General features: G+C 39.8%; 3 protein-coding genes, 1 long non-coding RNA gene and 2 pseudogenes across 9 annotated transcripts; 4 read left to right on the top strand and 2 right to left on the bottom strand.

The window, feature by feature from the left end:
- Nucleotides 1–158,141: 158,141 nt before the first annotated feature.
- LOC148003934 (uncharacterized) lies at nt 158,142–164,385 on the top strand. Its single transcript, XR_015628181.1, has 3 exons — nt 158,142–158,260; nt 163,849–163,945; nt 164,306–164,385. It is a non-coding gene; the product is annotated as an uncharacterized LOC148003934 (long non-coding RNA).
- A 14,142-nt stretch (nt 164,386–178,527) lies between these two features.
- On the top strand, nt 178,528–179,288 carry Tial1-ps1 (Tia1 cytotoxic granule-associated RNA binding protein-like 1, pseudogene 1; annotated as a pseudogene).
- A 52,749-nt stretch (nt 179,289–232,037) lies between these two features.
- On the bottom strand, nt 232,038–453,038 carry Dync2h1 (dynein cytoplasmic 2 heavy chain 1). 5 transcript variants are annotated; one of them, NM_023024.2, is given in 90 exon segments: nt 232,038–232,549; nt 237,673–237,789; nt 249,082–249,163; nt 250,208–250,317; nt 255,721–255,810; nt 262,386–262,595; nt 277,463–277,579; nt 283,962–284,066; nt 285,480–285,688; nt 289,110–289,185; nt 293,489–293,644; nt 294,702–294,812; nt 297,561–297,686; nt 298,956–299,116; nt 304,656–304,728; nt 305,871–306,002; nt 311,949–312,026; nt 313,362–313,412; nt 314,626–314,691; nt 320,964–321,053; nt 325,400–325,543; nt 327,858–327,992; nt 328,484–328,603; nt 331,777–331,940; nt 335,185–335,308; nt 337,068–337,166; nt 341,449–341,558; nt 342,051–342,192; nt 343,060–343,186; nt 344,333–344,419; nt 347,142–347,263; nt 347,892–348,015; nt 353,848–354,008; nt 354,492–354,605; nt 356,065–356,202; nt 358,928–359,082; nt 360,953–361,034; nt 362,674–362,816; nt 364,172–364,285; nt 364,620–364,728; nt 365,449–365,697; nt 366,716–366,846; nt 369,312–369,479; nt 369,998–370,100; nt 371,027–371,171; nt 372,613–372,764; nt 373,965–374,211; nt 374,941–375,200; nt 388,216–388,371; nt 390,252–390,381; nt 392,089–392,296; nt 393,706–393,970; nt 394,661–394,860; nt 396,870–396,985; nt 397,588–397,811; nt 398,328–398,510; nt 399,342–399,524; nt 400,445–400,650; nt 402,536–402,686; nt 404,130–404,249; nt 406,119–406,231; nt 410,202–410,319; nt 410,451–410,583; nt 412,043–412,425; nt 413,272–413,442; nt 414,405–414,519; nt 414,610–414,765; nt 416,220–416,425; nt 417,536–417,685; nt 418,843–418,970; nt 419,768–419,883; nt 423,517–423,644; nt 424,485–424,713; nt 424,823–424,962; nt 425,652–425,750; nt 426,274–426,426; nt 426,972–427,067; nt 431,279–431,474; nt 434,624–434,799; nt 436,000–436,124; nt 436,942–437,053; nt 437,150–437,263; nt 437,369–437,503; nt 438,168–438,400; nt 439,400–439,544; nt 440,929–441,047; nt 443,315–443,450; nt 443,946–444,116; nt 445,457–445,920; nt 452,915–453,038. In NM_023024.2, coding segments are annotated over 89 exon segments (12,921 nt in total). In that variant the 5' UTR covers nt 445,652–445,920; nt 452,915–453,038; the 3' UTR covers nt 232,038–232,390.
- A 74-nt stretch (nt 453,039–453,112) lies between these two features.
- Dcun1d5 (defective in cullin neddylation 1 domain containing 5) lies at nt 453,113–474,228 on the top strand. 2 transcript variants are annotated; one of them, XM_087561643.1, is made up of 9 exons: nt 453,113–453,465; nt 455,057–455,148; nt 458,739–458,809; nt 459,132–459,223; nt 470,387–470,495; nt 470,577–470,681; nt 472,445–472,547; nt 473,265–473,417; nt 473,921–474,228. In XM_087561643.1, exons 1-9 carry the CDS (start codon nt 453,380–453,382, stop codon nt 473,974–473,976), a joined length of 867 nt encoding a protein of 288 aa, XP_087417769.1. In that variant the 5' UTR covers nt 453,113–453,379; the 3' UTR covers nt 473,977–474,228. The 2 variants fall into 2 exon arrangements, with proteins under 2 accessions (XP_087417769.1, NP_001009696.1); NM_001009696.1 differs by lacking the exon at nt 473,265–473,417 and having other exon boundaries at nt 453,140–453,465.
- A 64,723-nt stretch (nt 474,229–538,951) lies between these two features.
- Mmp13 (matrix metallopeptidase 13) lies at nt 538,952–549,231 on the top strand. The gene is given in 10 exon segments (NM_133530.1): nt 538,952–539,084; nt 539,171–539,412; nt 540,322–540,470; nt 540,643–540,768; nt 542,720–542,881; nt 544,135–544,252; nt 545,045–545,178; nt 546,332–546,491; nt 547,006–547,109; nt 547,958–549,231. Coding segments are annotated over 10 exon segments (1,419 nt in total). The 5' UTR covers nt 538,952–538,961; the 3' UTR covers nt 548,059–549,231.
- Nucleotides 549,232–552,186: 2,955 nt separating this feature from the next.
- On the bottom strand, nt 552,187–571,103 carry Dars1-ps1 (aspartyl-tRNA synthetase 1, pseudogene 1; annotated as a pseudogene).
- Between the last annotated feature and the right edge of the window lie 5,613 nt (nt 571,104–576,716).

The following is a 576,716-nucleotide window of genomic DNA, read 5'->3' on the forward strand; positions in this document are numbered from 1 at the left end:
GTGCTCGCTCGCTCATCTCTCGAGGATGCTGTGTATTCATGAACAAAATGAAAGAAATTACCTTTCTCAGCTTTTTTCCCAATTGGAATCTCCCAAATTCCTATTTCTTATATCTCTCTGTGTGTACTTATCTATTTGCAATACATATTTCTACAGACAAGGACAAATTGGAAAAATCTATAGTAATAATATATACTGAAGATGTGTGTGTATAACATACATATTTGTATTAAATGCATGTGGTTTACAAATTATACTTATGTAAAGTTTAGTGTGCAAGTATGTTATATTTGTGCTTTATTCTGTGGCTAAATGAAAAATAAAGGTCATGACTGAGCAGCTGGAATCCAAGCCACTTGGCTGCTTCCTGTGATCTTCCACCATGGTCTTTCACGCTTGCAGTAACGTCTAGCTGGCTGTGCTAGCCAATCTTTAAAAGTGTGTATCATTACTCGCTATGTGAAGCAAGCCTTGTTTTCTCAGTATCTTTGTTCATCTGTCACAGCATACTGATGCAAGCTTATTTGCAGGAATTAACCATCCTCATTAGTGCTCTTGCCAGCTCCCTTCAGCAGGCAGTTTCACAGTTCACACACTGGACTGAGTCTAGTGTCTACATTGCCCTGGGCCTACTGGGATCTCTTGGTTTCGATCTTGGCCTGTCATGAAACTGAAAGTCTAGTGCCAAATGGACTTGTGAGATGGGCTCACTACTGTCAGGATCCCAAATAAAAGTCTTATGTGTTCCATCCCAGGGCTTGTGAAAACAAGTTTGAAGTATCTACTTAAATATCTTGAGTCTAAACTAATATTAAGCTAAACTTGAATTATCAGAAAGAGACAAAAGAGCACTGGGAAAAGAATCAGAAGAGTGTCTCATTCTGGTTTTGTCTGGAGCAACAGAAGCTGAAAGAAAGTAGCAGGAGTCATGTTTGGTTGGGCTTTTTAGGATCTAGATTTGGATTTTCCATTTCCTAGCTGGATGATCTTAGAAAAGTAATTCAGTGTCTCTGAATCTACCCTCAGAGAAGAGATAATAGTGCCTGGTTTATACCATTAATGGTTCATCTTATGCAACAAGATGTTATAGTGACATAAACTCTCAAGAAAGTTTTATTATGTTTCAAAATGCTCAAAGCAGGTCTAGCTGGAGAGATGTCAGTCGTTAGGAGAAATGGCTGCCCCTCCCGCTGGACCTAGATACTCCTCCCATCACCCACATGGCAATGCAAAACTGTCTATAAGTCCAGTTCCAAGGGATCCAATGCCCTCTCCTGAGCTCTTTGGGCACTGCAGGAATATGGTGCACAGATATGAAGGCAAACACCCATAAACTTAAAATAAAATAATTCTTTCGAACAAAAAATGTTACAAGCAACACTGGCACCATCATGAATATTTTGATCAGTTCTGTTTCCTCAATCACAACGTTGCCTTTTGTGGAGCACTTGGCATCAAAAGCCCACTGTAATTTTATACAGAACTTTACATCTTCTAGGCCAGAAAGCAGGCTTAATGTAAAGATGCCTGTCCAAGCATGGTAGCCTGAGTTCCAACCCAGAGGTAGAAGGCAAGAAATAATTCCAACAAGTGGAAGTAGTTCGCTGACCTCCACATACAGCAGTGGCACATGCATGTGCACCACTACCACCAACATGCCACCACTTCATGCACACATAAAAGAAAATATGATTTAAAAATAGGGGGGTCTAGGTTCCTATGGCATTCCAATCATATGTACATTTACATGTGGTACGTTTTTGTAAGTAAATAGGTACACCTGTATTCACAGTAACTTCTTTTCATATAATCATTTAGAAATGAGAGCTGGGAAAATTGTCCAGATTACAAAAGGTGATGATGTGTTTACATTATATTAGGTAATATTGGATTGTATAAAGTGCTTCAGATGTACCTACCTCTTAAGAGATAAATATTCTTGACAGATTTTTGGAACAAACCACCATTCACAAGGAGATTATCATTGACTTGCAAGTTATTCTAACATCATTCAGCTATTTTTCTGCAGACCCCAGAAGCTGCCAATGTTACTATGTTCGAAACTTGCATGACTTCTGAGAAGGATGCCAGGCCTTGAGAACTCAAGTAAGCAAAGCATTGTTGGGCTTTGTCGGTAGGACTTACTGCAGGGTTAGTGGGTTCTGTCAGTAGGACTTACTGCAGGGTTAGTGGGTTCTGTCGGTGGGACTTACTGCAGGGTTAGTGGGTTCTGTCAGTGGGATTTACTGCAGGGTTAGTGGGTTCTGTCAGTAGGACTTACTGCAGGGTTAGTGGGTTCTGTCAGTAGGACTTACTGCAGGGTTAGTGGGTTTTGTCGGTAGGACTTACTGCAGGGTTAGTGGGTTCTGTCTGTAGTGCTGTAGGTTTTAAGGGGACCTGAATTCTTTCTGCCCCAGGACAAAAAATATTACAGTAAAGTAATATTGGTGATAAAGGTATATTCTATATCCCTGTAGGAAGGTTATATAAGCTGGTGTGTCAAAAATTCCTGACAGTGATAACTTAAGGAATGAGGGCATTATTGTGGTTCACAGTTTGAGGGTACAGTCCATTGCAGCAAGTAAGACATGGCGGTAGGAGTGTACAACAGCTGGTCACATTGTTCAAAGTCAGGAAGCAGAGAAAGACAAAATTTGGTACTCAGCTCACTTTCTCCTTTCCCCACCTTTACTCAGTGGAGGTCTTAAGTCCATGAGATTGTGACACACACTCAGGATGGACCTTCTGTCCTCAGCTCAGTGGAAACTCCCCCACAAACATTTCAGGAGCTGTATTTCCTAGGCTGCTCTGAATCTAGTCAGTTACAAGATTAACCATCAAAAGTGTTCTATTATCATGCTTTAGGTGATCCTCTAACCTTATTCCTAGTTTACTCTCTACCTCACAGAACATGGTCTTTTAGCTGATGGACTGGACTGTTGCAACCTCAGCTCATAACTGCACAGATGTGCCTAAATCCAATCCTTGATCTTGACTTTTCCCTTCCACCCAAACAACATTTTTTCTTTCCAAATATGGTTGTCTCTGAGGTACCCTGAGCTAATCGTTGTCTAGTAACTCTGCCACTTCTTTGTGACTCAGTCTTGATTGCTTTCTTTTCCTTTACCTCATCACCCTTCGTATGGACATACATCATTCTTGAATTAATTCGATGGTACTATTTGCACAAGCCTTTAGTTTCTACTGCAGAAAAAAATGTGTTCTGATGCTAATTTTCTTCCCTTTTGACATTCTATTCCCTTAAAGGACTTGACTCGACAGCCTTTCCACAGCTGCCTTTTAGGTTCCAACCATTACCCAACATACCTTCTTATTAACTACTTAAAGAAACCTTAATGGTCTCTCTTTTTCCCTAAATATTTGAGCTCTTCTATTTTGCATAGAGTATCATATGCTGGAGCTGACCCTGAAGACATGTCAACATGGTAGCCCATTCAGTTTTGCTTTGCCTCAACATTGCCACTCCATCCTATATTTTACATAATCCAATGTTAGTGCTCCTAATGGCTCCTGTCTAAACGTAATTGAATTGGCACCTCCATCCCTTTGTCCCTATTATTCCCTCAGCCTGGAATATCCTAGTCACTCACTGAAATCTTAGTTCTCTTTTAAGATCTAATAAACCTTAACTGAATCTCCACACTGAGAAATTAGTATTGTTTCTATCTTTAACATTTCAGATCACTGACTTTCTGACTCCACTATACCGATAGAATAAGCATGTGTCTCATTAAACTGTCAGTTTTCACTCAAAAGATCTGGGTAAAGCCTGCAGTTTTCATTGTTCACAAGTTCCCAGACAATTGTGCTGCACTTGTCCATGAGCCACATATTAACAGGCAAGACTTTAGTCCTCTTAATTGTATTCTGACTCATGACATGACTCAACACAAACAAACTGGTCGTGCACACAAAATTTTAGATTTTTTTCAGGCCAGAAACTGTCATATTTATTTTGAAAGTTCTTTGTTCTCTGATATTTATAAAATAATTTGAAATGATCAGTATCACCTCACTGCAATCAAAGATATTAAAGACCCATTGTATCTGTCCTATTTGGGGTAAAGACAGTGATCCAATATGACTTGAATAACAGTATCATCTGTTGTAAGCCCACCTTTCTGTGAAAGCCAGAAAGGAAGCCAGAATGCCACCATCACTACTACCTCACACTAACCATGAGAAGAAGGTAGTAAACTAACAGGTTATGAAGACAGATTTTTTAAGATTTTATTTTATTCCTTTTTATGCATCTGTGCTTGTCTGTCTGTCTGTCTCCCTGTCTCTGTCTCTCTCTGTCTCTCTCTGTCTTTCTGTGTCTCTGTGTCTCTGTCTCTCTGTCTCTCTGTCTGTGTGTGTGTGTGTGTCTGTGTGTCTGTGTGTCTGTGTGTGTGTGCGCACGCGCGCGCAATTTCAGAGGCCATAGGAGGGTTTCAGATGCCCATGGACCTGTATTTATAGGTAGTCTGAAGTACCTGATATGGAAACCAAATTCTGGTCTTCTGAAAGAACAACAAGTACTCTTCTCTCCAGCATCATGGAAACAGATTTTAAATCCATGTCTATGTCACCCTAAGTTAGTATTTTGTCCCATTATTTCATGCAACCATGACTTTAGAAGGGAAGGTTGTAAAAGCAATGACTAGACCCATGATTATAGCAACTCCTTAAGTATACTTAATTAGTAGGAAATTAGTAGGGGGCAAAAATGGTGTTCATACCCTAGCAACTTCAAAATGTGTTATTTAAACTCCCCGTAGGCACCATGGCCTTTCCTGTCTAATGACACAGCCCCCATGGCCAATAATTCAGGAGCCCTAAATACCCATTCATCCATAGCAACCTTCTTGTGTTGCCATCGCAGAGACTCTCGAGAGCATCTGGTGCCACAGTTGGTGACACAAATAGACAGCGAGCTCTTCACACTCAGGGAGAGGTTATACCTTAGCTATGCCTCAGCCACAGCTCAGTTCTTTGCTGAAACTCAATTCAGGTTTGTACATGATTCCTCACATTCATAATTAATGGACACAGCTGAAAAGACACCTAGGCATGTAAATAAACTGAGAGGAAAGCCCGAAGTCCCCTTTATAGTAGATGCTATAGTCCACAGACCCAGTTACACATCCATAGGAAAACAAGTGAGGAGAGTGTCCTGAGGAGTTTCGGATCTAGATTCTGACTACCACCCAAAGTCTAATCTTACGTAACACTTAATTTCAACACTTAGTGTTGAAAATAGGTGTGATTTCTTTTCCATTTTCTTTCCGTCCTCGATTTCCTCTTTATAAAATTGCTCTTGAGATAGCAATTCAATCTACACTGAAGGAAAAAAATATATATTTAGCACACCCCAGTTTCTTAGTGACCAAATGTTTTTGTTTGAATTTGGTTTTCATCTTTGTTTATTAATATCAAATTTCAAAAAACAAGATATAGTCTTATTTCAGTCATCAACCTGTGTTTTTTAAGTGAGTTAATTTAACATAAAGGGTGATTTCTTAAAATTATACCTCTTGAAAAATAGCTAACTCATGGTGAAACTCAACAAAAACTCCTGATTTTGTTATTAAAGCAAGAATTCACATTTTATTTGTTTGAAAAGCTGAAGTTACATTTTGAGAATTCTGACTCCACATCTGCCCCAGAATTCTGATGTCATGGCCATAAATTTCAAATTACTTCTTTCCCTAGAAGCATGGTCCTATATTGACGCAAAATCTACTTGATAGTTCTTTTTATTCTCAACTTAACAGGATCTGCAATCTCCATGGAAACAGCTCTGGCCTGTATTTCTGAGTGTATTTACAGAAAGTGCAACCGAAGTAGGAAAACCCACCCCAGTGTGTGTGGTACTCTCCCATTGGCTAATAAAAAGGAGAGAACAAGCTAGCTGAATGGCAGTCTTGCCTCTCTCTTTCCTGACTATGGGTGGAATGCAATCAGATGCCTCACATTCGAGCTGCTGTCCCCAAACCTCTATGATCTACCTATCCTCAAACCATGAGTCGGAATAAAGCCTTTATTCCTTCATTTATTCCATTCATTCCTTAAGCTTCTTTTATCAGGCATTTTTCAAGAAGAATTACTGAGACCTTCTAGAAAGCGCTTCTTGAAGTGAATAGTTTCTCTTAGTTTCTCAAATCACAAGAGGAATGCAGACAAAGCTTTACACATGTATATTCTGCATTCCTCAGGTTTTGTTCAAACCATAAAATTCTTGTAACATTAAATACTTGCATTCCCTACACAGCTATTAATGGTCACAATGCACCCAGTATTAACAAATCTCAAATCTTCTCCTTTTAAATCTATCAGGAATTTTCAGTCAGCTTGAAACCTAAAATAGTAATTCTACCTGGTACATGGAGAGTAGGCATTTGTTACAGATCTTCTAGCTCAGTGGGTAACTGAGTAAATCTGCTGCACTATTGAAAAGTATCTAATTTTCTCTTTCCTCTAATTTGTTATAGAAAGAGCTCTCTGATGGAATATTTTATTTTTCATTTGCTTATTCAACAATTATTTATTGAATACACAATATCCAAAGCACTATTTCTAGAATTATGAGCAAAGCAAATTTAAAAGTGAAGAATGGCTACCACTAATGTATATACACCTTTGTGAACTGCATTAAGATTCATCAAGTAATACCTTTAGAATTATGAACTTTATGACATTTAGACTATAGCTCCACATAGCAGCTTAAAAATTACTGCCATCATGGGACCTAGTTTCTCAGAAAATTGCTTTTCTTTTGTATACTTTATTGTAGTTAGCACAGTACAGGTATAAAATTAGTGCTCAATAAATGTGACTTCATTGATTTATTGATTCATTCCAAACATGGGAAAATAGCACATGATTGACATGCATATCTGGTACCTCTACTGAGCAGCAGTGACTGAAATAATTAAAAAACAGGTGGCAGGGAGCATGTCAGTAAAATAAGACATCTACTTTGTCAATTGCTGAAGCTGTATGATTGACATATAAAGATTCACAGTAGGACATTTTTCTACTCCCATATATGTCTGAATTTTCTAATAAGACTAAACTAAAAATGCTGCTACAGTTTGATGAGTGTTCTATCCCCCAGAAGTCTGTGTCAGACTTGGCTTTCAAGGCATTGCTCTTTGGAGCCATGTGTTGGGGAACATCAGGACTCTCTCAGTCATTGGCATTATATTGCCAACATGAGTTTCGAAGCCCAGATCTCTTCTCATTCTTTTCCACTGTCCAAGTGGACAATCTGTCTCCATCACATGGTCAACACCATTGTCAAAGGACTAAGGATAATGGGTCCACTTCATCATTCATGAGAACGGTTCCACCATGAGTAGAACTAAAGTTTTTCTCTTTATAAGTTGCCTATCTTGTTTGTCATAGTGCTTCATAACTGACCGATGCAGGTCGTGTGTGTGTGTGTGTGTGTGTGTGTGTGTGTGTGTGTGTGTGTGTGTGTGTGCATGTGTACATGCAGATAAATATTATTCTTAAAGTAAACCTTTTCTGCACATGAATGCATTTATTTATCTGTACTCCATTTTTAATAGGGTTATTTGGTTCTCTGGAGTCTAACTCTTTGAGTTCTTTGTATATTTTGGATATTAGCCCTCTATTGGATGTAGGATTAGTAAAGACGTTTTTCCCAATCTGTGGATTCCTGTTTGTCCTATTGACATGTTCATCACTTTACAGAAGCTTTTTAATTTTATGAAGTCCTATTTGTCAATTCTTGATCTTAGAACGTAAGCCTTGGTGTTCTGTTCAGGAAATTTTCCCCTGTGCCGATGTGTTAGAGGCTCTTTCCCATTTTCTCTTCTATTAGGTTCATCATATCTGGTTTTATGTGGAGGTCCTTGATCCATTTGGACTTGACTTTTGTTCAGAAGATAAGAATGGGTCAATTCTAGAGGTTGGAGATTTAGCTCAGTGGTAGAGCACTTGCCTAGCAAGCACAAGGCCCTGGGTTCGGTCCCCAGCTCCAAAAGAAAAAAGAAAAAAGAAAAAAAAAAGAATGGGTCAGTTCACAAAGGCCATAATCTTGCATTTTATTACAATATAATCAGGACAGAATTGAGGACTTACAGTGGAAAATCATACACTAGGTAATGAGATTACATTAACTGGTATTTGCTGTGGTGACCTCAATCCCTGACAGTACAGTGACCAATTGTGCTTTGATCCACTTAAGAATGGGTGGATGCCTCCTGACATTTCCAAGAAAAAGGCTTAAGTATCTTGCTACACATTCCCAGTAGTGACTGTTGCTCTGGCCTTGATCTTCAGAACAAGAAGACTGGCAACCCAGACTCAGCACAAGATGACAGGTGTCCCCAACTCCTCCTAACAGTGAAAGGGTGCTCTGGAGAGAAAAAGTCAGCAGCCTTTATTATCACAGCCAAACTTAGACCAGGGATGCAATGAGGTCTGAGAAAACACAACCCTGCTCACATGGACAGGAACATAACTTCTCCTAACTGGTAAGATCTGTGAGAGTTTTCTACTTCATGTACATGACAACCCTAGCTATTGTTTTGTAGAGTGGAGAAAGTTTGGTCATGTTTTGAGACAAGGTTTCACATGACACAGGCTGGCCTCCAACTTCTTAAATAGCCAACGATGACCTTGAACTTCTGATCTTCTTGCATCTACCTCCATGGTGCTGAGATTTCAGGCTTCTACCGTGGCATGGGTAACTCAGCACTGAGCATGGAAGCCAGGGTGTTGAGCATTGTAAAGAAGCACGCTAGCATCTGGGCTGTATCCTTCACTCCTGGCCTCCTTTCTGTAATTTTAGGGTGCAAAATGTGTTTTGTCACTGTCATTGCTAAGGAGGCATATGGGTACGTTTCCCTTTTTAGGATGGATAGCACACCTATATTGTATAATACATTGATTTTTTAAAGCATTTATTCTTCAAATATTTCATTTATGGTAGGTCTTCCATTGACAGGAACCATCACCCTGAGTGCTTGGTTGAGGTTTACTTTTTAACTCAGACCATATGTAATTTTATATTTAAATTTTTTGAAAAGCTGTGTTCATTCAAAACAATAACCTAAAATATAGTTTTTAAAAGAAACAAGAGAGAATGGCATATAAACTGATTTGAAAACCATTAAAATCTGCACTCAAATTTTTAATTTTAACATTTCTTCTTTTTTTAAGCAGCTACCTGATCCTTAAGACATAAAATTGAGAACTTTGGTGTAGGGGAAACATGCACTTCCTCACGCACATAAATACTGCTAAAAGGTTTTCCTATACCTTTAATACTCTACATCCTTTACTGGCATTGCATTATTGACACATGATTATCACAATCCCCTAGATTTACAATCATTTCCCAACTGTGCTTCTAGATGGTACCAGGATGGAGCCAAGCACTCCTTGCAGGTGTGACTTCTCCAGCTGTGTGCTCTTGGCCTTAGGCAGCTGTCCACACCGGACCTGTTATACCATAAGATAATAAACCTCAGCTTTTCAAGAAGGAATTACTGTCTCCTAGCCTGGCCTACATTTTAACCCCATGACTAATGTAATTGCAGAGGCCTGGTGGGCAGGGACACCATGGGAACATTTGTGTTCCTTCAGTCAGAACTATTTCTGCAGTTGTACCTAAAATACTCCTTAGGGTAAGCTTGGTGATTTTCATCCACAAGGATAATGTCAGCCAGACCTGGTATTTAACTCATTTGTACTGTGCAGCTTGCAGCTCACAAGGTGCCAATTAACAAGAGCAGAGGCAGAGGCACCTGTCTGTCAGCTTGGCTAGAGTGAGATATGATATTAATTTTTAAAGGGACTTGGAACTAACGATGCTAAGCCAGAAGACTTGCACATTTCAAGCTCAATGGGAGGCAAAATGCTGCACTGAGGACTGATTAGACAAAAATCTTCTCACTTAAGCAAGAAGGAGTCAGAGGAGCTACGGGAGGCAGTCTCTAGCAGCATCCTTCAATGCCTAAACAATGACCGATGGAAGTGAACATTTTAGAAACAAACAGGTTAGGCAAATGTGTTCCCTGTGTGTGTCAGTTCCAGCAACAGGCCCTATGACTAGCTGGGTGCAAGATTATTAATTATACAGTGAATTATTAGTATACATGTTTTACCAGAAAAGGCTGTAAGACAGAAAAACATATACAATTTAATTAAGTGTAGATTTGAGATGAGGATTTAATTTCCATATTTATCTCTGTTTTCTCAGCTCACTTTGCTACCTTTATTCTCTCTTGGAAGCAGTGGTGCCCTCCCAGGCATAGGGTCAGAACTAATCATTCTTTCCTGTGTGATGTCAGCCAAGTAGTTCTTCTGATAAGGATGAGTGACTTCAGGAAAGAGTCACGTTCCTCTGACTCTTGGTGAAGTCTGCTGTCTCTCACACAATGTGCAAGACTTTGTGTTCTGTTTATCACATGATGGTAGGATGTCCAGTGGGAGTGAGCTGATGAAAACCTGTCGCCCATGTAGGAGAACCTGCTGCTCAAGTTATATGGCATAGGCAAGGGACCCCATGTGAATGTGACCTAGCTTTGTATGATTGAGAGTGGTAAAAGAGGAATTATTCAGGGACCCTACAGTAAAAAAAAAATCCCAAAGTACATTTATAAACTCAAAATGAGTATTTTTCAAAGAACATTAGAAGTGGCATCAATTAAATAGAATAAGGGCAAAATTTGTTTACTTAAAAAAGCAGTGGTAAGAAAAATAAAAATTCCGAGAGTTTATTATTTCAGAAAACAGAAAATTAACAGGAATCTCTCACTCTGTAGACCAAAAAGAAAACCAGCTGAAGTTTGAGTAAGAAACTCAAGATCAGCAGCAGTTGACATTGTTAACTTCACTAAACACAGAGTCGCCTCAGAGACACATCTCTGAGTGTGTTTATGCTGAGACTTAATGGAGAAGAGAAGACAGACTGAATGAATCACCCTCCCATGGGCTGGGGTCCCAGACTCAGTAAAGAGAAGAACAGGACAAAAAGGTGAGCCCCAGAGTTTATCTCTCTGTGCTTTTGACTATAGATGCATTATGACCCGTCAGAATGGAGTATACTCCTTCTCAAAACATTAAAAACTAAATAAAACCTTCACTTTGTCAGGAATTTCATCCTAGTAATGAGAAAAGAAATATATCATTATTTTCCATTATTCACTCTGTAGCTCCATGAGAGCCTGAGAATCCAGTGACTCACAGGGTGGATGTCTTCCTAACTAGTAGACCACATGCTTAGGATGCTCCCTGGGGGAAATTGTTAAAGAAAAATAACAACCAAGCCCCTGCTGAACATCAACAGCCTTACAAGCAGAGAAGAAAGCAGCATGAGTCTGGGGAAACACCAATGTCTACTCCCAAAACTCTTCAAGGTATGACTGCTGTTTGGTCCCCAAAGATGCTATATACTAGGCTATGTCTGTCAAGCTGAAAACACTGTATAATATTGTACTTTAATTAACAATACTGTACTCCATATTTAAGATGTATTAGAGGATAGAACTGTTGTTTCACTCTACCAAAACAGCAAGTCTTCATTTTGAAAATATAGAATTATCTCTATTTGACATTATCTAATTTTTACAAAATTCTGAATCCCGCCCAAAGTTTCTTGTTCAGCAAAGATATGTGATCAATCAAGGACCTCCACATCAAGCCAGATACACTCAAACTAATAGAAGAGAAACTAGGGCAGCATCTCGAACACATGGGGGCTGGAAAAAATTTCCTGAACAAAATACCAATGGCTTATGCTCTAAGATAAAAAACCGACAAATGGGATCTCATAAAACTGCAAAGCTTCTGTAAGGCAAAGGACACTGTGGTTAGGACAAAACGGCAACCAACAGATTGGGAAAAGATCTTTACCAATCCTACAACAGATAGAGGGCTTATATCCAAAATATACAAAGAACTCAAGAAGTTAGACCTCAGGGAGACAAATAACCCTATTAAAAATGGGGTTCAGAGCTAAACAAAGAATTCACAGCTGAGGAATGCCGAATGGCTGAGAAACACCTAAAGAAATGTTCAACATCTTTAGTCATAAGGGAAATGCAAATCAAAACAACCCTGAGATTTCACCTCACACCAGTGAGAATGGCTAAGATCAAAAACTCAGGTGACAGCAGATGCTGGCGAGGATGTGGAGAAAGAGGAACACTCCTCCATTGTTGGTGGGATTGCAGACTGGTACAACCATTCTGGAAATCAGTCTGGAGGTTCCTCAGAAAATTGGACATTGAACTACCTGAGGACCCAGCTATACCTCTCTTGGGCATATACCCAAAAGATACCCCAACATATAAAAAAGACACATGCTCCACTATGCTCATAGCAGCCTTATTTATAATAGCCAGAAGCTGGAAAGAACCCAGATGCCCTTCAACAGAGGAATGGATACAGAAAATGTGGTATATCTACACAATGGAAAATTATTCAGCTATCAAAAACAATGCCTTTATGAAACTCATAGGCAAATGGTTGGAACTGGAAAATATCATCTTGAGTGAGTAAGCCAATCACAGAAAAACACACATGGTATGCACTCATTGATAAGTGGCTATTAGCCCAAATGCTTGAATTACCCTAGATGCCTAGAACACATGATACTCAAGATGGATGATCAAAATGCTTCACTTCTTCTTTAAAAGGGGAACAAGAATACCCTTGGCAGGGAATAGAGAGGCAAAGATTAAAACAGACACAGAAGGAACACCCATTCAGAGCTTGCCCCACATGTGGCCCATACATATACAGCCACCCAATTAGACAAGATGGATGAAGCAAAGAAGTGCAGGCCGACAGGAGCCGGATGTAAATCTCTCCTGAGAGACACAGCCAGAATACAGCAAACACAGAGGCGTATGCCAGCAGCAAACCACTGAACTGAGAATAGGACCCCCGTTGAAGGAATCAGAGAAAGAACTGGAAGAGCTTGAAGGGGCTCGAGACCCCGTATGAACAACAATGCCAAGCAACCAGAGCTTCCAGGGACTAAGCCACTACCTAAAGACTATACATGGACTGACCCTGGACTCTGACCACATAGGTAGCATTGAATATCCTAGTAAGATCACCAGTGGAAGGGGAAGCCCTGTGTCCTGCTAAGACTGAACGTGATTGTTGGGGGGAGGGCGGTAATGGGGGCAGGATGGGGAGGGGAACACCCATAAAGAAGGGGAGGGGGAGGGGTTAGGGGAATGTTGGCCCGTAAACCGGGAAAGGGATTAACACTCGAAATGTAAATAAGAAATACGTTAATAAAAAAAAAGATATGTGATCAATGTTTTAAAAATCAGTTGTATTTTTAAAAGTCAAAGGAACAATCTTAAAATGAAGATCAGAAAGCATTTCCAAATGTAGCAAGAAACTCATCTCTAAATATAACAGAATAACAATAAACATAAATAAATGAATGAATGATACTCCATGCTTCATGACTTGAATTAAAACTTGACATATCCATGCCATTGACATATCAATGGCAGCCATTGCCCTCCAAAGTGACCTACAGGCTTGATGAAATGCTTACCAAAATATCAGGCTTCTTTGAGGACATTGATAAGGCCATTCTGTCACATGGGCCAGAGAGGCTGGAAATTCTTGAAAAGGAACACAGCTGGATAATTTATACTTTGTCATTTCAAAACATGAAAAACTATAATGATTAAGGTTGTGCAATGCTGGGGCATAGTAATAGGCATATTGGTCTCCAAAGCACAACTGAGGGTCATGTATAAAGCCACAGTGTAGAAAATTTGATTTTCAATCGTAGTGAGAAATCAATTTAAAGATTAAGAATGAAGACATAGTCTTGAATAAATGGACACTGATGTGCAGAAAAATGAAGTTGGACCCTGAACCCACAACATATAACACAAATTAACTCAAAATCAAACAGGGATCTAAAGTACATGGATGAAAATGTAGAGATAAACCTTCATGGCTTTAGATTAGGCAAGGTTTCTTGGATAATGATACCTATGAAATCTAAGGTTTATATATACATTTGATATCACAAACACCAAAAATAATAACAAATTGGACTCATTCAAAATTATGTATTATTGTACCTCAAAGCATAATGTATAGAAAGAGTAAGAAGACAACTTTCAAAAAAAGAGTGAATGTTTGCAAATCATATAAAATATGTCATAAGAATGCACCATCCATAATGGATAAATAGTCTTTACTACTTGAAAATTTAAACACAACTAAAAGTAGCAACCCAAAGTTTTAAATGGATCTGTCCTCAAAGGTGTGCAAATTGTTTACAGAATTAAGATATAGTTGAGATGATGATAATGACATCAACAATGACAACGACAATGGCAATGATTATTATTAGGGAAGTGTGATGAACATTATGTTTAAAAAGCATTTCAAGTCCACTACAATGGATGTAACTAACAGTAAGAAATATAGCTGGACAATGGTTGTGCATGGCTTTAATCTCAGCAACTGACACGCAGAGGCAGGAGGATCTCTGTCAGTTCAAGACCAGCCTGGTCTACAAAGCAAGTCCCAGGATAGCCAGGTCTAAACAGAAACCCTAAAATCCTTTCTCAAAAGATGAAGGAAGACAGAGGAGGAGGAGGAGGAGGAGGAGGAGGAGGAGGAGGAGGAGGAGGAGAAAGGAAGGAAGGAAGGAAGGAAGGAAGGAAGGAAGGAAGGAAGAAAAAGAAAGAAATGAAGGAAGGAAGGAAGGAAGGAAGGGAGGAAGGGAGGGAGGGAGGAAGGAAGATTGATGAACAAGGATTTGTGAGCATGTTAATAAATTGCAACCATGTATACTTTTATTAGACAAGTACAGTGCTTCTCTTTTTCTTCTGCCCGCATGCTGCCATGCTCACCGCCAAGATGATAATGGACTAAACCTCTGAAACCAGAAGCAAGCACCAACCAAATGTTTTATAAGAGTTGCATGGTCTTGATGTCTCTTCAGAGCAATAGAACAGGGTCTAAGAAAGAAGTCATCGTGGTAATGAAATAATAGCAGTAGGGTTATAAGACAGCTGAGCACATTGTACCCACAGTCAAAAAGTAGTGAGCATGCCTGTGCTCAGCTCACTTTCTTCTGTGTGTCCAGTCTGAGACCTCAGTCCACAGAAAGGAACTGCATACACTCAGGGTGGCTCTTCTCAGTTCAATTAACTTAATATACATAATCCTTCACAGTCATGATTAGAGTCTTTTAGGGGATTCTAGATGCTATCAAGTTGACCATCAATATTAACCATAACAATGTATGATAATAAAAACTAGAAACTATGCAGACATTAGGTTGACGGCTAATGACAGGGTTCACATATCATTAGGAGCAGGTGTTGTATACCTTATCATTGTGAATCTGGGCAAGTTGCCTAGCTTTATCCGTCCAGATAAATATGAGACCACAATACTTTACATAGTCATAAAGGAGAGGAGGTATGGTATATACATGTTTTTACATATTTAATAAATGATCTTGTACAAATCACTATTTCAAAGTAAAAATATAGCTCACCTAGGAAATCTAGTGCATCTCTACCCTGAAGTTAGTTATTTTAGAAGTTTGTATCTAGTACTAATAATGCATAAGATGAACCTCTCCTCCCTTGGGGCACTTGGCTTTTCTGTACTCTCAGTTCCTATACCTTCCTATTCCGTGCACAGAGCTACACTGAACATCAAGGAAACTGGGCAGAGTCAGCAGAAGTAGAATCTACCCAGAGGAGGGCTTCAGATAGTGGCAGGGGTGAAACATGTGGTAATGGAAGGGAAGGACTGACCCATCTGCCAGGGTCTTTTGACCATTTGACATGCATGTCCTTTTAAAATCTCATCTAACAGGGCTGCAAGGTAGAAATCTATGCATACTTTTTGTACATTGCTTTTTATTCTGCATATTTGATTTATTTGCTTTGATTTTTTTCCTATGGAACAGCAGACTATCATTATAAAAACACAAGAAAATCTGGGGCCCAAAAATACTGGCATAAGGGCAGGTTTCCCATTGCTAGCAGAATGGGGTTAAGCTAGAAGCCACCTACTCTATCTGAACCAGTTTCTTCATTTTATGAGAAACACAAAATGGCACCTACATGGTATCTTGGATAAAAAGGCTCAATCAGCTCTTGATTCTCTTCCTCTTAGTTTTTCATTCATGTCCATATGGGACAACTTGGACTTTTAACTTTGGTATAGATCTCCTTCACTTCTTGAACATAAAGACCTGAAGATCCACTAGCTTCATGTGTATTCATGTGTATGAGGAATGATTCTCCAGTGTGGGGAATCACTCACTCTCTGAGGTCGGAATGCGAGGAGCTTAAACAATAGAAAATTTGAGCAGAAGAGATGAATGAGAAGTTAACTCCATAACTGTTCTTACAAAGAATCAAGTTTGGTTCTCCATATCCACACTGGATGAGTCACAACTGTCTAAGACTCCAACCTCAGAGGGTTTGGATTTTTTTTGTACTCTGTTTTCCTACATTCATAAGAATGTATACTCATACACAAATAGACATATCTTAAAACTAAAATCAAATCATTTAAAAGTAAATAAAAAGCTTGCAAGTCACTTGGAAATGCCAGTTTTCTTTGTTTTTGTACAGTACTACATCTACAAATTAGAGATGAGAGACCCATAGGACTGTGGCAGTCTATGCAGTCATCTTCTGTGTGAAAGTAGCATTAATGCTAGAAGTCTTTCAGCAACTCCACCTTCACCAGAACTCCAGTGCATGGCAAACTCTGAAGGATGACCACATTGTTTTCCTGCACATAATTGGAGCTAAGAATAAATAGTCATCAGCCATTTGATTTCACTGACTAGGAAGAAAAATATCCTGTGTTTAAAGGAACAAGTGATTTCTTTACAAGAACTGCATTGTACAAGAAAGCAAATATGAGAAACCTTAAGAATGTGTCTGAGACAGATATTGCCCAAGTTTAGCTTGGTGGATTTGTGGGTGTCTTGGAATCACTGGAGAAACATGGATGAGTCAGTGATAGCTGCATTATGAAAACCTACTATAGGTGGGCACTCCTGAGGCTGCAGAGCAGAAGAGACCACCAACACTGCCCACCCCTGCCCACATCCCTGGCCCAAGAGGAAACTGTATACGGCCTCTGTGTTCCCGTAGAGGAGGGCCCGAGAGCAGCAGGACTGCTGCGTCTGAGACACCGCCAGAACCTGAAGGAATCTACCAGATAAACAGTTCTCTGCAGCCAAATCCCGTGGGAGGGAGAGCTAAACCTTCAAAGAGGCAGACACGCCTGGGAAACCAGAAGAGACTGCACTCTGCACACATCTCTGATGCCAGAGGAAAACACCAAATGCCATCTGGAACCCTGGTGCACGGAAGCTCCCGGAGAGGGCGGCACAGATCCCTGGTTGCTGCCGACACAGAGAGCTCGTAAGCAACACCCCATGAGCAAACTTGAGCCTCGGGACCACAAGTAAGACCAACTTTTCTGCTGCAAGTGACCTGCCTGGTGAACTCCAGACACAGTCCCACAGGAACAGCTGAAGACCTGTAGATAGGAAAAACTACACGCCTGAAAGCAGAACACTCTGTTCCTAAAACTGGCTGAAAGGAAACAGAAAAACAGGTCTACAGCACACCTGACACACAGGCTTATAGGACAGTCTAGCCACTGTCAGAAATAGCAGAACAAAGTAACACTAGAGATGATCTGATGGTGAGAGGCAAGCGCAGGAACCCAAGCAACAGAAACCAAGACTACATGGCATCATCGGAACCCAATTCTCCCACCAAACCAAACACTGAATATCCAAACACACCAGAAAAACAAGACTTAGATTTAAAATCATATTTGATCATGATGCAGGAGGACTTCAAGAAAGACGTGAAGAACTCCCTTAGAGAAACACAGGAAAACATTAATTAAACAAGTAGAAGCCTACAGAGAGGAATCTCAAAAATTCCTGAAAGAATTCCAGGAAAACATAAATAAACAAGTAGAAGCCCATAGAGAGGAGTCACAAAAATCCCTGAAAGAATTCCAGGAAAAAAAAATCTAACAGTTGAAGGAATTAAAAATGGAAATAGAAGCAATCAAGAAAGAACACATGGAAACAACCCTCGATATAGAAAACCAAAAGAAGAGACAAGGAGCTGTAGATACGAGCTTCACCAACAGAATACAAGAGATGGAAGAGAGAATATCAGGAGCAGAAGATTCCATAGAAATCATTGACTCAACTGTCAAAGATAATGTAAAGCAGAAAAAGCTACTGGTCCAAAACATACAGGAAATCCAGGACTCAATGAGAAGATCAAACCTAAGGATAATAGGTATAGAAGAGAGTGAAGACTCCCAGCTCAAAGGACCAGTAAATATCTTCAACAAAATCATAGAAGAAAACTTCCCTAACCTAAAAAAAGAGATACCCATAAGTGTACAAGAAGCCTACAGAACTCCAAATAGATTGGACCAGAAAAGAAACTCCTCCCGTCACATAATAGTCAAAACTCCAAACGCACAAAATAAAGAAAGAATATTAAAAGCAATAAGGGAAAAAGCTCAAGTAACATATAAAGGCAGACCTATCAGAATCACACCAGACTTTTCACCAGAAACTATGAAAGCCAGAAGATCCAGGACAGATGTCATACAGACCCTAAGAGAACACAAATGCCAGCCCAGGTTACAGTATCCTGCAAAACTATCAATTAACATAAATGGAGAAACCAAGATATTCCATGACAAAACCAAATTTACACAATATCTTTCTACAAATCCAGCACTACAAAGGATAATAAATGGTAAAGCCCAACATAAGGAGGCAAGCTATACCCTACCAAGAAACTAATCGTATTGGCAACAAAACAAAGAGAAGAAAAGCACACAAACATAACCTCATCTCCAAATATGAATATAACAGGAAGCAATAATCACTATTCCTTAATATCTCTCAACATCAATGGCCTCAACTCCCCAATAAAAAGACATAGATTAACAAACTGGATACGCAACGAGGACCCTGCATTCTGCTGCCTACAGGAAACACACCTCAGAGACAAAGACAAACACTACCTCAGAGTGAAAGGCTGGAAAACAACTTTCCAAGCAAATGGTCAGAAGAAGCAAGCTGGAGTAGCCATTCTAATATCAAATAAAATCAATTTCCAACTAAAAGTCATCAAAAAAGATAAGGAAGGACACTTCATATTCATCAAAGGAAAAATCCACCAAGATGAACTCTCAATCCTAAATATCTATGCCCCAAATACAAGGGCACCTACATACGTAAAAGAAACCTTACTAAAGCTCAAAACACACATTGCACCTCACACAATAATAGTAGGAGATTTCAACACCCCACTCTCATCAATGGACAGATCATGGAAACAGAAATTAAACAGAGACGTAGACAGACTAAGAGAAGTCATGAGCCAAATGGACTTAACGGATATTTATAGAACATTCTATCCTAAAACAAAAGGATATAACTTTTTCTCACCTCCTCATGGTACTTTCTCCAACATTGACCATATAATTGGTCAAAAATCGGGCCTCAACAGGTACAGAAAGATAGAAATAATCCCATGCGTGCTATCGGACCACCACGGCCTAAAACTGGTCTTCAATAACAATAAGGGAAGAATGCCAACATATACGTGGAAATTGAACAATGCTCTACTCAATGATAACCTGGTCAAGGAAGAAATAAAGAAAGAAATTAAAGACTTCTTAAAATTTAATGAAAATGAAGGTACAACATACCCAAACTTATGGGACACAATGAAAGCTGTGCTAAGAGGAAAACTCATAGCGCTGAGTGCCTGCTGAAAGAAACAGGAAAGAGCATATGTCAGCAGCTTGACAACACACCTAAAAGCTCTAGAACAAAAAGAAGCAAATACACCCAGGAGGAGTAGAAGGCAGGATATAATCAAACTCAGAGCTGAAATCAACCAAGTAGAAACAAAAAGGACCATGGAAAGAATCAACAGAACCAAAAGTTGGTTCTTTGAGAAAATCAACAAGATAGATCAACCCTTATCCAGACTAACTAGAGGACCCAGAGAGTGTGTCCAAATTAACAAAATCAGAAATGAAAAGGGAGACATAACTACAGATTCAGAGGAAATTCAAAAAATCATCAGATCTTACTATAACAGCCTATATTCAACAAAACTTGAAAATCTGCAGGTAATGGACAATTTCCTAGACAGATATCAGGTACCGAAGTTAAATCAGGAACAGATAAACCAGTTAAACAACCCCATAACTCCTAAGGAAATAGAAGCAGTCATTAAAGGTCTCCCAACCAAAAAGAGCCCAGGTCCAGATGTGTTTAGTGCAGAATTCTATCAGACCTTTGTAGAAGACCTCATACCAATATTATCCAAACTATTCCACAAAATTGAAACAGGTGGAGCACTACCAACTTCCTTCTATGAAGCCACAATTACTCTTATACCTAAACCACACAAAGACCCAACAAAGAAATAGAACTTCAGACCAATTTCCCTTATGAATATCGACGCAAAAATACTCAATAAAATTCTGGCAAACCGAATCCAAGAGCACATCAAAACAATCATCCACCATGATCAAGTAGGCTTCATCACAGGCATGCAGGGATGATTTAATATACGGAAAACCATCAACATGATCCATTATATAAACAAACTGAAAGAACAAAATCACATGATCATTTCATTAGATGCTGAGAAAGCATTTGACAAAATTCAACACCCCTTCATGATAAAAGTCCTGGAAAGAATAGGAATTCAAGGCCCATACCTAAACATAATAAAAGCCATATACAGCAAACCAGTTGCTAACATTAAACTAAATGGAGAGAAAATTGAAGCAATCCCACTAAAATCAGGGACTAGACAAGGCTGCCCACTCTCTCCCTACTTATTCAATATAGTTCTTGAAGTTCTAGCCAGACCAATCAGACAACAAAAGGAGGTCAAGGGGATACAGATCGGAAAAGAAGAGGTCAAAATATCACTATTTGCAGATGATATAATAGTATATTTAAGTGATCCCAAAAGTTCCACCAGAGAACTACTAAAGCTGATAAACAACTTCAGCAAAGTGGCTGGGTATAAAATTAACTCAAATAAATCAGTAGCCTTCCTCTACACAAAAGAGAAACAAGCCGAGAAAGAAATTAGGGAAACGACACCCTTCATTATAGATCCAAATAATATAAAGTACCTGGGAGTGACTTTAACCAAGCAAGTAAAAGATCTGTACAATAAGAACTTCAAGACTCTGAAGAAAGAAATTGAAGAAGACCTCAGAAGATGGAAAGATCTCCCATGCTCATGGATTGGCAGGATTAATATAGTAAAAATGGCCATTTTACCAAAAGCAATCTACAGATTCAATGCAATCCCCAGCAAAATACCAATCCAATTCTTCAAAGAGTTAGACAGAACAATTTGCAAATTCATCTGGAACAACAAAAAACCCAGGATAGCTAAAGCTATACTCAACAATAAAAGGACTTCAGGGGGAATCACTATCCCTGAACTCAAGCAGTATTACAGAGCAATAGTGATAAAAACTGAATGGTATTGGTACAGAGACAGACAGATAGACCAATGGAACAGAATTGAAGAGCCAGAAATGAACCCACACACCTACGGGCACTTGATTTTTGACAAAGGAGCCAAAACCATCAAATGGAAAAAAGATAGCATTTTCAGCAAATGGTGCTGGTTCAACTGGAGGGCAACATGTAGAAGAATGCAGATCGATCCATGCTTATCACCCTGTACAAAGCTTAAGTCCAAGTGGATCAAGGACCTCCACCTCAAACCAGATACACTCAAACTAATTGAAGAAAAACTAGGGCAGCATCTCGAACACATGGGCACTGGAAAAATTTTCCTGAACAAAACACCAATGGCTTATGCTCTAAGATCAAGAATCGACAAATCGGATCTCATAAAACTGCAAAGCTTCTGTAAGGCAAAGGACACTGTGGTTAGGACAAAACAGATTGGGAAAAGATCTTTACCAATCCTACAACAGATAGAGGCCTTATATCCAAAATATACAAAGAACTCAAGAAGTTAGACCGCAGGGAGACTAATAACCCTATTAAAAAATGGGGTTCAGAGCTAAACAAAGAATTCACAGCTGAGGAATGCCGAATAGCTGAGAAACACCTAAAGAAATGTTCAACATCTTTAGTCATAAGGGAAGTGCAAATCTAAACAAACCTGAGATTTCACCTCACACCAGTGAGAATGGCTAAGATCAAAAACTCAGGTGACAGCAGATGCTGGCGAGGATGTGGAGAAAGAGGAACACTCCTCCATTGTTGGTGGGATTGCAGACTGGTACAACCATTCTGGAAATCAGTCTGGAGGTTCCTCAGAAAATTGGACATTGAACTACTTGCGGATCCAGCTATACCTCTCTTGGGTATATTCCCAAAAGATACCCCAACATATAAAAGAGACACATGCTCCACTATGTTCATAGCAGCCTTATTTATAATAGCCAGAAGCTGGAAAGAACCCAGATGCCCTTCAACAGAGGAATGGATACAGAAAATGTGGTACATCTACACAATGGCATATTATTCAGCTTTCAAAAACAATGCCTTTATGAAATTCATAGGCAAATGGTTGGAACTGGAAAATATCATCCTGAGTGAGGTAACCCAATCACAGAAAAACACACATGGTATGCACTCATTGATAAGTGGCTATTAGCCCAAATACTTGAATTACCCTAGATGCATAGAACACATGTAACTCAAGACGGATGATCAAAATGTGAATGCTTCACTCCTTCTTTAAAAGGGGAACAAGAATACCCTTGGCAGGGAATAGAGAGGCAAAGATTAAAACAGACACAGAAGGAACACCCATTCAGAGCTTGCCCCACATGTGGCCCATACATATACAGCCATCCAATTAGACAAGATGGATGAAGCAAAGAAGTGCAGGCCGACAGGAGCCAGATGTAGATCGCTCCTGAGAGACACAGCCAGAATACAGCAAACAAAGAGGCGAATGCCAGCAGCAAACCACTGAACTGAGAATAGGACCCCCGTTGAAGGAATCAGAGAAAGAACTGGAAGAGCTTGAAGGGGCTCGAGACCCCATATGTACAACAATGCCAAGCAACCAGAGCTTCCAGGGACTAAGCCCCTACCCAAAGACTATACATGGACTGACCCTGGACTCTGACCTCATAGGTAGCAATGAATATCCTAGTAAGATCACCAGTGGAAGGGGAAGCCCTGGGTCTTGCTAAGACTGATCCCCCAGTGAGCTAGATTGTTGGGGGGAGGGCAGCAATGGGGGGAGGATGGGGAGCGGAACACCGATAAGAAAGGGGAGGGGGAAGGGGGATGTTTGCCCGTAAACCGGGAAAGGGAATAACACTCGAAATGCATATAAGAAATACTCATGTTAATTAAAAAAAAAATTGAAAAACTACTATAGTCAGATGAAAACCCATGAAAGCTGCATTCCTGGAGCTGCTTGTCCAATCAGCAGGAATTCCATTGAAGAGTCTCCTCCCCTTGTAGTCTTGTATTTCTTCTATAATGTTGGGGAGGGGTCTTATGAATTTTATTCCTGTTCTTGCAAGTTCTATGAGTCTCCTGAGAAATACCTATAAAGCAGGTCCAAGTCCCTAGGAAAATGCTATGCTTGTGTTTATTCAGTATGATCCTTGCAGTACTCAATGCGTTAGTTAACTTTCTATTGCTGTGCTAAAAACACCATCACCAAGGCAAAGAACAGATTTAATTTAAGCTTAGAGTTTCAGATTATTACAGTACAAAAAGCTCTTTAACCTGCCTGTAAATTCTGGGTATCTAGACAACAAAGATACAAAGAAAGTCCCATGGTGACTCCATGATGCTGAAACTGAGAGCTTACATCTTTCTTCACAACATGGATGCAGAAAGAGCTAAGTAGAAGTGGCTGGGACTTTTGAAATTTGAGAGCTGACCCTTACTGACAAACCTCCTCTAACAAAGTGACTCCTCCAAATCCTTACCAAACAGTACCACCAACTGGGGAACTGTATTCACATGTATAAGCCTACGGCGCCATTTTTATATTAACTACCACACCTGAGTTCGTCCTACCATTAGGTTCTAATTTTGAGCTTTTTTTTTCCAAAATATATTCACTATTAACATACTTTGGCACTGCTGAAAATTTGATTCCTTATTCAAGTTTTAATAGCTGAGTCCATTAACTTCTGACATTTCAAGTGTGTCTTAGATAGGGTTTCTGACTGCAGCAACTTTTATCAAGGAAAATATTCAACTATGGATGGCTTATAGTTCAAAGGATTTTAGATCATTGTCATCATGGCAGTAAGCACGGTGTTAGAGAATTCTACCTCCAGATCTGAAGGAAGCAACAAGAGACTGGCCTGGTATGTCTATCGCAGACCTCAACACCTGCCCCAGTGTCACACTTCCTCTAACATCATCACACCTGGCCAACATAGGCCACATCCAACACACACATCCAACAAGGCCACATATCCTAAAAGTGTCACTCCCTGTGAGACTATGAGAGCCATTTTCTTTCAAACCACCACAAGGTTTATCAAGTAAGAGAAACAAGGATTCACTGAAATAGAACGTGTGTGTGTGTGTGTGTGTGTGTGTGTGTGTGTGTGTGTGTGTGTGTGTGCGCACACGCACGCGCGCGCTTGTGCATGTGCATGCTTATGTATATATGTTGAAGGATGTACTTTGCAGTCCTGATCTTCAAACATGCAAGATTTTGATGCCCTGGACTCATAATCATACAAAAAGGGTGCTCTGTGGTAATGATGTTCAGAAAGCCTCTTAACCAGTCCCCTTTGCTCCAATGGATGGTAATCAAACTGAGAAGAAAGGAGCGTTGTGGGATGATGTCATCACGCAGGTGTAGGCAAGTACAAGATAGAACGAGGCCTGTCTTTGGACAAGAAGGAAGGATGGGTGGAAAAAAAAAGTTTGAGGAAAGAGACAAAAGAGAAGCCACTGAGAGAACAGGAAGGCTGATGTTAAGAGTTCACTCTGTGTATTTACAGGTTTTTATGAATATTCTTAAGGGATGGATGTGTACAGGGCTTTGTATGTTTAGGTGGGCAATTATATCTTATCAATTGGATCAGAGGTTATTGTGTTGTGTGTTTTTCTTGTGGAGAATTGAGTTTGGGAGAGTGTGTGGCAGCAGAGACACTGGGCTGCCACAGAGTTGGGATGTGTGTTTCTGCTAAGATATCTACCAGATATCTTGGGGCACTGCGGTGTTGATTCTAGTGGGGGTAAAAGACAGACCCTTTTTTATAATTTTATAACAACAGAGTGTTCCTGTGGATTCTTCTCTAATTACTGAGCTTCTCAAAGTAGAGAAGACATTGCATTTATTTATTTATTTATTTATTTATTTATTTACTTACTTACTTACTTACTTACTTATTTTTGCCTCTTTCTTTCAACTTCTGCCTCTGGAGAAAAATTTTCCTTAGGGGTCAAGCTGTAAAAGAGCAAGTGACTTGTTACAAACCATGGAGACTATTCAGGTTTTTATCTTCTTAAATTTTGCTAATGTTTTCAAAGCTTGGAAGAAAAAGACTCAATTTCTGTCTGACCCTGTTGGCTGTAAAATAGGCTCGCTCAATGAAAGGCAGAATAGTACCTGTTTCTCCCCAGTCTGACTGTTCTATGTTGTGGGAAAACAGCCTAAGATTTCAGGCAGATAAATATGGGTTTATGTGGCTTTTTCTCTCTTCTTTGCAATGCTTTCTATAATATTCAGATTTAATATCCTCCTGGGGAGCTGTGTTCAGTGCTGGGAGCCAAAGCCAGTGTCTTAAGATTTCTTGGCAAGTGTTATACCACGAGCTAAGTCCCTAGCACTTCATCTGGGAATTTCAAAGGTACAGAAATCTTTCCCTGTTCCTCCTCTAAGTAGAATTAAATATTCTACTTTAATTGTTCTGATGAGAACCTAAAGTCAGCATGTTTTTAAACCTTCTCTTGGTTGCAGTGTACAGTGAAGGTTGATAATACCTGGAAGTGAACAGTGACTAAAGATCTGGGTTACTGCTCTAGACCCATTCTTCCTTTTTATCACGATTTTTGGACAGAACAGGTCAATTTGCTTATTGCCTTTTGGTATTACAGCAGCTTTGCTTGTTTTTCTTTTTCTTTTTCTTTTTTTTTAAGAAAAAGAAATGGTCACCGCTTCTTTCGAAGATGCATTTGTATACCACAGTTCTGATGCATAAAGCCAACATCTCAGTGCAGTCAGACTAGTTCCTGTCTGTGACCCAAAGGAAGTGTCTGTCTCATGCAGAAGGAAGATGAAGGATAAAGAGTGGAGTGAGGGCTCTATTGTTTCCTTGAACCTTAAGGACAGCAAGGCATTTCCATCTTCAATATTGCTGAGTGATTTGAGGAAAGGCCTTTGGAAAACTCAGGATTACTACATTACAAAAGACTCTTTAACCCTCCTGAAAATTCTAGGTGTCTAGACAGCAAAGGTACAAAGAAAGTCCCATGGTAGAGTCATATCAGAAAATGAGCTCATGTGTGGTCATTAGGTGGAGCACTGCCCTGACTGGAGTGCATGCCTGTCATCCCAGTGCTGAGAGGATTAGTTCAAGGAGAGCCTGTGAACTTCTGAGAGAACACCGGCTCAATGAAACAGTAGCAGAGAAGCAAGGCCTGGAGTGACTGAAGTCATCCTAACAAAGTGCAATGAATCTAATTTATAGGAGAAAAAAATGCCATTTTATTGTTGCCCAGAATATGTAAAGAACTCCTAAAGTTTAACATCAAAGAGAGAAACAGCCCAACATAAAATGGGTAAGAGACATAATTTTTGAAACATGCATAAAAACATGATCAGTATCAAAACAAAACTGAAACAATATGAACAGCAAAATAAAAAAGGAAGAAAATGAGAAGTATTCAGAAGCCTCGAGACCACATGCAGGCTGCTGTACAAATCTCCATCAAAACCAGAAAACATCAGCCTCGTACCTTCTTATGTCTCTGCTTTTTAAAATGTAGCATATTGAAGATTACATGGATGGATGCTGCTGAATTGTGTTGGTGGAAAGTGCTTATTCATTCCTAGGTTTGTTCCTTTGTGATTTGTGAGCCACAGAGCTGAGACAGCAGATGGGTCTTGAGTTCATATTCATCCAAATGAGTTTCACTTGAATTTTTTTGAATGAGTTTTACTTTAAGGGTATAGACAGTTCTGTCTTAATAACCATAAAGATAAACAGTATCATATACTAGAAGGAATTTGAAAGCTTTTTATTTATTTTCTTGTCTCCTTCCTGTTCTTATAAATTTATTTACATCAACCACAAAAGCTTCGAAGCACAGAGAAAGCAAACAGCAATGATAGATGTTATCAGGAATAATTTCATATGCAAATAGAATAAGTTCCACAGTACAAAGGTGAAGATTCACAAATGAGCTCTCACCTGTCAAACAAATAGTGTCTGTATAACACTATTTATTTACTTATATTTGAGACAGAATCTCTCTAAAAAAGACACACTGGCCTGAAACACCCTATGTATCCCACACTAAATTTGAATTTCAGATCCTGCTACTTCAGTCCCAACTACTGGGATTATAGTGTATGTCACTATAACTAGCTAAGGAGATTTATTTTATTTTTTAATTTATTTGTGTGTGGGGGTTGGGGAGAGTGTTCCTATGTGTCTCATGTGTGTGAGTACCTTTAGAAGAGTCCATAGTGGGATCAGATTCCATGAAGCTGGGATGGGTACTGTGGGAGATCAGGACATACTCCTGACCACTGAGCATCTCTCCTGATGTGTTTATATGCAAGAAATACAAACAATAAGGAGATGGAAAAGTGGAAGTAGGTTTTCCATGAAAACAGTAGCCAAAGGAGCAACAGAGTAGAAAAAGCCATAGCTCTACCAAAGTGAAACGAACCTAAACATTTACAACGCACACAAGTCCCATTCTGTTACTAACCAGCATATATAAAGAACTCCTACAGTTTAACATCAAAAAGACAAACAGCGCAATATAGAATGTTGTGTGTTTTTAAACAAACACATAAAAAATGGTCAGCATCATTAATCATCATTTCACATTCAAGTCAAAATCATAGTCACTAGTCACTAGTTCATCAAGGAAATTGGAGTGTTGATAAAGATATGTAGGAAAGATTAAGAAATGCCAAATGACATGTTTGCTGTGGAAAACAGTTCAGCAGTTCCATGAAAACATAAACACAGAATGACCACTTGACCCAATAATTCTCCTCCAAGGTATAGCTCCAATAGAACTGAAAATGTCTAGGCCGCTGCTGACACTGAAGGTGGTCACTGCCAGGCCTAGGCCCAGTGGAAAATTACTAATTGCATACTGTACTATACATAAACCTTGCAAACATTTGCTAAGAGTCAAATGTTGCATTTTCCACTAACAATAAATACATAGAACTGGCAAATATGTGGAGAAAGACTGGAGGCTAGAAGCTCAATGGTGTGCTTGCCTAGCATGCATGATGTCACCAGCTTGATACCAGCACTACAAAAAGTAACGGAGGGTGTTGGTGGTTGTGGTGGTGCTGGTAATGATGATGATGGTGATGGTGATGGTGATGGTGATGGTGATGGTGATGGTGATGGTGATGGTGATGGTGATGATGATGGTGATATGCTCCTTTGCTGATACCAGAAGTCAGCTTCATCATGTTTCCAACATTAACTACTACTACTAGCTACTTACTCTACAGAGATCTTCTAGACCACCAAGTGAAACTGCTGTGGCATCTGGCCTCGTGGACTGAACATCTGAATCTCTCCAGTGTGACGACACAGCTGTGGCTTCACTGCCCAGACTATGTCCTGTAAGCCTTATGTGTATTTGCTCCATTGGTTCTCTTCTCTTGGAGACACTGACAGATACACCAGTGCCACAGGGCAGGGAATGATGGTGAGTCATTTAGTGAACACAAAGTTTGTGCGTGTGTTGATAAAATAATTTTGGGACAAGAGGTAACAGCTCTCAGACTTTGTGACTAGAACCACCATCATGGAACTGTACAATTAAACACGTTTAACACAACGAAGTTAGTGTTGCACACGTTTCTGCACTCATTTTGCAGTACTGTGGTTGAATACAGAGTCTCCCACATGAGAGGCAAACATGCTGTCACCTATCCCCAAACCCTCTTCTGTTTTTCATGAAACAGTCTCTCATTCAAGTTACTCCAGTGAGGCTTGAACTTGAGGTCTGCCTGCCTCAGCCTATCACATAGCTGGGATTACAGACTCGTCACATAGTTGGTTACAGACATATCAATCATGTCGCTGGTTACAGACATATCAATCATGTAGCTGGGTCACAGACCTGAAATTGCAGGACTAGTTTTTATGTTTTATAACTCTAGGTTGTTTCAAGAACAACAAAAGCAACAGTTGGCGTAGTGAAAATCATGTAAGTCTCTGTTAGGGAATCATTCTCTGAATGCTACCCCCTTTTAACCACTTTCAGTTCTCTAAACTGATCACATATGGCTGCTTTACTCATGCTTCTTAAGACAATAAAATATGCAGCACATGGCAGGCAGCTTCTGACACTCATGTGCTTTCTGAGAGAGACAAGTGGAACTTCCAGATAGGCTCTGAATTGGGCCCACTGCACACACATGTCCAAGTGAATGACCCTCCTCATCAGTCACCCGGTGAATTTTCAAGTAGTATAGTTGACACTCAAAAAAAATGTGAAGTTTTTAAACGTGAGTCACTTGGAACTGTGAATTCTTTCTCCCTCTCTTCAACTCCAGGACTCAGTCCCTGGAGATATTACCTTTTCTTTCTGCCCTTCCTTCTCCAGTGACCTCATCCAGTCTCATGGCTTGTGATTTCATCTGCACTTTAATGACTCCAGATTTCTACTCAGAACCCAAACCCAAGTCCTCACCCTCTGACTCACAAAAATTACCAGTCAATATTTCACATGAATTATCATCAACAAATACCCAATGCTGTGACTGACTGTGCACTTTATACCGGTCAATTCATTCTGATAGCAAGCTGTTTCAGTTAGGTCGTGCCACTTTACAAATGAGGAAACTGGGGAGAAATAAGGTAGCTAAAGAGGGATGCAACAAAGGGGACTTAGACAGGGCTTCTGGAACATGTGCTTTAACTTGGGCATTCTGTTGTCCTCTGCAAAGACGAATACTAAACATTATGCTCAATACTGGCTTTACTACAGAACATCTCTTCCCTAATCACCCCAATTCAATAAATGATATTCTGTCTTTTAGTTAACTATTTAAAAACACAATAATGCTTTGTGTCTCTAGTTTCTTATAGCCAGTTCACCCCCAAGTTTTTGTAAAATATTATTTATTGAAATTTTCCCACAAGTATGTATGAACCTTGTTCATATTCATTCCCTACCCTTCCCTCCAGCTCTCCTATCCCTCAACATACCCCTCATCTCTCTTCCAGGAGCAGGAGGCTGGTGTTTTGTTGTTATTGTTTTTATAACCCTTTGAATTCAATCATTGCTGTCTATGTGTACATGGTATATCTCTTCCTCTCTCAACAGCCATCAGCTGCCACAGCTAGGGATGGGGGTGGGGTGCATGAGGAGCCACTCTTTCACACTGAGCCTTGTGGAGATCTCCTGTGGATGGCCATAACTACTTTAATAAGCTGGTCATGGCCAGAAGCCAGCCTTTCACAACACTCCTCCTCAACCTACAGCTCTTACCTTTTTTCCACCTCCTCTTCCAAAATGTTCCCGGAACCTTCAGAGGGATGTTGATAGAGATTTCCCATTGACACCTTAGCACTCATTAACTTGTTCTGGTTCTTTCATTAACTTGCACTCTCTGCAATAAGGACCTTTTCTGACCAAGGTTGGAAACATTACAAATTTGTGAACAGAGGCATACATGTTTAGAAGGGAAGTTAATAACCTATTTACCCTAGCCATGGGTCTAGCCATGTTCACCAGGCATAAGTTCTTCCTTTGCAGCAAGCATCGTATCCAATTAAGAGAGAGACTGGTTGCCTCCATAAACAGTCATTTCACTTCTATAGCAGTGGGCACATCCTTCCTGGCAGGTGGGTATTATAGCATACAGTGCTCACTGCTGAATAAGATCACTGTTCACTTTTCTGCCCCAGCAGCCTTCACACAGCCTTCCAGTGGGGTGAAAGATGGCCAGCAAGGAAAAACTTTCCTGAGAGTTAAAGATTGACTTCTCTATGTTATGCAATCAAAATGCACACAGTCTTCAACAGTAGTGTCTCACCATCTAGTTATGGCCAGCCAAGAGCAATAGAAATAACCTATCTCGTTCTGGAGCTCTGCAGCCCCCTGACCAATAATTTATAAGAAGGCACTGAAATCTTCCTTAATAACTCATGGGATATTTGTGCTCAAACTCCTTTATTTCGTTTTTCACTAGTTCATTAGCAAGTTTTTATTATTACGTCTAGTCCCTTGTCCAACTTCCATTGCAACGTATCTGAAAGTATGATCACTTCTCTGCCCCTCGCTAGCCTACAGGCTTCCACTCTTGCCTCATCAGCATGTTTCTACAGCAGCCCCAGGAAAGCCTTTTAAACATATATCCGATTGCTTGACTCCCCCTGCTCAGAACTCAAAACCTGTGTAACTTGTTCAACACAAAGGGAATCTTGTCTTGATGCTTTATACTGAGATGACAACCCCAGCTCCCTCCCCTGTTCCCTCAGTTCTTGTTTCACAGGCCTCCCTGAGCATGGAGCATGGAGCAAACACTCCACCAGTTTCCTTCCCTGTCTGCTGCTTTCCTGCACACACCCTGACTGACACTGTTGCTGTACATATAATGCCATTTCTCCACGCTGCAATCTCTGCCCTGCATAGTCTGTACTTCTTGGGTTTTAAATTCTGTCCTTTTTTCACATTATGTTTATTCATTTTTGGTTAATGATTCCTATTTTTGCTCCTGCATTGCAAGCTCCTTGAAGGCAGGAACTTTCAATACACCTAAAACAACAAAGGTCTCCCTCTCTTCCTCCCTTCCTCCCCCCCCACCTCTCTCTCTCTCTCTCTCTCTCTCTCTCTCTCTCTCTCTCTCTCTCTGTCTTTCTCTCCCTCTCTCTCTCTCAAGTTCTATGTCTTCCCAGAAAGGAAATAGAGATTCAGAAGACAGGAACCCCAGTGTGCCATCAAAGGAGGTGGCTAAGGAAGCTGGCTTCTGTGTGTTTCTTATCTATTTGACACTACCCTGATGTCTTAAGAATGCTACTGATTCTTAGTCACGGTATGAGTCATCTATTTCTGGAAATCTTGTAGCAAAGCAAAAACATGTGCATAATACCTAGAAAAGGCTGAGTAGGATTTTAACGCAACCCTAAAATATAGTGTTATTCTGTTTTCTAATGAGCACACTTTCAGAAATGAAAGAAATTGTTTAGGGTCTCTGCATAAGAGAGGAAATTTGTCAAGTTCACTGCCTTTTTCTAGGTCAGTCTTAGCTAACTTATTTTGGATTATCTGAAAAACAGACACTGAATCTAAGATCTGGACACAAGAGGCTTTTAAGAGGAGAATCCTATAAGCACAAAGAGGATTGGGAGGAGAGACAAAGGCAGAAGTAGACCTGAGCGACCCATGTAGAATGGGCATCTGGGAGCTAGCTTGCCTGGCAACAGTGGGAAGGTGGATGAAGCTCCCCTCACCACTACCTCCCTGACAGATTAGGTAGAAGCCAGGCATTGTTTTCATTGTCTTTTTTCCTTGGATAGGGATTGATCCAGAAAATCTCTAATGGAAAGAGATAGGGCAAATATTCTTCCTGAGTAGGATCTTACCAGAGGTAACCTTCAGGAAGGTTGTGACATATGGACAGGACAGAAAAGAGAGTCACAGAGGCTGCCAGTGCCCAAGTGTTCTTACACCATAAGTCTGTTTCCACTGTAAACCATAGATATGCAAGGTTTCCAGACACACACATTCCCAGCATTGTAGAAACGGTTAGTCTTTCATGATGAGTTTGATTTTATTTACATAGCTTATCTTGCTCATTTTTTCAGCAAATATTTGCAAAGTCTCTTATTTGTGTCTTGTCAAAGGATGGGAATGTAATGAGAAATGGAACAGCTTTGTCCTGAAAACTTGTTAGGAAGGAGTAACAATTTTCAGACTATGCACTAAAAAAAACTATCAGGACACATTGAATAGTTTTATGTAAATCATGCCTCAGCATAGCTACTAAATAAACTTTAAAGCTTAGGAGAGTAGAGAATGTAAACTTGTCACTACTGTAGACTAACATATCATAGCTCAGCACACACAGAACGCTAGTGTTTGATTGTTTGTTTGTTTGTTTGTTTGTCTGTCTGTTTGATTGGCTGGTTGGTTGGGTTTGCTGTATTCTAGACAGGATCTGGCTATGTAGCTATTCGTGTCTTAGAAGTCACTCTGTAGACCAAACTGCATCAAACTCACAAGGAAACTCCTGCTTCTGCCTCCGGAGTGCAGTGCATTCAAGGAGTGCACCACTGGTAAGCAGGCTGCTTTAACACCGTTTAAAAGCTAAAAGAGGAACACAGAATTATAAAAGGAGGCAGGACTTTAGAAGGTAGGGAAGGATTTTCAAAGCTTTGGGTGTACCTGAATTATCTGGAAGGATTGTGGAAACAGCCTAGTCACTGCCCCTACCCCGGTGGGGGGAGGATGTAAACCTTCTTTTTCAATAGATTTTTCCAATGAGGGTGGCCCTGTTATTTGCAGCCCCCAAATCAGAGCTCACATCCAGAAAGACCACAGTACAATTGAAGTACCATTCCAAACACTATATGAAGAAGACAGGCTACAACATTGGTGAGTGTGATAAACGCATGCTTGTTTTGCACCATATCATAAAAGAAGGGATTTGGAGTGATGAGCTTGTTTTAATATGGGGAATGGTTACATGGCTGTGTTTAGCTGATGAAATTTCAGTGGTTCATTTATCATTTGTTTGCATTTCAGTATAGGATACAATTGATGTCATAATAGAAATATATATGGAGAGAGAGAGAGAGAGAGAGAGAGAGAGAGAGAGAGAATATGAATGTGGGTTTTTTCCAAATGACCTTTAACATGAAGACAATCTAGGGACAAAAACATTTTGTTTAAGGATTCCCTTAATTTAGAGAATTAAATTTAAAGTAAAAGTGGATTCATTGTTGTTGTTTAAGAGTACATGGAAAGGGGAAGTAGTAATGGATAGGCAGTGTAAAGAGTTGGGGCTGAAATGGAAAATTATCTATCAAAACACACAATTGTGTACAAAATTCTCAGGATCCACTCTCAGATACTTGCTTTAATAATATTTAGCCATATGTCCTTGCCTCCAGTACTACAATATGATACTAGAAGATGTGTTGGAGGAAGTCTATCAATGAAGAGAAACAGAAAATCAACTGAACAATTGCTTCATACCCAGGGGAACTGCAGTGGGAAGCTGTGTTTAGTAACGGAAATATAGAGTCCCAAAGGACCAGTTGCTTGCGTCTTGAACATTAAAAGTCAAACACAAACAATGTTTGGCATGATCCCCGAACAGCTTCTAAAAAATTGACTGGATTTCTTTTCTCACACATTCCTTTCAAGAAGTACTTTGTTACAGGAACTATTTCTAAGAATATAGTCACAATAGTCACAAACAGCGTTTGTTCGTTGGTCTAAGGAATTCTTGGCATTTGGAGAGTCTCGGGACTTTCTTACACTAGAAGAATGCAATCCGTGCCGTGCGTGCCTGAGACTGCGTGTGTTCAGGAAGTGAAGCTAGTCTCATGGCACCTGTAAATTACCAGAACTGCACCAGGCAGGGTAATTCTCTGGACTCTGTTCTGTGCAGTCTCTTAGAGTTATGGGATGCCATTGTTCAGCCTTCAGCACTGGGCAACAGCTCTGTTATGATTATAATCCTACTGAACACATGTGCTGTACAATCCCCTTTAAAATCCTCTTTGTACGTTGTGAGTTACACTGACCACGGTTTCTGCCAGCTGGGTCCAGTGCAGGCTGTTCTGGGTGGCGGCTGAGCTCCAACTGACTTGGTATCATTAGTGTGATGTTCTTTGATCGCCTCCTGGTGTTGGTTCTGTGTAACGGCAACTGACATCTGACTGGTAGCTTTTAAGCAAACAAATGAAAGCAAAAGATGAATGAATTGTCCTACGATATCTAAATGATTACATCAGTGGTAGTGCAGGGTAGAGATGATGAACAGACAAAGAGGGCCTTCGGATCTCCTAGAGCAATATCACCTCCCTGCGATTTTGTAGTCTACAGCTTTAAAATGCTTAGTCAGCTTTGAATTGCTGTAACCCTCACCTCAACTCCCAGTAGTATCGAGTCTGGGGGCAGCATTTCAGATACAAACCCAACAGGATTTACATGCCCAGGCATCAGTTTTAAGCAACGCATCTGAGTGTGTAGGATGGATATTTCTAGAACTCTCTGTAAGAATACTGTTGGAGAGTGTTGACAGCCTTAGTGGTCACACCGGCTTCTTTGTGCTTATACCACTGAAAGTATTAATGGGGAGCTATGAATCCCATCTGTGCAATAAAGTTAGTCTGAATATTGAAAGGCACTATGTCTACAGGTTAAACATTTAGTTAAATACTCAGCCTGAGTTTATCTCCAGTTACCAATGTCTGCTAACTTGAGCACATAGTAGCTGAACCAGGAGTGTCTTGGTACTGTTCTCACGATGATCCAGCTCCCCACATGTCTTTGTTATAATGGCTTTGTCTTCGTGTTTTATCTGTTACTCACGCTAATATGACTATGACCCCATTTTTTTTCTTTTATTGAAAATAGATTCTTTTCTTATACAATATATCCTGATTAGTTTCCCCTCCCTTTAGTCCTCCGGGTTTCTTCCCACCTCCCCTCCCCTCCAGATCCGCTCCCTTTCTGTCTCTCATTATTAAAAAACAGGCTTCTAAAAATAACAGCTAAACATTACAAAATCAAAATATAAAATTAAACAAAAATTATCATATTGAAGTTGGACACAGCAAGCCAACAGGAGAAAAGGGGTCTTCAAAGCAGGCACAAGAAGCAGAGACTCACTCATTCTCATAGTCAAGAGTCCCTTTAAAACAGTAAGCTAATACCTACATGCACACACATGCACACACACACGCACACACACACACACACACACACACACACATGTCCTGGTGCAGACCTGTGTAGGCCTTGTGCTTGCAGCTTCCGTCTCTGTGAGCTCAGATGCACCTTGTTTAGTTGATTCAGAGGACTTTGGTCTCCTGGGGTCCTCCACCTGCTCTGGCTCTTACAATATTTCCACCTCATCTTGAACAGGGTTTCCTGTGCACTGAGGGAAGAAATTTGATAAAGACTGCTACATTTAGACTCTATCTCTGAATAAGGTCTGGTTGTGGGTCTCTGTACCTGTTCCCATCTGCTGCTGAAGGAAGCCTTTCTGATAAATGGATAAGTCATTGATCTATGAGTATAGCATAATATCGTTAGGAATCATTTTACTGGTTGTTTTTTAGACATGTTTTTGCTTAGTTTCCAAAGAGGATCAGAACATCTAATTTACTAGAGTACAATTTTTAGGTTCTGGGCATTTTTGGTTTTACCGTAGGCCTCTGGGCTATCTAATCTCTAGTTCTTGGTTGCTCAAGCAGTGCTGGGTGTGGTTCTCTCTCATGGAATGGGTCTGAGATTCAGTCAGACAGTGGTTGGCTAAAAGTTCTGTGCCACCATTGGTCTAGCATACTTTATAGGCAGGACAAATGTAGGTCAAAGGTTTTTGAGGCTGGGTTGTTGTCCACCTTTCTCTTTCGGTAGCCCATGGAGTATCTACCCACATCAAGAAGACTAAAAATAAAGGTTCAATGAAAGCAACCCCTTGACTTCTCCATGTTCAATGTTTGTGTAGCTGTTGTCCTCAGCAAAGAGGCCATGTTGTCATTGTCTTAGCAACAGTCTGAGTTGTGTGGGGATTTGCATGGGACCCTCTTGACCAGCAACTCAAAGGAATACTCTCCAGTCCCACCATTGGAAGACTAACCTGGCTACAACGGAAGGCCAGTAGAGATTTGGTACCGCCAGGACCAGGAGTCCTCATCAGGATTACCTTCCTAGATTCCAGGAAGTTTCCATTGTATTAAATTTCCACCCCACACCCTAAAAGTACCTCAATTCCATCTGTCTCTCCTCAAATTCTCTCCCTCTAATCCATTTCCCCACTACCTGATCCACTCTCCCATTTCTATCTGCCCCCAGTCTGCCCATTAATCTATTTCTCTCTCTTTATTCCTCATTTACCTCTCTTTAGCTAATCTTCCTGGGTATGTGGAATGTAGTTTGGTTATTATTTTCTTAATGTGTAATATCCCCTTATAAATGAATACATACCATATGTCTCTTTCTGGGTCTGGGTAACCTCACTCAGGATGATTTTTTTTTCTAGTTCCATACATTTACCTGTGAATTTCATGATGTCATTTTTTAACAACTGAGTGATACTTCATTGTACAAATATATCACATTTTCTTTATCTATTCTTCTGTTGAGGGATATCTAGGTTGTTTCCTTTTTTGGCTTTTATGAATAAAGCTACAATGAACACAATTGAGCAGATGTCTTTGTGGTAGGATAAAGCATCCGTTAGGTATATGCCCAAGAATGGTCTAGCTGGGTCTTGAGGTAGCTGGGTTCTCAGCTTTCCAAGGAACTGCCATACTATGGTGATTTTCTAACACTAACACTCAGACATCCTTGTCTCTAGCTGTTTTCGGACTTAAAATGGCGGCTTTCATTTCACCTTGTTGTTGGAGTTTATTTGTTCTTTTCCGGTTCTAAGTGTTCAGAGGTACACAGCACAGGAGATATGATGTGGAACTCCAAAATGTGAGGTAAGAACCACCCAACAGATGAATCCACAGCCTAAAGAAACAGTGGCATCAATTAGTTCTTCAAATACAATTTTCTCTTCATTATTAAAAAACAATTAACTTCTATGCTGTGATGTGTTTCCTTCCCAATAATAGTGTTTTAAACGCTCCTTTGAACCATAAATCTTGGCACAGTGCTTAGTTACACTATTCTAGTATGATTTTCTAATGCAAGTTACTTACATTGAAACAAACAACAAAGACTCCTCAAAATCTTTTTCTCAACATTTCCTCTTCATTGAGAGGGGAAATGCTAATAAATACCTAGAAAAGTAACTGTGGCTATTTTTTAATACTTTGAAGAGTTTATCACTTCACATATAAACTGGGATCCAATACCAGATAATATTCTTCAACAAAAATGCCCAGAACCTAAAAATTGTACTCTAGTAAATTAGATGTTCTGATCCTCTTTGGAAACTAAGCAAAAACATGTAGTGTACTCCATGACCCTTTGAAGGATGTTAAAATGAGCTTGTAGATACATCTAGAACCTTGGCACCCCTTACCAACAAACACCCTTGTTGCAATGTCTACAGTCCACTAGTAGTTGGTCAGTAGAACAGAAAAAAACTGGAGATACACTCTCTTGGGGGTCTTTGGGTTAGTTTAAGGCTCTACATCAGTAGCCATAGACTGGCGTTTCAGAGCAAGAGAGTAGTAAACTATGAAAGTAGCCCCAGAGCCATGCAGCTGCAGGACCCTCCACACCTGCATCGTCCCCTCACCTAGGAGCTCCTGAAAGTGTTATATACTACAATTCCCCGAGGAGCCTAATGTCTGAGTCATGGAGGCTCCATCAAACTTGCTGGTGACAGGAATTGTTTAGTCCATCCACTTCTCCCAAAGCTCCAGTTCAGATAACCTCTACCCTCTAGAAGTTCATAAAATCATATTTAATGGCATCGCGTCAGTCTCCTCAAAAGCCTACAGCTCTCCTCATCTGGGACTCCTCTAACACAGAACAGATATGCAAGCCTGTGATTGTTTCATTTCAAGAGGTGGGGAAAGCTTGAGCTTTGTGCACAAGCAGCCTGCACGAAGCCATGCAATCTGTCCAGAATCGTAAATTGCTCCATTGAGTGACATGTATAAATAAATCTCTGGGTGACTAAAAGCACTGACAGAATCCATAATTGCCAGTTCCACAAATGGAATCCATTTCATTTTCTGTGAAACACTTCCAAATTAATAAGAGCAGCTAGGACCCAGTAGACAATGAACACTGTGCCACTAACACAAAGCTGGTGGGCTGCAAATTTAGCAGCCTGCTGTCATATTTTCCTCTAATGAGGAAATGGTTATGACTTTCTTTCAGATGTCATGTGCAGAGACTAATTCAGGGATTCAAGTGACTCATGCCACTGAGCTGTGCTCTAGTCATTCTTGCTTAGAACTGAACAAGGGAATAATTGGTGTCTTGCTTTCCTCTTGTGGTTAAACACAACCCTGCTAGAAGTTAATAAAAGTGCAACACCTCATTCACATTCAGCAGGCAGTTTGCAGCAGAAAAGCTCCCCCTACAATAACCATGAGTCAGAACAAGTTAGCATCAAATATGTATCACTGGGGTCACTTAAGAGAGCAGCAAACTTTATTTTGTAATCCAGGAACAGCCAGCTGAAGGCAAGCAGGGCCATGTTTTCATGTTGAAGCCAGCAAATGAATGAAGTAGGAAAGGCGAATGATAAAAGACTCCACCTGGGATCTTTAGGTGCAGAGAGTATTTGCATCTTTTGACTGAAGGACTGGATATAGTACCTGAAAAGGCTTAAGCAAACTTTTTCCTAGAACCCACAGCATACTAAACAGTGCCAGAGGCACTGATAGTAAATGGAAGCTTGTATCTAATTTGGGAAAATAAACACCGCATATAAGGAACCTAATTCTTCTAATACTTTCATCTATTGTGGATCCTTTGAGGGTATATTGATTTGACTGTACCCAGCAATGCCATGAGATGGGCTCAGTCTGGACAGAGAAGTGTTTGGTGAGGTGGGAGGGAGACAAAGTTGACCAGCCTCAGATAGAATCTAAGTTAAGAAAGCGTCCCAGGGCAGCGAAGATAGCTGAGAACTTAAGAGTGCTTGATGTACTTCCAGAGGACCCAGGTTCAGTTCCCAGGCCTATATCAGGCAGGTCACAACCACCTGGAACACACACACACACACACTCACACACACACACACACACACACTCATACACACACACACACACACACACATGTGTCTGTGTGTCTCTGTCTGTGTATATGCTACATTTTTTTTAATTCAAAGAAGTGGAAATGATAAACTAGGCTAAAGAACAATATTTTGAAAAGTTTGGGGGCAAAGCAAATGTATCCATAAGAGGTGGGGGTGGATTAAATAGACAGTTACTTTGAAAACAATAAATGAATGTGCCAGCCAGTTAATGGGAATGACCCAATTAAAGGGGACTAAACAATACAAGAAAGAGAGCATGTGGGAAGCATTTCTATGCAGTGAGCTCTCAGTCTCTGCTAGCAGAAAAGAACAAGCAAGCGAGCCAAGCCCACAGACCACCTCCTACCTCTTACACCTGTGGACAGTCTGCCCAAAGGTCCTTCATCTCTGCCTACCCCTCCCAGCATAACAGTAAAAACACAGTGCTTGCTTTGAGGGCCTGCCCTACCATTGCCATGGCTCTTTCTGGGTCAAATCCACAAACAAAGATGAGTGCAGCAAACGGTCAGTGAGAAATCAGGGAGCCAGAAATGGACCAGGAGCTGCTTTATCATCATCATCATCATCATCATCATCATCATTAAATATTTTATTTATTTGCATCCCAAATGTTACCCTCCTCCCTGTTCCCCCTCGCCGAGTTCTTCCCTCCATCTTCCCATTCACCTCAGAGAGAGTTCACCCCATACTCCCCCATCCTGGGGCACCAAGTGTCTACAGGATTAGGCCTATACTCTCCCACTGAGGCCAGACAAGGCCGTTAGTTCTCTGCTACATCTGTGCAGAGGGCCTCGAACCAGCCCATGTATGCTTTTTGGTTGGTGGCTCAGTCTCTCGAAGCTCCCAGGGGTCCAGGTTACTTGACACTGTTGTTTTTTCTATGGGATTGCTATCCCAGTCAGCTCCTTCAGTCCTTCCTCTTACTCTTCCATAGCAGTTCCCAAACTCAGTCCAGTGCTTGGCTGTGAGCCTTGGCTTAGTCAGCTGCTGGTACAACCTCTCAGAGGGCAGCCATGCGAGGCCCCTGTCTGCAGGCACAACATAGCATCAGTTGCAGTGTCAGAGATTGGTGCCCACCTATGGGAAGGATCCGAAACTGTGCCGTGAACCAGGTGTTTTCATGAAGCACCACACACCCAAAGGCAGGCCTCACCTATCATGCCACATTCAGTTCTGCCTGTGCAAACTCCTGAACTCAAATCCGGAATTATTTTATTTTTAATATTTTAAAATATGTTTTATTTGTGTGTGTGCCACGTGTTTGCAGATGCCCATAGAAGCCAGAGGAAAGCATTAGATCCATGGAGCTGGAGTTAGCATGACGTGAGGAACAAAGCATGGGTATTTTGAAGCCAAACTTCGATGGTCTTAACTACTAGGCAGTCTCTCCACACTTTGAATCTCTTTAATCCAGCCACTTTGCAGCTCCTGCATGTCTGTCTGTGACACTGCCGAGTGGTCATAGCGAAAATGGCATAGGACAACTAAGAGAGAGACATAAAAGCAAATTTATGAAATAAATTTATGCAAGCCTTTGAAATTTGCATCAAAACAAATCATTAGTGATAACACTGTATTAAACAGAAGATCATGGTCCTGACTGACCCGGGGTAAGAGTAGTGAGGAAAATTTCAAAGGTAAAGTCACGCACAAAGAGAGGCCAGGTCACACTGCCCTGGCATGACAGTGAATAGAAGGTTTCAAGGGACCTTAGGAACCCATTCCCGAACAGCCTGTGCTTGAAATGTTTAGCAGTTCCACTGAAATGAACAAAGTTCTCTTCTCAAATGAAAAATATAGGAAGGTTCCAGACATAGAAGAGAAGAAAAAAAAATTTTATAATTTTTTGGTGTTTTTATATTTTATTTACCTAATTTTCTGCATCCTTGGTGTCTACTGAAACTGTAGTCCTATGTCGGATGACCATGATGATAGTCTTAAATAATGCTGGGATGAAAACACCACCTTTCATTTGAACCAAGGGACTGCCCCTTACAGGCTCTGTCCTAGTCACTGTTGCTGTGTGAAACACCATAAGCCAAAGCAGCTTGGGGAAGAAAGGGTTTATCTGGCTACACTTCCACAACATTGTTCATCTTCAAAGGAAGTCAGGACAGGAACCCAAATAGGGTGGGGACCTGAAGGCAGGAGCCAATGCAGAGACCAAGGAGGAGTGCTGCTCATTGGCTTGTTTCTCAGCCTGCTTTTCTAAAGAAGTGAGAAGTACCAGGCCAGAGGTAGCATTACCACCGGTAAGCTGTCCCTCCATCAATTAACAAGAAAATGTGTTATAGGCTTGCCTACAGAACAATCTTAGGCATTTTTCTCAAATGAGGCTGCCCTCTGCAATGACTCTAGTGTTTCTTGCAGGAATTAATGAAGGGAGGTAAATATTGCCTGTAGTTTTAAAAGCATGCTTCTGCCTTTGCCCAGGAGCTGCTGCACTACCAGACCACTCCTGCCTCCACTTTGTTCCACCCGGCTTAGCTGGATCAGAGTCACCAATCTTTTTTTTTTAAATTTTTATTAGATATATTTCTTTACTTACCTTTCAAATGTTATTCCCCTTCCCAGTTTCCTGTCCATAAGCCCCCTTTCTCCTCTCCTCCCCCTCATCCATATGATTATTCCCCTTACCGCCCCCCTCCGACATTCCCCTGCACTGGGGGTCCAACCTTGGCAGGACCAAGGGCTTTCCCTTCCACTGGTGCCCCAACAAGGCTATTCTCTGCTACATATGCAGTTGGAGCCCTGGGTCAGTCCATGTGTAGTCTTTCAGTTGTGGTTTAGTCCCTGGAAGCTCTGGTTGGTTGGCACTGTTTTTATGGGGTTGCAAGCTCCCTCAACTCCTTCAATCCTTCCTCTAATTCCCCACAAGGGGGTCCTGTTCCCAGTTCAGTGGTTTGCTGTAAGCATTGACCTCTGTATTGGACATGCTCTGGATTTGTCTCTGAGGAGAGATCTATATCCGGTCCTTTTCAATGTGCATGTTTTAGCTTCATCAATCTTATCTAGTTTTGGTGGAGATAGATATCCATATCCCCTCCTATGGATATTTTTCCCCTTTTAAGAAAAAGGGGGAGCATCCAATTTTGGTCATCCTTCTTGTTGAGCTTCCTGTGGTCTGTGGATTATATCTTGGGTAATTCGAGCTTTTTTTTTTTTTTTTTTTGGCTAATATCCACTTATCAATGAGAGCATACCAAGTGTGTTTTTCTGCGATTGAGGATGATATTTTCTAGTTCATTCCATTTGCCTATGAATTTCATGAAGTCATTGTTTTTGATAGCCATTGTTGTTGTGTAGATATACCACATTTTCTGAATCCATTCCTCTGTTGAAGGGCATCTAGGTTCTTTCCATCTTCTGGCTATTATAAATAAGGCTGCTCATAGCATAGCACATAGTGGAGCATGTGTCTTTGTTGTATGTTTGAGCATCTTTTGGGTATATGCCCAGGAAAGGTATAGCTGGTCCTCGGGTAGTGAAATGTCTAATTTTCTGAGGAAACCAGACTGCTTTCCAGAATGGTTGTACAAGTTTGCAACCCCACCAACAATGGAGGAGTGTTCCTCTTTCTCCACATCCTTGCCAGCAACTGCTGTCACCTGAGTTTTTTATCTTAGGCATTCTGACTGGTGTGAGGTGGAATCTCAGGGTTGTTTTGATTTGCATTTCCCTGATGACTAAGAATGTTAAACATTTCTTTAGCTGCTTTTTGGCCATTCAATAATCCTCAGCTGAGAATGTTTTGTTTAGCAAAGAGCTTCTATTTACTACCCGCCTTTGCTTGGGCTTGGGTCTGGGATCAGCTGCCGCCAGCCCCAACCCAGCATTTTTCTCTACTCACCTTTGCTCTTGGAGTGGACCACTCTACCAGCCCATTCCAGAAACCCTTGCTCCAGGATGGAGCACTTTACTAGCCCTACCTGAGACCCTTGTATGTGTATTGGGAGCAATGGCCTTAAAACCCTCCATTATTGATGTTAATATTATAGTTAAAGTTAAGTATGACTGGGTTCATGGAGAATCGTCAGTCAGCTGCAAAAGACTAATACAAATCTGGTGGTCAGGATGAAAAATGATATAATAAAGTTGTGACTTTGCTGAGAAATACATCTGATGTCAAGATGCCCAATGTAACCTTTCTGAAAAGCCAACATCCTGCTGACTAAATAGATATGACAAACCTGTGACCTTTCTAACATCCTGTTAACATCAGACAATTGCCTGACCATAAGAAAGCTGTATACTTGGCCTGTGTAAATGGGAACACTTACCCCCTCCCTCTGTTACCCCTGCTATGGTATAAATTCAACCTTGGGAAAAAATAAAATTGTCACCTTGATCAGACTCTTGTCTTGGCATCCTTTTACACATCTCTTGTCCCCCATTCTCTTCCAGGTAACCTCTGCACCCTCATTGACATCTGTGGATAAAGGACACACACTTTATCTCTTCACAGCTTGCCTTTCCTGGCACAGTTGCTGGGCACAGATACCTCCCACCTGGAAATGTGTGCCCTCCTCCTTCTCTCCTCTGCCCCAAACTCAGTGGCCTGTTCCAATCAGCCCCTGCCAAATATAGCTGCCCTGAAATCTTACACGAATGCTGTGTGCTTCTCATTCCAAAGCATGGCAGAAAAAGCCCTTCCTGTTTCCCTATGTCTCCTTTTTCTTCTCCTGGAACCTGGAAGCCCCATCTGCATCTTCTACCCATGAATGGGCTCCAGGCCTTCTTTATTAATAAATCAAAAACCAATTAGGAAAGTAGGCTTTAGTATCAGCACGTCTCCTTACAGGTAAACCCACTGAGAATGTGAGTGGGACCATCCCATGGCCTCAAAGCCTAGATGGAATGGGAGGTGAAAAGACGAAAATCAGCTACATCAGGCACCACTCTACTGTCTGCTTCCTGGCTGTCATGAAACAAACAGCTCTCCTCCCACAGGTCCTCTTCACCATGATGGACTAAAGCCATAAACCAAAAGAAATAATTCCTCTCCTTAAGTTTCTCTCTCAGCTACTTGTTAATAAGATAAAAGAAAGAAAGAAAAAAGACTAGCATTACCAACAATGTATAATGTTTGAATAAGAATGGTCTCCACAGGCCTATATATTTGAATGCTTGGTCACCAGGGAGTGGCACTATTTGAAAGGATTAGAAGGATTAGGAGGTGTGAACTTGGTGAAGAAATTGTGTCACTGGGAGTGGGTTTTGAGGATTCAAAAGCTCATGCCGAGCCCAGAGTCTTTCCCTCTGCTTGAGGATCAGAATGTAGAAATCTCAGCTACTTTTCCAGCATTGTCTGACTGGGTGCCACCATGCTTCCTACCAAGATGATATTGAACTAAACTTCTGAAACTGTAAGCAAGCTCCAATTAAATGCTTTTATTTATAAGAGCTGTCTTGGTCATAGTGTCTCTTCACAGCAATAGACAGTGACTAAGACATATATACTTTATATTCAGAACAAACCTTAGCATGGCAATTGGTATCAACACTAAATATCGAGATTGTGTTGGGGATACGAATACAAGGCAGTGGTACAATGCTTTCCTAGCATAGGGAGACCCTGAATTCAGTCTCCAGTGCTATAAAAAATTAGAAACAAACAATATTGGCTTGGAGTTTTCAGTAGACTGGCAATCCTGTGATATTAAAAATAATGTAAAAAATATTGCTTTAATATAAAGAGATAATGGGGGAAACTAAACTAGCTAATGATCTCCCCCAAGCAATCATTCATATTCACATACACAAACAGAGGAAATCTGAACCATAAAAATGATTTTGATGTGAAGCTTAAAACCTCTGAAAATATCACTATTTCCTGCACACACTGGAGTTGCTCAGTTTCCTGAGATGGTGAAAGAGTTAAGACAATGAGGGTGATTTATGAGCTGAAGCTAAATAAGTCACGGCCTCATCCCAGTGTCCTCAGGGTCAGAGTACAGACCTGCCCCAAGAAGCACACAGTGATCAGATTATCATTCTCTTACTGAAAGGCACTTGACAAGTGCTACATCAAACTGCACAGAACAAAACTGTTCTGTATCTCAGGCACCACCTACTCTGAAGGGCATTTGATTCTGCCTGACAGGTAAGGTGACTGTCACTCCAGTCACATAGCTGCTTCCTGCCAGAATGTGGCCTTGTACTAACCACAGGCCCAGTGCTCTCTGTAATAGGAGAGACATCTCTAGCTTGTTTTTGTCAATGTAATGTGGCCATGTTTCCTGGAAACTGCACAGACTATGACAGTGCTCTATTACTTTTCTAATAGATAATGAAATTTCTCATGAAAGCCTATTCCTCTCTCTAAAAGTAAATTAAATGGTATAATCTTCCCATAAACTGGATTTAGTAGCATATTCTCTATGACAAACAACATTCAAATCGGAATCACCTCCACTGTGATGTGAAATTGGAGTTGACTTTTGATGTGTTATCTGTTGATGACAATTGACTATAAATGTAGCATCATTTAGGAAGCAAATAAACCATGCAGTTAAGAGGTACCACAATACACAGCCATTTTATAAATCTCTTTTTATCTTGCCTTTCCACTGGTTGGGAAGAATTAAAGAGGACATTGAAAATACATTAGGTAAATTGTGATATTAACAATGCCATTTAAATTGTTGCCGTGATTTGTGAAAACCATGCAAATGAGAACATGCTATAAAATCTATGATGATTTCCCTACAGGAATTCCCAGAGCATAAATAAATATCTAAGGAGGACAAAAGTGGGGGAGAAAATGAAGCAGGGCCTCTGGGACAGCCCATTCTCATCGAGCAGCTCCATTCGGATACTTACATCCATGTTTGAGGTCCATCAAAACGTACATTTGAAGAAAAAAAAATCCCAAACTGCTAAGAGATTGTTCAATGGTTAGGGACACTTGCTACTCTTGCAGAGAACTTATATTTGGTTCCCAGCTTCTATAATCCAGTGGCTAACAACAGCCTGTGATTCCAGCTTTAGGGGAACCAATGCCTTCTTCTGACCTGTCTCTGTGGGCAGCCACACATGTATAAACACACACACACACACACACACACACACACACACACACACAAACACACACACCACAAAAATAAATAAATAAATAAATAAATAAATAAATAAATAAATAAATAAATAAATAAATAAATATCTCTGATTAAAAGAAAGCTTCCAAGCCAAGAAGGTGGAGGAGAAATAAAAATAGGGGATATTTATGTCCATTTCAGGTTAAAAACTTTAAAAAGCACATTTTTTAAAATCACGTCATATTTGCAGTAGTATAAAAGTCTCTAAACTAATTTGAACTAAAAGAATGTATAGAAAGATATATATTAAAGTAATACAATATGAATCCACAAATCAAGTAAAAAAATACAAGAATTTAGCCTACATTAAAATAATATATTTGAGGTATTGAAATAGTCTACTAAATCTTTAGAAAACACAATTTGATCCCAATTGATTGTCTTGTTAGAATTCTCCAGATACACATATAATGTGTGTGTGTGTGAGAGAGAGAGAGAGAGAGAGAGAGAGAGAGAGAGAGAGAGAGAGAGAGAGATCCTCTCACACAGTTAGAGGCTTCAAGTCCCCAACAGCGGCTAGAACCCCAGGAAGGCTAATAATTACCACTCTAGACCAAAAACCCAGGGAACTCAAGAATCAATAAAAGAAAATGTTTAATTCAGAGTCCAAAGACAAAGAAACCCAATGTACTAATTCAAGGGCCTGGCAGGAAGAAAATCCCTCTTTTTCAGGGCAAGGGCAGCCAGCTCTTTTATTCTTTTTAGGCTTTCAGCTAATAGATCCAAATCTAATGTCAATGCATCTTCACTCGCCTGAGGCTTCCAATGTTATCCTCTTCCAAACACCTCCAAAAATCTTTGGTAGTTCAGTCAAAAAGCATATAAAACAAATGAGCAGGTTGTCAATATTAAGTCAAGACTAATTAAGGCCTAAACAGAAAAAGAAAAAATACCAAAGAAGTAGCACAAATGAATGTTGCTTCTTTTCCTGGTATGCAATGCTTTTTAAATACAGATAAATAGAATATCTTAGAAAGAATAATATTAAGTGATTTGCATATACAAGCAATTTATACAAGTAATTTATATCATCTAATGTTGCCCCGACCTGCGGGGGTTCAGTGGAGACCTGGGAGGGGGTGAAAGAATAGAGGACAGGAGGCACAAAGAAGGAGAGCAAGTCTATTGTCAGATCAAGCTCTCAAACTTTATTTCTAGGAAGTGACTTACCAAGATAAGCAAGCAAGCAGGAAGGTCATGCAGGACCCAAGACCAATTTCACGATGGTCACGATCACCCCCACCTCCCCCATTGTTCTTTTGGTTCCTGTAACCCTAAACCACCATAAATTGCAGGTGTACTGAAGAGAACAGATAACCGGCTAGGTTTCTCAGAGGGTATAAGTGGACTTGACATTCCTGAAACATTCCTGAGACAGAGGTGTATATAAGTAGGCTTGGCTCCCAGCATAAGTATCCAAAGTTTTTAGAGCCAAGGAATTCAAAGACAGGAATTAGTGCATATAGCTTCTGCAAATTATTTCCTCAATTTGCTGTCAGACATAAGCGGGCAATTGCCAGCCTTCGTTACTGTTAGTCTAACATTAATTGGTAGACTAAGCTAGACCCAGGGTGTCACAAATGGCTCCTGGAGTTAAGGTGTAATCAGTCCCTTAGCTGATTTGATTTAAACAAACGGAGCAATACTGAAATTTCAAGAACCTATGTCTGATTCATTTTGTATTTGTATTCTCTACATTTCATGGTTTTTAGTTATCTCCTAATGAGGATGGAAAGTTCACTTCACCCTAAAGTTAATGAAGTTCAGATATAAATGAGTTGTTACCAAGCATACAACTTAAGTTTTGGACAGCCTTGATGATAGAACTGTTGTGACAGCTTGCTGCTAAGGCCTGAGCATGATTTATATGAGCAAGTGAATAGCATAACAATTTTCTCCAGAGAATAGCTGGGGTTTTGGGCTTGAACAACAGAAAGTTATGGGGTATTTATGTACAGAAATATAATCTGCAATGTATGTTTATAGTCATCCTAGTAGCCATATAAATTCAACAGGCTTACAATATCAAAAGTGAAGTTTGAGCCTCTTTCCTCTTCAGTTTGGTGCTATTACTTCATAAGGAAAGAAAACATTTTTTCCTTTTGATTCCCTCAGTGTTTTATCACACAGCATTATCGCAACTGGAGTTCCCACAGACTTCTGTACTGTCTGGGGCACAGTGCACACAGAAGGCATGTAAATGCTCCTTAGCTTAGTTTGACACAGATCTCTGCCTTCATAACTGTCTCTTCATGAAAAGTAAATTGTAGGATGTGGGATTTGTATCTAAAACTTCACCAGTAACCTTTGTGAGAGATGGGGCACTATTGGCTGTGTGCTGGAGCCTGGTTAGTCCACATCTTTCCATCCCCAATCTCAAAACATAAGATGAACCACAAAGGAAGTTTATACACCATGGAAATTTGCAAATTCTACCAGCAAGGCTTTCAAAGACTTTCTCCTCAGACCATTGATTGTTAAAGATTTAAAAATACATCTTTAGATTCTGAGAGAAAAGAGTGTCTTGAGTTGTGTGGGGAAAATCGTAACTAAAAATGTAGCAGCTTTATACCCCTTGTGTATAAGTGACTTGGACCCCAAACCTAGTTTATCTGCTTCACAGACAGAAGACTCATCGAAGGAAATATATAAAAGATCCAAGGATAAACCTAAGCACAGCCAAAGGGCAATGATAAGGAAAGACAAGAGTGAAAGAATGAGTCAAACGACTAACAGCTCTGGAGGGAAGGAAACAGACAGGTTGTGATCCTTAGAAACACTGAAGTCTGAGGATTCCACATGCATCTGCCTGAGGACTGACTGCATACACTTCCAATATTGCCTAATCAATGACACAATATTTATACCAATCCATATGCAAGGTACTAGAGAACTTTCACATGAGTAATGTGAAATGAGTAGTGCTCAAAATTAATTGCTTAACAAAATTATATAGGATCCTTCTTCTTCATGCAAAAAAATTACAAGACCAGAAAGTCCCCCGCCTAATACTTCATGTTAGGACCACAAGTCTAGAAGTCCATTTGACCAGTGTCCCCCTCACTTCTCACCCAAACACGTGGCTGCCCTTGCTGCCCTAAGAATATCATGTCATGGCCTCAGTCATTCCACCCAGTGAAACACCATTTCGCTTTTCTTTCTGCCCATTCCACATTTACTAGAGTTCTCTGTATCTTGTTGAGCCTCATCCCTGTGAATGCAACATTGTTAAAACCAATAGATGGAGGCCCCTTGCCGATGCGGAGTGAGTTCTGCTGTTATGTAAGTTTCCTCTCAGATTGAGCTAGTCCATCCTGAAGGAAAGAAAACTTCTTTTTTTTTTTTTTTTTTGGGAACTTATTGTTTATTTATTTATTTTTTTTTTATTTTTTATTTTTTTATTAACTTGAGTATTTCTTATATACATTTCAAGTGTTATTCCCTTTCCCGGTTTCCGGGCAAAATCCCCCTCCCCCCTCCCCTTCCTTATGGGTGTTCCCCTCCCAACCCTCCCCCCATTGCCGCCCTCCCCCCATAGTCTAGTTCACTGGGGGTTCAGTCTTAGCAGGACCCAGGGCTTCCCCTTCCACTGGTGCTCTTACTAGGATATTCATTGCTACCTATGGGGTCAGAGTCCAGGGTCAGTCCATGTATAGTCTTTAGGTAGTGGCTTAGTCCCTGGAAGCTCTGGTTGCTTGACATTGTTGTACTTTTGGGGTCGCGAGCCCCTTCAAGCTCTTCCAGTTCTTTCTCTGATTCCTTCAACGGGGGACCTATTCTCAGCTCAGTGGTTTGCTGCTGGCATTCGCCTCTGTATTTGCTGTATTCTGGCTGTGTCTCTCAGGAGCGATCTACATCCGGCTCCTGTCGGTCTGCACTTCTTTGCTTCATCCATCTTGTCCAATTGGGTGGCTGTATATGTATGGGCCACCTGTGGGGCAGGCTCTGAATGGGTGTTCCTTCAGTCTCTGTTTTAATCTTTGCCTCTCCCTTCCCAGCCAAGGGTATTCTTTTTCCTCATTTAAAGAAGGAGTGAAGCATTCACATTTTGATCATCCGTCTTGAGTTTCGTTTGTTCTAGGGATCTAGGGTAATTCAAGCATTTGGGCTAATAGCCACTTATCAATGAGTGCATACCATGTATGTCTTTCTGTGATTGGGTTAGCTCACTCAGGATGATATTTTCCAGTTCCAACCATTTGCCTACGAATTTCATAGACTCGTTGTTTTTGATAGCTGAGTAATATTCCATTGTGTAGATGTACCACATTTTCTGTATCCATTCCTCTGTTGAAGGGCATCTCGGTTCTTTCCAGCTTCTGGCTATTATAAATAAGGCTGCGATGAACATAGTGGAGCACGTGTCTCTTTTATATGTTGAGGCATCTTTTGGGTATATGCCCAAGAGAGGTATAACTGGATCCTCAGGCAGTTCAATGTCCAATTTTCTGAGGAACCTCCAGACTGATTTCCAGAGTGGTTTTACCAGTCTGCAATCCCACCAACAATGGAGGAGTGTTCCTCTTTCTCCACATCCTCGCCAGCATCTGCTGTCACCTGAGTTTTTGATCTTAGCCATTCTCACTGGTGTGAGGTGAAATCTCAGGGTTGTTTTGATTTGCATTTCCCTTATGACTAAAGATGTTGAACATTTCTTTAGGTGTTTCTCAGCCATTCGGCATTCCTCAGCTGTGAATTCTTTGTTTAGCTCTGAACCCCATTTTTTAATAGGGTTATTTGTTTCCCTGCGGTCTAACTTCTTGAGTTCTTTGTATATTTTGGATATAAGGCCTCTATCTGTTGTAGGATTGGTAAAGATCTTTTCCCAATCTGTTGGTTGCCGTTTTGTCCTAACCACCGTGTCCTTTGCCTTACAGAAGCTTTGCAGTTTTATGAGATCCCATTTGTCGATTCTTGATCTTAGAGCATAAGCCATTGGTGTTTTGTTCAGGAAATTTTTTCCAGTGCCCATGTGTTCCAGATGCTTCCCTAGTTTTTCTTCTATTAGTTTGAGTGTGTCTGGTTTGATGTGGAGGTCCTTGATCCACTTGGACTTAAGCTTTGTACAGGGTGATAAGCATGGATCGATCTGCATTCTTCTACATGTTGCCCTCCAGTTGAACCAGCACCATTTGCTGAAAATGCTATCTTTTTTCCATTGGATGGTTTTGGCTCCTTTGTCAAAAATCAAGTGGCCATAGGTGTGTGGGTTCATTTCTGGGTCTTCAATTCTATTCCATTGGTCTATCTGTCTGTCTCTGTACCAATACCATGCAGTTTTTATCACTATTGCTCTGTAATACTGCTTGAGTTCAGGGATAGTGATTCCCCCTGAAGTCCTTTTATTGTTGAGGATAGCTTTAGCTATCCTGGGTTTTTTGTTATTCCAGATGAATTTGCAAATTGTTCTGTCTAACTCTTTGAAGAATTGGATTGGTATTTTGATGGGGATTGCATTGAATCTGTAGATTGCTTTTGGTAAAATGGCCATTTTTACTATATTAATCCTGCCAATCCATGAGCATGGGAGATCTTTCCATCTTCTGAGGTCTTCTTCAATTTCTTTCCTCAGTGTCTTGAAGTTCTTATTGTACAGATCTTTTACTTGCTTGGTTAAAGTCACACCGAGGTACTTTATATTATTTGGGTCTATTATGAAGGGTGTCGTTTCCCTAATTTCTTTCTCGGCTTGTTTCTCTTTTGTGTAGAGGAAGGCAACTGATTTATTTGAGTTAATTTTATACCCAGCCACTTTGCTGAAGTTGTTTATCAGCTTTAGTAGTTCTCTGGTGGAACTTTTGGGATCACTTAAATATACTATCATGTCATCTGCAAATAGTGATATTTTGACTTCTTCTTTTCCGATCTGTATCCCCTTGATCTCCTTTTGTTGTCTGATTGCTCTGGCTAGAACTTCAAGAACTATATTGAATAAGTAGGGAGAGAGTGGGCAGCCTTGTCTAGTCCCTGATTTTAGTGGGATTGCTTCGAGTTTCTCTCCATTTAGTTTAATGTTAGCAACTGGTTTGCTGTATATGGCTTTTACTATGTTTAGGTATGGGCCTTGAATTCCTATTCTTTCCAGGACTTTTATCATGAAGGGGTGTTGAATTTTGTCAAATGCTTTCTCAGCATCTAATGAAATGATCATGTGGTTTTGTTCTTTCAGTTTGTTTATATGATGGATCACGTTGATGGTTTTCCGTATATTAAACCATCCCTGCATGCCTGGGATGAAGCCTACTTGATCATGGTGGATGATTGTTTTGATGTGCTCTTGAATTCGGTTTGCCAGAATTTTATTGAGTATTTTTGCGTCGATATTCATAAGGGAAATTGGTCTGAAGTTCTCTTTCTTTGTTGTGTCTTTGTGTGGTTTAGGTATAAGAGTAATTGTGGCTTCGTAGAAGGAATTCGGTAGTGCTCCATCTGTTTCAATTTTGTGGAATAGTTTGGATAATATTGGTATGAGGTCTTCTATGAAGGTTTGATAGAATTCTGCACTAAACCCGTCTGGACCTGGGCTCTTTTTGGTTGGAAGACCTTTAATGACTGCTTCTATTTCCTTAGGAGTTATGGGGTTGTTTAACTGGTTTATCTGTTCCTGATTTAACTTCGATACCTGGTATCTGTCTAGGAAATTGTCCATTTCCTGAAGATTTTCAAATTTTGTTGAATATAGGTTTTTATAGTAAGATCTGATGATTTTTTGAATTTCCTCTGAATCTGTAGTTATGTCTCCCTTTTCATTTCTAATTTTGTTAATTTGGACGCACTCTCTGTGTCCTCTCGTTAGTCTGGCTAAGGGTTTATCTATCTTGTTGATTTTCTCAAAGAACCAACTTTTGGTTCTGTTGATTCTTTCTATGGTCCTTTTTGTTTCTACTTGGTTGATTTCAGCTCTGAGTTTGATTATTTCCTGCCTTCTACTCCTCCTGGGTGTATTTGCTTCTTTTTGTTCTAGAGCTTTTAGGTGTGCTGTCAAGCTGCTGACATATGCTCTTTCCTGTTTCTTTCTGCAGGCACTCAGCGCTATGAGTTTTCCTCTTAGCACAGCTTTCATTGTGTCCCATAAGTTTGGGTATGTTGTATCTTCATTTTCATTAAATTCTAAAAAGTTTTTAATTTCTTTCTTTATTTCTTCATTGACCAGGTTATCATTGAGTAGAGCATTGTTCAATTTCCAAGTATATGTGGGCATTCTTCCTTGATTCTTATTGAAGACCAGTTTTAGGCCGTGGTGGTCCGATAGCACGCATGGGATTATTTCTATCTTGCTGTACCTGTTGAGGCCCGTTTTTTGACCAATTATATGGTCAATTTTGGAGAAAGTACCATGAGGAGCTGAGAAGAAGGTATATCCTTTTGCTTTAGGATAGAATGTTCTATAAATATCCGTTAAGTCCATTTGGCTCATGACTTCTCTTAGTCTGTCGACATCACTGTTTAATTTCTGTTTCCATGATCTGTCCATTGATGAGAGTGGGGTGTTGAAGTCTCCCACTATTATTGTGTGAGGTGCAATGTGTGTTTTGAGCTTTAGTAAGGTTTCTTTTACGTATGTAGGTGCCCTTGTATTTGGGGCATAGATATTTAGGATTGAGAGTTCATCTTGGTGGATTTTTCCTTTGATGAATATGAAGTGTCCTTCCTTATCTTTTTTGATGACTTTTAGTTGGAAATTGATTTTATTTGATATTAGAATGGCTACTCCAGCTTGTTTCTTCTGACCATTTGCTTGGAAAGTTGTTTTCCAGCCTTTCACTCTGAGGTAGTGTCTGTCTTTGTCTCTGAGGTGTGTTTCCTGTAGGCAGCAGAATGCAGGGTCCTCATTGCGTATCCAGTTTGTTAATCTATGTCTTTTTATTGGGGAGTTGAGGCCATTGATATTGAGAGATATTAAGGAATAGTGATTATTGCTTCCCTTTATATTCATATTTGGATGTGAGGTTATGTTTGTGTGCTTTCATTCTCTTTGTTTTGTTGCCAAGTCGATTAGTTTCTTGCTTCTTCTAGGGTATAGCTTGCCTCCTTATGTTGGGCTTTACCATTTATTATCCTTTGTAGTGCTGGATTTGTAGAAAGATATTGTGTAAATTTGGTTTTGTCATGGAATATCTTGGTTTTTCCATCAATGTTAATTGAGAGTTTTGCTGGATATAGTACCCTGGGCTGGCATTTGTGTTCTCTTAGGGTCTGTATGACATCAGTCCAGGATCTTCTGGCCTTCATAGTTTCTGGCGAGAAGTCTGGTGTGATTCTGATAGGTCTCCCTTTATATGTTACTTGACCTTTTTCTCTTACTGCTTTTAATATTCTTTCTTTATTTTGTGCGTTTGGTGTTTTGACAATTATGTGACGGGAGGTGTTTCTTTTCTGGTCCAATCTATTTGGAGTTCTGTAGGCTTCTTGTATGTCTATGGGTATCTCTTTTTTTAGGTTAGGGAAGTTTTCTTCTATGATTTTGTTGAAGATATTTACTGGTCCTTTGAGCTGGGAGTCTTCACTCTCTTCTATACCTATTATCCTTAGGTTTGATCTTCTCATTGAGTCCTGGATTTCCTGTATGTTTTGGACCAGTAGCTTTTTCCGCTTTACATTATCTTTGACAGTTGAGTCAATGATTTCTATGGAATCTTCTGCTCCTGAGATTCTCTCTTCCATCTCTTGAATTCTGTTGGTGAGGCTTGTATCTACAGCTCCTTGTCTCTTCTTTTGGTTTTCTATATCCAGGGTTGTTTCCATGTGTTCTTTCTTGATTGCTTCTATTTCCATTTTTAATTCCTTCAACTGTTTGATTGTGTTTTCCTGGAATTCTTTCAGGGATTTTTGCGATTCCTCTCTGTAGGCTTTTACTTGTTTATTAATGTTTTCCTGTGCTTCCCTAAGTGTGTTCATGTCTTTCTTGAAGTCCTCCAGCATCATGATCAAATATGATTTTGTAACTAGATCTTGCTTTTCTGGTGTGTTTGGATATTCCATGTTTGTTTTGGTGGGAGAATTGGGCTCCGATGATGGCATGTAGTCTTGGTTTCTGTTGCTTGGGTTCCTGCGCTTGCCTCTCGCCATCAGATTATCTCTAGTGTTACTTTGTTCTGCTATTTCTGACAGTGGCTAGACTGTCCTATAAGCCTGTGTGACAGGAGTGCTGTAGACCTGTTTTCCTCTCTTTCAGTCAGTTATGGGGACAGAGTGTTCTGCTTTCTGGCGTGTAGTTTTTCCTCTCTACAGGTCTTCAGCTGTTCCTGTGGGCCTGTGTCTTGAGTTCACCAGGCAGCTTTCTTGCAGCAGAAAATTTGGTCTTACCTGTGGTCCCGAGGCTCAGGTTCCCTCGTGGGGTGCTCCCCACGGGCTCTCTGCAGCGGCAGCAACCAGGAATACCTGTGCCGCCCCTTCCGGGAGCTTCAGTGCACCAGGGTTCCAGATGGTCTTTGGCTTTTTCCTCTGGCGTCCGAGATGTGTGTGCAGGGAGCAGTCACTTCTGGTTTCCCAGGCTTGTCTGCCTCTCTGAAGGTTTAGCTCTCCCTCCCACGGGATTTGGGTGCAGAGAACTGTTTATCCGGTCTGTTTCTTTCAGGTTCCGGCGGTGTCTCGAAAGAAAACTTCTTAAATGAAAAGGTAAACTATTCAAGATAGCCCCAGGAAGTCCCTGAAACTGACTAGATTCTCTAGTTTCTCACTTCAGCCTAAGCAATAAAAGTTGAGAGTCCCCCTCAGAGAACCAGGGCATGGCTGCAAAGAGGACTCTGAGATCAAACCAGCTTCCTGAAAGAAGCGAAAATCAGCAGAGTTGCCTTGAAGAGGTTTAAAACAATGAGGCACCTGGTAGCCCTTTCTATAAGAAAGTAAGCTGAGCAAGCCAGGGAAAGCAGGTCAGTAAAGCAGTACCCCTTCAAGAGCCCTGCATCAGTTAGTGCATCTAGGTTTCAGCCCTGCATGAGTCCCTACCTTGAATTTCTTCAATACTGAACTTTAATATGGAAGTGTAAGCCAAATAAACCCCTTCTCCCCAACTTGCTCTTTAGGCACCATGTTTTGTTGCAGCAGTAGAAACTCTAAGACAGAGGAACTGTCAGCTGAAGGACAGGAGACCAACACTCTCCTTACACAGGCATCTTGAGGGTCATCAAGGAAGATTGATAAGGACCGTTGGGCTTCTTGTCTTTGGTTAGACATAGCTAAGATTACAATAATTTTCTTGTCTAAGGCATTGAATATATACACAAAATAGAAAACCTTTTTATGCATCTGAAATGCATTAGAACTTTTCTTTTAGAGTTCCCTTTTTGATTTTGGTAGTGGACCATGTTAGTGTAAATATTGTGTTAAAGCTCAGTGGTGAAAGGTATCATCCTACCCAAGGGATACCACAAAGTCACACCACACAACAAACCCCACACAAGTGATTCATTGGGAAAAATCACAGGCGCATGGCTGCCTCCATTCGGGTGAGAGAGAACACAGAATTGATCAAGAGACTGGTTTTATATAGGGTTTCTTGAGGGCAGAGATTTCCAGGGTGAGGACTGATGGGATTTCATATCCCGAGGTTGGGTGAGCAGAGGGATTGGTGAGTTTTTAAGCTCAGTACTCCTGGGATTTTAACCCCAGAGCTGAGCTCAAACTTTTTACCTACATGTATGCTAACTGATGGAATGGAAATCCCAAGAGTGTCTATAGCTAAATATAAGAATGGTTTACAATCCATTCAGGGTACAGTCAGTTGTAGGCCACCAAGGGCAGATATCGTGTGACAAAACGTTTCCAGGAAGACACTACACACACATCTACTTACCCCAAAGTACAGATGTGGAAAAATTGTGCTAATTAAAGTCAAAGTTCACCATGACTAGATAGCTCTGGGCTCGTTGCAATATGAAAGACACCCTTCTTTAGCAGCGTTTCTCCTTCTCTGGCTTCTCTGGGAAATTCTAAGCCCCAAAAACTCTCCTATAGCTGAGGAATGTCACATAGCCTAACTAATTTACAGGCCCAATTTCCTTCCTTCTGACAAAGCCTGACATTTCCTGAAATTCTTACTCATGCTAATGAGTTATTTCTAAGGCCTTAGCCAATCACCTTTGCCCATTCTGGATGCCCCTACCTTCAGTCTCCCCAAATTTTATAAGCCTTCAATCACCCTAAGTAAAGTTGATCTGCCTACTGAGTGTGGTTTCCAGTGTTGTTTATTCACTATAAATATTCACAGGGCTTCTGATGTCTCTCTTCCCACTGCCCTCGTGGACTGTATTGGCCAATTGATTGATCACTAGGTGAGAAAATGCCTTATAGCTGGATCTCATAGGAGTGTTTTCTAATGGAGGTTCCTTCGTCTCTGATGACTCTAGCTTGTATCAAGTTGACACAAAATTAACCAGTACACCTTCCTAGAAGAACTCATCAGAAATCCAGTAAATTCACAATGGATGGATGATATTCAAACAAAATATGAAAGAAGAATAAAAGAACTGACAGGGACTATTTGAAACAGTATGTCACCACAGCTCATTGAATTTTCCTTTTCTGTCAGAAAGTTCTGAACACTACTATAACTAAAATGATGGGTTTATTCTATTTCTGTTTTTAAAAAAAAAATAGCAGCGGGGTTGGGGATTTAGCTCAGTAGTAGAGCGCTTGCCTAGCAAGCACAAGGCCCTGGGTTCGGTCCTCAGCTCTGAAAAAAAAAAAAAAGAAAGAAATTACCTTTATTTTGGGCTGGAGAGATGGCTCAACGGTTAAGAGCACCTGACTACTCTTCCAGAGGTCCTGAGTTCAATTCCCAGCAACCACATGGTGACTCACAACCATCTGTAAAGAGATCCGACGCCCTCTTCTGGTGTATCTGAAGACAGCTATAGTGTACTTATATATACTAAATGAATAAATCTTTAAAAAAACAAAAACAAAAAACAAAAAACAAAAAAAAACCCCTTGTCTCTGGGGGGAAAAAGCTTTAAAAAAATAGCAGCAACATTTATGGAATAAAGAACTTTACTTAATAACATGTCTGTTGTATATAATTGCATTTGCAAGGGTCTTGATGCATGTGATCCCGGAATTTTAAGAGTGATTAGGCCTCAGAGGACGGCTCTGCTAGGCACAGATACCCGCAGATGCACTTCCAAGCTACAGCTTTTATTTGAAAACAGTACATTTATCTGTGCCTCGTGCATTTTTATCAACTTTATTTTGATAATTTTTGCTTTAGAATCATTTTTATATTTGTAGAACTGTTACAAAGTTGGTAAAGACTTTTCAACAGATCCCCCCTCAATTTCCACTACACCACCACTAGCCACAACTAGAAGCTAATCCTGATTCAGCAAGTCATCCCATTGTCACCATTTTCTCCTGTGTCTTTCCCTACTCCAAGATTTTATGGAGGGTATGCATTGATTCATCATATCTTTCTCACCTCCTCTAGGCTATGAGTTTCCCAGAAATACTGTTGCTGATGGTATGCCAGTTCTGAGGGGCACTGTCAGTGTCATTGCAGAATGACCTGAATTGGGGTTAATAAAATACCATTTCATGATTAAAGTTTGTTGTAATGGACTTCTGTTTTCATCATGTGCCAAGTGGGCATGCCCATAGCCAGGCCTGAGCCAAGTGTTCAATAACACTTGGGTAACCACTTGGGTAACTCCTCTGTGGAGCATCTGGATGTGTGTACTCACTCATTAACTTCCGTCCCTTCTCTCAGACAGCAAGTCGTTAAGAGCAAGTGCATTCAAGAGGCATACAGAATAAGAATAAGGGAAGAGGGGCAGAATTCCACCTTCTGATTTGGTCATCCTAGATATGTGACTTGAAAATTCTGTAAGGAAGGTTAACGTCATTCATCTATATGTACCAATTCTATCACTTACTTATAACATTAGGGACTCATAAGTATTTACTTTCTAGCTCACAACCCAATATAGTTTATCTTTTTTCTAAAGTTGCTTACAAATAAGAAAAAAATGAAATTAATTATTTTGTTGAAAAAGACACTTTATGGGAACATCATGACTAGCCAATAAAAGCAAAGCTATTTGTTTAATAATGTTTATTCACAGTTGATAAAAGGGGACAAATAAATTCTTCAACAGTTTTCCTCTGATAAAATAATGAAATTAGTAAAAAGATCCTTTTAAAAATAAAATTCAAGATTTAATTGGGAGATGTTCGTTGTATGTGACACCAGGATTCCTAAGAACAGTGTTATATATGTATAAATTTCAGTCCCCAAGACCCCATCTTCCCCCTTGTAATCTCTCCAGGCCATGTCATGTCCAAAGATATTTATGCATCTACTTTCTATGTTATGTATCTGCATAAATTCTAGAATCTACAAATGAAAAAATATAAGGTGTTTGTCTCTTGAAGACCAACTTAGTTTGGTTAATATTGGTAATTTTTAGTTACATTTATTTTTTTTTTCAGAAAGATGTGATTTTTGTTCTTTATGCTTAAATAAAATTATATTGTATATTTGTATAATATTTGTCTATTATGAGCAGTGCTTTAATCAACATTGGTATATCAGTATCTCTGTGACATGTTGACTTAGATTTTTTTCAGTAAATATACAGGAGAGTTATAACTGGACCACATGATAGGTGCATTTTTTAGTTTTTTAAGAAACTTCCACACTGCTTTCCATAGTCATTTGATGATTTTAAAGAAGTGTATAGGTGCTTCCTTGCTCTTTGAATCCTCATCAGCTACTTGCTCCATTCTGAGTGGGAAGAACTGGGGCTCACTGTGGTTATAATATGATTAATGAGGTTAATATGGTTAATGCTTTTATAATATGCACTCATCTATCACCAGTGCTGTCAGTCCTGTTTGCATTGTTTTTATTGATATTTGTATTTAATATTCTTAAAGCTGGTTTTTAACTTTGTTAATTTAAACACATGTAAGGCTTTTGATGATGTGTTGCATAGTGTTACACAAAAATATTTTGCTAGAAAAACTTATGGAGAAGTTGCAAGCCATTAGTGTGTTTTATGAGACACTACAAAGAGAAAAGCAACAGAATTTGAGAAAGGAAGAGCAAGAACAGTATTTAAATACATTCTCGCTGAGGGTTTTCAGTGAGGGTTTCCACCCTCAGGTCCTACCATGTTAGTGGGTCATAAAACTACTTCAGTAAGTCTTACCTTAGTAGAGTTTACCTCAGTGGAAAGTTCTAAGGAACTAGGATGCTAACTATCGATGTACATATATTAATCAGGGTTCTGTAAAGAAAGAGAATGAGCAAAAGAGGTTTGTGTACATAGTTATGTATATATATGTACATATATATGTACATATATATATATATGCTTACATGTGAGTATGACTGTAGTAACTGCACTTATGATTAAGTAAAGAATTATTTTAAGAAATAACTCATCAGATGATGAAAGCTTGAAAGCTAGGATCCCCTCAGCTTGAGCAGGAGTGAGCATGAGATGAGAGGACTCCTGCATGGAACTTCATGTCCCAGAATGGAGCAAGCCTATGAGAAGACAACCACCTCCCCCTGCCACAGGGACAACAGCATGGGCAGGAGCAAGCCTGAGAAGCTAGGAGCCCCTTCTAGGAGTAAGCCTAGGACAAGAAAAACCTTCCTCCATGCAGAAGCAAGCCTGTGATGAAATGGTCTCTACTTAGGGCCACACAACCCACGTGGGGAGCAAGCTGGAGATAATCACCAGTCTGGTGTCATGAGGTACGGAGGACAGGGAACACGCCTGGGCACAGTGCAAGCCCAGATGGGCAGACTGTGACCAAGATGACCCCTGCCTGGTGCCACCCCGTGCCTCATTGCAGTGAGCATTTGCGAGCAGCGTTGACAAGTATTTACTGTGGGTCACTGTGACACACTACAGCTTCCACAATGAGATTTGTTTTATCATGTGGGGGGAATTGCAAGAGAAAATGATAGGGACAAGGAGGTGAAGAGATGAGTGTGATTGTGGTACATGGTATAAAATTCTCAAGAACAAATGAGAACTTTTATTACAAGAAAGCTAAAAGATTTACGGTAGCCTGGGAACCTACAGAAAAATTAAGGTTTTAGTCATCTCACAGAATGTCTTTCCTGGAAAAAGTCACTCCTCTATTTTTGAGAAAGCTAATGACAGGTATGGTGATGTTCACATTTAATCCCAGAATTTGAGAAGCTGAGATAAGGGGGGCATTGTAAGTTTGAGAGTATCCTATATATTGAGACCCTGCTGCACTAAAATAAACTATGAATACTCCAACCAACTGAATAGGGAGGGCCCAAGCACGTGGTGGACATGAACCACTCATTGTCTACTGAAGTAAATACTCATTTCATCTAAATATTCTTTCACAGAGACTTAGACGGATGGTTGAACAAACATTTGTGTACCAGAGCCATAGCCCAGCTGACACATAAAGCAGCTATTGCAGAGGGAATCCCATGGTCAGAAGACACAGGATTCTATGAATGTCTCCTTCCTTCATCGTGGATGGGGTCTGTACTTCACCTTTATGTTAGCAGCCTCAGCACCTCATGCAACAAAATACCCAGTAAATATTGGTTAAATTATTTTCACCGACAAGAATTGGACTAGCTGTGTAATGAGCTCAGTGGGTAGAGGCACTTGCCACCAGGCCTGATGACCTGAGTTTGTTCTGGGAACCCACATGATAGAGGGAGAGAATCCAGTTGTTCTTTGACCTCCACAAGTATACTGTGACATATGGAGATAGATGCATGTGAGTTCATACACACACACACACACACACACACACACAAATTACACACACACATACACACACACAAACACACACATACACGCATATATATATATATATATATATATATATATATATATATATATATATATGACTGTAAGAATCCCAAGATATTTTAAGTGACTCTTAATCCTTGGCATTTTAGACATTTTTCTCATAGTCTTCTAAGAAGTTCTAACAGTATAAAAGACCAGCTCATAAATCAGAAGTGTAACTTGAATTTTTTCAAATCATATTTTTAATGCTGGTTCTTAAACACTTTAACCTTCCTTTTAGCCCACCATCTGCCAGAAGTAGTAGAAAAGAAAGGAAACAGAGGAAGTGGTCCTACAACTCCCATCTGCATTGTCAGGAAATCTGCAGCTCAGTTCACAGGTCATCAGGGATATATCCATCAATTTACAAACATTTCACAGACATACCAGCAGTTCAGTTTTGGTAGAGTCAGGACAGCAAACACGAATCAGCAGCAGTGGCACTACCTAGCAGAGACAGCCAGACTTGAGCCTCAGCACAAGTCAGCAGGAGGGGTCAGGGCCAACAGGAATGCCAGGAAAAGTTCTCTGCTGTGCCTCTCTCAGTGAAGTGAGTATCAGCAAAGACAGACCAAGAAGTATTTAGCTATGCAAGCAAGCCAAGCTCAACTTCCTTCACTGTCTGTTAAGTACCATTTATGCTCCCTCCAAACATCTCACGTCCTCCACAGGTCTTGCCTCACCATGTGTCTTGCCTCAGCACTTGAGTCTGTCTCAGCTCTCTGCCAATCAGCTGGAGTCCTCAGAATCCAGGGATGCCACCACCATACCAGAAGTTTTTGGGTGAGTTTCTTTCTATGAAGTACCAATAAATGCACCTCAACTATACAATGTAAGGCAGACCAATCTATGTGTATAATTAGCGAAGAATCCTTCATCTCATGTCCTTTCACATGCTTGCTTTAGCAGAGCCTCCTTTTACCTGTGTCTGCCTCAGTGAAACCTTCCTTCACGTGTTTGCCCCAGCAAAACACCATCCAACACAATTGACTTTCCAAAGAACCCTTCAGTTTCCACAGCAGATAGGAGACTGCACAAGTTAGCAAACATTCTCTACTTCTGTGTATCCAGTCAGTCACATGTGGGGTGTGATGAGAAGAGACCCAGAAGATGGAATAAACAATTTACCAGAGGTCCAATGTGATATGGAGAGAATCCAAGATCTCCAATAAGGTGATGAGATTGCTGGTGTATCTCAAGGTCTCAGGAGCACTTCATGAAAGCAGTCTAGTGGGGTATGGACAAACAAAACTGAGAAATATAACTTGTCTGGCAAAAGACTTTTTTTGTTTCATTTTTGTTTGTTTTTCTTTAAAGCCTTTGTGATACCTTTGTACAGCCTCTCATTATGGGTTGGAGTTTGAGCACAATGCTTTCCTTAGACTCAGTGTTCCCAGACTAACTTATAAAAGATATTTTAGTAGCTCGGCAGAAAACGTAATAATGTCTATGCGTGAGACCTGAGATATGCCTGCCTTATCTTAAATTCAATTTCACAGTAAGTTATAGGGGTCTTTCTTTCTAACTCTTCTGCTATCTGTTTCATCCTGTGTATCTCTCCCTAAGAGGTGGCTTATCGATACACAAGAACTATTTAGCTTCTAAGAGGGAAGTCGCCTACTGCCATATTCTTTATCCTTTGCCTTGTCATTTTTTTCTATGCTGTGAATGATTTTTTTTCATTTTCTCCCACATAAGGACATAGGATTGGCAACAGAAGCTATGTTTGGCAGTACCTTATGATCTTACTAATGATTGCACAACATTGTGGTGGGATACATTCTATCTTCTGAACTCCATGTAGCAGTTTTATATTTTTATTTTATTTTGTAATTAGTGTAGCAGGTATTATAAATCATCACGACCTTTTCAACGAAACATAAAGGCCATTTTCAAAGCAAAAGGTTGATGTCCATGCAATGTATCATTATTAGTCATGTAGCAACAGTGAAGCAAAGAGTATCGACTGACTTCTCTAAAGACCCCAAAATACAGCTCTCTATAAAAGCTGTTTCCAATCTGAGAAAGCACAGTGAACATCTCTAGCCCAATAGTTGTGCCGTCTTAGGTAATTGGTACAAATGAACCTTTAAACTATGTTTTCATTTTTCTATATGTACACATTGTGTGTTGGGAATGTGTCCCTGTGCCTTCAGCCCCTCTCCTCACTCCTCCACCCTTCTAGTAGCTCCTTTGGTCCCTTAGACAGTTTAACCTCCACTTTCATGTCACATGATAACAGATTTTGCGTATCTATATAAAATCTAGAAACTACAAGTGAGATTAGACATATGATATCTGTGTTTGTTTTAAAATGCTTCACAGGACTATCTCCAGGTGGGTGACATAACTCCTTTGTCCTTCATAGCTGAAACAGCATAAAGGGGACATATATAATCCATACTTTCAGTATCTGTTCTTTTCTCATTAGATAACTAGGTTGGTTCCAAAAATTCTAGCTATTATAAATTGTATAGTAATCACTATATCCTTTAGTAATTATATTATACAACAAGAACATTAATAGGCAAATGTTGGTATACAAATGGCAGATTAATTCTACCTGTTTCCTCGGTCATAATATTAAAGTTGTAAGCAAAAACTAATGCAATCATCATGTGAATAGTTCCTCATCACTTTCCAGTTTACTCTCTTCAGTAAGTAATTCAGAAAGCATAATGGATGGCAATGTTTCCACATACAAATTCTCATACAGTTTCTAAATCTAGTAAGTGTTCTGAGCTGTGAGGTTGATGATTTCTCCTGGAATCTCACACATGTGGCCAAATGTATGCATCTCCTATGTACCCACAAACATGCCAAAGTGAGAAGACAGTATTTTGCCAACTGCATTAGATTTAGTCATGTAAAACATAGAATAATGAAAATATTTGGAAATATAATGGTGGTCTCCTCCCCTGTATAAGTAACGTCTGTCTAGGATGACTTCATAGACATGTATTAATTAGATTGTCACTAAGAAACTGAGCCAAGAGTCCCAAGATACTTTGTGAATAATATGGAATGGAAGAGAAATATGTGAATGACTTTTTTTTGGTAACTTGAGGATACTATCTATGTAACTGCTATTGCTCCTTAACCAAGGATTTAAAATATAGTTAGTATTGATAGCTTTTTAGAGGTCTTTTCTCTTTTTAGAGATAGTTTTTATATTTTATTTATTTAATGTATATGAGTACATTGTAGCTGTCTTGAGATACACCAGAATCTGTTACAAATGGTTGTGAGCCACCATGTGGTTGCTGGGAATTGAGCCCAGGACCTCTGAAAGAGCAATCAGTGCTCTTAACCACTGAGCCATCTCTCTAGCCCCCTAGAGGTCTTTCCTTATACAAAAATTTAAACTAAGTAATTTATATATTGTATAATTTGAAATTTCACAGCTGCTCTGTGATAAGAGTTTGTACCAATCTTATATAGTCCATAGTTAATGGTTACTTCAAGATAACAAAGCTAAGTTAACGATAGACTAGGGACTAGAATTTGTTTAACTAGAATAGGGATTGCTCCTCAAAGTCATAAACCTATGTACCAAATCTAGCCTCCAAAAGACTGCTCCATGTGATTGGAAAAAGTCCTATCAGTTTAACTTTGCAGAATATTTTATAAACCATTGTTGAGAATATAGATTGGAATTAACTAATTAAGCTGATAGATGAGTCCCTAGAAGTTGTATCCTCCAAGTTGAGTCCCAGAGCAGATGCAGGAGTCACTGAAAAGAAAAGTAGGGTAGAAGAACAGAACTGGAGAGGACGCAGTCTAAGGAGACGTATATCCATAGGAGACACAACGTCAACAAGTTAGGTAATTGTAAGACACAAGGAACAACAAGAAATAATCTCCCCACCCATTCCCCACACCACAGAGTCCTTCAGTCAGACAGAACTTGAAGTGTTCACTTCTTGCTGTTAGAGTACAAGTGCCTCAGGGAAAGATTCTGTCATTTACCTACCTCATGCACCCTTTTACAAGTATAAGCACTCAGTAAATGTGATGACTAGATCTACTGAACAGTATGGTTTGAATAAGTCTTTAGCTTCACTAAGCCTGTTCTCTTGGCCATTATATAAGGGTTCTATTAGTCATATTTCCCATGACCTTTACATGAAAATTAAATCAAAACATTTCTAACAAGCTCAATCATCTCAGCTAGTTTGTTGGTACAAGAAGGTCAAAGCAGGCTTCAATGTCAACTGTCTCACAAAATAGCACTCAAATTAGAGACTCATAACTTTGGAACATAATACATTTGGGGTATTCTTCTCTTCAGGAGCAAAAGAAACTTCCAATTGAGTGAAGAAGCTCACTTAGAGGAAATCACTGGTTAGCATCTAATGAAGGATTCATGTCTAGAATATGAGAAGAACTTTAAAAATCTAAACGTCACAAAAACAAACAACCCTGTTTTTTAGAAACCTACTTGGGAGCCCATGAATGAAGCAATGTGATTTCCCTCTGATGGTTCATCCTTTTCCTACAACTTTGAATGATGCTGCTTTTTGGACATCTTTTCAGTTTAAGCAGAACACCTAAGAAGCCAGACACAGCCTGCCCTGTGACCTCTTGACTTGTTATGCCCAGGTCAGTAATGAAAGAAAGCTGCTAACTCTATATGAATAGTAAATGAGAATTGTGCAGTGAGAAACTATGAAATTTTTCTCCTGGAGAATTTAAGGGATTGACCCATACTCCTCTGTGCAAATGGAAAATTTAGTGGTACAAATATAAAATCTTTATTATAAAATTTTATAACTTAATTAAATTTCAATTTTCTAAATTGCACATCACTCCAAACCTGGAAGGAATGAGCCTTGATGGCAATATATATTTTTTTCACTAAAATTGTTTCTCTGTGATAGTTAAAATATTTTTTATTATTATTACTTGCTTATACTTAGTGAAGCCATAGAATAGGTTGATCTTCATAATGAAACTAAAGTACTATTGGTGACTCAATTTATGATGTGAAAACTTGGACTCAAGAGTTTGAGTAAATTAGACAAGGCAAGGCTGGGACTTAAGACCAGGATATTCATATTCTAAGCCTAACATCTTTGATCTCTGCATCCTACTGCCAGAACTACCAGGAGATAAATAAACTTAAGTGATTAAATGAATGAGTGGATGAATCAATGAGGTGGTGATGAATAAATTTGACACACTGATTCTGTTTTTCTTTGATATGATCTTTCTTAAAGTCTGATATTATAAATCATATTTATTTTCATGCTACATACTAATCTGCCTAAAACTGTTCCAAGAGGATTCTGATGCAGCCCAAGACAACCACAAAATACCTGATTTTCATCAAATCAATACAACTAGACTGAGGATCTGGCTTTTTTTTATGTTTATTAATTTGAGTATTTCTTATTTACATTTCGATTGTTATTACCCTTCCCGGTTTCCGGGCCTACAACCCCCTCCCCTTCTATGTGGGCTTCCCCTCCCCATCCTCCCCCCATTCCCGCCCTCCCCAAAACAATCACGTTCACTGGGGGTTCAGTCTTGGCAGGACCAAGGTCTTCCCCTTCCACTGGTGCTCTTACTAGAATATTCATTGCTACCTATGAGGTTGGAGCCCAGGGTCAGTCCATGTATATATAGTCTTTGGGTAGTGGCTTAGTCCTTGGAAGCTCTGGTTGGTTGGCATTGTTGTTCATATGGGGTCTCGAGCCCCTTCAAACTCTAACTGTCCTTTCTCTGATTCCTTCAACGGGGATCCCGATCTCAGTTCAGTGGTTTGCTGCTGGCATTCGCCTATGTATTTGCTGTATTCTGGCTGTATCTCTTGGGAGAGATCTACATCTGGTTCCTGTCAGCCTGCACTTCTTTGCTTCATCCATCTCATCTAGTTTGGTGGCTGTATATGTATGGGCCACATGTGGGGCAGGCTCTGAATGGGTGTTCCTTCTGCCTCTGTTTTAATCTTTGCCTCCCTATTCCCTGTCAAGGGTATTCTTGTTCCCCTTTTAAAGAAGGAGTAAAGCATTCGCATTTTGGTCGTCCTTCTTGAGTTTCATGTGTTCTGTGCATCTAGGGTAATTGTGATTGGGTTACCTCACTCAGGATGATATTTTCCAGGATCTGGATTTTTTGAGGGCTAAAGACATGCAAGGTAAGGGTCATTTCCTGGTTGTATAGACAAAGTCAGGAGATTTTCTGACAGAAGTATGATGACCTCAACATTCCAGCTTTGTCTATTAGTCACCTCTCCTTTCATTAAATTACCTTTCTTAGATTTTCTGTACAGTTTTCTATTATTTATGCCAAAAGAAAACCCTCTAAATAATGTGAGCAAATTTCTACAGTCTCCCAAGGCCTCACTTTGACAGTGAAATTCACATCTTCTTGAGGAAAGAAACCAAACTGAGCCAAAATTTTGTATATATTCTTTCCAACTATTTTATATAACAGAAATGATTGAAATTTTCTTCTACCAGAAGGCCTAAAATAATTCAGTTTCTGTATGGTTGGTGCACTTAGTAAAAATCCTTTCTTGGGTGAAGTTTAAAGTATTAATATTCTCTCTATGGCCATTGGTTGATGTAGCTCAAAGGTCATGGGATTTACCAAGAGGTGTGAATATTTTCTCCTCTTTCTTAAACATATCAAATATTTCTCCTTGTAAGTAGTAATTCATATCTCCTACCTTCTATCTCTCTTTTAAATAATTTATACTGAGTTGGGATTCATTTCTGCAGCAAAAGAGCGGGAATTCAGGAGGCTAGAATGAATGTCATCTGTCTCACATTGCCCTGGCCTAGGGGGTGCATGTTTACAATTACTCTACATACCATCTGTGTTGTTCCTGGTATGTCTATGAACAATGCTTAGAGGTGTTTCCAGGATGCCTTGCTATGACATGTATCAAACAAAATAATAAGGGATCATTTGCCATAGCTATTCCCTCCTCTTCTTGTTCTTATAAATGGTCCCTCTCAGTCCTCGTCCCAGATCCCCCTAAAATGACAAGGTAGTCTCTTTGTAGCTAATAAATGCAGTGAGCTGATGCAGTTGGTCTATTCGTGACCCTGTGCATTGTGAACTGTGGGGCCTTGACCAAGAATCTTAGTTAACTTACTTATCACTGATAAAATTACCTGACAAAGCAACTTAAGGAAGAAATTTTTTCCATTGGCTTACAGTTCTAGATAGATGCAGTCCATCATGGAAGACATGGCAACAGGCCAGGAAGGTATGGTGCTGAGAAACGAAGGGTGGCTGATCACATTACACCCTCACGTGGAAAGCAGAGCATGAAAAATGCATAGCCCTGCTTAGCTCTCTTTCTCTATTTGTATTAACCAGAATCCCAAGCATGGAATGCTGCTACTCATAGTGGGCAAATAGTGCACTTCAATTATTTCTATAAAAATAACTCTTCATAGGTATACTCAGAGGCCTATCTCCCAAGTGACTATAAACTATTTCAAGGTGGCAACACTGACACACCCAGGTCAGGTCCTTGACCATAACATGAGAACAAAAATATTGAACATTTCAGAGGGCTGTTTTGAATGCTGCATGAAACATAACACAGGGAATGTGTAGGCTTCAGATCAAATAGTAGATGTTAGCAGTTTTGACTGCCACTACCATGATCATCACAGCTGTCATCTAGTTGTCCATAAAGTGCACTATTGTCCATCCTCTAGCTAAAATAAATGGAAATGTTGATGAGGTGAAAGAGATCTAGTATATTACACTACTGCAGGCTTCATCTTAAGATGAGCCAACTAGAGGCAAAGGGATGATACAGAATGGTAAAAGTCTCATGGCTCATTATAGACTGAGAAGAAGGAGTCCTCTGCTTCCTAGAGCAGTATACTTCTCAGTGAGTCAGACATCTGTCTACATTTCCATGAGACCAGCAGGCTTTAACTATCCAGTTTTCAACCACGAGCAATTTCAATCAGGCATATGCATCCAGGCAATTATAATCAGCTATTAGAAAGCAAAATGCTGATTGATCAATTCATTTTGTCCTCTTCTCCTTAAGATGGAATAAATGAGACAATTTTGATTCTGAATTCATTCCAGTAGAAGGCAAAAGGGCCTCTTGCCACTAAAGAAGGGATATTAGTGCTGTCGAGCCCTGCTCTGTAGCAAATGATGGGGCACTCCCCACCTCTCTCTGAACTCTGCCTGGAAGGGCACTAAAGCCATAATTGGGGAACAAATCTCTCAGCCTGAGAATTGAGTTTTTCAGAGTTGTAGACTAAAGTTTCTCTTTGATGGCACCTTTTAAATCTCCTCTCCTTTTCCTAACTCATGATATTCCCATAGCTCTCTCAATAACAAATAGACCTATCTAACCCATCAGAGCTTGTTGGAACTACCTTTCTAGACAGAGCCTTGTTACCCTTATATGATATTTTCAGGATAGATTTTTCTCTTATGATACTTTATCGAAGAATTATGGAGTTACTCTAGTCAGTGACATTAGAGAGAATACTTAAAACCTACATTTTCATTCAAATATCTAGTCCCTGTTTCCACAGAATGAATGTCAGTATACTAATATTCATCTGTTATTTCTAGTTGAAACTTTTTAACTAGAAAGTCCCCTCAAAGCTGGGTATAAATATTCTACATGTTATTTGCAAGCTTACATGTGACAACTGTAAAATTGACTTTAGACTAAGCCATAAATAAGCTTAATGAATCTTGAAGAATTAACTAATCTTTTAATCATCAGGCAATTAAGTTGCAGATTCATAAGAGGTAATTAGGACAAACCCAAATATTTCAAAATTTGAAAATAATAATATGTGTTATCCCATTGCTAAAAATAATCTCCAAAGGATCACATTGTTGGGAATTGGAGATGTACCCCAATAGTGAAAAGCACTTACCAAGAACTTACAGCAACCATAATATTGGCTCCAGGGGAGTCCAACTACCTCTTCTGACATCTTCATTCACAGCACTTATATACACAGGACATATTCTCATACATGAACAGTAAAAAAATAATAGAACATTTTCAAAGAGTTTATTAGATTGACTTTATTGTAGTGAGCCAATCATCAATGTTTATCTGTTATCTGTTTGACATGCAAATTCTAAAAATTAGATATCAAATTTGACACTGTGATATCAATTGCTCTTTAGAGGTCTGCCATTATTTTGTTTACACATATTAAAACCATGGGGTTTGGGAGGTTTATATGTTTGTTTGCTTGCTTGCTTCATGCCTAAATACCTTAGTTAGGGTTTTCAGAAGTTCAGTACATTATCACTGTGGCAGGAAGCAGGGCAGCATGTAGAAAGACTTGGTGCTAGTGGAGCCAAGAGTTCTATATCTTGATCCAAAGGCAGCCAAGAGGAGATTCTAATTCCATACTGCGCAGACCTCAGTACTTGAGCACGAGGAGACCTCAAAGCCCACTGAAGAATGACAAACTTCCTTCAAGAAGGCCACACCCAGTCAAATAAGACCATACCTACTAATAATGACACTCTTCATGGTCCAAGCATTCAAACATATGAGTCTGCAGGGGCCAAACCTACTCAAAACACCACCCCTAGAGTTTTAAATTGTGTCAGCCACCGTGAAATTTTATTTTCCCATATATAATGATCCTCTTTGTTTCATAACATTTTATACTTCAAGTTTTCAGTTCTGTCTGTTGTTATGACAGCAATGATATATTAAGGTTTTTAAATCTCTTGATTGATATATAATTTTCTATTCTCATATTTTCATCTAACTTGAAACTATACAGAAGTTATAATGTCTTAAATGTTATAATTGTCATAAATTATCACTTTTTACAATAAATTCTAGGAACCAATTTTAGATTTACAGAAAAGTCATAACTCTGTCAAAGCTTCTATAGACATTTTGACTCTATGTTCACATGATTCATAAACATCATTCATTTGTCAAAACTGAGGAATGAACATGTGCAGAGAGCTATTTATTAAAGATATCATTTATTATTAAATTACTAAATACATTATTGTTAATAAATTATTATTAAAACTATTTATTTATTATAATTTATAGTATTCTTAGAACTGTTTTCACCAACCAATGCCATTTGTGATATTTTCATTTATTTCTATTATGTTTTTTATTTTTATTATATTTATGTATTTTTCTGAAGGGTACATGCTTGCCACAGTTCTCAGAAGACCACCTGTGGGATTCATTTCTCTTCTTCTTGTGTGTCCCAGATACTGAATTCATATCATCATCTTACAACAAATCTGTCTGTTGTTATGACAGCAATGATATATTAATTTAATTATCATCCATCTGGATTCTTTCCATATTCCTGAAATACTACCTTTAATATAGTCTTTCTTCAAAGGGGCTTCCATTTTCACCTTCGAAATGATTGTGATTTTGTCTAAGGACTAAGATTTATTTGAACAGAAAGTTCTAAGTTGACAGATATTCTCAATCAGTTCTGAGGTGTGTGTCCTTAGCTCATCTTGCTGGGTTGCTCTTGACATATTTGCTCTTAGACTAGGTTTGTTCATAGCTATGTTTGTTCTCTCTGACTACATTTATGACCACTTCCTTTTTTGTTTCTGTTCTGAGGTTTCATCACAAAATTTTAGAGGTATTTGTAGCTTCATTTTTCTAAGCTTAAAAGTTTTAGTGTTGTTATTTGGATGGAGATGATGTAGAAAGGTCTCATACATTAAAGCGGGGTGATTTTTGTTATACGGTCCAAAGATTTTATATCTCTCAGAAAATGGGTTATATGGTCTGACATTGCAAAAATTCTTCATTATATAAACACATTAACTGTGATTTCTGGACAAAACACGTTGTAACTCTTGATTTCCAGAGCAATTTCTCAAGTTTTTAGAAGACTAGAAATGATGTCATTTGTCTACTGGTGGGATGTAATTTGGCTTTACTCATATAAAAATCAAGAAGAATGTCACAGGACAGCCAAGTGCATGTTGTTAAGTATTTAGAGTCATTAAGAATATTATTTAACTGTTGGTTATTTAGTTTACACAAAGACCAAATACTTGCTGCCATTGTGGTGTACATCCTTTCTATGGAATACTCAACACACGTGATCAATGCTCATATGTACCCCAACAGGATATAAACAGCTGCAAAAATATTAGTCGGGGTTCTCTAGAGGAACAGAACTGCTAGAATGAATGAATATATGTATAGCATTTCCTTCTTTTTTTAAAGATTTATTTATTATGTGTACAGCGTTCCACCTGCATATACACCTGCAGGCCAGAAGAGGGTAGCAGACCCCATTACAGATGGTTGTGAGTCACCATGTGGTTGCTGGGAATTGAACTCAGGACCTTTGGAAGAGCAGACAGTGCTCTCAACCTCTGAGCCATCTCACAAGCCTGGAATTAATTAATTTCTTTCTTTCTCTCTCTCTCTCTTTCTTTCTCTCTCTCTCTCTCTCTCTCTCTCTCTCTCTCTCTCTCTCTCTCTCTCTCTTTTTTTTTTTTTGAAGTGGTTTGCAGACAGTGGTCCAGCTAGTCCAACAATGGCTGTCTACCAACAGAAATTCCAAGAATCTAATAGTTGTTCAGTACACAAGACTGGATGTCTCAGCTGGTCTTCTGTCTAGACCTGAAACTTGAATAAGTAGGCTAAAATGCCAGTGAAGGAATAAACTAACTATTGAGTGCAAACAGGCAAAGAGCAAATATTTTTTTCTTCCATGTTCTTAGATAGGGAGCCAGCAGATGGCATGGCTCATATTATAGGAGGATTTTCCAAATTCAAGTGATTTTATTAAGAAAACTCCTTCAAAGTATACTCAGATGCTCGGATTTTAGTTGATTCCAGATGTGGACAACCAAGAATTGCCACTATAGGACTTAAAATGTTTCTTTCATGTCAAAGTTTCTGAGGCTCCTGATAGTGCTGAACACATGGTGAATGCTGGGCTTCTATTTTTAAGCTATTATAAAGTGAAAAATAGAAGACGTGTAACTTTTAAATTTCACATGAAAATTGAAACAGTTTTACTTGAGAAGCTAAAAGTAAAGTATATTTTGAGTCATATCTTCAATCTATGCCTTATTATCTCTTGCAAAGTATATGACTCCCCAGCATGACGTGGTACTAAAGTAATGTCTAGCTTTCTGAGAAAACCATGGTAAATCAGTCTGTCCTAGGTACCCTTCACTTTTACTTAAGGTCTTCTTCAAAAATACCAATTCAAATTTATTAGCGTACCTTCTGAAAAGCATTCTTATAGCACGGACAAACATTTTATTTTAACAAAGTGCATCATAATCTTAGGAAGAAAATCATATTTGGGTGAATAATTTATAAATATTTTGTATGAGCATGTCATATTTTGGATTCTCCTAGAAACAAACACTGAAACAAGGATTTGGAAGCAGCTGGTTTACTTAGGAGGTAAACTAATAAGACTGTTAAAGAATGGGTTATGAATAAGGTGGTGGAGGACCAACTGATGTGCATAGGGTCACCCACAACCAAGGGATAAGGGGGTGTTTATAGAAGTGTATCTTGAACCTTTCTGATGCTTTGACAAAGTACATAAGTTCAACTTGAAAAGGAGAAATGTTTGTTAGGGTTTATGTTTATACTTAATTGATGTAATTCATCATGGCAGAAAACATGTGCCTGAACAGAACAGCTCATTTCATGTGTTCAGGAGGGAAATAGTACAAGAAGATACTCTCAGGTTCAAATATCTCTGAAGAACACAAGACTCCCAATCAGCTAACCTCCATTCATTAGGTTCCACCTTTCAATGGTTCTGTTAGCTCTCAGTATCACCCCACAGTGTGGATCAAGCTTTCATCATGTGGATCTTTGGGGAACATTTAAGCTCCAAACAGTAACAGATATTCAGCAGTGTTTGGTGTAAATGTAACTTTTATTCACCAGAAGTAATTGACACCATGGAGGCTTAATGATGAACAAGCTCACTTTCCAGTTGTTTTTCTGAACTCTGTCTGAGCTACTCTGGCTCCAACTCCTCTCCAGGCTGACTGATTCAAAATGGCTTCTCATGGCTTTTCATTGAAATGCTTTGTTTGGAAAGACTGCCTCAGAGCTCCACAAACTGAACTGCATCAAACTGCACTGAACTATTGAAAGACCCCCGGAGCGGGGAGACCCTCACTCAAGTCTCGGGATGATGCGACCCCCCAAGAACTCATGTGAGACCGTCCTTGCTGTAAGAAACATGAGGTTTATTGATAGGAACCAGTGCACTGGGGTCGAGACTCGTATCCCACGCAGGGGCAGTAGAGTTCAACCCCGAAAGGCTGGGAGAAAGGGTATTTAATGGGAGAAACCACAACCCGAGGGGGCAGGGATGGTGTCATTGGAATGTGTCAAGAACACTAATGAAAAATCACAAGGAGGAGCTTCCTGTTTCTCAAGATTGTTAAACTTTATGGTCCATCAGTTCCTGGGAGGAGCTTCCTGTTTCTCAAGATTATTCTCTAAGATTTTAATCTAACTTTATGGTCAGCTAGTACAGGTAGAGGGCAGGGTCTGGAATTTGAGGTATTAGGGGCTTTTTTAAACTTCTGACTTCTTAGCTGCACTTTTTATTCTTTCATTCCCTACTTCTTCTAGTGGCTAGTTCTAATCATAGAACTAAATTTTAGTATCTTCATAATATTAGCTTTCTTGTCCTCCTAAAGCATGATACTGTTGGCATAACATCAAAATCTGAAGAGTACTCACTCTTTCTCTAATGAAAGTAACTAGTTTCTTTAACACACATGCACCTATGATCAGAAACAGAAGCAAAACTAAGAAGGGTCCCATAAGGGAAGATATCAGAATAGTCATTCAAGGAGATCTACTAAACCAGCTCTCGAACCATCCCTGATGCGCTTCTCTGTCTCTCTGTCTTTATCTAACCTTTCTCTAAGTTTATTCATGGAGTCTTTAATTACTCCTGAATGGTCTACATAGAAGCAACATTCTTTCTTTTATTGTAGCACACAGACTCCTTCTTTAAGGAATATCAGGTCTAATCTTCTCCTATTCTGAAGGACTACCTCTGAGAAGGAGGTTAGATATTCTTGGAGGTCAGCTAAAAAGTCTTTTTCACTCTTTATATCTGAGTCTATGGCAGTTCTGAATTCTCTATAAGCCTTGCATTGCAGGGCAACAGCAGATGTCCTTGCAGCACCTAGATAGCCTTAAGTAATTCTCAACTCTTAAGATAGCCCTAAGTAATTCTCAACTCCTTTTTTTCTGTGTGTGTGTCTTACTAAGTCTTTAGCATCAGGATCCTAATCTGGACACTATCTAAACCTACACACCAAGGTCATGACTATCTTAGAACTTCTAAACTTATGATCCCTGAGGCACAGTCCCAAGAAGTGTTAGAAGTACTAACGCACATAATGCCTTCATAGTAAGGGTATGTTATATCATTTGCAATAGAAATCAAGCCTATCCCCACACCTATCCCGATGGAACCCAGGGCAAACATGAAATTCTTGTTTCTAAAGTATACTCCTTAAGTGAGCATTATAGCAACCTCCCAATCACATCTCTGATGCATCCACTTATCTGATGTGCAAGTCTAGGGAAGTTTTTAAAGATCTAAGTGTCCCTCTAGGTCCCAGCTCTCAGCCCCAACAGCTAGTACGCGGCTGGTGAGGACTGAGACTTGATGGCTGTCAGGGTGGACAGCAGCACCAGGTACAGTCCTTTCCAGCGAGGCTCGAGTGTCTGGGCTCTGTGTCATTGTATGTAGCTGCAGTCTCCGACCTGGAACTGATGAGATGTCTCGGGGGTCCCCAGGGCATAGGCTGCTGCCAGCTCTGAGCAAATTTCTTTCTGTATCATCTGTAGGTCTTTTAGCCTGGCATACAAATCATTATTACTATGACATGTTGGTTCAGTAACATCATCTAATACAATCAGAGGAGCTGAGGCCCCATATAAGATCTCAAAGGAGGTAAGGCTGAATCTGGAAGGGGTATTTCTTGCTCTGAAGAGAGCAAGAGGGAAGGAGTGCCACCAAGTCTGCACCAGTCTCCATGGTCAATTTGGTCAGGGTCTCTTTGCCCTGTTTGCTTGTTAAGCATTCACTTACTGATATACCTTATATTTTTTTACTGCCTCTCTGGCTAAAATCTTAAAGTCTATTACATACACCTTAACTACTTGGACAAACTTCTTATCTCCTAAATGAGTCCATTTCTGTATTTGGCAAAGTGAGTCTTTTCTTTGTTCTCTGGGGAGTAGAGCTTTCCCCTCAAGTGTGCCATTGTCCTTTATCTTTTAAGCAATTTGGGCCTTTTCTAAGTGAGGCCATCCCTTAGTCCTATCCTAGTTCTCAGTGGCTGTCTCTTGCAGGCCTGCAACCAGGATAGGCTCCTGCATAGCCATTTTTCGAGCCACTTGATCTGCTTCGTTATTGCCCCATGCCACTGAATCTCTTCCCTCCTGATATCCTGAGCAATGAATAGTACTCACAGTTGTTGACTTCACCAGGGCATCCAAGAGATGGTAAAGGCATCTGTGGTGCTGATGTGCTGGGGGGTAGAGGTTTGTCCATCCCAGATGACATTTGTGTTGTCCTTCATGGCAGCATGCACTTATCTCTGACCCTCATGAAGAGAACTGTTCCCATCCGTGGACAAGGTAGCCTCGACTTTCAGCAGGGGTCAATCAGCCAGTCGCAGAGGTCTTCCCTCCACCCATGGGCTTCTGCCAGTGCTTGACACTCGTGCTGTGGTGGCTCCAGGTCCGGATTGGGCAGCAAGGTGACCAGATTGCCCCCAACAGGTGGAGAATCTAGTTCATGGCAGCTGACCAGTGGTCCCATCCTCTGGGACATTTTACTCAAAGGCAAAACAGCCACTCTACCACAGTTTAAGTCCTGGATTGAGTGATAATTGTTAGTGCCCAGATGGCAGGAACGGTGGGTTCCAGGCAGAACGGCACTAAGCCACACATCTTTCAGCATCAGATACTGGTGCACTGAGACAAGTCTTAAGCTCCACATACACAGTCTGCAGATATGCATACACATGGCCTCACCCAGCCATTTCAAGCCATTTTGGAGGGTCTGGAATTTGAGGTATTTGGGGCTTTTTAAACTTCTGACTTCTTAGCTGCATTTTTTATTCTTTCACTATAATCAACTGAACTGCACTGCATTGGCTGAACTCAACTGAACTGCACTCCACCTGGACATCATGGTTTGGGATTAAAGGTGTATATTAAAGTCATGTCTGTATTCTAGCTAGAGGACATTTAGCTCTAGAGGAGCTAAAGGTGTCTCTCTGTTTCAGCCACAGAAGCCTTGCTGCTAGATTAAAATTCTTCTATGGCTTGGTTAAAAATTGCCTATTACAACTCTGACATGTATCCATCATGAACCCAGCCTACAGTCCCTAGAGAGATCCTCAGAATTGTATTAAACTCTCATTTCTGTAGCCCACACTTAGCAGGATACTCAAAGTATAACTTGTCAGTAAGTACTGGTTGACAGTGAGAAAATGAACAGAGTATTCCTTTCCCTGTAGCAAACAATACACAATGTTGCATTGCAAAGCTACTGTAGTTGTCAATGGATTGCTTGTTTAAGAATTACTATTTGTATTTTACTAGGGAAGCTGTAAGAGTAAAGACAGGGAAGGGGTCTGCTTGGATGTCAAGAAAGACATTTTTTTCAACCAGAGATTGAGACTGCACAAAATTCCTTGTTTTGAGTATCTTCTAAAGGCAGAACTTAGAATTTTAATTGTGCTTTTATTTGCATTCATATAGATAAGTCAGAGGTATCTTCAGCTTGATGTCTTTTTACATATTAGAGGAAGCAGGGACAGGAGTTTGAATCCCCTGGGATTAGTAATATCATGAAGAAAGTCAAAACATTGAGAGTGGTTCCAGAAAATAGAGAACTGGAAACAGTTCCTGCTATCAAGGGGATCTCATTAATCTTGAGAACCACATCATAGAGGGATTGTGAATACATAGATATATCCCATACAAAGAAATCATTCTCAAAAGTTCTACAGTTTTCATTTAATTTATTACCTTTTAAAACTTGTTTTAAATAGTTGGGAAGTATGTGGGTGCACATGTGTGGGGGCCAGTGCTCATAGGTGGGGGTCATTGTTCATTCTCAAATTCTATCACTAATATACTATAAGCCAGATCCTCAGGCTTGGCCATAGGCAGTGCCTTTACCTGCAGAGCCACCTCACCATCCCACATTCTACAAAGTTATAAAGAACTAAAGAAGACTTGTCAGTGCCAGATAAATCTGGCAAGGGGGTGAGTAAAAAAGGTAGATGCTTCTTCGTGAACAAAGTACCAGATGATTACTTCAGAAAGGTGGCAGGTAGGTATCTACTGATAATCAAATTACCTGTCTCTGTGAGCAGGTGTATACCATTAAGACTGAAGACCATTTGCAGAACAAAGCTGCTTCATTCAGCCCTTCTACTTTCTTTGTGTGGTTTATAAATCAAGATAATATAAGACATGTTATTAAGAGAACAATATTTAATTATTTTATTATTTATTTTTATTTACATTTCAAATAACATTCCCTTTCCTGGTTTCCTGCTCATGAGCCCCCTATTCTATACCCCTCCTCCTTCTTCTATAAGGATGTTCCCCTTTCCCAACCACCACCCCTTCCCGCAGCCCCACCAGGACATTCCCCTACAATGGGGGGTCCAACCTTGGCAGGACTAAGAGCTTCTCTTTCCATGGGTGCCCAACCAGGCCATCCTCTGCTACATATGCAGCTGGAGCCATGGGTCTGTCCATGTGTACTGTTTGGGTAGTGGTTTAGACCCTGGAAGCCCTGATTGATTGCTATTGTTGTTCTTGTGGGATTGCAAGCCCATTCAGCTCCTTCAATACTTTCTCTAACTCCTCCAGTAGGGACCCCATTCTCAGTTCAATGGTTTGCTGCTAGCATTCACCTCTGTATTTGTTATGCTCTGTCTGAGTCTCTCAGGAGACAGTTATGTCAGGCTCCTCTCAGCATGCACTTCTTGGCTTCATCAATAATGTCGAGTTTTGGTGGCTGTATCCCCAGGTGGGGCAGGCTCTGAATGCCCATTCCTTCACTCACTGCTCTAAATTTTATCTCCATATCCTCTACAATGAATATTTTTGTTATGACTTTTAAGAAAGGCTGAAGCATTCAAACTTTCGTCATCCTTCTTCGTAAGTTCATGTGGTGTGTGGATTATATCATGGAGAATTTGAAATTTTGGGCAAATATCAGTGAGTTCTAAAGAGTGTGTATTCGTTATTGGGTTACCTCACTCAGGGCAATATTTTCTAGTTTGATTCCTTTGCCTATGAATTTCATGAGTCATTGTTTTTGATAGGTGAGTAGTACTCCATTGTGTAGATGTACCACATTTTCTCTATCCATTCCTCTGTTGAAGGGCATCTGGGTTCTTTCCAGCTTCTGGCTATTATAAATAAGGCTGCTATGCACATAGTGGAGCACGTGTCTTTGTTGTATGCTGAAGCATCATTTGGGTATATGCCCAGAGGAGGTATAGCTGGGTACTCAGGTTGTACAATGTCCAGTTTTCTGAGGAACCTATAGACTGATCTCCACAGTGGTTGGAACAGATTGCAAACTCACCAACAGTGGAGGAGGGTTCCTCTTTCTGAACACCTTCAACAAAATTTGTTGTCACCTGAGTTTTTTATTTTAGCCATTCTAACTGGCGTGAGGTGGAATCACAGGGTTGTTTTGATTTGCATTTCCCTGATGGCTAAGGATGCTGAACATTTCTTTAGGTACTTCTCAGCTATTCGATATTCCTCAGCTGAGAATTTTTTGTTTAGCTCTGTACCCCATTTTTTAATAGGGTTATTTGTCTCTTTGGAATCTAAGGTCTAGAGTTCTTTGTATATATTGGAATTAGGGCACTATTAGATGTAGGATTGGTAAAGATCTTTTCCCAATCTATTGTCCTAATGACAGTGTCCTTTGCCTTACAGAAGCATTGAAGTTATATGAGGTTCCACTTGTAAATTTTTGATCTTAGAGCATAAGCCATTGGTGTTCTGTTCAGGAAATTTTCCCCAGTGCCCATGTATTTGAGACTCTTCCCCACTTTTTCTTCTATTAATTTGAGTGTATCTGGTTTGATGTGGATGTCCTTGATCCACTTGGACTTAAGAATTGTACTGGGTGATAAGAATGGATCGATTTGTATTCTTCTACATGCTGACCTCCAGTTGAACCAGCGCCATTTGCTGAAAATGCTATCTTATTCACTGGATGGTTTTAGCTCCTTTGTCAAAGATCAAATGATAGGTGGGTGGGTTCATTTCTGGGTCTTCAATTTTATTCCATTGATCTACCTGCCTGTCACTGTACCAATATCGTGCAGTTTTTATCACTGTTGCTGCTTGAGGTCAGGTATAGTGATTACCTCAGAAATTCTTTTATTGTTGAGGACAGTTTTCGCTACCCTGGGGGGTTTTTTGCTGTTTTTGTTTTTGTTGTTGTTGCTGTTGTTGTCATTGTTGTTGTTCCAAATGGATTTGCAAATTGCTCTTTCTAACTCTAGGAAAAATTGAGTTAGAACTTTGATGGGGATTGCATTGAATCTGTAGATTGCTTTTGGCTAAATGGCCAGTTTTACTATATTAATCTTGCCAATCCAAGAGCATAGGAGGTCTTTCCATCTTCTGAGATCTTCTTCAACTTCTTTCTTCAGAGAATTGAAGTTCTTGTCAAACAGATCTTTGACTTGCTTGATTAGAGTCACACCGAGGTATTTTATGTGATCTGTGACCATTGTGAAGGGTGTCATTTCCCTAATTTCTTTCTCATCCTCTTTATCCTTTGAGTAGTGGAAGGCTACTGTTTTCTTTGAGTTAATTTTATACCCAGCCACTTTGTTGAAGTTGTTTATCAGGCTTAGTACTTCTGTGGTGGAACTTTTGGGGTCACTTAAATATACTATCATATAATATGTAAATAGTAATATTTTGACTTCTTCCTTTCCAAATTGTATTCTTTGACCTCCTTTTGTTGTCTGATTGCTCTGGCTAGGACTTCAGGTACTATATTGAATAAGTAGAGAGAGAGTGGGCATCCTTCTCTAGTTCCTGATTACAGTGGGATTCTTTCAAGTTTTTCTCCATGTAATTTGATGTTAGCTACCGGTTTGCTGTATATTGCTTTTACATTTAGGTACGAACTTGAATTCCTGATCTTTCTAAGACTTTTAACATGAAGGCGTGCTGAATTTTGTCAAACGCTTTCTCACTATCTAATGAGATGATCATAGGGATTTGTTTTTGTTTTTTTGTTTGTTTGTTTGTTTGTTTTGAGTTTGCTTGCATAGTGTATCATGCTGATGGATTTCTGTATATTGAACCATCCCTTCATCCCTGGGATGAAACCTACTTGATCATGATGAATGATCATTTTGATTTGTTCTTCGATTTAGTTTACAAAAATTTCATTAAGTATTTTTGCATCCATATTCATAAGGGAAATATGTCTGCAGTTCCCTTTCTTTGTTGGGTCTTTCTGTGATTGACCTATAAGTGTAATTGTGGCTTCATAGAAGGAATTGGGTAGTACTCCTTCTGTTTCTATTTTGTGGAATAGTTTGGATAGTGTTGGTATGAGGTCTTCTATGAAGGTCTGATAGAATTCTGCATTAAACATATGTGGTCCTGAGCTTTTTTTGGTTGGAAGACATTTAATAACTGCTTCTATCTCTTTAGGGGTTATGGGGTTGTTTAGATGGTTTATCTCATTCTGATTTAACTTCAGTACCTGGTATCTGTCTAAAAAATTGTCCATTTCATCCAGATTTTCCATTTTGTTGAATATAGGCTTTTGTAGTAGGATCTGATAATTTTTTTAATTTCCCAGAATTCTGTTGTTATGTCTCCCTTTTCATTTTTTTAATTTGGATACACTCTCTGTGCCCTCTGATTAGTTTGGCTAAGGATTTATCAATCTTGGTGATTTTATCAAAGAACCAGTTCCTGGTTTTGTTGATTCTTTGTACAGTGCTTTTTGTTTCTAATTGGTTGATTTCAACCCTGAGTTTGATTATGTCCTGCCATCTACTCCTCTTTGGTATACTTGCTTCTTTTTGTTCTAGAACTTTCCGATGTTCTGTCAAGCTGCTACTATATGCTCTCTCCTGTTTCTTTTAGCACTGCTTTCATTGTGTCCCATCAAATTGAGTATGTTATGACTTCATTTTCATTTAATGCTAAAAAGTCTTTCATTTCTTACTTTATTTCTTCCTTGACCAAGTTACCACTGAGTAGAGTATTGTTCAGCTTCCATGTGCATGTGAGTTTTCTGCTGTTTTTGTTGATGTTGAAGACCTGCCTTAGTCCATGTTGATCTGATAGGATGCATGGGATTATTTCATTGGTTGAGGCCTGTTTTTCTCTAATATATGGTCAGTTCTGGAGAAGGTACCATGAGGTGCTGAAAAGAAGGTATATTATTTTGTTTTAGGATGAAATGATCTGTAGATTCCGTTAAGTCCATTGGGTCTATAACTTCTGTTAGTTTCACTGTGTCCATGCTTAGTTTCTGTTTCCATGATCTGTTCTTTGGTGAGAGTTGGGTGTTAAACTTTCCTACTATTATTGTGTGAGGTTCAGTGTGTGCTTTAAGCTTTAGTAAGGTTTCTTTTATGAATATAGGTGCCCTTGTATTTGGCGCATAGATGTTCAGAATTGAGAGTTCATCTTGGAGAATTTTTCCTTTCATGAGTATGTTGTGTTTTTTGGCATCCGTTTTTTTGTTTTCTTTTGTTTTGTTTTTGATAATTTTTGGTCGTTTCTCTTTATCATTGAGGTGGGTTTTCTGTACACAGCAAAATGCTGGGTCCTATTTATATATCCAGCCTGTTATTCTATGTTTATTTATTGGAGAATTGAGTCCATTGACAATTAAGAACCAATGTTTGAGCTGAAGACCTGTAGATAGGAAAAACTACACGCTTGAAAGCAGAACACACTGACCCCGTAACTGGCTGAAAGAAAACAGGAAAACAGGTCTACAGCACTCCTGAAACACAGGCTTATAGGACAGTCTAGCCACTGTCAGAAATAGCAGAACAAAGTAACACTAGAGATAATCTGATGGCGAGAGGCAAGCGCAGGAACACAAGCAACAGAAACCAAGACTACAATGGCATCATCGGAGCCCAATTCTCCAACCAAACCAAAAACTGAATATCCAAACACACCAGAAAAGCAAGACCTAGATTTAAAATCATATTTGATCATGATGCTGGAGGACTTCAAGAAAGACATGAAGAACTCCCTTAGAGAAACACAGGAAAACATTAATAAACAAGTAGAAGCCTACAGAGAGGAATCGCAAACATGCCTGAAAGAATTCCAGGAAAACATAAATAAACAAGTAGAAGCCCATAGAGAGGAGTAACAAAAATCCCTGAAAGAACTCCAGGAAAACACAATCAAACAGTTGAAGGAATTAAAAATGGAAATAGAAGCAATCAAGAAAGAACACATGGAAACAACCCTGGATCTAGAAAACCAAAAGAAGAGACAAGGAGCTGTAGATACGAGCTTCACCAACAGAATACAAGAGATGGAAGAGAGAATCTCAGGAGCAGAAGATTCTATAGAAATCATTGACTCAACTGTCAAAGATAATGTAAAGCAGAAAAATTTACTGGTCCAGAACATACAGGAAATCCAGGACTCAATGAGAAGATCAAACCTAAGGATAATAGGTATAGAAGAGAGTGAAGACTCCCACCTCAAAGGACCAGTAAATATCTTCAACAAAATCATAGAAGAAAACTTCCCTAACCTAAAAAAAGAGATACCCATAAGCATACAAGAAGCCTACAGAACTCCAAATAGATTGGACCAGAAAAGAAACACCTCCCATCACATAATAGTCAAAACACCAAATGCACAAAATAAAGAATATTAAAAGCAGTAATGGAAAAAGGTCAAGTAACATATAAAGGCAGACCTATCAGAATCACACCAGACTTTTTGCCAGAAACTATGAAAGCCAGAAGATCCTGGACAGATGTCATACAGACCCCAAGAGAACAAAAATGCCAGCCCAGGTTACTGTATCCTGCAAAACTCTCAATTAACATAGAAGGAGAAACCAAGATATTCCATGACAAAACCAAATTTACACAATATCTTTCTACAAATCCAGCACTACAAAGGATAATAAACGGAAAATCCCAACATAAGGAGGCAAGCTACACCCTAGAATAAGCAAGAAACTAATCGTCTTGGCAACAAAACAAAGAGAAGAAAAGCACAAAAACATAACCTCACATCCAAATATGAATATAACAGGAAGCAATAATCACTATTCCTTAATATCTCTCAACAGCAATGGCCTCAACTCCCCAATAAAAAGACATAGATTAACAAACTGGATATGCAACGAGGACCATGCATTCTGCTGCCTACAGGAAACACACCTCAGAGACAAAGACAGACACTACCTCAGAGTGAAAGGCTGGAAAACAACTTTCCAAGCAAATGGTCAGAAGAAGCAAGCTGGAGTAGCCATTCTAATATCAAATAAAATCAATTTTCAACTAAAAGTCATCAAAAAACATAAGGAAGGACACTTCATATTCATCAAAGGAAAAATCCACCAAGATGGACTCTCAATCCTAAATATCTATGCCCCAAATACAAGGGCACCTACATACGTAAAAGAAACCTTACTAAAGCTCAAAACACACATTGCACCTCACACAATAATAGTAGGAGATTTCAACACCCCACTCTCATCAATGGACAGATCATGGAAACAGAAATTAAACAGAGATGTAGACAGACTAAGAGAAGTCATGAGCCAAATGGAATTAACAGATATTTATAGAACATTCTATCCTAAAGCAAAAGGATATACCTTCTTCTCAGCCCTCATGGTACTTTCTCCAAAACTGACCATATTATTGGTCAAAAAACAGGCCTCAACAGGTACAGAAAGATAGAAATAATCCCATGCGTGCTATCAGACCACCACGGCCTAAAACTGGTCTTCAATAATAATAAGGGAAGATTGCCCACATATACGTGGAAATTGAACAATGCTCTACTCAATGATAACCTGGTCAAGGAAGAAATAAAGAAAGAAATTAAAGACTTTTTAGAATTTAATGAAAATGAAGGTACAACATACCCAAACTTATGGGACACAATGAACGCTGTGCTAAGAGGAAAACTCTTAGCGCTGAGTGCCTGCAGAAAGAAACAGGAAAGAGCATGTGTCACCTGCTTGACAACACACCTAAAAGCTCTAGAACAAAAAGAAGCAAATACACCCAGGAGGAGTAGAAGGCAGGAAATAATCAAACTCAGAGCTGAAATAAACCAAGTAGAAACAAAAAGGACCATAGAAAAAATCAACAGAACCAAAAGTTGGTTCTTTGAGAAAACCAACAAGATAGATAAACCCTTAGCCAGACTAACGAGAGGACCCAGAGAGTGTGTCCAAATTAACAAAATCAGAAATGAAAAGGGAGACATAACTACAGATTCAGAGGAAATTCAAAAAATCATCAGATCTTACTATAAAGCCTATATTCAACAAAACTTGAAAATCTGCAGGAAATGGACAATTTCCTGGACAGATACCAGGTGTCAAAGTTAAATCGGGAACAGATAAACAATTTAAAAACCCCATAACTCCTAAGGGAATAGAAGCAGTCATTAAAGGTCTCCCAACCAAAAAGAGCCCAGGTCCACATGGGTTTAGTGCAGAATTCTATCAGACCTTCACAGAAGACCTCATACCAATATTATACAAACTATTTCACAAAATTGAAACAGATGGAGCACTACCGAATTCCTTCTATGAAGCCACAATTACTCTTATACCTAAACCACACAAAGACCCAACAAAGAAAGAAAATTTCAGAACAATTTCCCTTATGAATATCGACGCAAAAATACTCAATAAAATTCTGCCAAACCGAATCCAAGAGCACATCAAAACAATCATCCACCATGATCAAGTAGGCTTCATCCCAGGCATGCAGGGATGGTTTAATATACAGAAAACCATCAACGTGATCCATTATATAAACAAACTGAAAGAACAAAACCACATGATCATTTTATTAGATGCTGAGAAAGCATTTGACAAAATTCAACACCCCTTCATGATAAAAGTCCTGGAAAGAATAGGAATTCAAGGCCCATAACTAAAGATAGTAAAAGCCATATACAGCAAACCAGTTTCTAACATTAAACTAAATGGATGAAACTTGAAGCAATCCCACTAAAATCAGGGACTAGACCAGGCTGCCCACTCTCTCCCTACTTATTCAATATAGTTCTTGAAGTTCTAGCCAGAGCAATCAGACAACAAAAGGAGATCAAGGGGATACAGATCGGAAAAGAAGAAGTCAAAATATCACTATTTGCAGATGATATGATATTATATTTAAGTGATCCCAAAAGTTCCACCAGAGAACTACTAAACCTGATAAACAACTTCAGCAAAGTGGCTGGGTATAAAATTAACTCAAATAAATCAGTAGCCTTCCTCTACACAAAAGAGAAACAAGCCGAGAAAGAAATTAGGGAAACGACACCCTTCATAATAGACCCAAATAATATAAAGTACCTCGGTGTGACTTTAAACAAGCAAGTAAAAGATCTGTACAATAAGAACTTCAAGACTCTGAAGAAAGAAATTGAAGAAGACCTCAGAAGATGGAAAGATCTCCCATGCTCATGGATTGGCAGGATTAATATAGTAAAAATGGCCATTTTACCAAAAGCGATCTACAGATTCAATGCAATCCCCATCAAAATACCAATCCAATTCTTCAAAGAGTTAGACAGAACAATTTGCAAATTCATCTGGAATAACAAAAAACCCAGGATAGCTAAAGCTATCCTCAACAATGAAAGGACTTCAGGGGGAATCACTATCCCTGAACTCAAGCAGTATTACAGAGCAATAGTGATAAAAACTGCATGGTATTGGTACAGAGACAGACAGATAGACCAATGGAACAGAATTGAAGACCCAGAAATAAACCCACACACCTATGGGCACTTGATTTTTGACAAAGGAGCCAAAACCATCCAATGGAAAAAAGATAGCATTTTCAGCAAATGGTGCTGGTTCAACTAGAGGTCAGCATGTAAAAAAATGCAGATCGATCCATTCTTATCACCCTGTACAAAGCTTAAGTCCAAGTGGATAAAAGACCTCCACATCAAACCAGACACACTCAAACTAATAGAAGAAAAACTAGGGAAGCATCTGGAACACATGGGCACTGGAAAAAATCTCCTGAACAAAACACCAATGGCTTATGCTCTAAGATCAAGAATCGACAAATGGGATCTCATAAAACTACAAAGCTTCTGTAAGGCAAAGGACACTGTGGTTAGGACAAAACAGCAACCAACAGATTGGGAAAAGATCTTTACCAATCCTACAACAGATTGAGGCCTTATGTCCAAAATATACAAAGAACTCAAGAAGTTAGACAGCAGGGAGACAAATAACACTATTAAAAAATGGGGTTCAGAGCTAAACAAAGAATTCACAGCTGAGCAATGCCTTCCTTGCTATGGCTGTTAGAATTTAGAGGAACAAGGTACTCTGGTAGGTCCAGGCCAATGTATGCCACAAAGAAATCACACCTTGAAACATATCTCACTGAAGACTTAATGGGGGACGGGGATTGAAAGGCCATCTCAGAGTAGAGAACCGAGAGAGAGAAAGAAAGAGAGAGAGAGAGAGAGAGAGAGAGAGAGAGAGAGAGAGAGAGAGAGAACGAGAGACAGATAGACAAAATAAGAGAGTAGGGCTATGATATTGAGAGGGACCTTTTAAATGTGAGTCACAGGAAAATATGCAACACTTAGAACAGTGGAAATGTGCCACATCTGGTGTTAGTAGGTGATGACATAAGCAGCTGGTACTGAGTTGGGGAAGACAAGTTGAAAGCATGTCTGATTTGTAAAAATGACTGATTTGTTTTGTAAAACAGAGTATGATACTGCAGGGTGTATCTTAGTGGACCCATGCTGAGGCATTCCTCTCTGAGCATATGACTAGTTTAGTATAAAATAAAGTTTATTTTGGGGCATGAGAAGGGGTATTGTGAATGGAATAGAGGCAGAAAGAGGGGCAAAGAGAGAGAGAGAGAGAGAGAGGGGGGGGGGGAGGAGGAGGAGGAGGAGGAGGAGGAGGAGGAGGAGGAGGAGGAGGAGGAGGAGGAGGAGGAGGAGGAGGAGAAAAGGCCAGCTGGGAACATATGGAGAGACAAAGATAGGGCAGGGGTGGGGAGTATAGAGAGGGAGAAAGAAGCCAGAGAGAGAGAAAAGCTGGGGATGGGGTTGGGGAAAGAGGGGGCTGGGGGGCAAACAGTCATTTTATAGCAAGCTGGTATATGGGTGTTGCTAGGTAACTGTTGGGTGGAGTCTAGAAAAAATACTAACATTGACTACCTTGTTTTGACCACCTATTGTTATGAGCAGGTTGTTATAAGACCACCTTGCAGCTTTGTCTTATTATAGTTCTTGTTGGTTCTCAACTTGCTCTGGGCATTCTTTCTTCCCAGTATTTCTTTTGTGCTCTCAATGAGGGATTGAAGGCTCCTGGATTTGTGGCACCTTCACTTTTACCATTCAATGGACTTTGTGGAATTCTAAGAATGTTGTCATTAACACCCAAATACAAGGAAGAAAATGATCGTTTTAATCAGCAGTTGAAATTAGTTCCCTGGCCTTAATCAGCAGGAAGAAAAAAAAAACCTGCAGACAATTAGGCCTCCTGTGGTTGTTCCTTTGGAGGACTGGTTTAGAAATTCTAGAATTTCCACGTCCTTTGACAATTCAAGTGCAAATTTATGGCCATTGTGTCCACTGGGATCAGCAATTTCCCTGCTGGGATATAGAAAGAGTGCTGTTAACTGGCGGTGCCTGATTAGTTTCACTGAATTAATAAAAGAAACCAGTCACTATGCTCTGGCAACTTTAGTATTCAGACTTCAAAAGGTCAGGACAAGGACAGATAACACAATCCACTGGGCTACAACTTTGCTCATTATTCCACTTTGGCCTCCAGATTCTGCCTCTGTCCTAAGCTGAACACATGCAATTCTAAAAGTCTCTTGAGCTTACTTTGATACAGGGAAACTTAGGGGTTCTTGAGAGTAGCAGAGGCATTTCTTTTAAGGTGAACAGTAGTTTGGGGATATGGGGTCCCAAATAATCAATAGCCATGAAACCTACTTTGAGGCAATGGTTTCCAGGTGCTTTGTCTTGTGAAAGCATTCCTAAGAATACTTTAATTGCTAAAACTATCTTGGGTAAAACCTGGTTTCTGGTCACTTAAACCAGCCATAAACCTCTATGGTAAGCTGCTTTCTACCAGCCACACAGTGCTATAATGTAACACTCACCTAAAAGTGTTACCATAATCCTTCAACTGTTATCTTTCTACTTCTGTAAACAACTGTAAACAATGCTCACTTGCTGCCAATATCCTAGGCTGACTTTCTGTGTATGTCAGAATCACAGTCCGTGTCTTTCAAAAATCCCAACAAACTAGAGGTCAAGGCTGCTTCCCTGTACTCTGCTTAGGACAGCCCCACTGGCAGTTATACATAAAATCTCTATTTGACTTACTTAGGCAGTTCAGATTTTGTCTTCAGGTTCCCCATAGCATCACTAATTCTAAGAGCGAATTTCAAAGACAATTGGGAAGGTGAGTTTTCAGGAGCTTCTTATATGTTCACAGTTGTTCACAGTAAAAGAACAATATGAACCCCTTTTGTCCTCATTTAAGGACCCCATCTATCTCCATTTTGAGGACCCGGCCTAATTTCAAGAAAGGTTATAAGGCACTAGCTTCAGGAATAGACCATAAGTCACAGAAATTAAGTCAAAAGACACCAGCTCTAGGAACAGATCATAAAATCCAAAACAAGATCATAGAACCCTCTCCCAAGGAACAGCCTAGGGATAACCACAAAAATGGAGAAATATCTCAGAATCTCATCTGTGCTGGGCAGCCCTGTTTCATCACACGTTTGAACATTTGTGACATAGGAATGTAGATCACTGATCACCTTAGCATCCACCAATGAAATTTTAGATTACCTAATATAAAATTCTAGAGAGTTCTCTCGTTTTCCTATAAGAAGACCTGTGTGCTTTATCTGGGGTTGCCATTTGGGAGAACACACACACACACATACACACACACACACACACACACACACACACACACACACACTCACACACACCCATGCTGGATGATTCTACAGAATAAATGTTTCTTGTTTTTAATTACTATCTGAGTCTGGGATCTTCCTTCAACAATTTTCAGACCCTTTCAACAGATTGATTAAAGAGAAGGGAAGCAAATAGAGCTTGAAGCACCAATGATGTACAATAAACTCAAAGTAAGGAACATTCTTGAGTAGAAAATTCTCAGAGTATACTGACTAGTGCTTGCTAGCCAATAGATTTAAAGATTAATATGCTTACCCAATAAGTTTGAACTGTAACCTTGCTGACGTAACTTGTATCCCTAAAAAGTATTAAAAACTGCTTGTAATAGCCATTCAGAGTTGCTTTCTAGTCACTTGCCATGAGAGGCTGATTGAGGGTCGAACCTGACATGCTGAAATATAAAGCTCTTGCATTTCCATCAAACTCTGTTCTTGTGTCTCACTTGAGGAGGTAGCCCAGTAGTTAAGACTCACTTCAAGTCTTACAGCCCATCCTGAACATGTCTCTAATATTCTCAGGGGGCAGCACAAGGTCACAAGTTCTGGTCTGCCAGTTCTCTTCTTGCAAAGCTCAATTCTGCTAGATGGACATGACTCCAGATAACAACTATTGGAAAAGAGTAACACTGGTGACCTGAGAGGATTGAGATAGGCTGATTCTATGACAGTCTTCATACTGGCAGTTCAGGAGACTAGGTCTAGATCTCTGTTTCCAAGAACAGGAAAAGTCCAGGCAAATCAATTACTGGAAAAACCTCAGGCCTCAGACTTCCAATCAGAAACTGCCCCACCACCTGGCCTGAGGCAAGAGCAATGGGTCAGGAACAGTTTCCAGCCCCCACGCCTACCTGTAGCAATAGTTCTGGAGTGTCCCTAGATATAGAGTCAACCAATTAGGATAAAGGTCACATACCCCTTCCTGGAATTCTAATGTGCTTTAAATTGGGCCTATGAGCTCACTTGGGCTTCTCCACCTTGGTAAATAGTAGACCCCAGCATGCTAAACTTCTGCAGAATCAAACACTCTTTGCTTCTGCATGCTTTTCAAATCTGAGGGATTATTCTTCGTGGAATCATGGACCCTTACATAAGAAATAGTATGGCAATATCTTTGCTATATTAGTATCCCATCTACCCAATGGCCAACTGGCCATATTTGCAGTCTCCTGTCTTGTGTTTAAATTGTTCACAATGCAACCTGGGGTTGAAACTCAAAAGAGATTTAAGGGTGACAGTTTATGTGAGGTGTGAAAGCCTAAGGTGTCTTAAAATCTTCTATTAGAGCACTGATTCTCTTTTCAACCTTCCTAATGCTGTGACCCTTTAATACAATTCCTCATGTTGCGGTGACCCCAACCATAAAATGGTCACTGCTAGTTCATACATGTAATTTTGCTACTGTTACGAATCATAATGTAAATATCTGATATTAGGATAACTGATATATAGCCCCCAAAGTAGATGTGACCTACAGGTTGATAATCTCTCTGTATTAGAGTTCCTTGCGCATTAGACACAGAGAGTTGTGCACTTCAAGTACCAACTGTTCTTTGCATGCATAGCCAGGCATAAGTTATTAATGAAATTAGATAACAATTTTAAATAAACAAATATTCTCAGATATATCAGAGTTAGTAAAATCCTTTATGTCAAAGTCTAGTCCTGGAGCGGCACCATGGCTAGCCCTATGAGAAACATGAGTCCAAAGGGAAGAGAAGATGCATTGTGACTCCCATCTCTGAAAGTTCTCTGCTGAATACCTCAAGCTTCCAAGTGTATAGGCCTATTAGATTTCAGGTCTTCACTGAGTGCTGTGCTGTAGAGCTAGTGACTTCCATGGCCTCTAAAGAGTGACCCGAGCCTGGCTTGACTCACTGTACAATTCACCTTCCTGTATGGTGTTCCTGTCCAAACACAGTAGAGCTACGGAAACTGCATCTGCATATTAGTGTTTTAATGAGTGCCCACTACTGTTCAGTGCTCATGTAGAGAAGGGAGAATTCAGAAAGCTTGGATTCATGTTGTTGGGGACCATCAAGGAATGGATGCTTAAGAGAGGGAGCCATGAAGACGCCAAGGCTGCTGTGTCCCCGCCAGCGGGGACCCAGTTATTCAGGGTCCCGAAGAGGCTTTCTACCTGTGGGCCAAAATGGGGGTGAAGAGAAGAAGGAGACCAAGCAAAAGTTCTGTTGTCAAGGTCTCGTTTATTGGGATGAACGTTACAGCTTTTAAGGCTTTCAGGTAGGGGGAGTGACCTTTGTGAAATATGAAGGAGGGGGAGATGAGGGTATAGGCAGTGATAGCTGGAGGCAAAGAGGTCAGGCGATGAGGTCAGGTGGTGGAGACACCGGGTGTTGACTGAGGAGATAACTGGTATCTACTAAGGGAGCTGAGGCATCCCTTGAATGTTATCTTCCTGTTGCATCCCTTGAATGTTATCTTCCTGTGCCGTAAATTCATGGGAGAGGCTTTGTCCAACAATCTTAAGACTTATGGCAGTCATCTTAGGGGTGAGTCTCTGTGGCCAAACAGCCCAGAGTCACCTAGTCACTTTGAACCATGCAGTTCAAAAAGCGGCTAGGCCCAAATCCAATATGGCTCTGTGCACTGCTGCATACTCATCATCAAGATTTGAAGTCTGACTCCAGCCACCAGGGAGAGGGTTAATAGTAGAGGCTTCTACATAAAGGATATCACCCAGTGGGGCTCCATAAAAGCTAGAGAGATTTCTAGTTGGTGGGGACTCAACTCAGTAAGACTCTGTTAGCAGAATCTCTGTACTTGTTTCCATGGTCCTGGAAAAAGCTTTCTGTATTTTACTGTAGACTTAGATTTTTAAAAAAACTTGCTTTTAATAAAACTTTTCAAATGCTTTGGCCACCCTTCTAGCCCACCATCCAAAGGTAGGAGAGAAAGATGATAAATAGGACAAGGGAATGTGGACCTGTTTAGAAGTAGTTCTTTGAGGTCATTCCAATCTAATCGCCATTTGTCAGGATACCAACAGTCCAGTTCAGTAGTGTAAGGATACCAAACATGAATCAGCAGCAATGACACAACCAAGCAGAAACAGCCAGGCCTCTGCCAAATCGGTAAAAGTCACAGGGAACAGCTAGAAGCAGCTGGGACACCAGAAGTTCTCTGCTGTGTCTCTCTCAATGAAGCAAAGATCAGCAAAGACAAGAGACCAAAAAAGCATTGCAAAGCAAGTTATGCAAGTGCCCCATTACTGCCTATTGACTCCTATTTATACTCTCTCCTAACATCAAGTGTCCTCTCTTGGGTTGTGCCTCAGCAAAACACCACATGAGTCTGCACCATATGATATCCAGAAACCTCTACTTCATTTTACTTTCAAATTATCACTGAAGAATTTGTCTTTAACAACTTCTGAGCTTGTGAACTGTGGAGTTGAAACTGTAAATACTTGCTACGTTAATAAATAATGTACAAAATGTACATGATTGTTACTGATACAGATTTTTTAAATATTGTTTGTATTTAATGTTGATTGAGTCTGTGAACATGAAACCTGCCAAGTAGGGGGCTGACCTTACCTTCTGTGTTTACTACACTGAGGTACAGGAGCAGTTTATCAGGAAGAAGCAGTTGAACTCACCGACTATAAAGCTAGATTCTATGGCAGGACCTAACACATTGTAGATGCTCAGAAATGTTTTATCAAAGCAAAGAGAAAACCAGTGTCAAGCTAATACCAACTCTAAGAAAATCCTCTCCTGGGGGTGGCTACCTAAGAAAAGAAGTAGCAGTCTTACCCCAGACCCTAAGTAAGACCAAGAATCACTGTCTGTAAAGTGTATATAAGTCTTCAGTTGGATATAAAAAAAAGTAGGTGAAATGGCCATTCCAGTCTCTAGGGACGGGTGATGGTGGTGGTTGTGGTTTACCATAGAAAGTGAAGGGCTAAGGATCAACCTCTTTATTGATTTTTTCTTAACATTTGTTTAACTCATGCACCCTTCTTTCTTGCCACCCTCTAGCGTCCCTTAATCCACTACCTTCTCCTTACAGTCAAGACCAAGAGTCTGCATTTCTGCTGGCTGAATACAGTTCATAGATTATGGATTTGCTGTTCGTTGTACCTCATGTTGATAGTCTTTCAGTTGAAAGAATTAAAAATGCAGCTAAGAAGTCAGAAATTTAAAAATGCTATCTCACCCCTAAGAAACCCTAAATACCTCAAATTCCAGACCCTGCCCTCTACCTGAAAGTAGGTAAAAGGTCACATTTCTTAAGTCTGCTCTCCCAGGACTTAGGATAAGGCCCTTAGATATGCGATTCCTGAGCTAGTAAAGATAATAGAAAGTTTCTCCCAGGAACTAACTGACCATAAAGTTAAATTAGAATCTTAAGAGAACAACGTTGAGGAGCCAGAAGTTTCTCCTAGGAACTAAACAGAACACAAAGCTAAGCAATATTGAGAGACAGGAAGCTCCTCCTTGTGATTTTTCACTGGTATTCTTTTTTTTTTCTTTTAATATGTCTTCTCTCTCTCTCTCTTTCTCTCTCTCTCTCTCTCTCTCTCTCTCTCTCTCTCTCTCTCTCTCTCTTTTATTAACTTGAGTATTTCTTATTTACATTTCCAATGTTATTCCCTTTCCCAGCTTCCGGGCCAACATCCTCCTAATCCATCCCGCCCCCCTTCTTTATGGGTGTTCCCCTCCCCATCCTACCCCCATTGCCGCCCTTCCCCCAACAATCACGTTCACTGGGGGTTCAGTCTTAGCAGGACCAAGGACTTCCCCTTCCACTGGTGATCTTACTAGGATATTCATTGCTACCTATGAGGTCAGAGTCCAGGGTCAGTCCGTGTATAGTCTTTAGGTAGTGGCTTAATCCCTGGAAGCTCTGGTTGGTTGGCATTGTTGTTCATAAGGGCTCCTTCAAGCTCTTTCAGTTCTTTCTCTGATTCCTTCAACGGGGGTCCTGTTCTCAGTTCAGTGGTTTGCTGCTGGCATTCGACTCTGTATTTGCTGTATTCTGGCTGTGTCTCTCAGGAGCGATCTACATCCGGCTCCTGTCGGCCTGCACTTCTTTGCTTCATCCATCTTGTCTAATTGGATGGCTGTATATGTATGGGCCACATGTGGGGCAGGCTCTGAATGGGTGTTCCTTCTGTGTCTGTTTTAATCTTTGCCTCTCTATTCCCTGCCAAGGGTATTCTTGTTCCCCTTTTAAAGAAGGTTCACTGGTATTCTTGACACTTTCCAATGACGCCATCCTTGCCCCCTCGCCCCCTCGGGTTGTGGTTTCTCCCTTTAAATACCTTTTCTCCCAGCCTCTTGGGGCTGAACTCCACTGCCCCTGCGTGGGATATGAGTCTCAATCCCACTGCACTGGTTCCTATCGATAAACCTCATGTGATTACAGCAAGGACGGTCTTGTGTGAGTTCTTAGGGAGGGTCGCATCATCCCAAGACTTGAGTGAGAGTCTCCCCGCTCTGGGGGTCTTTCACAGTCAGCTCAGTTTTAAAGCAATTTAAATTATTCTTTTGCTAAGATTCATAAGATAACATGTACACTGCTTCAGTAACATCAAGATACATTAAATTCATTGTATTCAGTTAACCAAGTGAGCTTTGTACAAATTATAAATTGTCTTACTTATGCATTTCATTATTTCTCTCTTTTGTTTTTTACTAAACAAAACTTCCTCCATTATAACAAGTGGCTGTTGAATAATACAGCTTCTTCTCACATTACAGCTCTGTATAAATTTTTCAAGCACAGGCCACAGGAGTAATGCTAAGCTGTGTGATTGTAGGGCAGTGCATCAAAGGCAATCATTCACAGGCAAGTCAGAAAGAAAAATCATTTCATAAAATATACATACAAGGTTCTACACTCAAAATCTAAGAGAAAAAAATAGACTTCTGCCTCATAAAGGAATTTTCCAATAATATCTAACTCATTTTGACACTTTTGACAGTCTCATGCCTCCGAGAAAACTATTCTTATGGATCTAAATGACTTTGGTGTCTGAAACTAGACTGTGAGCTATAAAAGCTACAAAAGAGATAGTGCTTGCCTTTAGGCTTGTCAGGTTACCTGAGCCACAGAAAATTTGGAAGACAAGCTTCAAAGATGTGTCCTGGGATGTGCACGGTGCTCTCTTCTGTGTGTCACAGGCTAAACTTGAGAGTATGGAACAGGAGGTCAGTATGCTGATGTCAGGTCCCTGTGATGCTGTACTAGACAGTCAGCTGTTGCTCTAAGTCAGCTGTGACTGTGAGTTCTGGCTTCCAAGGAGAGACATCAGGGATTCTGGCTGGGCAACTCACTTGTAATCCATAAAAGGGGAAGTTAGTAAAGGCAGCTGGAGTGTGGAATACCATTACTGTTATTCTGAGCAGCTGCCGTAGCTCAGAGCTGAATGATGAGAGGCTTGGGATAATTCAGGAAACCTGACTGTGTATGATATCCTTGGATTCTTAAAGCTTCACAAGACCAACTCACAGATACAATATGCATCAAATGTACTAGAAAAGAAAGGGGGTCTGTACCCTAAAAATATTGCATACATTCTAACCCTGTCCCCCATTTTGAAATTTTGTGATTTCAGATTTGCTTTTCACCTCTGATTAATTAATTGTTAACTTGTCAAAAGTCATTCTATGCCTATCAGTGTGTGATTTCATTAAATAAGATGGGAAGACCTCCCTACTATGGGTGGCACTGAAAGAGCTGCCCCCGATTCAGGGAGTCTCTCGCTCCAGTCACGGGATGGGGTTCCCCAGGAAACGAGAGTGGCCGGTCTTGATGTAACAGCAAGAGGTAGCTTTTATTAACGAGATCTCGGGCCGAAACGTATCTCATGCAGGAGACAGGGGAATCGACCACGAGTCTCTTCAGACAGGGGTTTATATAGGGGAAGCCAGGGAATTTCGCGCGGTTACACAGGATTGGCTAATTCAAAGGACTCACAGTTACTTTTGGCGTGGGATTACATCAGCAAAGAGTACGTGCTATCTAGCCGCTCAGCAATGTGGGGTGGGATGATCCATCACACTCAGCAGGGGGATGACTCACCTCTAGGGAGTGAAGGAAGGGGAGGGGGTGGCTCCAAATGGTCCGGCAAGCCCTATAGTCCCCCTCAGGTACGTCTGGACCTTGTTTATGACTAACTTTTTGAAATTTAACTCCTCAGCACCATTCCCTAAGCAGATGATCCTAGCATGGATAAGAATAGAGAAAGCAAACTGAACACTGGCATGCATGCATTCATAGGCTACCTTCTGGAAATAAATTCAATGTAAGCAATTGCTTCAAGCTTCTGTTGACCTTATTACCCTGCCATGGTGGACTGAGCCTTGAGCTGTGAGCTGAAACAAAGCCTTTTATTTTTAAGTTCTTTTGTTAGGGCACAAATTACAATAACAGAAAAAGAAACTGAGATACCACCCGAGATACCCTAAGGCAAGTGAACTGTGTTTTGCAAGCCTGAGTTTCCTGTCTGCAAAGTAAAAATAAGACACTTGCCTTATAACTAGATCCCTGGCTCTCTCTTCAAACTTTATAATCTTCAGATAAAACGATCTTGCATGAATCTCTAATGATCTGCCATTCTTTCTGTCATAAATTTTCTAAAATACTTGGGAATATGTCTGTTCATCTCTTATCTCATCAGTCAATAACTAATGAATGATGAATGAGAATTTATCTCTTTAAATAATATAAGCACTAGGACCTAGGAGGTGGTTAAGTGGTAAGAGTATGCAGGTTGGGCATGATCATGCCCCTGTAATTTAGTGCTGTTCCACTTAGGCTTGTTAGATGTTGGACTGGCCACAAACAAAAGAGTGAGCTACAGCTTCAATGGGAGACTCTGCCATATGGAATTAAGAGTCAGAGAAACAAAAGAGGACTGCGGATGTCCTCCTTGGTCTCCACAGTCACCTGAACACACAGCCACACCATACATACGAATGTGGGACAGGGAGGAAAGAAAATAAATCTTGACTATCTCTGTATCCTAGCAGCTTTAATGTTCATATTTTTAGAATTCTAGAATTAATTACACTGAGCCCCATGGATGATGCTGTCCATAGTCACCAAGGCTTACATTAGAACTCTTTATGTTAGTGCGGTGTTCTCTTGTCTCTGCTGTCTAACATAGAGGTGGAAATATCTGTGTGGCTATTGACAACAAAAATGTGAATAGTTCAATTAAAGCACAGAATTTAACATATTTAAATTTCAATTTAGACTGCTGCTTGTGAGTGACATTTGTTGTATTAGGAAGGGCAACTCAAGGCCGTGAAATGGATTTCTGTGATGACTGACAACCTGAAGCAAAGACTGGCTCCTGGGAGGACATTGACATTACATCTACATTCATCTGTAAAGTTGGTCTGTCTCTCCATGATTTCAAACAGCTAACATCAGTATACATGCCTTACTTCTATACAGAGATACTCAAAATAAAATAAAATCACTGTCCAATTTTTCCTGAATCAACCTAATACATACACTTGGAAGAATTAGATTCGTTATTGTTATTCTTTCTTGAGAGCAGTCACCAGTATAAATCCCTGGACCAAGGAACCTAACTGGACTCCCTACTTCCCTGACACATCAAAAACACCAGTGACATTTCTTAAGCTTCAATATACTATCTCCATGTATTTATCAAGAAATGCTGTATTGATTTATTAATTATGCAGACATATGGAGTACAGTGTGGTAATTTGATACAATCACACATGAAAACATCAGGGTAATTAGCATTTCTATCTCCTAAAACATTAATTGCCTTTTTCATGTGTTTGGAGTCTTAGCCTCCTCCCATCTCTGTGTTTTTTTTTTTTAAGCTAACACATGCATAGATTCGAGAGATGGTCACCATGTCAATCACTATTCTAAGACAAGTTTTTTGCCTACTCATACTTACATTGTAAAATAAAGTAAAAATTAAGGAGGTTAGTATAGTTTCATTGACACTTAAATGCAACTGATGGAGCAGGCTGTGTTGGGATTATGCTTCTGTAGCCTGGAACCTTAGAGGCAAGTGTTTCCAATGTTACAAGTAGAGCAACCTAGATAGCAGAAGTGTTACACAGCTCGTTCCCACACCTGAACTGAGAAAGAAAGAGAGAAAGAAGACTTCAAGAAAATACAATATAACATGCTCGGGACAGTAAGCTTATACAATTACATTAAGCTCAAGGGACAACTGGGAACTCCTAAGTTTCTATACATTTTTTATTATTAATTATTTATTTACTTTACATCCTGACCCCAAGCTTCCCCTCCGTCCTCTCCTCCTGGTCCCTCCCTTCTACCTCTCAACTCCTACATCTATCCATCTCTCCCCTTATCCTCAGAAAAGGGGAAGATTCCCATGGATAGCAACCAGTATTGACAAAACAAGTTATTTAAGACTAAATATCACTTTTTCTATTGAGTATAAATAATGAAGCCCAGTTAGGGGAAAGAGATCCAAAGGCAGCATCAGAGACAGCCCCAGCTCCTGCTTTAGGAGCCCCTCATGAAGACTCAGCTACACAACTGATGCATAAATACACAGGCCCTAGAACCATCCCATGCCTGCTCTCTGGTTAGCAGTTCAGTCTTTATGAGCCCCTAGAGACCCAGGTTAGTTGATTCTATAGGTTTTCTTATGGTGTCCTTGACCCTTCTGGCTCCTTCAATTCTTTCTTCGCCTCTTCCACAAGATTCCCCAAGCTCCACTTAATGTACGGCAGTGGATCTTTACAGAAGTTTTCATTAGCTGCTGGGTGAAGCCTCTCTATGACCGTTATGCTAGGCTCCTGTCTGCAAGTATAACAGAATATAATTGTAAGTGTTAGGGTAGGCTCTCTCATGGCATGGGTTTCAATCTGGGTCAGTCACTGGTTGGCCCTTCCTTCAAATTCTGCTCCATATTTTACCCCTGGACATTTTGTAAGCAGAACAAATTGTGACTGGATTGGTGTCCTAATCCCTCCATTGAAAGTCTTGCCTGGTTATGGGAGATGGCTATTTCAGTATCCGTATCCCCATTGTTAGGAGTGTTAGCTAGGGTAGCTTTCATAGATTCCTTGGAGTTTCCATTAGCCTAGGTTTCTAGCTTGTCCCAGAGATACACCAGCCCAATCCAGTTGTTTCTTCCAGAGAACTCTATACCTTATCCCTTTTCCCCTTCTCAGTGATATTCAAGCATCCCCCTGGGGCCCTCCTTGTGACTTAGCTTCTTTATATCTGTAGCATGGTGTGATGGTTTTCATATGCTTGGCACAGGGATTGGCATTATTAGAAGGTGTGGCCTTATTGGAGAAAATGTGACACTGTGGGGATGGACTTGGAGACCCTCTCCTAGCTGCCTGAGGGTGCTCAGTCTGTTCCTGGCTTCCTTCTGGTGAAGATGTAGAACTCTGCTCCTCCTGCACCATGCCTGCCTGGATGCTGTGAAGCTGCCTTGCTCCTGCCTTAATATAGTGAACTGAACCTCTGGACCTGTAAGCCAGCCCCAATTAAATGTCCTTTATAAAACTCATGTTGGTGATGGTGTCTGTTCACAGCAATAAGACACATGGTTATCCTGTAGTTTATGACTACAGGATATGCACTTATGAGTATACACCATGTTTGTCTTTCTGAATATGGGTTACCTCACTCAGGATAATCTTTTTGAGTTCTATCCATTTGCCGCAAATTTCATGGTGCCATTTTTAATGGCTGAATAATACTCCACTGTATAAATTTGTGTAAAATTGCATTTTCTTTATCCATTCTTCAGTTGAGGGACATCTAGGTTGTTTCCAGTTTCTGGCTATTATGACAAAGCTGCTAGGAGCATAGTGGAGCAAGTGTCCTTGTGGTATGGTAGGGCATCTTTTGAGTATATGACCAGGAATAGTAGAGCTGGGTCTTGAGGTAAATCTATTCCTAATTTTCTGAGCAACCACCAAATTGATTGCCAAAGTGTTTATACAAATTTGCACTTCCACCAGCAATGGTGGAGTGTTCGCCTTGCTCCTTATCCTCCCCAGCATGTGCTATCACTTGAATTTTGGATTTTAGCCATTCTAATGGGTATAAGGGTCATTTGATTTGCATTTCCCCGATGACAAAGGACATTGCAGTTTTTACAAGCATTTCAAAATTTCTATGTTGAATTTTTTCATTTCTTTTTTTCTTTTTTGTTTTTTTTTTTTTTGAGACAATATTTCTTTGTGTAGCTTTATATAGTAGCTCTGACTGTCCTGAAACTAACTCTGTAGACCCGGCTGGCTCCAATTCAGAGATCCATGTCTTTGCTTCCCAAGTGCTGGAATTAAAGACATGCACCACCACTGCCAGCTGAAGATACCCAAAGACATTTTAGTATTTCAGTTCTCTTATTATAACACAAACATGCAAGCCAGCACTCTGTAGTCTTTTTTCTCTTCTAAACTCTCTTCTGTTTCATTTCATAGACACCCAATCACTATCCCTAGCCAAATACGTTCTTTTCACTATTGCCTTTGCAAAATATCTTCAACTCTTCTGGGTAGTTCCTAGAAGTGCAAGATTTAAAGGTTTGTCTGTATGTTTTGTTTTGTTTTGTTTTGTTTTTTCACTTCTACTCCAGGGTATCCAGTAGCTGAGCCATCACCTATTTCTCAGTGACTTTTTTTGAGACATGGTTATACTCTGAACACCCCTGGCTGTCCTTTTACTCTCTGTAAACTAGGCTGGCCTCCAACTTGGAAATCTGCCTATGTCTGCCTCCCAAGTACTGGGTGGGATAAAAGGCACATACCACTACTACCTAGCAAAGTTTTGGTTTTTTTGTTTGTTTTTTTGTTTCCTTCTTTCTCTCTTTCTTTGATTTTGTTTTGTTTGTTTGTTTGTTTTGCTTTTGAGATTTTTAAAAATAGAATAGCTTCCTGGTAGTTATTTTAACTAAAAATCTGAGAATAATATATCCCTATTGCATCTCCTCTATGCTAGTGACAAGCCAGAGTGATCCAGTGAGTTTCGTATTACCTATCTAAACACACCATCTCCCCTGGAAAGAGACTGAATCAGAAGCCAGAAGCCAAAAAAGACAATATCCTAAATATGCCATATATGGGTAGTAATATGACTGTGCACATCATCCCTTAAAAGGAGAGCAAACAATAAAGGCTACAGGACAAACATGCCTGCCTCCCTCCCCTCTACCCTCTTCGCTTGAGAAGAAAGGAAAATAGAGATTGTATTATCTAAGATCTTCAACTAAAACAGAATAGAGAGAAGTGTGTGTGTGTGTGTGTGTGTGTGTGTGTGTCTGTGTGTGTGTATGTATGTATGTATGTGTGTGTAACATTTATATAACAAGAGGATTTATTAGACTGGATTCCCTGATATGTTTGGAGTGATTTAACAATTGTCTCACACCTGAGATGCTAAGAACAAGGGAAGACTTCAATACATGAGGCTTGAAGGCTCAGTCATACCACCTGGCATTGAAGGATTTCTAGAGAGTTACTGGTCGTTTGTCCACATTAGAAGCCCAAAGAAGTTGTTTCTAAGTCAGTGATGGGATTAGCAGATGCTGTGACAAGAATAATAAACTCAGAAGTGAGGGTAAAAGGCAAGTAAGCAAAACCACACTTTCCCTCCTCCATGTGTTTTTATCTGGATGTCTGTTAGAGACGCTTCCCACAGGGTAAGTTGTCCCATGTCAAGGCAGGCGAGACTGCCACACAGTCATAGCTCGTTAAGACTACATCTGCTCAGGCTCTGGCCCTAGCTGCCCAGGGTGACATTTGCTCACACACCAGCATGATTTCATGGCTAACACAACTAGAATAAAGGCATTTATATCAAAGAAGAATAACAGATTTTTTAAATGAAACAAGAGCCTTTTATTAAATAATTAACATCCCCCCTGCCCCCCAAAAGCCACTTAGGTTCACTGAAGAACAGATTGTCAAACGGAAAGGTGCTTAGACAAAATATGTGTGCTCCAGTCCATGATACTGCTTCGTATTAAGCATTTGGGTCCTTGGGTACAGCATCAAGAAAAGTAAGAACAGAGTTCTAGTGTCAATGGCTCAACCTGAAAGAGAAAGGTTATCATGAGAAAGAATGGCTGGAGATGCCTAAAAAATGCCTCAATTCCTAAGCCTTTCCAGTGTCTTTTATTTACTTCAAAGCACTGTTTTGGTTACTTTTTCTGATACTGTTGATAAAAAGCTGACAAGAAGTAACTTAATAAAAGATTAATTTCTTTTACCATATGATTCTAAGAAATAGAGACCCTAATGGGGAGGAAGGCATGTCACAAGGCCTTTGGTCACAAGTCCCAGGAAACAACTCCCAACGTCCTCTCCCAGGAAGGGGAGAGAGAATAGCAAGTCAAGCCTGGGTATCAAATTTTTGGGGTAGCTCCCACAGACCCACTTACCCCAATGAGGCTCCACCCTCTGAAGGTCACAGAACCACCACCTTAAAACAGTCACTGAAAGCTATGAGCATATGAGGGATATTTTTCACTCAAACCACAGTGCCACAGCGCTGACACCTTTTGAATAAATACCTGTCAACTTGATACGCTAAAGAATGCTAAACCACAAGAGAGAATGGAGAATCCTCTGACACTGTCTACATCCCAGGCATCATTAAGACACGTAGATATCAGTTTCCTCTGAAGCAGTTAGTATGACTGAAATTTGCAATACTCTGCTACATGAAATGTTTAAAGATTTATTTATTTATTATATATATATACTGTACACTGTAGCTATCTATATTTTATAGATGTATATTATCTATTATTTATTATATATATATATACATAAGTACACTGTAGCTGTCTTCAGACACACCAGAAGAGGGCATCAGATTTCATTACAGATGGTTGTGAGCCACCATGTGATTTCTGGGACTTGAACTCAGGACCTCTGGAAGAGCTGTCAGTGCTCTTAACCACTAAGCCATCTCTCCAGCCCATGAAACGTTTAAAAAGTTTAAGGTTTTGAGCTTTGTAATGAAAAATTGCCAAGCTTTGTCAAGCACTGGCCTTTTTTATCCCCAGATATGAAATAAATCAGCACTGGCCTCTCGGGGATAAAGACCACAGGCTAATGGTGACTGACAGCAAAGCCAAAAGTGAGCCAAAGTCATGGCCTTCTCCCAGGCCACAAAGCCAAAGTGTAAAGGGTAGCAAGAGACCCAGCTAGCTCTGCTTTTCTGACCCCAAACTAACAAAATTGAAGGTGAACTGATCATAGGTGATGTTGATTGAGTCTTTCAGACCAGAAAGCTTAAAGGTAAGTTGAAGGCAGGAAGCACATCTAGTCATTGTCGCTTCCCATCTTAGATATTTACTGTGTTCTGGGCTCCACAGAGTTTCATAGATTGGCTAGCTACTGGCACCAAGGTTTACTCATGTTAAGCTTAAGTACTTTCTGTATAGTTGGACTGAAAGAGTGGAACACAACTCTAATACCCAAGACCCCTGTGTCCCTGCCAGGAGGGCAAGGTTCTGACCTTCAGTGACACCTGCCAGGAACAACAGCATGGCACTTGCACCTTCTCTTGGTGAGCTCACCCATAAGCACCAGGATGTGTCTTTCTTACTTAAGAGTGTGGCTTCCCCATTTCCTATCTCTTTTCCCTATGAGGACATTGTCACTCTTCAACAAATTGTCCTCAAATCTCCTTCTGAGTCTTTAGAACTTTTATTTTATTAATGACACTGAGAATTTACAAAGGGGGCTTTGTGCCTTCAGCTATGGGACTACTTAAATCCCAAATGGTAAGCTGGTAAAGGAGAGAGCAGTTCCTAGACTCCAGGTCCATCTACACATTTGTTGAATGAATGAATGAATGAATGAATGAATGAATGATAGCAGTTGAACACTTGGCACAGCTTTGGGTGATAGCAGACTGAATAATACATCACCTTCCACAATGCAGAACTGAAAGTGAATCTAAGTGGAAAAGAATCCCTTTGGGCATTGAAGGCAGTGGCTCCACAGTCCTTTTTATGCCCTCCTCCCCAGCCTTACCTCTGTTTCCAGGCATCCTTGGGAGTACGTTAATGCCTTGATTCTCTCATCATTATTAATTACCTTCAACCACTGTCGAGCCAGTGAAGGCTTGGCAATCTGCTTATCTCAGAGGAACAAGGAGGAAAGATTAGTTGTTTTATCATTTAAGTAATGGGAATTTTACACTTCTCTAAAGAGATTTATGAGAGTAATTAGTCGAAGCAAGACTAGAAGTCTGAGTGTCATAATTAACCCTAGCAGGGTGAGCTACTGTCTAGCAAAGTAAGAATTACTGAATATGGTATGAAATATCAGTTTAAGGTATGTGGAATACATAGAGATATGCATTAGCAATTTACTGTTCAATAAAACATACCATTTGAAACATTGGATCATATTATCATAAAACAGCACAGCACTGATTTTAAAGTTATATTCATCTCTACTCTTCTGTGAGAAAGAATCTGTTTGTGCACATGCGTGAGTGTGTGTGTGTGTGTGTGTGTGTGTGTGTGTGTGTGTGTGTGTAGATGTGTGGGTGTGCACTGGAAATTCAACTCAGGGTCTTGTGAATGCCAAGCAAGCTATCTACCAATGACCTAGATCCCCAGCTCTTAGCTCTGCCTGTGATTTAGGAGCTCTTTGAGTCTGAACAGCCACCTGGTACTCATGTTTCTCAAGCTTCAAAACAGTAGAAAAGGAGAACCAAGCCCCTCCTAGACCTAGTTCAGCACAGCTCTACAAGGCAATAATTAACACCTTGACTTCCCCAGGCTACACCTGAAGTCTTTTTCTCTAAAGAGAAAGTAAACTGAGCCTTCTTGGATCCCCCATCACATTCCAGTTTTCCATGTACAGGATCCCATTTAAGCTCCCGAGGGTAAGAATGCTATCTCTGTTTCGTGGTCCAGGGTGCTCAGCAAGTGTGTGGAGCTTGAGTAGCAGGTATTAGGATGTGAGTGAGTATGTTCAAAGGTGAGTTCCACAATCAGTGAAGCAGCATGAGAGAATGGGAATGAGCAGGGTCCCAACAAGATTGCTGAAATATTTGCCTCAGAATAAGCATTTTATAAATATCAACAACATCATTGTTGTTATTATTATTTTTTAAATGTGAGCATTTTAAAGGTCACTACTCTTTGAAGCCCATGTTATTCTGCTAGATAATACTACAGAGGTTTCATTGCCACACTAATAAGTCATGAGAACTTGGATATATTTTGCTTTAATTATTATGCCCATCTTTGTTCCCTGTAGCTTGACAATGGTTGATTTTTAACCTGACATAATCTCCTTTTCTTATACTGCACTGTAAATTTTCTTTTCTTTTCTTTTATTGGATTTTTAATTTACATTTCAAACATTATCCCTTTTGCACTGTGAATTTTCAAACTAATTCTCTTTCAAGCATACCCACCATTTACTATTTAATTTCTGATAGAGAGAACAGCTTTAAGACAGAGATTTTCCTTGATTTTTCCTATTTTTCTACTTGTATCAACATCACCCTTAACTCCCACACCCCAGCTATGGACAGCTCGTTGCATTTCTCACGCCCTTTGCATTTTTAAGCACCTCTCCCAGGCCCTGCATGTGTGCCGTTTCCCTGGGCAGCTGTAAACATACCCAAGACTTCCAATCTAATTTAGCCATCTGTGTGCTCTCTTTAACGTTCACTTTACAGTACTGAAAGGGCCCATGAGTTCTAAAATTTGAGAGAAACCTAATACTCATAAAAGATTTGTTTTTCTCTTCAATGGCCAGTGGTTTATGATGTTGGCTAAAGGAGAAATAACACAAAGAAAGCGAAAGAATTGGTGTTTAGCATGATTTTGTTCTCATTTCACTTCTGACACCAATGAAATACATCACAAACCAATTACATATTAATGGCTTATGCCTTAATTTCACCAAATATTCTGCCTACAACAGCATCTAAACAATTCTGACCTTGAAAGAAAGAGAAGTTGTCAGGTCTCCATTAGGTACTCAAGGGGAAAACTTCTGAGTTTGTCCTTCTGAGTAAGAGGTAGCCAGCATAGTGATGGGGCTCTGAGGAGAATTAAGGTCCTCTGAGCACAATTGGGTCCCTTCTTACAGGTTTCCGAGGAAGGAGTGGGTCATGCCACATGGTTGATGAACATTGTTCACACTATTTACCAATAGTCAGGTGGTCTCTGATTCTCAGAGGGGAAAAACAAATGTTTGACCATTTAGTTAACTTGCATCTGTAGCAAGAATGTACTGTCTGTAGGTATTGATGACTTAGGGGCTGGTAGACTTCCTCAGGGGAGTCATGGGTTCTTTTGCAGGGTTCCTGCCATTGCTCTGTACCATTGGAAATTAGAGTCAGGTATGAGAGTAGGGAGAGAAAAGGAAGGCTGCAGATGAGTGTATAGCTCTTAGACCAAATCTAACAAACATATTTGTCATAGCAAATATATAGTGACTATTAAAACATTGGCCATCTCCTTTGGGCTAAGACCATTGGGAAGAGTGTTTGCCTTTATTTGGTTCAATGTCTTTTCTTGCTGTCACCCAGCTCTCAAGTGGTGATGCCTTCCAGGGTTACTAGCATACACATTCAAACACATTCATTTCTCTGTCATATTAAAATGTGTCAGATTAAAATGTGTGTTTCTTCAACCATGTGCCAGTATGCTGAGCTCTAACAAGTTAATGCCAACAAAAAGTCCACTCATGTAACTCTTGAACTTTCTTGGATTTCTATTCATGCTATATGGTGATACTACAACCAGAAAACAGAAGCTTTCTCAAATACAGTTCAAGTCGAGGAGTGAAAAGACAAAGCAAGGACCACCATGCATGTAGCAAATTGTGTAGCCATTATGCTGCCTGCTTGGGTGCAGAGTAGAAGAGTTTACAGTCTTCATGTATCAGGACTTCTCCCTTAACAACCACTTCAAAGTCAGGCATGGTCCACATACCTTTAATGTTTTCATCTGATCTAGAGCTAGGGGCAAGTGAGTATCTGTGAGTTCAAAGCCAGGGAGTTCCAAGCCAGCCAGGAATATCATCACCCACTCTAATAAATTATAATAATATGAAAATTATTTCAAGAGCTGTGATGGAGGTCAGTGTTAGCATACCTATCCAACATGCCCTGAGTTGATTCCTAGCTGTTTTTCAAAAACTCATTTCAATTTTGCAATGATGCAGCTTAACTCCATAGAGATATCAAATAGCTGCCTTTTTTCTATAAAGGCTCATCCTGCCTTTGTTATTGTGTCTTGCCTCCCACTGCCTCAGAGTTCTCCAACTATTATTATCAGCAAAAGCCCCACAGCAGGAAAAAATCCTTGAAATAAACATGCAATCTCTACAACCAAGCTGTGATTTAATAGTGTGACTGTTAACACACTGTAAAAATTAGGCATAACAACTTAGGAACCCAGGTTAGAGTTCTCCCCCATGAACTCAAAGCTCTAGGTGACAGCATATGCCATTATGGTTAGAGTTTATTGGTCTTTAAGGAGAAAATAGCTTTCTGAGAACTAACACCAATTGGTTTTGATTTAAGAATATCACTCAAATATGCCTAAAGGAAAAAAGTGATAGTGTGCAATTTATATTTCTATTTCCACTGAATTTTAATAAATTTCATTAGGCATAAGATTCTCTTAAGGATTGCTGTCTGAAATATAATTTGCAGTCTCTTTTAAGAGAGCTGGTTGTCCTCCATAACCTTCAATAGATAAATTTGCAACCCCCTTTGTAGACATGTGCTGTTGCTGCTTCTAATTCAGATTTTGTTGTGTGACATTCCCCAAGCCCAGCATCTGATTAAAGTTACTCTGTGGAAGACAATTTATAATGTGAGTAATATCATCAGGAGTTGATCTATTACCTCGTACAAGCAATAATTGATGGATCACTAGCAGATCTAGAAAACAGATGGCTGAGTTAGATATGGAGTCATTGGAGTGGACCAATCAGATCCACTTTTGGTGAGATACTTTGTGCCCTCAATGATGGCTTTGTCAATTGTGACGTAATCACTTTAATGTACCCTCATTAACTTGGGGAACACAAGCTGGAAAGCACCCCAAATGGAAAGATGGTAAGAGCACAAATTCAGCAGCTGTCTTTGTTTATAGACTGGATTTGAGTTCAACAGACTTTCAAAGGAGCAGCAAGTGGGAAGCCACTCAGATGATAAACTGGATTAATGTGGCAATTAAAATGTATTAAAACAAATCATTACCGTTTGCAAGAATGTGGTAGTGATATAAAGGTTGAGAATCTGCTTACAAAAATCAAGGTTTATCAAAGAAAATCTCATTTCCCCAGAGATTGCTAAGACCACCAGGCATAAGTACATAAGAATAGCCACCCTGTGCAGTTTGAAGCCCAAAATTACCTCGAAAGATAAAGGATTCAAGTCAGAGTGGATCTAATTCCACCCAAAGCATGGGTGTCTGTTAGACAAAGGGCACCAGGTTTTCAGCAGCTAAGTCCCTAAGTGGTATCTTCTTCTAAGGAAGAAATTTTCTCATTGTAGTTACCTTATTTGAAATCGACAAAGCTAAGGAAAGTGGTTGTAAAACAGGGAAGGGAAAGTATGATGATGTATAAAGAAGTCGGGAAGTTTTGCAAATGTAGAGGGAGCACTGGGCTCACAAGAACATAAGGACTGCTCAGTGAAGGTGATGAACATGTTCTTAGATCTTACAAAGTCCCATTCTTTACATCATTCCCAACACAAAACATAACAAGGTGCCCAAATGTTTTTTAACCCATTGGTTCACATTTTATGACCACAGCTAGAAGGAACATGTTCAGATGGGTGATGTGTATAAATAACCCAAATTATACCACTACAATTCATCTGAATTTCTTGGTTGAATTTTTCTCTCCACTGGGGTTTATTGTTATTGCCTCTGGCTTTTATCAATTGTATGTGTAAAGACAGAAAAGGCTCAACATAACAGTAGAAATGCCCATGCTTTAACAAGCAGATGCTGACTACATGAAGCCAGGCCCTAAATGTCATGTGACTTGTGATGTTTTACATAAACATTTATAAGCTATGCTGATAATGATCCACAGTGCCTTACCCCAAATGGCCAACCTTGACAATGGGAGCTGATCCTGTAGAAATGGACTCCACAGCAATGGTATCCAAGATAAGATCAAGTGACTCTCTTTGACTCTTTTGAGAGAGTCTCCTTCCTCCTGGTGAGAAATTCTCTGAGACTTCAGTGACTACATCGCAATCTCTCTATTCAATACAGTTTCCTTGATATATTTTTCCTGTGTCTCTTCTCTGATCTGGTCAATATTTTTACCACTGTGTCATTAGCTTGGTATGACACCTCTTTCTACACATACACCAAAAGCAGAACAGAACACAACAAAGCAAATAAACAAGCAAATATTTTATTTTTCTGTAATCACTGCCCCCAGCAATGTGGTGTTGAAGCCTCTTCCTGGCTTGGTGGTAGACCTCCTGGCAATATTTCATAAAGAGTATATTGACTTCTAAGTTGCTGCAGGATCATTTGAAAACTTAAGTGATTTGCCAGCTTTCCCTCATTTAGCCAGACTTTTATCTACAGGAATCTAGCCTGCTAGACTGGGTCATATCACAGTATTGATTGATGGCAGAGTCCAGGATATTGTACTTGTGTTGGTTTGAATAGATTTGTCTGTCAGATTGATGTGTTGGAATGCTTGGCCACAGGGAGTGGTGCTATTAGGAGGTGTGGCCTTATTGGAGGAGGTGTGGTCTTGTTGGAGAAAGTGTATCACTGTGTAGGTAGATGTTGAGGATTCCTATGCCCAGCCTCTGCCCAGTGTGGAAGATAGCCTCCTCCTGTCTGCCTTTGGATCAAGATGTAGAGCTCCCAGTTAGTCCCTCCAGCATTGAGCCTCCTGCCATGATGATAATGGACTGAACCTTTGGAAGCCAGCCCTAATTAAATGTTTTCTTTTGTAAAAGTTGTCTTAGTCATGGTGTTTCTTCACAGAAAGAAAACCCTAACTAAAACAGTATCCGACATTGTAGCACCCTACCATTTGAGAAATACAGCAGGGGTAGGTAATATGAACCCAATAATACACTGTGAACTTCTAAAGTGGGTTAGCAGATCCTTATTCCAGAGGACTCTTCTCTGTAGCCAGATGAAGAGAGAAAACAGACAGGGAAGACAAGGGAGATCTTGAAACAAAGCTTACTAAGCTCCCTCCAACCTATTATCATCACATCATACCATTTTGTCCTAGAAAATGCTATATAACTACAAGATAGTCCATGCCTGTGTCTTTTTCAGCAGAGGTGTGTTTGGGGGATGTTTTTGTTTCTGAAGTGTCTTATGTCATGTAAAACTTATTAAGTGTTTTCCAAACCCTCTTTGTTAATCTATCTTTTGTTTTAGGACCCTTGGTCATGAACCTAGCAATAGAAAAAGAAAGGTATCTTCTCTTCCTAGATAGAATGTTCATGTCTCCATGTAACAAACACCTCAAACGCATGGTTGCTGTACCAGTTAAATATAAAAAATGCCCTCTGGCACTATACAGAGAGAATTTGAAGATGTGGCTCCAGCCAGGACTCTTCCAAGTCTGCTATTGCTAGAGCTGAAGTAATATTTTTGTCTTTAGTTGCTAGCATCTGCTTACACTAAAGCCATCTCGCTTGGAATTATTAACAAAATGCCTCCTTCCTGACTCTCCTGCCTATAACCACGATGATGAAGTAAACAAATAGCCCCGCTGCCCTTTTGCCTCTATTCTGACAGAGTTATCATGGTGCTTTTCCTTTGACCCAATAGGAATAGCACAGATATCACCACAGCCTCTCTGTAAGCAAGTGAATTTTCAATAACATACTCTGTCTTTGAGCCTCCATAGCCAACCTTTACAATTGATTAGGCTAATACTACTAATACTATCTTCATCTGAGTGGGCGTAAATCAGAGAATTCATCCCATTCTTATTCAAAGTTCTAATGTATTTTTATAGGTATTAATAGATCTAAAGGAAAAAAGTAACTCAGAGCATTGCTAAGTTTTCAGGATCAAAGTCTGATCTCACCATCCCAGGAAGCTAGGCTCATCCACCTGCCTCAATTTGCCAATTAAAGAGATAAGTAATAGTAAAAAGAAGAAATGAAAGGTCTACTCAGTGTGACCATATGGAGAAAGGAAACAGAGAAATCCAGCAGCCTCCAAGTATTGCTTCAATAAAGAGCAAGAAGTAGACATAATTCAGAAGTTTTCACCATAATGTGTTTCTGCCCAATAGTAAGTTGTCTCTGCTCTAGTCTCTTCTGCAAAGCAATTCAATAAGTCCTCAGAACTGTATGCAGTCTCTTCCTGGGCATCAAGTTTTTCTTCAGCCTGACACCAGGGCATCTGCCTCTCCTTCCACAGCAGAAAATTGCTTAAGTAATCTTAATTCCTTGGGGTCCATTGTTTCAATAGCCAGATGGTCATGCATCTCTCCATAGACCATCTTGTCTTCTGCTAACACAGTCATAAGAACACAGAAAAAAAGACAGTGAAAGCACTTGGACTGGAGCAGCCACCCAAGCTTGTCTTACTGCAGCCTTGCTTTGAGACACCAGGTCACTTCTCTACCATTTGTGCAGAACAATTTCATTCCTTTGCATTGAATTAATCGTGACTCTAAGTACTATTTCTCAAGAACAGAGACAATAAATGATTTAGAGACAAAGGTTGAGACAAAAATTTACTTTTTTTTTTCAGAGCTGGGGACAGAACCCAGGGCCTTGCGCTTGCTAGGCAAGCGCTCTACCACTAAGCTAAATCCCCAACCCCTAAAAATTTACTGTCTTCTCAATCAGAAATATGTACTTAAGTAAGAAAGTCCACAGTTTCCTGTTGCAGATGTATAGGTAGTATACTGGATTGATCCTTTACAGCAATGTTTAGCATGTATGATCATTTTTAAAGTTTTACAAAGCAATTTGTCAAGTGTAGTGTCATGTGACAAGTTTGTCTAAATTGAAGAGAGAAGTTTTCACTAAGCCAATAACAAGATTTACATGGAAATCTGGGACAAATTATGAATTTGTCTTGATACACAGCCCTAAGAATGGTTTCTAGCTAATTTCTCTTCAGGTTTTAACATGACCACTTAGAGATACTGGGGTGGAGATGTTCTGTGAGACCTCCTTAAGTCACTGGCAACCTTGCTATGAGAGATACACAGATATAGACAATCAAAGCACAACATTATGAAAGAGATATCACCTCTATGGTGATAATCCCATTGGTGGGAATAGCTTGTTCTCTAGAAACCTGTGAGAGTTCCCAACTCCCATAATGGCAGGCTAGAGGCTTCAGACTGACTCCTGCACCAGCATCAACACAATATGTGCATCACTTGGCATACTGGGAATGATGAAGCAGTATCAGTGGGGGTGGGGTAGGAAAATACTTGTTAGGGAAGGCTGTTGTGGGAGCTGCTCCTCCAGGGACTGTGTGTATCAATTGTAAATGAAGTAATGGAGAGATTGAGAGACTCGGTTATTTGTGTGATACTTAAACCAGGTGTGGGTTGAATCCACAGTTCAAGTCTACCAAGTTGTATAGTCTCCAACAAAATCCCTAGACTTTGGGTTGTGACCAGAAGTGTCCGTTCTTGGAATGAGAGAAAACCATAACTGCTCTCATCTCAAAGCCCTAAAACTATAGTCAGACAAGTTCACAACGTCCTCGAGTTACCTGACCAGAGTACATGAAACTTCTTAGTGGAAGGCAATGACAAATCAAAATCCAAAATTAATCTTTAGGTACTTTTTATAACAAATGACATCCTAGCAAATATCAAAGTTACAGAGAGGTGAGACACTCTGAACGTCTGCATTATAGTTCACCCTATCTGTAATTATAGTTCCAGGAACTCCAGTGACCTCTTCTGGCTTCCTGGGTACTGTACACATGTGGTTCACATATATTCATACAGGCAATGCATTCATACACATTAAATAGAATAAACATTTAAAGAACCCACCATGTAGTTTTAAAAGCATATTGTATATAGCTAAATAGAGATTTGATCATAGAATTAGAGATGCAATATGTGTTGCTTTAAAATCAAATTTGTAAAATAGTTTAACTTATATGGGGCATAGTAGCTTCCTTCACAAGCCACCATTAGTGCCCTCATGTACCTGTAGTTCTTGCATCTCATACCCAGTGTGCTGACCGCTCCACATATGCTGAATTGCTTTTGTAGCTCCATGTATAGACTCTTCATACAGCTTGATTCATCAGAACAAAGAAGCCTGCACCCAAATCCCATGGGGGAGAGAGCTAAAGACTCAGAAGTTCAGACAATCCCGGAACCGCAGGACAATCTGCCACTTCTGCCCACGTTTCCCACATCCCTGGCCCAAGAGGAAATGCATATTGCCTCTAGATTCAGGAATATAGGAGCAGAGAGCAACAGGAACCTTATGGGTCCTGCCTGCTCCTGTAACTAAACTGAACTGGTCACACAGCTCACTGCACCAAAATCCCTTGGGGGAGAGAGCTGGACCCTCAGAAGTACAGACAATCCTGAGAACTCAGAGAAGACTACTCTCTGTCCACATTCCTGACCCAAGAGGAAATTGCCTAGTGCCATCTGTACCCGCTGGACATAGGGTCCTAGGAGCAGTCAGGGGGAAGGACCATTTGGGTTTATGCTTGTGCTGAGAGCTGAAAGCCATTTGCCAGGCATACCTACACACCTGAGAGCAGAGCTCTCTGTTCCAAGATCCAGCTGAAGGAAAAAGGTCTGCAGGAGTGCTGACATACAGGCCTAAAGGAGGGTCAAGCCACTGTCAGAGACAGCAAGTTAACACCAGAGACAATCTGATAGCTAGAGGCAAGCACAGGAACCTAAGCAACAGAAAAAAAAAAAGACTATTTGGCATGATCAGAGCCCAGGTCTCCCACCAAAGCAAATACTAAATATCCAAACACACCTGAAAAGCAAGATTTGGATTTAAAATCACATTTTATGATGATGATAGAGGACTTTTAGAAGGACATAAATAACTTCATTAAAGAAATATAGGACAACACAAGTAAACAAATAGAAGCCTTTAAAAAGGAAACAAAAAATACCCGAGAAGAATTACAGAAAAACACAACCAAACAGGTGAAGAAATTGAATAAAACCATCAAGGATTTAAATATGGAAATAGAAACTAGAAAGAAAGCACAAAGGAAGACAACCCTGGAGATAGAAAACCAAGAAAAGAGATCAGGAGTCATAGATGCAAGCATCACCAACAGAATACAAAAGATAGAAGAGAGAATCTCAGGGGCAGAAGATACCTTAGAAAACATTGACACAACAGTCAAAGATAATATAAATCGCAAAAAGCTCCTAGCTCAAAACATCCAGGAAATCCAGGACACAATGAGAAGATCAAACCTAAGGATAATAGGTATAGAAGAGAGTGAAAACTCCCAACTTAAAGGCCCAGAAAATATCTTCAACAAATTATAGAATAAAATTTCCCTAATCTAAAGAAAGAGATGGCCATAAACATACAAGAAACATACAGAACTCAAAATAGATTGGCCCAGAAAAGAAATTCTTCCCACCACATAATAGTCAAAACAGTAAATGCACAAAAAAAAAAAAAGAAAAGAAAGAGAGAAAGAGAGAAAGAAAGAAAGAAAGAAAGAAAGAAAGAAAGAAAGAAAGAAAAAGAAAGAAAAGAAAAGAGTATTAAAAGCAGTAAGAGGGAAAAGGTCAAGTAACATATCAAGACAGACCTATCAGAATTACACCAGACTTCTCACCAAAGACTGTGAAAGCCAGAAGATATTGGGCATATGTGATATAGACCCTAAGAGAACACAAAAACCAGCCCAGGCTACTATATCCAGCAAAGTTCTCAATTAACATAGATGGAGAAACCAAGATATTCCATGACAAAACCAAATTTACACAATATCTTTCTACAAATCCAGCCCTACAAAATATAATAGATCAAAAACTTCAGTACAAGAAGGGAAGCAACATCCTAGAAAAAGCAAGAAAATAATCTTCTTGTAATAAAACCAAAACAGGAGAGACACACAAACATAATTTCACCTCTAAATACTAAAATAACAGGAAGCAACAATCACTATTCCTTAATATCTCTTAACATCAATGGATTCAATTCCCCAATAAAAAGACATAGACTAAAAGACTCGATACGTAAAGAGGACCAAGCATTTTGCTGCATACAGGAAACAAACCTCAGAGACAAAGATCAAGAATTGACAAATGGGATCTCATAAAACTGCAAAGCTTCCGTAAGGAAAAGGACACTCTCAATAGAACAAAATGGCAACCAAGAGATTGGAAAAAGATCTTTACCAATCCTAAACCTGATAGAGGGCTAATATCCAAAATATACAAAAAACTCAAAAAGTTAAACTCCAGAGAGACAAATAACCCTATTAAAAATAGTGTACAGAGCTAAACAAAGAATTGTCAGCTGAAGAATATAGAATGTCTGAGAAGTACCTAAAGAAATGCTCAACATCCTTAGTCATCAGAGAAATGCAAATCAAAATGACCCTGAGATTCTACCTCACACCAGTCAGAATGGTTAAGATAAAAATCTCAGATGACAATAGATGCTGGCAAGGATGTTGAGAAAGAGGAATGCTACTCCATTGTTGCTGGGATTGCAAACTGGTACAACCACTCTGGAAATCAGCCTGGAGGTTCCTCAGAAAATTGGACATTGAACTGCCTGAGGATCCAGCTATACCTCTCTTGGGCATATACCCAAAAGATGCCCCAACATATAACAAAGACACATGCTCCACTATGTTCATAGCAGCCTTATTTATAATAGCCAGAAGCTGGAAAGAACCCAGATGTCCTTCAACGGAGGAATGAATACAGAAAATGTGGTACGTCTACACATGGAATATTACTCAGCTATCAAAAACAATGACTTTATGAAATTCATAGGCAAATGGATGGAACTGGAAAATATCATCCTGAGTGAGCTAACCCAATCACAGAAAAACACACATGGTATGCACTCATTGATAAGTGGCTATTAGCCCAAATGCTTGAATTGCCCTAGATGCACAGAACACATGAAACTCAAGAAAGATGACCAAAATGCGAATGCTTCACTCCTTCTTTAAAAGGAGAACAACAATACCCTTGGCATGGAATAGGGAGGCAAAGTTTAAAACAGAGTCTGAAGGAACACCCATTCAGAGTCTGCCCCACATGTGGCCCATACTTATACAGCCACCCAATTAGATAAGATGGATGAAGCAAAGAAGTGCAGGCTGACAGGAACCAGATGTAGATCTCTCCTGAGAGACACAGCCAGAATACAGCAAATACATAGGCGAATGCCAGCAGCAAACCACTGTACTGAGAATGGGACCCCCGTTGAAGTTGTCAGAGAAAGGACTGGAAGAGCTTGAAGGGGCTCGAGACCCCATATGAACAACAATGCCAATCAACCAGAGCTCCCAGGGACTAAATCACTACCCAAATACTATATATGGACCCACCCATGGCTCCAACTGCATATGCAGAGGAAGTCCTTGTTGGGCACAAATGAAAGGAGAAGCCCTTGGTCCTGCCAAGGTTCACCCCCCCAGTATAGGGGAATGTTGGGGGGATCTCGAGGGGGGTGGATAAGGAGGGGAACACGCTATAGAAGAAGGAGAGGGGGATGCGATAGGGGGCTTATGTTCAGGAAACCCGAAAAGGGAATAACATTTAAAATGTAAATAAAAAAAATGCCCAATTAAAAAAAAGAATGATACTAGGCATTAGACTGAGCACTGGGACCCCAGTGGAGGAGTCAGGGGAAGTAGTGCAGGATCTGAATGGGTGTACAACCCCATAGGAAGAACAACATTACCAACCAACCAGAATTCCCAGAGTTTCTAAGGACTAAACCACCAACCAAAAAATACACATGGAGGGACCCACGGCTCCAGCTGCATCTGTAGCAGAGGGTTGCCTTATCTGGCATCTATGGGGATGGGGGGTCTTGGTCCTGTGAAGGCTTGATGCCCCAGCATAGGGGAATGCTAGGGCAGTGATGGGGAAGTAGATGGGTGGGGGACCCTCATAAAAGCAGGCAGTAGGGGGTTGGGATAGGGGGGTTGGTTAGGGGAAACTGTGAAGAGGACAAATATTTGAAATGTTAATAAATGAAATAACCAATAATTGTTTTTTTAAAGAATAATAGGGAAAGAAAGCTATTATTTGAAATAAGATTCAGTTAAATTACATGTTCCTTTTGCACTATTTTGGAAAAATTATTGTTGATTCTCTTTTCTTTCTTATATAACAAGAACACTACTGACCTCAATTATATAGTGGTTAGCAGAAAAGGTTATAGAATCGGGCTGTCTGTGTTGATTTCTCACCACTGACTTGAGTAAATTATAACTTTATCTCAATCTGTGTGTCATTTGAGTTGCCTTAGTGACAGTGAAGCTCCTTCAAGTTAAATGAGATAATGTATGTACAAACATGGGCAACTGGCATGTAAGATATATACTCATCTGTATGATCTGTAACTGTGTATTCATGTCATTTGTAAGACTCAATCAGACAAATGGAAATGAATAGCCAAGTAATTGCCAGTTCTGAGACCAGTGAAAATACAAATAAACAATTTTTACATTAAACAAAAGAAAAAAAGAAAAGAAGAGAAGGGAGGGGAGAGGAAGGAAGAGAAGAAAAGAGAAGAGAAAAGAAGAGAAAGAAGTGAGGGGAGGAGAGGAGGGGAGGGGAGAGGAGGGGAAGGGAGAGGAGAGCAGGGGAGGGGAGGGGAGGACAGCACAGAAGAGTAGAGTAGAGGAGATGAGAGGAGAGGAGGGGAGGGGAGAGGAGAGCAGGGGACGGGAGGGGAGGGGAGAGGAGAGGAAGGGAGGGGAGGGGAGATGAGGGGAGGAAAGAGGAGAGGAGAGCAGGGGAAGGGAGGGGAGGAGAGGGGAGGAGAGGGGAGAAAAGAAAGATGTGAAATAGTAGTGGCTTGTGATACTACTGTTTTGGGTCTGAGCACTAAGTGTTCTCTAAAGGCTGTGTTTCTATATTAGCCAGGGTAAGGTCACAAGTTAAGGCCTAAGAAATTATAATTGTAGATTGGATCAATCGATAGTCTTGTCTGCAAAAAGACTCAAGACTTGTTGGTTAAGGTGTCAGGAGGAGAGACTCCCTTTGTCTAATCGACCACACTGCTGTGTTAGACCAGTGATGCTGAAGTCCAGGCCATGACGGACATGATGAGCAGGTAGATCTGGGCCCCGTTAACACCTAGACTAGAAGACTCTCCAGGGTCCGGTTCAGGAAACTGCATGTCAACCATGGTACCACCCTAAAGACTGAAGACCCTGCAAGACTCTGTGGAATCTCATGTGATCCAATTTTCCATCCTCCTGTGATCTCCACAGAACACATACTAAATGAATCTGCAGATGTCAGATTTCAAAACTGATGGATTTTTTTCTTCTTTCCAACAGAAGTTGTCTGTATCCTTCATGGCTTCCGGTCGGATCGAGTGCTCTGTGCACCAATGCCATTTGAATGGACTGGTGATTTTTCTTCTATTAATTTTATGTCCAGAAAAAGATTAAGAGAAAATATGGTTAAAAATATCAACCACAATTAGCAGGGAAAATACATAAGGAATTGATCTACTCCTTTTGCAGGTGTTAGGATCAAGCCCAGAGCCTACTGTTTGCTGACAAGAGCTCCCACTAGAGCACATTTCTAACTCTCACTGGATCTGTTGTGTATAAGCAAGTAATTTCTATTGCCTGCCTTTGATGAATTGATGTAGAATATAATGAAAGTATTTTCAGTGGTAGTCACTTGGCATTGATTCCAGCCAGTGTGAAGAAAGCTCTATGTTCACTGTGAGTGCGGGCTTTTATGATAGGAGGGAGAACAGTAAGGTGTAACACTGCTTGATAATATAATGCTTGTATGTGCTAGGCCTCATTCTGGAGTTTATATTAATTCATTTTCTTCCTGCAGTATTTGCAGACATGTATTTTCATTTATTTCATAAGTTCTACTTCTCCGACTGAGGCACAAGAAATGTGTGACTTGGGTTGGGGATTTAGCTCAGTGGTAGAGCGCTTGCCTAGGAAGCGCAAGGCCCTGGGTTCGGTCCCCAGCTCCGGGAAAAAAAAAATGTGTGACTTACTAAAATGTAATAAGATGTGCACATGAATCAAAGCGTAGCTTCAGAGGCTGGCCTTGGGGCTGCAATGCTGTTACCACCTCTCAACCCACACCACAGAATAGTGTCTTGTGAACCATAAGCAGCTTCTATTGAGTTAAAATTTAAGTTAAACTCAAAACATTATAATTAGTTGTAGCATCGTAGAGTAGAGCAGGCTTTTAACATTCTAAATTCTGACTTTTATTGAAAGATCAGTAGGCCCATTGTAATTTTAGTTTCTTCTAATCCTATTTTTAATGATGGTTCTTAAACACCTTCCTTGTAATCTACCACCCACTAGGGGTAGTGCAAAAGAAAGGGTGGGGGTGAGTAGTAGACCTGTTTAGAAAGGTTCTTAGGAGCAACCACTGTCTGTGTTGTCTAGAAATCAGCAGTTCAGTTCACAGGTTAGCAGGTGGCAGCAACTCAATCCAGTCACAAACACCTCATAGATATAGCAGCAGTCCAGTTTGGTAGATGCTGATAGCAACAGAAGTGACACGATCTAGCAAAGACAGCAAGGCTTCAGTCTCAGCTGGAGTTAGCAGGAGGAACCAGCAGAATGAGCCAACAGGAGTTCTTCGCTGTACCTCTCTTAAGGAAGCTAAGTGAAGATCAGTGAAGACTCAAGACCCACAAGTGTTGCACAGCTAGGTGTACCAGCAAGCTAAGCTCTGTCTCTGTCACTGTCTGTCAAGTCATTAAAACCTCAATGCATCATGTGTCTCCATGTGCCTTGTCTTAGTGTCACTCTTGCCTCAGTATGTGCATCTAATCAGCTCTTGTCTGCAGAAGCAGCAACAAGCTGCAGTACACCACCAGAAGATTTTTGGTGCATTTCTCTCTTTGGTGTTTTGACAAATGTAGCTCAACTACACAAAGTAAGGCAGATCTCTTGATTAGGGTTTTATTGCTGTGAACAGACACCATGACCAAGGCAAGTCTTATAAAGGCCAACATTTAATTGGGTTGGCTTACAGATTCTGAGCTTTAATCCAGTATTATCAAGGTGTGAGCATGGCAGCATCTAGGAGGAGCTATTAGTTCAGCATCTTCATTTGAAGGCTGCTAGCAGAATACTGGCTTCCAGGCAGCTAGGATGAGGGTCTTAAAGCTCACACCCACAGTGACACACCTACTCCAACAAGGCCACACCTCCTAATAGTGCCAGTCCCTGGGTCAAGCACATACAAACCATTACAGCAGACCAATACATGGGTATCATTAGCAAAGAATCTTTTATCAATGTCCTTTCACATGCTTGTTTTAGCAGAACCTCTCTTCTGTAAACACCTTAATGTAACATTCCTTCACGTGTTTGCCCCAGCAAAACACCAACTGATTTTCCTAAGAACCTTAAAGTTTCCACTTCATCCATGATGACAGCATGAGGCAGGAGCAGGTACAGCACCAGTCACTGGATGTGAGTAGCCAGCACATTCAAACCTTACAATTTCTTATTGGCAGCATGACTCTTTATCACTCCCCAACACTGAAACTTAGAGCTCCATCTGTGAGGCCCAACACAGCACAACAACTAAGCACTTTGACTTGAAAGATCAACCACTTAAACTCAACATTCAGCATTTATTCTCCCCCTGTGCCTGTGAAGATTATTGACTGCTTTATATCTCAGTTACTTTCTCTCTGGTTAGGGGCAACAATACTCTCCATTTAACATACTCATAATGCTTATTAAGGTATGGCATATGTAAAGTATTTAAACCAGGATCTGACAAGGAACAAGCAGCACATACTACTGATAGGCAAACAGAAGTCACACCATGAAACCTAGCCACTTGGGAAAGAGAAAGGCTATTATTTTGGATAACTGAAGCTCTCCTCTGTGATGCTCATTATTCAAATGGAGCTGGGGACCTGACACAGGCTGCTTGGGTGTAGGCCCACTGTGAGATCCAAAACAGAGGATGGGGAGAAATCACCATCAGGCTTCAATTTCCTGAAGAGATTATTTCGACCCTCTTTTGTGGATGCAGAGGACAAACTGACTTGTATTTAACACAAATTCTTTCCTAATTCACTCCTCAATCTGAATAAAGCACCTCCAACAGAGAAGGTTTGAATTGACCAATTCGAAATGTTTGTAATGTTAACAAACATCTTGGACAGCTATTAGAAATTATTTGAAATCAGACATTTTATTTGAACTTGGAAAAATCACACACACACGCGCACACACACACACACACACACACACACACACACACACACACACTGCTTATCATCTCTTATTTTAAATGTCATTTGAACTGACAGAGAGGCAAGTGGGAAGTTCCTGACCTGCTGATATTGCATCCAGTCATAACTGTGTTACTAAATTCCAGCTTTATGAGTTACACGCTACACATGATTAACATTCAGCCCATCAACTGAAGGGCCATTATACAAATTTGCATATAGATCAACTACACAGTGTAGACACATATTTATCACAGTCCCAAAGAATGCCTTGCAAAAAGAAAATGGAACAAGAGATAATTTTGTCCTTGCCCAGTCTCTGTTTTTAACTGAGAAATTAACTAGACTGTGCCGTCATCTCAGACACTGAACATCTCTGGAAGAAATTGGCTCTTGTGTCTCAGGGAAGAAGAGAGTTTTAAGAAACCTTTGATTAACCTTAAGAAAAGAAAATGCAGAACTAGGAAAGCTGTCTTGTCAAATATGTGAAGGGTTGTCACATGCGACAACTATTATTTTGACCTCTATTATTTTGAAAGGACAAACTGGAATTCAGACATAGCTAGAATTTCATAATTATTAAGAGAAGTCTCTCTACCCAGTCTAAAGTAGATCAATTTTTTATTCATTGAAAAGGTGGAATCTTACTGTTTGTATATATGACATTTATATGCATCTACTTTGAAGATTTTTTTTTTTAGTGTAGTAGTCTGGCCTTCAAATAGCATACTGTTTTTCTTATTTTTTATTGGATATTTTATCTACATTTCTAATGTTATTCCCTTTTGCTGTTTCCCAGCCCTATCCCAGCCTCTGCCACCTTCTATTATAAGGGTATTCTCCCTTCCCAACCACCACCCCCTCCTGCCTCCGCAATCTGGCATTACCCTACACTGGGGGGAAGAAGGGTCCAGCCTTGGCAGGACCAAAGACTTCTCCTGCTACTGGTGCCCAACAAGGCCATCCTCTGCTACATATGCAGCTGGACCCATGAGTCTGTCCATGTACTCTTTTGGGTAGTGGTATAATCCCTGGGAGCTATGGTTGATGGGTATTGTTCTTATGGGGTTGCAAGCCCCTTTAGCTCCTTCAATCCTTTCTCTAACTCCTCCAACGGGAACCCCATTCTCAGTTCAATGGTTTGCTACTAGCATTTGGCTCAGTATTTGTCATGCTCTGATTCCATCTCAGGAAACAGCTATATCAGGCTCCTGTCAGCATGCATTTTTTTGGTTTCATCAATATTGTCTAGTTTGGTGACTGTATATGTATAGACTAGATCCCCAGATGGGGCAGGCTCTGAATGGTCATTCTTCAAGTCTGTGTTCTAAACTTGGTACCAATATATCCTACTATGAATATTTTTTGTTCCCCCTTTCAAGAAAGACTAAAGCACCCGCACTTTGTTCACCCTTCTACTTAAGCATCATGTGGTCTGTGGATTGTTTCTTGGATAATTTGAACTTTTGGACTACTATCCACCTATAAGTGAGCACATGTCATGTGTTTGGGTTTCCTTAGTCAGGATGATATTTTGTAGTTCCATCCACTGGGCTGTAAATTTCATAAAGTCTTGTTTTTGATAGCTGAGTAGTATTCCATTGTGTAGATGTACCACATTTTCTGTATCCATTCCTCTGTTAAAGGGCATCTGGGTTCCTTCCAGCTTCTGGCTATTATAAATAAGGCTGCTATGAACATAAAAGAGCATGTGTCCTTGTTATATGTTGGAGTGTCATTTGGGTATATGCTCAGGAGTGGTATAGCTAGGTCCTCAGGTAGTATTATGTTCAACTTTCTGGGGAACTGCCAGACTCATTTCCAGAGTGGTTTTACCAGCTTGCAATCCTACCAACAATGGAGCAATGTTCCTACTTTTCCACATCCTCACCAGCATTTTCTGTCACCTTAGTTTTTGATCTTAGCCATTTTCACTGGTATGAGGTGGAATCTCATGGTTGTTTGGATTTGCATTTCCCTGATGACTAAGGATGTTGAACATTTCTTTAGGAACTTCTCAGTCATTCAATATTCCTCAGCTGAGAATTCTTTGTTTAGCTCTGTACCCCATTTTAATAGGGTTCTTTGGCTCTCTGGAGTCTAACTTCTTGAGTTCTTTGTATATATTGGATATTAGCCCTCTATCAGATGTAGGTAAAGATCTTGTCCCAATCTATTGACTACCATTTTGTTCTAATGACAGTGTCCTTTGCTTACAGAAGCACTGACATTTTACGAAGTCCCATTTGTCAATTCTTGATCCTAGAGCATGAGCCATAGCTATTTTGTTCAGGAAATTTTCTCCAATGCCCATGTGTTCAAGACTCTTCCTGACTTTTTCTTCTATTAGGTTGAGTGTACCTAGTTTACTATGGAGGTGCTTGATCCACTTGGACTAAAGCTTTTTATAGGGTGATAGGGTGATAAGAATGGGTCAATTTGCATTCCTCAACAATCTGACCTCCAGTTGAACCATCACCATTGGTTGAAAATGCTGTCTTTTGAGGAAACTGTATAAGGTCTGGGCTCCCGTGGGGGAGGGCCCAGGAGCGGCAGGACCCCTGCCTGAGACTCCGCCGGAACCTGAAGGAAACAGACCGGATAAACAGTTCTCTGCACCCAAATCCCGTGGGAGGGAGAGCTAAACCTTCAGAGAGGCAGACAAGCCTGGGAAACCAGAAGAGACTGCTCTCTGCACACACATCTCGGACGCCAGAGGAAAACACCAAAGGCCATCTGGAACCCTGGTGCACTGAAGCTCCCGGAAGGGGCAGCGCATATCTTCCTGGTTGCTGCCGCTGCAGAGAGCCCGTGGGCAGCACCCCACGAGCAAACTTGAGCCTCGGGACCACAGGTAAGACCAACTTTTCTGCTGCAAGAAAGCTGCCTGGTGAACTCAAGACACAGGCCCACAGGAACAGCTGAAGACCTGTAGAGAGGAAAAACTACACGCCCGAAAGCAGAACACTCTGTCCCCATAACTGACTGAAAGAGAGGAAAACAGGTCTACAGCACTCCTGACACACAGGCTTATAGGACAGTCTAGCCACTGTCAGAAATAGCAGAACAAAGTAACACTAGAGATAATCTGATGGCGAGAGGCAAGCGCAGGAACCCAAGCAACAGAAACCAAGACTACATGGCATCATCGGAGCCCATTTCTCCCACCAAAACAAACATGGAATATCCAAACACACCAGAAAAGCAAGATCTAGTTTCAAAATCATATTTGATCATGATGCTGGAGGACTTCAAGAAAGGCGTGAAGAACTCCCTTAGGGAAACACAGGAAAACATTAATAAACAAGTAGAAGCCTACAGAGAGGAATCGCAAAAATCCCTGAAAGAATTCCAGGAAAACATAAATAAACAAGTAGAAGCCCATAGAGAGGAGACACAAAAATCCCTGAAAGAATTCCAGGAAAACACAATCAAACAATTGAAGGAATTAAAAATGGAAATAGAAGCAATCAAGAAAGAACACATGGAAACAACCCTGGATATAGAAAACCAAAAGAAGAGTCAAGGAGCTGTAGATACAACCTTCACCAACAGAATACAAGAGATGGAAGAGAGAATCTCAGGAGCAGAAGATTCCATAGAAATCATTGACTCAACTGTCAAAGATAATGTAAAGTAGAAAAAGCTACTGGTCCAAAACATACAGGAAATCCAGGACTCAATGAGAAGATCAAACCTAAGGATAATAGGTATAGAAGAGAGTGAAGACTCCCAGCTCAAAGGACCAGTAAATATCTTCAACAAAATCATAGAAGAAAACTTCCCTAACCTAAAAAAAGAGATACCCATAGGCATACAAGAAGCCTACAGAACTCCAAATAGATTGGACCAGAAAAGAAACACCTCCCGTCACATAATAGTCAAAACACCAAACGCACAAAATAAAGAAAGAATATTAAAAGCAGTAAGGCAAAAAGGTCAAGTAACATATAAAGGCAGACCTATCAGAATCACACCAGACTTTTCGCCAGAAACTATGAAGGCCAGAAGATCCTGGACTGATGTCATACAGACCCTAAGAGAACACAAATGCCAGCCCAGGTTACTGTATCCTGCAAAACTCTCAATTAACATAGATGGAGAAACCAAGATATTCCATGACAAACCAAATTTACACAATATCTTTCTACAAATCCAGCACTGCAAAGGATAATAAATGGTAAAGCCCAACATAAGGAGGCAAGCTATACCCTAGAAGAAGCAAGAAACTAATCGTCTTGGCAACAAAACAAAGAGAATGAAAGCACACAAACATAACCTCACATCCAAATATGAATATAACAGGAAGCAATAATCACTATTCCTTAATATCTCTCAATATCAATGGCCTCAACTCCCCAATAAAGAGACATAGATTAACAAACTGGATACGCAACAAGGACCCTGCATTCTGCTGCCTACAGGAAACACACCTCAGAGACAAAGACAGACACTACCTCAGAGTGAAAGGCTGGAAAACAACTTTCCAAGCAAATGGTCAGAAGAAGCAAGCTGGAGTACCCATTCTAATATCAAATAAAATCAAATTTCAACTAAAAGTCATCAAAAAAGATAAGGAAGGACACTTCATATTCATCAAGGAATAATCCACCAAGATGAACTCTCAATCCTAAATATCTATGCCCCAAATACAAGGGCACCTACATACGTAAAAGAAACCTTACTAAAGCTCAAAACACACATTGCACCTCACACAATAATAGTGGGAGATTTCAACACCCCACTCTCATCAATGGACAGATCATGGAAACAGAAATTAAACAGAGATGTAGACAGACTATGAGAAGTCATGAGCCAAATGGACTTAACGGATATTTATAGAACATTCTATCCTAAAGCAAAAGGAAATAACTTCTTCTCAGCTCCTTATGGTACTTTCTCCAAAATTGACCATATAATTGGCCAAAAAACAGGCCTCAACAGGTACAGAAAGATAGAAATAATCCCATGCGTGCTATCAGACCACCACGGCCTAAAACTGGTCTTCAATAACAATAAGGGAAGAATGCCCACATATACGTGGAAATTGAACAATGTTCTACTCAATGATAACCTGGTCAAGGAAGAAATAAAGAAAGAAATCAAAAACTTTTTAGAATTTAATGAAAATGAAGGTACAACATACCCAAACTTGTGGGACACAATGAAAGCTGTGCTAAGAGGAAAACTCATAGTGATGAGTGCCTGCAGAAAGAAACAGGAAAGAGCATATGTCAGCAGCTTGACAGCACACCTAAAAGCTCTAGAACAAAAAGAAGCAAATACACCCAGGAGGAGTAGAAGGCAGGAAATAATCAAACTCAGAGCTGAAATAAACCAAGTAGAAACAAAAAGGACCATAGAAAGAATCAACAGAACCAAAAGTTGGTTCTTTGAGAAAATCAACAAGATAGATCAACCCTTAGCCAGACTAATGAGAGGACACAGAGAGTGCGTCCAAATTAACAAAATCAGAAATGAAAAGGGAGACATAACTACAGATTCAGAGGAAATTCAAAAAATCATCAGATCTTACTATAAAAACCTATATTCAACAAAATTTGAAAATCTTCAGGAAATGGACAATTTCCTAGACAGATACCAGGTATCGAAGTTAAATCAAGAACAAATAAACCAGTTAAACAACCCCATAACTCCTAAGGAAATAGAAGCAGTCATTAAAGGTCTCCCAACCAAAAAGAGCCCAGGTCCAGACGGGTTTAGTGCAGAACTCTACCAAACCTTCATAGAAGACCTCATACCAATATTATGCAAACTATTCCACAAAATTGAAACAGATGGATCACTACCGAATACCTTCTACAAAGCCACAATTACTCTTATACCTAAACCACACAAAGAGCCAACAAAGAAAGAGAACTTCAGACCAATTTCCCTTATGAATATCGACGCAAAAATACTCAATAAAATTCTGGCAAACCGAATTCAAGAGCACATCAAAACAATCATCCACCATGATCAAGTAGGCTTCATCCCAGGCATGCAGGGATGGTTTAATATACGGAAAACCATCAACGTGATCCATTATATAAACAAACTGAAAGAACAGAACCACATGATCATTTCATTAGATGCTGAGAAAGCATTTGACAAAATTCAACACCCCTTCATGATAAAAGTCCTGGAAAGAATAGGAATTCAAGGCCCATACCTAAACATAGTAAAAGCCATATACAGCAAACCAGTTGCTAACATTAAACTAAATGGAGAGAAACTTGAAGCAATCCCACTAAAATCAGGGACTAGACAAGGCTGCCCACTCTCTCCCTACTTATTCAATATAGTTCTTGAAGTTCTAGCCAGAGCAATCAGACAACAAAAGGAGATCAAAGGGATACAGATCGGAAAAGAAGAGGTCAAAATATCACTATTTGCAGATGACATGATAGTATATTTAAGTGATCCCAAAAGTTCCACCAGAGAACTACTAAAGCTGATAAACAACTTCAGCAAAGTGGCTGGGTATAAAATTAACTCAAATAAATCAGTTGCCTTCCTCTATACAAAAGAGAAACAAGCCGAGAAAGAAATTAGGGAAACGACACCCTTCATAATAGACCCAAATAATATAAAGTACCTCGGTGTGACTTTAACCAAGCAAGTAAAAGATCTGTACAATAAGAACTTCAAGACACTGAGGAAAGAAATTGAAGAAGACATCAGAAGATGGAAAGATCTCCCATGCTCATGGATTGGCAGGATTAATATAGTAAAAATGGCCATTTTACCAAAAACAATCTACAGATTCAATGCAATCCCCATCAAAATACCAATCCAATTCTTCAAAGAGTTAGAACAATTTGCAAATTCATCTGTAATAACAAAAAACCCAGGATTGCTAAAACTATCCTCAACAATAAAAGGACTTCAGGGGGAATCACTATCCCTGAACTCAAGCAGTATTACAGAGCAATAGTGATAAAAACTGCTTGGTATTGGTACAGAGACAGACAGATAGACCAATGGAATAGAATTGAAGACCCAGAAATGAACCCACACACATATGGTCACTTGATTTTTGACAAAGGAGCCAAAACCATCCAATGGAAAAAAGATAGTATTTTCAGCAAATGGTGCTGGTTCAACTGGAGGGCAACATGTAGAAGAATGCAGATCGATCCATGCTTATCACCCTGTACAAAGCTTAAGTCCAAGTGGATCAAGGACCTCCACATCAAACCAGTTCACTCAAACTAATAGAAGAAAAACTAGGGAAGCATCTGGAACACATGGGCACTGGAAAAAATTTCCTGAACAAAACACCAATGTCTTACGCTCTAAGATCAAGAATCGACAAATGGGATCTCATAAAACTGCAAAGCTTCTGTAAGGCAAAGGACACGGTGGTTAGGACAAAACGGCAACCAACAGATTGGGAAAAGATCTTTACCAGTCCTACAACAGATAGAGGCCTTATATCCAAAATATACAAAGAACTCAAGAAGTTAGACCGCAGGGAAACAAATAACCCTATTAAAAAATGGGGTTCAGAGCTAAACAAAGAATTCACAGCTGAGGAATGCCGAATGGCTGAGAAACACCTAAAGAAATGTTCAACATCTTTAGTCATAAGGGAAATGCAAATCAAAACAACCCTGAGATTTCACCTCACACCAGTGAGAATGGCTAAGATCAATAACTCAGGTGACAGCAAATGCTGGCGAGGATGCGAAGAAAGAGGAATACTCTTCCATTGTTGGTGGGATTGCAGACTGGTAAAACCATTCTGGAAATCAGTCTGGAGGTTCCTCAGAAAATTGGACATTGAACTGCCTGAGGATCCAGCTATACCTCTCTTGGGCATATACCCAAAAGATGCCTCAACATATAAAAGAGACACGTGCTCCACTATGTTCATCGCAGTCTTATTTATAATAGCCAGAAACTGGAAAGAACCCAAATGCCCTTCAACAGAGGAATGGATACAGAAAATGTGGTACATCTACACAATGGAATATTACTCAGCTATCAAAAACAACAAGTTTATGAAATTCGTAGGCAAGTGGTTGGAACTGGAAAATATCATCCTGAGTGAGCTAACCCAATCACAGAAAGACATACAAGGTATGCACTCATTGATAAGTGGCTATTAGCCCACATGCTTGAATTACCCTAGATCCCTAGAAGAAACGAAACTCAAGACGGATGATCAAAATGTGAATGCTTCACTCCTTCTTTAAATGAGGAAAAAGATTACCCTTGGCAGGGAAGGGAGAGGCAAAGATTAAAACAGAGACTGAAGGAACACCCATTCAGAGCCTGCCCCACATGTGGCCCATACATATACAGCCACCCAATTAGACAAGATGGATGAAGTAAAGAAGTGCAGACTGACAGGAGCCGGATGTAGATCGCTCCTGAGAGACACAGCCAGAATACAGCAAATACAGAGGCGAATGCCAGCAGCAAACCACTGAACTGAGAATAGGACCCACATTGAAGGAATCAGAGAAAGAACTGGAAGAGCTTGAAGGGGTTCGAGACCCCATATGTACAACAATGCCAAGCAACCAGAGCTTCCAGGGACTAAGCCACTACCTAAAGACTATACATGGACTGACCCTGGACTCTGACCTCATAGGTAGCAATGAATATCCTAGTAAGAGCACCAGTGAAAGGGGAAGCCCTGGGTCCTGCTAAGACTGAACCCCCAGTGAACTAGACTGTGGGGGGGGGGAGGGCGGCAATGGGGGGAGGGTTGGGAGGGGAACACCCATAAGGAAGGGGAGGGGGGAGGGGGATGTTTGCCCGGAAACCGGGAAAGGGAATAACACTCGAAATGTATATAAGAAATACTCAAGTTAATAAAAAAAAAAAGAAATACTCAAGTTAATAAATAAAATAAAAGAAAAGAAAAAAGAAAAAAAAAAGAAAATGCTATCTTTTTTCCACTGATGGTTTTAGATCCTTTGTCAAAGATCAAGTGACCATAGGTGTATGGGTTCATTCCGGATGTTCCATTGATCTACCAGCCTATCTCTGTATCAATACCATCAGTTTTTATCACTATGACTCTGTAATACTGCTTGAGGTCAGCGATGGTGATTCCCCCAGAAGTCCTTTTATTGTTGAGGATAGCTTTCACTATCTTGGGTTTTTTGTTATTCCAAATGAATTTGCAAATTGCTCTGTCTAACTCAATGAAGAATTGAGTTGGAATTTTGATGGGGATTTCATTCAATTTATAAATTGCTTTTGGCAAAATGGTCATTTTTACTATAGTAATCCTGCCAATCCGTGAGCATGGGAGATCTTTCCATTTTCTGAGATCTTCTTCAATTTTTTTCTTCAGAGATTTGAAGTTCTGCTCATACAGTTCTTTCACTTGCTTGGTTAGAGTCACACTGAAGTATTTTATGTTATTTCTGACTATTGTGAAGGGTGTCATTTTCCTAATTTCTTTCTCAGCCTCTTTATTCTTTGAGTAGAGGAAAGCTAATGGTTTGTTTGAGTTAATTTTATATCCAGAAACTTTGCTAAAGTTGTTTATCAGGCTTAGTAGTTCTCTGGTGAAACTTCTGTGGTTACTTAAGTATATTATCATATAATCTATAAATAATATTTTGACTCCTTCCTTTCCAGTTTGTATCCCTTTGATCTCCTTTTGTTGTCTGGTTGCTCTGGCTAGAACTTTAAGTACTATATTTAATACATATGGAGAGAGTGAGCAGCCTTGTCTAGTCCCTGATTTTGATGGAGATGCTTCAAGTTTCTCTCCATTTAGTTTAATATTAGCTACTTGTTTGCTGTATATGGCTTTTACTATGTTTAGGTATGGGCCTTGAATTCCTGATCTTTCCTAGACTTTTAGCATGAAGGTGTGTTGAATTTTGTCAAATGCTTTCTCGGTATCTAATGAGATGATCATGTGGGTTTTTTTTCTTTGAGTTTGTTTACATAGTGGATTACATTGATGGATTTCCATATATTGAACCATCCCTGCATCTTCTGATCTACTTGATCATGATGTTCGATCATTTTGATATATGCTTGGATTCAGTTTGCAGGAATTTTATTGAGTATTTTGGGGTCCATATTCATAAGGGAAATTGGTCTGAAGTTCTCTATCTTTGTTGAGTGTTTCTGTGGTTTAGCATAATTGTGGCTTCATAGAAGGAATTTGGTAATGTTCCTTCTCTTTCTATTTTGTGGAAAAGTTTGAAGAGTATTGGTAATAGGTCTTCTATGAAGGTCTGATAGAATTCTGAACTAAACCAATCTGGTCCTGGGCTTTTTTTGGTTGGGAGACTTTTAATAACTGCTGCTATTCCTTTAGGAGTTATGGGATGTTTATCTGATGCTGATTTAATTTTGGTACCTGTCTAGAAAGTTGTCTCGAAAATTGTCCATTTCATCCAGATTTTCAAGTTTTGTTGAATATAGGCTTATATATTTGGATCTGATGATTTTTTAAATTTTGTAAGATTCTGTTGTTATGTCTCACTTTTCATTTCTGATTTTGTTAATTTGGACACACTCTCTGTGCCCTCTGGTTAATTTGGCTAAGGGTTTATCTATTTTGTTGATTTTCTCAAAGAACCAGCTCCTGGTTTTGTTTATTCTTTGTATAGTTCTTTTTGTTTCTAATTAGTTGGTTTCAGCTCTGAGTTTTATTGTTTCCTGCCATCTAGTCCTCTTGGATGTATTTGCTTCTTTTTGTTCTAGAGCTTTTAGGTGTGCAGGCAAGGCTGCTAATGTCTGCTCTCTCCAGTTTCTTTTGGGAGGCACCCAGAGCTATGAGTTTTCCTCTTAGCACTGCTTTCATTGTGTCCCATAAGTTCGGGTATGCTGTGGCTTCATTTTCATAAAATTCTAAGAAGCCTTTAAATGTCTTTCTTTATTTCTTCCTTGACCAAGTAATCATTGAGTAGAGTGTTGTTCAAGTTCCATGAATACGTGGCCTTTCTTTTGTTTTTGTTGTTATTAAAGTCCAGCCTTAGACCATGGTGACCTGATAGGATGAATGGGATTATTTCTATCTCCTTGTATCTCTTGAGGCCTGTTTTGTAACTGATTATATGATCAAATTTGAAGAAGGTACCATGAGGTGCTGAGAAGAAAGTGTATTCTTTTGTTCTAGAATGAAATGTTCTATAAATATCTGTTAAATCCATTTGGTTCATAAATTCTGGTAATTTCATTGTGTCTCTGTTTAGTTTCTGTTTCTATGATCTGCCTGTTGATGCAAGTGAGGTGTTGAAATCTCCCACTATGAATGTGTGAGGTGCAATTATGCTTTGAGCTTTCGTAAGTTTTTTTTTATGACTATAGATGCCCTTGCATTTGGAGCATAGATGTTCAGAATTAAGAGTTCATCTCGGTGGATTTTTTCTTTGATGAATATGAAGTGTCCTTTCTTATCTTTTTTGATGACTTTTGGTTGAAAGTCGACTTATTCAATAGTAGAATGACTACTCCATCTTGTTTCTGTGGACCATTTGCTTAGAAAAAATTTCCCAGTCTTTTTCTCTGAGGTAGTGTCTATCTTTGTCACTGAGGTTTCCTGTATGCAGCAAAATTCCGGGTCCCCTTTATGTATCCAGTCTATTAATCTATGTCATTTTTATTGGGGAATTGAGTCCATTGGTTTTAAGAGATATTAAGGAATAGTGATTGTTGTTTCCTGTTATTTTTGATGTTAGAGGTAGAATTATGTTTGTGTGTCTCTCTTCTTTTGGCTTTGTTGCAAGGAGATAACTTTCTTGCTTTTTCTAGGATGTGGTTTCCTTCCTTGCATTGTTGTTTTTCATCTCTTATCTTTTATAGGGCTGGATTTGTGGAAAGATATTGTGTAAATTTGGTTTTGTCATGGAATATCTTGGTTTCTCCATCTATGTTAATTGAGAGTTTTGCTGGATATAGTGGTCTGGGTTGGCATTTGTTTTCTCTAAGGGTCTGTATGACATCTTCCTAGGATCTTCTAGCTTTCCTAGACTCTGGTGAGAATCTGGTATAATTTGGATAGGTCTGCCTTTATATGTTACTTGACCTTTATCTCTTACTGCTTTTAATATTCTTTCTTTGATTTGTGTTTTTGCTGTTTTGACTATTATGTGATGGGAGGAATTTCTTTTCTGGTCCAATCTCTTCTATAATTCTAGGGAGGTTTTCTTCTATAATTTTGTTGAAGATATTTACTGGCCCTTTAATTTGGGAGTCTTTGCTCTCTTCTATTCTATACCTATTATCCTTAGGTTTGATCATCTCATTGTGCCCTGGATTTGCTGGATGTTTTGTGTTAGGAGCTTTTTGTGTTTCACATTATCTTTGATGGTTGTGTCAATGTGTTCTATGATATCTTCTGCCCCTGAGATTCTCTCTTCTATGTCTTTTATTCTATTGATGATGCTTGCATCTATGACTCCTGATCTCTTTTCTTGGTTTTCTATCTCCAGGGTTGTCTCCCTTTGTGCTTTCTTTCTAGTTTCTTTTCCATTTTTCAATCCTGGATAGTTTTGTTCAATTCCTTCATCTGTTTCATTGTGTTTTCCTGTAATTCTTTAAGGGATTTTTGTGTTTCCTTTTTAAGGACTTCTGCTTGTTTACCTGTGTTTTCCTGTATTTCTTTAAGGAACTTATTTATGTTCTTCTTAAAGTCCTCTATCATCATCATGAGATGATTTTAAATCCAAATCTTCCTTTTCTGGTATATTTAAATATCCAGTACTTGCTTTGGCGGTAGAACTGGGCTCTGATGATGCCAAGTAGTCTTGATTTTTGTTCTTTAGGTTTCTGTGCTTGCCTCTCAAGTTGTCTCTGGTGTTAGCTTGTCTTGTCTCTGACAATGGCTTGATCTTCCTGTAAGCCTGTTTGTCAGCACTCCTGTAGAACTCTTTTCTTTCTTCTGGATCTGGGAATGGAGAGCTGCTCCTGGGTTTGTGTGCCCTGAAGCCTCCAGGCAGGTCTCTTTGGAGCAGAAGAATTGGTCTTACCTCTACTGTCATGTGTCAGTGCTTCTGGCGACTGTCTTTCAGCTCTGGGCACTGGCAGAAACTGGAAGGTTCCTACCCCTGACTGCTTCAAAGTTACTGTGCCCATAGTGCACAGAGGGCACTAGATGGGTTCCTCTTGTTTCAGGAATGTGAACAGAAGTGGAGGTCTCCCCTGAGTTCTCAGAATTGTCGACACTTCTGAGAATCCAGCTCTCTCTCCCACAGGATTTAGGTACAGAGACAACATACTACTTTCAAAACTATCACCTTAGACTGGCCAGAAGACCCAGTAGATAAAAAGCAAATGTTAGGGGTTGGGGATTTAGCTCAGTGGTGGAGCACTTGCCTAGCAAGTGCAAGGCCCTGGGTTCAGTCCCCAGCTCCGAAAAATAGAAAAGTAAAAAAAAAAAAAAGCAAATGTTAGTTCAAGTCTCTGGTCCCACATAAAACTAAAAAGAGAGTCAACTTCACACGTCTTCTGAGATCGACATGCAGGCCATTATAAACACAGCCTCAGCCCCATATCATATACACACAATAAAAATAACTATTTTATTTTTACTTATCACCCTTACTATTATTATAAAGCTTTTCTGAAGAGGCTGCTTTTCATTTTCATAACACCCCTCTGAGAAGAGATGGTAAAGGAAGTTTCTAAATATGATTTTTTCCCCAAAGATTCCCAAAGACCTCCTGGAATTTGGAAAAGGACATCCACCTATACAGTAAATGTTTCCAGTGTAATTTTTACTTATGACTCAAGCAAAGAAAAGACCAAATGAATGCCAGGATGTTCTGTGAACTTCCAGACTTAAGAAGAGATGGAATGTGGCTCCTGGGCCTGGGAGCCAACCCATAGGTCTCTAATACTAGATGCTCATAGAAATAAGTAATGTGGCGTCTCTAGTTCTTCACTTGTCAGACTACAAAGATAAGAAAACTTTAAAGGTTCTCATAGGAATCTAGATCATTCATATGTCTTTAACATACTTCTAGGCTTGTGACATGCCTTCACTGCTTTCATGGTCCTTGGTGTGGCCGCTGACACTTTAAGTCATTCTTGGCTCCATGTCCTCAGCTTACCCTAAGTAATACTTCCCTCTATCTCCAATTCATCCTTTCTGCTCTTTTTATTTGAAAGCTACTTTGCATAAAATGCACTTCAATTATCCCAATCATTTCCAGCTCCATATAATCCTCTTTAAGGGTCTTTGTCAAATTTTGTGTGACAGCATTTTTATACACTGCTGAAGACTGGAATACAAAGCTCTTTGTAAAGTGGGTTTAGTCACAAAGAAAGTAAAGACAGCATTGATTTTTCAGTGATTTTGTAAGTATAAAAACTAGTAATGATTTATAGAGTCTTTTTTTAAGTTTAAGGTCACTACTGTTGGGTTTGCTATAAATACAAAACCAAGAGATGACACTAAACAGACAAGCTCAAGACCCTCTCACCAGTTCTCCTATATTGGGCAAGTTTGTTAGCCTCTATGTGTCTCTGTTTTCTTCATTTTATCTATTGATCTATTTGTTTATCTATCGTGTGTGTGCCATAGTCCACATGTAGGAGAGGAAAATTTGTAAGAATCAGTTTTCCCTTCCACCTTATGGGTCTCAGGTCATACTCAAGTCATCACACTTAGTGGTGCATAACTCTACTGTCTGAGCCGTCACACTGGCCAATGTCTTTAAATTGAGCATAATAAGGACTTTAAAGTAAAAATAGTTTATAAATAAGTAAACAACACTTAGAACAGTGCTGGATACTCAGTGCTTGCAAGTCATGGTGATGCTGTAAGTGTAGCAGAGACACAGCACAAAAGTATAAGTCAAACAGTCAGAATAATGAATGGAAGACATGATTTGAACATTCAAACTAATCCTAAACCAAAAATTCCCTGTTTAGAAAGATCTGCAGCCATGCTAGAAGAGTCTTGGCAGACATGAATGGCTGTCTGATGAAGTAAACCCTTGGGTTCCATCACCATATCCAACACAGACTATTTTTAAAGTCACTTTTTAGAATTCATTAAATATCATATATTTTCCAAAACCATATACATTTATGTATATCTGTATGTATAATGTGTGTTCCTGTGTATATATTTTTATATGCATATATACATGCAAGCTATTTCTTCATCCTGCAAATTATATTTTTACATTACATATATAGTTCAGCAATATAAAAATTATTAATTCAGGATTATGGAAAATAACAGTGTCACACATTTATGAAAATGAAGAAAATAATAGATAGGATTGTATCTGAGTTTAAGTCTTGAGTAAAATTGGCCTTGTCTACTTTCTCCTGATCCTGTTTCTCTGGTTACTGAGTAACGGGGGGAAGCAAATTAATTAGTTCTCCAAAGTTTACTCATTGAATATTAGGACTATTATTGAAATGTATGTGATAACCCAAGGAACAATATTCTTAAAATCATGGTTTTCTTGTACTATTTAAATCTTTATAATACACATTTAAAATATTTAGATATTAAAATACTTAAAAAATATCCTTGTTCAATCTCAACTCACATGGTATATTTGGAAACATGAGAAGAGCGGTCACTGAGGTCCCTTGCAGTTTTTAGACTCAGACATGCAGCAAATGAAGAAGACAAAGAAAAGGAAGAACAAGATGCATCTCAAGGAATGCTATCCTCTTCCATTTCTGCATGTTTTTTCTTTTCAGTTAATGGATCTAAAATGGAGCAGATATTCCTCAATGGAAGAATCCACCTAATCTCAAAGCCAAGGCTTTGACCACCCTCAGACAGAAACTGTGAGAGACAAGAAGGGCATTGGAAGCTGCACTGTATTCATCAGTGCAGCAGAAGTGCTGGGCTGCATCCTTCAAGCTGAGCCTAGGAAAAAGACACACCTGACTGAGAAGGTACGAATTTCCACAGCATGGAACCAGAAGGACAAATACACAAGGACAAAGACAAACAAAATGTTTGTTTCTGTGCCTTTTCTTGCTTATTTTCTCCAACTGTCACTTTGTCACATTAAATTTACTGTCTCAACTGAATCAGAACATCTGAGTAGGCTGTTAATGACCTTCATAAATCTGGCAAATTAGTTATTTTTTCTTACCATTTTTCCTCTTCAATGAGTTTATGATCAATTTATACTGTCTCTCATCCAGGAGATAAAGTAGGGTCCCCATTTATTCTGTGCAATGAAAGGCTAATGGAGGCCCAAGGGCTCCCTCACTCAGCAGTTGTTCAGTCCTTCCTGAGCCTCATGACTCCCTCACTCTAGGATGACAACCATCCACAGTGCCTCAAGAACCAGAAAACAAATGAAGACTTCCTCTGAGTGTTGGGTCTTGGAATGTCTTCTTTACAAAAGGCAAACCCCGCCAGTTGGAGTAGACAGGCAGGAAAAGGAAGGACAAATCTCTCAGTCCAGACAGGGAGCCAACACCAGAACAAAGTGAGAATACCACCAAAGTCCAACTTGATGAACCAATGAGTTTCATTGAGGTTGTTTACAGGAGCATGGATAAAGTGTTGCTTGTCAGAAATAACTGAAAAAAATCTCAGTCCAGAATGTGATGACTGAAAGCCTAGAGCTTGCAGAAAGTGTATCTTCAAGGAATCCCAGTTTGTCTGATCTTCACCCCAGGCATCTCAGCTGCTTTCTGTTTCCTAGGCAGCTCAGTCTGTTTACCTTTTAGGCACCATGGTTGTGGTCTCTGCCTCTTCTGAACAATGCAGCTGAGCTTCTTCCATGCAGATATCCTTGGTCTGAGAGTGTTTCTCAGCAGTACTTATTGCCTATATAAACTTTGGAAGGGAGGGGCTTAATCTGGTCAGTTTCAGGGAGTTCCTGAATCTCCTGAGCTATTCATTTACTAAGTATTAAGGAGCATTTACTTAATATTAAAAGTGAATATTTCACTTTTCTGTAGAACATCTCATGCCTTAAGGAGTGGCCCTGGTGGTGTTATGTATTGACTGAGAGGAAATTGCTATGCAACAGAGTGACTATCTTGTCCTGCTCATAGATTATTAGTATGAAAGATACTGGCCTAAGTCAGTATTCAGAGGCAGGGTTTCCCTCTCCAGAGTTAGAGCCCCAATATTCTGAATACAGTACTGCATGTTCTAGATCTCTGAGGAAATACAGATAACTTCACAAGTAAGGTTCCCATTTATTCTGTGCAATGAAAGACTAATGGAGGACTAAGGGTTCCCTCAGGCCAACATCTCAGTGAGAGGTATATTTTATATTTCCAAAGCCTTGAGATATGCATGTCAGTGTCTCTTCAAAAGTACATGCAGATGCTGTGGGACCTGTACATTGAAAGGTCTTGGGGGTCATTTCCTGCTATCCCCCTCTGCCATGGAAACATCTAAAAGCCCAAGATTCAAAGTCTTATTGTAGAAAGCCCTCCATAGGCTAACATTCTTGAACACTTGGTTCCCATCAGTATCACTATTTTGGAAGGTTGTGGAATCTTTAGGAACTTCACTGAAAGAAGTGGATTGTGGGAAGCAGATGTTGAGATTTTATAGCCTAGTCCCACTCTTTGTCTTCTCTCAGGTTTCCAACTCACCAGCAGTTAAGGGTCTCGGGTGCCCTGACATGATGCACCTGCCACCAAACCTTCACAACTATGATCCACTACGTACCATAAAACTTAGAACCACAATAAAATCTTACTCCCTCGAGCTGCTTCTTCTCAGGTCACAACCTCAAGAAAAATAGCTGATATCCCCAGGGAAGAGGATTCACCCTTTGACCTTGGAGCCAGCTCACAGACACTCATCAATTCTCTTCAAATGGAGAACATGAGATGCTTTTGTACACAAAGGGAAAATCAGTCCTCAAGACAAGGAAAGACTTCCCCAAACTCACTCTCCATGCAAAGTCCTTCCTACTCTTCTTGCACCTATGGCTTCCTTGAAAATGCTTCTCATATCAGCATGAGTTACAGAAAACCATCAGGACTGAAATAGAAGCATTCAAGTCTGCATGTCTTAAGGAACAAAAGGCTCTGAGGTAGGAAGACAACGATGTCATCATCACTAACAACAACATCATTATGATCATCATCATAATAATAATAAATGACATACAGGACATTACCACAGTTTGTCAAATGGCCCTTGCTGTTTGTGTTGTTGAAGCTGCCTTTCTCCCCATTTCCTGACTTGTCAAACTCCTTTGAACTTCAGTACCTAACTCCTGTGTTAAATTTAAGGTATTTCCATCAGCTTGTAACTGTCTCCCCGTTGCCAGAGAACCTATGACTGTGGGTTATTCTCATGAGACATGAAAATCTCAGCAGAGGGCCATCTCAGAAGGAAGGAGAGTTGGCTCAACAGTCAAGAGCATTTATTGTTTCTCTAGAGGATTGCAATAATTCCCAGCACAATGTTAGGTGCCTCATGCTGCCCTATCACCTGAGCTCCAGGGTATTCAGAACCTTTTCCCAGGCCACAGTCTCACACTCACACACGCACACACACACACACACACACACACACACACACACGCGCACACACACACGCACACACACACACACACGCACACACACACACACGCACACACACACACGCACACACACACACACGCACACGCACATCTTTTTTAAAGGAAGTTTTACTGGCCATCTGCATGGCTTAATGAGGGAAACTCTGCGTCTTTGCTTCTCTGGGCCTGAGTCTCCTCCCTGATGTGTAGATCCTAAAACTTCTGTTAAGGCTGAGAATGTGCAAACTTGTCCCTACAGGAGGCATAGAGCAGATCTAAGTCCTTACTGATGAGCACTTCACTCTGCAACCCAGATGGAGGAGGAAGCAGACTGTGCAAACACGCACAATTAGAAAACCAAATTATACACCACTCGGGATTTGTAAGGAAAACCATTGTCAATCACTTCCCTCCTTCCCAACAAGATGGTAATAAATCCGTGTACAGGCTAGACGTGCTGGGGGAATATCCTGCAGGATGTACAATTGGTATTAATTAGGAGAGGCTGATCTGTACTGCATTTTTACACTTGGAAATGATTCAGGAAGCCACATCTTCCTTTCTTACATGCAGACCTCTTGTGGGCTATGATAACTGAACACAAACAGAGGGATCCATTTCCCACCTCTGAATTCTAATGAGCCACATTATTGTTTCAAAAAGACTGCAGAGACCTGCGATACCTTTGGTGGGGGGTGTGCTTTGCCAGGAACTAATGTGCACACACTTGAATAAGCATTTAACATACTTGAGTAAGTGAAAAGCATCCAAGAAGAGGGTGAAGGGTCTGTGAATCCTCTGGGACTCAGTGCAATGCAACATGAAGTGACAGGCCTAAGTCATGGGAGAGCATGAGCAGTGTCAGCTCAGATGGACTAATGTTGCCAGAGACCTTTGAGAAATGCATTAGTACAATAAGAAACTCCACAATGGCTGAGCACCAGAGAGAGAATTGTAGCCTCCCCTCTCAGTTCATTGGCATCAGGTTCTTCTGTGTTGTTGTATCAGCCATGAAGCCTAGACTCTCACCTCAGTGAGGAGTAATGTTCTCAGAGCTCATCACTCATACACAGGTAAGTCACCTTAGGCTCCTTTCCTTGTTCTGCTGTTTCTGTTGAAGCTCAGGGGCAGGCAGGTCACAGGCTTCCATTGGTAGTACACTGGACTATCCACTCCATTGCTCTACACTCCCAAGGGCCACCTTGTTGTTGCAGAAGAAAGGTTTCCTCACAATCTGGAAGTTAATGGAGCAATATAATCCTTAGACAGCACAGACCTGGACAAATGAGTTTCATAATATAAACAATGGGAGCTCTGAGGGCCCTGTTCTTTCTTTTCTTCTTTTCGTCTTTCTTTCTTCCTTTCTTTCCTTCTTTCTTTTTTAACAGAAATCTATGTTTTATTTTTAATTGGATATTTTACTTATTTACATTTCAAATGTTATCCCCTTTCCCTTTTTCCACTCTGCAAACCCCATATCCCATCTCTCCTTACCCCGCTTCTTTGAGGGTGCTCCCCCATCCACCCACCTACTCTTGCCTTAGTGCCTTAGCATTCCTCTAAACTGGGGCATCAAGCCTTCACATGATGAAGGGACTTTCCTCCCATTGATGCAAGATAAGGCCTCTTCAGCTCTTTCAGTCCTTCCCTTAGCTCCTCCATTGGGGCCCCTGTGATCAATCACATTGTTGGCTTCAAGCATCCATATCTGTATTGGTCAGGACATGGCAGAGCCTCTCAGGAGACAGCTGTATCAGGCTCCTGTCAGCAAGCATTTCTTGGAATCAGCAATAGTGTCTGGGTTGGTATCTGCATATGGGATGGATCTCCAGGTGGGGCAGTACTTGGATGACCTTTTGCTCAGTCTCTGCTTCATTCTTTGTCTCTGTATTTCCTTTAGATAGGAGCGATTGTGGGATAAATTTTTGGAGATGGGTGAGTGGCCCACCCCTTAAGTGAGGGACATGCCTAACCTCTGGATATGGTCTCTATATGTTCTCTTTCCATTTTGTTGGGTATTTCAGCTAATGTCATCTCCATTGGGTCCTAGGAGTCTCTTGCCTTCCTGGCATCTGGGACTTTGTGGTGACTACCTTCAGTTCCCCATCCCCCATTGCTACACACCTCTGTTCAGTTCCCTAACCCTCTATACATCTCCTCCATCTCCCATACCTGATTCTGCCCCTCTTTTTTCCTCACCCTCTTTTCCTTTCAAGTTTCCCCCGCCCTAGACTTCCTTTGATTATGTTGTTCGCCCTTCTAAGTAGGACTGAAGCATCCACTCTTTGGTCTTCCTTCTTCTGAACTTCATGTTGTCTGTGAGTTGTATCATGGATATTCCAAGCTCTTTGCCTAATATCCCCTTATCAGTGAGAACATACCATGTATGTTCTTCTGTGATTGGATTACCTCACTCAGGATGACATTTTCTAGATCCATCCAGTTGCCTTTGAATTTCATGAAGTTATTGTTTTTTAATAGGGGGGTTATTTCCAGTTTCTAGTTATTACAAATGTGGCTGCTATGAACATAGTAGTGCAGATGTCCTTATTACATGTTGGAGCATCTTTTGCATATATGCCCAGAAGTTGAATAACTGGGTCCTCAGGTAGTAGGTAGTACTATGTCCAATTTTCTGAGGCACCTCCAGACTGATTTCCAGAGTGGTTGTACTACCTTGCAGTTCCAATAATGGAGGAGTGTTCCTCTTTCTCCACATCCTCACAAGCATCTGCTGTCACCTGAGTTTTTGATCTTAGTCATTCTGACTGGTGTGAGCTGGAATCTCAGGATCATTTTGATTTCTATTTCCCCATGTTCTGTTTCCATGAAAAGGTTTTTGTTTCCTTTTATTAAAGATAGTTGTTTTTTTTTTTTGTCTATTTTGATTTTGGATTCCTCTCCCTCTATTCCTCATAGTTCCTCTCCACTTTCCCTCCCACCACACCTACCTGTTTTCTGTCCTTCATTAGAACACAAATAGTCTTCTAAGGGATAATAATCAAATAAAATATTGTAATATAAAGCAAAAACAAACACATTGGAATTGGACAAAACAAGCAAACAGGAGTTCAAGAAAAGGCCCAAAAATCAAAGACTTGCTCATATGCACACTCAGGAATCCCATAAAAACAATAAACTGGAAATCAAACCATAAACACAAAGGACAGGCTTCAGACCTGTGCAGGTTTTATTCATGCTGCCATACTTTCTGTGAGTTCATTTGAGCTTTGATCATGTTCGGTGGAAGGCATTATTTTCATGGTATCCTCCATCCCCTGTGTCTCTTAAATACTCTTTTCACTTCCTCTTTCACAGGGCTCTCTGTGGCCTGAGAGGAGGGATTTGATGGAAACATCCAATTTCTGGTAACTGTTCCAAGGTCTCCCATCCTCTATATAATGTCTTGCTGTGGGTCTCTGCATTTGCTGCAGGAGGAAGTCTCTCCAAAGATGGCTGAGCGAGGCAATGATCTATACTCATAGATCAATTATAGATTTTGAGTCATTTTATTGCTATATTTTTTAAAGACCAGTAGTATTTGGTTTTACCCTAGGTCTCTGGGCTATCTAGTCTCTGGTTCTCGCTCACCCAAGCAGTGTCAAATATTGCTTCCATCTCCCAGAGTGTGCCTCAAATCTATTAGATATTGCTTGGTTACTCCCAAAGTTTTGTGCCACCATTGCAATAGCATATCTTGCAGATAGAACAGCATTGTAAATCAAAGAGTTTTCGGCAGCACTGGTATTCATGTTTCCTTTTTGGTAGTGTGCAGAGTTCCTTCCTGTCCCAGAGATTCTAGAATGCAGAGAAAAGGCTCTATACAGGCACTTCTCTATGTCCAATGAGTTGTGTTGGTGTTGTCTTCAGCAATGGAGCCTTGCTGTCAGTTTGGGGAGAGCAATCTGCAGTATTGGCAACAGCCTGGGTTGTTTGTGGATTTTCATGGGACCCCTTTGACCAACAGCTCAATTCGACATAACCCCTTCCTCATATGACAACCTTTGTTTGATAACCAGAGATGCTCAGTTGAGACTCAGTCTCCCCCATTGGTGATTTCACTTAAATCATCTTCATGTATGTATATACTTTAGGACGCTTCTACTGTACATTTACACATGACCCTTCAGATGGTCCTTAGTTTTATCTGTGGCTCTCCACATTCCCTGCCTCATCCCCTCCTCTTCCCTTCTCCCAATTTGATCCTCCCATTCTACCTACCCCATCTATCCACAAGTAGCTATTCTTATACTTAAAAGAATTTCATAAGACTTACTTATAACACTTTGTCTCTTGCTGTATATCAAACCTCTGTGAATCTGTGGAATGTAGCTGGCTTATCATTGACTTAACAGATAACATCCACATATACAAATGCACAGTGAAAACCCAAGTCTCACAGTGCTCGGACCTTTCTTCTATTATGTTATAAGTAACATAATTAAAGACCTTTTAGCACTAAAATTTATCAATCACCCTACTGCTCTTCTCAGCACTAGGGACAAAGTAATTAACACTCTAACAGAGCCAAGGAGTCCATGAGTGAGTCAACACACGTGTGGAAATTGGTGCTACAGAGACAGACATGGGGCAGGCAGCTTCAATTCCACAGAAGGCTGCCATGTGAAAGGGACCAAAGAAGAAGAGGTAGGGTCACTAAAAAATAATCTGAGAATTAAAGAAACAGTTAGAAAGAGGAAAGCCTATTTTCTCATATTTTCATAAACATATTCCAGACCATGGCACCAAAAACAGCACCCAAAACATGAGAGAGCTAGGTGTTTTAGAATGAAAATCTCTGTACTGAGAAACCATTGTAAAGTACACAAAATCATGGACCCCAGAGCATTACAGAAAACTGAATTCTAGCTAATAAGCCAAGCTTAAATATCAAGTAAGAAGTCCACTCACTAATCCACTGCTTATATTGTGTTTCAGTTGCTGAATTTGCTGAGCCTTCCTGGGAGTTTCTAGGAGAAAATGAAGGTCAAAGCTTCTCTCTGGTGAAAATACAAAGATCTGCAGAATGCAAACACAACTGAGATGTTGCCACTAATGTCCTAAGATAAACTCCTAATTTCTCCTGCTAACCACCAATCCCCATGCTGGTTTAACTTATAAACAGCACTCCCAAATAGCTTGTTTCCTGTTGTCCCCACAAAAGATGCTAACCAGGCCTTGGACCTCATTTGAGCTTTTCCATTGGAAATGACTAAAGGAAGACATAAACAATAGTACACACAGATGGACAAAAGAGGGAGGATGTGAAAGATCGTCTCTGTTGTGCTTTCTTTTCCAAGGCAAGCATTTGAGTTCTGTCATCCATGCCAGTCAGACAGAAGCACCTCCTGTTTTCCCTTTTTTGTAAATTGCACCATGTATCCCCGAAAAAGAGGACACAGTCTTCTCCCCTGCATGCTAAATCATTCCCTAGCCACTGAAAAGGCCATATCCCATAGGAACCCATCAAATGTTTCTCCTGCTGGGAGTGCCCTTCCCCTCCCACCACTGTCCCACTCCAGCCTACTTTCCTCAAACTCTTATTTTAACTGATTGTTTCAAAACTCACCACTTTTTTTTCTAAGCTGCCTCCTTTTCATGGAGAGAGAGAGAGAGAGAGAGAGAGAGAGAGAGAGAGAGAGAGAGAGAGAGAGAGAAGGAATGGCTATGTGTGTGTATAATGTACACATACACAAACACACGCATCTATCCCTTTGTCCAAAGTGTTTGTCCAAAGCACTCCCCTTCCCAGGATATATTCAGTAACTAAGTACTGACTGGAACACAGTCTGTTATCTTTGCGCTTCAATCATCCCCATAGATATTCACTCACCTCTCTGGTCCCACCTCCAATTTTAGTACACTGAACTCACTGAAACTCTGACCCCCTCCTTGAAATATTTTCTGTTAGATGAACACTTGAAGACTCACTTAAATGTTTACTCCTCTCTCTCTCTGCTTCTCTCTTTTTTAAATTTTAACTTTAATTTTTATTTTTTACTGTTATTTATTTACATTTCGAATGTTATCCCCTTCCAGGTTTTTCCTCCACAAACCCCTATTCCCCCTACTTCTATGAGCTTCTATGAGGATACTCCGCCATCCTCCCACCCACTCCTGCCTCACTGGCATAGCATTCCCCTACCCTAGGGCATCAAGACTTCACAGGACCAAGGGCCTCTTCTCCCACTGATGCTAGATAAGGCCATCCTCTACTACATATATAGCTGGAGCCATGGGTCCCTCCATGTGTACTCTTTGGTTGGTGGTTTAGTCCCTGGGAGCTCTGGGGGATCTGTTTGGTTGATACTGTTTTTCTTATGGGGTTGCAAACCCCGTCAGCTCCTTCAGTCCTTTCTCTAACTCCTCCATTGGAGTCCCCATGCTTAGTACAATGCTTGGTTGTGAGCATCCTCATCTGTATTGGTCAGGATCTGGCAAAGTCTCTCAGGAGACAGTTATATCAGGCCCCTGTCAGTAAGCATTTCTTGGAATCAGCAATAGTGTTTGGGTTTGGTGTCTGCATATGGGTTGGATCCCCAGGTAGGGCAGTATCTAGATGACCTTTCCCTCAGTCTCTCCTTCACTCTTTGTCCCTATATTTCCTTTATACAGGAGCAATTGTGGGTTAAAATTTTGGAGATGGTTAAGTAGCCCCATCCCTCAACCGAGGGACATGCTTAACCTCTGGATATGATCTCTACAGGTTCTCGCTCCCCTTTGTTGGGTATTTCAGCTAATGTCATCCCCACTGGGTCCTAGGAGCCTCTTGCTTTCCTGGCATCTGGGGCTTTCTGGTGATTACCCTCAGTTCCCCATCCCCCATTGCTACACACCTCTGTTCAATTTCTGAAAACTCTGTACATCTCCTCCATTCCTTGTCATACCTGATTCCGCCCTTCTTTTTTCCCTCACCCTCTTTTCTTTTCAAGTTCCTCCCACCCTAGACTTCCCTTGATTATGTTGTTCCCCCTTCTAAGTAGGACTGAAGCATCCACTCTTTGGTCTTCCTTTTTCTTGAGCTTCAAGTTGTCTGTCAGTTGTATCATGGGTATTCTAAGTTCTTTGCCTAATATCCACTTATCAGTGAGTACATGCCATGTGTGCTCTTTTGTGACTGGGTTACCTCACTCAGAATATTTTCTAGATCCATACAGTTGCCTGTGAATTTCATGAAGTCATTGGTTTTAATAGCTGAGTAATATTCCATTGTGTAGATGTACCACATTTTCTGTATCCATTCCTCTGTTGAGGGACATTGGGGTTCTTTCCAGTTTCTAGCTATTATAAATACGGCTGCTATAAACATAGTGGAGCACGTGTCTTTGTTATATGTTGGGGCATCTTTTGGGTGTATGCCCAGGAGTGGTATGGCTAGGACCCCAGATAGTACAATGTTCAATTTTCTGAGGAACCTCCAGACTGATTTCCAGAATGGTTGTACCAGTCTGCAATCCCACCAACAATGGAGGAGTGTTCCTCTTTCTCCACATCCTCGCCAGCATCTGCTGTCACCTGAGTTTTTGATCTTAGCCATTCTCACTGGTGTGAGGTGAAATCTCAGGGTTGTTTTGACTTTCATTTTCCTGATGACTAAAGATGTTAAACATTTCATTATGTTTCTCAGCCTTTTGAAATTCCTCAGTTGAGAATTCTTTGTTTAGCTCTGTTCCCCATTTTTTTAAACAGGGTTATTTGATTCTCTGGAGTCTAACTTCTTGAGTTCTTTGTATATATTGGTTATTAGCCTTCTATCAGATGTAGAATTAGTGAAGATGTTTTCCCAATTTGTAGGCTGCCATTTTGTACTGATGAGAGTGTCCTTTGCCTTACAAAAGCTTTTCAATTTTATGAAATTTCATTTTTCTATAGTTGATCTTAGAGCCTGGGCCATTGTTGTTCTGTTCAGGAAATTGCCCCTGTGCCAATGTGTTGGAGGCTCTTTCCTACTTTCTCTTCTATTAGATTCCATGTATCTGGTTTTATGTAAAGGTCCTTGATCTACTTGGGCTTGAGCTTTGTACAATGTGATAACAATGGATCGATTTGCATTCTTCTGCATGTTGACTGCCAGTTGAACCATTTGTTGAATATGCTGTCTTTTTTCCACTGGATGATTTTGGCTTTTTTGTCAAAGATCAAGTGACCATAGGTGTGTGGGTTTAACACTGGGTCCTCAATTCCATTCCATTGATCTACCCACCTGTCTCTGTACCAATACCATGCAATTTTTATCACTATTGCTCTATAGTATAGCTTGGGTTCAGGGATGGTAATTCCCCCAGAAGTTCTTTTATTGTTAAGAATAGTTTTTGATATCCTGGGTTTAGGTTTTTTATTCCAAATGAATTTTCAAATTGCTCTTTCTAACTCTATGAAGAATTGAGTTAGAATTGTGATGGGGATTACTCCTTTATATTTTGTCCAGACAGAAGAGATGGCCCAGAAGGTAGAAGAATTTACCACACTTAACCTGAGTTCAATCCCCAGAAGCCATGGTAGAAGGAATGAATTGAGTCATGAAAGTTGTCCTCTGAGTCAATGTCCATATGATGGCCTGTGTACACCTGTACACACTTGTACATCATATACATACATGTGAATAATAGTAATAAAATAAAACTTAATAAGAACACATTCTGTATCTGACTTCTGGGGCAAACACTTTCCATGTGTATATTAATCAATGTATCTTCCAACCTCTGTCCCATAAGTCTCATATGACTGTGTGTCACCAAGGAGTTTTGAATGTGGCCTGACACAAAATCATAAACGTACTTTAAACGCTCTCTCTCTCTCTCTCTCTCTCTCTCTCTCTCTCTCTGTCTGTGTGTGTGTGTGTGTGTGTGTGTGTGTGTGTGTGTGTGTGTGTGTGTGTGTGTCTATAACTCTGTGGCCTCTGTGGCATGTTTCCCAAGTATGAATTTTGTAGACAAGAAAATCATATCACAAGGTTCACACCTGGACATGCCTGTTTGCATTGCTTAGCAGTTAGCTGGCTGTCTTGCATTTCTCTAGATTCTGATATTCTTAACCTTAGGGATAATGTTTTTGTCCTTTTTCCTTCTGTGCTTAGACAGGACCTAGTTTTTAACAATACTCCAGTATAATTTCTAGGATGGATGGGTCAATCAAGAATACAATAAGAAGTGTGGTTAAGTTTGCATCATTATAATGAGCTAAATGACCATTTCATCTAGCATGGTGAGAAAAAGGTGTAGTCTCATATGAAGATGTGTGTACACCCAGTCTGAAGACACACACACAGTCTCTCAACCAAGAAAAATAAATTAAATAGACTAACAACATACAACATGTGCATATCAGCTAGAAATTTAATTTTGCTGGAAGTTACAAGCACTCCTGTGTGTTAGGGAGTAAGTTTATTTTCCTAAAGAAATGAAAAGCAGGAGAAGATTGTCCAGGGACAATTGACTAGGCTGGTGTGGTTTTCCAGTCTTGAGCTCGTTCTGTTCTCCAGCTCTACTCTGGGTGGCCCCTGGCATGGCTTTCACCACATGTAACAAGGTAGTAGCTAGAGCCTTGTGTGTTTTATCCCCATCTAAACAGCCCTCTGCATAATTCAGTGTGTACACCTCTAGCCAGACTAACCTAATCATGTTTAGCCACAAGGAAAAATTAGAAAACATAGCTTTCATCTAGGTATATTGCTCTAATGTCCGTTGTTTGCAACGTTTAATAGTAAATACTTATTATGGGGTGCCGGAAGCCAAACCTGCTTACACACCCTCTATCACAGGAATGTTTCAGGAATGCCAAGCCCACTTACACCCTCTGGGATACCTAGCCAGTTGTCCTTTCTTATCACTTTTACAGCTTCTGTCTCCAGCCGTCTGTTCTTATCAGTCTATACCTGCAATTTATGATTTAGGTCTATAGGGAGGGTGGTGGCAGTGATGGATCGATCGGTCCTGAGTCCTAGGTGACCTTCCTGCCTGCTTGTCTTTATAAGCCGATGTTTTTAATTAAAGTTTGAGAGCTTGATCAGACCATAGACTTGCTCTCCTTCTTTGCACCTCCTATCCCCCATTCTTTTGCCCCCTCCCAGGTCTCGACTGAACCTCCACAGGTCAAAGCAATGAGCTTCACCACATTGTTTGTGTGACCCCCTGAATGCTCATGACAATCCTATGTGGTCAGGGAAAGAATTATCCTCATTTGTTTAGATGAAAAAACTCAGGCACCATAAAAATAAAGTGACAAGCCTCAAGATCACACAGCTGATAAATGGTAGCATTTCAGATGGTATGTACTGGTGGAAAAACACTTTTAAGGGCTGACTAGTTTCTTACCTAAAAGAATTTTTTTCTCATTAAAAGGTCATGCTCATTTATTTTGCCAATATACTGAACATTGGTTATCATTCAGATTATGTATCAGGCTCTAAGTAATACAGAGTAGAGTTCCTACCCAGATATAGTTTTAATTTTAAGAACTGACAACAAAAAATCCAGGAACACAGAAGAGATTATGAATGTCAACAGTATTGTTTATTTATTTATTTATTACTTAATTAATCTGATTTCATTTGGCATGTATCAGTCAGGATAGACATAACCATAACAAACATCTCCCTCCCAGTCCTTCTACAAAAGAAAATTAATCCCCACCCACTTTGGACATTGTAGGTCATCAGGAGCTATAACTCTTTTCCTGTAGCCATCCTATGTCAGTCTGAAAGACACACAATCTTCAAGACCCACTGTTACCCCAACAAGAGAAGAGCATCACACATCTCCCACTGGCAATAAAAACTCTTTTCCAGAAGCAGCACTTCAGCACACTGTACTTCTGCTCTTTCCTCAAGTTAGGACACCATATTTCCAAGATATGTGGAACAAGAATTGTACTGAAGCTTGGCCTACTGTCAGATGAGCATGAAGAAGTGTGTCATCTGACCTACAGCTAAAGATTGTGGCAGGCTCTCCTCCCTGGGCTCTCTACAATGTTCCTTATGCCCAAGGTAGAGCCACTGATTGCTGTTTTGATCACAAAGAATAGGCCACATCTACAGCTCCACCCACCCTCTATCCCCTTCAGAGCTAAGACTTGTGCTAACAGTCTATGAGCTTGTCCAGAGCCATGAACTTGTGGACAGTTCCATCCACAAGTCTACTTAGGAGATGGAGAGGGATGGATTCTTCATTCTTGTTTTCCTGAAATGTCACAGAAACTACCTATTGCATTGACTGTAGTGATTGATGTCTTAAGGCCACCATGTCAATCAAGTTTTGATGCAGGGTATGCCACCTGTAGGGACATTACTTCATTGTGAAGAATGTGTTGCAAACATCTTTCAGGATTCTCCTTAGTGAGATCGCCAAGCCTACTGCTGGATTTGGGTGCAGTAGGCAAGAAACAAACACTCCATTTCCTCTGAATTTTAATCGGTCTGAGTAATTTGACTAAGTGGCTTTATTACCTGGTAGACTATTGTATCTTTTTGGGAAACCAATAAAATCAGTGAGGCCACAGGTCTCCTCTCAGTGCCTTATGCTCTCTGAGTCTTTAATGACTTCCAATATTCCTCCCCTTGTGATATACTCCTCTAATTTCTCTTTATTGCTCTGTGACTAGTGGTGCATTGCTGTTTTGTCAAGAAATTGTGAGGCTTGTTATACCCCACAGGTTTTCATTCTGATTTATATTCATTTGTATGAAATGTTACAAAAGCAGGATTAATTTAAAATCTGACAATTTGAAGCATTCCAAGGCCCCATAGTTATAGCTGGAACTGGTCCAGATATTCCATTTAAACTCACAGAAAATAAAGTGAACAAACATTTCCATTAATGAAATACACAGTGGGTTCACTTTGTCCTAAATAATTATTGTAACCTTCAGGATTTATAGTGTGACTCATTCTTATTCTTCATGGCTCAGTGACATGGGCCAATCAGAGTGGAATCCATGTGGGCATAAGCCCATCTAATAGTTATTCTCTAATTACATCCTACTAGCTAATGTGCTCACCTAGGAACTACATTTTCTTTTCCAGATGTCTTTGTTGCTAAAGAATAGCCAAACCCAGTTTTGTCTAATTGGAAATGAGTATTTGACAATATTTCTGGGATGGCTAGGATTGACATCAACCTTGGCAACATGGTAAAACTCCTATGTCCAAAAATGAAGAAAGTCAATCAGGTTATAAAACATTGCTGATGGGTTTGAAAGATCTCCATCTGCAATTAGGAAACACAGTAAGATAATTCTCCTTAAACTGACAAACAGACCTTACTAGTCTTGTTCTTCAGCAGACAGTGCTTCTTATTCTTTCAAATACAAAGTCTAGTCAACTGTAACTGCCACTGTTTACAATTCATGAAGGAATAAGGGGAAATGCCAAGGACAGATATTACAGAAAGCCCATGGAAGTGACCACACAGACACAGTGTATAACCAATTAAAAGCATTTTTCCAGCATGCTGGTGTTTAGCATCCAAGTGTAGCCTTATTGTTTAGGGAAAAGGGTTCGAAAGGCAAATAAAAACTTGACAAAAACAGACAAACAAAACAAATAAACAAACAAACAAGCCCACATCCTAATGGAGGTTTGGCCCAAGCAAGCAGTTTAACAGAAGCTAAGATAGCTGGAACATCTTAACTTTGGGTTCTTACACTAGAGGTGGGTGATTTCCTACAGCATTCCCCATCAAGGAGATCAAATTCTTGTTAAATCTGAAATGACCTTAGCAAGAACACAAGACTGAGGAGCATGACTTCATTAATTGATTTTTAAATAGTAAACCAACCTGAATGGACAGAATTTTCTTTTTAAAGATTTTTAAATTAAATTTTATGTATTGATGTCTTTGTATGGTAGAAGTGGACCACAAGCTATAGTAGAGTGGGGAGGTCAAAGGACAACTTCCAAAAATTGACTCTTTCTTTTCACTGTCTGAGTCTGTGGTCATCAGACTTGCATGGCAAGCACTTTTAAGGGCTGAGCCATTTTGTTGGCCCTCATGGATAGAATCCTAACCATGTTCTCACCAGCCCTACATCCCTTGACTATGGTGAAAGTACATGCATTGCTTTTAATAGATACATCACACGTAGATTTTATGATCACATGCCACAGCCACAAGTTTGCAATCCCTGTCTTTCTGTAGTCTGTTTCTTATTAGCTTGGTGTATGAGGCAAGGAAATGCATCCAGCCTCTAGCAGCTAAATGTGGCTTGTAACCACCAATCCTTAAATGTTCGTCACTCTCAGTCCCACAACTATAAGGAGCTGCCAGACCTCTGTATGAGTTAACAGGAAGTTCATCCCAAAGAAAACTGCAACCATGGGGGATATTTCCTATAGCTTTGCTCCATGCTAAGCTGAAGAACTTTAGATCTGGGCCTTCACCTCTGGCCTGCACAATCTGTGAGTTAAAAATAAGCTTAAGTTGTTTCAAGACAGTATTTCTGTAGTAATATTATCATATAGCCTTAGATAACTAATTTGCTACTCTTCCATTCCTAGGTTTATCAGTTAGCAAGTCAACCCTGGCAATCCTGGAACTCGGTCTGTAGACCAGGCTGGACTCAAAATCGGAGATCTGTCTGCCTCTGCCCTCTGAGTGCTAGGTTTAAAGGCATACCTTAAACATTTTGTCCAATGTTTTCATATCTGTTTCTGGTGACACTGTCTGCAGTATTCCTGTGATGTCTTGATTGAAGTAGCTATCAGGGGAATGTTGGTCTCGATGAATTAGTTGGTAAATTTTTACATTTTTCTAGAACTTGTAACTGATTGGTTTGATATATTCTTTAAGGCTGTGATATAATTCACCATGGAAACGCTACATGGATCTGACCTTACCTTTGCAGGAATATCTGTGCCAAGTAATTCTTTTCCTTTATATTTCTTTATTTTTGAAGCAGAGTCTTTCAAATTCACTCAAACTGGCCTCCAAACCCTGGTCCTTCTTTCTCAGCATTAGGGTATCAGCTATGTGCCCTATTGCCTACCTCCTACTGGTTATTATTTATAGATTCTTACTGTTTTCATGAATTTAATCCACTTTTATTTAAGATCATTTCAATAACTTGTTATTTCTAGAAACTTTCCCTTTCATCTAAGCAAATTGTCAAATTTCTTCACAGAAAACAATGTTTGACATTCCCTTCTAAGGTTTTACCCTTCTGCAAGGTCAGATGACCTGACTTCCAACTGGGGAATTTCTGTGTCTCTGTTTCTTAGCCAACTATCTAGAGGATGATGGACTTTGATAACATTTTCTGAGAATCAAGGTTTGAATTCACTAGTTTTCTACCTTTAGATTGTCTCATTGATTCCTAATCAGATTGTGTGTGTGTGCACACGAATGCAAACACACATGCATATGCCAAGGACCAACCTCAGCTTGGAGAAGGGTTCTGAGGAAGGGGTGTTTGAGAGCAGAGAAAGGAACAACTCAAAGTCAATCGTGGGGACAAGGTGACAGCTGTTCTGTGCAAATGTCTCTCCAGACAGCTCTGTTTAGGAAGCTCAGCTCTTGCAGACCAAAGTCCAGTGTTTTATTTATATATCAATCCAATTATTATCCTAGGTTGCCTTCTGATTATCCCATGAATCAGCATTTTATGACCTTAGCCCTTTGGTTCTTAGAAAGAGACAGCAAGTACATTTTTTATCATAGGAAATGAACTCGGGAATCTGCCTGCCTTGTATCTTTCTGACAAGCTGCCCAATTAGTGCAGCTGCCTTTATTTTTTTCAGGTCAGTGAAGGCTCCCCATACAATTCATATTGCCTCCTTATATTTTGTATAGTTGAGAAATTATATATCCTTGAACTAATGTTTTCAGAGTACTTTCCCACAACCTTCAGGGCTGTTCTGAAGGTCACAGCATTCACCACTTTGCTCAGGAAAATATTCTCACCTCCTGGACTCATGCTGTTTCTAATTATCATGGAGTCATTCACCTTAACAGGAAGAGAATTCCCCAGGAAGGGGCGGGGAGACATGGAAATATGCAAACCATTATACAAACAAGCCCCATGCCCACAGCAACATTCAGTATTCCTGGAGGCCTGCCGGCTCCCTGCCATGTCCCGCTGGCTCTGCTCCTGGGGCAGGAAACCCTGTCAGGACATCCCTTCCATGGCTATGCAGGACTCAGCATGTGTGTATTTATCCTTTTATACATTTCGAATTGTATTTGTTTTCTAAAGTTTCCTAAGCTTGGGTTGTTAATTTGAGACCTTCACTTATAGTGTGAGTCTGTGGATTAATAGGTTCCTATCTAAGTTATAGTTTCTATAACTGCTTCAGTTATAGACCATAAGGTGTTACCTTTTCATTTTAATTTAATATTCTTTTTATAATTCCCCGTGGTTTCTTCTTTTTTTGATGGATTGTTTAGAATAACATGGCTAAATTTGGAATTTTTTTTAAATTTCATGTAGTAGTAAATAATTACTAGCCAGCCTTTATATCAAATTACCTTCAATCAGCAAATATTTCACTGTTCAGTGATAAGTCTGTGTTTGTTTGAGGATTGAGGCAATGGGTATAGAAAGATGGTTTGTTTAATAAAGTGCTTTCCACATACGCATAAGGAAGCTGAGTCTGGATCTCGAGAAGCCGGGTCAATGTTTTACAGCAATGTAACACCTGCACTGGCAGAGCAGAGCAAAGTGGATTCCTGGAGATCATTGCCCACCACCCTAGCCTAATCTGTCACAAAATAACAAGGTGGAGAGTGACCAAAGAACCAAAGAAGACACCTGAAATGAATTTCTCACTGATACACACACACACACACACACACACACACACACACACACACACACACAGAGCACGTATACAATTGCAGTTTCTTCATCTTTAGTCAATGGTGTACACAAGGGACCAGGTTGCAGGAAATATAGGAAGGTGCTGTAGAGCCTCCTGAGCCCATATGTAACTAGCTAATGCCATTTTGATTGCTATTGCATTGTCATCTTGAAAGTCCTCAAGTCAAACGTTCCACTTCTGTTTCCTCCACTGATGTTGTTCCCCCAGTTCGTGTCATCATTATGTTCTTTGCTGCCCCTGCATGTGTTGTGACGTTTCTCTCCCCAGGATCATGACACTAGGGCCTCACTGTGCTCTTAGTGAAGAAGTTTGCTCCACATCATTCAATCTTGTCCTTTGTAAGTTGGGTCAGGCCCTCCAATGCTGGTAAAGGACGGCCTCTGAAAGCCTGCACTGCCAGTTCTGAGCTCAGGCTTCACTGCCCACATGTGGGGAGCACACTGCATAGGATATTCTTTACGTGGTAGGCACAGACTATCAACAACTTTCTAGACCTCAAAGCATTCCTATTTTCTCTCTTTTTTTTTTTTTTGAGCTGGGGACTGAACCCAGGGCCTTGCGCTTCCTAGGCAAGCGCTCTACCACTGAGCTAAATCCCCAACCCCCCTATTTTCTCTTAACAATAGCTGCAGTTTGAAGTGAAATGTTTCCCTGTGCAAGGAAACAGAAGCACAACTGAGAACAGTCCATCTTTGAAAACAGATTCTTGCAACTTAAAAAAAACTTTCTATAATTTTAAATTTATTCTTTTCCTGTCTGAGTATACTACAATGTAATATTACTTTAGATGAGAAGTTTTAGGAAACATTTCAGGAAACGAGTATTTTAGGAATACATTTCAGAACAAAACATGGTCATTATGTTGATGTCTTTTTTTGTGATTCCTTTTTTTTTTCTTTTCTTTTTTTATTGGATATATTTATTTATCTACATTTCAAATATTATTCCCTTTCCCAGTTTCCTGTCCATAAGTCCCCTATTCCTTCTCCCTCCCCCATAAGGGTGTTACCCACTATAAACACCCCTTAACCCCACCTCCAACATTCTCCTGCACTGGGGTTCCAACATTGGCAGGACCAAGGGGTTCCCATTCCACATGTGCCCAGCAAGGCTATCCTCTGCTACATATGCAGTTAGAGCCATGGGTCAGTCCATGTATACTCTTTCAGTAGTGGTTTAGTCCCTGGAAGCTCTGGTTGGTTGGCATTGTTGTTCTTATGGGGTTGCAAGTCCCTTTAGCTCTTTCAATCCTTTCTCTAATTCCCCCAATGGGGGTCCTGTTCTCAGTTCAGTGGTTTGCTGCTAACTTTCGCCACTATATTTAACATGCTCTGCTTGTGTCTCTCAAGAGAGATCTATATTCAGTTCCTGTCAGCATGTACTTCTTAGTTTCATCAATCTTACCTAGTTTTGGTGGATGTATGTATATGGGCCACATGTGGGGCAGGCTCTGAATGGCCATTCCTTCAGTTGCTGCTCTAAACTTTGCCTCCATATTCCCTCCAATGGATATTTTTGTTCCCCCTTTTAAGAAGGACTGAAGCATCCACAGTTTGGTCATCCTTCTTGAACTTCATGTGGTCTGTGGATTGCACTTTGGGTAATTCAAGCTTTTCGGCTAATATCCACTTATCAATGAGTGCATACCATGTGTGTTTATCTGTGATTGTGTTATCTCACTCAGAATGATATTTTCTAGTTCAATTCATTTGCATATGAATTTCCTGAAGTCATTGTTTTTGATAGCTGAGTAGTACTCCATTGTGTAGATGTACTCATTTTTCTGTATCCATTCCTCTGTTGAAGGGCATCTGGGTTCTTTCCAGCTTCTGGCTATTATAAATAAGGCTGCGATGAACATAGTGGAACATGACTGTTGTATGTTGAAGCATCTTTTGGGTATATGCCCAGGAGAGGTATAGCTGGGTCCTCAGGTAGTGCAATGTCCAATTTTCTGAGGAACCTCCAGACTGATTTCCAGAGTTGTTGTACCAGTCTGCAATCCCACCAACAATGGAGGAGTGTTTCTCTTTCTCCACATCCTCACCATCACCTGCTGTCACCTGAGTTTGTTTTTTTTTTTTTTTTTTTTTTAATCTTAGCCATTCTGACTGATGGGAGGTGGAATCTCAGGGTTTTGATTTGCATTTCCCTGATGACTAAGGATGTGGAACATTTATTTAGGTACTTCTCAGCCATTCCATATTCCTCAGCAAAGAATTCTTTGTTTAGCTCTATACCCCATTTTTAGTAGGATTATTTGATTCTCTGAAGTTTAACTTTGTGAGTTCTTTGTATATTAGCCCTCTATCAGATGTAGGATTGGTAAAGATCTTATCCCAATCTGTTGGCTGCCATTTTGTCCTAATGACAGTGTCCTTTCCCTTACAGAAGCTTTGCAGTTTTATGAGATCCCATTTGTCAATTCTTGATCTTAGAGCATAAGCCATTGGTGTTCTGCTCAGGAAATTTTCCCCAGTGTCAATGTGTTCGAGGTTCTTCCCTACTTTTTCTTCTATTAGTTTGAGCGTATCTGGTTTTATGTGGCGGTCCTTGATCCACTTGGACTTAAACTGTAGAACTAGAGTTTCATAAAGGTTACTCATTGTCAGAGCCCGAATGTGCAGAACTAGAGTTTCATAAAGGTTACTCATTGTCAGAGTCCGGATGTGCAGGGCCGGACGTGCCTGAGGGAGAGCCAGAGATAGGACTTGCCAAACCAGCTATCAGCCCCAAGGACACTGACCATCCGTAGCCACCCCCTCCCCTTCCTTCACCCCCCTGAGTGAGATGAGCCACCCTACCTGCCTGCCGAGCTGCTAGAGAGCACGTACTCCTTGCTGATGTAATTTCGCGCCGAAAGTAACTGTGCACCATTTGAATTGACCAATCATGTGTAACCGCACGAATGCCCCTATATAAACCCCCGAGTTTGGAAGCTCGGGGTCGATTCCTCTGTCTCCTGTGTGAGATACGTGTCGACCCGGGATCCCGCTAAGACCTGGGATCTCGTTAATAAAGCTACCTCTTGCTGTTACATCAAGAATGGCTCCTCATGATTCCTGGGGGCACCCCACCCTGCGATCGGAGCTCCCCGTTTTGGGGTACGCTCTTTCAAAACATTGTACAGGGTGTTAAGAATGGATCGATTTGGGGGTTGGGGATTTAGCTCAGTGGTAGAGCGCTTGCCTAGGAAGCACAAGGCCCTGGGTTCGGTCCCCAGCTCCGGGGGGGGGAAAAAAAAAAAGAATGGATCGATTTGCATTCTTCAACATGCTGACCTCCAGTTGAACCTGGTTGAAAATGCTGTCTCTTTTCCACTGGATGTTTACCTCCTTTGTCAAAGATCAAGTGACCATAAATGTATGGGTCCATCTCTGGGGAACCCAATATACAATCCATAGACCACATGAAACTCAAGAAGAAGGATGACCAAAGTGCAGATGCTTCAGCCCTTCTTAAAAGGGGGAATAAAAAATATTCATAGGAGGAGATATGGAGACAAAGTTTGGAGCAGAGACATGAAGAATGACCATTCAGAGCCTGCCCCACCTAGGGATCCAGCCTATATATATATATATATATCCACCAAAACTAGGCAATATTGATGAGTCAAGAAGTGCATACTGGCAGGAGCCTAATAGAGCTGTCTCCTGAGAGGCTCAGCCAGAGCATGACAAATACAGAGGCAAATGCTAGCAGCAAGCCATTGAACTGGGAACAGGGTTCCCTTTGGAGGAATTAGAGAAACGAATGAAGGAGCTGAATGGGCTGGCAACCCTGTAAGAACATCAATTCCAGCCAACCAGAGCTCCCAGGGACTAAACCACTACCCAAAGAGTACACATGGATAGACCCATGGCTCCAGCTGCATATGTATCAGAGGATGGCCTTGTTGGGCACCAATGGGAGGAGTAGCCCTTGGTCCTGCCAAGGCTGGACCCCCAAGTATAGGAGAATATTGGGGGGAGGTAGGAATGGGGGTGATTGGGGAGGAGGAACACCTGTATAGAAGTAGAGGACGGTATGGGATAGGGGACTTATGGCTGGGAAAGGGAGTAATAATTGAAATGTAAATAAAAATATCCAATTAAAAAAGAATTTTAGTATTTTATGTAGATTTTACCATGGGAAAACAGCTGGACTCCACCCTATCCCTTTGGGTGTATTTCAATCACACTAACCAAACAGAAACAGTAACTTATTTCCTTTTGGCCACAAAGGCTCAGGCACATCCAAAGGGCTCAAAACTGGCTTATGCACATACATACAGTTTAGCATCTTCAATTAATATTGGAACAACTCTATTGTTGCTCTTAATAACAGAGATCTGAACAGGATTGACTGAGTCTTGTTTCATTGACAACCAAGGTTACCATCTTCTCTGGCCAGTGCAATACTGTGTGTTCTTAAAAGCAATGCTCTCTGACAAATCTCAATGTTTTACATATTAGAATCTGTTTCCAAGAACTCAGTCTAAGAAACCCAGAATTTCTGGATGTTAGTCCCATGAACCAATAGATTGTAGATTTAAAAGAAAAAACCCTTTCATTTTTCTGTGGGTAGAAACATACCATTGTCTTGAATGGGCCTAATTCCTATAGAACATATCTTCTGAGATAAAGACTTAATATATTGAACATCTTAAAAATCTCTGCAGTGAGGGCAGAACCAATGGTGCCCATTTCTTAACACTGTCTCCCCTTCTCTCAAGGCTGCTAAGGTTTTGGTAACATTAGTATACAAAATGACTTACAGAAGGCAGACCTGACATGAACACTGTAAGTAGAAGCAGTGGCTATCAAGTTCATCTTCTAACAGAATTGTCAGTGTTGTGCCTAGATCAAGTTTGGGCAACACTTAGGAATTTTTCTCCACAGACCTATGTCCTATACGTATTGTTTTTTGTTCTAGATAAGGAAGGTTTAAGCACGAATCTCCAGTGTTCTAACATCTCTAAAGTCTACCCTAAAGGTAGACAAAACTTATTGGAATCCTTCTTTTATTCTTGGTAAGTGGTGTTTTCTGCAAATGTGTTCCAGATTGAGACTGGATTCAATAGTATTCTGTATTCAGAGACATGTTATATACTATATAATATAAGCACACAGTAAGATTTCAATATACTACAGGACTATGGCCTCTCTGGTGGCTGTGTAATTTTCAAACCATGCATTCATCTACTGATGTAATTGAATTAATAAACAGAAAGCAGTGATATAGTGATTGTACATTAAAAATCACACCATATAATTATTGATCCTGAGGGTAGAGATAATTCAGAGTTTCAAAGGAAGGGCTCCTCTTTCAAAGGACCCAGATTGGTTCCCAGCACCCATAACTAATGCCTCATAACCATCTATATCTCCAGATCCAGAAAAACGAACAGCATCTTCTGGCCTCCAAGGACAACTGTACTCATGTGCACACAAGCCCCTACTGTGTACACACATAATAAAAAGTAAAATTAAATCTTTTAGAACAAATGTGCTTTAATCATGTAACCTCTGAACAAATTAAAATTTTATCTCAAGCTAATTTGGGACCTGGAATGAAGCAAGGTGGCTTTGTCTTAACAAAGTGTCAGAAGTGTGATCTGAATCCGTATCTCCTTGGGGAGATCTATCTTTCTAAAGTGGAAGGCATTCTTTTCTTTTAAACTGGTGCCAACCCTAGCTATTGGTCTTTATTTCGTGTATCTGAAGATGGAAGCTTTATCAGAAGAAAATAGAAGAGTCTATCCAAAAGCTCTGACTCACATCAGCAGGTGCCAAAGAGGAGGGAAACACACATGAGAAGCCTCCATGCACTGTGGCTTGCCAGAAAGAGCTCACAATGTTCTTCTCTGAGCTTGTTGGATCACCACACTGAGCTTCACCGCAGGCAGAGCTTGAAATGTCTCTTTTTTTTTGTTTTGTTTCTTTGGAATACTTAAGAACCCTCCAGAAAAGCGAGCAAACATTTGGGAGTTCATTCTTTGGTGGCTGTTGTCCAAGATGACATTAAGTTTTATATCTCCTCGAAATGCTCCAATTATTTTCGCTTTTCTGAGATACAAATTTTCATAACCAAAACTTTCTCTAGGTCAAAGAAGTTAGTCTATAGTGAGAGTCTGGTTCAGACATATGGCTTGTCAGTCTTCATTTTCAATTATATAAATCAGGTAAAAAATTAAAATAAAAAATATCTCCTGTATTTATTCTCCTTGTCTCTGGCACTCAAGCTAAATAAATGCAGAGAGAAGTGATTTTAAGTGTTTACTATGCTAAAAAGTGGAGATTTTAATAATCAAATGTGTTTTCAGAAATAGTAATACTCTGAAGTAAAAAGTGATTAAATATTTAAACTATACCTCATATATCAGGTGTTACATAAGTTGTGTTTAGCATGATTATTTTATTGAAATTAAGTTTCAAATTTACAAAATAGTGGGACACTTTGTTCTCGTTCCATACTTGGTAAGGGGTTAGCCCTCGGGGCATGGTCCAATAAACAAGGTTAAGTCTTTTATCATGTGTGCTATCAGGTCTCCAGGATTTTTAAAATGTCCATGATAATCATTCGTACAAGTCTGTATCAGTTTTCCTGTTGCTGTGATAAAATTCCCTAATAGGAGCAGCTTAAAGGAGAAGGGGTTCCTCTCGCCTATAGTTCAAAGGAATCATTTCATCATGGCAGGAAAGATTTGGCCGGAAGCAGGAATGCTGTGGAGGTGTAAGCAGGAGGTGACTGGTCACATCGCCTCCATACTCACAAAGCAGAATAATGTTCTCCTGATCAGTTCCCCTTCTCTTTTGCATTCAGTCCAGGACCCAATCCAGTTCATACTTAAGAGGGAGTCTTCTGCTTCAGTTTACCTAATCATGCAGTGTCTCACAGACAAGCTACACCACAGGCTTCTTTCCTTGGTGCTTCAAGGTCCTTTCAAGTTGATAATCAATCTAAACCATCACAAAGAACTATCCAGCCATCATCAGGATTGCAGGCAAACTTTGACTTATGTAACAGGGCCCCATGCCTTAGCACAACTGACTCCATGACAGAAGCACCATTCAGGTTGTAAAACTCGGCACATAGAGAGCACTACCTGCCAAAACTAAAGCAAAGGCCTAGATCACCAGAGTTCTGGAAAAGTCTCAAAATGAACTAACATGGCTTCTTAGCTTCCATAGTTCTGCTTCTGACTGACAGTTCTTGTTAAGTATGTCAGCCCAAGACATGACTGTTCACCCAAAGAAAGGCTTAGTGCTACACTAGGATCCCAAAGAGCTGGCTAATAAAGACTTTCTACTGACTTAAACTCATGTCAAAGCAGTCTTCTCTGGTGGATACCCCATAACACATATATATGTCCAACTCTCAGGTGTAAGTGCTAAGAATGATATATGCAAATAGCAGGTAGACTGTAGTTTTACTTTGACTGTAAACTCGAGCTACATTCTCAGTGACTTCTTTGAACCACTGAATCAATCAAGTGGAGCTCTAGCCCATCAGAGTTCTGCGTTGCTGGAGTAAACAAAGCCAAGGCAGGTGAACTGAGTCTCACAGCACACCCTTCCATCTCCAGCCACGCACTCCTGCAGAAGTGCCTTCAATAGGTCTGGGACTGGTGACCATCCGATGACAGGAAGATGCTGAACAAGATGTTTGGCCACTGATAAAGAGCAAATCTGATTGAACACACACAGCCTGTCTGGTTAAAAATTTCAAAATTGTCATTGCCTTTTCTTCCCTTTCAGTCTGAGTATTCAAGATAACAAACATGCATGTGCATGCATGAATACATATTCTTATACATTATATATATTATTCATCTCACATATTATGTACTAGTATGGTTCTGTAGTAATATATTAGTGATATTAATATGCTACTAAGAATACCATAAGTTATACATATATACACACACATATATATAACATATATATATACGTATATATACACACACATATATATAACATATATATACGTATATATACACACATATATATATAACATATATATACGTATATATACACACTATATATATATATATATATATATATATATATATATATATATATATTTGGTTCCATCTTGCTTTAGAGCTGAGAGATGTCCAAACTTTTGATGTCATAACACAACTGTGTCATCTATAAAGTTCTCAAGCAGGAACCATATACTTGAATTATAAAAAAAAATCACAAAACAAATTCCATAGTGCTTTGAGTAAGTTTATGATTTGATCTTATGACTAACATTGGTAGCTCTCTTGGTCACTTATGGTGTGTGGACTGAAGATTGGACAGGCCTATAAGTTCAGGCTGCTCCTTCTTGGCCTTCTTGGTTGGCCACCAACACATCTTGTCTTTACTTCTATTGCTTTGCTCTTATCCAGCCGCTATGCTGTTTCTAAAACTTTCTTTTCAAAATTACTACACATCAGTTCCAGTTCAACAGATTTATCTTTCAGTACCCCAATGTATGGCCTGTATTTTCTTGGAGGCACACTATCAAGACAATAGAATATATTTATGGCAATGAGAGTAGATGGGAACATGAAAGGGAAACTATAGATCATAACAAATGTCCTTAGTATGGCCTGTAAGGTTCTGCCTCTTCTATCCCCCCACCCTCCTCCATGAGGGTCAACAATACATTCCTATTTTCTACTAGGTTAGTCATGCTGACACCAAATAAATGTTGGTTGAGTGAAAGTGTAGTTGCCTGTAGCCCAAAGCCCAGAGCCACAGCCCTGACAATTTTCTCTGTAATAGAAAGTCTTCAGGAAGTTGTTCTTGATGACAGCATAAGAGCTGTAGATCCTGCTTTATGATTCTGGAGTGAGGAAAAGACCCACTCTCAACACAGTAAAAGCAGGTGATCACTGGGGTAGGAACACAGAAACGCTACTTATGAATTTAGATAGACAGATGGTCATAATCAGAAGTTCCAAACATATGGAAGATGAGATTACTTATGGCTGATGATGGTGGCTCTGGACAGGAGAGCAGAGTCCTCACAAAGGGAAAGCGTCTCTACCCCAAATTATCATGGATCAGATGCAGGTTTTATACCTTTCTGATTCACTATTCTTTTTTATGTTCCAAAGGAATCAAACCATTCGCCTGCCTCCTGTGTCTAACAGACCCTTGCAGAAGAAGAGCAGGACACATGAGAAGGTGAAACAGAGTCACTAGTCCTGCTATCAGCAGAGAACATACCTGCCAATTCATCTCTAGTCCCCCAGTAAAACCAAGCTCAGTGTTCACCAGGGACCCAAACAAAAGAGGTGAGCTATGCCATCTTTGATGAGCCAGCTCTACTATAATAAACATTTTGACTCCTGGGAGAGATCTTACTTCCAACCACCTGAGCCACCATTGTCCACACACCTTCCTCCATGGCTCCAGCTTCTGCTAATATCTTTCCCATTTCTTCTGTGTCAGAACTGAAAACCTGTTCACTCTGAAGGTCCATTGCCTTTACTTTGTGATCAGAGTTTCCATTTTATGGTGAAGAAATAATAGAAGCAACAAGAAAGGGAAAAGAAGGAGAAAGAGAGAAGGAATGAGATAACAGGGAGAAGAGGAAGAAGAGGAAGGAAGAAAATAGCTTTTGGCACTTTCTGAATAATGAGAAAGTCTGCACGTTTTAAGTGAGGTTCACAGAAGGTTGTGTCAGAGGGGTATGAAGAGATAGAGCCTATGTCCCCAATAATGGCCCTATTTGTAGAAAAGATGAGTTTAAAGAAATAAGCATTATTTAGTACAGCTTCTTACATATCACAAGACATGCAGGAAATCAGGAAGGATAGAGAGACTGATCATTTTGTAGAGTTCCCCAAAGAACAGCTATATGAAAGTAATGCTAACGTAGCTCCCCTTGTACTGCTGATTCCACTTCTGGTCCCCAGGCTTCTTATCTCCAGTGAGTCACACAACTATTCCCTAGGGCACAGAGTCCTCTCTGGCCACTGCATGTTATAGCTCTGGGAACCTTTACATGGCAGCAAATGGTCTACAGTGTACAAGCTAGTGTGTGTGTGTGTGTGTGTGTGTGTGTGTGTGTGTGTGTGTGTGTGTGTCAAATCCTATGCACTAAAAGGATTTTTGCCTCTTCTGGGGAAACAGAAAAGTTCCTGTTGTGGTCTGAGGACAGCTTGTGGTATGATGCAGCTGATAGGTGGCTGCTTGGGAGAAATTAAGGAAAAGATGCTCACCAGGCCTAAGGAATGCTGGCTCCATGCACTGCAAGAGGAAAGAGCTGGCAGTGGGCAGATGTTCCAGCCTCTAAGAGAGCTCAACCACACTCCTGCAGGCTCTACCCAAGCTCCCTGCTTCCTTAAGCACCAGATTCCACTGCCACTCAGTTTGTTTCCAACCTTCTGTGGCTGCAGTCTTTCTGCCCGACCCTTTCCACTGTATGTAATCTATACCAGCAGTGCATCAAATATACACATTTGCTGTTTTATTTATTCTTTCAATGTCTTTTTTATTGTGTGTGGTGAGTTCATTTTTAAAGCTGAGTTGAGCTATACTTTAAAAGAGCTTTAATACAGAGGGTTACAAGAAGAGAGATGTGCTCAGCTTGGATTTGAAAATTGCAGGTAAGAATGTGAGACACTCTGGGCTGGAGAGATGGCTCAGTGGTTAAGAGCACTGACTGCCCTTCCAGAGGTCCTGAGTTCAAATCCCAGTCTCACAACCACCTGTAATAAGATATGATACCTTTTTCTGGTATGTCTGAAGACAGCTATAGTGTACTTATATATACTAAATAAATAAATCTTAAAAAAAAAGAATGTGAGACACTTAGCTGATCAATCTTCTCTGCCAGAAACATAACAGATTCTCAAAATAGAATACATGTTAATTCAGCATGCACGTAGGCACACACCACACTACCACACTTGAGGTCACTAAGGCAGTCTATAGGTATAGAACTGTATTTGTTTTGGGGAAGGCTTCAGAATCAGACACTCCTTATGCCCTGTCCTGCACAATCATATGGAATAACACTCCTCTGGCTACTTTGTTTCTTTATCTGTTTCCTCCAGTAGAGTCTTGGCATGAAATCTCAGCTGCTCTCTAGTTTGCTATACAGCCCAGTCTAACTTCTAAACTCACTGCCTCAGCCCAATTACTGGTACTATAGATCTGAGCCATCATCCCAGCTTTAAATAAGATTTGATGACAAATTTGGAGGTAAGAAGTAAAATGAGAGTGTCATAAAATATTAAATTAAATGGCACAAATCTTAACCACCAGTTAATACAATTCATGAGCCCAGCCTGTTATCTCATTATGAAAATGTCTGAGGCAGAGGACTTGTAAATTCAAGGTCTGTTTGAGCAACGAAGCAAGATTTTGACTCAAAATAAGAGTAGACTCAATGGTAGAGTGTTTGCCTAACCAGTACTGAACTGGGTTCAAGCCTCAGTCTCAGGAGTAAAAAGGAAGAAAATACCACCCGGTGGCTGTATCTAGGATTGTTTGCATCATATTTTACATTTCCTTAGGCTTCATTTGTTATTTGGGTTTGATAATTGAAAAATCTATAATGGTGTACTGTTTGGCTTTGTGACTCTGTGATAAGACAAAGATGTCATCTGGCAAAACAACAAGAAAGCAAAACAAACAAACAAAAACAGCTGAGTAACTTTCTCATCAAAAAAGTGGTTAAGAGAAAAAAGTTAACTCATTTTACCACTCCCTCTAGCTCCTCTGTCTGGCTTAGTATAGCTTATCTTGACACTTAATGGAAGTTGTTTAATTCTTTATCAATCAAAGATAAGAGCTTCACAAACCTCAGCCCTAGAATTTGCAAGGTCATCAGATCTTTAATTATTGGCCGTATTTATTTATCAAAGGAGAGTCCCTTATCCTATAATTGATATTTGAATTGTTGAGTGATGAGCAAAGCCATGTCAATATTGTCTTACATTCCCCACCCTTTTCTTTTAATTATCTGAAGTACATAAAGAGTGATGGCAAGAGTATCTAAATTTCCATTCCAAATGAACAAATTTGGAAAATTCAAAGGGAGAAGTTTCATATTTCCAAATTAAAAACAAGATTCCATCACATCCATTTCCATTTCATCACCTGCCCAGAGGTCTGGCCTCTTCCTTCTGTGCAGACAGACTCCCTCTGCTCAGGTGCAGGCCACAGCAGTCAGAAAAACATAAACCTCTGAACTAAAGGCCAAACTAGCCTCTAGAAGTTTAGCATCAGAACCTGGAACAATGCCGTATTGGATCAGAAGTCATACAGTCACCAGAAATTCAGGCCACAAAGACCAGAAGACCAAAGAGGAAACAGAAACCAAGAAACAAAACACTGGGTCTAACAATGGCAAATCCTGAAAATAGAACCTAGACCTACAATCATCCCAATCCCAGATTTTAAGATGCTACTGTAAGAACACAATCAACAATGGTCAAGGGAAAATGGCACCACCAGAGCCCAGCTATGCCATGTCAGCAAGACCTGAATATTTCAATGTAGCTGAAGCACAAGAAAATAACCTTAAAACCCATCTTATAAAGATGATAGAGGTCCTTAAAGAAAAAATGAAAAAAATTCTTTAAAAAAATAAAAGAAAATATGAAATATGAAGAAAAACAATAAAACCCTCAAAAATGCCAAGAAAATACAAAGAGATAAAGGAAAGTGTTTAAGACTTGAAAACAGAGATTGAAGCAGTAAAGAAAAACACAAACTGAGGGAATTCTGGAAATGTAAAATCTAGGTAAGGGAACAGGAACTAGAGGCAAACATCACCAACAAAATATAAAAGACAGAAAAAAGAATCTCAGGCATTGATGATATGGTAGAAGAAATAGATTCATCAGTCAAAGAAAATATTAAACCTAAAAAACAATTCCTGAGACAAAAAAAAAATTCCAGAAAATCTGGGATACCAAACCTAAGAATAGTAGGAATAGAAGAAGAATTCCAGCTCAAAATCCAGAAAATACATTTAACAAAATCATAGAAGAAAATTTTCCTAACCTAAAGAAAGATATCGCTATAAAGGTACAAGAAGCTTATAGAACACTAAATAGGTAAGACTAGAAAAGAAACTCTCCCTATCACATAATAATCAAAACATTAAACATATAGAACAAAGAAAGAATACTAAAAGCTAGAAGGGAAACTGCCAAGTAACATATAAAGACAGACTTATTCAAATTATACCCAGAGGCTGCTATCCCCCAAAGACCTCAATTATCCCCACACTTCTCTGCCCAACTTCATCAGACCTGTGGATCCCAAACAATACAAGTTAGCTTCACTTTCCCCATCCATCTTCTCAGCTTGCTGTGAGTCTTTTGGGGCATCCCAAGCTGATCCAAGAAGTCTGCTGTACCTGGTGGACCTCCATTCTGTCATCTCTTTGCCCACCTTCATTAGATCTGTGAATCCTGAACCATACACACTGGCTAATCTGGGACAATACTAAAATTGTAGGGATTCAACCCTATGGAAAGTGCTAGAAGGGAAACTCCAACTCGAGGATAACTACATCCAAGAACACAGGAAATAAATAAATTCCATACCAGCAAAAATAAGGGAAGCGCGCGCGCACACACACACACACACACATACACACACACACACACACACACACTAACATCACCAACAGCAAAATAACAAATAACAGGAGTTCACAATCACTGGGATACCATGAGAAGACCTAACCTAAGAATAATAGGACTGGAAGGTGAAGAGTCTCAACTCTAAGAACCAGAAAATATTTTCAACAAAATCATACAAAAAAGCTTTCCCAACCTAAAGAAAGAGATGCTTATAAACATACAAGAAGCTTATAGAATACCAACTAGACTGAATCAGAAAAGAAAATCCTCTTGCTGCACAATAATCAAAATACAAAATCTATAGAACAAAGAGAGAATATTAAAAGTGACAAGATAAAAAAGGCCAGGTAACCTACAAAGGCAGACCTATAAGAATTATATTTAACCTCTCAACAGAGACACCAAAAGGTAGAATGGCATGAACAGATATCTTGCAACCTTCAAAAAAGCACAGATGCCAATCTAGACTATTATACCCAGCAAAACTCTCAATCACCATAGGTGGAGAAAACAAGGTATTTCAATAATAATCCAAATTTAAACAATATATATCCATAAATTCAGCTCTATGGAAAGTACTAGAAGGAATATTCCAACTCAAGGATAAGTACATCCAATAAACACAGAAAATAAGTAAACTCCATATGAGCAAAAATAAGGGAAGCACACACAAACATACATACACACACACACACACACACACGCACACGCACACGCACACACACACACACACACACTAACATCAAAATAACAGGAATTAACAATCACTGATAATTAATAGCCTTCAACATCAATAGACTTAATTCTCCAATAAAAAGACATCGGCTAAAAGAAAGGATAAAAATTGCAAAGCTTCTGTAAGGCAAAGGACACTGTTAATAGGACAAATCAGCAGCCAACAAATTGGGAAGAGATCTTTACCAATCCTATATCCAAGAGAGGGATAATAGCTAATATATACAAAGAAATCAAGAAGTTAGCCTCCAGGGAACCAAACAATCCTATTTAAAAATAGGTTACTGAGCTAAACACAGAATTCTCAACTGAAGAATATTGAATGGCCGAGAAACACTTAAAGAAATGTTCAACATCTTTAGTCATCACGAAAATGCAAATCAAAACAACCATGAGATTCCACCTCACACCAATCAGAGTGGCTAAGATCAAAAACTCAGGTGACAGCAAATGCTGGTGAAGATGTAGAGAAAGAGGGACATTTCTCCATTGTTGGTGGGGTTGCAAGATGGTACAACCACTCTGGAAATTAGTCTGGCAGTTCCTAAGAAAATTGAACACAGTACCACCCGAGGACCCAGCTATACTACTCCTGGACATATCCCATATACTATTCCTGGTCATATACCCAAAAGATTCTCCAACATATAACAAGGACACATGCTCCACTATGTTCATAGCAGCCTAATTTATAATAGTCAGAAGCTGGAAACAACTCAGATATCTTTCAACAGAGGAGTAGATACAGAAAATATGGTACATTTACATAATGGAATATTATTGTGTAAGTCAGATATTAAAAACAATGACTTCATGAAATGTTTAGGCAAATGGATGGAATTAGAAAACATCATCCTGAGTGAGGTAACCCAGTCACAAAAGAACACACATGGTATGCATTCACTGATAAGTGGATATTAGTCCAAAAGCTTGGAATATTCAAGATACAAAAGAGATCAAGCAAAGCTCAATAAGAAGGAAGACTGATGTGGATGCATCAGTCCTTCTTAGAAGGGGGAAGAAATGGGGGGGAGGGGGGAACGCCCATAAAGAAGGGGAGGGGGAGGGGGATGTTTGTCCGGAAACCGGGAAAGGAAATAACACTCGAGTATATAAGAAATACTCAAGTTAATAATAAAAAAAAAAGAAGGGGGAAGAAATACAGGGACAAACATTGGAGCAGAGACTGAAGAAAGGCCATCCAGAGACTACCCCACCCTGTGGGGATCCATCCTCTATGTAACCACCTAACACAGTCACTATTGTTGATGACAAGAAGTGCTTGTTGACAGGAGCCTGATGTGGATGTCTCCTGAGAGTCTTTGCCAGAGCCTTACTGATACAGATTAAGATGTTTGCAATCAGATTGAGCACGGGATCCCTGTGGAGGAGTTAGAGAAAGGACTGAAGGAGCTGAAGGGGTTTGCAACCCCAAAGGAAGAACAACAATATCAACCAACCAGACCCTCCACAGCTCCCAGGGACTAAACCACTAACCAAAGAGTACACATGGGAGGCCCCATTGGCTGCACTGCATATGTAGCAGAGGATGGTATTGTCTGGCATCAATAGGAGGAAAGACCCTTGGTCCTGTGAAGGTTCAATGTCCCAGGCTAGGGGAATGCCAAAGTGTTGAGGTGGGAGTGGGTGGGTAAGAGGGGGAACTTCCTCATAGAAGCAGACAGAGAGAGGTTGGGAGAAGGGAGAACTAGGAAAGGGGATTAACATTTGAAAAGTAAATACATAAACTATCCATTTTTTAAAAAGTAAGTTAAAAAGAAAAAGAAAATAGAATCCATCATTCTGCTACATACAAGAAACACACCTCAGCATTAAAGGAGACATTACCTCAGAGTAAAGGACTAGAAAAAAATTTCCAAGCAAACAAACCCAAGAGGGAAGCTGGGGTAGTCATCCTAATATCGAATTAAATAAACTTTCAACCAAAATTAATCAAAAAGAGACATGAAAATTCACTTCATACTCATCAAAAGAAAAATCTACCATGATGATATCTCAATTCTAAACGTCAATGGCCCAAACACGGGGCCACTTGTGAAAGGAACATTGCTGAGGCTTAAATCACACATTGAACCCCAATACATTAATAGTGAAAGACTTCAACATCCACGCTCATCAATGGACAGGTAATCCAGAAAAAAACAAGCAAAGAAATAATGAAACTAACAGACATGAATAAAATGGACATAACTAACATCTATAAAAAATTTCACCCAAACACAAAAGAATATACCTTCTCAACACATGGATCCTTCTCCAAATTTGACTTTATAATCAGTCACAAAACAAGCCTCAACAGATCCAAGAAAACTGAAATAATGCCTTATATTTTATCAGACCACAGTGGATTATAGCTGGACTTCAACAACAGGAAAGCACCAGAAAGTCTACATACTTGTGAAAATTGAACAACTCTCTACTCAATGATCATTGAGTCAGGGAAGGAATAAAGAAATTACAGATTTTCTACAATTCAATGGAAATGAAATTACAACATACTGAAATTCATGGGACACAATGAAAGCAAGGCTAAGAGGAATATTCATAACACAAAGTACCTCAGTAAAGAAATTAGAAAGTTCGCATACAATTTAAACATAAAAACTCTAGAAAAGAAGCAATCACATCAAGGAGAAGGCAGGAAATAATAAAAATCAGTTAAAGACAAAGAAAAACAATACAAAGAATCAATGAAACCAAGAGCTGGTTCTCTGAGAACATCAACAATATAGACAAATACTTAGCCAAACTAAATGAGAGAGAGAGAGAGAGAGAGAGAGAGAGAGAGAGAGAGAGAGAATCCAAGTAAACAAAATCAGAAATGAAGTGAAAGACATAACAACAAATGCTGAGGAAATTCAAAGCAAAACTCTCAGTCATCATAGAGAAACCAAAATATTCCAGGACAAAACCAAATTTAGACAATATATCTATTCCAGCCCTACAGAGGCTTCTAGAAGGAAAACTCCAACACAAGGATACCTACACCAAAAAAAAAAAAAAAAAAAAAAAGCAAAAAATTAATCATCTTACAACACTATCAAAAGGAGAGAATCACATACATATAATGCCACCTACAACAACAAACATAGAAGGAACTAGCAATCAACTGTCCATCTGTCCTTAGTATCTCTCAATATCTGCAGACTCAATTTTCCAATAAAAAGACATAAGCTAAGAGGCTAGATACACAAGCAGGATGCAGCATTTCGCTGCATATAAGAAACACACCTCAATGACAAAAGCTGAGAAAAAAATCTTCCAACCAAATGGTACCAAGAAATGAGTGGGAATTGCCACTATAATATCCAATAAAGTAGACTTTCAAACAAAAGTCATCAAGTAAGAAAGGAAAGGACACTATTCATCAAAGGAAAAGTCCACCAAGAGAAAGTCTCAATTCTGAACATCTACACCCCAAATGCAAAGTCACCACATCCATAAAAGAAACTTTACTAAAGCTCAAAGCACACATTGAACCCCACACAATAATAGTGGGAGACTTCAACACCCACTCTCACCAATGGACAGGTCATTAAAACAGAACCAAAACAGAATCACAGTGAAACTAATAAAGGTTATGAACCAAATGGATTTAACAGCTATATACAGAATATTTCACCCTAAAACAAAAGAATATACCTTCTTCTCAGTACTTCATGGTATCTTCTCCAAAATTGGCCATATAATTAGTCACAAAACAAGCCTCAACAGACACAAGAAGATTGAAACAATCCCATGCATCCTATCAGACCACCATGGTCTAAGGCTGGTCTTCAATAACAACAAAAACAACAGAAAGCCCACATACACATGGAAACTGAACAATTCTCTACTCAATGATAACTTAGTCAGGGAAGAAATAAAGAAATTAAAGACTTCCAGGAATTCAATGAAAATGTTGATACAGCAGACCCATTAACATAATCCACTATATAAACAAACTCAAGGAAAAGAATTGCATGATTATCTCTTGTGATGCGAAAAAGCCTTTAACAAAATCCAATACCCCTTTATGTTAAAGGTATTGGAGCAGTCAGGAATCCAAGGTCCATACCTAAACATAATAAAAGCAATTTACTGCAAACCAACAGCCAATATCAAACTAAATGGAGAAATACTTGAAGCAATTCTACTAAAATCAGGGACAAGACAAGACTGATCACTCCCTCTGTATCTATTCAATATAGCACTCAAAGTTCTAGCTGGAACAATAAAACAACGAAAGGAGATCGAGGGGATATAAATTGGCAAAGAAGAAGTCAAGGTGTCACTATTTGCAGGTGATATGATAGTATACATAAGCAAACCCAAAAATTCTACCAGAGGACTTCTACAGCTGATAAAGAACTTCAACAAACTGGTTGTATATAAAAGTAATTCAACAAACCAGTAGCCTTCTTTTATACAAAAGATAAAGGGGCCAAGAAAGAAATTAGGGGAACAATTCCCATTACCATAACCATGAATAATATAAAACATCTTTGTGTAACTCTAACCAAGCAAGTGAAATATTGGTATGACAAGAACTTTAAGTCCCTGAAAAAAGAAATTGAAAAAGATATCTGAAGATGAAAAGATCTTCCATGCTCATGGATTTGTAGGATTAACAAAGTAAAAATGGCCAGTTTTCAAAAAGTGATCTACAGTTTCAATGCAATCCCTATCAAAATTCCAACACAATTTTTATAGATCTTGAAAGAGCAATTCTTCACGTCATTAGGAAAAACAAAAAAACACCCACGATAGCCAAAACAATTCTGAACAATAAAAGAACTTCAGGAGGAAGTTCTATACCTCAGATTGTACTACAGAGCAATAGAGATTTTTAAAATCTGCATGGTATTAGTACAGAAACAGAAATGTTGATCAATAGAATCCAATTGAAGACCCAGAAATAAACCCATACACATATGTACACTTGATTTTTTGATAAAGACGCCAAAGCTATATGATGGATAAAAGAAAGCATCTTCAATAAATGGTGCTGGTCTAACTAGATGTCTACATGTGAAAGAACAAAAATAGATCCATATGTATTGTCCTGCACAATACTCAAGCCTAAGTGGATCAAGGACTTCAACATAAAATTGGATACACCATTGTCCGAAGCAGGCTGGAATGAGTGAACCCGAGATCAGGGTTCAGTACCGATTCCTCTGTCCCCAGCTTGCACCCGGAGTTCCCCCTCGTCTCCCCAGCCCTACCCTCCCCCTTGACCCAGGATCACTGTGTCACACCCACCATGATGGAAGATGACTGACAGTCCCGGACTCTATACGGATGCCAGGGTAGTTAAAGATGTGGCAACTGGAAAGTCCAAAGGCTATGGTTTTGTATCTTTTTATGAGAAACTCGATGCAGAGAATGCAGTTGTGCATATTTGAGGTGGGGGTTGTCAGTGGCTGGGAGGTTGACAAATCAGAACCAGTTGGGCCACACGTAAACCACCTGCCCCTAACGTACACAAGAAACTAATACTAAGCAGTTGAGATTTGAAGATGGAGTAAACCAGTCAAGTACAAAAAAACTACACTGTGTACGGTGGAGGAATTGCTTCGGGGCTGACAGAACAATTTGTGAGACAAATATTTTCACCATTGGACAAACTATGGAAATAAGTTTTTCCAGAGAAGGGCTATTTGTTTGTTAGATTTTCAACGTATGAACGTGCAGCCCATGCCATTGTTTCTGTGAACCGTACTACAATCGAAGGACATGTGAGTAAATGTTATTGGGGTGAAGAATCTCCTGATATGACTGAAAACTTCCAACAGGTTGACGACGTCAGTGGGGCCAGTGCAGCCAAGTGTACGGAAACACACAAGGGTTCGGCAAGCATATGGCAAACGGGTGCCAGGTGCCTCCTTGTGGCGTCTATGTGCAGCCATGGAACCAACAAGGATTGGCAGTAGATCAATCACCATCTGCTGCTTCGATGGGTGGTTTTGCTGCTCGGCCTCCTGAAAGACAAGTTCCTCCCCCTGTAATACCTTCTCCAAACCAAGCTGAGTAGGGAATGGCAAGTTTCCCAGCACAATGAGCTGGGACTCTAAACACAATCACTGCAGGCGGCAGTCTCCTGTGACACTCTGAATACATGAAAAGTAAACATCGGAAAATGAAAATACTTATTTGAAAAATTGAAATGTTTGGAGCCTTTAGCACAGTTTTGCTGTTGAAGGTCACGAGTCTTCTAACTCTGTCTTTTTAAGTTTTTGCTCATGACGGATATGAACATGATTTTTCTTTGTGTAAAAAAAAACCTAAAATAAAGTCAATAAAGACAATTCTGACTATAAATTTTAATATTATAGAAGAAATGGGTAAAACACGTCAATCCTTAGACACTATTCTGTTTTTACCTTGCTGTTCAGTATTCTAACTCAATGTGTTTTTAAAAGAGCAAAAGAGGGAGACTTGTGAAAATCTGAGAATCACATCAGTTCATCCTGAATTCTGATCCCCTCCCATCCCTGAGGTGGACCACATAGAAATCAGCAGGAAAAAAGTGTGATTTCAGAAGAAGTACATGATGTGGAAATCACTGTGGAAGAAATACTTCATTCTCTTATGTTAAAGAAAATGAAGCCAGACTGAAAGCTTGCAGCCTGAGTAAGGACCAGCATCAGAGGAGTTCCTTGAGCAATTGTTGGTGGTCCATATTAAAATATATTTTTAAGACTTTAAAAGTGTTGGTTATCAAAAATGTATTTTACATTTCATTTGGGGGGAAATTCCAAGTATGGTGTTTATATTAAAGTCAGACGGTCATACTTGTGCTTTTACATGGAGTTTAAAAGATAAACATTGTAAATAGTGAATAACTACAGGGTTTCAAAAGCATACTTCAACACAGAAGTAGCAGCAACGTAATTATTCAAGGGGACAGGTAACATGGTCACAGCCAGGGCAGTCCTCAGCAGCAGCACTAACACTGACATCTTTACATCTTCAAGTTGGTCACGTAAAATAAGAATGACACAAGTGACTACACAGAAGAAGCCTTAATTTCATACAAATCTTTGACGCTTTAGTATATTCTAAATTGTAAGTGAAAGTTAGATTTGGGCTTTGTTTTTTCTTTTTGTTTTTGTTTGTTTTGTTTTGTTTCGTTTTGCTCTATTTGGTACATAAATACACTGATTAAAGCCTAGTGAAGTGATTTCGGGTTCCTCTAAATTGTATAGCACAGATTTTTTTTAAGTCTTGTGGTTTTTTAAAAATTAGTGTATTTTGTTCAAGAATTTTTAACAAGATTGTTAAAATATCTTACTTAGATAACTTGATACACCAGTTTATAATCTGATAACCAATTTGGGCATACACAAAGTTGACTTTTATTTCTAATTTGTCCCCGCCCTTGGGATGGTGTGGGTGACAGATCTGAATGGGCCTGAGTTGTATGTGTGCTGTTGTGATTGAATATTTGGGAAGATACGAGAATTCCAGGCATCCTCTCACAGCATCTTTCTGTCTATGTGGATACAGTATGCCTCACAGTTCTATAAAATGAGAATGTGAAATAGATAAAACCCTATGTGTTTCAATTGTGACAGCTAGGGGTGCAAATGTTTTGATAGCGTGTCAAGCCTGTGTATGTACAAAAGCAAACCATCCTAACCTAACCATTTTGAGGTAAGGTGGGTAAGATACACTTGACATCCGCACTAAGCTGTTGAAGTCTAAAGATTAAGATAATGTGATTTTTTTTTATATTGGTGACCACAAAGATTTTGGAGTTTATTCCCTCCTGCACTTAGAAAAACAGTCAAATGTGTTCAACATAAAAATTTACAGGGTCTGAAGTTCTTTTTTGAGCCAAAATCTTTAAAAACCTTAGTTTTTTGTTTTGTTTTGTTTTTAAAAAAACAAAACACAACTACCCTGTGTTAGTGACAAAATATACCCCGGGGTTTTTGTCTGTTTGTTTTGGGTTTTTTGTAATATCTTTGCAGAAGTTATTTTATATTTTATAAGAAGAAAACAAAAGCTATATTCTGTCCTTAAGTTAAGATTTTCTTTAAACTTTTTGAAACTCAAACAACCTAAAGACTTTTTAAGTTGATAAATTGATAAAAGCTTATTAAATTAAAATTCCAGTTTCCTTTTTTCTCTGCTAGTAAATTAAGACAATTTCCTGAACAGAAAACCAAAGGCTCAGGTTCTAAGACCAACAATTGACAAACGGGACCTCATGAAAGTGAAAGTAAAGGAAAGGACACTACAAATAGAATACATTTGAAAAGCATCTTCCCCAGCCCTTTGTCTGACAGTGGGCTATTTTAGAAAGAACTCAAGAAGTTAGATACCAACAGCCCAATAACCCAATTTTAAAAATGTGGTACAGAGCTAAACAGATAATTCTCAACACAGGAGTCATAAATGCCTGAGAAACACTTAAAGAAATATTCAAAGTTTTTAGTCATCAGGGAAGTGCGAATTAAAATAATAACTCTGAGATTACATCTTAGACTCATCAGAATGGCTAAGATCAAAAACTCAAATGACAGCACATGCTAAGACATAGAGGAAGGGGAACACTCCTCAAGTTTGCACTCCCAGCAGCAATGGAGGACTGATTGAAAATGAAAATGAAAGCTGGATATCAACAACAGCAAAAACAAAATGAAAGCCTATAAACTCATGTAAACTGAACAACTCCCTATTGAAAAACTTCAAACTCAAGGCCAAATAAAGAAATAAAAGATGTCCTAGAATTCAATAAAAATAAATTTACAACATACCCAAATTTATGAAACACAATGTAAGCAGTGCTAAGAGGAAAGTACATATCAGTAAGTGCCTTCAAAGAGAAATTGGAGACTCTCATAATAACACTTAATAGCACAGCAAACTCTAGAATGAGAAGAAGCAAGCACACCCAGGAGGACTAGAAGGCCCAGAATATTCTAAGGACTAAACTCAGGAAAATAGAAACCACACAGTACAAAGAATCAGTGAAACAAAGAGTTCAGTTTTTGAGAAAAATAACCAAGACTCACAAACCCTTATCCAAACTAAATAAAACTAAATAAAAAACACAGAGAAAATATCAAATTATCAAAAACAGAAAAAATGGGTAACACAATAGCAAACACAAAGGAAACCCAAAGATTCATTAGGTCATACTTCAAAAACCTGTACTCAACAAAATTGGAAAAACTGAAGAAATGAAAATTTTTCTTGGTAAATGCCATTTGCCATTGTTAAGTCCATGTCAGATAAACGACCTAAATATACCTATAACCACTGCAGAAGCAGTCATTAAAGGGCTCTCAACCAGAAAAAGCCCAGGGCCTGATGGTCTTAGCACAGAATTTTACCAGACTTTCAAAAAAGATTCAATACCAATAGTCCTCAAAAAAATAAAAACAGAAAGAATGTTGCCGAATGCAGTTTATGAGGCCAGAGTCACTCTGACACCCTAACCACATAAGCAATTATAGACCAATTTCACCCATGAGCATTAATCTAAAAATACTCAACATAATACTTGCAAAATATCCAAGATATCTCAGCAGCCCCATGCTGCCTCTAAGTACTCTGACCCAGGTGGTCTGAGAGCCATTCCAGCTCAGCACCCTGCCAAGCCACCCTCCCCTCACTCACAGCTCTCTTACTGCAGTCTCTGTTTTACATTTCTAGCATCTACCCCCTGGGGCAGCTACCCTCTAGTAACTCTCTGCCACTGCTCTGTTTACATTCCCAACATCTGCCCCCTAATAGTTATGGTATAAACTCCCAGTAACCTATTAAAATCAAGACTCACCAAACTGCAACCCAACAACCAGATTTATATGTTAAATTCTCATCCACAATACTTACAACCAATTGATTAGGATGTAAACCGCCCAACTAGATAAGATAAATTTTCCTACAAAAATCCATCCCAGCTACCTTGGCAATTGAAGAGCACCAGGATCTGGGTCATCCTTCCCTGTCTCCATCTTGATTCTCCTACCTTCTCCTTCTTTCCCGCCTTACAAAAGCTTTGTCCCCACCTTATATTTTTACTGTCCAATCATGACCTTGGCCTATCTTGTGCCAGCCCTCACCTGCATATAAACATAAACCTACAATTTTCCTCACTCTATTTAAATGAGTTTATTGGACTTAGATGCAGTAATTTTACATGTTAATGGGAGTGTAGTATGTAAGTTAAGCGTGTATATAAAGTTGGTATCCCCTAATCAAATAAAGAGATTTATACTTAAAAACAAAACAAACAAACAAACAAAAAACAGCTTTAGTCAGAGCCTCTGCTATGGTACCAAGTGGATTTCTTTCTATAATCTTTATGGAAATCATAAATGAAAATCTTCACTATCCCTCTCTGTCTTATAATATTGAGTCAATTAATCAGTGCCCTTGGCATGTTGTCAGTTTCAGATGTGAATGACTCCACTGGCGGTGCTCAGGAGACCTTTAGATTTGGTTACTATCATATGAAACCTGTGTGGCTTTTTCTATGATTTACAAATCCCTTTAAATGTATACAATGTGCTGTTTTGAGCAGTCTTTTTCTATCAGCTCAATATTCAAGTTTTTAATTTAGCTCAATTAAAAAATCAATCCTGAAAATCATAAGCTTCAAACAGCACCTACTTCCCTCTAAAACCGGAACTAAAACGGAAGAGACAAGAGCTAGCAGTGAGTCATAGGTGCGGACACCCCTTCAGATAGAGACAGCTTGGCAAATCACAGAGTTAATGTGGTTGTTGGTCTCCTACTACCATGTTCTAGGATGGTCTGCTGCCTGTGAGACCATAACTGACATATCACACTTGACCCACTAGCCCACTGGTCCTCAGCCCCAATCATGGCCTGATCTGAGAAGATGAAGAAGTCCAGTCCACTGATTTTGTTAATCACTCCAGCCTACTGGACCACTACAATATTTACTATTAGCCACCATTGAGGACCCTCTCTGTGTTCTTAAATTGACTAGAAGGGACAAACACTGGACTCTCTCCATTCTCATATATGCATGTGCTCTCACATACACATCTCACATCCTCATCCTGTTAACACAAATGTGCTCAAACAACCTCTCCTAACAGTTCCTGCTCACATACAGTGTTACCATGTTCATATATGTGCATGCAAACAGCCTCACATCCACATGCTCACATCACACCTTCCCACAGTGCTCCAGAGGGATGGGCTCCTGGATCCAACTTCATATCTTCTACTTAGTTGGACCTCTGTTGAGAAAATGAGCTAAACACACAAGCCAGCTTCATACTCAGTTGTCTCTAACTTTTCACACTGTTTGATCTTTGGTAGGGCTAGACAGGCTAATGTGTGTGAAATGCTTAACACAATCAAGTAGAAACAAAACTACTATATAAAGAATCAACAAAAGCAGGAACTGGTTCTTTGAGAAAATCAACAACATAGATAAAGCCTTAGCCAGATTGACCAGAGGCCATAGGGACAAATTAACAAGTAATTTGCAAATTAATAGTATCCAAATTAACAAAATCAGAAATGAAAGGAGAGAAATACCAACAGAAAGTGAGGAAATTAAAAAAAAAATCATCAACTCCTACTACAAAAGCCTATACTTAACAAAACTGGAAAATCTGGAATAAATGGACAATTTTTCTAGACAGATACCAAAGCTAAATCAGGATCAATTTAAACAGTTCCATAACTCTTAAAGAAATTGAAGCAGTTATTAAAAGTCATAAAAAGCCATAAAAAGCCCAGGACCAGATGGGTTTAGTGCAGAATTCTATCAGATCTTCATAGAAGACCTATTACCAATACTCTTCAAACTTTTACACAAAATAGAAACAGAAGGAGTGTCAGATGATGTCATACAGCTGAAGGCAGGTAAAAGATAGACTGAGTCCTGTCATTGGACGAGAAGGAAGGATGGGCGGGAGAAAAGTTTGAAGGAAGAGGAGGAGACTGAAATGGGAGGAGACTGGAGAAGAAGCCACTGAGAGAACAGAAGGCAGATGTTAAGGTTCCACTCTGTACCTTTACATGTTGTTATGAATGTTCTTAAGAGATGGATGTGTTTTTTTATGTTTAGGTGGGCAATTATGTCTTATCAATTGGATCAGAGGTTATTGTGTTGTGTGTTCTTTCTTGTGGAGAATTAAGTTTAAGAGAGTATGTGGCAGCTGGGACACTAGGCTGCCATGCAATTGAGATGTAAATTTCTGGCATGGTAGCAGCCTGCCTTGAGAACTGGATGGGTAAAGAGATTATTGCCAGGCTCAGAGAGAGGCCATTGACAGCGTGATATGGGATGGAGCAAAGCATGTGAGAGGATTTGCTGATTGACATGAAGATATCTACCATATATCTTGGGGCATTGTAATGCTGAACCTAGTGGGGGTAAAAGACAGCATTTTATTTTTTATAATTTTACAACAACAAAGGAGCACTACCCAATTCCTTCTGTGAAGCAACAATTATGCTTATACCTCAACCACAGAAAGAACCAACGAAGAAAGACAACCTCAGACCAATTTCCCTTATGAATATGGACGCAAAAATACTCAATAAAATTCATACAAACCAAATCCAAGAACACATCAAAATGATCATCCATCATGATCAAGTAGGCTTCATCCAGGAATACAGTGATGGTTCAATATATGGAAATCCATCAATGTAATCTACCACATAAACAAACCCAAAGGAAAAAAAAAACACATGTTCATTTCCTTAGATGCTGAAAAAGCATTTGACAAAATTAAACACTCCTTCATGTTAAAAGTCTTGGAAAGATCAGAAATTCAAGGCTCATACTTAAACATAGTAAAAGCATGTACAGCAAACCAGTAGCCACCATTAAACTAAATGGACAGAAACTTGAAGGAATCTCACTAAAATTGGGGACTAGACAAGACTGCCCACTCTCTCCCTATATATTTAATACAGTACTTGAAGTTCTAACCAGAACAATTAGACAACAAAAGGAGGTCAAAGGGATACAAATTGGAAAGGAAGAAAGTGAAAATATCACTATTTGCAGATGATATGATAGTATACTTAAGTGAGTCCAAAAATTCCACCAGAGAACTCCTAAACCTGAAAAACAACTTCAGCAAAGTACCAGGACATAAAATTAACTCAAACAAATCAGTAGTTTTCCTCCACTCAAAGGATAAACAGTCTGAGAAAGAAATTAGGGAGGCACTCTTCACAGTAGTCACAAATAATATAAAATACATTGGTGTGACTCTAGCAAAGCAACTAAAAGATCTGTATGACAAGAACTTCAAGTCTCCAAAGAAAGAAATCAAAGAAGATCTCAGAAGATGGAAAGATCTCCCTTACTCATGGATTGGTAGAATTAATATAGTAAAAATGGCCATCTTGTCAAAAGCAATCTACAGATTCAATGCAATCCCTGTCAAAATCCAACTCAATTCTTCATAGAGTTAGAAAGAGCAGTTCTAAAATTCATTTGGAATAACAAAAAACCCAGGATAGCAAAATCTATTCTCAATGATAAAAGAATATCTGGGGGAATTACAATCCCTGACCTCCGACTATACTACAGAGCAATAGTGATAAAAACTAAATGGTAGATAAATGGGATAGATTTGAAGACCCAGATATTAACCCATACACCTATGGTCCCTTGATCTTTGACAAAGAAGCTAAAACCATCCAGTGGAAAAAAGACAGCATTTTCAACAAATGGTGCTGGTTCAATTGGAGGTCAGCATGTAGAAGAATGCAAATTGATCTATTCTTATCTCCTTGTACAAAGCTGAAGTCCAAGTGGATCAAGGACCTCCACTTAAAACCAGATACACTGGATCTAATAGCAGAGAAAGTGGGGAAAAGCCTGGAACATATGGGCACCTGGGACATTTTCCTGAACAGACCCACAATGGCTTATGCTGTAAGATCAAGAATCGACAAAAGGGACATCATAAAATTGCAAAGCTTCTGTAAGGGAAAGGACACTGTCAATAGGACGAACCAATCCAAGAACACATCAAAACACAGAAAATAAGTAAATGCCATACTAGCAAAAATAATGGAAGTACACACAAACACACACAAACATACACACACACACAACATCACCAACAACAAAATAACAGGAATTAATAATCACTGGTCATTAATAGCCCTCAACATTGATGGACTCAGTTCCCATATAAAAAGACATCAGTTAACAGAATGGATAAAAATTGCAAAGTTTCTGTAAGGCAAAGGACACTGTAATAGGACAAACCAGCAACCAACAGATTAGAAAAGATCTTTACCAATCCTACATCTAATAGAGCCCCAAATTCCAATATATACAAAGAACTCAAGAAATTAGACTCCAGAGAACCAAATAACCCTATTAAAAATGGGGAACAGAGCTAAACAGAGAATTCTCAACTGAGGAAACTTGAACGGCCGAGAAGCACCTAAAGAAATGTTCAACATTCTTAGCCATCAGGGAAATTTGCAGACCAAAACAACCCTGAGATTCCACCTCACACCAGTCAGAATGGCTAAGATCAAAAACTCAGGTAACAGAAGATTCTGGTGAGGATGTGTTGAAAGAGGAACACTTCTAAATTGTCAGTGGGATTGCGAGCTGGTACAACCACTCTAGAAATCAGTCTGCCTGTTCCTCAGAGAATTGTACATGGTACTACCTGAGGACCCGGTTACACCACTCCTAGGCATATACCCTAAAGATGCTCCAACATATAACAAGGACACATGCTCTACTATGCTCATAGCAGCCTTATTTATAATAGCCAGAAGTTGGAAACAACCCAGATGTCCCTCAATAGAAGAATGGACACAGAAAATGTGGAACATTAACACAATGGAGTACTAGTCAGCTATTAAAAACAATGCCTTCATGAAATTTGTGGGCAAGAAAATATCCTGAGTGAGGTGACTCGGTTACAAAAGAGCACATATGGTATGTCCTCACTGATAAGTGGATATTAGGCAAAGAACTTGGAATAACCACCATACAACTCACAGACCATATAAAGCTCAAGAGGAAGAAAGACCAAAGAATGGATGCTTCAAACTTACTTAGAAGAGGGAACAAAACAGTCAAGGGAAGTAGAGTATGGGAAGGGCTTGGGAGGAACTGAAAAGGGGAGGTGGGGAAAAGAGGAGCAGAATCAGGTATGGGAGGAGATGGAGATAATGTCCAGAGGGTCAGGAAATTGAACAGAGGTGTGTAACTGTGGGGGATGGGAAACTGGGAGTAGCCACCAGAAAGTCCCAGATACCAGGAAAGCAAGAGCCTCACAGGACCCCTCGGGTATGACATTAGCTTCTCCTGACCAATACAGATATGGATGCTTGAAGTCAACCATCTGACTGATCACAGGGACACCAATGTGTCTCATCTAGTTGTTCCGTCCTGCAGGACAGTCAATGAGGGTGCAGAAGGTACCTGGAAGAGAATGGGGGACAAGAGACACAAAGAAGGATGCCAAGACAAGAGTCTGATCAAGGCGACAAATTTATTTTTTCCCAAGGCTTAATTTATACCATAGCAGGGGTAACAGAGGGAGGGGGAAGTAGGAAGCATCTACAAAAGCCAAGGACACAGTACTCTTGTGGTCAGTTGATGTCAACAGGATGTTGGTTTCTCAGAAAGGTCACAGGTTTGTCATATCACTGGGCATCCTGACCACCAGATTTGTATTAGTCTTCTGCATCTGGCTGGGGATTTTCTATGAACCCAGTCATACTTAACTCTAACTATAACATTAAGATCAATAATGGAGGGTTTTAAGGGCATCACTCCCAACACCAATGCAGAAGTTAGGAGAAGGACTGAAGGAGCTGAAGGGGCCTTATCTGGCATCAATGGGAGGGGAGGCTCATGGTTCTGTGAAGGCTTGATGCTCCAATGTAGAGGAGTGGTGAGGCGAGAATGGATGAGTGTGTGGGTGGGGGAGCACCTTCATAGAAGCAGGGTAAGGGGGGATTGTACAGGGACTTTGCAGAAAGGAAACTGGGATGGGGATAGCATTTGAAATGTAAATAAATAAAATATCCATTTTTAAAAAATATATAAAACCCAGCCTGGGCATTGGTGGCACATCTTTAATCCTAGCAGTCCAGAGACAGAAGTGGGTGTATCTCTGAGTTGACAACCAGACTTGTCTATAGAGTAAGTTCTAGGACAGCCAGGGCTACCCAGAGAAACGTGGTCTCGAGAAACCAAAACCAAACTAAAATAACAACAACCTAAAACATCTGAATCTTTGAAAAAAAACTTTAAAAGAGAAATGCCAAAGAGACACTGTGTGTGTGTGTATGTGTGTGTGTGTATGTGTGTGTGTGTGTATGTGTGTGTGTGTGTGTGTATGTGTGTGTGTGTGTGTATGTGTGTGTGTGTGTGTGTTGGGTGGCCACTTACATGAAGCTCAAATATTATACTAAACTCAAATCTAAGTGGTCTACAGTATCTAGAGAATTGAAAATTTAATTTTGTTTTTTTCTTCATAGTCAATAGTTAGGCAGTTTAATCTATTAATAACTAATTGTAGATAAAGAGTCTTTGCCTCCACCCCTCAAGGGATTGCCTCAATTTAGTTGAGTTTGTACAACTGCTGTTTCATGATGCTAGAATTTATGTTTATAAAACAATAAAGGCAAAGAACAATTGGATGTTCAGATTCCCACATGAGCACTGATAAATAAAGATGCCAGCTACATACATGTGATACCCTAAGGTCTTCAACTAAAGTTCTAATTTTGGAAACAGGAAATGGGCATCAGTGTGCAACATGTGGAAGGGCAGGTAAAGGACTCTAGCCAGCTGATAATGGCAAACATGGCTCAGGAAGACTTTGCCCTTCTCCCTCATTCCCTCTGCCTTGCTAAAAAAATGTGAGATTGCATTCCAAAAGCTGGCCATCAAGGTCTAGTCCCTTATTAGTCCACTTCCTCCTCCTGAGACTGACTACCAAGGTCCAGCTATCAAAGTATGGCAGTCCAGCAATCAAAAGCCCACTTTGGTTCACCTAATTAACATGCCCAGTTAAAACTAAATACCTCATCCCGACTCAGGGTTTTCCTTTACCTTATAGACCACCAGTTGCCTACAAGCCTCTGTGTACTCTGTCCCCATTGTTCCTGTCCCCTCCCATCCTTCCTCTATCTCCTGTCTTTGTCTCCTTTCCTGCCCTTATTCCCTCTGGGGCAAATAAATCTGAAAGCATAGTCTTGGGGTGTATGAGCCAACTCAGGTTCCCTATAGCAGGTGTTTCAGGTGTGTTTTAGGGAGGGGCCAGGGACCACATTACAACCAGATGACCAGTTCAGAAAATCAGTCATAGCTCTCCAAATCTGTTATTTAATAGAGTACTTCAATAGGGTAAAGATCCTTCAACCTTCCTACTGTGAGGAATACAAACAAACTTTAATCTCAAAATAGGATCACAGGTGTATAGAAAGAGAATATAGCTATCTAACTATAAAGGTATAAGCGGATATGAGATGTTTTTAAAACCATACTTAAAAGTACACCCATGATCATAGTCTCTCTTACAGACCCACTGGTTCTCACTCAGGACTCAGCCAATCAGACCCTCAGACTCAAGCACAGGACATGAATTGCAAATGTATACACAAAAGCTTTCTTCACTGGGCCATGCTGTCAGGCATACTATTGAACTGGCTTAAATTTTCAAATAACCCTATGGAGGGTAAACTTTGCACTTGTCAGATGCTATTAGAGGTGATGATCTACTAAGAAATACTGCAGCACAGTATATAAATCTGTTACAGACAACAGTCATTTCGGGTGCCTCAGAGTTCCATAAAATTTAGTCTTAGCTAAGCTTATGTAAGCTACGGTATGAACACTCAGTTGCAGCCAAACTTTTTAACCTTGTGACACAATGTCATTATCTACAGAGTTTTTCCTTGAGAACTGTGCAATCAAGTTACCAGCAAAGAAAAGGGTCACAAGGACACCTTAATGTTTTGTATAAGTTTACAGATTGTGTTGGGCCACATGCATAATGGCAAGAGCCATACATTGGGTAAAGGTAAGAGAGTAGCTTGTAATTTGTGAATATATCTACTTTAGAGCAGACATTTCCCAATTATCTGTAGAGACATTAATTACAATAGAAGTCTTTTCATGGCTTCAGCACAAGGAAAGGACTGCAGGTTCATAGATAGATGGAATGAGCACTGGGAAACCGGTACTTGTGAACAGTGTTTGCAGGACACCAAACAGCTACTCCAGGCTACACACCAGTGGAAAGGAGCAGGGAGACTCACCCTGGAGCCAGAAGTCACACCCTGTGGGTCCTTCTGATTTTTCTCTTACTTTTTAATGTTCTTCTATCTATATAAGTACTTGTCCTTTATCTGTGCCTGTATCCCCCTCTAGCTCTGTCCTTATCCAAGCCTCTGATGTGCCCAGAGAAACACAAACAGAATTCTTTTTTTCCTGACATCTAGGAAGTTTTCTCTACATTGTAATCATGGCCATGTCCCACCCCCACTGCCCACCTAGCTGGAGGCAGCACACAGATGCCACAGAGACTCCCTAAATTCACCTGACCCCACTCATTATTATCACCATAGAAACAGATGGTGGGGCCTCAAAGCCACGGATGCCAATCAGCATGTTCTCTAATCAGTTCCCTTTCAAGTGACATCTGCTTCTCTCTCCCTCTAGGTATATGCAATAGATTCAAAATCTATTGCACTGCCTTCTACATGGGATAGGGGGTGCAACATGCTCACAGAACATTTCCCTGGTGCAAAATGGGCCAGCACACACAGACTGAAAGGGCAGGTAGGAGAGCTTTACTGTCCTGCAAATCTGCTGTGCAGAGACTCAGCTCTTCTGTGTGTGTGTATTGGAGAGGGTGAAAGAGCAAAAGACAGTATTATAAAGTTGTTCTCAATCACTTTGGCTTAGTTAAAATTTCCCATCCAAGGCTGGAGATAAGCTCCACAAGTATGCTTGCCTGGCATGCACCACATCTCAGGTTGAACCCTAACATCACACAGTCACACACCAGTAATCCCAGGACTCAAGAGCTGGAGGCAGGAGGATCAGGAGTTCGAGGTCTCCCTCAATACATTGTAAGTACTAGGCCAGCCCCAGACACACAAGATCCAAAACTAAACAAAGTTCTTTCCCCTTCCCTGTGGTATCGTTTGAAAAAAAAGCCCACTAGTTCTTTATCCCAAATGCCAAAATACAACAGGTCTACATTTGCTGACTTGATGTGCCTAATAGGCTATCCCAATCACAGGCCTCACCCATCTGCATGTGCTTTCTGTAAATCAGCCAATTACCAGTCCCCTCAGGGAACTGATCTTCTTTGGTAGATCTATGTGTAGGGCAAGTGGGCTATGCTACCAGATAGTCATAGGAATTAGGGAGGTTGAATGAGCTCAAGCCCTAGGAATCTCAGAGATTTGATAATGACAGAGTAGAGCTGCTCTGGAATGTGTAACCAGGATGCCCAACAAGTACTCAGTCATGTATCATAGCACCTGTAATTCTTCTCCATGCTAATGACTAGCTAGCTAGCCTTAGCCTTTCCTTAGTCAATGACCTTCCCTTCCTGGATATTCTCACGCCCTTTCCCTAAGAGATACATATTCCCTGGTTTACCCTGAATAAAGTGTATACACTTACATCCACCCTCAATAAAGCAACACGAACAAGCAAGGTTCTCAGGGAACTGCTTCATTAATGATGGATATGGAAAAGGCTTCACCTAAAAGAGTCACACCTAAGATACCCAAAGAAAACATTTTTTTCTCCTCTGATGCCCTGAAGGAAACATGGGCTTTGGACCCTCCATTTTGACCTTTGCTCTGTCTTCTCTGGACAGTGACATCCTGACACTCCTAGCAGAGAGGCAGAATGCAGTACCACTTCTGTCTTAGGGTTTTAATGCTGTGAAGAGGTACCACGACCAAAACAACTCTTTTTCTTTACAACAAAGAAAAGTAAAATGAAATTTCATTTATGGACATATATATATACACACATGTATATATGTAAAACACTTAAGAATTGAAAAGCAGCTACTAGAGGTAGTAGAAATTCCAGTAAGGTTTCTTTCTTTCTTTTGTTTGTTTGTTTGGTTGGCTGGTTTTTGGACTTTATTTTTTATTGGATTTATTTATTTATTTACACTTCAAATGTTATCCACTTTCCCAGTTTCCTGTCCATAACATCTTATTCTATCCCCCTCCTCCTTCTTCTATGAGAGCGTTCCCCTACCCATTCACCCACTCCTTCCTGCCTACCCACCCTGTCATTCCCCTACACAGGGGATCAAGCCTTGGCAGGACCAATGTCTTCTCCTCCCATTGGTGCCCAACAAGGCCAAGATAACTCATAAAGACAACATTTAATTGGGGTTGTATTACAGGTTCAGAGGTTTAGTCCATTATCATCAAGTATGAAGCATGTCAATGTCCAGACAGGCATGGTGCATGAGAAGCTAAAAGTTGTACATTTTCAGCTGAAGACCACTAGTCGAAGGCTGGCTTCCTAGAAGCTGGGACAAGGGTATTAAAGCCCACAATCACAGTGACACACTTCCTCCAATAAGGCAACACCTTTTCCAACAAGGCCATATCTCGAAATAGCACCTCTCTGGGCCAAGCATATTCAAACCACAGCACCTATGCATCTTAGTAAAGTTGTTGTCACAGAAGCATTCTTCTCCACCTGCTGAAATAGCTTCCTGCTGCCTCCAAACACCATGGCAGCATCCTGTCAGTACCCTGTGCTCTCTGGAGTATATAAGTAGATTTTGTGTGTGTGTGTGTGAACTGTGATAATGCCTCCCTATCCTGGCTCATCTGAGAAGCCATAACTAACTTTCTGTCTGTTCTTGGCTGTGTTGGTTTAGGTCAGCTGTTGATGGACTCCCAAGAGCATTTTAGAAAAAAACCATTGTGATGACTAATGATGGTCATCACCTTGACTATATCTGGATCAAGCTAAAACCAAGGCAGTTGGGCACATTTTTGAGGGGGATTTTCTTTACTGAATCCTTTGAGGTGGGAAGACCCGCCTTAATCTGGTCTATACCTTCTGGTCACAGTCTACATCAAAGGATATAGAAGAAGGAGCTTTTGAATTTTGCTTACTTGCCCTCATTCCTGCTTGCAAATTCATCTGTCTTATTGCTAGGGCAATCCTTTGCTGTTGTTAGAATTTGTTTATTCAGGATTCCAGTGCTGACTGAAGACCAGCTGCTCTATTGAACCCCAGCAGCAAATTATTCAATCTCATGGACTGAAACAACTACTGACTCTTTTCTATAGAGAGACAATTATTATTATACTACTTGGGCCACAGCATATAAGCCGCTCTAATAAATATATACATAGATATATGTATAAGTCAAGGTTCTCTACAGTAATGGAACTTATAGAATAAATATTTTTTGTACACTCACGCACACACACACAGTGTCTCTCTCTCTCTCTCTCTGTGTGTGTGTGTGTGTGTGTGTGTGTGTATTAAGTTGATTTATTAAAATGACTTACAGGCTATAGTCCAGCTAATCTAACAGTGGCTAGCAATGAATGAAAAGCCAAAGAATGCAGTAGTCGCTCAGTACACAAGGCTGGATGTCACAGTTGGTCATCAGTAGATAATGGAATCACAAAGCTAGCAAAAAGAGAGAAAGCAGGCAAAGGGCCAAAGCTTGCATCTTCTATGGTCTTATATAGGCTCCCAACAAAAGTCTGATACAGACTAGAGTTGGGTTTTCCTAGCTCAAATGATCTTGATTAAAAATCTGTATTCCAATCTCAAAATTCCCTCTTTGATATAGATTGTCCTACTTCAGATTAAGAAAAAAAATCATTCACAGATGTGTCCTTCATTTTTGGGTTTTGGGTTTTGGGTTAATTCCATTTGAAGTCAAGTTGATAACCAAGAATAGCCATCACAAGTCTACAATACAATCATATCTCTTTATGTCATGATTAATTTCCAAATGAAAACAATAACCAATCATAATAACTCTAACATGTGAACATGTTATAACTACTCCATGAACAATTGTAACATACTGTATTTTTAGCCAGCTTATAATTACATATAACATGATATAACTAGCCATTGTACAACCCCAAACACATTGTAAATTTAAAATTGGTAGCAATGAAGGCTGGAGAGATAGACAGTGGTTGAAAGCATGGACTGTTCTTCCAGAGGTCCTCAGTTTAGTTCCCAGCAACCACCTGGTGGCTCACAACCATCTGTTGTGGGATCCTATGCCCTCTTCTGGGTGTCTGACAGCTGCAGTGTGTTCATTTAAATAAAATATTTTTTTTCAATATAGGTAGCAATGTTCTTTGAGTGACATTCTTCTAGTATCTCAAATTTAAATATGATAACCATTAATATTCTCTTAATTGATGTTATATCACATGATGAAAAAAATAGGAAAAACCCACAAATATCTATACAAACACACACTTACCAAAATACAACAGAAACACTCATGTCAGTTGTGATGTTAGCTAGTATTTATAACAACCTTCCACTACTACTAATTCTGTATGTTCTCTACCCTCGACAAGGACATCAGCAGATCTTGGTTTATTTCCAGGTGGAGTGATCTATACCTTCATTCCTGAGTGTCTATGGCCTTCGTTATCCTGCCTGGACTATGCTGCTCTAGCTTCCCATTAACTTTAATCACAGTATGGTAGCACCAAGACGTACCCCAAAGGAACTCTTGCAGTCCAGACATAATTTTTCTTATCTCCATGGTGAAGAAGCAATTCAATTTACCCATGATAATCTGGATCCATCATGTCTCCTAACTCTTATTTCTTTCTTAGTCTTATGGCTTAAGGACATCAGAAGTTCAAAGTGACCAAAGGAAATTCTGAGCTTCCAGTTCAGTGCAGTCTGTGCTATAACTCCCGGCAGGAGTGCTCCCCCTCTAGAACCAAAACTTCTAGACAAGTGGAACTTATGTTCTTGGGAACAAGGAGCAAATATTCTGCCAGTTGGTTGCTAGGGGTGATAGTAAGTGAAAGTTCCCTTTGCTACTCCTTAATTCTGGGACCTATGGGTCCTAGCTATGGAAGAAACCTTACCATATATTAGGTGCTGATTCAAAGCATATATCACCTTCTGGAGAATTCTGTTCCAGTTCTCCAGGCTGCTGCCACCTAATTGGCACTTAATTCTGTCTTCAAAAGGCCATTCGATCTTTCTATCAGGTCAGCTGAACATGATAAGGCCAGTAGATTTCACAATCGTGGGCCTACTGGTATACTTCTTTTGCTATGAAGTGAGTTCCTAGATCAGAAACAATCCTGTATGAAAATTCTTCTCTACTGAAAGTCACCTTTTGATGAGCATTTACATGGGGCAAAAATATCTTCACATCCTTCACCCATTTGGAAAGATCTAGCTATATAACTCTTTCCCAGATGTCATTTTTTTTACATTTTTTTTATTAACTTGAGTATTTCTTATATACATTTCGAGTGTTATTCCCTTTCCCGGTATCCGGGCAAACATCCCCCTCCCCCCTCCCCTTCCTTATGGGTGTTCCCCTCCCAACCCTCCCCCCATTGCCGCTCTCCCCCCACCAGTCTAGTTCACTGGGGGTTCAGTCTTAGCAGGACCCAGGGCTTCCCCTTCCACTGGTGCTCTTACTAGGATATTCATTGCTACCTATGAGGTCAGAGTCCAGGGTCAGTCCATGTATAGTCTTCTGGCTGTGTCTCTCAGGAGCGATCTACATCCAGCTCCTGTCGGTCTGCACTTCTTTGCTTCATCCATCTTGTCTAATTGGGTGGCTGTATATGTATGGGCCACATGTGGGGCAGGCTCTGAATGGGTGTTCCTTCAGTCTCTGTTTTAATCTTTGCCTCTCTATTTCCCTGCCAAGGGTATTCTTGTTCCCCTTTTAGAGAAGGAGTGAAGCATTCACATTTTGATCATCCGTCTTGAGTTTCCTTTGTTCTAGGCACCAGATGTCATTTTTTAAAGATTTATTGATTTATTTATTATGTATAGAGTTCTGCCTGAATGTACACTTGCACACCAGAAGAGGGCATCAGATCCTATTACAGATGGTTGTGAGCCACCATGTGGTTGCTGGAATTGAACTCAGGAACTTTGGAAGAGTAGCCAGTGCTCTTTACCTCTGAGCCATCTCCCAAGATGTCTTTCTCAATAATTTCCAATCATGTTCTTTCCAAATTTCTGATCATCTAGTCAATCCACTGGCCACAATTCATGAATCAGTGAATAGTTGCATATCTAGTCATTTCTCCTTCCAAACAAAATGTATTATGATATGTACTGCTCAAAGTCTTACATACTGTGAATATTTCCCTTTGCCAGTGTGTTTCCAGGTGTCTCAGAAAGGGATTGACATGCTGTAACTGTCTACTTCTGGATGGTGCCTGTATTATATTCAGGAAAATCAATAAAACAGACTCTAGTCTTCTCTTCCTCAGTCAACCAGTCAAGGGCACAACCCATGAGAATATATAATATACTTAGCAGCAGATAGTATTATAGCAGCCAATACCAAGCCAAGAACTATCTTTCAAAGGGAGAATAGTTGTCTGCAGATAATGGTAGAGGACTGCACTAAATTTTAAAGGTCTCTTCTGCACCTATAGGAGCCTGCTAAAGACTGCAAACAGCATTCCTGTCTACCACTGACATCTCAAGTACAATTAGGTCTATTAAATCATATGGGCTAAGTAACAGAGCAGGCTGCATAACAGGATAAGGAGGAAAGATTACTTATCCTTCACTTTAGAAAGAATATCTTTGCATGCCCCACACCACTAACCTCTTAAGAATTTTGGTTGGTTTTGTTTCCTATCCTTTGGTGTTCATATGGGTTACCAATGAATCCAACATGGTTACTAACTCCTACTTGACCCATTAAGCATAATGTCATCAGTATAATCCATCGATGTGATATTTTGTGGAAAAGACAGATGATCAAAAACCCTTCAGGACAGGTACTAAGAAAAAGGCATTTGTTAGATCAATACCATGTATTGATGCTATACCATGTACTAAGAGATGTATTAAATTTACTAAAGTAAAGATATCACATCTGATATAACAGCTGTGATTACAGTCAGAACCTGATTGGGTTTTCAATAGTCAGCTGTCATTTTCCATGATCAATCTGTCTTCTACACTGGCTGGATAGAAGAGTTAAAGGGAGATGTGGAGAGAGCCACCACTTCTGCATCCTGTTTGGCAAGATAGAGCAGGTCAAGACTTGGAGACTTGGTGGGCACACGCCTGAGACTTAGGTGACTCCCAGCTCCCTGCCATACTCCTGACTTGGAATATGTGCCATGTTTCTTACATAAAAAAAATGTGACCACAGGTCACTTAGGCCCAAAATAGAGGTCTCCATGCTAATGAAGTACCTAGAGGCCCAGCGGGCTTAACCTATAAACTTTCCTTCTTAGATATTCCTCCCTGCAAAAGGTATTTAATCTCAGGCCCACCCTGAGAAAGGGGTACGGTTTTACACATCCATTTTCTGCCCTGACAATAAACTGTTTAGAACCATGAACTGTCTTTTTTCATCAAGATCCTTCATGGGGAGCCATGAAGAAGGCATTTGCCTATGAAGGAATAAAGTTTCATAGATGTGAAAAACAAAGCTGCAAGAACAAGGTTTTGAGAAACACATCTGGGGGTCAGGACGCCTATGACAAACGTGTGACCTTTCTGAGAGATACATCTGACGTCAGGATGCCCAGTGGTATGATAAAGTTTTGGTGATCAAGATATTGAGGCAATTCTGACTAAGCTAATAAGACAAAACAATAACAACTGTTCTCCCTACTCCTCCCTGAGCTAAATTCCGAGAACAACCACAAGATGTCATCCTGACTCTGCCCGACCACCCAGTTCACACCCCCCCACCCCAAGAGACGTGCCAACTTAGCCCTTTCCCAGTGATTCTCCAAGGCCAGGTGTAGGGCTAGATGAGAAAAGTGACCAAATGAACCAAGAACAGCCCCTTAAGCAGGCCAGCCAATACCTGACCAGATCCTTTGTCCTATGTACCACCAATGAGAATAGGCCAGCCAACCCTGTTGCTGAAGCCTGCCTTCTATAAAGAATAAAAGTTGTGTGTTTTTTGAGTTCGGGGTTGCCTCTCCCTGAGTGGATGAGCATCCCCACATACATGGATTAAAAATCTTATACCCTCTTGCTATTGCAGCGGTCACTTTGTCGTTTGTGCTCTGTGGGTGGCACTCCTGAGGTAGGGCCACTTTGGGGTCTTACAACACCTACAGGGCTGCAGCCTAATCTCGGAAAGAAAGCCTCTCTGTGTTCCCAGCCACAACCTCCACCAAACTTGCCTCCTCCAAGATAAAGACAATCACTGGTGGGTACAAGCCAGAGCTCCCTTTCCCTCACCCCCACCCCAGGCTAGAAGCTGCCCCAAGCCGGAAGCCCCTGACTCCCTTTTCTGCTCTTCAGCGGCGCCTAGATGTCCAAGAGTCTTAGAACTTCAAAGCCCGGCCTCATCGCAAAACCAGGGACCTCCGCCCCCAACCCTTGAACCAGTTCTGACTTTCCCACACCTAAAACTTCACTTTCCCACCCTCCAGTGTGTGTGTGTGTGTGTGTGTGTGTGTGTGTGTGTGTGTGTGTGTGTGTGTGTGTGTGTGTGAACATACATACAATTATACATTCTGGGACTGAGGAAATAACCACAGGATGAATTTGCAGACCCATTGGATCCACTGAATCATTGGATCCACTGAATTCAGCCAAAACTCCATTAAACACCTGACCTCCATAAGCCCCTACTTGAAATGGAGGGCCACACTGTTTTTCAGATCTCCTGGAATCAGCAGTAATTGAGAATCAGTAGCCAATGGACCCTGGAAAGTCTGTTTACACTCCCCACCCCACCCCTATCCCCCAGTTTATCCTTGCAAAAGGCCATAGATCCCTCTAGGGAAGGAGAGGCAAATTACTTCCTCAGGGGAACATGGCCATCTCTTTATTTAAGAAGGGATTCTGGGTTTGCAAACTGGCTTAAGTCTGGAAATTGAACCACATGCCTCAATTCCTTTTTGCCACAATCCACTGTAGCTTTTCTTTCATCTCTGTGAGATTTTTTTCCATTTATACTCATCAAACAGAAATTCTGTACTCTTCTTATCTATTTCATGCCTGGAAACACCATGATTGATTAGCTAGGATCCATATGAGTGATGCCACCATAAGACTCACTTTGCCTGTGCTGACCCTTATCCATATTGCTTTGTCTATGCTGCCCATTACAATAAACTTGCCTTTGGTGACTCAGGGATGCTCCCTGGTGCCTGCTACCTCAAGGCCCAGTTAAACCTGCATTTAATTCATCCAACTAAGAAGTAGTGTTTCCAACTCTAAGGTTTGGCGTGAGAAAAAAAGCTCCTCAAATGTGCTAGTGCCCCTCTCATCATTTTGTATCTTAGAGGATTAGTGAAGGGCGTGTCTTCTGGGCCTTCCTATTGTGGAGGATTAGGTTTTACACTGTACTCACTCTATCATTGCAATTTTCCTTCGTCAACACTAAGCCAAGAGGTGTCAGCAATCTCCAAGTCCTTTTTCATAGATCATCTTTTGACAAATGCTTCAGCCGACAATTCAAATTTTAAACAGCTTTTTAAATTTGTGTGAGCTTCCCTTTAAATCTATAGTTTCTACTCAGAGGGCCCATATCAACAAACGCATCTAGTTTTATTTTCCTTCCACCATTATCCCACACTCTTAAAATTGAATCCATCCCAACACATATTCCCCAGATTTCTGTTTGCATGAAGCACTAAGCTCTTTAAGTTCCTTAGTAATGTAGCTCACCTCCTCAAGGACAGCTTGCCCTCTAGGAGGCAAATTTGCCTAGTTATAGGTCTAGTTATAGGTCTAGAGGCAACTATTGGTGGGTCCTAAGAGACATCAGTATTGTCTTGCCTGACATTCCCTTCAAAGAAAGTCACTACTAGTTTAGCACACAATGAAGGTTTAATTTCCTCAATTATAGGCAAAATTTCAGGGTTTGAGGGGGTAAATACATCACTGATGGTAGAGAGCCTACTTTTTCTAGTGAGATAATTCCATGAGAATCTGTGGGTTCAAAGTTCTCAGCTTCCGTAAGCTTCTCCCACACATCCCATCCCAAGTTACAGGATCCCATTCTTTACCAATTAATGCGTGTACCTTAACCACCAACTTCCTCCACTGCTGGAACACGAATTTTCACTGTAATTCAGCCAACCTTATAATTCAATTTCAGTTTGATTTTCCGTACCTTGAGCTCTGTGGCTGCTGTAGATAAGCTTTTCTTCCAGGGCACACTTAAAAGCCTTTAGACTGTTTATGCACTGTTGGAGCTGGTCAGTTTACCACTGAGGTCATTGTTGCCCTTCACTGTATTCTGAGATGTGAGAAGTTGGTTAATTTGATCACAGAACTCATCCCTATCCTTTATCCTGTTATCCAGAGATGCTAAGAGCAACTGACCAGCACTATCATTTTCCTTATTTTATTTTCCCCAAAACTGTCAAAAATTTTATATAGAGAGGCAACACATCCATTGCTGCCCACAATTGGTGAATGGAGATAATCAAATGCATTTGTACTTAAGTGTGTACAACAGCTCACACCATGGGCTTTTCCTATCAATCGGACACAACCTTCAGACTAGCCTTAGCATACTGTTTATCTTACTGCTTCTGGCACAGTTTTATATGTACATTGTTGGTATAATTGTTTTCCTTAGTACCTGAGGAACTCGGTGGGTGCTGATGGCTTCTCTTTCTTCTCCCTGTGAGAGATAGAGTTTTAAATTAGCCCAAAACTCAGCAACAGGACCTGTCTGTGGAAGACAGATTATTAAAAATGCAAGAGAACTACTTTGCTTATCACCCGGTGTTACTCACTGTTCTTTGTTCTGCCCCTGTGATGTTTATTTAAGCCCCTACTTGTGCTTTCTAGCCATTGTGTCCTACAGAGAACACTCCAGGAAACAGGCGGCCCAAGCTTCATCAATTCTGACAAACTTTTAAAAATAATGAGGACCTGAAGACCCGACCCTTCTCCTGATTTAGTAGCTCTGTTCCAGGAACCAGGGGGCCATAAAACCTTTTGGCGTCCCCTTATCTCCTGGAGCCATAAAACAATCCTGTAACTTGTGGTACATTCCCCTTTGACATCCCCCCATCCCCTGGGGCTCACAGCCTCTGCCTTTAAATACTCTTTCTCCCGGCCTCTCGGGGTCGACACCTCTGTCTCCTGCGTGGGATACCTGTCGGCCCAGAGATCTCTATAATAGGTCTCTGTAATAAACCTTGCCTTTGCTTATTACATCCAAAATGGTCTCTCTCTGTCTGGGGTCCGCGATTTCCCAAGACTTGAGTAAGGGTCTCTCTGCATGGGATCTTTCACCTGTATAGTGTTTGACACTTAAATACATGGAAAGTACTCAATGAAAGGGAAGGAAAGCAAGAAAGAGTGATGAGAAGGTCAGGGTGAAAAAGTCTTGCCTGCCTTTCTCTAGTGTATAGAAGGCTTGTTGTTTATCAGACCACACTTCCCGTCAGAGTTCACAGATTTTTAAAGCTCCTTGTCCTTGCCAAGCTGAGCCTATTTAGTTGGGCTCTTAACCTTAGATATGAACACACGCCCTAGTAAATAGTCCAAAGTCAAAAGAAGCCCTGACCTTAAGCATTTGGGTAAGGGATACTAAACACTGTGTTATCACAGTATCGTAGATGAGCAGAGGTACACAGAGAAACAAATGAGCAGAACAGTATCCGTGGTAAGTTACCAGCTGATCTTGGCTTTAACCCAAAGTGTTGGACATAAAAACAGGCCTGACCTGTTTTTTCAACAACACAACATTACATCTGCAACTGTGCCGCAGGGTGTGGATGGAGAACAAAGAGGCTACAATGGACCAATCCAACTGGACCGGCTTCCAGGCATTCACAGGAGCACTCAGCTTCTGAGGAGACGCTGTGAACATATCCACAATCAGCCCCGCCCTCTGGTGTTTTCTTCTGGGCAAAAGAAGGAGAGTTCTTCTGAGAGCATTTTCTGTTGCAGCGAGGTCTCTGGCAGAACAATTGCAGATACCTGCTTGTCACAGGGGTTCAGTTCTTAAGTGGCCTCCCTGCTATAGAAACGGTGCTTTCAAACCACAGTTTAAAAGTCATCCAGTAAATAGATGGGGCACAAGGACTTGTTTTGGGATGTTCTTCAGTAGCTTTTGAGTGCCTTTTCTATAATAGGTGCACAGAAAATCAACTGGAGAGAGGCTGAGAGAATGCAATTCAATATGGCCAAGGAAGACACTAAGGAACTCATAATCTGAAGCCCACAGGCAAATCTGTGGCCATGTTACTGACAGCTGAGATACGCAGGATAAGTTCACAGAGCCTTAGAGAGTCAGGCAAGTGCTGGAGAAAACTGGTGGTGAACACGCACCTCAGTGGACTTTTTCAAATTCAAGTCAAATTTTTATTTTGATTGGCTTGTGGTTTGAAGAATTGAAAAACCACTGGTAACAACCCCATATGTTCATAATGTCATTTGAGAAGCATTTATGAGGTAAGAAAATGTTAGGAATACATATATGCACTAGTGCTTTCTGGGTAAATTTTAATCAGTGTAAACATTTATTCAGACCAAGAACTAAAGGTCTTTGTTTTTTTCTCAAAAGAAAAAAACTAACACCAACGTGGCCTCCTATTGTGAGGATACAAGCACCAGGTATGGTAGGGTTGGTAGACAGATCCTAGTCTCTAACCACCAGGAGTAAACTCATTCTTATGTAGTCATACAGCACATAACAAAATATCTCTCCCTGAACCATTTGACTCCAATAATCTCAGTGACAGCTTTGCTAGTTCTGCTGGGGTAAGAAGCAAGACATGCGTAAGAGACCACAGATTTGCATCATCTCTTGCATGGATTTATGCTAGCCCAGAAATAGGGCATCTGCTAATCTGTCTGGGATGTCAAGGGAAGCATAACTGGGTTCTTGACCTAAGAGTCTTCTGTTTTGCAGACTCTCTGCCGGGCTCGATGAGTGCATAAGGAGCTAGCGGCCAGGTGGAGTTTTAAGTGCTCTGCTGTGTACCGGCTCAGGTTTCTGTGAGGTGGAGCACTATCAGTCAGCTGTTTCCTGAGTGCTGGATTCTCTTTAAAGACGTGCGTTTAATGGGAAACTTGGGGTCTTCTCACATTCTTCACTTTCAAATGAAGTTCAAACCAGATGTAATTTACAGTTTTAGAGAGACTGTGAGATACATTCTGTCCCAACAAGTTAGTCAGAAACCGAATTGCTTTTAAGGATTCTATCTTCTACTTTTCTAATTTGCATTAGTGTGTGTCCTAACAGATAAAAATACCTCTCCCCACCACATGCATATGGAACTTATGTCCATGCATATTTGTGGTCTGCGGTTTTGAGTAGCTTCATTTTAGCTGCCATGACTTTAATTCTATTGTTTCGGGCAATTTGAAGGCATGGAATTGGCTAGAATGCAAATGCATTCTCTCTGGCCTTGCCAACAATCAGCAACTAAAGTACAACAGGCTGTGATTAATGTGGGCTTGCACAGAAATGCAAGCCAACATGTGTCTAATTGTTTAGCAACAAACAGAACCCATTGAGTGCTCTGGAAATAAGCTTTCTTCCTGGAAGCCAAATCAAATATTACATTCTGGCCCTGAAGACTGCAGACATCTAACAGCCCACAGGTATTGTAGAATAACTGTGCTGTTCTAATGTACAAAGATTGGGAGGGCATGTCCATTGATCTGGCGTGGTCCTGAAGTCTATGCTGTTGCTCGTTTTGCCAGTGCATAAGAATGTGATGTTCATATGTTCATGCGGACTGAGAAATCTCTATAGAAGAGACAGGCTAAGCAGTTACTAGAGTCTATCTATGCCTTCGGTGTTCATGTTTCTGCCTGTTAATGTTTGGGCTTTAAAAAAACAAAAAAACAAACAAACAAACAAACAAAAAAACTTTGTGCTCTTAAAAGCCAGAACTCTGTTGAAGGTACCCTGACTACTGGTCTAGATAGATCGGATCCCCGGGGACCCTAAGGGACTACAGGCACATTCCCAGTCTCCCAGAAGATCAGGCCCTTCATAGCTACAGCACCCCCACAGATCCCTGTAGAGAGGTTTGAGACAGATTAGTCACGTAGGGCAACAGCCCAAGCCGCTCCTCCGCAGGTGAGGACGTGAGTGACCACAGGTCAAGTAGGCTCAAGACAGATCAGTCATAGAAACAGCACCACGTCTGCAAATATGTAGATGAGGTTGTCCTAAGCTCTCAGGCCAAACCAGTAGGAAATACCCACTGTCAGACACTGACCCAACCAAAAACTGTATTTCAGAGTCACGTTCAGAAGGATTAAAGGCGTGTGGGAATTATTCCATTCTGTCATAAGGGCTACAACACCACCACTTTACTCCACATCTACTCTCCCAGACTGCCAGCTAGTCAGTCTCCTGTGGGCTCAGCCCGGTTGGAGCAACTGAAGTGGCAACGGCAGAAAGGTACAGAGTAGGCAATTTTGTCTACTCCCTGATTTTAGGGGGAAAATTTCAAGTTTTTCTCCATTTAGTTTGATGTTGGCTACTGGTTTGCCCAATATTTGTAAACCTTTTCTTACTATGTTTAGGTATAGGCTTGAATTCTTGATCTTCCAAGACTTTTTGTCATGAAGGGGTGTTAAATTTTGTCAAATGTTTTTCAGCATCTAATGAAATGATCATGTGGTTCTTTTCTTTGGGTTTGTTTATGTGGTGGGTTACATTGGTGGATTTCCATATATTGAACCATCCCTGTACTTCTGAATGAAGCCTACTTGATCATAATGGATGATTGTCTTGATATGTTCTTGGATACAGCTTCTAAAAATTTTATTGAGGATTTTTGTGTCCATATTCATAAGGGTAATTGATCTGAAGTTCTCTTTCTTTATTGGGTCTTTTTGTGGTTTATGTATAAGCATAATTGTGGCTTCATAGAAGGAATTGGGTAGGGCTCCATCTGTTTCTATTTTGAAGTAGAGGGTTATTCAACTTCCATATATATATATATATATATATATATATATATATATATATATGTGTGTGTGTGTGTGTGTGTGTGTGTGTGTGTGTGTGTGTGTGTGTGTGTGTGTGTGTGAGTTTTCTGTAGTTTTTGTTGTTATTGAAGACCAGCCTTAGTCCATGGTGATATGACAAGATGCATGGGATTATTTCTATCTCCTTGTATCTGTTCAGGCCTGTTTTATGACCGGTTATATGGTCACTTTTGGAGAAGGTAACATGGGTTGCTGGGAAGAAGGTGTATTCTTTTGTTTTTGGATGAAATGTTCTATAAATATCTGTTAAGTCCATTTAGTTCATATCTTCTGTTAGTTTCTCTATGTCTTTGTTTAATTTCTATTTCCATGATCTGTCCATTAATGAGAGTGTGGTGTGAAATCTCCTACTATTATTGTGTGAGGTGCAATGTGTGCTTTGAGCTTTAGTAAGGTTTCTTTTATGAATGTAGGTGCCCTTGCATTTGGAGCATAGATCATCTTGAGAGTTCATCTTGGTGGATTTTTCCTTTGATGAATATGAAGTGCCTTCCTTTTCATTTTTGATAACTTTTTGTTGAAATTCGATTTTATTTGATATTAAAATGGCTACCCCACCTTGATTCAACAGACCATTTGCTTGAAAAGTTGTTTTTCAGCCTGTTATTCTCAAGTAGTGTCTGTCTTTGTCTCTGAGGTGTGTTTCCTGTATGCAGCAAAATGCTTGGTCCTCTTTATGTATCCAGTTTGTTAATCTATGTCTTTTTATTGGGGAATTGAGTCCATTGATGTTAAGAGATATTAAGGAATAGTGATTCTTGCTTCCTGTTATTTTTGCTGTTAGAGGTGGAATTATGTTTGTGTGTCTCTCTTCTTTTGGTTTTGTTGCAAGGAGATTACTTTCCTGCTTTTTCTAGGGTGTAGTTTTCCTTCTTGTGTTGGAGTTTTCCATCTATTATCCTTTGTAGGGTTGGATTTGTAGAAAGACATTGTGTAAATTTGGTTTTGTCGTGGAATATCTATGTTAATTGAGAGTTTGACTGGGTATAGTAGCCTGGGCTGGCATTTGTGCTCTCTTAGGGTCTGAATGACATCTGCCCAGGCTATTCTCACTGTCATAGTCTCTGGTGAGAAGTCTGCTGTAATTCTGATAGGTCTCTCTTTATATGTTACTTGACCTTTTTCTCTTACTGCTTTTAATATTCTTTCTTTGTTTTGTGCATTTTGTGTTTTGAATATTATGTGATGGGAGGAATTTCTTTTCTGGTCCAATCTATTTGGAGTTCTGTAGGCTTCTTGTATGTTTATGGGCATCTCTTTCTTTAGGTTAGGGAAGTTTTCTTCTATAATTTTGTTGAAGATATTTACTGGCCCTTTAAGTTGGGAGTCTTCACTCTCTTCTATACCTATTATCCTTAGGTTTAATCCACTGATTGTTTCCTGGATTTCCTGGATGTTTTGGGCTAGGAGCTCTTTGCATTTTACATTATCTTTGACAGTTGTGTTGATGTTTTCTATGGTATCTTCTTCCCCTGATATTTTCTCTTCTGTCTCTTGTATTCTGTTGGTGTTGCTTGCATCTATGAATCATGATCTCTTCCTTAGGTTTTCTATCTCCAGGGTTTTCTACCTTTGTGCTTTCTTTATTGTTTCTATTTCCATTTTTAAATCCTGTATGGTATTGTTTAATTCCTTTACTGGTTTGGTTGTGTTTTCCTGTAATTCTTTAAGGGATTTTTGGGTTTCCTCTTTAAGGGCTTCTACTTATGTTTTTACTTGTGTTGTCCTGTATTACTTTAAAGGAGTAATTTATGTCCTTCTTTATCACCATCAAATGTGATTGTAAATCTAAATCTTGCTTTCCCAGTGTGTTTGGATATCCAGTATTAGTTTTCTTCAGGAGAACTGGGCTCTGATGATACCAAGTAGTCTTGGTTTCTGCTGCTTAGTTTCCTGTGCTTTCCTCTTGCCACCCAGTTGTCTCTTGTTTTAGCTTGTCTTGCTGTCTCTGGCAGTGGCTTGACCCTCCTGTAGGCCTGCTATAGACCTGTTTTCTTTCATCTGGATCTCAGAACAGAGAGATGCTCTTGGATTTGTGTGACCTGAAGCCTCCAGGCAGGTTGCTTGGCACAGAAGAGTTGATATCACTTCTGCTCTCAGGTATGTAGGAACTCCTGGTGATGGGCTTTCAGCTCTTGGTGCAGGCAGAAACCTGAAACGTCCTGCCCCTGACTGCTCCTAGGTCCCTGTGCCCAGAGGGCACAGATGGCACTAGGAGATTTCCTCTTGGGTCAGAAATGTGGGCAGAAAGTAGTTGTCTCCTCTGAGTTCTCTGGATCCACACTTCTGAGGGTCCAGCTCTCTCCTCCATAGGATTTGGGTTCACGGAGCTGTGGGACTGGTTCAGTTCAGTTCTGGTGCTCAGGCAAAAACCAGTAGGTTCCTGCCACTGACTCCTCCTATATTCCTATATCCAGAGGCACTGCACAGTTTCTTCTTGTGCTAGGAATGTGACCAGAAGTGGGCAGAAGCGGCAGTCTCCCGTGAGGTCTCAGGATTGTCCATACTTCTGGGATATCAGCTCTCTCCCTCATGGCAGAAATTTTTCTTAATCAGTGATTGATGGGGGATGGTCTAGGACATTATGGTGGTGCCATCCCTTAGCTTATGGTCCTGAGTTGTATAAGAAAGCAGGTTGACTACAGACTGGGAAAAAATTTCACTGACCCTACATCTGATAGGGGGCTAATACCCAAAATATATAAAGAACTCAAGAAGTTAACCTCCAAAACCCACAAATAACCCAATTTTAAAATGGCATACAGAGTTAAACAGAGAATTCACAGCAGAAGTATCTCTAATGACTGAAAAACACTTAAAGAAATGTTCAAAGTCCTCTCTTATCAGGGAAATGCAAATCAAAATGACCTTGAGATTCCACCTTACATCAATCAGAGTGAGTAAGATCAAAACCTCAAATGATATCACATGCTGTAGAGAATGTGGAGAAAGAAAAACACTCCTCCATTGCTGGTGGGATTGCAAACTGGTACATGCCCTCTGGAAATCAATCTGGAGGTTCCTCAGAAAAATGGAAATAGTTCTACCTGAAAACCCTGCTATACATTCCTGGGAATATATCCCCCAAAAGCTCCAACATACCACAGGGACACATGCCCCACTATGTTCAGAGTGGCCTTATTTGTAATGACCAGAAGCTGTAAACAACCCAGATATCCCTCAACTAAAGAATGGATAAAAAAAATGTGGTTCATTTACACACTGAAATACTATTCAGCTATTAGAAACAAGAACATCATGACTTTTGTAGGCAAATTGATGGAACTAGAAATTATCATCTTGAGTGAGGTAACCCAGACCTAAAAGGACATGAATGATATTAGCCAAAACAGACAGAATACCTAGAATGCAACCCACAGACCATTATCAGTTTAATAGGCAGGAAGGCCCAAGTGAAGATGTTTCAATCCCACTTAGAAGGGGGAACAAAATAACCACAGGAGACAAAAGGAAGAAGGGATTTGGGAAGGAGGTGGAAGAGGGAGGGAAAAATGGGAACAGAATCAGGTTCAGGGTGTGGTGCAAAGACATGAGAGAAGCCCAGGTGGCCAGGAGAAGGAAGAAAAATATGCAGCCTTAGGGGTGGGAGGTGGGGGGCCCTCTAGAAACTACGAGGCATGTGAAAGGTGAGAACGTCTCAGGACTCAATGGGGATAGCCTTAGCCAAAATGAACGTAAGTGGGGAGAAGAACCTGGAAGGGTTCACCTTCAGTAGACAGACATGGCCTCAAGTCAAAATTTCTGATCCAGAATTATTCCTGTCTAAAAGAACTGCAGGGAAAAAATGGAGGAGTAAACCCTTAGCCAGACTAACGAGAGGACACAGAGAGTGTATACAAATTAACAAAATCAGAAATGAAAAAGGAGACAAAACTACAGAATCAGAGGAAATTCAAAAAAATCATCAGATCCTACTTAAAAGACTATATTCAACAAAACTTGAAAATCTGCAGGAAATGGACAATTTCCTGGACAGATACCAGGTGTCAAAGTTAAATCGGGAACAGATAAACCATTTAAAAACCCCATAACTCCTAAGGGAATAGAAGCAGTCATTAAAGGTCTCCCAACCAAAAAGAGCCCAGGTCCACACGGGTTTAGTGCAGAATTCTATCAGACCTTCACAGAAGACCTCATACCAATATTATACAAACTATTCCACAAAATTGAAACAGATGGAGCACTACCGAATTCCTTCTATGAAGCCACAATTACTCTTATACCTAAACCCAACAAAGACCCAACAAAGAAAGAGAACTTCAGAACAATTTCCCTTATGAATATCAACGCAAAAATACTCAATAAAATTCTGGCAAACCGAATCCAAGAGCACATCAAAACAATCATCCACCATGATCAAGTAGGCTTCATCCCAGGCATGCAGGGATGGTTTAATATACGGAAAACCATCAACGTGATCCATTATATAAACAAACTGAAAGAACAAAACCACATGATCATTTCATTAGATGCTGAGAAAGCATTTGACAAAATTCAACACCCCTTCATGATAAAAGTCCTGGAAAGAATAGGAATTCAAGGCCCATACCTAAACATAGTAAAAGCCATATACAGCAAACCAGTCGCTAACATTAAACTAAATGGAGAGAAACTTGAAGCAATCCCACTAAAATCAGGGACTAGACAAGGCTGCCCACTCTCTCCCTACTTATTCAATATAGTTCTTGAAATTCTAGCCAGAGCAATCAGACAACAAAAAGAGATCAACGGGATACAGATTGGAAAAGAAGAAGTCAAAATATCACTATTTGCAGATGATATGATAGTATATTTAAGTGATCCCAAAAGTTCCACCAGAGAACTACTAAAGCTGATAAACAACTTCAGCAAAGTGGCTGGGTATAAAATTAACTCAAATAAATCAGTAGCCTTCATCTACACAAAAGGGAAACAAGCAGAGAAAGAAATTGGGGAAACGACACCCTTCATAATAGTCCCAAATAATATAAAATACCTCGGTGTGACTTTAACCAAGCAAGTGAAAGATGTGTACAATAAGAACTTCAAGACTCTGAAGAAAGAAATTGAAGAAGAGCTCAGAAGATGGAAAGATCTCCCATGCTCATGAATTGGCAGGATTAATATAGTAAAAGTGGCCATTCTACCAAAAGCGATCTACTGATTCAATGCAATCCCCATGAAAATACCAATCCAATTCTTCAGAGAGTTAGACAGAACAATTTGCAAATTCATCTGGAATAACAAAAAAACCAGGATAGCTAAAGCTATCCTCAACAATAAAAGGACTTCAGGGGGAATCACTATCCCTGAACTCAAGCAGTATTACAGAGCAATAGTGATAAAAACTGAATGGTATTGGTACAGAGACAGACAGATAGACCAATGGAATAGAATTGAAGACCCAGAAATGAACCCACACACCTATGGTCACTTGATTTTTGACAAAGGAGCCAAAACCATCCAATGGAAAAAAGATAGCATTTTCAGCAAATGGTGCTGGTTCAACTGGAGGGCAACATGTAGAAGAATGCAGATCGATCCATGCTTATCACCCTGTACAAAGCTTACGTCCAAGTGGATCAAGGACCTCCACATCAAACCAGACACACTCAAACTAATAGAAGAAAAACTAGGGAAGCATCTGGAACACATGGGCACTGGAAAAAATTTCCTGAACAAAACAACAATGGCTTACGCTCTAAGATCAAGAATTGACAAATGGGATCTCATAAAACTACAAAGCTTCTGTAAGGCAAAGGACACGGTGGTTAGGACAAAACGGCAACCAACAGATTGGGAAAAGATCTTTACCAATCCTACAACAGATAGAGGCCTTATATCCAAAATATACAAAGAACTCAAGAAGTTAGACCGCAGGGAAACAAATAACCCTATTAAAAAATGGGGTTCAGAGCTAAACAAAGAATTCACAGCTGAGGAATGCCGAATGGCTGAGAAACACCTAAAGAAATGTTCAACATCTTTAGTCATAAGGGAAATGCAAATCAAAACAACCCTGAGATTTCACCTCACACCAGTGAGAATGGCTAAGATCAAAAACTCAGGGGACAACAGATGCTGGCGAGGATGTGGAGGAAGAGGAACACTCCTCCATTGTTGGTGGGATTGCAAACTGGTACAACCATTCTGGAAATCAGTCTGGAGGTTCCTCAGAAAATTGGACATTGAACTGCCTGAGGATCCAGCTATACCTCTCTTGGGCATATACCCAAAAGATGCCCCAACATATAAAAAAGACACGTGCTCCACTATGTTCATTGCAGCCTTATTTATAATAGCCAGAAAATGGAAAGAACCCAGATGCCCTTCAACAGAGGAATGGATACAGAAAATGTGGTACATCTACACAATGGAATATTACTCAGCTATCAAAAACAACGACTTTATGAAATTCGTAGGCAAATGGTTGGAACTGGAAAACATCATCCTGAGTGAGCTAACCCAATCTCAGAAAGACATACATGGTATGCACTCATTGATAAGTGGCTATTAGCCCAAATGCTTGAATTACCCTAGATGCCTAGAGCAAATGAAACTCAAGACGGATGATCAAAATGTGAATGCTTCACTCCTTCTTTAAAAGGGGAACAAGAATACCCTTGGCAGGGAAGAGAGAGGCAAAGATTAAAACAGAGACTGAAGGAACACCCATTCAGAGTCTGCCCCACATGTGGCCCATGCATATACAGCCATCCAATTAGACAAGATGGATGAAGCAAAGAAGTGCAGACCGACAGGAGCCGGATGTAGATTGTTCCTGAGAGACACAGCCAGAATACAGCGAATACAGAGGCGAATGCCAGCAGCAAACCACTGAACTGAGAATAGGTCCCCCGTTGAAGGAATCAGAGAAAGAACTGGAAGAGCTTGAAGGGGCTCGAGACCCCATATGTACAACAATGTCAAGCAACCAGAGCTTCCAGGGACTAAGCCACTACCTAAAGACTATACATGGACTTACCCTGGACTCTGACCCCATAGGTAGCAATGAATATCCTAGTAAGAGCACCAGTGGAAGGGGAAGCCCTGGGTCCTGCTAAGACTGAACCCCCAGTGAACTAGACTATGGGGGGGAGGGTGGCAATGGGGGGAGGGTTGGGAGGGGAACACCTATAAGGAAGGGGAGGGGGGAGGGGGATGTTTGCCCGGAAACCGGGAAAGGGAATAACACTCGAAATGTATATAAGAAATACTCAAGTTAATAAAAAAAATGGGGTTCAGAGCTAAACAAAGAATTGACAGCTGAGGAATGCTGTATGGCTGAGAAACACCTAAAGAAATGTTCAACATCTTTAGTCATATGGGAAATGCAAATCAAAACAACCCTGAGATTCCACCTCACACCAGTGAGAATGGCTAAGATTAAAAACTCAGGTGACAGCAAATGCTGGCGAGGATGCGGAGAAAGAGGAATACTCCTCCATTGTTGGTGGGATTGACGACTGGTACAACCATTCTGGAAATCCGTCTGGAAGTTCCTCAGAAAATTGGACATTGAACTACCTGAGGACCCAGCTATACCTCCCTTGGGCATATACCCAAAAGATGCCCCAACATATACCAAAGACATGTGCTCCACTATGTTCATAGCAGCCTTATTTATAATAGCCAGAAGCTGGAAAGAACCCAGATGCCCTTCAACAGAGGAATGGATACAGAAAATGTGGTACATGTACACAATGGAATATTACTCAGCTATCAAAAACAATGACTTTATGAAATTCATAGGCAAATGGACGGAACTGGAAAATATCATCCTGAGTGAGGTAACCCAATCACAGAAAAACACACATGGTATGCACTCATTGATAAATGGCTATTAGCCCAAATGCTTGAATTACCCTAGATGCACAGAACACATGAAACTCAAGAGGGATGACCAAAATGGGAATGCTTCACTCCTTCTTTTTTTTTTTTTTAAATAAAGAAATTTTTATTTATTCCCAAGAAATGATGCTGAGTAGACCAGATATCCATATGTAAGAGCGAACTCAAAGCAGATCACTAATACTAAATGACTGCAATTAAACATAAGAAAGTACTTCAGGGCTTTGGTTTGGGCAAAAGTTTCTCTGGTTATGACACGCAAAACAAAATTTGACAAATGGGAGGCAGTTAGGAAAAATGCTTCTCAGCTTTGCATTGTTTGCTGGGGGAGGGCCTTCTTTAAGCATATATTAGTTATATGAAATAACAGGTCTCATTAAAATACTTTCATAACTGTGCATAATATATTCTATAATGTTCACCCAGTCCATTGTCCTCTTTTGTCTCCTGGTGATCCCCTTCCTCTTCTGAGCTACCCCCTTCAACTCTCATATCTCTTTTGTAACCCATCCAGAGCTTCCTTAAGACTGTTCGGAGAAGCATAGATGAGGGTTTACTTACAGGATGATCAATATCCTATCAATGGCTTTACAAGTGAAGAAACGTCTTTCCTTCTTCCAGGAACATTAACAACATAGAAAACCTTAGAAATGGTTGGTGTCCCCAGAGCCTTTTCATCTTCCACGGACAGTGGTGTTCTGATCTTGTGGCTCTCCTGCTGATCTTCCACAGGTAGTCATAGCTGTTAAGAGCCCGAGACTGTAACAGCCGTGCCATCCCAGAAGTCATAATTGCACATACTCACTCTCCCCTCCTCCAGCTCTCCCTTAGTCCTTGAGTGAGTAATGTTGATGTCTTATTTGTGACAGGGCACTCAACAGTTGTTTATTCTTGACATTTCAATCAGGTGTGAGTCTTTGCCGTCATTGCCGCCCACTGTAAAAGGAAACTTCTCTGGCCAAAGCTGATAGCAGGACTATGCTACAGCCATAAACAGTCATTTAGAAGGAAATGTGAGGGGTACACCTTGTATGCTTAGAAAACCAAAAAACAACACTAAACCAACCAGTCAACCAATTAACTAACTAACCAACCAGCCAACCAACCAACCAACCAACCAACCAAACAAACAAACAAACAAAAAACCCTAGCCTACCCAGTAGGGCTTGTGACCTGTGTAACTATAAGGTTTTGACTGATTTACAGTACTAGACCTGAAGTCACTCCTGTGGAATGGTCATCAAATCTAATCAGAAAATGGTTGGTATCCCCTATAACAGACTTCCCACTGCTGCATCCGTGGGCTCATTTGACCTAGCCAGGGGGTATTAGTGTACACAGGGTCCACATCTGAGAAATATTTTTAATGATATTTCTTTCCCAATAATTTAAACAGAGCCTCTGGCATTGTGAGGGATAGCCAACAAGGAAGAATTTTCCAGAACGATTTCAACTTGTTTTCTCTAGGTGTATTTCTCTGTATTTTCAGCAACAGAATTTTGCCATCTAGTTCTAGTGGACAACCAACAACAGTGACCATTGCTGATATTGTTTGAGGAGTGTAGGGTGCCTCCCTGACTCATAGAGAGTGACTTACCACTGAAACTAGGATTTTTATTTAATTACTTATGGTTTCTCCCATAGAGTATCTTTGTTTAAACTCATTTTGTTTTATCTCATTTTGATTAGCATATCAAGCATCAGGTTCTCCTAAGGCCTTTTCATTCATGAGTTTTGATTGGCCCTGCCTTCCAATCCATTCTCTCCCTACCGTCCTCCTTGTTCAAACCTTTGCACACTCAGTATTCCTTTTCCCACGTTATTTTCACACTCGGCCTACAACTCCGAAGCCCTTTAAGTATTTTACTTTCTTATGGTGTAGTTTCCTGGGTTTATATCCCCATATAAATGTAAAAACATGAGTGATCCTCTGTACCTCTTCTAATTAGCTTTGGTTTGAAATCTGTTCTGTCAGGCATTAGGTTATAGATACCTGTGTCCTAGTTTTGTATGCTTATAACCCCCCTCTACTTCCTTTCACTTTATAAGCTACCTTTAACGGTGAAGTGCGTTTCTTGGCTGTAGCAAATAGAAAGATTCATTTTTTTTTTATTAACTTGAGTATTTCTTTTTTTTTTTTTTATTAACTTGAGTATTTCTTATATACATTTCGAGTGTTATTCCCTTTCCCGGTTTCCGGGCAAACATCCCCCTCTCCCCTCCCCTTCCTTATGGGTGTTCCCCTCACAACCCTCCCCCCATTGCCGCCCTCCCCCCATAGACTAGTTCACTGGGGGTTCAGTTTTAGCAGGACCCAGGGCTTCCCCTTCCACTGGTGCTCTTACTAGGATATTCATTGCTACCTATGGGGTCAGAGTCCAGGGTCAGTCCATGTATAGTCTTTAGGTAGTGGCTTAGTCCCTGGAAGCTCTGGTTGCTTGGCATTGTTGTACATACGGGGTCTCGAGCCCCTTCAAGCTCTTCCAGTTCTTTCTCTGATTCCTTCAACAGGGGACCTATTCTCAGTTCAGTGGTTTGCTGCTGGCATTCGCCTCTGTATTTGCTGTATTCTGCCTGTGTCTCTCAGGAGAGATCTACAACTGGCTCCTGTTGGCCTGCACTTCTTTGCTTCATCCATCTTGTCTAATTGGGTGGCTGTATATGTATGGGCCACATGTGGGGCAGACTCTGAATGGGTGTTCCTTCAGTCTCTGTTTTAATCTTTGCCTCTCCCTTCCCTGCCAAGGGTATTCTTTTTCCTCATTTAAAGAAGGAGTGAAGCATTCACATTTTGATCATCCGTCTTGAGTTTCGTTTCTTCTAGGGATCTAGGGTAATTCAAGCATTTGGGCTAATAGCCACTTATCAATGAGTGCATACCATGTATGTCTTTCTGTGATTGGGTTAGCTCACTCAGGATGATATTTTCCAGTTCCAACCATTTGCCTACGAATTTCATGAAGTCGTTGTTTTTGATAGCTGAGTAATATTCCATTGTGTAGATGTACCACATTTTCTGTATCCATTCCTCTGTTGAAGGGCATCTGGGTTCTTTCCATTTTCTGGCTATTATAAATAAGGCTGCGATGAACATAGTGGAGCACGTGTCTCTTTTATATGTTGAGGCATCTTTTGGGTATATGCCCAAGAGAGGTATAGCTGGGTCCTCAGGCAGTTCAATGTCCAATTTTCTGAGGAACCTCCAGACTGATTTCCAGAATGGTTGTACCAGTTTGCAATCCCACCAACAATGGAGGAGTGTTCCTCTTCCTCCACATCCTCGCCAGCATCTGTTGTCCCCTGAGTTTTTGATCTTAGCCATTCTCACTGGTGTGAGGTGAAATCTCAGGGTTGTTTTGATTTGCATTTCCCTTATGACTAAAGATGTTGAACATTTCTTTAGGTGTTTCTCAGCCATTCGGCATTCCTCAGCTGTGAATTCTTTGTTTAGCTCTGAACCCCATTTTTTAATAGGGTTATTTGTTTCCCTGCGGTCTAACTTCTTGAGTTCTTTGTATATTTTGGATATAAGGCCTCTATCTGTTGTAGGATTGATAAAGATCTTTTCCCAATCTGTTGGTTGCCGTTTTGTCCTAACCACCGTGTCCTTTGCCTTACAGAAGCTTTGCAGTTTTATGAGATCCCATTTGTCGATTCTTGATCTTAGAGCATAAGCCATTGGTGTTTTGTTCAGGAAATTTTTTCCAGTGCCTATGTGTTCCAGATGCTTCCCTAGTTTTTCTTCTATTAGTTTGAGTGTGTCTGGTTTGATGTGGAGGTCCTTGATCCACTTGGACGTAAGCTTTGTACAGGGTGATAAGCATGGATCGATCTGCATTCTTCTACATGTTGCCCTCCAGTTGAACCAGCACCATTTGCTGAAAATGCTATCTTTTTTCCATTGGATGGTTTTGGCTCCTTTGTCAAAAATCAAGTGACCATAGGTGTGTGGGTTCATTTCTGGGTCTTCAATTCTATTCCATTGGTCTATCTGACTGTCTCTGTACCAATACCATGCAGTTTTTATCACTATTGCTGTGTAATACTGCTTGAGTTCAGGGATAGTGATTCCCCCTGAAGTCCTTTTATTGTTGAGGATAGCTTTAGCTATCCTGGGTTTTTTGTTATTCCAGATGAATTTGCAAATTGTTCTGTCTAACTCTTTGAAGAATTGGATGGGTATTTTGATGGGGATTGCATTGAATCTGTAGATTGCTTTTGGTAAAATGGCCATTTTTACTATATTAATCCTGCCAATCCATGAGCATGGGAGATCTTTCCATCTTCTGAGGTCTTCTTCAATTTCTTTCCTCAGTGTCTTGAAGTTCTTATTGTACAGATCTTTTACTTGCTTGGTTAAAGTCACACCGAGGTACTTTATATTATTTGGGTCTATTATGAAGGGTGTCGTTTCCCTAATTTCTTTCTCGGCTTGTTTCTCTTTTGTATAGAGGAAGGCAACTGATTTATTTGAGTTAATTTTATACCCAGCCACTTTGCTGAAGTTGTTTATCAGCTTTAGTAGTTCTCTGGTGGAACTTTTGGGATCACTTAAATATACTATCATATCATCTGCAAATAGTGATATTTTGACTTCTTCTTTTCCAATCTGTATCCCCTTGACCTCCTTTTGTTGTCTGATTGCTCTGGCTAGAACTTCAAGAACTATATTGAATAAGTAGGGAGAGAGTGGGCAGCCTTGTCTAGTCCCTGGTTTTAGTGGGATTGCTTCAAGTTTCTCTCCATTTAGTTTAATGTTAGCAACTGGTTTGCTGTATATGGCTTTTACTATGTTTAGGGATGGGCCTTGAATTCCTATTCTTTCCAGGACTTTTATCATGAAGGGGTGTTGAATTTTGTCAAATGCTTTCTCAGCATCTAATGAAATGATCATGTGGTTCTGTTCTTTCAGTTTGTTTATATAATGGATCACGTTGATGGTTTTCCGTATATTAAACCATCCCTGCATGCCTGGGATGAAGCCTACTTGATCATGGTGGATGATTGTTTTGATGTGCTCTTGAATTCGGTTTGCCAGAATTTTATTGAGTATTTTTGCGTCGATATTCATAAGGGAAATTGGTCTGAAGTTCTCTTTCTTTGTTGTGTCTTTGTGTGGTTTAGGTATTAGAGTAATTGTGGCTTTGTAGAAGGAATTCGGTAGGGCTCCAACTGTTTCAATTTTGTGGAATAGTTTGGATAATATTGGTATGAGGTCTTCTATGAAGGTTTGATAGAATTCTGCACTAAACCCGTCTGGACCTGGGCTCTTTTTGGTTGGAAGACCTTTAATGACTGCTTCTATTTCCTTAGGAGTTATGGGGTTGTTTAACTGGTTTATCTGTTCCTGATTTAACTTCGATACCTGGTATCTGTCTAGGAAATTGTCCATTTCCTGAAGATTTTCAAATTTTGTTGAATATAGGTTTTTATAGTAAGATCTGATGATTTTTTGAATTTCCTCTGAATCTGTAGTTATGTCTCCCTTTTCATTTCTGATTTTGTTAATTTGGACACACTCTCTGTGTCCTCTCGTTAGTCTGGCTAAGGGTTTATCTATCTTGTTGATTTTCTCAAAGAACCAACTTTTGGTTCTGTTGATTCTTTCTATGGTCCTTTTTGTTTCTACTTGGTTGATTTCAGCTCTGAGTTTGATTATTTCCTGCCTTCTACTCCTCCTGGGTGTATTTGCTTCTTTTTGTTCTAGAGCTTTTAGGTGTGCTGTCAAGCTGCTGACATATGCTCTTTCCTGTTTCTTTCTGCAGGCACTCAGCGCTATGAGTTTTCCTCTTAGCACAGCTTTCATTGTGTCCCATAAGTTTGGATATGTTGTATCTTCATTTTCATTAAATTCTAAAAAGTTTTTAATTTCTTTCTTTATTTCTTCCTTGACTAGGTTATCATTGAGTAGAGCATTGTTCAATTTCCACGTATATGTGGGCATTCTTCCCTTACTGTTATTGAAGACCAGTTTTAGGCCGTGGTGGTCCGATAGCACGCATGGGATTATTTCTATCTTTCTGTACCTGTTGAGGCCCGTTTTTTGACCAATTATATGGTCAATTTTGGAGAAAGTACCATGAGGAGCTGAGAAGAAGGTATATCCTTTTGCTTTAGGATAGAATGTTCTATAAATATCCGTTAAGTCCATTTGGCTCATGACTTCTCTTAGTCTGTCGACATCACTGTTTAATTTCTGTTTCCATGATCTGTCCATTGATGAGAGTGGGGTGTTGAAATCTCCCACTATTATTGTGTGAGGTGCAATGTGTGTTTTGAGCTTTAGTAAGGTTTCTTTTACGTATGTAGGTGCCCTTGTATTTGGGGCATAGATATTTAGGATTGAGAGTTCATCTTGGTGGATTTTTCCTTTGATGAATATGAAGTGTCCTTCCTTATCTTTTTTGATGACTTTTAATTGAAAATTGATTTTATTTGATATTAGAATGGCTACTCCAGCTTGCTTCTTCTGACCATTTGCTTGGAAAGTTGTTTTCCAGCCTTTCACTCTGAGGTAGTGTCTGTCTTTGTCTCTGAGGTGTGTTTCCTGTAGGCAGCAGAATGCAGGGTCCTCATTGCGTATCCAGTTTGTTAATCTATGTCTTTTTATTGGGGAGTTGAGGCCATTGATATTGAGAGATATTAAGGAATAGTGATTATTGCTTCCTGTTATATTCATATTTGGATGTGAGGTTATGTTTGTGTGCTTTCATTCTCCTTGTTTTGTTGCCAAGACGATTAGTTTCTTGCTTCTTCTAGGGTATAGCTTGCCTCCTTATGTTGGGCTTTACCCTTCATTATCCTTTGTAGTGCTGGATTTGTAGAAAGATATTGTGTAAATTTGGTTTTGTCATGGAATATCTTGGTTTCTCCATCTATGTTAATTGAGAGTTTTGCAGGATACAGTAACCTGGGCTGGCATTTGTGTTCTCTTAGGGTCTGTATGACATCTGTCCAGGATCTTCTGGCCTTCATAGTTTCTGGCGAAAAGTCTGGTGTGATTCTGATAGGTCTGCCTTTATATGTTACTTGACCTTTTTCCCTTACTGCTTTTAATATTCTTTCTTTATTTTGTGCGTTTGGTGTTTTGACAATTATGTGACGGGAGGTGTTTCTTTTCTGGTCCAATCTATTTGGAGTTCTGTAGGCTTCTTGTATGCCTATGGGTATCTCTTTTTTTAGGTTAGGGAAGTTTTCTTCTATGTTTTGTTGAAGATATTTACTGGTCCTTTGAGCTGGGAGTCTTCACTCTCTTCTATACCTATTATCCTTAGGTTTGATCTTCTCATTGAGTCCTGGATTTCCTGTATGTTTTGGACCAGTAGCTTTTTCCGCTTTACATTATCTTTGACAGTTGAGTCAATGATTTCTATGGAATCTTCTGCTCCCGAGATTCTCTCTTCCATCTCTTGTATTCTGTTGGTGAAGCTTGTATCTATAGCTCCTTGTCTTTTCTTTTGATTTTCTATGTCCAGGGTTGTTTCCATGTGTTCTTTCTTGATTGCTTCTATTTCCATTTTTAATTCCTTCAACTGTTTGATTGTGTTTTCCTGGAATTCTTTCAGGGATTTTTGCGATTCCTCTCTGTAGGCTTCTACTTGTTCTCTAAGGGAGTTCTTTATGTCTTTCTTGAAGTCCTCCAGCATCATGATCAAATATGATTTTGAAACTAGATCTTGCTTTTCTGGTGTGTTTGGATATTCAGTGTTTGCTTTGGTGGGAGAATTGGGCTCCGATGATGCCATGTAGTCTTGGTTTCTGTTGCTTGGGTTCCTGCGCTTGCCTCTCGCCATCAGATTATCTCTAGTGTTACTTTGTTCTGCTATTTCTGACCGTGGCTAGACTGTCCTATAAGCCTGTGTCAGGAGTGCTGAGTGTTTTCCTGTTTTCTTTCAGCCAGTTATGCGGACAGAGTGTTCTGCTTTCGGGCGTGTAGTTTTTCCTCTCTACAGGTCTTCAGCTGTTCCTGTGGGCCTGTGTCTTGAGTTCACCAGGCAGGTTTCTTGCAGGGGAAAAGTTGGTCCTACCTGTGGTTCCAAGGCTCAAGTTTGCTCGTGGGGTACTGCCTAAGTCCTCTCCGCGGCGGCAGCAACCGGGTAGATCTGCGCCGCTCTTTCCGGGAGCCTCCGTGCACCAGGGTTCCAGATGGCGTTTGGTGTTTTCCTCTGGCGTCTGGATGTGCACAGAGTGCAGTCTCTTCTGGTTTCCCAGGCGTGTCCGCCTCTCTGAAGGTTTAGCTCTCCCTCCCACGGGATTTGGGTGCAGAGAACTGTTTATCCGGTCTGTTTCCTTTAGGTTCTGGCGGTGTCTCAGGCGCAGGGATCCTGCCGCTCCTGGGCCCTCCCCTACGGGAACCCAGAGGCCTTATACAGTTGCCTCTTGGGCCAGGGATGTGGGCAGGGGTGGGCAGTGTTGGTGGTCTCCTCCGCTCTGCAGCCTCAGGAGTGCCCACCTGATCAGGCGGTGAGGTCTCTCTCCCACGGGGTTTGGGAGCAGAGAGCTGCTGCAGGCCGGGATCCGCGGGTCGGGTATCTCTTTTTTTAGGTTAGGGAAGTTTTCTTCTATGATTTTGTTGAAGATATTTACTGGTCCTTTGAGCTGGGAGTCTTCACTCTCTTCTATGCCTATTATCCTTAGGTTTGATCTTCTCATTGAGTCCTGGATTTCCTGTATGTTTTGGACCAGTAGCTTTTTCTGCTTTACATTATCTTTGACAGTTGAGTCAATGATTTCTATGGAATCTTCTGCTCCTGAGATTCTCTCTTCCATCTCTTGTATTCTGTTGGTGAAGCTTGTATCTACAGCTCCTTGTCTCTTCTTTTGGTTTTCTATATCCAGGGTTGTTTCCATGTGTTCTTTCTTGATTGCTTCTATTTCCATTTTTAATTCCTTCAACTGTTTGATTGTGTTTTCCTGGAATTCTTTCAGGGATTTTTGTGTCTCCTCTCTATGGGCTTCTACTTGTTTATTTATGTTTTCCTGGAATTCTTTCAGGGATTTTTGCGATTCTTTCAGGCATTTTTTCGATTCCTCTCTGTAGGCTTCTACTTCTTCTCTAAGGGAGTTCTTCATGTCTTTCTTGAAGTCCTCCAGCATCATGATCAAAAATGATTTTGGAACTAGATCTTGCTTTTCTGGTGTGTTTGGATATTCCATGTTTGTTTTGATGGGAGCATTGGGCTCCGATGGTGCCATGTAGTCTTGGTTTCTGTTGCTTGGGTTCCTGCGCTTGCCTCTCGCCATCAGATTATCTCTAGTGTTACTTTGTTCTGCTATTTCTGACAGTGGCTAGACTGTCCTATAAGCCTGTGTGTCAGGAGTGCTGTAGACCTGTTTTCCTCTCTTTCAGTCAGTTATGGGGACAGAGTGTTCTGCTTTCGGGCGTGTAGTTTTTCCTCTCTACAGGTCTTCAGCTGTTCCTGTGGGCCTGTGTCTTGAGTTCACCAGGCAGCTTTCTTGCATCAGAAAATTTGGTCTTACCTGTGGTCCCGAGGCTCAGGTTCGCTCGTGGGGTGCTGCCCACGGGCTCTCTGCAGCGGCAGCAACCAGGAAGACCTGTGCCGCCCCTTCCGGGAGCTTCAGTGCACCAGGGTTCCAGATGGTCTTTGGATTTTTCCTCTGGCGTCCGAGATGTGTGTGCAGGGAGCAGTCTCTTCTGGTTTCCCAGGCTTGTCTGCCTCTCTGAAGGTTTAGCTCTCCCTCCCACAGGATTTGGGTGCAGAGAACTGTTTATCCGGTCTGTTTCCCTCAGGTTCCGGAGGTGTCTCTGGCAGGGGTCCTGCCGCTCCTGGGCCCTCCCCCACAGGAGCCCAGAGGCCTTATATAGTTTCCTCTTGGGCCAGGGATGTGGGCAGGGGTGGGCAGTGTTGGTGGTCTCTTCCGCTCTGCAGCCTCAGGAGTGCCCACCTGACCAGGTGGTTGGGTCTCTCTCTCACCGGGTCTGGGACCAGAGAGCTGCTGCGGGCCGGGATCCGCGGGTGTGGGACTTCCGGTAAACACAGAACGTGCCCGGTCCTAGAGAAATTCTGCTTCCTTGTGTCCCAAGCTCACCAGGCAGCTTTCTTGCAGCAGAAAATTTGGTCTTACCTGTGGTCCCGAGGCTCAGGTTCGCTCGTGGGGTGCTGCCCACGGGCTCTCTGCAGCGGCAGCAACCAGGAAGACCTGTGCCGCCCCTTCCGGGAGCTTCAGTGCACCAGGGTTCCAGATGGTCTTTGGCTTTTTTCTCTGGCGTCCGAGATGTGTGTGCAGGGAGCAGTCTCTTCTGGTTTCCCAGGCTTGTCTGCCTCTCTGAAGGTTTAGCTCTCCCTCCCACGGGATTTGGGTGCAGAGAACTGTGTATCCGGTCTGTTTCTTTCAGGTTCCGGCGGTGTCTCAGGCAGGGGTCCTGCCGCTCCTGGGCCCTCCCCCACGGGAGCCCAGAGGCCTTATACAGTTTCCTCTTGGGCCAGGGATGTGGGCAGGGGTGAGCAGTGTTGGTGGTCTCTTCCGCTCTGCAGCCTCAGGAGTGCCCACCTGACCAGGCGGTTGGGTCTCTCTCTCACCGGGTCTGGGAGCAGAGAGCTCTCACTCCTTCTTTAAAAGGGGAACAAGAATACCCTTGGCAGGGAAGAGGGAGCCAAAGTTTAGAACAGAGGCAGAAAGAACACCCATTCAGAGCCTGTCCCACATGTGGCCCATACATATACAGCCACCCAATTAGACAAGATGGATGAAGCAAAGAAGTGCAGGCTGACAGGAACCGGATGTAGATCTCTCCTGAGAGACACAGCCAGAATACAGCAAATACAGAGGCAAATGCCAGCAGCAAACCACTGAACTGAGAACGGGACCCCCGTTGAAGGAATCAGAGAAAGGACTGGAAGAGCTTGAAGGGGCTCAAGACCCCATATGAACAACAATGCCAACCAACCAGAGCTTCCAGGGACTATGCCATTACCCAAAGACTATACATGGACTGACCCTGGGCTCCAACCTCATAGGTAGCAATGAATATCCTAGTAAGAGCACCAGTGGAAGGGGAAGCCCTTGGTCCTACCAAGACTGAACCTCCAGTGATCGTGATTGTTGGGGGGAGGGCGGTAATGGGGGAAGGATAGGGAGGGGAACACCCATATAGAAGGGAAGGGGGAGGGGTTAGGGGAATGTTGGCCCGGAAATCGGGAAAGGGAATAACAATGGAAGTGTAAATAAGAAATACTCAAGTTAATAACGATTAAAAAAAAAAAAGGTGGCTTAGTGACCGGCCCAACTGGGGATCTATCCAATGGGGAGAGAGGAGGGGAACCATGGCCTCACACTCTTACTGGTGCTATGGTGTGCTTATAGACAGGAGACTAGTAAGGCTATGCTTTGAGAGGCTCTACAATCGCTGACTAGACAAACACAGATACTTACACCCAATCATTTGACTAAAGTCGGGGCATCCTGTGGTGAATTATAGGAAGGACTGAAGAAGCTGAAGGGGAGAGCAACCCCCATAGAAAGACCCTCAGTCTTATCTAACTTGGAATGGTGGGAGCTATCAATGACTGAGTCACCAACCTGGCAGCATATATACTGGCTGGTCTGAGGCCCCAGCACATATGAAGCAGATAACTGCCTACTTTGGCCTCAGTGGGAGCGAATGGAACTAATCCTTGACAGACTTGAGGCCCTAGGCAAGGGGGATGCCTGGGGTGGGAAGCACCCTCCACATGCAATGGGGAGGAGGAATGGGATAAGGAACTCTGAGAAGGGGAATCAGGGATGTGTGTAACAGTTGGAATGTAAATAAATAAAATAATTTAAAAAATAAGGTAGGTTGAGCAAGCCATTAGGATCAAGTCAGTAAGCAGACCTCCATGGCATCTACATTAGCTCCTGCTTCCAGGTTCCTCCCCTGTTTGACCATTTTCCTGTCCTGAGTTTTTTTGATGATGAACTGTGATATGAAATCATAGGCCAACTAAACATTTTCCTGCCCAAGTTGCTTTGATCATGATGTTTTATCACAGTAATGGTAACGCCTAGATAGTATCCTATAAAATTTCTATTTTTAGATCATAGTCAAATACCATATTTCATATGAAATAAGTTTATGAAGGAGCACAATAGGACTGAAATCTGGTGCTGGAAGAAGTGTGTACTGTAAGATCCTTTCAAAGCCAACAGCTTTGGAAATTACCTTCCCTGCCACAAAAGAGTAGTTCTAACACTAGCAAGAGCAGAGACAGATGTGCACCATCTTTAGTCATGTGATCTCTCCTCTGGTGTCCTATGACTGTAAGAACTGAGTGGAGAGCCACCTCAAAAGGAAAGATTGTGTTTCTAGGGCTATAGACCCATCTTCCAACAACAGAAGCGTGGGCTTGGACATGGTATAGACTATATTTCTGTCTTACTGATCCACAAAATGTTGAAATTCTGGTACCATGGTTATGATATTTGGAGGTAGGGATATCAGGAGGTAATTTGGTATTAGAGGAGGAGACCCTGGCCTCTTGTTCCTTCCACCATGTGAAAGACACGGGGGGGGGGGGTTATCTGTCAATCAGCAAGGAGGCCTTCTATCCTAAGGAAACAAATCTGTGGACCTTTTCACTCTAAAGTCCAGAGCTCCAGAAGACATTTTATTCACAAACCATTGGTCTACAGTACTTCATAACATGACCTCAGAGTAGTAGATTAGCTCACAGACAACAGATTCATAAACATCCAAGACAAGGAGCCAAGTAAGATAAGGAGATTCTGGGTGAAGTAAGAACAGAAAGAGGTTAGTTAGTTACATAGAAAACAGGTCCAAGAAGACAACACAAAGACTCCTGAGAAGTTTAAAATTATTTTAATTTTGATGAGAGATGGTTTAATGGACTGATTTTATTAGGCAGGGACAAAGACCATAAATCACAGACTATGTTAGGGAACAGGTGAGCTACTGGTGTATTGTCTATTCATTAGGAAAAACCTAGCTTCCCTTTGTCATGTGCAAGTGATTAAGATTAAAGATTTAATTATGTAAAATGGAAATAGTATAATTTTCCTATTATGTCTCTGGGGGTTAAGATATGACTTTGTTAGTGTTCTACTGCTGTCAAGAGACACCATGATCACCGTAGCTTTTATAAAAGAAAAAAAATAGAGTTTCGAAGGTTTAGTCCATTGTTAGAATGTTGCTAAACATGGCAGCACACAGGCAGACATGGTCGTAGACAGAAAAGGAGCTGAGATCTCTGTCTTCATCCAGATTCACAGGTGACAGGAAGACACACAAACTTTTGAAACCCATCCTCAGTGACACATTTCCTCCAACCCAATGAGAACAACTTCCTAGTCTTTTCAAATAGTGCTACTCCTTAATGATAGGCAATTTTCACATTAGCCCAAAAGATACAAAAGAAAAATGTACTGTAAAAGCCCTAAGTATTAGAAAAGGTACAAAGGAAAGCAAATACCTGGTTAAAAAAACCCCAGGAAAATGTTTTAAATCTGACTAAAGATTTTAAAGATGTAAATTAAAACAGCAATGGATCATGATTCCAAAAAGACTATATCCAGGGTGGTAGAGATTGGGATCCACTGCCTGTGCTGGGAAGAACTGCAGCCCTCCCAGTGGAAGCACCTTTCAGAATGAAGTAGCTATACATGATTTGGGTCAACCTTTAGGTGTGAATATTTAACCTAAATATTTTAAACTCCATTTATATATGGTAGTATTTTACTAGAGGACTAATTATAATAAAAACCCTGAATGCAGTTATTATAAAACATAAATTAAATTACATTAGAAAAAACCACAGAATGCCAGTTTGCAGCTACTGAAATGAATGCTGTATATTTAAGGGCCTGTGAAGCATCCACAATAATTGTTAACATCTTTATTGGTAACATAATTCACACAGCATCAGAGACACTCAGTTGAGTGTTTTTAGTATAGTCAAGGCCTTATGCAGCTGTCTCTACAGCTTTTCCATAGAGACCCTTCACTTCACTATTTTATTTCTTGGGGAACACAGAGCATTCATCCCTAGCACTTTCTAAGACTTTCAGAAAGACTGTGGCATTACTTTGGTTTCCAAAATGCTCACACCATTTGAAACACAGTATCTTCCATAAGTTCATTTATTTCATTAACAGCTATTCTTATCTTAATCATAATTTGAGAAGCTTTGCCTCTAAAAGAGAAGTAGAATTCTCGTCAATCATTCTAGAATGGCTTTGCAGTTGCCCTTCCTACTATCACTCATTCAGAGGACCTACCTGTCTTAGGTTTATACTGCTGTACAGACACCATGACCAAGGCAACTCTCATAAAGGACAACATTTAATTGGGATCAGCTTACAGGTTCAAAGATTCAGGGAGGAGCATGGTATCACCCAGGAAGGCATGGTCCTAGAGTAGCTGATTGCTCTACATCTTGTTCAGAAGACAGCTAGAAGACTGACTTCCAGGCAGCTAGGCAGAGGGTCTCAAAGTCCATGCCCACAGTAACAAACTTCCTCCACGCCTAATAAGACAGCAATCCTTAATAGTGTCACTCCTTATGACAAACGTATTCAAACTACCACATTACTCATGTTGAAGTAAAATAAGAAAAGAAGGATTTAAACCTGCCTAAGCTGGTTTGTAGGCAATGATTTCTCCAACCTGTTAGGTCTGTCCATGAATGACTAAGGGGCCTGGGCTCCTTCGGTCCAACCACTGCCATCTCTGACAGGGAGCCTTGGGTAGTCAGTACAGTATCAGGGTGATTTATCTCCTTCCGGAAAGCGGTAGAACTTCATTTTTGATGGAGACCCACCTCTCCTCTTCCTCTATTTTTCAAAGTACGAGGACAGCCTTATCAGCCTCACCAAATTCAACCACTAAGTAGTATTTTAAGGGGTGTTCCCCTTACCCACTCTTTCCTAGTGGGACCAATCTTTCCCATCTCCTTGCTGGCAAGGGACATCCTAGCTAAAGTCAGAGCCTCCATTTCTTTTGTTCCCTACATCTGCTTGACCCAAGGTTTCTCAGTTATCCCTCTCCTCCTCCTCCAAACCACAGTCTGACACACCCTATCCTTACTGATTTCCTTTCCCTTGGTGGATACCCAGGCATGAAACACCCCAAAGCCCTCTATAGCCAAGCACCTTTCCCCTCTAATCCAAGTGCAAAACCCTTTCCCATCCAGGGCAATAGGTGAGATGTAGCTTGCGCACCTGATTCTGGTTGTCTGTTGTCTGCATGCAGATGGGACTGTTTTCTGGTGTATCCATAAGTTTCATTGTAAACATGGGAGGCAAGATGGAAATCCATCCGCCTCAGTTGAATGTATGAATGATGGTGGCCACCATGCTTTGTCTCTGACTAGTCTTTGAGTGTGTGAGCTCTCTGTGTTCTGGGTTTATTGGTTTGACTTTGCTTTCTCTGACACTGCTAGCTGCTAGCCACCATGTTGACACTTTTTGCTATGGCTGCTTTGATAGCTAGAGCTCAGAAGTTATCTCTGGGCTCTCTCATAACTGGATTTAGTTTAAGAAAGATAGGATCTTAAAACAATGCTTGTTTAATAAGGTATCAAAGCTACACCACCACGAATTCATATACAAGAATTTATTTCTGGCCACAGATTAATTTCTTATATGCAAATCAAAGAAGTTAACCTTTGGGTTACCTATTAATGTCTTCTTTCCTTATCACCTGTCCCACCTGCTAACATACAAGGATCACCAAACACCACTCCCTTGGTAGAGGATGCACAGTTGCCTTTCAGATATGCCTACATCTAAACATTTCAAACTGATTCAAGTTGCTTGCTTGACTCTCTTATTAAAGAATGTACAGCTCATTTGTTTCTGCTGGCTTCTGCCAGTAGAATTGGTTCCAAATTCTAGATTCGTCAGATTCTCTTCCCTCTAACGGCTCTGATCATCCATCTCTTCTTATTCTGGCTCCTGGAGCCCCACCATGGGGCTTAAGATACAAGTATTAAGACACTTGCTCCTCTTCCTCAACTGGAACCAACTTCCCTGTTTCTTTGCCTCCTCTCTCTAAGAGCTGTCTGCTAAGTACGGAAGGTTCCTAAGCCCTTCTGAGCCTCTGTAGCCTTGTCCCTACTGACTCTTAGCTCTATCCTGGAAGTCTCATGGCTTTTATATGCCCCCCTGGGCCTCTCTCTTACCTCTCAGCTCCCACTGGCCTTTTAATCATTTGCTATTACAGGACTACTGGCCCCTAGCTATGGAACCAGAGGCCTGCAGCACTCAGTTATACCTTGACAGTGAAGACCAAGTTAACCTAAAGGACTTCGACTCCCCATTCATCAGGAAGTAGTTGTTGTCACTCACCCCTGCATCTAAGAACCTGAATGCTTATGAATAATAAACAAAAAGAAGGGAATGTAAGCTCCTTGAGGTATGCAAGTGGGCAGGCACCTCCCCAGAGGACCTCCACTCACAGAACACTGACTTCTCTAACAGCTGGACCCAGCCTCCACCCTACAGAGTAGAAAGTCCAAGCTCGAGAGTCGAAAGCCCCTGTACCCCCAAGAGACCCTATATAAACCCTGTTTTCTGCACAATTCCTTGCTGCTTCTCAGCTGATCAAAGGCAGTCACCCTCCTGGGATTTTCTCTCCCAACAAATGGCTTGCTTGAGGTTTGTGGTGAGCCTTTGTGGTAACTTTGTGGTTCCTTTAGAGCTGTAACACTTACCAAGCCTGCCTTATTCAAGTCAGTGTGGGCTATGACTACTGTCTCTGTCAGAACTAAGTGGATACAAATATTAACCCAAAGAAAATGGGTCATCTTTTGAACTTTTCCTATTTCCCAGAAATTTCAAAATTACACACTCCTTTAAGCTTTTAGCCATTACTTCACTGTTTCTTGGGAACAGAGGGCAAAGACTCAGATGTGTGGGATCCTACTGTCTACTGGTCGATGCTACTTTATGTCTTTACTCCTCGCTCTGGCTAGTATCTCTATTTTTGAGTAGTACTGTGAGATTCCTAATTCACAGTGTCTTTTTCCTTTTATTTCAGCTATTATTTCTTCTCTAAGCATGCAACTTTTCTTTGATGATAAATGCCAAGTGTGGGCATGTGGCTCAGTCATAGAGTGCTTGTCTACCTTGCACTGCACTCTCAATTTCATTCCTGATACTGGGGGAAGTGCAAAATAAAACAACAAACCCCAATAGCACTGGCACGTGTAGACACACACAGTAGCCGAGAGTGGTTATTGCACATGGCTGACAGCAGCACACACCTCAGCCCTCCAGAGCTGTCTGTTCCCAGTAGACAGACAGCTGGACATAACTCAGCTCCTAAGGCGTCACTCAGTGGCAGCACCGCTGCATTCTTGGGTTTCAGGGAGTCTTGCAGAGATCAAATACAAGTTCCAAAGCTTAAAGAAAGAAGGTTACTCTAAATCCTATGCCCAGAACTTACGTTTCATTATCTATAGTATCTGCATTCTCAGGTGAATTCTTCCTCTTTACCTTTAGGATATTATTATGTATTATATTATTTGATGTTCACAAAGAAATGGCATCTTGTTTAGTTGTTAAGATAATTCATTCATACTTGTGGCTTTATAAGAAGATGGATAAAGTCCAACATGCTTGTGTGTGGATGCACACATGTGAGTGCACATGCAAACATGCTCCATACCATTTTAGATTACTACATCAGATGTGGCCTATAGCATGAGACCAAAACTGTGAGACAAAATAAATTTTTTTCTTGTGTTTTAAATGTAAAAAAAAAGATAATTCATTCATTATACCTTTGTACATTGTTCAATGCTTAAAAGCAGAGTGTATACATACTTAAAACCATAGATTAAAATAACTTTATTTGCAATTATACAAAACCAAAATATTATCGATTTCTTAAATATAGAACTTTAAATTGTAAATATTTAAACTACTGAAAAGTAAACTTCTTCATAAAAATATTTAATACCTACCACCAAATACCCCATTTTAATATGAAATTCTTTAAGGTACACAGTGCTGGTGTTACACATTTATTAAAATAGAAACACAAGGAGATCATCAATAAGAACAACTCATAGCAGATACTTGAATTAACATTTCAAATGCAGACTGACTGCATGCTATGCATAGAGCGCTGAAGTAACTGTCACTTTGCTGAGTCCTCCTGTGTTGTCTCAGATTTACTGATTTTTAAGAAACAGCGCTGCCCCACACTGGATCCACTGGTCCTGGTTGCCACCACAGGGAACATCAATGTTGGTCACCACACAATCCCTCTCAGCACTTGTGTAAACAGGCAAAGAGATGCATTCATCGGGGGAATATGGACCATAAGAACCCTGTTCAAAAGAAAAGAATGGTCTAAAAATAGAGCAACAAATCCACACCTTCCAATTCTTATGCTGTATTAGATATTAGACATTTCAACCAAAGATTACTATAGTAAGTTCCTATATCCCACAGCAGCTTACAAATAGCCAACCATGGTTCCTTTAAACACTTGCCGAAGGACTGGGAAAATGGCTCACCAGCAAGCATGAGGACCTGAGTTCAAGTCTCCAATAATTACATAGAAGCCAGACACACAGTACAGGCAGCTCTAGCACCAGTGTTCCTAGAGAGATGAGAGACTGAGATGGGGGAGCTCACTGGCCACCTCACTGGTGTGTACAGTGGTGCTTAACAACAGAGAACCATCTGAAAGGTGAAGAAGACTGCGGTGGCTGTCTTCCGACTTCCACAATGTGCCAACCGTGTTCGTGCTCTCCCCCTCCTCCCTCGCCTCTGTCTCTGTCACTCTCTCTCTCTGTCTCTGTCTCTCTCTCTGTCTCTGTCACTCTCTCTCTCGGTCTCTCCCTGTCTCTGTCTCTCCCTGTCTCTCTGTCTCTCTGTCTCTCTCCCTCTCTCTCACACACACACAGAGATGTAATCATACACAGAGACACATAGACACACACTCTAAAACTTTCCTTTAGCCCCAAATACTGGAATATTTTAAAATTAAACATATAATTTTATCTGTAAATTTCTACAAACATAAAAATAATTTCTAAGCAAGAATATGCTTACAAAAAACTTCAATTTCTCAATTCTTACTACCAGTAAGTTCAATCTAGAAGGGAAGGATTGAAGGAAGTGCTGTAATCTCCCTTTCTTCTTCACACAGTGCATGTCCCTGGTATGCTCCCAGGGCTGCTGCTTTCCCGAGCTAGCTGGTGGACTCGGGCATTCTCCTGTAGTTCAGTGCAAGTCTCTTCCTGGTGCTCCACTTGTCTGTCTCCACCCGGATGCTGTTCATGTTGCCTGCTGACTTTGCTGCCCTTGCTGTCTGTCGTATGTTCAGAGTCTCAGTGTGCTGCAAGCTTGCATTCAATCTCTCCCGAGAGGAGAAATGAATGATTACTGTGATGATCCTTGGTTTCTTTCAGGAGAATATGCCATCAAAGACCCTCACCTGGGTGCCAGGCATGGCTAGCCATGTTTCATCTAGAATTTTTGTGTGGCTGGATTTCAGAAATAGGCAACTTTTTCAAAGAAGAATTTTCAAACAAATTTGTAATAGTGTTTCCAACTTAAATCTAACACTGGTGTTTGGTCTGAACTTATGATCTCATTCAACTAGTGAATTATTAGTGTTTTAGAGCTGGAATGGAATTTAAGGATTATTCTAGAAGATTACTGGAATGGATTAGAAGCATAGAGAGTTTACCCATAGTAAAGATGGCCATGATAAATTCAGTTACTATCTTTAAAGTCAAAGTGATCATTTATGGAAATGCATGGTTTTAGAATATGGAATACTTAGAAGCTAAGTATTTTGTTCCCTGAGGTGAAAGAACATGTGACCTTTGCATATGATACAGGAAGTTAGAGCCTTACTCATGTACATGCCTTACTCTTTGGACCTACTTCTATCAATTCTGAAATCAACAAGAAAAATTCATCCCTTTCACACTTTCTGCTGATAGTAGATAATGCTATAGCAAAGATAAGTAAAAATAGTTTTCTTTCAGGAAAATATTTTTTAAATCCTATTTTAATTCTTAAGTGGACATTATATGAACCTTTTCTTTTCCAACATGAGGATTCTGCTGAGATCCTCACATCTTTGATGTAAGTCACTTCAGTCTATTTGATACCCATGAATTTTAACCTACTGCACATACAACAAAGCTTGCATTTTACATAGATCATTTCCCAAAAGAATGCAGCCATCTGCCCTGAGTCTTCCTGGCTGTCTCTAGTTTGTGTGACTGCTGGGTTATCTGGCCTACCATATGACAGTGCTTTGTGTGCTCATGGAGCACTTATGTCACAGAGGTTGCACACAGATGGGAAAAATGTCCTTCAGTGAAGCTTACAACTTAGGAAATACACACACATCAAATATCTAGAACATAACTTTTAAGTAAAGAGTACTAAAATTAAGTCTTCTGGGCTGTCATCCTAACAAGGGTTATGAGAAAATGAATTCTTAGGTGGACTGCTTGTAAAATGTAGGGTCTGGAGTAAGAAGAACCTGAGACTCCTGCCACTGACTTGGCCCTCTTCTCCAATTCTGCTTAGGATTCAGACTCAGAGCCATCAAGTGCAAGCTTTCTTCCACTGCGGCCACTACTACAGTCTTTACAAAAGGCAGACAGACATTACACATTCAGTGGACTGTGGTGGTGTGAAGCTTCGTGCTGTGAGGGGTCAGTTTTCTCGAGCACCTGATGTCTGCGGGAACCTAAGCCCAGGTAGCACAGTGAAAGGCTCCAGGACACCAGCAGACACCAGGACAGGATGCTCTGATGCTGGGTATTCACTGACAGCTCACACAGCTTTCTCCCTAGTGCTATAGGACCACTGTGGCTTCTTGACATTCTGCTCAGCATTTCTCAGGCTCCTGAGGTTTGGGAAAACCGAATGGACTTGCTCTAGGTCCCTAAGCATAAATGACCCAAGTCTAGGCAGAGCCAATGATCTGGCTAACACCAAAATGCTGATGGTTCCTTAGGTGTGCTGTGTAACTGCACTAAATACTGAGAATCCAGTTCCTTCTTTAATACATTTATTTTATCAGGACAAAGAATCAGACTAGCTAGGCTAAGGTATTTGAACAAAATTAAAATTTTATGAAAACTATTAACAAATACACTGTTCATATAACAAAATAAGATACTTGAAGACCGTAAATAGTTCAAAATAGTACATAAAAAGTATTATGCAAATAAAATTCAGTAATTAAATCCCATATATTGTGACTGCATTACAGTTACAATAAACAGAAACTAGTCTGTTGGCTAAGCTCAGTACTGAAGATCAAGTCTAAAATGTGATACCAGTTTGGCCCAGCTATCGTTCATGCATTCTGTCCTATGTGAGTGAGCACACTACAGGGTTTTCCTGCTTCTCTAGTCTATTAATGTAACTTTTGTGCTTTAGGCAAAATGAGTTAAAAGCACACAAGTCCTAGCAATAGCAAGCAATATGCTAATGGCAGGACATCTCCAAAGGGACACTGCTGTGTCCACCCTTCTTCCCTTCTCTTATTCCTTTGCTCAGAGGTTGATGTTGGTACTTGGAATTTTTCACTGAACGCTTCTGAGTGGAGAAATAACGTAATTTCATATTTGAAAGATATGTTCTGGCCACTGCTGGGGGTAGCGACTACAGAGCAGAGGCAGGCAGACTGATCGAACTCTGTTACATGTGTTAATTTCTATTTTAATACATCCTCATTCACAGAAACCACAGTAAGCATGAACTCTGTCCTCTGCATATTTTAAAACTACTCTGTACACATTTATAACGCTTATGCAGCTATGTAATAGTCTGTGCACGTTTCTTCCTCTTACTCCAACATAGACAGGAGTTTAGTGTCTTAGGAGAACTGACCTACTGCCAGAGTCCTGACCTTGGGGCTGGCAGGCCCTGCTCTTCTGGAGGCTCCCAGAGAGGGTCTCTGTCCTGCACCCCTGGCTTCAAGTTTACCCTCTCAACTTCTGCAGCCTTCAGGGTTCTCCTGTCTCTCATTTTTACAGATCCTCACGAGGATGCTGGTTCTACCCAGATAACACAGGATGTAGCTCCCATGTGGAAAGCTTTGGCCTAACGCATGTGCAGAGTGGGTACAACTTTGAGCATCATTTACAGCTTAAGATCAAAACCCATATAACCCATAATTATTACCTTTTTGATATAAATTTCTGAAAAAAGACAAATATTCTTTTGATCTCATTGCCTTATCTGAAAGTTATCCCAACCCTGGAGGCAATGAATCTGCATGGGTGGGAGGAGCCTCCCAGGATGGTGCTCTTTTGTCTCTCTGAACAGTGACAGTTAGTTACTGCTACAGCTCTAAACACTCAGTGTTCAAACACTCAGGTGCTCTTGATCTTGGTAAAAAACATTGAAATATATATATATATATATATATATATATATACACACATATATATATGTGTGTGTGTGTGTGTGTGTGTGTGTGTGTGTGTGTGTAAACTTCAATGCAGCATTTCCTAATGACAAAAATATATTTTTCCTGTAGTGAACAACAGTTTTGCTGCTCATCAGAGGGAGGATTACAATGTATTATGTATCCATTTTCAGTTTAAGCTTCAGAGTTAAGAAGATACACATCTCATCTAAAACTGCATTCTATTTTAAAGACACAGGTATGCCTCCAGGTTCCATCCACTATTGAAGAATAAAACTCTCAGTTACTGAAGCTGCTGTTATTCTGTGAAACCTCTGACATATATTACTCTGGCCTGGTGTACGAGTTACTTTTATACTGCCAAGATAAATACTGTGATCCAGGCAATTTATAGAAAGGTGGCTTTATTTGGGCTGATGGTTCCAGAACAGTCTGAGTCCCTGATGGCAGAATGGAGACACGGAAGTTAGGGTTGGAGGCTGAGAACTTACGTTTGGAACTGTAGCAGGAAGCGGGGAGTACAAATGGAGACTGGCAGCTGGCTTTTAAGCCTCAGAACCACACAGTGACCTATTCCTCAGAAGGACACACCTCTTGAGCCTCTTCAAGCACCACCAACTTGCAGCCAACATTCTCGTTTCACAGCCACACCTAGTTACTTTCAGTGCTCCTGACTATGCAAAGGCCTTGACCTGTGTGGCTCAAGAGACTTACTTGAAACCATGAAAAGTGTGTGTCTAAGAGGTGTGCATAGGAAGGCTCATGGCACACCATCACTCAGTTCTTAAGCTCAAGGTTTGGATCTAATCCAAGGTTTGGATCTAATCATACACATTTTTTTTTTTTTAAAGAAAACTGTTTCCAAAACAAAATGGTTTAAAAATCTTTACCTCTTCAAAAATAAAATACTTTGACTACAAATGTGTTAAATTGCAGGTAAAATGGGAAAGCAAACTAAAACCACCACAAGCCATGATATCTTGCAGAAAAGTAAATGTGGGAGTGGAGCAGTGAGATTGGAGCTGTACACCCAAGGCTGACCTGCGGAGTCCAGCCCATGTAGCACGGAAGAACCGACGACACGCTGGGGGAGTCGTGCTGGTTTTCTGAGAGGCGACTGCCATCAAAACTGCAGCCTTCCAGTAACAGACCGCTGATCTGCACAGAAAGGAACTCAGTGTTATAGTATAAACCAGATTCTGATGTGCCAGGCATACAGTGCTGTGAAAACAGATTAGGGCCGTTTATTTGGAGAACACACCAAATCTGAACTGTTCACTGTGAACTTTCTCTAGACAGTTCTCACTTTTTAGCTAATGTCCTCTGAGAAATTCACAATGTCAGGTTAATTAGAAATATAAAAGCAAAACACAAATTAACTCTTTTCCAAGAGGTGTGAGAGAGAAGCCTAATCAGAGAATGACCACATGGTCCTCACACATCTTCTAACACTTTTTATTTTTATTTTATTTATTTTTTTATTAACTTGAGTATTTCTTATATACATTTCGAGTGTTATTCCCTTTCCCGGTTTCCGGGCAAACATCCCCCTCCCCCCTCCCCTTCCTTATGGGTGTTCCCCTCCCAACCCTCCCCCCATTGCCGCCCTCCCCCCAACAGTCTAGTTCACTGGGGGTTCAGTCTTAGCAGGACCCAGGGCTTCCCCTTCCACTGGTGCTCTTACTAGGATATTCATTGCTACCTATGAGGTCAGAGTCCAGGGTCAGTCCATGTATAGTCTTTAGGTAGTGGCTTAGTCCCTGGAAGCTCTGGTTGCTTGGCATCTAACACTTTTTATTAATGAGTTATAGCTGTTTCCTTTTCTTTAAAACCTGGGAAGAATACCAATCTGAAACGACTGCTGTGAAGATTGTTATAAACCAAGGAGCGGAGTATTAACAATACCATCTTCCTTTGTAAGAACAGGCCTTGCACCTTGCCTGGGCAGCACAGTAGAGCTGACTCTGATGTAGGAGGCTCGGGTGAGCTGGCTCTGGGAGCATGAGTTTGGAAGAGCTGGTCCACCACTTCTCTGTTCTTTGATGTCAAGGGATGGAGAGGGATGGATAAGGAGAGATACTTCTGAGATATGCTGCCCCCACGCACCCCAGCCACCTACAGCAGGCTGGAGAGCTGACCCTTCCCCTTACACTGCAGTACCTAGGAGAGTGGGTCCTGTACTTCTCCGGGGCAGCATGGTAGAGCTGGCCTTCAATGTGGGGTTTGCGAATGAGCCAACCCTGCCTCTTATATCCTGTGCTGTGGCATAGCAAGGGAAAGATGCCATCCCCCACCCTCACCCCTTGCCAGCTACAGGAAATGGGAGGGCTGGCCCTGGGGTCATGAGAGGAGGAGTTCTGGTCCCACCCCTCACCTGCTGGAGCACTCTGAAGAGCAGATCCTGCACCTCCCCTGGGCAGCAGAATATAGCTGGCCCTGGTTGCAGGGGTTACTGGTAAGTCAGCCCTGAAGGTATGAGATCAGGAGAGCCAGTGTGCTGACCAGTTCAGATCTCTCTCTGGCCTAGATCCACCCCAACATCGATCCCATCAATGAACTGTGACCTCCTCAGCCTGGCAGGCCAGGGAGACTGTGAAAACACCCAAGAAAGGCAGAAGCAGACCTTGAGTGATGGGCTTTATCAGCCTGAGCAGAAACATCTTCCTTGGCTGCAGCTGTGAGCTTTGATGTGCAGGAGTTAAGCTGCTGCCTTGATTTGTGCTGAAGTTAATGAACTGCAAACTGGAAACTTAGATTTACTGCTGTACTGTTGCTACCCCATGTTACTGTTCTGGGGATGGGTTTTGTGATTTCTCCCTTTATATACACTGTGCTGAATATTAAACTTTGATTAGAACGCTGTTTTGGCTTCATGTTTCTCTCACCCCCTGCCCTTATCATTTCCAGTCCTCCTTTCAGGTGAGCCCTGCTCGACCTTAAGCCACTGGACGGCTACAGTGAACCCCTGGACGGCTACAGTGAACCCCTGGAGCACTTGACAAGGCTGGTCCTACAGATCTAAAACTATAGGATCTCCATGACACTGGGTCACAGGCTATCTGAGAGGAGGACCAATCTGACATGGAGTAAAATATGTGTGACGCCATCAGATACATAGAAAACGTTCAGTAAGTTTCAGCCAGTGATACCGGCCATATACAAATTATATAAACAACGAACTGAAGTGAGAAACATCAAAAGTTTAAGCAGAAATTACTTGGATAATTCTTACCAGAGGTCTTTTTACAATACTTTCTAGATAACTGAATCTATTCTACTATCTCATTTATATATACAGGAAATGAAATCTTAAAACACTTTATTGAGTTCACTACTGAGCACACGAATGTGATTTACATGTCTGTACACACTTAGGGGATAGCTTTACTATTTGTAAATTCAATTAATACTGTTGGTCTCCAACTGCACCCTGGAGTTAACCCTGTGGCACAGCTCTCTGGACCCAAATCCTGCCCAGAGGGACCTGGTCTCCCAGGTGTGCTGTTGCTCCTAAGTCCACAGGTGAGACAAACATTTTTACTCCAATAACTGGCCAAAGACAACCTGCCAGGACACCACAAGGCTCAGGAACCAAAGAGCAACTGGGGACAGAATCCTTCTGGTCTCCATCTGCACCCTGGAGTTAACCCTGTGGCACAGCTCTCTGAGGCCAAATCCTGCCCTGAGAGAGCTGGTCTCCCAAGAGCGCTGACACACCTAAAATTACAGGCTCACAGAAGGGACCAGCTTCAGTCAGAGACAGCAAAACCAACTCACAAAAGAGATAACAAAATGGCGAGAGGCAAGCACAAGAAGCAGAAACAAAAGCTACTTGGTTTCATCAGGACTGAGTTCTCCCACCACAGCAAGTCCTGGATACCCCAAAAATAGCAGAAAATTGAGACATGGACATCATCTCATGATGATGATAGAGGACTTTAAGAAGGACATAAAAAACTCCCTTAAAGAAATACAGGACAATACAAGTAAACAAGTACAAGCCCTTAAAGAGGAAACGCAAAAATCCTGTAAAGAATTTCAGGAAAACACAACCAAGCAGATGAAGGAATTGAACAAAACCATCCAGGATCTAAAAATGGAAATAGAGACAATAAAGAAATCACAAAGGGAGACAACCCTGGAGATAGAAAACCAAGAAAAGAGATAAGGAGCATCAACAGCAGAATACAAGAAATAGAAGAGAGAATTTCAGGTGCAGAAGATACCATAGAAAACATTGACATAACAGTCAAAGAAACGCAAAATGCAAAAAGCTCGTAACCCAAAACATCAAGGAAATCCAGAACACAATAAGAAAATCAAACCTAAGGATAACAGGTATAGAAAAGAGTGAAGATTCCCAACTCGAAGGGCAAGTAAATATCTTCAACAAAATAGATGGGACTAGAAAAGAAATTCCTCCCATCACATTATCGTCAAATACACAAAACAAAGAGAATATTAAAAGCAGTAAGAGAAAAAGGTCAAGTAACATATAAAGACAGACATATCAGATTTACACCAGACTTCTTACCAGAGACTGTGAAAGCTAGAAAATCATGGGGAGATGTCATATAGACCCTAAGAGAACCAAAATGCCAGCCCAGGTTACTATACCCAGCAAAACATAGATGGAGAAAACATGACAAAACCAAATTCACACAATATCTTTCCACAAATCCAGTCCTACTAAGAATAACAAGTGGAAAATTCCAACACAAGGAGTGAAACTACACCCTAGAAAAAGCAAGAAAATAATCTTCTTTCAACAAACCCAAATGAAGATAGCCATACAAACATAATTTTACCTCTAAAATAACAGGAAGCAACAATCACTTTTCCTTAATATCTCTTAACATCAATGGACTCAATTCCCCAATAAAAAGACTTAGACTAACAGACTTGATCCAGCATTTTGCTGCATATAAGAAATGCACGTCAGTGACAGATACTATTTTAGAGTAAAAGGCTGGAAAAAAATTCCAAGCAAATGGTTCCAAGAAACAAGCTGGAGTAGCCATTCTAATATTGAATAAAATCAACTTTCAACCAAAGTTATCAAAAAAGATAAAGAAGGACACTTCAAAATCATGAAGGAAAAAATCTCTCAAGATGAACTCTCAATTCTGATCTTCTATGCTCCAAATGCAAGGGTACTGATATTCATAAAAGAAACTTTACTAAAGCTCAAAGCACACATTGGACCTCACACAATAATAGTGGGAGACTTCAACATGCCATTCTCATCAATGGACAGGTCATGGAAACAGAAACTAAACGAAGACAGTGAAACTAACAGAAATTATGAACCAAATGGATTTAACAGATATTTATAGAACATTTCATCCTAAAACAAAAGAATATTCCCTATTCTCAGCACCTCATGGTACCTTCTCCAAAATTGACCATATAATCAGTCACAAAACAGGCCTCCACAGATACAAGAAGATCAAAATAATCCCATGCATCCTATGAAATAACCACTGACCAAGGCTGGTCTTCAATAATAACAGAAACAACCAAAAGCCCATATAGAGATGGAAGCCGCACAAAGCTCTACTCAATGATAACTTGGTCAAGGGAGAAATAAAGAAAGAAATTAAACACTTGAGAATTTAATGAAAATGAAGGCACAACATACCCAAAATTATAGGACACAATGAAAACAATGCTAAGGTAAGAGGAAAACTCTTAGCTCTGAGTGCCTCAGAAAAGAACCTGGAGAGAGCATACATTAGCAGCTTGACAGCACAACTGAAAGCGTTAGAACAAAATGAAACAGATATATCCAAGAGAAGTAGGTAGCAGGAAATAATCAAACTCAGGGCTGAAATCAACAAAGTAGAACAAAAAGGAACTATACAAAGAATCAACAAGACCAGGAGCTAGCTCTTTGAGAAAATCAACAAGATAAACAAACCCTTAGCCAGACTAACCGGAGGGCAGAGAGAATGTATCCAAATAACAAAATCAGAAATGAAAAGGGAGACATAAAAAGAGAAAGTAAGGAAATTCAAAAAATCATCAGCTCCTACTACAAAAGCCTATACTTAAAAAAAAAAAAAACAAACCCTGGATAATCTGGATGAAATGCACAATTTTCCAGACAAATACCAGGTACCAACTTAACATCTAAACAATCCCATAACCCCTAAAGAAGTAGAAATAGTCATTAAAAGTCTCCCAACCAAAAAAATCCCAGGACCTGATGGGTTTAGTGCAGAATTCTATCAGATCTTCAGAGAAGACCTAATACCAATACTCTTCAAACTAGTCCAAAAAAATTTAAGCAGAACACTACCTGATTCTTTCTATGAAACCACAGTTATGTTTATACCTAAACCACACAAAGACCCAATAAAAAAAGTGAACTTCATACCAATTTCCCTTTTGAATATCCATGCAAAAATATTCAATAAAATTCTGGCAAAAAGAATCCAAGAATACATCAATCCACCATGATCAGGTAGGCTTCATCCCATGGATGCAGGGATGGTTCAATATGCAGAAATCCATCAATGTAATCCACAGTATAAACAAACATAAAGGAAAAAGAAAAACCACATGATCATCTCGTTAGATGCTCAGAAAGAATTTGACAAAATTCAATACCCCTTCATGATAAAAGTCTTGAAAGATCAGAAATTCAAGACCCATACCTAAACATAGTAAAAGCAATATACAGCAAACCAGTAGCCACCATCAAACGAAATGGAGAGAAACTTGAAGCAATCCCGCTAAAATCAGGGACTGGATAAGACTGACCACTCTCTCCCTACCTATTCGATAGCATATTAGTCCTAGCTATAACAATTAGATAACAAAAGGAGGTCAAATGAACACAAATTGGAAAGGAAGAAGTCAAAATATCACTATTTGTAGATGATATGATAGGACACGTAAGTGACCCCAAAAATTCCACCAGAGAACTCCTATACCTAATAAACAACTTCAGCAAAGTGCTGAATATAAAATCAACTTAAATCAGTAGCCTTCCTCTATTCAAAGGATAAACAGGCTGAGAAATAAATTAGAAAAAATGACACTGGTCACAATAGTCACAAACAATAAAAAATACCTTGGTGTAACTCTAACCAAGCAAGTGAAAGATCTGTATGACAAGAACTTCAAGTATCTGAAGAAAGAAATCGAAGAAGATCTCAGAAGATCTCAGAAGATAGAAAGATCTCCCATGCTCATGGATTGGCAGGATTAATGTAGTAAAAATCGACATTTTGCAGGAAGCAATCTACAGATTCAATCCAATCCCCATCAATATTCTAACTCATTTCTTCATAGAGTTAGAAAGAGCAATTTGCAAATTCATTTGAGAGAACAAAAACAAAACAAAACAAAACAAAAAAACAAACAAAAAACCAGGATAGTGAAAACTATTCTCAGTAATAAAAGAACTTCTGGGGAATCACCATCCCTGACCTCAAGCAGTATTACAGAGCAATAGTGACAAAACTGCATGGTATTGATACAAAGATAGGCAAGTAGATCAAGGAAATAGAATTGAAGACGCAGAAATGAACCCACATATCTATGATCACTTGAAATTTGGCAAAGAGGCTAAAACCATCCAGTGGAAAAAAGACAGCATTTTCAAACAATGGTGCTGGTTCAACTCGTGGTCAGCATGTAGAAGAATGCTAATTGATCCATTCTTATCTTCCTGTACAAACTCAAGTCCAAGTAGATCAAGGACCTCCACATAAAACCAGATGCACTCAAACTAATAGAAGAAAAAGTGGGGAAGCATCTCGAACACATGGGCACTGCAGAAAATTTCCTGAACAAAAATACCAATGGCTTATGCGCTAAGATCAAGAATCGACAAATGGGATCTCATAAAACCGCAAAGCTTCTGTAAGGCAAAGGACACTGTTGTTAGGACAAAACGGCAACCAACAGATTGGGAAAAGATTTTTACCAATCCTACAACTGATAGAGGGCTTATATCCAAAATAGACAAAGAACTCAAGAAGTTAGACCGCAGGGAGACAAATAACCCTATTAAAAAATGGGGTTCAGAGCTAAACAAAGAATTCACAGCTGAGGAATGCCGAATGGCTGAGAAACACCTAAAGAAATGTTCAACATCTTTAGTCATAAGGAAAATGCAAATCAAAACAACCCTGAGATTTCACCTCACACCAGTGAGAATGGCTAGGATCAAAAACTCAGGTGACAGTAGATGCTGGCAAGGATGTGGAAAAAGAGGAACACTCCTCCATTGTTGGTGGGATTGCAGACTGGTACAACCATTCTGGAAATCAGTCTGGAGGTTCCTCAGAAAATTGGACATTGAACTACCTGAGGACCCAGCTATACCTCTCTTGGGCATATACCCAAAACATGCCCCAACATATAACAAAGACACATGCTCCACTATGTTCATAGCAGCCTTATTTATAATAGCCAGAAGCTGGAAAGAACCCAGATGCCCTTCAACAGAGGAATGGATACAGAAAATATGGTACATCTACACAATGGAATATTACTCAGCTATCAAAAACAATGACTTTATGAAATTCATAGGCAAATGGATAGAACTGGAAAATATCATCCTGAGTGAGGTAATCCAATCACAGAAAAACACACATGGTATGCACTCATTGATAAATGGCTATTAGCCCAAATGCTCAAATTACCTTAAATGCACAGAACACAAGAAACTCAAGAAGGACGACCAAAATGCGAATGCTTCACTACTTCTTTAAAAGGGGAACAAGAATAACCTTGGGAGGGAATAGAAAGGAAAAGTTTAGAACAGAGTCTGAAGGAACACCCATTCAGAGCCTGTCCCACATGTGTCCCATACATATACAGCCACCAAACTAGATACGATGGATGAAGCAAAGAAGTGCAGGCTGACAGGAACCGGATGTAGATCTCTCGGAGAGACACAGCCAGAATACAGCAAATACATAGGCAAATGCCAGCAGCAAACCACAGAACTGAGAATGATTGAAAGATTCAGAGAAAGGACTGAAAGAGCTTGAAGACCCCATATGAACAATAATGCCAACCAACCAGAGCTTCCAGGGACTAAGCCAGTACCCAAAGACTATACATGGACTGACCCTGGGCTCCAAGTGCATAAGTAGCAATGAATAGCCTAGTAAGAGCACCAGTGGAAGGGGAAGCCCTTGGTCCTGCCAATACTGAACCCCCAGTGAATGGGACTGTTGCGGGGAGGGCGGTAATGGGGGGAGGATGGGGAGGGGGACACCCATATAGAAGGGAAGGGGAAAGGGTTAGGGGAATCTTGGTCTGGACATCGGAAAAGGAATAACAATTGAAATGTAAATAAGAAATACCCAATTTAATAAAGATAGAGAAAGAAAGAAAGTTCATAAAGCTATAAATATAATTGTTTTGTTAGCTTGAAAACTTTAGAATGAAATCGATATAACAAAACCCCAATGCTATATTAGTATATAATGCTTGGTGTAGTGGCTATTCCTGGTTCTCAACTTGAGTACATCTGTAATGAACTACAGTCCAGAAATGGAGGGCACACCCATGATCCAGATCTTGAGGCTGGAAGACACAGGATTCTGATGCAGATCTTGACATGGAGATCTGAAGGCACAGTAGCCATGAAAAGTTTAGGACCAGGCAAGGTAGTATATGACTTTATTCTCAGGAGACTAAGGCAAGCAGATGTCTGAGTTCAAGACTAGCCTGGGACAAAGCAAGTTCTAGCTCCAGGGGTGGTGGTACACACTTTTAATCTGGGCCACATCTTCTGTTGGAGTCCTTTATAAGGACACTAGAATAAGGAAGACTCAGTCTTCTTCACCTGCTTGCACTTACTTGCCAGCACATCTGTTGGAACCTACTTCTTCAGGAGTCCAGCTTATATAGAAACAAGCTGAAACAACTAGTCTTGTGGGACTGAGAAACTATTAGATTTTTGGACTTCCCATTCACAGCTGCCCATTGTTGCATTACTTGGACTGTAGACTGTAAGTCATTCCAATAAATTCTCTTCATATATACAGATGTTGCATAAGTTCTGTGACTTTAGAGAGCTTTGACTAATACACTTAGGCTGGCAATGTAGTTCAGTGGTAGAGCACTTCTTAACATGGAAAGTTAAGAAGGTCCTGGGTTCAATCCACAGGACCAAAGCCAAAGTAAAGGAAGGAAAGGGGATGGGAAATAAGGAGATGGAGGGAGAATATGAACGAGTTACAGCCTAAAGGCTGTAAAAAGAAATGAGAGAACTAGAATGGTAAACCAAAAGCTGATGTAACAATCTGTATGAATATATACATGCCTTTAATAAGTATAAATACATTGCTGATTTATAACATATATATATATATATATATATATTTCTGTGTATATATAACACAGAAGAGCAGGGATAGGCTGTATAGGAATATTTCTATATCAATGGAATTCAGTTTGTATTACACTGAAGTAGAAATAAGTTGTATACTGTAAGGCTTAAGGACACAAAATGTCAATGAAAAATGAGAGTTTCAAATGAAGGATATCTTTCATATTTTTTGCTGCAGCAGTTCTATATCATTAGGAGAAAAATGAAAACAAAAATATTCCTTGTCTTAAACTTCATATCTGAAAGTCAAATGAATCACACTTTAAATGTAAAAAAATAAAAATAAAAAAATCTGTCAGAAAAAAAACAATGGAGGAAATTGTTTGGAATGGGAACTCGTGGAATCTCCATGTAAAACTATTAGCTAAATAAGCAAAGAAACAAAGGGCACACTAGGTAGATAAGAAACAGGAGTGTTCTCTTAAAGCTTTTATGACTTTTTCTCTTTGGAAATCCTAAAATATATTTTTCTGTATTTTTATTTCTAGAGCTCAACCTTTATGTCTTCAGAATCAATTTATTAATTTCATCAGCATATCCAACTTGGACCAGAGGATGCAGTCCAACACCAAATCATAAACTTACTTAGTCTACACACACACACACACACACACACACACACACACACACCTACACACACACACGCACACATACACACACACACGCGCGCGCGCACACACACACACACACACATATACACACGCACACACACACATACACACACACACGCACACACACACGCACGCACACACACATACACACACACATACATACACACATACACACATGCACACACATGCACACACATACATACACACATACACACACACGCACACACACATACACATACACACACATGCACGCACACACACATACACACATGCGCACACATACACACACACACACGCACACACAGACACACACACATACACACACAGACACACACACGCACGCACACACAGACACACACACATACACACACTTACTATTCTACTCCTTGATTGAGCAGTTCTTGGGTGCAGTTCGTAGGTGACAATGCTGTGTACTTGTTTCTCTGCAGGACTGGGACTGTGTTGGATATGGCATATTATTACTACCTTCTACCGGTCTTTCAGACAGCGGCAGCCTACTGGCTCAGTTGCCACTGCCTAGTACGGATAATACTAAAGCTGCTCCCATCAGGAGTTGATTTCTTCTCCAGTGCTTGAACTTAGGCTCAGCCAGTTACTTGCTTTGGCCTGTCATTGGTAATCAGATGTTTAACAATGCTATACTGATACTGTGTGGTAAAGAAAGTCTTCGGGAGCATGAGATGTTACACAGAGGAGGACTGAAGTGAATTAGGGCACAGTCAGCAGTCACTGGGGATTGGGGGTGTAGTGGTTTGAATAAGTTTGGCCCTATAAATTCATGTATTTAAATGCTTGGCTCTTGGAGAGTGGCACTATTAGGAAGTGTGGCCTTGTTAGAGGAAATACGGGCTTTGAGGTCTCCTAGTGCTGAAGCTCCGCTCAGTATGGAACCAGACCCTCTTCCTGGCTGCCTGAAGAAGGAAGTCTCTTCTTGGCTACCTTAGGATCAAGATGTAGAACTCTCAGTTCATTCTCCAGTACCGTATCTGCCTGGACACTGCCATGCTTCCTACTATGATGATAATGGATTAAACCTCTGAAACTGTAAGCCAGTTCCAATTAAATGCTGTCCTTTGTAAGAGTTGCCTTGCTTCGGTCATGGTGTCTCTTCCCATCAATGAAACCCTACCTAAGTGAGGTCAACACTGACTTGTGAGTGGACCTGACCTAGGTAGAGATGTTACACTAGGTAGAGGCACTCTTGAGAACTTCCATTTTGTGTGATCATAATTTAAAAGTACAATTAAAAATAACGCATACTGGATTTTACTTTTAAATATACTTACAACTTTATATTAGATCACATATGTCCTATTATAAGGTCTTTCATGTTAATCTTTCATAATTAACTGTAATCGATGGTTGAGCTCTGTTGATCTTACAAGGATAGGTGCCTATGAGTTAGAAATGTGTATTTTACCTTAGCGATGCAGTTTAAATTTAAATACCCCAAGTCAGTACCTTAATCTGCAGCTTTGCTTCTTGAAGTCGGCCTTTCCAGGATGCTACAAATTTAAGGCTATCCACAGAGCAGCCTGTTGCCCTACAAAAGCAAGCAGAAAACGTCGTGATAAATAACTGTCTGTTGCACATACACAGGTGTAGCAATAGAATATGTGCTCAGTGGGCATAAAGCCCCATCCGCAATCTCTAGAACCAAACCTAATGCCATAAAAGAATGTTCTTAGGAAATAAACCAGCAATCCATATCTTTCCAATGACTTATTTTAAATACAAATATTTACAATGTGCAAATAGGAGCTACCAAATTCAGAATAATACCTAAGACTTTTAACATTAGTTGCTTAAACGTCAGTGTTCCTTTGAGATTATAAATCTCAAAGGAGGGCTTTTGACATACTATACATTACTAGTATTATTATTGTTACTACTACTACTACTACTACTACTACTACTGCTATTGTTGTTATTATTATCATAGCCTTCAGATTTTAGCACATAAAGATATTCATTAAGTTTATACTGAATGAGCAAAAAATGTTCTGAGTAAAGATAACACCAGGCCCTAGAATTAAACTTCTGTTTCTTCCTCAGAATATTTTAGAAAACATTCTTATGTCTGCCTTGTTACACACAGTGCCTATATAGATGCAGTAATCTGACACTGGCACAAAAACCAGCTTGGACATAAATATCATCTCTGTTCAGCACAAGACTTATCCAGAGCAGCCTCCTAAGACATTGTGTAAAGTGTTTTAGTGTTGAGGTTGGTATTCTTCAGCCACCTGTGGTTATCGAACGCAGTGAGCTTGGCTAATGTGCCTAAGAAAGGAAATCCTTTAGTTTATATAGCTTATGTTTAAATAGAGCACTGGCTACTATTTTGGATATTGCAAATCGCTATTTAAAAAAATGACCAAACCTAGGAATTAATTTTTTCAAAGTTTAATAAAACAATGAAATCAAAAATAAAAACTGACTGCTGTTACAGGCCAGCTGCTGGGGGAATAGTAAACCTATAGAGGATTCGCGAATAAATTTACTCTGGTCGATCAAGACAATGTGACTAGAGATGAAGAAACAAAACATGATGACCCCGAGGGGAAAGAGTATTCACTCTGACTACCTTGCCGTTTCCTGGCGAAGAGCATTGAGGAATGTGTCGGGATGGAAGAGCTCAGACAGGTCAAGCGTATCCGCGAGAAGAGCTTGCTTCTCAGCTTTCTCTACCCAATTCTGAGGAAGAAGGGAGGGAAACACATAGAATATATAGTTATGCATAAGCCATTTTTAACCAGACTGCTATACAGTCATTTTCCAATTGTTTTGAAAGTGTCTAAAAAAAAATGAGCATTTCACTCTGCCTTGCGAAAGCTTGATGTAGCAATCTACCCAGCATAAGGAAGCTTCCTTGTAAAACCTTTTCATTGTACAAATCTATTCACAATAAAAATTAAAGTGGGATATTTCAGGTTGTGTGTGACAGTTGGGGTTGGTCCCTCTCCAGCAAATAGTGATGTTTGCTCATGTAAACTGGATGCACAGTTGCAAATCCTGAGTCCTGAGGACCCTTTCCTCTCAGCAACACACTGGCCAATGGCCAAGAAGAAATGAGTCTCTCCAAAAGGTTGTAAAGTAGTCTCTTTACCCTTTCTACTTCACAGATCAGTTCTGCTGCTGTCATATGTCAACATACAGTATGTTTGATTAAAAACTCAAAAGTTGTCACCTGGAACAAATGCATCACAGTCCTGTGCAACAGCAACTGCATGCTTACATTAACCAACTGTACGTGTACCACCACATGCAAGTTAGACCCTTGTGTCTTAAAGACACAAGGAGGTTAAAGGTCTTGCCTTAGGTTACACTGCAGCCGTTAAAGCCCAAAAATAAACTCAGGCATCCTGGTGATTTTTTTCTGTTAAGATTTCTGCAGTTCCTAATGCTAAAAGGTGGCTTCCTCGTACTTTCTGAAGCAATCTATCACTTCAGCTGGTGCACAGAGGTAGAACACAGGAATATCAGCTAGTAACTGCTCAAAGAAGGCATTTCCTCAGTAATTCGTCTTACATGCTTTATAAACAGTCTAAGAAAATCATTTGTGCTACATTAACAGAAAGCAATGCGCTTAGTGTTCTATAACAGCCCATTTCATACCTCTGCAGCTCAGCCAGGATGAAAGAATTATTATTATTATTATTGTTATTATTGTTATTATTATTATTATTATTATTATTATTATTATTATTATAACTAGACTCCAGTCTCCGCATCTGCATACTAGTCTCGTGTACTGGACTAGTAAAAAGTCTTATGATACAGATGTGTCTAAAGCTCTGTAGTAGACATGTGTTGACTTTTTAATAAGACTTAAGATGATGCTCTTATAAACAACTGTGAATCTCCCTCTCTGCTATCATGTTTTACAATAATGCTATATGCAATCTCATCTGCTTGCCTTTCATGATTAGCAGAAAACAGGAGGTATAGTTCAGTGGTAGAACATTTGACTGTATTATTAACTCAACAGCCAAGAAGTTATTCTTTTAATGAATCATTTAATAAAAATATTTACAATTATACTATATTAATACTATAAAATTAATTTTAAATTCTAATACCCTAAGGGTTGTTATCAGATGTGGGTTTATATATGCTCAAACTAATTAAAGAATAAATAATAGCTGATAATCAGATTTTTACTTCATTAAGTTTAGATTAAGATAATTAGTCAAGGAGGAAACATTTCTTTGGTAGAAATGTTGTTAGTCCATGGAAAAAATAAAGACTTGCTAGTCTACTTAGCATAAAGCTAGATTAATATATGGGTGCTGGTAGATAAGGCTTATGGAACAAAGCTTCTTCTAAAGGTTATAGTAACTGATTAGCAAATCTTATAGTGATAGAAGAATTGCCTTTTTCCCACATTTAAATTATACTTACATCAATTTATGACCATGGAAATAAAGAATTAGGTGCCAGTATTTTTAAAGAAATGTATACAGACACCCTGGGGTCACAACAAAACTTCAGTCAACAGAATCACAAAAACTTCTTAGTCAAAGACTCTCCTTCATACATTCCACTGACTATGGCCACTGCCAGATGGGTTTCCAAAAAGACCTAATACCTGCAGTCTTATCTACGATCATGAATCTTCACATCTCTAGTTACTTAAATAATGTGTAAGAAATATAGTTAACAGCTAACAGGTGAGTTAACAGCTAACAGGTTGGCCTGACAAATGGGCCAGGCAATTTCTTAAACATCACACATGCACATAATCTCAGAACAGCAGTCAGGACAACTCCTGGGTTAGGCCACAACAAATCCTGGAGACAGTCAAATATAATTTCTTACTATACCATATATGAAGCGACTTTCCAAAGTGATATGAAAAGATTTCAAAATACTACAATGTAGGAACATGGTCCAAGAACTGAGTCATGAATTGGGAATTCTGAGTACTTGTGAGAAAATTCCAAGAAAACAAAACAAGAGCCTTGTGACCTCAGTTTCTTCAAAAACACAAGATTGTTCTTAGAATGGGATTTTGTGCCCCTCCCAGGTGTAGTGGGTAAGAGTGAGTTTACTTCAGATTATTCAACACAACTGCATATTGATTTGTTTACATGTCTCCATGGAAAAACATGTTTTTCCACCGTAGCTTGCCCTTGTGATCGTACACTTTGCCCATGTGACTCTTCATAACCCTCGGAGTAAACTGATCTCTGAATAAAGTTGACTATCGCATAATCACTTTATTCTGTTCATTTTAAGGTTCTCCCAGGTCTAACCATCAACTAGAGCAGTAAATACTGCCCTAACGATGCCTAAACGATGGTTTATGAATTCAAATTATACTCATTCTATTAAAAGCATTTACTCTATGACAGATGCTTATAAGATAGGGGAGTTGGATACCAAATAACTGACACAAAGGTAAAAAGCAGAAAATGACATGTACTGTCTTACCAAAATTCTATTTTTATGAATTATCTATATAGAATTGGACTGTTTCCCCATGAATATGAATAGTTCAGGTGTAATACAACCAAATATCATTTTTATATAGGTTAGACACACCCTATTTTGTCAAATTCTGCAGAAATTCTATGCACCTTTTTGACATATTAAAATGAGACTTCAACGGAACAGAAGTCAGATTACACGATCATTAACAAAATTAAAGGCACATGGCCAAGGCCCACAGGGACTTTCTAGCCACCGAATATGGTTTGGCAATCCTGGTCAGTACCCAACTGCTCCTCTCAGCCTCTGCTACACTCTGCTTGTCAGGGACAGCCACCTCAGCACACTCCTGCTCCCTCCCTTTGGGATTCTCCAGATCCCAGCCAGCTCCCCATCACCAACTCTCCAGACATGACATGTGCCAGGGACCTAGTGCTACACACAGAAGAGTGAAATTGCTCTGCTCCAAGTGGAACAAGGACCTCAGCAGAAAACCAGAATCCCTAAATCTGATAGATAGGAAAGCACAGGAAAGGATTTTCTGAACAGGACCACAAAGAATAGTCATTGAGACCAAAAATAAGTGAAACATTGTGAAGCAAAATGTTCCATAAAGCAAGTGGCACCATCTGAGACTATGGTTAGGTCTTTGCTCAAACTGTATTCAGTCTAAAGCATTTGTAAAATGACACATTTTCATAAGAAGTTATAAGCTTCCACTGTCAGTGATTCCTACAGATAAACCCTGATCCTGCCTGCCTACTCAGGTCTATGTTCCTTTATTCAACCATGGGCTGTATTGTTTTCTTACCACCACGAGCTACTCTGGATATGAAACACAGAAGACAACCACAAAATTAACTGAAATCCTAGACAGTAAAGATCACTTCAGGGATGAGTGAAACTTTGTATATTTACAAGTGAAGAAAATACTAGGCTAGTTAAAAAAAGCATTAAAACCAAAACAAAACACAAAGCAAAACAAAACAAAAACCCAAGTAGTAGTAGTGAGAAGTGTTTGTTGGTTGGAAAGAAAGCATGATTAAGTTCAAAAGGTTTTATCTTGAGTCAGCGATTCTACCACAGTTTTAAAGACAGTCATACCGAGGCAAAGTATTCAGTTTGATGGCTAGTATTCAACACCCTATGGCTGAAAAGTCATGCTATGGATAAGTAATCATGCTCAAATTTACAGTTGTTTATGTAAAATTATTTTCAAAAATTAATTTCAGTATCCACAAAAATATCACAACAGCAGAGGACAATTAAGGTTATTTGAACACTTTTTGAAGCAAAAAAGCTCTGTCCTTATAAGAAGTAAGTAAAGCCAGTAACACTAACTACACAGTCTGAGTGGCTATCCCAGTCGGCAACTAGCACATACAGACCTGTGAGCATTCCTACACGTTTAAAGACCACTGTAGACTCCTCCTTCTCTCCTTCTCTCCTTTCTCCCTTCTTTCCTCTCTCTCCCTCCCCACTTCCTATTCCCAAACCACTTATCCACAGATCATGTCCAGCAACCTGCAGAGCAGATGGAGAGAGTCAGTCAGTGTCTCTGTATGGTTTTCTCTATCAATCAAATGTCATTTTCATTCCAGCATGTTTTCTTGAATAATTCCACAATAAAGGATTGGTTACAACACACACACACACACACACACACACACACACACACACACACACACACACACACACACTCAGATGGTTCCCAATCCTGAAGAGAAATCCCCTTTGTAGGAAGATGCACAGCATCCCACACAGCTGGATGGGAATGGGCCACATGGGTACTGGGTGAGTCAACAGCCACAGGCCAGCAGCTCCTAGATTAGCATGAAAACTGGCCAGAATCGTCTCAGACAAACCTATCTGTAGGTGAGAGGAAAGGACAGGCATTTTCAAGTACCTATGACTCATGGCCTGGGTTTCTCTGTGCAGTGGCTGTGACTGCTGTCAGGGACAATGTGCATGTGTTGTGGAAGTGACAAGAGTTAGATAAATGAGTCATTATGGAGATGACCAAAGCTGCATCAAGAATGCTATATTAAAATGCAGACTGAGTTATTGTACAGCAGACATTAATATAGCAGATGTCTGCTGCAAGGAGAGGCTGAAGCAGGAGGATTTGTGGCAAATGTGGGCCACCACAAGACTATGTAACAAAAACCAATAAAGACAGGCATTTGTGAAGCAGATTCAAGCTGCAGAGAAAGTAGCAAGAATGCAAAAGCATGCACAGGGTCCCGCATGTACCACTAACTTGTCCCACCCAAGCAATTAAACAGGACATTGTTGTTCACTGTTACCCCTTAACTTGGTTTATTTTTCTAGGGTACCTACCTGGTTGGCTGTGGGTAAAAGCCATCAATTGGAAATTAAGTATTTTCCCCACAGGAGGAACACTCCTTACAGCAATCAGATCTCAGTCCTGCCTTAGACTATCTATGCAATCCAGATGGACGACTGTAGAGTTTTCTCCACATTAGCAATGGTTTTTAAAATAAAACAACAAAAACCATGGACAGCAGACATCTTGAAGAGTGTGATATGAACATTTGAAATGACACAAAGATGAAAATTACCATGATTCCCACTACTAAGGATATAGGCAAATCTATGTACCATAGTCAGAGCCACACACTTAGCTGCAGAACAGTCCTTTCTCACCTGAATTGCAAGTGTTCGTGCTACGAGACCGCGCAGGTACTGGAGGGGATCCTCGGGGCCTTCCCACTTGCTCTGCCATGTGAGAGGACACTGCAGTGTAAAAGAGAACAGTCAACTTACATACAGACTGTCAGCATCAGTGTGGAGGGAAGACCGTTTGAGTTAAAATGGGGTCATTTCATGGAAAATGTCTTAAGGCATACTTGTTCTCTGTGAAACTGGCCAGCCATGTTTTCTTGGCATGAGATTTGGGTACAGTATGAAATCAAAGTAAAAATTTAAATTCATTTAAAAATTGTTAAAGATAAAAGATAAAAAGGGGTTTGGTCCCTACAGAATTTTTTAAAGCTAGATAGCACACAGATTTTGCCCATAAAGGTACTCCAGGTAGACTGTGCAAGAACAGGTTAACTGAATTGTGTATCCGAATCTTTCTACTAGACGGCCCACTGTGAGTTTGCACTAACACACACGTCTGGTCTTTACAAGTACTCAGCAAGTACATGTAAGTATACTACAACACTTGTGTGAGGGTTTTCTGAATTTTCAATATATTTAATAAATATACAACAAACTTTGTATGATTTTAAGTGTAGTAACAGCATATGATCCTCAGTCATGTAAGTGAGAGAATACTGCATGGTAGTTTGTATCAATCATCAATTGCATGTACAGAAAACTAGAGACGTGGAATATCCAAATGCAAGAGTAGAAAGGGAACTTAGAAGACATAAAATACTTTGGAGGAATCTAAGCATTCTTAGAACTAAGAGCTGGGAGAAGGATGAAAACAGGTCAGGTTTAAACATGTTTAAATTTCAGCCTGAAGATGTATATGAAGGCATGAGAAAAACCAACCAAGTCCAAAACAAGGAAAGACGAAATAAAACAAATCACAGTTGAAACACATGACACAGGACAGAAGTTATTAATGGTCAACATCAAACAGCTTACACTTTGAAAAGCAAATGACAAAGGTTTCAATAGCTTAACTAACGAACAAAAGACTAAAAGTCAGAGGTGATAAAGGAGACTACTGATATCACAAGAATGTGACTATATTCGAGAGTGTTAATATTCATGAGAATGTGCAAACAAACAAACAATCCATCCTATAAAGAAGTTTCCATTCTTGAGCCTCTTAAACCTGGAGCTTGTGAGATGTTTCAGTGGGTGTTAAACCTGAGGTCCTGAGTCCCATATACTGGAAGTAAAAATAAACCTACTTCTGAAGGTGACCTTTGACCTCCATCCACACACACACACACACACACACGCACACACACACACACACACACACACACACACAAATCTAATGAGACCTTTTGAAACTCATTGACAGAAAACATCAACAAACCAGAAATAACTAACCAGACTGAATGAGCAGCAGTAGCAATGATGATGATGTTGATGGCGATGATTATGGTGATGACAGTGATGCTGATGTTGGTGGTGATAATAATCAAATACTTCCCAGTAAACAAAGGCCAGCTGAACTGCTTAGCTATGTGAAACCCCTTTACTCTCCCCTCAGTCCCCAGAATGTGACCTCCACTGCCCTTCAGTCTCCACAATGTAACCTCCATTGCCCCTCAGTCCCCACAATGTGACATTTACTGTCCCCTCAGTCCCCACAATGTGACCTCTACTGTCCCTTCAGTCCCCACAATGTGACCTCTACTGTCCCCTCAGTCCCCACAATGTGACCTCCACTGCCCCTCAGTCCCCACAATGTGACCTCTACTGTCCCCTCAGTCCCCACAATGTGACCTCTACTGTCCCCTCAGTCCCCACAATGTGACCTCTACTGTCCCCTCAGTCTCCACAATGTAACCTCCATTGCCCCTCAGTCCCCACAATGTGACCTCTACTGTCCCCTCAGTCCCCACAATGTGACCTCTACTGTCCCCTCAGTCCCCACAATGTGACCTCCACTGCCCCTCAGTCCCCAGAATGTAACTCCATGGTCTCCTCTCCTCTCCTTACTCTACCTAGCACTGTTGTGCTCTATTCCTGGGTATAGATTATAAAGACAGACAAGAGCTTGAAGGTTTCTAGACACAGTGTATAAGGAGATGTACAGGAACTCCACGGATCTGACCATTAGACACTGTAAACCTGTGTTTAGTTATTACACTGCACCTGCAGACCATGCACTGGGAGAGTGAGGCAAGTGAGTGAGACAGGGAGTGAGCTTCCTTCTGTGAATTCCCATGCTGCACCACTGTGGTGCACAACCCTTTGTCAGCTCTGCCCACTATCCTCCTGCTGTAGGATGACCCAGAGTCACTGGCCCTTGTGCATTGCATGTCCATGGAGCTACATTATGGGGACTGAGGGACAGTGATTGTAAAGGCACTTAGTGTCACCAACCAGCATGTTAGGATAATCTGAAAAACTGTTTCTATAAAGAACTCAATTAAAATGATTTTAAAAGAGCAATGTAATCTACTAATTTCTAATAAAACGATACACTCATGACTATTTAGCATGAATGATGAAGAAATTTGTTGGTTTCATGTTGACTTAATTATATCTTTAAAGTTGATTTAGAATCTGTTCTAACATGTAACAGGGAATAGTAGTAATAATGATTTATTCATTAATGTGTCTTCTTATAAAATAAAAGCAACAAAGCTTTAGGTGTCACCAGTAACTGTCAAATAAACTTGTAAGTCCTAATCCTGGGCAGGACAGTTCCTGCTGAAATTATCCCAGGTACTGGTGAAAAGATCAAGTGCTATTCTCAAGTATACTAAGTAATATCACAGAGCACAGAAATTGCAACATTTAAATGTAATAAAATTAACTTTTATTTTGAAATACATGGGTTAGTATATATATATTTTAATTTTTTTAAAACTTAACATTTTTGTCTTGGTCAAAACTGGCCTATTCTCACTTGAATTTCAAATACCACAGAGCTATGTCCAATCACACAATTTAATTGTGCTTTGTAAAACATAGTTTTGAAAGGTTTTTTATCAAGTCCATTCTCATGTAAATAATGAAACATAAGTGTAGTGATATATGCCCGCCCCAAGACTACAGTTGAGTGTGTGTGTGTGTGTGTGTGTGTGTGTGTGTGTGTCTGTGTGTCTCTGACAGGGGCTGGGTGTCTGTCTGTTGTTCTGTACACTGCACACGGAGCTCATCACCCAGCTGAAATGGCTGCTGGTGTGCTGCAGTGGTGCTCTGGTCTCCACCTGCTCTTAGTACAGGAGTTACAGGTGTGTGCTGTTGCCTCTGGCTTTTCACATGGACTTGGGTTCTCATGCTGAACTTAGGTTCTCATGTTTCTATGCTAACCACTTTAGCAAAAGAGCTATCAAAGTCTAATACAGGATATTCAATTATACATGATATCTGCATCCCATATTGTAATGAAGAATTTAGCCATCTGGTTCATTTGCTATGACTATTGCTATGTCAAATGAACAAACACTGAACATTCATTAACAGCTGAGGGAAAAATGCAATGATGTTATCAAGAATTAAAAATTTGTGAGCCATTTATAAAACATAAGTCCTAATCAAGAAAAAGGTTTCATATAATTAAACCCTTAGAAGCTTCATCTTCAAAAGTTATCTAAAAGAAGAATGTGAGATTGTCATCATAGAAAACGATTTAGAGTTACTCATTCATTTTTTCAGTTGATTATGCCATGTGTCTCCAAAATGGTTAGTAGAGGCAAAGGAAGCAGTCCACGTGTGCATGTGTGAGTGTGCTGTAGCCTGAGTAGGATGTGTGTGCATACACATACACGCATGTGCAAATATAAGCATTCAGAACTTTCCTGAAGCTCCAAGAATCTGAAAGAGGACATCAGAGGAGTAGCTGCAGGGAGAGAGGTGATGTGCAAACACCCTGTGACAGGAATCACGTGACCGCTAGGCAGTCTGAACTTGGGATTGGGAAAGAGCCAGAGAAGTCTAACATGGTACTCAGCAAAAACATCTGGAAAGGAGTGTATATGTCCCTCAAAACACTTTGAATAAAAGAAAAGCAAATGTCCCAGCTCCCTGCATATGTATATTGTCTGCGTCACTTTACAAAAGCAATACCAGAATAAATTCTGAATGCTGTACAGTACGCTCCAAGCGTAGAACGTCCATAGCATAGGGTCCCAAGCACTTGATGGCTCTCACTGCTGCTTTGACAGAGAATCATAAAAACAGGGATCTTACAGTTAGTCCACTTAACTGGGGAGAAAAGAAAGAAGACAGAAATAGAAAGAATTGTTCTAAGTATCTAAGGTCTCCCTGTATCAACTGGCTAAACAAGTGACCACTCTGAGAATCAGTGTGGGCTCAGGAAACTGAGAGTGACTTAGATTTGTGGATTTGTCCTTTGGTGGGAAGAGAAGAACTGAATCTATGGGAAGCAAATGGTATTTCCAGATGGGTCTGCAGACCCACCTCTGAGAAGAATGAGAGAAACGATGCCTAAGAGGCTGAGCTAGCCAGAGCAGAGTGGCCAAGGCATAAACTTAAGGCCTTGGGCTTTCTGCTCTCAGAGACCCAGAGAAACTTGGGAGAAAGGTCACATGCTCGGTGTTTCTTGGGCCATGAGCTCTGTCAAGTGCTCTCAAGAGAAGCACCAGCCCTTAGGTATCTTCAGGCTCAGCTGGTCTGAAATGTTCCTGCCTTACTCCCTTTCCTTACTGCCAAGCCTGGCTACAGTAAACACTGCAGGGCTCAACAGGCATTTCAATGGCAAAGGCAGGGCAGGGCTGAGCCTGCTAATACCCTCTGCTCTAACAAGACTGGGTCTCCAGGAGGAATGTACACCTCCTCTCTCATGCAGACGCAGTACACATCAGCGGGACATGTCTGTCCCTTGGCTTAAGTGACACTCGATCTTTGCTGGTTCTGTGCATCTCCTTCTGACTGGGCTGTGTCTCCTGCATTTAGTTTATTCGGTGATCTTCCATTATTATCTTGTAAGCCTTCATCCCACACAGTTTGTGTTTTCATGCTTAGTTTTCTTCCTTTGAGAATTCCCTTTCCTTCAATTACTTATCAAGCCATTTACCTGTAATGCTAACTCCTAGCTCATTCTATAAGCGTCTTGCTCTTTTCTATCCTTATTAATGTTAGCGTTGATACCTACAGATTGTTTTTAACATGCTTGAACATATGATCTGGTTTTGAATTCTGACTATTTCTGTGGTGTGCTTCTCTCTTCCAAGACTCAGAGTAGGCTGACTACTGACTAGATCTTCACATAAGACAGGAAGACAAATCAAACACAATAGAGGCAAATTGTACCACAGAAACAATATACATACACACACATATATACATACACATGCATATATATACACATAGATGTATACATATACATGTATATACATAAACACACTATATATATACACACACACACTATATATATATATATATATATATATATATATATATATGTAAGTCACAATGGTGCCCTCAAAACCTCATACAACTCCTCACTAACTGGACCAAATAAAACCTGAAAGAATTCAAATAACACTAGACTAAGAATGTAAAGGTTTAATTTTAAAAATACTTGGTGACCTCAAAGAGGATTTTCAAAGGATTCAAAGGACAGAAGTCCACTTGATATCTGGATGGGAAAGCAAGGTATTTAGATGAGATGTTCAGAAAAGCAAACAAATAAACAAAAAGATTGAGATTCTGAAGGATGAAAAGAATAGCAACCTCAAAAGTGAAAAGCTCAACAAAGAAAAAAAAAAAAACCTGGCAAGACTCAGAGTCAAGATCTAGCCAACTTCCAGGGAAGAATGTCAGGAACTAAAGACAAAATTGAGACACATATATTAGACAGAAATAATAAAGATCAATTGTTTCAACAAGGAGACCACACAAGAATGCAAATTTAAGAGATACAAATCAACAGAAAACCTATCCAATGATAACAAAGGAGGAAAACCCCCAAGTCTTGGGGAAGGCCTGGACATCCACATATGGAAAAGCAATTAGGATCCTAAATAAACATGACAACTACTGAGGATATTACCCCCCCCCTCCTTGTTTCTGTATAACTGATGTGAACTACATGGGTTTTATTATTTTCTAAAGTGGTCTAGTTACTTAGTGAGACAAGTGCTGACCGCTCTTTTTCAGATGGCTATATCCTGGTGTTTCACTAGAGTCATCTTTCTCTTGGCTTCGCCATTCATACTGAGCTCCTCACAAGCATTTGGCTGAAGCCCTTGTTGACATGAGAGCGCCACCTGCCTGCCTGCAGAAGGGTTTGGGTATAGGGACACTCACAACCCAACTGGCTTGAAGCTAAGGAGATGCCCAGACTTTTGTTTAAGTTGCTAGGAAACAACTTTGAGCTTAGAGGGTCAAAAATTTGGTCTGGTAGATTACTGACAAATTATAGAAAACTTGTCCCAAAGTGAAATAAACATGGATTTTATTACATATGTTCTGAAGAGATGGCCGTAGAGGAGAACGTAGGCAGAGATCCTAGAGAATTATAAACTTGCATCCACCTGACTTAATGCTGTCACTGGACTCACTGTCAGTTTTTCAATGAATGCATTATACATAGCTTTCACAGCTCATCTTTTGTTTTCTGTTACTATTAACTACAGGGTCCCTGGTAAACACATTTCACAAAAAGAGATCATGGGAAATCAGAGTTCTATGATTTGGCTTACCTTCTGGTTTAATAAAGCACTTGCCAGCTTTTGTACTTCTGAACTCAGCAAAGTAGTTCCCCTGATGACTTTGCTGAGGGCAGCAAGCGACTGATGAACACTTTGAACCAAGCGGATGGCATTGAACTGCTCAAGAATGATGAATGATAATATCGGAGATCCTTGTCGATCATTAGGAGGTGATACTTTTTGATGAATTAGGTTTGAATTCTAGAAGAACAAGGTCATGTCACAGTTAATAAGGAGTAACATCAATGACAATCCAAAATATATAAGAGGTCAAAAATCACCTATAAGTTCATTATTCTGAATACTGGATTTTATGAATGAAGAACAGAATCTACAAATAGAGGTTTCTGGACTTTACCAATTATCAGTGGTATATGAGGTAGAAACAGAATAGCAAAACAGAATTCACCAAGGACCAATAGTCAGTGTATGAAGAAGGCATAGAGAAGGGGAACCCTCTAAGTCAAAGCAACTTACCTCACAGAACAGTTGGCTACCCTGGTGTTCCAATTTACTATTCCAAGACTTGGGGACAAATATGGCTTGCAAAGCTGACCCTTTTACACTTGGCAACAACTATTCCTTTCACATCAATTTATTGGTTTTACCAAATTACTGAAAATATAATTATTCAAAAAAACAAAAGCAGTCATAATTTTGTTTTTTTCCCTAGCTAAAATTGAGCTCTATAACTTGAGTAGTGAGTGCCAAGACAAGTATGTGGTAAGTAATAATTGAAGTTGGAAGTGCTGAAGAATGGAAACAGAAGGCAAGTATATGTGCCCAAGTGAGAGTTTCCTGAGAAGTGACACACAGTAGTGAGCCTGGAGCTAATACACATCATTTTTGTTAGTTGACTACTCTTTCTCACCTTTTAAAAATGTATTCAAGCTATGCACAAATGTATCAGCATAGAAGAATCAAGGAATACACATAAAAGTGAAAGTTCCCTTTACAGTGGTATTTTTCTTTATGCAGATGCATAGCATCAGGCTCCAGTGAAAAGTTTACTTGGCACCCTGGGCATCAGCTAAAATATCCATTAGCCCTTAGACAACAGCTCTTCCTGAAGGGGAAGGGTTTGATTAACTTAATAGCCTTTCTCCAAGTTTCTATGTCCTCATTCCCTCCTTAGCTAACTCAGGGTGGTATTTCCTATACTGTCTGAACTCCTCCTGTACTTTTCGGCTGGTCCATCTCTCCACCACTCACAAAAACAATTACTTATAGTTGGTGTCTTAGTTATGTATGTTTTTATTGCTGTGATAAGATACCACTAGCAAGGCAACTTACAGAAGAAAGGTGTTATTTGGGGATTATAATTTCAGAGGGTTAAAGTCTATGACCATCATGGTGGGGAAGATGGTGGCAGGCAGGCATGGTGACGGAGCAGTATCTGAGAGATTGTATCTTGAAACACAATGAGGTAAAAAAAGAGAAAAAACTTGCTGGGAATGACACAAGTCTTTTCGAAATCTCAAATCCTGTCTCCACTGACACACATCCTCCAGCAAAGACGCAAGTCTGAATCCTTCCCAGGTCTACCAAAATGGTAACCACATATTCAAACATTTTAACCACCCAGTCAAAACACTTGCTATGTTTCTTGATTTGCTAAAGGGAATCTTACAAACAGAAGGCAAGTCACTTGAATAACTTAAGTTTCCTGAGATGGGGGAGTGGATAGAACTTGGCTGGGAAGAGACAAAAAGTCTTAGATACAAGCATCACCAACAGAATACAAGAGATAGAAGAGAGACTCTCAGGAGCAGAAGGTTCCATAGAAATCATCGACTCAACTGTCAAAGATAATGTAAAGTGGAAAAAGCTACTGGTCCAAAACATACAGAAAATCCAGGACTCAATGAGAAGACCATACCTAAGGATAATAGGTATAGAAGAGAGTGAAGACTCCCAGCTAAAAGGACCAGGAAATATCTTCAATAAAATCATAGAAAAAAACTTCCCTAACCTAAAGAAAGAATTACCCATAAGCATACAAGAAGCGTACAGAACTCCAAATAGATTGGACCAGAAAAGAAACTCCTCCCTTCACATAATAGTCAAAACACCAAATGCACAAAATAAAGAAAGAATATTAAAAGCAGTAAGGGAAAAAGGTCAAGTAACATATAAAGGCAGACCTATCAGAATCACACCAGACTTTTTGCCAGAGACTATGAAAGCCAGAATATCCTGGACAGATGTCACACAGACCCTAAGAAAACACAAATGCCAGCCCAGGTTACTGTATCCTGCAAAACTCTCAATTAACATAGATGGAGAAACCAAGATATTCCATGACAAAACCAAATTTACACAATATCTTTCTACAAATCCAGCACTACAAAGGATAATAAATGGTAAAGCCCAACATAAGGAGGCAAGCTACACCCTATAAAAAGCAAGAAAGTAATCGTCTTGGCAACAAATCAAAGAGAAGAAAAGCACACAAACATAACCTCACATCCAAATATGAATATAACAGGAAGCAATAATCACTATTCCTTAATATCTCTCAACATCAATGGTCTCAACCCCCCAATAAAAAGACAGAGATTAACAAACTACGCAATGAGGACCCTGCATTCTGCTGCCTACAGGAAACATACCTCAGAGACAAAGACAGACACTACCTCAGAGTGAAAGGCTGGAAAACAACTTTCCAAGCAAATGGTCGGAAGAAGCAAGCTGGAGTAGCCATTCTAATATCAAATAAAATCCATTTTCAACTAAAAGTCATCAAAAAAGATAAGGAAGGACACTTGATATTCATCAAAGGAAAAATCTACCAAGATGAACTCTCAATCCTAAATATCTATTCCCCAAATACAGGGGCACCTACATACGTAAAAGAAACCTTAAAACACACATTGCACCTCACACAATAATAGTTGGAGATTTCAACACCCCACTCTCATCAATGGACAGATCATGGAAACAGAAATTAAGCAGAGACATAGACAGACTAAGAGAAGTCATGAACCAAATGGACTTAACAGATATTTATAGAACATTCTATCCTAAAGCAAAAGGATATACATTCTTCTCAGGTCCTCATGGTACTTTCTCCAAAACGGACCATATAATTGGTCAAAAAACAGGCCTCAACAGGTACAGAAAGAGAGAAATAATCTCATGCGTGCTATCAGACCACCACGGCCTAAAACTGCTCTTCAATAACGATAAGGGAAGAACGCCCACATATATGGGGAAGTTGAACAATGTTCTACTCAAGGATAACCTGGTCAAGGAAGAAATAAAGAAAGAAATTAAAGACTTTTTAGAATTTAATGAAAATGAAAGTACAATATACCCAAACTTATGGGACACAATGAAAGAAAGCTGTGCTAAGAGGAAAACTTGTAGCTCTGAGTGCCTGCAGAAAGAAAACAGGAGAGAGCATATGTCACCAGCTTGACAGCACACCTAAAAGCTCTAGAACAAAAAGAAGCAAATACACCCAGGAGGAGTAGAAGGCAGGAAATAATCAAACTCAGAGCTGAAATCAACCAAGTAGAAACAAAAAGGACCATAGAAAGAATCAACAGAACCAAAAGTTGGTTCTTTGAGAAAATCAACAAGATAGATAAACCCTTAGCCAGACTAATGAGAGGACACAGAAAGTGTGTCCAAATTAACAAAATCAGAAATGAAAAGGGAGACATAACTACAGAATCAGAGGAAATTCAAAAAATCATCAGATCTTACTACAAAAGCCTATATTCAACAAAACTTAAAAATCTGCAGAAAATGGACAATTTCCTAGACAGATACCACGTACCGAAGTTAAATCACCAACAGATAAACCAGGTAAACAACCCCATAACTCCTAAGGAAATAGAAGCAGTCATTGAAGGTCTCCCAACCAAAAAGAGCCCAGGTCCAGATGGGTTTAGTGCAGAATTCTATCAGACCTTCATAGAAGACCTCATACCAATACTATCCAAACTATTACACAAAATTGAAACAGATGGAGCACTACCGAATTCCTTCTCTGAAGCCACAATTACTCTTATACCTAAACCACACAAAGACCCAACAAAGAAAGAGAACTACAGACCAATTTCCCTTATGAATATCAATGCAAAAATACTCAATAAAATTCTGGCAAACCGAATCCAAGAGCACATCAAAACAATCATCCACCATGATCAAGTAGGCTTCATCCCAGGGATGCAGGGATGGTTTAATATACAGAAAACCATCAACGTGATCCATTATATAAACAAACTGAAAGAACAAAACCACATGATCATTTCATTAGACGCTGAGAAAGCATTTGACAAAATTCAACACCCCTTCATGATAAAAGTCCTGGAAAGAATAGGAATTCAAGGCCCATATCTAAACATAGTAAAAGCCATATACAGCAAACCAGTCACTAACATTAAACTAAATGGAGAGAAACTTGAAGCAATCCCACTAAAATCAGGGACTAGACAAGGCTCCCCACTCTCTCTCTCTACTTATTCAATATAGTTCTTGAAGTTCTAGCCAGAGCAATCAGACAACGAAAGGAGATCAACGGGATACAGATTGGAAAAGAAGAAGTCAAAATATCACTATTTGCAGATGATATGATAGTATATTTAAGTGATCCCAAAAGTTCCACCAGAGAACTACTAAAGCTGATAAACAACTTCAGCAAAGTGGCTGGGTATAAAATTAACTCAAATAAATCAGTAGCCTTCCTCTACACAAAAGAGAAAGAAGCCAAGAAAGAAATTAGGGAAATGACACCGTTCATAACAGACTCAAATAATATAAAGTACCTCGGTATGACTTTAACCAAGCAAGTGAACGATCTGTACAATAAGAACTTCAAGCTTCTGAGGAAAGAAATTGAAGAATACCTCAGAAGATGGAAAGATCTCCCATTCTCATGGATTGGAGGATTAATATAGAAAAAATGGCCATTTTACTAAAAGCTATCTACAGATTCAATGCAATCCCCATCAAAATACCAATCCAATTCTTCAAAGAGTTAGACAGAACAATTTGCACATTCATCTGGAATAACAAAAAACCCAGGATAGCTAAAACTATCCTCAACAATAAAAGGACTTCAGGGGGAATCACTATCCCTGAACTCAAGCAGTATTACAGAGCAATAGTGATAAAAACTGCATGGTATTGGTCAGAGACAGACAGATAGACCAATGGAACAGAATTGAAGATCCAGAAATGAACCTACACACCTATGGGCACTTGATTTTTGACAAAGGAGCCAAAACCATCCAATGGAAAAAAGATAGCATTTTCAGCAAATGGTTCTGGTTCAACTGGAGGTCAACATGTAGAAGAATGCAGATCGATCCATGCTTATCACGCTGTACAAAGCTTAAGTCCAAGTGGATCAAGGACCTCCACATCAAACCAGATATACTCAAACTAATAGAAGAAAACTAGGGCAGCATGTCAAACACATGGGCACTGCAACAAATTTCCCGAACAAAACACCAATGGCTTATGCGCTAAGATCAAGAATCGACAAATGGGATCTCATAAAACTGCAAAGCTTCTGTAAAGCAAAGGACACTGTGGTTAGGACAAAACGGCAACCAACAGATTGGGAAAAGATCTTTACCAATCCTACAACAGATAGAGGCCTTATATCCAAAATATACAAAGAACTCAAGAAGTTAGACCTCAGGGAGACAAATAACCCTATTAAAAATGGGGTTCAGAGCTAAACAAAGAATTCACAGCTGAGGAATGCCGAATGGCTGAGAAACACCTAAAGAAATGTTCAACATCTTTAGTCATAAGGGAAATGCAAATCAAAACAACCCTGAGATTTCACCTCACACCAGTGAGAATGGCTAAGATCAAAAACTCAGGTGACAGCAGATGCTGGCGAGGATGTGGAGAAAGAGGAACACTCCTCCATTGTTGGTGGGATTGCAGACTGGTACAACCATTCTGGAAATCAGTCTGGAGGTTCCTCAGAAAATTGGACATTGAACTACCTGAGGACCCAGCTATACCTCTCTTGGGCATATACCCAAAAGATGCCTCAACATATAAAAAAGACACGTGCTCCACTATGCTCATAGCAGCCTTATTTATAATAGCCAGAAGCTGGAAAGAACCCAGATGCCCTTCAACAGAGGAATGGATACAGAAAATGTGGTATATCTACACAATGGAAAATTATTCAGCTATCAAAAACAATGCCTTTATGAAACTCATAGGCAAATGGTTGGAACTGGAAAATATCATCTTGAGTGAGTAAGCCAATCACAGAAAAACACACATGGTATGCACTCATTGATAAGTGGCTATTAGCCCAAATGCTCGAATTACCCTAGATGCATAGAACACATGAAACTCAAAAGGATGACCAAAATGTGAATGACTCACTACTTTTTTAAAAAGGAAACAATGCTCTTGGGAGGGAAGAGGGAGCCAAAGTTTAGAACAGAGACAGAAGGAACACCCATTTAGAGCCTGCCCTACATGTGGCCCATACATATACAGCCACCAAACTAGATAAGAAGGATGAAGCAAAGAAGTGCAGGCTGACAGGAACCGGATGTAGATCTCTCCTGAGAGACACAGCCAGAATACAGCAAATATATAGGCGAATGCCATCATTAAACCACTGAACTGAGAACAGGACTCCCGTTGAAGGAATCTTAGAAAGGACTGAAAGAGCTTAAAGGGGCTTGAGACCCCATATGAACAACAATGCCAACCAACCAGAGCTTCCAGGGAGTAAGCCACTACCCAAAGACTATACATGGAATGACCCTGGACTCTGACCTCATAGGTAGCAATGAATAGCCTAGTAAGAGCACCAGTGGAAGGGGAAGCCCTTGGTCCTGCCAAGACTGAACTCCCAGTGAATGTGATTGTTAGGGGGAGGAGGGGTAATGGGAGAAGGGAAACACTCATAGAGTAGGGGAGGGCGAGGGGCTATAGGGATGTTGACCCAGAAACCAGGAAAGGGAATGACCATCGAAATGTAAATAAGAAATATCGAAGTTAATAAAGATGAAAAAAAAAAAAGGTTGGGGATTTAGCTCAGTGGTAGAGCGCTTGCCTAGCAAGCGCAAGGCCCTGGGTTCAGTCCCCAGGTCCCCCCCCCCAAAAAAAAAAAGAAAGACATAAAGAACTACTTTAAAGAAATGCAGGAAAACACAAGTAAACAAGTAAAAGCCCTTAGAGAGGAAATACAAAAGTCCCTAAAAGGATTACAGGAAAACACAACCAAATAGGTGAGCAAATTGAAAATGGAAATAGAAACAATAAAGAAAGCACAACGGGAGACAACCCTGGATATAGAAAACCTAAGGAAGTGAAAAGGAGTTGAAGATACAAGCATCACTAACAGAATACAAGAAATAGAAGAGAGAACCTCAGGGGCAGAAGATACCATAGAAAACATTGACACAACTGTCAAAGATAATGTAAAATGCAAAAAACTCCTAGCCCAAAACATACCAGAAATCCAGGACACAATGAGAAGATCAAACCTAAGGATAATAGGTATAGAAGAAAGTGAAGACTCCCACCTTAAAGGGCCAGTAAATATATTCAACAAAATTATAGAAGAAAACTTCCCTAACCTAAAAAAAGAGATGCCCATGAATATACAAAGAGCATACAAAATTCCAAATACATCGGACCAGAAGAGAAATTCCTCCCATCATATAATAGTTAAAACAACAAATATAGAACAAAAAGAAATAATATTAAAAGGAAAACAGGTCAAGTGACATATAAAGGGAGACCTATAAGCATTACACCAGACTTCTCACCAGAGACTATGAAAGCCAGAAGATCCTGGACAGATGTCATACAGATCCTAAGAGAACACAAATGCCAGTCCAGGTTACTGTATCCAGCAAAACTCTCAATTAACATAGATGGAGAAACCAAGATATTCCATGAAAAAACCAAATTTACATAATATCTTTCTACAAATCCAGCCCTACAAAGGATAATAGATGGAAAACTCCAATACAAGAAGAAAAACTACACCGTACAGTAAGCAAGAATATAATTTCCTTGCAATAAAACCAAAAGAGAGACAAACAAACATAATTCCACCTCTAACAACGAAAATAATGGGAAGGGACAATCACTATTACTTAATATCTCTCAACATCAGTGGACTCAATTCCCTAATAAAAAGACATAGACTAACAGAATAAATATGTAAAGAGGACACAGCATTTTGCTGCATGCAGGAAACATACCTCGGAGACAAAGACAGATACTACCTCAGAATAAATGGCTGGAAAACAACTTTCCAAGCAAATAGCCCAAAGAAACAAGCTGGAGTTGCCATTCTAATATCAAATAAAATTGCCTTTCAACCAAAAGTCACTAAAAAAGATAAGGAAAGACACTTCACATTAATCAAAGGAAAAATTCACAAAGATGAACTCTCAATCCTAAATATCTATGCTCCAAATGTAAGGGCATCTACATTCATACAAGAAACCTTACTAAAGCTCAAAGAATACATTGCACCTCACACAATAATGGTAGGAGATTTTAACACCCCACTCTCATAAATGGACAGTTCATGGTAACAGAAATTAAACTAACAGAAGCTATGAACCAAATGGATTTAACAGATATTTATAGAACATTCCATCTAAATCAAAAGGATATACTTTTTTCTCAGCACTTCATGGAACCTTCTCTAAAACTGAACATATAATCAGTCACAAAACAAGCCTCAAGAGATACAGGAAGATAGAAATAATCCCTTGCATTCTATCAGATCACCACGCACTAAGATTGGTCTTCAATAACAACAATAATGTTAGAAAGCCCACATATTCATGGAAGTTGAACAATGCTCTACTCAATGACAACTTGGTCAAGGAAAAAATAAAGAAAGAAATTAAAGACTTCTTACAATTTAATGAAAATGAAGATACAACATTCCCAAATTTATGGGACACAATGAAAGTGGTACTAAGAGGAAAACTCATAGCTTTGAGGGCCTGCAAAAAGAAACAGGAGAGAGCATATGTCACCAGCTTGACAGGACACCTAAAAGCTCTACAATAGAAAGAAATAAATAAACCCAAGAGGAATAGAAGGCAGGAAATAATCAAACTCAGGGTTGAAATCAACCAAGTAGAAACAAAAAGAACTATACAAAGAATCAACAAAACCAGGAGCTGCTTCTTTGAGGAAATCAACAAGATAGATCAACCCTTAGCCAGAGTAACCAGAGGTCACAGAGAGTGTATCCAAATTAACAAAATCATAAATGAAAAGGGAGACATAACAACAGAATCTGAAGAAATTAAAAAAATCATCAGATCCTACCTCAAAAGCCTATATTCAATACAATTTGAAAACCTGGAGGAAATGGACAATTTCCTAGACAGATACCAGGTTCCAAAGGTAAATCAGGAACAAATAAACCATCTAAACAACCCCATAACTCTTAAAAAATAGAAGCAGTAATTAAAGGTCTCTCAACCAAAAAGGGCCCAGGTCCAGATGGGTTCAGTGCAGAATTCTATCAGACCTTCATAGACCTCATACCAATACTATCCAAACTATTCCACAAAATAAAAACAGACGGAGAGCTATGAAATTCCTTCTATGAAGCCACAATTACTCTTATACTGAAGTCACACAAAGACCCAACAAAGAAAGAGAACATCCGACCAATTTCCCTTATGAATATTGCCGCAAAAATACTCAATAAAATTCTTGCAAACTGAATCCAAGAACACATCAAAATGATCATCTGTCATGATCAAGTAGGCTTCATCCCAGGGATGCAGGGATGGTTTAATATACGAAAATCCATCAATGTAATCCACCATATAAACAAACTCAAAGAACCACATGATCATTTCATTAGATGCTGAGAAAGCATTTGACAAAATTCAACACCTCTTCATGATAAGAGTCCTGGAAAGATCAGGAATTCATGGCTCATATCTAAACATAGTAAAAGCAATATACAGCAAACCAGTAACTAACATCTAACTAAATGGAGAGAAAGTTGAAGCAATCCTACTAAAATCAGGGACTAGACAAGGCTGCCCACTCTCTCCCTACTTATTCATTATAGTTCTTGAAGTTCTAGCCAGAGCAATCAGACAGCAAAAGGAGGTCAAAGGGATACAAACTGGAAGGGCTATTTGCAGATGATATAGTGTACTTAAGTGACCCCAAAAGTTCCACCAGAGAACTACTTAACCTGATAAAAAACTTCAGCAAGGTGTTGGGGTATAAAATTAACTCAAACAAATCAGTAGCCTTCTTCTACTTAAAGGACAAGAAGGCTGAGAAAGAAATAAAGGAAATGACACCCTTCACAATAGTCCCAAATAATATAAAATATCTTGGTGTGACTTTAACCAAGCAAGTGGAAGATCTGTATGAAAAGGACTTCAAATCTCTGAAGAAAGAAATTGAGGAAGATCTCAGAAGATGGAAAGATTTTCCATGCTCATGGATTGGCAGGATTAATATAGTAAAGACAGCCATTTTGCCAAAAGCAATCTACAGATTCGATGCAATCCCCATCAAAATTCCTACTCAATTCTTTATAGAGATAGAAAGAGCCATTTGCGGATTCATTTGGAGTAACAAAAACCCAGGATTATGAAAACTATACTCAACAATAAAAGAACTTCTGGGGTAACCACCATCCCTGACCTCAAGCAGTATTACAGAGTAACAGTCATAAAAACTGTATGGTATTGGTACAGAGACAGGCAGATAGATCAGTGGAACAGAATTGAAGATCCAGAAATGAACCCACACATTTATGGTCACTTGATCTTTGACAAAGGAGCTAAAACCATCCAATGGAAGAAAGACAGCATTTTCAACAAATGGTGCTAGTTCAACTAGAGATCAGCATGTAGAAGAATCACCCTGTACAAAGTGTAGGTCCAAGTGGATCAAGGACCTCCACATCAAACCAGATACACTAAAACTGATACAAGAAAAAGTGGGGAAGAGTCTCGAACACATGGGCACTGGGGAAAATTTCCAAAACACCAATGGCTCATGCTCTAAGATCAAGAATCGACAAATGGGATCTCATAAAACTATAAAGCTTCTGTAAGGCAAAAGACACTGTCATTAGGACAAAACAGTAACCAACAGATTGGGAAAGGATCTTTTCCAATCCTACATCTAATATCTAAAATATACAAAGAACTCAAGAAGTTAGACTCCAGAGAGTCAAATAACCCTATTAAAAAATAGGGTACAGAGCTAAACAAAATATTCCCAGCTGAGGATTATCGAATGGCCAAAAAGCAACTAAAGAAATGTTCAACATACTTAGTCATAAGGGAAATGCAAATCAAAACAACACTGAGATTCCACTTCACACAAGTCAGAATGGCTAAGATTAAAAAAAAACTCAGGTGACAGCAGATGCTGGTGAGGATGTGGAGAAAGAAATACTCCTCCATTGTTAGTGGGATTGCAGACTGGTACAACCATTCTGGAAACCAGTCTGGAGGTTCCTCAGAAAATTGGACATTGAACTACCTGAGGACCCAGCTATATCTCTCTTGGGCATATACCCAAAACATGCTCCAACATACAACAAAGACACATGCTCCACTATGTTCATAGCAGCCTTATTTATAATAGCCAGAAGCTGGAAAGAACCCAGATGCCCTTCAACAGAGGAATGGACATAGAAAATGTGGTATATCTACACAATGGAGTACTACTCAGCTATCAAAAACAATGACTTCATGAAATTCATAGGCAAATGGAATGCACTAGAAAATATCATCGTGAGTGAGGTAACTCAACCACAAAAAAACCACACTTGGTATGCACTCATTGATACGTGGATATTAGCCAAAAAGCTCGAATTACCTAAGATACAATCCACAGACCACAGGAAGCTCAAGAAAGAGGATGACCAAAATGTGAATGCTCCCACTCCCTCTTAAAAGGGGGAAAATATCCATAGGAGGGGATATGGAAGCAACGTTTAGAGCAGTGACTCAAGGAATGGCCATTCAGAGCCTGCCCCACATGTGGCCGATATATATTCGGCCACCAAAACTAGGTAAGATTGATGAAGCTAAAAAATGCATGCTGAAAGGGACTGGATATAGATCTCTCCTGAGAGTCACATCTAGAGCACGTCCAATACTGAGGTCAATGCTGGCAGCAAACCACTGAACTGAGAACAGGACCCCCTTGGGGGGAATTAGAGGAAGGATTGAAAGAGTTGAAGGAGCTTGCAACCCCATAAAAACAACAATGACAACCAACCAGAGCTTCCAGGGCCTAAACCACTACCAAAAGACTATACATGGACTAACCCAGGGTTCCAACTGCATACGTAGCTGAGAAAGGCCTTGTTGGAGCACCAGTGGAAGGGGAAGCCCTTGGTCCTGCCAAGGCTGGAACCCCCAGTGCAGGGGAATATGGGGGGGTGGGTAGTAAGGGGTATGTAACTCTCCATCAGGGCTCAAAGAACCCTGTGGAAAGGAAGCAAAAAAAGGGTAAGAGGCAGAGGGGATGGAGAACACCAAGAAAAAAGGCCCCCTAAATCAACATGATCCAAGCATAAATGAATCATTGAGACTGAGGCAGCATGAACAAGACCTGCACAGGTCTGCAGCAGGTCCTTTGTATAAATGTTATGGCTTCCAGTTTAATATTTTTATAGACTGCTTGAGTGTGCCAAAGAGTAGGTCTCTGTTTCATGTGCCTTCTGTTTGTTTGTTTTGTCTTATTCCAATATGTTAGTTTTTGCTTTATCATATTATATTGCATCCTATCATATATCATGTAATACATTATATCGCTATCCCTTAGAGGCTAGTTTGTTTTCTAATGAGACAGAAATGGAGTGGATTTGGATTGGAGGAGAGGTGGGAAGGGAAACTGAAATCAGGATATATTATATGAGAAAAAAATCTATCTTTAATAAAAATATAGTTTTTTTTAAATGGCTGTTATAACCTAAAGGATTGACACATGCAAAAGGAAATTAGCAGCAAGTCAGATGGTGCTTGTACAAAGGACAACCAGAATGTTTAGGCAGGAGAGGCTGCTCCCTCTCAGCCAGACACCACCTGTTCATTGCCTTTCAATGACTAAGATTTCATAGCACAGAGGAAACATTAAGAGACTCACATGCGGTTCATTTCTGCATTATAGTAATGCCCAGGTTTTATTGATTTGGCTTTTATTTCTGAGCTTAAAACCTTCATACATGAACCCACAGCTAGACAACCGCAGCACGGGGTGTGGGATGCACCGCATTTCTGCCCTAGCTCAGGAGCTATTGTTAGCTAAGGGTCACTGAGAGGCAGATTTCTGTGGAGTGCAGTCTTGGGTAGGTAAAACCACTTTCCAGTAGATGGTCCACATACCCAAGAGTATATGTACATGCAAACTGGGCCACAGGGTTAAAAAAAAGAAGACACAAAGCTGGGTGGGCATAGAAGAGAATGGTGAAGAGAAAAATGGTGTGGTCAATATGCTCAAAATATAGTGTATCAAGCTCTCAACAAATGAATAAGCATCTTTCTCACATGTTAATCTGATGTGGCTAAGCAGTCCTAGCCATGGTAGGGGCCTAAGCATCTATTAACTCTGCTACACTCATCTTTGAGTGTACCTGAAGTTTCCTATTAGCCATTCATTGAAACTTATGGTCATCCCAGAAGAGCTCTGCTGAAATAATTTGGTTCCTATGGACTGAAAGCTCAATGTGCAGCATAGCTGGCATTAGCGATGACTGAGCCTGCTAATCTGGACGCATTCTCTCTAGACTTATCTTCTTTCTCTTTTTAGGATAAGCTCCTTTGTTAATTACATATTTAAAATCAACACTAAAAAATGCTACTTTTCTACATTTTCCACTTATCAAGGAATGACCAATGGGTCCAGAGCCATGAATAATGTCATCCTAATGTTTTTAAGATCTGTACTAGAAATAGCCAGTATTTGTCAAGTACTTAGTGTGGAGTAAGCTTCACAAGAGTTAACTAGTCTAGCTTTTATTGCAGTTTATGATTTCCTCTATCTCCCCAAACAGAAAACAGGCGAAAGGTGATGAATTAAGGTGGGCAGAACCAATCTAGACGTATAGACGGATTTAAAGTCAATGGTGTACTCCCATGCTGCACATACATGGAAAATCAGTGGAAGAATGCCTGCCTTCTGTCCTCTGAGCAATACCTTGTGTTACATGGCTAGTATGGCTTTGTTATATGCACAATGATAATCTACGTTGAGTTAAAAATACACGGAAAATTGTTATAGCAGAGAAGGAGAGACACCTTCAAGGTTGGGAGTGTGATGCAGTGCAGTGAGACTGATGCAGGTGGACTCCCAGTGCATGTAAAAGCTGGGCTGGCATGGCAGCCTAGGAATGATCCCAGCACAAGAGAAGCAGGCAAGGAGTTGCAGGTACAGAGCTACCTGGACTAACCAAAGAGAGCACTTTCAAATTCCGTGAGAGACTCTGCCTCAAGGTGGAGAAAAATGGAAGACACCACCAAAAGTCAATGTCAGGCTTTCACATGCACTTAGAATGTCAACACATATGTCACCAGGTACACACATGCATACATACCACAAATACACAGCCTATGCAAAAGATATTCAAATGAAAGTGTTTTACTTACTGTTTCCTACCTCGATTATTTTGGTACTAGAATCTTTTTGCTTTCACTTAGTCCACTTGCTCAAAATTTATTAAGACTTAAAATCTAGTGAATTTTGATTTGAAAAGTAAATGTAATGAGGTAAAATATTTACACATGTGGTTAATACCATATACTTTATAAAAAAGACAAAATGATTTGCTAAAGACTTTAATTGAAAATTTGGTTAAATTTGTGTAAATTGGTTACAACAAAGAATAAAGAAGACTAACCCCAGTGCAAACTGACAGGAAGCAGGGAGAACAAACACTGTGACTGACTGTGGGACTCAGGAATAATGTTTGCTGTGACTGTCTTTCTGCTCAGAACAAGCAGGCCAGGCATATTTTTGTCACTCAGGCAGAACAGCACAACCCTTGGGGCCTGGAGAGAGCAGCACAAGGAAAAGGTTGTAAATGTTTCAATCCTCCCGTGACTAACCTGATTCAGCTTCTTCCAAAGATTGAGAACGGGGGAAAGTTCATTTGACCAGATTTCTCTGTCAAATTTGCAACCCGCTGTGACAGATCTTCCCAAGATCCTGAGCTGGGAGATAACCTGAGTGAAGAGAGCAGGTCACAGTGAGTCATGTACAGCAACTAAATCCCAGCACGGACACGGCACAGTGCAGACCTACACAGTCTGTAACAAGCGGAGAGTGTATAAATGGGTGTAATCCTTGTGTCTCTAACAGTTTTTTTTTTAAACAACTGGACTCACTCAAATAGTTAAAAAAACTAAAATCTGAAAAGTTCTAAAATTAAATACTGTGATGGTTGTTAGAAAAGCTGTTTCTTCATGCAGAAAGTGTACACTGTGACATTATTTATATCTTCCTGGTTGCCCTTCTTGTTCATTTCAAAATCCACAATGCTTTCCAGTTCAACTGATTTAAATCTTATCATTTCAAAATGCTGGCAGTGTATTTAAAAACACAGCACAGAATAAATGCAAATCCAGTGGCCCTTAGCTGGTGAAGGAGTTTACATAGATTTTTAATGCCTAATTTTCAGTTTTCATTTTAATATTCCATCTACACACAAAGAGCCAAAGAAATACGACCAGACAATTAATAAAGTGAAGCAGGGTAAACATCCCCCCTGCTGGGGCCTGTGGGGCGCGGCTTCAGGATTACTAGCTTCTTTGCTGTGCTCCTCAAAATCAATCACTTGCATCTTCTTTCCTAAATGAAATCACGTCTACTGGGTCCTGTTGTAGAAACATTTGTCTCCTTAATATTTGCCAAAGATGACCCAGAACATGACCAATACTGTACCATGGACACGGTGGTGACGGTAAAATGACTGGGCTAGTCAGCAATTTTGCTTGTAATATTCCAGCCAACCAGTAAAACTCCATTATCATACAGCTTATCTAATGGAAACAAACTGAGTCCCAGAAACCCAGGGACGTGTTTCACAGGGCAGCATCTGAAAACTTCAACACCTGCAGCCTGCTCAGTACCTTCACGTTTCTACGAGATAGAAGCTGCCTCTCTCTCTCTCTCTCTCTCTCTCTCTCTCTCTCTCTCTCTGTAGCCTATTTACTAATTTCCGCTCTTACTTTAGTAAACCTGTAATAAAATTAGGACTATAAATCTTTCTGAACGAAAGTACAACTTAATTGCTACACATCCATGATCACACTGTCGGATTCGGCTCCTAGAGCTTTTGATTGATTGATTTCCTAGTAGGAAAGCACGGTGGAGAGTCAGCGCTCAGCTGCCTTTGTTTCTCTGATGAGCCATTTCCATTGGAGCTGAACTCAACACAGCACTTAATTTATCAGCATCACTTCACTACAAAATGTCCCTAACTGGTAGTGAGGAGATGCAATATTCTAATTCTGGTAACACTTGCCATCACTTACTTGTGTTTTAAATTTATTAAAGACAACAGACAACAAGAATGTAAAGAGAAAAAAGGAAAAAAAAAGCATAAATATATATTTTAAACTATTTCAAAGAAATGTTGGCAAGCATTCCCCACCCCCACACATGGTCATGTTTTCTGTCCCAGAAAGATGCCGTGACACACACATATAAAAATGCTGTGGCGATTCTCTTATAAGTAGAGAACAATAAACAAGGATGTTCAAACACACAAAGACATTTCTATGAAAGGGAACAGGGCTGTCTGTAATAGTAGCCCATCTACTAGCTTTACAAATCTAATATACATGCTTTTTCTTTATAAAGTTCAGATAAGATATTTAGGAAACATGTTTCAATCCAGTTAGTCTTTTTTTCAACAGTTTCCTCAAGGTAATGTTACAGCACATAAGTCTTCCTATATATGCAAAAGTTAAAGGATATTCATAAAAATATCTAGAGATTTGTTGTTTGAATGTTAGAATATACAAAATGAAGGCGGTACATTTTTATTATGTCCATGTCCCTTCAAACGCGAGCCACATGCAAGGCACATTAAATACTGGTTACTTTGGAGATATTTCATCTAAGACCCAGAGAAACAAACTGCTATGCTAAGGACTTGTAGGGTCATTTTTCAAGTCAATGTGGTATTAAATGCCAGAAAATAAGTCAAAAGATGTACAGCTTTTATGATTTTAAAATAAACATATATTTGTTTTTTTTTTTTTTTTTTTTTTCGGAGCTGGGGACTGAACCCAGGGCCTTGCGCTTGCTAGGCAAGTGCTCTACCACTGAGCTAAATCCCCAACCCCTAAAATAAACATATATTAAAAACTAAATCTCTCCTCAAAAAGTCCATACTAAGGCTAGAGAATAAGCCAGTCTCTAAGCCTTGAAATAAATTCATTACCTAAATACCAAGTTGACTACTCGAACATTTGGGCTTCCTTCTGGTTAGTGCTAAGGAATTAGGACCTGATGTTACTCACTTAAGGACACAAAACGCTTCCTGTGCCATGCAAAGGTCATTATGCTGCTCTGCTTCACTGTGGATGACTGGTGGGCCTCCAAGGCATCCTGCTCAAGAGACCACACCTTCTTACTTAATGAAAGTACTCATCAGACAGGCTCCACACTTTTACTATCGTGGATGTATATCTCCTGTGATGGTTAATCTTGTTGTCAACTTGACTATACTTAGACTCAGCTAGGACCTCAGCAAATAGGCACACTTGGAGAGATATTCTTGACTGGATCATTTGAGACGGGAAGACTCACCTCAATCTGGGCCACACTTGCTTCTTAAAGCCTATGTAGGGACATGGGACAATGAAACTCTCCTTGGCCTGCTTGCTTTCTTTGAGCTCTTGCTGGCAAGTTCATCTGTCCTGTTGCTGAGGCAAACCTTGGCTGATGTTAGAACCTACTTATTCAGGACTCCAGTGTAGACTGAAGGCCAACTGAAGCAGCCAGTCTCATAGACTGAACAACTACCAGATGTTCTCTTGCCTTTCTGTCAGGAGACAGCCATTGTTGGAGCTACATGACTATGGTCTATAAGTCACTCTAGTTACACATAATACCTCATCTAACCTAATACTCTGCCTTTTTCTTTTTTTTTTTAAAGAATCATATTTGATGGGATCTCATAAAACTGCAAAGCTTCTGTAAGGGAAAGGACATTGTGGTTAGGACAAAACGGCAACCAACAGATTGGGAAAAGATCTTTACCAATCCTACAACAGATAGAGGCCTTATATCCAAAATATACAAAGAACTCAAGAAGTTAGACCGCAGGGAGACAAATAACCCTATTAAAAAATGGGGTTCAGAGCTAAACAAAGAATTCACAGCTGAGGAATGCCGAATGGCTGAGAAACACCTAAAGAAATGTTCAACATCTTTAGTCATAAGGGAAATGCAAATCAAAACAATCCTGAGATTTCACCTCAAACCAGTGAGAATAGCTAAGATCAAAAACTCAGGTGACAGCAGATGCTGGCGAGGATGCAGAGAAAGAGGAACACTCCTCCATTGTTGGTGGGATTGCAGACTGGTACAACCATTCTGGAAATCAGTCTGGAGGTTCCTCAGAAAATTGGACATTGAACTACCTGAGGATCCAGCTATACCTCTCTTGGGCATATACCCAAAACATGCTCCAACATACAACAAAGACACATGCTCCACTATGTTCATAGCAGCCTTATTTATAATAGCCAGAAGCTGGAAAGAACCCACATATCTTTCAACAGAGGAATGGATACAGAAAATGTGGTCCATTTACACAATAGAGTACTATTCAGTTATCAAAAATAATGACAACATGAAATTCTTAGACAAATGGATGGAAGTAGAATATATCATCATAAGTGAGGTAACCCAACCATAAAAGAACACACATGGTATGAACTGATACCTGGATATTAGCCTAAAAGCTCAGAATACCCAAGATACAATTCACAGACACATGAAGCTCAAGAAGAAGGAAGACCAAACTGTGGATGCTTCAGTCCTTCTTACAAGGGTGAACAAAATACTCACAGGAGAAAATACAGGGACAAATTGTGGAGTAGAGACTGCCCCATCTATGGATCCATCCTATATGTAGCCACCAATCCCAGCCACTATTGCTGATGCCCAGAAGTGCTTGCTGACAGGAGTCTGATAAGGATGTCTCCTGACAGGCTCTGCCACACCCTTACTGATACAAACCATCAGACTGAACATGGGGACCCCAATCGAGAATTTGGAGAAAGGACTGAGGGAGCTGAAGGGGTTTGCGACCCCATAGGAAGAACAACACCAACCAGACCCCCTAGAGCTCCCAGGGACTAAACCAATAACCAAAGAGTACACATGGAGGTCCCCCCAAGGCTGGACCCTCCAGTGTAGGGAAATATCAGGGCAGGGAGGCAAAAGGGGTAGGTGGGTGGGTGACCACCCTCATAGAGAAACGGGGAGGAGGGATGGAATAGCGGGTTTATGAAGGGAAACCAGGAAAGGGGATAACATTTGAAATGTAAATAAAAATATCCAATAAAAAAAAGGATACACATGGAGTGACCCATGGCTCCAGCCATGTATGTAGCAGAGGATGTCATGTGGCATCAATAGGAGAGAGGCCCTTGGTCCTGTGAGGGTTTGATGTCCCAGTGTAGGGGAATGCCAGGGTGTTGAGGTGGGAGTGGGAGGGTGGGAGGGGGAGCATCCTCATAGAAGCAGGGGGAGGAGGGATGGGAGGGAGGGAACCAGGAAAGGGAGTAACTTCTGAAATGTAAATACATAAAGTATCCAATAAAAAAGGAAAACAAAAAGGAGCTGTGACTTCTCTTCACCAGCAGAGATGAAGAACTTACTTGTGAGGAACAACTCACTTGTGAAGAATGCTATTTTTATAACCATGCTCCCACCACTTCCTTAATGATGGGGGAATGAAGACTGAGACTGCCAAACAGACAGCCCAGAAAGACAAAGCAGACAGCACACGGAAAGACAAAGCAGACAGCACACGGAAAGACAAAGCAGACAGCACATGGAAAGGCAAAACAGACAGCACATGAAAAGACAAAGCAGACAGCACACGGAAAGACAAAACTAGAGGAAAGAACAACTCAAGAAATGCTGGATATCCAACATTATAAGCATGTAGACTTAAATAATAAAATACTTCCTAATTAGATTGCTTATAAATAATGGATGTAAATAGCTACGTTGGAGCCTTCTGTGTACACTCTGCAAAGAACCTCTGAAACAGCTTATCACATACCATCTGCACCTGGCATGGTATCCATTACTAAGCAGCACACCCATACCTGAGGGCCAGCAGCAATAGGATATGGTGAGAAATAACTCAAAATGAACATTTAAAATATGTAAACTACATGGTTGGTGAGATAGCTCAGCAGCCATCAGTGTCCTAGAACCCAAGTTTGGTTCCCAAAACTCCTGCAAGAGTTGATTGCATAATCTTTAAAACAAAAACTCTAGAAAAATTTCTGAGGAGGAATGAACCAGAAAGAATGAGTTACAATTCTAGCTCTGCCTCTAAGCTCTTTGATCTTGGACATCTTATAATGAGACACAAGTCTCAGTGTCTGTTTCCTCATGTATTAAAAGGGAAAAGTAAGGGCTCTTATCTGAAAGTCTGTAAACAGTAAATACGTTCCTGAATACACAGCACTGAGAACAGCTTCCGTACGGTGAGGTCACTAATCAGGACCTATTCAAATCACCAAGCGGCAGCTACACAGAACCTACAGATTTGCTGTTTCTGTGTATTGTGGCGCAGTGTAAGGGCTTAATCTCATAGCTAAGGGCTTATTAGGAGGTCAGTGGACCATGGGGCTTGGCTGCTGTATCAATCACTAGTCCCCAGACACAATTACAACTCAATAGGAAACACTTGGTGAGGAATACTGAGCAAAGAATCAGAAAAGGAGTATGCTGTTCTAGGTTAAGTTGTGTCACTGCTACTCTCTCTTCCCTCTCCGCCCTGCTTTCTCCTGCTCCCCTGATGTCAGCAGGCTTTCTCCACTACACCCCTCTACCATGCTTCTGTCTTCCAGAGGCCTAAAAGCAATGGCCTGAAACCTGTGGAGATCTTCGTTCTTTATGCAGTCCTTGGGCATTTTGTCATAGTGATGAAATGCTAACATTTAGTAACACGTTTTGTCTCCATGATTTAAAAAACAGAAGTTATATAATATCCAATCATAAACTCATATCAAATATTTATCTTTTATAAGATAACACAGGAAGGAAGAATATGTATTTGTATCCTGCGTGTTATAGAATATAAAATTTGGTGTTCACTCATACAAGTTACACTCAGTACAGTCATAATAAAATCCTTCTGAGGAGTGAATCAAATATTCTAATGAGGTTGATAGTGTTCAGTGTCATTTTACTCATAGAAAAATACTAAGATAAAACCATTTGAAACCTTTAAAACAAGGTAAAAACGAAGGGTTTGTATTAAATAAAGCTGTAAATAAAAGTGTGTAACATTCAGCAGTGAAATGATGCTGTCTCCTCCAGACTACAGAGTTGCCTGGTGCATCACACCTGGGAACTGGTCATGCGCTGAGAGGAGCGGGCGATGTTGGCGGGCAGACCGAAGAAGCTGGGTTTGTCATCCTCTGGGAGCTTCTCAATGACAGCACGATAGTCCTACAGGAAAAGAAGAAAGTGCTGTCACCAACAGCAGATCTCCACCCCAGAAATCACTACGTATGGACAGGATTTACTAGATAGGTATCTACATTTTCTTCCTATCAGTGCTCTCCTGATCATCTATGGAAGGATTGTCACTAGTATTCTTTGTGCACTAACTATTTGATACTGTATTTTCTTGTTACAATCCCCTACATATAGAAAGACTTTGAGTGGATTGAATAGAACATACCAGTGGATCTGCCTAGTGTGTGTAAGATGCTGTGTAGATATGTTTGGGGAGTCATAATATGTTACAGCACACAAAAGATCCACATGTAGAATTCAGCTCTTACACATCTGAACAATCACTGGTTGTTTTATTTTGAAAAGCAGCCACTTAGAGAAACCCTGTAACCTATAGGCACAATGTAGTATTGTCTACTCGGTGCCTACTCACTCTGAGTAGCTCACCATGCAGTCCGTGCACATGCCTGTCTTCTGCTACAGTGTGTTGACATACATTGATAATCAGGAAGCATTTCCTCCGCATCAGCGTAACACTTACCTACCCCTAGTTTTAGATGAAAAAAAAATCAAGGGCAGATCGGGAAGGAATTTATTTACCTTGGTTCAAAGCTGGGAACCTCTTTCATAGAGGTAAGGTATGTTATTATATGCATGCATACATACATATGCATCCACATAATATCTGTTGATCAGGGGCAGATTTCTTTTCTTTCTGTCTCATCCTTGGCAGCTGCCCCTGAAGTATACCACTGAAGTATAAGAAACCCAGGACTGTGATCTCCTTTGACATTCTCTGTCCTTTAGCTCAGTGACTGCCAATTCCTTTCGAGTGTTAGACACAAGAGTATGTATGTATTTCCTGTCACAATGGCATGTTGTTATCCCTCTGAGAAATGTGGCATCTAATCTAATCAGATAAAAATATAACCAAATACTGTTAGGCATCTTATTAAATTTAAACTATTACTGTGTGGAAAATTAAACACTTGATTCACTCCAACATATATGTAATCTCTTGTTATCTAGACTGGTTGCAGGCATTTGCCTTCCCAGACTGACTTACTAAGTAGCAAGTAGCAGTTTCATGTCCCAAAAACAGATCCTCACAGAAATACAAAAAGGTCTCTCTTATCATTTACAGACAAAGGTTGGGTTGTTGGAAATGAGTGCAGTCTCTTCTGTGAACCAAGGACTAACTAGGAGACAGAACCAGGGAATCTGGCTGGCTGAGGATGTGCAGTGTTGAGATAATGAATGGCTCATACTCCTGTGTTTAACATACAAAAATCATTGTTGTATACCCATCATGTGCACATTTCTGCATGAATTTTATCATTCAAACATAAGTTTCAACCACATGTACATACAGGAAATGCATGGGAAATCACTATTTCTACCTACCAAAATGCTGCACGAGTTTGGGAGAGAGATGGAATATGGGAAAATGCTTTTCTTATTCCTTTGGTTTAGTACATCAATTATTGAAGAATTAAAAAACTGCTTCAAGTAGGACTGAAGAACTCTAAGATCAAAATAGTTATCTATACGTCCTCCATAAATAGAATTTTCAAGTAAGCCATGTACAAATTCCCACTGTACATCTTTGGAACCTATGAGTAAAACAGATACTTTATTAATTTTATTTTTAAAAAGATTTTCTTTACTCAGAATTTCATATAGGTATACTATGAAATATGATTTTATCTTTTCCATACATGCATGTCCCCTTCCTAATTTTATGTCTTTTCCCCTTTTGGTAAGCCTCTAAGTGCAGCCAGTGCTACATATATATGCTTGCCTATAGGACCATTCACTGGAGCACAGGAATCCTGTAAGTGGCCACATCCTCCAAGAAAGAATGATTGTCCCTTCCCAAGCAACTGCCAATTGCTCCACAATAAGGCATGTGGCCTGTGGATCATGTGGTACTCTGTCCATGCTGAAATTCCTTCTGGCTTCTTGTTATGCAGTAACAAAAGCTGCTGTGGATTCCCAGCCTAGGACACAGCACTGCACAGTCCCTTACATTCACTTTACTGAGGATACAGCAATAGATTCTAATATATTTCAGTGATTTCTGTAAATGATCTCTGTATATTTGGTGAACATTTTATTTCCAAAAATTTTATACTTATCAAAACAATCAAGTTATGAATATGACAGTTGAGATCTAGGAGTCTGGGTCACCATAATAAGAAAATCATAGAATCCTACGAATTTGGAGTGCAAACAGAGCATTCTGAATACAGGGCCATCCTGTTTTCTAACCATGTAGCAATGACTAATTAATTTGGAACTCTCTTGGAAAATTCTGATCCAAATATAACTTTATCCAGAATAGCTATTCAATGTATTCTATTAAACAAAAAGGTAGACACGGAGCGCACTACGACCTGTGCTTGGTGAAACAGGTAGCTCATAAGATAATCTGATTAACTGAGGAGTCTGCAGCAGGACTTCGCCCAGTAGCCTTCTACCTGTTATAGTCTACAGTCAATCATCTGCACTCTAGGAAGAGAACTGGAGCACTGGGGAGGGCTACAGACGACTGGCAGCAAGTGCACTCCTCACAGCACAAAAATAAACATAAGCACATAGCAAGCTCTTTCCTGCTGAACGGTGCAGGAGAAACACACTGCAGTTGTGGCAGCAATGACAGATGCCTTGAGGAAGCCTCAGTTCCTCTGTAAACATAATAAACGAACTATATTCAAATAACCAGTTAACTTCATTAGCATTACTGTTTGCCACTACTGTTCATTTAATATACCTGTATTTTTCTATTTTACCTCCATAAAATTCAGAGACAGTTACAGAACTGAAAGCAATGTTACTCTAAATCTTGAGACATAAATGATTTATGTCACCTTTTACAGAACTAGGCTACCCACATAGTAGAGAAAAGAGAAGGTATCCCCAGCTGAAACCTTGTATCAACAGTGACTACGAAGCAGGGGACGTCACCACATCCCAATCTCCCATACCACCCTCATCTCCACTAGCCGACACCCTCATCTTCACTAGCCGACACCCTCATCTTCACTAGCCGACACCCTCATCTTCACTAGCCGACACCCTCATCTTCACTAGCCGACACCCTCATCTCCACTAGCCGACACCCTCATCTCCACTAGCCGACACCCTCATCTTCACTAGCCGACACCCTCATCTTCACTAGCCGACACCCTCATCTCCACTAGCCGACACCCTCATCTTCACTAGCCGACACCCTCATCTTCACTAGCCGACACCCTCATCTCCACTAGCCGACACCCTCATCTCCACTAGCCGACACCCTCATCTCCACTAGCCGACACCCTCATCTCCACTAGCCGACACCCTCATCTCCACTAGCCGACACCCTCATCTCCACTAGCCGACACCCTCATCTCCACTAGCCGACACCCTCATCTCCACTAGCCGACACCCTCATCTCCACTAGCCGACACCCTCATCTCCACTAGCCGACACCCTCATCTCCACTAGCCGACACCCTCATCTCCACTAGCCGACACCCTCATCTCCACTAGCCGACACCCTCATCTCCACTAGCCGACACCCTCATCTCCACTAGCCGACACCCTCATCTCCACTAGCCGACACCCTCATCTCCACTAGCCGACACCCTCATCTTCACTAGCCGACACCCTCATCTTCACTAGCCGACACCTCATCTTCACTAGCCGACACAGACATAAGGCAGGCACTGATAACACAGTCACCAAGGAATGCAGAAACAACAGCTCATGTTTAATTATGGAGCAGAAATGCCAGCACGTAAAATAGATTGCATAAATTTTATATAGAAAAAAATCTTTTTTTTCTTTTAGATTTGTTCTCCAAAAAAATTGTTTAAGATTAAAAAATGAGAAATGAAAAAAGACAGCCAACAATTGCTGTTGTTGTTTCTTAAATTTGCACAGTAAGTGTGTTCAAGGTCAGCTGTTTAGGGAGGTTTGATTATCCTAGGCATCCACTCTGATCTCTTTGCTAAAAACAAGCCACAGAACAATTTCCCGTGCCTATGATGGACACGTGATAGACGCTAACATGCAGATTACAAAGGTAAGGTGTTCTTTCACATGGACCATACTGTAGCTTACAATCTAGACATGGCTGTCTGAGGACAGGACGTCCAAAGAAGAAAGACTTAAGGAAGCCTTGGCTTACCGTCCAGATGCACAGTGCTGCACAGTTTGAAAGGGAAAAAAAGAAAGCAACGGGGACTAGAGAGCAGTCACACACATGCCTCAGGCTTTAGGGCAGATAAACAGAACCACAGTGTGACGTGGAAATGGGAACTATCCTGCCAAAGAACAGGATTCCTGAGGAAATGAGAGAGGTGTAAGAGACTGACAGGCATGCAGCTTGCAAAGAGCAGGAATAGTCATGTCATCTGCTAAAACAGGGGACTGGTAAGGAGCAGCTAGACAAGGCTACCCGGTGGCAGGGAATGTGGAGACAGGATCTGTGAGTTGTGGTGCAGCACTGAAGTTTAAATTCCTAACCATGTAATCTGCTCTCTGATCCACAGTGTGTCTAAGCTCTAATGCCCCCTTGTCTCAGCAATGCACAATGGAATCTAGGAACTGGACTACTACTGGCTTCAAGGAAAGCCAGGGCTAGTTGGTCCTATATAACAAGATTCAGGTTTCACTCCTGTACTGCTTCCATAGATGTAGGAATTCCTACAGGGTTGCACAAATTCTTAGTTCTAGCCCCACAGTGGTGTGATCCAGAGTACTAACTCCTTAGAAAGAGAACTGAACGACTCAACTGAAGCAATTTTGTTAAAAGAAAATTGTAGGCCCACACAATGAACACATGCTGTTTCAAGATTTGTGTCTTGAAAACTACAGGTAAACCAGAATGCATTATACTGAAACCACAGAGTCAAGAACCTTCAGAGAGCACAGGCATAGTGGTCAGCACATTCAAATACCAAATACAAAGCAAGATCCAGCATCTGTGGTAGGAGTTAAGCATTTGTGTAAAAGCATATCATGAGCAGCAGTGCAGGTCCAGTCTCACCATCGAAGAGCCTGTCAATGACGTGGTACCCAGCCCGAAGATCTGATAAGGAAAACTCGTAAAACTTGGTCCAACCCTGTTACAACAAATGTAAGATACAATGAAATCAAAGGCAGGTGCCTGTGCATCACCACCTCCTAAGTTTAAGAATGACGTTCAGTATGTACTAAAAATAAAACCTTTAGCAATCAGTACACTGACCTCAGAAACATGAAAATGATGTTGCAATTCTACTTTAGTTTTTAGTCACAAATGTACATCAGAAAAGTCAAAGTACAAATTGATATATACATTTTAATATATATACCATATGCACATTAATATATTTCCTATACCTTTATGCTTCAAAAGTATACACAAACATGAAAAACATAACTACTGTCAAAAAGCCCTAAAAGCATTACGTTCTTTCTATACATTCACTTATATTATATACACAAATAGTTACCAAACAGATATACTATTTATGTAAAACACTCCTAAAACAGAAACAATGTAAAAATACGAAAGTAATTTCTATGGAATTTTCATTAATTATACTAATTACATAAGAAAATAAGTTTAAACTAAATAAAAAAAATAGCATTTACAAATGTATCAGTATTGATTAACCACACAAAAATATATTTTTGGGGGGCCTAGGTTACCTCACTTAGGATATTTTCTAGTTCCAATCATCTGCCTGCAAAATTCATGATGTCTTCCATTTTAATTGTTAAGTAGTATCCCATTGTGTAAATGAACCTCATTTCTGTATCCATTCTTTTGTTTAGGGACATCTGGGTAGTTTCTAGCTTCTGCCTATTATAAATAATGCTGCTATGAGCACAGTGGAGCATGTGTTTTTATTTTATGTTGGAGCATCTTTTGGGTATATACCCAGGAGTGGTACAGCTGGGTCTTCAGGTAGAACTATCTCCAGTTTTCTGAGGAACTGCCAGACCAATTTCCAAAGTGGTTGTACCAGCACGCAGTCCCACCAGGAATGGAGAAGTGGTCCTCATTCTCCACATCTTTCCTCTCCAGTGTCTTGCTATCACCTAAGTTTGTGGTCTCAGCCATTTTTACTGATGTGAGGTAGAATCTCACAGTCATTTTGCTTTGCATTTCCCTGATGACTAAGGATGCTGGATATTTCTTTAGGTGTTTCTTGGCCATTCAAGATTCCTCAGTTGGGAATTCTTTGTTTAGATTTGTACCTCATTTTTAAATTGGGTTATTTGCTTTTCTGGAGTCTAACTTCTTGAGTTCTTTGTATATTTTGGATATTAACACTCTTTCAGATGTAGGATTGGTAAAGATCTTTTCCCAATCTGTGGGATGCTGTTTTGTCCTAAGGACAGTGTCCTTTGCCTTACAAAAGTTTTGCAGTTTTATGAGGTCCTATTTGTTTATAGTTGATCTTAGAGCCTTTAGTGTTCTGTTCAGGAAAATTTCGCCCTGTGCCACTGTGTTCGAGGTTATTTCCCATTTTCTCTTCTATTAGATTCATTGTATCTGATTTTATGTAGAGGTCCTTGATCCACTTGGACTTGAGTTTTGTTCAAAGAGATAAAAATGAATCAATTTGCATTCTTCTACATGCAGACCTCCAGTTGAACTAGGACCAGTTGCTGAAAATGTTTTCTTTTTTCCACTGTATGGTTTTTGTCTCCTTTGTCAAAGTTCAAGTGACCATATGTGTGTGGGTTCATTTCTGGGTCTTCAATTCTACAGATCTACCTGCCTGTCTCTGTACCAAACCTTATTGCTATTGCTGTGTAATACAGCTTGAGATCAGGGATGGTGATTCCCCCAGAAGTTCTTTTATTGTTGAGAATAGTTTTCGCTATCCTGAGTTTTTTGTTATTCCAAATGAATGTGAAAATTGCTCTTTCTAACTCTATGAAGAATTGAGTTGGAATTTTGATGGGGATTGCATTGAATCTGTAGATTGCTTTCAGCAAGATAGCCGTTTTTACAATATTAATCCTGCCAATCCATGAGCATGGGAGATCTCTCCATCTTCTGAGATCTTCAATTTCTTTCTTCAGAGACTTGAAGTTCATGTCATACAGGTTTTTTATTTGCTTGGTTAGAGTCACACCAAGGTATTTTATATTATTTGTGAGTATTGTGAAGGGTGTCATTTCCCTAATTTCTATCTCAGTATGTTTATCCTTTTGAGTAGAGAAAGGATACTGATTTGTTTGAGTTAATTTTATTACCAAACACTTTGCTAAAGTTGTTTATCAGGCTTAGTAGTTCTCGTTTGGAGTAACTTAGGTATACTATCATATCATCTGCAAATAGTGTTATTTTGACTTCTACCTTTCCAATTTGTATCCATTTGACCTCTGTTTGTTGTCTGATTGCTCAGGCTAGGGCTTCGAGTACTACACAGAATAAGTAGGGAGAGAGTAGGCAGCCTTGCCAAGTCCCTGATTTTAGTGGAATTGCTTCAAGTTTCTCTCCATTTACATACATTGTGGACATTAACTCCAAAGCTAAGAATACCCATGATACAACTCACAGACCATATGAAAATCAACAAGAAAGAAGGCCAAAGAGTTTATGCTTCAATTCCACTTAGAAAGGGGAACAAAATAATCAGAGGAGGCAGAGGGAGAGATCTGGATCGGAGAAGGAAGGGGGAGGGAAAAAGAAAGGGGGGGGGGAGGACCACGTATGGGGAGAGACAAGAGAAAAGTGCAGAGGACCAGGAGAATGAATAGAAATAAGTGGCAGTAGGGGAGTGGAGAATGGGTGGGGGGCACTACAAAGTCCAAGATGCCAGGGATATGAGAGGTTCCCAGGACCCAATGGTGATGACATTAGCTGAAATACCCAACAGTGGAAATATAGAACCTGAAGAGACCACCTCCAGTAGATAGAAATGGCCCCCAGTGGAGGGATTGGGTCTCCCACCCATCTCAAAAATTTTTAACCCAGAATTGTTCCTCTCTATAGAAAATACAGTAATGAAAAATGAGCAGAGATGAAGGAAAAGGCCATCCAGAGACTACCCCACCTTAGGATCCATCCCATGCACAGACATTGAACCTCCACATTATTGCTGATACCCAATGCTTACAGGCAGAACCCGGTTTGGCTGTCCTCTGAGTCTGGGGACCCCCGTGGATCCTGTCAGGGGAAGGGATGAAGGGGCTGAAGGGCATTGCAACCCCATGGAAGAACAATTCACAGAAAGAACATCAACTAAGTGACCCCCCACAGAGCTCCCAGGGACTAAACCACCAACTAAAGAGTACACATAGAGGGACACATGAATCCCGTTACACATGCTGCAAAGGATGGCCTTATGTGGCATCAGTGGGAGGGGAGGTGTTTGTCCTATGGAGGCTTGTTGCCCCATTTGAAGGGGAATGCTGGAAAGGTGAGCTGGGAGTGGGTGGGTGGTGAGTGGGTGAGCACCTCTTAGAGGCAAACGGCAAAGGGAAGAGGCTGGAGGTTGGTGGAGGGGAGACCAGGAAGGGGGGCAAGATTTAAAGTTTAAAAATAATTTAAAAATTTCTTAAATATTCATTGTATATAGGATTCTAAACATGTAAGAATAAACCCAAACACGAATCTAATTCCATACAGTTCCCAAGAAAATGTACAGATAACATGTAAAACTCATCTACAAAAGTTTGATGGTAAGAAATATACTTGTTACATATGTGAGAAAGATCTGATCCAATATAGGAGATAAGGACAGTCCATGGGAAAAGCAGTTGATAGATAGAAAAGTAAATATATTTGAATAATTCTGCAAGATATTCAGTTGGAACTAGTGTAATGTAAGCGGAAATACCCCAGAAGAACGGTGTAGAATGGATTGGAGTCTACAGAAAACAGCACTGAAAGAACAGCAAGCTGGGAAAGGATTATCATACAATGAAGAAACACAGGCCATAATATTTTAATCAAGCTCCCTACCAACTCCAGGCTACACAAGTTGCACTTATGTGTTGAAGTATAACTGAACTTGATAATGGATTGAGGAGAAAAGTGAGCAGAGGGTCCACCAAGAACACTTCCTAGAAGGCTGCCTCGAGAGAGCTGAGTGGTGTCAAGGTCTTTTACTAAGGCAATCCTAAAGGAAACGGAGATTTGATTTTTGAAGTTTGAGGTATCTATTTAGATACAGCATAAGAGTGGTACCTGATGCTCACTGACTGGGGCGCATGCTGGTGTTCGTACATTAACTCAATGGCATATGAAGCATATAACCATACATTACACAGTGTGGAAGACTAGCAGACAAACACTGAATTAGAAACAAACTGAAGAATCACAAACCAAATTATGACATGAGCATACCTTTACACACCAAATTGCAAACAAATTCTAATAAATGTAAAACTTATATTATATTAGAACATGCTCAGAATTACCTGTGGAATAAAATTTCTTCTTTCTTGACAGGCAGCATGAAACCATGCTAAGCTAAAAAGAGCATGAGCTCGGTGTATATTATCTTTTTTGCTAATTTGCTCAGGAGTCCAAGACTCATAAGTGCGCATCAAATTCTTCTTCAAACCTGGAGGTGACTACAAGAACAGACTATGAACAGATTTCTTATTGCTTAGTATATTACAAATACAGTCAAATGCACCAACATGCTTTCCTCTTCATCAAGAGACTTTTTCTCCAAAAGCCCAATGTAGTTTTCTGTTCCTTCAAAGTGCACAAATATAAAGCTAGCCTTAAAACTTGCACTAAATAAATGATTTTATTTGCAAATCCATAGCATTTTCAAAATTAAATGAAAATTTTACCAAATGTGTTCAAAATAGTGAAGTATATTTTACAAAATCATTAAAATTTTCTTATTTATAAAACTAAAATTTCCATTTGCAATACCAATGTGACAGTGAATGCTAACACAAGAAAAAGGGGGCACAAAATGAATGAAAAATTTCCTTTAACATTTTTTAAACCTTTAATTCAACCTAGTATGATGACTAGGAAGTTACAGATTATCTTTTAAAAATCAACATAACATCACATATGAAGTACATGACGGCTCTTCCTGTGACGGATGTTTGGGGAATATGAATAGGTAAATGTGGCTATAGATCTCGACAACAAAAATAGCCAGTTAAAAAGGAGAGAAGGAAATGCCTTAGAGAAGAGCCACAAACATTCAACAAGCATGAGACAGTGATAAATAACCCTCGCCGTCATGGGAATGCACATCAAACTCTCCAGGGTTTATTCGCTTCGCTAACATGGATCAGGAAGACCACCATGGGGGTATTAGAGGTAGATGCTGGCAAAGAAGCACAGAACTGGAGCATTGTGAGTCAGAATATAATCTACGACAACGTTGCGGGAAACAACATAATGGCTCTTCAGAATGTTGCAATAGAATTAACACATGATCCAGAAAATAGGTAAGGTAGTAAATTTTCTATTGTGGAGTCTTGCTTCTTTTCTATTTTTTGAAAATAGCATTAAAATCTTTTGATATATCTCATGTTGTTATATAATTTCTATCTCACGTAAGTATTAAAAGGACATTTTTATAGTTTTGAATAATAGTTAAAGGCAACATACAGATTATTGTTCTTCTATACCTAAGAATGGGACTTTGAAACATCTTACCTCATATGTTATCTTTAGACTTGATTGGAGTAATATGGGAGTAAAGTTGGGATGAACTTCTGCAGTGAGCCAGAGACGAAAGCTTTCTTTAGGTTGAAGAGTATTCAATTCCTTTTTACAAACCAATAAAAAGGTATTTTAACATACACTTTATGATTCTGTGTCTTATTTTGATGGTGCTTAATTATTCAAATGATATTTCCTTTAATGTTTTGGGTTCTTTATTAAAGAGAAGACAGATAATGTAATAATCAGGATCATGCATCTGGAGGCAGTTACACTGAGCTGACATCCAAACGTTGCCACTGGCTGGGTGCCCTTGGGATCTAGACCTCACAGCACCTCTAAGCAAGCATCTATCACAAGGACTATGGGAACCATGTCAAGAAGGGCCTGGAGTACAATAAATACAAAGCCTCAGCTAAAGATACTACTAAGCCTAAGCTGCCAGCTAGACTCATGGTCTCATTGTTTCTATTCCACTGTCAGTTAGGCAACATCATCAATGCCCTACAAAGCCAATCTTAAAGGGCGTCATATAAGCTCACCTGTCATGGCCCTTCATATTGAATGCTTAAGTCATGCACTCTTCCTTCCTGGTAGGTACCTTTTGGTAAGTTGGTAACTTCTTGTTTGTTACCATATATTCTAAGAACCATGTTTAAGTAGAAGATCCTCTCCAGTCCTTTCTACTTCAAGTCCATGATTTTACCAATGCTAATGAATGTAAACACTCATTAACCAGCAGGTATGTATTAGTGTGGTCTGTCTCCAGGTAGAAATCCTGCATGTAACCAGCCCACACACAAATCTTGTTTCCTCTCATATACGTACTAAGTATCTACTACTTTAGTGAACAACTTACAGGGCAGTCTGAGCTACAGACTAAGACCCATCAAAAACTACAACAAGCAAACAGCAAAGTCCTGATTGTTCTAAAAGACAGTGAAAATGAAAAACCAAAATGTAATACCATCTTCGCCCAACATTCATAATCATGTAAAATACAAAGTCAAGACAACAAAACATAGCCAAAACACAGCCATAGGAAAACTGTGCTTGCTAAAAATTAAAATTGGTACAATGAATTCACATCTCACACTTTTAAAATGTAAAGTTTGTCAGAATTTTATATTACAAAATTAAGGAGGAATGCTAATTTGTGATTTGGCTGGATTTATAGTATTCTTGTAAATTTAGAGAGAGACATCTTAAGAGGAAAGAAATGAAATAAAAATTGTTTTCAACTTTTGGAATATTTACTCTGTATGTCTCAAGGAGTTTAAGCTAAGATTTGTTTCTAAGGCATTGACTATAATTATGCTGATTTAGTGTTTCTCAATCACTGTTTTAGAACAGAAAGCAGGACGTCATTGGTCTTTAAACCCTAAAATCCACATGAGTGGTTAGATATGAATCATATTTTTATACATTAGTGGTTTTATGGACATTATTATGTTATTTAGACAGCTTTTAGACAGCTCCTAATCTATGTCTTCTATTGATTACAAGGAACAACCAGAAGTTCCTCAGCTTAGTCACTGGCTAAATCATAATTATATCAGTTACATATGCAGCACGGCTGCTGGTATTGGCAATATTAAGACTGCACACTTTGAACCTCCAGTGACACAAGGGCAGGGCTCAGCTACTGTTCTGTGTGGTTCCATTCAGTATACTAGTCTGCCAGTTTAATTCAATAGTAATTAGAAATCCCACTGGTAAGGACTTTTCTTTGGCTCTTTAAATCCTAACCCTAAGTCATCTAAATCTACTTCCCAACACTGCCCTATTTGTTTGTCCTTGTTCTGTCAGAGACATCCCTAAACCCCTGTGCTAAGCATGCACACCCCCAACACTAGTCTCTGCTTTGCTGCTACACATACCCATGGGTACATCTCCTGACTACGGTTAGCTTCATCCTACTTAGCCCACAGGAGTAATCTTTGCAGTTCTCTCTCCCAAGACCAGACCATCTTTCTTAACTCAGTAACAGACTTTTAACTCTGAGTTTTCATTTAAGTCACATCAGCCAATTGGTTCTTAAGTTGTTTCCTCCTAGGACCACTTAAGTTAACATTTTAACTTCCTTACGTTTACATTTCCTTCAGTGTGCATTTTAGCTTCCTTAAGATTCTAAAATATCTGTAATTTCCTGACAGCTAACAAAACATGAGCATAAAGTACTGGTATAAACAGATTTTCTGCAATCAATCACAGCATGCTCTATTTTTCGTCTGTTGAAATTCACTAAGCTTGTCTGCCAATCTTAATCAACAATTTCTTGACTTCCCTTATCCACCCCTTAAAAGAACAGAATTCTTCTTGCTTTAAACAACAACAACAACAACAACAACAACAAAAATCAAATTGGCTTTAAATAATTCTTATCACATACTTACTTTCTAAATGTAACAACACATGTCAATTGAACACTGATGTAGCTTGAAAATTATATATTGAGATATTTCATATACTTGTGCCATACCCATCTCAATCTACCTGTGGTGGTCTGAATAAAATGCCCCCATAAGTGCACAGAGAGTGGCACTATTAGGAGATGTAGCCTTGTTGGAGAAGGTATGAATTTGTTGGAGGAAGTGTGTCACTAGGGTTGGGCTTTGAGGTCTCAGATGCTCAAGCCAGGCCCAGTGTTTCACTCTCTCTTCCTGCTGCCCTTTGATCCAGATATAGAACGTGTAGTAACTTCTCTAGTAACAGGTTTGCCTGTATGCCACCACATTCCCTGCCATGAGGACAACTGACTAAACTCTGAACAGTAAGATAGCTCAATTAAACGTTTCCTTGTTGCCATGGTCATGGAGTCTCTTCTCAGCAACAGAGACCATAAGGTGTTACCTTCTCCAGAACTGGAAGCCAAGACACTACGAGATGTAAGTTCTTCAAACAAAGCCAGTCTCCATTTCGGGCGCATTCTTTTAGCATCTGAATTGCTAAATCAGCTTGACCTTGACCCATGGCAACCTACACAAACAAAAATTCCAATGAAATATATCTATCAAAACATTCTAATATACCAGTCAGAGATTAAAGATAATAATTTCCAAAGCTCCATAGCTGGCTTTAAAATAAAGTTTTTTAAAGAAGTCAAAAACAAATACCAAGAATTAATCATATTTTCTAAACCATCAATTTATAGTTCAGTTGTGTAGTTTTATTTTCCTGTCTATGTATGTCACTGATCACAGGTAGAGTCTGTGGAAAGGGCTCCTGACTCTCTGTCACATACAAATACAAACTGTTTCACAAGTGACTGCATGGAAAGCCAAGGGCTTGTAAGGGAAACCAGAGATGCTCTAGTATAAATTTTACTTTTTAAACTTTAACGGGGGTGAAGTATTTGAATTTTTAAATTATTGTGTTTATAATGAAAAAGATCTATTAACTTTCTAAAACCTGACTATAAATTATAAACTATAAATTCATTTTCAAACCTGCATGCAAGTTGGCTTGAAAGATGAAGAGAATGAATGACACTTACTCCTTAAGAAAGAAAGACACTATGCTATTGGGTGGATTTTGCTCAAAATATGTATGCATTTCTTTGCTTTCAAGAAAATATTACTGCATTTGTTATAGAAGCACCTAATTAAAAATTTTAAAGTCACTCTCAAATTTTAATTAAATTTACTATTTACTATTGTGTTCTAACAGGTAAACTCAGTATTTAGAGCCTTACTTCAAGTTACCTCAGAGCTCTTGCAAGTGAGTAGCTGTGCTGATCTAACATCAGGGCGATGACCTATTTCTTCCCCCTAGCCTTATGCCTCCCTCTTCACATCCTGAACCTTGCTTCCCTTTGAAAGCACTCTTCTGATCTCACTGGGCTTGTCTGGATAACTCAATAGCTTTCCCATCTCAAGATTCTTCATTACATCCACAAGATTCGTTTTGCTAGGCTTAAGTTCTGGATATGGGAACCTTTTGGCTTGCCAGACATAATTTTTTAATGTCCATCTCTCTGATTGGATCTATGATTTAGTATGGGAAGAACACAAAAAACAAAACAAGGGGCTAGAGAGATGGCTCAGGGATCAAAAGCACTGACTGCTCTTCCAGAGGTCCTGAGTTCAATTCCCAGCAACCACATGGTGGCTCACAACCATCTGTAATGAGATCTGATGCCCTCTTCTGGTGTGTCTGAAGACAGCGACAGTGTACTCATATATAATAAATAAATCTTAAAAAAAAAAAACAACGAACAAAACCAGTTAGCGAGCAGTTCCTACACACCTGGTGATAACACTCACTGCTTCTTTCAGCATTAGCAAGTTCCTGAAGTTCCTGAGAAGGGTCAGCCCCCGGAGAGATTATGATCAAAATGGGCTCAATCTCAAGTGTCTCCTTGTATAAGCGTTTGAGGTTCAGAGGAAGAGGGGATAACTCCTTTAACCCTAAAACACATGGAACAAAAATTAAAGAAGGAAAAGTAACATTCATTATAAAATATATTAAAAATAATTACATGAGGTGCATTAACCACCTTTCCCAGACAAGTGTAGCTACAAGCCACCATCAAAGAGGCCTCTCTGTACAGCAAGAGGAGACCATCCCAGAACAACCCAATTGGACACAATATAAACAGCAATGGATCATTGGGGACCCCTGCCTCAATGGATACATCTGCACAATAGCTCCTACATCAATGGTTTAGCAGAAAGATTATCAGAGCCAGAATAGCATTTCTCTTCTAGAAATGGCTGTATAAACAAGATCAGAAAATGGTACTACTAATGGATATGCTACTGTGGAAAGGAGGAAATTTCGTGGGGTCCCATTCTAAACACAGAACTACAGACAACTAATAAATGCTAAAACAAAAGAATCAGCTTCTCCAGGAATGAGTCTCTTACAATGCAGAGCAGTCAGCCTTGACACCAAATGTACATAAACAACAAACAAAAGTAGACTCGGCAGGTGTGTGTGTGTGTGTGTGTGTGTGTGTGTGTATACATATATACGTATATATGAATGTATATGTATATACATTTTACTGAACATACACTTGTAATAAAATAATCAAAGAAAAAGTCTATGAACTTGAGAGTGGAGGGGCTTGAGAAAGGGGAGGTGTTGGAGGGAAGAAAAGGATTGATGATGATGATGGTGATGATGATTATAATGGGTGATGGTAAAGGTGATGACAACAATAATAAAACAAGAATAAAGCATCTGTCATTCTGCCATTAACTGTCTACCGATATCTTTCTAATTTTCATGCACACAGATGTGCACACTTTACAGTGTGGAATTTTCTTGCCTAACCTATCCAAGAATGAGGGCTTTTTTTCCTCCGAATAATTTGACTTTTATTACATTTTTATAACTTAAATTCCTTTTTAAAGCTATTAGAAATTCTCACGCAATGGAATGGATGGTTAATATAGTAAAAATGGCCATCATGACAAAAGCAATCTACAGATTCAATTCAATCCCCCATCAAAATTCCAACTCAATTCTTCGTAGAGTTGGAAAGAGCAATTTGCAATTTCATTTGGAGTAACAAAAAACACAGGATAGCAAAAACTATTCTCAACAATAAAAGGACTTCTGGGGGAATCACCATCCCTGACCTCAAGCAGTATTACAGAGCAACAGTAATAAAAACTGCATGGTATTGATACAAAGAAAGGCAGGTAGATGAACAGAATAGAATTGAAGACCCGGAAATAAACTCACACATCTACGGTCACTTGATCTTTGACAAAGGAGCTATAACCATCCAGTGGAAAAAAAGGCAGTATTTTTAACAAATGGTGATAGTTCAACTGGCAGTCAGCATGTAGAAGAATGCAAATCAATCCATTCTTAATGCCTTGTACAAAGCTGAAGTCCAAGTGCATCAAGGACCTCCACATAAAACAATATATCGAAACTAATGGAAGAGAAAGTGGAGAAGAGCCTTGAAAACATGGGCACAGGGAAAATTTCCTGAACAGAAAAACTCTAAGATCAGCTCCAAGATCAACAATAGAAAAATGGGATGTCATAAACTTGCAAAGCTTCTGAAATAAAGGACACTATCAGTAGGACAAAATGGCAATCAATAGATTGCAAAAGATCTTTACCAACCCTACATCTGATAGAGGGCTAATATCCAAAATATACAAAGAACTCAAGAAGTTAGACTCCAGAAAATCAAATAACCCTATTTAAAAATGGGGTACAGAGCTAAACAAAGAATTCTTAGCTGAGGAATATCGAATGGCTGAGAAACACCTAAAGAAATGTTCAACATCCTTAGTCATCAGGGAAATGCAAATCAAAACAACCCCGAGATTCCACCTCACACCAGTCAGAATGGCTAAGATCAAAAACTCAGGTGAGAGTGCTAGCATGGATGCAGGAAGAGGAATCCTCCAGTTTTGGTGGGATTGCAAGCTGGTATAATCATTCTGGAAATCGGTCTGGAAATTCCTCAGATAATTGAACATAGTACTACCTGAGGACCCAGCTATACCATTCCTGGGCACATACCCAAAAGATGCTTCAACCTTTAACAAGGACACATGCTCCACTGTGTTCACAGCAGCCTTATTTACAATAGCCAGAAGCTGGAAAGAACCTAGATGCCCTTCAATGGAAGAATGAATACAGAAAATGGTGCATTTACACAATGGAGTACTAGTCAGCTATTAAAAACAATGACTTCATGAAATTCATAGGCAAATGGATGGAACTAGAAAATATCATCCTGAGTGAGGTAACCCAACCACAGAAAAACCACACATGGTATGCATTCATTGGTAAGTGGATACTGGCCCAAAAAGCTCAGAATAGCCAAGATACAATTTACAGACATGAAGCTCAAGAAGAAGGAAGACCAAAGTGCAGAAGCTTTCTTAGAAGGGGGAACAAAAATACTCACAGAGGAAATATGCAGATAAAGTCTGGAGCAGAGACTGAAGGAAAAGCCATCCAGAGACTGCCCCACCTGGGAATCCATCCCACATACAGTCACCAAACCCAGACACTATTGTAGATGCCAAGAAGTGCATGCTGACAGGAGCCTGACACAGCTGTCATCTGAGAGGCTCTTCCAGAGCCTGACAAATACATAGGTGGATGCTCGTAGCCAACCATTGGACTAAGAATGGGGTCACCAATGGAGGAGCTAGAGAAAAGACTGAAGGAGCTGAAGGGCTTTTCAATCCCATAAAAGAACAACAATATCAACCAACCAGAACCTCCCAGGGCTCCCAGGGACTAAACCACCAAAAAAAGAGTACACAAGGAGAGACCAATGGCTCCAGCCACATATATAGCAGAGAATGGCCTTGTTGGGCATCAATGGAAGGGGAGGCCCTTGGCCCTGTTAAGGAATTGCCAGGGCAAGAAGGCAAGAGTGAGTGAGTGAGTGAGTGAGTGAGTGAGTGAGTGAGTGAGTGAGTGAGTAGGTGAGAGAGTGAGTAAGTGAGTGAGTGAGTGAGTGAATGAGTGAGTGAGTGAGTAGGTGAGAGAGTGAGTGAGTGAGAGAGTGAGTGAGTGAGAGAGTAGGGGAGCACATTCATAGAAGCAGGGGGAGGGGGAACGGGGTAGGGCATTGTCAGAGGGGAAACCGGGAAAGGGTATAACATTTAAAATGTAAATAATGAAAATAGCCAATAACAGAAAATGAAGAAATTCTCATCCAGATAACTGTTTTTAAAGACATATTTCCCCCCAGTTTTTACACAATATCAAGAGCTGTAGTGGGTATCTTTGAGTATGCCTTCTGTTCTACAAGTTGAATTATTTCTTAATTAAGTACAGAGATTTTAGATGCTAAGTGAGTCAAAATTGGGCCTTATTTTATTAAATAAGGGTATGTTTAATGCAGTTGTCCTAGAAACTTTTGAGTTTTTGAATATATAAATGAAATTATATTAAAATAAATGTTTCTCCTTTCTTCTTTGTTTTTAGAAAGTCTCATGTCACCCAGGCTGGCCTTGAACTTTCTATGTGGCTCTATGTGACTGAAAATGACCTTAACTTTTGATCGTCCTGTCTCTACCTTCCTAGTGGTAGGATTACAGGCATTCCCACACACCTGTACTCGGGACTTCATGTATACTTGGAAAGCTCTGTCTCAACTCAGCTTCTTCCTCATTCTAAACAAATATATTTCTTAGTATATTACCACAAGTAAAAATTTTTTATTTGCCCTCAAAATCGTGTAGTTAGTAACAATTTAAAATTAGTTAAACAATCTTGTGCTTTCTGGGGCATATGTTGTAGCTGGAAGAATGAGCAATTAATAAGCAAGTGACAAAATGCCAGGTGTTAACACTGTTTTGGAGGAAAGAGTATGCTAAAGAAAGACAAGACATTCAGCCACATATGTGGTAGAAGATGGCCTTGTCAGGCATCAGTGGGAGGAGAAGCCCTTGGTTTTGTGAAGGCTTGATGCCCCAGTGTAGGGGAATGCCAGGCCTGGGAGGCAGAAAGGAGTGGGTGGGTGTGAGGGGGAGTACCCTCACAGAAGCAGGGGGAGAGGGAGATGGGATAGGGGGTTGCTGGAAGGGAAACTGGGAAAGGAGATAACATTTAAAATGGAAATAAAGAAAAGATACAATAAAAAAAAGACAAGATGGTGAGATTATATTTCCAAAATAATGAGAGAAATCTTCAAGGAACAATCAAACAAAGCAATAAAGGGGCTGGGGTTGTGATTGGCTAGAACAGTGGCTGCAAAAGTCCAGGGATACCAAAGTCTCACTTGTGCACAAGGATGGACAGAGTCGTACTCATGCACAAAGATGCATATCGAGTGTTAGAAAACAAAGTGAGTGAGAGGTCATGATATCTGAAGGAAGGGCAGAAAGGATCACATGATGAATTAGGGATGCTTGGGAAGAGAGATGACGGCAGAGGTTTGCACAACAAAACTTCTATGGTTTAATATGTCCAGGACACTCTAGCTGCTGTGGGGACAACTGAAGCTGTGAAGAGGACAGAAAGGGCTGCCACCTCACTCATACCACAGTGACTTTAAAAAAGGGACAGGTGGTGAGGGACAAGACAACTGGACTCTGAAATACTATGGAACAGTCAAGGTGACAGACTGGGGTGACAATTTACTTAAGTTGTAGTTGTAAAGTAAATAAACTCAGAATAAGTTCTGGAGTTAGAACTTAAAACATCTGTAGGTAAACTCTAAGGGAGATACAGTGAGAGAAATAAGTTTAGAAATTTTTAATCTGAGCAGTTGAGTAGATGCTTGGATAGAAAAATATGATGTTTCAATGAAACAAAACTTGTGCTATTAGGCATTCAGAAAAACTGACAGACAAGCACTTAGTAACAGGAGCCTAGAATCCCAGCTCCAAGGGCAAGGATTCCATGTGTGCACCATGACACCCAGCTGTGTTCATACTTAGCAGTTTTTACTAAACGTTCCCACAGAAAAGAAATTATTTCATGATTTTTAAAAAATTTTTGGACAATACTCTCTGAAAAGCTGAAAGAAACCTACAATCTGAAAAGCAAGGAAATTGATAATATTCTGTTTTTGATAAGCTTTCAAAATTACTAATTTTAAAGACTATATGGCTGAAGGCTATACTGTGTATAAATATTTTATTATAGTTGTAAAATTTTTCCATTTGAGCCTGATGTAGTATCTATAAGTACAAATTTGCCATTAATATTTGAATGTATTCTTTGTAACCCTTATAACAAAATGAAAAAATACTTCTACAGGAAAATAATTTTTAAAAGCTCAGCATTTTTACCTCAGTATGTCAATTATGTTAAATTTAATACATATGAGTATAATTATGTCCAGAAGGGAGAAGTATATTCTAACTAAGTGGAGATTATAAGTCACATGAATAATACATACAAATAATGAAAGACCCTACAGCATTTCTCCCAAGGTCAGCATAAAATAAAATGTAAGTTCAAATGAAGTCGTTAGGCCAAAGGTTAGACTTTGAAAAGGGTTGTATTTACCCAGAGCCTTGCAGGCAAACAGAGCCATGGCACTCTGCAGTCTGTCTGGCCGCAGAGCCTGAACTACAAGAACCTAAAACAAAATGGAGAGCTTTATAAATATTTGTTTCTCAGCAGCATTAATTGAACAATAGTCAATGACTACCAATGGATATTTACAGAAATACACTAGTAACACTGTTGCATAGTATTTACCATGCTTGAAACTGTTACAGTAGATATGAGCCAAGACTACCCTTAAAGCATTCTATTTTCTGCTGAGTCTTGTGTATCTATAATATTGCTTTGATGTGTAAATGTTCATTTTCAGATGGGTTGTTGTTTCATTTAAACACATCTGCTGAGATACCATTCATTGCACAACTCCCCTTCCCCCCCCCACAAAAAAACCAAACAACAACAACAACAACAACAACAACAACAAGAAGAAAAAACCAGAGTGAATTAGCTTCTCTAATGGGCGGCTTGAAAAAGAGGGCTATTTCCCAGGGCACCAGTTGCCAGAGTCATTTTCCCAGCTCAAGTTAAAGGTACCCACCAAGAGATCTCACCACCTCTTTTAAAATGGAATTCTTAAGATTCCCTTTCCTTCACACTAAATTCTCTCCTAGATAAAATAAGTGAATGAAGAATCTATACTATTTATAGTTTAGTTCCTTCTAAAAAGACCGCTTTTCCCACTACCTAAAGACTATACATGGACTGACCCTGGACTCTGACCTCATAGGTAGCAATGAATAGCCTAGTAAGAGCACCAGTGGAAGGGGAAGCCCTGGGTCCTGCCAAGACTGAACCCCCAGTGAACTAGACTGGTGGGGGGAGGGTGGTAATGGGGGGAGGATGGGGAGGGGAACACCCATAGAGAAGGGGAGGGGCAGGGGTTAGGGGGATGTTGGCCCAGAAACCAGGAAGGGGAATAACAATCGAAATGTAAATAAGAAATACTCAAGTTAATAAAGATTAAAAAAACAAAACTGCTTTTCCTATTGAAGGATCCTACTTGGACTAGAGGCACAGGGTAATACCCACACAGAAATGTTGCCAGGGCTCTGGATAAGGTGACCAAAGCAGAAAGCCCTTCCTTGGGCTTGTAAATGCAAGTTACACAGTGTACTGAAAGCAAAGCTTTACTTAAACAGCATCTCAAGGGCAAGCATCTCAAAGTCAAGTTCACACCATGACTTTGTCCTGCACTTGGATGACATTAAATTTTACCTGCTGAAATAAGGAAACTTTCTTTGCGAGAATTGATGGAAACTCCTGTTCACACATCGAGTGATGGTAGTAAGTACGCCAAAGTGTCCCATCTTCAAAGCAGAGAGTCTGGTAGAGACCAGGGAGAGAGATCTAAAATAGGAATGACCACATGTTAGGAGCTGCAACCATGTGACAAGGACTCCAAGAGAACAGAAAACTGACACTATAGAGACTTATTACTTGTCTCCTAGTCTGTGACGCTGTATCTCATCTTCCAAGGTCAGTAAACCAGGGGCAAGTCCTAGGGACAGCACAACTGAGCACATGTTAAACTCTAAGACTATCTCTAGCAATAAGGATGCTCTTCCTAACCATACTTTGCTATGGTGATACTGAGGACCTCTCAGTTGGTTTCAGTTTCAGCCTTAGGCCCCAAGACTTTCTCCAGAAGTTTTATCAAGACTCCTATATAAGAGCTTAGCAAGCATCCCTACCCTTAGTCTCTCATCTAGTTCCTCCTCCTCACCTATGATCACCTTCACCAAGAATCATGCAAAGCAAATTCAACCAGAATTCTTTACTTCTCTAGCTGCAATTAGCTCTTAGAGACTTAATATCCAGCAAACTCACTTAGTTTTTGCCTTAAACAATATCACCTCTCAGAAATTTACCCAAATACATCCATTCACCCTAGCTCAATGTTTCCTATTCCCCAACTTTTTCCATGATGAACAATATGGCCAGTGTTATCACTATGATATGAATGTGAACAGTAATATGAAGTGTAAATCAGTATAAAGGGATGCTTTCTAAAACAATAACAGACCTGTTGTAGTGTAGAAACTTTATACATAAAATCATGTATCCAGAATGTTAGGATACAGTATTTACCATTTATACTCATATGTAAATAATCCTTTGCACTAGTCATATTTTGTTATGTAACCTAACTAAAACAAGAAACGAAATTTAACAATTCCCATTTAACTTAACCAGTTTTAATAAATGTACGACTTGGGATATACTATCTGATAGTGTCTATTACCTTCAGTAACAGCTAGCGTGTAAGTTCCATCAGTACCAACAGCCCTGCATGATGCAGTGCCTAACTGTCCCATTATCATCAGTCAACACTCTGTGGTGGCCTAAACTCAATAGGACTCTCTCAACCAGGTCAAGGTGAGATGGCAGAGGATATCATGGAGCATTCGATGCAGAAGATGGGAGAATTCTAAGCAACAACAGAACACTGAGTTCTTGGTAAAATAAGACTCACAGTGAGGTTCATAAACAGGCATAGGGAAAGGGTTAGTGGGTTCATTCAAAAAGAAAAAAAAAGGTCAACTCTGGGCATTGGCCACTCTAATGGCCTATAACAAACATGAAGAGAATAGTCAAGAAGACAATGACAAATATGAAGAGAAACCCACTCACTTTACCAACAAAAACATTACAGGAGAAAGGGCATCTACCGAGGTGATGAACACTACAGAGTGTGAGCACAGACACTGAGTCTTGCCCACACGCTCTCAGCGGCGTCACCGTTAAACCAGTGTGACCACAGCAGCTGCCTCCCAATAGTGTCCAACCATATGGTTAGATCACCACAGTCAACTTCAGCAAAATGGCGCTGACAGAACCACCAATTCTTGCTGGTCAACTACACGGTTTTTTCTGTGTCTACTGTAGTTCTCCATAGTTATAAGAAAGGCAAGAAAAGGGCATGGGGGAACAAACTTTTGAAGTACATTTGTTTTTCATCTCTATAAACAACACTTTGGGCTGGGCAAATAAAAAATAATTTAGAGGAGGGAACTATCACAGTAATTCTTTAGCATTTTAAACAAATAGATTTTATGTTCTTACTGCAGAAATATCAACTCCAATATAAGTAAGTTGTACATACCAAATGTCAACAGAACTAAACCACACAAAATAAAATAGCCCTCAAAACAGAACAGAAACACTTAAATTTTTTTATTTATTTACCTTTATTTTACGTTCACTGGTGTTTTGCCTGTATGGATATCTATGTTAGAGTGTCAGATCTTGGAGTTACAGACAGCTGTGGGCTGCCATGTCAGTGCTGGGATTAGAGCACTGGTCCTCGGAAGAGTGGAACAGTAGTCAGTACCCTTAGCCATTAAGCCATCTCCCAGCACCAAGAAATATTTCTAATGGGGGATGGATATGGCTCATTGGCCAAAGTACCTGATCTACAAGCATGACCTCAGAACCTGAGAACTTACATAATTGTGTCTGTACTTCCTAGGTCTGGGTGTCAGAAGCAGGAGGATCGGAGAGAGCTGAACTCTCTGAAGTGTGGATAATCCTGAGAGCTCAGGGGAGACTGCCACTTTTGCTCACATTCCTAGCCCAAGAGGAATCTGCCTAGTGACCTCTGGATACAGAAATATAGGAGCAGTCAGCTGTAGGAACCTGTTAGTTTCTGCCTGAGCCCAGAACTGAACTGAACATGTCCCATAGCTCCCTTCACCCAAATCCTGTGGGGCAAAGACCTGGACTCTCAAAACTGCAGACAATCCTGAGAGTTCAGAGGAGACAACTAAATCTGCCCACATTCCTGACCCAAGACAAACCCGCCTAGTGCCCTCTGTGCCCTCTGGGCACAGGGACCTAGGAGCAGTCAGGGGCAGGACCCTTTGGGTTTCTGCCTGTGCCAAGAGCTGAAAGGCAATCATCAGCAGAGCCTACACACCTAAGAGCAGAAGCAATACCAACTCTTCTGTGGTAAGCAACTCGCCTGGAGGCTTCAGGTCACACAAACCCAGGAGCACCTCTCTGTTCAGAGATCCAGCTGAAAGAAAACAGGTCTACAGGAATGCTGACACACAGGCCTACAGGAGGGTCAAGCCACTGCTAGAGACAACAAACAACCTAACACCAGAGACAACCTGATGGTGAGAGGCAAGCACAGGAACCTAAGCAACAGAAACCAAGACTACTTGGCATCATTAGAGCCCAGTTCTCCCACCAAAGCAAATATTTGATACCCAAACACACCAGAAAAGCAAGATTTGGATTTGGATTTAAAATCACATCTCATGATGATGATAGAGGCCTGTAAGAAGGGCATAAATAAGCTCCTAAAAAGTATAAAACAACACAGGTAAACAAGTAGAAGCCATTAAAGAAGAAACACAAAAATCCCTTAAAGAATTACAGGAAAACACAACCAAACAGGTCAAGGAATTGAACAAAGTCATCCAGGAATTAAAAATGGAAATAGAAACAATAAAGCACAAAGGGAATCAACCCTGGAGATAGAAAGCCTAAGACAGAGATCAGAAGACATAGACACAAATGTCACAAACAGAATACAAGAGATAGAAGAGATAATCTCATGGGCAAAAGATACCATAGAAAATTTTGACACAACAGTCAAAGATACTATAAAAGGCAAAAAGCTCCTAACCCAAAACATCCAGGAAATCCAGGACACAATGAGAAGATCAAACCTAAGGATAACAGGTATAGAAGAAAGTGAAGATTCTCAACTTAAGAAGCCAGTAAATACCTTCAACAAAATTATAGAAGAAAACTTCCCTAACCTAAAGGAAGAGATACCCATAAACATACAAGAACCTACAGAACTCCAAATAGACTGGACCAGAAAAGAAACACCTCCCGTCACATAATAGTCAAAACACCAAATGCACAAAACAAAGAAAGAATATTAAAAGTAGTAAGAGGAAAAGGTCAAATAACATATAAAGGCAGAGCAATCAGAATTACACCAGACTTCTAACCAGAGACTATGAAAGCCAGAAGATCCTGGGAAGATGTCATACATACCCTAAAAGAACACAAATGCCAGGCCAAGAAAACTCTCAAATACCATAGATGGAGAAACCAAGATATTCTACTACAAAACCAAATTTACCCAATATCATTCTACGAATCCAGCCCTACAAAGGATAACAGATGGAAAACTCCAACACAAGGAGGGAAATTACACCCTAGAAAAAGCAAGAAAGTAATCTGTTGCAAGAAGAGAACCACACAAACATAATTCCACATCTAACAACAAAAATAACAGAAAAAAATCACTATTGCTTAATATCTCTTAACATCAATAGACTAAATTCCCCAATAAAAGACATATAGACTAACAGACTGGATATAGAAAGAGGACCCAGCATTTTGCTACATACAAGAAACACACTTCAGAGACAAAGACAAACACTATCCCAGAGAAAAAGGCTGGAAAACAACTTTCGAAGCAATTGTTTCCAAGAGTAACTACTATAAAATCAAACAAAATAGAATTTCAACCGAATGTTATCAAAAAAGATAAGGACAGACACTTCATATTCATCAAAGAAAAAATCCACCAAGTTGAACTCTCAAATCTAAATATCTATGCTCCAAATGCAAGAGGAACCCTACATTCATAAAAGAAACCTTACTAAAGATCATTGTACCTGACATGATAATAGTAGGAGATTTCAGAAAACACCCTACTCTCATCAATGGACAGATCATGGAAACAGAAACTGAACAGAGACATAGAGAAACTAACAGAAGTTATAAACCAAATAGGTTTAACACACACACACACACACACACACACACACACACACACACACACACACACACACATAACATTTCATCATAAAACAAAAAATGTACCTTATCTCAGCACCTCATGGTAAATTCTCCAAAACTGACCATATAATCTGTCACAAAACAGGCCTCGAGAGATACAAGAAGACTGAAATAATCCCATGCATCCTATCAAATCACCAAGAACTAAGGCTGGATTCAATAACAACAATAATGACAGAAAGCCCACTTATAACGGAGGTTGAACATCCCTCTATTCAATGATAACATGGTCAAGGAAGAAATAAAGAATTAAAGACTTCTTAGAATTTAATGAAAATGAAGGCACAGCATATCCAAACTTACAAGACACAATGAAAGCTGTGCTAAAAAGAAAACTCGGTATGTTTTCAGTATGTTTTGGGCCAGCAGCTTTTTGCCTTTTACATTATCTTTGATGGTTGTGTCAATGTTTTCTATGGTATCTTCTGCCCCTGAGATTCTTTCTTCTATCTCTTGTATTCTGTTGGTGATGCTCGCATCTGTGACTCCTGATCTCTTCCCTAGATCTTCTATCTCCAGAGTCGTCTCTGTTTGTGCTTTCTTTATTGTTTCAATTTTCATTTTTATATCCTGGATGGTTTTGTTCAATTCCTTCACCTGCTTGGTTGTGTTTTCCTGTAATTTTTTATGGGATTTCTGCGTTTCCTCTTTAAGGGCTTCTACTTGTTTACTTGTGTTGTCCTGTATTTCTTTAAGGGAGTTTTTATGTCCTTCTTAAAGCCCTCTATCACCATCATAAAATGTGACTTTATATCTAAATCTTTCTTCTCTTGTTTGTTTGGATATTCAGTATTTGCTCTGTTGGGAGAGCTGCGCTCTGATGATGCCAAGTAGTCTTGGGAACTGATCCAAGAGCTCACTGCACCCAAATCCCATGAGGAGAGAGCTGAACACCCAGAAGTTTGGACAATCCTGAGACCTCAGGACAGTTCACCACTTCTGCCCACCTCTCCCACATCCCTGGCCCAAGAGGAAACGTCATAGTGCCCCTGGATACAGGAATATAGGAGCAGTCAGCTACAGGAACCTGCTGGGTCTGGCCTGTGCCCAGAACTGAACTGAAGCAGTCACACAGCTTCCTGCACTCTAATCCCGTGTGGGAGAGAGCTTGACTCTCAGAAGTGCAGATTCTCCTGAGAACTCAGAGGAGACTACTCTCTGCCTACATTCCTGACCTAAGAAGAAATTGCCTAGTGCCATCTGTGCTCCCTGGGCACAGGGACCTAGGAGTAATCAGGGGCAGGACCCTTTGGTTTCTGCCTGTGCCGAGCGCTGAAAGCCAGTAGCCAGGAGCGTCTACACACTTGAGAGCAGAGCACTCTGTTCCCAGATCCAGCTGAAAGAAAACAGGTCTACAGGAGTGCTGACACACAGGCCTACACCATTAGAGACAGTAAGACATCTAACACCAGAGACAACCTGATGTCAAGAAAGAAAAAATTATTTTTTTTTAAAAAAGGAAAATACCTTCAATGTTGCAACTGCCCAGCTCCTTTCCTGATCTATCCAAGATGGAAGTTGATCACGAATTCTCTGTTGAGAGTCCTTCAGTAAAAACAATACCCTTTAATTGGTAAAATTGATTTGGAAAAATTCAAAATTTATAAACAGTGACTATTATTATTAACACAAGTTTGAAAACAAGACATTCTATATACTACTTCTTTATATTTAATAAGACAGCATGGTAGAATTCTATGTAACAGTAGAGAGAAGCCAACTGAGATAAAATAAGACATTCATTTTTATTGTGCTTAACTATCCATGAAACAAAGAAAACCTAAAACGTCACTGGAAACCACCATAAAGCTGCACTGCACTTAACTACACCATGCATTGAGAGGATGACCTGTAGGCAGCAGAGCTCTCAGTGTGCTCACAGGTAATAGGGAAACCTGAAATGTTAGTTCATGGAGTTGTTCCTTCAGGGGTAGGAATCCACAGCCTGTTATCTGCCCAGAAAGCTACGGTATAGCCTGGGGACCTTTGCACTACCTGTTTTGCTGGGTTTTCCCCCAAAACCCTATCATAAGCTTGTTTTTGTCATACATGGAACCCATCTTTATGGGAGTTGTCACGTGCACTTTATAGTCTCAATGTAGTCAAATCTGATCTTTACAGTGATACTCTGTTCCTCAGGGAAATTTATGCATGCTTTATTGTACACATAGAATTGAGCTAATTATTACTGGAAAAGTTTTTGCCAATTGTGCTATGTTTAAATACACTTAAAATAAACTCAGGGTCAGACTCCGGAAGTGGGAGCCATCACCAGCGACTGAGTCCTGTTGAATGGAACTGCCTTTCCTCCTCTAGTGGATGCTACTTGGGTGTTGCCTGGGAAGAGCTACAATGACAAAGGTGGTACATTAGTTTCAAGAATATTGTGTATTAACCGGGCAAAACCAAAATTAATTTAAAAAGCTGTAGTTTCAATAGACTTTTAAAGTTTTAAAAAGTAATTTTTAAGTTTCAGTTATATAAGGAAGAATTAATTTTCCTAAAGACTATAACATATAAAACAAAATACAATTTTTTTGAAAAAAAAGCAATGTTAATTTCTTAGTATTTAATATTTTTCAGGGATGGGGATTTAGCTCAGTGGTAGAGTGCTTGCCTAGCAAGCGCAAGGTCCTGGGTTTGGTCCTTGGCTCCGGAAAAAAAAAAGTGCAGAATATTTTTCTCCAAAAATATAAGTTTTCAAGGTCTAAAAATATATTAAACCTATTGCATAGAAAAAAAGCACGAGTCAGCACAGGATATAGTCTAATAAAAGTATAATTTCAACAATAACTTTAAACTCCTGTAAGCACAATTGTATTTCATAAAACCAAAGGGCAGAACTTTTTCCCCTAGGAGAGAAATCAGATTTTAACTCACAGCTTTGCGCAGCATGTCTCCAACAACCACACCTGTGAATGTATCCCATTCCTAGTGAATAAAACATGAAGGACATAAACAATGTGAGATCACAACCAGCCAATTGCATTATCTTAAGTTTCCTTTAGGACAGCTTATACTACAGCTTCCCCAGAATCTATACCACTCACACTATGCATGAAGCCTGCCTGGGTAATTGTATTGACACAGAAATTTATTTATACTATGTATGGCACTCTCTTCATCTAGACATTTAAACACTGTTCTTTTATGTACTTCTATGTCTTAACATGCATGGAGGGAAGTCCATCTCAAGGTTAAAAGTTGTTTGTGTTGGGTCAAATTAAGAAAGGTATTCCAGGAAGGCACAATAGGGCATGTAAGGCCTGAAAATGTATTGATCTCAGTTTTAAAAATTGTATAAAAGATAGATAAGCTAATAAATTACTAGAATCATGTTAATAAATTCAGGAAAATATAACAAATAAATACAGCAGGTGGAATTAGAAAATAAAAATACAGGAAGAACTGTAACTGGTCTGTGTTCTTTAACTCTCTGACATGAAAACCTAGAACATAATTATTATCTGACCAAGCAGAGTGATATGGAGTAGGCCGAGTTAGCATTCTCTTAGCAACATTGCTACACAAGTACCCTTCTATGATATTCAAACAATAATGAACAAGAAAAACAAACGTGATTCTTTCTTCTAGAGTAAGCACATCAGAGATGGATTAATTTAGTTCTAATCAGTGGATATTGTAAGTATTAGATGTGGGTATATGACAGACCAGAAGAAAATATGCTGGACAAAGAACACAGTATGACCCAATAGGCTCCAAGGAGTTTGTGATAACTATGAACTCCCCAGTTCCTCCTTTCTATGTTGACTCTTGGCAGGTGAGCAGTGGTGAGAGATAGCAACGTAGTTGCGTACCCACGTTACCACTTCCCTGTCTCAGTAGTACTGCTTAGAACAGCAGTCAGGAGGCTGACTCTTGTAGCAGCTTTAGTAAGTGGGCCTTATTCATAGTAACTAAAATTCCCTGGTAAATTACTTAGATTCCTTTCTTTCTGTCATCCACAATCCTGGGCATACATCAGGGAAAAGAACTGTAAAATATCATGTCACACGAATCACTTAGAAAATATTGAGAACTTTTCCACAACTTATAGCCTAAAGTCATCTACACCCTAATAAAAACCCTGTCTAGTATTGAACCTCTCTATATTCCAGGATTTCCTTCCTTCAATACTACTTACATTTTCTTGAAAAAATTCAGGATGCATTCCTCGAACAAAATGCAAAGCAAACATCAACTGGTCAGCCTGCAAAGAGGAACAGGATTACACTTTGCTGTTTCTTAATTTGTCACAAAAGTTTGGATAATATGGTTCTGTATTGTCTTATTTTCCACCAGTAATAACAAGTAATTTCAGGTACTATCCACACAGAGCAAACCATACTCAAATAGTCTCTTGATTAAGAGCATAAATTAACACAGTATTAAGAAGGCAATGAACACATAACCTTGCTCTCTTTATCACTACGTTATCCCTATATCTATCTATACACATACAACTTGCAGCATTACTTACTAATCTACTCATTTTTTCCTTTGCACTAAGAGAGAACACTGCAGTCTCATCACACTACAGAACAGAAGGAAGCCTCTGCCATTCCATAGCCTGATTACCCACTAAGATCTGTAAGCTAACAGAAATAACTACTGAGAAAAGTGTTCTCCAACCCTGGCTGGAAATGCATGGTTAGGAGAGTAAGGAGCTTAGCCCCCTTCTTGTTCTCATGTTATGGTGCCACTCTGACTTTAGGGAAACCCTGAAATGATGTTACACATGCTCTAAGCCAGGCCAACCACAGTCTTCTTCCATCATTTTCCAAGGTGGAAATGGCAGAGGAAAACATCCTTTGATTTTCCTCTGGTTGTCCAGTTGTAATAATGAATCTCTCTGCCACAATACTTAACAAGGATGTCACAAGGAAGAACTGCAATTCAAGAGTGAAACAAACCCACAGTGTGTAGAAGAGAAAGCATGAGCACAGCATATAGCACAGTATTCCAAATCAATGAATGATGAATGGATCAAATTAAGGAATGTCTTGGTTTTTCAAAACTTTATCATCCAAAATTGAACAAATATTTAGATTTCTAAAATCTCCCATCTACTTTAGTTATCAGATCAGAATCCTTCATTTCAGTTAAATGTCAATTTATCTCAGTATGTTTGAGTTCTGTTAGGAACTATTCTAGTATATACAAAACCCAGTGGATTCCCTATATGATTGACTGGTTGAAGGAAGGAAGAAGATAAACGAAAAGTGAGTAGGACACTTCATGGTTTTCAGTCCATCACATCCCATCCAATTACATATAATAGTTCAGTAAATAATTAGAGGAGCCCAAGGGATTAGATGTAACATGGTTTGAATCTTTATCAGTGCTACGGAACAAGTTCATGTTTGTACTCTGTTTCACAGGTATCTACTGGCAAGTCATCTTAAGCATCGAGTAGAACGCATTGAATTCTAACTTCAACACACTCTACGTCTGAGTAAAGAAAAGTCCATTGTAAATCTCTCAGCCTCCTGCTCTGCAGAATACAACTATCCTAGTGGAGGCACTGAATATACACAAGTAGGTACCTACAACACCTAACAGGTAATAACACTCTGACATCATGGTAGGCTGATGGTAAACTGAGTGACACTGAGAAGGAAATGTACGTCAAAACTGTTCTTCCAATTCTATAATTCTCTGGAAACAGTAAAAACATCAAGTTAGCAAATGTGAGTCTATTCTACAGAGGTCAGTCCTTTTAAATCTGTTTGCTGAGAAGCACTGGGCTCCTGGCACTTGAGGAAGAAAGCCCATTCCATGGCAGAAAAGTTGAGACAGCATAGAACCCAAGTCCCTGCTTTGGGTCTGTAGCTACATAGTGCATTTTAATAGATATCACTATGCACATTTATCATTCCGTGAGAAAGAGAGTAGAGGTATACAACATGAAAAGCTCCAAAATCATCTACATAAAAGAAAATTGCCTAAATTATTCAGATCCACTTCAGTGGATACAAATACAAAGTTTCTATACGCTCATTCTGATATAGGAGTATCAAGCAGTTAGTTTACAATTAGGAGGTATTAGAAATAGTTTATTTAAAAACAGTACCCACCTGAATTTTACTCAATGAAAAAGTTCCTAGAAAGGAAGGTGACTTCACAGAAAGTAGGCTAACTACACAGAAAATCTTTCTCAGTCATGTTCTTTTTACATCTGATATCTTTGACAACAGCATTCCATGAAAAAGAGGAAACCTAGGGACCTATCCTCCCAGAGCTCCCCTAAGTGCTCCTCCCATAGCTCACACTTCAGTGCTCCCCAGTGTTTCTCCCAGAACTCCCCCTCCCAGTATTCTCAGACTGCTTCTTCCAGAGCTCTTCTCAGTCCTCTCCCCATAGGTGTCTTCAGTGCTTCTCACTGGTGCTCCTTTGTTCTCCATCTTCTCTTAGTGTGTCTAAGTATTGCTCACAGAAATTCCCTTAGTGCTTCTCCCAGAGCTCCTTCTAATGCTCCCCAGTATTCCTCAGAACTCTCCTATGGTCCTCTCAGAGCTCTTCTCAGTGCTCCCCCAGTACTCCTGCAAAAGCTACTACCCCTAATTTTCCCTACATTCCTCCCAGTGTTCCCCTAGTGCTTTCTTCCATGCTTCACCCAGCTCCTCCCAGAACTTCCTCAAAAGCCTCCCTAATGCCCCTCCACATTGCTCCCCACAATGCTTGCCAAGTGCTCCTCCCAGCCCTTCCCCCAGTGCTCCTGCCCCAGAGCACATCCTCACCCTGTGCTCATCTCCAACCCTCTATCCCACATTCTCTCATCAAAGTAGAAACAACAAAGACACTTTCTTTTACTCCAAAAGATTGACTAGGGGAGGAAATACTAGAAGCACATGCATTACTTTTATGTAGTATAAGTTTGAGGAAACCACGTATGTAATTATAGTTTTCATATGTACTGAAGTAAGTACAGAAAGTGAAATGTCACCGCTGGTAACCTAAGCAGAAATGGACAGACAGCTTTCATTAATTGGTACAGTTTATTAAAAGTCAGTCATTTTCCATTCCAAGTCAACTTGCATTCAGTTTGATGTGACCTGAATACTAGTCCACCTTACGTCTGGAGTCCACTGTGACCACAATACTGTCACCAACATGACAGTGGAGCATTATGAGGGACATGCTGCTGATGGCTACAAAGCCAGAGAACTTTCACAGGGCTATGACAGGACTTCTACCCTCACTGATGCTTCAGTCTCCATTCTGAGATGTCCATCTCATAGCTTATGAGTGATGCACTTTCCCAACACTCATCAATACTCAGACGCCATGAGAACTTGAAATCACACTCTATAGTGGCAGAAACAAGTTTTACAAGACAGACGCTTTATGAATTAAAAAGATGAGTCAGAAATTGTAGATCATGGTGACATAAATTTTTATGACTTGCCAATGACAATAATAAGTATTACTCAAGGCAGGAAATGAAAGACTCCAACTGCACACTAAAGTATTGAGTGTGGCTTCTCAACTTCGTTCCTATGATCAAAAGCTTCTTAGCACAACCTGAAAATATTTTTAAAGGGTAAAGTAGCTTCAAAGAAGCAAGCCTCCACATAATCTACTGAAACAATCATCTTGTTGCTAACAGTGACCCTTTGCCAATTACATTAGAAAATACATGACATGGTATTAACACAGCAAATAGCCTGCATTATTGCAAATAAGAATTATAGGCTGAAATAAAAGGATACAAGTTGAAAGCAATAATAAAAGCTAATAATCTGTGGACTGAATAAAATGAATGTTTATACTGTCTTTAATTTTCAATCAAGTTTTCCTTAAAAGTTTTCTATGCGTACCTTCATTTCATCCACCTTTAACTCCCTCCCACCAATCCCCTTCACCTCTGCAATATCTATCCTTCCCAACTTCATGTTGTCTGCTGTGTGAGTGCACACAGCATGCGAGTGTGTGTGCATGCAAGCATGTGTGCATGCGAGCACATGTATGTGTGTGCATGTTTCTCAGGTTGATAAGCACAAAAAAAAGTGCCTTCACTTAGTTCAAATATAAGAAAGCAATCTTCTCTACAAGAACATCTGATAAAATTAAGCAAAATTTTGGAAATATAACCCTTGTACAAACAATTATACTTCTACGCAGAAATTTTTGAGTTCAAAACGCATACTTAGATCTGTACACAGGGATGAAGGCACTACAAAGACTACTCACTACAGTCACTACATGACAGCGAAACCATGTACTAATCCTACTGTCATGTAACAGAGATGTCAATCAAGTAGGACGTAATCTGAATATCCAAGTTTGAAAGTCTAAAACCCAAAGTACTCCCAGACCAAACCTTGAGTCCTGACAGACGACACGATATAAAATTTCACATGTGCCTTCCTGTGCTGTCAGAATCAAAGCACAGACACACTAAAAACATTGTGTAAAAATTTCTTCCAGGCCATAGGTAACTTTTGAATATGAAGAATAACAAATTTTACATTAAAATGTAGGTTTAGCCCCAAGATATTAATTATTTATATGCAAATATTCCCAAAGCCAAAATTTTCTAAGTATAACCCTCATGCTTTACAGTGTATTGGAAAGGGATCATTCAAACTTATGACACATCATGATCACACAGCTGTGAAAATGAATGAGGCTCACTAGTTATAGTCATGGAAAGACCATGAGACCAACTGCAAAGATAGGGCACACAGGACAAAACACAGTGAGGGAAGGCTTGGTAAGACTCTGTCTAGGCATTTAAGCATGAAGACATAAGGAGAAAAGCAGACTATGGAGAAGAACCTACCTTAGCTTAGTGCTCGAGAAGAACAGGAGGGGAATGAGTCTTCAGTGGATACTGTTATAGTTCCATCTAGATTCCACTTACAGTTCCAGAGGGTCTAAGTAAATGACCACCATGGTGGGGAGCATGGCAGCAGGCAGCAGGCAGCAGGTAGGCGTGCTGCTAGAGCCATGGTTTAATTATGCAATACATTTTTTAGTGTAAGAGAAGGTAACACTTAGACAAATATCAGGGATCACAAGCTGTAGTAGACGGAACAAACCACTGTACAGGTCATCCGTATTCATAGGAGTGCAAGCAATGTAGCTTTGAGGTCATTAGCTCGGAACTCCTAGTCCTAAACAACTTAAAGCTGAAGTCTAAAAGGGAAGTTTTTAGAACATAATTAGTCATAAGACCTTTGAAAGGAAAATATACAGTTCCCACTGAAAGTGGAATTCTGTAGAAATGCCCAACTCTAAGTTCAGGAGACATTAGTACAGAGTGCTACATACGTCTCTTGAGAGTTTGCTCTGCCTCAATGAACAGAACCGTTTTCTGGACTTCCTGAGTATCCATGACTGTCCTGTGGTAACAACTCCTCAGACTCAGGTACTGACTTTGTGAGAGCTCTTTATGTCTTGAGCTAAGTGCAAGGTACTGCTTGTAAAAGTCTGAAGTGAGTTCTGTCATTCAGAAAGTGGTGAAATCTCAAAAGTCTCTCATTGTACACTGTTTTAGATCCTTTCTAAGAGGAAGACATCTTCAGAAAATTGTAATTTTTAACTCAAAAGCCAGTAAATCTTGGCTGTGTAATTCCAGTACTGGGTACCAATTTCTGTAACACGGCTGGAGGAATTTGAATGAGCGTGCCACCATAGGCTGATACATTTCAATACTTGAATCCCCAGTTGCTAGAACTGTTTGGGAAGGTGTGGCCTTGTTGGTGGAGGTATGTCATTGGGGCTGGGCCATCCATGCCCTGATAGCTCTGTCTACCTTCTGCTTGCAGATCAGAAGTGAGCTGTCAGCTACTGCTCCAGCTGTATGCCTAACCCTAACCCTAACCCTAACCCTAACCCTAACCCTAACCCCTAAACCCTAACCCCTAAACCCTAACCCCTAAACCCTAATCCCTAAACCCTAACCCTAACCCTAACCCTAACATGCTCCCCACCCTTATGGTTATCTACTCTCCCTCTCTGGAACTGTAAATCCCCAATCAAATACTTTCTCTTTGAAGTTTCCTTGGTTATGGTGTTTCTTCATAGCAAATTAAAAGTCACTGAGACACCATGGGACACTAGGTGATGTTTAGAAACACTGAATTTTCACAAATGAGGAGAACGAGGAGGGCATGTTTAGGATTTGATAGAGGAAAGAGATGGTGAAGACCTCACAATCATAGAACAGGCACTATCAGCAAACAAAGACATCTCCAGATGACACTAAACCTGAGGCTAAGGAACCCAGGTGACATAAGGAACCCAATACTCCCCCTGGTTAACCTCCTTTTTGGTAACTATCAGACTGCTCAGCTAAGGCAGCTGCCTAGCGACAAGGATCCTTTCCTCTCCTTGTCTTTTTCTTCTCCACTACATGTTGGTATGTGGTCAGTGATTAATTGTGTCCATTTCAATACCTTCTGAATACATAAGCAGCTATGAACTTTGGTTTGTAAGACAGGACTCAAGAGTAGCTTATATCCTATGAATCCTTACCTTAAACAGGCATCTGCATATATATTCATAAACCATATGTTTCAATGAATTCACGAGACACTGGATTCTTTGTTCTGTACTTTCAGAGTCCTGTAGATCAGAATTTGGAAAATCCATTAATTTTAAATTAAAATTTTAAAAATATTTACAGATATTTTATAGTTGTGCCACTTTTAAAAATTATTCTCCAGGCTGGGTGGTGGGGGTACGTGCCTTTAATCTCAGCACTCAGGAGGCAGAGGCAGAGGACCTCTGAGTTCAAGGCCAGCCTGCTGTTCCAGGATAGCCAGAACTACAGAGAGAAACCCTGTCTTGAAAAATAACAACAAAAACAAAATAAAGACAAAAATAAAACAAAATCAAAACAACAAAAAAAAAATCTTTAGACTAAAAGCTGGTTCTGAAAAAAAAAACTTATCCATAAACCTCAAGGAATTAATTAAGTGCATTAAACTTGTACCCCAATAAAGTATTTTATATTATGTATTTCCTTAAATATATAAATATAAACTTTTAATAAATAAAAATTACAATCAATTTCTAATAGGAAAAAATAATAATGAAAATATCAAAATTCCCAATGGTACTAGTTCATTACAGCATTAAAAATACAACTTCTTTCAATATGAGGTAAGGCTATTTAAAGTACCTGAATTTTAATACCAATGCAGCTTATAGTTACACTGTTTCCCACTTCAATTTGACAGTAGAACCAAGACTGCCAGGTGAGATAAGAATGAAATATTCAGTTTTAAAGTGGTAGAATAAAAATCCCACACCTCCAGTACTCAGACTAACTTGGAAATTCTGTTCTATATAACTGTCAAAATGTTATTATATTATCAATTGTTATTTCCATTGATTTAGAAAAACTAGGAACATAAAGATGGGTAAAGGAGCTTCCTGCTGAGTCTTTCACAGTGGAAGGAGAGAACAACTCCTGAGTGTAATCTATAAATACACAGGCATGCGTGTGCACGTGTACACACATACATGTGCACACACAAACGTACAATATATGTATATACTAAAAAAAGATGTAAATTAATGAAAGGGGGCTGATTGGCTAGAAACAAGAAGCGAGCTAAAAGTTCTACATTTTACCCCGAGGATCATTTAAAGAATAAATACATGTCTCTGAGAGAGCAGCTGAGCGTCCATCATGTTAAAACAACACAATGAGACATGCAGTTGTTGTTGGCTTCAACACAGACTGAAAGGCTCATGGAAAGAGTCAACCCACCAACCACATGTATTTCTGACGGATACGTAGTCAGTACAGAGAAAAAGGCTTATTAATGTGTATTTATGCTTAGCAATCCAACTCTAAGAATTTAAGGAAAAATTAGGCATACAAATTAGAGTAGGTACCTATATATCTTTTTTTTTCCATAGCAAACAAATTTATTCTTTCATTCTGCAACCAATGAGACTTTCCAAGAGGGTAAGTGATTCCTTGCCAACATTTAACCGATGGTACCTATATATCTTAAGGACTGTTCTTAGGTATAACACCACAGTTCTTCAATAATCTTGCCATGATGTGGTGTCCATTTGCTTGTTTTCAATCTAGACAGACCTTTATTATTTAAGTCAATACATGTCTGCAGAAATGATATTGACTTAAGACTGGCTTCATCTGTCTTACTGGCTGGAATATATTATTTGGTGACCCAAGGTGTCATGTAAGAAGTTCATCTACTCCGAGCTGAGAGTAACTCAACCCTGCCATAGTGGTTGTTAACTACCATGTGTTAAGTCTTCTCCCTTAGATACCCAACAGGCAAATCAGGTACCCATCTGCACCCAAGCCATACACTCAAGTTCCAGCTGAGCTCTGAGACCCATGGAACACATCCCTGTGTCCTAACCAAATCCTTAGTTAGTGAGACACTGTTTAACAAACTTTCCCCAGGAAAGCAAGTTTGCTAAAGCAGTGAGGTACTACGCTTTATTATCTGGACAATGCTTCACCCACCAGGCTATGGCTCAGGTGTTGCATGACTACATAGGTAATTAATTACCTTCATAAACACTTGTGAATTACTGCTGTTTTGGGATCATTTATTATTTATTAACTTTTCTTGGAACATAAAATGTTCCTTTGCTTCCAAATAATACTAAAAGTTTGTCAAGAATATAAAATGGAGTTAAAGAAATGGTCTCTTTTGGTTCATAACCTCTATTAGTTTCACAACAACCAGATGTCCCACAACAAAAGAATGGATACAGAAGATGTGGTTCATTTGCACAGTAGAGTACTACTCAGCTATCAAGAATGAGGACATCTGGGCTGGAGAGATGGCTCAGTGGTTAAGAGCACCCGACTACTCTTCCAGAGGTCCTGAGTTCAATTCCCAGCAACCACATGGTGGCTCACAACCACCTGTAATGGGATCCGATGCCCTTTTCTGGTGTGTCTGAAGACAGCTACAGTGTACTTATATATAATAAATAAATAAATCTAAAAAAAAAAAATGAGGACATCCTGAGTTTTGCAGGCAAATGAATGGAACTAGAAAATATCATCCTGAGTGAGGTAACTCAGACCCAAAAGGACAGGCACAGTATGTTCTCACTAATAAGTGGATATTAACCAATAAAATAAAATAAAATAAAATAAAATGAAATAAAATAAAATAAAATAAAATAAAATGAAATAAAATAAAATAAAGAATGTCAAGATACAGTCCACGGAACTCAAAAAGGTCAATGAGCTAAAGGGCCCAAGTGAGGACGCCTCAGTTCCACTTGAGAGGGAGAAGACAGCAACCACAAGTGGGGAGGAAGAGAGGGACAGGGGAAGAAAAGAGAATGGGGGTGGGGAGAGAGGGGAACATGATCTGGTATTGGGTGAGGGAAAAGGACTGAAGCCCTGAGGACCAGCAGAAAGAATGGAAACAGGCAACCTCGGGAGGAAGGAAGTTGGGAGAACCGTCTAGAATGTACCAGAGACTTGGGAAATGAGACACTCTCAGGACTCAAAAGGGGGGGGAACCCTAAATGAAAGACCCTATAGTGGGGAGAGGAAACTTATTGAAGTTCTACCTCCAGCAGAAATACAGGGCATCAAGTAAGGGATGGGGTTGCTATTCCACAGCCAAAGTTCTGACCCATAATTCTTCCTGTCTAAAAGAAATGCAGGGATGGAAATGGAGAAAAGCCTGGGGAAAAGAAAGTCCAGCAACAGGCCCAAAGTGGGATCCAACTCAAGGGGAGGTCCCAGGACCTGACACCATTACTGAGGCTATGGGGCACTCACAAAAAGGGACCTCCAAAAGACCCAACAAGTAGCTGAAAGAGTCAGATTCAGATATTTACACCTAACCAACGAACAGAAGCTGCTGATCCCACTGGTTGAATTAGGGAAAAGTTGGAGGAAGCTGAGGAGGAGGGCGACCCTGTAGGAGGACCAGCAGTCTCAGTTAACCTGGACCCCTGAGATCTCTCAGACACTGGATCACCAACCTGGCAGCATACACCAGCTGAGATGAGGCCCCCAACACACATGCAGCAGAGGGCTCCCTGGTCTTGGTTCAGAGAAGATGCACCTAACCCTCAAGAGACTGGAGGCCCCAGGAAGTTTAGAGGTCTGGTGGGGAGGTGGGGGGGACATCCTTGTGGAGACAGGATTAGGGGGAGTGTGGAGGAGAAGCAGGGAGGAGGTATGGGACATGGAACTCTCAAGGGGGAGGGGGGAACAATTGGGAGGGGAATAATATCTGGAATGTAAAAATAAATGAAAAATAAATAAAAATAAATAAGAAATGGTCTCTTTTAAATGTGGTTTAAAAGTGTTATCTGTGATTTATCATGAATATGATATCAATGAATATCCTAGTAAGAGCACCAGTGGAAGGGGAAGCCCTGGGTCCTGCTAAGACTGAACCCCCAGTGAACTAGACTATGCGGGGAGGGTGGCAATGGGGGGAGGTTTGGGAGGGGAACACCCATAAGGAAGGGGAGGGGGGAGGGTGATGTTTGTCCGGAAACCGGGAAAGGGAATAACACTTGAAATGTATATAAGAAATACTCAAGTTAATAAAAAAAAAAAAAAAAAAAAAAAAAAAAGAAATACAGGACATTGGGGCTGGGGATTTAGCTCAGAGGTAGAGCGCTTACCTAGGAAGCGCAAGGCCCTGGGTTCGGTCCCCAGCTCCGAAAAAAAGAACCAAAAAAAAAAAAAAAAAAAAAAAAGAAATACATGACAACACAAGTAAACAAAAAAAAAAAAAAAAGAAAATGAAAAAAAATATATTGTATTCCATAAATATTTACTACTTTTCAATTAAATTTACCACTGTTTTTAATTGAAAAAAAGTGTTATCTGTGATCCTCTGAAATATAAGTCATAAAAGCTATCTTAAAAATGTGTTACTATAAGTTCAATATTTAAGTGACCCTGTTTAATGCCTCTAGTATACCCAACAACTTACCTGCTTGTTCTGCAGAGCTCGTTGAAAAAGTCGGAGAAAAGAAGCCAAACTGAAACGGTACATGTTATTAATCTTGGACAAGTCGGAGATGATGAAGTACATCTTGCTGGCACTCTCAGCCAGAGGCAGGTAGGCATCACGCTCCTGTGGATCATTAGTGCAGAGGAAAGGGATCACCTGTCAACAGTGCTTTACTGCCACCTACAGACACTGTCCACACACCTAGCCACAGACAATGCCATAACCAAAATGAAGAACTGCTCTAAGAAATAGCGTACTTATTTATAAAAAGTCATTCGTCAGTTTTGTACAAATACATCTTCACTTACCCAGGGTTCTATAAAAAAATTACATAGAAAGTGTTCTGGAAGCTGGAAAGCCCAAGGTTAAGGCACCAACAAATTTGGGGGCTACTGGAGCCCTAGTTTTTTGTTCCTGGAGATAGGACATTTTTGGCCCTTAAATAATTGCAAGCAAGCAAGTTTCCTCTGTCCTCTTTCCCAAAACACTGGAACCTTCCTGCTGACTTAGGAGACCTTCACCCTCATGACTAGTCCTACCTCATCAGAGACTAGATGTCTACATATAAATTTAGGAGTGAGGCTTTTTTCTAAGTCTCACATGGTAGAAACACAACTATTTGATGCATTGGTCTTGGTCAAAATCAAGAGTATTTGGAGCAAGAAGAAATGGAATAGTTAGCAAGTGGTTTCAACAGAGCTATCTTCCAATCATACAGAGTAGTAACAGGTAAGTGTAAAGTGTGAACAAGAGTAGGAAAGTACTGGAAAGAGAAAGCAGAACAATCGTTGAGGAGAACAGATATAACTCAGGAACACCAGGGAGTCAAAGGTCAGGCTGCTGCCTGGAAACCCACAATGGTATTAACTCTGGCTATCTGAGTTTCCAGCAAAGCTCAGTTATACTGTGCAGGAGAAAAAATAATTCATGTTACATTGATGTGGTTTGGAGCTTCCCTAAAGGAATATTAAAGCACAGGAAAGATTCTGAGCTACTGTAAGAAACTGGTTCAAATCCTTACATTCACAGGGTCTACTCTAATAGGGAAAGAACATTTTAAAAGAAATAGTGTGTAACTCAATTAGTATATTTAACTTGTCTTAAGAAAACGTCTGCTGGGTATAGTGGCTCATCCTTGTCATCCTAGCACTCAGGAAGCTGGAAGGGGAAGATTGTTGCAAGTCCAAAGCCAGCTGGGCTCAAACCCAGTTAAGACTTGTTATGTCTATGCTTGGTTGTCAACTTGACTATATCTGGAATGAACTACAACCCAGAAATGGATGGAAGGCACACATGAAATTTCTAGGTTTGAGACTCTGCTTGGTTTGAAGTGGGTGAATCCATTTCTAGTTCTGACTTTTGAAGAAGGAAGATATACTTCATCCAGATTTTGAGTCAGAAAGACATAAGCCTCTGACCCAAATCTTGAGGAGGGGAGATATACCTTTAATATGGGCCACACCTTCTGCTGGAAGTCTACATAAGGACATTATGGAAGCTACTTCTTGTGAATTCCAGCTGAGACACCCAGCCTTGTGGGATTCAGCAACTACTAGATTCTCGAACTTTCCACACCTGGATTAGCTGGACTACAGTTAGTAAAAAAAGTATGATATATACTTTTTTTTCCATAAATTCGGTGACTCTACAGAACCCTGACTAATACAGACTATAGTCTAGGACCCTGACTAAAAATATGAAAGGAAGAAAGGAAGGAAGGAAGGAAGGAAGGAAGGAAGGAAGGAAGGAAGGAAGGAAGGAAAAATGGTAGCACAGTTTAGATTTATAATATCCATGAAAGTCTTCATGTTAAAGGCTTTCCTAAACTAAAGCCCACAGTGCTATCAGGCAGTGGAGGGGTCTCAGTCTCTTGAATGGAGTGCCTGCAGAGGACTGACTTTCTGATCCTTATTCCTCTCTCCCTGACTCCCTTTCTCCTCAGTCCTCTCTCTGTCTCTGTCTCTGTCTGAGACATGTTGTACCATGATAGGCTTCCTTGACACAGCCCCCAAAGCAATGAGGTAACTGGCCTTAAGCTCCAATACCCCAAACTGTGAGCCCAAATAAAGCTTTTATTATAAGTTGATTTCTCTCAACTTATATTATTCAATTTATTCAAGCAGTAGACTGCTGACTGATGTGAATAGCAGAGATCTTTGCTCACAGTCCTTTTCACTTTTACCCTGAAGCACACTTCTACCTTAAGTAACAATGTGGCATAGCATCCCACCATGCTGATAGAGCAGTTGACTTTACTCAGTGCGGTGGCAGCTTATGGTTGCCCTCAAACAAGACTCACATCTCAGGCTCTCTTATTCTTAAATGGCTTTCATTCTTGGCAAAAACATTCCCTTGAAGATCTGACTGCACATGTTCTATCAAATTCACACAAGTAATTAAGAATAGCTGACAAAATCATAGGAAAGGAAATAATTACCTGATCAAGGGAAATCTGGAGTTTGTAAGATTCTTTAAGTGAGTCTTGAATAAGAGCACTGCTTGCTTTTGTCTGATTCAAAGATTCAATCAAATCCTTATTTTCCAAAATATTGCCTTGAGATGTGGCAAGTGTCTGCAAGGAGAAATTAATAATCAAAGTAATTACAAAATTAAAATAATCAATTAAAGGAAGTTCATATTAACTGCTGATGTGGTGATAATATTTTTAAAAGAATTACAACATTCTATAGCCTTTCTATATCAAAAAAAAAAAGCATGGTTTATGTTTATCAACATAATAACCAAAAGTAAATAGTATGAATACAGTCATAATTTTATATTAATTTTAGTGCCTTTGGAAATTCCAAGTAAAAAATGAATAATGAAACAATGCAATAAAGAGAACTTAATAGTTTAGAACAATTTGTCTTAATTATAGCTATAATTATAATTATAAACTTTAGACCTTTATTCTGACAGAGAAATTCGTGTTTTCTCTTGGAATTTTTACTTTAATATACTAGTATAACTTTGGAAAAATCACAAGCATTTTGAAGATGACACTTGCAGTATGTATTTGATAAAGAAGGAAGCAATATGGAAACCATTCTGAAAGCTTGTCACCTCTAACAGAGACTCCTCAAGTCTAGCCAGCTGTATTTTCTTATCTTCTTCCTGCTGTAATAGTTTTGTTTTCTGCTCTTCTAGGTCAGGTTTTTCATGCTGAATGGTTAAAGCTAAAAGCTTAAAAGAGAAAAGCAAAAAACATAATTCCAGCAATGATCTTTTAAAACAGCATAATACTTCTCCTGATCAGGCCTTAGAAATGAGTAAGTCCCATGGTATTGTAATAAGTGTGATGTCATTTGATTCTTTCTAATTCAGTACAGGACACTCCAATGTCTGTTTTGATAAGGAACAGAAAGTGGATGCTTCTCTTGTTCTCTCTTACTCTTCACCTCTTCCCCTTTGTCTCTTCTCTCCTCCCCAGTCCTTCCCCCCGCCCACCCTGCTTCTCCCCATGTGCGCATGGCCTCTACTCCTCTCCTTCTCTACTCTTTTTCTTTTCTCTTTCTCATCCCTCTCCCTTGTCTCATCCTTTCATTAAACCTCTCATGTGGGGAAAAAAAAAGAAAATGGATGCTTAAGACTCATTACAATGTTAAATGTGTGAAAATCACAGCATTTCCTATGTATGAAAAATTTCACTCTACAGTTAGATTAAAATATAAAAAGTATAAAAATGTATTAGCTGCTGATATAAACATTTAACTTAAGATATGGGAAATATTAAAATATTATATTATCAGATTCTATAAGATAGCTCAGCACATGAACCAGTTCTAGTGACCTGGCTTGACCTTCAGAATCTGTATGTTGGGAGGAGAAACTGTAAAGGTCCAAGAGTTGCCAAAGAATAACACCCCAGACTGAAACTGTATGCAGAAGCAGAGTGTCTAAACTGTATGCAGAAGCAGAGTGTCTAAACTGTATGCAGAAGCAGAGTGTCTAAACTGTATGCAGAAGCAGAGTGTTTAAACTGTATGCAGAAGCAGAGTGTGTAAACTGTATGCAGAAGCAGAGTGTTTACACTGTAAGCAGAAGCAGAGTGTGTAAACTGTATACAGAAGCAGAGTGTTTAAACTGTATGCAGAAGCAGAGTGTTTAAACTGTATGCAGAAGCAGAGTGTTTACACTGTATGCAGAAGCAGAGTGTCTAAACTGTATGCAGAATCGGAGTGTCTAAACTGTATGCAGAAGCAGAGTGTCTAAACTGTATGCAGAAGCAGAGTGTCTAAACTGTATGCAGAAGCAGAGTGTTTAAACTGTATGCAGAAGCAGAGTGTTTACACTGTATGCAGAAGCAGAGTGTCTAAACTGTATGCAGAAGCAGAGTGTCTAAACTGTATGCAGAAGCAGAGTGTTTAAACTGTATGCAGAAGCAGAGTGTGTAAACTGTATGCAGAAGCAGAGTGTGTAAACTGTATGCAAAAGCAGAGTGTTTACACTGTATGCAGAAGCAGAGTGTTTACACTGTATGTAGAAGCAGAGTGTGTAAACTGTATGCAGAAGCAGAGTGTGTAAACTGTATGCAGAAGCAGAGTGTCTAAACTGTATGCAGAAGCAGAGTGTTTACACTGTATGCAGAAGCAGAGTGTTTAAACTGTATGCAGAAGCAGAGTGTTTACACTGTATGCAGAAGCAGAGTGTCTAAACTGTATGCAGAATCGGAGTGTCTAAACTGTATGCAGAAGCAGAGTGTCTAAACTGTATGCAGAAGCAGAGTGTCTAAACTGTATGCAGAAGCAGAGTGTTTACACTGTATGCAGAAGCAGAGTGTTTAAACTGTATGCAGAAGCAGAGTGTTTACTCTGAGGAAATCTAGCATGCCAGAGTCTAGCAGTCATCCAAATGGAGACCTGCAGGCAAGCTTCAGGCTCAGTTCAAAGCCAATGAGAGGATCCAGAGAAGAACAGACCTCCACCCTGATTGACTGACTCTATCTCTAGGGGTACAGGTGTCCTAGGAATTGGCTAGGGCTCTGGGGGACCTACCAGAACCATTGCTGACTAACTACTCTTGGCTTGGGCCATATAGCAGGGCAGCTTCTGATTGGCTGCCTACAAGCTGTTTTTCCTGTACTGGTTTGTTCAGCTCTGGGAAACAGAAACTTAGGCCTAGTCTTCTGACCTGGCATTTTGTAGCATGTCATGAAGTCAGTCTGGCTCAAACCTCTCAAAACAACTTCAAGTTGTCCTGTGACCTGAACATACCATCATGGACCACACATAACAACACACACACACACACACACACACACACACACACACACACACACAAATGTATTTCAAAAATTATTACATCATCTAAACAGCACTGAAATAACATTTCCCACTGACTAAAATTATTTGTTGCAAAAGTCATACTAGTATCTAATACTAAGTCAAACGGGACAGCCATGCTGGGATAATCTCCATTGGCACTTGTCTTAAGAAGTCTTGCACTGCTCCACCATCAACCAAAGTAGGCTTTCAAATCAAAGAAGCAATTTTGTCAATTAATTCTGAGTAACTTGAAATATTGATATTTAAGAGCTATAACTCCAAGTATGTAATTCATAAACAATACTCAGGAAGCCTTATAGTATGAGAAAAGAATACCTTGAAACAGCAGCTTTTAAACTGCAATAAAAAAGTAAAAGATCTACCTGCTATAATGGAAGCAAAAGAGGAAGATGAATACCATTAAACGAGTTACATAAAAACGATGGTACTCAAAAATCAATACAGATCTCTTTCCAGACAAAAAGCTAAGAATATATTCATAAAAGTTTGTAAACTTAAAAAAATCATTTGTAAACTCAAACCTTAATTCTAAACTGTAATGAGTCAGACAGAGAAAAATGAACTCAAAGACACATAGCGTTCAGTGGTTGACACTGGTTGACATGAATATGAAAGTGAGCAGAAAGGGGCATTTGGCAAGGATCGAAGGGAGAAAGGGAAGAGGAAAATGATCATTAAAATCTCGAAAACTAACTAAAAATATCCTCTGTTAAAAAAAAAAAACATACTAGCTCAGGAATCAGAGCCTCTTGCCTACATCAAATTATTGCATTTTTTAAGCTTTCTTAATTGGAATTTTAAATCTCATCTTATCTCTATGAACTGCCTATCATGCAAGTTTTACCAAATGTAATAGTAATAGCCTATAAAATAAGTTATATCAGAGGAACCAGTAATATGAACAAAAACTAGAAATCTAACAAAGGATAAAATAAACCTGAATGCTTCACTTCCACAGATACTGTCCAAATCCTAATTTTCAAATCCTATTTTCAAAGTCCTTACAAGCTAAACAATCTACTCATAGCAAACAGCTCTGCAAGTTTCTGCTGGTCTGTCCAGCCCACACACCTGTCCTCGCAGTCCACTTCTTGTTGTAGTAAAGTTCACCTCAGTCACGATGGATGCAGCATCCGGTGGGATGAAAGGATTTGGATTTCTTGTTGACAAGAAAAGGCGGAAATCTTCATTGTAGTCAATGATCTTGTCACCTATTTGTACCACATACCGAGGTCCTGTCAAACACACACACAGTTAGTTGGTCAGCTTGAATCTTCTGTATCTTCTGACATAAGTATTAAAAACTGTTTCCAAGCATTCCTACATAAAGACTTTAAAAAATCAACTATATGGCAGCTTTCAAAGACAATCAAAGACAAACACATTAACTTTCAAAAGCTACATTTTACTGAAAGCAGGTTTTGTGTTTAAACACTTTAGCCATACATACACACAACGCATCATCCCTCCTTTGGGACTTGCACTATTCCCTAGAGTTCCCAGAGAGCATCAAACAGCCTCTGCAGGTTCTGACTCAGAGATCACAAACTTTAACACAGTGAAGAAGACTTCAAAACTGGACTACTCAGAAGACTCCTAAATGCTCAATTATCACTTCCGTTGCTCAAATAACATTAACTCAATCCTGGGATACAGAAGTAACAATGGCATACCTACTTATAATGGGTATTAACTGTTCATATTCCAAGTTTTTCCAAAATAGTTGTTTATAGATGTCAAAGTAGACACTCTTGATGAGGTATCATTCCCAGTTTCAAAATTATTTAGTTGAGTAGCAAATTGGGGGATGAATGTGTTTCAAATATATTGTACATATCTATGAAACTGTTGAATAATAACTAAAAGTACTTTTAAAAAAGAAAAGATAGTAAAATGAATAATGTATATAAGTTTTTTTTAAAGGTATTTATTGTGCTAGTACTTTAGATATAATACAATGAAAGTCAAGGAATACTCAAAGTTTGAGTAATCCCTTAGATAAAATAAAATAAAAAATCAAGAAATATACAAATTTGAATAGTCATAAAGATAGCCATTATCTATAAAATGAAAAGATGACAGGAAGACCTGTGGGAAAATATTTGCAAAACATTTTCAAGACAACATACAACATTTATAAAGAACTCTTAAAAATGAATAGCAGAAAAGCAGAACACCCAATTAAAATTGGAATAGTACCTTAATAACATTTCTCAAAAGAAGACATTAAAATTGCCAATGACAAATGAAATATGCTCAACATTATTAGGTAAATGCAAATGGAAACTACTGTATCACTTCACATAATCAGTGGTTTAGTCTATTGTGAACTAAGTCTCTAAGTAGACTACTACAGGATGGGAGACCTTGAAAATGGGACCATGGCAAAGGAAGCAGGTCACATGATTGTGCCACCGTGGAATGGATTTGATCCTAGCTACTACTCTCTGCTTCCTGCGTACCAACCAGCACTGAACGACTTTGCTCCAGCACTACCACTCCTTCCTTCTAGGATACAAAGTTCTCTGTAGGCCAGGAAAAACACTGCCAACCAAGTGGACTGAGCCTTTAAGATCAGGAGTCAAAAGAAATCTTGCATTCCTTAAGCTGATTTCGCAGGTATATGTCATAGTGATGGGATCACAGACTAACACAACTAATCACTAAATGCATTGCACATAGTACTGAAATGTCAACCTTGAGAGATCTCTAGATTTACAGAACATTTCATAATGAGAAAGATTCGAAATACTTAAAGCACAAAAACCTAAATCAAAACAAAAGACCAAAAGGAAAAGAAACTAATTCAAAACTGACTTTAAGGTATTTTCCTCAGGACAGGACTGAGCAAAATAACATTTTTAAAGTGATAAAGAATTATGTGACACAACCAATAAGACACAATTGATCTTCGAAGAAAATTGAGCCAAAAAAGAGCAAAATTTGTACAAATTTCAAGTCTACATAAAACATTTAGGAAAACTATTCAAGTGCCATGCCTATAGAGTTAATTAACACAGCAAAACTTAAAAATGCTTCAGAGTAAGTTGCCACATAACCTTTCCTGAATCACTACCAGATATGTACAGTGGGTACAGATCAAAGAGATGATTCAAAGCAAACCTAGAAGAATGAGCCAAAGAGTTTCCCGGCTATTAAGGGAATATGGGTAATTCACAAGCCTCTTCCCCACTAGGAAGTCCTCTGGCTAACCCATGTGCAACCAAACAATGGGAGCCCCTGCCTGACTTACAGCCCACTATGCTCCAGAGATGTCACTCCTTAGTCACCTGTTTGTTGTCACAGGCTGGGAATGGAGGGACTCATAAGTATTTCCTAACAGCCGTGGGAGTCTTATGAGCCCTGTGAGCCTTGCCCTCCTCCATGTTTCCACAAGGGGAACAAATAGTCCAAACCTTATGATCATCAAATACTGTAGTTTAAGACAGTGCAGTCATGTGAGGCCAGAGGAAACAATTATCCATGTAAAAATGGTTATGTGTGTAGTATATGCCTGTGTACATATCTGCAATATGTGTATATACTTTACACACAGACATTCTTCAAGTTTCAATGTACTATATTCTAATCTCACAAATCTGGATTTGGAGGTGGGGGTAGGCTGGACTGGCAAGACGCCTCAGTCAGTAAAATGCTTGTCATGTTAGAAAGCCCAACAGTCACATAAAATGATAGGCATGGCAGAACGTGCCTGCAATCCTAACACTAGGGAAGCAGAGACAGGCAGATCCCTAAAGCTGCCTGGCCAGCCTTTTTAGCAGAATTCATGAACTCTGGGTTCAGTGAGAAATAGTCTCAAAAAAGAAAATGGAGAGATTAATAAGATATCTAATCTTCATTTCTGGTCTCCACGTGTACCTTCATACATACACAAAAACACAAAAATATATAGCTCATGCGCATGCGCGCGCGCGCGCGCACACACACACACACACACACACACACACACACACACACAAAGGCACTCACCAAAAAACAAAAACCTAAAAAAAAAAAAAAGAACTCTGACTTAGTGCCTATGCACAGACATCTTCATAAAGGCCTACCTGCAAATGTAGTCTCTAAGCAGCATCTGGGACTGTAGGCTTCAGAAACATCCTCAGGGTTACCATGTTCCCTGGTAAGAGTAGCTAGCATGCTCAAAATGTTTGCATATGCTAAACACCTACTTCTTTTTAACTATGAACAGAAAGTGCATGCTTACATAGTTACCCTGAGTGAAAACTACTGAGTCTCTCTGAGCTTCTCTGTGGACAATTACATAGGCTGGCACAACACTGAAGACAACAGATGACCACAGTGTGTGTTCTGATACTTTTCTCTGTCCCCAAGCCCTTTATCAGGAGCCCAAGGCAATTCAATATGCTCTACCAGAAGAGACAATCAACAAACTTACATCTGGTTTCCTCTCTTTGCAAGTTTTAAAAGCTGGTAAGCTCAAGACAGTCAAACATTTACCTTGAGCAACCAGATCTCGTCTCAGCAGCGGATAAAGAACAGGTTCTACTCCATCCATCTCTTGTATAATGAGGGTTTTCCCAAAACGTACTGCCAACTCAAGAGCTGTGATAAAGTTACTGTCCTGTGGTAATAAAGAAAAGCACGCACCTTCAATGCTTATGAAGGTCATTATAAACAACAAATAAAGATAACAAGTTATTTGAAGTTTTAAAAGTCTATAGTATTAATTGAAATTATTCATGGTATTTTCCAGTAATCAAATATTTAGTAATAAATTGTTTTAGTTGAATATTTTCACATTTTAAGTAGACAAATGAGAAAAAAAATGTTTTAAAAAATATTGTGACAAAAAAAAATCCAAATAACACAAGCTCTTCTTTTCCTATGAAACTCTTAAGTGTCCAGCCCAGTGTTAATTATAAAAATAATATGGAAAGCACTTCTCTACAACATTTTTATCCTATACACCTAGAAACAATCCTGTACCAACTGAACAGCAAGTCTTTATGTCAGCCATACTATAAATGTTTCCTGCCAAGTTTCTACTCACAAATTGCTACAAAGATAAAAATCTCAACCTCTATCTAAAATAAGAAATGAGAGAGAAAACAGAAGTAGCTATAAGATCAGTGCTGAGTTCTACATATCTGCCACAGAAGGAACAGTGTGATACCTTCCTGCCCCTGTAGCAGGGCCAGCAGCGCATGGATCTCCACAAGTGATGACAGTTGCTAAATGTAAAGCTTGTTTGTATAATAGCATATTTGCTTCATGTTCACCTTCAGGGAGGTCCCGCTTGTCAAGATTTTTGGGGAATGTTCTCCCTGCCAAGGTTAATGACTCCACCAGTCTGGGAGATGAGGGTGTGTCTATGTTCCTCGGCAAAATAGTAAACCTTCAGAACAGCCCTTAAGGCTGTGAGAAAGAACTCTGAAAGCATGAGTATATATACAAAATTTTTTGACTATGCAAAATATAAGGATGCAATATGAATTGTATGAGGGGCTTCACAGACCTATAAGAGAACAAAGGCAGCTGCACTAAGAAGCCAGCTTCCCAGAAAGATACAAAGGTAGGCAGATTTCTGAGTTCAAGGTCAGCATAGGAAAGAGGTGCAGGTGTGGTGGCAATGGTAATCTCAGAGAGAGAGAGATCACATCCCTCTAGTTTATTGTCTGTGCTTACAAAGGCAGGCAGATTTCTGAAATCATTTGCTATGTTAAAAACAAAGAAACAAACAAATAAACCAACCAAACAAACAAAAATGTATTTGCTGTCTTTTTCTAAGAATCAAAGGGCTAAGGTCATAAAATGCTGATTCATGGGATAATCTAAAGGGAACCTGGGATAATGATTGAATTGATATGTAAATAAAAGACTGGGCTTTGGTCTGTAAGAACTAAGCTGTCTAGATCTATCTGAACAATCATCTTAAGCAGAACACCGGGCTGTCAGCTTGTACCCATGATTGACTTTGAGTCATTCTTTTATTGCTCTCAAATGCTCGAGAACTCCTCTCCAAGCTGAGGCAGGTTCTAGGTAGATCAGAGGACGTTTTTATTGTCCAAACTAAACTTGAGTCTGCAATTCCATATGGCATGGTGTAGATATCTGTTTCCTTAACCTCTTATATGAAGAGCTGTAACTCCTCACTGTTAAAACTCCCAGGGCTCCAATGAGGCACTAGCACCAAAAATAATGTGTTTGTCCCTGTGCTAGAAACGACAGACCTGCAGTCAGTAGGATCACTCTTCTTCCTGGACTCCTACAACGAACCCTGCAGGCAGTTCATTCCCAATGTGTCTTCCATTATAGATCCCAACCTGCATTCACTGTAGGTTTTCTCCAAAGTCAGGAACCAAATTATAGATAGTGCATACCTGTTGGTTAATAACTTCCAAATGTGAGTCCTTCAGATGTGTCTTTAACCACTCTGTTGCCTGAGAAGATGGATCAATCAGAAATGGGCACACTCGACTCTAGTGGGAAAAAATTTCTTTTAAGATAAAGGTAGTTTTTTATTGAACTACAAATAAACTTCTAAAAATTATAAATTAATTATGAGATTTTTTTTTGAGTCTTTGTAGATGCAACTCAAAACACAAGATGGAACAGAAGGTACAGCTTATATCTGCATCAAAAGCCATGTAGATAAATTACTAGGAACAAGTAGTAAACAGTTAAATCTAACTACAATAAAGTGAAAACACTCTGCAGATTTCCTTAAAGGGAACCTCAATAGGCTGTCATCTGGCTGGTCCTGAGAACTCGGAGCTCACACGGCATGTCTACTCTGGTAGACTAAAGCAGTGCGGCTGCCTTCCAACAGCACAGACTGAGCACATACCAAGAGGCACCATATACACAGAGAATATGTGTTCCCCATAAGATCCTTCTTAATCATCACTAGCTAGTAAATCTTTTGAAAGAGTGAAGCAATGTTTCTTAAGTTTTCCTACTTACTGCAGCACCACCGAGGAAGAGTGGGAGCCATGCTGAGACTGACCTGTGTCTAGTAAGGACACAGCAGTAATTTCCGCAGCATCCAGGGGAAGGGCATGCTGGGAACTTACCACCCCTCAACACAGCTTCTAGCACAACACAGTCGGGCACGTGGAGACACTACACAGACGCTGGACTTTAGAACAACTGTTCTGTGGTTCTCAGGATCACTACAGACAGGGACTCTGCACTTTCTCATCAGGCATCTGTATCTAGAAGTCTCTCTTACTGTGCCATTGTGCAAATGCACGACTCCTGGCAAAATGAAGCGGCTAGTAAACAGCTGCTTCTGTGTCACTGTGGGTTTCTGGTTTTATGCTAACATTCAGTAATAAATCTCACAGTTCCATTAATTCTCTCACACCTTCAAATTCATTACTTTTAAAATTGAAAAAGTTCTTACCCATGACTTCAAACCAATGATCTGATGCAGTCAGGAAAAAAGAAAGATGTGATATTTTTAAGCCTCTCATTTAAGCAAAGTATGTGGTATAACAAATCTAAAGGTTGGTTTTCACTTTACTCATACTGCTTCATGGAACTTCAGACAAAATTTCTAAGGTGCATTTTACCTCTGTGTTCCATGATAAAATGCGGCTAAAATGCACACGTTGACATCGAGCTGATTACAATGCTAAGCTACCATTCAGTGACTTCTTCACCTACCACACTAGGCAACGACCACAGGAATACAGACGAGGAGCCCAGGAGTAGGAAGGTGCATTCCCTTACCTTCAAAGACTTCATATCCAATAAAGAAGCAAGAATGAAAACTGCATGATCAGGAAGCACATGAGACACACAGGACACATTCATAATTTGGGGGAGGAGAAGCCAAGTAAAATGAAGCCAAGATAGGATTATCTAGGTAAAGGGGATAATCCAACCATGAAACGGAGGACACGAGGGTGAGTATTTGGAAAACTTCAGAGGTGTGGCAGAGTTGGGTTAGGAAGCTGTGGGAATTTGTCATGCATTTAACATGACAGAAGAAAGAATTAGTAAGGACTGCCTGACGAAAAACTTCAAATGCCATGTCTAAGAGGAATGGAAGTTTCAAACTGCAGGCAATAGAAAGCCATTGACATACACAAATGGAAGCTCACTCAAGAGTTTCAGGAGCATCATCACTCAAGAAAAGAAAACAAGCAACACAGAGGAGAAGGTGCCAGCTGGATCAGTGAAATTCTCTAGACGCTAAACAAAGTCACTAGAAGTGACTCTAGGTAAGCACAATGCTTCTAGGGATACCCAAGAAATACATTTAATAAGACCAGAGAATAATTAACTGAAGATTGAAAAGACAGTTACAAGAAGTCACAGATTTGTACTCGGAATTACTAGGCTAAAATTATCGTACGTCCGTCAAGAATAATAAGAGAAACAGCATGAAGATGGAGAGGACAGGAAAGGGTTTGTAATGGAGGGCTGCCTGGCCTGCCCTGCATGATACACTCAAGGTCATGAGAAGGCCACACACAAATAGGGCTCACCTACCACTGCACTGCATTTCTACACAGGTGGATCACCTGGGTCCTTTACGACTAATGGATGGGGAAGGGATTCGAGGAAGGAGGGATACACTTTGAGTGGGAAACAAACTGTGAAACTGGTCAATGGGAAGTCAGTAAGAGCCAGTTAATGAAAGGTAGAGAAAGCTATCTGTGACCAAATCCATCTACTCCCTAAAACAGAGGGAGCCACCGTGTTGACTTAGGCCTATACATAATACTAGTACTTGTGAAATAGAGTCAGAAAGATTGGAAGTTCAAGGTCACTTTTGACCACATAGCAAGTTCAAAACCAGCCTGGATAATATGATATGCAAGTAGTTAGTCCTTAATTAATTTCACAAAACTCACCTAGTATATTCATAGAAGATGTTACTAAGCATGTACTTCCCAACCACACATCTGACTACAGCATATTTCAGCCCTAAACTACCTTAAACTGAGATGTAATATTTATTATAATGGAAAATTCACTCTTATTTATTTTCCAAGAGATTTTTTGGAAGGAGTGCATTAGAAGTATGCATGAGTATTCAAAAGAATTTGACATATTAAAATCAAATTCAAAGGGAACTGTCCAAATTGACTATTAAACCCAATCCTGTAAACATTTGTCTTTTGGGTTGGTTATTAGCCACCCCCAACCACCACCAAACATGTTTCCTAAAGGCTGACCTTCCCTTTCACCCACTGTTAGAAAATAATTCTTAAACCATCAAGGTTTCTGTGGGGGTGGTTTATAGTTTGTTTTGCTTTGGTTTTTGAGATATGGACCCACCATGTATATGTAGCCTTGAGCTCCTCAAAATCTTCCTGCTTTAGCCTCTCGGGCTAGGATAGCATGAATGTGCCACTATGCCAGCTTAACATTTGAAAATCAGAACTTTCTTTGATTACTACAATGGGAAGAAGGAACGAGTAAGAAACCTGGAAGAAAAGAATGACAAGCATGACAAAAACAAGGGATAGGGTGACAGAAAACAATATAGGGCAACATACTACTAGTGTGTTATCTAAAAGAGCAACTGGGACTCCAGATATTTATTCCAGTTGTTTAAAAACAGAAAAACAGTAGCAACAAATTAAATGAAGAAAGACATTCAATTTGTAGTCAGCAATTTCTTCTAGGTAACACACCAGTATACTGAACTAAAGTATGGACAGTTAATAGGTCTAATAAAAGAAAATTTAAAAAATAAGTAGAACCCCAAACCAAGATCATATCATTTAATGTGTGTGTTATGTATATAATACTAATATGTTTATATGAAATATTATATAACATACACACACACACCACTTGGAGGTAAGTAGGAGACTAAAGAAAAATATGTTCAGGAAAAAAGTTTCAGAAAGGAGAGAAAATAGTGTTATAAAGTATAAGCTATTGAAACAAAAAATAATTTCATATCAGTTAGCAGGAAAGTTAGTGTGTAATTTGCATGGGCTCACAAGAACAGCTCAGCTGGTGAAGGTACTGGCGCCCTAGCCTGACCACAAGAGAGAAGGGGAGACAATTCGGACATGATGCCTTCTGACTTCCATTATATCTATGCACACACATGCAGTAGACAAAGGTACAAATTGTGAAAGGTACAAATTAATGACAACATCAAAATTCATTAAACACTCACAATTTGTTCATCAAGTCACAAAACAAAAAGGGATAAATGTAAGAAGGGAACTAGTGGGGAGGTCACAGGGAGGCCACTGAGAGACAGGGAGGCTGGGCAAAGAGAGCAAACAAAACAGACTCAGGATGTACATGAAACAGGCACTGAACAACATAAGTTTTAGTCTACGGTGTTTGAAACCATGGCTTTGAATGTGGCTTTACATTTGCTGCCAAGAAATTATTTTCAACTGTATAAAAGATACACACTACATGAAACAAGTTTCCAAAATATACATCTCTTCATTTCCTACTTGTAACCTAAAACTTATTTTCTCATTTTAGAACTTTGTTTGGTAAGTTAAAGTCAAATACAAAATTTATGAAAGAAATAGACCATGAGGAGAATCAGGTTTCTCTACAATATAACCATTACTACTAGAAAGTTCAATTTTGAGAGTTCTATCACCAGAAAAGGTTGTCTTAGCTTACACTTTTATATTAAATTAAAAAATAAAGTATATTGAACTGTAGATAATCAACTTTAATTACCAATATATTTGAGATTTTACTTTAAAGTAGAAACATGCAAGAGGCATTTAATTATAATGCCCCCAAGACAATCTCGTGTATTACCTGTAAGATCACAAGGGCATTCTCAATGGAAAGGTCATCAGATGGAAGGCCTTCACTTTTCCAGATCAACTGCTCACTTTCAGTACAGAGAAACCGCCTGAGATCAAATTCTGAAAAGTGCAAGATATCAAGCAGTCACTATAGCGACCAGCACTTGACAGCCAGACTGGCACAAAAGGCCCATAGTATGCCCTGGCCTGACACCCATTCCTATACATTACAATATAACCCTGGAGGAAAGGAAGCTTCCTAAAACATGAAAATGAGCAGAACTCTTAACTAATTCTGAGAGAATGTTTCACAGCCAAAATAATTTGTGAAAACCACAAAATTCACACGAAAACTTAGAGCCTTACATTTCATTTTAGCATGTTGGATTAATGTAAAAATAATATATTTATCTATATTCATGTAAAATTAAAAATAATTCGGGAGATCTGTTTCTAATATGGATGCAGGAATAGAAAACGTATAATACTGAAACAATTTATAATAATGAAACAGATTCAGCAAATCTGAAGTACTCATACTATCCATTTAAAAGCAAAGGACGCAGAAGCAGAAGGGCCATTCTTGGCATAATGAAATATCTTAATACACACTCTCGAGGCCAGCTGCCTTCGTCCACTCTTCCAGACAGTTCTTCCTGAGGCCTTCTGGAGCAGCAGAAAGGTAGGTGATGAAAGCGGCCGCTAGCTGAGCTCTTTTGGGGAGAGTGGCTAACTCTTCAGCTATCTCAGCAACCTGGAAGAAGACAGTGATTGTCGGTACGTCAGAAGAGAGCACAGCGTCATAGGTAGAAACTAATTCAGCACTGGCTCGAGGAGTTAACAACTTAATAACTCAATCATCACAGTTTTAAAATATCAGTGACTTAGGGCTTATTGCTGTAAAGAGATACATGAGCAAGGCAACTCTTATAAAAGCAAATGTGGAATTGGGCCTGCATGAGTTTCAGAGGTTTAGTACAATATCATCATGGCAGGAAGCATGGCAGTGTGTAGGCAGACGTGGGGATGGAGGAGCTGAGAGTTCTATATCTTGACCTAAAGGCAGCCACAGGAGGGTCTCTTTCCACACTAGGTATAGTCTGATCTCAAAGCCCACCTACAGTGACGCGCTTTCTCCAACAAGGTTACACTTCCTAATAGTGCCACTTCCCATGGGCCAAGCATATTCAAACCACCAAAACCAGAAGAAGGCAAAGATTTTTAAAGTTTGAAAGATGAAATATTTCCAAAAATAAATGTTTTCTTATATGCACCCTCCCTGCAAAAATGCTACCAATGTTGAAATGATGAAACATATCAAAAAGAAACAAATGAAGAACAGTACTGAATGTTAATGCTATGTAGTAAAGGTAAGTCCCCTCAGATCCTTGCCCTCCCTGATCAACAACATGGGCAAGCCAAAGGGAAACAGGCTTGATTTTCTTATAGTGTATACACTTTGCTTAGAGATTACTTAATTACTGGCCTCTTACTTCTGGATTGTCTATCAAAGGTCAGCGATAGGCTAATGGCTATTTTTTCCTTGTGTCTTTTTGTTCTTTAAACAAATACATTAATTACATGTCGTGTTTCCTGTGTTTTGAGGCTCTTCTAAACAAACCTGGGCATTCCATCTCCTGTGTTCTCTGTCTAGCTGACTAATGAGGACCTCTGCAGCTTTGATGGTCTCCTGTGCCTTGCTGACTTCAGCTTCCAGTTTGGCAGCTTCTGAAGTCCTGCTCTGAAATCTAAGAAAACAATTGACATATGATTAGAAACAAAACAATTACATTTAATTCACTTATCCTTGGGATACACTGGTATGTGCATGTGAGTATGAAACGCCATCACTAAGATAGATAGGTATACAAATGTACACTTAAGGCCTTTCGGTTTTACTCTAGTGGAGCTCGGTCGTAGACTATAACCCAAACACAAAGCCCTAGTGTCCCTCCCTCATGTGCACCAAAAATTAATACAGTCTCTCATTCTGTATGCTCAAAGACCAGACAGAGCTTCGATAACTACAGGTTATAGACATTTCTCAAAAGATTTCTTAAAGGCCCTGACCATATGACTTGGCTAGCCATAAATAGGTTTTCTTTGTATTAGTTGCACAAACCTGTCTGTAGCGTGTGAACTTTTTACATGGTGACAGTACACCCTATCTTTGAAATTTTCCTGAGCATCTTCTACCCACTCGCTTCCTTTTACCTTACTTCTTGGCCTAGTCCTCTCAAACATCTACCTGCAAAACAGAAATAGCTGGTCCACTGTGTACTGTCTCTCAGTTAGTGTGTTATCTGCCATATTTTAACAGTCTTTTGTGTATGTCTCTATATGCACACGTGTATGATGTATGCATGTGTGCACTGTGCAGGAACATGTAGAGGCCAGAGGTCAATGCTGGAGTGTCTTCCATAATCACTTCCTCACAGCCCCATAACAACAACAACAACACCAAAAATATAATACACAATTTCTAAAATAATACTTTGTATTTTTTCTATAATTAGTATTTTTTCTTAGCATGCACAGGACCCTAATTTTGATCCCTACTAACCACAAAAATAGAAAAAAATTGTAGAAAGGTACTATTATTATTTATTTTGGCTTTGATTTTTGTTTTCTTTGTTTTGTTTCTTTAGTAGCCCAGGCTGCCCTGTAAGTGGCCATGTAGTCAAGAATGATCTTAAACCCTGATCTTCTTTCTCCACATCCTAAGTTAAGACCACAGGCATGAACCATCATATAGCTAAGTAAGAATAGCATCTCAACTGCTCTCTCTCAGTTTCAACCCGAGAGTGATGAGAAAAGAAGAAAAGCCATGGTTACAACCAGGATGGGAAACTTTGCCATGTGCTCAGGCGCACATCAGGCCGGACCAAACTTACTTTTCTTTGAGTTCTGACACTTTCTGACCAACAGAGTTCAGAAGATCTTCTAGCTTCCTTTTCCTGTCTTCAGTTTTCTTCAAATTCCTAAAGTACGATTCAATGTTAGATGCCATTGTACGCTAGTCATCAACATTAAGAAGTAATATTGCTAACAGAGCTACTATAGTTTGATGTTTTAACATTTCTTCATTGGCATATGAAGCATTAGCAAATAAAAGTGAATCCTTTGATACAATGCACATTGCTTCTCGGAATTTGTAATTTAAAAGACTAGTGACTATAGATTTCTAAATGAAGAGTAAACATGTTCATCTATCTTCCTTCAAAACCATATAAAATGATACCAAAGAAATAAATACACACATGCATATATGATAAAGAGAATTTGACAAGTGTAGCAAAGGAAATTTGAAAAATAAGTACTTATAGGCCAGGATAAAAAAACCTGTGAGAGGTGTGTGTGAAGCAGAATAAAATATACACAATTCTAAATGCTCGGAGAAGGTGAACATCTTCTGAAAGTAACAGAAAAGCTAGAGACACAAATATATCTATAAGTTAGTAGGATGCACTCAATATCTAATAAAATAGACTTTCAACCAAAAGTTATCAAAACAGACAGGGAAGGACACTTTATACTCATCAAATAAAAAAAATTCACCAAGAGGACATCTCATTTCTGAACATCTATGCCCCAAATGCAAGGGCACCCACATTCATAAAGCAAACATTACTAAACTTTAAATCATAATAAAGAGCCCCATACATTAATAGTGGGAGACCTTAAAACCCAATTCTCACCAATGGACATCAAGGCAGAAACTAGATAGAGAAATAATGAAACTGGCAGAGGTTATGATACAAACATACTTAATAGAAATCTATAAAACATTTTTCACTCAAACACAAAATAATATGCCTTCTTAGCTCTTCACAAATTGACCATATATTTGGTTGCAAAGCAAGCCTGAACAGATAAAAGAAGATTGAAATAATCTCATGTATCTTATCAGATCACCATGGATTAACACTGGGCTTCAACAACAGCAGACATAACAGAAAGTCTGCATATTCATGGAACCTGAACAACTCTATTCAATGATCACTGAGTTAGGGAAGAAAAAAGAAAAATTAAACACTTTCTACAATTCAATGAAAATGAGGTTATAACATACCCAAACTTACGGGACACTATGTAAGTGCTGAGAGAAAAGGTCATAGCACTAAATGTCCTCATAAAGAAGTTGGAGAGTTCTCATACTGACAAATTAAAAGCACACCTGAAAGTTCTAGAAAACAAACATATACATGCCCCCAACAGGAGTTGATGGCAGGAAATAATCAAACTCAGGGCTGAAATCAATCAGTTAGAAACAAAGGAAACAGAATCAATGAAATAAAAGCTGGTTCTTTGAGAAAACCAACAAGATAGACAAACCCTTAGCCAAACTAACTAAAAGGCAGAGAGACAGTGCCCAAGTTAACAAAATCAGAAATGAAAAGGGAGACATAACAACAGACACTGAGGAAAGCCAAAGAATTGTTAGGTATTGCTTTAAAAGACTGAACTCCACAAAATTGGAAAATCTAAACAAAATGGATGATTTCTTTTAGACAGATACAAATTACCAAAGTTAAATCAAGATCAGGTAAACTGTCTGAATAGTCCTATAACACAGGAAACAGAAGCAGTCATTAAAGTCTCCCAACCAAAAAAAATCTCTGGGCCAGATGGTTTTAGTGCAGAATTTTACCAGACTTTAAAAAAAGAGCTAATGCCAATACTTCCAAACTATTCCACAAAATAGAAACATAAGGAACACTGTCAAATCCATTCTGTGAGGCCACAGTCACCCTGATACTTAAATCGCACAAAGAATCAAGGCAATATACAGCAAGCCAACAGGCAAGACCAAATTAAATGCAGAGATACTTAAAGCAATTCCACTAAACTCAGGGATAAGACAAGGCTGCCCACTCTCTCCCTAGCTATTCAATATAGTTTTTGAAGTGCTAGCTAGAGCAATAAGACAGCAAAAGGGTATCAAAGAGACATAAATTTGAAAGGAAGAAGTCAAAGTATCTCTATTCGCAAGTAATACAATAATATACATAAGTGACCCCAAAAATTCTACCAGAGAACTCCTACAGCTGATAAACACTTTGAGCAAAGTGTTCGGATACAAAATTAAGTCAAAGAAATCAGCAGCCCTCCTCTACACCAGTGACAAACAGGCTGAGAAAGAAGTTAGTGAAACCTTCACAATAAACACAAATAATAGAAAATATGTTGGTTTAGCTCTAACCAAGCAAGTGAAAGACCTATATGAGCTAAAGAAGAAATTTGAGGAAGATCTCAGAAGATGGAAAGATCACTCATGCTCATCAATATGCAGGATTAACATGGTGAAAATGGCCATCTTAAAAAAGCAATCTACAGATTCAATGCAATTCCCATCAAAATTCCAACACAATTCTTTACAGATCATGAAAGATCAATTCTCAACTGCATATGGAAAAACAAAAATCCCAGGATAGCTAAAACAATCCTGAACAATAAAAGATCATTCTCCTTGACTTCAAGCTATACTACAGAACAATAGTAACAAAAACTGCATGGTATTATTATAGAAACAGACAGGCAGATCAAAGGCATCCATTCAAAGACTCAGAAATAAAGCCACATACGTACAGACATTTGATTTTTGACATAGAAGCCAAAACCATACAATGTAAATAATACAGCATATGTATTAAACTGACTGCAATGCAGGTCAGACCATCCTGTACTTTGTGTTTGACTTACAATTCTAATCCTGACTGCTCTGTTTCCAGAGGCTGGATCCGTTCCAAGACATGGGAGTACTGTACATTGGCCTTTACCCAAGCAGCCAAAGGAGCAGCTGCAGTGCTGGCACGCTTAGCATTCTGAAAAAAATCATTACAAGGTACCTGACTTAACATCAGAGACACACAAAGTTAATGCCAACATTTTATCTACACACTTACTTTACTTAGGCTTCTAAGTGGAGGTTTAAACTACAATAAACTGTTTTTATTGAAAGAGATAAGTACTATGAGCTCTTCTTGCAGCTTCAAGTCAATCTCCTTTAGTTCAGAGTTCACATGAGCCAACACGACTGCTGTGTCTTATTTATAGAGTGCACATGCCATTTTCTTTCTACATGTGGTAAACTTTTACTAAATGAGAGCAAGTTTAAAGGCACTGTTACTGATGTCAAAGAAGATTTAACATTTAAAGAATTTTAAAAGTATCACAATCATCCAAATTAAACTTTATTGAAATTTGATACAAGTATGGGGAAATAGATGGCCACTACTACAGAAGAACTCAGCAGAGGAAAAAGAAATGCCAGGAATGCTGTGGGGCAAAGTGGGAGAAAAGAAAAGGACAAGCAGACAGACCTCTACATTCAAACCCACGCAGGCCGTAAACCTTTTTAATTTAAGCTTTTAGATGATCTAAAAAAAGGCTTGGTAATGATAAAGTATCCTACAGTAAAAAATGGATTACATAGCTTAAGATGGAAACTACCTTTGGATCAAAAGAGGCTTTGTTTTTGAAGAGAAGCTCCTCCACACTCTCTCGTATCTCTTTAGGGATGTTCCGTGCATCAAAAGTTGCAATGTCTTCTCTCACACCCCTTTTTGCAAGGAAGCTAAGAAGAAGGTACATAATTCAAATATGGCCAATTCAAAATTGGTCTTTCTAAATAAACATGACATTAATAGCACTTAAAGCTGATCAGTTAACAATATGAGGCTATGAACCAATAACTATCATGCTTTAATAAACAAGATGCACAAGCTTGGATGAGAGCACGAGACAGTCTCCTCCCGTCCCATAAATAAACTGGAGCAGGACATGGAATGTGAGAACCACCCTGAGTGCAGACCACCTTGCGGGACCGGTGACTAGAGATCGGAGGACTGCTCAAGCAGGTACCATAGTGGTCTTTGCCTGCATCTGTCTTGTCTAAATGAGCGACTAGTTCTTCTGAATCTGTGTGGCCGCTGAGGTGGCAGGGGCCGCTGTTCCATTTGGAAGTTGGAATGGGGAGGGTCCGACTTCATTCCTGACATGTCAAGTATTGCGCACTCCCACAGTCTTCACCTCAGCCTAACCTCTATCTCTAGAGGTAAAAAGGACTCCTTACCACCAACATGGATCTCAGCACCCCAAAGCCTAGCACCAACGTTCGGTGGAAGACTTGAAACTATTGGCTCCATGGCTAGTCCATCCTCACCCCTTTCTAGCTTACGTCTTATACTATTCTAACTCACTCACTCCTCCCTTATTCTCTCCCTCTCTCTTACTTCTCCTTCTTTTATACCTTCTTTTTTCTATCCTTCACCCTCTCTTCAAACCATCCCCAAAGTACCAAACTCACAGAATGTTTTCCTTATCAGTAACCTGTAGTGAAATCACAATGCTTTTCTACTATGTACGGATTAAATTATTAAATTTAATAGTGGCCATTCTTTAAGATTATCAGGCATTCCTCTCTTCCTTGGTTAGTACTTTGAATAATCACTTGCAGAGAGAAGATATTTACATTTTGATATGATCACATATACCTTGAAATATCAAGATAGTCTCTGTACAATGTATTTAAATAAAAGTTAGTCTGAGAAATAATAAAGGAAATATTAAGAATGATCCAAGAAAAGACTGATAGGCAGCCATGATGGACCAGGAAGTAGACCAACCCAAGACAAGGTGACAGAGTACAGCTGTAATTGCACAATTGCAGAAGATTGGCGGGTGAACTGAATGCAACAGAAGCCGTCATTCTGTCTGGCAAGGGAACATGTGCTGTTCAAGAAGCTGAGCCTTGTCCCAGGAAGGCTAACTTGGTTGCCATAAGTGGTGTGCTAGAGACAACCTTCAAATGGAAAACAGACCACAGACAGTGATGGGGATAATTCAGGGGGAGTAGGCACTTACATTGGCTCTGAGGATAAAGAAAATGTCTGGCACTTAGAAAAGAACTTGTCTGCTTTTCATGATCAAGTTCAGTTTCCACTGTGAGACATGCCCTTACAGTGGAATGCCTCGATGGTGGGCTGCTCTCACTGTGAGATGTCCTCCCACTGGGCTGCTATCATAGTTGGGCACACTCATAGGCACATCCTCATGGTGAGATAACCTCAGGGTGGGATGCTACCAGAGTGGAAATACCTATTTCTTGAGGAAATATAAAGGGAAATATGCCTCAGTGGTTTGGCCAATGTGAGGTTAATACTGATTATCATCTCATCAGGGTCAGGAGTCACCTAGAAGATAAGTCTTTGCTTTGTCAGGGATTCTCTAGATTAGGATACCCTCTAGTATTCCTATGAGGGTTTATTCAGATTAGGCAATCCAAGTGGGAAGAAGCCCCAGTGTCTGGGACCCTAGACCACAGAGGAGAAAGCAAGCTGACCTCTAGCAGTTATCTCCCTTGCTTCCTGACACTGGATTTAATGTGACCAGCTCTATCAAGCTTCTGTAGTAGCCTTGAACTATAGTGTGGGTGGTATCCAGGCCCTTTCTCCCTTAAGTGGTTTCTGTCAGAGTATTTTATCACAACTGGAGAGTAACTAAGAGAGCCACCTAACAAGGTAGTGCTGAGCATGGGATGGACATGTGAACTAGGAGCTGCAAAAATAAGGATGAGAGCACATATCAGGAAGTATTGGGAGTGCATGATGGACAGAGCAAGACTTGGAAAATGACGTGATCAAATAACACTGTCAGAACAATACGTCTCTTTCTTAAGAGATGAATCCTTGGGAAAGAAATGCCCTGGTCCAGGGAATAGAGACCTAGAAGTATAAAAGATCAATTTGGATTTTAGATATGGCCAAGCAATTCTTTCAGTGATCCTTACCACTAAGACCATGAAATATGAAGCCAGAGACACCTGAGCTAGTCACTGACTAGTGACTTCAGACAAGTTACTTAACATGTTCAGACTGAATTCCTTAAAGACCTGGGATGAGAACTTTCAGTTCACATAGTCACTGTGTTTGTAAAAATGGAAACTGAGCAGATATTGACAGTGAGAGAGGAAGCATTGCTGAGGAAGGTTCCCACCAACATGGTGCAAAGCTCTGGAAAGCCTTGTGGGAGGCAGCGAGGGAGGCTGGTTGATATGGCTAGCAAAGTCTCAGAATGCTGGCAGGAGCTTAGAAGACAGAAAGGAATGTCGATAAGAAAGATGGCTCATTGCTTATCACCCTGTACAAAGCTTAAGTCCAAGTGGATCAAGGACCTCCACATCAAACCAGACACACTCAAATTAATAGAAGAAAAACTAGGGAAGCATCTGGAACACATGGGCACTGGAAAAAATTTCCTGAACAAAACACCAATGGCTTACGCTCTAAGATCAAGAATCGACAAATGGGATCTCATAAAACTGCAAAGCTTCTGTAAGGCAAAGGACACTGTGGTTAGGACAAAACGGCAACCAACAGATTGGGAAAAGATCTTTACCAATCCTACAACAGATAGAGGCCTTATATCCAAAATATACAAAGAACTCAAGAAGTTAGACCGCAGGGAAACAAATAACCCTATTAAAAAATGGGGTTCAGAGCTAAACAAAGAATTCACAGCTGAGGAATGCCAAATGGCTGAGAAACACCTAAAGAAATGTTCAACATCTTTAGTCATAAGGGAAATGCAAATCAAAACAACCCTGAGATTTCACCTCACACCAGTGAGAATGGCTAAGATCGAAAACTCAGGTGACAGCAGATGCTGGCGAGGATGTGGAGAAAGAGGAACACTCCTCCATTGTTGGTGGGATTGCAGACTGGTAAAACCATTCTGGAAATCAGTCTGGAGGTTCCTCAGAAAATTGGACATTGAACTGCCTAAGGATCCAGCTATACCTCTCTTGGGCATATACCCAAAAGATGCCTCGACATATAAAAGAGACACGTGCTCCACTATGTTCATCGCAGCCTTATTTATAATAGCCAGAAACTGGAAAGAACCCAGATGCCCTTCCACAGAGGAATGGATACAGAAAATGTGGTACATCTACACAATGGAATATTACTCAGCTATCAAAAACGAGTTTATGAAATTCGTAGGCAAATGGTTGGAACTGGAAAATATCATCCTGAGTGAGCTAACCCAATCACAGAAAGACATACATGGTATGCACTCATTGATAAGTGGCTATTAGCCCAAATGCTTGAATTACCCTAGATCCCTAGAACAAACGAAACTCAAGACGGATGATCAAAATGTGAATGCTTCACTCCTTCTTTAAATGAGGAAAAAGATTACCCTTGGCAGGGAAGGGAGAGGCAAAGATTAAAACAGAGACTGAAGGAACACCCATTCAGAACCTGCCCCACATGTGGCCCATACATATACAGCCACCCAATTAGACAAGATGGATGAAGCAAAGAAGTGCAGACCGACAGGAGCCGGATGTAGATCGCTCCTGAGAGACACAGCCAGAATACAGCAAATACAGAGGCGAATGCCAGCAGCAAACCACTGAACTGAGAATAGATCCCCCGTTGAAGGAATCAGAGAAAGAACTGGAAGAGCTTGAAGGGGCTCGAGACCCCATATGTACAACAATGTCAAGCAACCAGAGCTTCCAGGGACTAAGCCACTACCTAAAGACTATACATGGACTGACCCTGGACTCTGACCCCATAGGTAGCAATGAATAGCCTAGTAAGATCACCAGTGGAAGGGGAAGCCCTGGGTCCTGCTAAGACTGAACCCCCAGTGAACTAGACTATGGGGGGGAGGGCAGCAATGGGGGGAGGGTTGGGAGGGGAACACCCATAAGGAAGGGGAGGGGGGAGGGGGATGTTTGCCCGGAAACCGGGAAAGGGAATAACACTCGAAATGTATATAAGAAATACTCAAGTTAATAATAAAAAAAAAAAAAAAAAAAAAAAAAAAAACAAACGAGGGGAAAAAAAAATCTATTACATAGGAAAAAAAAAAAAAAAGAAAGATGGCTCATTATACTTCAAATAGTAAGAATGATCCGAAACTTATGTACACCTTACTCCATGTCCTGAGGCTCTGTGTGAGAGTAAATTTAGTGGTCACAGCTTAGACATTTGGTGGACACAATTTAAAGGTGTCCCAGAACTCAGGTTATCACTAGCTGCTTTGATTTGGGTTTAAGGGAAAAAATTCGAGCAAAGGCAAAGCAGAAAGATTTAAAAATCATGCACTTTCTCCAAAAAAGAATAAGGCTTAAGCCGATAGATAGATGATAGATAGATAGATAGATAGATAGATAGATAGATAGACAGACAGACAGACAGGTAGATAATCCAATAAAATAAAGCTGAAGGGATTAGGGTATTAGAAAGCAACAAACAAAAGAGCACCATGCCCTGGAACAAAGCATATAAAGTTTGGTAGAATCTCAAACATCAGCAGAATGAAGGCTTGACCTTATCTGAAGGACTCTGCTATGGGCAGATAGTTCTGTGGTACCTTTCTCCCTGTGGCAACTGTTTACTGGAGATCAGTCACTGAGGCAGTGGCGGACATCATCTAAGATGCTAACTCTACCCCCTGCTAATGCTTAAACAAGTGGAAACCTGGCAATGTTCATGTGATTGCAGAGTTTGAAGGCATCCAAGATGCAATAATTATAGGGAATTAGGGAACTCAAAGACAAATGTTGGAAGCCACAGAATGCACACAGGCCCTGAGAAGATAATGAGTGAAGCTAAAGTGGAAAACTGAGGAAACAGAAGCAGCAGAAACATAGAAACATGCAGACAAGAAGTCATTCCCAGAGTGAGGCCACACAGGCTCAACACACACGGCACTACCCAAACCCTTTGTAACTTACACCACAAAATTAAATGTCCCAGACATTGGGCATGGAGCTAGCAGATTAAACGTTTACTAGGTTGGCTCATAAACTCCCTTAGGTCCCAACTGCTCTCCTGTAGAATGTTTATACTGTGCCATTACTTGTTCAAAGCCTACAGACAGCTTTTTAATTCTATAGGGCTAATGGCTAAAGGATTGCCTAGAGTCTAGGTTGACAGACAAGAAACTTTGGACCTCTGAGCAATGCTAGAACCACTAAGACTGGGATCTTATGAGATGGACAGAATGCATTTTGTGATGGAACATATTGTGGGAATGCTGTAGTTTTAAAAGAAGTGTTTGGGTGCCAAGCTAACAAAAAGTATTAAGAATTGAGACAGTAAATCTTGACAATCAATTTGAAAGGATGGAGAAGTAAGTGGGCAATTAGTAAAGCATACCCCTGACATTTATAGAGAGGGTTGGTGTACAACACAACTCCATAGGCTGGAGCTCCAGACAGAATAAAAGGAAACATCACAACAGATGTTCCCTGGCCCTGGTGATGTGAGCTGATCCACTCATCCCTGCCATGGTAAACACCTCTGAAACTGTGATCGAAACCTATAAGCATGTACGCAGGCAAAGGTCATTCGTGAAAAAGAAAACATTCTGTATAAATAAAAAAACTTACCTTTTCATGCTTACCCATGATGTATCAAAGATACCCATTAACCTCAAAACTCCTTCAAGAATATCTCGGATTACATCTGGTGGCATGCGGAGTGAACGGATTTCTGAAAGAGATTCTGGCCTAATGTTTCCAACTGCTAGCTTAGCTTCATTGACTAGAGGCTAAGAGACAAAAACATCAGGAACTGTCAATGCATGTGCTTTTAAAAATTGGTATCATTTTACAATCATATAATACATATTGATATTTTAGTCAAATGATCACAGTTACTAATGGCCTTCTCCTTTAAACACACAAAGAAAAGAATACTCATACAGATCAACTAAGCCTTCATGATGGTGTCATCTTAACTTAGCAAATTTAATTTGTTTTGAGATACTTTTTTCCCAGGGAATCTTTATATTGTACAAAAGGTCTGGCTATTTAGTCAAATGTGCAGAAAGCAGACATAACAGTCTGCCCCAACTCCTGCCCGGCAGGGTTTTCCAACTGTTTCTGTTTCCGCAACTGAGACTCTGCCCAGAGTACTATTGCCAAGTAGTGCTATACAATGAACTGAGCTACAACAGCACTTAAACTCCATGTAGGTGAATGCGTGAAAGGATCACACTCACATTTTGTTAGAAGACATAGCTTTAACTTACTTGTACTTCTTTTAATTCATCATCAATTTTACTTTTTCTCTCTTCAATTTTAACAACTTCTTCTGCTATCCGATGTTTCAGTCTTTCAAGTTCTGTCTTTTGCTCACTAGCATCCTACCGGAATAGGATTATGACATTACAATCACATAGACTGAACTCAGTGTTTAGCCTTTGCTAAAACAGTGTTTCCTGATTTTTATATTAATTTTGTGTCAATAGCATGATAAAGGCAATTTTCTCAATTGAAGGTCCTGTTCCCCACATAACTCTTGCTTGTGTCAAGTTGAGAAAAAAAATGAACTAAACAACTATGACAGCTAAGAACTGAATTTGAGAAATAGATAAAACAGAATCATGACACAGAAATCTAATATGAATCATAAGTTCTGTTCAAAAGTCAGCTCTGTTTTACCACCATTAACAGAACTGAAACACGGAATAGGAAAATCATAACTTCATTCTCAAGCCTGCCTTATTCTGCAAATGAAAAGATATATTTTATGGGTAATCGGTCATTGCAGCTCACAGGAGAGACTCAGCTGCAGAACGCAAAGGAATGAGTAGCTTTCCAATGGAAAATAGTTGAAAAATGATGCAATGTAAAAAGCACAGGGCATATGCACACATGACACCCAGGCAAAGAAACGAAATACTAATGTCAGCTGCACACAGACAGATCCACACAGATTTAACCTATGAAACTGAAGTAGGAATTTCTGGTTTTGTTGGAGACTCAGTTGTATCATGTGATGTTTTACTGGAAGCTGTCTTATGGGAGAATGTTTTGCTGAGAACAGACACACAGTGTTTTTCTGGAAGCTTCTCATGGAAGGGCATGTGATTTTTTTTGCTGGAGTGCATGCTTGAGAGGACATGTGATGTTTGTAAAGGGCTAAGTCTAACCCCGCGGACGGCTCGCCTTGCTGGTCTTGGTTGGGCTGCTCTAACACTGATCTTTACTAATGATGCTCTTGCATTGGTTCTTCTTGCTTTCTTCACTGGTCTTCTCTTGTGGTAACTACATAGAGAGAAACACACCAAAGTACTTCTCATGATACTCCAGGGGCTTCTTGCTGCTTCTGTGAACTGGTGCCAACAGGCAGATCTTCTTCATGGTTACTTCTGGATCAAGCCACTGCTGACAACTCATGTTTGGTGTTTGCTAGTAGACTGGACTACTGACAACAAAGATTGGAATCACCTGAAAGAACTATTCTAGATAGGTACACATCCCCTTTGTCTTTTTAACCATCTTCCTTCCCTACCTTTGGTTGGTAGGCGATAAGGGAGGTTGAAGTGTTTAAGAGCCTTTATTAAAGTGGGTTATGAACAGTATAAGCCTACAGGAATGGCTAATACAAGTATACCTGAGACACCTGAGGGCTTGACACCATTAGTATGAACTATATGTAAAATGACATGCATGCCTTCTAAAGGTCAATGTGAGACAGTTTGGATGAACCAGCTCTTTTAATCTAAGTTAAAAACATTATTTTTCAGATGGATGGACAAGTGCTACAGAAGTCCTCTACTTCACTTATTTATCTACTGGCCCCTGGCCCTCCAACATCACCTGCATGGACACTGTGATCTCCTGAAGGGCAGAGTCTGCTTCATCCTGCTTTATTCGAAGCAGGATACTCTGCTCTCCGGCCTTTCTGTTCAGCTCATCCACAAGAGCTTTGGCTTCATTTAGTTTGGACACGCCAGCCTAAATCAACACAACATTCATTGGAGATATAAAAGAAGAAATTCTATATACATTCAGGAAAGCCCTACATGAAACAATCATGAAACTGGAGAAGAACCATTCTTTTTATTTGCTAACTAGGATGTTTTATCATATCCATCAAGACACAGTAAGACACTTGGTAAGAGATTTAAGGAAAAATATACTTTGAACTAGGAGTTCTCAATCCCTTTGGGGTCACATAACAATCAGATATCATAATAACAAATATTTATATTATAATTCATAACAGAAGAAAAATTATAATTATGAAGTAGCAACAAAATAATTTTATGATTGGGGTCACTACAATATAAGGAACTATATTAAAGGCCTGCAGCATTAGGAAGGGCGAGAGCCACTGACTCATAGCATGACAGTGAATGCTGAACAGAGCAACATAATACTCAATCTAATTAGTGGGCTGACTCTTTTTATGCACTGTATATAACAGAAAGAAAAGAACCTTTCAGTCTGTAACCAGAGTCTTTCTTACTGTAAGCTTGGTTTGTCTTTGTGCACTTCATACACAGTGCTGACAGACACCATTAAAATTATCCCCACATTTGTGACGTGGCCATTATAACCCCCTCTCCTATTCCCCACCATAAAGCTAAGGAATGGCCATGGAATCAAATTCTTAGTCCTCTATTGAGTAAGTATGGTTTCTGTCCTCTATCAAATTTAGACAAAGAGTCAGGAAGACAGGACAATATAAACAATATTTACGGAGCACCTAAATAGAATACAGATATCACACAGAATTTCATATAACATACGTACAGTTATGTTATCCGTGACTCAATGCAGGGATAATTCTGCAAATTAAAATAATTTACCCAAAGCACCATTAAGAACTAAGTCAGGAAAGCAACCCTCCCCAAATCATACTTAGTTCCTGGCTTCATATCCTCTTAGTTCCCAGCCTAACTAGATGGTAAGACACTTTTGTGGAAATCACCACATACTTCACACCTGGGTTACAGGACAGTGAGACATCAATCTTGACCTGACTCTGTCTTGTTTTCATATAGCTGGAAAGTATAAATATATACATATCTATATCTATCTATCTATCTATCTATCTATCTATCTATCTATCTACATATGTATATATGTGTGTATAGATATGTATATATATATGTATATATTAATTAGTAGTTTTATTCAGCACTGAACCCTAGATACCACACTTCTGACCTACAAGGTAAAATGTGTGCTCACTGGAGCAATAGTGCAAATCACTGGATTTGAGGACTATTCCACAGGTCAAGTTCATGCTAGACACTGTTACTATAGTCAGATCTATTACTATGGATGTCATGGGGCCAAGAGGAGGGCCTACTGATGCTGTTTTCCTATCAAATAGTGGAGTTGTCAAATTATCTTCTAAATACATGTTTGTCTTAGTGCCAGTCTTGATCAGAGAAGCTTCTTATTGTAATAGGTGGTGTTTAAGTCTACAGTGCTGAGAGTAAGAGACTGTCAGTGTTCAGCCATAGAGGGATATCTATGCCAAGCCCTCACTCAGAGGACGTCAAGGAAGAGGGACAGGAAAGAAAGTGTGCAAAGCAAAGGTTAGGGAGGAGCACCATCACTCCTCTCCTCTAGATGGGCCATGGCTACTGCACATACGAAAAAGAGCAGGCCTGGTTGCTTCACCAAGACTCACATAGGATGAACCCAGTTCTAAATCCCAGCCTGAGTGTGAGAGAGGTTGCTAAGGGGCTCCACTCCTCATTGAACTGTATCAGTAACTGATGGTTGCTGGCAGTCACTCTCTGAGTGCGTAGTCACTGGTAGTCTCCCCTGTGTCCCAGGGGATGCCCCCACAGTCACATATACATAGACACCAAATAGACCCGATGGGTTAAATAAGAAAAGAAGTTTTAAAGGAAGATTTAGACAATTTGGTCTTAAAATAAGTTGGATACCACTGTCTTACCCTACTAGAGAGAAGGTAGAACTCTGGAAAAGAATATATTCTCTGAAAGGTTTAGAACTGGTCTTCTGGGCAGTGTGTATATGTGTTGCATACAGTGCTAGGGACTGAATCCCCCACCTTTTATATGGTAGGCTCTCCCCCAGAGGCTGGCATTTGAAAATCACATTTAAGTCTCTACATTTAGAATACACCAAGAAGTGACATGGGTAAGAACATTATTTTATAAATATAATTTTAACCAAAATATGTTTGCTTTCAAAAACATAATTTCAGTTTCAAAGTGTCAAAGTGATATAAATATCACCTTTGTAGTGATATTTATAAAAGCACTGTTTACTTTTCCTTTGTTCTCTTTCTCTTTTTCTAGTCTTCGGAGACAACGGTTTACTAATTAGCCCAGGCTAGCAAACTCCCAATCCTCCTGCCTCAGCCTCCCAAATATTTTGTTGCAAGAATGAATAATGCCCAACTAAGTAAAAACACCCTGAGAGGAAGGACTAGACCTGTATAAACATTAAATGGTATCCCTTAAAAGTGAAATAACTATTAATGAAGAAAAACTCCTTACTATAATCTAGTGGGAAATACTGTATGGACACATAATTGTTTCTGGAGGGTTTATTATACATTATTTACTTACACTGAGTATCTGCCACAGGAAACCTAGCATTGTGAACTACATAATCAGTCCCTATAAGCAGTAACTCAAGACATAATAATTAAAAACCAAAAATAAACTCTTGATGATCACCAGCACTATACCTGCAAATGACTCTGTCTTTTCAGTAGCTCCTTCCTCTTGCTGCTGCTGATGGCAGAATACACACGCAGAAAGGTCATGTACCTGCTTGGGGTGGCCCCGTAAGCTTTGCAAGACTCATGGATCAATAAGAATGACTTTATGAAGTCAGGATCAACTAGAAAAAGACATGAAGAATTACATCAAATAATTGAACCTATATCTCAGACAGTTATAAACACAAGGCCTTTCTTATTAAAATCATGAAGGCATCCACAGCTCCTATGCCCCTTAAGGATTTGACCACTATGGCTGCAGTTGTCTCTGTCTATGCACTCTTATTTACTTCCTCTCAATATGGTTATTGCTGCAAAATCAACCTACTAATTATAGTTAATTATTCCAATAACAATCAATTATTCCAATTATTAATGATGAGAACTATAATTTTAAAAAATTATGTTTTAAAATCTAATAATTATTCTAACAATTAACATTAAACATGTAATAAAAAAAGGCAATACAGTAAAAGCTACTTGAAAAAGCAGAGATTCTAAACCAATTAAAATGTCATTTGATAAAGAAGGGGGAAATACTTCAAAACCGAGAAAGTTAAGATGTGTTCACAAAGAATTCTGTGTGTCTGTGATCAACCCCACACTTCCCTCTCACTGACTGCTGCATTCCCTACTGCAGTGAAAGAAGCCGACCTCTACTTAATCCAGAAGCCGCTCATCCTTTCCTGTGCCACAGCCATGACAGTCTAGCCTCACGGCAACTGGCTCCCAATACCCACCAAGTCCATTCCTTCTCAGCTTACCTCCTCCTAGGCTCTGGCCCTGCCTGCCCCTCATCAGAGAAATGCACTGCTACAGCGGCCTATTACACGGCACTTTCCCAGTACTAACTAAGCACTTGATAGTAACTGGAGGAATGAAATGTGGGGATGGAGTAGTATTGGGGAGACGGACCACTTTTAAAGTGAGACTCTACTTTAAAAGAAAATCCTAATTACCTTCTTAATGAAATCTCTCAAAAGAGATTCCATTTCTACTTCTTCACAGTTCCATAAAAGTGCCCGTGCTCCTCTGGAAGCTGTCTTCAGAACACCTTTCCAGATGGCTGCTTAGAGTACTTCCACTTCCTACGATACTTAGCAATCAAAACTGTACCTCCCAGCACACTGGAGATGAACTTCCAGTCCGCTTTCGTGCTACGCCCAAGTTTAATACCTACGTGAAGCATAATCCTTGGTCTCACTAGGCTATCAGCTCCTCAGTAAACTGACCTGCATCTAGCATAAAACAGTGTCAGTGAGGATTTCATGATTAGATGCTTATGTTAAAGAATGAATATGGCTATGGTATAAAATAGCTTATTCAAAATTAGTGTGGAATAATATTACAATTGAGAAACTACCATCCATACTCAGAAAATAGCACAAAACTTTTCTGGACTCAAGAGAAGTTATATGGCACATCTACTAATCAGAGTCAAAATGCTATATATAGTCAAGACTTCAGCTCACTAGGTCAAAAATTTTCTTGTTTGTGATGGTTAGAGAATGGGGGTGGAGGACAATGTATTCAAGTGCATATGGGGGACACTTAAGAGTACACAAACTCATAGAAGCCAAAGACCAACCTCAGGTGTCACTGCCCAGGAGCTGCCTCCACTATATAAGGCCAGGCTGGCTGAGTAGGAAACTCAGAATCCTTCTGCCTCTGCCTTCCTAGCACTAGGGTTACAAGCAACTGCCACAGTCAGACTCATGCTTAGAGCCTTATGCATGCCCACAAGAAGTTTATATCTATCCAGCCCCACAAAAAGTAATTTTTGAATTTCTGACATTCCTAAACATATTCTTCTGGCATTTATGATACAAATGTAATTTAAAAGTGAAGAGAGTTTCAAATTTTCATGGGTAAGAAACCTGTTAACAATTTTCATTATTTAAATTCATAATCATCTTCCATAAATCTATGACATGAAAAACCTATCATCTCATGAAAACACATTTAAAATAATCAATTACACCAAAATACTACCTGAACTTTTTTTCTTTTCATCTTTTCTTTTTTTTTCATATTTTTCTTCGATGTCTGCTTCACTGAATAACATTTCTGGTATCTAAAATACAGAATATTTCCTTAAAACTGAATGAAATATAACCCAATGAGCCCATTCCCTGATTTATGAACGCAGCAAAGTCTCTAAGAGCCTTTAAGTGAGCATTTGTGGGTTACAGTATATTAGGAGGGACACTTGTGAGGGAAGTTGTGTGCAAGCATATGCAAGTGTGCATTCACACCCACAGAGAGCAGAGGGCAATCCTGTGCCATTCTCAGGAATGGTAGACCCCTCTGTGGAGACAGGGCCTCTGGCTGTGCTCTCTCTCCAATCAGACTAGCTTCCTGACTTCCCCAGAGCTGGTATCATAGGCATGCCCAACTTTTTACACAGCTTATGGGAGATCCAAACTTGGTCCTCACTATTGTCTTCATGCTTGGGTGGTAAGCTATACCTTGGAGCAGCCCACCCTTGGACCAAGGCACTCTCACCTTCCAGCCTGACTCCTTCTCAAAACCAGCCTCTCAGCCTCTGCTCCAATCTGCAGTCTAGGGTCACAACTACCTCTGTACTTCTAACCCTCTGCATTAGCTCATACCACTCCTCCTTCTCCAAACCCTAATCTACCTCTTTATCAGGTAAACTCCTTGGGAAAGCACAATTCCATTTGTGCAAGTGTCAACCACAATACTGGCTAACGTCAGGTCACCACTGCCCAGGTGTAAACAAGTGTACAGATGACTTGAGACAAACCATAGAACTGTGCTGGCTGCCCTCAAGGAAACAGACTCGATTGCTCCCTTCTTTCATTATTACAAATTACTTCAAATGTCTCCTCCCATCTCTTCAGCCTGCCAAGCACCTTCTCTCACCCTTCATCAAGTAATTATATCACGTCTGAATTCCGGGAGAAAAAACAGAAGTGTATGTATCCAAAACTTCACACCTGCTCACTTGCTATTCTCATAGAACACCTTGCCTGCCCTCTTAGGTGCTGCTGAAGTCTAGCGTTGCCTGTGATGCGAATGGCATCACACCGATCACACCGATGCTGAAGGCAGCAGGCATGAACAGTATTCCCACTGCACGAAGGTGAATGAGCAGCTGAGATACGAATGTCATCCAGAGCACAATGTTATTACTGAGTCAGACAGACTAATAAGTGGATTGTAGTTTCAAAGGTGCTAGGAGTTCACACATTAAACTCAACCACTTTAGACATTTTGGAATATCAGTGTGGTTTTTAAAAGAACAAATTTTCGCTTTGTAAAATTCCTAACAGTGAAGCTGGATGGGCAGTGCTGCATGTCTTTAATCTCAACACTCAGGAGAGGTGGACAGATCTCTAAGTTCAAAGCCAGCCTGGTCGACAGAGTGAGTTCCAGGACAGCCATTAGTTTTTTAATGCTAGGCTAGCACTTATTAGCCTAACAAATCCAAGGCAAAAGAAATTTAAAAAGATAATTATCTCTTTATCCCATTAAAATTTCTACACTCAACTAAAAATTTCGCTCTGAAGTTCTGCATTTTACCAAAGTATCCTAAGATAACGGAAAACAGAGATAGGTTCAGACAGAGTAGACACGCCCAGCCCCTCTGTTAAGCGAATGCGCACACTGCACCACACAGAGACTAAGGAAGCAATGTCATTGGAATGTGCTCCGCGTCCCTGTCTGCCAGTGTCAGCATCAGAGCGCACCTTCTTCATACTGCTGTCTGACCAGCCCTCCATCCACAGCACCTGGCACTTCTTATGCAAAGCTGGATTACTCTCACAGTTTATTATGAAGTTCAGATTTGCAGAATCCATAATCAAGACAATATGCAAGTTTTGTTGAATTCCTGAAAAAATGACAAGAAACTGTATGAGAATTATGAGAATAATTCTGATTATGAGACTATTGATAAATCAGATAGTCTACATATGAACCAGTTTAATGAGATGGTGGACATTTTCTACAAATAAAACAGGAGATGCTTATGAGAAATAGTGAGCTACAAAATAATAGTAAAGCAAAATTTGTGCACTGATTAAAAAAACTACTTGCTCCTCTAAGATAATGGCCCCTGGTAGAGTGTCTGCAATCTAGTATCTGTTCCCACACCCACATAAACATGGACAACACTGACTGGACTCTGGGTTCCGAGAAAAAGGTACCAAGTTGGGAGTGGGGTGTGGTAGGGGATCCTAGGAGTTAGAGAGGGAGCAAAGGTTGTTATCAATGTATATCAAATTTTCAAAGAATGAATAAAATATTTGTACACATATAAGTCATGTTTGCAAGCAGAGAAAAAGACTCATAAAAAGAACATATAGGAATGGTTGGGTGCCATAATTTTTGTCTTTTTAAAAAAATTCTATTTTATTTCCATAGTGCACAAGAAAGTGTTGATGTATAAATCATCAATTATTTAGCATTTAAAAACACTATAAAGATCTATAAAGATTTAAGATCTACTACAGTGAGCATAATATGATCAGATGAAAAGGCAGACAGCAAGGCTGGTGTCCAAACACATCACTGTGATCCCAACATTGCTATCTGATAAACTGTTCTATGATACTGTTATTATAACTCTTTTGAGATACTTTCTAAAACCTGCAGAAAAAATAATAGAAAAGGGCACTAATTACCAAAAACCCCTAATTTCAAATAAATTTGTAATCTACTGAAGAATTAGGGCAAATTAAAAAGCCAAGGATGTCTCTAGTGAATGTGTGCTGTTTAACAAGTGCATGGTCATGTCAAGAACTAATCCCTCAGATCCATGAGAAATTGGCAAAGCCTTCCCCTCTATCTGGGTCAGGTTCAGAGTGATAGCAAAATCTTTCTCTGCTCTAAATGCAAATGGAGACAGTGGGTAAGTCTGAGTGTTTACAGATGACTGCCCAAGGTTGCAAAACTAGGAACTGTACCTCCTACCTAGATGAGCGAATCTCTCTCCTGTACTGCACATAATCACCACACAAACGTTCCGGGTGTTGTATCACTCATCAGAGCAAGCATGGCCTTCCTGCTCCAATGTTTCTGTGCAGCTATTGGCCATTTATTACGTTTATTACCTTCTCTTCATTCCCTCCCCATCTCTAATTAGGTAAGAGGTCAAAGTGCCAGGCTATACAGAACACCATACTAAATGTATTTATTTTACTCCAGTTAGAATGTAAACTTAGTGATGAACTCTGTGCCTCTTACTGTATGTGAAGTAATTGAAGACTGGTCCAAAAAATCCATCCTGAGAAGCTTGGTCTTTCAGAGGCAACAGCAAAGGCTCCAATTCTTCAAGAGTATACAGTCCAGGAACCTCGCCTGTGGAAGAATATTACATTTCCTTCTTATTTTGACTAGCATACACCAATTCAAAACAAATTTTACATACAAAATGATTTTCAATTTCTACGCTAAATTATTCTATTCAATCATTACCAGAAGTGTTAATAACTACAATTCCTAACTTCTTGGTTTTATATAGCTTGAGATTTTGATGCTTCAATCATAACCATGTGTCAGCTCTTACGACCTTAGTAAACAACTATGTCCAAGATTGTCATCAGCAATGCAGGTAACGTTTATACAAGGTAATTCTACTTGGGCAATTTGCACCAGAGTACTTATATTTGCTTCACAGAAGCCATTCACTTGCCTGAAGACAAAAGGCTATTGATCATCTCCAAGAATGTGGGATGTACAAACTGGTAATCCTCAAGAAGTAAGACTACCTGCTGTGCTTCAATTCCTGCAAGGTGCAGTACCTGCAAAACCAAGGGAAGATCAGCCCTGTCAGTGGCTGTCGGAGCAATTAAAGATTACTATCCTTGGCTGCCATGGCAACACAGCCTTGACCATAGTCTGAAGAGTGAAACAAAGTGTGAGGCTGCCCAGTGGCACCAACAAGTTGTAGAGCAGAGGGGTTCTCTACATAAGGAAGCGACTATAATATACATATCTATTTACAGGTCTGTTGTTTTGCTGTTACTGATGGTTTCTGAGGCACAGTCTTGCTACATGACTTGGGCTGGCCTTGAACCTGCCAGCAGCCTGCTACTTTCCTCCCATGTGACCACACACAGCTTACTTAGGACCTATTTACTGACTTATTTAGAACAGAAAGGAAATTGTATTTTACCTGTACAATTTGGAAAGTAAAGTCATCAATTACTAATACTTTTTAAATTTTTTTATTTTAGAAATAAGTCTCTGAAGCAAAAACTAGATCATTTTCATAAATATATTTATTCTTCCTACACAATTACATAGTCCTGTTTATCATCCAATTAGACATCCTATAATCTTGGTTGCCCAGAACCTTGATATCCTAACAGGAATCTCCCACATATAGATAAAGACTTAGTAATTATGGGGAAATAATCAACAAAATTAGAAGGAAGGCTATGTTATGTATGGGAGACTTAAAAGCTTTAATAACTAGCAAAACTGAGAACCCAGGTAAAGGGATCCTGCCCATAGCTCACATGCTTGAGGTCGGTTCTGAACTGCTTCGGCTCGTAGCCCCTGGAGATCTTCGGGGAGAAGAGCACAGCACCGTGCATGTGACTGACCAAAGACGTGACAGTCCGCCGCCCCACGCCGCTTCGTCCTGCCAACAGAAGGGAGCCTCCAGGGAAACTCAGTACTCTGTCTATCCTTGACATGTATTCCAGAACTTCTTGGAAGAGTAAAATGTCTAAATTCTGGTTATCTCGTCCATAATGAATAAGACCCTTTGAAAAAAAATTATAATTTCTCGTTATATCACAAAAATGTTGTTTTTCTGGTGCTGGAGAGATGGCTGCCTTGCTGGACCTAGGTTTTGATTCTAGCACCCGCATGTCCAGTTCCAGAGGATCTTTCATTCATTCTTCTGGCCTTCACGGCTCCTGCATGCACACTGTGCACACACTCTCGAGGAGCACACACGTACACAAAATAATAAGTAAATATGTCTTTTTAAATATATTACTTAAAGTTTTATATTTTTGACAGTTTCAAAAAAGGTGAAGTGACTATATTTTATCTGACACCTAAAATCTTACTAAGCAATAACACAGATTTGTAGGCATATGAAAAGCTCATGTCAAACAATTTCACGGGTACACGGAATTCAATTGTGCTAGACAGTACTGCATCCTAACTGGGCTTTGTTTCCCAGCATGCATTTACAGTAGCTCACAAGTGCCCATAACTCCAGATTTGGTGAATCTGACACTTTCTTCTGGCCTCCAAGAGTACCCACAGGCATATAATTGACAATAAAAAAGAATGCATAGGTCTTCTTCATCCTTATGCTAAAACCAAGTGGGGTGGCATGGCAAGGGAGAATAAGGAAAAAAGAGACAGGAAGGAGGAGGAAGAGCGAAAATGAAGACCAGGAATCAAAAACAGCATGGGAGACAGAGATTCAGAATCTTCAGACCACACCTGGTGGACCTGACTCTGGCGATGCCACCCTGGAGTCCCCCTATTTCCACTTTCACCAGGTAACTCTGACACTGCAGTACAAAACCCACCGTCCAGGAGTGTTTTCCAATCACTATTCTCATTGCTATTCCTATGACAACAGTGTCATCAAATAGGTATCTTAGTAATTTTACATGCATCTGAGCATCCCCCAAAAGTCTGCCAGAATGAAAAGTTCTGTCTAGTGTGTGACCTATCATTCCATGTACTCAAATGTTTCTAACAAAGAACTTAATTACTATTATAGCCACACCTTACTCCCAGGCGTAACTCCCATAATACCTTCTTAATGACATCCTTCAGGTCTGCAGAGCTCAGTTTGCCAAGTGGTTTCCCATGCGGAGGTAAAGGCTGTCCTGGAGCTATCTTTGCTCCTGAGATATGTTGGGCTCCCCATGTAACATAGAAACTATCTGTAGTAAAGATGTTGATACATATCACTAGTGATGAGGGAATCAGTCACCACATTTCTTATTAAACTATATTTACCCAGTCAAAATAAAATTGTCTCCAGAAACACAAAAGTGTCTTATAATAATTAAATTATATTAGTATAAAAACATAGAGAATAAATATGAAACTATATGAATACACTAATACTTTATATTAATATACTAATATACAAATATAAATATAAAACTTATAAATACAATATCATACTAATTAAATTAATAATTACTTCAAGGATCAATCAGTAAGTCACAAGTTACAACACCAAAATCGGCCTGAGAACTGAGCTAAACACTTCCATTACATTCAGCACTCACTTTTTAAACCTTTTAAATATATTTATGATTTGAAAGTTCATCCACTTATTAATGTTCCTCTGCTGCCTTCCTCCAACTCCCCTGAGTTACCCCAACTTGTTTGCTTCTAACATCATATCCTCTTTTGTTGTTTGGTTACCAATAACCCTGCTGAGGGAATCTAAACTGTGGGCAGCATAGAAATCAGTGTGGAGCATTCTAAAAACTACAAATAGACCTGCCCATGACCCCATGACCCAGCTACAGCACTTCCTTATATGTACTTCACAGACTTAAGTCTACATCACAAAGACACCTGGGCCTTCCACATCAGCTAAGACACAGAATCAGCCTAGGAGGCAATCAGCAGGTGAATACGCACGCACGCACGCACGCACACACACACTCACACATACACACACACACACAAACACACACCACATAGATAGGCAAACAGACAGACAGACAGATGGAGACAGAAAGGAGATTATGTGAGGAGAAGGTGACTGAAACATGTGAAAGAGGAACAAATGAGGGAGACAGGATAGACATGAGCAAAGTACATGATCTAAATGTGTGCAGATGTCAATAATAAAACCTATTACCTCACTTTGTATGTTAACTTTCCAAACACTTCAGTTACTAAAGTTATAAAATATATTTTCATGTAACTTCCTTTTTTTGATGCAATCAACAAGAAGTTTATTGATGTAACTTCCTTAAACAAGAAATATTCTTTACTTTTTCTACAACCAAAAGACTATATAGTTGATCACAAACATCTGGAAAAGTTACATTAAAACACTCTATGCTTACTCTAATAGTTTAACCGCAAACGTCCACAAGTCTTCATGGCATCTAAACAAGTTACCAACTGTACCACTGAAAGCAGTGACTGTCTAACTTCTGGCATTCAACTGTAAGCCTCTTGAGAATAATAGAAGTTTTTAGACCCTAAAATCCCTGAACTCTAAAAGATTTGAACAACAAAGGAAGTACTGATACCAACCAAAGCGCAAAGGGCCTTTACATGAAAAGATACAGCAGACTCAAGTTTCCAGACCAAGAAGTGGCCCAACTTCAAGAACAAACTTTCTCCATAGAAACTGGACTGACAGCTTCAGGCCAGAACCATGCAGACTTCAATTAAAATCAAGCCTTCTCAGAGCACTCCACCTTGCCTGGTATCTTTAGAATATTCTTCCTACTTCTAAACCTCTGGAAATATCTACCAAATTTTCATTCAATCCAATAGCCTTCTCACTTTCAATATTCCCTTGGACTTGTATAATTATGGCCCTGGGACCAACATCACATCTAGAAATGTAAAGTACATAAGGGTATGGCATGAATACTTGTTAATACAGCATCTAGCTGGATAATTGTTGTATTAGGAATCATTGCTGTGTCTTTATCACAGGTCCCTCACTGGAGTATTCTCCACTACACACATGCTCCCATAGTGGTTTCCAATATGTGACTTGGTTATGAAGGAGACACAGCTCTGAATGCAATATTGCGGAAAAAAGAAGCTGAGGAAGCATAAACAATGTCCTATGCCATCATGGTCACCTACTGGAAAAAGCAATACTTTCCCCATTAAGCACAAGGTTATTATGATCGAGTGAGGAATTTCAAAACCTTTATGTTTCATATTTAAGCAGATACTAAGTAATTTTCTTTTTAGGTTCCCCCCCTTTTTTAGGTTTTAAATATTTTATAACAGGGTCTTCCTTAGCCAGACTCGACCTGTTTTATGGACACGGCTGACGTCAAGCGCGTCACACTCTTGCTTCTGCATCTCAAGTGCAAGGGATGCATGTGCATGTGTACCACCACAGCCAGCTACGTTACGAGTGAGTGAGCTTTCTGTAGGAGAAACAGCGTCGTGCTACAATGTGCAGCTTCAAGAATGAATATCTTTATGAAGAACATAACTACTCATTACATTTTGTTCAGATTGTAATTGTAGAATTCTAGCAAAAATGGCTAAGCATCTTCCCTTTGGGAAAAACTGAAATTGAAATCCCCCAAAGTTCTATTTGTTCATACATGAAATTATCCATCTGGCCAGAAGCCAAATGTCAAAGCAGCATAATGACTGAGCACTGACATAAGCTCTCTTCTATTACCTGCCATGTTGTCCAGTATGTCTGAGCCCCAGTCTCCTTGGAGCACCGAAGTTAAAATGTTATCAAACAAATGCAGCTCCTTCACGCCAACAATTTTGTCCCGAAACAAGCGCCGTGCTTCATAGGCGACAATTTCTAGCACATAATCTAATGGATGGTTAGAGGATCCTAAGAAAGGCAAAATTTTCTTTAATTGTAGTGAAATTTGAACTATTTTCAAGTGGTGTGTTTAACATAATGTTATGAAATAGATATATAGTGAGAATCTACATACCATCATTTTGGCAGCAGGTAAACAGAAAATGGAAGAAAGTTAAAATTCATTTCTTTAATAAACTGGTATGTTTAAAACAGTATTTATAGTTGCTCAATAAAATTATCATTTCCAAATTGCTTAAGAAAAATGGTTTGACTATAAAAAGAAATGATTTTATCTTTTCTAAGATCAAATTTATACAGTAATTAAACAGGTTGCAAAAAGAATACAGTAAATTACTATCCTTTCAATAGTAAAAAACATAATGAAGCTATTTAATTTATCATTTTTAAATATTATAATTACTACCACAATACTTGTGTTCTTATCATGAGTACAAGTTATAGACATGCACACACACACACACACACACACACACACACACACACACACACACATACACACACACGCACACAAAGCTGACACTCACCTCCTTCTAAATCATATCTGAACAAGCCAAGAACCCACTGAGTAAGAATGCAGGGTGTGAAGAAATAGTGGCTGTAATCATCCACTGTGAATTTAGCCCGCACCTGAAAAACAACACAGTGCAAGCAGTTCTCAGTGCTTGAGTCATTTCTACATTTCCTGTCACCTTGGACTCACAGGAAGGCCAATTTCTGGCTTACTTCAATAAAACTGTTCCTTTTTTGTTGTTGTTGTTTTAACTATCCTATATACTTCATCCTATACATGTGACCTATGTGTTTGGTTTTGCAGCAGGGTCTCACACTGTGGCCCAGGCTGGCCTATAGCTCACTGTGAAACTCATGTCAATCTTCTTGTCTCAGTCACCTAAGAACTGGTCCCAGGGCCATGCCCAGCACTTCAAAGTATGACTCCAAGATCAGCTCATAGGCTTCAACAGACTGCAAAAGGTTAGGGTGGGACAGGGGTACAACTACAGAAACATTAAATAAACTGATAAACATTATAAGGTAACAGCTAAAATTATAAAGAACCCATAAAACTCAGTGAAACCACTCCAAAAGTGTTCTAGTAGTGAGAACAGAATGGCACTGAGCTTAAAGGCCAGCCCCTACCCACAGCCACTACTTTTACTGCCATCCTGACTGTCAACACGTATATGCATTTTTAAAGTGACCTTGTCCTTTCTAACTTATCCTCCCAACTTTCTATCCAGCCTTGTAAGAGCATCTTCCACAAACACTACATACACTCTTCCTTTTACCTAACAAAGGTTCATCATCAAATACTTAGTGGTTTTCTATTGGTTTTTTTCCTACTTCAGATCAAATTTTACTTTACTTCCTCGATAACTACCACACACACAAAGTTATTCATATTCAGTCTATCTTGCAACATGTAAGGTGAATATGTTGTTACTGTGTCGTCTATCACACTACACTAACTGTGACAAGAAGGAAAAGCCAGGACACCACACAAAGTCAGGATGAAGACAACAGACCTGGGAACTACAACACAGACTTATACGTACCTGTTCATACACCTGCACCATAGAGCCTGCTAAGAGATAAATTTTTGATGAAGAACCCCAAATAGAATGATTCTTCAGATTTTTGTGCAGAACTGCTTCCAAATATGCTCCATAGATTGTCTGTAACTGTTCTCTTTCTGGGTAACTAAAAAGAATAAGAAATGAGAAAGTTAGAATAAATCAATCTCCAGTAGTATAAAGCTTTATAGAAGACTCTAATCAACTATTTTAAAACAAAACTTGAAAAGCCATTCATCTTAAGAAAAAACAGGATATTTTACTTAAGGAAAAGCATTTGCGTTAAGTAAAGCCTATGCATAGGGCAGCAATTCAGGTCAGAAGTCTAAGAAAGTAAATAACATGATGAACATTAGCCTGTCTCTCCCAAACCAGACTGTACGTCCATGTGGATTAAGGGGCACCAATAACATCTCAGTAAAAGCAATGGCCATAGACACATGTACTTAGCAGGAACCTATAACCCACAAAGGTAAGGAAGTAAGGTGAAAGGTCACACAGGGACAGTGCTATGAACACAGCACTCAGAAGGAGTCCCAGTCACATCCATGATCACAAGAATGGACAGATGGACACCATCCCAAGTCATGAGCTCTAAATCACCTTTCATCAGATCCAGTTCCTGTTACTTATCTCCATACATTTTAATAATACTAGTTTTGTGAGATTAATAAAACATTTATGTCTAACAATGCACCACTTTTATGGTTAAAGGAAACAAAAGTCATCTGCACTCCCATGGTCACGGTAGTATTATTCATGACGCCCCATACACAATACAAACAACCCCAGTGTCCATCGATAGAGTAAAGAAAAGACACAATGTGGTTCATATACATCTAAATAAGCCTAGGCAGTTCAAACAATTATGGACAGGACTGGCGAGGTTAAGCAAAGTAAGACAAGCTCAGAAATACAGACATGACAGCACATAGTCTCTGTCACGTAGTCCCAAACCGCTGCATTTATAAAACTGAAGAGTGGAGTGATTGTTAGGAGGAACTGGCCTCAGTAGAGAGGGAAGAAGGTCTGGGGAAGGCTGGTAATGAAACGAAGCTGCATCTAGACAGGAGCAAGCAAGAAGGTCTGGTGGGAAATTGGAGGCAATGTTGTATACTATACAGTTCACAAGTTAGGGGGGGATTTGGTAGGGTTGCAGACACAGCTCAGAAATAGAATAGTTGACTAATATAAGGGGACCCCAAAATTAATCTCCAATACTATAAAAAGAAAGAACCTTAAGTATTTTCATCATAGTGATAAATATATATGTTAAATTAACTTAACATTATGCATTAGATAACATGTCAGAACATTATATAAGATCATACCAACAGGTACAATATACTTAAGCATTAACTAACCAGGTTGACTCCTGCTCCTGATATTTAGGGGTACAGACACACAGAGTTTTATCTCCTTGTATAAAAGACCTAACATACTCTAAACCAGTGTCAAAAGTTTGGGAAAAAAACATATTGGCTTATACATTTTGAAATATTCTTGGTGGGTATCCTGAATAAAATACAAACAAGAAAACAAAAAAAAAACTTTACTAAGATACATACTCGACGGCACAAAGACGAACAATAGATGTAAACCTGGTGGTCAGCTTGTGTCGCCCCAATCTTCCTCCAGCTGACATGGAAGCTACAATTTGAATATTCTCCAGTCCAACCCATTCCAAATTTTCATCATAAAATCCTTGATATGTCAACACCTATATGAAAACAAACGTTTATAAATGGTTTTTATTTTTGATTTCTCTAATCATACTAAAATCATACACTGGTTGCTTATCTTCTTGGTCTGACAAAGCACCTGACAAACCCAAGCCTAGGTCTATAGTTCAGAGACAGACAGTCTACCCCAGCATGCCCGCCCACAGGTCTGTAGTTCAGAGACAGACAGTCTACCCCAGCATGCCCGCCCACAGGTCTGTAGTTCAGAGACAGTCAGTCTACCCCAGCATGCCCGCCCACAGGGCAGCAGGAAGAGGAAATGGCTGGTGCCATCCAAGAAGATAACAAACTCTGCAGCCCAGATTCCTGATCCATTTAACTCAGTCGGGGCTCCAGCAAGATTAAGAGTGCTGCCCACATTGAGGTTTGGTTTTCCCACTTTAATTAGCTCACTCTCGAAAATCTTCATGCACTCACACCAAGAGATTTCCTTGTATAATGAGGACAAATCTTGTCAATTTGACCATCAAGATTAATCATAACATGCAGTAATATCCAAATTTTAATTATTTCTATATGTAACCACCATCTTCTACCTAAGTCAGTAATTAAAATGTGTTAAATTTTTATGTCCTGAAAAATCGTACTGTGCTACCCAGCATCCAGTTAATGTTATCTGATTCCTCCTCTTTCAAAATGTTTTCATTCCATTAAATGGTAAAATCCAAATAGTATTCTACATCTACTAGCAATTAAAAAAAAGCCAGGAGTCAAGAAATAATAAGGAAAATATTTCAAGCTTTGCCATAACTATATTATCATATTCTACAGTTGCATAGACATAAACATAGTGAACTCTAAAAGCCTGGTACTTTTACTATGATATAATACATAGAGGAATAAAGCTTTTATACTGAGTAAGAACATGTGATACACAGCCAAAGAGGAACCCAGACTTTCAGAGAAAAAGAAACTACAGAGCAAGCACAGACACACATGAAAAGCTCCCTCCCTTACCCAAGCTGCTGATTCCCACACTGTCCCAACTAGTAGGGAAGAAAAGTAACAGATTTCCAACTGGGGAATGACTGATCTAGAATAAGACTTAACTATTTCAAAATTCAAATTCTAATATGTGCTAGATACAACTGGTCCAACAGAAGGAACGCAGATTTTGTATCTGTAAGAAATGATACTGGTTTTAATTATAGGTAAAGGTGTCAGCTGCTAAAACTTACCTGCTGGAGGAAAGCCACCAAAGTGCTGGTCCCCCATTTATCAAGCTTGGGCAGGTTGATATCTTTTAGATACAAAACAAGTCTTTCACAATCTTTTGGTCTGTATACTCGACCAGTATTTGTACTGATTACCATGCAAGTCTGGCTCAGTTTCTGCAGAAGATGTCGAGAAGTAGTCTGGGCACTGCAGTGGATAGTGGCAATCTCGGTGGAGCGGAGTTGAGAGAAGGCATACCTGAGCAGCATCCTGGAAAAGACAGGTGACACTGGGGACATCTCACTGGGAAAATGTGCCCAACAAAATACTCCTTACACTCAAATATGGAACTGATATCTTTTTTCTAGATTACTTCCAATGATGTTGAGAAGGAAAATAATAAATACAGAAATAGTTTCCATAGCCACCAAAGTAACTTCCTAACTTTTAAACTGGGGAAAAATGTGTATTTGAAAGTATTCCTAAAATTCTTGCGGACATCTTAACTTCAGTTTTACCAGGTATATAGAACATGTTAGTTTTGTTCTCCCATAGTTTATGAAAAGATTTAAATTCCCCAACAGTTTTGTTTTCTTAACTAGCCTAATTATGTGTGATTTTTTCAAATTATTACTCTGCCAAGATACATGTAAAACAAATAATTCAGGTTTACTCCTAAAACATAAATGATGTGCACGCTAAATACAGGTGGCCTCTATTAAGCTGGATATTATTGTTAGTAAGAGAGCTGCACTCAACTGTTACATTATGGTTAACTCACACATTAATCTGTAAGTGTATATAAGGGGTTCAGATTTGCGACTATATGTATTTTCTAAGACCATATAACCTGGCAGAGAAAATGACAATCTTGGTCATTTTTTCTTAAACATGAGTGGAAATGGAAAGTTTTCTTCATAAAAATAACCAAAGGAAACCTAATATAAACTTTTAAATCCTTGGAGAGAAAGGAAATAAATTCTGAAGGCATTTTCTTACCCTTTGCCACATCCTTCTGGTCCTACCAGAATAAATGGCTGTTTGGTTTCTGAACTTAGCCAGGGTTTGAAATAATCTAAACCTCGCTGCATATCAGGAGTCTGAATGACAGGAAGGCTGTGGCCACTGCTGAAGTCATCAGCTGTCAGGCTCTCTGGCTTCTTCAGTACATAGGACGCTAACTGCCCTCGGTCACAGTCAAAGTAGGTGTCCATTGGCCTGTGAGAGTCAGGAGGGGTCTCCCGTGCCCAATTAAAGACCTTCAAAGGAAAATGTTGTAAAGAGGTATTTTTACATATTCAACAAAGTAAGTATCTCCACAGTAAACTGTCTTTTTCTTTTCTTTTCTTTTCTTTTCTTTTCTTTTCTTTTTTTTTTTTTTCCGGAGCTGGGGACTGAACCCAGGGCCTTCTGCTTGCTAGGCAAGTGCTCTACCACTGAGCTAAATCCCCAACCCCGTAAACTATCTTTTTAAAAATTGTTTGTATACACTTCACTTCTAAGCAAACATTAAAATAAAATAGCATTTTACCTCAATATGATAGTAAGTACAATAACATATTTAAGAAAGCACCAGCTTAATTTTATATCCAGCCACTTTGCTGAAGTTTTTTATAAAGTTTAGAAGCTCTCTGGAATTTTTGGGGTCACTTAAGCATACTACCATACCATCTACAAATAGTGATATTTTGACTTACTCAACCGTGAATCCCTTTGACTGCCTTTTGTTGTCTAATTGCTCGGCTAGGACTTCAAGTACTATTATATTCATTAGGTAGGGAGAGATTTGTCTGTCCCTGATTTTACTGGGATTGCTTCAAGTTTCTCTACATTTAGTTTGATATTGACTACTGGTTTGCTGTATATTCCTTTTATTATATTTAGGTGCGAACCTGCAATTTCTGATCTTTCCAAGACTTTTAACATGAAGGACTATTGGATTTTGTCAAATGTTTTCTCAGCACCTAATGAGATGACCATGTAGATTTTTTTTCAAGTTTGTTTATATAGCAGATTATGCTGACAGAATTCCATATATTGAACTATCCCTGCATCTCTGGATCTACTTGATCATGATGGATGATCGTTTGATGTATTCTTGGATTTGGTTTGTGAGAATTTTATTGAGTATTTTGCATTGTTACTCATAAAGGAAATTGGTCTGAAGTTCTCTTTCTTTGTTGGGTCTTTGTGTGATTTAGGTATAAGTGTAATTGTGGATTCATAGAACAAATTGGGTAGTGTTCCTTCTATCTCCATGTTGAGGAATAGTTTGAGGACTATTGGTATTAGGTCTTCTATGAAGACCTGATAGAATTCTGTACTAAACCTATCTGGTTCTTGGCTTTTTGTTGTTGTTGTTGTTGTTGTTGGGAGACTTTTAATGACTGTTTCTAATTCTTTAGGGCTTATGGGGACTATAAGATCTGATCCTTATTTAACCTTGGTACCTTGTCTAGAAAATTGTCCATTTCATCTATATTTTCCAGTTTTGTTGAATATAGGCTTTTGTAGCAAGACCTGATAATTTTTTTTTAATTTCCTCAGTTTCTGTTGTTATGTCTCCCTTTTCATTTCTGATTTTGTTATTTTGAATACTGTCTCTCTGTCCTCTGGTTAGTCTGGCTAAAGGTTTCTCTTCTTTCCTCAAAGAACCAGCTCCTGATTTTGTTGATTCTTTGTTTAGTTCTTTTTGTTTCTACTTCATTGATTTGATTATTTCCTGCCTTTTACTCCTCTTGGGTGTATTTGCTTCTTTTTGTTCCAGAGCTTTCAGATGTGCTGTCAAGCTGCTAGTGTATGCTCTCTCCAGTTTCTTTTTGGAAACACTCAGAGCTATGAGTTTTCCTCTTAGCACAGCTTTCATTGTGTCCCATAAGTTTGGGTATGTTGTGCCTTCAATTTCATTAAATTCTAAGAAGTCTTTAATTTCTTTCTTTATTTCTTCCTTGACCAGGTTATCATTGAGTAGAGTGTTGTTCGGCTTCCATATCTATATGGGCTTTTGGTTGTTTTTGTTGTTATTGAAGACCAGCCTTAATCTGTGATGATCTGATAGGAAACATGGGATTATTTCAATATTCTCGTATCTGTGAAGGCTGGTTATGTGACCGATTATATGGTCAATTTTGGAGAGGGTAACATGAAGTGCTGAGAAGATATATTGTTTCATTTTAGGGTGAAATGTTCTATAAATATTTGTTAAATCCATTTGGTTCATAAATTCTGTTTGTTACACTGTTCCTGTTTAGTTTCTGTTTCCATGATCTGTCCACTGATAAGATTGGGGTGCTGAAGTTTCCCACTATTATTGTTTGAGGTGCAATGTGTGCTTTGAGCTTTAGTAAAGTTTCTCTTCTGAATGTGGCTGCCCTTGCAATAGATGTTCAGATTTGAAATTTCATTAGGTGGATTTTTCCTTTGACAATTATAAAGTATGCTTCATTGTCTTTTTTTATATCATTTGATTGAAAGTTGATTTTATTCAATATTAGAATAGCTCCTCCAGCTTGTTTCTTGGGACCATTTGCTAGGAAAATTTTTTTCCAGCCTTTTACTCTGACGTAGTGTCTGTCTTTGTTACTGAGGTGCGTTTCCTGTATGCAGCAAAATGCTGGGTCCTCTTTATGTATCCAGACTGTTAGTCTATATCCTTTTATTCGGGAATTGAGTCCTCTGATGTTAACAGGTATTAAGGAAAAGTGATTGTCGCTTCCTGTTATCTTTGTTGTTAGAGGTGGAATTAGGTTTGTGTGGCTACCTTCTTTGGGGTTTATTGAAAGAAGATTACTTTCTTGCTTTTGCTAAGGTGTAATTTCCTTCCTTGTGTTGGAGTTTTCCACCTATTATCCTTTGTAGGGCTGGATTTGTGGAAAGTTATTGTGTAAATTTGATTTTGTCATGGAATATCTTGGTTTCTCCTTCTATATTAATTGAGAATTTTGCTGGTTATACTATCCTGGGATGGAATTTGTGTTCTCTTAGGGTCTTAGGGCTTTCATAGTCTCTGATGAGAAGTCTAGTGTAATTCTTAAAGATCTGCCTTTGTATGACACCTGACCTTTTTACCTGACCGCATTTTATATTCATTCTTTATTTTGAGTCTTTGGTGTTTTTATTATTATACTCAAAGGATAAATAGGATGAGGAAGAAATCAGGGAAACAACACCCTTCACAATAGTCACAAATAATATAAAACTCTCACAAAGCTCCTGAAAGATCTGCATGAAAAGAACTTCAAATCTCTGAAGAAAGAAATCGAAGAAGATCTCAGAAGACAGAAATATCTCCCATGATCACAGATTGGCAGGATTAATGTAGTAAAAATGGCCATCTTACCAAAACACAATATACAGATTCAATGCAATGCCAATTAAAATTCCAACTCAATTCTTCATACAGTTAGAAAGAGCAATTTGCAACTCATGTGGAATAACCACAAACCCAGGACAGCAAAAACTATTCTCAAAAGAACTTCTGCGGGAATCACCATCCCGTCAGGTCATTCAAGCAGTATTACAGACCAATAGTGATAAAAAGTGCATGGTATTGGTACAGAGACAGGCAAGTAGATCAATGAAATAGAATTGAAGACCCAGAAATGAGCCCACAAACCTATGGTCACTTGATCTTTGACAAACGAGCTAAAACCATCCAGTGGAAAAAAGACAGCATTTTCAACAAAGTACTAGAAGAAAAAGTGGAGAAGAGCCTCAAACACAGAGGCACACAGGTAAATTTCCTGAACAGAACACCAATGGCTTATACTCTGAGATCAAGAATCAACAAATGGGACCTCAGAAAATTGCAAAGCTTCTGTAAGGCAAAGGACACTGTTAATAAAACAAAATGGCAACCAAACGATTGGGAAAAGATCTTTACCAACCCTACATTTAATAGAGGGCTAATATCTAATATATGGAAAGAACTTAAGAAGTTAGACTCCCTTCTGGTTGCTACCCTCACACAGAACTGAAAGCTAGCCCTGAGGAGCAACTTCAGACCTGAGACCAGATGTAAGACGAACATTTCTGCCCCAAGTGACCTGCCTGGTGGATTCAGGACACACAAAGACAGAATTCCTCTGGGACCAGATTCTTCCAGATTCTAGCTGGCGCCCAAACCTCGTTGATCCCGGCCCACAGCTCCCTGCTCTCAAACCCCGTGGGAGAATTGATCACCCAGAAGTGTGGGCAACCCTGAGACTGCAGGGAAGGAAAGACTGCCACTTCTACCCACCTTTACCCACTTCCTGGCCCAAGAGGAAACTGTATAGTGCCTCTGGACACAGGAATACAAGAGCAGTCAAGCTGCAGGAGGGCCGTGATCCAGACTGTGCCTGGATATGAACTAAACTGGTCAAACAGCTCCCTGGACCAAATCCTGTAGGGGGGAAAAGCTAGAATTTCAGAGGGGCAGACACTCCTGGGAAACCAGAGGAGACTACTCTCTGCCAACATTCCTGACTCAAGAAGGGGCCTTGTGCCATCAGGGATGCCTGCACACAGGGACCTAGAAGAAGTAGGGGCAGGACCCTTCTGGTTCCTGCCCACAGGGAGAGCTGAAAGCCAGCCCACAGGACAGACTACACCTGAGAGCAGAACACTATGTTCCCATAGCTGGCTGAAAGAAAACAGGAAAACAAATCTACAGCAGTCCTGACACACAGGCTTACACGACAGTCAAACCACGGTCAGAAACAGCAAGAAAAACTAACATCAGAGACAACCTGATGGCGACAGGAAAGCACAGGAACCCAAGCAACAGAAACCAATACTACTTGGCATCATCGGAGCCCAATTCTCCCACCAAGCAAACACTGAATATCAAAACACACCAGAAAAGCAAGATCTAGATTTAAAATCACATTTTATCATGATGATGGAGGACTTTAAGAAGGTCATAAAAAAACTCCCTTAAGGAAATGCAAGAAATACAAGTAAAAAACTAGAAACCCTTAAAGAGGAAACACAAAAATCATTTACAGAACTAATGGAAAAAAAAAAAAACAACAAAACAGGAGAAGGAAATGAACAAAACAATCCAGGAGTTTAAAATGGAAATAGAAATAATAAAGAAAGTACAAAGGGAAACATCCCTGGAGATAGAAAACCTAGGGAAGAGATCAGAAGTCACAGATACAAGCATCACCAACAGAATACAAGAGATAGAAGAGAGAATCTCAGGAGCAGAAGATTCCATAGAAATCATCGACACAACTGTCAAAGATAATGTAAAACGGAAAAAGTTCCTAGCCCAAAACATACAGGAAATTCAGAACCCAGTGAGAATAGCAAACCTAAGGTTAATATGTATAGAAGAGAGTGCAGATTCCCCACTTAAAGGGCAAGTAAATATCTTTAACAAAATCATAGAAGAAAACTTTCCTAACCTAAAGAAAGAGATGCCCATAAACATACAAGAAGCCTACAGAACTCCAAATAGATTTGACCAGAAAAGAAACACCTCCCGTCACATAATAGTTAAAACACCAAATGCATAAAACAAAGAAAGAATATTAAAAGCAGAAAGGGAAAAAAGTCAAGTAACCTATAAAGGCAGACCTCTCAACAGAGACTATGAAAGCCAGAAGATCCTGGACAAATGTCATACAGACGCGAAGAGAACACAAATGCCAGCCCAGGGTACTGTATCCAGAAAAACTCTCAATTAACAAAGATGGAGAAACCAAGATATTCCATGACAAAACCAAATTTACACAATATCTTTCTACAAATCCAGCCGTACAAAGGATAATAAATGGCAAAGTCCAACACAAGGAGGCAAACTACACCCTAGAAACAGCAAGAAAATAATCTTTTTGCAATAAACAAAGACAAGAGAAGCACACAAACATAATCTCATCTCCAAATACGAAAATAAGACGAAGCAACAATCACTATCCCTTGATATCTCTCAATATCAATGGAATCAATTCCCCAATAAAAAAGACACAGATTAACAAACTGGATATGTAATGAGGACCCAGCATTTTGCTGTGTACAAGAAACACACCTCAGAGACAAAGATTGACACTACCTCAGAGTAAAAGGCTGGAAAGACACTTTCCAATCAAATGGTCTGAAGAAGCAAGCTGGAGTAGCCATTCTAATATTAAATAAAATCGACTTTGAACCAAAAGTCATCAAAAAAGATAAGGAAGGACACTTCATATTCATCAAAGGAAAAAATCCACCAGGATGAACTCTCAATCCTAAATATCTATGCCCCAAATACAAGGGCACCTACATACATAAAAGAAACCTTACTAAATTTCAAAGCACACATTGCACCTCACACAATAATAGTAGGAGATTTCAACACCCCACTCTCATCAAAGGACAAATTGTGGAAACAGAAATTAAACAGAGACATATACAGACTAACAGAAATTATGGAACAAATGGACTTAACAGATATTTATAGAACATTCTATCCTAAACAAAAGGATATACCTTCTTCTCACCGCCTCATGGTACTTTCTCCAAAATTGACCATATAATCAGTTACAAAACAAGTCTCAACACATACAGAAAGAAAGAAATAATCCATGCATCCAATCAGAACACCATGGGCTGAGGCTGGTCTTCAATAACAATAAGGAAAGAACGTCCACATATACATAGAAGTGGAACAATGATAACCTGGTCAAGGAAGAAATGAAGAAAGAAATTAAAGACTTCTTAGAATTTAATGAAAATGAAGGTACAACATACCCAAACTTATGGGACACAATGAAAGCTGTGCTAAGAGGAAAACTCATAGCTCTGAGTGCCTGTAGAAAGAAACAGGAGAGAGCATACATCAGCAGCTTGACAGCATACCTAAAAGGTCTAGAACAAAAAGAAGTAAATACACTCAGGAGGAGTAGAAGGCAGGAAATAATCAAAGTCAGGGATGAAATCAACCAAGTAGAAACAAAAAGGACCATAGAAAGAATCAACAGAACCAAAAGCTGGTTCGTTGAGAAAATCAACAAGATAGATACACGCTTAGCCAGACTAACCAGAGGGCACAAGAGTGGGTCAAAATTAACAAAATCAGAAATGAAAAGGGGGACATAACAACATAATCAGAGGAAATTCAAAAAACATCAGATCCTAATACATAAGCCTATATTCAAAAAAACTTGAAAATCTGGAGGAAATGGACAATTTCCTAGACAGACACCCAGAACCAAAGTTAAATCAGGAACAGATAAACCATTTAAACAACCCCATAACTCCTTAAAAAAAAATAGAAGTAGTTAAAAGTCTCCCAACCAAAAAGAGCCCAGGACCACATGGGTTTAATGCAGAATTCTCTCAGACCTTCACAGAAGACCTCATACCAATACTGTCCAAACTATTCCACAAAATTGAAACAGATGGAGCACTACCGAATTCCTTCTATGAAGCCACAATTACAATTATACGGAAACCACACAAAGACCCAACAAAGAAAGAGAACTTCAGACCAATTTCCCTTATGAATATTGATGCAAAAATACTCAATAAAATTCTTGCAAACCAAATCTAAAAACACATCAAAACAATGATGCTTCATGATCAACTAGGCTTCTTTCCAGGTATGCAGGGATGGTTTAATATATGGAAAACCATCAACGTAATCCACTGTATAAACAAAACAAAAGATAAAAACCACATCATCATTTCATTAGATGATGAGAAAGCATTTGACAAAATTCAACACCTCTTCCTGATAAAAGTCCTGGAAAGAAGAGGAATAAAGGCTCATCCCTAAACATAGTAAAAGCCATACATAGCAAACAAGTAGCTAACATTAAACTAAATGGAGAGAAACTTGAAGCAATCCCACTAAAGTCAGGGACTAGACAAGGCTGCCCATTCTCTCCCTACTTATTCAATAAAGTTCTCGAAGTCCTAGCCATAGCAATCAGACAACAAAAGGAGATCAAAGGGATACAGATTGTAAAGGAAAGACAAAATATCACTATTTGCAGATGATATGATAGTACATTTAAGTGATCCCAAAAGTTCCACCAGAGATCTACTAAACCTGATAAACAACTTCAGCAAAGCGGCTGGGTATAAAATTAACTCAAATCAGTAGCCTTCCTCTACACAAAAAACAAGATGAGAAGGAAATTAGGGAAACAACTCCCTTCATAATAGCCCTAAATAACATAAAATACCTCAGTGTGACTTTAACCAAGCAAGTGAAAGATCTGTATGATAAGAACTTCAAGTCTCTGAAGAAAGAAATTAAAGATCTCACAAGATGGAAAGATCTCCCATGCTCATGGATTGGCAGGATTAATATAGTAAAAATGGCCATTTTACCAAAAGCGATCTACAAATTCAATGCAATCCCCATCAAAATTCCAATCCAATTCTTCATAGAGTTAAAGAGAACAATTTGCAAATTCATTTGGAATACCAAAAAACCCAGGATAGCTGAAACTATCCTCAACAATAAAAGGACTTCAGGGAATCACCATCCCTGAACTCAAGCAGTATTACAGAGCAATGGTGATTAAAAACTGTATGGTATTGGTACAGAGATAGGCAGATAGACCAGTGGAATAGAATTGAAGACCCAGAAATGAACCCACACACTTATGGTCACTTGATCTTTGACAAAGGAGCCAAAACCATCCAGTGGAAAAAAGATAACATTTTCAACAAATGGTGCTGGTTCAACTGGAGGTCAGTATGTAGAAGAATGTATATCGATCCATGCTTATCACCCTGTACAAAGCTTAAGTCCTAGTGGATCAAGGACTTCCACATCAAACCAGATACACTCAAACTAATAGAAGAAAAAGTGGGGAAGAATCTCAAACACATGGGCAATAGAGATAATTTCCTGAACAAAATATCAATGGCTTATGCTCTAAGATCAAGAATGGAGAAATGGGATCTCATAAAGCTACAAACCCTTTGTAAGGCAAATGACAGTGTCATTAGGACAAAACGGCAACCAACAGATTGGGAAAAGATCTTTACCAATCCTACAACTGATAGAGGGCTCATATCCAAAATATACAAAGAACTCATGAAGTTAGACTGCAGGGGGACAAATAACCCTATTAAAAAATGGGGTTCAGGGCTAAACAAAGAATTTACAGCTGAGGAATATCGAATGGCTGAGAAGCATCTAGAGAAATGTTCAACATCTTTAGTCATAAGGGAAATGCAAATTAAACCAACCCTGAGATTCCACCTCACACCAGTCAGAATGGCTAAGATCAAAAACTCTGGCAATAGCAGATGCTGGCAAGGATGTGGAGAAAGAGGAACACTCCTCCATTGTTAGTGGGATTGCAGACTGGTACAACCATTCTGGAAATCAGTCTGGAGGTTCCTAAGAAAATTGGACATTGAACTACCTGAAGACCCAGCTATACCTCTCTTGGGCATATACCCAAAAGATGCTCCAACATATAACAAAGACACATGCTCCACTATGTTCATAGCAGCCTTATTTATAATAGACAGGAGCTGGAAAGAACCCAGATGCCCTTCAACAGAGGAATGGATTCAAAAAATGTGGTACATCTACACAATGGAATATTACTCAGCTATCAAAAACAATGAGTTCATAAAATTCATAAGTAAATGGAATGAAGTAGTAAGTATCATCCTGAGTGAGGTAACCCAATCACAGAAAAACACACATGATATGCACTCATTGATAAGTGGCTATTAGCCCAAATGCTCGAATTACCCAAGATGCACAGACCACATGAAACTCAAGAAGGGTGACCAAAATGTAGATATTTCACTCCTTCTTTAAAAGGGGAACAAGAATACCTATAGGAGGGGATAGGGAGGCAAAGTTTAAACAGAGACTGAAGGAACACCCATTCAGAGCCTGCCCCACATGTGGCTCATACATATACAGCCACCCAACTAGATAAGATGGATGAAGCAAAGAAGTGCAGGCTGACAGGAACCGGATGTAGATATCTCCTGAGAGACACAGCCAGTATACAGCAAATACAGAGGCGAATGCCAGCAGCAAACCACTGAACTGAGAACAGGACCCCCATTGAAGGAATCAGAGAAAGAACTGGAAGAGCTTGAAGGGGCTCGAGACCCCATATGAACAACAATGCCAAGCAACCAGAGCTTCCAGGGACTAAGCCACTACCTAAAGACTATACATGGACTGACCCTGGACTCTGACCTCATAGGTAGCAATGAATAGCCTAGTAAGAGCACCAGTGGAAGGGGAAGCCCTGGGTCCTGCTAAGACTGAACCCCCAGTGAACTAGACTATGGGGGGAGGGCGGCAATGGGGTGGGTGGATAGGGAGGGGAACACCCATGTAGAAGGGGAAGGGGAGGGGGAGGGGGGATGTTGGCCTGGAAACTGGGAAAGGGATTAACATTTGAAATGTAAATAAGAAATACCCAATTTAATAAAGATAGAAGAAAAAAAGATATTAAAAAAAAAAGAAGTTAGACTCCAGAGAACCAAATAATCCTTTTAAAAAATAGGGTATAGAGCTTAACAATGAATTCTCAGTTAAGGAATATCGAATGGCCAAGAAGCACCTAATGGCATGTTCAACATCCTTATTCATCAGGAAAATGAAAATCAAAAAAACTCTGAGATTCCTCATCATACCAGTGAGAATGGCTAAGATCAAAAACTCAAGTGACAACAGCTGCTAACGAGGATGTGGAGAAAGAGAAACATTCCTCTATTGTTGGCGGTATTGCAATCTGGTACAACCATTCTGGAAATCAGTCTGGTGCTTCCTTAGAAAATTGGACATAGTACTACGTGAGGACCCAATTATACCATTCCTGGGCATATACCAAAAGATGCTCCCACATATAACAAGGAAACACGTTTCACTATGTTCACAGCAGACTTATTTATAATAGCCAGAAGATGGAAAGGACCCAGATATCCTTCAATAGAGGAATGGATACAGAAAATGTGGTACATTTGCAGAGGAATACTACTCAGCTATTAAGAACAATGACGTCATGAAACTCTTAGCAAGTGGATGGAACTAGAAAATATCATCCAGACTGAGATAACCCAATCACAAAAGAACACACATTGTATGCACCTACTGATAAGTGGATATTAGCCCAGAACCTCAGAATATACATGATACAATTTACAGAATATATGAAGCTCGAGAAGAAGGAAGATCAAAATGTGGATGCTTCAGTCCTTCTTAGAAAGGAGAACAAAATACTCACTCGAGGAAATACCGGGACAAAGAGTGGAGCAGAGACTGAAGGAAAGGCCTTCCAGAGACTGCCCCACCTGGGGATCCATTCCATATGCAGCCACCAAACCCAGTCACGATTGCTGATGCCCAGAAGTTTTTGCCGACAGGAACCTAATATGGATGTCTCCAGAGAGGCTCTGCCAGAGGCTTATTGATACATACGAGGATGATTGCAGCTAACCATGAGACTGAGCCGGTGAGGAATTAGAGAAAGGACTGAAGGAGCTAAAGGGGTTTGCAACCCCATAAGAAGAAAAACAATATCAACTAACCAGATTCCCCAGAGCTCCCAGGAATTAAACCACCAACCAAAAATTACAAATGAACAGACCCATGGGTCCAGTCACATATGTAGCAGAAGATGACCTTGTTGGAATCAATGGGAGGAGAGGCCCTTGGTCCTGTGAAGGCTTGATGCCCCAGTGTTGGGAAATGCAAGGGCGGGGAGGGGGGATGGGGGTGTGGTTGACCACCCTCACAGAAGCAGGAGGAGAGGGAATGGTATAGGGGGTTGCTGGAGGGGAACCTGGAAAAGGAGATAACATTTGAAATGTCAACAAAGAAAATAGCCAATAAAAGAAAAAAAGAAAACACCAGCTGAGTAGATATTTATAGATCAAATTATAAAAGTATAAAATATATTCAAGTTTTAATAGTATTCTCTCAAATTGCAGACTTCACGAATGGCAAAGCACTTTCTTTCCAGTGTTTCCAAGAGCTGATCTGAGTTATACCTGCAGTACTCTATGATCTGAGTTACACCTGCAGTACTCCATGATCTGAGCTACACCTGCAGTACTCCATGATCTGAGTTACACCTGCAGTACTCCATGATCTGAGTTACACCTGCAGTACTCCATGATCTGAGTTACACCTGCAGTACTCCGTGATCTGAGTTACACCTGCAGTACTCCGTGATCTGAGTTACACCTGCAGTACTCCGTGATCTGAGTTACACCTGCAGTACTCCGTGATCTGAGTTACACCTGCAGTACTCCGTGATCTGAGTTACACCTTCAGTACTCTATGATCTGAGTTACACCTGCAGTACTCTATGATCTGAGTTACACCTGCAGTACTCCATGATCTGGGTTACACCTGCAGTACTCCATGATCTGGATTACACCTGCAGTACTCCATGATCTGAGTTACACCTGCAGTACTCCATGATCTGAGTTACACCTGCAGTACTCCATGATCTGAGTTACACCTGCAGTACTCCATGATCTGAGTTACACCTGCAGTACTCTATGATCTGAGTTACACCTGCAGTACTCTATGAGCCATTCTGCTCTTCCACACTGAACGTATCTGTACACGGCAGTGTTTCACAGCAGGATACAGGAAGGCCCTAAGCAGTAACAGTGAGAGGCAAGAGGACACACAGCCACAGAGAAGCAAACAGGTCAGAGAAAGCACTGTTTTGGTCTTAGTTAAGTACTCCTGGAGGGGCCTGAGACAAAGTTAAGAGCATTGGCTGCTCTTCCAGAGGACTCAAATTCAATTCTCAGCAGCTCACAACCATCTGTAACTCTAGTGGCAGATAATATAACATTAGATTCTGGCCTACACAGGCTCAGGCACACACATGGATCAAAATCATACAAGCAAGAAAACACCCATATATAGAAAAAGAAAAGAAAAGCCCCTTATGATATAGAAATTGGATTTCTGACCCACTAGATCAAATATAATCTGACATTATTGAAGAAATAATTAGAAATACCCTAGTGTTTTTAAGTGCTAACACTATTCTAAAGAATAATTTAAAATTATATTCTTATGAAATTAAAGTTAATAATGGAATATATTCATATAGCTAAATAGTGTCAAGCCTCACTTACTTCCAAACCTTAGCTTATTATAAACTATCATAAATACTTCAGAATATCAGAAGTTCTAAGTTTGATATACAGAAACATACACACACACACAAACAAGAATGCAGGCCCATATTGATACAGATGTCCTGTTAAGTCTACCACTATGTGTTAAGAGTTAAAAGTCAAGAAAAGCTGAGGATTGTGCCTGAAAAGAGGCTGAAAAACGTTCCTTACCTCCTTGGTAAATTCCAGACGCGATTTCATATTCAGATTTCCACCAAGTCCTCGTATAAGATTAATAATAAACTGGTCATGATATTTGCATCCATGGAGGTGGGACAAACCATTCATCACAGTCCCAACCAAACTTGTTTCTACCACATAATCATTCTGTTGATTAAAATTCATGGAACCAAGGTAGGAAAGACAGGTATTAACCAGGAAATGTCAAACCATACAAATCATTTGCCAAAAAAAAAATCTTTACATCCATCCTTCCTTTTTATGTAGGAATTATTGATGCTTTTCAGTATATATATATATATATATATATATATATATTTATAATTTGAAAATATAAAAATAATTTTTATAAGTAATTATCCATTTTTGAACTATAAATTCTAGAATTCTCAAATAGATACATGATGCATTTCCCCCACCTGCACAAGATACATATTTTAAAACCTTCAGACCAGAGCTAAGGTGGTTTGCATGTGAAACGCCCACCACAGTTTCATGTTTTGAGACCCGTCTCCAGTATGATACCATCATGAAGGTACAGTCTTTACAAGGTGAGAACCAGTTGTAGAAGTTGGTCACTAGAATGACCCTGTTCACATTTACAGCCACCCCTGGACCTGGCCTATTTCTCTACTTCCAACAACAACATGAGGTACAGTGATACAAGGAATCCCAGCCACAAGCCACCACTGTCATGAGCTCTATCAGCTCCGCTCTGCTTCCCTGTCATGACAGACTAGAGGTTCTGAAATTATGAGCCCAAACCTCTTTGCTGCCTTATGAGTGACACAGAAGTAAGTACCAGCACAGACAAACTGACCTACTTCCCCTTGGAAGAGTGGTGACTCTTCCATCCACTGTAGGATTTAATCAGCTTACCCTTCCATGGCGAATCTCAGAACTAAGTGTGCACTAGCTAACGTCACAGTCTTCCTCGAACAATCACACACATAGCAGCACCAGACAAGGACTAGCACTGTTAGAATGGGACAGCGACCTGGCCAACAGATGTCAGACACAGGGAGCAGGCATCTCACGGCCAGGACCAGCCCCTCTGGAATTCACCAGGGGGCACGGCACGCTTGCTGCCTGCCCTGAAAGAACTTCCGTGTGAATGCAACTTACTAACAGGTTTGCTGAGTGTTAGGGTAGAAGCAAGTAAGAGAAACGCCGTCATCAGACTGGGGTTAAATCTTCCTTCTCTAAGGACAGGGAAAACTAGTTTGCAATATTTTAAAACTTGTCTTAATTCTCCAGGTTTCATCCTTACAAAGGAACAGAAGCAAACACAAAAGAATAAAAACCAACAGCAAATTTTCAATTTTTGTGTAATTGATATGAAAAAAAATTGACCTTTAGATGAAGTTCAGACTAGTAGTCATTTGACATCAAAGGAATAGTTGCTATTTAATTTTTGAATGTTTGCATTTTTCATAAAATTAATAACATGAAAGAAAATCCACATCATTTTTTAAACCATGTATGCTTGAAAACAGACTATAACCGTCTACTCATACCTCATGGTAAATTATTCCGGCAATGCTGCTGATGGTCACGATGTACCTCGGTGGCACTCTCCTGCCCCACACAGACCCTTCTCTAAAAAGATGTGCTTACTAGCTTAGACTTCACATACTTAGATGTCTATTTTTATTGCAGAAGCAAACATTTCAAATATTAATGTAAATAATTTGCTGTCCTTTTGAATTTTAAGTAATTGCTTAATAATATATTTAGCATGATGTACATGTAGACAATTATTAACAATAAGGTGAGACAAAATGGTTTTTCCACTGAAAAAAAGACATTGCAGTGTGTTCAAGCTTTTCAGGTAAGTTAGACAAGATTCCATAGACACAAAACAAAGACTAACTAATAAAAGCAATTTAAGTGGACAGGAAAGGGACAGCAATGACAATGTCTACTCTGTGCCCAGGTCCCAGCAGAGCTCTACCACAAGGCAGCAAAAGCAGGTACAACCCAATTACACAACCCACTTCAGTGATCATGAAATACGGTCAACTCACCTGCTTTAAAACCCACTGTAACGCTTTTGAAAAATAATCTCCAATCCAGTTTTCGAGATTACTTCTGTATTCAACAGGCTGATTCCTCAACCAAGATTTTATGAGAGAATTAAGATCTGTCTCTTCATCACTACAGGGGATTAACATAAAAATGCAAGCTACTTAGGAAGAAACTTAAGCCAACTTAAGTCCTGTTCTTATATCCCTCCTTCCCTCAAGTATGTCAGCAGTTAGCAAAGAAAGTTGGCTCCAGTGACTTCCATGTGTGCGCTGTACAAATTAGCAGCACTCAAGACCCTGCTGAAAAGTCTTCACTGGGCCTCTCCACAGACACATACTTAGCAAACATGAGGAGAAATAAAGGAAATGCAAAAGGTCCAAACTAGAATACAGAACAACCTAAAAGTTAATAGATAGCTTTATTTTACATGAAATCATACATATTCATTGTGGCTCATACAACCAATACCTGTGCCACCAACAATTCATCATCCTCTGTAGTAGTATGTGACTGTTTCTGCAAACTATTCATAGAACCTACTTATGAGGTACGTATCTTTTTATCCTTCATAAACACCAATCTTACTTCCTGTGCACCATCTTTCTACTATGTTTAAATTAATATAAAATACATGATAAATATTGAATAAAAATTTTAAGTTTACCTGTAAATTCACCTTTTACTGTATTCTCATAAGATCATAACACTAAATATATGAGAAATTTACATTACAATGAAACTATTTACCTGAAATAAAATTTTAATAATTAATCCCAATACCAATTGAAGATCATGATTAGCTTAACATAAATGTTTCTAATAATACTTTCAGTGAAACAAGCAGTTAAATAATTTCAGATATACTGTAAACCCCAGTAGTAACAGCAGTGCATCGGCCTCAAACTGCCATGAAATACGAGCTTGATGAGTGATAAACTCTAAACACTGTGCCAAACTATAACTCACTCTGGAAGATAAATCTGATCCAAATGCCCATGTTCTTGTATATAAATGATTATGTGACACCTAAAACTAGCTAGTACTTGTAACTGTGGATGTGACATCTAAAACTAGCCAGGACACGACAGTGAGTATGTGAAATCTAAAACTAGTTAGCACTCATTTTTGCTGTTTAAGCCTTTTCTCAGTTCAGAGAAAAAGTAAAAAATGACTTAGGAAAGAGGTTGTCAAGGTGTACGATGCCAAATTTAGGCCTTGGGCCCCAATGCTGAATTAGCTGTAATGTCTTATGGACTTTAAACTCTGTAACTAAGATATGCTACTGGGATTTAAGCACCTTGTACCAGTGTTTATTGAGTATGCTTACATCTCTGAGTTTAATCACAGTATTTTAAAATTTTAAAGGAAATTAAGTAATTGCTATTTCTCTTAAAGAAAATACTTAGAATTTTGAGAAAATGCTAAAATAATTCACATATAATAGAATAAACTGTGAATCAATTAAAATCCAAACAAAAAAGCTAATCATAGATACAATCAGTATGAATACATAACTCATATAAGCTCACTTTTTTTAAAGACAAGGTTTCTCTTTGTAGCCCTGGGTGTATTGGAACTCACCTGTACACAGGATAGTCTTGAACTCGGAGAGTTCAAGTGGACACCAGCCTCTGCCTCCCAAGTGCTGAATAAACAATGTGCACTACTCCCACCAGGCTGCATTCACTACTCCCATCAGGCTGCATTCACTACTCCCACCAGGCTGCATTCACTACTCCCACCAGGCTGCATTCACTCCATTCCTGTTAGTTATGAAACTAAAAGGGTAAGCAAATTATACTCTAATATATAGTACAGAAATGATCTGTGGCTTACCTAAGAAATATCATTCCCATTCTAGATATTGTGGCTGGCGAAGCACAACTTAAATCATGAGTTTCAAATACAAAGTTAACATTTGGACCAAACTGAATCCTTTCTCCACTGGGCATGGTGAGCAGCCGATTATCATCCAGAACAGAATTCAGAGATTCTATCCATTCAGGGTCAATGTCACCATCACAGATTATCCATGAGCTGACATCTATTTCCAAGACACAAGAACAAGGACTTTAAAAAATTATACGTACGCACACGCACACACACACACACACACACACACACACACACACACACACACGGTGGGAGGCAGGCACTGTTAGGGAGTAAAGTAACTTTCATTACTTAGAACTAATCTCCATCTTAATATAAAGAGCAGAGTTGAGCAAGGTGAAGTGTCTTAGGAAACAGTGTTACCCACGTTAGACAAGCTGTGGACAATCCTCCTTCTACTGCTCAAAGATAAGCTACAACCAACACAGTATTCTTATAGTCATCTACAACCATGCAGACTGAATTCACAATGTCCCTTGAAAGGCAGTGTGTAAGATGGATATTTCTGTCTCAATGAGATAACTGAAATAACCTCCTGGTCTATGTGTTTGGCATGTTACAATAAGATATGAGTACGTTACATAATGTCTCTTTTAGAAAATATGGGAAACCTAATTCTCATTGGCAATGAGACTGAGTGCTGCCACTGACTTTAGTATTACGACGGTGCCCTGGAATGGGAAGAACAGTAGCCAGATTACACATGCAATGCTTGCCGTCCTTTTAAGAACAAAAGCATTTCATCTGAGCATTTCCTCACATCAGAGTCATTCAAATTGTACTAAGAAACAATTCAAAGCAGGAAATGCCACCAACAGTGCGGGAAAAGGTAGCATGAGGCCTTTACTTAGTGTAGTATTATAAGAAAAATGAAGAAACTCATTGAAAAGCCCTCTGATGGCATCAATTTCTGAAGTACCGTACTCGAAAAGCTACTCATTGAGAGTTAGCACAGTAGTGATTTCTCCTTAAAACCAAGTCAGGTATGGTGGCATGAGCCTTTAATAGCTGCACTATAGAGGCAGAGGAAGCAGATCTCATTGAGTTCAACTTCAGTCTGGTCTACATAGCAAGTTCTATGCCAAAGCTACATACTAAGATCTTGTCTTAAAAATACAAAATGAAAACAAAAAACAAAACAACTAAAGTAAACTGAGAAAACTTACTTTTCTCAATAAATAAATAGTTCTACCATTTCAATTTTCAAAATAACTCAGAAGGAAATAGTGACACTGACAATGTAATGATGTTCAAATACATCAGTTATATTAAGAAGGCATGTTAACTAATTAATCCAGGATTCTATATGCTTTCAGTAAATTAGTTATGAATTATATTTAATCACTGAGTAAATAATTACACTGATTTTTATTCTATTAATTTGCTATTGAGTGATGAATAAAATGGCAGCATAAACAATTCAACAAAACAATAAAAATAGTAACATCTACTAAAATATCCAAATAATCATTATAAAGTGTTTTAAGTCACACATACACTTCAGTGAAAACATCATAAACAGGTTTGCTACTAAGATTAATAAATTAAATAGTGACTAACCTTGAGGCTCACGAACTACTTGGCGAGCACTATTTGTCAAGACACCATCAGACCATTCTCTTGTATCCATGTCAATGTGTCCTAATAACTGATGTCTCGGCATTGCTTTGGGATTCATAGTGTACTGTTTTACTACTTTGCCAATTTTACAAAGTGCAGCCCTTAACATTCTCCAAAGGGTAGACTTGCCAGCACCACTTGGACCAACAATAACAACGCCCGTCCTTTGGCGCAACTGCTCATATAACTCTAGAGCCTTCTTCATCTAGTAGAAAAGAAATATATTCACATGTGATTCACCAGTCATGCCATTCGGCAAACACCCTTCTGCAAATATAAATTTCTTTACTGCAGAATAAAGCCTCAAATAGACCACAGGTTAAATAAATGAGAACACATTTACAATGTGATCTTCAAGCTCAGCCTTTGTCTTTTAAAGAGGCTGCTTTACACAAAGTTGAAAACATAGATGCTTTATCTTGTTTAGTCATTTAAACATTCAAACACATGAGTTTACTCAGCTACTAATTAATATTCTACTTCTCAATACAAGTTAAAGTGAAACGCTCATTTTAAATAATCTTCTGTGCTGTATAAAGAAGCGCTGTTAGAGGAATTCCTACGAATACATCATCAAGGTGCAACTCAATTACACGTAATCAATAAGCAACACAGAAGACACTGTGGGCAGGCAGATGCTGACTCTTATGATGATTACTACCTGGTGAAGAGTTAATACTAATCAAAGACATAAGTGACACTACACCCACATGAATGACAGAAGCGAGCACAGCACATCAAGAGCCCTACTCAGACCCTGAAGTCCCAAGAAGCATCCTAGAGTAAGAGTAAAGCTGACAGACGAACAATGACTGAAGAGATGACTGATAATGACATTGCTAAGGATTGACTAGGGAGAGGTGTTAATCTACTCCAGAATATCCCTGACAGTTACCTGATTGGGTATGACTTCATAATTGGCCTCCTCAAAGACTTGCTTCAATGCAGAACTTAGTTCATTGTATTCTACTTCTTTAAAGTCAATGCCAGGGAAGACATCTTTAATCAGTGCATCAAACCGTGTGCAATCAGCGAATGTGAATTTTGACATTGTATTAAGTCTCAATGCTTGCACCACAATGTGATTTTCATTAACTACAGAAAAAGTTTCATTTTAAAATTATTTTTTATCAATTGAGTAACAAAATGTTCTGAGTAAGCTATAGCCTTGCTATTCACTACTAATTATTAAACAGCATGCTAGACACACTTATAAACAGTAAGTCATAACTGCCACACTTCCTTTTGCATGTTTTGATTGCTAAGAAATAAACTCTTTCCATGAATTTGAATCCTAGTGTACCACATTTTCACACTAAAAACCATCATTTCCATTTGTATCATTATTTCTATTTGTACAATACTTTTACCTTTTATGTCATATAATCCTCTAACAATCAAGTAGTTTACAAATAATTACTATTTCAGTTTTATACACATACTAAGTCTCCAAGACATGACACAGCAGTAAATGTTGCAATCTACTCTATATTTAAGTATTTCCAAATTCCAATGTTGTTAAAAAGAATTTCTTTCCTTAAATAACACTCTAAGCCATTCTCAACATATGGGTTGCGACCCTTTAGGGAGTGCAAATGCTCATGTTATTACTGGATTCTTATTAAGTAGATTCCAGACTAAGCAAGAAATACACAAGGCAAGGACACTATTTTTTGTTGTATTCCCTGGCATTTCCCCAAAATTCCTGAATTATAAGTAGATATAAAGAAGGGTGAGAGCTTCCAAGTTGATTTCAAGTACTAAATTCATAGCCATCTTCATTTACTAAGCATGAATTTTTAATATTTCTTTAAAACCATCAAAATAGAAAAGATACCTAAGTCTTTCACAAAACAACTGTCTATCTTTCCATGTGCCAACCCAGTAGTGGAACTTGAGGAACTTCCTTTCTGAAGATGTGAACCTTTAGCATTTAAAGCCCAAGCAAGGAATTTCATGTCACCCCTTTTCTATACTTGGATCTTCAGTCTTTCTTCTGACTGAAGTTGACCTTTTGTAGAGCTGGATCAGAATAGAAAATGTTTCACTTTTTTTTACTGTGAAATTTTCTTCCTTCTCCTTAGATTGTGATTGATAGTTTTGTTATTTAATTTTTAATAGCAACTTGAAGATGAAAACGGCATTTCTGAAAGAACACAGGAGTCATTTCTTCTGTAAGACGGGACAAAAGTATTTGCTTTCTATGAGCCAAGTATGGTCTGAGTACATGCTGATGTTAATAGTTGAAGTTATGTACAAATGAGGAAAGGGGAAATCCTTTTAAAATCAGCAAGAACGTAAGCGGCTATCGCCTAAGCTAAGAAGCAGAGCTTAGTCTTAAGTGCCTCACTTTGAAGGTAAGATGGACTGAGTGACATGTTTACAGCCAAAACCTGAGGATCAGGGAAAATCAGTTTTACAGTAAGGAAGACTGGCCAGCACCAAGTTCACCAAGGGAAAAAAGCAGCATCCCAGGTGATGTCATGCTATGCACCTAGCAGCAAGCACAATAAACGTCTGCCTCTGCCTCCTCTCGGTCACTAAGACCTAATGCACACAGTATACTGCCTCCATCTATTGGAAGGAAAAACACGGTGATGTCTCTCCAACATCTCTGTCAACAAAATCTCATGTGCCACACCTATAATCAGAAACATTGAGGGCAGATTCCTTCAGTGTGTGGAAGCAGGATCTCATCACGTTTCCTAGCTTGGAATAGAACCTAGTCTTCCTGTTTCACCCTCATCAATTCTGGATTAAAGGTATACCTCACAGCCTGATTCTAATGAACATTAATTTTAAAAGCAAGTAGATTTGACTATTCTTTTACACATCACTGTTACTTCATATGCATGTATGATTTTTCCTGTCAGGTTAAAAGTAGAAAAAAATCAGAACAATATGAACTTTCATTCAAAAGAAAACACAGCAAAACCATTCAATTAACTGACACAAGTATACCACACTAAGATGTTAAAAATAAACTAACTCTGCAAGGTTTATAGAAATTGTCTACATTGTATCAACCTTTCAGCAATACAAACCATTCAAAATTAAAACATGTTTCTAAAACTAAGTATTTTAATTAGAATAATCACCCATACCATCTTGTTTTGTGCTACTTTTCTTCAACTGTCTCAGAAGATTCCCACTTCCTCTTAGAACTGTCTTCAAAGCTCTCAGTCCCCAGTCATAATGTTGCTGAGGAGTCAAAAGTTCCCTGAGGTAATGATAAAGAAAAGGTTAATCTTCCATGAAATTATTAGCATCACATCCAAAGAAATATAGATTGAGACATAGAAATTAATACCAGAATTTCATTAATTTACATGAAAAAACAATTACACAAATAATCACTCAAGAAAGCAACTGAAGAGAGAGCATCACAATAAACGAGATAAACTCATCATGAACAGATCATTATCTTAATGAAGCCATAAAATGAACTATTATTGTCACTCATAAACTCTTTGATAACCCAGCTTACTCTCCCACCTTTAACATTATTCCCTATTATCTAGTAAAAATATGAATAGAATCAAAACATGAAATCATCCCTCTGAAGAGCTGGGAAACTGGTGAAATAACCATTTAGTCACAACAGTTCAATACAAATATTGTGGAGAAAATTTTTATCAAGTTAATGACAATTAAGAAAAAGAATAGTTTAATACAGATGTTTTATTATTATTTGAAATAAAATACATTGTATTCACATTATAATAAAAAGACCAACAAGCTCATTGCATAAACTAGAAAGATATAAAAAAATGAACATACACTGGAAACACAAAACGTGAACATTAAAATGGATGAACCCACCTAGATAGGTTGAAAATAGCGACCAACTTTCTGCCTAATTCTTTAGCATCTTTGAAGCCCTCTGAATACAGAATTACTTCTGCTATGAGATCATTGTCTGGACGCGACATTGCCACTGGCCTGAAGAGCTGTTTAAGGTTATCCGGAAGTTTTTGTCTTCCTCCATAACCTTTTCCAGCGGGATTCATGGTGATAAAAATTCCAGAATTGGCATTTATTTCAACCTGGAATATTAATTTAGAGTATATGTATCAAAGACTTTAAAATGAGAAATTTTATTGTAATAGAATTTCTATGCATAATTCTAACATCTTAGTAAAAGTAGTCTCCATATACTAAGCACAGCCTTATGTAATACATAATGCACAGCTCAGGAACCCCCTGTATTATAGTGAATTTTTCCTAACAAGTTTTCAAGTTTAAGAATAGATAACTCATTCTGTATCAAATAGTGATTAAAAGTGTAACCTCTGAAAAGCACACAAACAATTCACACCGAGGACTCCTCTACTTTTCGCTGTCAAGCCTTGGTTTACTCATCCCCAAAGCAGACCAGCAGCACCTGCTTCCAAAGACTGGGCTGAGCTTTCAACCAGACATTAAAGCTCTCTATGCACATGACACTTTAGAAACCTGAAAGCCGTTTCAGATAGAGCAGCTAGTCACATAAGTCACAGCAGCAATGACCTAAGACCAGTGCCAGTGCCTGAGTGAAGCCAGTCGCATGAGGTGTCCCCTACCTCTTTGCCAAGCAGCTCACACACACTTCTGTGGTTCTTCAAAGCATCCTGAATGGTCTGGATCTGCATGGAAACGGCTGAAAGAACAGCTTCTTCCAGTCGATTGAACTCATCAAAGCAACCCCAGGCCCCGCATTTCACCAAACCAACAAATATCCGCCCCATTGATTTCACATCAATGCCCTGAAAAAATAAAAAATAAAAAGTTTTCATTAAAAATGATGAAAATCTCTAGTGCTAGAAATAATCTGTTATTCTGTACTGACAACAGATGATCATTCACCTGCAAGCATTGCCTGTACTTTGCTTTGCTTTTAAAATAAAAATTTATAGACAAGAATAGTGGCGCATGCCTGTTATGCTAGCCCTTGGAGTAGGGGCCAACGTAATGCGGATGCCAGGCCAACCTGGGCCACACAGAGAGATTCTGTGTCAACAAAGTCTGAGAGTCAGGGGGGCAAAGAAAAGAAGTTACTCCTTCAGAATTCAGGACACTTTCAAGGAACTTCCTCATAAGAACACAGAACTAGAGACTTCATTTCAGGCCTTTTTAAGTCAGAATAAAAAGCTTACACTAAATGTTAAAAGTACTAAGATATATTTAGGGTTTTTTTCTTTCTAATTCAGTATTATCCTTGTTAAAAATGATTTTCTCCAGTGTAATAGAAACACTCATTATACATTTTAAAATGTTTCTTCAAAATAATTCTCCTTATTAAGTTTGAAACTATACAGTGTACAAACTCTCCACATCTTGTCAATTCAAACAAGACTTTTGTTTAATTTATGTATAACTAGAATGATCTGAAAGTAAACGTGATGGTTAAACTTATGCTGCTGGTGACTTGCGATACCAGAGAAAGGACTACACAGGTCCAGGAGTTTGTGGCCTTCATAGACAATACAGCAAGACATTACCACTACTCTAGTGATTTAAAAACTAAATCTTTCACATGTACATACAAGAAAAATAACCCAGATATCTAACGCAGTATGTTTTGATTTTTTTTTTACCTCATCACAGTTAAAAACCAAAACTTGTCTCCCAAGAAGTCCACCTAGAGCCTTTACTGACTCAGTTTTTCCAGTCCCAGCGGGTCCATAGGGATTCCCTCCAAGTCCCATCTTCATGGCTTGAGTGAGAGTTAGGTAGCACTTGTCTGTCAGTGGAGTATAAACCAGCTTGGGTGCATTACCCTATATAAGGGAAGCATGGTGTTAGTTCGCTCACGTTCTACTCCCTATAAGTCAAAAACCTCATGCACAGCACACAGGTTTAAATTTTTCCTTAGTGAAATAATGTTGAAAAGCAGAACCTGAAATAAACTTTCAGTATTTCTCAAACGTACATTTCATTATAACCTGAAAGGCTTAACCAGGGTCAAGTTTCTAGTCTTTCATTCTTAATGAGGGCACAAAGATAATGCTAAGACGAACAGATCCAAATAGCTATTACACAGGAATATGCCACTTCATAATTGTTAACTCACATAACTTATTTCCTAATGCCTCAAAGCAAACATAGTCTTTAAAATTCTTATTAAAATGATTAATTTAGAAAACGATTGTCAAGTTTTCTATGCTGTATAGAAGGACACTCTAGGTCCTTCAGCCATTTGTAGAATGTTGTTGTATCCTTTTAGAAGGTTAACTAGTTGTAACCCTGACATGATTATTCTGATCATTGATTCATTATAATAAAAAAAGCAGGAAGGATACAACTGGATATTTTTGGGAAAAAAATATGAATTAGGTCTTTTATCTTAAAAGCCTTTTCTTTTCAAACAGAAACATCAGCAAACACATGGTAGCACATGGGTAATCACAGTGCCTGGGAAGCTGCACAGCTCTGCCACCCCAATGGAGCTGCCTATACAACTCTCCTGAATTAAAGGCAACATGAAATTAAACATGAACGCTCCTCATAGGAAAGATACATTTTAGAGAATTCAGTGATGTCAACATTTCTATAAGTAGAATAATCCTTACATAGAACCTTCCAAATTCTGACACAAAACACAGAAACAAACTAAAACAAAATTAATTGTTTCCCAATAGCAATTTCCTTTAAATAGTTTCTACCCAGAAAAATCAAATGCTTCTAGCGAAAGTCCTACCTGGTACTCATATGTATACTGAAGTTCAGAATCCACCATTTGAACATAGCATGTATGGTCACTTTTCATGTAGAATCTAACTTGTTTCTTCCAAGCCCAGTCATCAGTTGTATGAACTTGTGCTTGGTTTAATTGCTTCACAATATCAATATTATGAATAATATCAAGAATTAGTGCTTTAAGCTTAAGCTCCAGAATTCCTGATTCTACACATAAAAAAAAAGATACGTTAATATGAGTCCCATCATGTACACACATATGCTATGTGAAGGACTCTGAATGGTGACTTCAAGATACACTGCAATATTGCGATAAAACAAGACACATGCAAAACAGAAAGTCAATAAGAAATAAGAAAACGTGCAAAAGCAATAAAGTTCACCTTAGAGAGACTTCATTCAGCAACTGACAGAAGCAGATGCAGAGAATCACAGCCAATCATTAAGCAAAACTCTGGGAACCCCAAAGAGATGGGGATGGGGATTGCAGGACCCAGAGACAGGATTGAGGACACCATGAGAACATGACCCACAGAATCAACTCAGCAGGGATCATAGGAGCTCAGAGACTGAACTGACAATCAGGGAGCCTGTATGGATCTGAGATGGACTCTGCATGTTCTAACTGTGTAGCTTGGTGGTTTTGTGGGACTCTTAACAGTGACAATGAGGGAATCTCTGACTTTTTTGCCTATTGTTGGGACCCTTTCCCTCCTCCTGGGGTGCCTCGTCCAGCCTTACTCTTTTCTGAAGGAAAACAAGGGAGGACCTGGGGAAAAGAAGAGGCATGGGGGGGGGGGCAGGGTAAGCTGGGAAGAGGTGAATAAACAAACAAACAAACAAGAAATGCCCAGGATACAGTTCCTAATTATTTAACACTCAAAGAACCCTCTGAACCTATGTCAGAAGAGACAGTTGCCTGGCACCAATACCAAAGAAGAGAACTAGGGAAGACTCTAAACACAATTCAAATAGTGCCGACAGGGCAGGAAGTGAGAACACTACACTCTAGGATCAGGTGCTCATCAGGCTGGCCTCAGACAGCAGCCCGCATGCCAGGAGGGAACAAGTTCTCCTGGGACGAATGGAGCAATGTCAGCAAAGATGTAAAAAAGGCCTGAGCTAAATACAAATTTTATAGATGACAACTGCAAACCAGAGATTTTGCTAGCTTCAATAAAAACATATAATACTTTCATTAAATATTTAAGAATTTAATGTTTGATTATATTTACCCCCTCGCTATTCCAACTCCTTACAGATTCAACCCCCCTTCCAACCCTATTTCCCAACTCATTCCCCTTATAGAAATGACATTGCTTTAACGTATGTAATATATTGTATATGTAAGAACATTGTTTATAGACAAACAACTGTCCTTCATTAGTCAGAAAACACAAAGCAAAAATGAGGTGGAATAGTGATATTTCCAAGTGTTGAGAGAATGGAAACACCTTCAGAAAGATGCACACTAACTGCTGAGCACCCTACTATAACACAGACACCTAAAAGTTATCAAGATGCAAAGGAACAGTACCAGCCTGGTATCAGGACCAAGGGGCGTGCCACAGAAAGGGTATGTACTGAGGTACAAGGAGTCAGTCAGCCTTTTCCTCTCAGTCTTTAAAATACATATTAGAGTTGAAAGCCAAAATTATACTCTCACGGAATACTTACATCATATCAATACTTATATAAATTATATACACTTACATTATATAAACGTAGCACATGAGATGGCTAAGGAAACTTACATGGGTAAGGTTTGACATCCCACTTCAGGTAGTATATACTGATTCAGAGAAGAAGACAAAGTTACCTGTGCGCCAGGCATGATGGCACACATTTAATCCCAACACTTGGGAGGCAGAGCCACCCAGTGTACAGAGCAAGTTCTAAGAAAGAAACCCTGTCTCAAAACAAAAAACAAAAAAGAACAAAAAAAAGGAAGTAAAGAAGGAAAGGGAGGCTCAAGTAGACTAATTCACTGAGTCATCAAAGCTATGTGCAGTATAGGTGGGTGGGTATATGTGCAGTATAGGCACATGGCACAGGCAGAATAACAACAGAGCGCTCACACGCTCCACACTACCTGAATTCCCTGGGTCCTCAGAGCTTGTGTCAACACTGGTGTAGCGTTCCAACTTAGCTGCGAGCTGTGCTTCAATCTGGTGGAGACTGTGGTCCCTGATGGCATCTTCTACATCTTCAGTAAACTTGATCTGCTCAGCCAAACACAGTATCTGTTAAAGAGTAAGAAAAAGTACAAGTCCTAAGGAAAAGTCCTGCCAAGGATCCTTTGGCCTACAAACACATACCTATATTACTAAACAAAAACCAGGATGGTTAAAAAGAGCATGGACTCTTTACCCAAGGAAAAGACTTTCCACATGAAATGGTATCTGTTTTCAGTGAATGTTCTGAATGTTTTGGATAAGCTCAAGTAGTTCACATTTAAGAGATTAGGTCATTTTGTATTCATGCTTCAGTCTGATTTCAAGTGCACCAGTATTACAATACATATACCTTTACATATACCCACTTGTTTTTGTTTAAACTATTCTAAAAACCTAGTTAAACCTCAACTTTAAACCTAGTTAACCTTAAACCTTAAAAGTTAAACCTAGTTTTCAAACTCTATCTTAGTATCAGTTCCAGACTTATGAACAATAAAAGACAAACACTAAAAGATCTTAGAAAATAATGGCTTGCAATGCACATGTCATGGTATCCTTGTGCAATGCACGTGTCATGGTATCCTTGTGCAATGCACGTGTCATGGTATCCCTGTATCGCTGGTTTCACCTTCTCAGGAAAAACAACGGAAGACTGTCGGAATCAGGGCCTAGAGATAGATGCTGTACTACAGTTCCATTCAGTTGATACAAAACTACATTGTACGTGCCCATATGTGTGTGCCCCACAGCCCACATGTCAAGTTCAGAAGAAAATTTCCATATATTATCTTCTGATTCCACTCTCCTTGCACCATTAGCCCGTGGAATCAAACCCAAGCCATCCTGCCTTGATGGCAAGATGTTGCACACATTATTCTGTGAGAACTTACACAATTTCAATGTTTATCTAAGAGCTAACCCTTGAATGACCTACAGCTATTAGCATGAGTATGAACAAAACCTTTACACAGCAGCATCCTGTACACAATCATGACTGGTGCTCCATCAATCTCAGCCTAGGACAGTGTTGCAGGGACACACTGCTGCCAACACTCACGTGCAGCTGTCTCCATAACCTACCATGTGGCCCAGCCTTCAGAAGGCTCCTAGCCAGTACTCCAGTTCACTGTTATGTCAGCTAAGTTCCTCCCAGCTCCAGCCTCTGAGATGCTGCTATAAGACGGGAGAGGGGTAGGGGTAGCAGTAGTACCCCCTCTTCTTCATTGAAGATGGACTCAACACCTGAGGCAGGAAGTTAGCTTCTGCCCAATTCCAACCACCTCATTTCTTTGTCTCGCCTGGGGATGTGACAAAGTCTACAAATAGCCTGGAGGGAAGATGGCCAATCTAGGTTTAAAGGAATACACACACACACACACACACACACACACACACGCACGCACGCACGCACGCACGCACGCAGTTGCTAAGTACTGGACAGAGAACAGAGATGCCAGCTATCTGAGCCAGAAGACTCACGCCGAACACATCCCAAACACAGTCCCTCACCTGGGAAGGGAAGAGAGATGGGTCAATTGCACCTTGTGAACTTCGCCCAGCTGTAACACATTCTTTCAACAACTGTTTCAGAGTTTGCTTCATTTCCAAAGCCAGATCATTCAACCATGCCTGAAAGTGAATGGAAAAAATAATATGCAGGAGTTATGCAATAAACCCACAGTTTATGCCTGAACACAGTCTTTCAATGCAGAAGAGACGTGTAAACCCCTCATATGCAGAGTGCTATATCATTCTATATTAGCTAAAAATTTGAGAAAAACAGTTGTTTTTGTTTTGTTTCTTTTCAGTTCTTGAGACAATATTGAGTGTGAACACTCACCCTTTGAAGCCAGGTCTGACAATCCCTGACTAGTATGTTATAAAAATCTATATGACAATTTTATTATTACCCAATTGAATAGATAAAGTAGTAAAGCCATGGGTTACCTAAGTCTCCTGGAGAAATAGTCATTGGAAAAGTATAACCACAGAAAGGGCTGCCCCATCAGGATGAAAATACTTCAGGAGGGATCAGGATGTCTTGTAAGCTGATCTTATTTCAATGTCTCAATAACATATTTATCTACACACTTGCTTATAGGTAACATAATGAAATTTAAGTTAAAATGTATGAGGACTGTCACTCAGTGAGGGAACAGGGCCTACTATGTACAAGGTTTGATTCTCAGCACTGCCACTACCTTCTCCCCACACACAGTTACATAATGAGAGCAGAAGAAAAAACAGCAACTATCAATCACTACTTACTAGTCTACCATATAAAAAATATATGTACAAACACTACAATCATAGGTAAACTTAAGAAGTAAGTCTGCAGAGAGAATTTCTCGGTGTAGTATTGGAGGATGTTTTTGGGCTCTGTGTATTCAAATGAAGATTTTTGTACTCAGAGATCTGGCTGCATTACAGACTTTGGTATGGCTCAGTGTTTTGTTAAATACTGTACTTCATCACCTTCTGATAGGTTAAAATAAAGGGCTGAGCAGACTATGGCTGGGCAGGAGAGGAGACAGTGGGACTCAAGAGGGTCTCATGTAGGACCCACAAAGTCTCCATTCAGACATGAATGAAGGAGGTGCAAGGCCAAGACTAAGCTTGCAGGTAATGGGCCACATGGTGAGAAGTAGGCCAGGCCAACACTGTCAATTAGAATAGCTCGGTATCTGCGCAGCTATAGTGCCAGAAGCTCTTATTAGAAATAGAAAGGTCTCTGTGCCATTATTCAGAAGCAAGAAGGGATATAAAAAAGGCCCTACTTTTACTCCCAGAACTTCAACTTCCACTTTGCTGCCATAACTGATCTAGTCCAGATCCTAGAACTTAAGCTCCTCCTCCCACTGTGCCAACAAAACTATGAGAAAAGAAAAATACAAACTCATAAGCAAAACTATAGTTCCTTAGCAAACATCAGTGCTTTCAATCACCTTATGTATTTGAAATCCAATAGAATGGTAAGGCCTAACCAGGAATCAGTTCTCAGACTGAAGACTACAAATGAAAGAGATACAAACTATTGTTGCTGTCAATTTATCTCTTAAAACTAATATTAAAAAAAAGACAAAAACACAAAACAAAAGACAACTAAGACATAAGTTTCACAAACTTCCTAGTACATTTAAGGCAAAACATTCCCTTTAATTTTCAAAAGAATTTCTTTGCAATAAGAATTAAGAACCCCATTTCCCTCTATGAAAATGGCCTCTCAGTCATACTGCTGACACGATATGTGCCTAAAATTAATATTAAAGTGTTTTTCAGTCTACAACTAAAGTTCCTTACAGAATTAATTGATGTATTTAAAAAACCAAAAATCCATACTTTTTACTATCATAACTTTTAGGCGCTACAAAGACCAAATATTTTTGAAGATAAAGAATAAGTTTCCAAAAAGACCTAAATCAACTAATTCTACCTTACAAATTGACTAATGGGTTGATATAAATTTCATGGTTCATTTTGTGAAACAGAACTGCTCACCTCTACATTATTTGATAGGAGAACTTTACTCTTAAAAGGTACCACTTCTCCCTCCAGTGACCTCATTGCAGTTATATGTTTGGACTCCTCATCAAAGCACACACTGTTGATACCTACAACACAGAAGCAACCCTTGTGCTGAAGACGCAATTGGTGCTCAGCATTCCGCCACCAGTCAAGGCTCAGGAGCACAGCCCAAGCACTGCACACACCAACCTAACTGAAAATAGCAATAGAAACCCAAAAGGATTAGCAGATTATGAGGAATATGCTACACACACACACCACACACCACACATACACATACCACACACCACACACACATACACACACACACCACACACCACATACATACACACACCACACACACATACACACACACACCACACACCACATACATACACACACCACACACCACACACACACACATACACACACACACCACACACCACATTTACATACACCACACACCACACACACACCATACACCACACATCTCACACACACACACACCACCACACACCACACACACATACACACACATACTACAAACCACATATACACACACCACACACACACCATACACCACACACACATACACACACACATACTGCACACCACATATACACACACCACACACACACCATACACCACACACACCACACACACCACACATCACACACACACACACACCACCACACACCACACACACATACACGCACACACGCACACACCACACACCCACTACACACCACACACCCACACCACACACAACAGACACACACATACATACACACACACACCACATTATGTACTCAAATGAATACAGCAACATTGTAATATACATGATAGAACATATAAAGTAGCAACCCTTGTATTTAAATGTCATAATGAAGAAAAAATACTGTCACTGGGTACTCTTACTATTAATTTAAAATATTTTATTAATATCCAACCATAACTCTATGTCCTGATTGTTTACTATTTATACAGACAGACATCTGGCTTGACTATATGTAAATTTATCCAATTTCATCTTCTCCAGGAAGATGTTTTCAGTCAGTCTAGTCAACTAACACATAGAAATCCATCAGGACTCTTAACTCTCATATATTCTAGGCAGTGGACTAGAATATCACAATCTCTTAATAACTCTGAAAAGTTTCACATAAAGACTTAATAAACACTTACTTTAACTAAATATTTATCCATTGAAAAAATATATCCAGAAAAACATATAAAGTTTATCTTAACCCAAAACTGAAATAATACAAAAACCCAAACAGTGAATAAAGACATTCATTAGCAGGAAATAGCTTGAGTAATGTAAGCCAATGGTAGAAATAACTCAACAGGTCCTGAGGGAGCAAAGTAGAAATGGTTCCAAAGCCACCTAGATAAACATTCACTGTGACTGTGCATAGAGAGCCTGAGGCATCGGCCCATTTAGACCATGCAGCTCTAGGTATGATAAAGCCATCTCTCTAAGCCACAAATGCCACCTACCAATGAGACCTCAGATGCACATCGCCAACAGTGTGCAGGACCTGATCCTTTTCCTAGCTGCATCCAGCATTACACATGTAAATGTGACCCTGAAGAAAGGCAACTACACAGGGAGGATGCTGCTTACTCTAAAGGTGTCAGAATCTAATCTGTGCAAGTGAGTCAGTGAGTGGGCAGTGGCATGGGAAGACCAGCAACATGTCCGCCTGAGGGGTTCTCTGAGATGCTGGAAACATTTGTATCTGAAAGTGGTGGACAGAGACAAGTAAAGGAATACATATTTGTAGGGAATAGGTAGACTAGTTGAGATTTCATGGGCCAGTTTCTGTCAATGACAAGTCAAAATTCAGAACACAAAGCAAACTACAGTCAATACACAAAGCCATTTGCTTGACTATGTTTGAATAAAACTTTATTTTTATAAAGATAGTAAGATAGCCAAGGCTCATGTGCTATAGTTTACTGATCTTACTATAAATAAAAGTGATCTAAACAATTATTTTTAAAGTTAATTTGAAAATACAGCTCTTTTCCAATACTGTATCTATGAGAAGTCAGTCATTACTTTCTAAGGAAGCTCATTAATTTCTCAAAAGATATCCAAGCAAAGTGATCCAACAGCAAGAAGGTAGACAGACAGCCTCATTTTTCACTGAGCAATCATTCTTATTCCCAGTTCTTATTCTGCACTACATAGATGACTCCCTCCACTAAATGTCTCCTTGTTCTCTCTGCAGACAATGATAATCTGCTGGTCTCTCAACATAATGGGCTTTCTTTTTTCTTTAAATTTATTTTTTATTGGATTTTTTTGTTTACATTTCAAATGTTATTCCCTTTCCCAGTCTCCCGACCATAAACTCCCTATCCCATCCCCCTCTCCATTTTTTCTACAAGGGTGTTCCCCCTCCCAAACAACCCCCCACTTTCCACCTCCCTGCCCTGACATTCCCCAACACTGGGGGTATCCAGCCTTGGCAGGACCTAGAGCTTCTCCTCACATTGGTGCCCAACAAGGCCATCCTCTGCTCCATGTGCAGCTGGAGCCCCGGGTCTGTTCCCTGAGTACTCTCTGAGTAGTGGTTGAGTCCCTGGGGCTCTGCTTGGTTGGTGTAGTTCTTATGGGGTTGCAAGCCCCTTCAGCTCCTTCCATCTCTTTCTTAATTTGTCCAACGGGGACCCCATTCTCAGTTCAATGGTTGGCTGTAAGCATCCACCTCTGTCTTTGTCATGCTCTGGCACAGCCTCTCAGGAGACAGCCATATCAGGCTCCTATCAGCATGCACTTCTTGGCATCAGCAATGTTGTCTGGGTTTGGTAGCTGTGTGTATATGGGCTACATCCCCAGGTGAGGCAGCCTCTGAATGGCCATTCCTTCAGTCTCTGCTCCAAAATTTGTCCCCATATCCCCTCCTATGAATATTTTTATTCCCCCTTTTAAGAAGGACTGAAGCATCTGCACTTTGGTCTTCCTTCTTGAGCTTCATGTGGTCTGTGGATTGTATCTTGGGGAATTCGAGCTTCTGGGAAAATATCCACTTATCAGTGAGTGCATACCACATGTGTTTTTCTGTGATTGGGTTACTTCACTCAGGATGGTATTTTCTAGTTCCATCCATTTGCCTATAAATTTCATGAAGTCATTGTTTTTGATAGCTGAGTAGTACTCCATTGTATAAATGTACAATATTTTCTGTATCCATTTTCCTATTAAGGGACATCTGGGTTCTTTCCAGCTTCTGACTATTATAAATAAGGCTGATATGAACATAATGGAGCATGTGTCCTTGTTATATGTTGGAGCATCTTTTGGGTATATGCCTAAGGGTGGTACAGCTGGGTCCTCAAGTATACTATGTCCAGTTTTCCAGAGTGATTGTACCAGCTTGCAATCCCACCAACAATGGAGGAGTGTTCCTCTTTCTCCACATCCTCTCCAGCCTCTGTTGTCACCTGAGTTTTTGATCTTAGCCATTCTGACTGGTGTGAGGTGGAATCTCAGGGTTGTTTTGATTTGTATTTCCCTGATGACTACGGATGTTGAACATTTCTTTAGGTGCTTCTCAGCCATTCGATATTCCTCAGCTGAGAATTCTTTGTTTAGCTCTGTACCCCATTTTTAATAGGGTGATTTGGCTCTCTGGCCTATTGGATATAGGATTGGGTGCTAATACATCAACCTTAATATTCTTCCACTTCTAGGCTTTGCACAGTCTCTTCCCTCTGTGTGTCACTATTCTCTTCAGTAACACCTCTAACTTGGAGATGTCATCATTTTGTGCATGGCATCACAAAACTGAGCTGAATTCTCTCAGAGACACCATTACTGCACCACACATAAGCATACTCACGTTAATCACAGAGTAGTCTCTCTCTCTCTCTCTCTCTCTCTCTCTCTCTCTCTCTCTCTCTCTCTCACACACACACACACACACACACACACACACACACACACTGAACTTGCTAACTCACTAGCTTTAGTAGCTAAGAGTTGGGCTATGAACTGTGGTAGTGAAGAGCAGCTCATCATAGCTATCAGACAGTTAAGACTATTTGTTGAAAAGTTTTGATTCCTACCGGCAAACAACTTCTTCAGATGGGACTGAATCACTGACGGGTTGGTAGACTGGCCCAGGATTTCTAACAAGTCATCATCACCAATAAAATAAAATCTTGGGAATGCTGAACGTTTTTCCTATGGAAAGGGAAAAGGAAAACAAAAAAAAAAAAAAAAAAAGAAAGAAAGAAACAAAAGCTTTCTCTTTTTTCAGTAATTATGATACTAAGTATTTTATAATCTATTAGATTTAAAATAAGCAAACATGCCTCCAAAAATTCATTTAGGGATTTCTGGCATCTTTGAAGCTGATCAAGTATCGTCAGCAGAGTGTTTCTGATTCCTGCATGAGTAGTCAATGTGGTGACTCTACTGTCTTTCCTGATGTCCATCATTATTGATCTACAAAATATAAGTTATTTTCACATTTATGTTAAGGTTTCTGGTTTAGATGAAAATATTTTTCACTTGCTTCAAATAAAGAGCAACAATAATTTATTATGTTGATAATTTATTATGCTTCTAATAAACCATGTTGTTGCAATTTTTCATCAAATATTACAAATCCTCTTAATTCATTCATTCCATAAATATTACGTCTTGTGACCTAGAACTAATGGTCCAGTGACACATAGGGACATTAAGTAAGGCCTTAAAATAAATGCCAGAAAGGGAAATTAAAAAGTGTTGGCACAGTGACTAACAGGACAACCTATACTTTAAGCCTTTTCTAGGGAAGTGATCCTAGCTACTAGGCAGACAAATGAAGAGAGAAAGTAAGTACAGGGAAGGGTTTCTAGCTCAGACCCTGGGAAACAGCTACATGCACCCAGGACCCTGAAGGAGAGCGGCAAAGGCTGGGGAAATGGTAAGGACACATCTAACTTCTCCTTAAGACAATGGGGCACTAAACATAGAAAAGTTTATTCACAGAACAAAATTTAAATAGGTTACTGGCTAAATTTGTGTCAATTTGACACAAAGTGGAGTTATCACAGAGGAACGAGTCTCAGTTGAGGACAAGCCTTCATGATATCCAGCTATAAAGCACTTTCTGTATTTGTGATCAGTGTGTGAGGGCCCAGGGAATGGTGGATGATGCCATCCCTAGGCTGATGGCCCTCAGTTCTAGTGGAAAGTAGGCTGAGCAGGCCGTGTAACAGCAAGCCAGTGCGCAGCATCCTCCATAGCTGATGCAGACATCAACTCCTGCCTCCTGGTCCCTGCCATGTTTTAGTTCCCATTTTTTCTTTAAAGGTGGAAGTGTAAGCTAAATAAATTCTTTCCTCTCCAACTTACTTTTGGTCCTGGTGTTTCATCACAGCAATAGAAACCTTAATTTAATTTGGAGTTGTAGGAAATGAGAGATGCCAAGATGCCTTTTATGTCCTGCAAGCAACAGCCAGCTGACAGAATTTACTGAGGCACAAGAGGGGCACAATAGTGAGCAGGACTAGGTATGAGGTGCAGAATTGGTTCCGCCTATTGCCTGAGCATGTTTAGAGTTCCACTAGTGAAAATGAGAGGCCTTTCTTAGTTCTCTGGGAGTCTAGGGTAAGAGCCATGTAAGTACATATATGATGGATGGAGAAAGACACAGAGAGACCAAAGTGCTTCCTAAAGAAGCCCCTGGAAGGGGTTGGGGATTTAGCTCAGTGGTAGAGCGCTTGCCTAGGAAGCGCAAGGCCCTGGGTTCGGTCCCCAGCTCTGAAAAAAAGAAAAAAAAAAAAAAAAAGAAGCCCCTGGAAGAGGAAATCAGCACTGAGAAGTGCTGAGCACAAACACACTGACAGCCCCAGGGATGACTAAGCACTTTACAGTGTGAGTCTCCATATGACTGTGTCTAATGAGCTGTACTGACCTGAAATCTTCATCAACTTTGTTGAAGCGTGTCTGTTCTTTAGGCAAAGCTCCACGCCCAAAAATGGGCTCTAAATATACCCATTTTCTCTGGATATGGTTCAAATTCTGCAGGTACTCATCCAACTGTGCAAGTTTTCTTTCCCAAATTGATACTTTATCTTCAAATCCTTTGTAATATGGAGAATCTTTTAAGGACTGAAGAAGGCATCTATTATCTCCAACCTGGTTCACTATGTCTTTCCAGTCTTTAATCAGCTTGATAGTTCGATTCTGGCTGTCTTCATAATCAATTAATGAGAACACTGCTCCAACTCCCCATAGATCAAGTTCACGCAAAGCTTCTCTGATGGTAACTTCCCCTTGTGCCCGACTATTTAAATCCTATTAACATAGAAGATTTATACTTGTTATTTCAAAATTAATTATCCCATAAATAAATGATAAGAAATATACTTTAGAGGTGTGGTGGCCCACACATGCCTACAACCCTAGCCCTTGGGAAGTACAGGCAGGAGGATCAAAGAACTCCATGTCCTCTTCAACAGCACAGTGTAACAAATACTGTAACAAAACCCAACAAACAATATACATACATACAAATACATATGGCTTTTCAAAAAGACCAAGGTTTGGGAGAATAAAACAATCAGAATATTATGAAGGCTTTAACATAAATTCTTTTGTTTCTATGTAGTTAACAACTATAATTACTTTGTGCCGGAATCATGTCATAACCACAGATTAACAAGCATATTCTAGGCTTTACATTTTTGTAAAAAATAAAATAATGAAGCATAAAAAGCTTCCTGTTTTATTATGAATAGCCGAAACACAACACACAGTTCCTGAAAGAACTGTGTAGTTTCGTTTTCCTCCAGATACTTTCCAGCCTGGTTGGTAACCAGCTGGTCACTAGTTTCCCTGAGGGGCCTCTTGTCCTCTAGCTTCTGCTCACAGTGTTTCACATAACTATAAATGCACTGCATGTGAAATGACTCTTATCTGCTAATACTTCTCATGAGCTGACTTGCTTCTCTAAAGAAGTATTAACAGTTCACATTTTTCTTTCTCTAGGGAGAGGCCTCTCCCAGTCTCTAAAACCTTACCTAACACATCCAAACAGGCATGACGCATTACCAACTACAAATAATGGAACAACAGAACAGTCACTGCTTTACAGAAGAAAGAATGGGTGCTAAAGCATGAATTAGCAGAGGCAATCCTTACTTTAAGGTCTGAGGCTTTCTCCACAATCGTATCAGCGACTCTGAGCAGGTCACCAAACAGTAGTTTCTCTAGACTAGTCCCTCGAGGAAGGCCAAGTAAACGAAAAAGGTCAAGCCAGTGGTCTGGAGAAAGATGCTCCCCTCTCACATATTTCAGGATAGGAATAATAATCTTTTAGAAAAAAAAAGTAAAGAACAGTCTTACTATTAAATATGTTAATTTCCTAGCAAAATACAAGTTATTCATTTTCATCTTAATGCACGAAATCTTACTGTTATTTAATAATCTTGTGATCAAAGTTAATGATATAAAGTTATTTATCAAATAGTACTGTAAATACCTATATATTCCATTTGTAGTTAAATGCATTTTAAAACATGACAGAACATAGCCCTGCTTCCTGGGATACATATACACGGCAACGGTAACCACAAGTCCTCCTGATATAGAGCTCAGCTGGTACATTTGCCTGCCCCTTGGCTTAATCCCCTTTATTGTGCAAGACCCTACACATAACCCCTATTGATACAAAACCAAAAACTTTAAAGGCCATAGTTACATTGCTTTCCAACTGGTAGTAGAAATATAATTTTTATATAATTTAAATTATTTCCTTTTTTCATATTAAGAAACAACTTAGTTGAAAAATATGTTTAAATTATGGTCCAGATATTAACCATAAAGATAACAATGGGGCTAGAGAGATGGCTCAATGGTTAAGAGCACTGTCTGCTCTTCTAGAGATCCTGAGTTCAATTTCTTTTTTTTTTTTTTTAATATTTATTTGTTTATTATGTATACATCATACAGCTTTCTGTCTGCATGTGTGCCTGCAGGCCAGAAGATGACCCCAGATCTCATTACAGATGGCTGTGAGCCACCATGTGGTTGCTGGGAATTGAACTCAGGACCTTTGGAAGAGCAATCAGTGCTCTTAACCGCTGAGCCATCTCTCCAGCCCCAATTTCTAGCAACCACATGGTGGCTCACAACCATCTACACTGGGATTTGGTGCCTCTTCTGGCCTGGGGGTGTATATGCAGATCCATAAAATAAACTAAAAAATACTTTTTAAAAAGATAGCAATGGCTGCATATCATTTTTAAGTCTCAGAAAAAAGAAAACAGCCTTACTTTGTATCTGTCAACTTCTGACTGTAACTTCACTGTCATGACTGAATGTTCTTCAACCTTCCTTAATCTCTCATGCCAGTTAATCAAAAATTCTTCAAATATGTAGATCTTAGTCCTATAAAAGAACATGAAAATTCATTAGAGTCCATGCTTCATCAAAAAATGAGCAAACTGTAAGAACATAAATACTGCATTAGAATCAAACCGGTAAGTAATCCAATCTTCTTTGGCCATTTCCTGGAGTCCTTGCTGGAACTCCTCATAAAGAGCCCAAATCTGTGCACAGCTTTCAATGTCCTTAGAGATGCTATATGCCAAAGAGAAGTTAGGCTCTTCTAGTCCAAAATGATGGCAGTCATCACTACAAAGATAAAAATCAAAACTCTGAATTTATAGAAAAGGAAAACTGTCAGCTATCAATTTACCTAGCCATGTTCCGCAGCTGAAATGTGCAGAGGTGTTGCTGACTTCATGTGAGGATTTTCCTTCACTCGTGCTGTGCACACTTCTTTAAAGATATCATGTGAACATTGTGCATGTCAAGATATCTGCATGTTTACCATGTCTATGTAAATGTTTGCTATGTACATCTATGGACTGATCTGACAAAGCATCTTATCTTACCTTGTTACTATGGTACCACTTAAAGGTGTGATAGAAAGGGTCCACTCACTCACCTTAGGTTACACTAGCCCACACAGACCACATGTAAAGCACTGCACAAATCTAACACTTACTGTGACCATAAGGATAAGTCAGAAACATTTTTCCTATATGTCTTATCATTTGTTTTACTAGATGCTTGTGCGTGCGTGCGTGTGTGTGTGTGTGTGCATTATGTGTGTTTACACTGTGGTGTGAGTGTGTGTGTGCATTATGTGTGTTTACATTGTGGTGTGTGTGTGTGCATTATGTGTGTTTACATTGTGGTGTGTGTGTGTGCATTATGTGTGTTTACATTGTGGTGTGTGTGTGTGCATTATGTGTGTTTACATTGTGGTGTGTGTGTGTGCATTATGTGTGTTTACATTGTGGTGTGTGTGTGTGTGCATTATGTGTGTTTACATTGTGGTGTGTGTGTGTGCATTATGTGTGTTTACATTGTGGTGTGTGTGTGTGTGCATTATGTGTGTTTACATTGTGGTGTGTGTGTGTGTGCATTATGTGTGTTTACACTGTGGTGTGAGTGTGTGTGCGCATTATGTGTGTTTACATTGTGGTGTGTGTGTGTGCATTATGTGTGTTTACATTGTGGTGCATGCGTGTGTGTGTGTGTGTGTGTGTGTGTGTGTGCGTGCACGCACGTGTGTGCATGCATGCCTCTGAATGGGATGTTAAACATCCTGGATAGGCTAGCCAGTGAGCCAGTCTAAGCATTATCCCATTTATGTACTTCAAGTATTGAGGCTATGATTGCAGAAGTCACACCTCATCTCTGTAGGAGAAGCTGAAGATTCAAACATTTTCCCATGTTTGCACAATGTTCATCTTCCCAACACCCATATTCATCTTTGAAAGAGGCATGGCAGTATTTTTCTTAAAATTAACTATTCCATGTCTAAATAGCATGAGTTCAAACCAATAAATAGTATAACCTCTGCATTGAACCTATAAACTAATGCTCTAATCTCTCTGGAGTTCCTTTTCTGTAGTGCATCTGTATGTCCTTACACAGCTCAACCACAGCTCCTAAGAATGCAATGGTACATGCGCTACACGTAGTCTTAATTCTTGGAAAGCTTATGAAGACAGGTATTAGACAACAGCTATTATAGCTAAGAAGCCTGGTACAAAGACATTAAATGTTAAACTCACACTAGCTTCTTTCTTATGACTTCCAGATCATCAAACTCAATTTTTTTCTCCTTTATAGACTTTGCGCTTTGATCCATGGTATTTTGTTGGCCAGTTTCAATAATATCATCCCCAGGTTTCAACTGGTCCCAGCGAGCCTTGAACTTGTCCAACTCTTGGTAATAGATCTGAAGGCGGGACTTCACATTTCCCTTCATCACTTCTATCTGTAGGCCAGGCGCAAAGCATTTAGCACAATGGAACCTCACGAGCATTTTCAGCATTTTTGTTGAAAAGTGAGAAAAATATCAACACCAAAAGACTGCTTTTTATCTAATCTAGTAATGAAAAATTAGAATAGAAATTTACAATTATGAGAAATAAGTGTCAACTGCAAACATTGAACAATTCTTGTAGTTCACAGCACACCTACAATTATCAACAAAAGTGAGGGCATCTTAAAACAGCTCAAGTGCTGGAGGGACGGTTGCTCTTCCTGAGAACTTGGGATTCTCAGTCCCAACATGGTGGCTCATAATGGTCTATAACTTCAGTTCCAATCAATCCAACATCCTCTCTTGGCTTCTAGGAGCAGCATGCACACAGGCACACATTCAGGCAAAGCATCCACACACATAAAGTAAAAAATAAAATTGAAACTGCAAATTTTTCAAAGGCTCCTGTTCTGCCTAAGCACATTATTAACTAAGGACACTATTTCTCAGTATCTTTTGCAGCTGTGAGCAAAGACTAACTAGTCAATAAGATACAGAGCACAGACAAATGTGTGTAACCCTAGGCAGATGTGTGCAACCACAGGCAGATGTGTGCCACCCCAGGTACATGTGTTCAACCCCAGGTACATGTGTGCTACCTCAGATAGATGTGCACAACCTCAGGTAGACTTATGCAACCTCAGATAGACGTGTGAAACACCAGGGAGATATGTTCAACCTCAGGTAGATTTATGCAACTCCAGGCAAATGGCTGTGTGCGACCTCACATAGACATGTGCAAACTCAGGCCACACCTTAGAAGCCAAATGGTGCCCTTCCTTCTCCCTCATTCCCACAAAGGAGCAAGTGGAGAGTAAAACATCCTAGACAACACCTCAGACAGCAGGAATTTAATTCAGCAAGTGTGGGCTCTGACATAACTACGGCATGAGAGACATCATTCTAGTTTATGGAGAAACACTATCAAGAGGATGCTCCATGTGAAACTGTCATTTTCATAAAGCATGGAAACACTATAAAAGGAACTGGGGGGAGATCAATTTCAATAGCAACAGTGACCTCCTAACACTGGGCTATATTGAAATTATGAAAGGGTTTCACCTGATCTTTAATCATAAGTTGGTGACTTTCCATCATCAGCTCGAATTTGTCCCACTTGGCTCTCAGATTGCTAACTGTCTCTACCCCTCCACCTGCCACAGTTCGCAAAAGCCTGTTTTTGTCTTCAGCTTCTTGAAACAAGGGCAAAATCTGAGGGTTAAAGGAAAAAAAGATCAATCATTTTATCAGTCTGTCATGATTTCATTACTTTCTTATTATACATATACTATAAATGTATACAATATTATATTACTATTTATATAATAGATAATTTATTATTATAAATGTATTATATATAAATTTTTATTTTAAAATGAAATCAAATTTTTATAATTTTGTTTGAAATAAATTTGTTAAAGTTCCAGTTATAAGGTTCCTGGTGCTCACTATTAACACACTATAATTTCAGAAATTAGTAAAAAAAATAGCAATTGAGAGGTAAAGGCAAGAGAATTAGAAGTTCAAGGTCATACTCCATTAATGGTGAACTCAAGTCCACTATGAACAACAGATAAAGGTGTGTCTCCTACCAAAGCCAGGTACAGACAGAAGAGAAAACATACAGACTAATTTTTCTGATGAACGTAGACATGAAAACACTCAGATTTGCCTCTTCTCAGGGATGTCAAGCTGACAACCAAGGTTAGCACATAAACAGACTCAGGGGCAGAAATCACATGGAGAGTGGACAGTTCCGTAGATGCAGAAGCTGCCTTTGGCAAAGGTCAGCATCTACATCATCAGAGCCCTGAACGCAGGACAGAAAGGGGGTCTTCATGACAATGGCCCCAGAGACAGAAGTCAGGTACACTATACTTACTGAAAGAGGACTGGAAGCACGACAGTGACTTTTTTACCTTTTCTAAGCAGTTTACAAACTGCCTGAGTCTTCTTACTCTGAACCAAGCTTTAGTCATTGAAATGTCCTGCCAATGCTGCCTTGCTCCTTTTGCCAATCTTGCCTCTCATCTCTGTGAACTCTCCCACTGTATGTCTCTTCTAACTCTGTTCTAACATGATATTCACACCCTAAGGTTCCAGTTCTGAAGACAAGATTGGATTGCTTACTCTACCGTTATTCTAATACACGAGATCTTAAAGGCTGCAAATACCTCTACAAGGAATAAAAAGTACTGCTGGTCCACTTCTATACCATGAGTCCAATCACAGCTGCCCAGTTGGACGACATTACACGGACCTCTTTATAATGTTGAGATTACATAGGTCTAAATAATCACATAAAATACCTAATTTATACATCTCTAGAAAGTAAAGATGAAAATAATTGCTTTGTTTTGCATTCTCACCTCTGGCCTCCGATCCTGCAGGTTACTATACTGTAAATTTGTATCTCCTATTTCTTCCACAGATTGAGGTATAACTGTTAAGACCTTCATAGCCTCAGTAACAAATGTATCAATTTCATGTATATGAGCTGAAAAAGACGGTTACTATTATCATTACCAAAAAAGCTGTTACATGATGACTAAATGAAGAACCCTCAGAAGTAAGAGTGCCTTGGTGTAAAGAACGTTACAGTCAATCACTTGCCTTTAGGTAACAAACGTTTGAAATGCAGAATTTTTCCCATTAGAGTTTAGTTGTTTTATATTGTACTTAAAATTTTTTGAAAGGGAGCAGAAGAAATAGCGCAGCAGTTCAGAGCACTGACTGCTCTTCCAGAACACCAGGGTTCAGTTCCCAGCAACCACACGGAAGCTCACAACCATCGGTAACTCCACTTCTTAGGAACAACTCACTTTTCTGATCTCCATGGGCAACAGATACACATACAGGGAAAGCACTCTGCACATCTTTAAAAAAACTAATGAAACTTCCAGGAAAAGGAAAAAAAACTGAAAGGTGATCAATCCTAGCTATTGTTATTAAGAATCAGAAACATTTCCAGTCTTCTAAATAGTGTTGCAATATCTCAACTTACCATTTGAAGAAATAAAGATAAATATATGACATCAATATTATTATTGTTCTCAAATACATGCAACAAATTAATTACTAGTGCTAATTCAAATAATAAAACAATCTGGAATTTTTATACTGTTTAAGAATGAATAAGAATTTTCCTACTTTCTTCAAATTATTATTTTAAGTAAATTTTTCAAGATATTCTAGCTCAATTTTAAGCTGTAACTGAGATTTTTGTTTTATAACTACAGAAGCCATGGTTCTACAAACAAAACACAGTAAGAGTGAAACTGAAAAGGCCTTTACTCTGGATGGACTTCTTCAGAGAAAGCACAAGCAGATCAAATAACTTCTGGATGAGGTCATCGATCACAGTCTTCACAGGGCTGCAGTTGATGTTGAGACAGTCCACCTTGACAGCACTGAGCAGGCCAATGAACATGGGATTCTCTGGTTATTATTTATGAGTGTAGAACACATTTCAACAAGTGCATCAATATGTGACCATAATCTTTAAGAACATACACAATAGATTTTTTTAAAAAAGTCTTCTATATACAAGTTAAGTTTACAGTAAGTCCATTTAGCACTGATTTTCTTTGTTTGACTGTTTCTCTTTTCTCTTTTTTTTTTTCTTTTTTGACAAGGTCTCCCAGTCAGGCCTCGAACTTACAATCCTCCTGCCTCAGCCTCCTGAACGCTAGAATTATAGGCATGAATCCCCAAATCTAGCTTAAAATAACAATTCTCCCAAGATCAGCTGAGATTGGGCGTGTTCAGGGGGTTCAGGGTAGTATGGTCGTAGACAACATTCTTAATCATGGAATATATTTATCTTTAAAATTTATGAATGACTGAAACACCAGTAATACATATATTTACATATAAGTTCTAATTGTCTCAATATATAGCAATTTCATATTTATGAATTATATTAATTATCATGTAGCCAACATATAAGGGTATGAAAACAAATATAGACTGAATACAGAATGAATATAGATTAAAGTACTAAACAAGAAAGCCAGGCAGTGCTATTTTACACCTTTAAAATTGGCAAAAATAAAAGTTAATTTTAAATTAATCCTCAGCTTGAGGCAAAGCGGGACTCCATAAATGCTGGTGAGAGTATAAAAATCCACACTACAGCAGGCACAGCAGTGCTCACTCGCATACCAGCACTTGCAAAGTAGAGGGACGAGGACCCAGAGTTTGTGCTCAACCTCACTACAAAGGGAGCGCAAGGTTAGTTCAGCATATGCAATCTCAAAAAGAAAAAAAATCAAATTTTATAAAAAGGAATTTAGTCATCTTACAATTTTTCAGAGATATATTTTTCTGCGCAGTGGTAATACACACTTTTAACTGCAGCACTCAGAAGGGAGAGATAAGTGGATATCTGAATCTGAGCCCAGCCTACTTTTCAGGGTGTACTCCAGGACAGCTAGGGCTACACAGAGAAACCCTGAAACCCTGAACTGAAACAAAACAAAAACAAAAAAACAAACAAAAAAAAATAAAACAAAAAGAGAGCTATATATTATCTTAAAAAATTTATCTTTACAGTTTGGATATTTTTGTTCACTTGGGTGTTTTGACTTGAGACAAGGTATCTTCGGCTGTTGCTGGCCTTGGTAACTTTATGTGGTACTGGCCTTGATCCTCCCATCTCTACTGCTTATGCTGAGATTAGGGGCATGAGCCATCAGGTCTTACCTTTTAAGTTTATTCTAACATGGATCTTGGAGAAGAACCTCCAACCTTACTAAACCAGCATAGTTCCCAACTATCTTCTAAATTTACCCTTATAATCACAGGTAAGCATAACTCTCACGCCTCATCAAGGACCTTTTCTTTGCCACAGAAGGAACCACACACAGCTAGTCAAAGTGCAGAGCTGTGGAACCCAGTGGACGCATCAACAATACAACTCCCACAACCAAAGTTCATGGTCATTGCAGAAGTGGGAGGAAAGACTGTTAAGAGTCAGGGGACTAGGGAGTTTGCTGTGAGACTGTGTCTTTCAGTAAAGTCAGAAACTACACCTACGAAGGCTTACCAACATGGCTGCCTAACATGAGCTAAACGTGGACAACAGCAATAGACATGACAAAATGGACAAGGAAAGCATACAAGGCCTCAACCCTACAAAGAACTACGGGCAACTAAGTAACACCAAGAGTGGGAGAAACAGTCTTGTCCAGTGAAGAGCACGCCAATTATTATCTAATACCAATTGCTCAGCCCTGAAAACACACAAATAACATTGTACAGACTGAGAAGGTTGTACTTACTTAGGAAATACACATACACCACCACCACCTCCACCACCACCACCACCACCACCACCAACAACAACAACTAAAGAAAAAAGAGGCTATGAATTTCAAAGAGAGCAATGAAGGGCATGTGGGAAGGTTAGGAGAAAATAACGTGGGTAAATTTTATAATCACCAAACAAAATAATTTTAAAAATAAAAATAAAAGTTTAAGAAATTTTCTTTTTAGTTTCATATGGCCTGGCTATCTTCAAATCTCTCAACAGCCAAGAAGAGCACTGATTCTTGATTCTCCTTTGCCTCTCCTTCCCAACTGCTGGGAATACAGACCTATGTCACCACACCCAGTCTTAAAGAAATGTTTACCCCAGATGCCAAAGCATTATTAAAGTATTAACTGTAAAAACTTAGAAACAAGCCAAGTACATTAACTCGTGGTGCTGGTGGCACATGTTTATAGTCCCAGGTATTCAAGAGCATAAGGCAGGAGACAGCTAATTCCAAGACAGACTGTATAGTTTAATGAGAACAGGTCTCAAAATAAAAAGTAAGAATGACTGGGGAGTAGCTCAGAGGAAGAGCAATTACCTAGCATGTATAAGGTACTGGGTTTACTCCTCTGTACAATAAAAATAAACAGGTAGGTAGACAGGTAGACAGACATGATAGCTAACTATTTCTACATCTTAAAAGCTTGCCATATCCTAACCAAACTTTCCCTGACTTTGTCCCAAATCAGGACAGGGGTCAATACCTTCTGAATCCCTACACTTTCTTTGTTCAGCGTCTAATGCAGAATATACTCCATTCAGCATTAACAACTTTTAATTAACAACATTTGAAAACATAGTCTGTACCAGTAATATATAGGCAAATTACTCCATATAATCCTTAAAAGTATTAGTGTCTTTGTAAGTATCTTTAAAGTAGAAGAAACTGAGGTTTGTAATTTAAATTTATGCCACAGCTGAGCATCTGCTGAGCCAGCTGACTACAGACCTCGCTCACTAAGCCCTCAGCAGACGTGGCGTCCTCCTCAAACACACTGCTGCACTACCACAGGAAGCACCCGCATCTCAGCTATCTCTTCATCTTGCCTGTATTTATGTGAAGTTCTTTGTGTTATAAATGCTCAGCCCATCTTAATCAAAGGAAGACTAAGTTATAAAAGGGGATGCTGTCTTCCACAAAGTCCACATTCCTTCTCATGGAATTCGCTGTCAAACCTCCGGTGGCAGGGCATACCTTGTCAGAGCTGGGTTATGAACTTCCTCTCAGGGGCTTATGTCCACTTTGACAGCCTAAATTTTCTCTGTGCTGCATCTCTCAGGCCACTTGGAAGGAAGCAGCATAACCAGAGTAGAGATAAATAGCAGGAGTTTTCTGTTCTGTGGAGGGCTCTCTAAATACAGCTTGACTGTCTTAAACATTAGCTCCCCACCATTGGCTGAATGGGGCCTCTCCTCCAGTCTATTCTACACAACCACATCTCAGCACTGGACCTCTGTCATCCCTTGCACTGTCTGACCAGAGAGTAGTTGGAATTTGTCAGTTGAGATCGACAGGAAGAACTAAGGTGGCAGGATTAACAAGGTAATCTTTTCATTTTGTTTTATTTGTTGTTTTTGTTTCTTTGAGACAGGGTCTCACTATGTAGCTCTGGCTGTTCTGGAACCAGGCTGGCCTCAAACTCACAGAGATCCACCTGACTCAAAGAGGTACCCTTACTAGCCATATCAAACTACTGTTTTACATAAACACACCAACTTCTCATACCTGGGAAGCCGTTCAACTTCTTTCCCTTTTATTTTCAATGCTTTAAAATTTTTCTCCCAATCATGGACAGTAGAAAGGTTCTTTTCGACCAGAGCTTCCATGTCGACCTGTCCAATCACAACCCATTCCTAAGGAAGAAAACTGCATTAAGAAAAGGGAACTACCATATAAGCTGACACTGCAAAGAGAGGCTCTACTGACTAAGATCAACAAAGTGAGGAAAATAAACTGTTTTAGAATCTTTTCTCAGATTCGATGTATATAAACGCAAAGGGAGAAGCATTTCTCCCAAGGAGAGCCTCCAAGTGTCCAGACCACTTGCCAATCCTGAACTCTAAATTACAGACATCTTCAGTGCAAGGACAGCTGAGGAACAGAGCAAATTCCTGACCTATGACCTTATCCAGCACAAATGAGCACTAAGATGAGAGCCTGTACCTGTATTCTAACTCAGAAACAGTCACAATGAAACATCCCATCACAGTGACGTTTTAAACAGGAATGGGTGGTGTACACTGTGCTGCCTAAACTATACAGCCCAGATGTACGCCACCTAGGCTGTGCAAACACACTCCACATCCCCACAAAAACTGCACCACCTAGTGACTGATTTCGCAGAATGTACACACGTTGTTAGCACATCTTTAAGTCACCTGAATGAAGTTAGCATGAGTATTCTCCCTCAAAATACATTTTCTTCAGAATTAAAACTGACATAAATATCACATTACATTCCAAGCTGATATACACATTTAAAAGAAAAAAGAACTAGTTTCTCAAACTTCATAAAGTCTAAATTGCCTATTAACCTCTCTCCCTTTGCAACATGAACCTAGACTAAGAGTCTAGCAAGCTGCTTCCCTGGTTTTGACACATTTTGAGTCTATTTCATCACAGAAAAAATTCTCATTTTACACTTACCAAATCAGGAAATTTCTGATAAGGGTAGAAATGTGCAGGCTCTGTACCTTATGTTGGTGCAATACAGCTGAAAGTCTTCTAAACAGGTCTTCTGCTTTGCTGTAAATAGTCAGAAATCCACTTGCATTTCTGTCAATCATGACAGAAAATATTGATTCATCTCCAGCCTCGCCCACACCCTTAAACTGATTCGGAATTCCGATGAACCTCTTCATTTCTCTGTAATATTTAGCCCGGATTTCTTCAAAAGGGGGTCTAAACTGTAACCTTCCCTGTCTGAAAAACAGAGTGAATGTCACTCTAAATCATCTTGAATTATTTTACTTAGAATATAAATTATTAGAGGTTTAACTTGGAAATGAAATGTGGATTTCAGAGCCTTTACTTGTAGGTTAAGTCGACGTTTATTTCTGGCAGGTTCTCGTTCAGTGCCTCCAGACCCATCTGATACTGATGCTCCAGAGCCTTGTACAGCTGGTGGTTCCAGTGCTGCCGCCACGCACGCATGTCACTGGGTTGGAAGCCCTGAAATGTCATTTAGCACCAATTTTCAGATCGAAAAGGTAAATGACTTTTTTACTTTTGATTTTCAAGCTATATAAAGCACACTTTCCAGCTTAGTGCTTGTTCTAAATATACACGACTCTAATTGCCATTTTAGTAAAAGTACTTATAAAACATTTGATATGAAAATCTCACAGCTAAAATATTACACAAAAAGCTCACCAAAATTAAAAACTCAGGCAGAATGAAGTTTTTATTTGAAGCTGGTTTCACAATGCTCTACTACGTGAATTCTTTTGTATTTTTTCAATGTTCTCAAAAAGTACTACTCTCCATTTCCTGATTCCTAAATAATTCATTGAATATTTTAAAAATAAGAAATTTAAATTGGATAGCTAAAAATAGTTGGATTTTGATGTTGTTGTTTGCTTCCACATAAGCTTTAAGAGCAAACAATAAATTCATAAGCACCAAATCAGGAAAACTACAAACTAACCAGGGACTCAGCCCTCTGTAAGGCACACAGAAGCTTACTTTTATATAGTTCACACAAATTCACTGTGATTTACAGCATTTGTATGTGTGTCATAGAACTAGAGAATTGTATATTCATTAGGGGTACCAAGAGGTATTCATGACTTTGTATGCACTTGTTACTGAGTCATGCATCCAGATTCCCAAAAGATAGTCACAAAGCACAACCCACGCACCTGCGCGGCCACACTCGCTAAGCCAGTTCTCAGCTCCTGCAGCCCATCCTTCCAACGCTGCTGCTGCCGAAGTAGATCAATATTCATAAGAATGACCACCTGTTCAAATAATGTGCAACAGTCTCAGAGCCTGTTAGAACATGGCAGCCTTCCAGTGATGCAGCCACCTTAATCAAGGGACAAAGTACCACTCATCCCATGCTATCTGCCATCCTGTGATGCACTGACAAGAGCAAACCCTCACTCTCACTTTCAGCCAACATGCACAGAAGTATCAAGCCTGTGAAGGACTGGAAGGGAGGGAGGAAGGGGGGGGGGGAGTCACACACACTCAAGTACTAAATGCAGAGAGAAAAGAAGGGCTCTGTCCTAGGGGAGAATAGAGACTCTGCTGGCCAAGTTGCAAGCCTCAAATACTGTCAGTTTTGTGCTATTGATACCATACTCCAGCTAGATAGGTTGTAAACACCAGAGCAAGTTATGGAAAGGGAAAACATAAATTTTTTTTTTACAACTTCAAATCTCTAATTACTTCACAAGAAAAACTGCTATTATATACTAATACTAATTATTTTTGTTCAGTTCCATTTACAGTATGATAAATTCTATAAACAAAATATACCTTTTCACAAAACGTAGTATGCCACTTTCTTAGCCTTCGATTCTCAGTGGCAAGTCGCTCAGCAGCATTTTGGAGTTTCTGGATGTAGCCTTCTAGTTCTTTAGGATTGTCCCAAGTAATCTGTGACTTGCCTCCGCTCCCTGCCTTTGAATTCTACAGTATAATAAACAGTAGTATTCAGATACAATGCTTTTTCCAGGAAGGTTTAATTTTCTGTTCAAAACCCAATTATTCTTAACACTGACCTCTATGAGGATTAAAAGTAAGTATACATTTCAAAAAATCTGCAGTCACATGTACCATGTAGTCTAAAACCTACTGTGAAGTTTTCCAATTTCCTATAGACGTTTAAATAAACAAAAAAGCAAAGTCATGAGTTAAAAGTCTGAAGATGGCTTAAAGAAAAACAACACAAGCCCTCAAGCACTCTGTACACCAGGATTTCCAACTCAGAAGATACGAATGCAATAGCATGAGAGCAGTGGACACATAGGAATGCAAACCCACTACCAGAGTAACGGGAGGCGTTCTAATCACTCCTATCTGCAGTGGGGACTCACTCACTAAGAGTGAAGGAAACCACTGCAGACAAAATGAAGTCATGTGCACTCCCACAGTGGCTGTGAAATTGAAGGATGAACTAAAAACTGGTCCACAACCTCCCTATTTGTATCATAAAGCATGAGACGCTCACTTACTTTAATTATCTGTTCAAATGCTAAGGCAGACTGCAGCATCATTGGCCTCTGACTCTGAATCATCTGTTGATCAATAGAATTGTAAAAATGTGCCACCTACAAAAATATAAGTCCAATTAGCAGTAAAAAGACATTGTGTGTTTAGCATGTTTCCTTTATTTTTTTTTTTCCAGAGCTGGGGACCGAACCCAGGGCCTTCCGGTTGCTAGGCAAGCGCTCTACCACTGAGCTAAATCCCCAACCCCTTTATTTTTGTTCAAATCGTAATACTTTTCCTCAACCCTAAAACCAAACAGAAATAGTTTTTCATCTCCAGATCAGAATTTATGAATCAATATGCCCAATCAACACATATATTTTGAGGTCCTACAGTTTATCAAGTCATGTCTAAGACTGTTCAAACAGACAATAAAATGTATTCTCTAGGATCAAGTTCACCGCATCAGGATAAAAGGAACTCAGTGCTAAGAAGGGGCTTAGTGCTAAAGGACTGGATTTCCTCCTCCTGCACCTCTCAGAAAGCATTTGACAGCTCAGTAGTACCTAACACATTCCCTGTCCATGGTTCACACCAAAAACTGGACTTCTCTTCATCTTTTCTCTCAAATTCCACATCAGCAAAAACCTACACATTCAATATATACCTTCATTCCAACCACGTTTTCCTACCTCTATCCCCTCCTCTAATCCATGTGCTAATCTCTTGGTAAGACCAGGGCAGGGAACGAGCTTCTGAAGTTATTGGCTATCCACGTGATATTGGCTATGCTCCCCACACATGTGCTCCCTGTTACTCTGGGAAAATGGAGGAGTCGCTGAAACAGCTGTCCTCTTGCTCCTTGGGGCTCATGTTCCTACATGCCGAATAGATGAGAGGAGCTGAATGTCGTAGTTCAGTACCATCCATCTCTCTCTTGTACTCATCAAGAAGCATATATAACTTGCAGTTTCCTGAGTGACAGCAAAATTAGCACAATTCCTGTTCGGAAGGCCCATCCTCACCATGACACATCTTACCAACCTTAGCACGTGATTCTTTCCTGGACATCTTTCACGTTTGCTCTTACAGGAGGCACTTTAGAGTATGAAAGCTCCTCAAAAGGATGAAAAGAGACCTACTATATGACCGACATACTGCTCCTGTGCAAATATGCAGAGAACTGCATACCTTAGTACAAAGATACACCGTGCTCTATTCTATTCAAAAGAGCTAGAACTGTCATCAGCCTAGGTGTCTATCAACTGATGAATGATAACAAAAATGTGCTATTTATATACATGGGATTCTATTCAGCTATAAAATGTGTAGGAAAATAGATGGAACCAAAAAATACCATACCAAGTGAAGAACTTAGGTCCAAAAAGGCAAATATCACATGTTCTCTCTCATATACAGACCGTAGCTTCAAACTGTTAGATCTATGTGTTTAACTTAAGAATATGCAAAAAGGTCAGGAAAGAAGAAATAAACTGAGGTGGGGGTAGGCAGCTTACTGACAGGAGACAGTAGTTGGGGAGGGGACAAGGGGCTAAGGGTTTAGCTAGAGATGTATGGCAGACAAATAAGAGAGAAAGATGTAGGGAATGAAAAAATTCAAAACTAAAGATGTAGGAAAAATCCTTCTAGGAGAGCTGGGATGACAGTTCAGTAGTTAAAAGCATGGGCAGTTGTTTCAGAGGACCTGGTTCAGTCCCATCACCCACATGGCAAGCCCATCTATAATTCTAGTTCTAGAGGATAGAACGCTCTCTTCTGGCCTCTGCAGGTACTTGGTACAGATATACATATAGGAAAAATAACTGTAAAAAAATAAAATAATTTTTTAAATCCGTATAGAAACACTACTTTGTAAGCTAAATGAAAATGATTTTTTTTTCAAAAAAGGAATTGGGACAATGGCACCCTGCATGGCTTAAGAATGCAGAAGAAATGGTTATTCTCTACAAACCTCAGTACCAAGTATGCTACACTGCTGCAGGATACTGGTCAGAAGGGCCGAAGGCCTCTAGGATGGAACAGGTCCCTGAGACACTCTGGGTGTCCGCCTTAACGAGAGCATGGGTGCACACGCTTCGGTTGCAGTACACACAGAGATCAATATAGAAAAGGTCAAGAATCCTCCTCCCTAACGACATGAGTGATATACGGGCTAGAGGGGGAAAATAACATAAATAGTCTGGGATGGTTTGAAGGGAAACGGCCCCATAGTCTCATATGTTTTACATGCTTATTACACAGTTGATGCTCCAGTGCCAAGCTTGTCTGCTTCCTGCCATGATGATCATGGACTAACGCTCTGAAACTATAAGCCCCAATTAAATCCTCTCTTTTGTTGCAAGGATGGAGGGCAGATATGAAGGAACAGGGAGATGACTGAGATTGGAATGATATAAAGTTTAAAAAATGCATTCTTTTGTAAGAGTTGCCTTGGTCATGGTATCTCATCATAGCAATAGGACCGTAACTAAGACACGCTCTTACTGACCACTGGACCTTCCTACTCTATAGCGACCTGCCGGGCAAATGTTCCCATTGGAACAATAGTGGCAAGACTGTTACAGGGTAACCAACAACTTTCTGATTGGAGTTAAGACCTATCAAAATGGCTGGGAATGTCATAGGCTCCAGCAGTGAGAGAAAAATCTACAGTTAATGAATGATGAACTAAATGTTAGTTTTCAACTGCTTTCTAAATATTTATCTTGATAACCACCAATAGTGTAGCTCTCAAACTTGGTCAGGAAAGCTTCTTTTTGTAGTGGGCAGCAGTTAATACGAAGAGTCAGAATTACTCAAAAAGCTGAACACAGTGACTATTAGGTACTCAACCCTCAGTGAAGCGTTTCTATCAACCTTGTGCCCAAGGCTACCTAACAGACCTGGTGGAGGAAGAGGTGGAAAAACTAAGGGAGGGAGATGGTGCTGTGTAATGCTGACTTCTGGACACGGAAGGGCATGGCCCTCATGGGCTCTCAGCAGCTGTATTACTATATAAGATCAAGGTATCATTCCAACATTGATGGGAAAGGCGCTCACAGGACCTCACCCAAGCAGGGAAATTATTGGCAGTTGAAGGCTGCTGTGATAGTGAGAGTCACTTTTTAAGGCTGTGGCTTCTGGTGAGTCAGCCACTAAGTGCAGGGCTCCATGCCCATGCATATATGAGCAGCACTAATAGAACTCAATGAGTTAAGAGGGAAAGAAGGTGGAAGTGGGTATTTTGGGGGATCCAGGTGAAGAGGGAGAGGGCAACAGCAGCAGGTATGATCAAGATACACTGTACACATGGATAAAACTGTCAAAAAATAAAGAAAAATTATTTTTTAAAAAACAAAGTTGCTCTGGAAGTGGTGGCACACACTGTAAACGAAGGTGGTAGAGGCAGGCTAATTAATTAATTAAAAATCAAGTGGGGCGGGGCTGGGGATTTAGCTCAGTGGTTAGAGCGCTTACCTAGGAAGCACAAGGCCCTGGGTTCGGTCCCCAGCTCCGAAAAAAAGAACCAAAAAAAAAAAAAAAAAAAAAATCAAGTGGGGCTTAGTAGAAAATCTTTAAAGCAATGGCAATATATGCTCTTAAAAGGAATTGTAGGGCCTCTCCCACCCCTGCTCTCCTTTTTGCTCCCTAGTCATGTGTGGCTTTAACCCACCCGTGCTCCTACAATGTGCTGCCTCAGTATTGGCCCAAAAGAAAGAGACCAATTGATCATGGGCTGAAACTTCCAAATCTGTGAGCCAAAATAGACTTCCTCTTTCTAAGCTGATTCTCTGAAGCCATTTAGGACAGTGGCCAAGCATGCTAAAGAGTGTAGGCAGAGAAGGAGGTCAGAGCCACAGAATGATCTGGAACCTGATCCAAGAAGTAGACAACTAGGTAAAAGTGTTGTTTTAAACAGGCAAGCAACAGCAATGGTACAAGTAATAAACCAATGCCAATAACCTGGGAATCCTCTATAAATATCTGCAAGGTAAGCAGAGGACGCTTATTAGAAGTTCCTTTAAGACCCTTACAATGGAATAAGAAAAAGAAAAGAAAGAAAAGAGTGGGGGAGTTAGGAAGGGAAGGAGAAAGAATAATTTGGTATTTTTCCAAATGATTTCAGAATGAAAATTAATGATAATATTAAGGTTAAAAAAATCCTATAGATTCAAAACAGATTTTAATTTAATCATTTATCAAAGTGTAAACTCACAAGTTAATAATCAATTACAGTAGCATAAAAAATTAAAAGTAAAAACTAAAGCTCATAACATAGTCTAAGTTAGTATAATAAGCAAGAACAAAAGCATCTTCAAAGATATCATACTTGCTTAAGAATGATCGCTTGCTTGCAGAACTTCTGAGCAACATTTGCAACCTGCTGTATTTTGGCAGGAATGACAAAGCCCAGGGCAGAAAGCTGACGGACTTCTCTCAGAAGAATCACCAGGCGATCAGAATAATGAACTTTTAATGCCCCATCATTAGGATCCAATTCCATTATTCGGCTGTTGGCCTCAATACTGTAAGAGGGAGGTGGGAGGGATCTTTGAAGCTTCATTGTTGCATGTTGTGATAAAAAACACATTTTGTTCAACTTTTCCATAAACCTAACAGTTTAAACAAACTAACTTTCTAATCCAGGCTTTCTAACTCTGTTCCTCCTGCTTACTCTTCAAAAGAAAATTATATATTTGTGTTGTTATCAATCATTTCTTATACAATCAGAGTTACTTTGAAAAAGGAACTTGTTTGAAAAAACACACAGAGCCTGCAAAGGACTTTAACTCTGCAGTCAGGGCTGGTTTTACCTGCTGTAGAGATTTGGGCTCCTACGGTGTGCTCTGATGGTGTGGATGGTATGGATGCCATATGCTAACTGCCTCAACAACTTCCCCCTAGAAACTGAAGCTAACAGATTCTACTGTGCGGTTGTCTTTTAAATTCGGCTGGGACACTGTAAAAGAAGCTCTTCCCATGTTTTCTTACCACACAGACTTTGATAACAAACTGCAATATATATCATTACATAAATGAGGACTTTATGAATCAGGAAAATCCACCCTTGCACTGTTAGCTAAGAACCAAGATTGACACACAAGAAGGGTCTGACTTCCAATGGGGCCCAGGATGGCTGTGGCCTGCTTACGTCTTCCATGGTTTTAGTAATGGATCAACAACTAAATCAAATTGTAAGAGCAAAGACACTCAAACGTTTGAATCCTTTACTCTTTCAATTTGCCCTTTCTTGTATTAAGACTCTAATAATAAAACTGCTTTGGGGTTTTCAAATCCATGTGAACTATAAAAAACACTTATCATCATAAAGTAGACATTATTTTCACTTATTATGGTCTACATTATGTTCTTTCAAATCATTTTCAAAATTAAGAAAATTCACAAGTGTTAAAAAGTAATCAGGAAAGCAAGGAGCAAATACTTTCTGCTTACTTACTATCACCTCCAGTAAACTATGACAAATGAAGAAGTTAAATGGAACAAAAAGATCCAGTGTTCCTGTATATATTCCTAAGCATAACAACACTACAATAGAACTCTTTTTGCCTTCTTCAAAAAAGTTTGCATATACCAGGACTTTAAATGATGTCTTCAGAGGCACTCTGGTGACTGCAAAGACTAGAAAAGTTTATACCACTCACTCCAAAAAAAAAAAAAAAAAAAAAGAAAGAAAAAGAAAAAAGAAAAAGGAAATCAAGGTTGGAAAAGATTCAGCAGGCTCATTAGCAGACCTTAGATCTCTGACCCACTCACCACTTATAGAGCAAACCACAACAGGATCTGCATAACAAAGTTTCAAACCTAGCTACAGTTCTGGAAGATGGGGGCGAGAACATATCTTTTATATTTTGCTCCATGTAGGAAGAAAGGAGTCAAATTACCCAAAATGTCAGTCACTGTACCATAGAACCTCTCGGTTCCTCTAATCTTCCTCGTGAGCCAGAACTGTAGTCAGAGAAATGCACTGTATTTCCAATTTAAGAGTGCATTTGGATTGATTACCCTTCTACAGAGAGTAGGGGAGGAATAAAGAACTTCATGCTATGACAGTTTCTTTAAAAAAAAAAAAAACATTGTGGTCGCATACACAAGAATTTGAAACTAACCCCCAGGACAATATATGAATACTCCATCTGCTGGGGGGAAAGAGGAAGGCTGAAAGAATAGCTCAGATGTAAAATGCATGCACAAGGCATGAAGTGAGTCCCAGTAAGAGGAGACGTGGCAAGTGTCTAAAGTAGACATAATAATACACTGTGGAAAACTGACTGCAGGTTCAAAGGAATGTGGATTTTTTTCTTAGTCATATCCCAATAAGTTGCTATGAAAACAATGGTAACTAATAAAATACTAAATAAAATTAAGTAAATACTTGCCAAAGGCTTACTTAGGACTTAGAGTGTCATGAGAAAATACCTTTTTCTTTTTTTTTTTTTTTTTTTCCGGGGCTGGGGACCGAACCCAGGACCTTGCACTTCCTAGGTAAGTGCTCTACCACTGAGCCAAATCCCCAACCCCGAAAATACCTTTTTCTTAAAGGGTTTAAAAGTAACTGCAATTTAAAGTGCTTATGCATTCAATTGTAATGTAAAAATAATAGAAAAATGTATGAGACATTTTTCATAGAAAAATCATGAGAGAAGGAATACCTAATTCTCAGAGAAGAATCTGCAGTCCCAAGGAATAAATATGAGGCTAGAGAGAGCAGGCTGGCAGCTTCGTGTGTAGAGTCACAGCTGCCGACTTCAGGGACTTACAGTATACTCAGGGCCAGGCCCTGCTCTCCTAGGGGACCCAAGTTCAGTTCCCAACAATGAAATCAAAGCTTCCTCTAACTCTAGTGATCTGACACCCTTCTTGCCTCTGAGGGCAATGAGTACACATGTGACATTCCCACATATACACATAAAAATAATCAAGACAATCTTTAAAATGAAATCTTTAAAATAAAAAAAAAATGTTTTAAGTGCAACAACTCATAAACAAGCAGCAGCAGTCCATAGAGAAGAGCTTTTTCCATCGTCCTGCACAGATTACTAACACACGGGTTTGTGCTTATGTAGGATGATGTCATGCAGGTGAGGCAGGCACAAGATACAACGAGGCCTGTCACTGGACGAGAAAAAAGTTTGAGGGAAGAGGAGGAGACTGGAGGAAGGAGGAGAGGCCTCGGAGAGAACATGGACACTAATGCTAAGATTCCACTCTGCACATTTACAGGTTGTTATGAATGTTCTTAAGGGGTGGATGTGTACACAGCTTTGTATGTTTAGGTGGGCAATTATATCTTACCAATTGGATCAGAGGTTATTGTGCTGTGTGTTCTTTCATGTGGTGAATTAAGTTTAAGAGAGTGTGTGGCGGCTGGGAGACTAAGCCGCCATGGAGTTGGGATGTGTGTTTATGGCATGGGAACCTGCCTTGGGAACTAGATAGGTGGAGAGATTGCTGATGGCTCAGACAGAAGCCATCGGCAGTGTGATATGGGATGGAGCAGAGCAGGTGAGACGCTTTGCTGACTGAGATTAAGATATCTATGAGATATCTTGGGGCGCTGTGGTGCCAGACCTAGTGGGGGATGAAAGCCAGCATTTTATTTTTACAATTTTACAGCAGCATGCTTACACTGCAGTGTGCAGTACACAGTACTTACCACAAACCTGACCTGGAGTCAGACAACCCTGACTGGACTTCTCTTGACCAGTCATCAAACTGTTCTTGTTCATAGAGCTTGAACTGGTCCAAGAGGTCTTCAGCACTTCGATGAAAAGATCGAAATCCTGACAAGTCAGACAAAAGCGCTTCTGCAATCTTGATAGTATCGTCTACCTTTAAAAAGTCAAAGGACAAAAATAAGCATTAATGCTAGCTTAATTTCAGCTTTTAAAATAAGGAAGTCCTTTCTCTGACTTGAGACTCAAAAATTAAATTCTTTCATTTATAAACAAGGGAAAAAAGCTTTTCGATAAGGAATAAACATATCACCCTCTAATTGTCTTCTGAATCATACAACCTCAGAACAATAAATCCCAAGAGGACAGCCCACACAAGGTAGAATACAAAGAGTTAAAGGAAGGGAGGCAGACCAAGCAAGAGCTGGACCCATTCCTATTCAGAGCATTACACTACTCTTAACCATACTCAGAACAATGCTAGCCATTCGCTATAGACTTTAATAGTTCAAACAAGAACAGGCAGAGGTGAATGTCAGCTAAGCCATTCATATATCAGCTAAAACTCTCTCTCTATATATATATATAGAGAGAGAGGGGGGGGGGGAGTAAGTCCAAAAGAGTGTGAGGTTAACTTGAATAACATTATCATGCAAATATGTCTGATTACCTTTCTCCTTTCCTTTAAATTCTGATGTGATTTTAGTGATATAAAATACTTGCAGTTAGACTTCCACACCACAAAGACATCCAAAGTATGTATTTAAATCTAGTATCAAAGACACAGTCCCCACAGATGCTTTCAAAGGCTCTGAGTGACACGTGACAAACTCCTCTATATTTAAAACAAATAGAACCAGAAACTCGACACATATGTTCTTAAACTTCTTTACATTTCAATGAAAATGAGATGTCATGATCTGAAGATACCCTGCACCCTACTAGATTAGGTATTTAAACACATGGTCCCCAGATGAAGGCACTGTTTTGGGGAACTGTAGTGTCCTTTTGACATGGAGCCTAACCATCAGTGTAAAACCACGGGGTAGGAATAAAGTCACAACTTAGCAAGGTTTTGCACCCAGCTGTCTGATTCCTGATCTGCCAAGATATCATGCCATAAGCTACAGCCAGCAGACATGGAACTACAAGCAACCAGACTGCTCATCATGAAAGCCTGTGAGACAAAGTTAAATCCCTCTTCCCTACAGCTGCTTCTTTAGGTCACAACAAGGAGAAATGAACTGTACGGCAGGGAAGGAAAACAGTATTTTCACAAAAGCTTTAGGGTCCCTGTCACATACCTTAATTTAGTACATTTTGAATGTTCACCGTTCAACTACATTAAAACAAGTACCTTCAATTCCAACTGACGAACCCAAACAATATTATTCACAACTTCTGAGAGATTTTTGCCAGAAAGTGGTCCAGATGCATCACCGGGAATTCCTCGGCACCGATTCTCAAAGTCCAATCGAAAATCTGTATCATTCAAATCAAATAAATAACTCAGAAGCAGTATATTACAAGCCTTATTGGAAACGCTGTGGACCTTGGTCCTCCACTGCACCACAGAGCCCTGGAGTGTATAAGAGATCGCTGTCTACATGACACGGGTCAGAAATCAACAGGAATGCAGGCTTGGGTTATTACCACACCTTAATTGATGTGGAAAGAAACACGCAGGGGAAGGGAATGCTGAACTGTGTAGGGCAGAAAAGCAGGCTGAGCATGAGCACGTATGCATCGGTTTCCCTCTGACTATGGAGATAACAGGAGCAGGAGTTCCAAGGCCTGCTCTTGGCCTCCCCGCAGAGATGGAGCAACTTGAACTGTCAGTGACAGTAACTCTTTCCTTTCTTAACTTGCACTTTAGCATGACTAAAGGAAAAGAAACGAACATAACACATTATGTAAGATACAGAAAAAACAATCTGCTAATTTAAACAAATCGAGGGGCTCACAAGGTGGCTTGGCAGTTAAAAGCACTAGCTGTTTTCAATTTTCAGACCTACATAGCGGATTGTAACTGCCTGTAACAGTTCCAGGGGTATGACACCCTCTTCTGGCCTCCATGGTAACCAAGGATGCGCACAGTACACAAACATACATGCAGGAAAGTCATGAACAGAAATAATTTTTAAAAAATAAAAATAAATCTATCATTTATATCATAAATAAATCTGTGTGTCAAAAAGATGTTTTAACATAGTTTTTTAATCCTAAACCATAGCATGAAAGAAATATCCATCTATAAAACATTTCTCAAGAAAACATGGTTACATCTGATGAACTTTACCTTTAGCTGAATCCCCAAGTCTTGCCAGTAAAGTCTCTCTCTCTAACATCAGTTCTTTGCTTATGGTGGGACGCTTCACCAATTCTTTGTATTTTAGAAATGCTTGGAGAAGCTAACAGGTAGACAAAGTACATGTTTATCTTAATTCAACCACATACATTAAAATAGCTTATGAAAAAAATGACAGTAAAATCTTTCAATATTTTACCTGCTGTGGACTATCTTGAATTTCTGAAATATAATTCTTTAATTTCCCTGCTATTTTCTGCTCTGCTGGTGCAATGATCTTCTCATACTGAGACACTGCAGCTTTCCATAAAGGCTAAACAAATTAATTACACTGTTAGACCATGAGATTCTACAGAGTGACCTTTAAAAGTTGAGAACTCAACAGGAACTAGAAGACATAAACACATATAGACTCCACCTCAGTATAAGGATTGTACTGCACAGGGTTCACGCCAGTAAAAGGTTCAAACACTCGAGACAGGCATACAATTCTCTCCTCACTGGCAGGTAAAAAATACAAGAGCTTCTCATGAATTGTTCGAATAGCCAAGACCTAAAAGGGAATATATTAAAACATAAAATGTATTAAACTAAAATAACTATGTAAGTTGGACTAAAATCTAAGGAGTTTCTTTATACACATTTCTTTACAGTAGCTTCTGAAATATGAACAAAATTGAAAGTATCTCACTCTTTTATGCATGTTTGCAATATTCCATACCAAAAAAAAATTTAATTGTGTTTCTCTTAAGCAAGGGGTGGACTTATCTCTGCAATCTCCCATTCTGCCTTTCCTTTGAAGCTAAGTATGTAGTATTTTATGAAAGCTCGTAGCTGGAGTAAATGAGAAACTGAGCTATTTCCACTGAGCACACCTTTAAAGAGAGCCAAGCTTTGAAGCAATGTTAGTAGCCATGAGAAAGCCTGAGAGATCCCACACAGGGAAAACTGTTACATCTTTTACAACAAAGAACAAAACAGCATTGCACAACTGGCTTGTTAGCACTCATGTCCCTAAGAAAAATAAGAACTAGGACTTAGCACCCACTATGCACCTTGCACTACACTAGAGCATGCCAGGACTTGTCTCATATGACATTAATTCCTATGTTCCCTCAAACCATAAATCATTTCTTTTACACATGTTCATCAGTTGTAAAATGCCTTCATAGACAGTGAAAAGACACTTCCACTTAAAGACAAGATCAAACTGGTACCTCCTCCAGCCGTTTGCCCAGTCTGTCAAGAGTTTCTGGGAAATACTTCTCACTTTTCCATGGATGAGGGACATAGCGCTGCCAGACCTGGCCTGTGAGGTGACTGCAGACTATCACCCACTGTTCACAAATGGAAATGCCAGCTTTAAGGTTTTCTTTCACGAGATAATAAGGGTCTTCCCACAGTTTCAAGCTTCCCAGCTTTTTCTGAACAAACCTTCCAAATGAACCACCTAGTAAAACATAAAGCAAGATTGTATGGATTTTTTTCACAGAATTATAACATATACTTAGGAAAAATTAACATGTACAATAACAACCACAACATACCACCTCCCCACCCTTAGATGACCATTCTCAGTAACTGTCTTTATAAATCTACATGTACACACAGATCATTCTTGGTAACCATTTTTATAAATATATATGTGCACACAGACCACTCTCAGTAACCATTTTTATAAATATATATGTGCACAGACAATTCTCAGGAACTGTCTTTATAAATATATGTGTACACACAGACATTAGCTTGCGTTCTTCTTCAGTCACATACTGCACCAAAACACATGTGTGTTTGAGCCGACTGCATGGAAGAAGCAAACATAAGCAATTCCAAATTGTTGTCTGCCTGGACTTAGAACAAAAAGAGCTGCAACACGCCCCTGCCATGAGCTTATCTCATGTTTTAAGGCGAATCATTAAAAGGATATTTTCTAAGTCAAATATATAACACTGGGATATTAACCAGTGTGCTTTTCAAAAACTTTTAGTTCATTTGAAAATATTGTAAAATGAGCATATGAGGTATGCTGGAGAAACAGACTGGCAGTTAAGAATGCTCACTGCTCCATCAGAGGACCTAAGTTCAGACCCCAACACCCAAGTCAGGTGACTCACAAACGCCTGTAACTCCTCCAGCCCGATGGATAAGAAACCCTCTTCTTGTCTCTGTAGGTATGAACTTGGTTCTATTAGTGATCAAAGTATTTCACATCTATGAACTAAACCAACTATAAGCAAAAATGTATGCAAATCTATGTGAATTATTAAGAGTTACTTTCAATAGCAAGTATTATATTACTAAATATTTTAAGAAAAAACTTCAGGAAAATGAGGGAAGGAAGGGAGAGAGGGAGGGAGGGAGAAGGGAGGGAAGGAAGTGAGGGAGGGAGGGAGGGAGGAGAGGAGAGGAGTTTGCACAGTTCCCAGAGCTCACCCCTCCCCTGTACCTATGACATCCAGCAGATGCAGCATGCGTGACTCGGGGTAATGATCATGCTCTGTCTGTCGCCACACATCATCTACAACATCCCGAGTTGTCTCCACCAAGTCAACAACTTCTAGCAAGGACAGACTGTCCAAGTTATAAAATTCCTGAAAGGAAAAATGCATTCATGTTGAAGCTCGGTTACACTTGTGTGTTAAGTAATGTTCTCTGCTCAACTGCTATAAATCTAATTTCCTCTCCCTTTTTCTAACTTTTTACAAATACCCAAATAAACATAAATATCAAAAAAGGTTGAAAAATAATACTAAAAAGACTGTTCATTTATTCATGCCCTTAGCTGAGTTTTCTTTAAACTGGGCTGCTTTAGCTCCACATACACACTTCCTACTATAATTCAAATGTTCTTTATTCAGTCACGTCTGCACTGTGTAATGTGTTGGCTAACAGTAAGAGCAACACAAACTCATTATTCTGTATTTCATCAATGTCACCAAAACAAGCTTTATCATACTTCAAACACACCATTACCATGATACCATTGCAACTGGCAGGAAGGGTCAGTCGTAACGGAATCTACCACACAAGCTTCCTGGAGCTTGAGCCCTAGGACCAATGCAAAGGTACAAGGAGAAAACTGGACCCATGTGTGCCAAGGCACACTTGCCCATACACACACATTATCACACACACAGACCACAATAGTAAACACTGAAATACCAGTAAAAAGCAAAAACAATACCACTGATGAAATAATTGTGGAAACAAATATAAAACTGCTTTGTTCTGAATAGAGTACAATCATACTTAATCACTTACTAAATCCCAAAGCACATTCAGCAAGGGGTAATCAAACAGGCAGAGAGATATCATATTTTAAATTACTTTGAAATACTACTTTAAATCATTCCATCAAAATATATTATCTATATAAGTAAGTCTGTTAGTATACTGGGTTTCTGTGCATTCGGTAAATGCACGTAATGTATATGTGTGTTTATATATGTGTGGAAGTGAGCACTTGTGCTGTAATGTGGAGACCAAAGGTCAATATTGTATAAATGTCTCTATCCTACTCCATCTTTTTTCTTTCCTTTGACACTGGGCCTCTCAAAGAAACTCCAGCTCTTTATTAGACTAGGTGACTAGCGGGCAAGCACCCACACCCCTTCTGTCACCAACACTAGCACTAAACTCATAGAGACATACAGATCCAAACTCAAGAGCCTCATGCTTGCATAAAAAGCACTTTACCCAAAGAGTTACCTGCCAGCTCTTGGATTTTTGTTTTTCTCCTAGTTCTTTCAGAAAACTGTGTTTGGTTTTCAGAAAAATTGCGTCCTAGAGATTGGAATTTACTGTTTTCATTTTCATATTTAATATTTTAAACATAAACCTTAAGTAAAATCTAGAGTTTATTAAACTATGTATGTTACTTCCAACTGTCAAGTAGGTTTTAAAAAATACATGAAAAGTGAACCCTAAGGCCTATTTACAAGAAGCCAAATATACAAAACTCTGCGAGTCACATACCCTTGCAATTGTTTCAAATAATTCCTTAAAATAACTGGCTCTTTCTTTACTAATCTGTTTGCTCCCACGATGAGCTTGTTCTATCCAAAACTGGAATTCATCACTTGGTGTGAGAATACCTAAAAAAGTTCAGAAAAACAATTCAGCAAATAAAGGAAAGAGGAAGGGAGTAGCATTGCTCGATTCACCTGCTGGCTAGGGCTGGTCCGGAAGATGGACGGAAAAAGACCTTACAACCCTTATCAGCAGCAAATTCTCACTTAAGTCTTAGAAACACTAACTGCCCCTAATTTACTGTCAGGTCCAATTCACGGAGTCTGATTCTGAGTGATTCTTACCTGCTTTTGTAAACCATTCTTAACAGACTGTCTATCATTCAGTCTGTGAATCTGGGCCAACATAATACCATCCTTGCTTGTAAATTCCATCAAATGAGAATTATAATCACTGAGCGTTTCCAACTTAATTTGAAAGTATAAGCAAAGAGTTTTATTGTTAAATTCTCTTTCAAATATCCCAATGAACTAGATAATTTCTATGTGCTTAATCATATGCTAAGTACTATTCATTAGGGTTAAGTCTTAAAAAGCAGCTACTTGACTGAGCAAACGTAATTTGTGATTCCAATATTTTTAAATTATTTGTATGTTATAAATTTCATTTAGTCTCAAGTAGGAACTTATCTATTCCCACAATAAAATTATAAATAGTATCAAATAAAATATATATTTCCTATTATCTTCATATGAATTATAAGATATATAGTCTATTTTCCTCACAGGGTACAGAGCCAGCCATCTTCATCTGGTTTCCTTTCTTGTTTTGTAAACAATACCCCTTCTGTGCTCGCTTGGTGCCACAGTTTTTCCATGTTTATGATGTAAAGGAGTCTTAAAGCACAGTGGCAGGCATACAAGTATGAGACAACTCACGTTCTTCACAAAGAAAGTACTGGGCAGGCGAGTCTCATTCAAGGCACCTGTTAGAGGATAACCACTGTATTTTCAACTTCTATAAACTACTGAGTGCTAAAAAGAACATTTTCTTCTCCAAACCCATAAAATCTATTCATTATTTAAAAGCTTATATTCATAGAAGATCCAAAAGCACGGAAAAAATCTGCAAAGACATACAGCTGTTTGCTAATGTGTTAATGACATGATCACTTTATACTTTGAGTTCACTACAGATGGGGTCCTAATAAGATTACTACTGCTGAAGTTTAAAACAGAGACTGAAGGAACGGCCATTCAGAGCCTGCCCCATATGTGGCCCATACATATACAGCCACCAAACTAGATCAGATGGATGAAGCAAAGAAGTGCAGGCCGACAGGAGCTGGATGTAGATCTCTCCTGAGAGACACACAGCCAGAATACAGCAAACACAGAGGCGAATGCCAGCAGCAAACCACTGAACTGAGAACGGGACCCCCGTTGAAGGAATCAGAGAAAGGACTGGAAGAGCTTGAAGGAGCTTGAGACCCCATATGAACAACAATGCCAACCAACCAGAGCTTCCAGGGACTAAGCCACTACCCAAAGACTATACATGGACTGACCCTGGGCTCCAACCTCATAGGTAGCAATGAATAGCCTAGTAAGAGCACCAGTGGAAGGGGAAGCCCTGAGTCCTGCCAAGGCTGGACCCCCAGTGAACGAGATTGTTGGGGGGAGGGCAGTAATGGGGGAAGGATGGGGAGGGGAACACCCATATAGAAGGGGAGGGGGAGGGGTTAGGAGGATGTGGGCCTAGAAACCGGGAAAGGTAATAACATTTGAAATGTAAATAAGAAATACCCAATTTAATAAAGATAGGGGGAAAAGGATTACTGCTGCTGTACTGAAACACCATGGTCAAAGCAACTTAGGAATCAAAGGGTTTCTTTGGTTCATTAAGACGTCAGGATAGGAAGTGGAACAGGGCAGGGGCTGATGCAGAGGCCATGGAGGAGTGCTGCTTTACTGGCCTACTCCACATGGCTGTTCCACCCGCTTCTTTATAGAACCCAAGACTCTATTTCAGGGATGGCACCATCACTGATGGGCTGCAGGGCCCTCCCCACTCCTCCATCAGTTAGTAATCAAAATGGCTTGTCTACAGCCTGATCTTATGAAGGCATTTTCTCAATTGAAGGTCCCTCCTCTCAGACTGATTATATTATAAAATTATTTCAAGGTCCACAAATATGGCTCCAATGGTAAAAGGTGCTTGCCACTAATATTGACAACCTGAGTTCGATCCTAGTATTCCAAAAGCTGGAAGGAGAGACCTGCATCTCACAGACTGTCCTTTGACCTCTACAGGTGTACACACACACACACACACAAACACACACACACACACACAGAGCTCTGAAAGTAACCCATAATCTATTGCCATATACCTCTAGTATCGTCTTCCTTAAGTTTCAGCTTGGGTAAGTTAGTATCTGATTTTCGTAGGACTACACCCAATCCAGCTTCTAGTTCACTCAAAAGATTCTGAAGTTTAGGATCAAAGTTTCTGCTCCATTCCTGGTCCTAAATAAAAAAACAGGCAAGAGCGGCTATTGGTCAAAGCATTGCCAGTCAAGCTTGCTTAAAAAACGGTCTAGAAAATAAGTCCACAAACCTTTACTTCATTGAAAGTCTGCTTCAACTTCCATTTCAACAGCTAAAATTTTCTAAAAGTCATTTAGTACAGCTATTTAAGAGTTAATGTAAGTTGCATTTCATAGTTTTATCCATTATTCTTCAACAAAGCCTAAAGTAACATTAGAAGTTTGACACTACCACCAACACCACAAATTTGTTTTCAATAAATAAACTAAAACACATTAAGCAGTAAATATAATAATATGTATGTCCATTTCTTTACTGACCAAAATACTCGGGGTTGGGGATTTAGCTCAGCGGTAGAGCGCTTGCCTAGCAAGCGCAAGGCCCTGGGTTCGGTCCCCAGCTCCGGAAAAAACAAAAACAAAAACAAACAAACAAAAACAAAATACTCATACAAATCCAGAGCTCCGCACTCACCTTCAGCAACATGGGTGCAAACACCTGCCGCACTGCTTGGTAAAGGGAGTTGATAGGCGATTCCAGCATAGAGGAAACAAGAATGTTGGTATGCAGATTGCCATCTGTAATTACTTCTGGTCGGAGCTTGAAAAACACCAGCACTTTGTCTTTTGTGTCATCAAAATCAATCTAAAGGAATAAACACAAGATCTATGTCTTCTTCATAAAACTTAGAATTTGAAAGAAATAAATGTTGCATTGACATGTTGTATCACTACAATTATACCTGCTTGGACAAAAATAGTTAAATCCCACATATTCAAACCAATCACTCTGCTTCACAATGATTGCCTGGTTAAAAACTAATTCCTGCTTAACATGTGATTACCATAAACCTACACTACTAAGTTTTTGAGGGCATAAAACCCTATGTATTGTTGACACTCCCAGATAGCTGATCTAATAAGTCACACTCAGTAATACTACAGAGCACTCCTCATACACAATGGTATGTACTTCCCTACTGCCCCCAAGGTATACACCTATACATATAAACCTTGTCACCTAAGGGGGAAAAAAAGCATTTAAAATTTTTAAAAGGTGCCTTTAAATTTACACATGTATTTAAAACTGCCAAAATCAATGAGTCTATCTCCTGAGATTATCTTTCCTGTAGCCAAAACTGTTTGTAGAGCTTGAACATCAACTTAGTATTTGAAATGGTACAGAGGCTGGATTAGCTGCACATGCCTGTTAGCTCAGTTAGGATAAGACTAAAGGATGACATGGTCAACGACAATCTGTACTAGGAAGCTGGACGGTCTCAAACGTAAATAAATATCCAAAAGGTGAAATAAGCTGACTTCACAGGAATGTAGTAAATCAATACTAAAGATGTCAGTTTATAGTAATCAATTTAGTAGCCAAAAAGTATGTTCAAAAGATTTTTTTTCCTCTTTCCTTTTCCCAGAAAGCCAATAAATTAAAGGCTTATGAATCTTACTATCCTTACAGATATTTTATGTGACTTTGATCCTAATTTTTAAAATAATTTATCACCAGAAAGCAGCAGACACTTTACTGTCAAATTGTCATCTTTTACGAGGATGAAAATATGTGAAATTCAAGGACTAGTGTTTATCAAGTTTGAAAACAACAGCATACTCAGTTATGCAGCATATTGTGTTAGCACTACACTGGTCAAGCTTCAGTTCAAAGGACGCGGAGAACAAAGACGTCTTAAAGTAAACAGTTTTGCAGTCAAATCGCTAAAGGCTCAGAGTTTATGGCCAGCCTGGAAGAGCCAGACTGAAAAGAGCCGAGATGCCTACCGTTCCTATTCAGATGGACATGGAAACTCCTACTTTTCGGTGAGCTCTCTACCACCAAAGCATGAACAGCTTGAGCCCCAGGGCTCCTGAGAAACGCTGAGCTTCTTTAAGGCCTAGCATGAGGACTTGGGACCTGAGGGAAGGGAGACAAGACCGGACCTGGGCACGCCGGGCACGGGAGCCGCGCCACCGCCTTACCGTGTTGGAAAAGGCCAGCCCAGCATCGGACCGCTGCACCCGAAGAAGCATCTGGTTCCCGTCGTCCAAGAAGTTGTTCACCTCCGGGCAATTGCTCAACGGGGTCTGGTCCCAGAGCTCCGGTCTCAGTCCGAAGTAATTCTGGGTGGTCGTAAAAAGAAAGAGTTTACGGACATCGCTGAGGCTTCCCGCCATGGCCTCAGAGATGGAGAGGCACAGTGGCCTCTGGCCTCACTACTACACTTGGTAGTTGCCAAGGTCCGTTGCTATGGCGACCGCTTCAGGCTCAGGGAGCGCGCACCGGAAGTACGACGTCTGGGGCCGGCAAGCAAGGCTGAGGATTGCTGCGCTCATCGATTGGATGTGCTGGGAGTTCCTTCTATTAGTGTATCTTTCCTTTCTGGTGCTGAGTTCTAGTGCTTCCGCGGCACGTGCAAACCACAACCAAGTATCAGGGTCGACATCTGTGAAATGGGGAGTTAGGAGTTCACAACTAAGTTGCAGTTAGGCTTTAAAAGAGATTATTACTATTTAAAAGTCACCATTTCTGCAGGCATGATGGTCTATGACTGTAGCCAGAGTATCCAGGATGCCGAAATAGAAGAATCCTGTGTGTTGGAGCATAGCCAGCCTTGGGTATATAAGGACACCCTGTCTCACAGTCAGTGGGGCTGGAGAGGTACATCAGTGATTAAAAGCGTTTTTCGCTCACTTTATTTCCTGGCATACACATGGCGTCTAAGAGGCTTTCCTATGCCCTTAAGGAAAGGAATGACTCTCCGCTCTCTTCTGAACTCTGCCCATACACACAAGCACACAAAATACATATAAAGTAAATAAATCAAAACAAACAAGCTACACCTTGTTAGAAAGTTCTGTATTCCTTTACAAAGCTGTCAAACTCGTATCTGCTCCTTCCAGGGTAGCTTAATTAACCACTGTTGGTTTTGTCATTGTTGGTTTTAGTAATTTTAGTAAAACTTTACCAGTCATGTTACCATTTGTCAGGTGTTTCAAGATTCTTGGTCTTTTATCCAAAGAAGTTAAAATAAGGATGCCCAAAGAAAGATCCACAAAAGCAGTAAAATAAGAGACTGATAAGACTATTAGGTCTGTCACCAGGCTACAATTCTGAGGATACTCATAGATTTTGTTTAGGGCTTCTTTGTACAAAGTTTAATAGGAGTTTGTTTATTAAGGTACATGTTTTTGGCTTGATTTCTATTTTGATTAGTATTCAGTCATCATTATTTTCCAAGGCATGTTCCTTTCCACCATGCATCAGGTTCTAATCATAAGCATGCCCAATTGCATAGCCATAGGAATGTAAATAGGAGAGTCTTCCTAAACATTAACTGGACATAGCAAAACCAGTTGAAGCTAGATAGGCCCTCTATTCTTTGTACCTGGATATATTGGGAGTCTATTCGAATGGAAATTGCCTGTATGATAGTTTAGAAGAACACAAGCTTACCTTTATCCAGAAAGGGGTGTATGTGTAGCCAGATGCAGGTGCAAGTCTAAGCTTGCTAGGAGCATTAGTACATTATTAGATTGGGGTGCGTGCACGTATGGTACATGCAGGTAAAGGAGCTGAGGGAGAAATAGAGGATGAAGATTTATAATACGATCCAAGTGCAGGGATACTAAACTATTTCTTCTGTTTGTCTGCCTCAATTACACTATCACAGTAATATTTTTAATGATTTATATTTCGTGTGCATTGGTGTTTTGCCTGCGTGTATGGCTGTGTTAAGTTTGTCAGATCCCCTGGAACTGGAGTTATAGACACCTGTGAGCTGCCAAGAGGGTGCTGGGAATGGAATCAGGGTTGTCCGGAAGAGCAACCAGTGGTCTTAACTACTGAGTCATCTCTCCAGCCCCTGCAAACTTCTAAATAGCCAAAATATACAATATAATGGATTCGTTTAGTAGTTAAGTAGAGACGCTGAGAAAAACCACAGATGAGGACAACAGGCTTCATCATTTGCCTCATTGGAAACTACTAAACTGATCGTTACTCCCAAAAACCATAAAAGATTCAACTCAATAACCGCTTTATGCTGACTGAATGCCCACCGGAAGTGGGACTTCTGGCCCCACCCCCACCCCGGCCCCAGCAAGGCTGAGGATTTCTGCAGTCATCCATTGGATGTGCTGGGAGCTCCCTCTATGAGTGCATCTTTCCTTCTGATGCTGAGCTCTAGTGTTTCCCCTGCACATGCAAACCACAGTCAAGTATCAGTTTAGCCTTTCATCTGTCCGCATTGATTTAAGCTGCCATTCTAAAATATATTAAACTAATAGTTTTTGGCGTTTTGTTGGTTTTGCTTTTGTATGTTGTTTTGTTTTTAAATGTTCAAAGTGTCTCCTAAACTATGGTCTTTCAGAATTGGAAAAACAGCCCTTCTGTCTCTGAGAACCTTGAGATCTGAGAAAAGGAAAAGAGGAAGTTCAACTGTTCTCAACTATAAAAGTAAATAAATGCAAATGTTCGAAAAGCATAAAGGAAATGTGAGCTGGGGTTCTGGCCATTGAATGAGACCACTAGGTTAGGGATGATCCAAACAGGACTGCATGTTGTTATTGAGCTGGATGTACTGGCAAAGTGCAGTAATCTTCGTACTGCAGTTTAGGTTAATTAGGAGGATCACTGAGTCTGTTTGAGGCTGGCCTAGGCTACACATTAAGTTCCAGAGCAACCTGCACAGAGTGAGACCTGGTCTCAAAACGAGAAACAAAATAATAAAAAAAGATGATGACGGTGATGATGGTGGTGGTGGTGGTGGCGATGACGACGACAACAACAATAATTAATAATAAAGCTGTCCGTGCCAACAACAACAACAATATTAAAACTGTCCATGCCACCCTACAGGTCTACATACCTCTTACACATGTTTTATTGACCAGGCATGTCACATGATCATGTCCACCTGTAAATGGACAGGTAATGATACTTTGTTTATGAAATGAGGGAAGCTATAGCACTTGTGAGACATCCTAATAACTGCTACACCTTCTGATGTCTTTCAGATTAAAGAGAAAAGGTCTTCATGGGACTGGCAAGACAGTAGCTGCTCTGAAAGGAAAGAGCACAGTCCCCAGAAGTCCTCTGACAGTCACTGGGAGCAGCTGCTTTTACCTGCTTTGCTGCTCAGATATAAACTCTACCACTTACTCAGCCAGAGTGCCCACCCAGCACGAGCCTTTTGCCTAAAGCCATTCACTAAGTCACGTGAGTTATCAGGCTCTGGTGACTTGGGTGTAAGGTTCCATAGTACTGGCTTAAAGAATTCTTGTACATACACCAACTTACTGCAAAACACCTTTCCAGATAAAGACCTGGTTTTAACTGTGCTTTTTAGGACAATGAAGTATGCTGGCAAAAATACTGTTGGGCTAGTTAGATGCCTTGGGGCATAAAATATATGAGCAGAGTTTAGTCCCTGGGACCACAGTGGAAAGGGATTAACCCCTACATATTCTCTTTCCATGCCTTTACATACACACACACACACACACACACACACACACACACACACACACACACAAACAGCATATATTATGTTAAGGCTGTTAGCAGAAAATTACAAAATACACTAAGTCATTTTCCACCTACGATGCTGCTGAATATACTTTGAGAGGCCTCAACAGTAGTTACTTTTAACAGCATGCATGATCTAGTTTACTTTTTACTTGAAAATAGTTTACATTTTAATGCCCCTTTTAAAATGCCTAGTCATTGATGTAAAGTGCCAAAGCTTCATTGTACTCTGCCAAAAATTAATAAAAATGTTCAAAATGGTTATTTTGGGTCTTTATTTCCAGTTCCACTTTTATTTATGCATAATTACCATAGAAATTAGAGCATTCTGCTTCATAGCCTAGCATCTTTTTTGGGAAAATTATGTGATAAAATAACTGTCTGACATCACACCGTATTACTATGAAAATAGAACATCAAAATATTGTCCGTGTGAACTTACTCATTCAAGTAGCTAAGAATAAATTTAAGGAAAAAATGGCTATGTTTCAATGCTCACTTCTCAGCCATCAGCATCTTTTATTACTAAAATGCTTAATCTAGTCGGAAATGAGATTTTACAACATTAGGAAATAAGTTCACTGGACCTACTGCAATGCATTAAGCATTCCTGTAAGCAATGTGGCTCTGCTCCTCCTGGTTTCATGCTGAATGTGCTGAGTCAATGGTTAACTGATGTGTAAGCCCTACATTTCTAAATAAGGTCTCAAATTTAGAATTTTAGGTACTACTATCTTTCCAAAAATACCCAATTCTTACCACTCTTTCTTCCTGTACGTCACTGTTTTATAAATTTCATTTTTTCCTACTGTTCACAGGAACCTTAAAAATGACATTACATTTTTGATTGGCCAGTGAGATAGCTCAGCTTGCATCAAGACTGCCAACCTGAGTTCTACTCCTAGAATCCACATAGTAGGAAAGTTGGAAAGAATCAACTCCCCTATGATGCCTTCTGATCTCCACACACATGCCATGGCACACAAATAAATAATGTACATGTTTTTAAATGAAATAAAAAAATTGTTTTTAGGAAAATTACAATGATTAAAATTGTCATTCCCAAACCATTTCTGATTATTACTGCACGACAGCTCATTCAGGGAATTAGTGAGCTACAATGGGTTTGGTGGTACTAGTGGTAGTGGTAGTAGTAAACGAACTCCGCTTTTGTTTTGTTTGATGTTTGAGACAATCTAATGGGCGACTTTTCCTGGGAAGATGTGAACAAAAGTCCATAATCCCGAGTAAGGCACCGATTAACAGACTGAAGAACCAAATCCATCTTGGTGGCCCAATAATGGATGATGGGTCACTTGCAAGAACAATGGTGACTCAATGCCATTAGTGATAGCTTCCACAGCCATATCCCTGGAGCTCCTAAACAACTTGCACACAGCCCCTGGAAGTCTTCTGACCACTAGCCTTCTAAGTTTCTTGTTCACTTTCCTCCTCCCTCCTTGAAAAAAAAAATACAAAGTGGTCTCACAAAGCTTTGAGCTTCAGTCTCCCTTCTCCACCTCCCAAGAACTGGGATGACGGACATGGAGCCATTGAGAGGAAAGGGTGGTTCTTTAACCTAGAGACTTGTGAGAAACAACAACTAACCTTGAAAATTTCCATCCGTGGCAGAGAAGGTTTAAGAAGCAAGCAATTACTATGTAGCTATTTCCTCTGAAGTGAAACACTTCCTCTTCTGAGGAACAGTGAGACCTACAAGTATCAGAAAGCCCAGGAAAGTTACCAGACTCAAACATCTCCCAGGTTTCATAAGGAATCCACAGCTGCTAGGCTGAGGTGGCTCTTGCAGAGCTTCATGCACAGAAAGCAGCAGTGGAGCAGTGCCCTTTCAGTCACCTATGTTCTGTAAGTAAGTTCAATAAACCCTCAGCTCATTAAGCTAGAATAGGGTCGAATTCGGATCTATCATTGGTATCACATCTGAACTGAAAAGGTGTTCACCTGTACCTCCCAAAGAAGTCACACATCACCGCTCCTAAGTTTTTTCCTTAGACCTGTTCTATGAACACATTTTTCTCAACACCTTGAGTAAAATTCATAAAATATCATATTGCAGCAATACCCCCTCTCTGCCTGGTTCTATATAATACATTTCTTCACTAGGGACCTCAGATAGTCTTAGGTCTTGAACAGGAATGATATATCGATTCAGGAAAGAACCTTTAACCACCAGCACTGGATTCACTGTTATCATTTCATAGGTGTCACTGTGATGTTGATAATCAATGTCAGTCTCCCTCCCCCCAAAAGTCACAAGGCCAGGGAACTTGGTTCAGCACACAGCTATAGGATGAGTTGAGCAAGGAGCATGTGTTACTAGTGCATCGCTAGTTATCTCTGCATCGCTCTTCAACATTAGTTCCTGAGTGCTTTCTTGAAATGTCAAAAACAAAGTCCTGATTTGACAACTCATTCTCTGGGTTTATAGTTATGGAAATACCTCATAAAATTTCGACTTAGTGTTTGAAAAAAAATAGTAACTTTTGGAAAGGAGAACAAAGGTATGGATCCAGTACCACAATCACATGGGCAACCCATAAATCCTTCTGTGCCTGCAATGCTTACTTGTTTTTGAGAAGTGTGGAAGTCCTATTTTTAAAGCTGCAGGAGAAATTATATATACTCTATATAATTATATATATGGCACTATTTGGGCTACATTAATTCATTTTAAAAGTTCTTTTTTCCATTTCTTCATCTATAATCCCTAAACCTAAGAAATATGTAAATCATCAAACTGTCATATGAATGGCAGACCTGTTTCAGCCTTGTGCTCTTAATCTGTATATGTTACACCACTGTAACTAACAGATGGTTATAATGCATTTTTGAGACTTTTTTTTCATAAAGTTGCTGAGTGTCTTTGGATCTAAACCAGAATACCCTTCTGTTTTAATACTACTTACTTTCCTTTTTTTCTTGTTACTTAGTAAAAGAAAATTAAACTACATTAAAAAAAAAACTGCAGCACTGTCATAGGTTCTCATTATATAGCTTGGTGAAAATCAAGAACTATCACGAGCAACAGAAAAAAGTAAATCACATAACTAGGTGCTTCTGTATACAGACATAATGTCCCTTCCCAAGCCTAACAACCTGAATTCCACCTCAAGAGTCACAAGATAGAGAAAAATGAACTGTCAAGTTGTCATCCCAGCACTGGTACACAATTGCCCCAATAATAAATACATATTTAAAAAAAAATCTTCATCTTTCAGTTGTCTACTTTCTTCTATAGGGAGTTCTGTTTTAGAGCTTAGATCTTGTAATTTTCATATAAAAACAATGCTTTGTGCAGTGTTTATAATAGGGTTGAATGGAGTATAGGTTTGAAAATTATTTTCATTGGTAAAATATATTAACTATATGTCCAGAACTCATTACAACAACCGTTTTTTCTCTTTCTCCTTAACTCTGACTAGATTAGGGTCCTACTATGGTAGCACAGTTGGCTTACAGACATGAACTTCATTCACTAAGAATCTTCTAGGAGATAACTAGACATACCATACCCTTCTTTTTTTTTTTTTTTTTTTCTTTTTTTCTTTTCTTTTTTTCGGAGCTGGGGACCGAACCATACCCTTCTTATAAACAATATTTCCATTAGAAGTAACATGATTCCTGTTTCTTGAGAGCGGTCCATTAGAATGGTTTCCCAAACCCTTTGTATAAGTTAGTCAGTTTTCCAGTCTCTTATCCACGAGGAGAGTTCCTCAGAAGTAAAACATGGAGGCGTTGCCTCAGCACAGGAGGAAGCCATAAACTGACACTGAGCATGAGGGAGAAAAGGACAAGGAGCGTGAGACACTGATCTCAGGCCCACCAAGAACACCCAAAGGGCTGGAGACGCTGTAGGTCAGGAGTGGGCACATTCACGCGTGGCTCCTCACCAGATTACTTCGCTCGCCAGCTGTGGAGCGTTCATGATTTTTATAAAGGACTTCCCTCTGGAAACTCGCCCGAAAAACTCGGGAGACTGAGGCTCCACCTGCAGAGACGCAAATCCTAAAGGCCCATAGGTAGGGAGACCACTCCGGCTCGGCAAGCTTCCTTGCTGCGTCACTTCCGGTCCTGAGCCATCCGCTTCCGGGTCAGGCTGAGCCGCCTGCTCTTCGCGACTACTGAAGGTGCCGCGCTGTCGGCGTTCGCTTCCCCTGGAAAAGCCCGAGCCGCGTTATCGCCGGGCTTAGCGCTGCGCTGCCCCGAATCGCCCCTAAAGAGGAAACCCGAGGCGAGGTCGCGCCTCGGTCCTCCGCTGCGGTCCCTGGCAGGCGGGAGCCGGCGCTGCGGGGCCTGCGGCGGAGCGCGATACCCCTCCCCGGCCGCCCTGTCCACCTTGCCGGGGAAGGCGGAAGATGCCAGTGAAGAAGAAGAGAAAAGCTCCCGGAGTGGCAGCGGCGGTCGCGGAAGACGCGGGCCTCAAAAAGTGTAAAATCTCCAGGTACCGCCTGCCCCCACCCCGCAAGCTCTCTCCTTTCCCCGTTGCGGGACAGGCCGCCAGCCGCTAGCCTAGACGAGAGAGGCGAGCCCTCTCGGGCGAGGCGGTCGGTGAGGCGCCCAGAGTCTCCGCTCCGCGCGGGACCGAACCTCGTGTTCGCCTGTGCGTGAGCTCTGGCGTACTTGGACAAGCTCTGAGATTCACCCCACTTTGTTGTCTGCGTGCCCAGAGGGTAGGAAACAGACGACCATACGTATGCCTTCTCCATCCAATTTCCCAACCGAGAAGTGAGTGCGGATCTGCCAAGATTCATCGCGTCCCTGTGTCTCACAAGCAGAATTGGCTTGGCCCACACATTGTTAAATATCAGGGTGTGAAGAAAGGAGCAGAGCTTGAAGAGTTTTGACAGCTGCCTTGGGAATGGTGGAAAGGAAGCCTATGCTATAATTGGTCTCCTGAGTTAGTATTAGAAGTGGCCTAACGTGGATGATCCCAGCAGGAGACCTTTTAAATAGCTGGAGGCTCAGCTTCTAGAGGCACCATGCCTCCACCTGTACCAGTTCCCTACACAGAGTTGGAAAAGGCCCTTGTGGTTTTTGTTTTGTAGCATTAAGTAGATAGTAGCTCTCAGTCCCCTTTTAGGTGTTTGCAAGCTATTGTGTTCTGTGTTCTCTTAGAGGAAAAGAAAACAAAGCAAAACTGAAGTTAAAGCCATTCACTCCCTTTATGGCATACATTCAATCATCACAGAATCATTATTGCTCTGAAAGTTATTGCGATTTAACTTTGAGAAGTGTGCTTCTTCCCATACTCTATGGGTTGTTTTGTATTAATGGTTGACACATAAAGTGACAAAATACTACCATTAAAACAAGACAGCCAGCACTACACAAAGAAGATTTCTCTTTAAGGAGAGATGCAGTGAGGAATGCACTGCTTAAAATATGAAAGAAGTGACTGGTTTCATCCTAATCTTTTTGTAATCAATTGCTTTGTGCCCCCCTCTCCCGCCCTTAGTGTGTTTTAGCAAAAGAGTCTAGGTGATATTTCTTGGGTGATGTATAAGATTCAGTTTTCATTATGCCCTTTGGTGGTTAACATTTCTCTTGACCTTAGCTCTTGGAAAACTATATCTAAGATGTTTAACTTAAACCAGTTAAAACAGCTAGCTGGGCAGTATCCAGTGATTCAGCCTAAATTTTAACAGAGATCTTCATACAAATCAGTGGCAAAATGGAAGTAAGTCTTCAGGCATTCGATAAGGTCTATAGCTTAGTGGTAGAGAGCAAGCCCAACATGAGTAGTTTAGGGAGAGAGGTTTATACTTTCTTGTCTAGTCTTGGGTTGAGACTTAGACTGCACTTCTTTATTATCTTGAAATCTAAGGAAATCATTTTAGGCACTATTTTTGGAATCTGGTAGCAAACAAAGTAGCATTTGGATTTCATTGAGTGCAGGTCCTTATTGCTAATCCTTTCCCCATAATGCTGACTTATAAACCACTATTTTGTTTACATGGAAGCTATTCTTGTTGAAGCTACTTTTGTACTAAAGTTGAGTCTTATTAAGCCTTAGACATTTACGTGTTTCTAAGCTATTGCAGATCCCAGCCTCCTGCTAGACTCATCAGTGGAGAGGAAGATTTTTCAAGAAAGAAGTGCCTGGCTTGGTTTTATGAGTATGCAGGTAATGAAATTCATTTAACAGGATACCATATCATTTGCATTTAGAAGCTGTGGTTTATTCCTTGTTCCTGACCTGTTATGTTTACTGGGATTAGGGTCAAGGCTAAAGGGTTAGGGATTGGCTCAGAATTTAGTGCCATGAACATATCTGACAACTTTTCTTCCTTAGAACAGGTCTAGTCTTAATACTAAAGCTAATCTCTTACCTGCTTTCCTACTTTTATGTTTTTGTTTTTCTTTTATCATTATTATTCTCAGAAGTATTTGCTTAAAGCTAAAACACATAGTAGTCGTTGCCTTGTTATTATACTAACCATGTTACTCTTTTAAGTGATGGCATCCTAACTTGTCAAGTTAAGCTAACTGTATGCAAGGCTAGACTAGTTTGAAAAGGGGGTAGCAACTTTGCTATTGGGAACACCAGTGATCCCAATTGTACAATTTAAAAATGGTTTGGTAGCAGAATAGATTCTTTCTAGATCAGGGGAAATAAATGCTATTACTGGTATCCCAAGACAACCACTAACCCAAATTAAATATAGAGAAATTTTTTTTTTTGGCTGACCTCTATTTAAAACGTTGACCCATTATTAAAAATGCATTATATAGAATCAGAAAGTTTCATCTTATTTCACTTTATAAAGGTTACTAGACACCATAAAGATGGTCATTATGCATGTATATATATATATATATATTTTTTTTCCTTGAATGCTTGATTCTATTAGCTCCTATTAGGACTTCCTTGAGTATTTTAAGATGGAATTAAATATTTATTTTTAACTCTTGACATTTTGAACAGTCAACGTGATAATTGCTATAGTGCTCCATGGGTTATGATAAGTATATCATTTTCCTTGTAACCATCTGTTAAGAGAAGTTATCCTCATTTTATGAGTGAAAACTGAAGCTTAGAATAACATGCCAGTAAAGTCGACTATGCAAAAGCTAACTGACTGTCACTTCTACTGAAAAATGCTAGTAAAGTACACTTGAGGTTATCCTCTGTTATTTGGTGAGTCGTTTGGTGAATATTTATGGAACACGTTTCTGTGAGTCTAACACTATGATAGTACTTGGGATATAACAATAACAAAAATTAGGGCATGATCTGTGCCTTCAAATGTGGCTTCTGTGAGGAAGACCATGGTAAACAGCATGTGTGTAGGCAAGGAAATTCTAGCTTGTGAAGATTCATGTGGGTAATATTCGGAAATACTAGAAATTTAGATGCAGGAAGTGTCTGCAGAGACTATTTTGGCAGAAATCTAATTGATAATTTCTTACCAAATGGGGATATCTTTGTAATGGAGACAAACAGCTTGACCTACTCAGTGGATACATGCGAAGACATAGATACTTGGTATGGGGTCAGAACTCAGTAATGTTAGGTATTACTGTTAATAGTCTTAGAGCTTCTTCAGATGTAACGCTTATATCTGCATGTTTTCCAAAGTCAGTCTCTTGTATAGCTCGTTTTGAAGCCTCTGTCACTGAGCACTTTTTCTGTTTGTCTGCGTATTTGTTATGCCATTATATTAAATCCTAAACTGAAACTCACTCTGTAGACCAGGCTAGCCTCAAACTCAGAGATCTTCCTGCCTCTACCTCCAGAATACTGAGATTAAAGGTGTGCACAACCCCACTCCCCCAAAGCTCACATTGACTTTGCTGGAACTAAAGGCATATGCCACCATGCCTCATTATCTTCCAGATATTTTTAGTGAGCTATTTGTTGTGAATAAATGTATATACAAATTAGATGGGAAAACATAGAAAGTGGAAAAGAGTATTTTTAACTCTTGTTATAAAGAATAAAAGTAAGATTAGAGTTACTTAGTGTTAGTGCAATATAAGGTAAGCTAAATTATTTCCATGACTGATTAAACTGAATGGAAATCAAAAAGCTTGTAAGAATTAATTCAATTACACACATCTTATCATGGTTGTAATTTTATGAGAAAGCTACAGTTTGAAAGTATAATTGACAATCAGTTAGGGAATAAGCTTTGGAATAGGCTTCACTTTACACTTATATCCATTATTTCCATTGCTTTGGGAAAGTCACTTAGCAAGTATGGAATCTTGTCTAACCAAGAGCATATGTGTATTTTGTGTAAAACCTATTTGATTTCTAATCATGTGTTAACATCATCTTGGCATTCATTTCAGGCTGTAAGAGTGGATTGATCATATTAGTTTAGTCTATGATCTAAGTCTGTAAGATTTTGTTTTGTTTTGATCCAGGGTCCTGTGTAGTTTAGGCTGTCCTCCAATACCTCATCTTCCTGCCTCTACTTCCAAAGTGTTACGATTATAAACTCCTATCACCTTGATGAGTTAAAGCTGGAATATTTTCTAGTTGTTGAAGAAAGGAAAGTTAAAAATATACAAGATTAAAGGAAGACACGGTCTCAGGAACGCTGCATGATCTCCCTCACATTCACAATCTGGATGATGTGTATTTTGTAAACAAATGTAGGGACTGTGCAAAATGTAGAGAAGAGAAGAAAGGCTAAATTATTAGGGGGATGAGGAAGAATGGAATGAAGGAAATTGACATGAGTTATTGATAAAGGATAGAAACAAAGCTAGTTGTTTTCCTGACTCTAACTCTTGTCCTGGGTTCTTCATTTGTGATGGTGGATAAATCATAAACATAAATCCAGTAGTGAAAATGTAAACTTCAAAGCAAAGCCTTCGGGTGCTTTTACAACTGAAAGTTCATTCAGGTGTGTGTGCATTGGACCTGGTTAATTTCCTGTCTGGTGTTTTTTATTCTCAAGGGTGTTGTTTAAGCTCTTTTTTTATACATAATAAAGTCAGGTTTAGAGGGGTTGTCTATTTAAAGGATAATAGAAGCATCCTTTGGACAATGTTGGAATATTATTTTAAGATATTTTTGTAGTGATAAGTTTATGTCATATTTCAAATTGTGACATGTGTTTTAGGTTATTTCTAAGTACAGAAAAATTAGAAGCAGTGCGATTCCTCTATTTTTGGAATCTGATAACAAAAGTTCAGGAATTACACTGACTTTTAGTGATCTGATGTAAAAGAAAAATGAAGCTTCAACCTTGATGTGCTTATATCCTTATATTGTCAAAAACTTTATTCAGAATAAGTTCTAAGTAATTTTTTATTGGTTTTGTTATGTCTTATTAATGAGTAAGTTCATGTTGGCTTATTTTTCTTTGTTTGTTTGTTTGTTTGTTTTTGTTTTAGCAAACTACTGAATTATACCAGTGGGATAGTTCTTTAGTGATCCTTTTTAATACACCAACTGTGGTAGATCACACCTTTAATCCCAGCACTCAAAAGCAGAAGGAGATGAATTTTTATAAATTCCAGGCCAACAAGGGCTATATAGTAAGACCTCACTTTAAAAAAAAAAAAGAAAAGAAAAAAAATCATTAATTCATATTATAATGTAGCATTTAAGGAGTAAAGATTTAAAGTTTTTGGCAAATATTTATACTTTTACTTTTCAAAGCTGTCATATAATTCAAATTCACTAATTTGTAAAAGTAGTTTCTTTCATGTTCATAATAAATTGTAATAAAATATATAAATTATTTTTTGTCTTTGAAGGTCCTGATGAAGTTGTAGGGCCAGAAGGAATGGAAAAGTTTTGTGAAGACATTGGTGTTGAACCTGAAAATGTATGTTTTATTTCTAAGTAGAATGAACCATAAGTAGATTATAACATTTCATTAATTCAAAATATTGAGGCTTTAATATATGAAGTTTTTTTTCTTCACATCTGTTTTTTAAATCAGCCTAAGTTGTACAAATACAGTTTGTAATAGAGTAAGAGTCTGCCTTCGTAAACACTGTCTTAAGACACTTGTTCTGTAGCTAATACAGAAGCTCTAGTGTGGAGTGGAGGGTTGAAAATAATTGTTTGAAATTGTTCTCCATGAAGAATGTAGCCATGATTATCTCTGATGACTTTTCCCTGTCCTTTATGTTCTATTCTTCCAGATTATTATGTTAGTTTTAGCGTGGAAATTGGAGGCTGAAAGCATGGGATTTTTTACCAAGGAAGAATGGTTAAAGGGAATGACTTCATTACAGTAAGAACATTTTTTTAAAAAACAAATTTGGTGGCTTATGTGAAGATCTTGTTTCTATCTTGTGCTTCATTATTTTCAGGAGTAAATTTTACCTTAAAAATAATCAAATTGAGGGGGTTGGGGATTTAGCTCAGTAGTAGAGCAAGGCCCTGGGTTCGGTCCCCAGCTCCGAAAAAAAAAAAAGAAAAAAAAATAATCAAATTGGTTTGATTTGTAAAAGTCTGGTGACTGGAAAAATTATATTCTAATTTCGACAATTGAATAATTAATTTCCCTTTTCATATTCTTTAAGAAAAACTCAAGCTAACTAAAATGTATTGGTTCATTTGATGGGTGAAAAAGAAACAATCAGAGTTATTTATTCACAAGTTTACTTGAGTAACAAAAGTTTTTCCCCACTTGATACAGAACTCCACTATATGAAGAATTGCGTCATTGGACAGTCCTGAATTTTAGGGCCTCTTCACTCCCCTTTGTAATGAATGTAAAGATAGATTTGGATGCTGCATCAATTAACCGTCTCCTCCTAATAACTCAAAGACCGAAGAAGAAATGTCCCTTGGCTCCTATGTAGCATTTAGCCAGTTTATAGTTGTGTATGTTCATATTGAGATGTCATGCTGTCATCTTTCATAAATTTCAGAATTACCTGCATGTTTGTCTGTAAGGGTGTCAGATTTCCTGGAACTGGAGCTACAGAGAGTTGGGAACTATCCTGTGGGTGCTAGGAATTGAACCTGGGTTCTCTGGAAAAGCAGCAGTGTTCCTAACCTTTAAGCCATCTCTCTAGGCCCCTCAGTTAAAAATTTTAAGGCAAACACAGTGCACTATTAGCCCTGTAATTGATTGTATTATTAGCATATGCAAATTGTTTTATGTAATTGTTTTATTAGCATATGCAAATTATTTTGAGTTCTTGTTTTCCTGTCCCTCAGTTCTTAAGAAAGGATGTCTATTCAAGTTTGCTTGGCAGTGAGATTATATATTTGAATTTTCAGTGTCTGTTGTTTTTTTCTCTTACTGAACCAACATTTAATGTGTGTGCATGTGCGTTTGCGTGTGTGTGTGTGTGTGTGTGTGTGTGTGTGTGTGTGTGTGTGTGTACAGACACGTGTACATGGTCATCGTGTTATTGTGAAACTGATAGAGATTTGTTGGAAAGTCAGGTTGGTGGGAAATGAAACATACACATTCATTTCTTGGGTAAAGTTCTTTTCTCAGATGAACCAAATGATAATTGCTAGAATAAAATTTAAGACCAGTTTTCCCATTTAATTTATAAATAAGGAGTGTGAGATACAAAACAGTTAATAAAATACTTGGTAAGGTTCTGTAGTTTCTTATGGTAGAGTTAGGATTTAGAACATCTTGGTTTCTTTTCTCTTTTGTGTTTTTCTTTTCTCTTTGATTTTTTTTTCAATAAAATAGAAGCCATTTAGTTTTATAGTATTTTTCAGAGAAGAATGAATTCTATCATTCTCAGTGTTTGTTTTGTTTTGTTTTGTTTTGTTTTTTTGGATTATTTCTCATCATGTAATTAGCTTTTAATAAAATGATTATGTAGAAATACACTGAGTTGTGCAAAGAATATAAACTCTGATATGGCTTATTAGTGCTGAAAATACTTTGATACTATAGTACTTTTTGTATTACTGTTTTTTATAGGTTGCTTTTGTAGCTAATAGGTGATTTTGTATTTGTAACCTAAAAAGTCCCTTACTGGGTTTTTTTGGCATAGTTCATATAATACAGAGCATCTGTATTTCAAAATATTTCACTGCAAAATACATCTTCTATGTTTTTCCTGAAATTAGTATATGGTCTTGAGTACAAGCGTAGGATTTGGTTAGCCTGAGCATGATTTCTCCTACAGATAGCTCACAGACTGTGCAAAACACTCCTAGAAGTGTGTCATGCTACTCAGGTATTATCCGCCTGATTGTGATAGAATACGATTATCGTCTTAATATCTGGAGAAAGTTGGTTTCCCTTCCCTATGATCTAGACTACCATACAGAGTCATGCTGTCTTCCCTAATTGGCCAAGTTTACCACTTTAATCTTGTGATGAACTTGATAGTGAGCAGATAGAAGAGATGCTAATTAATTTACCTTAGTATAAAAAGAATAGGCATTAGTATATTTGATTTAACATAATAAAATATGAAACTGGGTTCTCTATCTTCTGTGAGATGATGTCATAGAATTTAACCTAAAGATCTTATGGTCTTTAAATCAAAATTAATTGTCTATTGAATCGTTTAAAGTTAATTTTTAATTCATAAAAATCTTGAGTAGAATGCCACTAAGAATAAACTGGTAGTTACAATGCACATGCAGACCAGGAATATTGAACTAAAATAATCATGATTAATTATCACTATTTCATAATGCTTCTGGATTTTTGGAATACTTTTATTTAAAAGATTTATTTATTTTCTTTTATGGATCTGGTTAGGTTTATTAAATAGGGACAGCTTAACAACTATTCAGTTTAGTTTCTTTCCAAATAAAATCGAGTGATTTTTTTTCCCTTCACCCACTTCAATTACAGAATACTACCAATACATGATGCTCTCTTACTAGCTTCTTTTTTTTTTTAATTTTTTTATTGGATACATTTCTTTACTTACATTTCAAAAGTTATTCCCCTTCCCAGTTTCCTGTCCATAAGCCCTCATCCTCTCCCTTCCCCCTCCCCCATACGGGTATTCTCTCTTCACTGCTCCCTCTTACAGCTTTTCTTTCCTCTTAGGAGAGTTAGACATATCCTATTCTATCAGATCTTTCTGATTCATCACTTTGTCTGCCTCTTAATTGAACATCACTATCAAACACGGGCATTTCCTTCTACAAACTAACTCTTACCTTCATTGTTTGGGACTAAAGGTTTGAACTAAGGGCTTTTCTGTATTCCAGCCAGAGATATTAAAAGTGTGTTTTTTCACTAAATAGCAAATCTTGGAGTTCACAGTGTGGTCAAATATCCTGCAACACAGACTTACAAACAGTTGAACTTAGATTGATTATTGTATGTTTCATAGGGTTTGAAAGAAGTAATCTAGTTATAGAATCATGAGGTATCACCATGCCAGAGTGAGTTTAAAATTCAAGCTATTTGGAATAATTCTGTTATATTGTTATTTATTTAGTACTTTATCTAACATGTGGAGGGAATTTAAAGCATGTTAAGAGATATTGGGAAGCAATCAGATTTTTGAGCTCAGGAATCACACAAGACTTTTGCAATAGTGTTTATTCTTGAGAATTTTATAGAAGCTGAACCTTGTCCTATACTTTAGACACACTATTTAGGCTGTGGACTTTTATTTTTATTTATCTAAAGGAGATAGTTCTAAAGATGCTTGGAAGTTTTCTTCTAGCATGTTATACTTGGTAGAGAACTTCTCCCATGTCTACTAGCTAAAAGTGAGGTATCATCCTAAGGGTTAAATACTATGCTAGTGGAGATACCTATGATCATAATCCTTGGAAGGGACTGTCCGTGATCATAACAGTGAAAAGCAGAGGTAGTGATCATAATAGAACCTCACTTAAATCTCCTAGCAAGTGAAATTTCCTCCTGTTTAAGTCTTTCTTGAAGTATTTTTGCCCAAATCCTGATGTTGAAATTGAAGCCCATTCTGTATTCATTCAAACCACCCTGTTCTTTGAGAATCTTACATTGTGCCATGACCCAAAATCTCTTTGGTTTTATTTGAATGTTATTTAAAAATGTAATCTCTTATTATTTATTATTAAATATGTATAGGGATGGTCTTTCTAAACTTCTTAGTCCTGAGATGACTGACATTCAGAACTACTGAGTTTATTTGGGAAATGTGTGATTTTGATAGTTGCCTGAGTATGAATGCAGGTTTTATAGTTTTGTTCACATGCTTACAATATTTGTAATATATGTGGAGCTTTCTGCTCTATCCTTACCCTAATAAAAATAAATAAGGCTAAGAGCCCTGGCTGTTCTTGCAGAGGACCTAGATTCGATTCTTAGCATCCATATGATGGCTCACAACAGTCTGTAACTCTGGCCACTGCAGACACCTGGCAACAGGTGCACAGGCATACAGAGACGCAAAAGAGCCAAATACTTAAATATATTAAGTGTTTTAACATGTTAAAACATGTTAGTATGCTTAACATGTTAACCCAATTGATGATTTTAATTTCTGAATCTGCTCAAGATCAACATGAGACCATTACAAATGCTAAGACATATTTGGACATAAATGTGTAGTATATGTGAGGCAAATGAATTGACATTTGTATGCCTCAAAAGGAGCAGTTTTACCTCCATATTCTCTTAGGGAATGTATTATTCTCTGAAATTGTTGTTGTTTGAGAGTAAGGAAATGGGCTGGGGAGATGGTTACCTAGATAACCATCTTGAATGCAAGCATGAGGGCTTGAGCTTGTATTCCAGTGCCCATGCAAGAAGTCTGGGTAGGCACTGTAACATAGCCCACAGAGCTGGGGTGGCAGAGGTGCATTCCTGGGGACGAGCTGCTACTAGTCTAGCCAAATCAGTAAGGTCTGGGTTTAGTCAGTGAAGACATAGGCTATTGTCTTAGACATGCACATAACCTGTACCTACATGTGCTATACGAACATACTACTTACACATGCACAACGAAGAAGGAAACCAAGTTGAAAGATTTAATTTATCTTTTATCTGTCTTGTGAAGTTTTTCCTATATTTTAGAAGATTTTATTTTTAATTATGTGTATTGCATTTTTGTAAGCTAGTTTTATAGGTAAATAAAATAGGCATACAAATCAAACTTGCTGAGATTCAGTTCCTATCACCTTTCCCTATCCCATTCCAACCCCCCATGGTGGCTAACAACCCTCTGTAACTCTAGTTCCAGAGGATCTGATGCTCTTGTCTGGCCTTTGCAGACACTATGTGCATGTGGTGAACAGACAGACACGTAGACAAAACAACCATATGCATAAATCCTAAAACACAAAATTAAATCATCTAAATATTTAATGCTTCAAAACAGTTGTAGACCATTGCTGCTTTTCAGAATCAGAATTGATTGCTATTTACAATTGTCAATGCTAAGAATAGAAAACATAATTTGGCACAAAGTCATAAGTATATTTAGGGCTATTTCAGAAAATTTTAGAAAGTATGTCTTAATCTCAAGATGAAATGTAAGTCAGTAACTTAAAACAGCAGTTTTTAAACCAAACATTATGTAACACAAGAGAATATAAAGATACCCTAATTTTGTGCATGCTGAAAAGTGATGATAGGAAAATATTAAATTAGTTCTCTGTAATTAAGTCATCAAGTTTCTAGAAGAGGAGAAACCTTGTGTATACAATGAATAAATGATCGTTTGTAACATATTCTGGAACCTAAGTCAAGCTATTTGTCTTAGTTAGGGTTTTACTGCTGTGAACAGACACCGTGACCAATGCAAGTCTTATAAAGGACAACATTTAACTGGGGCTGGCTTACAGGTTCAGAGGTTCAGTCCATTATTATCAAGGCAGGAACATGGCAGCATCCAGGCAGGCCTGGTGCAGGAGGAGCTGAGAGTTCTACATCTTCATCTGAAGGCTGCTAGCAGAATTCTGCCTTCCAGGCAGCTAGGATGAGGGTCTTAAAGCCCATACCCACAGTGGCACACCTACTCCAACAGGGCCACATCTAATAATGCCACTCTCTGGGCCTGTCATATACAAACCATCACAGTATTTGAGGCAGCATTTGCTAGCACTTGTGTTGCTAACTCACAGTGCAAGGCTGCATGCCGTTAAGTCATGTGATTCGATATGGGCAAACGTGTAGAAACACTACAAATTCATTTACGTTCTTAATTAATTTTTGATGATTGTGTGCATAGGAACCTGGACTGTTGCCAAATTTTTGTGACTCCCCTATACATGTGTGTAACTGTGTGACCCTATATAGGGCTGTAACCTATATAGAGTGTCTTAAGGAGCTGTAGGTGAGCTGGTTGTCTTCCTGTTGGGTTCCTGTCTCCCTGGTGACTATTTGGTCAGTGTGTACTATATGTTTGTGTTTGATACATTCTTTTGCACTAAGTTCCTTCCAGACAGAAACTATAAGTGACTCATACTTAAATATAAGTCTGTTAAATACAGCAGTCTATTTTATGGTCTATGTTTATGGTCGTGTTTTATTTAGCATATTTTTTGGAGTCTCCTGTGATAATGTCCAGGAAAGTAGAACTCCTGTCCTATCATAAGCCCTATATTGTGCTTTTAAATTAATTGACAAACTTTGTTAGGGAAATGAATAACTTTGGATGTTAGGAGTCTTGTTTCATTTTCATTTTTGCCTTCTTAGACAACAAGTCTTATTTAAGATTCTGCATTCTTGGTGAGAATATAGGTAATACTGTAAAAAGTGTGAAAGCAATAAGACCCTGACTTAAGTCATGACATAAAAGGGAATAAATGTAACTGAACATAGAGTATCTAGTCAACATTTTCAGCTGGTAAATGTGGTGATTTTAAAGGAGCCCAAGTTTCTGAGGTCATTATAGTGGCATGTGAGGAGAGACATGTTTCTTTTACATGTTCTAATGGTTAGAGGTTGACTGGATTGTCAGCTTCCCCTGGAGCTTACCGTTTCACTTAGTAACTTTGTACTATTTGATGTCAGACACTGAGAAAGTAATTTCCCTAATATAGAGTAGTCAGAATACATTTTTTTTCCTAATTTTACATGAAGCATATTGTGAACAACTAGGCCAAGTTAGACATACAAAAAAAAAAATTGATTCCACTTAAGGCAGTATGACAGACTAAGTGTAAAAAGTAATTTCCATGAAAAATGGTTAAGTGTGCTATAAAATATAGTCTTACTTTTTAAAAGGCACATAGCTATACATTGCAGAAAATAATTCAAGGCCAAAAATGGTAAGAGGGATCACTGTATTGGGATTTATACATCTAACCTTTACTCTAAGGGCAACTATATCATATTCCTGTCCCCTAAGATCTGCCTAATAACTCATTATCCATATTAATAATGGGACATATTTCGAGACCTGAGTAGAGTGAAAATCATATCAATTACTCCCAGCTTTGTCGTTTGTAGATATTGGATTCTTTAGAATAATGGTTGTCTTTGATGGACTAACGTTTTGTCATTACACAGTTGTCTTCTCTGTTCTGATTATTTTCTTTGTTTTCAGGTTTCTTTAGTTGGTAGCGATAGCCACTATTGCATTCTTCTGGCTGTTTACTATGACAGATCATTTTTTTAATCTTCAACTTAATCTTTCTTAAAATTGATTTTTAATTTATCATAAAATTAGTTTTACTATATTTTCATTGCTTTGTTCATATTTGTCCTTTATCCCCTAATCATTTGCTTCAAATATTTGTTCAAACAGTATATCTAGTCGGACTATGGTCTTTTGTTAATTTTGTTCATGAACTCAGACTGAATAGCCTGTAATTGCTCTGTTTATAACACATTATGTTATTGAAATATAGTCCAAATATTTCCACTTTGTTCTTTATTACATCTTGTATTTTTTGTAGATTTTTTCTTTTGTATTTGTTTTAATAACTTATTAATAAACTTTGGAGCATTTTTATGACAGATGCTTTAAATGTAAGATCTGTCTAAACATTACATTTGAAATCTGCCATGTCTTGGTAAATGATCTTTCTATTGAGACTTGGACAATCTGAATAGTATGCCATGCAACTCTGGATCTTACTCAGGCCTTTTATCTCTTAATTAGCATACTGTACCACCAGTCCAGCAGAAGAGGGTTCTGTTTACTGGAAAGTGCAGACAGAATTAAAGCTACCATTCTATACTCGAGAAGTGGAATGTCTTCTCTTCTGAGCAGGAATAGAGTTTTAGCCCAATCCAGTACTTCATTAGGAACTTGTCTTGTCTCTCTTTCCCACGTAGCCACTGGTGCTATTGGGGCTGTCCTTTTCAGTGTGATGGCAAAGGCCTTAACTCTTCATCAAGGAATTTCTATAGCAACCCTGGGTGGAGAAATCCTGGTTGCTTGTTACACCCTAGAGTGAGTACAAGTCTGCTCTTCTGTAGCCTCTGTAACACTGTAAGACTGGTGTTTTACTGAATGTGGACACTTTCATTACCATTGCTAAGAGTTGGGACAACCATATTGGTGATACCTGAATGGAATAGTGTTCACAATTAGAACATTCTGTCTCCACAGGCTACTTTTTTCTCAGTCTTCTTGAACCTGGGGCATTACTAGCAAAGTTCTAGATCACTAAACTATGCCCCCAACTCTCTCTTACCATGACAAAAAAAATTTTTTTAACTAGATAAAATATAATAAGATAGGCAAAAATCCATCCCATCAAGGTTTAACAAGGCAACCCTACAAAAGTAACAGAGCTCCAAGAGCAGGCACAAGAATCAAAGACTCACTCATTCTCATATTTAGCAGTACCATGAAAGTACTAAACTGAAAGCTATAGTCTGTCTGCAGAGGGCCCGGTGCAAACGAGGGCCTTGTTCTCCTGGTGTCCTACATCTCCTGTTTCCCTTATTTCTCCTGCCTCCTCTTCCAGGGGTTCCCTGAGGAGAGGGATCTGATGGAGACATCTCATTTAGAACTGAGTATTCCAAGGTTCCCTCCCCCTCTCAGCATATAATGTCTGGCTGTGGGTCCCATCTTCTACAGGAGGATGCCTCTCTGATGATGGTTGAAACAGGCACTGTGAATATAGCAGAATATAATTAGGAGTTATTTTGTTGTTACTTTTTATATAGATGAGTAGTGTTTGATTCTCTTCTTCCCTTCATCTCATGTGTGTGGTATGTATTTGTGTGTAGGCACATGTGTGCAACTGCACATACATGTGTGTGCTTGGGTGTGGAGGCCTATGTGTCTGTCATCCTCAGTTATTTTCCACTCTACAGTCAGGGTCTTTCAGTTGAAACCAGAGCTCAACACTTTGGTCGTCAAGCTTATGTGACAAGCACAGTATTCACTAAACCATCTCCCTAGCCCCAATGGTTCTGTTTTTGTCTCTGCCTTCCCAGAGCTGGGATTAATAGGCATTTGCCACCGTACTCGACTTACTGTTTGTTGTCTGCAGCTTTAAGGATATGTGAGGCAAAAAGAAACTGAGTGGGCTCACCACTGTATTTCCTTGTTTAAGTCTTTCCATTTCAGAACTTAAAAGCTTGCGACAATGCGACTAGACTGCCTTGAGCTTAGAATTCCTGCTTCAGCTTCTCAAATGTTAAGATTACATATATGTGTGTGTCACCACACCTGCCTTCATTCACAGTTTTATGTTTTATATAATCCATCTACATTAGTTATACATAACAGAAAAGAAAAGAAAAACATGCTTCTCAATTTTGCTAAAATTAGTAATTCATTTTCTGTAAGAAAGTGTTAGGACCCTCTGTTCTCTCATCTTGTTTGGGTCACTGCCACTCCTGTAGTCATTCAGGCCCAAACCCATTGGAAGACTCTGTATTGGTTTTCTCCAGGTCGTCTTTTCTCATTCTATCTTAAACCTGCTTAAGACATTTTTTCTCTAACAAAAGTTAACACTTAGAATTAACTAATCAAAGCAGCAACTTCTTAACAAAAGTTGTGATCACAAAGAAGGAAATTGTACAAAAAGAAAATCTCCAAACTCAAATGCTGTATTAAATGACAAAATTCTAGTAATATTGAGCAAGGAAACAGCTAAAAGGAAAAAGCAAATAATACTAGCATAGGTTAAAAATATTATACATAATTTTGATTAACATCTTTTATTACTTAATTTCATTCTTTGGCAATGTCAGAGATGTATATAAACATAGCAGTTACCCTCACCTTCCACCCTTATAATGTGGATTTAATGTGGAAAAGCCTCTTAAATTGGATTTAGTGAGATGATTTGAAAAATACAAATAGTAAAAATAAGTTACAAAGAAATAGAAATTTTAAATGGTCAAAAGTTGAATGTTAATGACATAGTTACAAATGTCTCATGTCATTTAGATAAATGCTAATTGCAGTATTTATTAAGTTTCACAAAATGTTCTAAGTAATCCTCATTTCATTTTTTTATTCTATCTATACGTTTGCTATCAAAGCTACAAAGGGGTATTTTTAAAATGTCTTATAAATGTGTCAAACATGTAAGAAGATTAAACTTGGCCTTTATAGGTACTTATATTAAATTAACAATAGTAACGTACCAAAATCTTTTTATATGACCCATACCACATAGACCCTTGCATTGCTGACTTAAGATAATGAAAATCTTGGCTAAGTTTTAGAACAAGTGTGTGTTGCATCATGAATTCTGAAATTTAGTTTGAATTAGAATACTGTGATTACAGTACATGATACAACCTATTTAATCAAGGGAAGTCAGGTTGTTTGATGTAGATGGCAAGTTTGAATTCGGTCTTGAGTTCTAGTTTGCATCCTTTCCCAATAGAAGAAATAAACTGGGCTGAAGCATAACCATGACTTTTGAGAATGGTGAATGAAAACGCCTAGAGTGCAGTAAGGATGTGCAAAGTCAGTCACAGGGAAACCTGGGGACTCACCATAGATAAGAAAGCCTTGCCTGCCTTCTCCTTAACCACGTCAGAGAACTAGCACAACTGTTGAGTATTCCATTGATTGGGGGTTTCCAGTCACTGTCTTTCTTTGGAAATAATATGGACAGCTTCTTTGTAGCTTTGTTTGCATTGGCATCCTTCTTGATTTGGGTGATTTGATGATTGGCCTTTATTGGCCAAAACTGTGGGAATCTGAATCTATGATTAGGTCAGTTACATTAATTCTGTGGTGTCCTAAATTTTTTAAGATCACTTATGTCTGATTTTTTTTTCACCAAGCTAAAGAACTTTCTAAAGAAATATAGAAATTACCTGACTGTGATTTTCTCAGTACTTAGAGGCAGAACTAGAATTCAACACGGGGCATGGAGCCCAGAAAGTAGAGCATTCTGACCTTCAGACCAAGAGATGTTTGTGATTCGTTTGGAATTTTTGATTGAGATGTTTATTTTTCTCAAAGCTATTCCAATGTACTCTGATTGCCACATTTTCTCTGCTTTTTTATTGCATTGGTAATTTAAAAACATTACATTGTCTAATTGATGATAAAGTACTTTTAAGATGTTCTCTCTGCCCGATGTCTTTAAGGTGTGACTGCACAGAAAAGTTACAAAGCAGGTTTGACTTCCTGCGCTCACAGCTGAACGACATCTCGTCATTTAAGAACATCTACAGATACGCCTTTGATTTTGCAAGGGTAAGTGCAGCTTCCCCTTCAAATCCTAGTGCTTTCATTTTCTGAGCATACTTTTCATTTAGTTTTTTACTAATATTTTAGGATAAAGATCAGAGAAGCCTTGATATTGATACTGCTAAGTCTATGCTAGCTCTGCTGCTTGGGAGGACGTGGCCACTTTTTTCAGTATTTTACCAGTACCTGGAGGTATGTATGGTATTTTAAAATGTTTAAAACCTGGACTGAGAATACACTTTAAAGAAACAAAATATGTGCATACTCATTATCTATTCTAGACATGCTTATGTTATTTACTTCGTACATAAGATACTTGGAATTGGGATGGAACTTAATAGGTGGTAGAATACACAATACTGCTGTGCAGTTGTTCTACTTAGATACCACCCCTGTACCACACTGAATACCACCCCTGTACCACATTAGATACCACCCCGTACCACACTCAATACCACCCCGTACCACATTGAATACCACCCCGTACCACACTCAATACCACCCCGTACCACATTAAAACAATTGTAAGGGATTTTCCTTTTACCTAGGAGGAGTCCCAAGAAAAATACTCTAGAATAGACCTTTCTTATAAACTTAATCTCTTGAGGTTTGGTTGAGAGAATATTATTGCTAGTCCAAAAGTCTCAACCTTTTAAACCAGATTCTACCTTATTCCCAGCTCCCAACCCCTAGGCTTAGAAGCATACACAACTGAATTTATTTTAACAATAAAACTTTTATTTTCTAAAGAGTCTCAATATTAAGAAATAGAATAAAATGTTAATATTTTGCATCCACAAATATGAGCGTGCTGTAGTATTTATCCCCTAGCTGCTTATCGTGTGTTGAATTCATAGAATAAACATCGTCTTAGTAGTTTTGCTGCACCTGCTAGATCTAGAAGTTCTAAGACATGAACCTTCTCCCACTGATTTCTTTGTCTGGTTTTGTATTTATTTTTAAACCTCTTAACTTCATTTTTGGGGGGCATAGTTCTGTTTCTTAATTAAGAGATGCCCTTTCTATTGGAAATAATGTCATACAGTTTTCTTGTTACAGTAACTTTATCAGAAAATTTTATTTAAAGCCTGGGTAAATGAGTGTTGTACATTGGTAAATCTTTGTGACTGGTAAAGTTGATATTTTTGATGATTGATACATGTCTCTTTTTTGTGACTTCAAAAAACATACATTTAGCTGAGTGATTATTTAATCATTTCTGTGAGGCTCGGAGAACTAGATACGTTAAGTAAGTTGTATTATTTAGCAGCTGAGGAAATGGGGACTCAAATAGTTTGGTATTTGGGGTTTTTTGGTAGTGGTGTTTGATGGTGGTAGTGGTTAGGTTTTGGTTTTGGGTGAAGATTGTGTTTTGAGGGGGATGTTGACAGAGTCTTGCTCAGGCCATCCTTGAACTCATGAGCATCCTGCATCTGCCTCCCAAGTGCTGGGATCACAGGTATGTGGGTGTGGGTGTGACCAAACCTAGTTGTACTATTGGGAATGAAACCCTGGGCACCTACCTGCAAGTTCTCCGTCACAGAAGTAACTTTTTCAAGAACACTCAGTTGAGTGTCCACATTGGAATTTGGATCCAAGTCCATGTTTCCACTGCTGCTATAGATGCCTCCTTCAAAATGTAGCTCATGCACAGTGCACTAGGCTCGGTATAGTGGGACCACACAGCCAGACTGATAGCATGCAGGATAGGTTTTATATTGTGATCCAGCTGACAGCCACATGGGTGTCCATCTATGTAAATCTCAGTGTTAGTCTTATTGCCTTTGGGAAAGAAAATAGATGATAACATGTAAATGAGCCCAGAAAAAGCAAGCAAGTAGGAAAGGAAGAAATGTTTTAGAAAAGAATAAGAATTGGATAACTAGAGTCGCTAAAACCAAGCCCCAATAAGAATGTTGGTTCTGTAGTCCAAATGTTTATATCATTTTCCACAGCAATCAAAGTATCGTGTTATGAACAAAGATCAGTGGTACAATGTATTAGAATTCAGCAGAACAGTTCATGCCGATCTTAGTAACTACGATGAAGACGGCGCTTGTAAGTATATCATGAATTCCTATGAAAATAAACTTCATAAAAATATTAAATGAAAATATCCATTCTGTAGTGTTAAGAGAAAGTTTGAACTAGTGTGAGAGTAACTCATTACTTTTCAGGATCTGGGGGGAGAGCATCTAGATTCAGGAGTGTTGTAAAATCTATGCTAGTAACCAAAAACTGATTCCTCAGTGACTAGACATTACAGCTAAATGGTCATTTTTCAATCTAGCATCTAGAATCCTTTGCCACTTGACTTTTCAGTGGAAGAAAATTTAATTTATGCATTTAGAAGGACAAAGGCACAATAAATAAACCAAATTAACTCCGTAGAACTCTTAAGCTTTCAGTCTGTACTGTCATTAGGACTGCAATAATGTTTCGGAGTTCACAAGGGAGACATAGAAAGGTGCCTTTCTTTAAAACAAAACTTGTCCATGAAATAATACACTTGGACACATAAGAAACAAATACTAAACAGACAGCCTGTCTCCTATATGTATAATTTTTTCCCTGCAGGACTGGATAGAATTTAATTCTTGAATAATCATTTTCTGAAATAGTTAGCCAGCCAAAGGCTACATAGAGCCTGCTGATGTGTATATCTGTGTATGTTGAACCAGCATTTAAAACTGAGAGGTTTGATATAAAAATAAACGTGTAAATGTATTTGAACTATCAGAAAATCTGACACATTGCACCTGTATTCCTTTGTAGGTGTCAGAGGTTGGAACCAAGTAGTGGCTTGTGTTGAACTTGCTCTCCAGTTTGACAGTCCATACACTGTTCCAACATTGCCATTTACTGCTTTGCCTGCCCGGCTGTTCTTGTATGGTCTGCTAAAAGCAAGAGAGAAAAGAACACACAGAGGTTTTATGTTTTGAGAAAAACAAGACAAGCATATCTTCGTGGTCATACTTACCATATATTTTGAAAACACAAACACTGAAAGCTCATTTGAAGCCCACTTGGCTTCTGGTGGTAAACATTTGCAACCTCTACATTATAAACCTCTTCAGAATAGGTCAGGCAGGGCGTAGGCACTTGCTTCACGCTGTGCTTTTTACTGTGTCCTATTTTTAGAATAAAGTCAGTCTTGTGTGGCCACTCCCCCTTAACAAATGCTTATACTTCTTAGTATAGCAAAATTATTTTTTCTGAGTGTTAAAATGCCAGTTATGCGGGAAAAGATTAGTTTTGTCTCCATTATAAGGGCGTTCTTGTAACACTCCTTCAGAAGGATATGACCTGGGAGGGGAAACAAAGACAGAAAGCAGTAGATGAAGTCAGGTCACACATATCCTTGCCACCTCAGAACTTTTTAAAGGAATGAGCTTTAATGAGTTATAACAAAACTTGTTTCTTCTTTCTAGGGCCTGTTCTTCTTGATGAGTTTGTTGAGTGGCAAAAAATCCGTCAAACATCATAGCAAGAACTGTTGTGAAGACAATGCAAACCTTGTGAAGAAAATGCAAAGAGGAGGGAGAATACACAGAGTGCATTTTCACTCACGAAAGACTTCTCATAGTACTTTTTCCTTTTTTTTAAAGGAAGTTTTCTTGTTACATGTGATGGGCATTGAGCCACATGTCTTCTGAGACTGAATATTGACATTTTTGTTTCAAGTTATGTTTTTAACATTTATTTCAGAACAATAAAGATTCAGATTTGTGACAAAGGCCTTAACGTGAAGATGTCCATTGAGTGTCAGAGTGGTATTTATTTTTGTAAATTTGATTTCTTTAACTTTTGAAGTTCTAAATCACCATGAGTTTGTAGGACTTTAAAGACTTTAAGCAGTATAAATAGTTGAGAGTATAGCTGCCAATGGTGTGGCTAATAATTCCTCTTTGCATAATTAAGAAACAGTAACCTTGACTTGTGGGATACCCTTTTTCTCCTAGCAGCTGACCCTGTGGGAAGGGCTCCAACCTAGGGTTGTTATGAAGAGCTGTTTGTGCCAGCTTTATCTAAAGAGTGTAGGGTTGGAACGATTATGCCGAAGTTGTCTTATTTTCTAACCATTAAGTTTTCAAGAGTATTCTTAATGTGAACTGTAAGTTTTCTGTATTTCTGTAAGTTAAAAAGTTCTCATTTCCAAGAGTCAGACAACCTGAGGAATGTTTTAAGAACCAGTACTGAAGTTGTATTTTTCCTTAGTAATTATCATGTTGTTAGCCATGAAGCGATATGGCATTTACTGAGGAGAGCACTTTGTCTGCCCTCAGAATATTTGAGCTTCAGTATTATAGACTTGGTTATAATGCTGCAGAAGTAACCATACGGAAGTATGAGAGACGTGGTGTAATTGTACACCTCATGAGGCCATTCACTTTGTTCCCCTGTGTGCGGGTCAAATTCAAGACCTTGCCCTATGCGAGTTCTACCCTGAGTAATACTCCTAACCCCAGTGAGGTAGTTTACATTTATAGTCATATACTTCCTATTTATCACAGTCTTTGGCTACTAGCACAAAGGTTGTGGCAACCTTGTGTAATTTATTTGGATGGTACATTTTATATTAGCAACAGGCCTATCTGTTCACTATTTTTCAGATTACCCAATGTCCCCGTGTGAAAACTGTTGAGACCCAAAGTCTGAGCCATTCTTAGTAGTATTTGTTCCATTGTATGAGTGGAAAAATACATATATTCTTTTTTTCCCAGTAAGAAAATTTCAGTTGGGATTTACAGCAAAGGCTGATTTTTTTTCCTGGTAAATTTGTTTAATGAATGATTTCTTAATACTAATTTCTTAAAGGAAAGTACCATTCTGAAGACTATTTGCCTTTTGGTTGATAAGCAAGGAGAACATGATTGCTGGTGTTCTGCTTGCCTTCGTAATATGATTAGAAAGCTGTATGAAACATGAACAGAGCAGTGAGAAATAACTTGTTCTATAGTCTTTCAGATATGGGTCATTTTCTAGGATTGTTCATTTAAGGTATGAGACTTGTTATAAGGCATTAGTATGCCAGTGGTGTTAGCATTTAATATGAATGACGTTTTAAAACAAGATTTAGTATAAGAAAAGATTTACAGTTTTGCAGTTTGGGGGTAGGGACTTGGAGTTACTAAGGGTTGAATAAGATATATATTTGCACAGTCTAGACAGTGGGATTTATTTATTTCATTGAGCATTTTGGCTGCACGTATGTCTGTGCACCCTGTCTCTACTTGGGCCCATGGAATTCAGAAGATCCCCTGGAACTGGAGTTGAAAATGATTGTGAGCCACTAGGAATAGTTTTGTGAGTGCTAGGAATAGAACCCTGGTCCCCTGAAAGAGCAGCCCGTACTCTTAACTACTGAGCCATCTCTCTCCAGCCCTGACTTTGATTTTATTATGTTCTCCAACGTACAGTTTGGAGAATATTTTCTTGCTTTGACTTATATATCTAAGTGAAATCTTGCAAGCTTCTAGGATACAACCTGAACTAATGACCTATCATCTGTATTTAAGTAAAATAATACTCAGATCTTATTGATGACCTTTACAAAGTAAATGGAAATGTATTTCATTTGTTACCTATCCAAAGGTAGGGGAAAAGAGAACCTTTTAAGGTTTTGAATCTGGGTTTGTTTGTTTTTCCTTAAACTCATCACTTCAGTTTTGTCGATTTTACTCCTTGTATTTCTTATCTCTCAAATGTTAACATTTGCCTGCTTTAAAGACAATTTTGTCATTTGTCAGGATGGAGACTGTGTCCCTTGCCTTTATTTGTGAAAAGTATGTTATTATGAATGTCAAACACTTGAAGTGGTGAGGACAGTAGTAAGAGGCCTGCAGTTTAGAAATGTGCCTCCTTTTAAAAACTGAAGTGCCTTCCCAGGAGTTCTCTTAGAAAATGCTCTGCTCTACTGTGTTACGTAGAATGAAATGTATGGTGCTTTATAACACTGGAGTTGACTTCTTAGAAAATGCACACGTGGCAGAAGTAGAGCCAGGTGTGGCATTTTATCGGGAAGGATGGAGAGTTAGTCTCCATAGCCTTTGGGGGGTCAGTCAATTTTTAATAAAGTGGTGCCAGAGATTCAAGTCCAGTGTGTAACAAAGCAGTGATGTGTTTTATACTTATCTGATCAATGGTTGTGCTTGTCTAACCATCTGGAGATGGCTCGTGCTGCTGATAGGATTCTTGACATGCTTTCTTGAGTTCTTAAGACAGTCTCTCACTTTGTATCCCAGGCTGGTTTTGAACTCATTCCATAGCTCAAGCTGGCCCCAACTCAGAATCCTCTGGCTGAGCTTAGCCTCCTCAATGTCTCGATTACCAGTGTTAACTACAGCACCTGGCCTGCCTTAGTACCTTTTTGACAGTATTCTTTTCAGTGTTTAATGCATGTGTATGTTTTGTTGATATGTTTTTACTCTGAACTAGTCTAAATTAATTTTTAGTGGAGTATAAATGTGAGAGTGTTTCAGGAGGGACCCTGGGGAGGCTATCCCTTATGTACAAAAGCCTTTCACTTAATATACCAAAACTTTGTTTAAACAACACCAAGTACCATCAGTTTGGGTGAGGGGGTTGTGAAATGGGATGGGAGGGACTAGCTTGCTGAGAAAACTGGATTTTAAGGCACGTGAAGTTACTCAGTTTCAGAACCCACAAAATATGTTACTAGTGTACAAGTGTCCATTTCACTTTTTTCTATTTGTTCAACAGAGCATCCTCTTTCTCAACATGAAAATGTGAACAAATAATGCAGCATTCGGGAGCAAGAATAATGGGTTTGGGTTTGAGTTTTGATAATACTATAAGGATAGTGATTTATAATAAAGTACAGTTTTGTTCTGTTTTTTATGCCTAAAATGTATAGAGTATCTCTCACATGCTTCCTAGATACTCAATTAACAGTTAAGTAGGGAACATTTTAATAACGTAATTGAAATGTTTCTTTTTTTATAAAAGCAAAAATAACATAATCCTGTTGCTGAAGAAAAGTTTGTTTTCCTGGAGAGGAATTCTCTCAAGGTTTGTCATTTCTTGCACGATGCTGAAAAACCCCACAGGAAGCATCAGAGACAGAGACAGGGTCTTTTTCTCCTTAGGTAGGACACCCAGGAGAAAAGTCTAGTCTTGAGTTACCAAATACTCTGGATCTTATATCTCAATGAGTAACCTTATTAGTAACAACCAGACAGATTACTTAAGGTTTACTTTCTGTTAATGGATTAAAAGCCCCCAAAGCACTGTAACTTTTATGGTTAGCTTTTATAGACTGTAAAAAAATGAGTTTTTGCTTCAAGCCTTGTGCACATTGAGACTTGACTATTGAGGCCACAGGTGCGTTCTGCAGCACATTTTCTCTGCTCCCATCTTAGTGATGAGTAACACATTTTCTGTGTCTACCTTCAGTTGTCTCTGCTTTGTTAGTACATGGTACACGTCCCCCATTGACTTTTAACCACCACATACAAAATAGGTCTAGACAAAAGCCATTTAGTACATTTGAAGGTCAAAAGAAAACTACTTTTCATATTATTGCTGCTGGTCACGTTTGAACCATGCAAAGGGAAAATAATACTTGTAATAGCTCATCATGCAAAGCTTAACATTACTAGTTTACTAGACTTACAAGTAAAGTTTTTGAGTAATAGTGGAGTACCTATGCTGTTCCTTGTAAGTTCCTGGAAGAAATATGTGAGTGTCTCACGTTCTTCCTTTTGAATACCATTGTGTCACTTTAGGTAAGTTACTTGACTGTCATCCACAGCTGCTTCTGTAAAGTCGTATTGGTAGCATTTGTCAGTATTGTAAAAAAGTGCAAGTAGACACCAATCCCCAGCATATAATAGATGGTAAGTAAATATATCTTAGTATATGAACAAAAAGTGATTCAGTGGTTCATTTTCTCACTTCAGGCAGATATAGCTCAGTGGTAAAGTGCTTGGACAGCATTTTTGTGGCCCTAGGTTCAATCCCTGGTAGTGGCAAAGAAATAAGAATAAAAATCATTTTACTATGGCAAATGTTACTATATTTGTTTTTTATTCTACCATATGTTTGTTTATATTCTTCTTAGACTAGATTATTAAGTTAACATCTCACAGCTTTCTGATTTATATCAAGAACTTCTCTGCCCAAGTATACCGCAGAGCATAAAATACATAGTTTGGGATCTATATGGCATTTCATTTTAACTGGTACATGAAATACATAGGTAAGTATTGTATTGAGGCTGTTTTGGAGAAATAGGCTGAGGAACGATGTCTTTTAGAGTGTATAAATGTCAGGTTGCTACTTTAAAAGTTTGTGCATGCGCATGTATGTATGCCTGTAAAACAAACATGGCGGTAAGGGGGCAACTTGCTGGTTCTTTGCTTTCCACTATGGCTCCTAAGGTTCAAGCAAGTGTCAGGCTTGGCAGCAAGTGCCTTTCCTGCTTGCCGACCTATCTCTCTGGCCCTGAGACATATTTGCCATTTTAAATAGACCACAATAAGTGATAAAACTAAGCCAAGACCTGAGGAAGTGAATGAAGACAGTGTGTTTGGTAGCAGAGTATTCTAGGCAGAAAGAAGAGCATGTGCTAAGATTATGAGCTGGTAGTGTGCTTACATTTAGGCCAGGAGATGGTGCAACTTGATAGCAGTATTCACAAACATTAAAAAGTGTGGTGAGGGGTTGGGGATTTAGCTCAGTGGTAGAGCGCTTGCCTAGGAAGCGCAAGGCCCTGGGTTTGGTCCCCAGCTCCAAAAAAAAAAAAAAAAAGTGCGGTGAGAGATTGGGGTTAATAGTTGTGGCCTGATTGTAGCATTACATGGCATTACAGTCCTTTCTAAAGATGACTTCTTATAGCAGTTGTAGTTCTCATCATCTAATACAGAAAGATAAAAATGGACTTGAAAGCCAAAGTCAGTAGAAGTGGTCAGACTCTAAATCTGTTGTGATGTGTACAGTGTGGGGTGTAAAGAAAGTAGTCCAAGCTGCTGGGCCTTAAGGCCCATGAAGGAAGTAAGTGCGCACCAAGATGGAGGAGCTCACAAGACCGTGTGTGTGTAAACGTGCACGTTAGGTGTCCAGGTGGGGGATACAGGAAACAGCTGGGAATTTCAATGTGGAATACTAAAGCGTATCAGATCTGCTTGAAAGCTGTAGTGTGTATGCCTGTTTTGATTGAGGGTCGGACTCACATAGAGGCTAAGTATAACCAGACAGTAGAGCTGAACTGAGAAGACTTGTGGTATTTTAGAGTAGTGTTGGGATTTCCTTTTTAAGTAATGATGGAACATTAGCATTTTCTGCCACTTCACACCCCCTACTGTTATGAAGCACTAGGATTTTTAAAGCAAGATTGCTAATAGTTACAAAATATATAATCAAATAGTGAAGTACAAAGATGTGTCATTTTATTCTTCGAAACGTTTTGCTCTGCACAACATGTTCTAAGAATACTCTGCAAATTCTCTTTTGGTAGTTGGAAAAATGCCTTTTGATTCAATTTGATAGTTTTAGCACTAGAGGGCAGGCTTGCCTGCTTCTAGATTGTGAAGAACCGACTGAATTGAATGAAGCAAGCATAATCATGAATATTCAACCTCAATGAGTGATTGTCTTTGTTTCTTTAGTACCAAGTTTTCTACCCACTTCGGTATTTTTTTTCATTATTCTGAAAGCACAGAAAAGACTGATGGGTGGTTGGGGGGGGGGTGTCGATGTTACTATACATCTCCATATAAAGTCCTAGGAAACACAAGTATCATTTACAGTAGTTATGTTCAAATCTAATATTGGATTGAACATAGATACACATAAATGGAACAGAATATGGAGCTAATTAAAGAAAATCTTGGACATGAAAATATTAGGAAAACATACTTAGCTCCTAACTGTGCTGAGCTTGTAATAGGAGTTGAGACTGCGGGTTGGGGATTTAGCTCAGTGGTAGAGCGCTTGCCTAGGAAGCGCAAGGCCCTGGGTTTGGTCCCCAGCTCAAAAAAAAAAAAAAAAAAACTTAAGGAGTTGAGACTGCAAGAACATATCCAGTGAATTCCTATGTCGATAAGCTGTTGTACAAGCATTCAGAGCACTCCAGAGTTTGCACCTGTGTACTAAATATCTGTCCCTTCAGTAACAGAGCTCCTGACCCGTTAATCTTCAGTGCTGGCAAGTACTGGCATTTAGGTTAGTCCACACTGTTTGAATAAATAGATGCCAAGCGTCACACTCTGTACAGACTTTTCACACTTGCAGGGAAGCTTTCCTATCAACTCTGAAGGTATGGTTATCTATTTCTGTCTTTTCTTATTTTTCTAATAGCATTTACCTATCGACAGACTTGAAGTTTAGCAAGGAAAAAAAATTTTTTTTTTTGGTTCTTTTTTTCGGAGCTGGGGACCGAACCAGGGCCTTGCGCTTCCTAGGTAAGTGCTCTACCACTGAGCTAAATCCCCCCAAAAAAAATTTTTTTTAAAAAAGTTGTCAACTGTGGAAAAGAAGTTCTAGCCTTTTTACAGTCCTCAGAGTTCCCATCTGACTTGTACCAAAAACGTTTAAGGTGAAATGGAACATCTGCAGTAAATGTACCCTCTTCTTTCTCCCAAGTTTTACCAGAAAATTCTTCCCACACTCAAGATTGATGTTCTGGTCCTTTTAGGGTTCTTTCTTCCTCGTGATGATTCTTGAATTTCTTTGTACATAAGGATCTTTGTAACATCCTTATTTATCAGGACCATTGAAAAAGTAAATACCATGCAGACTACCAATTCCCCTGTCTGAATCAGTGATCAATTGGACTTGTTGGATATGTGTTCAATAAATGCTAGCACTTACATAGAATCAATTGAAAGAATTGGTCCCCTAAGATATAGATTCATTTGGTAGTATAAGCCCCTAAGGCCAGTGATGTATACCAAGTATTTGTTCGGTTAGTACAGTTGACATGATTGAGTAGTTCTTAAGAGGTGGTTAAATATAAATGAGATTATCAGTCTAGAGCAGCAGCTCTTAGCTTGTGAGTCACGACCCCTTTGTGTTCAAACAACCCTTCCATAGGGGAAACTAAGAGGACTGCAAACATATTTCCGATTCATAGCAGTAGTAAAATTACAGTTAGGAAGTAGCAATGAAATGATTTTGTGGTTAGGGTCACCACAGCATGAGGAACATATTAAAAGGTCATAGCATTGGGAAGATTGAGAACCACTGGTCTAGAGTGTGCTGGGAGTGAAGTATACAAGGCCTAACTGCTATAGTTATATTTAAAAATCTCAGTTTCACACACTGGAAGAATTTTATGAAACATAATTCTTTAAAGCCTTATTGATTCTCTTAAATTGTTTTTTTTAATTAGGTAATACTATTTCAAAAGAAATTTTACTTAGAAGTACAGTTTCTTAAAATAATTAAAAGTGTTCTGGCTGGAGCAGGAAGCTCTGTGTCTTCATCATCTGCTCTCTCTCTTAACTTTCAAAGGACCACTAGCTTTCTAACTGGTGTGACTTGAACACTACTGCTTGCCCACTGGTACACCAGAGTGAAGAAACTCCAGATTTCTATTTAGGAATTTCCATTACATCCTTCCATAAAGTCAGGACGTATCTGTCATTGTTTTATCTGCATATGTTGAAAAAAGTGCTTCAAGTCTCACTGGGACTTTTCTAGAATGATAGAGTATTTAGCCTTGTTTTAGATTCATTGTCTAGAGTTATGCCAAAAGAAGGTACTATGAGAAGTATCCAGCAGATATGGAATAGACAAAACAATGACTGTCAATTGTTTGAAGCTAAAACTTTGCTATACTCTTTATTATATAGGATAAAATTGAATAGTTCCTAAACTTTGGTTTTGTATTTGTTTTGTTTGTTTTTGACAGTCTATTAGAATTAGGATGCCTGGAACACACTATGTTAGGCCAAAGTAGCTTCAAAAACAGTCCTGCTTCTGCCTCTGCCTCTGCCTCTGCCTCTGCCTCTGCCTCTGCCTCTGCCTCTGCCTCTGCCTCTGCCTCTGCATCTCTGCCTCTCTGCCTCTCTGCCTCTCTGCCTCTCTGCCTCTCTGCCTCTCTCTCTGCCTTTCTGCCTCTCTGCCTCTCTGCCTCTCTGCCTCTCTGCCTCTCTGCCTCTCTGCCTCTCTGCCTCTCTGCCTTTCTGCCTTTCTGCCTCTCTGCCTCTCTGACTCTCTGACTCTCTGACTCTCTGCCTCTTCGAGTGCTGGATTTACAGATATGAGCCACTATGCCTTTTCTAAACTCTTTTGAGGCTTATGATCCCCAAGAGGAAGAAAGCAGGAACTGTGTTACTCAGTTTATAATGTATTCATTGAGTTATTCACTTCATAATGTATTTGTTGAGTGAATGACAATGTACATGGCTATCTTCCCTCCAATGCTGTAAATTACTTGAAAGATCTGCTTTTGCTCATGACCAGTTACTTAGAAGTTTGCTTAGTGATGTCAGTGAACTAATGAGCTCTTACACAAAATGTCTACCTGTTTCTTGAACATTCTTAAGAATGAGAAGTGTTTCTTCAGTTCCTAACATAGTGTCTTGTCTCAAGAGTTTACTGAAAATGTTGGCAGAACCAAATAGACACTAAGGTATGCATGTTACCGCAGTCCAAGGTCTTCTTAATAAATAACGAATTATTTCATGACTGAAAACAGCCCCTCAGTATGTTCTCAGTTCTTACCAGTTGAATAATGTGAGCAACAAGATACAACTTCAGAGTCCGTGACTTCTCAGCCAGTGAGACTTTGGAGGTGGAGGAAATTTGGAGTTTTAAGGATGCATTTTACACAACTGGAGAGAAAGTAGACTGGGAAGATCTATAAGGAAGTTCTAACAGTATCAGCCTTGGGCTTAAAGTATACAGGAGTTATTTTGCCTGTTTGTGCGAGTAACTAAGGTTACCAGTGTCCTCTTCTGTGATGAGAGGTAAGGCTATGTGCACATTGGTACCATATCTTCTTTCTAAAGCCCCCCATAATGTCTAATGCTGTATTTTGAGGGCAGTGGGTTCTGATAATTTGTTGAGTAACAATCAGTGCGTAATACTGACTGATCAACAGTTTCTCTAAGGCCACCTCCTCTCCCTTGCCAGTAAAACCGTGAGCTCTGGGAGAAAAACTGGATCACTTGGAAACTCCTGGAACTCTGAAGTTATGTCAGAACTGAATAAGTCATCGTTTTCACGCAGACAATTTTTAATGATGCTACTTTGTTGAAAAAGGCAAAGCACAACATAATCCAAGCAGAAAATGTGCAGAAGGAAAGCCTCCTTGGAGTGAGCGCTCCATCCTTGATGGTAGGCCACTTGACTTACTCAGTCATCATCCTATTTACTGATAAGTTGTCTTAAGTTTGGTCATAGTTATATTGATGTGTCTATATTCAGAAGGAATTGGGAAAAAGTTGATTGCTACCAGTTGAATCAGGGGAATCTGATTGTTCTTAATCTAGAGGCATGATTTCAACTCCAGCTTCATAAAGAGTGCATTTATTAGCATTATTCCTTGTGTGCAGAAGGCACATCATTCTGTCTCTGGTATCCTCTGTGTACCTAATGTCTCATAATCGTTGAAGTCTCCATTCCTACTCTGAAGTCAGGTTAACCTGTTTTTAAAAACAGAAACAGCCTTTCCTTCTGCCTACCTTGAGCTACCATGAATCCTGTATAGATTGCTGGCAGTGCTATATTGGAGTAGCTTATCACATACCTTCCTACCTTATTAAACTGTGAGCTCAAGAGCAGGCCTAAGTATCCTTGCCTCACTTGATTCCAATGCTTGGAACTATACTCACTGTGGGGAAAGCAGTAATCAGTGGAGCAAGTAAGTAATGAGATAATTAGCTCCTGTGACCTGTTGGACAACCTGTGAAGTTTCGTTCATGGTGATAAACATTACAGTTCCATTTTTCATGTTGAACTACTATTTAATACAAATGAACACAAGAAATGCCTATTAACTTATATTTCTACCCCTAAATGGCATATATTTTAATGACTATCCATTACCGATAACACAGGGATAGTTCTTATGCTTCGCTGAAGGAACTTCAAGTTAGCATAGCGTTTTTTTTGTTTTTTTTTTTTAAAGATTTATTTATTTATTATATATAAGTACACGCTGTAGCTGTCTTCAGATACACCAGAAGAGGGCATCGGATCTCTTTACAGATGGCTGTGAGCCACCATGTGGTTGCTGGGAATTGAACTCATAACCTCTGGAAGAGCAGTCGGGTGCTCTTAACCGCTGAGCCATCTCTCCAGCCCCTAGCATAGCGTTTTTTATAAGGCACATAAGATATATTCATAAGCCTTAGCAGAGTTCATAACCTTTTACCTAGCCATTCTGGTTACAAATGTATCCTGGAGAAAAATATTTTTAATTTGAGGTAGTTATCTAAATATTGCAATGTAACTTCTAACACACCATGGAGTGCTGTACCATCTTCTAAAAGCCCATGCTGTATTACTGGGTAAAAATGACATTTTAAATCACCATAGACAATGTGATAGTGTGCTTTAAAACAGTGCATGTACAGAGGAAAGACTAGAAAGGCTTGGGCACCAACTGTAAGAAATGATAACTTCTGGGTAACAGAGTTTTTGTCTTATTCTGTTTTTTCTGTAATGCAATCAATATGTAACAGTTTTTTAATATAAAATCAATAAAGGTCATTTAAGGACTATACATTTTTCCCTTTGCTTGATTTTATATATTTATGACCCCAAGTGAAAGATAGTAATTGTTATCTGAAACAAGTGTTGGGAGCTTTTCCTTGCCTAATCTGACACTGTTGTTCATAGTAGCTGTGAGATACAGTAGAAACCACTGCAGGAGTGACATTGATTTGATTCAGAAAATACCAAGACATGGGTACAATAATAACCAAATTCTTAAAGGTTAATTATATTTTTGAAGTGTTCTTTAAAACCTTTGTTTAATATGTGTGTGTGTGTGTGTGTGTGTGTGTGTGTGTGTGTGTGTGTGTGTGTGTAAAGGAATCCATCCCACACTACCTTTGTGGGGTTCAGCATCTTCCCCTCCTAACACTCATCTGCTTCTCCCTTTAGCCTTTTAGGGTCTGACTGGAACTGCGGAAGCCATCTTCCTTAACATAAACAGTTTAACTTTCAGTAATACTGGAAGAAAAGTAATCACTTAAAAGCACTGTTGTAGTGGCTTAAAGAAATGTATTACATTAAAATAAAGCTATGACTTAATGCAGTTTCCTGTGTAGATTAAGTACAATTGTATAAATCCTCTAGACTTTGCCCAGTACTACTTAGAATGTTGTTTCCTTCAAGTTATTACAATTCCCCCTGTCTTTCTGATTCTCTTATAACTGTCATTGGGCAAAGAAACACAGACAAAAAGTCAAAGGGAAATGACCCAACTGTTGCTGTGACTGTAACAGTTATGTGGTCTGTGTATTTGGGGAAAGAAAAATCATGAAAAAACTAGGAAGGGTGAGGGACTCCTCGTGTCTGTATCTGGAGTGGAAAAACAGCAAAACAGGAAATGCTTCTGAAGTGTAAGCGAATGCTGATTGTGTTAGCTTGCTGAGAAATTGTGTATCTTCCAGTGGAGTCCCAGTAATGAAGTGGAAAGAATGACGACTAGAACAAGGAAACCATCAAGGGCTGGATTCTGGCCATCACACAAGCTTCCTGCGTACTATGAGTTTAAAGAATCGCCCACTTACTGGACCATAGAAACCCTCAAGATGAATCCCAGTAATAGAGTAATGAAACTCAGTAAAAGGAATACTTTACTTGTCATTTCTTTGTGTATGCATCTCTACACACTTCCACTTCCTCTACACACTTTATGTCTAAAGTTGTTCTGATAAACATGGTAAACGTAACAAGGGGACTCTGTTGAGCATTCAGAAGTCAAATGGGAAGATTGGCTCACAACCACCTAGAAAACCTGCTTACTAGTGAACTGAGCATTCCCTATGCTGTCTCTCATCTCATATCCCTCAGCAGCAGTAGACACTGAGTTAGAAGCCAGCCAGTCTGACTGCATGATTCCTAGTGAGGCACAGGATAGCACTTTGTGGAATCTAAAGAGCTCTATAATATTTTCAAATGCTGTTAGCAGCATCAACACTGCAATGATTGTGTGAGGTGCATGTAACAGGGATTCAGCGTTACATAGATGCCCAGTAAACATCTACTTCATTATCTACAATTGTGAGTAACATCATTGGACATATAATACATAAAGCCACATAGTAATTGAAACATGTTTGGTCAATGAAGACACAACTTCCTTGGTATAGTTGGAGAAAACAATTCCAGAAAAACATTCATGCTTAGATCTGAGGGAAACTTGTAATTGCTAAACAGTTGACAGACTGCAAAGGACAGCTCTTTGCAACATTCTTATTAAGTCTGTTTTTCTCTTCTAAAATCGGTATCCTTATTTCCCAGGAGTCTCCCTTCCTACATCACCATGGAGCCCACTGACATAGGGTGAGATCACTCAATGCTTTCTGTCTGCATCATCCATTTATTACTTCCTGAAAATAATAGATTGTATTTATATATTTTTGCATTCCTTTTAAGAAAGGTAATTTAGGTTCCTCATAAACTGAGACTTCTTTAGGATAGCAGTAGCTTCCACTTTTGAGGTTATCAGGTAAGTATCTTAATACTATATTGAATAGATCTCCTTAGGATGTGATGTGCTGGTTAGTTTTGTTAACATGACACAAACCAGAGTCAGCTGGGCAGAGAAAACCTCAAAGGAGGAACTGCCTCCATCAGATTGGCCTGTGAGCATGTCTGCAGGACATTTTCTTAATTGCTAATGAGGAAAGGCCCAGCTCACTGTGAGCAGTGCCATCTCTAAGAAAAGCAATTAAGCAAATTGGAGTAAGTAAGTAATTGGAAGCAGTGTTCTTCCATGATCTCTGTTTGAGATCCTGCCTTGGTTTCCCTTGATGATGGACTTAGCTGTAAGCCAAATAAAACCTCTCCTCCCCAAGTCTGTTTTGGCTATGATGACTTTTCATGGTGTTACTCATCTTCAAATGTTTCTTGTGTGGAATCTCCACAAACTCTACTATGCCAGAAGAAACTATACTTCTTTCTAATGGTTCATTCTACCATCAATTCTTTCTGACATAAGCACACTCTCTCTCTCTCTGTCATTGATCTTACTATCTACAATGTGATAGTAATATAGTAATGATAGCTAATTTTATTTTAAAATTTATTTTATGGTATTCTTTTTTTTTTAAGGATTTTTGTTTAAAGAGTTCTCAACACTCTGGATCTCAGCACTGTCTATATTTTAGTCTCTGGGTATATTCAGAATGAGATGTACACTGCAATCACCTGAGCTTCGGGATTTTTATTTTACTTATTTGGAAGAGAGTGGGCACATGTACAGTATGAGTGTAGAGACCAGAGAACAACTTGAAGAAAGTTCTCTCCTACCATGTAGGACCTGGGGCTCCAACTCAGATTTCAGCTTGGTGTCAAGCACTGATCAGCTGTATCATCTCATTGTGCATTTGGCATGTTGGAGACAGAACATCTCATTTACCCACATAATGCTTATATTTCATATCCAACTTACTGAACCAGAGGGTCTGAATGTGAAGCTAGAATTCAAGGCTAGCCTGAGCCACATAGTGAGGTCAAACACTATGGGACACACACACACAAAAACAAACCAGAAGAAGCATTCTACCAAGTAATTCTTATTTATTTCCAAGTTGAGAAAAAGGTTTTGTTTTACTGTGCTAATTATGTAATTTTAAACTCTTTATATATTTTAAATGTATTTTTAATTTTAAAAAGTCCTAAGATTTACTCTGATATGTCTTCCAGAGATTCACATGTTAAAGTCTCCATCCCACTGCAGAAGTGTTCAGAGAGGCAGTATTTCTGTAAAGTAACTGGATCACAAGTGCTCCGATTAACCTCCAGATGGAGGGTCACAATTTGATGGACATTTATGGGGCGGTGTCAACTTAGAAGGTAGATCATAGTTGTAGAAGTGGGACCTTGGGAACTCTATCTTGTCCCTAGCCACCTCCCTCTCTCTCTCTCCTAATGGAACCAACTCTCTGTGCTTCCTGGTCACCATGATGAGAGCTACTTTCCCCTTCCATGTGCCTCAGTGAAGGCTTAAAAGAAAATGGACCAAGCTGCTTTGACTAACACCTCAAAAACCATGAGCCAAAATAAACCCTACTCTTTAGTTCTGTGTTTTGTGACAGGAACATAAAGCTAAGACATACAAAATGTATGTGTAGTTATTTGCAGGACATGGTATTGTAATAGAAGACATGAATACAAGGCATGGGTTGCTTGGATCAGTAAGAAAATGTTCCTTCTAGAACTGGAACTTTCTTGTTATCTTCCTCTATGTACAAAGACAGTCTTCCTGATATGTGTGGGCCTAGCCCCGATGGAACTCATCTTTGTACTACTGTAACAAGCTTTACTATTTTTTAACACAGTGTAACACTACAGACCTACATCTTGAAGATGTATGTGCATGGCAAACAGTGGTTAGGTACTCACCTGTTGGAACACAAAATATTTTGGACTATGGTAAGTACTAAGTGTGTATCCTCAGCAAGTGTATCCTTACCCACTGAGCCATCGCTCTGGCCCTTTGTAGTATACTTTTAACAGCCGTTTCTGTCCTCAACTTTCCATCTATGTTATAAGCAGATTTATCCATTGTTCACATCATTTGTGCATGTCAAGAAAAGTGAGGCCTGTGGGGTTGTAGGACTTCCTTAGGTTATGTATGAAGGATTTCTCATACTCACTTTCCTGGCGGTCTAGGGGAGGCTATCAGAAACAAATGGTGAACTGGAACAGTCTCGGATCATTACACAAACCTTTCTTAAACTACTTGTACTCCTACCTCAATGGTCGACATTATTTTGGCTTAGTTATTCTGACATGAATCTAGATTTATTCCTCGTCCTCTCTTTTTTCTGTCAGAAGTGATGATTTTCTTACCACAGTGAACAGACTTATTTTTGCATTTATCAACTGAGCATGAAACTGCTTCATGCTCTGCTAGTTCCCAAGAACACTTAGGCAACACTAAGTAAACTCTAAAATCATTTGAGACCACAAACTGCGAAATCGAAGGAACTAAAGGATCTCACTCAAGCCAATGTCATGTTGGAGCCAAGGATCTTGACGCTAGAGAAGGGGCATGGAGGCAAGGCATATAGGTTTTAAGCTGTGTGGGCAGTGCTGTTACTGCAAGCTTGAAGTCCCACCCAGAGCATGATTTACTCTTTTTTTTTTGTCCTTTTGTAATGGTTGCATTTCTTTCTAAACTGTTAACCTAATTGTAAAGCTCATTCGGCTCCCAAGCTTGTTGTCTAGGGGGATAGGTTTGCTTATGGTCAGGTCTTAATTGTTCCAAATGAAAACTCAGGGCTCCAGGTTTGCTATACCCTCTCCTCAAGTTCCTATGTGCCGAAGGGTGGTTTGTATTGCTTAGGGCCCAGTAAGAGAATGCAAATGAGCCCCACCCCCAAGAGCAGACTTTCCAGAACTAACAATTTCAGAACTTTACTCTTGGCACACTCGAGAGTTTCCACAGCCATCCACACAAGGAATCATTTGATTTTCTTGGCAGCTGTGAAATAGGTCAGGATGATAATGATAGTTTTATTCAAATGGTAAGAAAACTAAGATTTAGAACGTTATGAGGTCTTTCTAGAGTCACTTAAATGGTTAATGGCAGAATGAAGACTAATATTTTAACTGCAGAGACCATTCTTTTCTTTTGAATTTTCAAATTCTTTTTACATGTTAGAAAAGACTGTAGTCTGTTATTAACTCCATAGTATCACAGCCTTCATCATCCAGATTATGGAAAAATATTCTCCAGGACTCCGGCTTACAGGCTATCAGTCACACAGACAAGTTAGTTGTGAAATACTTTAGGTAAGATAACAGCCAGTTCTTACAATGATCATGGGGCTGCAATACTAGTTGTGCTTTGTTGGTGTGGATGGTCATCACCCTTTAAGGTTTATTATTATTGTTGTTGTTGTTGTTATTATTATTATTATTACACATTTAGTATAAGTCAAGTATTTTCCCAAAGTCTGGAGATCTTAAACGGATGCAATCCATTATGAGATGATGTAGACAAACCATAAAATAAAAAACAATTCTATAAGTACTATACCAGAAATAATGTAAAGGTAACACAAACTTTTTAACTATAAAAAGTTATTAAGGCAGGTGAGCTGGCTCCAAGTGGAAAGGTGCTGGCTGCTAAGCCTGTTCATCTGAGTTTCATCCCCAAAATCTACATGGCAGAAAGAGAGAATCTCTTCCTGAAAGTTGCCCTCTGACTTCTACACATGCACTATGACGCACATATATCCCCTACCAAATAAATAAATAAGTGTAAAATATTAAAAATTTTGCATTCTTGTCCTGGTTAACTTTAGCTATCAACTTGATAATTCCTTAGAATTATCTGGGAAAAGAATCCCAAGTGAGGAATTGCCCAACTCAGATTGGCCTGTGGGCCATATCTCTGAGGAGATTGTCTTGATGATTTCTCTGTGTATAAGAGCCTGGTCTACTGTGGACCCCACCATCGTCAGGGAAGGTAATACTAAACTGAAGAAGAGCTAGCTATGCATAAGCCTGCCTTTGAGCCAACAAGCAGCGTCTTCCAGGTACCTGCTGCAGCCTTGATAAGACATGATGCTGTATACGATCATGAGTAGTGGTCCTTTGAGTTTTGCCTTGATATTACTCAGTGATGGACTTAGAATTGGAAGCCAAATACTACCCCAAAGTTGTTTTTGGTCAGAGTCTTTGTCACATTGACAGCAAATGAAGATAGAACAATTCCTAATTCACTGGAGTGAAGAAAGGCAATAAACGGAGAGAAGGGAGTCTGACTCAAATGGCAGGACAGACCCATACTAAGAGATACAGCCAAGTCTGGGCTGTCAGTGCTATGTACAATTTAAGTGAAGACAAAGAGCTGGACATGTCAGGCAATTAGGGAACTTAATTGAGGAGTTTTCCAATCAAGATGTTTAAACAAAGAGAAAATTTGTTCTAACTGGGCTATGAAATAACTAGAAAACCCTTTGAGGAGAAAGCAAGAAGATGCTATCGCAGTGACCTATAAGACGTAACCCTGTAATGCTATTGGGGTAGCACTAATGGCCTATGGTCTTTTCTAACATGCTTTAAATTTAGACATTTGAAAAAATTCATGGTCTCTAAACTATGAGTAACCGCCAAATGAAATCTCTAGAACATATACATCATGTGAATTTAATTGGTTGCCAAGGTAAAAAAGACAACAATTTTATGGCTTCGGAAAGAATTGATAAGGTAGGTTTTTCTCACTGCAAAAGCCTTAAGGGATGTGAAATTGTTGCTGAGAAATGATAATTAAAGATGATTATTTCAAGCCAATAATTTCCAAAGGAAATACTTAAGAAATTATCTCAGCCAACTCTAACTTGGTGAACCAGCAATTTTATTGCAGTGAGATGTAGGAGCATTGGTGACTCAAACACGGCTGGCTCTTAACCGTGGAGCCATCTCTCCAGCCTCACAAACATCTTTATACTTCGTTTCATGCAATAATAACTGCTCCCACATTCCTGAGACCTTTAATATTTTCAATATCTTAAAGGTCTTTTCCTGTACTCTGTTTCTTTAACTCTCCTCCTTTTGTAAGTTGTGGCCTCTATTTTCCACAGTAAACCCTTTCCTTAATTATTGGTTCTAGGCTCATTTTAAAAACATGACACCTTTGAATTGATTTACACAAATGCATTCTGAGAACCTCATAGGGGAGAGGAACTTGCCACAAAGCCTGAGGACCAGACCCATAAGTGGAGTAACTTCTGCAAGCTGTCTTTGACCTCCACATAAGCCCTGTAGCATGCCCATACCTTATAAGCAAACAATGAATAAATAAAAGTATAATACAAGTTTAAAAGCTAAACCTTATGAAGAGCTGGCTAGAGCTCTGGATGCGTATCATGTGCGAGGAGGATTGTTTTTGTAGAGGGGGAATTAGTTGCTATCAGATTATAATAAGCTGATTTGCCATGCCTTTCTGCTTAGGAACGAGTTACATGTCAAAGCACTGCTGGTGGAGAAACACCTGGTATGTGGATAAATTCTTACTCTCTGTCTTCTCCACTAACCACCAGAATCATTATTCTGTAATCTCCAAATCTTGCCTTAGGATCAAGTGATGCTTAGAACTCCTGGTTTCCAGGTGAGCCTATAACTTAACTCAAGAGCTGTGGGCTTACAAGTCATTCTGGCAATATATCGGCAGAATACAAATTTCTTCTGTACCAGCTTATTTCCTCTGGTTCTCAGGACCATCTATCTCTACTTTATGGTCATCTCAGTGTCTAGGATTTCTCTAGTTTTCAACTGCATTCTTCTGTTACACTTGACATTATTTGTGTCAGTCACACGGTCCAGCCTGGCATGTACTTCTTCCTGAGCCAAGTGCCACAGCTCCTATGATGCCTCAACCTTTTTAAAGAACAAGCTCTGTGTTGCAATAGCCCACCTCGCCTCATTCCCATCTTGGTATAGCTTTTGAGCTCTTAGAAACAGTCTACACTTTTCTTCAGCTGTCAACAAGCTGATGATCCCTCGATCTCTTCGGATCTACATCTGCAAAGTGCTAGAATTAGATCCTAAACCTGTGCCAACCAACAGGGCACTATGCATTACCTTTATTTTTTTTCAAGAGTTAATATGTGGATTTATATTTTTTGACATTTTTTCTTTTACTGGATACTTTTTATTTACATTTCAAATGTTATCCCCTTTCCTGGTTTCCCCTCCAGAAACCCGCTACCTCCCCCAGTTTGTATGAGGGTGCTCCCACACCCACTGAACCACGCCCTGCCACCCCCTCCATGACATTCCTCTACACTGGGGTATCAGTCATTCACAGGACAAAGGGCCTCCTTCCACTGATGCCTGACAATGCCATCCTCCGCTACATGTATAGCTGGAGCCATGGGTTTGTCCATGTGTACTATTTGGTTGGTGGTTTAATCCCTGGAAGCTCTGGGGTGTCTGGTTGGTTGATATTGTTGTTCTTCTTGTGGGGTTGCAAACCTCTTCAGCTCCTTCAATCCTTTCTCTAATTCCTCCATTGGGGACCCCATTCTCAGTTCAATGGTTGACAGTGAGCATCTGCCTCTGTATTGTCAGGCAAAGCCTCTCAGGACACAGTTGTATCAGGCCACTGGCAGCAAGCACTTCTCGGCATCAGCAGTATTGTCTGGGTTAGGTGGGTGTCTATGGGATGGATCCCCAGGTGGGGCAGACTCTGGATGGCCTCTCCTTCAGTCCCTGCTTCACACTTTGTCTCCACATCTCCTCCTGTGAGTATTCTTGTTCCCCCTTCTAAGTAGGTCTAAAGCATCCACATTTTGGTCTTCCTTTGTCTTGAGCTTCATGAGGTCTGTGAATTGTATCTTGGGTATTCCAAGCTTTGGGTTAATATCCACTTACCACTGAGTGCATACCATGTATGTTCTTTTGTGACTGGGTTACCTCACTCAGGATGATATTTTCCAGTTCCATCCATTTGTCTAAGAATTTCATGAAGTCATTGTTTTTTATAGGTGAGTAATATTCCATTGTGTAGATGTACCACATTTTCTGTATCCATTCCTCTGTTGAAGGACATCTGGGTTCTTTCTAGCTTCTGGCTATTATAAATAAGGCTGCGTTGAGCATAGTGGAGCATGTGTCCTTGCTATATCTTTTGGTATATGCCCAGGAGTAGTATAGCTGGGTCCTCAGGTACTACTATGTCCAATTTTCTGAGAAAATGCCAGATTGATTTCCAAAGTGGTTGTACCAGCTTGCAATCTCACCAGCAATGGAGGAGTGCTCCTTTCTCCACACCCTAACCAACATCTGCTGTCACCTGAGTTTTTGATCTTAGCTATTCTGACTGGAGTGAGGTGGTGTCTCAGGGTTGTTTTGATTTGCATTTCCCTAATGACTAAGGATGTCGAACATTTCTTTAGGTGCTTCTTGACTATTCAATATTTTTCAGTTGAGAATTCTTTGTTTAGCTCTGTAGCCCATTTTTAAAATTTTTTAAAAAATATTTGATTCTCTAGAGTCTAAGTTCTTGAGTTATTTATATATTGGATATTAGTCCTCTATCAGATATAAGATTGGTAAAGATGTTTTCCCAATTTGTTGGTTGCTGTTTTGTCCTAATAACCGTGTCCTTTCCCTTACAGAAGCTTTTCAATTTTATGACATCCTATTTGTCGATTCTTGATCTTAGAGCATAAGCCATTGATGTCCTGTTTAGGAAATTTTCCCCAGTGTCCATGTGTTAGAGGCTCTTCCCAACTTTGTCTTCTATTAGTTTGAGTGTATCTGGCTTTATGTGGAGGTCCACTTGGACTTGAGCTTTGTACAGGTCAATAACAATGGATTGATTTGCATTCTTCTATATCCTGATCACCAGTTGAACCAGCACCATTAACAAATGGTGTCTTTTTCCCACTGGGTGGTTTTACTTCCTTTGTCAAAGATCAAGTGACCATAGGTGTATGGGTTCATTTCTGTGTCTTCAATTCTATTCCTTTGATCAGCCTGTCTGTCTCCGTTACCAATACCATACAGTTTTTATCACTATTGCTCTATAATACAGCTAGAGGTTAGGAATGGTGATTCCCTCAGAACTTCTTTTGTTGTTGAGAATAGTTTTCACTATCCCAGGGTTATGTTATTCTAAATGAATTTGCAAATTGCTCTTTCAACTTCCGTGAAGAATTAGCTTGGGATTAAGATGGGGGATTGCACGGAATCTGTAGATTGCTTTCGCCAAGATGGCCATTTTTACTATATTAATCCTGTCAATCCATGAGCATGAAAGATCATTCTATCTTCTGAGTTCTTCAATTTCTTTCTGCAGAGACTTGAAGTTCTTGTCATACAGATCTTTCACTTGTTTGGTTAGAGTCACACAAAGGTATTTTATATTATTTGTGACTATTAGAAGGGTGTGCTTTCCCTAATTTCTTTCTCAGCCTGTTTATTCTTTGAGTATAGAAAAGCTACTGATTTGTTTGAGTTAATTTTATACCCAGCCACTGTGATGATATTATTTATCAGGCTTAGTAGTTCTCTGGTGGAATTTTGGGGGTCATTTAATTATACTATCATACCATCTGCAAATAGTGATATTTTGACTTCTCTTTTCAATTTGTATCCCTTCGACCACCTTTTGTTTTCTAGTTACTCAGGCTAGGACTTCGAGTACTATATTGAACAGGTAGGGAGACAGTGGGCAGCCTTGTCTAGTTCCTGATTTTAGTGGAATTGCTTCAAGTTTCTCTCCATTTAGTCTGATGTTGGCTACTGATTTGCTGTATATTCCTTTTACTATGTTTAGGTATGGGGCCTTAAATTCTTGATCTTTCCAAGAATTTTACCATGAAGGGGTGTTGAATTTTGTCAAGTGCTTTCTTAGCATCTAATGAGATGATCATGGGTTTTTTCTTTGAGTTTGTTTATGTAGTGGATTACATTGACAGATTTCTGTATATTGAACCATCTCTGTATCCCTGGGATGAAGGCTACTTGATCATGATAGATGATCATTTTAATGTGTTCTTGGATTCAGTTTGGAAGAATTTTATTGAGTATTTTGGCATTGATATTCATAAGGGAAATTGGTCTGAATTTCTCTTTCTTTGTTGAGTCTTTGTGTGGTTTAGGTATAAGCGTAATTGTGACTTCACAGAACAAATTGGGTAGTGTTCCTTTTGTTTGTATTTTGTGGAATAATTTGGAGATGTTGATAGTAGGTCTTCTATGAAGGTCTGATAGAATTCCGCAGTAAATCCACCTGTTTCTGGATGTTTTTTGGTTGGGAGACTTTTAATGACTGCTTCTATTTCTTTAGGGGTTATAGGACTGTTTAGATGGTTTATCTGATCCTGATTTAACTTGGTACCTGCTATATGTCTAGAAGTTGTCCATTTCATCAACAGATTTTCTAGTTTTGTTGAGTGTAGGCTTTGTAGTAAGATAGGGTTTACCTATCTTGTTGATTTTCTCAAAGAACCAGCTCCTGGTTTTGTTGATTCTTTGTATAGTCCTTTTTGTTTCTACTTGCTTGATTTCAGTCCTGAGTTTGATTATTTCCTGCCATCTACTTCTCTTGGGTGTATTTGCTTCTTTTTGTTCTAGGACTTTAAGGTGTGCTGTCAAGCTGCTACAGTATGTGCTCTCCTGTTTCTTTTTGGAGGCACTCAGAGCTATGAGTTTTCCTCTTAGCACTGCTCTCATTGTGTCCCATAAGTTTGGGTATGTTGTGCCTTCATTTTCATTAAATTCTAAAAAGCCTTTAATTTATTTCTTTGTTTCTTCCTTCACCAAGTTATCATTGAGTAGAAAGCGTTGTTCACATTTCATGTGTATGTGGGCTTTCTGTTGTTTTTGTTGTTATTGAAGACCAGCCTTCACCCATGGTGATCTGATAGGATGCGTGGGATTATTTCTATCTTCTTACATCTGTTGAGGCCTTTTTTGTGACCTATTATATGGTCAATTTTGGAAAAGGTACCATGAAGTGCTGAGAATAAGGTATATTCTTTTGTTTTAGGATGAAATGTTCTATAGATATCTGTAAAATCCAATTGGTTCATAACTTCCGTTAGTTTCACTGTGGCTCTGCTTGTTTTCTGTTTCCATGATCTGTCCATTGATGGAAGTGGAGTGTTGAAGTTTCCCACTATTATTGTGTGAGGTACAATGTATGCTTTGACCTTTAGTAAAGTTTCTTTTATGAATGCTGGGTTCAGTCTGTTAGTCTATGTCTTTTTACTGGGGAATCGAGTCCATTGATGTTGAGGGATATTAGGCACCAGTGATTGTTGTTTCCTATTGTTTCTGTTGTTAAAGACAGAATTATGTTTATGTGGCTATCTTCTTTTGGGTTAGTGGAAAGAAGATTACTTTATTATTTTTCTAGTGTGTAGTTTCCCTCCTTGTGCTGGTGTTTACCATCTATTATCGTAGGGCTGTATTTGTGGAAAGATATTGTTTAAATTTGGTTTTTTCATGGAATATCTTGGTTTCTCCATCTATGGTAATTGAGAGTTTTGCTGGATATAGTAGCTTGGGCTGGCATTTGTGTTCTCTTAGGGTCTGTATGATATCTGCCAGGATCTTCTGGCTTTCATAGTCTCTGTTGAGAATTCTGGTGTAATTTTGATATGTCTGCCTTTATATGTTACTTGACCTTTTTCCCTTACTGCCTTTAATATTCTTTGTTTTGTGCATTTGGTGTTCTATTATGTGATGGAATTTCTTTTCTAATTCAATCTATTTGGAGTCCTGTAGGCTTGCTGTATGCTTATGGGCATCTGTTTTTTTAGGTTAGGGAAGTTTTCTTCTATAATTTTGTTGAAGATATTAACTGGCCCTTTAAGTTGCGAATCTTTGTTCTCTTCTATACCTATTATCCTTAGGTTATCAAACTTCTCATTGTTTCCTGGATTTCTTGGATGTTTCAAATTAAGAGTTCTTTGAGTTTTGTATTTTCTTTGAATGTTGTATCAATGTTTTCTATGGAATCTTCTGCCCCTGAGATTCTCTCTTCAATCTCTTCTATTCTGCTGGTGATGCTTGCATCTACGACTCCTGATCTCTTTCCTAGGTTTTCTATCTCCAGAGTTGTCTCCCTTGTGGCTTTTTTTATTGTTTCTATTTACATTTTTAGATCCTGGATGGTTTTGTTCAATTCCTTCACCTGTCCAGTTATGTTTTCCTATAATTCTTTAAGGGATTTTTGTGTTTTCTCTTTAAGTGCTTCTACCTGTTTACCTGTGTTGTCCTGTATTTCTTTAAAAGAATTGTTTATGTCCTTCTTAAAGTCCTCTATCATCATCATGAGATATGATTATAAATCAGCATTGCTTTTCCAGTGTGGTGGGTTATTCAGGACTTGCTGTGGTGGGAGAACTGGGTTCTGATGATGCCAAGTGGCCTTAGTTTCTGTTGCTTGGGTTCTTGCACTTGCCTCTCACCAGCTGGTTGTTTCCGGTGTTAGGTGTCTTGCTGTCTCTGACAGTGGCTTAACCCTTCTGTAAGCCTGTATGTCAGCCCTCCTGGGAGACCAGCTCTCTCACTAGAGCTGTGTCACAGGCTCAACTCTGTGTGCAGGCAGAAAGGGGAAGTATCTTGCCCAGACTGCTCCTCAGTTCATGTGTCCTGAGGGCTCCAGTGGGTCCCTTGGAGCAGAAGTGCTGGTCTCACCTGTGCTCTCAGGTGTGTCAGCACACCTGGAAGTCCAGCTCTCTTCCAGCAGGATCTATGTATAAAGAGCTGTGGCGCAGGGTCAGCTCTGGGCGCAGATTAAAACTGGGAGTATGCATTACCTTTAAATACTTGAAGTATACCTAATCTAAAAAGAAATGTGCTGTAGGTATAAATACATGGCAGAACCTCAAGGTTATACAAGATGATACATAAAATACCCATTTATATTCATCACATAAAAGGTATTCTTGGATATGTTGGGTTAAATAAATTTTATTAAAATTGGTGTCAGTTACTAAGTTTTATTATTAACCACTGTCTGTGGTAGTGATAACTTTCAGTAATTGGTCCTCCTTTCACCATGGTTGTTGGGTCCAACCCAGGTTACTAGGCCTGCATGGCAAGTGGTTTGCTGGCTGAGCCATCTGACCAGCCCTTTAGTCACTTTTTAATAATGTAATTCTGGAACCGTGGACATAAATTGGTGAGTAAAAACTGTTTCCAAGCAAGCCTGACAACCTGTGTTTGGATTCCCAGAACTCATGTGAGAGCTGTTGCAATAATGATTGTAACACCAGTGTGTCCCTTAGGAAAGATGGCAGGAAAGGCCAGAGAATATTCCAGAGTCTTCAGACCAGCCAGCCAGGCTTACACAAAGTCAAAGAGATCCTGCCTCAAGCAAGTTGAAATGAAAAGGACTAACACCTGAAGGCTGCCTTCTGACTTCCAAATCCAGACTGTGACATGGGTTTCCCTGAATCCCCTGCAATGTGATTACCAGGTGTGTGTGTGTGTGTGTGTGTGTGTGTGTGTGTGTGTGTGTGTATCACTGTAAATGACATATAGATGTCAAGCTGGATTGACCAGTCAATCCCTATCACTGGTATAATGCCTGTGCCTCTGTCTCAGAAAACAGATGAAGCAATTGCGGAACAATTCATTTGGACTCAGTTCATATTTATCGGAGGGGAAATGGCATAGTCAAGAGAAGAACAAATCATCTCTGCTCCCAAACCCCGTGGGAGAGAGACCTCACCGCCTGGTCAGGTGGGCACTCCTGAGGCTGCAGAGCAAAAGAGACCACCAACACTGCCCACCCCTGCCCACATCCCTGGACCAAGAGGAAACTGTATAAGGCCTCTGGGTTCCCGTGGGGGAGGGCCCAGGAGCGGCAGGACCCCTGTGCCTGAGACACCGCCAGAACCTGAAGGGATCTACAGGATAAACAGTTCTCTGCACCCAAATCCCTTGGGAGGGAGACCTAAACCTTCAGAGAGGCAGACACGCCTGGGAAACCAGAAGAGACTGCACTCTGCACATATCTCTGACGCCAGAGGAAAACATCAAACGCCATCTGGAACCCTGGTGCACGGAAGCTCCCGGAAAGGACAGCGCAGATCTTCCTGGTTGCTGCCGACACGGAGAGCTCGTAAGCAACACCCCACGAGCAAATTTGAGCCTCGGGACCACAGGTAAGACCAACTTTTCTGCTGCAAGTGACCTGCCTGGTGAACTCCAGACACAGGCCCACAGGAACAGCTGAAGACCTGTAGAGAGGAAAAACTACACGCCCGAAAGCAGTACACTATGTCCCCATAATTGGCTGAAAGAAAACAGGAAAACAGGTCTACAGCACTCCTGACACACAGGCTTATAGGACAGTCTAGCCACTGTCAGAAATAGCAGAACAAAGTAACACTAGGGATAATCTGATGGCGAGAGGCAAGCACAGGAACCCAAGCAACAGAAACCAAGACTACATGGCAGCATCGGCGCCCAATTCTCCCACCAAACCAAACACGGAATATCCAAATACACCAGAAAAGCAAGATCTAGTTTCAAAATCATATTTGATCATGATGCTGGAGGACTTCAAGAAAGACGTGAAGAACTCCCTTAGAGAAACACAGGAAAACATTAATAAACAAGTAGAAGCCTACAGAGAGAAATCACAAAATCCCTGAAAGAATTCCAGGAAAACATAAATAAACAAGTAGAAGCCCATAGAGAGGAGACACAAAAATCCCTGAAAGAATTCCAGGAAAACACAATCAAACAGTTGAAGGAATTAAAAATGGAAATAGAAGCAATCAAGAAAGAACACATGGAAACAACCCTGGATATAGAAAACCAAAAGAAGAGACAAGGAGCTGTAGATACGAGCTTCACCAACAGAATACAAGAGATGGAAGAGAGAATCTCAGGAGCAGAAGATTCCATAGAAATCATTGACTCAACTGTCAAAGATAATGTAAAGCAGAAAAAGCTACTGGTCCAAAACATACAGGAAATCCAGGACTCAATGAGAAGATCAAACCTAAGGATAATAGGTATAGAAGAGAGTGAAGACTCCCAGCTCAAAGGACCAGTAAATATCTTCAACAAAATCATAGAAGAAAACTTCCCTAACCTAAAGAAAGAGATACCCATAGGCATACAAGAAGCCTACAGAACTCCAAATAGATTGGACCAGAAAAGAAACACCTCCCATCACATAATAGTCAAAACACCAAATGCACAAAATAAAGAAAGAATATTAAAAGCAGTAAGGGAAAAAGGTCAAGTAACATATAAAGGCAGACCTATCAGAATCACACCAGACTTTTCGCCAGAAACTATGAAAGCCAGAAGATCCTGGACAGATGTCATACAGACTCTAAGAGAACACAAATGCCAGCCCAGGTTACTGTATCCTGCAAAACTCTCAATTAACATAGATGGAGAAACCAAGATATTCCATGACAAAACCAAATTTACACAATATCTTTCTACAAATCCAGCACTACAAAGGATAATAAATGGTAAAGCCCAACATAAGGAGGCAAGCTATACCCTAGAAGAAGCAAGAAACTAATCGTCTTGGCAACAAAACAAAGAGAAGAAAAGCACACAAACATAACCTCATATCCAAATATGAATATAACAGGAAGCAATAATCACTATTCCTTAGTATCTCTCAACATCAATGGCCTCAACTCCCCAATAAAAAGACATAGATTAATGAACTGGATACGCAACGAGGACCCTGCATTCTGCTGCCTACAGGAAACACACCTCAGAGACAAAGACAGACACTATCTCAGAGTGAAAGGCTGGAAAACAACTTTCCAAGCAAATGGTCGGAAGAAGTAAGCTGGAGTTAGTGCTCGCTTCGGCAGCACATATACTAAAAAAAAAAGAAAGAAATTAAAGACTTTTTAGAATTTAATTAAAATGAAGGTACAACATACCCAAACTTATGGGACACAATGAAAGCTGTGCTAAGAGGAAAACTCATAGCGCTGAGTGCCTGCAGAAAGAAACAGGAAAGAGCATATGTCAGCAGCCTGACAGCACTCCTAAAAGCTCTAGAACAAAAAGAAGCAAATACACCCAGGAGGAGTAGAAGGCAGGAAATAATCAAACTCAGAGCTGAAATCAACCAAGTAGAAACAAAAAGGACCATAGAAAGAATCAACAGAAACAAAAGTTTCTTCTTTGAGAAAATCAACAAGATAGATAAACCCTTAGCCAGACTAACGAGAGGACACAGAGAGTGTGTCCAAATTAACAAAATCAGAAATGAAAAGGGAGACATAACTACAGATTCAGAGGAAATTCAAAAAATCATCAGATCTTACTATAAAAGCCTATATTCAACAAAACTTGAAAATCTACAGGAAATGGACAATTTCCTAGACAGATACCAGGTACCGAAGTTAAATCAGGAACAGATAAACCAGTTAAACAACCCCATAACTCCTAAGGAAATAGAAGCAGTCATTAAAGGTCTCCCAACCAAAAAGAGCCCAGGTCCAGACGGTTTTAGTGCAGAATTCTATCAGACCTTCATAGAAGAACTCATACCAATATTATCCAAACTATTCCACAAAATTGAAACAGATGGAGCACTACCGAATTCCTTCTATGAAGCCACAATTACTCTTATACCTAAACCACACAAAGAGCCAACAAAGAAAGAGAACTTCAGACCAATTTCCCTTATGAATATCGACGCAAAAATACTCAATAAAATTCTGGCAAACCGAATCCAAGAGCACATCAAAACAATCATCCACCATAATCAAGTATGCTTCATCCCAGGCATGCAGGGATGGTTTAATATACAGAAAACCATCAACGTGATCCATTATATAAACAAACTGAAAGAACAAAACCACATGATCATTTCATTAGATGCTGAGAAAGCATTTGACAAAATTCAACACCCCTTCATGATAAAAGTCCTGGAAAGAATAGGAATTCAAGGCCCATACCTAAACATAGTAAAAGCCATATACAGCAAACCAGTTGCTAACATTAAACTAAATGGAGAGAAACTTGAAGCAATCCCACTAAAATCAGGGACTAGACAAGGCTGCCCACTCTCTCCCTACTTATTCAATATAGTTCTTGAAGTTCTAGCCAGAGCAATCAGACAACAAAAGGAGGTCAAGGGGATACAGATCGGAAAAGAAGAAGTCAAAATATCACTATTTGCAGATGATATGATAGTATATTTAAGTGATCCCAAAAGTTCCACCAGAGAACTACTAAAGCTGATAAACAACTTCAGCAAAGTGGCTGGGTATAAAATTAACTCAAATAAATCAGTAGCCTTCCTCTACACAAAAGAGAAACAAGCCAAGAAAGAAATTAGGGAAACGACACCCTTCATAATAGACCCAAATAATATAAAGTACCTCGGTGTGACTTTAACCAAGCAAGTAAAAGATCTGTACAATAAGAGCTTCAAGACTCTGAAGAAAGAAATTGAAGAAGACCTCAGAAGATGGAAAGATCTCCCATGCTCATGGATTGGCAGGATTAATATAGTAAAAATGGCCATTTTACCAAAAGCGATCTACAGATTCAATGCAATCCCCATCAAAATACCAATCCAATTCTTCAAAGAGTTAGACAGAACAATTTGCAAATTCATCTGGAATAACAAAAAACCCAGGATAGCTAAAACTATCCTCAACAATAAAAGGACTTCAGGGGGAATCACTATCCCTGAACTCAAGCAGTATTACAGAGCAATAGTGATAAAAAAACTGCATAGTATTGGTACAGAGACAGACAGATAGACCAATGGAACAGAATTGAAGATCCAGAAATGAACCCACACACCTATGGTCACTTGATTTTTGACAAAGGAGCCAAAACCATCCAATGGAAAAAAGATAGCATTTTCAGCAAATGGTGCTGGTTCAACTGGAGGGCAACATGTAGAAAAATGCAGATCGATCCATGCTTATCAACCTGTACAAAGCTTAAGTCCAAGTGGATCAAGGACCTCCACATCAAACCAGACACACTCAAACTAATAGAAGAAAAACTAGGGAAGCATCTGGAACACATGGGCACTGGAAAAAATTTCCTGAACAAAACACCAATGGCTTATGCTCTAAGATCAAGAATCGACAAATGGGATCTCATAAAACTGCAAAGCTTCTGTAAGGCAAAGGACACTGTGGTTAGGACAAAATGGCAACTAACAGATTGGGAAAAGATCTTTACCAATTCTACAACAGATAGAGGCCTTATATCAAAAATATACAAAGAACTCAAGAAGTTAGACCACAGGGAGACAAATAACCCTATTAAAAAATGGGGTTCAGTGCTAAACAAAGAATTCACAGCTGAGGAATGCCAAATGGCTGAGAAACACCTAAAGAAATGTTCAACATCCTTAGTCATAAGGGAAGTGCAAATCAAAACAACCCTGAGATTTCACCTCACACCAGTGAGAATGGCTAAGATCAAAAACTCAGGTGACAGCAGATGCTGGCGAGGATGTGGAGAAAGAGGAACACTCCTCCATTGTTGATGGGATTGCAGACTGGTACAACCATTCTGGAAATCAGTCTGGAGGTTCCTCAGAAAATTGGACATTGAACTCCCTGAGGATCCAGCTATACCTCTCTTGGGTATATACCCGAAAGATGCCCCAACATATAAAAAAGACACGTGCTCCACTATGTTCATCGCAGCCTTATTTATAGTAGCCAGAAGCTGGAAAGAACCCAGATGCCCTTCAACAGAGGAATGGATACAGAAAATGTGGTACATCTACACAATGGAATATTACTCAGCTATCAAAAACAATGAGTATGAAATTCGTAGGCAAATGGTCAGAACTGGAAAATATGATCCTGAGTGAGGTAACCCAATCACAGAAAGACATACATGGTATGCACTCATTGATAAGTGGCTATTAGCCCAAATGCTTGAATTACCCTAGATCCCTAGAACGAACGAAACTCAAGACGGATGGTCAAAATGTGAATGCTTCACTCCTTCTTTAAATGAGGAAAAAGAATACCCTTGGCTGGGAAGGGAGAGGCAAAGATTAAAACAGAGACTGAAGGAACACCCATTCAGAGTCTGCCCCACAGGTGGCCCATACATATACAGCCACCCAATTGGACAAGATGGATGAAGCAAAGAAGTGCAGACAGACAGGCGCCGGATGTAGATCGCTCCTGAGAGACACAGCCAGAATACAGCAAACACAGAGGTGAATGCCAGCAGCAAACCACTGAACTGAGAATAGGACCCTGTTGAAGGAATCAGAGAAAGAACTGGAAGAGCTTGAAGGGGCTCAAGACCCTTTATGAACAACAATGCCAAGCAACCAGAGCTTCCAGGGACTAAGCCACTACCCAAAGACTATACATGGACTGACCCTGGTCTCTGACCTCATAGGAAGCAATGAATATCCTAGTAAGAGCACCAGTGGAAGGGGAAGCCCTGGGTCCTGCTAAGACTGAACCCCCAGTGAACTAGACTGTTGGGGGGGAGGGCGGCAATGGGGGGAGGGTGGGGAGGGGAACACCAATAAGAAAGGGGAGAGGGGAGGGGGATGTTTGCCCGGAAACCGGGAAAGGGAATAACACTCTAAATGTATATAAGAAATACTCAAGTTAATAAAAAAAAAAAGAGAAGAACAAATCACTTCAAAATGATTGACTCTACACGTAATCACGAGGGAACTAGCAGGGTGGTTCAGTGTTAGAACATGCCTATCAAGCATGAAATAGTGGTTTTGCTCCAACACCCGCCCCACATACACTGATAATGGTAAAGAAGAATGTACAGTATATTTAGACTCTGAAGTAATTTCATAGAAACTTGTGGACTACTTTTGAAATCTTGAAACATGTACTTTATTGACTTGTCAAATTTCCTTAGTTTGAAATTTTTCTTCTGAGATCCAGGATATCAAGATAATTGCTGTAACTAAAAAGTGAACCAAAGTCCTTTATCCTAAACTAGGCATTCAAGTCACTTTGAGCTTTTAATAATCATGCTTGCTTTCTAAAGAGCAAGCAAGCCATACTTGCTTTCTCAAAGAGCATCTCCAGAAATGTGTACTCTGAGAAGAGAAAGGCATTGTGAGCCACACTCTCTCAATACAGGTTATTACTGCTTTGCACAACCCTTGGCCTCTGCCCTGCTCCAGGACGCACTGGATAATTTAAGGGCAAACTAGTTTCAGAGACAGAGGATGTGGTGCTATGTGAGACCTTATGGCACTGTGATAAGCTGAGCTGGGCACACCTTTAGGTCTACTCTTGGGGTACACAATTTCCCATGAAGGGCAAAGAGCACATGTTCCCAGTGGAAGAACTCTTTGAGGCCAGTAATTCACCTATCTCTGTAAGGACCAACACCGAGTTCTTGACACTCATAGAGTTGTCTCTCAATGGTAGATAAATGATTTACTTTAAAGAGCTGTCGATTTTTCTCTTTTCTATTCTTTTTTCTTTAAAAAATTTTTTTGTCTGAGAAGGGTTTCTTTGTTTAGCCCTGGCTACCCTGGTACTCACTCTGTAGACCAGGATGGCCTCAAACTTGGAAACCAGACTGCCTCTACCCACCAAGTGCTGGGATTAAAGATGTATGCCACCATGCCAGTCTGCTTTACATTTTCTTGAGTAAAAGCTAGAAGACAGAGGGACAGGAGAGTTGGTTCCATGTTGAGGACTTGCTGTTCCAGAGGAGTTTAGTTCCCAGAACTGGTAAGGGCAGCTCACGAAGGTATGTCTCTTTCCCTACAGATCAAACGCTGCCTTCTGGACTCCTCAGGTACTTGCTTATGCATGCACTCAAACCGACACACATACAAATAATGAAAAATATTAAAACTAATAGAGATATTGCTGAAAACAATTAGTTTATATGAAAATTTAGAGGAAACAGATAATAGTTTAGGAGTTTTCTAATACTTCCAGAAGCTTCTGGAGTCTCCTGGACAGCTGGGCTATTTCAGGTTTGGTGGTGTGGTTTACTAAAAGCAAAACAGAAACAGGAAGAAAGCATCCAGGTGTTGATGTGTATGTTACAATGACAGAATTCAGACATCACTAGAAAAACAAACTTTCTCCTGAGTGAGCAAAAATGGAAGCCAAGGAAAGATCTGGAAGCATTTTATATTAGGATTTTTTTTGAAACTTTCCAAACTTCGGGGTTTTAAGAGAAATATTCTTGGGGTTGCTAGTCTCTGCTTACAGAGTATGGTAGCCTGTTTTGATCATGAACATATGTTCCATGATGCTCAGTGAATAGGGTCTGCTTTTCTAACATTACACAATACATAAATCAGGAGTATTAGATATAACAGTCCTTAGTATAGTCTTCTCTGGCTTCTATCCCACTTATCACCTAGGAGGGGACTCTCAAATGTCAAAATGACATTTCTCCTGTCACAAAGTTCACACCAAAGCGTTCCTTGGTTTTGGTTTTCCTTTTGTATACTGCTGCCATTCCAGTCTCCATGTCATCCCAATAGCCTGACTCCTACCTACTGCTTGCCTAGGTTCTCTGACCCTCCATAGCTTTTCTCACTCCTCTGATTACTATGTCCATTTCCTCGGGCTGATGTCCTGACCTTTCTTCGTATAGTCTTCCCATGATGCACTCTGTCCTTTGTCCCTGTGCAGTGTGGCTGCTTCCATTCTACGCAACTCTGCAGTCTACATTTCCCCCAGTAACAGCTTTTGTTCACTATAGCAAGGCCAAAACTAAGATCCGTTTGCAGTTTCTCAGCATGGTAATGGCTGTCACACAGCTACTCCTTTTCCTTTCATATTCATAGACAATTAGGGGCCTAATACTGAAAATTTTTGCCTTCAAAATGCCTTTTATAGCTCTTCCTGCATCATTTATGTGCACTATCAACAGATAAACCATACCCTGATTACTGCACCAATATTCTGGTTGCCCACACAGCCCTCATCTGAGTAGTTAATATTCCTGATTTCTTATTCCTTCCCTGAATAATGATCTCATGGGGGCCCACATGATCAAACATCGGCACTGTATGTAAGAGTAATTTCCAAGGGCTAAATTACTGACTTGGTAAGTAAGAAAGATGGAGAGCATGTGGAAAATAAGGCCAAGGAAGTTGTTTTAGGAGCATTTTATAGTTAACATTTTCTTTGAGTGATCCAATTCCTCTACCTTGTCTTAAAGACCTGGTATTATTTTTTCCACTTGTTCCAACCTATTGGTGAGGCGCTCCACTGAGAATTTGATTTGACAGCCACATTTTTCATTTTGAGTTTTAGCTTAGTTTGGCTTTTCTTCAGATTCTCTTTATTAAATTGTTTTCATATCTTGAATTGTTTTTGTTTCATTATTCATCTGTTTGTGATTTTATGATCCTCATTGAGGCATGTCTTCATATCCTCTTTGAACTCCATAAATGTATTTATAATTGGTCTTTTGAAACGATTGTCTTCTACATGACCTAAATTTCTTTTCTCAGACTATTGTCATACTAATATCTTAGTTAAAGACATGACTTCGTTATCCATGTTTGTAAATTTTTTCAACAGAACCTGGGCATTTGGAATTAGATCATTGGCAGTGTTTCTTGGTCTAGCCATCTAGTGTTCATTTTCTTGAGTAGGTGTATCTCTTATATCTCTTGGAGCTACTCGGTGTTGCTACAAATAATGCCACTAAATTTCAGCCATGGTACAGTCTAGCCTCTTCTCCAATGTGGTCAAAAACTTCTACAGCTTTTGTTTGATGATCACAGGACCCAGACGTTTGAGAAAACCGTACTGGATCCAGCTGGCTGTGCCAGCTTTTCACAATGTTGCTTTCTCTTAGCTGTGCCTCAAGCTTTGGCCTCCCTGGCATGGATTCACTCCAGTCCTCCTGTAGCTGTTGCTGTTTCCACACTTCTCTGAGCGTCTTGCAGATCAGTTCAGCCATGGAAAAGATGAAAGCCTGCCAGAGGGAGGGGAGCCCTGGGTCCACCCCCTGGAAGGCACAAGAGCACATCTTTCATGCCTTATGTTCTCCCTTCTATTTAATTGAAACAAGAATCTCTCAGAGTAAAATAAAAGCAAAACTTGAAAACAGCCATAACAAAAAGAGATAGTGAAGAAGTAAAAAAAAAATGCACTGAGAGCCCAGCATAGTGCCTGACACACACAGTGACATACATGCAGTAACACACATGCTGTGACACACACACAGTAACACACACAGTGACACACACACAGTGATACATACAATAACAAACACACCGTGACACACACATGGAAACACACAGTAGCATACTCGTGGTAACGTACACACAGAAACACATGTGAGGTAACACACACACACACACAACACACACACACACACACACACAGTAACACACAACCTTTCAGTTGCCTTCTGCACTCCTTCCCAGTGGAGCTCTTTAGCTCTGCCTGTGGATCTTCCTCATAAGCACTGTAAACATTGAAATCTTAAGTGTAGCTTTTCTCACTTCTATAATCACAGAAAATGCATTTCAGAAACAAGAGGAGGAAAAAGATTTATTTTGATATTTTCTCCTAGGAAAACTATTTGAGTCTGGTGAGAACTGTCCTGTACAGTTAGCTGACAAAGTTAGTGATTTGATTAAGTATTGTAAATGGAAACAACCCATGTCTTTCTTTAGAGAGGCAGAAGTGGAAGGGTCTTCCTGGAAGAGCCCTGGGGTCTCACTAAGTATATTCTTCTTAGATAAACACTAGGATTTTGTAAAGGAAGACACAAAGTTGAAGAGACTTGTGGTACATTTGGAAAGAGTTTATATTTTGGGGGAAAAGGTTAAGAAACAATTCCAGCCCTAGCTCTAGAAACCCAACCATGTACCACACAGACCTCAGCAATTTCCTCTACATGCTAACTCACACCACACTGAAGTGTCGGCCTCCCTGCTCCCTTAACAAGACCAGGGAAAACACTGCTCTTCTCAAGCATTTTAATATGGCTCAAGTGACTTTAGAATGACAGTCCAGAACAATCTCCTGTTCTGTACTTACCCTTTGGAAAAGTTCTGTATGGAGCTGAAGATGTCACTCAGCAGTTAAAGGCATGCATTTCTCCTGTTGAAGACCAAGGGTTCATTTTAGGTAGATCACAGCCACCTAGAACTTTAGCTCCCTCTTGTAGCCACCTCAGACACCCACGCCCATGTGTGCTTGCAGGTGGTGTGTGTGTGTGTGTGTGTGTGTGTGTGTGTGTGTGTGTGTGTACACATTAAGTAAAATATTTTAAAATGTTCTTGTGAGATATCTTCACCTGTCTATTACACATTGGTAACAACGAGGAGGGGAAATCCATCCCTTTGCACAAACACATCAAACTTTCTGGATAAGGGACTTTGCCCCAATTAGTAAGTTTTGGATATCCCTGCATTACAGACAAGTTCTCCAGCTGGTCGTCTCTTGACTAATTTGATTATTATACCCACTTCCTGCTGTCAATGCACTTCCTACCACAGCCCAGAGAACCTTCTAGTTCCTGTGTGTGTGACTCACCTACCTCTTCCTTTTACTCACTCTCTTCATAGCCTTGCTTGAATTTCTTCCTTATGTTTCTTCTTTATGGTATTTCCTCTCTTGCTTCAAAACACTCATTAAAACCCCTATCAGTCCCCTGCCTTGCTCCTCGTGGACTCCCTGTCAAACCTCCCTCTATCAATTAGAATTAGGTAGAATTAACAAGACATTAAGTGTGAGCTGACCTTGATTCTGCTTCTAGTACTGAATTTGAGACTGGAATATGGGTTAGAAGTTATCCAGGGTATTTTCATCATTTGTCTAGAAGAAAGTAGATGTAGAGAGGCTACTCCAGATGAAGAATTCCTGTTTCCTGGCTCCAGTCAGGGGCTTTCCACATTCCATCATGGGGGCAGTTCTCTGCCTTTGCCAGCCCAGTTATTTTAACCTGGTGACACTGGCTCAATCCAGCCAGCCATGTAATCAGATTAGAACTCCTCTCTCTCATCTTTCATTCATTGTTGATACTGGGAAGTTACTTTATCATTTTGAGCTCCAGTTTCTCCATTTTTGGGGTATAATGAGAGTGGTCACCTCATGGTATTATTATAATAATCCACCAAGATGATCTCTGTACTTGATCTGTGGTGTGGCCCTAATATTAATGGTGGTATGGCAGTGAGTGTGGGCAAGGGCAAACTAACATGGTACTGAATTGTCCGTGGTTATCCTAATCAATCTCTGGTTCTTCACCTACATCCCTCAACCTCCTGCTCTTCCTTCTGATGCCTTCACAAAGGATACTTACATTATGACTTTGGCTTAAGTTATGAAGGTCTGAAACAATGGAACCTATACTGTTAGTATAGTTTAGTCGCACAGAAGAGTTTCGATGGCCCATCTATTTGAGATGACATTATGAAACTTGATCCTTCCTTTCAGAGACAAAGAAGTTTTGTAGTTAAAGCTAACCTACAGGAGTTAAACCATAGTTAAATCCCAAGCTCTTAGAGGCCTTGAAGTGCAGTTGATTGGAGAAGGAAGAGCTAAGCCTGGGCTTAATGACCAGGGAAGATGTTTGGTGATAGGGACTGAGACCCGAAGTCTCATGAAGTAGAGAAGGGGACAGTTCATACTTAGAGAGTAGTTATTTCAGAGAGTAGTATGGCTGATAGCATAATGTTTCTATGGACTTCTGTTTGGCTTAAGAAAGTGCTTCATTATGTAACCTAGGTTGGAAAAGGCAGTCCTGAAATTCAATTTGAATGATATATCAGTTATTCAGACATAAAAGGATAAGAAGTACACCCAAGGCAGGGTAAACAACACACACACACACACACACACACACACACACACGCACGCACGCACGCACACATACACACACAGAGCAGCATCATGTTTTATGTTAGAAAGAAATGATTCACCATTTAGAAGACATGAGTGGAGAATGTGGAATATTGGAGGGCATTGGTTGCCATGCTAACAAGCTTGGATAATAACCTAATGTGAAGGAAAGGCTGTAAGGCATTTGAGCCAAGGGAGGCAGTGCTCATATTTGTTATTAAGGCTGATCAGCTCTGGTCAGACTCCCTGATGTGGATGGCACTTTGAGACTGGAGGCTGACACACTTGGACAAATTGAGATGGATTTTGAATTAAGGGGTGACACCAAGAGATAAAAGTGGCAATTCTTCGAAATATCATGTATGTGGTGCTGTTGAAGAACAAGGTCATGGAGACTTGAGAGACCAGTGTGTGCGGGCACACGTTACCATCTCAGGAACAAAGGGCTCCATGTGATGAAGGTCATCATCTGTGATGAAGATGATGAGTGTAGCATAACAAACTGAATCTAAGGTTCCTGAATCACTGTCGTTATCATTATCGCTAGTGGGGAAGATAGTAATCACTTTTGCTTTTTTCATGCCTAAACTACAATACACACTTTCAGTGTGCTCTCTGATCTGTCAACCGACAGTCTCTGCTCCTTCCTTCTTCTCTCTTTTACTACATGGCCTCCATCACCACCTAGCATGCTCAGTATGTTTGCCATTGATTAAGCTTTCTGTTTTGATTTGAAAGTAAAATGTCTCCCTCAGGCTCCTGTGTTTGAACACTTGGTCTCCAGATGGTGTCACTGTCTTGAGAAGTTGCCCTTTGGAGGTAGAGTCAAGCCAGAAGAAGCAGGTGACTGAAGGTTTAGAGCCCAATCCTACTTCACAGTCTGTCTCTGCTTCCTGGTGTGCTGAGATGGGAGCACTCAGAGCTGCCTCACACCATGCCTTCCTCACCATAATCAACTGGATCCTCTCAATCTGTAAACCCAAATAAATCCTTCCGTTATTAAGTTGCTTTCTTGTATTTGGTCGAGAAAAGTACCTAATATGCACATTAAATTATAACCCTCATAATGATAGACATCTTATATTTCCTTCTATGTTCCTATTACCTAAAAAATACTTGACTTCCTATTGCCATTCGATAAACACTTGAGGGGTGAAGGGCAGTAAGAATGGGCGAATGTTAACATACAATAGTTGATTGTTTTGATCTGCTGAGAGGCAGTTGAGAAGCTACCTCAAGCTCCATACTGACAGTGACTTCTTTGGAAGTTCCTGCCCCCTGCCAACTTCTGCTCAGTCCGCATGTCTCTCCTCCCTCCCTTTCCTCTCAGGCAGGCCGCCCGTTTGCTTTACAGTCTACTTAGTTTCACAATTCTATGATTGTGGTTGAGATTCCTGGCAAAATTGAAACCTCTGGGAATCTAACCTATAGTTTTAGAGGACATAAACAGACACCCTGGTCAACTCTTGGTTATTTCATTTATTTATTTATGGCTGGGCAAATTGGAGTTAAATAAACAAAAAAGTATGCCGTTTGTTTGGAATCTGAGTAACTGGTCTTCAGATTTCCCACCATAGCTGGTGGAAGAGAAGAATGTGACAATTTAGAATGTGAAAATGATTTTTTAAACAAGCATTTTGGAAAGATGTTATTTTTTTATGTTCTTCTTTCTCTCATATGTTTCAGGGGGGAAAAGTTAAACTGTCTTTCCAAATAAGTGTTTCAATTCCCTAACCTGACCTACTGTAACCCTCACGGATCCAAGCTTTGGCTGCTAGAAGAGGACCCTTGCCTCTGGCTCTGCTTCTGCCCCAACCATTCTGTTCTATACAGCACTGATTATTATTCTGTCTTCACTTGCATAGAAGGCCTCCACAGACATGCTAATCCGACAGTTGATGAACTCACAGTAGGTTAGTTGGACTTATCACATGGTAGCATTCAAACATTTCTTCTGTTCCCCCATAGCCTATGAAATACGATACCCACTCATTTCAGTGTTATTTCAAGTAGACTATAATTTCATCCAACATGTTTCCATATAACTCACCTCCTCCTGCTCTATGTTTTTTCTATTACCTAGTGTATAAAGAAAGGTCTATAAAAAAGTATAAAAAAGTCTAGAGTGATTTTTACTCCTAGAGTAGCTTTATAGAAGCAAACTGCAATAAGAATTGTGAGACCACAAACCTATGAACTATAGAATCTAAGAGAAAAATCTAGTGATCCTTCCAGTTTTTCAAAGGGTCCACGGTCTTACTGATAACTTGATATTTTAACAATCAGCAATGTGACATATGTATGTATGCCTGCCTGTATGCATGTGCACCATACTCATGCCTGGCACCCAGGAAAGCAAGAAGAATGCTTTGGGTCCCCTGAAACTGGAGTTCTGGATGTTCGTGAGCCACTATGTGGGTGGTGGAAGTCAAACCAGAGTCCTGTGCAAGAGCAATGAATACTCCCAACGACTGGGCCCACCTCTCCAGGCACAGCAATACATTTTTTATGATATCTAGCCTATGATTCATTGTTGTGGTGACCCTACTAAACTAGTATCATTGTTTGTGTACAAATTATCACCTGTATCCTGCAAGCTTGCTGTTCTTTTATCACAGCAAAGCACACCACAGAAGGCATGCATTCAACATGTTAAATAAAAACTTAAAGGGAATGAGACTGTGTGAACCAGACAATCACTCCGAGGTGATTGGTCCCAGGTAACCATTGGGTTCCAGGTACCATTGAGCATTTGCTCCTAAAGATACTCAAAAATGTGTGGGTGCAATGTAGCTCTATTCCTTTTCTGCAGCAGACAATTCACACAGCAATTATGACATTGCTTGATTTTTACTTGACAAAGTCAGGTCTTCTTTATTCTCAGTAACTCTTAAGGGCAGCAACCAATGTGAGCCCCAGTTTATGACCTAGTTCTTGTTTATAAGGAGGGGATCCAAATGAGCTGAGATATATGTATGTGGTTTGCTTTTGTATAATTATGAGAACACACACACACACACACACACACACACACACACACACACACACACACACACACACACGTTCTCTAGGGAAAACTCAGACGCTCCCAACAGCCCAGGAAGCAGCTCTGAAGAGTTCTCAAGCCTCCACTGAGAACCAGACACTCCATTGCTTGCTTTTCTGATGAACTCATCAGAACACAGCTGTCTTCATGCACTTGCTATCCTGCTCTGCTCTTCTGGGATTGGGCTCACTCTTCTAGTTCTATTTCCCCTCTCAGAAGATCTGAAAGGTGCTGGCATTGCTTTTTCATAGCCAGCTTTCTTGCGGCTCCAGGGCCACTAAATATGAACTGTAGTTTTAACCCAGTGTTCTCATGACCTAGTGCAAAGGATTTAAAAAATAACATTTCCTGTTAACTAAGTGTGTGAACTGAGAACAGGTCAGAAAGAGACCAACAGGAAAGGATGATTTACATACATCCTTACTGGGAAAAAGAAATCCCAACAATGTGGATCTAGACGGTTGTGGTCTTACTTCCCAAAACACTGGAGTAGGAACTGGAAAGCCAGCAAACCACTTCTCGTGGTCTGTAATTTGGAGGAGGAGAACCAGACTCACAGTGTTTGGGCACCTTTGCTCAATTATGCAATAAGCACATTTTGTTTTCAGATTCTGGGAAAACCATCATTCCTCCGAAATAAATTCAAGATGGATTTATCCCCCAAGGTGACTGGATAAGAACTGAGAACCTTCATTCAAGGTTTATCATATAAACAAATACCACAATTGCTGAAACATAATGAATTTGTTCCACCAGCGTTTGGGTCAAGCAGACGTGGAATGCTGTGACTCCCTCTATTTCATCCCTTTGTGTAGTGTCACATTTTAGGACGGGATGGCTGAACCAGTTTACCTGCTTCTCTCCAGGTAAACAGTTAGTTTATTTGTTTGTTTGTTCTGATGTTTTTGAGACAAGCTCTTAGTAGCTCAGGCTGGCCTCAAACTCTACAGCTCCTCCTGCCTCTACATTGAAAGTGTTGGGAGTTGCTACAACATCTGGCTTATCACAAAGCAATTTTTTAAATGCCATACAGACATGCATTGTCTCATAGTTTTAGTGGCAATGTGAATATGTGCTTGCCACAGTGTATGCATTCGGTATTCTGTATGAATGCAAATGCCTGTGCAGCTGGAAGACAGTGTCAGATTCCCTGGAACTTGAGCCCCGTGATATGGTGCTTAAAACCAATGCCAGGTCCCCTGCAAGAGCAGCAAATGCTCTTAAGCTTTGAGCCATCTCTTTCATCCCGAAAGGAACTTTTAAAGTCTAGATAATCCACCTATTCTCATAATATCTCTCCTGTGCAGACTAAAGGGAGTTTGTGGTATTGGGAAAGAAAGCAAGTTTGAACCCTGGAAGGCCTAAGAGGAACGCACTATTAATTAATTCTATGTTTTATGTGGAAAAACCTGAAAAATTCTTTTGCCTTTTGGATATCTAAAACTATTTAAAATTACCAATATTAATCATATTTGATATACATGAAATTGGTAGTTTCATATACTTTACCTAGGACGTATGTCACAAAGTACAGACAGTAGCAGAAAGGCAAGCAGGGACTTCTCGCTGGGTTAAAGAAAGCCCATGGTGTCCTTGGGGTATGAAGTTCACTAGTGAGATTTACTAGGAAAGGTCCAATAGGGCAGCATGGAAGGGCAGAGCCATGGCCATGTGCCTAGTTCAGTGCATCTTTAGGAAAAGGTAGTTGTGGCCAGTCTCAGTCTACAGGGGCTGTGCTAACACCAACTCTTCAAAAAAAAAAGCTGCTTTGTGAAAAGCTGGAAGAACAAGACACTCAACTTTCCAATATAAATTAGAAATCCACCTTGTTGTTTCCTTGACTTTTCTGTTTTCATCCACCCCTGAGGTTTTGTCTACTGTGGATGTGTATCCCTGGAGGAAATGAGTCAACACTGTTCTGTTCATTAGTCTCTTCTATTTGCTATCATAATGGACAGGGTTAGCCCCAGGACAGCAAGATTACATCTGTTTTTCAGACTTCTAATGAGCAATGTTCTATCAATATGCCACTCCCACAAGTGCTCTCCTCAAAATGATCTGACTAATAGTTCAGACTTGACTTTTCAACTTGGTGACTTTCCTATCTTGTAGCTGTTTCTTTTTTCTTTTTTCTTTTTTTTCTAGAGAGGAGACAGGCTGACTGCTAACAGTAATTGGGTCACAGTGATGCAGATCCAATGCAGGTGTAGTTTATTTATGGCACCACAGTTGGACTAGAATGGAGTCAAATCAGTTTAGTATCTGCACTCGGTTCTTATTTTGTGGATTTGCATATCAAAGAGGTCAGGAACTAGAGGGGCTAAGAGAGCCTGCAGTTCTTCCAGAGGTCCAGATTTCAGTTCCCAGCATCCACATCAGGTAGCTCATAACCACTGTAACCCTAACCTCCAAGGGAACCTACAACTAACTGCATATACCACACAATTAAAACCTAAAAAATAGGGGGCTGGGGATTTAGCTCAGTGGTAGAGCGCTTACCTAGGAAGCGCAAGGCCCTGGGTTCGGTCCCCAGCTCCGAAAAAAAAAAAAAAAAAAACCTAAAAAATAAGTCAGTTAAGTGTGGTTTCTCACACCTGTCATCCAAGTCCTCAAGAGGCTGGGACAGAAAGATAAAGGCCAGTTAGGGACTGGCCTGGGCTCAAGAGAAAAGTCCCTTCTCAAACACAACACAAAGAAATGATAGAATGCACACATGGACAAAATGAAGAGACAAAAGTCTTAGCTTCAAAAGGGAGAAGAACTCAAGACTGCCTTGAATCTCTGTATTTTGTGCATGGGTTTTTCTTCAGAGAATGGAGTTCAGGGAAACTTAGAAGTTTAATAAATAAAGCAAATTCCACCAGACTTCCTACCAAGCAAGGGCAAATCCAATGAATTGCCCAATGTCTGTGTGGTAAAATTACACCCTGGGACAGATGTCAAAAAAGCCATAAAGTGGAAGATGGTTCATCCCACAGGAGCCCTGCTAATTCCAGTTGGTGGCTCTGCAGTGGCTTCCAGGAACCTAAAGAAAATGTTATTTTAAATTACTTTTCTTTTTTTTTTTTTTTTTTTTTTGGTTCTTTTTTTCGGAGCTGGGGACCGAACCCAGGGCCTTGTGCTTCCTAGGTAAGCGCTCTACCACTGAGCTAAATCCCCAGCCCCTAAATTACTTTTCTAATGTGACTCAATATTGGCATTCTGAGGCTTTTCAATGGGATTTTGAGAGAGAAGAGAGGGGGAAACGCTTGGATCAGTGATGTAGGGCCCTCATAATTATAACTTTCTTTAAGAAATCGTACACTGAGGGTTCTAAGATTTAATTGCTCATCTCATAGTGAAACACACACACACACACACACACACACACACACACACACAAACCACAATTTGTTCATAATTTCTACAAACTTTAACACCACTACAGGCAAAGCAGAGAGAAGTTGAGAATTAATTTTTTTCTCTAAATAAGTCCACTTTATCTTACTAATTCTTGTCTCCTATTTTTGTTAGTTTGTTTGTTTGGTTGATTGGTTGGTTGGCTGGCTGGCTGGTTTGTTTTGCTTTTTTTTTGTTGTTGTTTGCATGTTTTTTGTAATATAACGAACAGTGAATATGTGTACCCCAGATCTGTCAGAAGGGAATGATAACAGTAAAATCTGATTATTATTACATAATTTAATGGCATTATTTAACTAGACCATCAAGGAGCATCAGCTATTACCGTCATCATATTTCTAATCTAACTTCTGTATCAGCACCTGTAAGGCAGTATTGTAACAAATTAGAAAATGGGGAAAGCTGTTAAAGACCCTCTCCCCAATGCAGCAGACCTTTGAGACTGTAGAAACCAGTTAAAGCAGAAACCATGAACGAATGAAGATGGGAGAACCTGGCAAGTCAAGGCTCAAAGTATCCAGGAGAGAGTGAAGCAAAACAAAGAGGCTTATAGTCTGCCCAGAGTCATGGCTGGCTCTCACTAAGCTATCAGAAAACTGGAATTGCCTCAGCCCTGGGAAAAAAGAGTTAGCTCACACAAGCTACATAAATGACTACACATATTTTAACAGTAATGTGGTGCCCTGGGTAGGTTTTTTGGATTTTGTTTGTTTGTTGTTTTTTGTCAACTTGAAAAGGCTGGAGTTATCTGCCGAGAGAAACCTCAGTTGAGGTATGCAACCATTAGATTGGTTTGTAGGCAAGTGCACAGGGCATTTTTTAAATTAATGACCGATGTGGGAGTGTCCAGCACCTCACGGACAGTGCCGCCCCTAGGTGGTATAAGAAAGTCGACAGAACAGCGGTTCCGGCCTTCCTAATGCTGAGACACTTTAGTTCCGCATGCTGTGGTGACCCACAACCATGAAATTATTTTTGTTGCTGCTTCATAACTGAAATTGCTACTGTTATGAATTGTAATATAAATATCTGATATGCAATCCCTGTGAAAATCACGTGACCTTCACAAGGGTCAAGATCCACAGGATGAGAACCCTGGAGACAGAACAAGCAATGGAGAAGAAGCCAGTAAATAGTGTTCCTCTGTAGCCTCTGCATCCGTCCCATCCGTCATGACGTTTGGTCCACAGGAAGCAGAGCAGAGCAGGACGTGTAGTCTTCCAGAATCCCTTCTTATTCCTAGATAATAACTACTTGGTTCGACTCTGGGGGATTCTGGCCCTTTCAGGTGACCCCAAGCTCTCAGAGTCTGACTTTTCATCCTTTTCTTTCCGTCCAGCTAGACGGTAGATGGAAGCCATATTGCCTGCATGCACTTTAGGCCTCAGTCACACCGAAAGCTTGACCCCAATATTCAATAACCCTGTAACTAAGCATGCATTTTAAACTTCAGCCACACTGAAGGCTGCACTTGTTTAAAATCCTCTGAGCTCAGAGATTAGAAACAATGGGGAGTTGAGTCCCTTGTCCCTTGACACAGGACAGGATTTATCCAACCTGAAAAAAACATTTAAAGAAAAAACTGTATGCATTATCATAAATGTCATTCCCTCTACCCAAATACCCTTTGTCCTTCCCTCCATCAGTCCAAGTGCCAAATTTCTGCAGAACCTCATCAATATTCATCCCTGTTATCACCGTCTCCCAGACTCCTAGTGCACTGCCCTTAGCTCCCACCATCCCCACTGCCCTGCAATGCTGCTCTGTGAAAGTTCTATGGATTTCTGTTATCTGTGTAGATTGCATCTATATTCTATACTGTCTCCTGAAACCTTTAATTTTTTTTTACACAGATTTAAGGCTTAACATATCTTGACTAATCTTCAGTAATTGCAAATAACAGCCCCAGACTGACATCAGGGATAATTATTGACTATGGTTGGCTGCACTGTAGCAGGTAAACTGCTTCTTTATATGATGTCAACTCTTCATCCTGAGATGAACGGTGGAATATTTTCATTTCTAGTTTACTGGTGATGGAACTGTTATGAGAAGATTGTATCATTGTTATAGTAGAGCTGTCAAGTAACATTACCAAGGCTCAATGCAATGCTTCTTCCTTTGGCAACGGTTAATCTTTTCACTTACCTCATGCAGAGGGCTTTGCCTTAGCTACTACTGCTGTTACTTATGAGATTTTTACAATTATCTACCTTATTTTGAGAACAACTATTAAAAGTAAATTATTGGGCTGGAGAGATGGCTCAGCGGTTAAGAGCACTGACTGTTCTTCCTGAGGTCCTGAGTTCAAATCCCAGCAACCACATGGTGGCTCACAACCATCTGTAATGAAATCTGATGCCCTCTTCTGGTGTGTCTGAAGACAGCCACAGTGTACTTATATATAATAAATAAATCTTAAAAAGAAAAAGAAAAAAAGTAAATTATTTTTGCATGTCCGAACTAAGATTTTCTTTCTTAAATAGGTTCTTTTTTAATTAAATTAAAATATTAAAATATAAATGACATCATATTCCTTATCTCTCTCTACCCTCCACCCCCCCTCATACCCTACCACAAACTGTTCCCTCTGGAATGCATGGCCTCGTAGCCTTTGATTATCACTGATACACAAACAGATATAAATATGTAAGAGCAAACTGCTGTGTTTGCTCAGTGTTGTTTGCATGTGTGTTTTGGGGGCTGACCACTGGGTAACCATTTAGGGAACTTATCTCTGGGGAAAAATAATTTATTCTCTTACAGTCTTTTCTGTCTTGCTTTTTCATCTGTGGATATAGCCCTGTGAGAGTTCCCCATCCTTACTGCCATTTTAACTGCTGTTATCACTGTTGAGATCATTGTTTAAGCAGCCATACCATTGACATGTGTTGAGTCCTAGCTTCCTGGTCATAGGGGAAGACATGTTCTTGCAGCTGACTTCGAGGTGTCCTGACTCTGCGATTTTCCCCACCCTCTTCTGCAGTGTTTGACATGGGGACTGTGTTGTAGCTGTATTGTAGCAGGGTCAGTTCTCAGCTTTTGGAGTAACTGTGGTTTTCTCTAACAGATTCTGTCTGCAGCAAAAAAGAAGCTTCTTTAATGAGATGTGAGAGCTACAGTCACTGGTGGGCATAAGTATTTAGAATGCTGTTAAGAATTATATAGCTTAAGAAAGTGGCAGTAATAAGTTATCCCCTAAATCCATGGCCTCTGTAGGCATGGGTGGTTGACTATGTTTACAATACCAACCATAATTTCTCTTCTCTTGAGCACGCCTAAATCCAATTAGACGAGCTGTTTGGTATCACCAAGGGAAACACATCACTACTGCAACTTCAGAAATGTATTGCCATTCTGGTCATTGTTTGGTTCATATGATTTAGTTGTTTTTATATCTTGGCACCTTGCATATCACCTTTTCATACTATGAACACCCTCAGGGAGTAAGCTTTCTAGTTAGACCCTGCTGCAATCCTCTGAGTCCCATGTTCAACGTGTTTAGTGTCTTCTGCAATAGAAACATAGCCTCAACTTCTGGGAGGCAGTCAAGAGCAACAGCAATAGCCTATGTTAATTTAGGGTCTCTTGGATTATATTGATGAGCAACTCAGAAGAGGGTTTACAGGCCTGGTACTGAGATTTTTGATAGATAGTCCATGGCTCTTAGTGAGAGACATCATCCCAAGTAGCATAACTTTATTGAAATTAAATATATATGCATGCTATATGAATTATATATGCTCTTAGGTAAATATAAAGCAATATGCTTTTCTGTGGTTGGTATCCATCCACCTCCCTTTCCTTCTGTATTGCCCTTCATCACCCACTGCTCCTCCATTTCTCCATTTTCTACTTCATACCATTCATATCCTACCATTACCCTCTCTAGAGTTCTCTCTCCACCCTCATGGTCCCTTTTTAGTCTCTTGATTTATGAAGCTACTGATTTTTAAGAAAATGACCAGGTATATAGCTATGTAGTTATGTAGGAAAAAGGCTTGCTGTGCTAGCATGAAGATCTAAATTCAAGCCACAGTACCCAGTGAAAAACCTAGGTGGGCTGTTACGTGTTAAAATCTCACAGGAGGCTGGCAGATGAAAGATAGACCTGTGAAGCTCCCTGATCCCAGATCCTGGTGAAAGATTCTGTCTCAACTAAACAAGCTTGGTAACTCCTGAACAACCAAACCCGAGGTTGACTTCCAGCTTCCACATGCACACATATGTGCAGCACACATGTGTGAATATGCACACATATGTACACATACATGCAGGACTATGCAAACACCAGCACCATCACTACCACCACACAAAAATAAAAAGAACAGAAAAATCCATCTTGTTGTTATCTATAGGTTTGTTTTTAAATTTTCTTTGTCATTGTGGAAGTCCCAGAGGTGAGTCATACATGTAAAATCATTTTAAAGTTTTCCTAAAGGTGTGGGGCATCCCCCTCCCTGCCCTGAGGACACTGTCTGCGGGCTTATCATACCTTTTCAATTTTTATTCAGTTGAAGACTCACATACTGTCTGAAGTTGGAGCCAGAGAAAATTACTCAGATCCCTATGTGACTCTTTCTGGCTTAGGAACTTGCCAATTCATAAAGAATGTAAACAGGTTTTTAAAAATCTATACATTCTTAAGCAAATCACCAAAATAAATGATTAAAATGATGCTCACAAGAAGGCTCAGCAGGTAAGGGCGATCAACTGGACCTGAGGAGATAAATTTGGTTCCTAGGACCCACAGGTGAAGGAGAAATCAGACTCTGGCAAGTGGTCCTCCAGACTTCTCCCTACACATGCTCCTGTCCTCACATAAATAATTGTAATTATAGAAACATTTAAAAATATACTATTAAAATAAGAAACCAAACTATATAAGAATGAATAAAATATACAGACTATGAAAAATTAAAAATAAAATAGTATTGCTAAGTCTCTCTCTCTCTCTCTCTCTCTCTCTCTCTCTCTCTCTCTGTCTTTTCTCAGTGCTAAGATCAAACCCAGGGCTTTGCACATACCAGCCAGGAATTTAACCATTTATACATCTCTAGCTTTTAGATCCTTTTCCCCCAGACTCGGTGCTACTATGTAGCCCTAGCTGGCCTAGAACTTGCTATGTAGAGCAGGCTGGCCTCTAATGCAGAGATCTGCCTGTCCTTCCACCTGAGGATGGGAGGTGTGCACCACTGTGCCTGGCTAGATCATTTTAAAAGACTCCATTAAAAATCTGTCATCTGTGAGGAAAAACCAATCAGCTTTTTGGTGCAGAAGAAGTCAGTGTTTCTGCCATTTCCTTCATCCTACAATAAACCAACATTTGCACACTAATTTTAAATTAACTTAACCCAACTACAGTTGTTGGCTTCTCACTATAGTTTGTATTTAGGAGTGAATATTTTGTGTCCAAACTTCATAAATTTTAGCTCATGAATAGATGAAGATTTCCCAGGTAAAATTTCCAATGCTGTTAATAATATTGTCATGTTCCTAGCTTATACTATTGTGAAAATTATTTTCCTTGACTTCGTAATTCAAAAATATATCTCCCTGAGTTGTAAAAAGTCTGTCATAGTTAATAAGGATTATGTTCTGAATTCTTTCTTTCAGTAGTTGCATTTATGGTTTGACAATTTCCTACATTTATACACTGCATTTTAGTCATATCCATCCAGTACTATGTCTCCCCATCTCTCCCTAACATCACAGCTGCATCACTCTTCCAACTCCATGCTCTCTTTTCTTAACTGTCATTAATAACCCCTGAGTCCAATCAGTGCTTCTCATATGTGCATGTGCTTGGGACCATCTACTGGGGCATGAGCAAACTACCAGTGGTCATGTCTCCAGAGGAAAGTGACAATTCCCTCTCAACAGCCACCTGTTGCCACTAGCTCCCCTGCTAAGGGTGAAACCTCGGAGCCCCTCCCAATCCATGCTGGAATTTTGATTGGCTTGAATTCAGGCAGGTTGTCTGCCTCCACTCCCACTACTGTGAGCTGCTCTGTGCAATAGCCATGCCATGTATTGAGCGTTTTGCAATACTCCACCGACCAGCCCTCACGTTCTCTCTCTCCCCTTCTCCATGATGTTTCCTGAGTCTTGGATGCAGGAGGCTAATACAGGTGATTTATCCATGCTAAGCACTCATCATCATCTACATTTCAGTAATTGCCCCCATCTTGGTCCCCCTTCCCACAGTTCCTCATCCCATTCCTCCTCCCCTTGCCTCTGAGCAGGTGCTACCCGCCACCAGGCTTCCCTCCTTCCCTGGGTCCTCAAGTCTCCCGAAGATTAAGCTCATCTTCTACCACTAGGGACTGACCATGCAGTTCTCTGCTATATTTCTGCCAGAAGTCTCAGACCATCCCACATATGCTCCTTATGGATGACTCGGTTTCTCGGAGCTCCGTGGGGTCTGGATTAGTTGAGACTGCTGATCTTCCTATGAGATCACTCTGGGCCTCAAGAGAGGGACAGGGTTACTTAACCCACAAAATTTGTGACCCAGAATTGCTCCTGTCTAAAAGAACCGCAGGGACAGAAATCGAAAAGAGACTGACAGAAAACCGGTCCAATGACCAGCCCAACTTGGGATTCATCTCATAGGGAGAACACCAAGGCCTGACACTATTACGAATGCTGTGATGTGCTCAGAGACAGAAGCCTGGCATGACTGTCCTCTGAGAGGTCCTACCATCAGCTGACTGAGACAGAAACAGATATTTACACCCAACCATTGGACTAAAGTCAGGGACCCCTATAGTTGAATTAGGGGAAGTATTGAAAGGCTGAATTCTTTTAAACAAATTTCATTTTAATATTTGTCATTTCAGATCCCAAGTTATATGTTCTGATGATATCATTTTCCTGCTTTCTAGATTATATCTTGAATTGGTAGAGAGGTAGAATTATAAGAGATGCCTGAGAAGCTAAAGGATTCTCTTATGAATGTCACTCATCACTTAAGGTATCAGGGAATAGGTTGAATCTGGAGAGCTTAGCGAGATTGAGCCAGGCAACAATCTTTGGCTTTGACTCCTGCTTTTTGAGAATGTCCCTTGACCTCATGCCTAAATTTTGAGGAGTTTCAATGCCTTTCTTGGCACTGTAAGAGCCCCGCCCCCAATGAACTGACTAGATCCCCTAATAAGAAAATGAGTAACACTGAAGCCAACTGGTTCAAAGGAATTAGTTTAATCTTGATGAGACAAAATACCCTGAGGCCAATGAGACATGCTGATGAATGTCTGAGTGTTTACTCATTATGCAATGTGCTGAAAGCAATCTGAAGTCACATGCTGTCAGGTGTAGGACTTTCCAACCCTGTGGAAAGTATTAATGTTGGAGGAAGATTGGTCAAAGGTCACTCCTGACAGACCCATTTCACCAGTCTGGATACTGGATGAAAAGGAACAAATATGCCTAATCATTTATGTTGGCCAACCTTTGGAAATTCTGGAAAGAATTTTTGGTTTTGGAAAAAAATTAACACATATGCTGAATGATGCTTCACAAGGGCAAAAAGGCACATTTCCTACAGATGGCTTCTATTATCCCATGGAGGGTTGAACTCATAACCAAAAGGGTACTGGCCTTAAGGTGAGTGGAGTCACATTGATGGAAACTTAGAGGGAGGCTCCTTGAGCCCCCCTTTTCCTGGGAAAGTTCTTCCCAGCCTTGCGACCCTCTGTGGCTTTCTACACAAGTTCTGCAGGGACTTGCCTAGGTTGTTGGCAGCTCTCACAGAGATGTGCCTGGTCCCCAGTTCACTTCAGAATAAATGGCACTCCCTTCTTAACTACTTGCTTTCTCTCAGTCCCCTTTCCCTTTTAAAGGTCTGTCTTCTCTTTTGCCTCTTTCCACCCTGTGGGTCCTCAGGATAGAACGTTCAGGATGGCTCATCCTTTCTTCCTATTTTCTATCAGAGTGAACATCATGAACTCTCTGCTACCTGGTCAGTCTGAGTGACAAAGTCCTCAGAAAAGCATAGCTTGCATTCCACACAGCAGTCACTGAGGAAAACATGGGGTCTCCGTTTTTACTCATAAATGTTTACTTGGCACACATGAATGTTCTTTGTCCTTGAACAGACAATAATGGAAGCCAAGTAGGGATAAAGAATAGCTCAGTCATCAACGCTTTGGCTCTGTAAGAACTCAGTAAAGAGGAGTTTGCATTGTCTTCCTCCAGAGATGCATTGGTGGCTGCAGAGGTGCAGAGGTGCAGAGGTGCAGAGGTGCAGAGGTGCAGAGGTGCAGAGGTGCAGAGGTGCAGAGGGAGTCAGGATGAGTGGGAACTAGGGATGATCAAGGCACATGGTACACATGAATGGAATTCCCAATGAACACATACAAAGTACACACTTACAAATAAATTATGTCCCTCCAAACCCCAAACCCCAAATGACGTTCTGATAGCACCCCCAACCCAGCAATGGAGGCAAGATGTATGTGATGATGGCCTTTATGTTCTAGAACCTTAGTGTCTGCTGGCCGCTACCAGTCCACTCATGAACATTCAGAGACCAAGATTCCATGACTAATGTAGAATTGCTCCTTGCAGAATGAACAGGCTTCTTCATTATCATATTCCCTGCTTTAGCATATGACCATTTAGATGCTGAAACTTGAGACCTGGTGAAACAGCCAAGTGTGCGGGTCCATTGTACAATAGAGTCTAATTAGTTTCTAAGGAAATGAAATAGCTAAGTGAACTGGACCTTCAAGTAAACATTTGGCTGCCATGTATAATGTTGCTCTAGCTAGCAGGATCGGCCAATGAAAACTGTGTCCTGATGTGTTAAACAGTTTGGAGTATGCTACCCTGGACAGGAGTCAAAGTGCCAATTCCAAAGGCACTTCCTGCTTGTGTGGTTCTGGAGAAATGTGTCAGTGTTTTTGTCTGTCAACGTAGCCCAAAGGGATTTGGTTAGAGGAGTTCTGCATGTCCCCGTACAGTCTGCAAGTCTGTTATCCAGATCACATCCTGTATATAACCAACCAGGCTTTCCTTTCGTTACTAGCATTCTGATAGAGCAAACATTTTCTAAGTGGATATATTAGTCTATCTATATACATATGAATGGCATCTATATCTTTTTAGAATTAAATTAAAATATGCTAGAAAATTAACAATTTATTTTTCTTCACAATAATTTTCTGCGAGAATCAATTTTATTTTATTTTTTATTTTGTGTGTGTGAGTTTTCACCTGATTGTGTGTGTACCTCATGCCTGCAGTGCCTGCAAGGCCAGAGTTCCCCTGGAATTGGAGTCAGAGGTGGTTGTGAGCCTTCACAGGGTTGTTGGAGACAGAACTGCTCTAAACAACCGAGCCATCCCTCCAGCCGGGAGAACTGAACTTCAAAGGCAAAAATCAATTATGCTTTAAAGCAGAAAATGATTTCTCTGCAAATTTAGATATTTTAGGAAACACTGAATGTTGAGCTCACAGTATTGCCATTAGTAGACTCTCAGGTGAAATTCAGGATGATCCCCTCAAATGAAGTCTGCCCTTCATTCATATTTACTTATTAATCCATTTAATATATTTAATACAGCGTTTCATATGTGACAGGGATGGTCTAATACTAAGAATGCAGGTATGAACCATTTTGGAGTTCAACCTTTAGTGCATCCAGAAGCGTTCTCAGCAGTCAATATACTTTAAAGCCATTGAAATGGTCATTTTATAGAGTGTACATGAAATTGATTTAATAATGTGTTATAGGAAAAACGATTTAGTGTTTTTGTATGCATGTTTCTATTTTTATTAGGCAAGTTAAATAGCTAGTATATGAGCTCAGTCATTATTTTCAGTAATACATCTTCAACATTGTATTTCAAGACTTTGGACCACTAATTCAAATTCTTAAGAATTTTTTACTGTGCTTTTATCTATTCTGTGTGAGTATTATGTGAGCATATATGTGCCCACTGGTATACATTAGAACTCAGGAAGAAGGCTGAGTGTAACATTCAGAAGTAGATTCTCTCCATGTTGGTCCCCACGTCCCAACCCAGGTTTTTGGCTGTGAAGTTAATGCCTTTGTCTGTGGCCATCTTACTAGACCCAAATCCAAAATTTTAGCTTATTGTTGGTTAATATAAAGTATTAGTGAATATTAATGTATCAGTTACAGCTAATTATCTCATGCTTTGAACTTCAGTATAATTAAAGAGATATTCTAAGGTTTTATATTAAGTTGAATTTACATTATTTAAAGCTATTAATGCTTTATAGTTCTTTTTAGAGTTTGACTGATTATAGTTTATTTATTTATTTATTTATTTATTTATTTATTTATTTATTTATATGTGAGTATGTGCACTCAAGTATCATGGCAAGTTTGTGAATGTCAAAGGACACTTGGCAGAGTTGGTGCTCCCTTTCCATCATGCAGGCTCAGGAACTGAACTGGCAGCATCAGGCTTGGCATAGCTACCCACTGAACCAAGTTGCTGGCTTTAGTTCAGATAGAATTAAATCAAGAACACCTAGAAAAAACAAAAAAATAGAGACTATCTTCAAAGAACCTGTAAGAAGCATTAGTATAGCTTAGATTTCTGATCATCTGAGGAAATAACAAGAATAATAAAGATGAAATATATGTATATATGATGAAATATATATGTATATATATGTATATATATATATATGTATATATATATATTTGAGACAGTGTTCCTCTGTGTAGCTCTGGCTGTCCTGGAACTCACTCTACAGACTAGGCTGGCCTTGAACTCACAAGTGGTATGCCTGCAGCTGATTTCTGAGTAGTGAGATTAAAGGGATGAGCCACCACTGTCTGGCTAAAATATAACACTATTTTAAATGTTCTATTTGCTGACTTGCCAGAATGCCTCTGTGGTGGAGGTGTAGGGGTCAGGACAGGGTACTGTGCCCGAAGCTGCTGCCAAGTACAGACAGCCACATTGTGTTAGTCAGACTTAGAACTGCTGTGACAAATACCTAAAACAAACAGTTTAAAGGAGGAAATATTTATCTTAGTGCACACTCTTGGGTCACAGTCTATGTTCAGCTGGCTCCATTATTTCTGAGCCTGTAGTGTAGTAGATTATTATGGCAGAAAGGTAGAGTGGAGAACAAATATTTGTGGGGACCGTGAAGCAGAGAGCAATAAAGAAAGAATAAGGGACAAAATGACCTTTAAAAGGCACACCATTAATGACCTATTTTCTCTATCCAGGTTCAGGTCTTACCTCTCCATTAAAAACACTTCAGTCTGTCCACATGATCCACTGATGAGATGAGAACTCTCCAATGACCCAGTCACCTTTTCCCCCACATAGTTGATGGATGGAAGGAACGATGTTGCAACCCTCACACTTTTTTCTTCCTTCCATTACTTATACATCCCAGCAAAATCTTTCAGGCAGTTTAAAATTACAATGTGATTATGTTTTGATTTTCTTCTAGTGAATGATTGTGAAAAATGTGTGCTTCCCAATACATTTTCAAGAAGTAACATTACATAGTATAAGTAAAGAAAACAAATTATTTCCTAGAATCCACATACATTTGTAACTAAGCAACTTGTTATAGATTAGCAAAGTGTAAACAAGCAAGGTAGGTCTCCTCAGCCAATTTCTCTTACTAGCAGGCAGCAATTTGCAGTTACAAAGAAGTAATTATTTTATTACTTATCTTTAAATGTAATCTCGTACGAATCTTAAAATTTTTATATAAAAATTAGACATATCTACTTTAAATCCTTAGAATGCGTATCAACTTATTATCAATTCTTAATAAATTATATCATGAAGCTAAGGGCAAAAATGGGTATAATATATTTTTATCACCAGTCTAGCCTCAATGAGAGTTCCATCAGCTAGTGCTGCCATTGTTCTTGTCCCCTGACCATAAAGCATCCCTAGTTTAACTAATAAGAGTATGTCTTTCTGAACTTTACATTGTTTCTTAAGATTTGTTACATTAGGACCAGTAATGAAAACATCTTAACCTACCTACACTAATAATTTTATTCTTTCAAGTGCTTTCTAAGGGTGGTGGTCATAGCTGACAATCTACATCTTTCCTAGTGTGGTGATTGAATCATTAATCTGCTCTAGCAACAATGCCTGAAAGAGATCAAGCATTATTATTGTAAGTGCCAGAAATGCTGCCTAGTGAGGGGCTGGACGCCCCCTTAAAGTTTTCATACAATTCTTAGATTAAGAGCAATGTGACAGCAGCAAGCAATCGGAGAAGAACTCCATAACAGCAGGAAGTCCTCTGGACATGTGTCCGATGACTCTACTTCCACTGAAAAGGAGTTAGGATGTTTTAGGATGAAATGGTCTATAGATATCTGTTAAATCCATTTGGTTTATAACTTCCGTCAGTTTCTCTGTGTCTCTGTTTAGTTTCTGTTTCCATAATCTGTCCATTATGAGAGTGGGGTGTTGAAGTCTCCCACTATTATTGTGTGAGATGCAATGAATGCTTTGAGCTTTAGTAAGGTTTCTTGCATTTGGAGCATAGATATTCAGAATTGAGAGTTCATCTTGGTAGATTTTTCCTTTGATAAGCATGAAGTGTCCTTCCTTGTCTTTTTGATAACTTTTGGTTGAAAGTTGATTTTATTCGATATTAGAATGGCTACTCCATTTTGTTTCTTCAGACCATTTGCTTGGAAAATTTTTTTCCAACCTTTTACTCAGAGGTAGTGTCTGTCTTTGTCACTGAGGTATGTTTCCTGTATGCAGCAAAATGTCAGGTCTTCTTTACATATACACTCTGTTAGTCTACGTCTTTTATTGGGGAATTGAGTCCATTGATGTTAAGAGATATTAAGAAATAGTGATTGTTTATTTCTGTTATTTTTGTTGTTAGAGGGGGATTATGTTTGTGTGTCTCTCTTCTTTTGGATTCATTGCAAGGAGATTACTTTTTTGCTTTTTCTAAGGTGTAGTTTCCTTCCTTCTGTTGATTATCCTTTGTAGGGCTGGATTTGTAGAAAGATATTGTGTACATTTGGTTTTCTCATGGAATATCTTGGTTTCTCCATCTGTGTTAATTGAGAGTTTTGCTGGATACAGTAACCTGGGCTGGCATTTGTATTCTCTTAGGGTCTGTGTGACACCTGCCCAGGATCTTCTGGCTTTCATAGTCTCTGTTGAGAAGTCTGGTGTAATTTTGGTAGGTGTGCCTTTATAAGTTACTTAACCTTTTTCCCTTACTGCTTTTAATATTGTTTGTTTGTTTTGTGCATTTGGTTTTTTGACTGTTATGTGACAGGAGGAATTTCTTTTCTGGTCCAATCTATTTGAAGTTCTGTAGGCTTCTTGTATGTTCATGGGCATCTCTTTCTTTAGGTAGGGAAGTTTTCTTCTACAGTTTTGTTGAAAATATTTACTGGCCCTTTAAGTTGCAAATCTTCACTCTCTTCTATACCTATTATCATTAGGTTTGATCTTCTCGTTGTGTCCTGGATTTTGTGGATGTTTTGGGTTAGGAGCTTTTTGTGTTTTACATTTTCTTTGACTGTTGTGTCAATGTTTTCTATCGAATCTTCTGCCCCTGAGATTCTCTCTTCTATTTCTTGTATTCTGTTGGGGATATTTGCATCTGTGACTCCTCATCTCTTCCCTAGGTTTTCTATCTTCAGGGTTGTCTCCTTTGTGATTTCTTTGTTTCTATTTCCATTTTTAGATCCTGGATGGTTTTGTTCAATTCCTTCACCTGTTTGGTTGTGTTTTCCTGTAGTTCCTTAAGGGATTTTTGTGTTTTCTCTTTAAGGGCCTCTTCTTGTTTACCTGTTTTGTCCTGTATTTCTTTAAGGAAGTTATTTATGTCCTTCTTAAAGTCCTCTATCATCATCGTGAGATGTGATTTTAAATCAGCATCTTGCTTTCCTGGTGTGTTGAAGTATCTAGTACGTGCTGCAGTGGGAGAACTGGCCTCTGATGATGCCAAGTAGCCTTGGTTTCTATTGTTTATGTTCTTGACTTGCCTCTCACCCTCTGGTTATCTCTGGTGTTGATCTTGCTGTCTCTGCCTAGAGCCTGTCCTTCCTATGAGCCTGTGAGCCTGTGATCTTAGTTGTGCCAGCACTCCTAGGAGACCCATTCTTCTTGGGCAGGATTTAGGTATGCAGAGCTATGTTACAGAGTTTGCTCTGGGCCACTGATGGAAATCTGAAGGATCCTGTCCTCAGGTTCTCTGTGTTTCTTGTGCCCTGTGGTCTCCTGGCAAGTCTCTCTTTGGCCAGTTATTGGAGCAGAAGTGTTGATCTCACAGGCTGTCTGAAACCCTGTATATTAACACTGCTTTCTTTATCCTTATGGGCTGATGGCTGAGATCCTGGGGAGAAGGGAGAACCACATACTCTCTGTCAGCTGGTTACTCCCCCAATCACCTTTCAGTGACTGGGTCTACCAGCTGGGAACCAAGTCTTCAATAGATGAGCCTTCAATTTATGTGATAGTTAATTTTCACTGTCAACTTAAAAATTGCCACGGAGTGACACATCCTTGTGTGTCTAGAAAAGTTTACCTGAAGACAAAAATCTGCTCTGAAAGTGGGCAGCACTGCCTCATGGGTGGGGGTCCTAGACAAGTCAAAAGGAGAATGTGAACTGAGCACTAGTACTTGTCTCTCAGCTTCCTGACTGTGGACATAATGTGACCCTTCACCTCAGCTCCCATCATCACTCCTGCCCCACCACTTTGGAGAGTAAGTACCCTCAAACTGTAAGCCAGAATATATTGCTGCTTCCTCAAGTTGCCTTTGCTAGATCGTTTGTCACAGTTATGGAAAAACCAAGCTTTGGTGCAAAGAGATGCAAACAAGTAGAGTTTTCCATCCTGCATTTTGGAAACAGAGGTGACAGTCAAGAAACATTAGCACTTTCAACAAAGACTTCCCAATCTGGAATGCTCCTGCTTCACTGAACAGCCTTTCTCAGCTACTGTTATTCTTTGAGTAATTTCTTCATTTTGTTAGAACATGACCTTTTAGGGGCCCTTTAGCTGCCTGACTACTGGTAAGGATCACTGCTCATTCTAGTGTTGATGAAGTCTGCACAGGTTATTCCTTTCATATTAATAAGTCTTCAGTTAAGATTCATGTAAACCATTGAACTTGAAAAATCCTAAGTTACAGAGAAATTTGCTTGGTCCCTTTTTATTACATAAGTGCTCAAAACATTGGCCTTTCTATCTTCTATTTCCAAACAGCAATTAAAACAAAAATTAAAATCATCCAGCAAGGGTTTTGAGGTCTCAGAGGGTTAAGCTAATACCACAAGGATTTGCGTAGTGACACTATAAATAAGTTTCGACCTGACCTAATTCTTTCCTAAGTTCTTCTAGAATGTATGATAGTTTACCAACTGATCATTTAAACCACAGTGGGTGATCATATTCACAGTGATTCACAAATAAAACAACTGTGTATCTATATAAAGTGATCATTTATTTCATTTACTATTTCATCTTATAGCCTTATTCTTCACTGATGTTTTGACCAAATATAATACTAAAACATAAGCCATATTGGTGTTGAAAAATGTGTCATGACTCTGAGTTGGCATAGAACACCCATACCCATGTCTCATAGCATTTTAAAAGCTTGATGTACAAATTTTCTCTCACTTGGTAGCATTTGGAACTAGTAAGGTATGAGTGTGTCCTTATAATTGGCTATCTTTCCCCACTACAGCATTAGCATCACAGGGGCCAGGATAGTAAGTTGGCTTACTATCATATATCTCCAGTGACTAAAACAACTCTAGTTTATGGTTATTTCTCATAACCAAACACTGGATCAATAAATAAACAAAAAAATCACTCAGGGGATGTCTTCAATGCCATCAAGCCTGATTTTTGATCTTTTGGACCCACATGGTAGAAAGACAGAACCAACTCCCAAAATTTATCTCTGTTGTGTGCAGGCACATACCCCAACATAAATGGAATTTAAAAATTGTTCAGCTAAATTACAGAGCTTGGAATTGAAGTTGGCCTGGCTGATGGTATATGAGTTAAAAATGGCCTCATTGCTGCTAATTCAGACTTAATGTTATTTGCCTCCTAGATTGCAATAAGCTGCTTGTGAAACTCCTGTGATTTGGCTTTCTGTACGACTAACCAAAGACCTTATGGAACTAAAAGAAAACCATGGTATAGACTTCCATCATGGCTTTGGGATGAGCTCCTCCTATTCCAATATGAGCCCTCTAAATGCTGATCTGTTTTTCTGGCATAACAATCTTTAGTTTCCTACAGAAAAACCATTACTTCCCCCCATACCCATTCTGACTTGACTTTTCCAGCTGGACTGCTGCCACACATGAAGAAGGTGGTAAGTAGCTTATTTTTAGTATGAAGATTCATGCCAGAAAGGAGGAGGATCCCATAGCAGAGTGGGCCAGGCTTCTCATCACAATATGAAGTTTTCTCTAGCCTCTATTTGCCATCTACATGGAACGACTTAGTCCACTGTCTCCAGTAGAGTCAAGGTTCCTTTGTTTATATTGAAATCCCATCCTTCAATACTCAATTTTTTTTCAGTTCTGGAAATAGTGATTCCCCAGTACTTCTGATCCTTTTTGGTAATCACAAATATCCTTAGGATCAAGGAAAGCTTTCAGGTTTCCACAAGTGGGCCACTCTAGGAAAGTTAAGATAATTGAGGCTAAGAAAGGTTCTTAAGGTGAAGGATGTTGGCAACACTGATAGATTACTACTGTGTAGGAAAGAGGGAGACAAGTCAGCACATGGAATAATACAGGAAAAAGAATGTTACTCTGTACTGAGGATGTTGAAGCAGGAACTTTGTCTGCTTCATTACAGACACATTAAAAGGAAATCTCTGGAACAGAGAATGAAGAATGAATGAATAATCATGATTAATCATCTTTGTAACAGTATAACGTAGTGGATATCATCATTATTATTAACAACCATATATAGAGCCATAAAGAGAATTTAGCTCTCCATAGTTTCTTTTTTTCTTTTTTTCTTTCAATTGGATATTTTTTTATTTACATTTCAAATGTTATTCCCTTTCCTGGTTTCCTGGACATAAGTCCCCTATCCCATCCTCCTCCCGTTCTCCTATAAGGGTGTTCTCCTCCCTATCCACCCCCCTTTCCGGCCCCCCCAACATTCCCCTACACTGGGGTCCAGCTTTGGCAGGAACAAGGGCTTCTCCTTCCACTGGTGCCCAACAAGGCCATCCTCTGCTGCATACTCAGCTGGAGCCATGGGTCAGTCTCCATAGCTTTCTATTGTTAGCGTCTCTTTATTCTTCTAGTTAACAAACTGAAAGTCAGGGAACTGGTAGGTGGCAATGCCGGCATTTAGGCTGCTGTGTGTAACTCCAAAACTTGGGCTCTAAGCCTGTAGTTCCATTGATTTTTAAGGATTAAACTACTGGATAGACAAAATAAAGGAATACCCACTTCCCAGTTTAAAGCTCTAATTTCCTGTCAGCTCAGATGCTTTTGTTTGTTGTTAGATGTGTTCTGGTTTCTTTCTTAACTTTTCTGCCAAGATTTATGGTTTCTGACATGAAGAAAATGGGGAGCTTTACAAGGCTCTGTGCTCAATGGATGTCCAAGGGAGTTAGCAAGCTTGAATTCTAAGGAGTTATTTGCCAGGTAGATGCCGCCATGCATGGCCTAACCCTCACTACAGGCAAGAACTGGAGGACTGACACCGTCCTTGCACCAGGCAAAGAAGAAGTCTCCCTTGGTTGTTCATGGTTGCCATAAAATCTGGATTATAATTTTGTAAAATCAACTAACTAGAATATATTGATGGGAAAAAGCAAATGTTAAGCTTCATGCACAAAGCTGTTAAGATATGTTTTGTGAAGATTTTGAGTTCATTCCAACCTTTCTGGGTTTAGTGAAGAAAAATAAATTATGAATCTCAACAATTCAAATGGTCTGAAAATGTTTCCGTTTGGAATTGAAAAGGTTTGTGCATGACTCACACCAGCAACAATGGTAAACTTGCTATTCTAGAGGGTATGGTTTCATGGGCCAACGAGATGGCTCATCTGCTAAAGGCATCTGCTAGTAAATACAATATGCTGGCTGAGTGTCATCCCTGGGTCCCATGCGGCATAAAGAGAGAAGCAATTCCCATTTGTCCTCTGATCTCCACACACATAAATTAATGAATAAATAAATAATCAAACCAATTTAATAAAGGTGTGTCCTGTAAACACTCAAAAAGAAAGGAGGGGAATGGAGAAGAGAGGGGAAGAAGAAAAGGGAGGAGAGGGGAGGAATGGGGACAGAGGGAGGGAAAGGGGAAGACAGATGAATGAATTACTTTACAAGTTCTCAGGATTGGGATGCTGCTCAGTGGCACAGGCTTGCCCAGCATGCACAGTGCCTTGGCTTAGGTCTCAGCAGAACAAACAGCGATGACATGAAACAAAACCCAAACGGCAAGATTCATCAAGCATGAGATCATGACAAATGCCGCAGTATGTTGGAGACGTTAATATAAAAAGTCTTAGGCCAGGATAATCTGTGAAAACCATAGGATCCACGTGGTAAACAGATTAACCTCCTTAGCAGCTAACCTTTGAAACTGCAGCATCCCAAGTGAGTCTTTCTGTGGATGCTGTCACATCTCATTCTAGGGTGAAAACACAGTTGCCTACATTCAAATTTTAAGAGTGTCTGGAGGAGGGGATGGAGTTCAGTTTTCAGAGTGCTTGCCTAGCACCCAGGGAGCTCTGGGCTCCTTTCCCCCATGATGGCACAAGCTGTAATCCTAGCACTCGGGAACTACCAGAAGGCCATCTTCAGCTCCATAGTAAGTTTGAGGACAGTCTAGGCCATATAAGACCCACTCTCAACCAACCAAGGAACTGAACAACTGACTTTGTAACTCCATTCCACAGGGTTATGGGAAAAAATGAACAAAGAAATGTTCAAAGAGTGTTCCTCTTTTTCATAATTTTAATCAAACTCAAATGTCCTAATTGGGAAACATTGTGTTCTTTACTATAAGTTGTTTATCATTATTTTTGTTTCTCTCTAGTTTTGAACTTAGGAATTCCTGGCAAATTATGCTTGAAAAAAGTCCCAAATGGTCTCGGTCTGAGTCAGCAAGCAGTGTTCGTTCCTAATTTCATCCACACAATTTTGTTTTCTCATTCTATAGGTCTTCAAATTTCCCAGTGATTTCAGCAGCCTTTGTCAGAACCGTTTTAAGTGCCAGCTCAGCTCCCTGTTGTAAAGTGAGTGGTTTGAAACCATGCATGCTAATCCAGTAGTGATGAGCAGAAAGCCTGGCTTTCATAATACAATTAGCAGCCTGAGATAAGGACTTGTGTTGACAAGAGTTTGCTAACACTTCATTGTGATGACACATCCTGTCAGCTGTCTGCGATCTCTTCTCCAAGAACACTATCCTACTGACTCTTGGGCATTTCCTTAAGGCTGGCTGTCCATTTTCATCTTCTGAAGACTTTTTCTCTATTTCTGTTTAAATTGGCAGAAAACACGCTAATATTAACTGTGGTTTTGCCTGGGCTCTTTATTGTTCTTGAATGGAAGAATAAATTACTGAAATATGAAAGCTATTTGATAATAAGCATTGAAGTTGAGAAGTAGTAATATTTATTCTTTTTTATTAAAGTATTTCTTCTGCAGAGATCTTACGCTGTAATGAGATTCATATTATAATCATGCTCCTTAGGGAGCTGAGAGAGGACCACTGTCTACAGTAGTACCCACGTAGATCAAATAAATCAATCTGAAGGATGTGTGGCACAGTGGTTTTGGTGAGTTCCAGGTCCTCCTGGGATACATAGTGAGTTCTAAGCTTCCTGGGCTACAGTGTAAGGCCCTAGGCATTGGGCCCTGATACTGCCCCTATGCACAGTATCTGCTTTGGTTATTGTAGGGATTAAATGAGATAGTGCCTTTTAAACTTGACTGGGAGTGAGGCCTCAAAACATAGTCCTAATTATGTCCATAGTCCCTAGTCTTAACCATTGAAGTGGCTGCATTCCAACAGAGCCAGGTACTAGTACATGTAAGAAATTCACATAGGTCTCCACAACCATCTACAGGTTATGCCAGATATTAAAATCCCAGCTTAGGGCTCAATCATCTACATTGTCTCAAAGAATTCAAGCTTGGTTCTTAAACATTTCTGTAGCTGAGAACTCATCAGCCTATAACCATTTTGTGAACAGAACTTTTCCCTCCTTACAGGGATAAATATATTACTTTGCTATTATTATTACCTGAAAAACTCAGCGTAGCTGTTTTCCCTACAAATGAAGAAAGCATTTTTGCCCAGTGAAGTGAAAAATATACTAGCCACCGCTTCTTCCCACTATATCCATAAAAATGCTGAGGCTGTTTATTTTGCCAGATGCGTTTTGATATGCCCCACTGAAACTAGAGATGCCCTAATTTTCCATTTCCCTCAGGTTCTGCCACAAACCACACGTACGAAAAAAAAAATACCACGTAAGCATGTTTACCTTCGACTCACTAGGAAGTGAACACCCCCCACCCCAAGTGGTGACTCATCACTATTGCTCTATAAAATAGAGAATGCTTGCCCTGGGAAGGAGAGACTGCAGGCACTGCTGGGCACCATGCATTCAGCTATTCTGGCCACCTTCTTCTTGTTGAGTTGGACTCACTGTTGGTCCCTGCCCCTTCCCTATGGTGATGATGATGATGATGACTTGTCTGAGGAAGATCTTGAGTTTGCAGAGGTACAGTATTCTCCAAGCATGGCATTGTAGTGTATTTCTTACATCTCCATTCTCTTAAAAGCTGGTTGTTCTGGTCTTTTTTCTAGCACTACTTGAAATCATACTACCATCCTGTGACTCTTGCGGGAATCCTGAAGAAGTCTACAGTGACCTCTACAGTTGATAGACTCCGAGAAATGCAGTCTTTCTTTGGCTTAGATGTGACTGGCAAACTTGATGATCCTACCTTAGACATCATGAGAAAACCAAGATGTGGAGTGCCTGATGTGGGTGAATACAATGTTTTCCCTCGAACACTCAAATGGTCCCAAACAAACTTAACTTACAGGTAAAGTAGAGGTGCTACCCCTCACACACGTTACTCTTTTCTTTTACATCTTACATTAAGTAGGCCTGGAGTAGCTAATTGGAGGTTCAGTTCAGGATTAGCTTTAATACAAAGTTAAGAAACACAGAAGTAAGTTATATTTAATATATGATTGTATTTTCTACAAAATTAAAAGTTTATATTACACTTAATATTTCTAAATGAGTTCTATAAGTCAACTTTAAACATTAAACAAATAAATTAGTTTTATAAGATCTATTATCTCAATGCTAACCCCAACATTATTTTTTGTGAGTGTCTCAAGGTATTTCTCGTAGAAATGAAACCACAAGCTAGGAAGGAAATTCTAAAAAATATGCTAGATTTATGATGATGTTCCTGAAGATGGAGGATTTCACTCTTTCCTTAAACCATGTAGTGCCAGCTTGTCTAGGTCTATAGTTTAGCATGAAAACAAGGTTATATTGTATATTTTAAATTTAAGGTGCCATGGAACTCACTTATTTGGCAGTACTTAAGTATTTGACAGAACTGTTAAATTTAATTCTTTGAAAGCTTCTGTTATATCTAATAGAAACTTTAAAGCAACCATTTTTGACTTGAAAAGCCATATTCTAAGAAAGTATGTTTTTTGTTTTATGTTGTTGTTTATGTTATTGTTGTTTGTTTTTTATTTATTTAATGTATGAGTACTCTGCTGCATATACATTCACCTGCCTGAAGCGGGGATCAGATCTCCCAATAGATGGTTGTGAGCCACCATGTGGTTGGTGGGAAATGAACTCAGGACCTCTGGAAGAGCAGCCAGTACTCTTAACCACTGAGCCATCTCTCCAGCCCCTGAGAAAGTATGTTTTAAAAATAATTTTAACCTTTCAAAATTTAACTGACTCTTTATTTGTTGAATAGAATTGTGAACTACACCCCTGATATATCCCATTCTGAAGTGGAGAAGGCCTTCAGAAAAGCCTTCAAGGTCTGGTCTGATGTGACACCTCTGAATTTTACCAGGATCCATGATGGCACTGCTGATATCATGATATCTTTTGGAACTAAAGGTAAGAATGTGGAGTCATTTTGACACATGCTCATATATTAATCCTTCCTTGTTTTTTTTTATTCCTTTCACCAGTCATTTATCAGTTTTGAAGCATTTGACAAAACTGCCATGCCCTTGTCAAGCCAGGAACAGTATATATAATGGAATTCTAACTCTTGCTCTCTGCGTAGAACATGGTGACTTCTACCCATTTGATGGGCCTTCTGGTCTTCTGGCACACGCTTTTCCTCCTGGACCAAACCTTGGCGGGGACGCCCATTTTGATGATGATGAAACCTGGACAAGCAGCTCCAAAGGTAATCTTCCTTGAGAGAATTAGCTCACGTGTTACTGAACGCAGTCTCACTGACACAGAAAGCACACAAGTAAATTGTGTTTAGCATTTGATTATGATTTCTAAAATAACAAAAAGAATATTTTGCACTAATGGGCTCCCCACCAAGCTTTTCTTAAACAAATCATTAAATATGAATAAATTATATGACGTTTCTTGTCATGTCTTCAAGGATATTCTCTATTGTCTTTGGAGTGGGGGCAAATGTCTTCTCTGTTACGCATGGTTCTGTCTCTTTCTTTGGATTACAGTTTTGCTGGTTAAAGAAGTATAGTTTTTTATAAACATATGTCTAAACACTATCATGGATGGTTCTGTGGTCCATGTTGGATGTTAACTGAAATAGATATTTTTCTTGGTTGATATATTAATGGCATAGGTTTAGCTAAACTTCTATTCCTCATTGGGCATATTACTTGTCTCAGACTTTCCTACAGCACTCACTTATAAACACTGCTTTGCGAAAGCCAGGAGATGTCTTACTCTAAATAGATGAGTGCAAGCAGCATTGTATGTATAAGAGTAAAGTGAAACGAAGTGTTCAGTAAATCCATTCAGAAGTTAGACCTGTGACTCTGGGGCTACCACTCTCAGCGACTTCTCTTTAGAAGCTCAAAATACCTGACATGTTGACTTACCCAAAAAAGCCTCAGATTATCCAAAGTAGGTTTAACTTTGAAGCAAGAGAGATTCTGAGTTGGAGCAACTAAGAACAATCTTCATAGAAGTTGGTTTTTATTATTTACTTAAATAAAATGGAAGCCATGGTGATTTACAGCTGTATTCCCAGTACTCAGGGGCTGAAGAGAGATAACAAATTTGGGTCCAGCCTGAGTTGTACTGGGAGACTCTCTCAAAAAAATTAATAGAGTAAGTAAGTAAACAATGAATGAATGGGTTCCTGCTCATGTGAGAGTAAAATTGGCCCATTTGTAATGAATACCATCTCTCCAATATTTTTAATCTATCTCTGGAGGGGAAGGAGATGATTTCCATATTCATTCTTTTAGTATCTCAGAGGGAAGTAGGTTTCCTGAGAAGAGCAGTCAGTATTGTTAAGGAAAGTCACAGTAAATCCCAGATTCACACTCTTATGTGAATCACAGGTTCCAAATGTTTAGTTGAAATAATTGAAAATATGTACAGGGAAAAAATCTGAGTTAAATTTTCAGGTGAAGGTTAAGAATGGTTAAGTGACTAATTACTATTCGCTGCAATAATTATTCATCCCCATCATGTGACCCTTGATTGCCCTATAACATGCAAGTCAGTCCATTTTTTTACATACTTGCTCTGATAACAAAGTATATTAAATGAGCAAATAAAACACTGACTTTCTCCTATCTGTCTTGAGTTTTCCCTTTCTGTGGTGCTGGAGATTGGGCCTTTGTGAATATAGGCAAGTGTTCTACTACTAAGATATACTCCAAGAATTTTCCATTCACCATGCTCTCATACAGTCTAAAAGTTGGTAGAAAAAGTTATTAGAGGAAAAATGGAAATATAGTGGCATGTTCATTACTCCTCTGAATAATGTTCTAAGCTAAGCCTAGAGCTATGTGGGACCTTATGTGACCCCCATACAACCGATTCTGAATCATTTCTGTCCTCTCCCTTAACCTGGCTAGAGAAGACAGAAAAATCAGAACTTCTACTGTTTTCTTTACTAATTATCTGGGAGCAATCTATTGACACTGCTGTAGGTAATTGATTCTTCATGCAGGGAGCTATAGCGCCTATAAGTGAGGACTACTACTTTGATTCAGCACTTCGACTCTTCCTTTAAGCCACTGAACACTAAGTAAAGAGTGAGTAAGATGGTGAGTTAGGAAGATACGGAGAGATTTGAGTTTCCTTCATTCTCGCCCCACTGGAGGGCCTTTCTTTCTCACTGTTTCTTGTTTTTCTCACAGGCTACAACTTATTTATTGTTGCTGCCCATGAGCTTGGCCACTCCCTCGGTCTGGACCACTCCAAGGACCCTGGAGCCCTGATGTTTCCCATCTATACCTACACTGGCAAAAGCCATTTCATGCTCCCAGATGATGACGTTCAAGGAATCCAGTCTCTCTATGGTAATGCTTACTCTGCCAGCTGTAAACTAATGAACACAGATGCATTGGCGTAACAGATGTGCTCGTTCTTTCTACGCTAATCCATTTATCTAATCCGTTCATCATGTCTTCAAACCATGAGTGAGAATCCGTCTTTCTGAATCAAACTGCTTGTCTAGGTAGAAAACAGTTCTATTTGCAGACCACACTTCCTTGTATTTGCACTCTTATTCCAATTTAACTTATGAAGCCACTGAACTTGAGTTTAAGGAGAGCACAGCAGCAGAGCCAATGATGAAGATGAGGATATAAACAACTCTTATAAATTCTGACATTGTTCCACCATTGCAGTTTGCTGCCAGAGGGACCTCTTGTGGGTCTTTGGTGGTTTTTAATCAACATCTGCAATGAGGAATTTCCTCTGTTTTCTTCCATTTTCCCAATAATATTTACAAAACATTTAAACATCAATCCAAACATTTATTTCTGGGCTCTGTGTCATAAATAGAACTGCAGCCACTGCTGACAGCCAGCAGTACAAATGCTCCTGTAGAATTAGCTCAGAAAACTTGTTCACACTACCCTAGTCCACTGTTCCACCTCTGGATTTAAGCAGATTTTTATATCTGCTGTGGCTAAAGGCAAAATGTAATGGTGGCAAAGGAACATCTCAAGTTCATTTTGTAATTCTTAATTCCACCGGATTTTGACCAAGGTGTTGTAGACAGAACTATGTAAGGGGAAAGCAGTATGGGATTACTGCTCAACACATGTGAGCTGTGGAAAAGTTATAAACAGCCACTTTGTTACTGAGATGAGCTGCAGTGTGGCAAACTGGTAAAACAAAATCAGCTGACATCTACAGTTGTTGAAACAGTCAGAAGGAGCCGAGATGAAGGATCCATGTGGTGATGCACCTGGAGAACTGGACTTAGAGAAGCATGCTTCTTGAAGGCACACAGTAGGCTGTGACTGTGTGGCAGAAATGGTTTCAGGGTTTGTTTACCTTTGATTTTTATCATCAGCTTCAAAGAATGTTCATTTATAGTTCAGAAGAACTCTGAAGAGGTCCGCAGCAGTGAAAACAGAAGGGTAGCACCCTGCTAGCCTGTGGCATCCTGCAGAAAAGAAACAGGCCTGCTGGATATTAGAATATGAACTTAAGAACTACTGCCCTTCCTGGAAGGAGCCCTGTCCTGCTCTTCCCTGAAGGAGCAGACCCATCTGTGGCTCAGGACACTTGGAAAGTTCTCACATCTGCTTTGTCACTGCAGGTCCAGGAGATGAAGACCCCAACCCTAAGCACCCCAAAACACCAGAGAAGTGTGACCCAGCCCTATCCCTTGATGCCATTACTAGTCTCCGAGGAGAAACCATGATCTTTAAAGACAGGTATTCTTAAGATTCCTTTTTCAAAACTGCATAAAATCTGCTAAAATTCTGTCTGCAAAGGACCAAAGCACCTGTAAAACTTCCCAAGGGTAACACAGAAACAGTAGACCCAAGGATATTTTACTTACATATTTTGGATCAAATAACTGGCAGAAAAATCTTAGGATAAAGGAAAAATAGAAATCTAATATGATTGGAAACCATGAAAACTATTGAAAGCAATTGCTGCATTAGAAAATTTACCAATAGCTTTCGAGATGGAGGGACTGATTCAAATGCCTATGCTGAAATTTTCAAAGAGGGAGTGATTTATGATAGAAACTATAGGTAATGAAAAGTGAAACATTAACCTCGAATTTGTGGCACCTTGCTTGTGTGCTGAACTCTTCACACACATGTTTCCCTGTGTGTCCTGATTGCACCTCCAGTACCACTGTGATGACTCTGAGTACCTGCTCTAAGGTGTTTGTTCTTGCCTCAGTTTGCATGGTTCTTGAGATCATGGAAGATCCATTCTTAGAACCCAATAGTGAATGTCAAAGTTGCTTGCCACTCTAAATATTTACAAAGTTGAATAAAGCATGGTTTCGGCCCAAAGCTTCGAGCCAACCTAAGGCTCGGTGACATTTCAAATGAGAAGACTGCTGCTACGGATGCTACAACTTATTCTTTTCCCTTTTGTGGGTGCCAGGCATAGTTGTAGCACCTTATCTGCATTGATGTGAACATCGGTCATCAGCAGGATAGAATTACCTCACTGAATTCGACAAACTGTTTTCCCATTTGCTTTAGATTCTTCTGGCGTCTGCACCCTCAGCAGGTTGAGCCTGAACTGTTTTTGACCAAGTCCTTTTGGCCAGAACTTCCCAACCATGTGGATGCTGCATACGAGCATCCATCCCGAGACCTCATGTTCATCTTTAGAGGTAAGGCTGCCATTAGGGAGGCTTTCCAAATGGTCAATGTGATGTAATTGGGGGATAAACTTGACAGTGCCAGAAACTTAGTAACATGACCATTACCAAAATAATATCTAAATTAAAAAAAACAGTATAACACAGAAAAGCCATAAAGCACCTGTACCCGTTCTACCAAATGTTCTTAGTTTGGTATGTAGATGGTCTATATCATGGGATGGAAGCATGACTCAGTGTCTCGCACATTGAGCCCCTGGATTTAATCCTCAGCAATACAAAGGAAAGGGGGAAAGGTCATTGTTATCATGCCTATTCTTTGCTCTGTCACATTCATTTCTGGTTTTTCTTTTAATCATTCTTAAAAAAAATAGCATGCCACAGAAACACAGTTTGCATTTTGAAAATGTGAGGAAAAAATTAACAAGATTCTCCTTTCTATTAATAAGCTCATTTCTTGATCTACTTTTCTAGTCCTTCATCACATTTACACACATTTGAGGCAGAACTATATACTAGATATACTTTTATTTTCTGTCTCTTTCTTTTATTCTCCAGCTAGGCTGACTATCCCATGATTTCTTAGGGTTCTTTTGTTCATATACCTGACCCTAAGAGCTGGAGCGTTAAGTGCCTGGCTTCTGACCTGTGTGCTCAGAATCGCATTTCCACAGCAAACACAAGCCATCTCTCCAACCCCTACTCTATAATCATGGGTGGGAGTAGGGGATAAAATGCTACTCTGGGTTAATGACCACAATGTCTCACATAACATTCTGCTAATGGCATTGCTATTGTTCGACTCTTATATTTGAATGAAGTTGCTTTCCAAAGAAAAAAGAGTAAATTTTTTTAACTGATATAAAAGTTGAATTTTGAATCTAATTCACTGATCCTAGTTAGTCTTTATTTAGAAATTTTAATGAATTTTTCGTTTAGTTTCAATAAATTGACAAACTGGTTGTGATGTTTGGCTGGCTATATTGATAAACAGGAACTCCTGGCCTTAAATCCTATCTTTGTTGGAAGGATGCTTCTTTTTCTTTATTTCAGACACATTGAGTAAATTACTTCTTACGTAGTTTTCCATTTCAGTAAATGCTTACGTGCCCAGGCCTTGACATATGCTCCTTGATAATGCAAACCTCTCTTTCACTGATTCTAGGGAGAAAATTCTGGGCCCTGAATGGGTATGACATTATGGAGGGTTATCCCAGAAAAATATCTGACCTGGGATTTCCAAAAGAGGTGAAAAGGCTCAGTGCTGCGGTTCACTTTGAGGACACGGGGAAGACCCTCTTCTTCTCAGGGAACCACGTGTGGAGGTGAGGCATCCCTCTCCCAACCATGTGTATGGGGATGAATCGGCACCTGCAGCTCCCGCTGCTCTCAACTATTTCTCCTACTTTGTTTCCAGTCACAGGGGAGGTTTTATTGATATGTTTATAGTTTGAAGTTAGCACACAAAGCCCTGGGTTTCACTTATTCTGTATGTGACATTGTCTTTTGTTTATCCATTCCCGCCTGCCTTCTGCTCCCCTCCCATACCCTCATGTTTTATTTTGGATGTACACCATTCCTGTTCTATGTCAGCTCCTCCAGGGACTGCCACATGAGCTCCCGAAAACACATCTTATGCACACACACATCTCACGCACATATACATCATCCATAACATTTATTTTCTCCCACTAATCATTCTTCCCTCTCTTTATAAGGCAAAGTCATCTTTCAACTTTGGCAATTTTGTTCCTTCTAACCATTTCCCCAACTTCTTATTCTTGTTATCCCCTCTCCTGTATGTTTGATAAATACAATTTTCTTTTCCTTATTAAATAGTTATGATGATGCTAACCAGACTATGGACAAAGACTATCCCCGCCTCATAGAAGAAGAATTCCCTGGAATTGGCGACAAAGTAGATGCTGTCTATGAGAAAAATGGTAAGTAGTTGCACTGGTTTTGCAAAAGGGCTTCTGGGCCCCTCAGAAGTTTTTCACATATAAAGAATTTTAATACAGAATTCAGTGGCTTAATATGCATGGTCACTAAGGTATTAATTGTTTCTGTGTGTTTACTTAGATAGCAAACAAAATAACCTGATTAGAATCAATGAGAATTTTATTTAATTACTGCCAAGTGTGTGAACAACAGATGTTGAACCTAAAGATGGCCTTAAATTATAGTAAAGGGGCCAAGAGGCAAGGGGTTATGTCAAAATTCAAGTTAGGGCTGGAGTGAGGAGCAATTTATAAAGATCCATAATCATCATAGCTGTACAGTTATTTTTGCTTCAATTGTGACAATGGGAATGATCTCTGAATATCAATGTTCAAAACTAGAACTTGTAGCAAGACAATTAATTCTAGTGCATAATTTATGCAATCTGTGAGAATATATATTTTAAAAATACCTCTAATTAAAGTATAATTACATAATTCCCCCTGCTTTTTTTGTCCTCCTTCAACCCCTCTCATGTCCCCTCCTCATAAGATTGCTGGGTTCTTTTTCTTGATTTTTTTTATTGTCATATATCCTTTAAACTACAAGTAATGCATTAAAACTCTGGTAGCCTTTTAACAAATAAAGATTGAGAGGTATAAATTTAATGAAGAAACAGCCTAGCATGTGTGAGGGAGGCCCTAGTGGAGCACTGGTGAATGCCAGACACAACAGTAACAAACTGTATATTTAGCAAAGGACCATCACAGATTAGATCTCTAATCTTAGCTGGAGTAAATCCTAACATTTTTAAGGTTTGAGATTTTTCTTTTGTTCTCTCTCTTCCTAGGCTATATCTACTTTTTCAATGGGCCCATACAGTTTGAATACAGTATCTGGAGTAATCGCATTGTGAGAGTCATGCCAACGAATTCCTTATTGTGGTGTTAAACATCTTTCAAAATTGTTATTTATCTCCCAAAGAGTATTTGGGTTACTCTTAGGTGTATACTGTGGGGAGTGGAGATATCAGGGGAGAGCTTAGTTCTGTGAACAAGCTTCAGTAAGTTATCTTTGAGCATGCAGTATCTACATGACTATGCGTGGCTGGAACCACATTGAAGAATTGTAAAGTACTGAAATTGAGAGCCCCAAGGATCACCTGATTCTTGGGTGCTATGGAGAAACAAATTGATAATAACCCACAGCAAACATGTGGTTTATCTGCTGAAGAGTGATCATAATTATTAATATATTTATTAAAAAACCTAACAGGCATAAAATAAATTATATTTATATAACTGAATTGTCTTTACAAAAAAGCATAAACTTACAAGCATGAAAACTGTGGGGAGTTCATCTATGGAGAATCATAGATGAACACAGATAAAGGGAAATTCCTGTAAAACACACATTAACAGATAGCTTTCCAAGGCAAGATTTCAGCTTTTCACTGTGAATATTCAGATTTAAACCTATTTTCTCACAAACACTAAGAAGATGTCAGGCACTAAAGGAAGGGGATAACCACTGTTCTGAGGACAGTGTGGCTGGCTTTACATTTGGCTTAATTTTTATGTTGGGTCATTACTCGAGACTGTGCACACTGATAGAGGACACAGAGATGGAGAAATTCTCTTTTTATTAAATATTTTAGGTGTTTAAAAGGCCACAATGTGGAAAATCAAAATTGTTATAAGGTACCTAAGCAATAGCATAGTTTTTCATAAATTATTTGACTATTTGCAAATAAAACAAGTGTTTCAACCCTGTTTACCTACCCACTTATTTTAATGACCCATAGATTCTTTTCTAGTGACTTGTGTGACAGGAGCTAAGGCAGACATAGTAAGTAGATCTGTTAAGACACAGACAGCAAGAATAAAGACTGTGCGAACTGGACAGTCACCCTTTTGAGACCACCCTTTCATGCTCCTCCATGTTCATTAGCCCCTTCCCTGCTTTCCTTAGTGACTGACACTTGGTGCTTACTGATGTGTGAACAACTATTTTGTCAAGAGATGGTGTTTATTAAACTGGGACAAGGAAAAAGAAGTGTGTTTTTTAATAATGTGTTACACTGTGCTTATGTTGTTTCTAATAAAAACAAGTGTTTTCAGCAGATATTGCTATTTGGTGTATTTGATTTTTTTGTCATAATTTCAAATTTTCTTAAAACAAAAAATTATCTAAATTTCTTATGAAATGTAGTCTCTGTGCTCCTTCTCTCCCTCTTTCCTTCCTTCTAAATTTAAATATTAGAATTACCAGGCAATGTTGATATAAATTCTGCCAGAGTTTGGTGGATATGTGTTACTGTATAGGTTAATCTGGTTAATTGCCCTACAGCAGCTGTATGGGTTCCTTGTTAGCCACCACAATGCTCTGGATTCTCAAATAAAAGACACATACACCCATCCTTATATTTAATATGCCTTTATCAGCTCAATTGCTAGGCCACTGCTAAACTTCCACATTGCTAACGCCTCCCCTTCAATACTCCTGAATTATTACATACAAGGCTCAGACCCAGTCCTTCTAATAGCTGCTATTATAAACTGTTTAGGATGATTAAGTAATGTCCCCGCCAGCGGGGACCCAGTTATTCAGGGTCCCGAAGAGGCTTTCTACCTGTGGGCCAAAATGGGGGTGAAGAGAAGAAGGAGACCAAGCAAAAGTTCTGTTGTCAAGGTCTCATTTATTGGGATGAACATTGCAGCTTTTAAAGCTTTCAGGTAGGGGGAGTGACGTTTGTGAAACATGAAGGAGGGGGAGATGAGGGTATAGGCAGTGATAGCTGGAGGCAAAGAAGTCAGGCGATGAGGTCAGGTGGTGGAGACACTGGGTGTTGACTGAGGAGATAACTGGTATCTGCTCGAGCTGAGGCATCCCTTGAATGTTATACTCCTGTGCTGTAAATTCATGGGAGAGGCTTTGTCCAACAATCTTAAGATTTATGGCAGTCATCTTCGGGGTGAGTCTCTGTGGCCAAACAGCCCAGAGTCACTTTGAACCATGCAGTCAAAAAGCGGCTAGGCCCAAATCCAATATGGCTCCGTGCAAAGTAATGCAAGTTAAGGGGTAGATATTAAACTCATCGTTATATTGTATTCTGATTTCATTATAATAAAGTACTTTCAATAGTATTCAAACAGAAATAGCTAAGAGTAGTCAAGATTTAACAGTCTTTGAAAGCATCAGAAATTCATAGAATATGACATTTAAAGTCATTTCATTATTAATTGAAATTTTGACTAAGAGACATGTCTGCTCCTGACAGTACCTTCTTCGTGGTTCAAGTAAGATATTGAACATCATAACCTCCATATGAAATTCCTCCAGTTGTGGCAAGAATTGCCCTAACTCATCTACAGACGAAAGATACTGTCCAGGAAAGGACATACAATGCAGTATAGTTGACAGCTCAGCTCTGCCAAGACAGAGTAAGCTGATACTTCATAGTTCCTACTTTACTTAAGGTTTGTCAGATGGTTCTGGGACAGAAGGCTGAACATAGGTGCTCCAACGTTTTGAGGAATGGGGGGTTTGTCCAGGTAGTCAGCTTCTCTGTAAATTGGTCAAATTTTGGAAGCTATGTTTTTATGCTTCCTATATATTCAGGTAATATTTAATTCATTCTCAGATCTTTGACAGGGTTGAAGACTAGTTATAGTCTCATAATCAAACTTAAGTTGTTTAGCACTAAGGTAGATTATCTAGATTTGAAAGGATGGTTTTTCAAATGGTAATGCAGGTTAAAATCAAAGCATAATTCAAACATAGGACTGTAGAACTCTTTAAGTTAGGATAGAGGTTACAGTAATATGCCTACATTGACAAAAATTGATGAACTGGATGTTATTAGTGTATATCATAACTTATATTTTATATAAATGTTCATTGTCTGCCGGAGAGAAAAGGATGAAATCCTTTTTAATGGATGAAAAGGGAAATTTTGTAGATTTGAATTAATGCTTGCTCTCGTAAGTTCCCAAAACTGCACAAGAATTCCTCATGTAAGATGTTTAGAGTTCCTGCCCCCAGTTTGTTCTGATTAGCAGATAAAGTTGCTGGCAGCCAATAGTTGGACAGGGAGACGGAGGTGGGACTTTAGGATTCACAGGCGAGGGGACTGAGGAAGATGGAGAACCACCATGCTGGGGAAGAAAAAAGATCGGGCCTGAGAAGTACAGGACATAGAGACAGCCAACATATGGGTTAGGGGTCATGACCATAAGGATTGCAGACGAGGGTGTCGGCGCCTGCACCGACACGGTACCGAGAATCGGGCGAAAGCCTGTGGGATTAAAGACACACACCACACACACACACACACACACACACACACACACACACACACACACACACACACACAGGTTATCGTGTCAAGCCAGGAGAGGAAGAGAGAGAGAGAGAGAGAGAGAGAGAGAGAGAGAGAGAGAGGAGGAGAGGAGGACAGTCTCCTCCAGGTATAAAATAATATCTGGGAAGCACAGTGGGAAACCCCGGCTCATGACTACCTGGCTCGTGACTTCCGAGACCTGAATCAATTAGGGAGAAATCCGAGAAGACCAGCCTAAATCTCAAGGATAAAGGCTGAGGAAGCAAAAGGCAGAAGTAAATTGACCACCACCCAGGTGTGGTCCAGGTGTGTGGGTTCCACGTGCATCAGCCGGGCTCAGCAGAGGTCATGCAGTGGAGACGCCGGGTGTTTACTACTTGGTCTTTTCTTCCTGTGCTGTAAATACATGGGAGAGGCTTTTGTCCAACAGTCTCATGACTTTATGGTGGTAATCTTAACTGTGGCCACACAGTTACAAAGCGGCCAGGCCCAAATCCAATACGGCTCCCTACACTATGGTAAGCAGGATGGAATATAGGTTTTAGTAAATAATAATTCAGGAATATTGGAGGAGAGAGTGTGTTAGCAGCATGGAGGTTTGGGGGTAGCCCCTCCATTCAGCTGCTTAGGGCATATTAAATTTGAGGCTGTATTTTCGTGTCTTTCATTTGAGAACCCAGAGCACTGGGGTGGATAGCAAGAAACTCACAATGTTGCTGCTGGGGGATTAGAGTGGGTTATTCAACTTCAGCTACAAGTCTGGCACTGATGAGCCCTTCCTTTGGGTCCAGCTTCCCCCAGACAGCTCCTGAACATTGCTTAGCATCCTCCCTATGAGAGTACCTGCTAATAAGGGATAGGCTGGAGTCAGGATGCTCAATGTCCACACATACTCTGACTTGAGATTTTCATGTGCCTTTGTGTCATTAAATCTGTGTGGACCTTGCTTTCCTCATCTGTAAAGGAGCGAATTGACAGCTCGAGTAAACTGGAGGAATGTGGAGGACATGGAGAAGAGTTAGAGACAGGCAAAGGACTCCAGAAAATAAATCATCTTAGGGGTGTGTGTGTGTGTGTGTGTGTGTGTGTGTGTGTGTGTGTACCTTATGGTACACCTGTGGTGATCAGGGGATAACTTTTGGGAGCCAAGTCTCTCCTTCAATTGTAGGTTCCAGGGACTGAACTCATCAAGCTTGCACAGAAAGCTCTTCTACTCACAGAATCATCCCACTAGCTCAGGAATTCTATAGATTTAGAAAGTTTAGGCCCTTTCACTTTCCAAGATTCACACATTTCTAAATATTTAATAAGTATCTGTTAAACACTATTCACTAAGGAAAGAAATTTGATTCGTTCCTAGTGTTTCTACTGCTACCAAGATAAAACTGAGATAAAACTGAATTCAGTAGTCTCCCTTTAGGAGAGCAATGATGACTGGGTAGCTGGAAAACACTGTTCATCTCTCCCCTAGTTTTGCCATCAGTATGCTCTTCACTTCTGACAGCTCACCGAGATGCCAGGTTCCTAAGGGTTGCTATTGTAACAAAGCACAACGGAGTGCCTGTCACCAGAAACTTACATAGAAGCGCAGGGGGAAATGAGGGTAAAACCTTGCTACTTTCTTGGATTCCTCTTCTCTTTGAAGTGACTCACACTGATGAGATAGAGTGCACTGTGACTGTGACAAGCCTCAGGCAACCATGGCACACATGGAGGCATTGAGTGGCCCAGGAAGTGGATAAAGAAGGCACAGCATGAACAAAGTACCTGAGGCAGTAATGTCCAAATGAGTAAAGATTCAGGATAAACAGACTGGAGTCAGCTGCAAATTGGTCTCTGGAAGCCCAAAAGTGCATTAAAGGAGTGTTTAAAAGATGATTTTGGCTAATTGGGAATTCTTTCTCCTATCTTTCAAGTAAATCACAATGCCAGATATAGATGAGTGGGATCCCTTTACCTCTCGCTTTCCCTTTTATAAGAAGAAACCAATATTAGTCCATTCAACACAGCAGCATGTGGTATCTTGTCCTTGGTAATTGAGTCAGTAAATGGACACCCTGATTTGGGTTGTGTGACAGTTAGTAGGTAATCGTCAGCCATTCCTTTGCGACATAGAACTTACCTGTGTGGGAACACTGAGGATGTCCTTCTCAGGTGAAGTCCCCCTCCAGTCTGCTGAGTCTCACAGTTCCTCAGGAAGGGTCACTGCAGTTCCACCACCGTCAAAAAAATTGAGTGTGGGTGTCCACATGAGCAATTTCTGCTTTCATTTCTGCTCCCCCAGACTCCCAGCTTGTCCCAGGGTGATGCTTACCTTCAGGACAGATCTTTACATGCAGTACCCTTGATATTTGTCCTAATGTTCCAGAAATAACATCAAAGATATCCTCAGAATTATACTTTATTGCCATTTTAGTTGTTTATCAATCCAGTCAGGTTGAAAGCCAAGGTTATTCTAGGAGAGCTTTCATATTGAGTTAAAAATAGTATCAATGGGCTGAGGAGATGCTCAGTGGACAAATCACTTGCTGTGCAAGAGAATATCAAAGTGTGGATTCTCATGTAGATGTTGGGTGGGTGTGGCAGCCTCCTGTAATTCTAATTTGGAAAGGAAAGGTAGGAGATCCCCAGGGCACCTAAGTGAAACAAAGAGCTCCACATACAACTGAGAGCTCCTGCCTCAATGAATACAGTGGGAAGTGACTGAAGAAGACACTTCATATGAACCTTAGGCCTCCATACACTTTCACACACACATGGGCATCAGAACACAGAGAAAGAAGCCTGTTCACAGGAAGAAAATAGCTTCCCTTTAAGGATCCATCCCATGGCTGCTGGATTCACAGCACCACCAGGGGGCACCAGAAAGGCCTTTTGAAAAATTCTGAAGAACTTGGCCCAACCGTTGACCAAGTACTCCTGACTTTATGGTACTGACATCCTATGAGGTTCAGAAGCTTTTATGAGTTGAATAACAGTTTTCCCCCTAGGTTTCTTAGTCTGTACTCACCTCTGTCACTTACATAAAAGTCAGGATGGCGTGTCATACAACGCCACCAAAGCCAGTGGCATGAGTGCCTTTACAGCTGGGACTTGTAAGTCATGACTGACTTGTATTTGATCTAACCAGTGGGTTACACAGTAAGACCAGACCAGATGGCTCTTGCAACAAGGGGACAGAAGAACCAAGTGACCAGTCATGATAATAAACCTTGTTTTCCAAAGAAAGAAAGGAAATGAGAAATTTGGGATAGGAAGAGGACATTCAATGTCAACAAGGTTTTTCCCCACATGACTTAGTCTTCCTGATGTGGAGGGCCTGGCGTTCTGAAATGTATACCTTTGATTTACAAATGCTTACTTGGTTAGCAATTGCACCTATCAATGACCTCTGAAGAGTCAGTTTCCTGAGCTTATAGCCTGTATGTAGCCAACTTGGTAACTTTCTCATAATGTCTTCCTTGGCCTAAATCATCAAATTTATCCCTCAAAATTATATGCTTTTGCTCATTTGTGTGTTTGTTTTGGACATGTTCTCATTTAGTAGAGCAGGCTACTCTGTCTGTAGACTACGCTAGCTTTGAATTTAGAGATCACTGTCTCTGTGTTTCAAGTGCTCAGATTAAAGATGTGCACTATTTTGCCCAGCCAAAATAGATTCTTTAAGAAACAATATTTATTTTCTATGTAGAAGCTGAATAGGTCAAATTCCAGTACATACATGCTGTTCCTATTCCTACATGTCCCTGTCCACTTGCAAAATGTATTCTATTTCCCCGTCCCAGGAATATCCATGCATTCCCTGCCTATCTCTTGAGTCCTCTTTGTTACTTAGCCTCTCTGGACCTGTAGATTGCATCATGATTTTACTAAAGAGTCAATCTGCATTTATATGTGAGTACACATCATGTTTGGATCTGGGTTAATCACTCAGGATTTTTTTCCTAGTTCCATCCATTGTCTTAAAATTTCATAATGTCATTGTTTTTAGCTGAGTAATATACTATTGTGTAAACATACCACATTTTCATTATCAATTCTTCAGTTGAGAGGCATCTAGGTTGTTCCCAGTTTCTGATTGTTATATATAAAAGCTGCTAAGGTTGTTGAATATTTAAGTGTTTCTCAGCCATTTGAGGTGTTTCTATTGAGAATGGGCTCTGCTAATTACGGTCAAAGTCTATCATTGTCCAGATAGCCTTCTTAGTTCAGCAGAAATGAGGGACTTCTTTCTTTGATCTTTTCTGAGGATCCCAAAACACCTATACATTCTGCTTGCAAAATGTCACGTAGCCTCTGTGAGATTACAGGTTCAGCTTCCTTTCTGCAGATAAGAACTTGTCCAGCAAGCACCTGAGTGAGATTCCTGGAATGCCTCCCCAGGCAAATGAGGCATCCACAGAGCTTTAAAACTCTATGGAATGATTTTTGCTTACCCTGAAAATGCCTTTCTACTCACCAAGGTCCATATATACCCCTGGTTCTCCCCAAATAAAGTATATACATTCAAACCCACCCAGAATAAAGGGATACATACAAGATAAGATCATCTCAGAGAGCTGTTTCATTGAAGATTGTTGAAGAAGGCCTTTGCTTAACAGAATTGCAACACTAAGATTCTTGGAGAAGGACTTCTTCCCCACACTCTCACCCCACCCCCCCAGCACTCACTTCCAGGATCCTGTAAAACCTCACGTGTTCTGAACTCTGCTTCATTCTTCCAGCCAAGTGCAAAGCCACATCTGGACACAGAGACAGGGAAGCAGTAGATAACATGGAACTAGAGCTGGCCCGCAAGATGCATACCACAATTCTCTGTTCATATCTATAAACTATTTATAATTGAGTAATTTGGTTTGCTGATGTCTAGTTTTTTGAGTTCTTTATCTATCTTGTATACCAGTCCTCTGTCAAATGTGGAGTTAGTGAAAATCTTTCCCATTCTGCAGGTTGTCCTATTGACTTGCAAAAGCTTTTCAATTTCATGAAGTCCAACTGATTGTTTTTCTTAGTGCTAATGCTATCAGTGTTCAGGAAGTTGTCTCCTGTGCCAATATGTTCAAGGGTATTCTCCACTTTATCTTCTTTTTTTAAAAAAAAACTGTATTTTATTTCTTTTTTATTGGGTAATTTTTATTTACATTTCAAATGTTATCTCTTTTCCCATCCCCCACTTCCCCTGCTTATGTGACGGTGTTCCCCTACCCACACACCCACCTCTTCCTGCCTTGCCGCCTTGACATTCTCTTTTTTTTTTTTTTTTTTTTATTAACTTGAGTATTTCTTATATACATTTCAAGTGTTATTCCCTTTCCCGGTTTCCGGGCAAAATCCCCCTCCCCCCTCCCCTTCCTTATGGGTGTTCCCCGCCCAACCCTCCCCCCATTGCCGCCCTCCCCCCATAGTCTAGTTCACTGGGGGTTCAGTCTTAGCAGGACCCAGGGCTTCCCCTTCCACTGGTGCTCTTACTAGGATATTCATTGCTACCTATGGGGTCAGAGTCCAGGGTCAGTCCATGTATAGTCTTTAGGTAGTGGCTTAGTCCCTGGAAGCTCTGGTTGCTTGGCATTGTTGTACTTTTGGGGTCTCGAGCCCCTTCAAGCTCTTCCAGTTCTTTCTCTGATTCCTTCAACGGGGGACCTATTCTCAGCTCAGTGGTTTGCTGCTGGCATTCGCCTCTGTATTTGCTGTATTCTGGCTGTGTCTCTCAGGAGCGATCTACATCCGGCTCCTGTCGGTCTGCACTTCTTTGCTTCATCCATCTTGTCCAATTGGGTGGCTGTATATGTATGGGCCACCTGTGGGGCAGGCTCTGAATGGGTGTTCCTTCAGTCTCTGTTTTAATCTTTGCCTCTCCCTTCCCAGCCAAGGGTATTCTTTTTCCTCAATTAAAGAAGGAGTGAAGCATTCACATTTTGATCATCCGTCTTGAGTTTCGTTTGTTCTAGGGATCTAGGGTAATTCAAGCATTTGGGCTAATAGCCACTTATCAATGAGTGCATACCATGTATGTCTTTCTGTGATTGGGTTAGCTCACTCAGGATGATATTTTCCAGTTCCAACCATTTGCCTACGAATTTCATAGACTCGTTGTTTTTGATAGCTGAGTAATATTCCATTGTGTAGATGTACCACATTTTCTGTATCCATTCCTCTGTGGAAGGGCATCTGGGTTCTTTCCATTTTCTGGCTATTATAAATAAGGCTGCGATGAACATAGTGGAGCACGTGTCTCTTTTATATGTTGAGGCATCTTTTGGGTATATGCCCAAGAGAGGTATAGCTGGATCCTCAGGCAGTTCAATGTCCAATTTTCTGAGGAACCTCCAGACTGATTTCCAGAATGGTTTTACCAGTCTGCAATCCCACCAACAATGGAGGAGTGTTCCTCTTTCTCCACATCCTCGCCAGCATCTGCTGTCACCTGAGTTTTTGATCTTAGCCATTCTCACTGGTGTGAGGTGAAATCTCAGGGTTGTTTTGATTTGCATTTCCCTTATGACTAAAGATGTTGAACATTTCTTTAGGTGTTTCTCAGCCATTTGGCATTCCTCAGCTGTGAATTCTTTGTTTAGCTCTGAACCCCATTTTTAATAGGGTTATTTGTTTCCCTGCGGTCTAACTTCTTGAGTTCTTTGTATATTTTGGATATAAGGCCTCTATCTGTTGTAGGATTGGTAAAGATCTTTTCCCAATCTGTTGGTTGCCGTTTTGTCCTAACCACAGTGTCCTTTGCCTTACAGAAGCTTTGCAGTTTTATGAGATCCCATTTGTCGATTCTTGATCTTAGAGCATAAGCCATTGGTGTTTTGTTCAGGAAATTTTTTCCAGTGCCCATGTGTTCCAGATGCTTCCCTAGTTTTTCTTCTATTAGTTTGAGTGTGTCTGGTTTGATGTGGAGGTCCTTGATCCACTTGGACTTAAGCTTTGTACAGGGTGATAAGCATGGATCGATCTGCATTCTTCTACATGTTGACCTCCAGTTGAACCAGCACCATTTGCTGAAAATGCTATCTTTTTTCCATTGGATGGTTTTGGCTCCTTTGTCAAAAATCAAGTGACCATAGGTGTGTGGGTTCATTTCTGGGTCTTCAATTCTATTCCATTGGTCTATCTGTCTGTCTCTGTACCAATACCATGCAGTTTTTATCACTATTGCTCTGTAATACTGCTTGAGTTCAGGGATAGTGATTCCCCCTGAAGTCCTTTTATTGTTGAGGATAGCTTTAGCTATCCTGGTTTTTTTGTTATTCCAGATGAATTTGCAAATTGTTCTGTCTAACTCTTTGAAGAATTGGATTGGTATTTTGATGGGGATTGCATTGAATCTGTAGATTGCTTTTGGTAAAATGGCCATTTTTACTATATTAATCCTGCCAATCCATGAGCATGGGAGATCTTTCCATCTTCTGAGGTCTTCTTCAATTTCTTTCCTCAGTGTCTTGAAGTTCTTATTGTACAGATCTTTTACTTGCTTGGTTAAAGTCACACCGAGGTACTTTATATTATTTGGGTCTATTATGAAGGGTGTCGTTTCCCTAATTTCTTTCTCGGCTTGTTTCTCTTTTGTATAGAGGAAGGCAACTGATTTATTTGAGTTAATTTTATACCCAGCCACTTTGCTGAAGTTGTTTATCAGCTTTAGTAGTTCTCTGGTGGAACTTTTGGGATCACTTAAATATACTATCATGTCATCTGCAAATAGTGATATTTTGACTTCTTCTTTTCCGATCTGTATCCCCTTGATCTCCTTTTGTTGTCTGATTGCTCTGGCTAGAACTTCAAGAACTATATTGAATAAGTAGGGAGAGAGTGGGCAGCCTTGTCTAGTCCCTGATTTTAGTGGGATTGCTTCAAGTTTCTCTCCATTTAGTTTAATGTTAGCAACTGGTTTGCTGTATATGGCTTTTACTATGTTTAGGTATGGGCCTTGAATTCCTATTCTTTCCAGGACTTTTATCATGAAGGGGTGTTGAATTTTGTCAAATGCTTTCTCAGCATCTAATGAAATGATCATGTGGTTTTGTTCTTTCAGTTTGTTTATATGATGGATCACGTTGATGGTTTTCCGTATATTAAACCATCCCTGCATGCCTGGGATGAAGCCTACTTGATCATGGTGGATGATTGTTTTGATGTGCTCTTGAATTCGGTTTGCCAGAATTTTATTGAGTATTTTTGCGTCGATATTCATAAGGGAAATTGGTCTGAAGTTCTCTTTCTTTGTTGTGTCTTTGTGTGGTTTAGGTATAAGAGTAATTGTGGCTTCATAGAAGGAATTCGGTAGTGCTCCATCTGTTTCAATTTTGTGGAATTGTTTGGATAATATTGGTATGAGGTCTTCTATGAAGGTTTGATAGAATTCTGCACTAAACCCGTCTGGACCTGGGCTCTTTTTGGTTGGAAGACCTTTAATGACTGCTTCTATTTCCTTAGGAGTTATGGGGTTGTTTAACTGGTTTATCTGTTCCTGATTTAACTTCGATACCTGGTATCTGTCTAGGAAATTGTCCATTTCCTGAAGATTTTCAAATTTTGTTGAATATAGGTTTTTATAGTAAGATCTGATGATTTTTTGAATTTCCTCTGAATCTGTAGTTATGTCTCCCTTTTCATTTCTAATTTTGTTAATTTGGACGCACTCTCTGTGTCCTCTCGTTAGTCTGGCTAAGGGTTTATCTATCTTGTTGATTTTCTCAAAGAACCAACTTTTGGTTCTGTTGATTCTTTCTATGGTCCTTTTTGTTTCTACTTGGTTGATTTCAGCTCTGAGTTTGATTATTTCCTGCCTTCTACTCCTCCTGGGTGTATTTGCTTCTTTTTGTTCTAGAGCTTTTAGGTGTGCTGTCAAGCTGCTGACATATGCTCTTTCCTGTTTCTTTCTGCAGGCACTCAGCGCTATGAGTTTTCCTCTTAGCACAGCTTTCATTGTGTCCCATAAGTTTGGGTATGTTGTATCTTCATTTTCATTAAATTCTAAAAAGTTTTTAATTTCTTTCTTTATTTCTTCCTTGACCAGGTTATCATTGAGTAGAGCATTGTTCAATTTCCACGTATATGTGGGCATTCTTCCCTTATTGTTATTGAAGACCAGTTTTAGGCCGTGGTGGTCCGATAGCATGCATGGGATTATCTCTATCTTTCTGTACCTGTTGAGGCCCGTTTTTTGACCAATTATATGGTCAATTTTGGAGAAAGTACCATGAGGAGCTGAGAAGAAGGTATATCCTTTTGCTTTAGGATAGAATGTTCTATAAATATCCGTTAAGTCCATTTGGCTCATGACTTCTCTTAGTCTGTCGACATCACTGTTTAATTTCTGTTTCCATGATCTGTCCATTGATGAGAGTGGGGTGTTGAAATCTCCCACTATTATTGTGTGAGGTGCAATGTGTGTTTTGAGCTTTAGTAAGGTTTCTTTTACATATGTAGGTGCCCTTGTATTTGGGGCATAGATATTTAGGATTGAGAGTTCATCTTGGTGGATTTTTCCTTTGATGAATATGAAGTGTCCTTCCTTATCTTTTTTGATGACTTTTAGTTGGAAATTGATTTTATTTGATATTAGAATGGCTACTCCAGCTTGCTTCTTCTGACCATTTGCTTGGAAAGTTGTTTTCCAGCCTTTCACTCTGAGGTAGTGTCTGTCTTTGTCTCTGAGGTGTGTTTCCTGTAGGCAGCAGAATGCAGGGTCCTCATTGCGTATCCAGTTTGTTAATCTATGTCTTTTTATTGGGGAGTTGAGGCCATTGATATTGAGAGATATTAAGGAATAGTGATTATTGCTTCCCTTTATATTCATATTTGGATGTGAGGTTATGTTTGTGTGCTTTCATTCTCTTTGTTTTGTTGCCAAGACGATTAGTTTCTTGCTTCTTCTAGGGTATAGCTTGCCTCCTTATGTTGGGCTTTACCATTTATTATCCTTTGTAGTGCTGGATTTGTAGAAAGATATTGTGTAAATTTGGTTTTGTCATGGAATATCTTGGTTTCTCCATCAATGTTAATTGAGAGTTTTGCTGGATACTGTAACCTGGGCTGGCATTTGTGTTCTCTTAGGGTCTGTATGACATCAGTCCAGGATCTTCTGGCCTTCATAGTTTCTGGCGAGAAGTCTGGTGTGATTCTGATAGGTCTCCCTTTATATGTTACTTGACCTTTTTCCCTTACTGCTTTTAATATTCTTTCTTTATTTTGTGCGTTTGGTGTTTTGACAATTATGTGACGGGAGGTGTTTCTTTTCTGGTCCAATCTATTTGGAGTTCTGTAGGCTTCTTGTATGCCTATGGGTATCTCTTTTTTTAGGTTAGGGAAGTTTTCTTCTATGATTTTGTTGAAGATATTTACTGGTCCTTTGAGCTGGGAGTCTTCACTCTCTTCTATACCTATTATCCTTAGGTTTGATCTTCTCATTGAGTCCTGGATTTCCTGTATGTTTTGGACCAGTAGCTTTTTCCGCTTTACATTATCTTTGACAGTTGAGTCAATGATTTCTATGGAATCTTCTGCTCCTGAGATTCTCTCTTCCATCTCTTGAATTCTGTTGGTGAGGCTTGTATCTACAGCTCCTTGTCTCTTCTTTTGGTTTTCTATATCCAGGGTTGTTTCCAGGTGTTCTTTCTTGATTGCTTCTATTTCCATTTTTAATTCCTTCAACTGTTTGATTGTGTTTTCCTGGAATTCTTTCAGGGATTTTTGCGATTCCTCTCTGTAGGCTTTTACTTGTTTATTAATGTTTTCCTGTGCTTCCCTAAGTGTGTTGATGTCTTTCTTGAAGTCCTCCAGCATCATGATCAAATATGATTTTGTAACTAGATCTTGCTTTTCTGGTGTGTTTGGATATTCCATGTTTGTTTTGGTGGGAGAATTGGGCTCCGATGATGGCATGTAGTCTTGGTTTCTGTTGCTTGGGTTCCTGCGCTTGCCTCTCGCCATCAGATTATCTCTAGTGTTACTTTGTTCTGCTATTTCTGACAGTGGCTAGACTGTCCTATAAGCCTGTGTGACAGGAGTGCTGTAGACCTGTTTTCCTCTCTTTCAGTCAGTTATGGGGACAGAGTGTTCTGCTTTCTGGCGTGTAGTTTTTCCTCTCTACAGGTCTTCAGCTGTTCCTGTGGGCCTGTGTCTTGAGTTCACCAGGCAGCTTTCTTGCAGCAGAAAATTTGGTCTTACCTGTGGTCCCGAGGCTCAGGTTCGCTCGTGGGGTGCTGCCCACGGGCTCTCTGCAGCGGCAGCAACCAGGAAGACCTGTGCCGCCCCTTCCGGGAGCTTCAGTGCACCAGGGTTCCAGATGGTCTTTGGCTTTTTCCTCTGGCGTCCGAGATGTGTGTGCAGGGAACAGTCACTTCTGGTTTCCCAGGCTTGTCTGCCTCTCTGAAGGTTTAGCTCTCCCTCCCAGGGGATTTGGGTGCAGAGAACTGTTTATCCGGTCTGTTTCTTTCAGGTTCCGGCGGTGTCTCAGGCACAGGGGTCCTGCCGCTCCTGGGCCCTTCCCCACGGGAGCCCAGAGGCCTTATACAGTTTCCTCTTGGGCCAGGGATGTGGGCAGGGGTGAGCAGAGTTGGTGGTCTCTTCCGCTCTGCAGCCTCAGGAGTGCCCACCTGACCAGGCGGTTGGGTCTCTCTCTCACCGGGTCTGGGAGCAGAGAGCTGCTGCGGGCCGGGATCCGCGGGTGTGGGACTTCCGGTAAACACAGAACGTGCCCGGTCCTAGAGAAATTCTGCTTTCCTGTGTCCCAAGCTCACCAGGCAGCTTTCTTGCAGCAGAAAATTTGGTCTTACCTGTGGTCCCGAGGCTCAGGTTCGCTCGTGGGGTGCTGCCCACGGGCTCTCTGCAGCGGCAGCAACCAGGAAGACCTGTGCCGCCCCTTCCGGGAGCTTCAGTGCACCAGGGTTCCAGATGGTCTTTGGCTTTTTCCTCTGGCGTCCGAGATGTGTGTGCAGGGAGCAGTCACTTCTGGTTTCCCAGGCTTGTCTGCCTCTCTGAAGGTTTAGCTCTCCCTCCCACGGGATTTGGGTGCAGAGAACTGTTTATCTGGTCTGTTTCTTTCAGGTTCCGGCGGTGTCTCAGGGATAGGGGTCCTGCCGCTCCTGGGCCCTCCCCCACGGGAGCCCAGAGGCCTTATACAGTTTCCTCTTGGGCCAGGGATGTGGGCAGGGGTGAGCAGAGTTGGTGGTCTCTTCCGCTCTGCAGCCTCAGGAGTGCCCACCTGACCAGGCGGTTGGGTCTCTCTCTCACCGGGTCTGGGAGCAGAGAGCTGCTGCGGGCCGGGATCCGAGGGTGTGGGACTTCCGGTAAACACAGAACGTGCCCGGTCCTAGAGAAATTCTGCTTTCCTGTGTCCCAAGCTCACCAGGCAGCTTTCTTGCAGCAGAAAATTTGGTCTTACCTGTGGTCCCGAGGCTCAGGTTCGCTCGTGGGGTGCTCCCCACGGGCTCTCTGCAGCGGCAGCCACCAGGAAGACCCGACATTCTCTTATACTGGGGCATCGAACCTTGGCAGGACCAAGGGTTTCTCCTCCCATTGATGCCCACCAAGGCCATTCTCTGTTACATATGCATCGAGTCATGGGTCTGTCCATGTGTACTCTATGGATGGTGGTTTTGTCCCTGAGAGGTCTGGTTGGTTGGTATTATTGTTCTTATGGGGTTGCAAACTCCTTCAGCTCCCTCAATCCTTTCTCTAACTTCTCCATTGGGGACCCCATTCTCAGGTTAATGATTGGCTGTGAGCATCTGACTCTGTATTTGTCAAGCTTTAGCAGAGACTCTCAGGAGACAGCTATATCAGACTCCTGTCAACATGCACTTCTTGGCAGCAGTAATATTGTCTGAATTTGGTGGTTGTATGTATATGAGCTGGATCCCCAGATGGGACAGTCTCTGGATGACCTTTCCTTCAGTCTCTGCTCCAAACTTTGTCTCTGTATTTCCTCCTGTGAATATTTTTGTTCCCCCTTTTAAGAAGGACTGAAACATCCTCACTTTGGACGTCCCTCTTTTCTGTGGATTGTATCCGAGATTTTGGGCTAATAGCCACTTATCAGTGAGTGCATACCATGTGTGGGTTTTTTTGTTTATTTGTTTTGTTGGGGTATTTTTTTTTTTTTGGTTTTTTGTTTGTTTGTTTTTGTGATTGCCTTACCTCACTCAGGAAGATGTTTTCTACTTCCATCCATTTGCCTATGAATTTCATGAAGTCATTGGTTTTTTTTTCTTTTCTTTTCTTTTTTTCGGAGCTGGGGACCGAACCCAGGGCCTTGCGCTTGCTAGGCAAGCGCTCTACCGCTGAGCTAAATCCCCAACCCCCGAAGACATTGTTTTTAATAGCTGAGTAGTACTCCATTGTGTAAATGTACCACATTTTCTGTATCCATTCATCTGTTAAAGGACATCTGGGTTCTTTCCAGCTTCTAGCTATTATAAATAAGGCTGCTATGAACACAGTGGAGCATGTGTCTTTGTTATATGTTGGAGCATCTTCTGGGTATATACCCAGGAGTGGTATAGCTGGGTCCTCAGGTGGTACTATGTCCAGTTTTCTGAGGAACTGCCAGACTGATTTCCAAAATGGTTGTATCAATTGGCAATCCCACCAACAATGGAGGAGGGTTCTTCTTTCTCCACATCTTCACCAGAATCTGTTGTCACCTGAGTTTTTGATATTAGCCATTCTGACTGGTGTGAGGTAGATTCTCAGGGTTGTTTTGGTTTGCATTTCCCTGATGACTAAGGATGTGAAACATTTCTTTAGGTACTTCTCAGCCATTTAATATTCCTCAGTTGTAAATTCTTTGTTCAGCACTGTATCCCATTTTTAATAGGGTTATTTGGCTCTCTGGAGTCTAACTTCTTGAGTTCTTTGTATATATTGGGTATTAACCCTCTATCAGACGTAGGATTGGTAAAGATCTTTTCCCAATCTGTTTGTTGCCATTTTGTCCTAATGACAATGTCCTTTGCCTTAAAGAAGCTTTGCAATTTTATGAAGTCCCACTTGTCAATTCTTCATCTTAGGACATAAGCCTTTTTGGTGTTCTGTTCAGGAAATTTTTCTTAGTGCCCATGTGTTTGAGGCTCTTCCTCACTTTTTCTTCTATTAGTTTGAGTGTATCTGGTTTTATCCTCTACTAAAAGGATAAACAGGCTGAGAAATAAAAAAAAAAGAAAAGAAAAGATCTCCCATGCTCATGCGTTGGCAGGATTAATATAGTAAAAATGGCCATCCTACCAAAAGGAATCTACAGATTCAGTACAATCCTCATCAAAATTCCAACTCAATTCTTCATAGAGTTAGAAAGTGCAATTTGCAAATTCATTTGGAATAACAAAAATCCCAGTATAGTGAAAACTATTCTCTACAAATAAAGAACTTCTGGGGAATCACCATCCCTGACTTCAAGCTGTATTACAGAGCAATCATGATAAAAACCTGTACAGTATTGGTACAGAGACAGGCAGGTAGATCAATGGAATAAAATTAAAGACCCAGAAATAGACCCACATACCTATGGTCATTTGATCATTGAAAAATGAGCTAAAACCATTCAGTGGAAAAAAGATAGCATTTTCAACAAATGGTGCTTGTTCAACTGGCAGGCCACATGTAGAAGAATGCAAATTGATTCATTCTTATAGCCCTGTATAAAAACTCTTTATATATTCTTTGTGAATCTCACATCAGGTGTCCCCACCAGCGGGGACCCAGTTATTCAGGGTCCCGAAGAGGCTTTCTACCTGTGGGCCAAATGGGGGTGAAAAGAAGGAGACCAAGCAAGATTCTGTTGTCCAGGTCTCGTTTATTGGGGTGAACGTTACAGCTTTTAAGGCTTTCAGGTAGGGGGAGTGTCCTTTGTGAAACACAGAGGAGGGGGAGATGAGGATATAGGCAGTGATAGCTGGAGGCAAAGAGGTCAGGTGATGAGGTCAGGTAGTGGAGACACCAGGTGTTGACTGAAGAGATAACTGGTATCTGCTCGAGCTAAGGCATCCCTTGAATGTTATCTTCCTGTGCCGTAAATTCATGGGAGAGGCCTCTGTCCAACAATCTTAAGACTTATGGCAGTCATCTTAGGGGTGAATATCGGTGGCCAAACAGCCCAGAGTCACCTAAGCCACTTTGAGCCATGCAGTCAAAAAGCGGCTAGGGCCAAATCCAATATGGCTCCCTACAATCATGTACTGCAACCCACTCATCTTCCCATCCCTTTGTATCCACCCCTCTGCTTTTGCAACCCCTGTAAAGAAAATAAATACTAAAAATTTTTTTAAAACGATCTCATCATGGAAGCAGTAAAGGGTCCCAGTATGTCACACAGTATGCCCTTTTGTATATACATCTTTCTTTTTTTTTAGCTTTAAGTTTTATTGAATTTCAGGCTCAGAATTAATAACAAGGTTTCAGTATTACTGTTTCTAGCCAGTGTTTTCAGATACTTCACATGATTTCTGAAAGTAACTTTTAAGACATACCAGTTTTATAAATGTTAAAATCTTGGTAATTTCTCCATTTTTCTCAATGTCAAGAGTTAAAAGTTCAAATATTGAAAATTTATGATATTTGTATGGTGGTCACCACAATATAGAAAGGAAAAAAATTATATAATCCTAAACTGTTTAAATTTTCCTTAACATTTCCTATAGTGATAGACTATGAATTTCAACCATAGAAATTCTCATTAAAATGTTCAAGTATTTCCTATTTAAAGCATATCTGAAGTTCTAAAACATTTTGACTTAAATTAATTTTTACTGAGCTACTTAAAAAATAATTGTGGCACTTTTAGTAATACTTAATTCTACTGCATATCTTAAGTACCTCAGGTATAGCCTAATCAATAGCAGGTTACTAGAGAGAATAAAAAGTGTGGCTTTATGTAGAAGAGTGCAGATCGATCCATGCTTATCACCCTGTACAAAGCTTAAGTTCAAGTGGATCAAGGACCTCCAAATCAAACCAGATACACTTGAACTAATAGAAGAAAAAGTGGGGAAGCATCTCGAACACATGGGCACTGGAAAAAATTTCCTGAACAAAACACCAATGGCTTATGCTCTAAGATCAAGAATCAACAAATGGGATCTCATAAAACTGCAAAGCTATTGTAAGGCAAAGGACACTGTTGTTAGGACAAAACGGCAACCAACAGATTGGGAAAAGATCTTTACCAATCTCACAAATGATAGAGGGCTTATATCCAAAATATACAAAGAACTCATGAAGTTAGACGGCAGGGAGAAAAATAACCCTATTAAAAAATGGGGTTCAGAGCTAAACAAAGAATTCACAGCTGAGGAATGCCGAATGGCTGAGAAGCACCTAATGAAATGTTCAACATCTTTAGTCATAAGGGAAATGCAAATCAAAACAACCCTGAGATTTCACCTCATACCAGTAAGAATGGCTAAGATAAAAAACTCAGGTGACAATAGATGCTGGCAAGGATGTGAAGAAAGAGGAACACTCCTCCATTTTTGGTGGGATTGCAGACTGGTACAGCCATTCTGGAAATCATTCTGGCGGTTCCTCAGAAAATTGGACATTGAACTACCTGAGGACCCAGCTATACCTCTCTTGGGTATATACCCAAAAGATGCTCCAACATGTAACAAAGACACATGCTCCACTATGTTCATAGCAGCCTTATTTATAATAGCCAGAAGGTGTAAAGAACCCTGATGCCCTTCAACAGAGGAATGGATACAGAAAATATGGTACGTCTACACAATGGAATACTACTCAGCTATCAAAAACAATGACTTTATGAAATTCATAGGCAAATGGATGGAACTGGAAAATGTCATCCTGAGTGAGGTAACCCAATCACAGAAAAACACACATGGTATGCACTCATTGATAAGTGGCTATTAGCCCAAATGCTCAAATTACCCTAGATGCACAGAACAGGTGAAACTCAAGAAGGATGACCAAAATGCAAATGCTTCACTTCTTCTTTAAAAGGGGAACAAGAATACCCTTGGGAGGGAATAGGGAGGCAAAGTTTAGAACAGAGGAAGAAGGAACACCCTTTCAGAGCCTGCCCCACATGTGGCCCATACATATACAGCCACCCAATTAGACAAGATGGATGAAGCAAAGAAATGCAGGCTGACAGGAACCGGATGTAGATCTCTCCTGAGAGACACAGCCAGAATACAGCAAATACATAGGCGAATGCCATAATTAAACCAGTGAACTGAGAACGGGATCCCTGTTGAAGGAATCTTAGAAAGGACTAAAAGAGCTTGAAGGGGCTTGAAACCCCATATGAACAACAATGCCAACCAACCAGAGCTTCCAGGGACTAAGCCACTACCCAAAGACTATACATGGACTGACCCTGGACTCCAACTGCATACGTAGCAATGAATAGACTAGTAAGAGCACCAGTGGAAGGGGTCCTGCCAAGACTGAACCCCCAATGAACGTGATTGTTGGGGGGAGGGCGGTAATGGAGGGAGGATGGGTAGGGGAACACCCATCTAGAAGGGGAGGTGGAGGGGTTAGGGGATGTTGGCCTGGATACTGGGAAAGGGAATAACATTTGATATGCAAATAAGAAATACCCCCAATTTAATAAAGATGAAAAAAAGATAAAGAAGAAAAGCAAAAGAAAAACTGTTGGGTCGTTTGGTGAAGGAAAAGTATGATACAGACTTTTATGTTCTTGATAAATATCTATTGACTGTAAGACCTTTCTATAGCATGCCTGACCCAAGAAATCCAACTCTTATGATATGTTCATGAGAGGAGAAGAAATATTGTCTAGAGCACAAAGAATACATCATCCTCAGTTGCTTACAGAGAGAGCTTTACACCATGGAATTGAAGTGGAGAAAATAAAAGCTTACATGCTGGTGGAGGCATTCGGTTGGAAAGGGTGACAATGCTGTTTATAGGATTGTATGTCAGACGTCAATGTTCCCTCGTGACCGGAAGCGACTCACGCCTTAAAGCCACACTTTTTTTTTCTCCAACTTTATTAAATTGGGTATTTCTTATTTATACTTCATTTGTTATTACCTTTCCCAGTTTCCAGGCCAACATCCCCCTAACCCTTCCCCCTCCCCTTCTAAATGGGTGTTCCCCTCCCCATCCTCCTCCCATTACCTCCCTCCCCCTAACAATCACGTTCACTGGGGGTTCAGTCTTGGCAAGACCAAGGGCTTCCCCTTACTAATGGTACCCTTACTAGTCTATTCATTACTACTTATGAGGTTGGAGCCCAGGGTCAGTCCATGTATAGTCTTTGGGTAGTGGCTTAGTCCTGGAAGCTCTGGTTGGTTGGCATTGTTGTTCATATGGGGTCTTGAGCCCCTTCAAGCTCTTTCGGTCCTTTCTAAGACACCTTCAATGGGGGTCCTGTTCTCAGTTCAGTGGTTTGCTGCTGGCATTTGCCTATGTATTTGCTGTATTCTGGCTGTGTCTCTCAGGAGAGATCTACATCCGGTTCCTGTCAGCCTGTACTTCTTTGTTTCATTCATCTTATCTAGTTTGGTGGCTATATATGTATGGGCCACATGTGGGGCAGCCAACAGTTTTTCATGTGGTGTACTGAGATCTTCCACATCATCCATTTCAACTGCAGCTTCTCTAAGCAGAGCAAAGCCTCACAATCCTCCAGTCTTAAAGTTAGCTCCAAAAATTTGAATGGCTCACATGGGAACTGTTTACTTACAGTTTGAATTTCAGTCTGAAACCTTTCTTGGAGTTCTTTGAATATTTGCACCAAAGTGTCAGCAATCTCTTCTACAATTTTATGGTAATGATAATTAAAGGCCATTTCAATATTCAAACAAATGAATTCAGTCAGATATCTATGGGTATTGGAGTCTTCAACTCTGAAAACTGGCCCAATGCAGAAAACCTTCTCAAAATCAGCACAAATGCACATCTGCTTATATAGTTGTGGAGACTGAGCGAGGTAGGCATTATTTTTAAAATAGGACACAGTAAAAACATTGGCTCCTCCTTCACTGGCAGCTGAAATAATTTTAGGAGTTTGGATTTCCACAAAACCTTTGTTAATTAATGTTTCTCGGAAGAGACGGCAGATGCCGGACTGGAGACGGAAGTTGGCCTGACTAGTTGATGTCCTAAGGTCAATGACTCTGTTGTCTAATCTTGTATCTTGGTTAATGCTCTTCCGTCCTCTTCTCCTTCCACTTCAGGCTAAATGCTATCATCCAGCTGCAAGGCAGGTGAGGTTATCACCTAAGCTAATCACGTAAATCTTCGGGACGTGCAACTCAACATCCTGCTATGTACAGCTTCCAATATTCTGATTTACTTTTCTCACAATGCCTTCTATGTCAACAATACTTTCTTTGTTGATGTTGGCAGAAAATGTCATCATCTGCTTTCTTGCATGGTCTCCCACAGCCGCAAGAGCCTGGACATTAAACTGCTGCTGCCTCAGGACTAAGAAGCACCGCTTGCCATTTGCTCTGCTTGTATGGACTCTTGCACGGACCCAAACAACCTCCTCAGCTTTTGGTACTGTCAGGTCCTAAACGCGAACCAACACTCTATCTGGTTTTTCTTGTGATTGTATCATAGAGGATATCCTATATCTCTCTTTAGCATAATCTTCTGCTGCATCCACCATCTCCCGCGGCTTCGCCTGACCCTTACGGCTGGCGTTGGCGCTGGGCATCAGGACACTAGATTGAGGGAGTGGATACCGCCTTCCCTCATAGGCTTCCCTGTAGGACAAGGCATCTCCCTCCCGCAGCTTGGCCCTCCCAGTCCTTGTTTCAAGCCCCCAGACTCCTTGTATCTACTTCTTTATTTGCAAATATTCATTGCAATGAGTCTGGTTTGAGGCCTCTAGCTTCTTCTCCACCATCAACACTGGATCCTCACCAGGGTTCCTCTCAGATGTCCTGTTGTTGCTCTGGGTCATGGAGATTGTGCAGCTTTGGAACTGTAGGACTGGCTTCCTCATGTGCTCCAGCAGTTTACAAATGTGACAGATATTGGAGTGGGCCACCTCAGACTCCTTGACCTGGGCTTGAGTGGTAGCTGAGTTGCTCAGCCCTCCAGCTCTGTCACACCTATACCACCAGGGCAAATTTTCTAATGCTGACCCAGCTAGCTCACTCTATGCCTCAGTTTGCAAGGGGCAGAGTCAGCTGGCTCACCTCTGCCCTCACCATCAATACCAGGTCTGTTGTCCAACCCAGATGAGATGCAGGGCCTGTTCTTCTGAGTGCTGCAGGGCCAGTTCTCTACAGCCCTTGGATATCAACATGGTCCCTGATGGCAGCCCAGGCCAGGGATATGGCCTTTGGTGGTAATATGAACTACAGGCATAAAAGCGTACCACTGCTGCTGTGTGGGCACAGACCCAGACAAGGCCTTCAGGGGCAACATAGGCTGGGATTTCACCATGACCTCAGGTGGCAGACCAGGCTATCAACGTCAGGTTATTCCTCTCCATCCTCTCATCTCCAGTTCTGCCTCTCTTTATAGTGCTCAAACCATTGTGCTTCTCCCCCTCTCTCCTATGTGCTCTCTCTCTCTCTCTCTCTCTCTCTCTCTCTCTCTCTCTCTCTCTCTCTCTCTCTCTCTCTCTCCTATTTCCTATCTCTCCAAAACATATTTGTACTCACAGGGGCTTCTGTTGCAGACGCACCATGAAGAACACACCTAGAGGGCCACTGCTGATTTTGTTAATTTGGATATTTTTTCTCTGCCTTTTAGTTAGTTTTCACAAGGGGTTATCTATCTTGTTGATTTTCTTTTTTTTTTTTAACCTTAATCTCCCTTCCTTCTATCCCCCTGTCCTCCCTTTCTCCCCAGATAAAGGGAGGGGGGGTTGTCTTAGTTAGGATTTGTACTGCTGTGAACAGACACCATGACCAAGGCAACTCTTACAAAGGACAACATTTAATTGGGGCTGCCTCACAGGTTCAGAGGGTCAGTCCATTATCATCAAGACAGGAGCATAGCAGCATCCAGGAAGGCATGGCATGGGAGGAGCTGTGAGTTCTGCACCTTGATCTGACTACAGCCAGGTGAAAACTGACTTCCACATCTGGCAGCGCTTCAAAGCCCACTCCCACAGTGACACACTTCCTCCAACAAGGCCACACCTTCTAACAGTACCACTCCCTGTGGGTCAAGCATATTCAGACTACATTCCACTCCCTGGCTCCCGTGGGCTTGTTGACACACATGAGTCTATGGCAATCATACCTAGCCACAGCATAATGAAAAATACATTTATCCAATTTCTAAAGGCTTCATAGTCTAGAGTAGTCTCAACAATGTTAAAAATCCAAAGGTCAAAGTCTCTATAAAATCAACGTCAAAAAGCAGATCACATACTTCCACCACCAGAGGACATTCATTACCGTTCCAAACATCATGAGGAAGCGCTAGACCAAAGCAAGGCAGAAAAGCCCCTCGTCAGGTCTCCAGCTTCTTTCGTCCCTGCTGGCCGCTGTTGGTGGACCTGGCATTCAACAGTGACAAGCTTCATTCTCTTGGGTTGGTCCCACTCCCTGTTAGCAGCTTTGCTCCTCAGGTGTCCCATGGCTCTGGCATCTCTAACATCCTGGAGTCGCCAAGGCAACTTTTCCAATGTCTGGGATCCATACATGGTCTTCTGGGCTCCTCAAAAGGGTCACTTCTCCAGCTCCGCCCTCTGTAGCACTTTAGGTTCCACTGCTGCTGCTGTTCTTGGTGATCATGGCGCTGTACTGGCATCTCCAATTTGCTGGAGTTTTCCTCTAAAACTAGGCTTCACCAATAGCCTCTCACGGTGCGAAGCCTCAACTTTTTTGCATGACCCCTTCGGTCCTGGGCCATCAACTGAAACTGAGGCTGCACCTTCACCATGGCCTTCCATGGCCTCTCACAGTGCCCAGCCTCAGCTGCTCTCCATGACATCTTCATGCCTTCAAAACCAGTACCGCTTGGGTAATTTTTACACATTACCAAATCAGCTGTAGTACAAGGTACTTGGTTATCTCTGGAACACGGCTTGTGTTCTCAAAAAAACTTCCCAGAAGATTTCACCTCAGTGATGTTGCTCTTTTTTTAATCACCACTAATTTCTAAGCTCTAGCTAACAAGCATCAATTTCCCAGTAGTCCTTTCTATTCTTTTCCCTAAAGCCAGAGCCACATGGCCAAAGGTACCAAATTCTGCTGCGTGCGGGAGCTAGAACATGCCTGCGTTCTTTTTTTTAAAATAACTTTATTTTTCTTGGATATTTTATATATTTACATTTCAAATGGTATCCCCTTTCTGCCCTCTCCCACACCCCCTCCACCTGCTTCTATGAGGATACTCCAATTCCCACCCACCCACTCCAACCTCAATGCCTTGGCATTCCCTTAAATTGGGGAAATGAGCCTTCACAGGATTAAGGGCTTTTCTTTCCTTTGATGCAGGACAATGCCATCCTCTGCCACATATGTGGCTGGAGACATGGGTCCCTCCATGTGCACTCATTGGTTGGTGGTTTAGTCCCTGGGAGCTCTGGTGGGTTTTACTTGGTTGATACTGTTGTTCTTCCTATGATGTTGCAGACCTCTTGGCTCCTTCAGTCTTTTTTCTGACTCCTCCATTGGGGTCCCCTTGTTCAGTCCAATGGTTAGCTGCAGTCATCCTCATCTGTATCAGAAGGACTCTGGCAGAGCCTCTCAGGAGACAACCATATCTGGTGCCTGTCAGCAAGCACTTCTTGGCATCAGTAATAGTGACTGGGTTCGGTGGCTACATATGGAATGGATCCCCAAGTAATGCAGTCTCTGGATGACCTTTCCTTCAGTCTCTGCTCCACTCTTTGCCCCTGTATTTCATCCTATGAGCATTTTGTTCTCCCTTCTAGGAATAAATGAAGCATCCACATTTTGGTCTTCTTTCTTCTTAGGCTTCCTATGATCTGTGATTTTTTTCTTAGGTATTCCAATACCATGCAGTTTTTACCACTATTGCTCTGTAATACTGCTTGAGTTCAGGGATAATGATTCCCCCTGAAGTCCTTTTATTGTTGAGGATAGTTTTAGCTATCCTGGGTTTTTTGTTATTCCAGATGAATTTGCAAATTGTTCTGTCTAACTCTTTGAAGAATTGGATTGGTATTTTCATGGGGATTGCATTGAATCTGTAGATCGCCTTTGGTAAAATCGCCATTTTTACTATATTAATCCTGTCAATCCATGAGCATGGGAAATCTTTCCATCTTCTGAGGTCTTCTTCAATTTCTTTCTTCAGAGACTTGAAGTTCTTATCATACAGATCTTTCACTTGCTTGGTTAAAGTCACACCGAGGTATTTTATATTATTTGGGACTATTATGAAGGGTGTCGTTTCCCTAATTTCTTTCTCGGCTTGTTTCTCTTTTGTGTAGAGGAAGGCTACTGATTTATTTGAGTTAATTTTATACCCAGCCACTTTGCTGAAGTTGTTTATCAGCTTTAGTAGTTCTCTGGTGGAACTTTTGGGATCACTTAAATATACTATCATATCATCTGCAAATAGTGATATTTTGACTTCTTTTTGAATTAGTATCCCTTTGACCCCTTTCATTGTCTGATTGCTCTGGCTAGGACTTCAAGAACTATATTGAATAAGTAGGAAGAGAGTGGGCAGCCTTGTCTAGTACATGATTTTAGTGGGATTGCTTCAAGTTTCTCTACATTTAGTTTGATGTTAGCTGCTGGTTTGCTGTATATTGCTTTTACTATGTTTAGGGATGGGCCTTGAATTCCTGATCTTTCCAGGACTTTTATCATGAAGGGGTGTTGAATTTTGTTAAATGCTTTCTCAGCATCTAATGAGATGATCCTGGTGTTTTTACCTTTCAGTTTGTTTATATAGTGGATTATCTTGATGGATTTCTGTATATTGAACCATCCCTGAATCCCTGGGATGAAGCCTACTCGATCATGATAGGTGATCGTCTTGATGTCTTCTTGGATTCTGTTTGCAGGAATTTTATTGAGTATTTTTGCATCGATATTCAGAAGGGAAATTGGTCTGAAGTTCTCTTTCTTCGTTGGGTCTTTGTTTGGTTTCAATATAAAAGAAATTGTGGCTTAATAGAAGGAATTTGGTAGTGCTTCTTGTATGTTTATGGGCATATCTTTCTTTAGGTTAGGAAAGTTTTCGTCTATAATTTTGTTGAAGATATTTACTGGCCCTTTAAGTTGGGAGTCTTCACTCTTTTCTATACCTATTATCCTTAGGTTTGATCTTCTCATTGTGTCCTGGATTTCCTGTATGTTTTCAGCAAGAAGCTTTTTGCAATTTACATTATCTTTGATGGTTGTGTCAATGTTTTATATGGAATCTTCTGCCCCTGAGATTCTCTCTTCTATCTCTTGTATTCTTTGGTGATGCTTGAATCTATGACCCCTGACCTCTTCCCTAGGTTTTCTACTCCCAGGATTGTCTCCCTTTGTGCTTTCTTTATTATTTCTATTTCCACTGTTAAATCCTGGACAATTTTGTTCAAATTCTTCATGTGTTTGGTTGTGTTTTTCTGTAATTCTTTAAGGGATTTTTGTGTTTCCTTTTTAAGGGCTTCTACTTGTTTACTTATGTTTTCCTGCATTTCTTTAAGGCAGTTATTTATGTCTTTCTTAAAGTTCTCCATCATCATCATAAAATGTGATTTGAAATCTAAATCTTGCTTTTCCGGTGTGTTTGGATATCCAGTATTTGCTTTGTTGGCAGAACTGGGCTCTGATGATGCCAAATAGTCTTGGTTTCTGTTGCTTAGGTTCCTGTGCTTGCTTCTCACACTCAGGTTCTCTCCAGTGTTAGTTTATCTTCCTGTTTCTGACAGTGACTTGACCCTCCTTTAGGCCTGAGTGTCAGCACTCCTGTAGACCTGTTTTCCTGTTTTCTTTCAGCTGGTTCTGGGAATAGAGTCTTCTGCCCTCAGGTGTGTAGTCGCTCCTGGCAGCTGGCTTTCAGCTCTTGTTGCAGGCAGGAACCGGAAGGGCCCTGCCCCTGACTGCTTCTAGGTCCCTGTGCCCAGGGGGCACAGTTGGCAGTAGGTGATTTCCTCTTGGGTCACGAATGTGGGCAGAGGGTAGTGTCCTCTGAGTTCTCAGGACTGTCTGCACTTCTCAGGGTCCAGATCTCTCTCCCATGAGATTAGACTGTAGAGAGCTGCATGACTGGTTCAATTCAGTTCCAGGTGGAGACCTAGACCTGCTGCTGACTGCTCCTATATTCCTGTGTCCAGAGGCACTATGCAGTTTCCTCTTGGACTAGGGGTTGGCAGAAGTGGGAAGAAGTGACAGTC

Source organism: Rattus norvegicus, chromosome 8 (assembly GCF_021556685.1).
Source record: "Rattus norvegicus strain SHRSP/BbbUtx chromosome 8, alternate assembly SHRSP_T2T, whole genome shotgun sequence".
Lineage (NCBI taxonomy): Eukaryota > Metazoa > Chordata > Mammalia > Rodentia > Muridae > Rattus > Rattus norvegicus.

Coding starts and splice junctions, on each gene's coding strand:
- Dync2h1 (XM_087563630.1), bottom strand. CDS start 445,651: ATGGCGGGAAGCCTCAGCGATGTCCGTAAACTCTTTCTTTTTACGACC. Junction 354,009..354,491: donor ATGAATTAAAAGAAGTACAA/GTAAGTTAAAGC, acceptor TTTGTCTCTTAG/CCTCTAGTCAATGAAGCTAA. Junction 344,420..347,141: donor GAGCAGTCAGGATTAGAATT/GTAAGTCAAACA, acceptor ATCGTACTTTAG/GAATTTGAAGAAAACTGAAG.
- Dcun1d5 (XM_087561643.1), top strand. CDS start 453,380: ATGCCAGTGAAGAAGAAGAGAAAAGCTCCCGGAGTGGCAGCGGCGGTC. Junction 453,466..455,056: donor AAAAAGTGTAAAATCTCCAG/GTACCGCCTGCC, acceptor CGTGTTTCTAAG/CTATTGCAGATCCCAGCCTC. Junction 455,149..458,738: donor TTGGTTTTATGAGTATGCAG/GTAATGAAATTC, acceptor TTGTCTTTGAAG/GTCCTGATGAAGTTGTAGGG.